General features: G+C 40.3%; 4 protein-coding genes across 4 annotated transcripts; 2 read left to right on the plus strand and 2 right to left on the minus strand.

Annotated features, from left to right (window-relative positions):
* Positions 1-14,439: 14,439 nt before the first annotated feature.
* LOC149323853 (uncharacterized) lies at positions 14,440-24,197 on the minus strand. The gene is made up of 4 exons (XM_089493319.1): positions 24,126-24,197; positions 24,004-24,041; positions 15,474-15,599; positions 14,440-14,660 (listed from the first exon to the last, which is right to left on the minus strand). The coding sequence occupies exons 1-4, from the start codon at positions 24,152-24,154 to the stop codon at positions 14,530-14,532; spliced, it is 324 nt and encodes a 107-aa protein (XP_089349445.1). The 5' UTR covers positions 24,155-24,197; the 3' UTR covers positions 14,440-14,529.
* A 47,804-nt stretch (positions 24,198-72,001) lies between these two features.
* Positions 72,002-433,650, minus strand: ADGRV1 (adhesion G protein-coupled receptor V1). Its single transcript, XM_089483154.1, has 90 exons — positions 433,614-433,650; positions 433,224-433,408; positions 432,763-432,912; positions 431,819-431,914; positions 430,002-430,106; positions 429,119-429,229; positions 427,607-428,172; positions 425,124-425,394; positions 422,176-422,505; positions 420,890-421,066; positions 419,422-419,645; positions 410,065-410,191; positions 409,793-409,978; positions 408,078-408,258; positions 406,343-406,506; positions 404,927-405,050; positions 400,333-400,596; positions 398,416-398,542; positions 394,706-394,923; positions 392,274-393,017; positions 389,183-389,556; positions 387,506-387,682; positions 386,715-386,895; positions 385,303-385,505; positions 383,307-383,436; positions 382,022-382,099; positions 377,748-377,887; positions 375,492-376,101; positions 372,931-373,146; positions 371,420-371,635; positions 369,028-369,272; positions 367,735-367,916; positions 365,205-366,016; positions 363,369-363,578; positions 356,563-356,693; positions 355,962-356,061; positions 342,191-342,370; positions 337,770-337,933; positions 336,915-337,008; positions 331,370-331,448; positions 328,553-328,691; positions 327,372-327,513; positions 325,619-325,881; positions 324,029-324,204; positions 322,217-322,341; positions 321,271-321,437; positions 320,828-320,974; positions 319,503-319,610; positions 314,435-314,687; positions 313,941-314,063; positions 312,468-312,690; positions 309,852-310,056; positions 308,742-308,888; positions 305,432-305,687; positions 301,015-301,217; positions 299,608-299,784; positions 298,519-298,701; positions 297,503-297,682; positions 293,572-293,736; positions 292,703-292,820; positions 290,451-290,574; positions 287,632-287,770; positions 284,771-284,956; positions 282,990-283,222; positions 282,484-282,632; positions 277,542-277,743; positions 276,805-277,024; positions 275,187-275,426; positions 271,436-271,585; positions 270,551-271,024; positions 269,936-270,079; positions 268,758-268,929; positions 267,080-267,215; positions 265,455-266,293; positions 264,253-264,370; positions 262,704-262,875; positions 260,255-260,497; positions 251,396-251,803; positions 250,246-250,430; positions 249,518-249,764; positions 245,072-245,211; positions 239,837-239,997; positions 237,235-237,335; positions 176,393-176,509; positions 171,140-171,318; positions 127,146-127,303; positions 101,544-101,665; positions 86,031-86,222; positions 80,921-81,098; positions 72,002-72,428 (listed from the first exon to the last, which is right to left on the minus strand). Exons 1-90 carry the CDS (start codon positions 433,648-433,650, stop codon positions 72,310-72,312), a joined length of 18,657 nt encoding a protein of 6,218 aa, XP_089339280.1. The 3' UTR covers positions 72,002-72,309.
* Positions 433,651-482,389: 48,739 nt separating this feature from the next.
* On the plus strand, positions 482,390-493,591 carry LOC149323855 (lysM and putative peptidoglycan-binding domain-containing protein 3-like). Its single transcript, XM_089493332.1, has 3 exons — positions 482,390-482,457; positions 484,823-485,107; positions 487,949-493,591. Exons 2-3 carry the CDS (start codon positions 484,838-484,840, stop codon positions 488,522-488,524), a joined length of 846 nt encoding a protein of 281 aa, XP_089349458.1. The 5' UTR covers positions 482,390-482,457; positions 484,823-484,837; the 3' UTR covers positions 488,525-493,591.
* A 15,579-nt stretch (positions 493,592-509,170) lies between these two features.
* On the plus strand, positions 509,171-525,616 carry LOC149323856 (acyl-coenzyme A thioesterase MBLAC2-like). The gene is made up of 2 exons (XM_089493345.1): positions 509,171-509,835; positions 521,071-525,616. Exons 1-2 carry the CDS (start codon positions 509,358-509,360, stop codon positions 521,454-521,456), a joined length of 864 nt encoding a protein of 287 aa, XP_089349471.1. The 5' UTR covers positions 509,171-509,357; the 3' UTR covers positions 521,457-525,616.
* The last annotated feature ends 51,100 nt before the right edge of the window (positions 525,617-576,716 follow it).

Raw genomic sequence — 576,716 nt, forward strand, 5'->3', positions numbered from 1 at the left:
TGGAAAGTCAAAACCTTGCTCCCAAGCCCCATGACTTTAACAGAGAATACCCAGATCAGCCCCAAGGGCAGACTCCTTCCCATTCTCTCTGATCTTGTGCCTCATGGAGGCAATTCTAGAGACCAACCCTCCATTATAATGGGGTGCCAAGGTGTATGCCGATCTAATATCTTCTCCCCTCCCCCACTACTTGCCAGAGGAGACCTGTTTACCTATACCAACTCAGTAAATCATCCAAGTCCTAACAGATACAGTATGGGGTAAGCCAAAAACAAACAAACAGATAATGAGGAGGAAAAGCCCTACCTAGCCCTGAAGTGACCAGCAAAGTTCACACTGCATTGTGGGCAGATGGGTGGGTTTCAGAATTCCTCAAAGATGCTGCTTTAGGGGGCAATGGGTTTAAATCCCCCCTGTGCCACCACTTGGCCAATCAGGCCAAGCTGAAATCTCCTCTTGTCTCCCTTCATAGAGGCCAACAAAGAGGCCTCCTCCCCTGCAGCAGCTTTGCTGCGTGGTTTGGGGACCAAATGTTGTTAGTTACTGGGAAAGGAACTAATTTCAGATGTCATTTGTAACTAGTTACTCCAGGCTGTAGATGATTGTCTTTCTGAACTCTGAGCTAAGGGGAAATAAACATACCAAATTAGATATATAATATTGGCTTTGTACTACTTATATTGTTATGTTGTCTGCAGCATGGCAATGGAATTCTGAGAAACTCATCTTTTGCTTTTAAAAACTAAGTCTATAATCCATGCATACTTTATCAGGACTAAATCCCACTGATGTTGACTGAGTTAGCTCTGAATAAATATACATAGGATCTATTTTATAGGGATGTGAAGGAAACTAAGTAAATACACTGAATATATACTATATAACAACTTGAAGGCAAATTAAAGCTGCTCTGGACTTCATTGTCAAGTAACGGTTAACAGCATCCCATTCTTGTTCTTTCCTCTTTCTTAAATGTCAACTTTCTCACACCAGTGACGTCTTCAGATATTAGGAAATCTCTGAAGACTAAGGGAGAAAGCCAGCGATGCAATACTGTCCCAGCCAAGTGAAATTTCATGATCTGTTTTTCAGTGTTTTCTTTGAATTCAGAAAAAAAATTGGGGTGGGGGGGATCCAATGGATTTCAACATGCACATTAAATGAAGCTTCAAGTTCTGGGAACAAAGTCACAATGTCTAAGAAAACATTCTCTGATGGGATAGGGTGGAGATTGTTGATAGGCAGCCAGTTGTTCTCAGTTTTCTAATGTTAATGTCCCTTGGCCAAGTAACTAGTTTTTCCCTTTAACATGCATTCAGTCATGCTGGGAACTATTTGTGTTTTGAGACTACAACCCAATTCAAAGTAGCCCACAAGAGCCTTGGAACATGCAGGAATATTATCAAATGCTGAGCCAGTGCATACACATGTTTCATTTTAAGGAATGGGTACTTCATACATTTTACTTTACTTTATTTTAGATATTGCTGTACTTAGACAGAATATGGAGAATATGGAGAACACTTCCCATTTGGCAAAGGGGTCAGGCAAGGCTGCATTATATCACCCTACTTATTCAACTGGTATGCAGAAAATATCATATAAAGAGCATGTTTGGACTCAGAAGAAGAAGGAATCAAGATAGTAGGAAAGAACATCAACAACCTAAGATATGTGGATGACACCATACTACTAGTGGAAAACATCATAGACTTGCAACAAGGAAGGTCAAAGAAGAAAGTGTAAAGGCAGACTTAATGTTGAAATAAAGAAAACAATAATTATAACCATGGAGGAGCTAAATAAATTTAGTCTAGATAATGAGGCTATCGAAATAGTTAAAGTTTTCCCAGACCTTGGATCAAACACTGATCAGAATGGAGATTGCAGCCAAGAAATAAGAAGAAGACTAGAAATGAGAAGGGCAACCGTGAAAGTACTGGATAAGATCCTAAAGTGCAGAGATATGCAGTACAACTGGACACTAAAGTCAGAACTGTCCAAGCCATTGTATTCCCCCGTACCATGAATGGGTATGAGAGGTGGACAATGAAGAAAGTGAAAAGGAAGAAAATCCACTAATTTGTGATGTGGTGCTGGAGAAGAGTGCTGAGGATACTGTGGACAGCTAAAAAGACAAACTAATGGGTTGTAGTGCTTTAGAAATAAACTATAATAATAATAAGAAGAAGAAGAATGGATCTAGCCTGTACAAAGCCAAGATGACAAAAATGAGGCTGTTGTACTTTGGCCACATCATGAGAAGACATGATTCATAAAAGGCAATAATGGCATGGTACAGACCGCCCCAAAGGGGCGGCCTGCAGGCAGTCTAATTCTCTCCAAAGAGAAGCTGCAGCTGCCAAACCGTGGCTTACCTCCAGAGTAAAAGGAACCCAGAAAAACCAGGTTCTTTTTGCACCGCAGGATGGGCGTCACAAGTGTGCCAATGGCATGCTTGTGACATAAGCGATGTGTGGCACTGTGTGGACGCTGCACGGTGCTTACATCACAATGGCAGTGCCCGTGTATATGGAATGCCACCATTGTTACGCCGCCACTCCGTACTAGGGTTAGGGAGCGTGTGGTTGCCCTGTAGTCCCTAACCCTAGTATTGCCGCCACCAAGCCACAAAGGGCCTGTCTGTATTAGGCCAATGTTGGGAAAGGTAGAAGGTAGTAGAAAAAGAGGAAGACCACACACCAGATGGCTAGACTCAATCAGGTAGGTCACGTCCCTGAATGTGCAGGACAGCAGATCTTGGAAATGTTTCACCTACAGGGTTGCCATGACTTAGGGGCAACTCAAGGTCAGTTGACAACAATATCACCAACCAGCTCACAAAGCCTCCCGAAGCAATGAACAAATAAAACAAAACAATACAAAGATAAAATATTTTAAAAACACATTAACATACTCTTTAAAAAAAATCTTAAAAGCACTTTTTAATAAATACTAAAATACAATTTTAAAAGAGAACAATTTCAGACTTTTAAAGCCACATGGAACAGCACTGTTTTGGCTGCCTGTCAGAAGCCTAAAAGAGATGAAGCCAACCTAATTTCTTCTGGTACGGAGTTCTACATTTTGGAGCCTGCTACAAAGAGGGCCTTCTACATACCAATCTAACTTCACTACGTGTTGCGACATGCAATAGGGCAATCTCTGAGGATCTCAGATTTCAGGCAGGCTCTTTTGGGAGATGCAGACTTTTTTTTCTTTATTATTCTTAATGACATTTGAAGTACTCGTGAGATGCAGACTTTCATATATCCCAGCCCCCAGGGCCAGCTCATCCATACAGGTGAACCAGGCAGCTGCCTAGGGCAGCAAAATTTAGGGGCCTTCCGCATGTGCCTTGAATGTAACTTCAGGGTCAACAGCCCCCTCTCCTCTTGCTGCCCACCCGCCTTACCCTTGGTGCCACAACACGGAACGCCAGTCACCAGCTGTCTTGAGTTTACTGTTTACAACAAACAAACTGATTTGAATTTGAATGTTTGCCTAGTACGTTTAATACTGTGTTGTATTCTTACAACAAGTTTTAAACTGAGTAAAAGAGGAAGTTTTAGTTGTTTAGATGAGTACTCTATTATTACATTATCTTAGGGGATAGGGAGCGCACAGCCACTCTGTATCCTATGTCTTTTATCATTACAGAATCAGAAATCAGAAATAATAACCACCTGTTGATATATTGTTTTTTATGGTTTTGAATTTTAAAATATTATTTTCCTGTGTTTCTGTGTTTTTTTATTGAAACTGCATTCCAAATGTCACAGAAATAAAAAAGGTCTTTAACCTTTAAAAACCTAATTGGCTTTTTGACTAATTCTCAATACTATGACGAGAGATTGGAACCTAAGTTTTATGTCATGTTTACCTTTAACAAACAAAACAGTGGAAATCAAGGGGTGAAAATAATTATGAGAGGTAACAGGGGGTGCCAAAATAATTTCTTGCCTAGGGTGGCCAAATACCTAGACCCGGCCCTGCCAGCCCCAAGCCATTTAGGACTTTGTAATTCAGAAAAAACACTTTGAATTGAGCTTGAAATCAAACTAGAAGCCAGTACAGTTTTTGTAAGACCATTGTTATATGGTCTCTAATATACATAGCTCACACTAGTCTGGCTGCTGCATTTTGCACTAACTGCAGTTTCCAAACATGTTTCAAGGGCAGCCCTACATAGAGCACATTATAGTAATCTAATTCAAAGGTAACTAGTGCATGAACTACTGTGTCTAGATTTGCCTTTCCCAAGAAGGGAAGCGGCTAGCACACCAGCTGAAGCTGAGCAAAGGCATTCCTAACAGCCTAGTCTTCCAGGAGTGTCACCAGGTCCAAAAGGACCCTTCTCTGCAATCTCATCCAAAACAAGCTGTGATCTCACTCCCAGTATGGTCTTTCTGCTGACCAACAGCACTCCTTTCTTGTCTGAATTGAGCTCAGTTTATTCACCTGTAGCCTGTCATTCACTGCATCCAAACAATGATTTGGCACTGCTACAGCGTCCTTGGCATCACTTGTAAAGGAGAGATAGAGCTGGGTATCATCAGCATACTAATAACACCCAACCTCAAAGCAATGGACGTCCTATTCCAGTGGTTACATGTGGTTACATGTAGATGCTAAAAACCACATTGGCTCTGTATTCCCACAGGCTAATGACCAACAACAGTACCCCAGCATCACCTTCTGGGAATGTTCAGCCAAGAAAGACCAGAACAACCACAAAACAATGCCACTATGTTTCATATCAACCAAACAAACCAGAAGGATACCATGATCAATGGTACCAAATGCCACTGAAAGATCCAAGAAGGCCAACAGGGACACATTCACTCTGTCCGGCTCCCACTATAGATCATCCACCAAGGAGACCAAGGCTATTTCTTTGCTGTAACCAGGACTAAATCCAGATTGGAATGGATCCAGGTAATCCATTTCATCCAAGAAAACCTGGAGCTGTGTTAAGTACACATTTCTTAAAGTTTAACCCTATAGCAATAATAAACCAGATTTGTTACGTCCAGAGAGTTGTCAGTACCTGTTGCACCTTATTTATCTAGGCATCACAACCTGTCCTACCAGGACTGGTAAGGTTACTGTCTCAATCATTTTATACTTGTGGTGGTAGGCAGTGGTGGCTGGCAGGTCCCAACTATTCCCCCTGAATTCCCTGGGTGTTGGAGAATTGAGCTATGTGTGTCACACAACTTGTGCTAGGCCCTCTATACAAGCCTGCTGTCTCAAGTGTACTGAAGAACACTGTCTGTGGCTGATGTCCCACCAGACACACTTCCCACACACACCCCACCCCAGAAGGCATCATAGCTGTGAATATAAGGAAGTAGCATATGATATACTGTCAGTTAATTTCCTTGGAAACAAAGGACACCATTGAGAATTCTTATAATGCTAATGACTATAGGCATGGAGTATTTAGAGTCAGCACTTCCAGATGTAATGTAAAGACTTCGTTTTACTTTTTACTTTTTGGTCTTTCAAAGCTGCAGCTTTCCTAGCTGGAGAAAAGGAGACTAAATACTCTTTTTTCCATTTTAAAAGATATACATTAAATAAAATGTGCTGCTGATGATACTGTTTAAATGTAAAGAAATAAACAATTCTCTGTTCTGTTTAATTTACTGAAAACAGAAAGTACTACTGCAGAATGCAAATAAAACATGGGGAAAGGCATGGTGATAGAGAAGACACCCTCTTTTGAAGACAGTGTTTAAGATGCTATGTTTAACTTAAAGAACCTATACCCTACATAAGGAAAGGCTGCCAGATCAGGTTACATATCAAGTTGTCTTTTTATTTTTAAATGTACAGATACTTAGGTATCTTTCACACTACACAGCTGTAGCACTTCGATGTCACTTTTACTAGCATGGCTGGATCTGATGGAATTCTGGGAATTTTACCTTGGTGAGGCAAGTATTTGGCCAAGTATTTTAACTAATTCACAAAATGACAAGTCTTGGGATTCCATAGAATGGACCATTACATTGGCATCAAAGTGCTTACATTGTGTGGTGTGAAAGATACCTTTTTTGTGTATGTGGTTATGTAGCCTAGTTAAAAGGCAGCTGGATGACAGGGAGAGGCAAAATCCAATGGAGCTAGCTTCTTTAGATGACTCTTTCTCTGCTCTACTTTCCCTTCTAAATCTGGTGAGTTGGTGTGTATAGATCTTTATTACAGCCTTTCAATTTTACACTTGTGGACTACTTAGTAGCTTGTGGACTACTTAGTTGTCCTACTCATATGCAAACTTGAAATGGGCTTTCATGCTGATGTAACTTTATTGTTTATTATGGACTTCTAAATTTGAATTTGAACTATTTTTCTGCAATGCAGCTTACCATTGACATGTTGCATTTATTTTGCATTATACTGTTGCATTTATTTTGCATTGTACTGTATTGTGCAATATTTAGCTGCAGCATTGTCTGTAGGCTTCAGTGGGTCTGTGTCCTTTGTGTTAGCTGCCCATACCTCATGCATTCATTTATATTATTTGGCATTATTCTACATTATATTATATGGTTTGATATCAGTTATATTATATTCCCTGTAGGCATTTTGTTGTTTAGTGTCATTTATGTTTCTCACATTATTATTATTATTATTATTATTATTATTATTATTATTATTATTAACCTTTATTTATGAAGCGTTGTAAATTTACACAGCGCTGTACATGCAATCTTTTTAGTTAGACGGTTCCCTGCCCTCGGGCTTACAGTCTAAAAAGACATGACACAGAAGGAGAAGGGAGTGGTGGAGGGAAAGGGTAAGAGGTCCAGCAGTTCCTCTCTACCTCCGAGGCCTGAACCAAGGCAGATGGACTGGAGGGAGGGCTTGACTTCATAATGGATGGTTAATCTTCTTCCAGGGAAAATACATACTCTCAAGTAGGATAATACATATACAGTACATAGCAATACAGGAAATGGTTCGATAAACAGGCACCAAAAGAACATCAAATAGTAAGTGACAATTATGCAATGCCTGGGAAGGCTTCTCTGAACAGGATGGTTTTCAACTCTGTTTTGAAGCTGGTTAAAGAAGTGATGGCTCTTGCTTGTGGGGGAAGAAGGTTCCATCATATTTACATTTTTTTTATTTTCTAATTGGAGACTTCCTCCTCTTTCTGGTTCCTAGTTGGTGTTTTGTTTGTTTTGAGACCCTCCCTTGTTTCCTGTTTAAGAGGGTTGGTGATTCACACATCCCTTTGCTGACAAATTATGCTGTACCGAGAATACTATATGTTCAAAAGGGCCTCACTATTAGAAAGAAGTAAGCAAAAGAAAAAAAAAAGATTCCTGCTCAGAGCCATGTTGATGATTGTACAGGAGAGCCACCTTTCAAAATTAAAAATGACAATTATCGAACTTTATCACTCGAGGACAGGTGCTTAAGTAGCCACAAATGTTTAAGGCACATTATTAACTCCCAACTGCTGGTCCAATCTAATAGTAGTTTTCAGAGTTGCTCCCTATTTTTTCTTCTTTCTCCAGATTGTATTCGTTTTGGGGGGAGAAATTTCTTATACAACCTGAATTACTCCCCCCCCCCAAAAAAAACAAACCCAAAATAGGCTGGAGAGAGTATCTGACATACTAGGGCATAGTATTCAAAGACGTAACAATGTTAGTTTGTTTCAGTATACAAAGGGATCTTGTAGCACTTTTGACAATAAAGATGTTTGTAGTATAAGCTTTCATAGATTAGGTTATTCCATCAGATGCATAGAGTGAAGTGCCTAGAGACAGAAGATTTTCAGACCAGCGCTTAAGTGCTGGTAAAATGCTGCTGTTGTTTAGGAAGCATGTGTGTGTAAAAGCCTGACACGCTTCTTAAATGTCAGGGGATCATCAGCTCCCCTCCAGCGTCCCTGAATCGCTCAGGGAGAGGCAAATTCTTATGAATGGAGACTTTGCATTCATTGGAATTTGCCTCTCCCCGAACGATTCAGGGATGCTGGAGGGGAGCCAACAATCCCTTGACTTTTAGGAAGCATGTCAGGCTTTCACACACACATGCTTCCTAAATGATTTAGCAGCGTTTTACCAGCACTTAAGCGCTGGTCTGAAAATCTTCAAAGATTCATACCTGTGAGTGGGCAAGGTGTGTGAATAGTAATAGAAATGTTGAATGAAATAGAAATGCAAAAAGTGCCAAAAATGCAACAGTATATCATTCATGGCACAGGCTGTCCTTGCAAATGATAATACAAGAAGGGATACAACAATGTGGGCAGGGGTCACTGATAATTCAGAACAAACACCAATGGAAAGTCATTAGCACCCTGCTGACAGCCAGAAAAATGTTCCTACCTTTTGTGGTGCCTTTTTGTATGGTAGGAGACCATACAAAATATGTGTCCTGCCATAACATCTTGCACAACACCCTATTTTACTTTGTCATAATTCTCTAATATGGTGGTATATTGTGTCATGATAACCTCTGCCACCATAAAGCCAATGATATGGGACCTTGGCCATCTTCACCCTGAAGCTTATCAGACTCATTTGTTTGTCCATTATGGGCATGGGAAGGGACCGCTCAGGGCCGTGTGTGACCAAGAAAAAACACATTTTACTTCACAGCAAAGCATCCTCAAAATGGCTGCATTCTGTCCCCCAGAGCCAAGATGTCCCCATTAAGTGCTGAGGAGCATCCTTTATTCCAGTCGGAAGACTTCCGACCGAAGCAAAGGACGCTTCTCAGCACTGAATGGGGATGGCTTTGCTGTGCAGTAAAATCTGTTTCTTCTTGGTCACACGCAGCCCCGAGTAGCCCCTTCCCGTGCCCATAACAGATTAAAAAAATGAGTCCAATAAGCTTCCCTAATGGGAAACAGTTGCCGAATTATTGTATGTGTAAAACCAAAAAGTAACTGTATTTACATTTTAAGGCTAATTTCAGGAGACTTTTGCAAAAGAGGGTGGGCAATAGAAGGAAAATAATGAAATTAAAAGAGTATTGGTTTTTTCACACCTGCTTTAGAATTTTCACTTACACTCTGCTAGTGTGACCTGACTGTTGCGCCAAGCAATTAAAAGTTTTTTTCCTCATTTTAAAGATTTGCCCATTCCTACAAAATAATAATAAAACACAATGTAACATCCTAAGAGAAAGAGTCTTGCTGATTTTTCCACACTTTAGAATTTTCACTTACACTGTGCTAATATGATCTGACTGTTGCTCCAAGCATAAAAAAATGTTTCCTCATTTTAAAGATTTGTCCATGCCTACAAAATACTACCACTAATAAAACATAACACAACAAAGGCCTTATATTGGATAGTTCCACAGAACACCTTATCTGTTATTTGATGACCAACCTCAAAATAACGAGGCTAGACACAAGACATTGCATTAAACAAGGGCTGCTTTATTTGACATAAAACCTATTTAATGTGAACCTGGAGAGAAGCAACAAAATATGGGGAGCAACCTGATTTAGGACCAGCTGTGGCCCAGATGTAACCCTGTGACCACCTCCTCAACCTCCCCTTGGGTGAGACACCTGACCCAGAGAGCAATCCAATATCATTGGTTTATCCTGGCCAGCCATTTACTGAATGATAAACCAAGGGCATTCCCTCGCCCCCCACTCCAAGTCCAGCAGCTTTACAGGAGAGACCAAAACTTCCCTGGTCAGCCTGAAGTGGGGACTATTTCCCCACCTCCCAAGCCCCCCAACGTGTGGAAGTGGTTCCATAACCCAACCTTATATCAAAAGAATGCCAAGGTGTACACCAAAGTCTGATATTCCACCCATGCCCCATTTACCTGCCACTGACACCACCACCCTAACCAATTGACAATGTCATACAGATGCAGCGCAAGGCAGGACAAAATAAAAAAAAAATGGAAAAGGGGAGAAAATTCCTACCCATCCCTGAAGAGACCATCAGAGCTCGCACTGCACAGAGGATGAGAGGATAAGTTCAAGTGATGATCAAAAAAGGTCATATGAAGAGCTATAAAATAATTCTGGCTCCACCTCCTCACAAGCTACAGCCTGGCACCTATGTGCCAGGCCACTCAAATCTGGCCTCTGTGGAGGCCATCAAACTGTGCCCTTCCTGCAGTGTCTTCTGTACACCCAGGTTTAGCCACACAGTTGATAATATTTCCAAGTGCCCTTTATTACCCTACAACTAAAGTTTAGTTACCCAAATAAGTGCTATGAACCAGGAATGGGCAGATGACAGATCTTTGATTAATTTGTGTGGGAGGTGGGGTTGATAGTATGATTGGAAAAACAACAACAACAACTCCTCCCTTAAATTATACAGTTAAAATTAAGAAATCTTATAATAATTTGGAGTGGATTTTTGTACAATGATTGCAGTATCATCCAGTTCTGGTTCTCATGACATATTCTTGGACCCAGAATTGTTTAACCCTAAATATATGTCATATAATACACTCTATCTGGTAGATCATAGGATTCTGGTAGGAAGGGGGTAACTAAAATATATCCTGCATGCCTGAATCCATACATTAACTACAGGTTAAGTTTCCCTTATTCAAAATGCCTGGGACCAGAAGTGTTTTGGATTTTCATAGGGATATGAAATTGCATGTCTATTAAATATATTATATTTAATATGTATGCTTTCAGGAAAATTATTCAACTCAAACTATAAATATAATGTTACTGTAACAAGTTATAGTATAACCACATATATTGAAAGCTGTTTTTAAAGATGAAGTGTGATCACCTCTCAAATGTCATCTTTCCTCAAACTCGATCTTATCCTAGCCATATTTACTTTCAAGTAAGCTGTTGATTTCACTTGTGTTCACTTTCAAATGAAATGACTTTAGGTTTACAACTTTAAGGCTGCAAATCCCAAGAACATGTCCCTGTGAATTTCCAATTGAACTCACTGATACGTCCTCCTTAATAAACATGTCTGGGATTCTAATGCAAGTCCTGCAGAAGATCTAATCATAGTGAACTTTATATGCTTAGAAGAGCTGCTGCTAATAGTTGGAAGATACCAAATGAATGTGATTACAGTACTTTCATTTTTACCAGTGAACTTTGTATCCCTGTATTTCACAGCCAATTAGCCACAGTGTGCTGAGCCTATAAGGACTGGAACTGTGCAACTGTTTGACATTACATTTCAGCTTATTAAGCCATTCTTCCTGCAATTTGATTTGGAAATGAAAAGGATGGAAAGATCAGAGCATCCCCTCTAGCAGTAAAAGAAGAAGACAACAAATAATTCTTGTTCAAAGGAAACCATGGGGACTATTATAACATGATCTAAAATTCTGATTAACCATGTGGGGGCCCTGGCTTATTCCCAGCTTCAAATGCTCTCTCATTGACATGTGTTGAGTTGGCCGTACACTTCGAAGAAGACAAGCTTACCCTGCCTGGTAATAATTTCTGAACCCTTCATTAAAACAGCACCCAAGCAAATTAACTGCTACCGTGTGCTTTCTGCTGTCACGTAGGGGTAAGGTGAATCAATGCTGACTCACTGAATTCTCTGCCAATGGAATTCCCAGGCTCTCAGCTGTTTTCGGCCAGCCTATCTTCAGCAAGTGAAAGACACTCCTTAGTTGCAGTTAAGCCTGTCTGTCCCAAATCCACTTCAATCCAGTTTGCTAGTCAGCATGTCTGAGAGATTCTCAGCTAGTCAGTATTGTACTCTAAACAGTGTGTGGATTAGTCTTCAAAAACCAAGGGCACAAAGCAAAAGCAGCTCTCGGTTTCATAAGAGAGTTAAGAACCACTCATCCAACCACATTTTGATAACAGACTTCTTCTGTTATCTTGAAAAAATGCTGCAATAATCCTCTTACCTATCAAGTTGTGCCAAGCAAAAAGCTCATTCTCCTCTTTCCCTGTCTCTCTCTTCTGATTATACATCTCTTTTATAATGCTATCTTTTCTATACATCTCATAATCGACTCAGGGACTAAGCTATTTCTAGCAGTGACGTAAATCAGGTGTGGATGTGACCTTATGGTTGAAAACTGAAGAACATTTGATAGCAGAGTTTGCACACACATTCTCATCTATTGTCCCTGGCTAATAAGGGTTGAACAGACAATTAGATAGTTTCTTTTAATGGGGAGGAAGATGAAAACCAAGCTAAATGTAACTTATTGGGTGGCAAGGAGTGGACTCTGTCACACCCACCAATTACAGTTCTGTAATTCTACTTCAACTGTCATGGCAAATCCTGGGCTTTGAGTTTGGTGAGGCACTAAACTCTTTGGTGGAGAATTCTATATGTCCCCCACTAAAGAGCAAATCCAAGTATTCCATTGGATGTTGCCATGGCAGTTAAAGTGGAACCACAGTGCTATAAATATGGAGTGTAACAGGGCCCTGATATTTTTCCTGGAAGTTATGCCTCCATTATGAGAATACATATTATTCTTTCAGACCAAAACTATGCATTACTTTTAATGCAAATAATACAGCTAAAACTGTGATTTTTTTAAAAAAACTTAGATGTAAGCATAGGGATCATGATCTGGAACAGGGACGTAGCCAGGATTTTAGGAAGGTGGGGGGGTCCAGACTAAGTGCCACCATTATAATGGGGCTTGAGTGTGGCAGTGCAGCAGCACACACCATTCATTTTTCTAATGGAAGGGGGGTCCAGACCCAAGAAACCCCCCCCCCCTTGGCTACATCCCTGTCTGGAACAAGATTTCAGCATATATAGGGAAAATCTATCCTGTTCTCTCTAGCCACAATCCACCTGAAATCCCCCACCTATGAGCCACTGAAAGATAGGTTTGTTTGTTTGGATTTAAAAAAAAAAAAGATGCTCATTAGTGTCCAAATCATGGTTCCTGAAAAAAAAATACAACTAAATCTAGCAAAAATCCAGCAAAAACATGATGTGATATTGAATAGTGTCTTTGAGACATTGTGACATGGCAAAATAAATCAATAGCCAACCCATCACCCATGGTTATGGATAGTTTTTTATAAAGTTTTATTTTTTAAAGGGCAAGGAGGTACATACCTACTTTTCCATGAATGGTCATGTAGCAATTTTTCACTGAAGGATTCAGATTGTACATTGTAGATCTTTCCCAAAGTATTTCAAAGTTCTTCTCCACCTCCCTTTTACTGTTATAATAACTCTGTTAGATGGGCTACACTGGGAGTTATTGAGATACCTAGGTCATAAAGCGAGTTTCTCAGTGCTGAATGATAATGGAACCTGAGTCTTCCCAACAGAACTTTCCCACATTTCATGTCTGAGAGGGTGCTCCTCCATTCAAAAGTCATGGCATATAGTATTATGGAAGCAGAAAAATCTACAAGCATGTGCTTCCTCGATTTGTTAAAAAAAAGTAGAATGGTAAGAAATCAACATCTGATAATGTTCTGTGTTTTCATGATCCCCATAACCTGATACCTAAAGCAGCTAATGGCAAGGATGGCCTTACTTCTTCCCATACATTTTTCTTTAGTCATGCATAAGGGAGCATTTGCTCGTGTCATTCTGCAAGAGAACTCTTCAGGATGTATACAAGAGACTTTTACATCAGATTTATTTATTTTAAAAACCCAACTTTTCATCTCATCAGGCCCCTCAGTTCAGCTGCCTGGCCTGAATCCAATTTGCAGTCTTAACAAAAGCAGACCCATTGGATCAATTGGCAAATAGATGACTAAGGCGCATTACAGACTGCTGAGAAGCAGCAGTCTGGCTCCACCTCCGCTTGCAGCGTCCAGGAACCGCAGCCTTTAAATGGCGCGGCTCCCGGACGCTGCAGAGAAGGAGCGCAGAAATCGCGCTCCTTCTCAGCTCCTGGAAGAGACGCCGCGAGGTGCTAGTCGCGCACTCGCAGCATCATTTCTGGGGTGTGACATGTGGACGCAGTGCATCCGCTACGTCAAGATGGCGGTGGCTGTGTGGAACGGCCACTGCCATTTTGTGCACACAGAGTGCGTACTAGGGTTAGGGGGGTGCGGAAGCACCGCCCCTTCCTAATCCTAGTACGCGCTCAGCGCGTACTATATGGCAGTCTGTAACCCGCCTTATTTAAATCCCATTTAGTCATGTTGGGACTAACAATAGGTTTCAGACCACTGGGTATTTTTTTAAAAGTAAAAAAATGAATCTATATAGTTAAAGATTACAAATAAATAAATAAATAAACCTAGCACAACATTAACCAAAGAAACTATGTGGTACAGAGGTTATAATGTTGACATACGGTTTAAGCAGTCCAAGTTTTAATCTCTATTGAGGCACTGGATTCACTGTGTACCCTTGGGCCATTTTTTTTCTTTCACCTTCCCTGACCTACTTCATAGGGTTGCTGTGATGTCAAAGTGTCACCTTGAACTCATTGGAGGAAAGAAAAATATAAATAAAAGAAAGAAAGAAACATATTTATTTAGATGAAAGTCCTAAAATTTTAGTAGTAACAATGTTAGTAAGTATGTCAAAACATTTTAGATCAGTGCATCTCAAAGTATGTGATATGACGGACTGGCATTTCTCTTCTCTAATGTGTTAGGAGTTGGTACCATATTTGTGTCCATTGGCTGCAACTCTTTCTTTCCTGGAAACTCACCAGGGACAAGCATCGCTTCATGGACCATGATTCTGAGTAACAGACCTTTAGATGCTTTCCTCCTGTTCTTTGACACAGAAAAAAAATGTTACAAATGTAAATAACAATGCAATTCTGTTCAGGTTTACTTGGAATTTAAACCACTATACTCAATCAGGCGAGGGCTATTCTTGGCTTTGTTCTTAGCTTGTCACCTGCTACATGCTGGGGGGGGAAGGAAGAAAAGGAGGGTGGGTGGGCAAGGGCACCAAAGGTACCAAAGGTCTGAGCTCCTTGGGACAATACCTGAGCCCCTAGCCTTCTTGCCTTTATCTCCCCAACCTTTCCAATTGGACTGAAGTGCTCAGGAAACATATTTGGGCATTACTGACTGCTGCTGTAAGACCAGCGTCTTTTGTTAAGTTTGATGGAGAGGTGAAGGCAGAAGCAGTGGTGACCTGCTCATGCTTCTGAGGAGAGAAATATGTGAAATAGAAAGGGAAGGGGAATCTGCAAAAGGAAAAAGAGAACAGACCATTGTGAAGATGAAGGCCTGAGGCAGCTACCAGGGACCTATTAAGTGCTTGGAAAGCAGGAAAGGGTCCCATTTCCAACTTTGCTACTGGGGTGCCTTTAACCTTTCTTGTCTAAACATTGATATGGCCGAGAGAGAAAGAGTTCAGCCAGCTAGCAGGGGCAGGAAGTGAGCAACTGACACATAAAGCACACATCTCCATGCCAGCATGCACACAACACACCTTGCTACAGATTTACCTGACAGCATTCACTGATGAGGGGACAAGGAGGAGCACATTCGCCACACCCTGCCCTCTGCTGCTCCAGGCAACTATTTCACCAGGCCTCATAGTAAATCTACATCTCCTTCCCAGACTTACCTTGATGTTCCTCTATTCTTGCACAGCACTGGTGTCCGGAGCTGCTGGCTGGGGAGTCTTTGGGTTTGGGTGCAGCTGCCCCATGTGGTAAGCTTCTGAACTGAAGCTCACATCTCCTATTACCTTCTAAATAACAAGAACACAATCAGAACCTCCCATTAAACATGTACATTGCCTTTACATTTGTACTGCTGGAACATAACTGCTCTAGATTATGATTATATACAGATTCACACTAATGATTCTCTGCACCATTCCTAACTAATGAGCCCTGTCAATATTTGCCCATGTCTGAAATATACTCCAGCATTTCATTGCTTCATGGAATCGGAGAGCTGAAAGGTATCCCCAAGGGCTACCCCATGCCATGAACGAACACACAGCTAAGGATGATGACCTTCCAACCTCTCTATAAAGATTTCCAACAAAGGGAAGCCTACCAGCCTTCCAGCACTGTCCATTCTATTGACATCCAGCTCTTACTGTCAGGAACTTCATTCAATCCTAGAATCATAGAATAAAAACAACAACATAGAGTTGGAAGGAACCACAAGGGCCATCTGTTCGAACCCCCTGTCATGCAACTAAAATATTCCTGAGAGAAGCCCATCTAATTTCTATTTTAAGACTTCCAATGATGGAGAGTCCAGCACCCTCCAAGAAAATTCATTCTGCTGTCAAACAGTAAAACAGTTTTTTAAAAAAAGTATTCCAAATGTTTAAATAGAATCTCTTTTCTTGTAATTTGAATCCACGTATTCACGGACCAGAACAGACTATGCTTGATCCATCTCAGTTAGTTCCTTTACATGGAACAAAGGGGCACTGTGCAAAGTCATACTACACCACACATTTATCACATTTTTTTTGCAGAGGTACTCCCCCAAGTGGCGGAAGACTACTTTCTGTCATGGCCTGTGATCCTCCTCACTTATCATGCATTTAGCACTACCAATAGTATCTGTTCAGGCCTAGAAAACAGGGGCACAAAACTCTTGGAATTACAACAAGCATTCTTCAAGCTACAGTACTCACCATGTGAAGTAAAAAACAAAAAATCAACAAGGCAAAACTTGGAGCCAGGACTAATCTATTACAAAACAGACTAAAGACAGGAAATAGCAGAACCTTACAAGTGGTCACACAGAGTTTCTAACTGAGACCACTCAGAAGTATCATCAATCAGCTACAACCCATTCTGGACAATAATGTTGGCCCTCTCAAGGGCTCAAGATTAGAGACAATCCCTTAATGATTGACCAGGAAAGGTGCTAAGGATCATCATCATTAGGTGAGGTAAAGGGTATGGCCACTGATTGCCTTTCCATGGGTCTCCCTTTACTTTCATTGTAAGTGGAAATGCATGGAACCCTGGGGTGTGGGGTTGGAAGTGAGGTGATCAGCTAACTCATTTCTTTAGTTTTATCTAGGTCTCTAAGTGCCCTCTGGTCAGTGTGACTCCTAAATATAATGACTTCACAATATGCCCAACTCCAGATATTAACTATGATACTGCATATCTAGTGGGAAGAGTATACAATATGCTAACACCCCCAATCTCAAAATATTACTTATCTACAGGAGGACACACAACATGGATGGGGAGACTGGTACAAGACTTTGCCACAAACTAAGATGCCAACTCTGCCCACACATCTATTAGGGAAATGTCATCACAGGACCTAATCACATCACCCACAATATTAGAGGTACTTTCACTTGCTCACCCCTAATGTGATATATGCCATCCTTTGTAAATAATGCACCTCAGCATTCTACATGGAGCAAACAAGCCAGTCTCAGTGCCAGATGATAAATAGCCATAAACCAGACTTTAGAAATGGGACTGCACAAAAACCAGTTGCAGAACACTTCAGTTTTCCCGGGCATTCTATCTCGGACCTCAGAACAAGAATCCTTGGGCACACAAAAAGAAAGGTAGGAAGGAAGGAAGGCAGGCAGGCAGGCAGTCTAGAGAGGGAAACAGCAGAATTGGAATATATCCACAAATTCCAGTCCATTGATTGAAGGTTTAACAGAGACAATGATTTCCAGACATACTACACATATTGGCCCCATTCCCACTGGGCATATAAAGTGACGTATTTTGCTGCGATTCTGACTCGGATTATTTCCCCAAGTCGTAATCGAATCTGACCCATTGTTTCCATTAAAAACGGATGCAAACAGACCTGAGTTTTTTTACCCCTGTTTTCATTCCCATTGGTATTTTCCCTGTGGTAATTTTAAGCGGGTTATTTTGCTCCCCATTCCCATTGCCCTTCCGGGACCTCTTTTTTTTTTTTTAAAGCAGCTGTCAACCAAGCGCTTAAGCACTTGACATCACAGCCAATCAGTCACTTAGGCGCTTTTCCCCTCCAGGAAAGGAAGAAGGAGCCTCTATTCCCCTCAAATCTATTCTCTGGAAGAGAGAAGGAGCCTCTATTCATCCTAAACTCTTTTGCGTCCAAGGCTCTTCTGTATCTTCCCATAGTTCCTCTGGAAGAGAGAAGGAGCCTCTATTCACCCTAAACCCCTTTGCATCTCAGGCTCTTCTGTGTCTCCCCAGACTCCCTCTGGAAGAGAGAAGGAGCCTCTATTCGTCCTAAACCCCTTTGCATCCGAGGCTCTTCTATGTCTTCCCATAGTTCCTCTGGAAGATAGATGGAGCCTTTATTTCCCTCAAATCCCTTTACCTCCCCCATTGCTCCCTGGGCTGTCTGGGGGGCGATTAAGCAGGCATATAATGCAAAGCCGATCTGCTGCTCAGGCAGAGGCAAAAAAAGAAAAAAAGAAAAAAGAATAGTTAAAACGGTGTTCAATGGGTCTCCTCACACATTGGTCTATGAATGTGGAGCAGGGGGGAGGTTGCAGGGGGCTAAATGTGTTTACTGAGTTTGGAGGTCAATGTAGTGCGATTGCCTTACCCTGCTTCCCACTCCACCAGGGGAAGGCTATGCGAACGGGAGAAAATGGCGCCGGTAATGCAGGAAAGAGAACAAGCGGATGACACCCCCAGGCCAGCCCCTTGAGCACTGCTCCTCCCATCCCCAAGTTCCCGAATCAGAAACCTTTTCATTCCCATTCGTATGCTGTGAATCAGACTCAGGAGGCACAGGAAAACTCACTGAAAATGTGCAATTAAATTAAACCAGTTTATCAACCACTGATTTGGTTTTTTTCAGGATAATTCGATCACAGGGGAGTCAGATGCGAATTCCAATGGGAATGATATCGGAGCAATGCGGCTCGAATGCGCACTCAAATGGAAACGATGCACCCATGATTCACATCCACGTTATAAGCCAGTGGGAACATGGCCATTATAACACTCATTAACACACTAGCCTCACGAGGGCTCTCTTGTCTATTTTATCATATCTCCTTTATGGTTCCCAGGAAGCATCACACCACATTCCAATAACTCCCTCCACCAGTCATATCATTATCTACTCACTTTGGCTTTAGGCAACTTTTTTATCCTGCCTTTGTCCCCCAGGGACCTTAAAAACATTTCTATTGCTATTCACACATGCAGCCAGACCATTCATAGCTGTAAAGGTCTATTCCTAGGCACTTCACTTCATGCATCTGAGGAAGTAGACTTAAATCCATGAAAGATTCTGCTACCAACTTCTTTTTCTCAATTAGTCTCACTGGTCCTACAAGATCTCTTTGCATGGGCTTAATTTGCAAATCTGATTCCTAAGGCAGTCTTTGGCTCTGTTTGGTGAGAGAAAAGAGCTTAAATGTAGAGAATACACAATTCCCTTGATATTTAGTTTGAACCTTAGGGAACAGAAGTGCCTTGGGCTTTGATAAAGAAATAGAAGTATTGTCATTTTGTACAGTACCTCATTTGCACAATTCACAGTTTCTGGAAGAGCCCATATAAAAAGTCTTTAGTGAAATCATGTTACAGGCTTTAAAAATCCAGATAAGACCAGTTGGATATTGTTTACCAGCTCTGCCTGGAGTTCTGTATCAGACAGTGAGTCACCCTGTTTGTTCACACTATCTTTGCTTCAACATTAGACATTTGAAACTCAACTTGCCTGAAGGCATCGAAACTGGGAAATTGTGTGTCTTATTGTTATTACATGTTGTACTTAAATGCCCCCTTACTACAAAACAGCAGCTGCAATTTCTTCTAGTTCATAAAAAAAGATGAGGTTGGAATCTTAAGGTTTTCTCTTACACCTTGGAAGAAACAATTGTATACTTTATTCACCTAAGCTGAACTCAAGCACTCTTGCTGAAAGTAGGTTCGTTGTTTGCATACTGTACAAATGACCTGTACTTGAAAACATCTCAGAGCCAAATTGCATGTTACTGTAATCTACCAGTTCCCCAGTAGTTGGGGAGGCAGTTTAAGCTTCTACTGGCTATATCATTCCCTCCATGGCTGCAGCAGAGATAGCTCACAGTCCTGCAGTCTCAATGTTCAGATTATCCTTTTGGATAAACAGAGTCTTCTTTCTATGATTCTATATTTGGACTATGATTCTATATTTGGATTTCCTGCATGGCAGGGGGTTGGACTGGATGGCCCTAGTGGTCTCTTCCAACTCTACGATTCTATGATTCTATGATTCTTTCAATTAGATTTGAGTCCTGCAATTAGTTTTTTAAAAGTTGTTTAAAGTTTCTCCTCTCCCTGAGCAGACTGAAACAAAAATTCTAGAAACAGTCAACACACCCTAAAATACTATATACTAAGTACACTCCAACTGTGGTAGCCTGCATGGTGTTTAATTAGGACTCCAGGAGACAAGGGGCCCAGTCCTCCCTCTAGTCACATTCTGTCAGCACAAAAAAAAGGCAATAGCAAACCCCCTGTGAACAAATATTGCCAAGAAACCTCTGTAATAAGTTTGCCTTGGGGCTACCATAAATCAGAAATGACTTGGATATACACTGAAACAGCAACTAACCTTGAAAAGAGGAACAGCCACATCCTGGGGTTGACAAGACAAGCACTGTAGAAGCAATTGGTTTTTTCTTTCTGATACTAATACTTATGCAATTGTTTGTCTACAACAAGTATCTATCTCCTCACAGCTACGATTGCCATGGGACCCAGTAAGCTGGCTGTCACCTGGGCTGCTGCCACACTGCAGAAATAAAGCAGTTTGAAATCACTTTAACTGCCATGACTCAACACTATGGACTTCTGGGATGTGTCAAACTGCTTTACATCTGCAATGTGGCAGCAGCGCTGGTTTCCATTTGGACTATCATCTCTCCCAGATTCCAAGCTTTCATTTAAACAACAACAACAACAACAACAAAGGATCTAGCCCCTATAAGGAGTAGAGGTACAGGGCAAAATGTACAGTGAATTTTTTTGTCCAATTGTTATTGCTGTTGCTGTTGTTGTGTGCTCCAAGTCACTTCCGACTTATGAGGACCCTAAGGTGAACATATCATGGGGTTTTCTTAGCAAGATTTGTTTAGAGGAGGTTTCCTATTGCCTTCCCCTGAGGCTGAGGGAGTGTGATTTGCCCAAGGTCATGTACTGGGTTTCATGACTGAGCTAGGGATCGAACCCTGGTCTCCAGAGTTGTAGTTCAACACTCAAACCACTATGCCACCTTGGCTCTCTTGCATCATGAAAAATGTTGGAAATGCAAAAGAGTTAAATGTGTCATAGAGAGAGCAGTAATGATTCGGTTAATCAGTTGAGTTTATCACACATGGCTCCTGGCACGCAAATGGAACTGTACAAAAGGGGACAGGAAGGGAACAGAACAGGTGGGGGATGCATTTTATGGCAGAACGCTGTCGGTGCCACCACCAAAAATCCCCATTCCATTCCCCATCCATCCCAGAGGAGGCAATTTTTGAGAACTGTTCTGAACACCATAGCACCCAAAAGCCAGCCCATATGTGGGCAGCTGGGTGGCATGATGCCGGCTTACCGGCATCTTTAGGGCAGCTGGAAAGCAGAGCAGCTGGAAGCTATGTGGGCAGCTGGAAGTCAGCTTTTTATGCCGGTGTTTTCTGGCCCTTAGTTCTCTTCCTGTTCTAACTTAATTTAGAACCCTTAGAGCCCTTTTTAAAAATCTCTAATAGAGTTCTTATAATAAAAGTTTAGTTCATTTCCTATAGCCATTGATGTAAATGTTCCTTAATCATAGTAGCTAGTGACTGTTTGCATGAATTTTATGTTGTTGTTGTTGTTTTTAAAAAAGCACACCCTGTTTTTCAGTGCATTCAGATAATGAATGAAGAGGAAAGTCTAAGGTGATGGAAAGTGCTAGAGCTGGAGGAATGGCTGCATTAGATAAGGCAAGGAGAAAAGAGGGTGTGTGTGCAAGGGGCAAGAAGAGGAGTGCAAAGAGCAAGCACAGCAAAGGTGCAAGGTGGTGCAAGAAAAGAAGTGAGATATAGCTGAAGAATAAAAGGAACAAGGTATTATGAATATAAGGTGAGGCAAGGGAGAGGAAAGGAGGGAAGCAAGGGTGAGTGGTGTAGTCGGATGATGCAAGTGAGAAATAGGTGTGCTTTGGAAGTTTGTTCTTACTTTCTTCTGCATTTTCCTCTGTAAATCAGGAGGCAGGGATTCTCAGGGGCTTCCTGTCATATTTTCTGAATCTGTACCTTGTTGTCATCAGTTAAACAAAACCATACATGAGAAAATGCTGGTTGTGGTTACAATTTACACCAGGAATGTGTGCTTTAAATCATTCCTGTCTTGCTGTTAATCTCCACAACAAGCAACTAAAATTATATTTTCTCTATGAGGGAACTTGATTTCTAGACATGTTGGATTTAGCACTTAGGCTTGTAAAATGATGGAAATTGTTTTAGAGGCTGTTCCAATTACCAAAAGGATCAAAAAGTGATAGAAGGATTAAAGGTTCAAGCCAGAAATCTATCTAGCATTTAGGAGAGAAAATGATCTAAGACATTCAGCCAAGGAACAGGTAAATTAAGAAGATATAGGGCAACATCTGCAGGAAGATCCTTGAAAATCCAGAAGAGGGAATTCAGTGAAAATCCAAAAGAGGATTTGATGGAGGTCAGTTGACTTCTCCCTCTAAGGAAATAGGCAGAAGTGTCCAAATCGAGAGCTCACTACTATTTATGAATATAGTGTTATAACACTGCTGCGAATTGGGACAGTAGCACCTTGAACTGCACACAATGTACATTAATAGATAAAAAATGTTTTTAAAAAAAAACACTGTGGCCTCAGTTTAAATATGATCAACTTTTAAAAATATTTCTTGAATCTTTTCCCCTTAACAACAAAGCCTGTTTTCTGTTAAGCTGTCAGCCTGAGAGTCTCTGTGTTCTCCTCTCAGTCTTTGCTTCTTCCATGTTCTGATGTGTTTATACACAGCACAGCCCTGCAAGTACAAGAACTTCTCAGGACCAAGTGGTTTCATGGTTACAGTCCAAGCAGTCTTACGTGGCCATCTGTCTAATATGAAATTGGCAAGCTATGGATTCTCTCAGTGGAAGAGGATGCACAGTAAGCAGCCAGCCTCCTGTAGGAAAGTTTGATCTGTTCCACTGACGGTTGCAAAACAAATGTCTAATAATAACTTTACAGCAGCCTTCACTGAGGGGAATACTGGCTTCTTCATCAATGTAGTAGCTGGCTGTTTCCAAGTAAGAGACTATTATACAGAAAGCCTCAAAATGAAGATTGAATTGAGACTCCCTGAGAGTAGAAGAGAACCCAGTGCATGAATATGTCAGTTGTATTGAAGTCTGTCACACATTAGCCTCTGCCACAGGCCTGCTTCATTGATTTCTGCTATCTCTGTTATAGCCAAATTTCAGTTCAAAACAATTTGTGAAATGGCATGAGGTAAGCAGCTTCATTTGGATGCCATTAATTCCCTTAACTCACAAAGCCAGTAGGTATATTTGTAAACTGCCAGGAGGTGAGCTATAATTCTTCTCCTTGAGGCACTGTGCCAGTGGAAAAAACTGACCTGAAGCAGATCTCATTGGCCATGCAATGATGAAAATCTAATGTGGGCAGCTGTTTTTCTGGGAACTGTCACTCACCACCATTTTATTTCACAGTTTTGAATTAATCTTTTCTAAATAAAGCACCAGAGGGAACTGAGACAGGCTTTGCTTCCTTTGCAAACAACAAGTAATTCTAAGAGAAATACTGGTAGCTCCTTTTTACTTTTAAGAGAAATAATTGTTTAATACATATATACTACAATCTTTCCCATGGGAGAAGGAATGACACCAGGACTGGTGATTATCAATACAGTTCATTTCTACTCAGCAGTAAATCCAGCCTAATTCAGTTGGACTTACTTCCAGGGAATATGCATAGGATTTCAGGATCAATATTTGCTTTAAAACATGTCAGGCTTAACTAATCCACAACAAAGGCTTAGTGAATCCAAGAGCATACTGCAAACTTTAAAAAGAGATTTTAAAACAACAGAAAAGAGTATTGTTAAGTATGCAATCCAGCTAAAGATAAACATTTAATTCTTCTTGATTTCAGTTAGAAAGTTAAACAGTTGCCCATTGAAATAAAAAAAGGACTTACCTTTAGCTGGGATGTACCCTAAATGTTTGTTCAATTGCCTTGAATGGAGGAGAAGAGGAAAAGTGTTATTTAAAAAAAAAAACCCAAAACAAATTCCTAAATAGAAAATATATAGTTGCTACCTGTGTGTTGCTGTGTGCCTTAAAATCATTCCTGATGTATGCAAACCCTAAGATGAACATATCACATGTTTGTTTGCTTGTTTGTTTTGGTAAGATTTGTTCAGAGAGGGCCTGACATTGCCTTCCTCTGAGAATGAAGGAGAGTGACTTGCCCAAGGTCCCCACCCAGTGGGCTTCCATGGCTGAGAGGGATTCAAACCCTAGTCTACAGAGTCCTAGTCCAACAGAAAACCACTACACCACATTGGCTCTCTAACTATCTATACTAATACAAATACTAATCTTGTTGGACATAAGAGAGACTTCACTGCAATTATTTTTGCATAATAGACTCTGAGTGACTCTTGCACTGCGTGTACCCAAGTATGGCTCCCTTCACCTAATGCTCAGACAGAGCCATGTGGGGATTTTTCCTTTGCATTGCTGTCCTACATGGCTGCAGTATGTACATCATAAGGGGATGTGAATTTGTTCATGCAGACCTGAGAAAAGAAGACACCATATTTTAAATTGCTTGTCCATTCTGTCAATGTCTAATATACACTTTACATTTGGCCTTTCAGATGGGAAAAAGCAAAAAAAGATAAAAAAAAAAAAAAACAACCCCCCCCAAACCATTTTCAGTGTACTATCTTGTGTGACAAAGTTCATACACTGTTCTGTTTCAACCAGTGCCATTCTCCACAGCTCCTCAGGCCTGGAAGCAAGTGTCAATTCAGAGATACAATGACTGCATCTCCATCACTAGAGGGATTGGGTAGAGTTTCAGTAGACCTGCAAATATATCAATTATGTCTTCAGATTGATATTTGGGTTCTGATTAAAATAGCCCTGTTAATAAAAATAAATAAATAAAAATTTTATTTATATACTGCCCTTCCATCAGATCAGGGCGGTTTACAGCAAGTAAAATACAATAATAAACAATTAAAAGCATACCACAATTACAAAAGACATAAAAACAAAAGGCCCCAGGATTAGCCAGTCTCGTTGCCAGTGCGGCGGAGGAGGCCTATAGGACCTTATTCAGGGAATGCGGTCCAGAACAGAAAGGTCTTTAGGTCCCGTCTGAATTGGGCCAGGGAGGTAGCTGAGCGGAGCTCTATGGGCAGCGTGTTCCAAAGGGCCGGGGCGGCGATGGAAAATGTCCTCCTGGTAGTGGAGACCAATCTCGCCCCGGGAACCCTAAGTAATTGCTGCCCAGATGTTCTGAGGGTGCGGGGCGGAGTGTATGGGGAGAGGCGGTCCTTCAGGTATCCTGGGCCCAAGCCATTTAGGGCTTTATAGGTCATCACCAACACCTTATATTGCGCCCGGAAGCAAATGGGCAGCCAATGGAGATCTTTTAATGCTGGTGTTATGTGGCTGGCCCTGGACGTACCAGTGACCAGCCTGGCTGCCATATTCTGCACCATTTGAAGCTTCCGGGTTTGGTATAAGGGTTGCCCCATGTAGAGTACATTGCAGAAATCCAGTCTCGAGGTTACCAGGGCGTGTACCACAGTTTCAAGGTCCCTCTGGGCCAGGTATGGGCGCAGCTGGCGAATAAGCCGAAGCTGATGACAGGTGCTCTTGACCGTCGCATTCACCTGAGCAGTCAGGCGAAGGGACGAGTCAAGAAGCACCCCCAGACTGCGCACGGAGTCCTTCACAGGGAGCGTGACCCCGTTCAGGACAGGTGGAACCACCGCCATTCCTGGACCAGGGGAACCTATCACGAGTACCTCCGTTTTCTCTGGATTCAGCTTGAGTCCCGTTTTCCCTCATCCAGCCCATTACTGACTCCAGACAGGCCACGAGAGGAGAGACGCCATCCTCAGTCACTGCATCAGTCGGAGACATAGAGAAAATTATTTGGGTGTCATCAGCGTACTAATAACCCCGCGCCCCATGTCTCCGGATGATCTCTCCCAGCGGTTTCATGTAAATGTTAAATAGCATGGGAGACAGAATGGCTCCTTGAGGGACCCCAGTTTTAAGAGCCCTCTCGTCGGAGCACACGTCTCCCAGCTGCACCATCTGGGACCTCCCGGAGAGGTAGGACCGGAACCACTGGAGCGCAGTGCCCCCGATTCCCACCTCTGCCAGGCGCCCCAGAAGGATACCATGATCTATGGTATCGAAAGCCGCTGAGATGTCCAAGAGCACCAACAGGGACACGCTCCCCCTGTCGATGCCCAGACGGAGATCATCGACCAAGGCGACCATGGCCGTCTCAACCCCGTAACCCGCCCGAAAGCCAGTTTGAAATGGGTCCAGATAATCCGTTTCATCCAAGACCCCCTGAAGCTGGATTGCAACCACCCTCTCGATCACCTTCCCCAAAAATGGCAGCAGTGAAACTGGCCGACCATGTTAGACCATGTAAGCTGCCCTGCCCTCATACAGCTCAAACAATTAGACTTCTTCTTATGTAATTATTATCTAATAATTCAACTCAGTTGATTAACTTCCTCAAAATTAAAAAAAAATGTTTCACAAGAGTCCTAAAAAGAGAAATAGTTCTTCTTAAAAACAAAAACAAACTTCTAATAAGCAATTCCGTATTATTCCTAGATGAGGACGAAACACCTTTGCTTTAGTTCCACTTTTCCATGCTTTAATAATTCTCATCATTTTCCTTGGGGACCTCCTTCTGTATTTTTTTAAAGCATCAGTTTTTTGTATCTATGTAGTTCAAGATAATGAAACTTTCATTTTCATTGCATGTGAAACAAATTAGACAGAAGTGTCTTTCCAGTCTAAATTTATTTTGCATGACATAAATGGCCAGATTAAAAACCAGACTGTAATAGGATATCTTACTTGTTAGCTGACAGGTTCCCTTACTTTGGAATCATGCCCACATGCAGCAGCTACCACTAACTGAGACCAGGCTCTTACTCCTTTCAGCAGCCATTTTGGAAGCAACTGTTCTGGTTTATGAAGAGACATTAGCTGTCATCATTGTCATCTCTAGCAGGTGCTGAATGTCTTTACCTATCCAAATGGAGCCCACTCATTTTGTATCAGGCTCTTTAAGGCCAGAATATTTCTTAGCATAGGAACTGGAAAGAGTCAGAGGCTAGGGAGACAGATTGGCTTTGCAGGAGTCATTTGGGGTCTGCACCCCTGCTGCAAAAATAAACAAATAAATACATATGCAAAATGTCCCCAGTAAACCACAGAGTGTATTTTTGCTTTGTTTTTTGCTCTTTTCCTAGGCCAGTTTAGGTCGTAAAGAGGCCTTATTTTTACAGCAAGAAGTGACCTGGAATGGATTTTGAGACAAAACATTTCCCACATGGGTGGGGATGCCAGTGAAAACTACAGACAGTTTCTGTCCCTTTAACGGTTTTATAGAAGAGGGAGTTTCAGCAGGTGTTGCTTGTCATAAAAGCAAGTAGCAAGTTATGTCAGGTGAAATTCCTTCTACTACAAAACCTTTAAAGGACAGGAGCCACACCAACTTTTTACTCTCACAATCCTGTTCTGGTGACCCTTGGGACCACAAGTGACCCGGGGAGGCATTTGTAGCCCAAAGACCACACTTTGTCCACCCTCTCTTAGAAAAAGGATGGACGTGTATATACAATTGGACGGTCATTTTCAGCTCTTTACAACTCTATGTGAACTGAAATAGTTTGTTATTGGTAGCCAGAAGTATTTTTTGATAATCAGATGTTCCTACCAGGGGCATCACTGAAGGGGGGGGGTATGGGAGGTGCAGGACACACCAAGTGACACCTTCAGGAGGTTACACTATTGCTCTTCAAATAGCTGCTTTTTGGCAGAAATTGGTTGTAGCATTTGCCTGATGTCATGCCCAGCCTGAAGGACAACTCGGAGGACTCAGAGGATGAGCCAGAGCCCCTGGGGCCTGAACTTGTAATTGGGGAGCCTGAGGCTGGCCCTAGCTCTGCTGGAGTTTGTGGCCCCTCCAGAGGTTCAGCAGCCAAGTCTGCCTGGGGCCGAGGCTGTGGACATAGAGGAGGATCTGGGAAGTGTGCCTACCTTCAGAGAGCGTTGAGCCGAAAGAGAGGGCCTTCAAAGATCACAGAGGCTTTATCAGAAGCACGTTTGTGATCAGAGACACCCGAAGGCCTGCTGCTTGCCTATTTAGGCAGCTGGAGCATGTGTGGCTCTTTGCCAGTGGTTATCTGCCTTTTCTATAGGAAAGACTCTGGTTCTGGCTCCTGTGGCTTCTTGGAACAAATCCTTGTTTCCTAGATTGCTGATTATCTTGATTATTCGGAAACCTTGACCTTGGACTGCCTTATCAACCTGCCTATCTGATACCTTGAATCTTGGACCATCTGACAACTCTTTTGGTAATCTTTCTGCTGATACTGCTTTGAATCTCCAAGACTGTGTTGCTTGCACTGATTCTGCTATCTGGGGGTTTGTTTGTTTAAGAACTAGCTGGCTTATCAGCTATTTGGCTGCTTTCCAGGACACCTGCATCCATATAAAATGTTGGAGCTCAGCAGAAGAGATGGTGTGAGTGGGGTGACACCCACTTGTCCTGAGTAAAAAGATTAGACATTCAGATGTTGTGGCAGTTCCATTCCTCTAATAGCAAGCCATAGCTTTTTGTGATCTATGCTGTAGTCAATAAAGCACATGCAGATTTTCTTCTGGAATTCCCTGGTGCACACCATTATCTATTGTATGCTTGCAAGTTGATCCCTGGTGCCTCTTCCTTCCCTAAATCTACTGTTCTCTCTGTGATTTCTTGCTCCACATAGGCTTGGAGTTTCTGCTGCAGAATTTTAAGCATGAATTTGCATACATGGGAAATTAATGCAATAGTTCTAGGGCATAGTTGTTCCTCTGTACTGAAAAACAACAATTTGAAATAAAAATGATTTCAAATTATTTAATTTATTGACTGTTCCTCCTCAAAATAGGGGCAATGTGCAGGAAGTTTAAGTAATTCAGCACAAATGTCCTATGCAGAAGGCTCCCTAGATCCTGTTCTTAATCTAAAACCAGGTGGCTCCCATCCAATTAAAATCTGTTTATCACAGTAAGAGAAGATAGAGGCATGAATCATACTATTTGTCCCAAATACAATATGTCTATTGAATAAGTAGTACTTATCTATGTGTTGACTCTATATTCAGTATTTAGTATTCACTGCCTCTGCTCTAGCTGGGACTAACCATTAAGATTCTGGCTATAATCTCAGTGATACCATTAAATAATAAGACAGGAACACAGGGACAGATGTGCATAACATCACCATAAAACAACTTGCATTTAAGAAAGTAGCAGTTCAAGGAGAATAGTTTAAGTCTAGTGTCCAGTTACCAATATACTAGATTTATATGTAATTTGTTTTAATCATATCTTAACACATTTGCTGTCTTGTGTATAGTCTGAATTGATATAAACTAGATAAAAATTTATCATTTGATTCTGCTGAATATACAAGTGGATTGTGAGGTTAAATGTGCAAAGTTCTCTTTAGCTGACCTTTATAGGAGCCATCTAGTGCACTCAGTTAAAAGCAAGCCATAAAAGCTGATAAACATCATTCACCTTGTCACTGAGATGTCTGCCAATGGAACACTTCCAAGAAAAATCTTGGCTATGAATGGCAGGAAGAGGACACATGTCATTTGTAAATATGTTAAGGAAGGCAAAGAATTGCCCAGTGTGGAAATATCAAATATCCCATGCAAGCAGCAGTGAGGTCTGTGATTTAATAAAATGTTGTTCTTAATTAAAGGTGGTGGGGAGGAGAAATAAGAAGGAAAGAAAAACTCCCCATCCTAGTTACTGAGAAATTATCTTTAAATAGCTGTAGAGTTATTCAGTATAGCTGAATCAACTGAAAAAGGAGATTATAATCCACAAATTTATGATGAATTAAATCTCTTAAAGATGCCAAAAGACTCAGTCTTTAAACTTTTAAGCCATGGCTCTTAGTGCCATTCATAAAGAGCTCAGCTTGAACTCAACATAACTGACTGATCTTGAACTCAACATGACTGACTTATCAACAGATGCAATCTATCTATCTATCTATCTATCTATCTATCTATCTATCTATCTATCTATCTAATATGTTTCCTTTCTCCCTGGAGGTATCCAAGGTGGCTCACAGATAAAACATTTAAACTCTCAATAAAATTCAAAACAATTAAAACATCTACACTCAGTATAAAATCACACAAAATATCCAAAAGTTAAAAACAAACTAAAACCCCACCTGCTCCATCAAAATCGCCCTGCTTTGTATTATGTACAAAATGCCTGCCTGCCTGCCTAAAATTTTTGTTACTTGCCAACAAAAGGCCAGCAGGGAGGGGGCCAGCCTAGCATCATCAGCCTATGACCTTTGTTGGTGATGGGCAGATCCCAATAGGATTTTCCCCATTTGAAATATTTTAAATTAAAATGACTAGTCTTGATTATAATTTGGCTGTTCTCTCATTTACAGCTTCTTAATATCCTAGCAAGGCTGAATTCAGAAGCAGGTGACTACCTAAATTGAAAAAGGAATGTGGATACAATCTGTCTCTTCAGCTATCCATAGACAAAAGAAATAATAGAAACAGTTCAGCATCACTTGTAAAACTGGTAGCACTGAGCTGAGGTCATTACATTAATGTACATTCTTTTGCATGGCGTATTTTACTAAGTCATTGGCCACTATTTGTTCAACAAACAGTAGGTATGTGAAATGTGAGTAATTATGATCAGTGCTATGCATGCAACATTATAATCTAAGATGAAAAGTATAAAATATGCATGCCTAGCAGAAAAATAGTTAAATTGTGAAATGGGCTAAAAGATAAAAGTAAAAGTTTCTCCTTTGGCGTAATTGTCTAGGGGGTGGTGCTCCTCTCTGTTACTAAGCCAAGGGAGCCAGCATTGTCAGAGATGACTCCATAGTCATGTGGCCAGCATGACTACATGGAACACTGTTACCTTCCCACCAAAGTGACACCTATTTATCTACTTGCACTTTTACATGCTTTTCAACTGCTAGGTTGGCAGAAGTTGGGACTAATGATGTCAAATGTGCTTCAATTGTAATAAAAAAATAAAGCATTACACAAAATGAAGAAGAAGGAGTCCACATCTGGGCAGAACTTGGATATGTTACCTTTTTTCTTTACTACAAATTCACTAGCTATGCTGGCTGAAGAGCAGGGAATTGCAAAACAAAAACAAAAAAGAAAACAAAAAACCCAAAGCAAACAAACAAGCAAACTTCTCCAAACTAGTACACTATTTGATCTAGGGCAGGGTCTGGGTCTTAGCTATGTGTTAGGAACATAGACAACAGAAATAGCAATAGAAATAGCAAGTACATTTCTATACTACTTACTAGCCTGAGGGCAGGGAACTGTCCAATTAAAAAGATTGTATGTACAGTGCTGTGTACATTTACAGTGCTTTATAAATAAAGGTTAATAATAATAATAATAATAATAATAATAATAATAAGTGCACTTAAGGACTCCCTAAGCGGTTTTCAATGTGTAAACTAATTGCCCCCAACAAGCTGCAAACTCATTTTAGTGACCTTAGAAGTGGTGTATTAGAAACATTTTTTTTTCTGTTTCACTGGTCTGATTTGACTTATTCAGTGGACAGCCCAAATCTGATCCACCAACCATGAACTCACTGGATGTCTGTATGGAAGCCTACTCAGTTCCTAAACCTGTAGTCTAAAGAAAATGACCTATCATTAGACTACTGTAAATTATGTCACAATAATTTTAGACAAAATTATTCTGTTAAAATTTTGTGACTGATTCTATTCTGGATTCCTTGGATTGGCCTCTGCAGGTTGCTTATGTGATCTGGTTCAACTAGGAAGGAAGAAGACAGTTTATCAATGCCATGTCAGGAAAATGAGCAGCTGTGACCATGTCTAGACCAGGCAGGTGTTTCATGTCCTCCAGCTCGGGGTTTTTGAGGTCAGGGGGCTGGACCTGGAAGAACATGAAACCAGAGAATGTAATGGTTGAAATGTAGCAAGCAGAAGCTATGGTCTGTTGACAGGCAATGGGACAAAGGCCAGGTTCCTAGCATTTATATCAGGCCTGGCCAAATCCAGAGATTTTATACTGCCACCTAATTGTGGGGGCCAATGGTACACATCCTCATACCCTTCAGTTCCCAAGTCTTGACTGCACACAGCTCATGGTGGTTCACTGAGTTAGGTCCAAGCCTACTTCAAACTACGTTTTTGTCTCAGATTGCAAAAATCACCAGTCACTTCATAGAATTTCAGTGTAAGCCTAGTTGCTTTAGCTGCTTCAAACAATATTTCCCCCCATAATCATTTTGAAAATGTGTACAGGGAATTACTTAGAGCACATAGCCAAATACTGTATCTCAGTAACTTTGCACTTTCCAGCCAACAAAAGTATCCCATGTCTGACCTGTTTTTGAAGATCTCCTGGGATTAGGTGTTCAGTCTCTAAATCTAAGATAGTAATCACTGTCTCTACCATGATAAACGCAATGCTATTCATGGATTTGGCACTCCTGTTACATAATAATTGTAAACCTGGATGAACTAAATTAACATTAATAATGCATTCAGTTTAATACCCATCTTCCAGTTGAGCGGGCTTCAGATGTGAAGACAGTGGCAGCTAATGGATTCCATGTTGGTGGGGCAGTAAAATAAATTCTCATTTATAGTCTGAACTTTAAAGAAGTTATACAAGGCATTCAATCCTCCAAATAAGTTCAATGCTTTGGACAGCATCTTTAACATTTGGACTAAAGCCAAGTACAGATTTACTGCCTCACTGACATGAACCCACAAGCTACAACTGCTTGTTGCCATTATGACTTAACCAAGGCATCCTATGTTGGCTTATTCAGCTAAATTGTTAGTCTCTCTTATTGTTTTAATGTTTTGAAGACATATTAACATTAGTGTGTGTGTGGGGGGGGATACATTTTGAATTGAATTGAGTTTTTAAAATCCTTTCAAACAAGTGTCCAAGAATGGCCCTAAAAGGGGGGAAATCATGACTAAATGTTATTCATTACTAAGAAACATAATGTAACGGTTAAAAACTCCTCTAACATCACTGCACCCTTTGCCCTAAAAAAGAATATATTTGTTATAGATAACATTTATTATTTCTAACACATTACTTCCAAGCTCTGTGTGCAACTAATTGTAATCATATATGAAATGATTCTCCTCTCAATCATTAATGAAACCATTAGAAAATCAAAAGGCCTCATGTATCTTTGGTTGCTCAAACTCACTGTAACAAGATTGCCAACGATTTGTAGACATAGCCTTTAATGGATTGATTTTTCTTCTAAAGGTACCTCTTAGAAAGCACCTAACTCTTATTGCCATGTATTAGGCAGCCATTTCCCCAGAGGACCAACAGTGGCAGTAATCTTTTTTTTTTTTTTTTTTAGTTATTGTTAAAACAGCAGCAATCAGTACTAATCTAGACAATTACATTCAGAATCTTGTCAAGGAAGTCATCACAAAAGAACAGCAGTGCCACAAAGCTCTGCTCATTAAAGAGATGAACAGCCTGGATGTATTTCTAGGTAGAATTCAACCCTGGATATCTAGCAGCAGAACAGCAAACCCAAACGGAAATGGGAGGTGGCTCTTCCCTTTCCACTTCACTGAGCCCCTTGCCATCCCCAAACCTGCTCTTGAGGAATGGGAAATCCACTTAAGCCAGTCTTCAGACACTTCCAAAGATTGGGGTGTGGGGAAGACAAAAGAAATTTCATCATGTTAGTGCTGCAGCGCAAGCCAAATGTTGGGAGTTATGCATCTGCATGTTTGTTTTTCATATTCCTTTACAGCCTGGTCAATGAATTTAGACATGCATAATGGCATAGTACAGTGCACCCTCCCCTCTGTGTAAGGGGAAATCAGCATATGCTGAAGCCCCATAGGAACTAATAGGGCTCATGCCCATGGCGCATGGTAGCAGAGCAGCGCGCGTGCCCCATTAGTTCTTCCGGGGCACCCAACGGGTTCTTCCGGCTCAGCTTTCAGCATATGCTGACAGCTGCATATGGCACCCCTGCGTAAAATGCAGGCACACTGTATCAATCTATCAGTTACCAACCATAAAGAGTTTCTGGTTAGAAATGGTAAGTGCTAGACTGTGAATTCTTTTTATTGGATTGTTCCTGCAAATGGTCACTACAAAACTGACCACAAAGAAAATGCCTTTATTTTATATAGTGACGTTTTCTTTTTTTGTTAAAGGTTAGAGAAAATGAGAGTTATTAAAGGGCATTATCTCTGATGTTTTTCCAAAGGGGTAGAATGATGAATGCTGTTAGACCATTTTAAAACCCTTGCTCTTACATTTTGTTACACTAAGTCGAAATATTCTGAATTTTGGTTTGTGTGTGCTTTCCCTACAGCCCCAAATGGACTCTGTACTCTGGGCAAACATAATCTCTGAGGCAAGTGATAATATCCACATTACCCCCTAGGCACATCAAACAGACTAGTTTGGAAGTTGCAAATGAGGAACTTTAACACTTCCAAAGTCAGGATGACAGGAAATTGAGGCAGAATATTTTGCTGGACAAGCCCCATAAAGCTGATTTACAACTTTGTTGTCAACATGGACATTGCCAGACCAAGCAATCCTTTACAATGTAGATTTGGTTTTACCTTTGCCTTCAAGCTAGTTTTTGCCTATAAAAGGTCCCCAAAACCCTTTGTTAATGGGCTAGTTAGAAGGCACGGGGACACTCTTTCACTGTGAACTCTGATGGGTATCAGAATGTCAGTCCACCCCCCTCTGTTCACCTGAATGCCTGTATACCATGCCATCCCCCTCACAACTGGATCCAGAGTCAAGCATTGTCTTGTGTAAGTATCATCATTAGTTCAGCCTCCAACTATTCCAAGCTAATTCCTGATTTCCTTAGTCCTGGTATGTATGTGTGAGTAAACATGGATTGTTGTGTGATTTTCCCCCTTAATAAAAGAAGCACTTCACTCGCAGAATTCTGCCTCTGCAATATTCCTTTGATCACTTTTCTCTCAGTATACAGGTGGAAAAAATTCCCATAAAGCTTGCTTGTAGCACAACCAGTTAATTAATTGAGCTAATTCAAAATTCCCCTAAAGACACTCATTGCTACAATTTGTTGTTCTAAAGTAGGGATGGCAAAACTCCATATTGTCCCAAGGCTGTTTATCCAGCCCTTGCTTGCCAAACTCTCTGTACCACTCTGATTCTGGCCAAAGTCTTTTGAAAGTCTGAGAATAAATAGATTTACAGTGTTCATGAACCCATATACATGAATCACCCTGAGGAGTGATCCCTTTCTCTTCCAAAGCTTGCAGGATATGTAAGAGGTGTGTGTGTGTGTGTGTGTGTGTGTTTGTGTTTGTGTGTGTGTGTGTTTTAAAAATAAACTAGCTGGAATATTGCACTGAATAAGCACAGTGAGGAGGAACACATATAGAAGTTTGGCAATTAAAGCTTAATAAACCATATACATCTGGAGTAGTCAGAAAAAAACAAACCATGCTGAAGTTAAACTGCTTTCATATTTAAAAACATTTAGTTCAAATATTTTGTACAGTACTTCCAAGGTGGTTATGGTTAAAAACAGATTGAAAATGTCATATAAAGTCAAGCACAGTTTATAAAACACTGATCCAAAAGCAGAACTGGCAAATTATCCAGCAAGAGTGAGAACAGATAAACCACACACCTCTTCTGAAAGCCAGTAAGAAGGGAAACTGTACTGTCTCTGGATGGAGATCATTATATAGCCTCAGAACATCTGTGGTAGAAAGACTCTGGCTCGATTTACACGGGCCTTTGCGCTGCCCCCGTCATGTGCTAGGGGTTGGACGAGGACGCACCGTCCATATTGGCCTCACCCCTAGCACGTGACAGGGGCGTCAAAATGGTGGCACCCTATAAACACTTAGCATCCATATGTCCCGGCACCTTCAGGCGTCACATAGGTGCCACAAGAAGAACCCGCTTTTTGCCAGGTTTTTTTTGTTCCACAATGGAGCTGCGCGGTTTGTCCGCTGCAGCTCCCTCATGGAGCAAACTAGGGCAGCGGGAGATAGCCCTTTTTGGGTGGTCTGTATCCCGCCTCTATTTCTCAACTAAGGATGGGTGAGGAATTTATTGTCATTGCATTTTAATGTGCTTACCAAATTTCTGCCTCCTGGGCCTCATTACAAACCAAAATGCAATTTGAGGACAGAAATATGTAAATTTCTGAGCTTACAGTAGAACTTGGATACCCCCCCCCCAAAAAAAAAAAAAAAAAGCGCATTGGAGAAAAATGTATGACTCAAAAATACATACTTTAAGAAAATACACATTTTCAGCTTTGGAAGAATGTGTTTATAAATATGCATGTTTTAAAATATGCACACAAATGTCTATATTTTAAAACACACAAACAGAAATATGCATGAATTTCTATGCAGGAGACTGGGAAGAGGCCCACCTTCAGGACAGACTGAAGTCAACATGAGAACAAACTAGTAAGCCTCAAAAAGATCATACATGACAGATTTGTAAACCCCTATTTCTGATTATATGACTTGGTGTGGGACATTGATAAAGACAGAGGCACTCTGTGAGCTATACTGGATCCAGACTATAAAGGTTGACCCCAACATGTTGAATTGCAGCCAATATGGTTTATACAATATAAACCATATTGGCTGCAATTTTAACATGTTGGGATCAACTTTTATAGTCTGAATCCAATGTATCTTGAGCTCTTTTACTCTACACTGGATCTTTCTGAGACTATTAGATGATGATATACACAAACGTATATGGTTTTAATATAAGTGCAATTATAAGTTTTGAGAGTGGTGTATATGAAGTCATATTTGCTTATTTTCTTTTACTGTCAAGTTGCTTAACTGTTTGTAAATGAAATATTTCTAAATGTCTCCTTGTTTCTGTGGACGTTTTAGCCTTTAAAATAATACATATTTTGTGGAGTCGAAGGCTTTCATGGCCGGCATCCATAGTTTTTTGTGGAGTTTTCAGGCTATGTAGCTATATTCTAGAAGAGTTTCTTCCTGACGTCTCACCAGCATCTGTGGCTGGCATCTTCAGAGAATAATTATTTTATACACTGGAAGAACTAAGTGGAGTTTCAGAAAACCTAAATACATCAGAAGGTGACTAAGTCAACATACATTTAAGATTAATAGGGTGGGGTTTCTGGGTCAGAGGCATGACTTCCAACAAGCCAAGCTGGACATTCAGGCGACTCATGTCAAACCTTTGTTGCAGGATTGTACCATCTCAAACTGCTGGTAGCAGACTGAGGGTTGAAGATGCTCTGCCCTTCCCAGAGATACACCCCTGGATGAGACTGCTATTTTCTGAGCTCAAAATGAAGACCCTTGTGTTCCAGGTGAAGTGTCCAAGACTTTCCAATGTTGTTAATGTGTTTTTATCTTACTGAAAGGAATTTTAAGAGACTATGGCGCATTCTGGATGGGCCCTATGGGGCGCTGTCGTTACACGTGAGGGGCAGCGCTTCCTGAGACGCCTTGCCCCTCACACGTAATGACTACGTCAAAATGGCGGCGCCGCATACAGATGGGTGCCGCCATTTTGACGTCGCAGATGCACAGCATCCGGACATCACACACCAGAAGTGGCGCCGCGAGTGCGCGCCTCGCGCCTTGCAGCACCTCTTCCGGGGCGCAGGAAGAAGCGCTATTTTGGGGCTTCTTTTTGCTCTGTGAGGGAGCCACACGGTTTGGCTGCTGCAGCTCCCTCGCAAAGCAACCGGCAGCGGCACAAGACCACCCGTTTTGGGTGGACTGTAACGTGCCTTTAACTTACAGAGCATCAAATGTTCTAGTGTTTACTACATCAACCAACAGTGGTTTAGATCCTGGACTGCACTGGCTTTCTGTCAAATGTAAGTAAGATTGCATTCACTGCAGAAATAATGCAGTTTGACACCACTTTAGCTGCCAGAAGATCCTTAGGAGGTCAAAGATGCCTTTGTATTTGTGTGGCCAGCTGTGGAACTACAGTGTTGCCTGGCCATGCCATCATCCCTTTGCCATAAAATGGGCAAGGGATGGCACCAGGACAGTAAGGTATGGGCAAAGGGGTTCAGTGCAGAGCTGCATTCTGCCATCTATACTGATCATAAAAATATATAAACAGAAGTTAGATAGACATCTAACTGAGGACAAAATTCCTAATGGACTCTTGCCTTTCCTACAGCCACCCACCCCACTCTGGAGCCACCCCACAAACCTTTTTCTCCACAGGGACATCAGATAGTCTACACTACCTGACTGTCCCTGAGGAGTTTCCTGCATCTGCCACCACTGTCATTACCACCACTATTGCCATAACAGCAGTCACTACTGCCACCTTGAAATCTTGGGACCAGTTCCCAACCTGAACAATTTCCCTCCTCCTCCCTTGGCAGTGCCCCTGGCATGCCCATCACTCTGAGGCAAATGATGTACTAAGCATATGATCTGGGCACCTCATTTTGAAGTAAGTGCCTGCAAGATGGTGACTCTCTAAACAGATGTTAGATATGTCTATCTAACATCTGTGTTACTGGGAGGAGTGAATGTTTGAAAAAGTTTGAAAGTGGCATTGATTGCAGGAGGAGCACCAGTGAGCCCTATGTCACCATTAGGATTCCAGCTCCCAGTTGTGAGGTTCAATTTTTGGTTGTAACTATTAACGACTCAGGAAGCTTGCTTAAAGTTCAAAAGAGGAGTATCAATGTTTTAAATGGACAAGCAAGCTAGCCAGCAACACAACTGCCATATCAAGGAGAAAGGCAGGTGCAATATTGACTAAGAAACTAATCAAAACTAGAGTCAGAAAAACACCAATATGAACATGTGAAGCTGCATTATACTTAGTCAGGGCATTGATCGGTCTGCCTCTGACTGACAGCTCTCCAAACCCTGTAACCTGAGGACATTTAACTGAATCAGAGACCTTCTGAGTGCAGACCATGAATTCTTCCACAAAGCTACAGCTACATTTTCTGTCCCTTCCAAGAGATACTTTCCCTAGTGTTCTAAATTCTTATCCATCTATCTGTCCAGAGAGAAAGCAGGAACATGTCAATAAGTACATGTGTAATTTTGATAGCATGTCCAGAAATGAATGACTTAAGGGTACTTTTATTTCATTTTTTATTGTAACATCTTTAACCAAGCCAGTGTGGTGCTTTTAATAAACAAACAAATAAACAAACAAACCCATCTTGCTGTTTTACATATTTGGAGACTTTGCTGCAATGTTGTTTGGGAAATAGCCTAGGCTATAACAATTTGTACCTGGCAATACAAAGGGCTGTGAGGTCTTCATATAGAGACCTTTTTAAATGAAGAATTCCTGTGACTTTCCACACAGGTTGTATTAAGGGCTGCTGTGGGGAGAGAAGAAAGTTTAAAATGTAGGATGGAAAGTTATTTCAACTGTTGTGTACTAAAAAGGAACTTTCAGTGGATGAATATTTGCCTGTTATGCATCCTTTAGGGCCACATTCCCCCCTCACAAAGACGGTTCCTCTAGAGGGCACAGATGATGTCATTTCATAGCCAAAAAATGGGGAAGACGGGTCTTGCCCACATTCTACTGCACTAGAACCCTTTGAAGAAAGTTATATATTAAACATTCACATTAACATATCTAAAAATAAATTGCATAATTAACTTCCTTTGCCTGATTCTTGCACATAAATAGATTCAGTGTTTTCCATTTCCCTGATGATTCTGAACTATTACCACAAAAGCATATTTGTGCTATCTTTCAATAGTTCTATTCAAGTGATCTCCTACAGTGTGGAGTAAATGTGAAAACAAGGAGAGGTGCACCAACCCTGCCTCCACCATCTTGTGTCCATCGTCCTCTACTTGTGGAGGGTGAATTTCTAAAGAGGAGAGCCTTGGTCTCCATGGGGATTCTTTGAGTGATTTTGAATCTTCTTTACTCAGGGTTCCATATTACAGTGGGACTCGATATCCATGGCCTTGCCATCCACGGTTTTAAGCATCTGCAGAGAGCAAGCCCCCATTGTCCCCAATGGCATTGCATGTACATGGCCCTGTCAACATTAGGGACAGCACCTGTTGTCCCCAGTGGTGGTGCATGCATATGGCTGGGCCACCATTAAGAACAATGGGTGAAGTCCCATTGTCCCTAATGGTGGTGTGGCCATGTGCACATGCTGTCACTGGAGACAACGGGGCTTGAAGTCCTACAGATTTTGGTATCTGTGGAGGGAGAAGGGGTCTGGAACGGAAACCATGATGGAAAGGGGAGCCTAATGCACTCCTCCCATCTCATGTGTTTCCTCAACACTGGAACAGACTGTTCAACAGGGTCAACAGTTCCCATTAATATGGGCCATGCAGTCTTCTGAGAATTAACATGCCAGTCACAGTTTGTAAATGCAAACTACATTTAAAAAAAAAAGGAAGAAGAAGATGGCAAAAGAGTCACAAGAAAATAGAGTTAAGTTTGGTGACCACTCATCCTATGTCCAGTGATGGCTACAGAAATACAGAAATACATAAATAGTGAGGGAAGTAGAATGCCCTGCCATAGAGTACTCAGCAGTGTAATCCTTTTGAGATAGCTGTCCTACATTTATTTTATATTATATTTGTATTTTATATATAATGGAATAGACAAGACTGAAAAAATGCCTTGATGGAAAGTTAAATCCAGTACGCCCCCTGTATAGAAAATCTAGGAAAACTAAAAGGGTATAGATAAGCCTTGTTCATGTGTTTCAGAGGACCTGATGACTAGAAGAGGGGACAAGAAGAAGGCTATGCCTCCCAGCCCCACAGCAGCTTCCCAAAGCATTTGGCTCTTTCACCTTTTGAACTTATTGCAAGGGGTAATGAGGTCTAAATGGAATGTGTCACTGACAGTCAGCCTAGGGTCTGGTAGCACAGTGCATTCTGTTCCCTTTCCACTGAACCTGAGATGAACCTACATTCAGACCTCACTGCTTCATGGGACATTGTTGGGGAATGAAAGGTCTAAGCATATGCAGAGATGATAGAGGAGAGGCCAGCCCTTGCAGTCCCCACCCTATTCCTGTTTCATTGCTCTCTTGATCTTCTTACAGTCCCCTTTTAATCCCTTGCATATTCTTTCCAATTGGTGACTAACATAATAGGAATCTTTGTATTTTAAAAAAAAAAATTACAGGGGCTTTAATTTCAAAGGATCCATGCTTGTTTATTAAGTAATATGTACACCACAAAAGTAATTTCAGCATTTCACTCCTCTCCTTCAGGAGGAGGTTAAGTATACATACACTCATCTTCATGCCTCACTCTCCAGAGTTTAAAGGAAAGCATCTCAAATTGGTTGGGTGAGACATGCACAGGGTCATGAAATCTGACAAACAAAGGAAGCAAGGCTATACAAATTATAGCATTGTCTCAAAATTCCTGGATTCTCCAAATTAGTCAGAAATCTCTTCTGCATCTCTATGTAAAAAAAAGTTGTTGTTCAAGACATATTGCCTTGAGAACCTTTTTACCTGCTTGCATCAATAGCTGAGCTGAGAGGGCACAGCTGGAACTAATTTGTTTGTCAGAGTTTTGCTGGTTGTAACTTCCCAGCAGCCCAATGAAAGGAAACAGGAAATGGCTGCTTAAAGGATTTTCTACGCTTTTATACATAGCTACATGAGAATGACTCACAGTGAGCTCAGATTAAACTGGTTCTACCTGCCTATTTCCAGATTTTCATTACCTGGGAATAGAGCAGAACCTTTCTGTCATGCTTTCTTCTGGCTGCCATACATTCTTCTTTCCAATGCTGTCTATTGTGTGTTCTTTGTCATATCTTCTTTCTTTTGACAGGTCCCAATTCATGATAGCATAAATGTCACAGCTGAGGTGAAGGTCTCCTCTTCATCCAAGACTGTGCAAATGCTAAAGTGGTCCCTAATATAGAGGGAATGTTGACGCATATGGGTGCATCACAATTTATAGAATCAAGTCCTTTATTTAAAGACAGGAATACATCCTCCAGGTTGTCTGGTCCAAATCTAGTTTATGGACAGAGAATGATAAGAACCGAGAGTATGGGATACGAAGATGTCTATCAGCTCTAACACCTTGGCAGGATGAAGGGCATATTGGCAGAGATGCTATACCAAGCAAGCAGAGCATAAAGCCTGAGCTGTACAGTTCTATGTCTGCCTCCTGCATATGTCAGCCAGAATCCTGTTGGACAGTTATGAATGCAAAAGCTACAGTGTAAATCTCATCACAACTCCCATAGACTCTCCACTTATGAGACAGTGGCTGCTGTGATCAAAGGGGATCCATCCCCTGTCTTTCAGGAAACTGCTGACTAACATCCCACTCCCTCCTATGAGCACACTCTGGTGTGCCAGGTAATTCTTGTCACAATTCCCATTCATGTCAGAGATTGCTCACATGGGCATGGGAGGTGGGACCATCAGACAGCTGGTTCTTGAATCATAGGGGAGTAGATCCCCATCAGTCACAGTAATTGCTGTCCAGTAAGTGGGAACTGAGGGACTTTCACAGTCCCTGTGTATCCCCTAAACAAGGGACTATGTAGGGAACACAAATATGAAACAGTCACAAATGAGTAACCCTGTTATGCATTTGTAACAGTCCAACAAAATTTCAGCTGTCCTTTTCTGGAAGGGGCACAAGGGGCTACCCTCTTGCCCAGCCAAAGCCCCCCCCCCCCCACTGTCGCTGCTTAGCAATGAGGAGGAGAGACTGGGGATGCAATTAAGATGTTGGTGAACTGTATCCCCTTAGGTTAGAGAGGGAAGGAAATGAGAGTCTTCTTGCAAATGGAGAGCACCCTCCCATCCCCTCTTCTTGGTTGAATTGCCTCCTCACTCTTTTTTCTTTCCCACCTGCAAGCAGCCATGGTGGCCCCTCCTGGGACTTGACAGCTGCAGGGAGGGATTTCTGGATGTTACACAAAGGGCTGCAGAATAACAACTTGCACACTGTCCAGAAAGAGAGAGAGAGATACATAAAACACACTTATGTGCATGTATTCTGGCCACAGAGCACACTTATGATCTTCCTCACTCTAATAGATACTCCTTAATTTGCATCTATGCATATAAATGTCCATATGCAAATTTTATGTCAGTTTACCCCCGCTTTTGGTGCTGCATAATTGCCCTCTCACATGCATACAGCTACAGGCTAGCAGTGGAATGCATTGATTAAGGCCAGCATGTTAACTGTCCATGCTCTGTTGCCTTCAGCAATAGTCTGACACATAGATATTAAGTAGCTGAATTTTTCCTGGTTTACAGATTACATTTCTATGTATCACTTCACTGTTAGGATCAAAGGAGCAAGACAAGACAGCAGCAGCAGCAGCAAGAACAACAACAACAACAACAACAACAACGGCAAACATGGAAGCCTGCCAACTCAGTCTACCATTTAAACCAATTCTGCTGCTTTTGTTGCTTCACACAAGAACACTGTTCTCTGCATTATTTTTCTGACATTGGGCAGTGAGACAATGGCAGCATTTTATGTTCATTTTGAGCAAATGAAAATGAATATAAAAGGCCCAGTGCAGTGAAGAATCAAATCAAACTGAGAATTTAAATAGCTATTGCTTTCACAGTCCAACGGCTCATTAATGATTTGCTAGATAAGGTAGAATGGGTACTTAACAACTGACATTTCCATGCTAATTTGCTTATTTTGTGAGCAATTGCTGCAAACTAATTTTGCTCTTTTTAATAGGGTTCCCTGCAAATTAGCTGTGCTGAACAATGCAAGGAAAGAATTTCTATTCTACTATTGTAAGTGGTGCTTCTGCCAAGATATATTAAAGCCATAATTGTTATGGGCTAAATAAAAGGGAGAATTGGTCAATATTGCAGCTTCATGAAATCATAGAATCATAGAATCATAGAATCGTAGAGTTGGAAGAGACCACTAGGGCCATCCAGTCCAACCCCCTGCCATGCAGGAAATCCAAATCAAAGCATCCCTGACAGATGGCCATCCAGCCTCTGTTTAAAGACCTCCAAGGAAAGAGACTCTATCAGCCTCCGAGGGAGTGTGTTCCACTGTCGAACAGCCCTTACTGTCAGGAAGTTCCTCCTAATGTTGAGGTGGAATCTCTTTTCCTGTAGCTTGCATCCATTGTTCCGGGTTCTGTTCTCTGGAGCAGAAGAAAACAAGCTTGTTCCCTCCTCAATATGACATCCCTTCAAATATTTAAATAGCACTATCATATCACCTCTTAACCTTCTTTTCTCCAGGCTAAACATCCCCAGCTCCCTAAGTCGTTCCTCGTAGGACGTGGTTTCCAGACCCTTCACCATTTTTGTCGCCCTCCTTTGGACACGCTCCAGTTTCTCAATGTCCTTTCTGAATTGTGGCGCCCAGAACTGGACACAATATTCTAGGTGGGGCCTGACCAAAGCACAATACAGTGGCACTATTACTTCTCTTGATCTAGACACTATACTTTTATTGATGCAGCCTAAAATTGCATTGGCCTTTTTAGCTGCCGCATCACACTGTTGACTCGTGTTCAACTTGTGGTCTACTTGGACTCCTAGATCCCTTTCACACGTAGTTTCATTCAGCCAGGTGTCACCCATCCTATATCTGTGCATTTTATTTTTCCACCCCAAGTGCAATACCTTACATTTCTCCGTGTTGAATTTCATTTTGTTAGCTGTGGCCCAGCTTTCTAGTCTATTCAGGTCATTTTGAATCTTGGTCCTGTCCTCTGGGGTATTAGCTATTCCTCCTAATTTGGTGTCATCTGCAAATTTGATAAGTATGCTCCCAATTCTGTCATCCAGGTCATTGATAAAGATGTTGAATAACACTGGGCCCAGGACAGAGCCCTGTGGAACCCCACTGGTCACTTCTCTCCAGGATGAAAAGGAGCCATTGTTGAGCACCCTTTGGGTTCGGCCGGTCAACCAGTTACAAATCCATGTAACAGTTGCCTTGTCTAGTCCACATTTTACAAGCTTGTATGCAAGAATGTCATGGGAAACCTTGTCAAAGGCCTTACTGAAATCAAGATATACTATATCCACAGCATTCCCTTCATCTACCAAGCTGGTAATTTTATCAAAGAAAGAGATTAGATTTGTCTGGCATGACTTGTTTCTCTGAAACCCATGTTGAGTTTTTGTGATTATGGCATTGCCATCTAGATGTTCACAGACTCTTTGTTTAATTATCTGCTCCAGAATCTTTCCTGGTATTGATGTCAGACTAACTGGACGATAATTGTTGGGATCCTCTTTTTTCCCCTTTTTGCAGATGGGGACAACGTTTGCCCTCCACCAGTCTGCTGGGATCTCTCCTTTTTTCCAGGAGTTTTCAAAGATTATTGCCAATGGCTCCGATATTACATTTGCCAGTTCTTTTAATACCCTTGCATGGAGTTCATCTGGTCCTGGAGACTTAAATTCATTTAGATTAACAAGGTGTTCCTCTACTATCTCTTTACTTATTCTGTGCTGAAATCCCCCTATTCTGTCCTCTGCTCCATTATCCTCAGGTTGAGCACCCTTTTCCTTTTTTGAGAAGACTGAGGCAAAGAAGGTGTTGAGTAATTCTGCCTTTTCTCTGTCCCCTGTTAACATTTTGCCATCCTCTCGACGCAGTGGCCCTACCATTTCCTTCTTCTTACTTTTGCTGCGGACATATCCAAAAAAAACCTTTTTGTTGTCTTTAACCTCTCTAGCAAGCCTGAGTTCATTCTGTGCTTTAGCTTTTCTGACTTTACCCCTGCACATGCCTGCTATTTCTTTGAATTCCTTTTTTGTGATTTCCCCCTTTTTCTGTTTCTTATACATGTTCCGTTTCAAACTTAGCTCCGTTGAAAGTTCCTTAGTCATCCATCCTGGTTTCTTGAGACTTCTCCCATTTTTCTTTCTCACTTGAACTGTTTTAATTTGTGCCTTCAGTATCTCCCTTTTGAGAAACTCCCATCCATCTTGAACTCCCTTCTCTTTTAGTATTCCTGACCATGGGATCTCCTCCAGTATTTCTCTAAGTTTACTGAAATTCGCTCTCCTAAAGTCTAGAATGTGTGTTTGACTATGCCTGGCTTCTCCTTTCCACTGTATAACAAACTCCAGGAGAACATGGTCACTTCCACCTAATGATCCCACCACTTGCACCCCATTAACCAAGTCATCCTTCTTGGTTAGGATCAGATCTAAAATAGCTGACCCTCTTGTTGCCTCTTCCACCTTTTGGACAATGAAATTGTCTTCCAGGCAAGTGAGGAATTTGCTAGACCTTGAGGATTTGGCTGAGTTTGACTTCCAGCAAATATCAGGATAGTTGAAGTCGCCCATCACTACTACATCTCTCCTTTCTGAGTGTGTGGTCATCTGTTCTAGAAAGGTATCATCCAATTCCTCAGTCTGACTTGGGGGTCTGTAGTAAACTCCCACAATAATATCCTTGTTGTTTCCCTCCCCTTTAATTTTTATCCACATGCTCTCCACCTGGCTGCCAGTATTGATGTCCTGGATCTCTTCTCTGGTGTAAATATCTCTGACGTATAGTGCTATTCCTCCTCCTTTCCTGTTTGGCCTATTTCTCTTAAAAAGGTTATACCCCTCTATTTCCACATTCTAATTATAAGACTCATCCCACCAGGTTTCGGTGATGCCTATTATATCATATTTGCTTTGTTGTACTAGGAGTTCGAGTTCATCTTGCTTATTTCCCATGCTCTGTGCATTAGTGTAGAGACATCGCAGACCATGGTTCCCTTTTACTTGCTGCCTGTGCAAGGTTTTTGCCTCCCACTGCTGGGTCCTTGCACTGTTTGCCTTGTTTCCTCTATGTCAGTTTGACTATTTTCGCCATCCATTTCGCCTTCCTTAATATTGTCTCCCTTCCCCTCGGAACTCAGTTTAAAGCTCTCCTGATCAAGTGCTTGAGACTGTTGGCAAAAACATTTCTTCCAACTGGCGTGAGATGCAACCCGTCTGTTGCAAGAAGTCCCTCCTCATGGAACCGCAGCCCATGATCGAAGAATCCAAATCCTTCTCGGCAGCACCATCTGCGAAGCCAGTTGTTCACATCTGCTATTTTCCTCTCCCTTCCTGGACCGTGCCCTTCAACTGGCAGAAGAGACGAGATGACAGCCTGTACATCCATTCCTTTCAGCTTCCTACCAAGCGCCTCGTAATCCCTTTTGATGTCCTGAAGGCTGTGTCTTGCAGTATCATTAGTTCCCACGAGGACCAAAAGGAAGGGGTATTGGTCAGTAGGCTTGACCAGTCTTGTCAGCCTCTCTGTCACGTCACGGATCTTTGCACCTGGAAGACAACACACCTCTCGAGACATCTTGTCAGGCCTACAAATCACTGCTTCTGTACCCCTCAGCAAGGAGTCCCCCACTACAACCACACGCCTCCTTCGAGGCTTAGCAGCGACTGTTTCCTCGGGTGGGACTCTCAGGCCCCCCTGTTCTGTCCTTGAAGCCTGTCCATGCTGCTCTTCTTCATCCTCCTTGATAAGGGAAAGAGCTTCGAATCGATTCTCTAGCTGCAAGCTCCCTGAAGAATCCCTTCTTGGCCTACTTCTCTTTGTGACATTCCTCCAGCTGTCTTCCTCCTGTGTATGTGAAGTGACCTCCTCCACCTTAGCATCTTCCTCTGTGTGGTACTCATCCAAGATCGTTAGTTCTGTTGTGTCCAGGAAATCCTCATGTTCCCTAATATGCTGAAGTGTAGCTACTCTGGACTCCAGCTGCTGCACTTTCTCCTCCAAGAGTGCTACCAACTTGCACTTGGTGCAGGTGAAGTTCTCTACTTCTGTAGGCAAGAAGAGAAACATCCCACAAGAGTTGCAGGTGACTGCAGCAGATCCCTCGCCGTCCATACTGCAAGGTCTTTAGTAATGACTATAACAGGACTGTGGGATTCCTCTTTAAAAAAATTCTCTGGTAAAAACCAACGTTAAGGCCCCTGATGACTTGGCCTTTTTCACCAGTCTGTGGAAGCGAGTTCAGTCTACTGGGAATACAACTTTAAAGGAATGTCCTGGCTGCTATCTTATACTTAAAGGCAAGGTTCTGTTTCAATATCTGATTCTAACCCGATGCCACTTGAGTAGAGTTGTTGAGTTAAAGAAAATTAAAATTCTGTGTTATATAAAAGGTGTTATATAAAGCTAGTCTGCTAGCTCTGCCCCCTTGTGACTCACAGATGTGACTCACAGAAGCTCCGCCCCTTCAGCAACAAGCACACGGTCTCAAGCACACGGTCTCAAAATGGCTGCCCAGCAGCTCCTCTCCTTCTCCTCTCTCTGGCCGGCTCCTCCCACTCCAAGTTCAGAAGCTGACTAAACAGTGATCTAGAATAGGAAATTATTTTGTTCTGTTTAGGGAAAGTAGTCCTACTGTGGGCTGTTGCACATGGGGCAAATGTTTCAGGAGGTTGAAGCATTTGTTGCTATAATTCTCAATTTGTTTGTTTGTTTGTTAAATAGACAAAATAGTCTTTTGTCCAGGACTACCAATAAGAGGGGTTCTTTTTTAATTCTGCAACATGTCTAAACAATATGTTACCTTTGCTTCTCCTTTCTGCTTTTTAATTTTTTTAGAGTTGCAGAGATACAATGCATCATGAAAAAGCAGTTTTGCACAATAGTTATGATTCATTGGTGGCACAATGGTTAAATGCCAGTACTGCAGCCACTCACAGTCACAAAGTTGTGAGTTCAATACCAGCCAGGGGCTCCAGGGTTGACTCAGCTTGGCATGCTTCTGAGGTTGCTAAAATGAGTACCAAGCTTGTTGGGAGCAGAGCGGGATATAAATACTATTAATAATAATAATAATTAGTTTACACATTATAAACAATTTAGGGAGTGCTTAAGTGCACTGATAACTGGTATAGAAATGTACTTGCTATTGCTATTGTTATTCTGTTTTTATTTTTAAATTGTGAGAGGAAGCAATTTGTTCTTGAAATCATAACACCATCTCAGCAAACCGCACTCAAGGGTTGTTAAAAAAAACAACCTTTGGAAGAGTGTTAGTGTACATCTATGAAATCACTATAAACAGCCCTCCAAAATAATAGAATAAGTGGTTACAGAAGTGACAAAGGAGTTTATCACACAGGCCTCGGAGAATGTGCCTGGAGCAGAACGGAAGGGAGCAGGAAGGGAATGGAACTGGCAAAAAACACATTTACCGCACGGGAAAATGCCGCCAGAAGTCCCCTATCTGTTCCCCATCCATACAACAGCAGCCGGTTTTCAAGAACTGTTCAGAATCGTTCTTGAAAATTGGCTGCTGTGGGACGGATGTCGAACGGATCGGGGACTTCCAGCAGCATCAGCAGAGTTCTCCCATGTGGTAATATGCATTTTTTGCATGTTCTGTTCTGTTCCCTTCCTGTTCCCTTCCCTTCCACTCCGGGTGCATTCTCCGAGGCCCATGTGATAAACTCCAAAGACTGGAAAAACACAGCAAAACCCAAGCAGCTAACTGCTTTAAACCAGTCTGGAAGAGACCTATATGTGTATTTCCTCTTTTCTCCTTTACAGTTTACAGGGATAAGCTTTCTTTCTTTCTTTCTTTCTTTCTTTCTTTCTTTTTTCATTTTTGACTTGAGTAAAAATTCTTGACTAGCTTCCCCGCTAATGCAGCCTCTAACAGACTTTCCATGATTTGTGGTTTTCATTCCCACCACCACACTCTCTGCCTTTGGTAGGGGCACCCAACAAGCAACTGAGAAATTGCATGTATGTATGTATGTATGTATGTATAAATAAATAAATAAATAAATAAAATGAATAACTGAAGGCATGCATATATTTTGTGTGGTGGGGATTCCCTATACCCTACTGGAAGCTTCCAAAAAGTTATGTTAAGTACATGAAGATTCTCTAAGGTTGCTATTGGCACATAATATTACACTTTTATATATAAGAATACATCCATAAAAGTACAGTGGCAGAAAGTAGATATGGGTTAAGAAGTTCTATTTCCCTTGTCAACAAATATTGAAGCATTTGAATCCCAGCCCACAATAAATTAACCAAAAGTAAATCTGAATTATATCAATGCAGCTCATCCCAGCAAGTGTTCACAGTTCCCACTGACTCCCTGGGGAAAATTTTCAGTGCCAAGGTTTTGACCTTTTAAGACACATGCCATTCCCAAGGCTGAAGATGTTCTGACCAGCACTGTCACATTACTGTATGGCTGGTGTCATTATATGTTAAATCACTGGGTGGCACTGGATTTAGTTATATCTGGGTGGAGTCAGGAGTGTACTGTTCCTGTTCTCTGCTTGTTTAATTGACAATAAAAGTTCTTGACTAGCTTCTCCGCTGATGCGGCCTGTAACAGACTTTCCATGATGAATGCCATGTTACGAGAGGCAGGCCAGCCTTTGGAACTGCCAAGGCTGCACACTGTGCCAGATAACTCATGGTCTTTACTCATAACTAGGATTGTGATGACACATTCTGGGTTGAAGCTAGTTCACAGATTTTTTTTTAAGGTGTGTCATAATCTGGGGAATAGTGTTGTAATTAAAAGGGCAGAGCAGGTTGGATGGAACCCTTACCTAGGCTATTTAATAACTGCATGGGACATGCTTTGGTTAAAACTTGATGAGTCTCTTAAGGCAAGCCTTGTGGGTTTTATTATGCTCCCTTTTCCCCCACATGACTCAAACCCTAATGAGGGATTTTTGCATTGATTCTGTTAGTCAGATTGTAAAGACATGTAAATAAATTATTTGATCCCATGTCTAATCTGCACTGCAGAAATAATGCAGTTTAACACTGCTTTAATTGCCATGGTTCAGCACTATGGAATTCTGAGATTTGTAGTTTTGTGAGATATTTAGCTTTCTCTGACAGAGTGCTCTGGTTCCACAACAATCTGCAAATCCCAGGATTCCATAGGATGGAGCCATGGCAGTTAACGTGGTATCAAACTGCATTATTTCTGCAGTGCAGATTTAGAGCCAAGAATGAATGACTTCTTTGCAAACAAAGGACACCCAATTCACCAGGAAAGTAATAATAATAATAATAATAATAATAATAATAATAATAATGTTTATTTATATACCGCTTTTCCAAATTAGATCAAAGCGGTGTACAACAGGAAGTACAATACAATATCCAAAGTCAAAATAAAACATAACAGGCCTCTCTCCCCCTCAAGATGGTGGTCAGAAGGAGGGCTCTTAGTCTTCAGGCCAGGCCTCTCTCCCCCTCAAGATGGTGGTCGGAAGGAGGGCTCTTAGTCTTCAGGCCAGGCCTCTCTCCCCCTCATAAAGTAGTCATAAACATCACTTGTCATTTATGCAGTCTCCTTTCTGCCAAAAAGGAAATGAAACACCAAAAAGAGGGAGAAGGAATAAAAGGAAATAAAGATTTGCATAAAATGTAGATATTATTATTTATGTGCAGAGATGGAGATGTAGAAATAATTACTGATGCTAGCATTCTGGTCAGTAATGATAAGATTGTAAACTGGAATGACAATCCCATAACTGCTGGGGAATAACATTTATATTCATTAATGACTGAATGTATCTCTAAACCCCCTATTTTCAGCCTGGCAGTGCAACAGCCAAAGGTTTTCACAGGCAATGAGGTACTGAGAAATCATACTTGCAGTGCTCTTCTGCAGATGGGTTCACTGAGATAAGCAGTAGGAACATGGGCAGGGGTGTGTCTTGTGGATATGCCCCACAACCAGAAGAATGCCCTGGCCATTAGCCTTAGGGTTCCTCAGGGTTCTGTGTTGTCCCCTATGCTATTTAACATATACATGAAACCGCAGGGAGAGGTGATCCAGAGTTTTGGAGTGCAGTGCCATAAATATGCAGATGACACTCAACTCTGTTACTCCTTTCCACCTCAGTCCAAGGATGCTGTTCTGGTCCTAAACCAGTGTCTGTCATCAGTAATGGACTGCATGAGGGTAAACAAGTTGAAATCAGAAGGCAGATCAGGGAACAAGAATCCAACCTGTGTTAGATGGGGCCACACTCCCCATGAAGGTTCGCAGTTTGAGGGTACTCCTGGATTCTTGAACCTGGAGGCCCAGGTCTCTGCAGTGACCAGGAGTGCTTTTTGCACACACTTTTTGCACCAGCTGTGCCCAATCCTTAAGATGTCGGATCTGGCCTCAGTGGTACATGTCTTGGTTACATCCCATTCAGACTACTGTAATGTGTGGTACATGGGACTGCCTTTGAAGAGTGTTTGGAAACTTCAGCTGGTCCAAAGAGCTCCATCCAGGCTGTTAACTGAGGCAGGTCACAGAGACCACAGAACGCCCCTGTTGAAACAGTTCCATTGGCTGCCAGTTTGTTTCCGGTCACAATTCAAAGTGCTAGTTATGACATATAAAGCCCTATATGGCTCAGGTCCATGCTGTTTGGCAGGCTGTATCTCCCAGTATGAACCAGCCCGGGCTCTGAGATCCTCTGGAGAGGTCCTTCTCTCCATCCCACCGCCATCACAAGCATGTTGGTAGGGACACAAGAGAAGGCCTTCTTGATGGCTGCCCCTAGACTCTGGAATTCCTTTCCTAGACAGGTCAGAATGGCTCTTTCCTTGTTGGCCTTCTGCCAGCAGGCTAAGACCTACCTTTCCAGACAGGCTTTTAGAATGGAATGTTTGTAAAGGATTGGCTTGGGATGTTGTTTCATTTTAAAATGTGTTATACAGTTTTATCTTTTAAAATGTATTTTATTCTTTTAACAGCTATCTATTTTAACAGTGTAATAATTTAATTCCTTTTTAATGCACCTCTTTTCTACATTTTTAATTGTACAGTATTGCTTTTTTAATATTGTGAAGCCACTCTGACTACCAGTTCTGGGAAAAGAGCAGGATACAAATAAAGATAATAATAATAATAATAATAATAATAATAAGAAGAAGAAGAAGAAGAAGAAGGCCTCATGGACTGATGAAATTGGGAAACAAAGGGTTCTTCCACTCTATACACTTATACCAGTATGATTCCACTTTACTGCCAGGGCTACATGCTGTGGAATCTTGGGGTTTGCAATTTGCAACTTGGTAAAACACTAGAGCTTTTTAGCTGAGAATTTAGCTGAAAACAACCCTTCCTAAACTTCATATTCCAGGAATCTATATGATGTTGCCACCACAGAGTGGAATCATAGCATTATATCTGTGTCCATGAAAGGGTCCAAAGAATCTGCTTTGTTTTTCTGATCACAAAAGGTGAGTGTAGAATGGGATATAAATTACAGATACTATGACTGTGACTGAAGGGAATGGCAACTATTAATTTTTCTTGACCTTCATAGAGCATGTGGAATGTAAAGATCTTATCATAGGATTAATGCAAGAATCATGATGTCATGGGGCAATCATCTATTTTCAATTATATATCAGCATCCATTAGTGCCTGTACATAAATTCCTAAACTCAAACTTCTTGTGGAATGACCCATGGGCACCAGCTCCTTACATCTCTCAGTGTGTTTTTCTGAATAAAATACAATTGAAATAAAAAGAGTTGTGATGTCATCATTGTGTCAGTATTTCCTACATGGGTGGTAGTCAATAAAGTGCAACAGGAAACAGTCTCAGGAACTAAAGAGAAAGTAATTTGTATGCATAAAAGGGGCACTTGTGTTCTCATTCTAGAGATTGACAGAAAACCTGAAATCAGGGTTACTAGCTTCATAAAAATAATCTGGCATCTGAGGCTGAATGACTCTGTTTACACACAGGTACAAAGTTTTGTGAGAAAAGAACTGAATGGCTGAAGTGCTCTAGGGCAGCATGGTGTATTTCAAAGCTATCTTCTTGTGAATTCTGGGGGTTATCTAGTGTATCTGCCATGGTTTGTTGCTAGCACCTTGGCCTCAGCTTCCTTGTTTTATTCATCTTTCCCAGAGGCAAGATGAGCTGCATGCCCACATCCTCTAACTGTTCTGATTTGTCAGGGACTATTTTGATTAATCCCGTCACCCCACTTTTTCAGCTGCTTTTAAATTGACCCAATTTTTCTCTCCTCCCATTCCCCCCCTTTGTCCTCAGCTTACTTCAATTGCTGTAAACTGAGTTCCAAGTGCAAAAATAGTTTTCACTCACTTAACTCAGCAAGAGGGAGAGAACAGGAATAACTGGGTTATTGACCTTCCCACTAGGCTCAGGCAAAGACAATCTGTTGCAGCCTCTCCTAGCTTGTTGCTGTTTCTCACTAATAATTTTTGCCTTCCAGACATTATACTGATGTTGCTTAGCCAAAAACATCCTGTGTTGCATCTGTGAAATGTGGGAGGGTATGCATGCCTCAGGAAACAGATTCAGGAAAGGAAACATGATGAGATGTGTGATTTTAAAGATGCGGTAGCTTCTGAAGCCTTAGCACTAGCCCATTTAGTCCACATGGCTCCCAGACTGGGAATATCATATCCCCTTCCACATGACACCACTGGTCACTGGTTTCCCAGCACTTGTAGAAAGTTTGTATAGAACAATGAAATAACTGTGCTTTGTCTTGCAAATACAAAGCACACTATTTGTTTTTTCTATTTAAAAAAAATCTGTGGTTACACAGCTCATGAGAACTTTCTTTTTGTGCCATTCTGGCATTCCTCTTTTCTGAGGAACCTATACAGTTCAAGGGATGAAATGCTCTTTACAGTTACTTGATTTATCTTGAACCTTAGTTTGATATCTTCAATTCTTAAATCATTTGATATCCACTTCTTTGTTTTTTTGTATGTGTTTTTTTGGCCATGGTTCTATTTGTATTTGGCTAAATGAAATGCCCTCCTGCTGTCCCCTTGGTAGGGAGCTCAGATGATGAATGGTCCAGACCCATACATTTGATGCTGGGTGCCTCATTCTGACCTTTGAGTGAGTGAGTAGCTGCCACAGTGGCTCTGTGAGGTAGCACTGGGGCCAGAATACTCCAGGCTGCTCCTGGAGAATCCTGGTCTGTGCAGGCAGGGCATATGTTGTCCTCAAGGTTCAGGGCATCTTTGAGCAAAGTTTCCCAGTCATGTTTCAAAAGACCTTCTCTATATATTTGACTCCAATGTTGCAACACATTTATGGGAGTGCATGTCAGCTGTTCTGCATCAACCACTGGATGGACATGACAGCCAGCCTCCTACACATTTTCTCAGAGGCTACAGGATTTAAGCACCTCTCAGTGAGAATTCTTCCCTGCATTTGTTAAAAGAATAAGAGACAAAATGCTAACAGGGGACAGAGAAAAGGTAGAATTACACAATAACTTCTTTTCCTCAATCTTCTCAGAAAAGGCAAAGGGTGCTCAACCTGAGGATAATGGAACAGAGGTCATAATAGGGGAATTTCAGCACAGAATAAGTAGAGAGATAGTAAAGGAATACCTGGTTAACCTAAATGAATATAAGTCTCACGTACCAGATGAAATACATCCAAGGGTATATAAAAGAACTGGCAAATGTAATATCAGAGCCATTGGCAATCATCTTTGAGAACTCCTGGAGAACAGAAGTGCCAGCAGACTGGAGGAGGGCAAACGTTGTTCCCATCTTCAAAAAGGGGAAGAAAGAGGATCCCAACAATTATCATCCAGTTAGTCTGACATCAATACCAGGAAAGATTCTGGAGCAGATCATTAAACAGAGAGTCTGTGAACATCTAGATGGCAATTCCATAATCACAAAAAGTCAACATGGGTTTCAGAGAAACAAGTCATGCCAGACAAATCTTACCTCTTTTTAAAAAAAAAATAAATAAAATTACCAGCTTGGTAGATGAAGGGAATGCTCTGGATATAGTATATCTTGATTTCAGTAAGGCCTTTGACAAGGTTCCCCATGACATTCTTGCAAACAAGCTTGTAAAATGTGGGCTAGGGTTCTCAACAATGGCTCCTTTCCATCCTGGAGAGAAGTGACCAGTGGGGTCCCACAGGGCTCTGTCCTGGGCCCAGTGCTATTCAACATCTTTATCGATGACCTGGATGACAGAATTGGGAACATACTTATCAAATTTGCATATGACACCAAATTAGGAGGAGTAGCTAATACTCCAGAGGACAGGATCAAAATTCAAAATGACCTGAATAGACTAGAAAGCTGGGTCAAAGCTACCAAAGTGAATTTCAACATGGAGAAATGTAATGTACTGCACTTAGGGTGGAAAAATGAAAAGCACAGATATAGGATGGGCGACACCTGGATAAACAAGACTATGTGTGAAAGGGATTTAGGAGTCCAAGTAGACCACCAGTTGAACATGAGTTAACAGTGCAATACAGCAGCTAAAAAGGCCAATGTGATTTTAGGCTGCATCAATAGAAGTATAGTGTCTAGATCAAGCAAAGTAATAGAGCTACTTTATTCTGCTTTGGTCAAGCCTCACCTAGAATATTGTGTCCAGTTTTGGGCACCCCAATTCAAAAAGGATGTTGAGAAACTGGAGCTTGTCCAAAGGAGGGTGACTAAAATAGGGAAGGGTCTGGAAACCATGCCTTATGACAAAAGACTTAGGAAGCTGGGTATGTTTAGCCTGGACAAGAGATGGTTAAGAGGTGATATGATAGCCCTATTTAAGTATTTGAACGGCTGTCACATTGAGGATGGCCAGGCTTGTTTTCTGCTGCTCCAAAGACTAGGACCTGGAACAATGGATGCAAGCTTCAGGAAAAGAGATTCTGCCTCAACATTAGGAGGAACTTCCTGACAGTAAGAGCTGTTTGACACTGGAATAAACTCCCTCGGAGTGTAGCGGAGTCTCCTTCCTTGGAGATCTTTAAACAGAGGCTGGATGGCCATCTGTCGGGGATGCTTTGATCGAGATTTCCTGCATGGCAGGGGGTTGGACTGGATGGACCTTTTGGTCTCTTCCAGTCTATGATTCTATGATTCTACTTTTCTTTCTCCAAACTTAGAAATTTAAAAACAAACTGAACTCATGCTAGTGAAGTATACATATTTTGCCTACATGTATATCCTATTTTGAGTGGAGCTACAATAGGTGATTTCCTCTTGCTTCTTATCTAAAAAAATATTTTGGGCAGTTGCCAATACCTGTGGAGTTGGAGGGAGGGAGGCAAGCAGCCAGTGGGGATTGCCTCCTATCCCTACTGCAGTCTGGCTGCCATATTCTGTACCAGTTGTAGCTTCCGGGTATGGTACAAGGGTTGCCCCATGTAGAGCACGTTGCAGAAGTCCAAACGAGAGGTTACCAGAGCATGTACCACCGTTTCAAGGTCCCTCCGGCCCAGGTAGGGACGCAGCTGGCGGATCAGCCGAAGCTGATAACAGGTGCTCCTGACCGTCGCATCCACCTGAGATGTAAGGTGAAGCGACGAGTCAAGAAGCACCCCCAAACTGCGTACCGAGTCCTTTACAGGAAGCGTGATCCCGTTCAGGACAGGTGGAACCACCGCCATCCCCGGGCCAGGGGAACCTATCACGAGCACCTCCGTTTTCTCTGGATTCAGGCTGAGTCAGTTTCCCCTCATCCAGCCCATTACTGACTCCAGGCATGCCACGAGAGAGGAGATGCCATCCCCGGTCACTGCATCAGTCGGAGACATAGAGAAGACTATTTGGGTGTCATCAGCGTACTGATAACCCCGCGCCCCATGTCTCCGGATGATCTCTCCCAGCGGTTTCATGTAAATGTTGAAAAGCATGGGAGACAGAATGGCTCCTTGAGGGACCCCAGATGTAAGGGCCCTCTTATCGGAGCACACGTCTCCCAGCTGCACCATCTGGAACCTCCCAGAGAGGTAGGATCAGAACCACTGGAGCGCAGTGCCCCCGATTCCCACCTCTGCCAGGCGCTCCAGAAGAATACCATGGTCTATGGTATCGAAAGCCGCTGAGATGTCCAAAAGCACCAGCAGGGACACGCTTCCCCTGTCGATGCCCAGACGGAGATCATCGACCAAGGCGACCATGGCCGTCTCCACCCCGTAACCTGCCCGAAAGCCAGTTTGAAATGGATCCAGATAATCCGTTTCATCCAAGATCAATTGAAGCTGGATTGCAACCGCCCTCTCGATCACCTTCCCCAAAAATGGCAGCAGTGAGACTGGCCAATAATTACTATGCATCAGGGGGTCGAGGGAGGGCTTTTTTAACAGCGGTTTTATAGTGGCCAATTTCAAGCTGGATGGAAAATGCCCATCCCTCAAAGATGTATTTATAATCCGGTGTAACAACGAGGTTACCACCGGTCCCCCCTGAGCCGCTAGCCATGAGGAAAAGGGATCGAGGGAGCAGGTTGTCTTCCGAACGCTTCCAAGGATCTTGTCCACATCATCGGTACTAACCAACTCAAACTGATCCAGTTTAATAGAGTCCACGGAGGCTCTGGATGCCTCTACCCTAGGTTCTGCCCTAATGCCGGCGTTAAGACCTTCGCTTATCCGAGAGGTTTTATCCGCGAAGAAGTTGTTAAATTGGTCACAGCAGGCCTTAGAAGGTTCAAGGATCTGGTTCAGGGTAGGAGGGAGCTGAGTTAGCTCCCTGACTACCCTGAACAACTCTGCTGGACGCGACTCCGCGGACGCGACACGAGCACCATAGAACGAGTTCTTAGCTGCTCGTATCGCCTCTCCATAGTCCTCCAAAAGGCGGTCTAGGAGAGCCTTGTCGGCTAAGCGTAGGTGTTTCCGCCAGCGGTGCTCTAGCCGTCGCAGGACCCGCTTCCTCGCCCGGAGATCTTCCGTATACCAAGGCTTACGTTTGGAAGCAGGCCTGAGAGGGCGCTTGGGAGCGATACTGTGTATAGCCCTAGAGAGACCGGTATTCCAAATACCAGTCAGGGCATCAACAGAGTCACCGTCATTTCCAACCATGAGCCCCTCTAAGGCTTCCTGGAACCTCTCAGGTTCCATCAGCCTTCGAGGGTGGACCATCCTAATTGGTCCTCCACCCCCGGGGGGGATCTGGGTAGAAGCCTTGATTTTTGCCTCCACGAGGAAATGATCCGTCCATGGCAGGGAGGAAATATTGGTTATTTCCGCCCACGGATTTTCCGCATCCGTACAAAAAACCAAATCCAGTGTATTACCCGCAAAATGCGTTGGACCCATAATCAGTTGGGACAGGCCCATGGCCGCCATGGTATCCATGAATTCCCGAGCCGCACCGGATGGAACATAGCTGGCCGTGAAGGGGATGTTGAAGTCGCCCAGGACTAGTAGCCTGGGCGTCTCCAACATCAGCTCCGCAACCAGCTGTGTCAGCTCGTTAAGGGAGTCCGTTAGCGCACGGGGTGGCCGATACACCAACAGAATCCCTAGACTGTCCCTAGCCTTTAGGGTCAGGTAAATACACTCGATAAAAGAAGTTTGTCGGATCTGGTTCCTGGTGAGAGACAAGGTGTTCTTATGGACCAAGGCAACACCCCCCCCCCGTCCACCTAACCTGGGCTGGTCCTTCACCAAAAACCCGGCAGGGAGGGCCTGTGCCCACACAGCATCTCCCTCAGGCCCAAGCCAGGTTTCGGTAATGCAAGCCAGGTCGCAATTACTGTCCTCCAACAGATCATGGAGGATGTGGGACTTGTTGTTGATCGACCTGGCATTGCACAGGAGCAGCGACAGGGTTTGTGGCACGGTTGGAATGACCCTCAGGTCCCTTTGGTTAGGAGGGGGACCGGAAGGAGAGATGGATATTAAGCATCGATCTCGCCTTCCTCTGTAACACGAGTCCACCTTCCTACCGCCATACCTCCCCCTGCCCCACACCACCTCAATGGGAGCTCCGCTTACATCGATGTTACCTTCTTCCTCCCCAGCCGAAGTGCTCCCCGCGTCCATGCCCTCTCCCTCCCCCTTGCAACCCACAGAAAGAACAGAGGTGAGACACAACAGTCATCCTCTGTTCTAAGCTGACTATGGCACAGCTCTTTTGCACCTTGCGCCGCAAAAACAATCCTAGCCACAAACAGCTCCTGGCGCAGTCCAGTGGCTCCCTGATGGTATAGGGGACTATAAACAGAGGAAAAAAACACTCTGCTCCAGCAGTAGGAGAGTCCTCTGGGTCGCTGCAAGTCCACTGCAAAAGAGCAAGTTCTCTGGGCGTCTTCTGGGGGAGGCCGGGAGCCGGCTTTATGGGGCCGCTCTCACCGGCCCTACCCCCAAGAAAAACGCCGCTCCGGCGGCGAGAGTGCAGTCCTCCGGGCCGCTGCCCAGGTGGGAGAGGGCGGGCAGTGTCTTCTAGGGGAGGCCGGGAGCCGGCTTTATGGGCTTTATATGTTTTATATAAGAAGGCAGATGCTTCTGTTTATAATGAATGCCTGTGTGTACACGAAAACCCTCTCAATAAGGATGTTTCAAGTTTAAATAGTTTTAGGACTAAATTGCATAGTTACCTCATCACCTTCAGGCAATAATTATTTAGATTCATTTAATCTTCTAATATTTGAAATGATGAATGATTGTGATCACAGACCTTTACTGCCAACAATTTCTTCAATGTATTTAGTACCTGCTTAACAAATGAAGCATGAAATAATAAATATAGTCTCTAAACTCCCTACTTTAATACCAAATACACTGGCAACTAAGTGAGATTGGACTGATGTCATATATATATTGCATAATTTATAAAGTAATGCAGCAACACAGCTTGGACCTACTCTGACAAGGGTGTTATAATTAAAAGAGGCCCAGTGGATCTAACCTCATTTCCTTACAGTCAATCAGTCATCTTTATTTGCAGTCAGCTGGACTGTGACTCTGGGGACCAGGGTTCAATTTCCCAGTGTTCAGTTCCCATTGGGTGACCTTGGGCAAGTCACACTCTTTCAGCCTCAGGGAGAAGGTAATGGAATAGCCACCTTTGAACAAATCTTGCCAAGAAAACCCCATGATACGGCTGCCTTAGGGTTGCCATAACTTGGAATCAGCTTGAAGACATGCAGCAACAACAACAGACCATAAAATCCTCAAATTAGAACAAACGTTTAATAAAAAGACACACACACACACACACGAACATCTGAACATTAAACAAAGTTAACATTATTCTCCAATAAGTGATTTAGTAAGACTTTAGTAAGAATTGCCAGATGTTAACAACTTAGCTATCTGCTCTGTAAAGAACTTGCTGGAACCTTGGAGCAGTGAAAATGTCAGCATCCCATTTTCACTCAGGCAGGCCTTTAAAATTAATTTAAGGAGTAGAGCATATGTCTGAAGAGGTGTTCTGGATTTTTAATCTTTTTACTGGTAATTATGTTTCAATGTTTTCAAACTGTTTTGAATGGTGTTTTTAAAAATATTGTGATTTTTTTTCAACTTTTCTAAATTTATATTTTAGCTTGATATTTTTAATGTTATTGTGAGCTACCATTATTCCCATCTCAGGAGAAAGGCAGGATATTAATTTAATCAGTCCATCAATCAATCAATAAATCACAGCTCTACTGTCTGGTAGTCGAAGAGCTGGTTATGACATATGGCTTGGCCCAGACTTTCTGAAGGACCATATCTTCCTATATGAGCCTGCTTGAACTCTAATAAATAAAATAAAATATACACACATATTTGCGTGTGTTTTTCAGATATATGCAAAGATAGACCCATGCCCCCTCTGATCAAAGTATATTAGTATACATTTTCAAAATTCACACACTGGTTTTTGCCCATTTTTCAAATGTATTCTTGTTGTTGAATGCATTCTTTTTTCTTTCTTTCAAGTATATTTCAAGCCTAGAAATGTACAGCTTTCCAGCTACAACTTGTGGGTTGAATCCTATTGGTTAGTCCTAACTAGAGTAGATCCATTGAATCTATTTGTGACTTGTGAGTCAACACATAGACAATTTCCATTGGTTCTATCCTAGTTGGAACTAACAGTATGTTTCATGCCTGTGTATGATTCTGTCCTCAGTCCAGAAGGTGCATATTATATAAGCTGGGAGGAAAAAAGTATGTTTGTTTGTGTGTGTGTGTGGGGGGGGGGGGGGGATTGATGGTGTGAATTCTTCACACATCTCCAGTTCCATTTGAAAGTTCTGTCCATAAAGTGACATGGGTCCAAATTAAGGGCAGTTAGAGGGTTCAGTTCCAGGAATGCATTGCACATTATGCCCTTCACATAGTCAAAGACACATTGTGAATTAACTGATGATTATAAAGCTATAGCAGACTACTGTTTGCTTATTAATGAAACATGAAAGGACTGATTTGAAAAAGGGGGCATCAATGTATGTGTATGTGATCACAGTGTAATTGCCCCCAAATGCCCTTTTGTGGTATCTGTGGGCACATGTTGAAATCACATGTATAGCAGCTTTATTTAAAGTTTTAGTTCTCACCAGAAGCATAACCAACAAAAGTGGTACGGAACGGAGAAAACAATACACCCAGATTCATTTCGGGTCAAATCTCCATTTGTAGAACAATATTGATGAATTAACCCCAGGCATTTATTTCATGTTATACCACCTTCCAATATTTAAAATTGTTTTTTAGGACTATGTCCTCTCAAAACAATGTTCAGAAAGAAGACAGACAAAATGCAGAGCCCATACAGACAGGCCAAAATAAAGCTGCTTCAGGTCACTTTGCAGGTATGCTGTTTAAATGACACACGCATCTTAAGAGGCCAAAGCTGTGCTCCAGTCTTAAGAACTGGAGTGTGGCTTTGGCACAGCTTCTGGCCTCTTAGGATGCATGCATAATTTAAACAGCATACCTCCAAAGTGACCCAAAGCAGCTTTATTTTGGCCTGTCTGTATGGGCTCACAGTTTCAAAGTAATCAGAATAGGATGAACATGAAGCTGCTTTGCCAACAACAACTATGGTTATCAATCTTAGGCCGGTTACAAACCGGCACTTGGGACGTCCACAGGACGTCCCATTTTAAAAAAGGGGCGTCTCTTCTAGACGCCCCTGGGTCTAATACGGACTCTGTCCATACAATATGGCACTGGCCGTTCCACACGGCCGGCGCCATCTTTACGTATCGGACACTGTGCGTCCGAACGTGTCGCGGCACCTATGACATTGCGAATGCGCCCTTGACGCCTCGCGATGTCACAGAGGCGCCGCAGAAAGAAGCTCCATTTTGGAGCTTCTTTTTTGCTCCGCAAGGGAGCCGCGCAGTGTGGCTGTGATGGCGGCGGCAGCGGCAGACCGCCTCAAAGCGGCGGTCTATAACCCGCCTTAATGTTGAAAAGTATGGGCTTCTAGCCAGTGCAAAACAGGAGGAAAGTCTATTGAAAGGGAGTACCAAAGACATTGGGCTAGTACTGAAAAGGCCCTATTCTTCCTGCATTTCAATTCAACTGAAAAGGGGGTACTTAAGATGGATACCCAAGGCAGATCTCAGCATAAGGGCAGAACTGTGCAAGTGAAAGTTATTTTCAGATTGCCTACTCTCAAGATGTTAAGGCCAGTACCTTTAATCGGGTCCAGAAACATCCTGGTAGCCAGGACAACTGATTTGCTGACCCCCAACCAGCAGCATCTGAGCAGCTGCACTTGCACCTGTTTCTGGCATATAAACTAGAACTTGCAAAAAGAAACATCAGGCTACTGTCACCACCTACACTGCTCCAGATTGTGAGGTATCTGCCTGTTCTATCAAGGAAAGTGCAGGCTCATTCATATTAGCTGCCTTCCCGGCCCAGCTCTGAGAGCCTCCACCATTACAGGAGTAGGTATCAGTTCATTTTCACTCACCCATCCTAGAACTGACTTCAGGCATCTGTCCAAAATGTTCACAGATCTCTGGGATCATCAATATATTGATAACATCAAGGCCTTCAGATGACTTGTCCCAATAGATTTGTATGGAAGCTGAAGAACATTCGGGGTAGAAATCCTGTGGTACACCATTGACAAAAGTCCATGGAGAAAACCAGAAATCACCCAACATTGCCTTCTGAAATGAACCATCTAGAAAGAATCAGAATCACTGTAGGTCCATGATATACAATACCATTGAAAAGTTAGGTAGGACTGAGAGTGCTTCACTTCCACCATCCAATTTTTGGCATACATTATCCAACAGTGTGGCTAAGGATGTTTCCATCTTAAACTGTTGTACTAGATAGGATCTAAGTATTCAGTTTTCTATATCACCCTCTTCAGCACTTTACCAAGAATGGAACATTTAAAGCCACATGGCAAAGATCAGGGTTCTAAGGGATAATGTTAGCTTCTTTAGCAAGGGCTGCAATATTTTTCATTTATGGAAGGATCATATTCTCAATCAAGTAGGCTTTTACTTCCTAACAAGTCCAGGTGTTCAGATCTGCCTGGGTGCATTTATTACTTATCATGTGTAAAGATACACAAAGAGATGGAATTCAAACTTCCAAGTAACATGTCCACATCCAGCTGATAAATAAGCTGCCCGAAAGGTATTAATCACAACTTGATAAGTTATTGTAGTGATTTTAGTATTGACCTTGTATCGATGTCACCTAACTTAGACAGAATGCAAACAATTTTACATGCAATATTCCACTCACAAAGAGAACAGTCTGTCTCTGGAGGTTCTCCATTGTTGGCCAAATAATTTTTGTCTCCATGGCTGCCCTACTGATGGGATTTTGCAGGTGGAAAATGGGGGAAAGTAGGGGTGTTCTTCAGTAATATTGGGGGAAATCAGGCAAATTGGGGAGATTTTAGATTTCCAGTGTGTCCTCCTTCTCCTGACATGTCTCAAGAATGAGAGCTGAGGACTGTTATTCAGGAGCATGAGTTATTTCCCCTTCCATTAAAACAAAGAGAGGACAAATATAACAAAGGAAAAACTGGCACTGACAAAAACAAAAGTGAGGAGAAAATGATAAAAAAAAATGCAGCTTTCCTATCCTCTGCCTCAGTTGGCACAAGCTTGACAGGGCTTATGAAGGTGTGTGTGTGTGTGTGAGAGAGAGATACATTCTTCCTTCCCTCCCTATTCCATAAGACTGCTTTGTAAATTTAGCCTAAACCCAATTTATATGCTGCTAGATTTGTTCATTTGAGTCCAGGAAATGTACCTTGAATCATAAAGTACCCATTGATTTAATGACCTACTATAGTTGAAGCTTACAATTAGATTTATGATGTCATATATTACCAACAGGTGATGAAACAGCAAGTTTGCATCTAAAACTGAAAGCCTGACTATATTGAGGACTGCAGCTGATGGCTTCCATATTAGTGGGGTGGTGAGTCCATTTCAGGCTTCATTCAGTCTCTTAAAGCAGCTGTCCAAAGTGCTGAACGCTATCCTCCAAAATGGTGTAATACTTTGGATATTTCTTTTAAAGTGTGGACTAAAGCCCAGAATGAATCCATACAAGTCCCATGCAAGCCCCGCTCCAGCTGCCATAGATGACCAAGCCATCTGTGCCAAACAGCAAGCTTAACCCATTTCTATCAAGTGTGGATTGTGTGTGGTATTAAGTTTTTCAACAATCAGAAAAACTTTTTAAATGGACTGATTTGTTTATTTATCTAGAAACAGAATAATGCTTTTCATCCTAAATCATTCAAGTTTCCTTGAATTTACGTTGTACTGTACATATGTTCCTCACAACATTGCCATACATTTCAATTATTTCTGAAGTCGGCATGGCTGAATTCTCTATTACTATTTTTGATCTGAATCATCAGTTATTCAGGTTTTTCCCCCAATAGGATACACTGCATTACTTTGCTGGCAATCAACACAGAATCATGGGGATGGAAGAGGGAAAAACTTCTCTCCCCATTGTTACTGCAGCTTTGCCAGAAAACCACTTTACAGACTTAAAGTAAGGAAAGTAAACACATTTGTTTGGGGCCTGATAGCTGATAGGGAGGGTATAGAGAGTACTGGGCAGTCAAGATGCTAGTTGCAGCTCACATTTTGTTTTCAGGTAATCCTAATCACTTCTTCAAGACAGATCATGTTTATAGATTTAACATCAATTTTGAGCTTAAGAGTCTTGTACACAGTGGAGTTTTTAATGAAGATTTCTGCCATTATTGATCTAAGCATCAATGGAACCATGTAACTGTTTGTGAGAAGCTATAGAATGATTCTTAGCTGTCATTCCCTTCAGTGAAACAAGGTAATTCTGTGTATGTATTACTTTACACGTGTTCATTGAATTAAAAAAAACATTTTATTGAGCATTTCAACATATAAAAGCACTAATCAATACATACTGTGCAAATATATAACAGCATATTAAACAAATATACATATAAAAACCATTCCATAGCAAATTCATGTTATATATCAGTACTGAAGGTCCCTCAGATTTCAATACCACCAACTTATTATGCTTCTGATATATCTTAGGTTGCACTTCCAATTCAAACCTCTCTCTCATATTACCTTTCCTTCTCCCAAACTCTCTTTCTTATCATCTAATCTAATTTAGATCTTCCCACTCCACAGCTACTTTTAGCCTCCTTCTCATTCTTTCCTCCTTCTCTACTCTGCATTCGCTTCTCCTTTATCTGTCCCTGTCTCACATACTCACCTTCTTCTCTACTTACTTCTAACCTTTTCACATTCACTCCTAACCTTCCTTCCCATCAAATACTGATTTGATATCAACCAATTTTTCTTGACTTTCTATAGCACTACCATTTACTGAAACCCATCTACCCTATCTATCTATCTATCTATCTATCTATCTATCTATCTATCTATCTATCTATCCACACACACACACCAAATTATCTTATTCCACTTACTTCCTATAATCATATACTCCATCTATTTCTAACTTCGTATGTACAATATACCTGTAGTTTCCCCTGGGTGAACAACTAACAAGAGATCTGGAAAGTTCTAAAAACTCACTGTTGCTATTTTGCCCCATAAATCTTTCAGGTAATTAAGTACCATGATCCATTTGTCTTTAAATTCCCCTAAAGAGTTATATCTCAATAATGGTGTAAGTTTAGCCCTTTCTATGGCATGGGATAGCTTCAATAACCAATCCTTTATACTTGGGATGAACCTGGACTCCTACTTCTGTGCAAAAGTTATCGTTGCCCGCGTTGTCATATAAAACGTGATTTTACCAAGACTTTTCTCTAAGTCACCATCAAACATACCCAGTAGATAATATTCTGGGTGCATTTGTAGCTCAGTACTTAGTATGTTGCTAATTGAATCATTTATGTTTTCCCAATATTTCTTTGCCTATTTACAAGACCATCAACAATGGGAAAAGGTCCCAGGTTCCTCCCTGCATTTCCAACATAAATTATTTTTAGTCTTATATATTTTTGAAATTTTCACTGGTGTCATCTACCAGCAAAAATACATTTTGCAATAATTTCCCCCTCAGTATGGTGATAATGTGTACTTACTTGCTTTATGCATGTATTTTTCCATTGAGTCAATTCTACTGGCTGTCCCACATTTCTTGCCCAACTTATCATACCTTCCTTAACTACTACTTCTTCCTGTTCCACTTTAAATAGAATCTTATAAAAATTTCCAGTCATTTTTAGATACTATACATTCTTTTGTGTTTCAAAATCTGATCCACTGTCCTCAAATCCATATAGCGTATCGTCCATTCTATAGCACTTGAGAATTTGTCTATAGAGTACATGTTTTCTTTGTGGAAATGAAATGGGCTGATTGGGGGCAGGGCAACTCCAAGTGTAGACAAGAACCCATAGGTATCACTGCAGTGGAATATATTAGGATAGTCTAAAGAAAATCAGGTGTGTTTAAGGCAAGGTGAATGGAAGTTTCTTTCTTTCTTTCTTTGGACTATAATGAAGTAACAATGTTGGATGGGTGATTCTGGGAGCTGCAGTCCCCAACCATTTCCCCCTAAGCTCTGGTCTAATTGCAAGTACAAATAATCATCCACGAAGGAAAAACTTAACATGAGACCCTTTCACACACACAATTATACCACCATATTCCACTTTAACTACAATGAAACCTTGGGACATGTGGTTTGGTAAGTCATTAGCATTTTCTAACTAAGCATCTAAAATAGTATTCTGTGAACTGTAAATCCCAGAATTCCATAGGATGGAGTCATGACATTTACAGTGGAATCATAGTGCTATAAATACTGTAGCCTGAACAGGCGTATGTGTTCACTTAATAAATTAGTTACACGTCAATGCACACAGACAACCAGGATACACGAGGGCAGTTCTTTCTTTCATTATATTCATCCACATTGTAGAAGAATTTTATTCAATCTACATCTGACTGGAAATCAAAGGATGCTACAAATTTCTCTCACTTCTTGGGAGAATGTAGACAATGTAACTAACTGGCAAATAATACTGTCCATAATTCTGTTAGCGAATTATGAATATGTAACCTAGAGTTATGCATTCATAAGCATTTGGTATTCATGATCCCTACATATTCATGGTTTAGGGAACACATATGGAGTATGAAAGTTCCCCAAATCCCCACTAACTAGTAAGCAGCTGCTGTGATTGATGGGAGTCTCTTCCCTTTTTACTATTCAGGAAGCAGTTGACTGACGTTCCCATCCTCCTTGTATGAGTGATCTCTGGTACAAGAAGTTGTGACAGGGAGCCCGCTTCTGCCAGTTGCAATGGGGACTGCTTATGGGAGTCAGTGGGAACATCAGTCAGCAGCTTTCCAGGTTACAGGGAAACAGAGCTCTGTCAATTGCAGTGGCTGCTTTCCAATAAGTGGGGAATCAGGGGGACCAGGCCAGGAGACATTGCATAGCACCATAACGATAATGGTTATGCATTCATAACTACTCAGTGTATTTCCAGTCATTGTGTTTAATTACTAAGCTGCCAGTCATGGGCAAGCGTCTGTTGCTGTCAAGTTTTGGATTATAACTGCCATAATCCTTTACCATTATAAAGTGTGCTGCTTGGTTCCCATATGGAGAAAAGTGGGATATAAATGAATAAAATAAATGAAGTGTGGCTAATGGAACTTCTAGCCCAAAATATCTGAAAGGGCAAAGATTCCACATCCCCATTATCAAGTGTAGTCTATATTTCTGTTCATTTCAATGGGACTTCTCACTGTGAAACATTCTCTAGATTGTGCCTCCTGTATAGGACTGAAACGTGACTACTATTTTTATGAGTTCATTGCATGACTTTCTAAAGCAGCCTCTAAGAAGGTGAAATGTGTTTTTTAAAAATAAAAGGAACCAGCAAAAACTAGTCCTGTGCTGTGTTATTGTTTGTTTTTCTACCTGTTTTCCACCCTCCCCCTGCTGCAGTGCTCTGATACAATCCCTTCTCCTTGTTTGTCTTTAAGCAGCTGATGGCAATTCATGCTAACTGGAAATCAGCTTATCCTTAGTGTGTACTCATTTGGGGAGGTAAAGGAAATTAAAACCAGACTGCAAACAATGTCATCCTAACCTTGGGCAAGAATGCCAGTACTGGCTATTAGCAGCAGGAGCCAGACTTGTTCCATAGACAGAGTGATCCCCCAGCCAGACCAATTGTGCAACATGAAGAAGGGGCAGAACACTCAGCATGCAGAGTTGTGAGGGAGCTTGAAGCAAGGAGCTTGGGTTTTTGAGAAAAGGTCTTGGAGTGCACATTGTCGCACATATATTTCATGCCACTCAAATCAATGGGATAGTGCTACCTCCACAGGGCTGTTGAGCAAGTCTTACTTAAGAGGATCATGTTGAAATTTTCCACTCGAACCAGAGTTTGTGCAAAGGTCTTTAAATGGACTGATGAGCAAGAGAACTGTTGACCAATATTAAGTAACCCAATCTAATTACATAGAGAAAGTCTGCTGCCTAGGTCATTTAGGGTTATTACAGATGATCTTTTTTCCGGTGTCATACCTGCCTATCTCAACCATCTATCATTGGCTCCCAAAGTGATCACAATCAGTTTACATGACAGACTTGATTTCCCAGTACTGAACTGATGGTGGCACAAAGTTCTTTTTGTAGTTGGCTACTCTACAGTAGTTTGTACAACCCAGTTGTAGCTAGTACTGTTAATTCCCTCTGTTTTTAGTCTAGGACTATGGTTTTAAAATAGCCTGAATGCAGCCACACTAGCAGGTGCCTTATCTACACACATACACACCCTTTACAATGGCAAGAGGTGATTGGAAGGCCATTATTTCACTAGTTTTATAAGATTCTGTCACCAGTGAAGAACTGATAAGATAAAAGGAAAGCTAACGCCTAAGAACCCAAGCAAAAGCGAGGAGTACCAAAGCAGAAGGCCACTCTTTTGAACTCACAGGCCTAAATCCATCTGATAGTCCAAACAACACTAGATTCATTGAACCAATGGACATTATTTAAGAGCTAACTTATCAAATTCCCATTGTTTCAATGAGTTTGCTCTTGTTGGGGTTCATTATTGGATTTAGGCCACTTTTTTTGTAGCAACATCCATATTGCAGAAGAAAAAGTGATGAGGCTCAGAGACAAACAATTTAGCAATAACAATAAGTTACAAAAAGCCAGAGATGGGGGTCTGAGGCTGTCGAATCACATAATTGCATCAATAAAGCAAAAGCAAACCAAAACCCATGTAAAAGTATGCAAGTTTGTTATATTCTGAGAAATACAACCACACACTACACAAACCACCATATACAGGTAAGAAGTACAGGTCTTCACTTCTTCTAGTGAGCTAGGATCCTGCTTCTTAGTCTTCCTCCTGCTCTCGTCTATCATTTCCCCCCTACAGATTGGCTGACGTGCTTCAAAATGAAGCACTAGGCTGAACTGAACTGGGTCATGCTCATAGAACAGATGTCTTCAGAAAGAACAAAAACAAGCCAGAACCATATGGACTATTATCTTGTGGGGCAGAAACAAGGTTTTAGTTTGGTTTTGCTTTGTTGTTGCAATTTTCTTGCTGCTGCTGAGGGAGACAGGCACTAACAGACTGCATCTTGCTGCTGCTGGGGGCCTGCTGAGCTTCAACTGCACTCATGGGATCAATGCGATCCAATGCCATGTAAAAGGAAAGAATGGAGAGGCAGCCACAAACACAGGCTATGTTCGCATCTGCCCTGTAGAAATAATGCTGTTTGACACCACTGTAACTGCCATGGCTCCATCCTACGGAATCCTGAGATTTGTAGTATGCTGTGGTACTAAGCTCTCTGACAGGAGAAATATCTCACAAAATTGCAATTCCCCACATTCCATAGCACTGAGCTATGGCAGTTAAAGAGGTATCAACCTTCATTCTTTTTCTGCAGTGCAGATGCAACCTGTCTCAGGGTCTGCTCCTGTTGCTGTTTTTTAACCTATCAAGCAAACTGACATTAATGTAGTGGAGTCTCCTTCTTTGGAGGTCTTTAAGCAGAGGCTGGATGGCCATCTGTTGAGGATGCTTTGATTGTGATTTCCTGCATGGCAGGGGGTTGGACTGGATAACCCTTGTGGTCTCTTCCAACTCTATGATTCTATGTGGTTTTTTTTCTCCTATCTGTTGTTTTTTATATAGGTTACAAAGTACTCAGAGAACTGTATGCTGGAATGTATGATCTGTGACATTAAACTAATTTGCAGTTTTTAAAATGTACATTTGATGCCTCATACCCTCCAACTATTCCAATTTGTCTGCAACAGTCAGGATATGTCAGCATTCCATTTTTTCAGGTGCTTTTAAAACATAGCTGTTTCTCTGTTCTCCTGTCCTCCCTTTCCCCCTTTGTCTTCAGCTTACTACAATTGCTGCAAACTGACAAGATGCAAGAGTCTGCACTCAAATCAGGTGTAGGGAAAGAAGAGGGAGAAATGTTGCCCTTCCCTGTAGACTCAGGCAAAAGCAAACTTCTGCAGCTCCCTTGCTTATATGTTATTCCTTATTAATAGGTTTTGACACCTTGACCACATTTTAATGTGATTTGCTCACATGTGTTCTGATTTTCATCTGTGAAATGTTGGTGAGTATGGTATCTTTAGTATACTGATCAGTCACACAAACTCCATCAAATTGACTCTTATCAGTTTTTATTAAAACAAGCATACACATACAGGTTAATTTTTTTAAAAAAAAGACTACACAGTGGAATATGTGCATCTAAGTTAATGGGTTTAAATCTGGGCCAACATTTCACTGCAAGAATTTATAGTTTTTTCTTCCCATTTACCCCTCCTCTCTTTTGTTAATTGTCCCGCTACAATTCACAGCATTCTACTACACAACGGTTTGTACTGGTGTGTTTTTAGTGCCAAAGAAGAAGAAGAAGATATAAAAACAGGGACTAAAGTTTTTAAAAAAGAAAAGAAAAGATGGAGGTCCTAGAGATGAGTGTCAGCTATAGGTATTCTTCTAAGTTCTACAATCTGTGAATTAACCATTGTGCTTCCATCTTGGCTGCCATGGCAGGACTCGGTGTCACTGATAGTGAGGCCTGCTCCTGAAACACAGAAAAGAAAACATAGTTTGGGAGAATTAGAAACCAAAAACACCAGCATATTCCACGGAGAGCAAGCCTGCCCCATTTCTTTACTTGACACTGACTTTCATCTTCCCATTATAAATTTAGCCTTTCTGTCTGGCCTGGATTTCTTGAACAAAAGAAAAAAAAAACCTCAAACATACATTAGAAGCCATTGAAGACCCAGCATTTTGACCGATAAGGTCAATCTCATCAAAAGGCAGCTAAAGCGATATTGTATGTCACCATCATATTTGCATGATACTTTGTTTGGCAGTTATTTGGTTGCCTGAGGCACAGAAGCAAATTCCACATGAGACAGAAGCAGCTTGCTTTCTTCTTGGCAGTACAAATAAAAATTAAATAACTCATATTTTGCTATTCCTTCATGACATCCTGCTACCTTCTATGGCTGTCTCTGTCTGTCAAGTGGCGGGCCCAGCCTTGTAAGATGCTTTCAGCTGAGTTGCTCCAAAATAAAATTCCTCCCACCCCAAATGTACTGGATTTTAATAAAATAACTGTCAACATTGTCTTTAAAGTACTGAGTCTTCACTTTTCTTCTTCCCCATCTCCTCCCATTTGGCTTTTGCAAGTACAGTGTGCCCTAAGTATCCACTGGGGTTTGGTTCCAGCCCCCCCCCCCCCCCCCCGTGCATACCAAAATTCATGGATGCACAAGTCCCATGATATGCAATGGTAGAGTAAAATGGTATTTGTTATATAAAACAGCAAAATCAAGATTTGCTTTTTGGATTTTTTTGGAGGGAGGTTAATATTTCAAACCGTGGTCTCTTGAATCTGTAGATACAGAGGGACAACTGTAACAAATAACACAGAAGATTATGTAGTTTAACTGACAGGACTCTTGTCTTTTTGAAAGATTGCCTTTCCGAAGTGTTAAGGCTTCTTGTTATTATTGTGACTCTGAATATACGTTTACATACACACAAAGAACTTTACTTGTGACCATGAAGTCACATGCATGCACACACATACACACCAGAAGTGAGCTGATAATAGGATCCCCAACAGATATTTTCTAAAGTAATTATTTCAACCAGTTTGCAAAAGGATTCAGTTGCATAGCTTGTTACAAAGAGGCCTCAGAGATGGTAATTTCAAAAGTGTTTGGAAACTGTAAGATTCCCAGTTACTTCAAAGGACTACGGTTTCTGGAGTGGTTTGACTGAAAAAATGGCATACATTTATGGCATAATATGACCTTATTCCAAATCTTTAATGAAGTGTTCCTCTGTCTTTCAAGTTGCTGTTTTATTTTTAAGTATCTAATTGTAGCTTTATTTATTATTACAGTAAGATTGTGCCAAGGCAAAAAACCACTATTCTGCTTATTTCTTTGAGCCATCTATACACTTTTGCATTAAGAGCCCCATTTGTTACAGCTTCATGGAACCCTGTAGTCTTTAATGAGAACATAACAATGAATGTCATCATAACCCAAACGTAATACACACATACAGATGTGGAAAGGAGCTAAACATTACACTGCTTTTTGCTGTTTCTCTTTTCTCTCAAGCTCCTCATCCTCTCACCGTGTGCCTGCTGCACTGTCAGAATTTCACATCTCAAAGGAAAACATCTGAATGGGAAACATGACCTCAAGGCATCATGACCAATGTTTGCACAATGCCAATAGCAATCCCCAGATAGCATCAATATTACCTAAGTCTGGGCCAAGTAAAGGAATTCCTTGGAGAAGCATTACATCAAGATGATGGTTGGTTCATCAGTTCAATGTCTCTAGAGATTTTTATCTACAAAGATAGATTTTTAATGGCAGAGCTTATTAACTTGATATCTCAAGCATCTTCCATGGGTCTTGATTTCATCATGTAGCAGCAGCAGCAACAACAACAACAACTCAAGAGAGAGCAGCCTGACGTCTTCCTACCCCCACCTCATTTCTTTGAGAAGTGGCATGGACAGATTACTGTTGCCTGAGTGAACACACTGTGCTCTGGTCTCTGGAAAACTAAATAAAGCATTAATAATATTGCCAAATCTTTATTTTGGCATGTCAAGACTTGAAATTCCTATTTATTTAGAAGTGCATGTAAGCATAATTAAACACAGTAATGTCAAAAAGGATTAATGCCAGACGTTGCTTTCCAGTTAAACCAGTTACAAATGACCAAAGGCTGCAGAGAATCAGCGGAGTGGACAAAATCATTCCTGTTGCAATTTTCATTGGCTTCACAGGAGTTGTAAGTCCTGAATATGCCTGATTGCAGGAGAACTGGTGTCATCAGCTTCTCAGTTAGCAATCAATTATTAAATGCTAATCTGATGGAAAACCTGGCATACTAGGTTTCATTCTACCCAGCCCCATTTACTCTCCCCCCCCCCCCTTTTAAAGCAAGGTAGTTGATGATCATACAACACTGTTCTGCTGTGGTTTTTGAATTAAAAAAAGTTTCAAGAGAGGAATCATAAAGTGGGCATAGGCAAGGGGAGGAAAGGCCCCAAGACACCAAATGGTTCATTTATAAAAACAGATGTCACTGTAACTAAGCCATTACCCAGAGGCAGCCTGAGGAAAGAGGCTATTCTCAAAGCAAAGCAGATGAAAAAGGTGATTTATGGAGGCAAGAAATGCCAAGTCATAATATGAAAGAATATAAACTTCTATTGTATATGGTCTCTGATTGGATAACTATCTTAAACTACAGGTTAAGGAAGAAGAAGAAAAAGAAGAAGACAATCTGTTCATGCATCTTGGGAAACGGACAACTCATAAGTTAGGTATAGTTCAGATAAGTTGCCTGTCATAGTTCATGGCAATTTGTATAGTTACCATGAATTTTGTAAGCCATATATTTGGGACTGTCCATGCATCACTGCCCTCAAGAGAAGGAGCCCTCCCTCCATGGCAACTGCCGTCGTCCAGCCTGGAGTGAGTGAGGGGGCAGGAAGGGGCCAATTTTGAATTTTTATTGTATTCTGTATGTATTTTTATTGCTGTAACCCGCCCAGATTCTTTGTGATTGGGTGGGCTATAAATAATACTACTACTACTACTACTACTACTACTACTAATTATTATTATTATTATTATTATTATTAACCATTTGTCTGTGGATCCCATGTCATTTTGAACCCACTTTAGATAAAACAGCTCCACATCAAAACGGCTAATAGATGCTGGTTGTTTGAAAGCAACCATACTCTTTCCATGGAAATGGAAGAATTCACTTCAGACAACTGGACTGAGTATATAAAATACAGTGAACCCTTTTTTACGTGTGGCTCGTATATGGTGCGGCGGTGCGCGCGCACCACAGGCATATGCCCCATTATTCTCAATGGGATGCGCTACCCCTTACACCCCACACACTCCCGTGGGCTCCCTAGCGGCTTTCAGTGTATGCTGAAAGCCGCGTATGGTGCGTCCACGTATAACGCGGGCACACTGTAATGGTATAGAAAAATTCAAGATGAAGCAAATCTGTTTCAGACTAGTTCCACTATGGAATTTTCAGAATTAACTGTTGCTAGCTACTTACAAAAACAGGAGATAGGGCCACATAGAATAGCTTGCCACTGCTTATTTGGCACCCCTACGTGAAGCATGGTTGTGATACGTTAAAATAAATCATTAAAACAGTTAATTTTACAGGTTCTGAACAGTAACTTGATCTCTTTTTATACAATTCCCAATCCATTTTCTAATGCCAGATCTGAAGTCTCCAGGAACAGATAACACTGCATTTGAATATAAATAGGATATCAAATTCCCTATAAAGCAATGACCTAAAACTATTTGGTGTTCAGGCTGCTAAGACAAGACATGTTTACCAGTGAGGTTAAGGGTTCATAGGGCCAGCTTGTTCTCAAATTAAAGAACATCAGCCCTCGTAAAGCTGTATGCTGATGTCACACTGGGGATACAATTTCTGAGAAAATTTTGCCTGTATGTTTCCCAAAACAATGATGAACTCTGTCTTACATGTTTATTTCATTTATTTCATTTTCATACTACCTTTCTCCCCAAAGGGACCCAGGGGGCTCACAAAATAAAAACATTTTTAAAACTCTACATTTTTTAAAAAAGGAATAAAATAACCTAATTAAAATAGTATAAAATTAATATTAAAACATACAAAAGTTAAAAAATACCCCCCCCCCCATAAAAAGCCACCCTGTCATGTTTTCCTAAGGACTTGAGTGTAGCTTTGGCGCAGCTTCTGGACTCTTAGGACGCATGCATCATTTAAATAGCATACCTCTAAAGTGACCTGAAGCAGCTTTATTTTGGCCTGTCTGTATGGGGCCATAGTTAGTACAGTCCATCTGTTCAGTATCAGATATCACTCAGATGCTCCAGTGCCTTTCTTAAATATTCTGGCCTATTCAACACCATATGCCTCCGGAAAGGATACCCTGTGTTGTGCTGACTATAGGACAATACATCCAGAATAGTCTAGATTGGGGAATATTATTACACATTATGACATTAGTGATAGATTTCCCCATGTTTCTATGAGCACATCCATTCAGCAGGGTTTTTTCAGTAGCCAGCATTTTAAAAAAAGGCTATTACAATACAACAGATTGTATTTCATACAGTTTTCCCAAAGCCAGGAATTACAATTCCCAGAATCACCCTGCCATCATGGCCACTTACAATGTTCCTATGCTCAGATTTTTTGAAGTTGTAAAGTGTGGCTGTTTTGCAGTACTCTTTGATTATGGAATGACACAGGCAAAGTTTTAGGATTTTTAGCTGAATGAAATTATTTATGCCTATAATTCTCACTGAAATCAAATGCAGACTGCAGCTAAGGGGACTCTTAGGAGTTGGTTTGCCTATGAAACGTACTGTACCAGTACAATATGTTTAAATGTCTCTAGGCAGGCTAGACTTTGTGCCAATGGGGCATGAAACATCTTGAACAATGTATCAGGGCACTCATCACTTAGTCCTTGGTTTATTCAGTGCTATTTTCAAAACAAAGTTATGTAACTTGACACTTGTGCTCTTCCTGCAGCAATGGCACACAAATATATTTATGTCACTTTATGCCCCATTAAGTAGAATTAAATAGAAAGAGAATCCTGTGTTCTATGCTGTCATTTCTGTACAACCATATATCTGCCTAATTGGCCCCACTTAGGTGTGGTTACATGTAATTGTGCTGCTGACTGATGTATAAACATAGTTAGGCTTATACTTGGCCATGTCCAGCTGGAGAAGACAGTGTATAAACTAGAAGCACAAAAAGACAGGTAGACTGATCTCAAAGACACAAACAATCCATCTAAGGTCACTGCTTTTACTAGTCCGTGTAACAGTGCAACAGTTATTATGTTTTTTCATCTTCATTTTGCAAAAAACAGTCTTGAAAATATACAAAGCAATCAATCACTCAATCAATTGACCAGTCTTCAACATCTTTTGGCAGCAAAAAAGGGTGAAGCAAGCCAGGATTTGCATCCTTTGTTGCTGAGTGTCTTCAAGTCATTTCTGACTTATGGAAATCCTCAGGCAAACCTATCACAGGGATTTCTTGCTAAGATTTGGGCTTGCCATTGCCTTCCTCTTAGGTTGAGAGAGTGGGATTTGCCCAAGGTCACTCAGCTGGTCCTTTTGTGGCTGAGCAGGGATTTGAACCCTGAGTTCCTCGTTCCTAGTCCAACACTCAAATCATTACACTATACAGGCTTTTAAAATTTCCATTGTTAGGAGCTGGTAAAGCTGCTGTACATGTGTGTTTCTAAGATGGGTGCTTTAAACTTTGATTTTGTTTTGTTTTTGTTATTCTGAGAAGCTTTGCTAGAGACTATGGTGGGGTACAGACCACCCAAAAAGGGTGGTCTGTCGGCACCTTGTTTAGCTGCGCGAGGAAGCTGCAGTGGCCAAACCGTGCGGCTCCCTCACACAGCAAAAAGAACCCGCAAAAAGCGGGTTCTTTCTGTAGTGCCATTGTGATGCCACAGTGCCTGTTGCATGAAAATGGCGGTGCCCGTGTGTACAGGGTGCCGCCATTTTGACGCCCTCGTCACATACTAGGGGTGAGGCACGTATGGGTAGTGCGCTCTCGGCCAACTCCTAGCATGTGACAAGGGCTCATTATAGGTCCGTCTAGATCGGGTGTTTATTCCCTTAACCATTACTGTTGTTCTGCAGTACTTCCAGGAGATCCAAGAAGCTCCACTTCCCATTCCTTGCATCTTCATTCACTTTTGTGTGATTGTTGCTGATATGCCCTTGCCACTGTTTAATTTTCTCTTCATACCTGTAGCCTTTGCAACAGACCAACCACTCTTCTCAGTTTGTGGATCTATACATTTGTCCCCTGTTTCCTGCCCATGTAAACTTAAAGGTGTGACGAATTCCCACCACATTCTACTACTATGATGGTCAAACCCCTTTCTTTTTAAAGTTTGGTAGCGTAGTTTGACTGTAAAACACAGGCCAAGTATTTGCTCAAACACTATCAAAAGTTTATTGTAAAACAAGAAATTAAACTGTGACTTGGATTTAAAATGGTTATAGTTGACTGGTTACTTAGTCGCAAGTTGTTACTTAAAATATTAATATAAACTCCAATCTCAGAGTCCAGCTTACTCGGAGTCTCTTACTATAGACTCTTTAAACCTAACACCTTCCCACTTTGGACTTATCAGACCCTTTCGTTGTCTAAAATCAACTTTAAACTGTTTAAACACAGCCTCTCTCCGGCTTCTGTTCCTCCAACCAACCCTTCTAAATGTCCTCTCAGAATTTTTCTATTCTGCCCAGTTGGCTTCCCATTGGCTGGTCAAATGCTCCTTCCTGATTGGCTGCTAGGCAGGTCTATTCATCACAAAAGGCAAGCTCACTCTCTCTTATGTCCCTCTTCTGTTCTTGTAGTTATCTCACCATGTAACTTTGTATTATCATCCTAGCCCAGACTGATCTCAACTTGCTTCCTAGACTCTGAAGTTGGTCATCTGAATTAGCAAGAAAGTATACTGCAATTCAAACTTGTCCATGATAATATTTCTGTTTCACAGATGGCCTCTTAAGTCAAAAAAGAAAGCAAGTGTGAGCCTGGGAATCCTATTCAGGTATTGGGACTACCAAATGACATGACTCAGTCTCCCAATAATCTTATCAATACAAGAGTAGCATTTTCCCATGCATATTAATGTTTATCTTCTATGAAAATCAATAGAATATTTTAGAAAAAAGTGGTACCTAGATATTGGAAGTGTCCAGCCAAAAGCATAATGGTTTTTAAAATTATATTTACTTTATAGGGATGGAATTCATACTTACAAAGGTGTAATTTAGAGTTACATATCTGTAAGTGATCCATATTGATGGTCCTTACATGGTCACAATCATGGTTCTCTAGCCATGATCATAATTGTGCCCCAGCATACTTTATTTACTGGGTATCATCAGCTGCACTGAGAAAAGGAGTTCAGGCCATCCTTCTGCTGGCCGTCGGGGTGCAGGTGAATCATGTTTCCACCCACTCCCATCAGTGAGTGAGGCTGTGACAAGGACTTGCAACAGGTGTCTTACTTGTCACAGCCTCACCTGTTTGCAGAAGGGCAGTGGTGTCACTAGGTTTGGCTTCACCCAGTGCAGTCACTCATGGTGTCATCCCCCCCCCCCCCGGACCGCTTCCCATATCACACTATACAGAATCCTTAGTAAAAAAAAAAATGTATTAATGATTCCTAATTCCCATATATCACTGAATTCAATGATAACAGTTTTGATATAAACAACTAGCAAAATTAAAAATACAGTCACCCCTCAGTTCCCGTAGATTCAAGATCTGCTTTGCTCACATATACATGAACAGGAAATGGAGGGTAAGCAATGGGGCGCACACCCATGGGAGCACCCCCCCATGCATATTCAATGGGGCTTGAATATGCATGCATTTTTATTTTTGCAGGGGATCCAGAACAGATCCCCCACAAAAACAGAGGGGTGACTGCATATCTTTAAATTACAATATCATATGCACAGTCTAAATGCATTTATATGTACACAGTTTCATATAGTTAAGGTGAAAATTTAATAAAGATGTGATGTTTTTAAAGATTAAAAATTAAAACCTGTGGCCTCTCCTTTCTTCTCCCACTGAGCCTGGCCTCACTCACATCATCTCTTCAGCATCTTAAAGGGATGCAGGTGAACACCACAGCTTGTTTCTGCCAAAAGGCAGATGCTTAGGGAACAGTTTAGTGTGTCAACTGGTGTAGGCCACATCCCCTGCACCCCACTAGTGATGCCTCTGCAAGAGGAGGTGGAAAATCAAATTACTGCAGCCTCTCCTAGCACATGTATCCTTCCTTATTAATAACTTATGGCATCTTGACTGCACATTGATGTTGTTTGGTCACATGTGTCCCAGTTTTCATTTATGAAAGGTTTCAGGGTATGAAACCTTGGTGTTCCAACATAAAATATGTGTGCTTTAGAAAAAGACAAAAATCACACTTACCAGTTTTCAAAGCAAATATAAGATCATCAAACTCTTGTGATTCTTCATCAGCCACCAAAGAGCTGTTGCTAAATCCCCCTGGTGTTGTATATGCACTGCCATTCTGTGGGCTTGGCTTAAAGATAGCACTGGCCTGGCTGACAGGCCTCAATGATGCCCTCTCCCAATCTGCTGGCATCTTTAGAAATACAAATTGAGAATAATTCAGTTACTACAGGTGGTTCAATAAATGACTCTCAACTGAAAAAGTTTGCTAACAAACAAACAAACCAGAATAATTCAATATAAATGTTTTGCCTTTCCAAAAATGCAAAAAAATCCACTCCAAATGTTCTTCCCTACCATTGTGTACGTTGCGTAGAAATTTCCTGAGATACATGTGAGTAGTTTAGATTACATCACCTTAATGTCATTCTAAAAAATATTTGTTTATGTGGAACTCTTTTTTCTATAAAAATAAAGCAAAACAAAAGCCAACCAAATAAACAAAATGTCTCTTTTCCTCTTCAATCACTAATATTTTAAGAGATTATTATGAGGCTACTCCTAAAGGATCTTGTATCTAGTTAAAAACATTAGGAATAGACCCTCTTCTTGAAACTATGAACAGATATTCTTTCCAAGATACCTTTCTTGGTCAGAAAAATGACTGCTGCAACTCCAAATATCTAAAGAAGTGAAAGGATATAAAAAGGTGACTTAGGCCCGTTACAAACGGGCAAAAAGTATGTGCCGTGCATGTACTAAGGTTAGAAAGGGGCGTCCTTTCCGGACGCCTCTAACCCTAGTACTCGCAGAGTGCGTACAAAATGGCAGCCCCCGTTCTACACGGGCGCTGACATCTTGACGTTGCGGACGCTTGCGTCCGCACATCGCATGGCAGAAATGATGCCGTGAGTGTGCCATTGACGCTTTGGGGCACCATTTCCGTGGTGCAAAAAGAAGCCGCTTTTTTGGCTTCTTTTTGTTGCGCAGAGGAGTTGCGTGGTTTGGCCACTGGGGCTCCTCCACGGAGCAAATGACAGCGCTGGCAGACCGCCCTTTTTGGGCGGTCTGTAAAGCACTTTAGGGCCCAAACAGACAGACCAAAATAAAGCTGCTTCGGGTCACTTTAGAGGTGCTGTTTAAATGACACACGCATCTTAAGAGGCCAGAAGTTGCACCAAAGCTGCGCTCCAATCCTTAGGACTGCAGCATGACTTTGGTGTGGTTTCCGGCCTCTTAGGACACATGCAGCATTTAAACAGCATACTTCCAAAGTGACCTGAAGCAGCTTTATTTTGGCCTTTCTGTTTGGGCCCTTAATTTCCATGTGCAGACTGTGGGGAAAAGGAGGAGAGTGAAGTGGATCACTCCTGTCCTTATCATGCAACTGCGCAAAGATTATATGATGTCGCACTTACTGTATCATTATTACATCGTTATCATGAAAATGTGCAAAGATTATCAGATGATAATGCACTTATCCCGTCCTTCTCCCGTTAATATAAATTGATGGTGCCATTCCACTTCACTGATGGGAGAAGAATGGGGTAAGGATGGGGGTACTCTACTTTACTCCCTCCTTTCCCTGTGTGATAATCTCCTCTGTAACATGAGTACTGTCCAAAAGGATTACAGAGAAGCCTAACTGTTGCAAAACCATTAGCACATCAGTACTACAGCAATATCAAACCTGCCTGGGGGTGTGAGACCAAAAGTCCTGAAGAATTGTTTTCTTCCATACCGAGCTGTCCATCTACTGAGCTAACTGCATATGGACCTCCTAAACACCACAGTATCCTCTGACACACATGAAGTTGGGATCCAAGAGGAATCCTCTTCACCCTCTCTCAAATCATCTTCCCCAGGAGAGTTAAGACCTTCCATTTGGGGAAAGCTTTCAGGCCAAAGTAGTTGGTCTTATGTGGCTTTTCATAGAATCATAGAAACATGAAAGTGGAATGGGTTCCACAGGTCACTGAATATAGCAGCCTACTCAATACAGGTAATCTAGATACAGAATCACCAGCAGGTAGCCATCCAATGTCTTTTTGAGCTTGTCTAGAGAGAGAGGGGGAGAGACTCACCATCCTTCCAGGTAAAATTCCACTGCCAAACTGCTCTTACCATCAAGAAGTTTCTTCTAATGTTCAATCAAAATCTACCTTCCTATAACATAAAAGTTGCCCAACCCTCTGGGACAAGAGAGCAAACCTGAACCCTCCTCTCTGTGACAGCCCTTTAGATATTTAAAGAGTACAATCAAGTCACCCCTCAGAGTTCTCTTCACCAGGCTTCACTCCTTCAAACTTTCCTCAAGTGTTTTGTTCTCCATACCTTCTATTATCCTTGTTGCCCTTCTCTGAACCTGCTCCAACTTGTCTATATCATTCTTAAAATTAGGTGACCAGAACTCAACACAGCATTTCAGATGAGGCCTGACGACTGAAGAATACAATGGAACTATTATTTCCCTTGACTTGGAAAAAAATGCTTTTATTAATGCAGGCTAAAATATAATTTGCCTTCTTTGCTGCAGCATCATGTAGCTGGATCATATGCTCAACAATAATCCCAAGATCATTTTCACATGTATTACTGCTAAACCAAGTACCTCCATTTTAGAACCTATTTGGTTAAATTAATATTTTTATAGTTATTTTTATTTCCTCCCTCTTTCTTTGGGTATTGGAAGAAAGTGCCTTGAAAGGTAGTGCACTCTTCTTTGGAACTTTTTGAGCTCATGTTGAACGGCCACCTCTCAAGAATGCATTATCTGTGGATTTCTGCACTGTCAGAAGGGTGGACTTTGTGATCTTTGGGATAACTTTTAACTGTAATTCTGAGATTCTACTATTCTACTGATTCTAAGGGTCACTATTCCACTGTTTTATGGAGGATTTAATTAATTTTATTTTAAGTATTTTTAAAGGGTGGCTATTTTTTTTTACTTCATCTGAGTACAGGAAGTTTTGTTTCATAAAAAAATGTTTGCTCACATTTTAAGAATTATATATATGAATATCAACTGCTTGAAAATAATGGATGCATATTGTAAAGTGGTATACTGCTGTCATTATGACACAAAGACTGCTTTTTAAGAATTGAGTTTGAACATTATTATTCTATGTTCATGTCCCTACTAAACTGTGAAGCTCATCAATAACCAAATTAAACTTCTGTTCAACACAATTTCCTGTGAGTTTATAATAACTGAAGGGTAAGTGCAAGGGATTTCCACTGTCAAAACAGCGTAAGAAGTGGCTGCGATTCTTTCTACAGTCTCTGCTGCAGTTCACTATCACCACCACCATTTTTTTTAGGTTTGTACTTTTTGAACATTTAAAAACCCTAAATCATTGGTCTCTTCCATAACGTGTAGTATGGCCCCAATTAGTTGTAGCAGATAAAACTAAATAATTTCTCTCAATTATATAATAATAATTATATATAATGGACATATATAATGGTATATATTCCATTTATTTATAAGTGCTCTTGGAACTAGCATTAGCGTGCAGATACCCAGATAGTGGGGAACCATGCCTGGAGTACATTCTTCTCATGTTTAGGAGATTCATCAGCTGCACCCCTATCTGGATGCTATGAATTTAGCTTCTATGTTGCTTGCTTGATTACTTCTTGATCTGGCTACAAGTAAGTAGTAACTGAGGATGGTCTTTGAAAGCTATCTGGAGATATCAACAGCTCTGACATGCAGCAGGATTGCTGGAGGCTATCTGCATATTAGAACTGGTTCTTCCTGACCTGCATAGATTATCAACACTGTTTCTGAACGAAATTCAAGGTGCTGTTTTAAAACAACAAAGTCTTAAAGGACATGGTTCCAGAATATCTTAGGGGATGCTACCTTCTGGCTCTCCCCTTCTCTGAACCTGTGAGTTATGATCAATTGTAGAATCATTGTTCTAGGTGCTATCATTGATGTTTATCACACTATACTCTTAAAGTGCTACTATTCCACTTTGACTCCTCTAGCTGCCTCCTGTTGCATTCTGGGATTTGCAGTTTTAAGGAGGGGTATTTAGAATTCTCAGGCAGAGAAGTTCTCTGCCTGAGAATTCTAAATACCCCTCCTTAAAACTGCCAATACCAGAATGCAACAGGAGGCAGCTAGAGGAGTCAAAGTGGAATAGTAGCACTTTAAGAGTATAGTGTGATAAACATCATTGTCAACATGAACTTATTGTCTATTGAGGCCCGAAACAGATGGGCCCAAAGTGCCAGCTTTGGGTCATGCTGGGAGTGTGGTGTTTACATGACAGATGCCCCAAACGCAACCACAATCTGTGCCAACTCCACGCCAACTCAGAGGAGCCAGCATAAAAAGGGGTGGCAAAAAGATGCTCCATGCAGGCAGTTGGGTTGAGGACTGTGGTGATGGCCTGGATCGGGACTGGGCCCATATGAATGCCACAGTCCCATCTGCATGACCCCTGAGAGAACAGTGATACCAGCATTATGGAGTGCTCTCCTCGGACAATTACACCAGGCCTGCTCCACTGGAGTTTTTAGTTAACTAGTTAAAACATAATCTTTTCATGATGCTTTTAGTAAACAGAGTGCCCAATTATTCTATTTTTTATCACTTATGTTAGTGTCAATGTTCTAATAATACAAATGCGTACATGCTTTTCAGAAGTTAAGTCCTGTCGGCTTTGACTTAACTCACTCCCTGATAACTGGATATGGGACTGAGATTTAATTACTTTTACAATACTGTTTTATCGTATATATTTCCTTTGTTGTGACCTGCTTGATGAAAAGCAGCACATCAATGGAAGTATAAATAAATACATAAACTATTTTCCACTATTTGGCATGCCTCCCTCACAAGAACTCTGTGGTGTAGATCACTATTATTTCAGTCACAGAGGCAGAGAACTGAAATGTTGTGATGTAGATCTTTATTATTTCAATTACAGAAGCAGGGAACTGAGACTGAGAGGTACTGAACACCTTACAGCTACATAATGTGTCTGAGGCAGAGATGAAATCTTAACCCAAATCACTAAGAGACATTCAACTCTTGGCTTTGCTACAGGATTTCTTAATATGCATGAGTACTTTATTATTCTTAGTAAGAAAGGTGAAGTAATGTCATTACCTCTTCCATTGCTGCAATGAGATTCTGAGTAGATTTGCTGATTTCTCCTCCTGCTGGTGGCATTCCACTGCCATGAGTGAAAAATGCAGAACCTGGGCCTGTATGTCCATTCATTTCAATGGTGTAACTTGCTTTTACCGGGCAACAGAGCTGATTGTGCAAAATAAAATATACCACAAAGACATAAAGACCCTGAAAAGAAGGGAGGGAATGGGAAAAGGTAAGTCTTTCTGTATTACATCAAGACTCTTGAAGACATTAAGAAAACCACTTCATGAGAAGATTCTACACTAAACAGCAGATTTCTCCCAGAATCCCCAGGAACAATAGTCGCTATAATTGTCATGAATATCTTAAAAATGCAAATGCCAAAGTAAATCACTGCCTTGGAAAGTAACAGTAAGGTTATGCCCTGAGCTTTCTATTAAGATAAATTGATAATTAAAAATGGGTATTTTAACAAATCCACCCAACCATGAAGTAAACTCAAGAGGAGAGCAACAAAGATTCGCTTTCATCACAATGCTGTAGAAAACAAAAAGCTAAGGCCTTCCCAAGGATATAATTCTTTTAGGTAGCACCTTTGGCACGATTACTGTCCTGTTGGCTCACAGTCACAATTTCAGTTCCCTGTGCTGGTGTTGATAGATTCTACCCTGCAACACTCCTCTGTTCTCCATTTCCTGTTTTAAGGAGCTTTGCAAACACTGCACTTAAAATTGTCTGGTGTGAAGTGTGTGTAGTTTCTACTGTCTTTCTTTCTTTCTTTCTTTCGGCACTTGGTAACCTTAGGTTTTCTGTAATAAATGACACAGAAGTAATACCTGTTTCAAAGGTACCCAGGGGCATGAAACTGGTTACTAAGGTTATAAATAGAAAACAATCTTGCACCTGACTGCTGACACTTGGGAATTTAGATGTATGTACCTCTAAATATGAAAGAAGGCCAGGAACACCCATGTTACATTTGTGTACAGCCCATGCAGCAAACTACACTTCATCAGAGAAATCATCTTCCAGTGGGTCCCAAATTTCAAAATGTTACAATTCAAGTATATTATTATTATTATTATTATTATTATTATTATTATTAAGTTCAAGTTTACGACTGATTAAAAACACATATCTAAAAATTCACACAATACAAAATTGAATTATCCAAAAATTTAAAACATAAACCATTAAACACAAACACACACCAGCATGACAAACAGAAAAATCTAGCACATAATTTAGGTGGGATGCACCTTGCACAATCAGTCCTCAAAGTCTTGTTGAAACAGAAAGATCTTCACCTGTCTATGGAAAGAGAGTAGAGAGAATGCCAGTCTAACCTCTCTGGAGTAAGAGTCTCAGAGGATGAGGGAAGCCACAGAGAAGGCACTTTCCCATGTTTACACCAGATGTACCTGTGACAGAAAGAAGGGGCCTCCCAGCAGATCTCAAAGCACAGCAGGTTCATAAGGGAAAATAAGGTCCTTCAAACAATCTGCACCTGAGCTGTATACCATTTAAAAACTACTAAAGTCCATCTTTTTTAAAACTTCAAACCAAATAGGACTCTTAAATCGTAGCTAACAACTAAGTGGTCATGATTACAGAACTACGTATTAATATTTCAAGGTGAACTTTTCAATAGCATTGGTTTCAAAGGGACTCACTGCTGTATATGTGTGTTCTGCAGACATACTTAACTTTGGTGGAATTCTGCCCATATTATTATTATTATTTTATTTTTTCAAACAACTGCTATTATTTTACTCTGCCATAAAACACCATACAACCATGTATAATTACACCGTGTATGCAGCATAATCTGTTGTTAAATGCCCTTAAGTCAATCTTGACTCATGGCTACCTTGTAGATGAGATATCTCCAGGACCCCCTGTTCTCCACTGCTCTGCTTAGGTCCTGTAAATTCAGACCCATGACCTCCCTAATTGAGTCTATCCATCTAGTGCGTGGTCTTCCTCTCTTCCTACTATCCTCTATCTTTCCTAGCATTATTGCCTTTATCATATTTAAGTTATAATTTAGTGAGAAAATAGATGAACAATCCAGTATTGGATCCTTAAAGATTATGCACACACACACACATATAGAGAGAGCATCTAACCCCATCTAACACAGGCTATTCCCAGATCTTCTTTTTCAACTGACCAGGTGCATCTCTAGCTTGTCTGGATTAAGCTTCTATTTATTTGCCCTCCTCCAGACCATCACAGCTGCTGGGCACCAGTTTAGAACAGGAACAACTTCCTTAGAATTAGGTGGAAAGGAGTAATAGAACTGGGTATCACCAGCATGATTCCAAAACTCTGGACACCTTCTCCCAGTGGTTTCATATACTGTAGATGTTAAATAGCATAGAGGATAGGACTGAACTCTGCGGGACTCCATTACGCTAATGGCCAGGGAAACAGACAGGAATTCTCCAGCCCCACCTTCTGAGAATACCCCTTCAGGAAAGAACAGAGCCACTGTAAAACAATGCCCCCAAGCCCCATCCCAGAGAAAAAACCTAGAACAATACCATGGCCAATGGTATCAAAAGCCACTGAGAGATCGTGTAGAACCAACAGGGACACACTCCTCCTCTCCAGATCCCTATGTAGGTCTTCCACCAAGGCAACCAAAGCTGTCTCTGTCCCATAACCAAGTCTGAAAACAGATTGAAATGGATAAAGATAATCTCCCTCATCCAGGAATCCCTGGAGCTGAGAAGCCACCACATGCTGCAGTATCTTCTCCAAAAATGGGAAGCTGGAGACTAGTAGGATCCAGGAAAAGTTTTTTTTCCCAAAAAAGTTTTTCTTTTTCATTTTTTACCATTGCCTCCTTCAGGATTGTGGGATCCTGCCTTGTTGTAAATTGGCATTAATTGCTTCCCTTACTCACTCAGCCAGTTCTTCTCCAGCCTGTTTAATTAACCAGGAAGAGCAAGGGTCTAATATACATGTGGTGGCTCTCACAGAATCAAGCCTAAATGTCTGAGCCATGGACACACAAACCAGTTAGTGTGCAAAAGAGAACATGGAGAAAAGGCTAAAGATTTTAAAAGACTTTTAAGCAGATGGTGCACATAGGCCAACATTTATTGGATTTTGCTACCAACCACAACTGTCTTTTGAGATCTTGATTCATGCCCCTTGTGTCAGTTATATGTTAACAGTCTGCTTAAGCAAGCATGAAGCAATAAAAACTACTTAAGAAAGCATGAAGCAAAAGCGGAACACAATGTGTATTAATAAAAAATGATGAATATACTTCAGAAGGTCTAGCTGAATTGTTCAGTTTTCTTTTTTTAAAAGCTGTCTAGATGTGACAATAGTTGAAAAGTGGGTAAAAAAAATCATATAGGTTTAAGCGACTTGCTGAACTTGCTTAAAACCTTGACTGGACAAGAGACTGTAATGATTATGTAAAGCTAGAGATGTCCTGAGAATGTGAAGATGACAACTTACATTTCAGATTTAAAACTTTGGAGCAGTTCATCTTCAGCCTCCTTCGCTTTCCAAATAGTTCTGTGCTGGAAGGCAAACATTTTCACCTTGGGCTAAACCCTGATCTAGCCAGTTAGTGGAATAGCCTGATTTTACAGCTATCCAGCAGCAATGGTGTAACTTATCTCAAGACGATCAATCAGTAAGAGGAAAAGATAAGCCACATAGGACAAAGCCTAGGTTTCTTGAAAGTTATATTATCAGAGGGGAGCAGCTTATATTAATTTCTTATTTTGAATGCCTACATTTTCTTTTTTAAATAAAAGTTTATTTTAAACGAACTTACACATTTTACATTGCTTTGGGGTGCAATTTCCATAAGAATAGTGGGTTCTTCCACATGATGGAAGTGTCTTCATTTCTCCAAGTACATCATTCTGATGACATTTTTGCCATAGTTTTTCTGTTTAGTTTTGAGGCTGCCATTAGATAAATGTTGCCAACTCTTTAAAAAACCATTGAAGCCTAGCTCTGGGTCCAGAGTTCTAGATGAGATATGCTTAGAAATCACTCAAAGGATACAGGCAGACATAACATTTTTAGAGCACTGAGGTTGTTTTTTTTATGGGTGAAAATTAGGATGGCAGAGGATGACACTCCCTTTTAGCTTCAAGAGAGTCTCTACCATTTGCAATTTTAGCTTGAAATTTAGCACCACAATTTGGATAACCACCAAAAGGATTGTGCCAGATTTTGAAGTGTCTAGCACAGTCTCCTGATGCATAATGGCTGCCACAGACAGACAGACATGTGGATATATAGTGAGCCAATCATTCTGTTTTTATTATTTTAGAAGGAGTCATGCCTTATAAAGTAGTAATAAAATATGTGAATTAACCAATTCTATGTATTATTATTATGCTTTATTTATATAGCACTGTAGATTTGCACAGCGCTATACATACAAACAATCAAGTAGATAAGAGTAAACCTGCCCATGACATACAATCTAAGAAATAATAGCATAATAATGCATAACAATACAGGAAATAAAACAGTAAAACAGGCAACTATGCAAACAAAGATTTCCCATACCTTAATCAGAATAGAGACTGCAGTCAAGAAATCAGAAGATAAGAACTTGGAAGGACAGCTGTGAAGGAACTAGACAAGATCCTTATGTATCACTGAATACTAAAGTTAGCATTGCCCATGCCATCATATTTCTCATTTCTATGTATAGCTGTGAACAGTGGACAGTGAAGAAAGCTGCTAGGAAGAAAATCAATTCATTTGAAATATGGTGCTGGAAAAGAGTTCAAAGGATACCATGGAATGCTTAAAAAAGCAAGAAATGGGTCCTAAAGCCAATCAAGGCTGAACTCTTCCTAGAAGCCAAGATGACTAAACTGAGACTGTTATACTTTTGACATATCCTGAGAATACATGACTCACTAAAGAAGAGAATAATGCTGGGTAATCTAGAAGGCAGTAGGAAAAGAAGAAGACCATATGCCAGTTGTATAGTTTCAATCAAGGAAGCCAGGGCCTTAAGTCTGCAAGACCTGAGCAGGTCTTTTGATGATAGGATGACTTGGAGGTCTCTCATTCGTAGGGTCACCATAAGTCAAAATTGACTTATCGTCAGTTAACCAAAAATAAATGAAAAAATACAAAAAAAAAAAAAAAAGAAAGAAAGAAAGAAAGAAAGAAAGAAAAGAAGTAAAACTGATTGGTGTGAATTCCAGTCCATGGCCTCATTCTTCTTTATCTAATGGCCAATACACTATTTAGCACTGAACCAAAATCTGTATGCTTTGTATAAACTGTGCTGGTTCCACTGAGGCAGTTTCCCCAGAGTATTCTTCCCATATTTTGGAAACAAACAGCAGCAACTGTAATCTGAAATGGAACAGTAAATAGAAGGTAGCAGATAGCATTGCTTGTTTTGCTAAATTGCCTGAAATTTAATAGAATGTATGGTTTCATACAGTTTACCTATAAACATTGGTGGTTTTTTTAAACAAGAAATAAAGATGCTTCTAAGTTCCTACCAAACATTCCTGGCATTTCAGAAGAGCTAGGATGGGCAACGTGTGATCCACAGGCTTCATGCATCCCCCACCTAATTGTATGGCGCCAGAAGCCCTTCCACTGCCATTTTCCAAATAAATATTACTGGGATCCTGGTAGCCTACAGAATTATAGTGTGAATCACAGGTGTGAGCACATGCCTCTATACAGATGAAAAGTTTTAGCTAACTTGAAGTGGAGTTCAAGGCACTTTCAGTTTCCAGGTGGGGGATATCTAGTGATGGGTCCAAGAGAAGGAGTATTGACTCCTCAGTCGGATGAGAAGATAAAGTCCTACAAAGCACTTGAACAGCTATGTAGAAAAAGAAAGAAAAACGCTTCCATCAAATTCAGGCCAAACCTCCCCCCCCCCCCCGCCAGAAGAATGTGTGCATGTCTACATTATAAATCCATTTCACTTCTTAGCCAGAGTCAGCAGACGCATTTAAGATCCGTACTGTGCAATCCTACATATGTCTACTCAGAGATCTCACTGAATTCAATTAGGCTTATTTCCAAATTGAATTCAGTTAGGTTTACTTCAGAGTTTAAAGACTAATATCAAATATTCAAAACTAAGAAGGAGTGTAGGGAAAACATACTCAAAACCCTGGAATTTCAAAACACAGTGCACTTAAGTTCATCTGCTCTGTCTTTGTCTTTCAGTAAAAGAAACATTCCCTTGTATTTGGACCAGAAAAAGCTATAACTACACCTAATCTCTGCACAACCTTGACCAAGAGAGACCTTTGAGGATGACTGCAGTACTGCTGAGGAAATTTATTTGTTGTTTTTGTGTGCCTTCAAGTAGTTTCCAACTTCTGATGACCCTATCATGGGGTTTTCTTGGCAAAATTACTTCAGAAGTGTTTGCCTCTGTCTGAGGCTGAGAAAACATGATTTGGCCAAGGTCACCCAATGGGTTTTCATGCCCAAGCAGGAATTGAAACCCTGGTCGCCAGAATCATAGCCCAACACTCAAGCCACTACGCTATGCTGGCTCTTGAAATTTATTTACAACCTGCCTTTTCCCCAAGATTGGGACTCAAGGCCATTTACACATTAAAATTATTACAGCACAGTTAAAACATACAAAATATCAATATTAAAAGGATAAAAGCAGTTAAAGCAGTACCATTTAAAATAATACAACAAGTTCTTAAAAGCCCTTAAGAGTCTTCAGTTCTACAACCATGTCATAATAAAAAAAGTCTTTGCTTTCCAACCAAAGGACAGAAGAAATTAGGCCATTCTAGTCTCCCAAGAGAGGGGATTTCAGAGGGCCAGGGTAGTTACTGAGAAGACCCTATCTTGTGTCCCCACCAGCCATATCTGTGAAGGTGGTGGTGATGAAAGAAGCGTTTCTCTTGTGGATCTCAAGGTAGGGATGGAAAGAATATTCTAAAATTCTCTACCATTCCTGCAACTAGAATCAGTCACCATATTAAGGCAGTTTAAACTTGCTCCCATGTGTCTAGCTCAAGAGACTAACAGGCTCTAAGAACATATTTGTTACATATCATAAAATACAGCAGACAATTTTGCATGACTGTATCCTGATTTGGAAATGGTGCCCCAGATAAAGTGCTAATTGTGTGGAAATGAGAGGGAATGTGCCTCATTGCCACTCCCTCTTGCATACATCATACCCCACTATTGCACATCCCAGTATTACTGCGCCAGAGATGTCTACTGAAGGTCCTCCTAATGCATTCAGGTGAACTCACATGGACTCTCTGATCTTGTGTGATCATAATGTCATATCAGTGGCTGCAGGTTCTGCAGAACACATTTGTTGGCACTTAGCACTCACCAGTAGCTAACATGTGCATGCAGTAACAGTTCTGCAACCAACATGTGGATGTCATGACAGACTTGATGAGGTACGTGGCAAATCCAGGAGGCATGATCCTCCACCACATAACTGATTATGAACAGAGGAGAATTTCTGAATAGGGTTGAATATTGTTATATGGAACTCTGAAAGGGAGGAGTACCAAAGGGACGTTTCTCTGAATTATGGGTTTCAACTGGTTTTTAAGCCTTATTTCCTTGATATCTAAACCTCCCTTGTTTACTCAGCCTTTCATGTATAAAGTCATGATAGTCTACAAGAATTTATTTATTAATTTATATGTATGCTGCCTTTCTCTCAGAAGGGACCCAAGGTGGCTCACAGACAAAACCATGTTAAAAACATCACAATAAAATTCCAAACAATTAAAATTATCTAAAAATGTTTTAAGATTAAATTAAAATATACAAAAGTTAAAAGATATAACTAAAACACTCATACTCCATAAAAGCCACCCTAGTATAATTATATGTCGAATACCTGCTTCCACATATTTGTAGAAAATTTGCCATTGGGAGGTTGGTGAAGGAGGGCTGAAGAAACACAGACTTTTAGTAGCAGGTTGCAGCAGTGTGCCTACAGTCAATAATGCAGTAAAGCTTGAGCTGTGAGAGAATGGGATTCTGTAGGTGTGTCTGCCTGCCTAAAACATGCAAGAAAAAAGCAGCTGCCTCTAGAATATCTTACTGAGCACACACAAACAGCAAAACAAGAAAGAAAAGGGGGGAATAGATAAGCCTGTTTCACCAGCTGTCCCGAAATTAAAAAATCTATAATGTATGAATCAGGTCACCAACACTCAGATCTTAAAAGAACTGGAACATTTATTTAAATGCAGTTTAAAAATAATCAACGGAATCTATGTCACCTTATATTTAATGTAACTTTATGTATACTTATCTAAGTAGCATGGGTGCTGAGAAACTTATCAGTATAATGGCAAGAGTGCCCAAGGAACACTGGTGCCCAATACATATCAGTCCCGTTGTGTATCAGTCCCACTATGCAATGGTCATTTTGTTGGCTCTGCTACATAGTAATGGATCAGCAGCCCTCTACTGGATAAGGACATTACAAAACTGCTCAATTCTAACTCCTGCATAGGTAAGTCCACTTACTAAGGCATAATTTCCATACAGGATTCCAGCCAATATTTAGTGTACGGATTATAAAAAGACACATAATAGTGTGGAAATTGGTTCTAATGGACTTAATGAACACATGGGAACTGTAAATAGACTGATACATCTTTTCTCTAGGTAGCCGTGACAGCTATAGTAACAAAGGAAGAAGCAAAAAAGAGAAAAGGCAAAAAAAAAAAAAAAAAAAAAGGATCATCAAGTTTAAAGCACCAGAAATCTAAGGACTGGTCTTGATCATCAACTGGCAATTTATTTAGATTTTAGGCACACTTCATTTACATTTCTGAAAGCTCTGCTTTGGATTTTCCACAGAACTTCTAAATGTTCTCCATGTGTGACATAGTTGTTGATTTACAACATTGCACAACTGTGGATGTCCAGGAAAAAGGGTTTAGCTGCTATCTTCATAGCCTAAGGGAGCAGGTGTATTTAATCATAAATCTAGAGTAGTCTAGGAGGACATGGTCTTGAGTGGGCTCAAGGCCTATTAGATTTCCTAAAGTCCAGTTTCTGATGCAGATGAAAACTGCTTAAACCAGTTTGCTGATATAGATCAACTCAGCAGACTGCATTTTGGACTATAGTTTTGGATGTGTGGTTATGAGAGCGGTCTTGATAAATATTTGCACTTTAAAATTTACCACTGCTTACCACATATTATTGTGAACTTTCTTGAACATTTTAAAACCAGTATAGTTATTAAAAAACTAGAAATATAATAAATAAAAACTGAATATTAGAATACATGTCTGATTACAATGTTTGCTAATAGATGCAAGAATCAAAGCACATTAGTTTTCCCAGGGTAAGGAGTCCTGTATTTAATATCTTTCAAAACTAAGCTACTCCCTTTCACATATTATTTCTCTTGTATTACAAATTATTAATGAATAACCAACCAACCTTTGACATGTTTTTGAGAAAATGCCATCTGCTATGTGTAGAAGTTCAATAAGCTGAAGTATGAGAATCTGTGTTCTAGGACATCAGTGAAATACAAAGCTATTGATTTGTCACTGTTGACCTAATTTGGGGCTCAGCCATGCAGGTCCATAAACCTTTGCTACTTCAGGTACCCTACGTTTAAAATAAAATCCACAAGGTGCAGCTAGTTTACAGAGAAAAGCTTAAAGATTAATCAATATGTGTTTTACACTGTCATCTTAACTATCCCAAGTTTCTAAGTGGCACACCATGAAAGAAACAAGTAATTTAACTGCACAGTTGTTTGTCACTTTAAAAAAAATAAATCTCATTCTCCAACAAGCTACAGATCTCCTTGGAAATACTGACCCATACAATGCCAAAATGCAAGATATAGCAGAGCATTCAAACTACTTCAAGATATTCCATCTAAACATCAGGAAGAACTTGCTGATGGTAAGAGCTGTTTCACAGTGGATTACACTGCCTCATACTGTGGTGGAGGCTCCTTTTTTGGAGGTTATAAAACAGAGTCTGGATGGCCATATGTTGGGAGTGTTTTGACTGTGTTCCTGGTAGTACTGGATGGCCCTCATGGTCTCTTCCAACTCGATGATTCTATGGCTCCGTGATTCTATGTCTTAAATTTACAAAGGCATCACAAGGCTCAGTCCTGGAATGCATAGTGCTGCCATGAAGGTCTCCAACACAAGAGAGCCAGAAGGTGAAAAGGAGGAGAACAATTAAACAGGTTTTGAAGGAGAAGCAGGAGAGGGAGATGTAGGGGGAAAGTACAGACAAACATAATGGCAGAATCATCTTCTTTTTCATTTTATTTTTTAAACAGTTTTTCTCTGTGACTTCAAGCTGCATTGAACAGCTGAAGCAATGATACATCATAAAGTAACATCATTGGAGCAATGGCCCTATGGGAGATGGAATCCTGCCTGTTTCTTAGTTGCAGGGAAGTGTTTGGCTTAAGGGTTAAAATTGGGGGTAAATGGCATTATTCTTTCACAGGTAAGCCTCGGAGCCCAACCTGCAACTTTCTCCTTTAGTAAAGTAATAAAAAATGTCTTCCTGGTTTTTCAGCTTGCAGGCATTATCTGTAAAACTGGAAAGGAACCAATTCCTAACCAACCCTTAATGAAATAATAGACAGTGACACAGACAAGCAAGTACAAGACCTTTACCACTGGATAACCACAAACCTAAGGCAGAGAGCTCAGCTATCATCTTGGGGCAGACAGATCTGTCTCTTTCAGGTTTTGCACTGCTTGCATTTCTTACACAAGCAAAGACTTATTTTGTTCCATTTTAAACATTATATTACAAAACAGGTTCATGGAATTCCTACACATTTTATTGGGCATTTTCATATGCCATGTAAATTAATGTGCACTTTTGTACAATTTCACAAATGTGCATTCTTGTTCACTTTTATTAAACACATCATTTTTGCAAGGAATTTCCCCAGTGCAGCCTCTTTGCAGGCTAATTTCCTTAATGTTTTATTTTTGTATGGAATTTTCCCCAATGTATATATTCTTGTCTCTACTGAAAGAAGAGGGAATCCCAAAGAATACTGCATTCCCCATCATGTATTAGTTTGGGTAGTGTAAATTAGGTTGGTTTGTATTACAGTACATCTCAGTCTTTCTACCATCAGTGCTTGAAGAGATCTTGAAGAGAAGTGCTTCAGGCATCTATCCTGCTTTATAACTGTGATTTCTGTAACTTTTATTTTTTGGTTAGTTTTAGGATGTTAAAATTGTGCATGGTCTTGAATGCCTTGGCAAAATGCTGTTAGTAAACAAACAAACAAACAAACAAATCTCTCTTAAATTCTTGGACGAGGTCCTCCCTGTTAGATGGTTTGATTTCAAGGGCAGAAATAAAACATAACACCTCTAAATTTGGAGGTGCTTTATGATCCTACCTAGCAATCATTATGTGTTGACTATGTGTACCACATTTGGGTTTTCTGTCTGACGTAACCTTAACCATCTGAAGACCATCCACCCATGAGAATGTCAGAGGAGTGCAACTGTCTTTGTAAGATATAAAACAATATATTATAGTCTTGTTAGGCATCAGCGGGTTCCTCTTCAAAAAGGCAAAGAAAGCTAGAAGGGGGGGGGGGTATCATATTGCCTTCTAGCTTTGTCATTTGTGCCTCTGCCATTAAAACTTTGAGTCACCTGGACAACAGCAAAACAATACTTGTGAAGATTTAAACTGCTAATAAACTGATGTTACAAGCTGGTTTGGAGCTACTTTTTTCTTTTTCTTTTTTAAATGCAGTTGACCTTTGTCAAGGCAAACAAGGAACACTTGACATTTTATTCAAATTAAAGAAAACAAAATGATCCTTCAGTTGTGTTAAGCTCCACAACCCTCATGAACTGCACAATTCATTCCAAGAAAAAAATTGTGATGGATGAGGCTTACAATTGGGTCATTTTGGGGCTTATATTTTACTAATGGAAATTTCTAGGTAGTGCTGGGAAATCTCTTTTTCAAAAGGTTCCATAAAAACAAAGGTTCAATAAAACGACCATTTACAGAAACAAGCCACACACCTTGAAGAAGTGTGGTATAGTGGTTTGAGCTATGACTATGAATCTCAAGATCAGGGTTCAAATCCCAATTCGGGTGCTGGGTAGCCTTTTATAAGTCACACTCTCTCAGCCTCAGATGAAGTCAATGATAACCCCCCTCCCCAACAAATCTTGCCAAGGAAAACCTGTGATAGGTTTGCCACAGGGTCTCCATAAGTCAGAAAAGACTTGAAGGCAAACAAAAACAAGCTCCACATATTCACTGGCACTCATCTACTCAGGTGAAAAGGAAGTAGGCATTACAACATTAGAAAGATGTTACACAAACATTCTAGTATTTACACCATAGTTGCATGACTTCCAGGAACTATTAAACACACCAGACCTTGTGACTACAGAGGGCTACATCCAGCCTCACAATTTTGGACATGAAATTGGCAATTCATGCCCTAAGAATCATCAAACTTGTTCCAGCTTGGGTCCACTGGCTTGTGAGGCTTTTCTGCCCACATGGAAATTCTTAGGCATACCTTTTTTTTACACATACCTTTTTTTAAGAGTTCATATTTTCTCTGCATTTTCCGTATCTATATATTTTAAAGCATTCCCTTGTTAGCTAATGTGTGTTTCTGCAAATCACATCATACATTCAGGAATGTATAGCTCTCCTACTGCAGGTCATACTTAGGTTTGAATTTATTTCTCAGCTGTCCTTAGTTCATAAAGAGATTGTAAAAGGATTTCCAATTTTATCTCAGTAGAAATGTTCCCAGCTGCAGCCATTATAATTCAATCATCTCACTTATAAAGTACAGGGATAGAAAATTGTGGAAAGGTTTGCTTTCACTTCTTGGAAGAATTAATTTTGTGAATCAGTATTTTCCTCTTTACTGAGTTGTTTTATGGTCAGTGATGATATTATGGGTACTGATGAAAGTTTTCATAAGAGACATGTTAAGTACTATAAGACCTGAGGGAAATGGGAGGAAAAAAGAGCCAAAATGTGATTAGTTTTCTTTACAGCTGCTGCTGAAAGCTGGCCAATACCAATTTTAGAAATAATTATTAGATTTGTCTTTTAATTACAGGAGATATTTTGGAGAGCCATCAAACAAAATTTAAAAAAAGGAAAAAAACTACAATTTTGTTTTATTGCCCGGAAATAGCAGACAATGTTTTCACATTTGCAGGGTAAACCCCATCATTGTAATACATTAATGCTCACTCTCTCTCTCTCTCTCTTCCTCGCTCGCTCGCTTGGTGTGTGTGTGTGTATGCAAAAGAGAGAGATTGAGAGAGAGAGAGAGAAAGAGAAAACAGAGAAAGGGGGATTTCTGGAGGTGGGAAGGAAACTGCTCTCAGGCTGTGGTTTGTAAAATACAAATCAACCAGATTCACAGTAAACTTCAGATTAAACTTCAGTAAGCTACAGCTAAGAATTACATCTGTGAAAACCTCTGTAAAGGTACAATATTGAAGTATTTATAAATTAAGCATATTCTTAGAAAATGAGTGACTAAAATCATGGTGTTCTGGGGCTGGAGATGCAGCTGCCCCCATTCTATTTTCCATTCACTTTATTTATGACTAGAGTTTTTCCTGAGTGTTAAACTCAGAAGCAAACCTCAGTTTTCAAAGCCACATAACGCTTTTCTACTGTTTGAAATAATTGTATTTCTTCTGAGAAACACACCTCAACTGCTGCTCTTTTTACTTTGCGTTTGGCATTGCTGGTGGTCACTTTCACTGAGGAATTTACTTAGGAAATCTGACATTAAGAACCTCTCTGAAACAAAAGTATTTTCCCCTACAGCACACTAAGGGGTAAATATGTGTAATGTGTATGCCATCACACATGAACACTATGACCCCCCCCCCCCCCGTTATAGGTTTTTCTAGCTAATGAATAGCACATCTTCACAAAGGCTCAATAGCACAAGGGGTTGCTGCCTTCCTTGTCAGTGGAGTAGTCAGTCTGCTCCAGACTTTAATTCAAATGTGAAAGGTGCTGTCGTAAGCACTGAATCTATTTTGAGGGGCTGGGTTCAGTACCTTGGACAGTTTCCGACTAAACCCAAGAACAAATTCATTACTCCATTGGCATGGAATCTACATGCCACCACTTTCCAGAAGCATATCCCAATTTCATCTGTTACTTTAAGGAATCCATGTAACTGAATTTCTATTTTATTTTATTTAGATCCCACTTTCCCCCTCTTTGAGACTCAAAACATGAAGGAGCTTGAGAAAAAGGCAATATCACTATCATGCATTTATTACACTTATGTTCAGTTCTAAAAAGTTCTAAATAGCTCATGATCTCTCCCAGCCAGGATGTCTTCCAGCTAGCTAGTTATCAGGTTAATACTTTTCCAGGTGGGTTACTGAAGCTGTGCTGAATCTAAACCTCTCATAGCTTAACAGTGTTGAAAAGTGCTGGAAAGAATTACAGTGCTCACTCACCTGATATGGCTGCTGTAGCTTCTGTAGCCATTTTAGATTATCCACAGTTTAACGTGTTATCTGAACCTTAAAGTTGTGGCTAATCTATACAATAGTTAGGTGAAACAAGCCATCTTATTCAAAAATTGCATGTTTAAAGCAGCAATAGTTAAAATTGGCTAAAGGGTGGTTAACTAAGTGGTTAACTAAGCAAAACCCTCTGAACTCTTCCTGGCTGCTTTGGAAAGGGAACAAGTAAGCCTGAGATCTCCTGTGCTCATTCTCATAGGCTGAAATACAGTTTACCATGGCATTTACCAAACAATCTAATATACCTTCAATGATTATTGAGTAAATATCCTATCTAGACTGCATGTCTGTGAGTGAAGTTTGTTCAAATACTTATAGAATCTGCCAAAGCTATTTTTTTAAATAATCAGTTGAGAACTAACCAGGTTACTCTATTTTTTAAAGACAACAAAGTGTTGTCTAACTATATTTTTGCAGTACATTTGAATTATGTATTTTTCCCCTGATGTTAAAGGCAAACAAAGTCAAGAGGACAGTCGTCCCCTCCCTTATGCGGGGGATCCATTCCGGAACACCCCTCCTCCCCGTGTAAGAGAAAAATAGCATATGCTCATGCCTCATTAAAAATAATGGGGCGTGTGCACATGGTGCCACACAGTGCATGCAGCACAGGCACATGTGCCATTCATTACATTGAGTCATGGCTTCAGAGTATAGTGAAAGCCATGAAAGGGAAGCCCACATATGGCGCGGGCTCACTGTATTACAAAATAAACCTTCACTGGAAAGGGTGAAAACACCTTAATGAGATGCAAGCATTTTAATATTTTTAAGCACAATCCTCTAAGGACCTGAGGATTATGAAGAATGCCTTTTCTGGCTTACTATTTTGAAATTTCTATTCTGAAGCAGACCAACCGAGATACTACTGTTTTACATTTAAAAACTCATCTGACACATACAACTGACTGCATACTGCAGTCAAAAGCACTTTGAATTTTAGTTAAAAGTAGTAAGGAAGGAATATAGGTTAGGTACTTACTTGTAGACAGTTGAAAATGACAAAGAAGACCAACATCCATAGATGTCTGTAAGCCATGTGCAGTCCTCCCCATAGCCATGTAATGGAAATGAGCGCAAACAGGTACAAAACCAGTGGGATCTCTGAAATAGTAAGAACAATTTTTTTCAGCTGACATGCTTTGTTTAAAAAGGCCAGTTTCTGACTATATTTATGTATAAAGACATTTTAATTTTTTTCAATATTTCATTTGTATATTGGTATTACATAAGACATGTGATCTACTAATGACCAAGCATATTCCTGCATCTGCCTTTTCCTGCATTCTGCCAGGTATTTATTTTCTTTCTCTTTCTCTTTCTTTTACTTTCTTTTCTTTCTTTTGGTGCAGTGTTGGGTGTGGCAGTGGAGAAGGTAGCAAAGCACTATCTGCTGACCATCTTATTTGGTTGCCTGGAAAGCAAAGACCTAAAAGCCACATTTAGTAGCAGATACTGAGGTCAGTAGGTGCAGTTCTCTTATGAAACATAATCAAAGGTGCTACATTTACCGGGAAGAAAAAGCACATTTGATTTGGCAATGTTAAACAGTATGGGAACCAAGTGAAAGCCTTTTTGAGTCAGCAAATGTCAGCTTTCCAAAGTATTAAAGGGCAGGATAGGATTTCTAAACCACAAAGTCCAAAAAAGGAGAAAGGTACAGTTAAACAAACAAATGAAATTCCTTAAATTCCATGAAAATTGTATATCAGGTGATATATGGTTGGCCTTTGGTATTGACATTGTACTCACAGTGGATTTCAAAGTCTGTATTTGTTCAGTTTCGTACCTTTCAAGAAGAACAGGTGCTGCAAAGCATTGCTCTGTTTCTGCTTTATGTGACTTCAACAAAACTGACTGTCAAATGGGAACTTTGCATAGGAACACAGTAGCCAACCCAGACTTCCAAGCTCACATATCTATCCTTGATACATTATAAACTGACAGGTAGATAACAGTATAAATTGCTTCCAGCCAGGCAAGAAATAGCTGGTATAAGGAGCATCTTCATCATCATCATGGCAGTGATGTTTTTCTTTTCTTTTTTTAAAATCAATCTTTATTTCTGTTCACAAACCAAGGACTACTTGAAGCAACAGAACAAATAATAGGCAGGTGAAGCCTGCAGGTTCCTTCATGTGGACTCTCATTATAGCCCATAAGGTCTTTAAGGTTAGTCCTTTAAGTGAGGGCAAAAATTGGACCACACTTTTTAACTCTCAAATTTAGGGACCCTGGTCAGCCATAAAAATGATCCTGGGGCACCCTCACTGGGAAAAACCTCACTGTTGTCCAACAGCTGTCCATGGCCCTTTCCAGAAGGGCACCCTAGTACGTACTGTGTTCGTACTAGGGTTGCCCGGGGGCGTCTCTTTCAGAAGCCCCCAACCCAAGTATGTACACAGTACGTACAAAATGGCGGTGCCCATTCTACATGGGTGCCACCATAAGGACGTCACGGCCGCGCTGCCTCCAAACAGAGCGGTGTGGACATGACGTCCTGGCGCGGCGGAAGGGCGCCTGTGGCACCCTTCAACAGCACAGGAAGGAGCTCTGAAACGGAGCTCCTTCCTTCATTTTTTTTCGCTGGCGCAGCCTTTACATGGTTGCATCAGCGACATAAAAGAGAAAGGGCCTGAGCAGCCCCTTTCTCTTGTTACCCGCTGCTGTTGGGGTGTCCTTGGGGCTTGAAGCTTCAAGGACACCCCTTTCCAGGCTGCGGGAAGCGGCCTTTTGCTGCTTCCCACGGCCTGGAAAAGCGGCAGATTGGGGTCTCAGGACTGCCGCTGTAGCAGCTGAGGCCCCGATCCATCGGGGAAAGGGGCAGGTACAGGCCGCTTCAAAGGGGTGGTCTGTAAACCACCCAAGCTAGCTTCTTTACAGTACCAGGTCAAAATACAATTTTGATCATTTTTCGGCTGAGATTGGCCCTATGTCCCTTTCCATCCACCTTTTTTTTTTTACTTATTTACTTATTACTTAATTACTTATGTTGTTACACAGTGATGTTTATCACACTATACTCTTAAAGTGCTACAATTCCACTTTGACTCCTCTAGCTGCCTCCTGTTGCATTCTGGGACTGGCAGTTTTAAGGAGGAGTATTTAGAATTCTCAGGCCTGTTACAGACAGCCAAAATAAAGCTGCTTCGAGTCACAGTGGAGGTATGGTGTTTCAATTATGCATGCATCCTAAGAGTCCAGAAGCCACACCAAAGCCACGCTCCAGTTCTTGGGGCTGGAGCGTGGCTTTGGTGTGACTTCTGGACTCTTAGGACGCATGCATCATTGAAACACCATACCTCCACTGTGACTTGAAGCAGCTTTATTTTGGCTGTCTGTAACAGGCCGTAGGCAGAGTTCTCTGCCTGAGAATTCTAAATACCCTTCCTTAAAACTGCCAATCCCACAATGCAACAGGAGGCAGCTAGAGGAGTCAAAGTGGAATAGTAGCACTTTAAGAGTATAGTGTGATAAACATCATTGTATATCATATACCTTCAACATAAATGCATGTTTCCAAATTGGTTAAAAAAATAGTACAGTAGTAAGATGCAGTTGAAGTGCAATAAAATGGAAACGAACAAAACAAAGTATTCATACCAACACAGCAATTCATTCAATGAGGCACTCTAAATTAAAACCACTCTGAGTTCGCAAAGCTAATGTCAGAAGTTCTTAAAAGCTCAGGAAACAGAAATGTTTTTGCCTGTCTCCTAAAGGATAGTAACAAAGGCTGCTGCTGATGAACCTCCTTATAGCAGAGGCTCCAAATGTGAGGAGCCAGCACTAAGCAGGTTTTCTCTTTGATTCCTGCCCACTACACCTCTGGCAGTGGTGGTGGGGCATAGACCATCTCAGTTCCCAGACAAATTGATGTGGGGAAGAGTGGTCAATAGGCTAATATATACTTGGGTCTTCAGTCAAAATAGGGCTAAACTTTTGGGAAATGTTAAGGAAACTGTTAGGGGGGAAATACCAGACAGTTGGAAAAATCCTGCCTATCTCATCTCTCACACAGCCAGCTTATTATCATAAGTTACTGATTTTGGAAGTAAGTGATCCTAAGATTAGAAGTGAAATATCAATGGTGTCTTACAGAGTTAACTTCCAAGAGGCTGATACTTTTACAGTATTATCCTAAATGTATTTTTTTCTGAAGGAAGTCCCTCAGAATTTAGTGGCACTTACTTCTAAATAAGTATGTTTAGGACTGGAACTTAAAAACTGAGAATTATACAAACAATAAAGCACTGTAGAAATATGACACATTTTTTGTTAATACATCTAATTTGATATGCATAATTTTGCAGGGAAAAATTCCATCTCATTGATTTTCAATGAATTGCAACAGACCCAGTGTAATACCAAAGCGCTTATATCAATAGATGTCCCTTTAGAGAAGTGTAGCAACTTAGTGACAGAACATTATGATTTTCACAGAGAAGTGCCTACTTTCAATAGCCCTAGCATCTCCAGAAAAGGGTGGGAAGGATATCCAGTTAATGTAATAGCTGGACCAATGATGAAAATAGGAGGCAGAACAACACAGAGATTAACATGTAAATCATTTTCTCTCAACCAAGGGCCTCACAGTATATATATCCCACTCACTTCCATACCAGCATTCTCTGAAGATGCCAGCCACAGATACTGGTGAAAGATCAGGAATAAATTATTCCAGAACACAGCTACATAGCCTGAAAAAAATACAAAATAAAATAGGAGGCAGCCTCCTGTATTCCAGTGGGGGGAAAAGATCCCTTCTACAATAAGTGTTTGATGACTAGAAGGACTATTAAAATCTTAATTTATATTACAGTACAACAGGATAGCTTCCTGCATATTCTCCACTGGAATAAATGGAAAATACACCAAAGAACATTTGAGAAGTTGCACAATTCCAGCTCCTCTATATTTTCCAACTGTCCCAGATTGGCAGTGACAGTCCCAGTTAATAATATGTTGTCACACATTTTCAAAATCTTTAAAAATATCCGAGTCTTCTCCTCCAACTTCCACCCTTATCCTCAACTTACTTCAATTGTTTGAAATTGAGTATAAAGATACCAAAGTATTTGCATGCAGTTAACTCAGCAGAGGGAGAGGAGTGCATGTATTTGAATCTTGCCCTCCTCAGTAGACTCAGGGAAAAGCAAACTACGGCAGCCTATCCTAGCTCGTTTGTTGTTTGTTAATAAAATATACTATCTTGACCACACTCTGATGTTGCATGGCTACACATGCCACTGTTTTTATTTGTGAAATGTTGGAGTGTATCCATCCGTACCAATGGAGCAAGCTGAAAATGTTCACTGCAAATTATGCCCTGTATCATTAAAGCAGTTATCAGTTAAAGCTGCTACCAGCTATTTTTCACCATTAATTTGCATTCATATATTTTACTTCCATTTTTCTTTTAAAATGTGAATCTTTTATAGTAATTTTCTATGCTTTAATGAACCTAAACTGCTGTGCTGTGAAATAAGAAATTAATGTAATATATTGAAAGCAATTTAGAAGCAGTAATGCATACAGTGTGTGTATTTAAATGATTATGCTTAAGAAGTAAAATGATATTGAATGTTCTTTCAAATGTAGCTCTCTTCTTTGGACCAGTTATGTGTGTGTGGTGGAGGAAGAGATAAAAGTCACTTGAAATTATACTGAAACACAATGGGGCAAAAAAGATCAATGTGCCAACATTTTACGTAGGGTTGAGAGTAGGCATGTTAGTTAGAATTACAAATACCCTCTGTATACAAGGTCCTAGAAGCCAGCCATGATCTCTTAGTCAAAGAATCTCAGATAGCAGGGAAGAGAAGATCTTGAAAAGTTGTCTTCAGCTAGCACATTAAATAAGAATAATCAATGGGCCACCTTAGTATAAAGCAATGACGAGGGAGCAAGCTTGTTTTCTGCTGCTCCAGAGAACAGGACCTGGAACAATGGATGCAAGCTGCAGGAAGAGAGATTCCACCTCAATATTAGGAGGATCTTCCTGACAGTAAGGGCTGTTTGACAATGGAACACACTCCATTGGCATTTGGTAGTGTCTCCTTCTTTGGAGGTCTTTAAACAGACGCTGGATGGCTATCTGTCAGGGATGCTTTGATTGAGAGTTTCTGCATGGCAGGGAGTTCGACTGGACAGCCCTTGTGGTCTCTTCCAGCTCTACGATTCTATGATTCTATAAAGCAATTCCTTAGTTTTTATAGTGTTCATCTGTTGTTGTATTTTAATATTTTGTTTTTCCCTGCCTCAGTCCATAGGAAGAAGTGAGTAAGGAATAAGTATTGTTGCTGTTGTTGTTATAGTGGATTTGAGTCTTGTTGTTAGTACCTAGAGCACCTTTAGGTATCTTTCGCTTTCAGAAATGTTGCTATTTTGTTTGTTGTTTTTTGTTTTTTAATGTGTGTTGACTTCCCTAAATCACCAAGCACACATGATCTGGACCCCAGAGCAGAGCTTAATGTAAAGGATCTCAGAGGAGCTATTTCTTCTTTCAGAGGACTTGCTAGTTCTTTTCGGTTTGTCTATCAGTGTAACAGATGACCTTGCTTGGTAGCACTAGTGGTTGGACATACAACTAGCATTGGAAACATATTTGAGAGATAGAACAGTGGAAATTATGGCAGGGTCAAGAATGAGCAGAGAGCTTGTCTTAGGCAGCAGGTGTCTGCATCCAAGGAACTGGGGAACTGAGGTTATCACTGCAAATGTGCATACACAACTGAAAGCTAGGGTGGGAAGCTATTTTTTCCCCTCAGTATTAAACAAGAGAGCAGATAAGAGTCCATTTTCTGTGATGAGTGAGATTTGTGTTTCGAGAGGTCAAACCATTGTAGCGATGGCAAAGAATCTACTGGTTATAATTTAAAATTATACCATAAACCTATATTTAATTGTCCCAAGTAGAGTAGACCCACTTAATGTGTGAGAAATAGGTATGCAGTTGGTCCACTTTGTTTGTATTAATAATGGAATTAGTCCACTTGGTCCTCTTTTTCATATTTGGAACCCTTCCCTGACCAGTTTTTTTTAAAAATGCATATTCTCTCCTTTCTCTATCTATGATGTCACCTTGCTCTCTCTCCACTAACATTCAGCTTCATGTACATTTAAATGAATCCACAGCTTATCTAGTAAACAGTGAGACAGCTATGTTATGATGTCTATGTGTTCCTTCAATAATTGATAAGTGTCATATTCAAAAGGATTAATTACTGCAGTGTATTAAAATGAAGTGGAGGGCAGAATTAAAAGATGCTGAAAATGTCCTGGATTTCCTGTTTTGCTCGGTTCTTTGGGAAACAGAGCCCCTGCTCTATTATGCTGCAGCCTTGTCACTAACAAAAGACTCACTATGGAGTGCCTAACCTATTAATACAATGCTGAACCTCAGCCAATATTCATAGTTCAATAGTTGGCTGAGCATACCTCGGTGACATTTTGTCCTGGCAAGTCTAGCATATTTTGATCAAACAAAGCCTTGGAAACAGGAACAAATAAAACTTGCTGTGCAGCTCCTAGGATGACTTAGATGACACAGACTATGTCCACCAATAAGCTGTTGCAGTGGAGGGTGGGGAAGATCTGTCAGTAACATGTGTTTAAAGCAAAGATAGATAGGAAATGAAAGGACTTTAATTGGCTTTGTTAACAGTATCCCACCTCTAAATAATTTGATAGAATGATTTTGGTACTAAAAATAAGAATAAGACAGCCTGAACAGTCATCACTTACATTCGCCATGCATAAAACTCAACACATCAGATAGCAAGAAGTTGGTATATTAGCAAAACAATGTAGGTGGGAAGCAGTACTGAAGCTTAGGTGCAAATAAAATACCATTGCTTGAATCCAGGTATTATTACTTTGTGATTCCATCAAACCATTAGATTGTATTCAAACATAATATGGTTTATTTTGTTGAACTTTCCATTTGTTTAATTGTCTTTTGTAAAGACATACACAACACTGACAGACTTTTGTGTCTGGAATTTCAATGGAGTCTGTGACAACAGCTCTTTCCTACTCAGGAAGAAACTGTTAGAGCCTGAGAACAGTCTGTTCTGTTGGCTATCTAACCATACCTGCTAAACTAGTTGGTACCTTTATGGCATACTTTTGGATCAAAATCCAAAAACATGAAGAACTAACACTGAAGATAATGACAACAACAATAATAAATTCTTACCCACCTCTCTCTGGAGCAGGGTACAACATAAATTAAAACACACAATAGCAACAGCACTTACATTTCTATATGGCTTCACAGTGAACTAAGCACTCTCTAAGCAGTTTACAATGTGTAAGCCAATTGCTCTCAACAAGCTGCATAGTCATCCAACCAACCTACCAGAGGATGGAAGGCTGAGTCAACCTCATGGAATCAAACTCACAACATTGTGGCTGCAGTACTGGCATTTAACCACTGTGCCACCAGTTTAAACATATTTAAACACATAATTTAAAATACACAGTCAGAAGACACATTAAAATCATCCAACATAAAATTATTATTATTTATTTTTAAAAAATTGAAATTAAATTTAAAATTTAAAATTCACAGTTTAAAAATGATTAGGTAGCTCTGCCAGAAGAGATATGTCTTTAATATTGTTTTAAATTCAAACATCATGGTTAGCTGTCAAATGTCTCCTAGCAGGTCTTTCCACAGTCTAGGGGCAGCTGATGAAAATGTCCGCTGGGTGACAGTTGCCAGTCAAGTTGTGGCCAGTTGAATAAATGTCCCCCAGAGGACTTGTGTGTATAAGATGGATTATACAGGAGGAGATAATCGAATAGGGAACCTGTACCCAAACCATGTAAGTAACATGGAGGAAAAGTCTTAACAGTCTCAGGTGTTAGTTCACTATGAAATTCCAAATGTATGATTCTGTACTTTTGATCTTGTATACTATACAGAAATTAAGCCTAATGCTATATCAAATTGCATTTCTTAATGGAAATACTGGTCACAGTCCATCCCACTGATTACAAAGGGAGAGTTTAGTACTTAATTTCTAGCACAATTGTGCCCATGTCTATTAAGAAGCAATCCCACAAAATTCAACAGACTTTATAAACAGCTTAATTTTGTGGTTTTCTAGTTGTAGGATGACGGTGACAGGAGAAGTTGAAACTAGTAGAATTTTCTCTTTATTAATCCTCTTTGGACCTGAATCCAAAAAATTTATGAGCTCAGTTCATGAGTTAAGCATTTGTGCCAAGCAAAACTGTCACTCACTGTAAGTCCATTGATGTTCCTAACCGTCTAATCTTATCCACATTTATGTGGAACCTATTCCCAAAAGCCCGATAACAATTATCCCCAAATGAAAGTGAATATAATCATACAGTATCTCAAAACTTCATAATCAACCAAATAGCATCCAACTAACTTCTGTAAGAATAGGAGCACCTGAAATCTTTAATGGTTTTGCTAACTGTTGAACTATATGCCACTTGCCAACATGCCTAAAGCTTCCTTGGTGACTAATATAAGAAAAGTCCAGTGGGGGCAACTGGGAGTGGAAACGTAGCAAGGTAGAAAGGGTCAATAGGCCCAGTGGTGGCTGGTGGCTTTCATGTCAAAGGTGGGGCAAATCTGCTATCAAGCCCCCATGCAATATCTCCTCAGTGTAGTGTAAATATCTGCCAACAGACCTACACTCTGTTTTTTTGTGGGTTTTTCAGGCTATGTGGCCATATTCTGGAAGAGTTTATTCCTGATGTTTCACAAGCATCTGTGGCTGGCATTTTTAGAGAATGCTGGCATGAAAGTGAATGGGGTATATGTATACTGTGTGCTGGTTGAGAGAAAGTGATTTACATGTTGATCTGTGTGTTGGTCTGTTGCCGAATGGCAAGGCCTCAGGGTGTCTATTAGCTTACTTGCTAATTAGCTTATTTGCTGTTCACCGCTATGATCTTTGGAATAGCAGTATATAAATAAAACAAATTATTATTATTATTATTATTATTATTTAATTAATGATCCATTGTCTGTTGGGAAATCCCCCTGACCCTGAGTGGTTTTTATTTGCACTTGCCATTACTTTAAATCAGGGGGTGGGGGCTTTGGTTACTGCAGATGGTACTACCAACCCCTGCAATCCAAGTAGACCACAAGTTGAACATGAATCAACAGTGCGATGCAGCAGCTAAAAAGGCCAATGTAATTTTAGGTTGCATCAATAAAAGTATAGTGTCTAGATCAAGGGAAGTAATAGTGCCACTCTATTCTGCTTTGGTCAGGCCCCACCTGGAATACTGTATCCAGTTCTGGGTACCACAATTCAAAAAGGACATTGAGAAACTGGAGTGTGTCCAAAGGAGGGCGACTAAAATGGTGAAGGGTAAACCATGCCCTATGAGGAATGACTTAGGGAGCTAGGAATGCTTAGCGTGGAGAAGAGAAGGTTAAGAGGTGATATATTTGAAGGGATGTCATATTGAGGAGGGAACAAGCTTGTTTTCTGCTGCTCCAGAGAACAAGACCCGGAACAATGGCTGCAAGCTACAAGAAAAGAGATTCCACCTGAACATTAGGAGGAACTTCCTGACAGCAAGGGCTGTTCGACAGTGGAACAAACTCCCTCAGAGTGTAGTGGAGTCTCCCTCCTTGGAGGTCTTAAAGAGAGGCTGGATGGCCATCTGTCGGGGATCCTTTGATTGAAATTTCTTGTATGGCAGGGGGTTGGACTGGATGGCCCTTGTGGCCTCTTCCAACTCTACGATTCTATGAATCTATGGTTCTATAAAAGACAATTGTGTGTGAGCATGGCCCAGTCCAGACAGATGGGATAGGACACCCTAATCACGTGTGAGGGGTGGCGCTTCTAGACACCCCTCGCCCCTCACACGTGACGAGGGCATCAAAATGGCACCACCCTGTACAGATGGGCACTGCCATTGTTACATCCCGGATGCATAATATCTGCGCGTCGCGGTGCCATTATGATGTTGTGAGTGCTCCATTGGCGCACTGCAATGTCATAATGGTGTCACAAGAAGAACCTGCTTTTCATGAGTTCTTTTTGGTCCACGGGGAAGTCCCGCGGTCTGGAGGCTGCGGCTTCACCACGGACCAAAACTAGGCGCCGGGAGACTGTCCTATTTGGATGGTCTGTCCCGTGCCTTTGTCTCTAAGAGAATTCTAGCCTAGACTTTAACCGAGTTATCTAAAATTCTGAACTTACTACTCAAGACGGATACCTTGGATACCTTTAGAGTCTTGATTAAAACCCAGAATGGATTCACAGCACCCCTTAAAAGAACACTACTGCCATCACTGAAGATGTCTCTATCCACATGCTTCATCATCAATGAAAGTTGTTTTTCATTCAGCTACAGTTATTTACATTTTCATGTAGTATGAGACTGACCATGGGTTGTCTTTTAAGCTTAGGGGTCTTGGTTTCTTTATGGAATAAATCAGTCAAAGTTTTGCTCAGGGAAATACACTAAGGTGTGTGCTCCCATGATTCACCTATTGACTAAAGACTTGATTCTAGGTGGTTGGTAATCCAGCCCATACTTTTCTTCTGATAACTATCCTTGACTGTAAAGTTTCAATATAGCTTATTGAGGAGAAAATAATTTTCAGCTGTCAGCTAAGGATTAAAAGACTTTGCAAGTAAGTCAAGAGTATAATACCCATCAACCAAGCACTACCAAATGTCTCAGTTCCTCTTGTAATGTCAGCATATTGTGTTCATCTTTTTTTCTTGGCAGTCGTAGTTATGTTTTTCTTTAAGTTACTAAAGAGAATAATTAAAACACTGTGTTAATAATACTACAGGGATTTTTTTGTGTAAATACTTGCCTTGCTTTTTCCACTTTAAAATTTAAGGAATTATTTTTCTAGTTTATCCAAATAGTTTAGTTAGACTTTAAACTCCATTTTGAAATATGTTTCCTATTTACCAGAGGGGCTAGGAGGGCAGAAATAGAGGAGCACTATCAATTTAATGTGACAACTAAAAATGAAGGACAAGACTGTGCCTTTGACTCTCCTTGAATTAAGAACTCTTTTGGTTCATGACACAGTGAGGGTTTTTTTTAAATGCAGTTTTAGTTTTTTGTAGGAAATTGCGTATTGGCCATCCCTGTATTACGTAAAGGAAGGAAACACAATATCAATGCAGGAAAAGCATTAATCCAAAAGTAAAGTTACTTTTAGGAAAGGAAAGGAACAAAAGACAATGGTCAAGTTGGCATGAGTGAGGAAAAACTTTGCATGCCAAATCAGGTTGTTTGTAAGAAGCCTCCACACAGATGGGAAATGATCCAGAAAGGAACTTCACAAGTTCAAGCAAGGTTTCCTTGCCACAAAGTAAAGGGGACATATTTGTGGAGATGTACTAAGGAGAACACCATGGAGGGATCTGGACTGTGATCACTTGCTTGCCATTATAATGACTGCAGGATTTGTAAGGAACAGTCTCAGGATAGTGGGATCTACTTTGCTTTCCAATTGCAGCTAAGTGGAAACCTGGATTTGAGTGAGTGCTCATGTAAACAAATTTGGAAAAGGTTGTCTCCGAACACATGCTCAATTTAGGAATGTTTGGTCAATACCATGACCAATTTCAGACCATTATCCACTTTTGTTTTCTCCCAAAACATTTTCTTTGAACAACCAATTCAATTGTTGCTATTGTTAGGTACTATAATTAAAAATCAGAAATCCTTGTTTCTCTACTCACAAATCACCTCAGAATACGCCAGTACATTGAGATCTGCCTTCTGCCCACTGATCAATCCACAGCTGGCAAGCAAAAGTATCATCATGATGTCACAATGGTCCGCCTCCTTGAGGCAGGCAGCATCAGCATCATGAGATCACAATAGCTAGACTCTCTTCTTCATGCCAGAAGTATCACCATGAAGTCACAACAGCCAGTTTCTCCTTCCCTGACGCAGAGAGAAGCAAGCAGTCTTTCTTACTGAAGCAGGTAAGAATTAGTGTGTGGACACAAATGCCACCAGCAAGATTGTCTGCCATAACAAGGGTATTACATTGAGTAAAGGGTTTTTACATTGGTAAGGGCACCAAAAGAGTCAGAGATTATGAAAGTAAACACAGATAGGTTGTCAGCATCCTTGATATAGCAGTGTAGCAACTTACACTTTACCAGATCTGGGCACCACTTGGGAAACAAAGTGCCAGAATCAAGGAATTGTACTGACATGACGCAATAGATACAGCAAAACTTCAGTGTGTGAGTTCACTGAATAATTAATAAGAAATGACAAGGTAATAGCATACTGTGGATGGAGCAGCTGAAGTAGGTAGAAGTGGTGAGGCTTCAACCTGCACCATGAGTTGGGGTAAAGTGTACAGGGAGGGGGAAGGGGAAGGTTAGATAATGACTGAGAGCCAGAGAAATAGAAGACTGATACCAGAGAACAAAGAAAAACAAAAATATGTCCAGAATTAGGAAGCATTTGGGCAAGCAGAGTTGGGAGCAGAGACTGCTAGGAAAAGGAAAAGACTGGGAAGGACAAGAAGACAGAAGGGGAAAAGAAGATTTTAAAATGAACATCAAAAACTGTAACAAAACAATCTCCAAAATAAATGGAGATAAGAACAAAGGAGTGGGAGGGAAATGTCAATAAAATGACACAAAATAATGCGTTTGGAATGCAGATATATGGAACCAAATACTGGTTTTACATCAGCCTTTGCCTTCATGATAAGGCATGGCCAAGTTAAAGCATGATCAGATAAAAGCATGTGGTAGGATATTAAGGATGTAAATAATTTTTTATTCACAAATTTCTCATCCTCAACATTTATTCTCATCCCCCCCAGAAACATTTGTATCTCTGATGAGAAGACCTTTCCCCATATTTTGGTTGTTAGTTTTTCTATGTGCAAAAAATCCTTTCTATTTTGCAGGAACAGTGTGTGTAAAAACTATAGTTCTGTATAAAATAAACTTTATAAAATATGTATGAGGGGCCCGTTGCAGATGGGCAAAAAGTACATACTAGGTATGTACTAGGGTTAGGAAAGGATGTCCTTTCCGGATGCCTTAACCCTAGTACGTACCTAGTACGTACAAAATGGTGGTGCCCATTCTACATGGGTGCTGCCATTGGGACGTCATGACAGCGCTGCCTCCAAATGGAGCGGCGCAGAAGTGACGTCCTGGCACCACGCGAGGACGCCTAGGGCGCCCTTTCTGCGGCGCCAGAAGGAGCTCCGAAACGGAGCTCCTTCCAGGTTTGTGTCACTGGTGCAGCCTTTACATGGCTGTGCTAGTGACACAAATGAGAAAGGGGCTGAGTGGCCCCTTTCTCTTCGTCCCCGCTGCTTTCGTGTGTACTTGGGGCATGAAGCCCCAAGGACACCCCTTTCCAGGCCACAGAGAAGCGGCCTTTTGCTGTTTCCCCACGGCCTGGAAAGCAGCGGATAGGGGCCTCAGAGGCTGCTGCTGTGGCAGATGCGGCCCTGATCCGGAGGGTAAAGGGGTGGGAACAGGCCTCCCCAAAAGGGCGGTCTGTGAACCGCCAAACTTTATTTTTTAATCACCATAGGTCATCACAGTTTATTGCACAGAGGTCAAAATATTGAACACATTATAGAAGCATATAGCATGGTATAACATTTACGTATATACATCTAAACACAATCATACCTAAAAGAACTGAATGAAACTTACAATGAAACATTCCCTTCTAGTACAAAAGTTCAGAGAAGCCTTCCCAGGCATTGCATAATTGTCGCTTACTATTTGAGGTTCTTTTGGTGCCTGTTTGTCAAACCATTTCCTGTATTGCTATGTACTGTATATGTATTATCTTACTTGAGAGTATGTATTTTCTCTGGAAGAAGATTAACCATCCATTATGAAGCCAAGCCCTCCCTCCAGTCCATCTGCCTTGGTCCAGGCCTCGGAGGTAGAGAGGAACTGCTGGACCTCTTACCCTTTCCCTACACCTCTCCCTTCTCCTTTTGTGTCATGTCTTTTTAGATTGTAAGCCCGAGGGCAGGGAACCGTCTAATTAAAAAGATTGTATGTACAGCACTGTGTAAATTTACAGCGCTTCATAAATAAAGGTTAATAATAATAATAATAAAAGGCACCATAACATTCTGCCATTTTAAAACATAGGCATAGAAAGTTTTAAAAGGGAAAAAAAGCCTATTATTTACCCTGCAATTTTTTTAAAACAAAATTTCTCACGCCTGACTTAATTTTCTGGCAAACAAAACAAATTTTCCAAACTCTACTGTAACAAAAATATTGAAATATGACAGTATTTGTATTAAAATGCTGCATTTTGTTTTTTGGGGTGAAAAAAAACTTGATGGCTTCTCCAAAAAACAAAAAAAGAAAAAGAAAAGAAAAAGTCAAAAAATGCAAAAATTCTCATAATTTCAATTAGCAGGGGGAAAACTTCTGAAATTTTTCATTCTCACATATGAGGTCATACAGCATACACTAGTAGGGTTTGCCAGTGTGTATGTCACAATGTTGCCTTATATGTTTGCTGGCACTCTACACAACAGGGTGGTCCCCCTTGGGCCACAGCAGGGGCAGAAAGGGAGAGGGAGAACATGTGGGAGATTCACCTCCTGTGTTCAGCCACTTGAGGCAACTTCCTCACTGGGCCTTATTATTATGCCAGCCCTGTATCTTGGGCTCGAAACTGACACTAAATCTACTTTGCTTTGTGTTGTGTTTTAGTATATGACTAAAATGAAACTACAGTCGGCCCTTCTTATACATGGATTTTTTATACACGGATTCAAGCATACACGGTTTGAAAATGTTCCCAAAAAGTATAAATTTACCTTGATTTTCCATTTTTTATAAGGGACACCATTTTGCTATGTCATTATATTTAATGGGACTTAAGCATACACGGATTTTGTTATACATGGGGGATCTTGGAACCAAACCCCAGCGTATAACAAGGGTCCACTGTAATCTTATTTCAGTTACTTGCTAAGAATCAGGGTTGTGTTTTTTTAAGAAAGAGGATTTCTGCCTTATGTATACACTAATGTCTGGGCCTATTTCAATGTCTAGTCTGAGACAAGAGGAATATACTGTATTAATGACAAATATTTAGAGCAGTAGTCCAAAAGGGTAGTTGCTTTGATCAACCTCAGCAATATTTATGAAAACCACGCCTTGAGAATGTTATGTTTATAACTTCAAACCATATGTTCATACTTAAATGACCAGCACTTATAGGGTCAATCCTCCAGTTTCTCTTGACAGTACAGAAATATATTATATACTGTGAGTGGCTAGACTTGACTGCACTTTGTACATTTTCATTTGCAACAACAGCCCAGTGCACTGTAAATGTAAACAGCAGGGAAAGAGACAGCTGTTTGACCCAACTAAATGGGAATGGAGACACTTAAGGCAAAATTTCCCCATGCATCCCTATTTCCCTTTTGGAAAACACATGCCTGGCACTGAGCTTGGAAAAATTGTTTGTTTGGACTACAACTCCTACAATCCCCCAAGCATAGTATTCCAAACTGTATTTTGGTTCAGACAAGCGACTATTCCAGGTTCTAGTCCAGAACTCTGGCATGGAGCAGCTGAGGTGGCTCTGTGTGTGAGGGGGGGCGGCAATATAGTGGTGGAGAAGACATTTTGCTGAAGCAGAAATTATTGTTTGTGCTTCTGTAGTTTAAACTGATCCATAGGCTCAAGCTGTTATTTTGTTTGAGTTCTGTATTTTAGCTACTGTTCCATTTGGCTCCTATAAAAATATTTTTAAAACTCTTGGCAAACAACAAAACTCTCTGCAGCAAAGAGACACAAACTGGTTTAGAAAACAATCTGAACCCACTCAAACCTTCCAGATAATTATGGCAATATGGTTTTAAGTCTTGCTTATTCTTATTCCAATAATCAAAACACACACTCTCTTTTTGTGATATTCCCAGATAAGGAAAGGGATAACTACAAATTTACCCAGCTATGGAGTCAAACACACCAGCAGCTTGGAGCAGCCTTCTGCTGCTATAGCACCAGTTGCTAACCATTCAGCCCAGGACTATGGTGACCAGACATCACGATCCTAAGGCCACATGCTGCCATGATCCACAGTGGACTGCCATCAGGAAGCTCCCCCACTTCTTTTGTGGTTGGGTTTGGGCCACCTTAGGCAGCTGCAGCACCGTTTTGACCCGATCCTGGAGGGTGCATCATCTGTTTGCAGTGCCCCCCAGATCAGCCCAAAGATGGCCCTTTTGGCCAGTCTGTTTCGGACCTATGATAATACAATAAATTTTAGCTTCTACTTTCTAGTTCAGAAGCTAACCCACCATATAAAATTTGGATTGTTCACCATTAATTTGTAAAGAAAAGAAATACATAGCCAAAATAGAATGTAAAGCTTCAAAAAATGGTCTTATTCCAGAGAAAGTTAATAAATGCTGCAGCCTCATGGAAACTTTCCCAGGAATAAATCCTGCTGAACATAGTAGGACTTATTCTGAAGTAATCAAGCATAGATTCTGCATGTTTGATTTGTGACCAACTACTATAGATTTGCAACTTATTCATTCCAAGATGCCTTCTCTGGAGTGAGTGAGATTGCTCAGGGACAATTGGAGTGAGATCCAGGGGTTCAGGTACTCCTTATAGATAAAGCTGCCAAATCAGGACTATCCCATGATCTGATATTTCAGAGACAAAACCTGAGACCTAAGAACAACCGCTCGTGATGTCATAGGGGTTGTGTACTAGTGAGGTCACATGGGGTAGTCCCTGGGGATGTATTTAAGCATAAAATATTTAGCACTGTCACAGTTGCACAGAGTGTGCCATCCAAATAAAAAACACCAAGTCCAGCAAGAACAAATAATACACACACACACACACTTTTCAAGGCAATACTTTTGCAAAGATATCTCCTTTTTGCCCCGAGGACTGGACACGATAGTCAGGACTTGAGATCTGAGAACCCTAGCTATAGCTCACCCATCTCACTGTAGTTGAAATCCATGAAACCCACTTTAAATTTTACAAGTGAGAAGCCATCTTGGTGCTACAGGCAATATAGTGATAGTAACATGTGGAACAGTTACAGCACAGACATTTCCTATGTAGCTACTGAGAATACCTCAATCTGCCCTAGAATACCTGAGGAACAGTATTTGTTAAAGATCTCAGTCTTTTTGGCAGACATGCATGGTGACAATTGTTTTTCTATCAGGGGAGCAAAGCACACAGGCCAAAATAAGCAGGCAGAGGCCAATCCAGCCCCAATTGCCGCAGAACTGCGGTGATCAGATGGCCTTAAGTGGGCAGCCACTGCAATCCCAAATGAGCTGCCAGCAGGAACAGTTTTTTTGCTGTTCCTTTTGCCGATGGTTTTGGTTCGTTTTATCCAATTTTGGAGCAGCCATGTCAAGGTGTGTGTCATATAAACCCTATGTCCTCGAAGTGGCCAAAAGCCACTTTATTTGGCCTGTCTGTTTCGTACCTTAGTTTCAAGTTTAGAATAGCTGTAACAGTCAATATCAACACTTTGAAATGAGTCCAGAAAGGTATTAAGAGCCAACATAGGTCCAGGACAGACCGCCCCAAAAGGCTGGCCTGGCAGTAGCCTATTTCCCCCCAGAGGGACGCTACAGCTGCTAAACAGTGCAACATCAGAAGATAACCTGATTACATTAAACATAAGAAATAAAGGAGAAAGAAACTTTCGATGGCAATTGGATGAACTACTCTTGAGAAGAGACAAAACTGTGGAAGAGGCCAAAAAACAATTATTTATTTTTTGCTGATAACCTCAATGAAGTGACAACAAAAACAGTTTGGGATGCAGTCAAAGCTTTCATGCGGTTTTTTTATATATATAAAAAAAAGGTGGAGATTAAAAAAAGAAAAAACAGATTAAAAAATTGGAAGAGGAAATAAGGAAGAGAGGTGACCAACTTTAAAAAAAATAGAAAAAATGATAAATCAGAGGAAACAATGATAAAAAAGGAAATACAAAGACATCAAAAACAGTTATCTATTCTGACAGTAGAAGAAATAGGAAAAAATGAGATTTACAAAACAAAAATTCTTTGAGTTCAGAAATAAACCAGGGAAATTTTTGGCATATATGATAAGCAAGAGGAAAAAAAATAAGAGAATAATATCAAAAATAAAAGATGGAGAAACAATACAAACAGACCAAAAGGCAATAAAACAAACATTCACAAAATATTATACAAATCTCTAAAAAGAAAATAAAGAAATAAAGATCAATTTGAGGAAAATCAATGAATATTTAGACAAACAACAAAAAAAATAAACAAACTGACAGAAGAGCAAAGAACAGAATTTTAAAAAATCACAAAACAGGAAATAATAGACACGGTAAAAAACATTAATTAGGAAAATCACCCGGACCAGATGGTTATATCCCAGAATATTACAAGACTGTTTTTAACACAATTAATAACATCTTTGCAAGACATACGGTGGGATATACAAGAACATGGAATTTCCCAAACCTGGACGAATGCCAACATTACCATCATCTCCAAAGAAAATAAAGATTTATTATACCCTAAAAATTATCATCCAATCTCCTTACTAAATTGTGATTACAAAATATTTGTAGGTATTCTGGCTCAAAGATTTAAAAAATTATTATCAAATTGGATACATGAAGATCAATCAGGCTTTCTCCAAAATAGATTAATTAATCATAATATCAGAAATTTATTAAACTTAATTGAACTACATGAGAAGAATATAGATAAAAAATTGGTTTTATTATTTACAGTATAGACGCAGAAAAGGCTTTTGATCATACTAATTGGGAATTCACAAAAAGAGTTTTGAAGAAAATGGAGATTGGATGAAATTTTGAAAATTGGATAGAGAAGATATATGAGAAGCACGAAATGGGGAAAAACAGAGAATTTTATAATACAGAAAGGCGTTAGGCAAGGGTGTCCTCTTTCATGCTTACTTTTCATTACCACAATAGAGGTATTGAATAACAATATCAGAGACAACCAAAAAATTGAAGATGTAAAAGTTAAAAATATGGAGTATAACCTATGAGCATACGTTGATTTGATGTTATCTATTGCAAACCGAAATGAATGTACTGATGAACTGTTAAAAACATTGAAAGAGTACAGAGAAGTATCAGGCTGTTGGACGAACAAGGAAAAAACAACAATGTTAACTATGAATATCTCGGAGAAAGAAAAAGTAGAATTGAATGACAAAACTAATTTCCAGATCCAAAAAATGTCAAGTATTTAGGAATAAATATTTCTACAAAAAATATAAATTTATTTAAAGATAATTATGAGAAATTATGGCAAGAGACAAAAGGAGATTTAAAAAGATGGGGAAAATTGAATTTATCATGTTTCGGGGAAATGGCAACAATTAAAATGAATTTATTACTGAAAATTCTTTTTCTGTTCCAAAATTTACCAATTTTGGTTAATGATTAAACATTTTAAGAGTTGGGATAATGATATTAAAAAGTTTCTATGGTCGGGAAAGAAACCCAGAGTAAAGCTTAAAGTCTTTCAAGATGATGTTAAAAGAGGTGGTCTTGGTTTACTGAATTTAAAAATTTATTATTATGCTTGCATTATGGATTGGTTAATGGAACGAATAAAATTAGAAAACACCAGGTTATTAACATTAGAATGTCCAGAAATACTCTTTGGGTGGCATGGATATCTATTCTATAATAAGCTGAAAATCAACAAAGAATTTAATAATTAGACGCTCATTATTAAGAATATGGTTAAAGGTTAAAGCAAAATGTTGTCCTGTTATCCCAAAGTGAACATCAATAAATGAAGCCCTGTATAAGTGAGTACAAATGAATAAGGAAAAATGGTTAACTTATGAGGATCTGATAGATAAAAAAATCAAAGGAAATGAAAATCAAACCTCAAGAACAATTAATAGCCGAGGGTTGGTACTGTACATAGTTTATGTATAGACAAATTAAAGCAAGGTTTATAATGGATGTAAAACCCCCCAAAATTGGTGATGCTGACCCGGTGTTAGAAAAGATTATTAAAGCAACGGATGGTGGCAAAATTAGTAAATTTTACAAATTACTATTAAAAATTAAATTAGAGAATGAACAAATAAAAATGCAAATGGTGAAATGGGCGCAAGAAATGGGGAAAAATATAAACCTCGACCAATGGGAGAGAACGTGGGTAAAAAGGCTAAAGTATATATTGAGTGTTAATTATAAAGAAAATTATTATAAAATATACTTCCGATGGTATTATACACCTTATAAACTGTCAAAGATGTTCAAAAATGTTAAAATGACATGCTGGAAATGTGTGTGTGTGTCGGGGGGGAATGGTACACTATTTCATATGTGGTGGGGATGTATGATGGAAATAAAATATTGGAATAAAATACATAAATTAATACAAACGATATTACATGAAAAATTAGATGAAGATCCAAACATGAATTTACTGAATATAATTTTGCATGAAATATTGGAACAGAAATATGGAAAAATGATGTTTTATATGATTACGTCTGGAAGAATGATTTATGCACAGAAATGGAAACAGAAAACAATACCAAATTCAAATGATTGGTTGATGAAATTGTATAAGGTCATACAAATTGAAAAATTGACACATTTAATTAAAAAGGAACCTATGAGTAAATTTGAAAAACAATGGAGCCCACTGATAAAATTTCTGAAAACAAAATGGGGAAATGACTTTACGATTGGTCTGGAGTAAACAAAATAACAAAAACTGAGATAATGACATTTACTATATCAGAATCAGATGAACTTTATAATCCTGCTAAGGTTGTGAATAATTCTTGTTAGATGAAGTATGTTTATGTTTATGTTTATTATAATTAAGTGTAATTTATAGTTTATATTATTGGATGATCATAATATAGTATAAGTTAACAAACTTCAATAGAAAGAAGGAAGGAAAAGAAGACAATATGGAATATTTCTTTTATTACTCTTTTTGAGTTACATGCAGTTCATTTGACTTTTGATGTATACTTTGTTCTTCTCAATAGTTATGTTTTTAAAGAGTTCTTTTAAAACTAATAAAGATTATTAAAAACAACTCTGCTGGATTATAGGGGCAACATTAAGAGGGTGCAGGGGGTCTATACTGCACCAGGTGACACACTAAGAGGGTGTGTGTGATACCACTGCTTCCCACTGCCTTTTGGCAGAAACAGGCTGCGGTGTTCACCTGCATCTCTTTAAAATACTGAAGAGAGGGTGTGAGTGGGGCAAAACTCAGTGGAAGGAGAAATGAGAGGCCCCAGGTTGTTGGTTTTTTTTAATAAAAGCTTAACTTTTTAAAAAAAACATTTTTTTAAAAAATACTTTTGCATTCTTTTAAAATTTTCTTTAAAAACATCACATCTTATCAAATTTTCACTTTAACTACATGGAACTATGCACATATGAATACATTTAGTCTGTGAATACAATATTGTAATTTAATGGCATAATTTTAATTTTGCTAGCTGTTTATGTCACATCTGTTACTATTACATTCAGTCTGATATTCTGGAATTATGATTTATGCGTAAGATTAGTACAAAAACATTACTAAGACTTCTGTATGGTGTGGCATGAGAAGAGGTCAATGGGGGAGAGGTGACACCATGAGTTACCATACCAAGTGATGTGAACCCTGGTGACACCACATTGTATTATATTATGAATATTTCATGGTAGAAGAGAAAAAAATGTTTCTTTAATAGCAGTAATGTCATTGATTTTAAATAAATTCAGTCCTGATCGTTTCTGTGTGTTCAGTCAAAACATTTTTCTCATTTGCATTCCAGTAGCCTTTCCTATGTGATTCAACACCTTGAACAATCAATTATACCGATTTTCTATAACTTCAGTTGAATATTTAAAGTATCAAAAGTTACAGCAAAATTACCAAGGGAAAATGAACATAGCAAACATTCAAAGTGTGAATAATTTTCAGTGTATTTCACTCTCTGCAATTCAAGAAATTTGGGGACTAAAGGAAAATTTCACTTACAGGGAAGAATTCTTATTAGGGACAATGACCACATTTTCCCTTCTCCCTTTAGCTACATTTTTTTACCTCCAAAGATGGCAATGGTAATGTAAAACTAAATACTTTGATTATCTGTTCATTTTCTTTGAACATCTGATTGCACAAAGCATAGGCCCCAATGCATTCAGCTGTGATAGGCTTAACATCTTATCAATCACAATAATTAAATATGATAAAAAGACATAATAAGGGAACTAATCAAGTTTGTCTCATCATCAAACATAATTACAAATGTGATAAGAAAAGTTAAATGAAAACAGCTGCATATATATAAAGGACACAGAAAGCCCACTAATGTCAATGGGCCTCTTATTTCTGTTAAGTAGGACTTTGGTCTTAGAAGTGTGGTTCTCTATTATAAAATCCACTGCTCTTCTTAGCACTCATTAGTTTAGCAGAAATTGAAAGAAACAAATGAAAATCTAAACTTTCCTTTCTGCTCTAATTGTCTTAGAAGTTGGAAGTAAATAAACAAGGAAATAAGGGAAGAGGGAGGGAGTAGGTACAACTTGTGATCACGTTGAATTTCTTCATCCCCACTCCCCAATGAAACAAAAGATTTCTGTGTGCAGAACGTATGTCAACAGGAAATTCACTAACATGACTACTTCTCACACACAGAAATAAACTGGCAGATAATCAAAATAAAATGAAAGAAAAGTAACCCTGATATTTTAAATATATGTTTGCACAGGTGCTAGTTGACCAACTCTAAATCAATCTAAATGTGGCAAATGCTAGATGCAGAAATCTTTCTATAACTATTTTCCTATAAATTTCTGACTCTTCTTTACAGTCTTGTTTTCTCTCATTCATTAAGTCACTCTCACGTACATGCATGTGTGCATGCATACATACATATTGTTCACAGTGGATCTCTGCTTATTTGTTATGATCATGGGCATAGTCTGTATATGTTCCTTCAAGTTCCCTGTTGACGTATGGTGACCCCATGAATTTCATAGGGTTTTCTTAGAAAGGAATACTCAGAGGTGGTTTTGACAGTTCCTTTCTGTGAAATGTAGCCTACAGCATCCAGTATTTATTGGCAGTTTCCCATGCAAATACTAACCACAGCTTACTCTGCTTTGCTTCCAAGATCAAATTGGATTTTGTGCCTTTAGGGTATTAGGCATTACTATTTCCTTAAAAGCAAGTATGACCAGTTGGGGGCTTGCTACACCACCTAGCCTGCAGGAAGAGCTGACTGGGGAGGATTAAGCTGCTAGTGTCCCAGAAGAAGAACATTAATGGGGTCTTTTTCAGGATAACTGAAATCCCTTCCCCTCCCCTCGGCCATTAACATAAGAATTCCCATCATCCAGCCCCCCTTCCTGGCCCTGATCTCTGGCCTTTGATCCTGATCAAAGCAACCTTTCATGTTCCCTCTTCCCCTTCTTGTATTATCATTTAATCACACTTAAGGAAGGAAAGCATCCTTGTTTAAAGCCCAGATCCACTGTAAGAAGAGTAGGGTCATAAAACCACAATCCTCACCACTGACCATCTGCCCCTTCCTATTGTTTCCCAGGCTTGGATTTCAACATTAGTAGTATCACCCTCTCAATAAATCAGCATGTTATCATAACATTATATCATCATACCATCAGATCATCATGACAGAACCATGCATATGAGTCTGACAATGGCTCACACTTTAAACAAGTAATTCTAGATGCTGAAACCCATCCACAAAATACATTTAGCACTTGGGAGTTCAGGCTAAACCCACGAGCAAATCTGAGGTTGATATTGGCACAAGTCACCACTGGGTTAGGCAGGAGCCTGAAAGATACTCGGATTCTTTCAACAGCAGCAGTGAATGCAGCTGATGAGTAGTTCCTAATACATCACTGCTATCTGTTGATTTACTTTTACCTATCCTTTCCTAGATTTATCACCATCTATCTTGGAGCTCAGCCAGCCGTGGAGCAGCTTTGGTTCTTGCTGGAAGGAGAATGCTGGTAGTCATTGTCTAAATGTAACTTTTCTGAGCTCTGGCTCAAGGCCAATGAACACATACCCCCACCGGCACAACTGAAAGCTATTCTTCCTTTTGTGTGCTGCATTGGACAGACAATTGAGCCTGAAGGTAAGGGACAGTTTTAAATCCTTGTTCACCTGTGTAATGATAAGGAAACCTTCTGTTTGTCACTACCTCACAGCCTAATCTAAGGCACAGGCTTGCCATCAAAATTAAAAACTGAGAAAACACATTGAAACCAATGCTACACTTTGCAATTATGGAATGGGGGCTGCTACTGTACATGAAACATAAAACCACAAGGCATAGTGTCACCATGAAATGTGTAAGGCTACCAATAAAATATGGTAGTGGGGGCAATACAGAAGTTAACAGTCCTCATACCATGACTTGGAATTTAAAATGAGGAGACCCAGCTGACACAACCGAAATCATATCAGCTGAATGCAATAACAGGTGTGCTTAATCAAACAGACCTGCCTGCCAGCTGGCCCACCCAGTATTGAGCAAACAGTGTCTCCTACTGTTCCAGAATCTATACTGTCTTCCTTTCCTCTGCCCTTCCATACATCCAACCTGAAGGGGTGGTTCTCATCCATCCTAGTACAAACTCTTTTGACAGTTGGGAAAAGCTAAATGGTCCACATCAACCTGGCACAGCCATGTAGAGATGCATTCTCAAAGGGTCTGTGACTCCCTTCCTCAGAGAAGTCTGAAAAAGCTTTCAAATTCCCCTGGAAGACATGTCAGAAAATTTTTTATTGGGGCAAGAATTTTGTGATGAGGCATAACCGCAAAGCTGTTATAGTACTAGGTGTTTAGTGAAAGTGTTTAGTACTAGGCCAGGTGTTTTTGTTTGTTAGTTTGTTTTTGCATTAGATATGTGTATGTAATTATGGCATGCTTTGAATTTGCTTTTAGCCTTTGGCCTTCTGAAGAAATGATAATGTTTCTTCATGAACAAGATCACTGCTCCATCACCTGTGAAAAAGATCTCAGATAACAAGGCAAGGAAATTTGCAAAAAACAAAACAAAAACTCTGAAATTAAAAGCAACGACAGAAAGGGGACAAAACATTTAATCTCACCTAGCACACAGACAGTTCTTGAAGATTTATATCCCTAGTCATAATGACTGTAGAATCAAAAAATTTAAAGTAAGTTTGGATTCAAGCCTGAGATGGTAAGAATAAGCTAAAACTGTTTACCATCTGATTTCTTGATAGGCAGGTTTTTCTCTTTAACAACTATCTGACAGGTATTGTAGAAATTCTGTAGAAATTCTAAATTGCAGTATTTCATGTTGCTATACCTATAAGAAAGATCTTACTAGATGATTTCCTGCCTGATGTAACACCCAAAAGTTATAGATGCACAGGAAGCATCTGAGGAAGAAACTGGCAATCTACACAGAGAGCTTTTCGGTTTGATTAATAATAATAATAATAATAATAATAATAATAATAATAATTTTTATTTATATATCCCGCCTCTCCCTACGGATCAATTAGAATTGTTTCAAGTGTCCATACCTGCTGCATTGGTTCTTCCTCTGAATACATCATCATACGCTTTCCACTGGGGCGTTAGTTGATAGGCATGGATGAACACAACAAATACTACCACCAGGCACACCAGTGGTACCAGTGCAGCTGTGAAAAGTGCTGCATAAATATTTGGAATAAAGCATCTGGAAGGAAAAAGAAAGAAAATGATAATTTCCTTTTCAAACATGTCAGTTTGAGTGGGAGATGGATATGACACTTTTGACAGGCTACAAATTGATTTAAGTATCTCTCCAAATAATCTGACACAAAAGGTTATATTTTAAAAATCAAGCCTATTAAATTATTTCATACCCTTTGAAATAATATAGGATCATGGTTATCAGGATGTGGTTCATCTTATTTTCAGCCCAATGTTTTTTTGGGCACTTCCTGTAATACCATTTTTAATGCTTTAGGCAATTTTCCATGCTTAGCACTCAAAACTACTTTTCTTAAAACCTTTAAAAAATCAACAACAAGGTGTAAAGTTCAAGGCCATAGGTTTGATTCTAGTTAAACCAAACCTCATGTCACCCCTAGAATGAAACTATCATTTTCTCTTCTTTCCACACTGCAGTTGCATTTCCCCCTTCTTTGTCACTGCTTTTTTCATCCTCTTATATTATATTTTTAGCAAGCATTTTTACACTGTGGTAGAGAATGGGTGAGGCTTGACTTCAGGATTCAAATCTGGAGAGAAAAACACACAAAAATAGCACTTTCCTCATGTGAACCCAATTGTGAGTAGGTGGATTAGGAGAGGGAAAGGGATGTGGGCTCTATTAGTAAAGGATGGAGATGACAACACTGATAATGACATCTTTATGGAAGCGGGTGGTCTGCATCTTCTAAGGAGCTGTACGTCATTGGACTGATTAGTGTTTAGTTACTTGTCACTTGTGTTATTTGCCTTTAGATCAACTCTGATTTTTGTCAATTCTATAATAGGGTTTTCTTGGTATGATATGTTCAGAGATATGCCATTGCCCTCCTCTTAGTCTAAGAGAGTATGACTTGCCCAAGGTTACCTAGTGGATTTCTATGGCTGAGCAGCAAGTCAGATCCTAGTCTCAAAGGGTCCTAGTCAAACATTCAAACCATGACTACACCATGATGGCTTCAGTTTCCTTACTTAGGGGTGGCAGAATTCTAACTCAAATGTGTGGCTTTAGGGGGTTATGATTAAGCACAGGCTTCTTACTGGTGGAAGACTTCTGCAGCTGGTCTCAGATATTTGGCAACAGAGCAATCTGCCAGCAGATTGTCTCTGCTGGCTAAGATCTGCTGGGAAATCCTCCCTGCAGAAAGCAGGGCTCAGATTCCAGTTAGATCAAAAGCTTCTTCAACCCAGGGACACAACCACAATGTCTGCACAGAGTCAGATTAGGATATAAGTAATCCTAAATAACATTCAATGTCCCTAGCCTGAGAGAGGTTTCAGTTCAATACAGTTTCAGCTAGCTCTTGGCTATCATAGTTGGTTAGGATTGTTCTCTAAATACATTTTGGGACACTGCAGCAGCAAACATTTTCAGTTCAAAAATTCATATCAGCAGTATATTCCTCTTCTGAAGCCATATTCGTAACATCTTTAAGAAAACGTCTAACCATCTTCATGAAAAGTTAAGACTAACAATATACAGTCGGCCCTCCTTATCCACGTATTTCTTATGCACGGATCCAAGCATCTACGGCTTGAAAATATTCAAAAAAAGTATAAATTCCAAATAGAAAACCTTGATTTTCCATTTTATATAAGGGACACCATTTTGCTCTGCCATTATATTTAATGGGACTTGAGCATTCATAGATTTTGTTATCCACAGGGGATTCTGGAACCAAACCCCAGTGGATAACAAGGTCCCACTGTATATACAGCTATTTCAAAAGATACATCATTGTCAGTTTATTGTTATCATTTCCAAGGAATACAAATGGAAGCCCCCCCCACCCCCGAATTGCTATGCATAAACCTCTGCATACAATTCCTTCCTTTGTGCTTTCATTTCTGAAATAAGTAATTTCAAGGAGAGTTACAGTATAAGTCTGCATGGCTTTCAGAAGATGTGGTGCAGATATGGCCACTTTTCTTCTTTTAGAACAGGAAAAAATAGCTACAAAATTCAAGATTGCTTGTTTATTCCTCCAAATTTGCATGTATACACTTATCAGTGTAGTAACTGAAATATATCCAGCAATATTAGCAATTTGATTAGGGGTAAATTTCATCCATGTGTGAATGCAAATACTCATGTGTGCAAGGATTTGCATAGAGTTCAAATAGATCCTTCTGGGCAACAAACATAAGGGAACAGATGTTGATTGTGCTATAGCACCTTCAGTTTAAATTGGGATATGGGAAACATGCACAAGCCTTTGATTTCCAGTAATGATGCAAACTACCTCTGAGTGTTCCTTGAATAAGAAAACCCTATGAAATTCATGGAATCACTTTAAGTCCACAAGTGACTTGACAGCACATACAAACAAAGACAAAAACACACACAAAACAATAGTCAGCAATTATAATAGTTTAAGGTTTTAACTGGCACATCTCTGTCCTATGGAATACTGTGTCTTTTAGTATGGTGGGATACTTAAGAATTGTCTGCCAGGAAGCTCTAGTGCTGTAGTTTGTAGGAATGGACTAAGGTCTCTAGAAGCAAATTCTAAATCCTTCACCAAACTTCAAATCCTAGAATTCTATAAAATGGAGCCTGAGTAATTAAAGTGATACAAAATAGTTATAGATGTGCAGTGTGAATACAGCCTAAATTGTAACAAATTTCAAAATGTTTGCAGAATTAAAAAAAAATAAAATAGAAGATCAAGTGCTTATTATAATCTAAGAGGTTGGTCAATGCACGATGGAAGGCACAGTTGTATTCTGGCAGGCTATCCGCAGACAATTGACTATGCAAAAAGAATGTAAATAGGCTCTTGGTCTGACTCTTCTTATGTTTCTATCCAGTCCCACATATTTCTTCAATCTTCTGCATATTTACACTGTGTGTAAGCTTTTATTCACTACTTGGTGGCCCGTTGACTCGGGTTGGTGCACACGCCATTGGCCACTGATATGCAGCAAGTTCCCAGGAAAGAAAGAAACAGTTGTAACCATTCCGCATAAGTATTATGCCAGCTCCTGGCACCATGGTAAATAACCCCCAACAACCTGCTGCTCCACCCACATCAGATAGCTTTAAAAGCACTGCTCTAAAGCTGTAGCCCTATTTACATTCACCCATAATAAAGCTTCACCAAATACAGTAGAACTAAATTCTAAGTAAATATGCACATGTGTTGCAAGGACATGACTCACATGGTAGCCATTTCTTGTTCATATTTTTTTTCAGAATTATGCAGAATATCCACTGTCTCTGTATATTATTAATAAGAAAAAATGGAGTACATTATGAAGTCTACACAATATGCCCTGTTTCAAAAGAAAAAATCTGAACATGATATCCAATGATGAGATACACAGAGGTGAATAATGATGTGACCACCAGCATTATAATTATTGCAAGTCCTAGGCCTTATCACACGGAGGCACATACCATCGCTAAAATGTTGGTAAAATGTTCCTGAAGCATTCCTGAAGCGAGAAGGTGTGATAGCCGATCAAGTTTCTAAATCATCATTGAGGCGTCCCGCTTCTTTTCCATCAACAAAGCATTTGTGGAGCAGCCATTTCTTCAATAATGTGAACTTCTGTTATTGAAAAAACTGCTGCTCCACGAACGCTTTGAGGATGGGAGAGAAGTGGGGTGCCTCAATGATGATTTAGAAGTGTGACTGTCTATCACACCTTTGTGCTTCTGGATAACTTCAGAAATGGTTTACTGATGGTAAGCCTCCGTGTGATAAGGACTACAGTGTCTTCAGCAAACCTAATGAGATGCAATGATCAAGATAAACACATTTCAAAGGAAGCATCAATGGTTTGGATATTAACCAATAAAAATTTTCAGATTTCACGTGTCCTTGCTCCAGTTTAAATTCTTCCAGAATACCTGTGGTGATCAACCCAATCTTATCCTTTTTGCTGCTACAGACAAATATTGTACAAAATGCCTTAGGGCAGCAGAGGTGAAAAAAGCACACATTGGAGCCATTCACAGACAAAAGAAGTAATATGTTGGATTGCATGAGTTTGGGGCCAGTGTAAATGAATTGTTACAGTCCTTTACCAGCTGCCTTGAAGACCATTCAACAGAAAGGCAGGAAGAATAACTTCTCTGTAAGAAACAAAGTAAGATATGGATGTTTTGCAAGCGGAACGTGCTATGATCAATGAAGCTTAGAATGGGCACACACTACAGCCAGTTCTCATCTTGCTGACCACCTTAGCTTGTTAATTATATTTCTGTTGAAAGATCTCCTTTAGCCCAGGGATGCCCATTTCAGGTAAATACTTCTTATAGTTAACACAAGCCAGGCAGTCTGAATCTTGGCCTTATAGAATTCAATTACAACCTAGGATGGTATAATATACAAATAACAAATCTTGTGTCAAAGGTATTGTAATTGACAAGGAACTACAGATATTACTAACCTACAAGGATCTCCAAGGAGGTGGCCTGGAACAACTAAACTGAAGGGAGGCACACTCAGCTTCTGTCATCAGCTAAGAGATAAGAGGGCACCACTAGTCCAAACCTCCCAAGAAGCAAATAAAGGCAAGAGACTAGCCTGCTCTCATTCACTGATAAAAACAGGGACAGCCAAAGGGATCCTACTAACCAGCTCTGCTACAAAGAAAACTTAATTGAAACTTTTGGTTGCTCTGGGACTACTGAGCTAAAGGGGAAGTACAATCTGATCTTTGACATTGGCCAAGAGTCTAAGGGTTACAGCAGTGGTTCCCAACCTGTGGGTCGGGACCCCTTTGGGGGTCGAATGACCCTTTCATGGGGGTCGCCTAGAACCATTGGAAAACACCTATTTAATTACAGTTATGAAGTAGCAATGAAAATAATTTCATGGGTTTGGGTCACCACAACATGAGGAACTGTATTAAAGGGTCGCGGAATTAGGAAGGTTGGGAACGACTGGGTTACAGGGTTGTGTAGGCTAGGTTTTGCATAAATGTATGAGCATATTATTATAATCTATTGTAGCCCTCTTTTAAAACAATTCAATTGAAAAGCAGGGTCTAAATCCTCTAAATAAATCAGTGAAACTATTAACAAGAATGGCTGCTAGGTTTCACATATTTAGACACAGTGGTTTCCTGTTTCTCTGAATTCTCAAACATAAGATTAGAAGTTAAACATTCCCACCTTGCCTTCATCTGTTCATATGATCACAATGTAGATTCAATCCAAGTTCAACTAAGATTGAAAGAGCTGGAGCAGAACTACGAGGATCAAATAGTTTGCATAAGTGGTAGGAATACAACAGAAAGGAATGAACACTCCCAGTTAGCATCATATATAAGAAACTCTACCAAATTAAGATCCACCTTTTGTTCCCTGGAACTGTTGTTTTTTTTTACTATGAAATAGAGACAATTATAATTGTTCCCTGTTCTTCTTGCTGTCTGTTGGAAGGAACACCAGGATGTTGTTCTTAAAAATGCTTCCCTTAATCTAAATAACTGTCTTGTTAAATGCTTAAGATCCTGTATTCTGTTCTACAGAGAGCATGCAAGGACTCATCAGAGCAATTAATTGGAACATTCTGAAATATGTTATTGGCAGAAAATGCTGACTTGGCAAAATGGGTTCACCTATTCTTCTCCATGCCCCATTCCTTTTATAAGCAATGTTTAATTACAACCTAGTCAACATGTACTGAAATAAACCTGAACATGCACATAAGGAGTGTATGGTACACTCACCCACCCACCCACCCCCAGCAGCCTCAGAGGATGGCAATGGCAAGCCCCTCAGAACAAACCTTAGCAAGAAACCCTGGGATAGGTTAGTCTTGGGGTCACACTCTCTCAGCCATTTAATAATCTAATACAGTGGGCCCTTCTCTTACGTGGGGCCCGCATAAGAGAAAAAACGTGTAAGCTGAAGCCCCATAAGAAGTAATGGGGCTCATGCCCCATTACTCCTTCCAGGGCACAGGAGCCTTTTTTGCGGCGTGGTTTACAGCGTATATAATCTGTAATATAATCTCTCAGCAATATAATATGTGTGCGAGAGCTTTAAAGGTACAGTCTACTGTGGCCATGCAATAGCAAATATGTACATAAACTGTCAAATTTTATTTAAAAAGAACAACACTGTCTAATGATGTTCCCAGGAGAAATCCCTCCCAAGTTTTGCAGGCTCTGGGCTGGGAATCAGACATCGGTGCAGATAAGTGGACTGATGGGCAAAAAACAAAACAAAATCAGGCTGCATTTTAAAGAGAGCACCTTCCAAAGTGTGGGAAGGTTGAATCCATTGCATTTCTGGAGCTGCTTTTTTCACTCCCACAAGTGCCAAGGGGAAAAAACAATGGCACTTGGCTGGCAGGGAGAGGGCAAAGGAGTGGGTATGATCCACTGTACATTAACCCCACCCTCCTGGATGCCCCAAATGAGATTGGGAGCAAGTTCCCATTGGTGGCAGCCCGATAAACCCTGGTATTTTGGAAAAGAAACGGGGGGAAACACGATCTTGGAAAAACCATATTAAGGGGGATTTGCACCAGCCCTCCTTGAATTCAGAGTGGGAAAAACCGGCTCAAGTGTGAATGACCCCCTTTTAAACCAGTTTGTAAACTGGTTTATAATGTAGTGTGAACAGCACATAAGTGACTGGATAAGGAGGGCATAACTGAAGCAACCAAAAAACTAACTAAAGGAGCTGGAGTGATCCACAGCTAAGACAGGAGAAGCAGATGATGAGACACCTATCAGTCGGACAGTCCACAAAGATGGATTTTATGGCAGGTAAAAAAACATTGCTGACAAAAACACATATTAAAGCCTATTTGGAGTTTGCAAAGAGACATGTGGGAGACACAGCAAATATATGGGAAAAGAGTCTCTGAGCCATTAAGGCCCAAATGAACTTTATGGCCTTGGTGGAAAATGCAAAGCCAACAGCAAGCAGCCGCCTGCCTCCCTGGGCAGGCCTCTTTGCTGCCGGGAGCTGCGGTGGCACGATCGCCCCAGCATGCCTTGCTGGGGCGAGCACTCTGCCCCGATTGGTGGCACAGGGCGGAAGGGGCAGTCCTTCCGCTCCGCGCCGCTCTGGTAGGGGTGCAGGACCACTCTATGGTGGTGGCTCTGGTCCTCCAGGGTAGATCATTGGCTGGGCTGCCCTGGAGGAGGAGCCATCACCATCATGTGGTTAGGGTTGGGGCCAAGGCCTATATAAGGGCCATGTGGTCTGGCCCTGGCACCATTTGCTGCTCGGGTCTCCCACTCTCCCTCCCTTGGGTTTGTGGGTCAAGTCACAACTTTGGGGGTGGCAGCATAGGCTATGGATCTGCTTGGTGTGGTACCAGGGCTACGGAGCACTGGTTTTGGGAGTCATTCGAGACCCGGGGATGAGCAGGGCAGGCGTTGTGGTCATTGCGGGGGACATAACGCGGGTGAGCCTCCCGGTGACTAGGGGCTTAGAGAACAAGCGAGCACCTGGTGTTATGGCTGCCAGTTGGTGTTCCTTAGCCCCTAGGTCATCCCAACGCCTGGCGGTCCCCAGGCAAGCTGCTTATCAAACAACTGGGGGGGGGGGTTATTCGATATTTCAGATCCTGACCTTATGTTTGAGCCAACCCTACCAATTGTTTGCTGTTGCTAATAAAGTTGTGGCCTTTCTTCCAGCTTTGAGTTATGTGGTTTGTTGCGGCGGCCTCCCAGGCAATGCTCATTGCACTGAGAATACAATCCCTACAGTAAGGCATGATGGTGGCAGCATCACATTCTGGTGCTGCTTTTTCTTGGGAAGGACTGAGAAACTGGGCTGGATTAAGAGCAAGATAACTGGAATTGAACACAGGGCAAACCTGTTTCAGTCTGCAAGAGACCTAGCAATAGACTGAGGCTTACTTTCCAGGAAGACTCTAAACACAACCAAAGTAACAAGAGTGATTTGAAAACAAGAAATGTCTTAAAATGATATGTTCAAAGCTATACCTCGATCTGTTTGAAAATTTGTGGCAAGATTTGAACTGCTGTTCATTAACATTCTCCATCCAACCAGACAAAACTGTAGCAATTTTGCAAAGAAAAATGGAGGGAAAACCCAGGATCCAGATAATAGCTATATTGCTGCTAGTAATATTTTTGCCAAGTATTGAGCCAGAGGGTAAGTACTTATGCAACCAAAAAGTGCCAGTTTGCTTTTGTTAACTTTTGTGCCAGAGTTTCTGCCAATGTTTTCCAATTTTATTTGGGCTTTTATGGTGTCATTTGGTTTTCAAAAGTGTAAAATATTAATATAGTTGTGAATAATGCTACTGATTGACAGAGAAGAACAGAGATTGGAAAGGTTAGTTTGCTGGAATACAGCCCTAAGAATTCCCCATTTGCTGGCCATTTTGGCTGGGATCTGTGGGAATTTCAGATGCCTTGGTGTACTGGTTTGAGTACTGGACAGGGTTTAGATCCCCTCTCGGGCACAGAAATGCACTGAGTAACCTTGGGCAAGTTGCACTCTCAACCTCAGAGGAAGGAAGGGCAAAACTGCTCTGAACAAATCTTGCTGAGGAAACTCCTTGGGGTCACCATGTCAGAAAAGATTTGAAGGCCTACTCAAAAATAACAACAACAGGAACAGCTTGCATACTGGTTATTTCTCAAGTGTCTTCTATCATAACTCCTGTGATAGGTACATGACAGCTGTCGTGTATTGTATCTTACCTGTGAAAGTTTCCCCCAAACTCTTGTCTGTGAACACATATACACATATGTCTTTATATATGGCTGATTTCAAACTGCATTTTCTAAGAACAGTGTCTGAGTGGGCTCTTTCTCCCCTTGCAGTATGAATTACACACCATCTCTAGCATTTCATGACAGATCTCTGCCTAGATTCTGTTGCCAGTCTATGATGCTGATGCCTTTTAACAAGCACATGCTCCTTCTAAGTGCACTAATTTTGTTTGTGTTGTTTCCTTTACTGACCACACACTGATGTGAGGATATGCGTAGGCCATGAATATGTCAAAAGGATTAGCTGAGCTTTGCTAGTTCCGCCTTTAAAGACGGAGAACACTGCACTGTGTGCATAACTGTAACATTCACAGTTTCTTGCTTTCCATGGACACACGAGAAAGCATTAGCCCAGTGTCTTAGGCTGTGCTACTGCAGGCATTGTGCCAGCTGATTTAATTGCAAATAGTTTGAAACCTACATCTTAAGACACGGAGCAGAGATTGTGAACCCAGGGGCCTTTTATCAAAAGAACTGCATCTGGCTTTCTCAGCTGATGAACAGGAAATAGCAGATACACCCTGAGCTACATGTAAAGGCAGCAGAACAAAAGCTTCCCATTGGCTGTTTGCACAGTGCACTGTTGCTGAGCAAACATTCATGCAAATGCTTGAGGTTACAACTGGCTCAGATGTTCGCTTGTTTGTTCTCAGAGTGAGGAGAGGGGGAGAAATCGTGGGTGCTTCCTCCTAAATCAGGACACTTTTAGTCTTGTCAAAACACTCTGTGAGACAAAGAAATACTAATGAGTCTGGTATAGGCATTTGTTGCCACGTAACTCCCATAGAACAAAACAAGAGGCTGTCTTCTAGTCAACCAATTTTATGGGTGCTAAAGATCACCTCATGCAGATTAATTACTCCTTAACTATTCTGTAGTTCTCACAATCAGTGTCTTCCTAGACACTAAGTTTCTTTCAGAAGGGCTGCACAGACACCATACATCTGTTCAGATGAAAGTAGCCCTGTTCCAAATAAATCCCCATTTCTCACAAATCCGTCTGCTTACTATGGTTACTGGGAAAGAGTTATTTTCCTTTTTGCTCCCAGCAGCAAGTGTTGTCTGTGGGAAAGGTTATGAAGTAATGTCAGGAGTACCTATTGCATGGCATTTTTTGTCAACTCGGAGCAGATCAATAGTTCCTTTTCCATTTTCCATTTCCAATTTTCTTTTCCAAAAATTCCTCAAGGACAGTCACTGTCCACTCGATAAAACTATGCTGACAGCCAAACTGGAAGGGAGAATGTGGCAGCAAATAGGACCTGACTAATTTAAAATAATTGAGTAACAAATTAAGTTGGAAATAGGGACAAAAAGGGACAACTTAATTTTATTTTACTTTTTACAAAACGAAAGGCCTGTCTTAGCTTAGAATTATAGCTGTATTAATATTTCCCCAGAATTAAGCTCTCAATTAAATGAGGCCTTAGGGATAGGGATTTACATAGTTTAAGTCACATGCTGGCTTGGAAGAAAGTGATCTTCTTTGCATCCAGATGGGCCTCTTGTTTTCTATACTGAAAACTGCATAGAGACAGCTTAACTATCCCAGGAAACTGAATTCTGAAACTCTTAACCCTTGGACTTCTGAGAGATCCACATGAGAATCAGTAAGCCAAAGCATGGAGAAGATCATGTTATGATAAAAGGAATAAAAAATGGAAATGATGAGAGAGGATTGGAGGAACAGTGATGGGATGGTAGGAAGAGGAAAATAATGGAAACCGTTTCCCCCTTGTTTTTCCTGGTAAGGCTTTTAGTCTACCAGTGTAATGTAAATTTAAACACCTAATTTAACACAATTTTAAAAATAATCTCCCATTCAATATAAATGAATTTAGTTTAGATTTTTCCGCTTATTAATTATTAACTTAAGGTTAATGATCTCTGGAAACTGGGATTGAGTTTGCTGGCCCCGATCCAGTCTCTCCCAACCTAATCTCTATACATGGGGCATCAGGTCTAAAAGTAAAGATAGGGCAAACTGGCACATGTCCACTCTAGTTATTAATGAGCTTATTTTCCTCATCTTATCAAGGAAGGATAGTCTCTCCAAATACATGGAATTGAGGATTTCACACCACGTGTCCAGCGTCAGTAAATACAAGGGGAAAGATTATGTCCTTCTTGGGAGAGGGTAAACTGTCTAGAAAGAGACAGTTGGCTTTTGCAATATCGTTTTTTACTCTGTATGCTGCCTAAAGTTCAGAAGAAATACTCCTTGGTTTGAAGAAAATCAATTTCATTTAGATTAGCAACAAGTTGTCTTGGAGTTTCCTAGTTCTCTCGCCATAGTTTTATACTGGCATTCTGGTATATGAATACAGGTAATGCCGCTGTGGGGTTGAACATGGTACCGTATATACTCGACTATAAGTCAACCTCATGTATAAGTCGACTGCAGGTTTGGGGGGCAAAATTATGGATTTTGATATGACCCTTGGATAAGTCGAGGGTAAAACTTAGGTTCATGCAACAAAGGACCTAAATGATGAAGCAAAGGAAAACAATGCCAAAGAACCTATAAAATTATGCCAGACATAACTGTTTTGGCTCACACTAGAGGCTGGATGGAAGAGAGAGTAGAGGGAGGTCAGTGCTTCCAGGACAGATTGCACTCTTGCCTTTAATCAGGAGATGGTTTACTTTTTAATAAGAGTTTAAAATATTATTTACATTGATCCGTGGATAAGTCGACTTAGGTTTTTGGGGTCAATTTTTTGACTAAAATTTCTAGACTTATACATGAGTATATACAGTATATCACATCAGAGACCCCTATGTTAAATTCAGTCATCTATATCTTATGCTGCAGCTAAGGATAAAACTGAATCTATTTGACAGAGCAAAACTGTGCCCCTCAACAGATTATCCCTGAGAATATATGGCCTTGACTTCATTATGATTTTTTGAGTTCTAAATCAGGTAGGGAGTTTATGTGAATAGAGAAGGTTCCTCACTCCTGGCAGTCTCCTCCAGCTTGTGGATGTGAGGCAAGTCTGAGTTAGAATTCTCATCCTTGTTCCTTCTTACTGAGTGACTAAATTTGAGTACCCACTCACCTGTCATATTCATATCCCCTCTTTCTTTTGTGATGTTTCGGAAATGAAGATGCCATTGTATCCCAAGTATGAGAGACCGACTTGCTCAGGTTACCTTGTGAGCAACACAGATTGGTGGTGTGCTGAATCCAGATATCCTTGAAGTGAAGCCAGCACTGCTGGAGGATACTGCTCACTACATCACAGTAACTCATTCAATGCTATGTTTAGAACAAGTGAAGGGATACACTACTGCTGCTGCTGCTCCTGCTGCTGCTGTTTGCTGCCGCCACCGCCACCACTACTACTTTTCCTCCTCCTGCTCCTCCTCCTATTTATTTGTATCCCACTCTAATCCCAGAAGTGGGACCCAGGGAAGCTTACAATATTAAAAGAACAGTACAATTAAAAACATAGAAAAGTGGTACATTAAAATATAATTAAATCATTACAATATTAAAATAGATTGCTTGTTAAAGGAATAAAATGTAGTTATAAAAGATAAAACACTTTAAAACAATACAACACTTCAGCCTGTTACTTAAAAACATTCTGTTTGAAAACCCTGCATAAGAAGATTTAACCTGCTAGTGGAAGGACAACAGGGATGGGGCCATTCTGGTCTCCCTGGGAAGGAGTTCCAGTGTCTAGGGGCAGCCACTGAGAAGGCCCTCTCTTGTGTCCCTACCAACAGTGCTTGCGATGGGGGAGGGGGGACTGAGAGAAGGGCCTTTCCTGAGGATCCCAGAGCCTGGACCAGCTCTTACAGGGAGATACGGTGTGACAAATAGCCTGGACCTGAGCCAAATAGGGCTTTATGGGTCATCACCAGCATGCCTTCCTCGAAGAGGACCAGCCCTCCCTTCAGCCACCATCTGGGAGAGAGAGGCAGGTGAGCTCCAACTGCCTTCCTCGAAGAGGACCAGCCCTCCCTTCAGCCACCATCTGGGAGAGAGAGGCAGGCGAGCTCCAACTGCCTTCCTCGAAGAGGACCAGCCCTCCCTTCAGCCACCATCTGGGAGAGAGAGGCAGGCGAGCTCCAACTGCCTTCCTCGAAGAGGACCAGCCCTCCCTTCAGCCACCATCTGGGAGAGAGAGGCAGGCGAGCTCCAACTGCCTTCCTCGAAGAGGACCAGCCCTCCCTTCAGCCACCATCTGGGAGAGAGAGGCAGGCGAGCTCCAACTGCCTTCCTCGAAGAGGACCAGCCCTCCCTTCAGCCACCATCTGGGAGAGAGAGGCAGGCGAGCTCCACCAGTCCTGCCTGGAAGAAGCAGAGCCCTCCCTCCGGTCCATCTGCCTTGGTCCAGGCCTCAGAGGGAGAGAAGAATGCTGGACCTGATCCCCTCCCCCCTCACCATTCCCTTCTCCTTTTGTGTCGTGTCTTTTAGATTGTAAGCCTGCGGGCAGGGAACTGTCTGATTAAAAATGATAAATGTAAGCCGCCCTGATAGCCATTAGGGCTGAAGGGCGGGCTATAAATACCTAAATAAATAAAATAAAAAAAATTTGAATTGTGCCCAGAAACAAACTGGTAGCCAGTGGAGTTGTTTCAACAGGGGTGTTGTGTGGCCTCCATAACCTGCACCTGTTGACAATCTTGTTGCAGCTCTTTGGACCAGCTACAGTTTCTGAACACTCTTCAAAGGCAGCCCCACTACCACAAATTATGCAGTCGAGTTTCTCGCGTTTGGGAAATCACAGGGGTCAGCAAACCCAAGTATAACATGTTACAGTAGTCCAAACGGAATGTAAGCAAGGAATGTACCACTGAAGCCAGATCTGGCATTTCAAGGAACAGGTGCAGTTGGTGCACAAGTGTTTTTTAAAAATATCTTTATTATACTTAAAATATAAAATACAATATCAATTGTATAATATAATTTTATACAGTTTATGCTTCATTTATCTTGTATAATACAGTTGGTACACAAATTTTAAATGTGCAAAAGCACTCCTGGCTTCAGGCCGAGCATAACCCATCTGACACAGGCTGGATCCCTATTCCCTGACCAGGAACACCTCTGTCTTATCTAAATTAAATTTCAGCTCGTTTGCTCTCATCCAGTCCATTACTGATGACAAACACTGGTTTAGGACTGGGACAGCCTGCTTGGATCGAGGTAGGAAGGAGTAATAGAACTGAGTGTCATCCACATATTATTATTATTATTATTATTATTATTATTATTTATTATTGATGGCACCAGACTCCAAAACTCTGGATGGCCTCTCCTAGCAATTCCATGTATATGTTAAATAGCATAGGGGACAACACTGAATCCTGAGGAACCCCACAGGTCAATGGGATACCATTCACATAGGACCAAACCCTTCCTCATTTGCAACCCCTTTGCCTAAGAGATGCCAACTGAAGACTGTTTTTTATTTTTATGGTTAATAAAAGGTTTGGGGACTAAACTGAGGGAGAAACATAAACTCCTCCCAGACAGTGCTTGTGGGCTCAGTGTCTAGAGCACAGTGACATTTTCTCATTCTCCAGTCATAGCCAAGTTCACAGCCTGTTCACTTCGACTCACATAACTCATTGGAAGTCTCTGATCCATTCCTATGTGCACAGTGCCAGGTTCAATATTACATTTGGGTGGATGGAAGTGTGTGTTTGTGTAACTCAATGTTATCACTCATTTAAATTTTATATAGCTACATTATTTGGAAGCTGCATGGATGGGACATGGGTCTGCTCAGCACATGTTTTCCACTATACACCTATACATTCAAAGGTAACACCTTAGCAGATCTGTCAAACATGAAAAATGTGGTTGTTTTTTTTTACTACACATGCAGTAACTATGGAAATTATTTGATAATTATTTGGTCTTAGAAAGAAAGCAAAGAAAAAAGTAAGAACCCAGACTTGCAGCATTCATCTGGCATACTGGTTGGACTTTCCCCTGATTGCTATTTATTAAGCTTTTGTTTTTGTTTCTCTTTGATGGAGTATAGCTGTAACTGTTGACTTCACCAGAAAGCCCCTTAAATGCTGTACAGTATGAGTAGGGGATTTTCTCTAAAATGTATCCAGCTCTCAATGCCAGCAGCTCTGTGAGTCAAAGTAAACAGTTCCCCCATGGACCATATTGTAGTTTACTGTCTAAAAACAGCTGTGACACTTGGAACTCTATTTACACAATGATATATTGAAAGTTTTGAAACACATTCTATTGCTCACAATACAGTTAATTTTCAATTCCTGTAGCTGTAGTTTACTGCGAGTTCTATACTGAATACATGATGGTTAGCACTAATCATGAATTGCCTCCAAATCATGATTTGAAATGAGCTTGCAAACAATGGCTTGCAGGCTATTCTGGATAGCACCAAACATTTGTTCAAACATAACAAATTTAGAAAAATGTGAATACTGCCAAGTATGAAGAGAGAAAATAAAAGAGAGAATATATGGGGGATGGAAGGAACATGCTGCCTAACAGCACATAATATTTCTGATGGTGTAATCACCATTTGGTGATCATACAGAGCAAAGTTTAGACCTGGCCTCACACCTCTTAATCTTAATCCTAATGGCATATGTCATGAGGAACAGCCTGCACACACTCAAACTTTATCCTCACAGCTATTATTTTTAAATGAAAGCTGGCAATATAAAGATGCTCAATTCTGGGCTTACTACTAATTTCTGTGCATATGGGTACAGAACAGCACTATACCCAGTGCTTTAGTTGTACAAACTTTTGTGGCAGTCATATTTGTATCTTCATTACAGCTCTGCTATTCCGCTTCAATACCAGTCTAAACTGGAAAAGGGCATGTTTTTATACATATGCTGACAACAAATCAGATTACACTCATGCTCCTCAAGGGAAAATCAGTTTCTATTTAGAGCTGCACCATGAGAGTGGTGTATCAAACTGGGGGTGGGTGGGAGGGAAAAGACAGGTCAGGCCTCACCCTTTTCTTCCAATTTTAGCACCTCTACTTTGGTGGTTTGCATGTTTCAGCTCATCCTTTAAGATCTCAATGGGCTGTATTACAAATTTTGATGGCAAAGATTGTCCTCCAGCTATTGCTATATAGTCTTTTAAGAGTCTATCATATGATGAAAGGAAACAGTTCAGAGAACTCAAATGCTTGAAAAGAATTGACCAAATTAGTGTCTCTTTTTTTGGAACAATATCTGTACATGCAAATGAAGGATGACTTAGGCCCTAAACAGACCAGCAATTTGTGCTAGCCTGGGCCCGAAAGTACCACACCCAGCCCTACTTTCGCTGCCCATGCACCATCTTGGTGCATGCCCATCCATACAGGGCACACCATGATGATGCACGGGCATCAGAACCCCCAAATGGCACTAGCCGGAAGGGCGTCATCATGGCACGCAAGCGCCACGATGGCACCCCTTCTAGGAAGCTGCTTACAGCAGCTTCTTTTTGCTCCCAAGAGGGAGCAGATCATTGCAGCGGTGTGTGATTGCTGCAGCTACGATCCGGGACAGAAAGAGGAGGCATCTTTCTGCCCTTTCCTGCTCATCTGTCAAATCCCTAGGTTTTTCCTATTGTGGCTCAAACTTAGCTTTGCCACACATTTACAGTTCATTTGTCAGATATATTGGCCCAGAACATGAAGAGTGAGGAGGAGGAGGAGGAGAATGATAACAATAACTACTGTTACTATATTTATCATAAAAAGGTAAATTTATCATAGGCCACCCATAATTCAACCAGTGGGAGGGCTCACTGTACAGTGGATACCACAGGCCAGTAATGGTATTTACATTAGGTATTTTGGTAAACCCTGCCCTGACTGCGTATAAAGCCAAAACAATGGCACAATCCCTTTATGGGGCTGAGATCTGGGGCTCCTCAAATATTTAAAGTCTGGAACCAACCCAGAATTATTTTTTTTGAGGACATTGTTAGGACTTCCTAAAGATGCTTTATCTGCCATGGTCAGACTAGAAACTGGTACATTATGTACAGAGAGCCAAATAAACAAAAGAATAATATGTTATTGGTTCAAAGTACAGGGGATGGACAATACCAGACTTCCCAAAAAATGTTTGATAGAACTGTCTAATGGTTTACCTATTAAAAACTGGGTATATCATGCTGCCCAACTGAACATCAAACATGGGCTCTTATTAGATAACCTTAAAGAACTTCAATCAGATGCACAGAAAAAGACCATAAAGAACACAATTAGCGAAATAGTCACACAAAGGGACTTAAACAATGTATATCTCTCCCCATGTGCCCCTCTATATTATAAACTTAATGAAGTTTGTGAATATACAGATTACTTTAATAATATAACATTTGTTCAGTTGCAGAAAGTCCTTACAGAATTAAGATTGAACATGATAGACACAGCATATAGAGACGCGAGGCATAAAGGCATCCCAATAAAGGATCGTACTTGTATATATGGATGCCCAGAATTAGAGGACCTTGTCCACTATATATTGTTTTGCCCATTGTATAGAGAACTAAGGGAACATTTTGTGATACCCCTAACCAAAATTAGCTCTTGTCAGAGTCCAAAAGTAGTTTTTCATCTCCTTCATAGGAAAAATCAAGAACCTGGAACTAAAACCAGGAGACATTTTAATCAGCTTTCATGTGTTCTCCCTGTTCACCAGAGTCCCCATAATGGACACCATGACACTCATCCAACAGATTTTTCCAGAAGACATCACAGCCCTGTTCAAACATTGCCTCACCACAAGCTATTTCCAGTGGGACAATGGATTCTACGAACAGAGAGATGGAGTAGCAATGGGAAGCCCTCTAAGCCCTGTGATAGCAAACTTTTACATGGAACACTTTGAAAAGCAAGCCCTGGAAACAGCACCGAAAAAGCCCACAATACGTGGATGACACTTTCACCATTTGGAGCCATGAAGAAGAAGATCTGGCTGTGATCCTAAACCATCTGAACAACATCCACTCCAACAACCAATTCACTATGGAAAAAGAAAAGGAAGGAACACTGCCATTTTTGGATGTCCTAGTCATCCACAAACGTTTGGGTCACACAGTATACAGAAAACCCACACATACAAACTGATACCTGCACAAGAACTCTAACCATCCCCCAGGACAAAAAAGAAGCACAATCAAAACATTGGTAGACCGAGCAAAACGCATCTGCGAACCCCACTTCTTGGAAGATGAACTGAAGCATCTGGACCAGGCTCTACAGGCCAATGGTTATTCCAGCTCAGACATCAGAAGGGCTGCCAGGCCCAGAAAAACCCAGAAAAGTGAAGACAAGCAGCCACCCAAAGGGAAGGTATTTTTACCATACATCAAAGGAGTCACAGACAGCATAGGCAAAGTGGTGAGGAAGCACAACCTTCAAATGGTTTACAAACCGACAAAGAAAATCCAGTAAATGCTTCACTCAGCCAAGGACCAGAGAGACCCGCTCACAGCTGCGGACAAGTCTACATAGGGACCACCAAATACAGTGTGCAAACAAGAATCAAGGAACACAAGAGGCACTGCAGACTGGGCCAGCCAGAAAAATCAGCAGTAGCAGAACATGCCACAAACCATCCTGGGCATAAAATACTGTTTGAAAACACTGAAGTTCTGGACCATGCCAACCACTACCATGTCAGGATGCACAGGGAAGCCATTGAGATCCACAAACACCTGGACAATTTCAACCGGAAAGAAGAAACCCTTAAAGTGAACAAAATGTGGCTATCAGTCCTGAGGAATAGCAAAATAAGGACTCAGCAAATGCAAATGGGAAACCATTCAGAATCAGGGGCTTTCCCAGCAGATAATGATCACCAGTTAGCAGACATTAATCCTCCTTTGCATTAGCTTCCCAGGCTGAGGCCAGCCATCAGCAAAAGAACAATACATATGCAAATCACTCCTGCATTTCCAGGCTCACACAGTATATATACACCCAATTTTTCCAGGGAAAGCATTCTCTGAAGATGCCAGCCACAGATGCTGGTGAAACATCAGGAATAAACTTTTCTGGAACATGGCCACATAGCCTGAAAAACCCACAAAAAACTATGGATGCCAGCCATGAAAGCCTTCGACTTTACTTCAGTGTGTGCTGTTTGTAATGGACTGGATGAGGGCAAATAAATGGAAACTTAATCCAGGCAAGACGGGGTGCTCTCTTGGTCAGTCAAAAGTCATATCAAGGAATAGGAATTCAGCCTGTTTTGGATGTGATTACACTCCCCCTAAAATCTCAATTTCGCAAATTTTGGTGATGGCCAAGAATGCATTTGCACAACTAAAACTGGTGCACCAGCTGTGCCCATTCCCTGAAAAAACAGATCTGGCTAAGGTGACACATGCCTTGATTGCATCTTGTTTGGATTACTGTAATGCACCTATGTGGGGCTGCCTTTCCAAACTGTTCAGAAACTTCCATGGATCCCAAATGCTGCAGCCAGCTTGCTGACAATAGAGATCGTATAATCCCCTTGCTGAAACAATCACACTGGCTGCTGATCCATTTCTTGCCAGAATTCAAAGTGCCAGTCATGAATTTTGAAGCACTACATTGCTGGGATCCATACTATTTGAAAAACTGTGGGGCTATACAGATTGCCCCTAAGGGGCAGCGGAAGACCGCCACTTTCCTGGCCAGATCGGGGCCACAACAACCTCATGCCATGGCCCCGATCTGGCCTCTGGAGAGCTCAAAAAGGAGCAGCAAAAAGCAGCTTGTTTTTGTGCCCACTGAAGAGTGCCATAGCTGCATCAGCGCAGCTGTATGACGCCCCTTCAGCAGTGCATCATCTAGATGCAGCACCAGAGTTGTGTCATGATGCCGCATGCCATCTGGAATGGCACACAGCATCATGACACCCTGTGGATGGAGTTAGGGCATCCTGTGTCAGGACACTGTGCCCTGACTCTGCCCAGCCTGTACAGGGCCTGCATCTCCCTAGATGAGCCTGCCTGAGTTCTACAATTGGCACAGGAAAACTTTCAGTCCCACACCTATCACAGGCATGGCTGGCAAGGACATGGGAGACAGCCTCCTTGGTGGCTGCTCTCAAACTGGTGTGAGTGGCCTTCTCCCTGCTGTTTTTCTGCTGACAGGCAAAGACTTTTTTTTATTTAAGGAGGCATTTAGTTTTTAATATGTTGTGGCAGATAGAGGTTTTAATGGCGGGGGGAGGTGTTATCCTATTTTATTATGTTCTAAGTGTGTGTTTTTAAACTGCTTTTAACAAGGGGCATCAATAAGGGACAGGTGGTGAGAATTGCACCAGGTGACACTCTATATGAGGGTTACACCACTGCTTCCCCAAGCATCTGCCTTTTGGTAGAAATGGACTGTGGTGTTGCCTGTGTCCCTTTAAAATGCTGAAGAGATTGTGTGAGTGAATCAAGGCTTACTGGGAGAGGGCCCAAGGTTTTTTTTTAAAATAAAATTTTAAAGTACGTTGGCATCACACACTATAACATCTGAACAAAGATTTAGTGTGTAAAGATATACTTATGTCTTCCAGCTTGACATACCAGACTTTTCTAACTGAATCTTCCACCAATTGTGTGGTTCACTGTGGCCAGTTCAGCTATACATAGGTGCAGAAGTCTGCCCACTCAAAGACATACCTAGGATCTGCTTACAGGAAGCCGGTGCCAGATACAGAATCATGACATCATATATGGATGGTCTAATAATCCAGAAATATCACATACTGCAAACTTGCTAAAATTAAATGCTAAATTGCTCTTATTCACTATCTAAAAATGAGCACAAACAATGAACACGCCCGTGCGCACACACACACACACAGACACAGACACCCACACACAGAGACACACACTTCTTTCCTCATGTAGATCTCAATATTATACTTCCATAGGAAGCTAGCATTTTAATTATAAACACTGTCAGGCCATAATCTACTGATTCACGACTGGGGTTTTTTTGGGGGGGTGGGGGTGGAGAAGGAGGTTCCTAACATTTGTTTTGGCTTGATGGCAATTATTTGTAAAGATAAGAAAAACCCTCAAAATGAACAGTACTACAAGTGTGCTTCACTGAAGCTCCAACCCTACAACAAAAGATAGAATTATGTTTAATTCCCATGCTGCTTTATACAGAATGCACAATTGTGATGGCACAGAAAGTTGTCTAGAGCTACGCTGCTCTAGCACAATCCAGATCACAACAAATAGCTGAAAGAACTCAGTTCTGCTCTGCTCTCAAATGTATCACCATCATACTTTTTAATGTTACTATTTCAGAAATGTAAGCTTTTGCTAACATAGCTGGTATTGTGTTGGCTAAAAAAGTGCTGGAAAAATCAAGCATGGCCCATTTATGGGGAGGGGATTCTCTTCATGCTTTCAGTTTTCCATTAATGACTTTGCACACCACTTTTGCCACAGTTGATCATAGATACTAACATTGCAGAGCTAATATATGAAAGCAAGTATACTACAAATCAATAAGATAAAAAAAATGTTATCCCTGTATGCATTTCTGAATAAATGCAGCTCCCCATATTTTAGTAGGGCACTACATTTCTTTTACTGAACGGAAACAGGTAAAATGGTTACAGTCTAGAAATCCAACTCCTCACTTGTCTCCCTCTCACATGCAAGAATGAGAAAACAGAAAACATTTCTCCTCGCCGGTATGGCAGTGACATATTTTCTGTCAGTCACATGTTTTCACATTCTGCAAATTATTCTGCCTAGTTATGATAGCTGCTGCCTTGTTGCATCACCTTAGAATTAGAAGCACTGGATGGCTATTTGCATCTTTTCTATTAATTAGAATCAGTCCTTCTGGGCTTGCTGTTCATGTCTTCTTTGCTTCATGAAGTGAAAAGATACCAGTTTCACACAAGGACATTCTTTACAACTTGCAAAAACTATTCTGAAAAGGGCATTTGTTGTCTCATTGTTGGGTTAGAGGCAAAAACTGAAACAAAGCAAAAACACTAAGACAGGTTAACAAACTCCTTTGACAAGCTGTCTTGATGTCTCAAGAAAGCCTTACTTGTTGAGAATGAATAATTTAGCAAGATTTTATCACCACTACCCCATGTTACAGTAATGGAGGAGTATAGTTTTGCTTTGTTTGTTTGTTTGTCATCACAAGATCTAAATCAGTCTAGATTGCCAGAACCAGTGTCAGATTGACCATGATCATCCACAGGGCCAGGCCAATACATTTTTCTGTCCCAGGTAACACAGCAAGTGATCAGGGATGTAGCCAAGGGGGGGGGGGTTCTTGGGGTCCAGACCCCCCCTTCCGTTAGATAAAATGAATGGTGTGTGCTGCTGCACCGCCGCACCCAATTCCCATTATAATGGTGGCACTTAATCTGGACCCCCCACTTCCCAAAATCCTGGCTACGTCCCTGAAGTGATACCTCATCCTCATTGTCCTGAATTAGAGTTCATAGTACATAAAGCCAACAAGTTATTTTGAGACATGAGGCAATAAAGCCCAAAAAATAGCTTTCCACAGTAAAACTCACAAAAGAAATAATAAACAGTATGCCTTCTTTTGACAATAACATTTTCTGCTCAAGGCAGCCGGTTAACCTTGACGATACAATATGCCCTAGTTGGTATACTGTAGACTCAGTTTTCTGCATGGGTGACTTGTACTATCAGAACAGCATAGGAAGCAATGATAAAAAAATCCTGCCACAAAAGTCCCTATAGACTAGAGTCATTATAGTTTGTAATTTTGTTTGATACATATATTCTCTACTTGGGTTCATAATCTTGACTGTCTCTTGAAAATTCTTTGCAAATATATTGTTTTCAATCCAGATATAAAAACTGCAATTTCACATAGGGGTTATTGGGAGGAAAGATGAATTTCTAGCCAGCTTTGTTTTGCAACTTTTTGGATGCAGGGTAGATGCCCTACCCTTCACACTACACAAATACAGCACCATGATTCTACTTGAACTAATATAGCAACATCCATGGAATGCTTAGATTTGTAGTTTGATGAAGCACTGGAGCTCTCTTGCTATGAATTTGAAACATCCCTCCCTAAATCACAAATCCCAGGATTCCATGGGACAGAACTGTGGCAGATGAAATGGATTCATGGTGCTATATAGTGTGAATGGGCCCTACAGTTTCCTCAAACATCACAGTACTGTGTGTGTATGCACCAATGTTAAAACATGGAAGAAAATTTTCAGAAAACGCATGATACTACCTTTTAAAATATTTGCCTGTAAGGCTCATAAATATCAAGCCAATTCCAGACTGAATTGAGGAGAATGTGTTTATTACTATTTCCACAGTGTTCTATCTTGCCCCCATGCTGTTTAGTATCTACATAAAACCACAGGGAGAGGCTGTCCTTACTTGATCCTTACTTTCTGTTCCATCACATTCCTAGAAGCCAATGGAGGTTCTGAAATTTAGACTCTAAAGTGATCTTTTGGATATTTAAGTTTATATGTGTAATCAAGAAAAACAGAAGTGCTTTTCATTAATAACCAATGTCTTGGATGGGGATAACATTTCCCATGTGGGAAGTAATAGTGACACTGTATTCTTCTTCTTCAGGCCTCACTTGGGATATTATGTCCCGTTCTGGGCACCACAATTCAAAAAGGATGCTGAGAAACTGGAGCATGTCCAGAGCAGGGTGACCAAAATGGTTAACAATCTGGAAACCGTGCTTTGAGAGACTTAGGAGACCAGGAGAAGAGAAGGTTAAGAGGTGATATGATAGCACTGTTTAAGTATTTGAAGGGGTGTTATACTGCGGATGGAGCAAGCTTGTTTTTTGCTGTTCTAGAATGTAGGATCCCGAGCAATGGATTCAAACAAGAGGAAAAGAGATTCCACCTCAACATTAGGAAGAACTTCCTGACAGTAAGAGCTGATTGACAGTGGCACACATTCCCTCAGAGTGTAGTGGAATCTCCTTCTTCAGAGGTTTTTAAACAGAGGCTGAATGGCTACCTGTCAGGGGTGTTTTGATTGTGTATTCCTACATAGCAGGGGGTTGGACTGGATGGCCCTTGCTGTCTCTTCCACCTCTATGATTCTGTGATCTAGCATACAGACTTCCTCTGTTTCTACGTCCCTCCACCTTTCCTAGCATTATTGGTGGAATACAGACCGCCCCTTTGGGGTGGCCTGCACCCGCCCCTTTCCCTGATGGATCAGGGCCTGAGCTGCCACAGCGGCCTGGAAAGGGGTGTCCTTGGGGCTTCATGCCCCAAGAACAACCAACAGCGGCGGGGAGACAGAGAAAGGGGCCGCTCGGCCCCTTTCTCTTCAGTATCGCTGGTGTGGCTGTGTAAAGGCCGCGCCAGCGATAGATACACAGCGCAAAAGGAACTCCATTTTGGAGCTCCTTTTGGCGTCGCTGAAAGGGCGCCACAAGCGCCCTTCAGCTGCACCAGTACGTAACGGCTGCATCACGCCATTTGGACATGACACAGCCATTACATCAAAATGACGGTGCCCATGTAGACAGGGCGCCGCCATTTTGACGTACTCAGTATGTACTAGGGTTAGGGAGTGTCTGTAAAGGACTCTCCCAGGCAACCCTAGCATGTACTGAGTACATGCTATCAGGCCCATCTATACAGGGCCATTGTTTCTCTAATGAATCATGCCTTCTCATGAAGTACAGCAGCCTCAGTTTTGCCATCTTGGCTTCCTGGGAGATTTCTGGCTTGCTCTGCTCTAGGACCCATTTGTTTGTCTTTTTGGCTGTCCATGGAATCCTCAGCACTCTTCTCCAGCAGCATATCTCAAATGAATTGATTCTCTTCCTCTCTTCTTTCCTAACTGTCCAGCTCTCACATCCATAAATGGTGACAGGGAAAACAATGGCTTGTGCAATTCTTGTTAGTGTTGTGCAGTCCATGATGTACCACATCAATGTCTGGCACCAAAATTGCCGCCTTCCATGATGCAGGTAGCAGTGTGCAAAACTGGAGAAGCACCTCTCCCCTTCCAGAATGAGTAAAGAGACACTGGAGACAGGTATTTCCTAACGAAGCTTTTATTCTTCCAAAGCTCCACTATGTACAGCAACTATCATACAACTCCAACTCCATCCACCATCACAACAACCCACACTGTGACTTGAGTCACTCCCCTTATATAGCAACGACTCCATGTGGCCTTTTGGCCCTGCCTCCTCTTCTTGTCTCACACTGTTCTCTGTCCCCTATCCAGGGTGATTACACATTTGCAGCACTTTTGCAGCACTTTACTGCACTTGGTGGCCATCTCTTGATGTCACTTCCCATGACTCAGCATTAAAGGGAGTGAGAAATAGAAGCTTATGGTGTTATATGAAGTGCCCTTATGCTGACTTAACCCACTTCAGCCCAGTACCATCACTAGGGGCGGGGGTACAGGCCACACTAGGTGGCACCCCAGAAGTTGGTGATACTCCAGAATGAAGGGTGACACCCAGTTGTCTCCCTGTCCCTGCAGGCATATTTTTGCCTGTGTAGATGTTGCTCTGCCCTATAGGGGCTTCTTCACTTCCCACAGGAGCCCTTCAGGCCCATACGGGTAGGGTTGCCATAAGCCTGCTGGGGGCGGGACAATCCCGGGTTTTGACCACTAGGGGGCGTCCCTGCACGGTTTCCTCCTTGTCCCGGGTGGATGAGGTTGCCTTTGCTGGCCCTTGCAGAGCTGCGCGCAGGGCTAATGAGCAGGACTTCCTCCTCCTCAGGCTGGGTCCTCCAGGCCTGAGCCTGTGAGGGCTGGCAGGGGGCGGGGCTGTTCCAGCCCCAGTCTGCCCCCATTGGCCAGCCAGACTCAGGAGGAGGAGTTCCTCCTCTGTTGGGCTGGGCTGCAGCCAGAGGGGAAAGGAAAGGGCCATTTCCTTTGCCCTTTTTTGGTGCCAGGGAGGAGGAGGAGGAGGAGGATGAAGAGGAGGAGAAGGAGAAGGAGAAGGAGGAAGTACTGTATGTGTTTTTTAAACTGTATTTTTAAAGTGCATTTTAAGCTGTATTTTTAAAGTGCATTTTAAGCTGTATTTTTTAAACTGTATTTTAAAGTGCATTTTTAAGGTGTATTTTTAAACTGTATTTTAAAGTGCATTTTAAGCTGTATTTTTAAAGTGCATTTTAAGCTGTATTTTTTAAACTGTATTTTTAAAGTGCATTTTAAGCTGTATTTTTTAAACTGTATTTTTAAAGTGCATTTTAAGCTGTATTTTTAAACTGTATTTTTAAAGTGCATTTTAAGCTGTATTTTTTAAACTGTATTTTAAAGTGCATTTTTAAGGTGTATTTTTAAACTGTATTTTAAAGTGCATTTTAAGCTGTATTTTTTAAACTGTATTTTTAAAGTGCATTTTAAGCTGTATTTTTTAAACTGTATTTTAAAGTGCATTTTAAAGTGCCTTTTCTGTGTATTTTTGATGCTTTTAATGCTAACAATTGTCCCTTGCTTCGACAAGGATAGTGTGGTGATGATGTGATTTGAGTCAGCTTCTGAAGTTGAGAGAGTGTCACCTTCCAAAGTGTGGTTTTGGTGTATTTTTTGTGCTTTTAATGCTAACAAGTCTCCCTTGTTGTGACAATGATGGTGATGATGATGATGATGGTGATGGTGATATTGATATCAGCAAGCCTCTCAGGCATGGCCAATGTTAGCTGCTCTGATTTTTACAAACTCATGTGCAGTGAAAAAAAATCAAAGTCCCTTGACTAAGTACACACTTCTGAGAAGTAGAGTTGGTGCAAGAAACCTGAAACGGCAAATCCACTTCTTGTGAAACCACCTTGACATGTTCAATATGCATAGCCATGTTAAACCATGCTAAGTGTTAAACTCAAGGGGTTTGATTATGGAATAAGCCTCTGAACTATGCAAGAGGCCATGTTAAGTAAAGCCACGGGAAGTGCCCAAATGTGCTGTTGTGTGTGTTTTGGAATGGAGGGGGGTGGTTTGGGCAGAAAAGGAAGTCCATTTCTGCCATCTGACTAGGAATAATGCCCAAATGTCCTCCATTTTGATCATGCCTAAGAAACATGCATTTATATTAACATTTTTAAAAAGCATCAATTTTTTCCGCATGTCCTCCATTTTTATAAAATGTGCCCTACATTTGAAAAGGTTGTCCTACATTTGCCCTACATTTGTCCCGGTTTGGAGGTCCTGACTTATGGCAACCCTACATACGGGTGCTCCTCTAGTCCATACAGTTGCTCCCAGGGCCATGTGGACACTCCTTGAGCCACATGGGTGCTCCCGGGTGGACGTGACTGCGGGGTCCTAAGTAATTTACGAGATTTTTAGGCTGAGTAAGGTTTGAATTTAATACAGATTCAACTCGTCAGTCTTCAGTTGTCTTTGTGAGTTAAAACTGGCTTCTTAATCACTCATACAAATAGCACTCTATACACACTTGGTCTTCACAACTTTCCTTGACAATGAATTAAGTCTGTGTGAGGAGGGTGCTACCCACTAATTTCATTGATGTCTACGGGTATTTGTAATTGGAGACTGAATAAAGGTAATAATTCCCTATTCGTTTCTCCAACAGGTTAGAGCATGCTCTTTATGTTACACAATTTCCAGTTTCCATCAGAACTTAAAACAAATTAATTATCTGATTGACAATTGCTGAGTGCACAAGGTTGATCAAATAAGTGCCCATTGTTAAAAAAGTTACATAACTAAGGCCTTTCAAAATGACTGAAAACTACACTATGAAATTCAAGTGTGTGGTTTAATCTCATTACAGTCTTAACAATTTTGATGTTGTGACTGAGCCATTATCACCCTTTTGATATTCCACCTGGTGCCAAGATCTAGTGGCTAGAACTAGTTAATGGAACTAAAGATGTAACTGTTCAGATAATGCAGTTCAACAATATCTGTGTAACTCCTATCTACCGCTAGGATTTACCAAGTGGGATCATCATTGTATTCAGGAACTCTATATACATATGATCACACATCATGTGACAACTCCCCCAAGTTTCCACACTATTTTGACTTTACAGAATGTATATACTGTATCCTTTTGTGTGATCAAAATTACCATTTTCTTTAAAGTAGAAAAGCTATTGTGATTGGGAAAGCTACTATATGGATAAGATATGAATGACCAAGAAATCTAACATTTGGAAACAGTAACAAAACTCCATGTTATTTACATGCATGTTTTTTCTTGTAATAATTGCACATTTGAAATGGAAAACCCTAACCCTTCTTAAAAGAAAACATAAATTCTTTTTTACGATTAAAATTATTTTTCTGCAAAGTCATACAGGTCCCTATCATATACCGTATATACTCGTGTATAAGTCGACATTGTGTATAAGCCGAGGTCAACTTTTGGGGCCAAAAATGTGGGTTTTTATATGACCTGTGGATAAGTCGAGGGTCCTACTTAAGGGGGAGTCCAGCTGGGGAGAGGCTGCTGGCGAATGCAAGCCTGTCCCCAGCTAGACTTTCCCCCGCGGAGGCAGACCAGCAAGGGAGTAGTCTCCAGGGTGAAGGCTCGCCCTGGGAAGCCTTTCTTTCACTGGGCTTCCTCTGAGGAGGCAGCCCAGCGAAGGAGAGGTCTCCAGGGTGAAGGCTCGCCCTGGGAAGCCTGTCCTTTGCTGGGCTTCCTCTGAGGAGGCAGCCCAGCGAAGCAGAGGTCTCCAGGGCGAAGGCTCGCCCTGGGAAGCCTGTCCTTCGCTGGGCTGCCTCCTCAGAGGAAGCCCAGTGAAGGAGAGGTCTCCAGGGTGAAGGCTCACCCTGGGAAACCTGTCCTTCGCTGGGCTTCCTCTGAGGAGGGAGCCCAATGAAGGAGAGGTCTCCAGGGTGAAGGCTCACCCTGGGAAACCTGTCCCTCATTGGGCTTCCTCTGTGGAGGCAGCACAGTTGGGGAGAAGCTTGGTCAAAGACCTATTGCCCCTTGCATAAGTCTACCCAGGATTCTGGAGACTACTTTGGGGCAAAAAATTCTCAACTTATAATTGAGTATATATGGTATAGCAGTTCCAGCCCAACAAATGAAGAAGGAATTCATAAAAATATCTTATGGTAGGGCTGAGGTCTTTAAATATGTAGCCATATTCACGCATCCACAAATGAAATATGTTAGGTGCTCTCCATTCTTTTCTCTGTCCCCACTTGCTGTTGCCGCTAAACCACTGCTGTTAATCATGCTAGCTAGGTAAATTAGGTTTACAGTAGGGACACTACACACATTCACTCAGGGGTACTTGGCAAGTGTATGATTGGATTCACACTAGCATCCCTCCCTTCTGTTACTCAGCACAGAGTGGACAGCACTTGTCTTCAGTTCTGCAGTAAGGAAAAGCTGTACTACCTAGATAGGGATGCTCCACCCCTCTTTCAGCAGTGTGTCTTCTCATTTGCTCTCAGTACAGAAAAGAGGTGCTTTCCCCACTCCAAAATGAGCAGCAAGAAAGAATTGCTTAGGTGCATAGCCTGCCCTGGTAGAAAAGCTTTCTCCCAGAAAAGGAGAGCTTTGGATGTTGCAAATCATGCATAACAGATGTATACCTTCAAAGGTTCCTACAGCCAAGGTCTCTCAGATGGCAACCTGCCAGACAAACAAAGCATTAAATAGTGCAGCCAACTGAACCATCAGAACTGGGCCTAAAAAGGCTCCTGCAGAAATTCCCCATTTCTGTACTGGTCATCTCGGAAGAAAAACTCAGAATTTGGGAATTTAATCTTTTGGATAATAGTGTTCAGAATCCCCCAGCCTGCAGGATCATGGCCACAGAGACTGGGTGATTCTGGGAGTTCCTGTCCCAAAAGTAACTTTTCCAAGCTCTGAGAAAGCTCCTCCCCTGTAGGCAATATAGCCTAGGGGCAATATAGCTATTGAGAGACAAAACATTCTTTCTCCTTGGCTAGCTTGCCCTATCTCTTTGCTGGGCAGGGAAGAAGAGAAATCTCCCCCACCATGGGCAACATAATAATGCTACATGCTTGCAGAGTAAGGAAGTTTGCCCTCTGCAAGTGTGCAGTGTCTGTATGTTGGCTGTGTATGTTGACTCTTCCTGTATGACCAGAAGATATGGGGTTTAGTGTCTGAGAAGAGATAGAGTGTTCTATATCTCATTCTGCATGTCCATACTGGAAACCAGGAGAAGAGCCCTTCTAATTGATCACCATAAATATATTCAGTCCCCTCTGAGCAGTCCCTTGAATACTCCTCATTATAATTTTCAAGGGATCTGCTCAAAGGAGACGTTTGACATTTTTCATCTTGACTTGCAACATGCTTGCACATCCCTAACATGTTGATGGCACACAGGGGAAGTTAGATCAAATTCACATGGCTAAGAAATAAATCAAATTATTCCCCTTTAAAAGAAGGGAGAGGGGTATAGCTCTGCAAACAAATGTAATGGTGTATGTATGCAAAAGAAAAAAAAAGAAAAAGGTAAGGGGTGAGAAAGCACATTGAGCTTCTCTCCAAGCACTTCACATGGTCTTCAGGTGAAATAAAGTGAACTTCCTCTATGCATTGCAATTGGCAATGGTTAAGAGGACTCCCGTTACAGATTCAGGAACTAACATGACATCTGAGAGGACGGAAATGAGTTTGTTCTCAAAATGCTTTACAAGTAAGTCACAGCATGCCTTTGATAATTTCATACATTCATTAATAGGAGGCTACACAAATCTCCTAACTAACTAGAACAGATCTGCCACATAGCATTCAGCAGGGGCTATACTGGCAGTCAAATAAGATTTCTTTGCTGCCAATATTGTCATGGAAAAGGTTCCCAAAAGAGCTCTAAGCCATGTTCTGTTGGATCTCACCCAGCTTTTCTGATATCTGTGCTTTATAGTTACCTAACAGCTTCATCATCAATACTCCCTGGACTCCCTGAAAAAAAAATACTCCCTCACAAATAAAGGCTGCCTTGGAACAGAAGCTGCACTTATAAAGACAGACCAGTAGTCCATGTTGTTCAATATTGTCTAAACTGGAGTGGCTTTCAGGGCTTCAGGTAGGTTTTTCTCTTTCCCAGCTTAGTATGAGAATGGCAATGAGTACTGAAGCTGAGTCTTTTGCATGCAAAGTAGAGGCCCTACCATGGTGTTACTTCCCCACTCAGTCTAAGGTCACATAAATCTCTTTCATAAGATACAAGGATATTACAAATAAATCATAAAAAGTTCCTTCACCCATAGACCACCTGTCTATTGTCCAGTGCACAACAGTCCCTAGTTTTCCATATTAAACACTATTTAAATGGGAACTAAGGACAGATCCATAGCTTCCAATGTGTTAACGAAGTTTTGAGCTTTACCAGAAAAGGGACTTTGGTATGGATGTTAAAGGTGCCCACAACAAAAGGTCTAGGGCCCTCCAGACTGCTTAAATGATTCTGTTAATGAGACAAGGCAGATATTCAACAGAAATCTTCTGATTTGACAGCCATAAGTGTAGGCAGTGGGTTTACATGCTTGTCTTGCCCCAAGAAATAAATGATTAGATTATTGTTTTACACACCTGTTTATATTAGAGGATGGTGAAGGGGTTTGTTTTGTTTTAAGGTCTGTTGCCTCCAAACAAGTTATAAATGTTTTAGATCTCAATTCCCAATATTACTTTCTTGTTAGAGGCCCTTGGCAATAAGACCAAATTTTACATTTCCCCCACTGATTTTATTCTTACAATTTTGTAAGCCCCTTTGTTGTTGTTTGTTCCACGGATAGATTCCTTGCGGGCAACAGACAAAAAGGCAGGAAATAAATCTATCTATCTATCTATCTATCTATCTATCTATCTATCTATCTATCTATCTATCAGCAGACAATATAATCCCTGTCATCTATATTCTGTCTAGACTTTCATTCACTATTTCCTTTGACTAATCATAAGTGGTTCTCTTTTCCTACTCCATCACTGAAGATTGATCCAAATGTTTCCCTTCTCTTTTCTACATTTCTAGATTCACCACAATCCTCCCTTAAACTCAACTCCCCCCCCTTCTTACCCCCTTCCATTTCTTACTATTAAATGTGAGGGCTAAGAATGACTGCTCTCCTGATCTTATTTATTTGATTTATAGGCGCGTTACATACCGCCGGATTGCAGTGGTCTCCCGCCGCCGCCGCTTGCATCATCCGGGAGCCGCAGCGGCCAAACCACACGGCTCCCGGATGCTCCGAGGAAGGAGGGCGAAAATCGCGCTCCTTCCTGGGCCCCAGAAAAGATGTCGCAAGGCGCTAGTTGCGCACTTCCGGCATCACTTCCGGGGCGCGACGTGCGGACGCACAGCGTCCGCTACGTCAAAATGGCGGCAGCCGTATGGAACGGCCACTGCCATTTGTTACGGACTCTGTCCGTAATAGGAGTAGGGGCGTCTAGAAGAGACGCCCCCTTTTCAAACTGGGACGTCCTGAGGATGTCTGAAATGGTGGTCTGTAACCCGCCATAGTCTACTTTTCTCCCAGAACTGGAACTTAAGGCAGCTTACAGCAAAACTTTACAACAGGTTTAAGTTTTTAAAAATTGACAATATTAAAACATCATCAATAAAAACAATTTTAAGAGTCCATACAATGAAATAAGAAAAATAAAATTAAAAAAAAATCTTCTCAGCAGCTTACATTTTCTCCTTTTCCCTTGGCAACGGCCATTTCATCTTCGTTCAAGAAGTGTGAGGTTTGTGGAGCTAAACCTCCTGACTATGATAGTCAGTCACACTGCTTATTGTACCTTGGTGAGTGCCATATTGTACTCAATGCAAGGCATTTACACGGCAAGCACATAAAAATAGGGAGTTGTGCCTAAAGGCTCTCCTATATGAGCAGGCATTAAAGCTGTCCCAGTTCCTGACAGCAACAATTTCCATTCCACCATGAGCAACTTTGAAACTCATAGTTATTGCAATATTGTGTGTTTCTTCACGGCAAAGGTTTATCTCCCCAGTCTATTAGGGGCAGGCTGTCCTCTTTGGCGTTTTGGAGGAAGGCACACAGCTTCCAGGGGAACATGGGTGATTTCCAGATTTAGAAGATGCTGGAAGGCTGGTCAAGGGAGTGGGGGCTACAGCTGATGTTCATTCACTTCTGTCACCGGATATTCTGAGAGGCTTAGCTCTAGTTTGGCTGGAGGTTTGTCTCACACCATATGAGGTTTTGTTGTTTTCATGCAGAAGCTCTGAGGACCTTTTTCGGCACACTGCAAATTGGTGAATTGGTGGCGATTCTAAAATGGAGAAGTCTGGAAAGGCACTGGAGTTCAGAGATTTGCAATTTAGTTCTAACATTGTGGTTTTGACCATCAGACCATCTAAGACTGATTAACATTGTAGAGGAAACATGTTATTGCTTGAAATGTGTAGAGAGACAGAGCTTTGCCCTGTTAGGGCACTCCAAAGTTTCATACATGCCAGGGGTGTCAAGCCTGGTCTGTTATTTGTTCATTCTGACTTTTCTCCCCTCACTAAATATCAATTTTGGGCAGTCACCTGCAAGGCTCTTATCTTCTTTGGCATTAGCAGATGTAAATTCACTACTCATTCCTTTCATATAAATAAATAAAAAATAAATATTGGTGCTGTCTCCATAGCCTCTGCAGCTGGTTTCAGCATGGCATCAAGTGGATTGGACATTGAAGTCATCTGCCTATTTCAGTTATGTTCAAAGGCTAGTTTATTAACCTGTTATGTTCTGTTTTACAGATTCCAGGTTGTGGCTGGCAAAGCATCATGTGATGATCTATGGTCACAGCATTGTGTACTGGGCGGCCCATCAGGCTCGTATGAGCCACTCTGGAGCATACCTTGGGTTGAGTGATGGTGCTATGTTAGTGTGGCATGGTAAAAGAGGCCCTCGTTGGCATGGCTTGTTGCGGTTATTGTTTGAGGAGTGCAGTGGGCCTCCTCCCCATGCTCCTGTTATACATTTGGGTGGTAATGATTTGGGGTTGCTTAAAGGCAAGGTCTTGATTCTCCAAGCAGTTCATGATTTTAAGGCCATCAAAGTTCAATGGCTACTGGTTGAGATTGTGTGGTCTGCCATGCTTCCTCGTCAAGTTTGCAAAGGAGAGGGCAACCCTCACTTGTTGGATAGGGCTAGGTGTAGAGCCAATAGGGAAATTCTGAATGCCTTGTAACATGGTTTGGGCCACTATTTGCCACATCCTGAAATTGTATTTTTCAGTGACCAGAGCGCTACACCTGACCATGTTAATTTATCTGATTTAGGGAATTTTATTTTCTTGGGAGGTCTGCAACAAGAGATTTGGGATGTTTTATCTAGCCTAGTGGGGGATAGGGGCTAAGTTGACACTTGCTCCTTTTCTGTGGCTGATTGAGGGGGGAGAGATTTTGAGTTCATTGAGCACCTAGGTCACCACTTTGGTGAAAGGGAGGTTTCTGCAACTGCCTCTTTAAGTCCTGGGACAGGCGAAGGCAGAGAAAGAGGCTTCTCTTGAGGCTGGCCTGAAGGATAAACCCTCTCTTTAAGCCTTGGGGCTTGGGGGAGGAACTTTCTGGTTGGTCTTCCTGATGTGGGAATAACCCAGCTTTTGGGTTACCCTTGGGGCTTGGGGGTATTGCCTTGGGGGAGCTGTAGAGGAGGTCTGAGGAAGGGATCAGCTGCTGTAGCTTCTCCCATGCTAACCAATCCCCCTCCCCTTTAGTTGCAGTTCTTCTAAGATAACAGTAAAAAGGTAATTTAGTAAACTGGCCCTTTCCAAACCCATTTTCTGTGTCTGGTCTCTTTATTTCCTGGGTTGGGCAGCAAAGAGCTGAGGTTCAGTGGAGCTACCAGCAAAAGGCTTATACAACGGTTGGTTCTGAACAATGCACTGCACAGGCACAGATAATCCAAGCATGTGAGTCACAAAGACCATGAAGAAAAAACAAATAATTCTTATCCTAACTAACCTTTTTGAAAGTTAACTGTTTTGAACATTGCTTGTTCCTTTTCAATGAACTTATAAAATTCATTACTTTTATTTTTATGGTAAAACCAAAATTACTGCTGCACTAAAACATATAGCATGACAGGTAATTGTGGTGAGCTGTTCAAAGTTTTTTCAGAACTTCCTTTTTCAGTATGAAGGACTTTTTTTTAAATGGCCAATTTGTTTCATTTCCAGTCCTAACTCGTCAAACTGTTTGTGGTTTTAATAAATCTACCTGCTGTGGTTTTGAAAATAAGAGCTGTTGGCAGCTTACAGAATAAATAAGATGATGCAAAGTCTCTAAAATAAATGTGAAAGAAGTACTGTTTTTTTTAAAAAAATCAAAAATGAACTATGTGTAGTACACAAAAAATCTATAATTCCCTTTTAGTACATAAGATATCTGTCATATTTCTCCCTTTTGTTGACCTATATATCTGGAGATGCAGGCAATATCTTAAAAAGATAGATCAAATGAAAGGTGTCTTAATCACTTTTAGGGAAATCAAAATTCGTTACTCTTCTTTTCATTTATTTTCAAACAGTTTTCTTCCTGCCCGTAAATTTATCAGCAATTCTGTAATTTTTTCTAATATATAGCTTCTCTAATACAGCAGCTGTGCGCTTTTTTCAAGTGTACAATTTTTTAGTTGTGTTTTTTTTTCAAATATGCCCATGGATTTGTGTACATTTATTTTTGTCCAAAATTATCATGATTGTCATATATTGTGTTCAGAAAGTAGATGGACAGGTTGCTCACCTGTGACTGTGTTTCTTCGAGTGGTCATCTGCGAATTCACACAAATGGGTTATTTCTGCGCATGCGCAGCAAACTCGGAAACTTCTAGAATCTCTGGGCAGAAAGTCATGTAACTTTCTGCAGTCTCTTTGCAACTTTTTGGCGGTAGCCCCGCCCATCCCGTATATAAGGCCCCTGGTGGCCCGCTCCTCTTCAGTTCCGAATGAGCCGCTAAACAGCGCGGCAACAAGCGTAGTCAATTGAGCAGACACTGAGGGGATGGATGGGCGGGTTTGTGTGAATTCGCAGATGACCACTCGAAGAAACACAGTCACAGGTGAGCAACCTGTCCTTCTTCTTCGTGGTCTCTGTGAATCACACAAATGGGTAGACTAGCAAGCTTAAGTCAAGGAGAAGGGAGTGTCTGAATTAGAGTAGACAACTTTATTAACACATGAGATAGAGTGAACAGTGAAAAAACCTGAGCATGGTTAGTGCAAACCAGAAAGTAACACTGCCCTCCCAAAGGCTGCATCCTGCCTGGCCCTGGCATCCAACCTGTAATGTTTCACAAATGTCAGAGGTTGTGACCAGACCGCAGCCCTGCAGACATCCTCCAGAGGGATCCCCATCAAAAAGGCAGAGGATGTCGCTACCGCCCGAGTTGCATGAGCCCGAACCCGTTCGGGACAGGGTTTACCCGCCAGCTCATAACACAGGTGAATGGCACTCACTACCCACTTAGAAAACCTCTGAGGGGAAACGGGCATCCCTTTTTTAGCCTCAGAGTAACAAACAAAGAGTCAGTTAGAGGCTCTTGAGCCAGAGGTCCTGTCCAAATAAAAGGCAAGAGCCCTTCTAACATCCAAGGCATGGATCCGACGTTCTTCATCGGAGGATGGGTTCGGTGCAAGTGTTGGCAGCACAATGTCCTGGTTGATGTGGAAGGCCGACACCACTTTAGGTAAAAAGGAGATGTCGGTACGGAGAACTACCTTATCCCTGTGGAATCGAAGATAAGGCTGATCCGCCCGCAAGGCACAAAGTTCACCAGCCCGGTGGGCAGATGTCAAGGCGACTAGGAATGCAGTTTTCCAAGTTAGTAGTCTCAGATCAATAGTCGCCATAGGCTCAAAGGGTTTGACTGATAGCCAAAATAACACAAGATTTAGGCTCCAGGCCGGAACCGGGCTAGAGCAAGGGGGATGGAGATTGCTAAACCCTTTCAAAAACCTTTTTATAAGGGGGTTGCTAAACAGGGATGTTTTATCATCAAACAGATAATGGGAGGAAATAGCTGACAAATAGCCTTTAATTGAACTTAAAGAAAGCCCAGAGTCTACAAGAGACATAAGGAATTCCAAAACAATTGGAATGGACACCTGTGTAGGAAGGACATCTTTTTCCCCCAGGAAGGTCCTGAACTTGTCCCACTTATAACGGTAGGAACTCTGTGTGGAGGGCCTCCAAGCCGCCCGCAGGACCTCTTGTATATTCGTCGGTAACGACGTCAGCACCGAATCCTCCATGCTGCCAATGGAAGGGACATCATGTCGGGATGGAGGATCCGTCCGTCGTGCATCGAGAGGGGGTCGGGCCGGGGATCGAGTCGGAGAAAGTCTCTGTTGGAGAGTTGCAAAAGCGGGGCGAACCATGGTTGCCTGGGCCACCACGGAGTGACCAGAATCGCGTCGGTCCTGTCTGACATCATCTTGGCCACGACCCTCGTGATGAGAGGAAAGGGGGGAAAGGCGTAGGCCAATCCGTGAGTCCATCTGAACTGGAAGGCATCCCCCAACGAACCTGAGCCTCAGGTCCGAGAGCAAAACGCTGGAACCTGTGTGTTCCGTGGTGATGCGAAGAGATCCACTGCAGGTGTGCCCCAACGGTGAAACAAGGAAGTGGCCACCTCTGGGTGGAGCATCCATTCGTGACATGTGGATGGGGATCTGCTTAGCCTGTCTGCCAGGTCGTTCTGGTCTCCGGGAAGGTGGATGCACTGTAGCAGGACACCGTGCGTTATGCACCAGTCCCAGATGGAGAGAGTAATGTCTAGCAGTGTCGTCGACTTTGTGCCACCTTGCTTGTTGAGGTAGTACATCGTGGTGGTGTTGTCGGTGAGCAGGAGGACAACCTTGTTGCAGAGGAGCGTTTGGAATGCTCTGAGCGCTTTTTGGACTGCCAGCATCTCTAATGCGTTGATGTGGAGGCTGATCTCTGATTGCGTCCACTTGTCCTTGATGGTTAGGCCTGCAACATGGGCACCCCAGCCTTGAAGCGACGCGTCCATCGTCAGTGTGATGTCTGGCTGTGGGGACACAAAGGGCATGCCATTGCAAACGTTGTCGGGCTGGAGCCACCAACGTAACGAGCTCTGCACCTTCCTTGGGATGGTGAGCATCTTGTTTGGAGGGTCCCTGATGGGATCGAATACGGAGAGGAACCAGGACTGTAGAGGTCTGAGTCGGAGTCTTGCCCATAGGGTGACAAAGGTTGTGGAAGCTAAGTGACCCATGGCCACTTGAACGATTCGAGCCTTGAGACGGCGTCTGCCGAGGCAGGCCCAGATGGCCGTGCATAGAGCCAGGAACCTGGGCTGGGGCAGGTATGCCCTGGAGGTTCGTGAGTCCAGGATCGTTCCAATGAAGTCGATCTGTTTGGAAGGCGTGAGGCTTGACTTTTCCAAGTTTACTTGGAGGCCGAGAGAGTCCAGAAGTGTTTGAGCAAACTGTATCTGTTGCGATAGCGTGTCCTTGGATGACGCGGTGAACAGCCAGTCGTCCAAGTAAGGAAAGACCGTGATTCCTTTTTGTCTGAGATAGGCAACGACTGGAGCCATACACTTTGTGAAGACTCTTGGCGCTGACGAAAGGCCGAATGGTAGGACCTTGTATTGAAAGATGTCCGTGCCTATGGCAAACGCGAGGAATCTGCGATGCTGTTCTCGTATTGCGATGTGGAAGTAAGCGTCCTTCAGGTCCAGTGTGGCAAACCAAGCATCTCTCTGTAAGAGTGGTAAAATAGAAGCAAGGGTTATCATCCTGAAACGTCTGTAAGAAATGAAAGAGTTCAACTGACGTAAGTCCAGAATTGGCCTGAGCCCGTCAGTCTTTTTCGGGACGGTAAAGTATCTGGAGAAGAAGCAGTATCGGGCCCGAGAGGGGTCTACGGGTTCGATAGCGCCCTTTTGTAAGAGAGAGCGCATTTCGTCAAGAAGGGTGTCCGAGGGGATGGTGGAATTAATAGCTCCGGTAGTTGGGAGCTCCGTGAACTCAAGGGCATAACCCCGTCGAACGATGTCTAAGACCCAAGAGTCTGTGGTGATAGAGGCCCAGGTGTCGAAGAAGGGCCCTAATTTATCTGAGGATGGAGTGACGAAGTGCGCAAGGGAGCTTCAAAACCTTTTTTTGCCTCTTGCATCTTTTTTCTTGTATCCCTGCTGGAATCTCGGCTGGGATGGAAGTCGCCGGTCCTGGTGGGCTGATGGGGATTAAGAAGGTCTGCCGTGAGAGGGCCTGTCTTGGGGCTGGAACTGGTGGTCTTGTTGTTGGAAACGTTGTTGGTTCTGTTGGTATCAAGAGCGTTGGCCACCGTATCTGTGCCGGGGTGTTCTAGTTGTTGAGGTCGACATCCCGTGCTTCCTGGCGGCCGTTTTCATCCTGTAACGGAAACTGAGGCATTCGTCAGTTTCCTTGTTGAAGAGGCCCGAGTTATCGAAGGGCATGTCTTCAATTGCGGACTTGGCCTGGGGAGTCAAATCTGATGAGCGGAGCCAAGCATAACGGCGGAGGGCCACTGAGCCGACAGGATCTTGGAGGCACAGTCTGTGGAGTGCCTGGCGGAAATTATCTGTTGTCCCCCAACAAGGTGAACTTTGTTACGAAGCGCCGCCATGATTCTCTTCTTGTCGTCCGGCAACTCGCTGATGACAGGATCCATTTTCTCCATCAAGAGTTGGACGTAAGCGCCCATGCAGGCGGCATAGTTGGCAATCTTGATGTCCAACGCCGCCGACGCGTAAAACTTCTTGGCTAGGCCGTCAATCTTCCTACTCTCCTTATCCACAGGGGAGGAGGACGGGCGGGCAGCAAACGAGGTCTGAGATCCCTCCACAATTGCAAAGTTTGGCTTTGGATGGTTGAAAAGCCAAGACGGTCCCGATGGTGTGACCCTGTATAAATTCTCGATCTTCCTGGAGGTAGACGAGATGGTGGCAGGGGTCTCCCACAACCTCTTGGCAATCTTCTCGAGTGAAGGCAGGAAGGCCAGGGAAGGAGGAGCTGGGGCTGAGCTGTGGATCCGACGCTCTACAGGGTCGAGGGCGTCCTCCTCAGAGTGGGAGACCTCCAATTTGAGGGCATCAGCCATACGGATTACCCTATCCGAAAAAGATCTGGCGCCGTCCAAGGGCGATGGTGCGTCAGGAAGCCCAAAGGATAACGGCTGCTCAATGTCAACTGGTGGAGAGAGAGAACGAGAACGGGAGCGTGACCCTGAGGGGGATCTGCTTGCACCCCGACTCAAGGGAGATGGATCTCTGCTGGTGTGATGCATCCTGCCCGTTTCGTCGACGTTGGAGAAGGAAGTTGGTTGAGGAGAATGGGGTCTCACTCTTGTTGGGCCGGGTAGATTGCACCGTAGATGACCCGGATCAACCGGAAGCAAGTATTGACCTGTGTGGTGGTCGTAAATGAGATCGGGGTAGGTGTCAAAAAGGGCCCGATCGGGTCGGATGTGGTCACGGTCGGGATGGTAGTGCTGAGTAGAGTCATCGGGATGGTAGCGCTCATCGGAATGGTAGCGCTGCACGGGCTCTCCGGGATGGTAGCGCTGAGTGGAGTCACCAGTTAGCGCTTCATCAGCTTCGGCGCCAAGGGCGGCTCTATCCCTAGGTTGAGGAGGCGCTTGGCGGTGTCTGTACCGGGTTGGAGATGGGGAAGCCTGTCTGCGCCTCTGAGGCTAAGGTCGGGTTGGAGACGGAGAAGGGCATCTGCGTCTCTGAGGCGAAAGCGTGGCATCAGAGTCCGGGATTTCGCCCTCGGACTCGGAGCTCTGGTCTAAAGTCCACGATCTGGAGATCCTTGTCCGGGACGGACAGGTGAGACGAGACCAGAATCCTCGGTTCCAGCAGCGGAGGGATAGAGCCCGAGACTACCTCTGGGATAGGTGTCGCAGAGAGCCTCGAAACGGGGGGAGGCACCGAGATTGTGCTCGGGGGCCCTTTCCGTCGGGTCTTAGGCGATGGGGAAGCCGATTTGGTGCGCCTCGAGTCCTGGTCTGACTTGGAGGACTTAGAAGGCTTTTGCTTGTCTCCATGCTTCCTTTTGGAGGCCTTGTCCGGCTTTTCCAAATGGGCCGAAGCAGAGGTGGAGGACGAGTGGGCAGGCTCTCCAGAGGCTCCCGCTTGAAAAACCTTGTCATAGAGGGACGCTTTGAGTTTCTGGTCCCAGTTTTTCAAAGCCTGGGAAGTCATGGCTCTGCAATGAGTGCAGGTGCCTGGAATATGGGCTTCACCAAGGCAGAGGACGCACTTGTCGTGGCCGTCCGAGATGGGAATTTTTACCCCGCAATTAGTGCACCGTTTAAAGGAGGCCATGAAGTGGTCCTCCGGAGCAAGTCGTAGGTCGTTTACCAGTCCAAGGTCAAGTCCGCGGTGCAGGAAGAATCAAGGGAGTCCGAGTCAATAGCCAGAGATTCAATCCAATGACAACAATAGCGAAGTTCCTCGAGCTGCTAACGTGGCGGAATGAAGGAACTGAAGAGGAGCAGGCCACCAGGGGCCTTATATACGGGATGGGCGGGGCTACCGCCAAAAAGTTGCAAAGAGACTGCAGAAAGTTACATGACTTTCTGCCCAGAGATTCTAGAAGTTTCCGAGTTTGCTGCGCATGCGCAGAAATAACCCATTTGTGTGATTCGCAGAGACCATGAAGAAGAAGTGTTCTGTCTTTGGCTAAAACCCTATAGGTGAGTTATGTCAGTGTAACCGCTTTGTAAGCACTTTGTTTGGCAACATTGCATATGTTAGTGTTCCATACCCCATTGCAGAATGCCTTTCCCAGCTGCATAAGGGCAGCCTGATGGCTCCTGGTCACAACACTGTTCCAACCATGGATTGACCATGGGTGGTGAACCTGGGTGTATATTTGAAGTTCCTGGGGCAGAAGGAGCAAGCTGCTCCTTCTTCCCTGCTTCTAGGTCTCACAGTTGCAGTGGAATTGCTGCCACCGCCACAACCATATGCCTGTCCTGTGTTTAAAGCAGCACTGCATGATTTGTGCAGCTGGCAGTGCTTTATAGTGTAGCATGAAGTGAGGCATGGTGAGAGGAAGACGGGAAAGAGAGTTAGAGGCATAGTGGTAAGGCACATGGTACAAGGGATATGAAAGAAAGTGTGGAATGGAGTGAAGCAGGGTCAGGAAGCCTGAGGGAGGGAGGAGGGCCAAGCTCAACAGAGGCCCTTCAGAAGAGATGTAATTTTCTATTCTTGGTGCTCTGCCATCTGAGGCAACCACCTCGCTTTGCCTAATGAAGAGGCTGGTGCTGGTACTCATCCATATTCTTTTGTGAGGTTTGTCAACTAGATCAATAAATGTATTCATTATTTTACAGAAGAACATGTTGATAATAGATAGGATCCAAAGGGCAGTGTTTTCAACATAGGCTAATACAGCAAACGTGATATAACTTTACATTTTATCAGGTAAAGAAATATTAGCTTGAGCAGGGTTTCAGATGAGACCAACACTGCCAAAGCTTCCCTCCCTCCCCCCTGCCTCCCTCCCTCCCCATCTTTTTTCTCACTCCCACCATTCTAGTTCTTCATTGCTAATCAAGCCCTTTTCTTATGCCCCTCCCGTACAGGAACAGTGAGTTAATCATCAAATGTTTCCTCAAGTATGAGCCAAACTCTCACCTAGGGCTCTCTCTGGAGTAGAAGAAATCCTGCTATATGCATGTATGTTAGAGCACAACCAAAGAGTTGTATATAACATTGTTAAATAAACCTGATACATTATAAACACCTTTATGGAGAGACCTGACTCAGAATTCAACATGTAATACCTGCAGATATGCCCATGAGAAAGGCTGAAGGAGATATCAAATACGAAAAGAGCAAAGCAAAGGATGAGTCACAGATCAGCAAGGCTAAGTGTTAAACTTAATTCAGGACATAAACATAAAAAGTATATACAGGGGGAAATTGATGCATCAAGGAAGGAACAAGTCTGCAGAAAATGTGGATATGTACAGTCAGATTAAACCTCAAGTGATTGAAATGCCCAGTAAATTGTCAAATGTTTCAAAGTAGCAACTGACTACATCATCTGCTGACTGCTATTTTTTTTAAAAAGCATTTTACAGTGATGAAGAATTTCAGCACATTGTGTGTATCAAGCACATTGATCATTATTGTATTTGGTGGGGAGGGAGACAAAAGCCATTACAATTTTTACTTAAAAATTGATTTTCAAAAAGTACCACACCAATTTTGCAAGATCTCCCTGCCCCTGGTGGACATGAGTGATACTGGTCAACTGTCAGTTTCTGAAGTTCATTTGAGTGAATATTGCAGTTCCCAAAATGTCCCTACCTGAGAGAAAGGAAAATTTTAAAGTATGGCTCAGCATGCTTTGTTTTCTCATTCAGTGTCATCTCCATTGTATTTATAAATCCTCTCAGGATGATGTGGACTCTTTTGATATATAGTATCATAAATGAAATGCATTCCCACATATTGAGACTTATGGTACCAAATACACTTGGCCCTCCTTATTCGCTGATTTTTTTATCCACAGAATCAAGCATCCACGGATTGAAAATATTCCAAAAAAGTATAAATTCCAAATAGCAAACCTTGTATTTGCATTTTTATATAAGGAACACCATTTTATTATGCCATTGTATTTAATGGGACATGAGTATCCACAGATTTTGTTATCCATGGGGGATCCAAAACCCAGCGGATAACAAGGACCCAATGTACAGTCAGAGCTCCTTATCCAGGTACATCCATAGATTGAAAATATTTTTTAAAAAGTATAAATTCTTGAAATCAAAGCTTGATTATGCTATTTTATACAAAGGACCCCATTTTACTATGTAATTGTATTTAATGGGAGTTGGGCAGCCACAGATTTTGATATCCATGGGGGTCCTGGAACCAAAACCCAGTGGATACCAAGGACCCACTGTACTGGGAGATGAAGAATAATTTTAAGAACCACAATTCTTTCAACAATGTGAATCTTTCCGATCTTTCCAGTATAGTGCCCTCCAAATGTATGAGACCACAACTCTAAGCATTAAGTATCTCCAACCACTATGGTCACTGGCCTCAGTGGTTAGAGTGATAGGAAGTGTAGTTCACTCAACTCAGGAGTTCCAGCTTGTAGCAAGTTGCACTCTAAACCACAGGTAAAGCTATAATTGAATCCCTGCCCCCACCACACACACAATATATATACTTACAGATCATTGTACACCAGGCCGTAGATCTGTGACAGATTATGATGGTAGATTCCACGTAGGATAATTAAAAGTAAAATCACAACAAAAGCTGGAAGACCCCAACCCAGGAGAAAGAACATTAGATAGCGCCGATCTGTGTGTTCATCATTCATCACCAGAATGTACCAGAAATTAACAGCCTAGAGAAAAATGGAAAAATTGTTGATCAATACATCTGATATGAACCATAAACAATCTTGCAAAATAAATTCTCAGAAACATGTATTAGTTGACTCCAACATTTATGGTAACTACATTTTATTTTTAGTGCTGAAACAATACTATTTTTTAAAAAAATCTTTGCTAGGGTTTAAAGTTTGATAATCCAGGTTTATAATCAGCTTGAGGGAACTAAAAAAAAAGATTTATGGAAATTATGGTAGACAAAATGGAAGGGATTTGACTTTATAGTGTGTGTGGGGGGGGGGAGAATCTTGTGAAGAAAAGCTGAGGAAAATGGGTATGTTTGGCCTAGAGAAGAGAAGACTGAGGACAGATATAATCCTGTTATGTACCTTCAAAGTCATTTCTGACTTATGGCAACCCTATCATCGGGTTTTCTTGGCAATATTTATTTGGAGGGGTTTCTGATTGCCACCGCTTCAGGCTGAGAAAGTGTGAGTTGCTCAAGCTCACCCAATGGCCAAGTGGGGATTTGAACCCTGGTCTCTAGGGTCCTAGTCCAATGCTCAAACCACTACACCATGCTAGCTCATACAGACACAATAGTATTCTATATTTATTTATTTATTTATTTATTTATTTATTTATTTATTTATTTCTCACTTTCCCTCAAAGAATAAGACAGTGTGCGAAAAAAAGTTTTTTGTATTGTCTGAATATAACACACTTCTTTTGTAAGGAAATGTTTGTGTTAAGGCATTAGATTTATTTGTCTGATGTTCCCAAGTTACACACATATGCAATTGCCTCTTTCTTATTGGGAAACAGATTTCTGATGTTCTGTCCCATAAAGCATCTCCAATCACATCTTACTTCAATATATATAAGGTGTAAATTCAGTTTGATTTTATGCCTGCCCATTTGCAGATTATGAAGTTGGGAAGGGCATCAAAAAAGCTCTCTTTTTTTGAGGGGAGTAGTCCTTTGGTGGCAAGAGCTACTGTGGGTCCTTTTTTATAAAATAATTTTCTGGGGTGTCATTTAATGACAACCAGCTCCTTAGCTTTCTGTCCCTTTCAACTATTCTGTAATGTGCCATGTTATTTCCTTTATGTGTTATTAAAATATGTTTGGCAGAGAGTGCCTAGTTTTGTGGCCTTGTAGGCAAAACTAGGCCATGCTCCAGCTCTAGATGGATGAACCCTGGAATTTATTTATGCCATTGTGTTTATTCAAGGAGCCATGATCCCATTAATTCCATCTCTCAGAACAAGTCATTTTAGTCATGAAACTCAGATCATTTTCTAAGAACTGGTACTCTGTGTCCTTACCCTTTTCTGTATTTGTTTTGCCTATCTTATTATCTCTTATCACATAGGAATGATATACAGACTAGGCTAGACCTTGCAAAACTTGATGTGAGCTTGGCCCATCTGCCATTTCCTGTGAAGTGTTGCTTTTTATCTTGATCACTATACTTCTCTCATCTCCCTGTATTCCAAAATTAAATAGATCAAACACAAACAGAAAATCTAATTTTAGCAAATCCTTTCCTGTTGCTATGGTGTAATAATAACCAGTTGTATGGAGACAAAAAGGTACAGCCAGTTTCCTGACTGCTGGATGGAAGAACTCGTGCAGAGGTTTCTCTTGTGTTTGGGAAGACACGAGAAATAATTAGTTGCTAACGTAAAGCTTCACAAATGTATATTTATTTCATTTGAGTGCTGTGTTTTAGAATGAAACTTATTTCAGGCTCCTTTTCAGATTACATTGGATCTTTAAAAACTGTAGCATTTTTCGATAGTTACATGTAGAGCAAATTGTGTAGAGTATAAAAGGAAATGTATTCAGTCATCAAAAAACAAACAAACCTGAAAGAAAAACCAGAATTCAGAATGATCTCTGCTGCTTTTAACCTAGCTTAAAATTTTACCTGCATTAGTGTCTTTGATCTTCTATATGTTCTTAATCTACTTCCCAGTCCTTCTTTATGAGGCTGTACAGACCGGCACTTTGTGCTAGCCTATACACACAGTGAGTGTAGAGCGTTCGATCCTCTGAGCCCTCACTGCATCACCCAGGCACCATCTTGGTGTGCGCCCATCCACACGGCACATGTCATGATGACACACATCGTGCACAGCTTCTTTTTGCTCCCTAGAGGGAGTGGATCGATGCCACTTCATGTGGCTGCTGTGGCACCAATCTGGGCAAAAGGGGAGGCACCCTGCAGCCCATCTGTACAGCCCCTATATCTCGATGTGTTTCTTACTAATTAGCAATGCAGCTGCTATTTTGAAAAGATGAGAAGTAGAGTACCCCTTTGGAACAAATCCTGAGGCTGAACATAGGGAATTGCCCCCTGTGCCAGTTTCACAGATAGATCAGCAAAACAAAAATGCTCTACATATAGAGACCCAAAGTGAAACACAACCTAGTATAAGAGGAAATGTTTGGCCTCCAAATTATCCTTCTCTCAGAAGCAAGGAGCATATTTCTTTGTATGCACCCCAACAGTGCATCTGAGTATTATTTTAATCCAAAAGGACTGAATTATCATCATCAGGGCTGTTCAACTGTGTAACACACTCCCTCAGAGAGTGGTGGAGTCTCCCTCCTTGGAAGTCTGTAAACAGAGGCTGGATGGCCATCTGTCAGGTATGCTTTGATTGAGAGTTCCTGCATGGCCAGGGGATGGACTGGATGAGCCTTGTGGTCTCTTCCAGCTCTATGATTCTATGATTCTATGTACATCAGTACAAAGCAGGCAATTTGGTGTGAGTGTTAGAGAAGAGAATCAGAACATGCTGCTTTGCATCCCTATATTGGGAGAAAGGTGGGATATAAGTAGATGATGATGATGATGATGATGATGATGATGATGATGATGATGATTGATGATGTGGCCAAGCAACATCAGACTGTAGTTAAAATAGCAAAAAATATTAATGAGGAAACACACAGGTTAGAAAAGGCTGTATCTGTTTGCTTTTGCCTAAACCTATGGCCAAGATTGTGCCCCTTCCTTTCCTCTACCTCCTATGGAGATATAGGAGGATAAAGAAGGATATAGGAGATATAGGAGGAGTCTTCCTACTTGGAAGTCTTTAAACAGAGACTGGATGGCCATCTGTCGGGTATGCTTTGATTGAGAGTTTCTGCATGGCAGGAGGGTTGGACTGGATGGCCCTTGTGGTCTCTTTCAACTGTATGATTCTATGATTCCTGCTGAGTTAATAGAGATAGATTCACCTTAAGGTCACCATAGGTTGGAAACTACTTGGAGGCACAAAAAACAAAACAAAACAGCAACAAAAAAAGGAGGAGAAGGAGGTGAAGGAGGCGAGATAAATTGGGATAGCAGGGGAGAAGAAGACTGGGACTATCCCTGTCAAATAGTAACAGCTGAAGTGTATGGTGTGTGTGTGTGCATGCACACATCTGTATGCTTATACACCCAAATGTAAACATTTTGTCACTGTAGGCACTAAACATCCATTTCATGTTTTTATGCAACAACTTTTTTGAGACTCCTGAACCATGGGTCACTTCCATACCATGTCTGAGTTAAACATTGTGTAACAATGCAAATTTGTCTATTGGGAAGATAATATTACCCTCTGCTAAACAAGTGACAAGATTATGGGCCAAGAGAAGGCAATAGATAACTGATTTTGGCAGGGCAGTTTTAGAACAGTGGACAGGGGAAAAAAATCAGGCAGAGAGAGATGAAGGCCATGAAAAGAGTTTCAAGGGCATGAATTAGGTAGTTGTTTTGACAGTCAGCCACAAAGGTTGTAAATCATATTTTATTTAGATTTATTATTTCATGATATATTATGAGAACTAATCAGTTTAGTTATGTAAACATAATTATTCTATGGCAATAGTAAGTTTCCTTCTTTTGGATTTTTGCTGTGATTCTATGACTCACTGAAACTATATAATTATAATGAATAGCAACTCTAATACATTTTATTACCATTTTTTAATGGATGAGCATGCACCAGTTAGTAAAAACAACAACAGCAACACCCCCCCCCCCCTCAGATCAATTTGGTTAATCTGAAAACAGAATTAATCCACACTTTTTATGTAAAGATTATATTTGTGGTGTATGTCTCAAATGTGGCCTGTCCTTCAAACATGAATTTGCAAATACAATACATAGTCAGGGGAACTTTGGCTGTTATTATTGCTATCACATTGGATTTGATGCACGGCAATCCTATGAATAAGAGACTCTGCAAGCCCTGGTCATCAATAGCCATGCTCAGGTTTGCCATACCCAGGCCATGGCTTCTTAGATTGAATAAATCTATTTGCAATATGGCAAAGACAAAAATCCCTCTGAACACATCTTTCCAAGAAAATCCTGTGATAGGGTTTCCATAAGCTGCAGCGATTTGAAGGAACACAACAGTAATATGAGCTACTCCTTTCCTAGTGCCTTCCAGTTTTCTCAGCATCATTTTTTCCAATGAGTCATATGATCTCATGATATTTCCAAAGTATGATATCCTCAGTTTAGTCATTTAGCTGTGGGGGAAATCTTTCATGTGATGTTGGTGAGGAGGTGGGGTGCACATTCCTAAGACTGGCATTGAATTTGTTCACTGCAACATTAATTAATGTGACATTACCATATATCCATATGAAGGCTCTATACAAGGGAAGATCCTAAAAATGGATGAATATACAAAATGGTATGATAGGAATAGGAGTTCCTACGCTGTTGAGACATGTCTATAAATAAATTTATATTAATGGATAAATTCCTACTGAATATTTAATTGAATCCCATTTTGGGGGAAAGGTAGGATATAAATCCAATAAATAAATGAAATGAAATGAAATGGGGGTTGTTTTGTTATTAAGATAAAATTCCTCCAAACTGTGGCATTGCTTTAGAAACTTATGGGGACTTTTTTCAAATGTGTGGGTTTAGTAATATTTATTAATACAATGTATTTTATGCTGCTTTTTTAGAGTCGGGAAGAGAAATATTTCTCAAAGTAGCTGATACAAAAGGGAGAGGGAGAGAGAGAGGTGAATGAGTGCAAATAGGAAAAAAATACATTCACTAACCTGAATGAGCATCCAGCTGAACTGGCAAAGGTAGAGGTAGTGTGTAACTGAGCCCAAAGCTGAACAACTTTCCTCTGAGAGTTGCTGACTTATGTAAGCTGAGGCCAGAAATGAAATCTAGAAGAAAAAAATGTATCACTACCTGTTAAAAATAGTATTCTCGGCACCATGAAACCAGGCACACTGGTCAATATTCATTCTCACCCCAGTTTATCAAATAACCAGACTTGAAAATCCATCAGTTAAAAAGCTAACATTCTTGTTAGATACTAAGAACTAAACAATGAGAAAATATGTATGGCCTTTTTGCCTATCTCTGTCATCCTTATATGAATTTCAAACAATTTTTCACAGAGAATAGTGTGTGTGATCAGAACTGGGAAAAACTCAGGCCATGGAGAACAACCATACCTCTAAACCCCTTTTTGTGACCCTGACCCCCAGTATGTGTGTGTGTGGGAGGGGAGGAATCCCAGAAAATGACAAGGCTTCTAGGAATGGCAATTTACTAAAAAAAAATCCCAACATTTCAGATTCATTAAAACACCTTTTAAAAAATGGAAATTGCAAATGGAAAACAATTCTGCTTGCAGTGTTTAGCTAAAATTTTGACAAAAAAAGGGGGGGGGCAGTGCAGCCAGCTGAGGGGCTAAAAAATGGCTCACATCCTTGTCAGAGTTGCTCACTCCTGCTCTGGAGCATATTTAATTGCCCAGGAAATAAAATGCTAGGGAACCCTAGAAGAAAAGCCAAGAATTATTACTGCCATCTTCTCTACACTGTTCTCTTTTCTCCTAGTTAGCATGTTCATGCTACGGGGTCTTATTGTTGCAATCATTTACACAGGATATATGTACAGCTTTCAGAAGTATGAGAATTGCATTTACACAATAAGCAGCATGCCATGTTTTTACAGGAACAGCCCCTTTTGATGGACTGAGCTGCCCATATGCTGGAGAATGAGTTTGCCTCCTATATTTATGTTGTGTTTTTAACTGTTATGTTTTAATAGTAGTAGTATTTAAATCTTTTTAACTTTTGTAATAAGTGCTTTAGTTGTATCCTTTTTTAAATTATTGTAAGCCACCTGGAATCCCATTTTGAGATTCAATAGATAGATAGGTAGATAGATATTGATACTTTTCTTTGAACACACACTACTGCAGGTATTTAGTACAGCAGCATTTGTTCGATGGCCCAAGTAACCACATGTTGATGGGGTCTATGGTGGCCTGTCCTAAATTCCTCTAGCTCCAGACTCCTAAATTAAATGCAACCATTACACCAATTGTTTTTGGCAACTGAAACAATGCTAGGTCTGTTTTAAAAGGTCCAACAGCCATGGAGTGGTGAGGTTCCAATCTCAGATTCTGACCTGTCATCAGCAAATGACTATGACTGAGTCTTCATGGTCTTCACTATCTGACAACACTTAACGATGACTTAAATGCATAAAATAGCAACCACAGATCAAATGTCACAATGGACCTTATCACATTAGATGAATCCCAAGCAGAAATGGGATTTTAAAAGTAGGAAAAAAACCCACAAATGAAGGAAGTTTTTCAGATATGTTTGCACCAAAGAACAATAATGTGAAAATAAAACGAAACTGAAAATTGACAAAAACAACACTTTTTTACGTTCAGAAGTCCCCGAAAGTAAAAAGGTATCATTTTTGTGGACTTTCCATTCACTTTATTTTCACATTATTGTTCTTTGGAAGAAACATTATCTGAAAAACATCTTGCATTTGTGGGTTTTTTTCTACTTTTAAATCTCCTTTTTGCACAGGATTCATCTAGGATGATAAGGTCCATAGAGTCTGCATTGTTCCTCATAATGCTTCAAGCACAATTCTTCTGAATATACAAATCTGACACACTGCATTCTGTGCTCCTTTCCCTGACTATTAATTGTTCAGTCATGTATATGTATATAAGTATATATATATATTTTAAAAAGCCAATACAACATTTATAAGATGTTTACAGAATTTAAGAGTGAATTGTGCTTTATCTAGACAGACTGTACTAAGAGTTATGTTTATAATAAGCTTAGAGGAAATGCTTTCTTTTTTTAACCAGACATTTTGAGGTAGTTTGAACTAAGTAAACAAGATAAATACATTATTTCTGTTTTATAGTTCTCCCCCATCCCATATGTCTCAAGGGTGCACTGTCATTTGATAAGCAAATAAAGCTTACAACAAGGTTCTGGAAGGCTGATGCATTCAAACATGTTTCAGGAAGTGATGTTACTCAAGAAAACAAACTTAAACTAATGTTATATAGGATGTTAAATCCTATGGCAGAGTGCAAAATGTAGCCATTGCAGCACCTATAAAGACCAGGAAGAACATTTTGATGTCCAAGATATCATAAGAGTATGTTAATGTTTTTTTTAAAAAATAGCAAGACATTTTGGCTTCTACTTTCTTCTCCTCTGAATCAAAACCATGCTATACCCAAAGTGGCAGTTGCAGAATAGAGATGAATAAACACACACATACACAGTCATATGCATTCTGGATACATCTAGGCAGCTGTAGAACATGCATCTTACATGACAGGTCTCCAGAACAGAGAATAAAATCCACTAGAGTTAAACATATAATTTCCTGTCATTAGATTATTGACAAAGTATTATTATTATTATTAAATAATAATTATTAAATTTGTTGTTGATGATGTTGTTAACACATCCTTAACATAAATTATAAATTATTAAATAATATATTATTGAATTGTTAAATAATAATAAAGTATTATTATTATTGGCAAAGATTATTGTCATTAGATTATTGGCAAACTTATGTGTGCCACTGTGGTTGATGTTTACTGATTCATGCTTAACAACATCAACAGAGGCTGCTCTTTGAGACATCAGCAGAGTCAACCACCTGTGACATCTGTAAGTCTCAGTTTTGTCCCTGAATTCCTCAGAGCCTGGGATAGCCCTGCCTTGGCAACTCTACTGGTACACGTTGCCTCACCCAGAGTCATTTGGCCACAACAAGAGAGTTTTATATCTCAAACTGTGTACCTGCAAAGTTTATTTCATTAAATCCCTATATAAAACACAATGCTTCCTTATGCTTCCCTCCTATGTTCTTTGGCCCTGACCTAAAACAACTTCAATTATGCTTATCTGCCAGCTGTGCTATCCTGTGAGTGATAACACTGCACCACATAAGGAATATCAACATTGCACTACAGGTAAATCACTAAAAGTCATTTTGTGCTTTAAAATGTGCTGATCACTAAAGCAAAGGAATGAGCAAGCAAGGTTAAAGAATCATCTGACTATAGAAACTGCAAAACCATGGCAGCTCTTTGCATTGCAATAGGTCTGCTCTCTCTTGTTGGAAAAGTGGCACTTCAGGGACTTCACTTTTGTCCTACAGATGCTTTCCAGTGGAGGGTGACAAGGTTTTATTAAGCCCATTGTAATTTTTAACATCAATATGGAGATACATGGGGATGTCATCAAATAATTTGGAGTACAATAGGCTAATGGCACTCAACTATCTTCCTTCAAATCCAACAAGCTAAGAGAATGCATGAACTGTTGTATACAATAAGTAATGAGTTGGAGAAGTGCTAATGAAACTTAGAGGTGAAATAGACTGCCTCAAAAGAGCGGGCTGCCACCGCCCCTTTGTATGCTGGATTGAGGCCGTGGCAACTGCATGATGTGGCCCCAATCCGGCATTTTTCCAGGCCAAAATGAAGTGGCAAAATGCCGCTTCTTTTTGACCTGGCAAAAGGTCATCCTTGCTGCCGCCACTGCCACAGCTACTACGCAGCTCTTCCCCATTTCTTCAGCGCAGTGTGTCTAAATGCTGCACTGAAGAAGTGTCATGCCGCTGCCCACCAGCTGGTCAGGCGGGCAGCATCATGCCACTTTGGGGGTGGAGTTGGGGCATGCGGCATGCAGTCACCATGACCCCATTCCATCCCAACCCCAGCCCTTTTAGCTGGTCTGTACAACTTCTTAGTTCAAGAAGTGTGTGTGTGTGTGTTTTATGAGATTTTGGTATGGCACTTTCAAATTTGAGGAAGTTTATCATACAAAATTAAACCAGAAATATTATACGATCAATTAATTACAACATCAAAACGAATCAATGATTAATTAAAAGATAACTTGGACCAACATAATAGCAAAATAATATGTAAAAGGACTTAGCTTCTAAAAGCAACGCGAAAGAAAATGTATTTTCCTCCCTTGGAGAAGATAACAATGAAGAGAATGTTAGGAAATGACATACATGTATGTGACCACAAGATAGAGCTGTAGCAGAACCTATTACGGTTCCAGTGGCAGTTGACAACTGACAATTGCATTATGGAATGTTGATGCTGTCAGTCCTTCTGAGAGTGTGTGTATGGAGTATATCACACGGAGCTTTTTGGGTGGTTTTGTAGCTCAGTTCCAGCTCACTTCCGAAGTGATTGCACTTCCAACAATGCAGTTTCACCTCATAAAGGGACTGTTTTATCAGACACCATTGATTTCTATGGGAGCCCCTTGCGAATTGCTTCAGCAGCATTTCTGAAGTCACCCCTCATTTTGATTAAAACGGAAAAAAAAGTGGCTTCAGAGAATTCGCTTCCAGGCTGCCTTCGATTGCACTGCGATTCAGTCTGGTGTGGAAAAGCACTCCAATGCCACCCTCTTGGCCCCTATGTCCTGCTCCGTCATTCCCCTACTCCTCCTTCATGCCATCTCCTCCTCTCTGCCTACCAGACGATCCCATCATCCCCTGCACCCCTGCGTCCTCCTAGACCCCAATCTGCTCCACTCCTTCAGCCTCCCACCAATCCCATCATCCCTGCCTTCTTCTAGACCCCATCTGCTCCCCTCCTTCCACCAATCCCATCATCCCTGCCTTTTCCTAGACCCCCATCTGCTCCTCTCCTTCACCCTGACACCAACCCATCATCCCCTGACTGCTCCTGCATCCCTATCTCGCCCCCTCTGCCACCTAACCCAGGCATTGGCAACTTGCGGCCCGCAGGCTGGATCCGGCCCGCCAAGGCCTTCCCGCCGGCCCCTGTGCAGTCCTGCCGCTGATTGCCCCTGTTTTCGCGCTGCTTCGGGGCGCCATTTTGTTTTCCAAAATGGTGGCCGAAATCTCACGTGACCTCAGGATGGCAAAGGTCACGTGAGACTTCGGCCGCCATTTTGAAAAACAAAATGGTGGCGCCCTTCTAGGAGGCCCGGTGCAGCCCCTGGAGCACTCCAACAGGGCTCCAGGGGCTGCAGCCGGCCTACATCGGGCTCCACCTTGCCCTCTGCTCTCCTCCTCCTCCTCCTCCCTATGAATAGAAGAGCAGGGAAAGGAGGAGGAGGAAGAAGGAGGAGCCAGCCGGCCAGCAAGAGCAAGCCAGAGAGAGGTTGGTTGCTTCATTAGGGGAGGGGGGTTAGCCTTCTATTCTGAATTGCATTTTAGTAGTTTCCATGCTAGTAACTGTTATTATTATTATTTACTTGCCCTTGGTGTTCTCTTTGCAAAAACTCCTCTCAGCACCTTGTGCTTTTCTGGGTTGAGACAGTGCATGCTTTCTCCCTTCTATTCTGAATTGCATTTTAGTAGTTTCCATGCTAGTAACTATTATTATTATTATTATCATTATCATTATTATTATTATTATCACTCCGGGGGCGGAGCATGCAGCCCCGCCCCTGGAGGGTGGAAGCTCCATCCCCAGCATGCAGCCCCGCCCCTGGAGGGTGGAAGCTCCACCCCCAGCATGCGGCCCCGCCCCTGGAGGGTGGAAGCTCCACCCCACTGCTTCGACCCCCGTGTTGTCTGAGGGACAGCAACCCGGCCCCCGGCTCAAAAAGGTTGCCTACCCCTGACCTAACCCATCATCCCCTGACTGCTCCTGCATCCTGATCCTGGCCCCAGCAACCCCCAGCCACCTATCCCATCATCCTCTGACTGCTCCTGCATCCTGATCCTGGCCCCAGCAAGCTATCCCATCATCCCCTGCCTTCTCCTAGAGCCCGATGAAGAATGACAGCTAAGGAGGGGGCAGGGAAGGAGGCCAGAGCCCCACTGAGCATGTCCAAGGATGCTGATTCGAATCGTTGACCCCTCACAGTATGCTCTGGTGTTGTAATACAATGTGCACTCACTCCCCTTTGCTTGAGTCCGCATCACTTGACTTACTTGGAATCGAACTGACTTCTCTGCCCCTTAACTTCGGAAGGACAACAGAAAGGCAACCAGGTGTGGAAAAACATGACGTTTTAACCTCAGTCCGAATTGCTAGAGAGGAGTGACTCTGGATCTGGTGTGGAAAAACATCACACTTTGCATTGCTAGAACAGGAGTGACTGCGGATCTGAGATGCAACCCCCCCCCCCCCATGTGTGATAAGGTCCTCAGTTATGACAGTTGGTTTTAGAGTAACTGCCTCTCTGTTTTTGTTGTTATGGTTGTTTGGTTGGCAAAGTAACTTATTTATTAAAGTAACTTATTTATTAAAGCCCTCGTGTAGAGTGAAGGCTTGAAGTGCTCTTGTCGTTATTTCTCAAGCCGGGAGCTTAAGGCCGTTTGGAGTGGTGAAGGAATATTTTCCTTCTTGGCCTGAATACTTTTGCAGACATCTCTTCAGATTCCTTCTCCCTGGCATCCTGTTGACGTGGTTCAACTCTGTAGGTGGTCGTGGTGGACACAGCACATCTTTCCATGCCCTAACAAGAGATGATGGGAATTCTACAGTAAAGTCCTAGGGAAGGGATGGATAATAATTTTGTTTGGTTCATTTGTTGATAGCTGTCTTCCAAAATTCTCAAAATACTTTATAAATTCCACTGAAAATCTTGAGATTAAGAAAAATCTGGGAGAAAGAGGATCTAAAATATTTACACATCAAATTAAAGGGCAAATTTGTGGAACCTAATCATAGAGTTGGAAGAGACTGCAAGGGCCATCCAGTCCAACCCCATTCTGCCATGCAGGAAATCCAAATCAAATGTTTATCATTTCTTTGAGAAAAAGGTTATGAGCTCTTGAAACTCCTACTTCATGCATGGAAATGAATATTGTAGTCATATCTCTAATCCAAAATGCTATCTATTGGAAAGAACACTTCTTTCCATATCTCTTGCCTCACTTACAAGTACTGAGTTAGAAGCCTCTTATGTGAGTACCTGGTTGTCTGCAGTATGACAGATGGCCTCTGAACCTACTCTTGATGGTGGGAACACCCCATTTATGGAACTCCTTGTCCTGAAATTTTCCTACTTATTTTCAAGCCACAGCTTTTCACAGTCAGTTCAACAAGCTTATTCAGTTAATATAGTTTATGAACAGCTTATTTGTCATTCTGGCCAAGTTTTCTCTCTTACTATCACCAGCTCCCCAAGAAGGGTTTTCCTCTTATCCTGTGATCTGAGTATCAGATATTTATTCCTGAATGTGTTTCATACATTTTTAAATTATACATTCCTCAGAGAGCTTTGATATGGAGCAATACAGAAACTTCATAAACGAGCAAACTGACTAATTCAGGAGGCAACATTGGTCAGTTAAACATTTCAGGCACCTGACAAAATATACAGATCTTTGTTCAATGTTTTCCTCTCAGTGTGATTATTTAAAGTTAAAATGAATTCTTACTAGGAAAGGAGAAACAACAGCATGGGCCTATTGTGAATAATGTTGATTTTGGAACATTTCTCCTAAGGTTCATATTATTTCCTATTGAGCTTCATGATTTTCTCTTAAAGAAAAGGTCTTCTTAATGCTTCTGTTTCAATTAACTACTGCTTCCAGTACAGCAGCAAGCTCACTGATGTTATTTATTAACTCTAATAATAGAATATATAAACTTCCAAAACAGCTGGTGTTAATCTTTTGCTACTTCTTTAAAAAAGGATTAAAACAAACGACTGAGGTCTTTCAAGAATCTTGACAACACTGCTTTTGTTCAAGTACACCATGGCATTAAGTTTGTACAGTTCAAATGCAACCAATAACTAAGAACAAGAACAGAACAAAGGGCTATCCAAGTTTATTTTCTTGGTTGGTTTTATATAAGATGATGGGCTGGAATTGAAGTGGTGTTCATAAAACCTTTGCTCATGAAGCTCTTCAGAGTAACTCCAAGGAGGATGGAGGCTGCAGCTGAAGAAACTGTTGACCCTCCCAACATGCTCACATAGAAGAACTTCCTTCTCATGTATTAGAAGGTGTGTGTGTCTGCCTATAGGTGATTTAACCTCTCCAATTCTGTTATCTCAGAGCTGATTCTTACTGTATATGGTAAGCAAACTTTCTACATGTACACTATGTGTACAATACTAAAAATAAGATGATGTTGTGGTGTGACTTCAAGTCATTTCTGACTTATGGCAACCCTAAGCATTTTCTTGGCAAAGATTTGTTCAGAGGGAGGTTTGCCTTTGCCTCCAACTGAAGTTGAGAATGTGTGACTTGCCTAAGGTCATCCAGTGTGTTTCCATGGCTGAGCAGGGATTCATACCCTGGTCTTCAGAGTAATAGTTGAATGCCCTGACCACTATGCTACACTGGCTTTCACTAAATACAAGACTCTTAAGTAAACTAGGGCCCATTACAGACGGGCCTTTGCTCCACCCCCAGTACGTACTGGGGTTGGCCAAGGACGCAGCGTCCAATCAGGCCTCACCCCTAGTACGTACTGGTGACATAAAAATGGCGGCGCCCTATACACATGGGCGAAGCCATTTTGATGTGACAGACACTTAGCGTCCGCATGTCACGGTGTGGTTGTGACGCCACAAGTGCACCATTGATGCCTTGCGGCATCACAACTGTGCCGCAAGAAGAACCCACTTTTTGTGGGTTCTTTTTGCTGCGTGGGGGAGCCGCGAGGTTTGTCCGCTGTGGCTCCCTCGCACAGCAAACACGGGCGCCGGCAGAGCGCCCTTTTTGGGCGCTCTGTAAAGCACCTAGAGCACTATCCAGACAATGCCAAGGGTGCTGTTAGCATCTGTTTCATTTCTCCTAGTGTCTCTTTTGGATAAGGATGTATTCACTCTCTGAAGGAGCAGGTTTACAGCTTGGGAGTACTTCAACTATCACTGGTGGAACTGTCACCTTCATGGCATGTTCAGTAGCTTAGAGTGGTACACCCAGCCATGACTCTATCTAGCCACAGATTTCAGTTAGACATGCCTTGAAAATTCATCTTCTGTCTGATGAAAAGTGAAACAAGAAGAAAGACAAATTGTCACAGTGGGCACTTCCAGTTCTTCAAAGTGCTCTCCACTAAAGCCTGTTTCCAGTCAAATGATTTGGACTTTCATCAGCTCTTGACAGCATGGCCAATGATTGAGAATCCTGGAAGCTACAGTCCAAAATGCTAGGTTGAGGAAGGGTCCCTAAACACTATGGCACCATACATTTCCAAGACATACTAAGGCCTGTTACAGACAGCCAAAATAAAGCTGCTTCAAGTCACTTTGGAGGTATGGTATTTCAATGATGCATGAGTCCTAACAGTCTGGAAGCTTCACCAAAGCTGCACTCCAGTCCTTAGGACTAGAGCATGGCTTTGGTGCGGCCTTTGGACTCTTAGGACACATGTATCATTGAAATATCATACCTCCAAAGTGATTCGAAGCAGCTTTATTTTGGCTGTCTCTAATAGGCCTAAGTAAGGGCTGAGGTGCAGTGAAGGGAGAGGTAATGTGAAGACCTTGGGAGTTTATTCACTTGGTTAAACTTTTGGAGAGGTTTTATAGAATCTTTTCTAAGAATAAAAAGCAAGATGACAACTGTTCTGTTGCAGATCTATTCACAATAATATGCCTGAGTTTTTAAAAATATGTATCTTAAAATATCACCACATTTTGTGTTACCTAAGTTATTCAACTTCTCTTTGAAGATTTCTATGAATCATACTTCATTCCACTTCCATTTTGTCAAAACCAGGAGTGCTATTATGACAGAGGTGGGTACTTTGTGGCCACCCAGATATTGTTTAAGTGCATCTCCTAGCATTCCAGCAACATTGGCTATGCTCTGTAGTGCTGCTGGAAGTTGCAATTAAAAAAAAAAACATCTGGAGGGCCACAAATTTTCCAGCCCTACATTGTCACAGATAGCAGGCCTGGAGCACTATGAAAAAGCAGTCAATAGTAAGGTATTGGCAGTTTGACAGTGGAATAGACAGCCTCAGAGAGTGATACACTCTCTTTTTCTGGAGTTGTTTGAACAGAGGTTGGATGGTCATCTTCAATTGTGTATTCCTGCATGGCAGAAGGTTGGACTAGATGTCTCTTGCATTGCCTTTCAACTCTATGATTCCATCCACAGATCCGAAAAGGTACTTCTTCATTCCTTGACAGAATGAACTTTTGGCTCCAACTACCAGTTTCCCTTCGACTACAGAAATGACAGAAAGAATAGCTGAGCCTCTGCTACTGACCAGGGAGCCTAGCACCATTGCAGTGCTCCATCCCCAGCTTCCCTGGAAAAATGCTGTGGCAGAGGGAAGCCAGCATGATCCCATCTGTTGGCCAGAACAGGAACAGCTGTAGGAATCTTCACCCTGTTCTATGCCAGAGATCTGTACCACAGAATCTACAGAAGTCCAAAATGTGAAAAGCAACAAAATTGTTATCTTCACATTCATCCAGGAATTACATATCAGTAAATCTACCATGACCCAGTTCTTCATGCATTTCTATTAGGAAGGCACACTCCAGCAAAATATTAACAGGAAGACACCCCCCTCTCCCATCAAATAAGGAACAAAAAAAGTTGGTAAAACAACTAACAAAAGAGGGAAAAGAAGAGATACCAGGAAATCTAAACAATAGGTACCAAAAAATAAGAGATGTTGGACCTTTGCTGCTGTAAGCTCATAAACCAAGGCTGAAATATTACAATCCCTGACATATTGCAACTGCTGTGTAAAAATACTAAATTTGGTAACTTTCACTTTGGTGCTTTTATTTGTGAGGAATCATAATCCATAATCTGGTCCAGTAAATTATGGTTCTTTCCCCTGACAACACATTGTATTGATGTGTACTGTGTGTCCCTCCAGGTGTTGTTGAATTATAACTCCCAGCATTCCTTATCCTTAGCTGTGTGGTTAGGGCTGCCAGGACATGCAGTCCTACAACATCTTGGGGCCTGCACAGCTACCTCTCTGGTGTATTGGATCAAAAAAGTAATTATACTCAGAGTAGACCCACTGAAGTCAATGAGTCTACTTTGGGAGTACATTGGGATCTAATCCCATTGTCTCCTTGGAGCTCTGGAGTATGGATTTCCTCCAGTAAAAATGAAATAAACCAGTGAAATGACAACTTATATAACTGCTTACATTTTGTACCAACTTGAACGATCAGTTGTTTATACAGAGCATTAGAAGGGTGTGGCCCACCCTCTTCTCCTTTGGCAAAGAGTATGTTTTTGCAGTTAGGTGTGAAGAAGTTTGAAGGCATTGTTTACTTATTCATACATTCCAGAAGCTCTGCTGTAAACAATTAAGATGAATAACCTGAAGCAAAGCCAGGGCTGAAAAATCTGCTGTTCTCATTAACAAATGCTGACAAACATTAACATGTTTGTCAAGTGTTTCTGTGCCACAAGTGCGTTCTTTTTATGTTTGATTCAAAGAACATCATTTCAAAAAAGAAATGCAGAATAGAGCAAATCAAACAGCATGCCTTGCAAAAAGAGCAGGCCTGCACAAATAGTCAAAGACAGTCCGGTCTTGTTTGCTCCTTGCTCTACAAAACACAGAGGACTGGGTGAAATATACATGATGGCTGGTGGGCTGCATTTGACTAATGAGTCACAGTTGTATTTGTCTGGATTAGAGAACCGTTTTTCATTTCTCTGCAGACACTGAGAGACTATGCAGTAATATTACTAGAAAATGGATCAAATCAGTGGTTCACAACCTTGGTTACCTGCACACTTTATGGACATCAATGCCCAGGATATAGGCAACCTATACAATACTAACATGTTCACTATACAAACTTAATCCAAAAAACACAACCCAAGAACAAGTTCATTTGAAGACAATTTTAAAAACATAATCAAAATTGGAAAAGCTCAGTGAAGTATTCCCTTAAGTGGGAAAGTTTTGCATTGTTTTCTACAAGTTTGCAAATTCAGGCTGAGCTGGGCATTTTTGTGTAGGAAGCACAAACTCAGATTGAGCTGGGCATCCCTGTGTAGGAAGCTGGAGTCACTCTGCAAAGGCTCTGGTTTTTCCACTTGTTAACTTAAGAATGGTTAAACAGATGATCTCTCCTGATCTTCACTAACTCAGACACACCCCAAGGTCTGTTGAGCAAAGACAACCTAAGGCTTTTATAGCTTTGAAGAGGTCCTGAAAACCAAGATGCAGCTGGCACAGTTGTTGAGGACTGTTTGTTCTATACTTTCATACCTTCCTCCCCTTGTCAGGGGTGGGGTCAGGAGTTTGTTTCTGCCGCAGTTTGCAAAGTTTCCAAAACACATCCTAAGGTAGGACAATGCAGAACAAGCTGCAGTAATAGATATTTGATGTTATAAAATCATGATTTCCAGATTTCTATGCTGTAGGAAAGGATTAAGTGCCACAACAGTGTGAGAGAGCTTACCTATTGGCTCTTGCCACATAGTAACTACAGAATGAATCACTGTATTTTTATCTCATTATGAGATGACTTCTTGCCAGTACTTTGTGATAGCCATCCATAAGAAACTATTCAGGTTTTTACTGCTCTCATTCCCACTATGTTTTCCACCAGCATTTCATGACTTTTCAGGGGCGTCTCCACTTGCGATTTAAAATGATTTTAAATACAGAAATTTGTTTTAAAACGACTCAAAATACAGCGAGTGTTATCCCGCTTTTCAAATCGCTTTATTTGTATCGTTTCCATTTATGTAACGTTTTATTTTGATTCGCTGTGATCGACACAGTATCATTCCCATTCATGGAGGAATCGATGTATATTTAAACTGGTTTTGTTACTTTTTTGTTCACATTCACTTGTTTCGGCTATGAATGTCATGTCAATCAAAGCGACGTCATCATGACGTCACAATACTTCGGAGTAACTTGCATCATTCCCACTACGGGGACGTTTTTAATTCGTATTAAATTTCGCGTTTTTATTTTTAAAAAGAGCCAATGAGGAGGCGCTTAAGCTCTTCAAAGAGTCCTAAGCGCCTAAGCGCCTATGCATTTAACACACTTACCTCTTATAGCAAAGACCTCCGTGGACAAAGGGCCAAGGGAGGGAAAGATGGCGGTGGTGACAACGGATGGGGACAAAGAAAGGACAACTCCCCCAAGCCAGCCCATTGCACTCCGCTCCTCCCATCCTGTGGAACCTGAATCAGACGCCGAAACGTTCCCATTTAAATACAGTGATTCTTATATCGGCACAAGGGATAACCCGGTGTAAAACCTACTATTTTTTTGCACCGGTTTATAGGCTTCTGATCCGGTTTAAATGTTTGGATTCGAATCAAATTCGAATCGCTGTGGGAACAATAGAGGGTAAATCTAGAACTGTTCTAGAGTTCATTCAGGATTGAGTGAGAATGATACACCCTGGATTCGCTTTGTAAACTGGTGTATAAGCGAGTGGGAACGCCCCCTTCGTGATTTTTCTCTCTCATCCTATAGAAAATTAATGTATATTTGTGTTGATTTGTTTTGAAAACAGGCACATTTTTCTAATGGACAATTTCCTCATTGACTAAAACATATCTGTACTCATTTTGTACACTTTTTTTCAAATTTAGCATTTTTAATCACACATGTTGTTTCAAATGTGCAGGTGTTTTTTTAAAAAACAACAACTTTCCCCAAAAATGCTTCCAGGTATTGTAGTTATGGTCAACCCTCTATATCCATGGATTCTTTATCCATGGAGTCAAACATCCACAGCTTTAAAATATTAAAAAAAAAAGTGTAAATTCTAAATAGAAAACCTTGATCTTGCCATTTTATATGAAGGATATCATTTTACAATCCCACTGTATTTAATGGGATTTGAACATCCATGGATTTTGGTATCCACAAGGGGAACCAAACCCCTGCAGAAAATAAGGGCCCACTGTATATGGATTTCGAAGGAAAGACATTCATTCTGTAGCCAGTCTTGTGAGGTATGAAACAGATATTCTCACAGGGCAGTGCAAACTAAACAAATATTTCCATCCCTAATAGCTGTCAACACTATCCCAGGATGTGTTCTCTTAAAACAGGGAAGGACAAAATGTAGCCCTGGGGGCACATGTGTTCCTCCAAGAAAGTATTAGTGGCCCTTAACACCTCCACAATGATTCCAGCCAAAAAAAAAAGAGAATCCCCCAGGTGCAACAATTAACCTCTGAAATAGAGTGCAATGGCTCTTTGTATGAACCAGAAATTGACTTTAGGGCACTGTGTGTGTGTGTGTTAGTGGGTGGGTGTTGTTGTTTGTTTTTAGTAATTCATCCAGCCCCCAGAGGGTCCCAGGTCATAAAAATGGCCCCCAGACCTGCTACAGACCTGCTACAGACCTGCTACAGTTGCCCACTCCATCATAAAATATTCCACAATTGGTGGAAATATGATTCTGCTTCTGACAGAAAAGTGTAGATAACAATTTTATGGAGAAATTAACATTTCTGTGCCCCTTAGTTAGAATCTCCTGAAGTAATTAAAGTGGACCTCTAAAGTAAATAGATTTTGGAATGCAACTAGATTCTAAGCATACTTAATTGAAATTAAATTTAGTTGAATTCAAGCTTCCACTAAATATATCCAATCTATATGTCAGACAAGTAAATTTAATTTTGCTGTATAAATAGAGTAGAAGCCACTTGACTTTTTTCTCTTCAGCCCCATAAAAACTATTTTCAAAATAGAGGTTAATGCTCAGTTTAATAACATACATCATCTCTTATCAGCATTATTGTTTAATCTGGAAGGAGTCATCAAATACAGCAACCATTTTCTAGCAGATTGAAAATAAGCTTCTTTCTTAGTCACATAGGGCCTCAACAGACTGGCGTTATACACTGGTCTTGGGGCAGAGTGGGGCGTGCCATCCACCCGACACACCCCCCCCCCTGATGCGGCCTCTGACATTGCCATCATGCTGTGCAACTGACTGCATGGTGGGTGGTGTCACAGCACCCCTTTAGCACTGTATCTGGATGGCACAACACCAAAAGGAGCACCAGAAGGTGCTGCCATGGCAGCAAAGGTGCCTTTTCCCTGGCACGAAAAGGAGTGGCATTTTGCCATTCCTTTTAATGTCAGGGAAAGGCCAGATTGGGACCATGGCATGTGGTTGCTATGGCCCCGATCCAACGCTGAAAGGAGCAGCAGCAGGCCGCTCCAAAGGGATGGTCTGTTTAGCCCCTAAGTTACAAAAAATAGATCATTTTGTATCACACAAGCTTATGCAAATCAGGTTAGCTGAACAGTCAGGATCATGCCTATATAAAATAGCCATACTGGCAATCTCATCAATGATGTATTAGTTTTTACTTAAATGGTACACATGTAGACTTTCTTCAGGGCCAAGGTATTTGTATGTTATGGGAATTACTCTTCCTCTGTCAACTATGATCTCAGTAAGAAATAGGAGAGGCAGACTCCCACTGACATCACTATGGCTCTAACCCATGAACCTGCTATGAAGTGTTTAGTAACATGTTTTGATAGTATGACTTTTAGACAGTATCAGAAGGCCAATAAATATGAATAAAGACCAATAAATACCATGCAAACTACTTGTATTCACATAACTTAGAAGCTATTATTTATTGCAGTGAAATTGTTTGCATTGCGATATACACATAAATACAGGAGGTCCTTGTAATCCACTGGGGTTTGGTTCCAGAATCCCCTGTGGGTAACAAAATCAGTGGATGCTCAACATAATGACATAACAAAATGGTGTCCCTTATATAAAATGGAAAATGAATGTTTGCTATTTGGAATTTAAACTTTTTAAAAAATATTTTCAAGCCTTGGATGCTTGAATCCGTGGATAAAAAATCCGTGGATAAGAAGGAGTGACTGTACTTTCTATGACATGTGGTGTTCATTTGATAAAGTCAAAAGGTATTGGAAAGCAATTTAGAAACAGATTAAAAATAATTTAATTAATTTTAGGGTGATGCACTGTTATTGCAGAAAGATTGTTATATGTTCAGAAGTGGAAAAGAGAAGGTATATCATCAGAAGAAGGATGGATTATCAAGATCTTCAGAATGGCTGAAATTGATAAACTAGCAACATTAATTAAAGAAAGGTCTTTCGACTGTTTTTTAAAAGACTGAGAGTTATTTTTGTGTTAAATGAAAAAAAAGGGAGATTATGTTTGCAGGACTGGATGTTTAGAGCTATGCTGTAGGAACGGTGTTAGTATTAATAAGATGTTCATTTTAATTATAAATTGACTTTACATTCTTCAATTTAGATAGCAAAAAGTCAAGTAAGTGTTGTTTTGGGGGATGTTTTAGTGTGGGGTTTTTTGGTATTTGGTTGGTTTTGTGGGTGAGTTATGTGGGAGGATGGGTGTGAGAATACTTTTATATATATGTATTAGTGTGCAATTTAGTGTAATCTATTGTTTTTTATATTGTAATTTATATTTATACTGCAATGTGTGTGTCTGTGTAAAATAATAATAATAATAATAATAATAATAATAATAATTATTATTATTATTATTATTATTATTATTATTGATTCCACCTTCTCTCCAGTTTGAGACCTAAAGCTACTTATAATTTTAAACAACCAAAAAATTAAAAAAATAAAAAGTTTTAAAAATTTAAACCAGATTAAGACATACCATATATACTCGACTATAAGTCAACCTCATGTATAAATTGAGGGCAAATTTTCAGGCCAAAATTATGGATTTTGACATGACCCATGGATAGGTCAAGTGTAAAACTTGAAGCCTCCTTCAACGTATGTATGTGAGTGGAAAAAGGGAAGCAGCAATCAATATGAGGCTTCAGTGTTCCAGACAGAAACGGGGTGGGAAGGGGACTGTTAAACAAACAGCAATCAATGAGTCACCAAGGAATCTATCTACTTGGCTCAGGACAGAAAGAAACTGCATGGGGAAGTCTGAAAGAGCTGCTATCACATTACCATACTGACCTGTAAATAAGTCAACCTGGGATTTGGGGGTCAATTTTGGGGCATAAATTTTTAGACTTACAAACAAGTGTATATGGCACATTATTAAATATGCATGCCCACCCATCCGCACCAGCACAACAATGAGCAGGATCTCACTTAGGTGAAACAGGTGAGACTCTTTGCCCTTTACATTTAGTCCTATCTATCTTTTAGTCTTGTTCTAAACATGACACTTGGTAACATCTCAGTGAGTTTCAATGGATATAGTATGTGACGATTGTAGCATGATTATTGCTACTACATTTGAGCTCTCAAACTGGAAGCTATAAAAAGGCACTAATCAAACTAAGGCTTTGGGGGGGTTGCTTTTGGTAATGAAGTTGGTGATATCCTGGACTGCAGCCAGCACACACAAACAACGCCAATAAGGATGGCTCAGCTAGGTAATTAACAAGCAACTGGGAACAGTCCACAAACCTGCAAGGAGTGATAGTTAAGGAGCAAGCTGAAAGCCAGAGCCAAAATCAGGAAAACAGAGGTCAGAGTAGTCAGTCCAGTCCAGGGCAGCCAGAAGTAGCAAGAATCCAGTCTGTTCCAAGGTCAAGAATCAAGGCAACAAGGAGTCAAGATACAGGGAGCCAGTGCAAGCAACACTCACACCAAAGGATCATACAATAAACTCTGACATTGAATTGGTGTCTCCCTGCTTCTTAAGTAGGAGATTCTCTCCTCGGTGCCAGCTGAGGCTTGTTTACCAATTGTCTCTCAGCAATCCTCCTGGACCTGCGTCTGCCAGCACTCTCAGCCCTGCATTGTTTAAAGGAGGGAACCTCCAGGCCTGGTTCCTTCCCAGAGTCACCACTAGGCTGCTGTGCCACCAAAGGAATCCCATCAGCACTAGAACCTGGCTGAGCCTCCTCCCCTGGGGCTGGGAGATCACAGCTGGATCCTGGCAAAGCAGGATGAGCACCTGGTGTAGCCTCAATTACCTCTTGCTCTGGAGGAGCCCCATCCTCTTCCTCATCCTCCAAGACCAGCTCTTGGCTGGCCATGACAGGTGATACCATTGGGGACTATTAGCTAAGCCGCTGTAAGTCATGTTTGGATGAGGTCATCTTAAGGGGAGAGGCAGACTTGGCAAAAACAAAACAAAGTAAAACAAGACAAGAAAAGGAGAAGGGAAAAAAAACAACAGGAAATCAGGATCTGATGGGTGGGGTGAGGGGCTGAGATGCTAGTAAGTGAAGGAAAGAAGTGGTAGAAAAATGAATGAAATGATGAACCAGAACAATGACAGGAAGAGAGCAGTCACAAAATTTGAGTTGCAATCAAAGTAACTAATGACTTGCAAAAAATATAGGTTACCGTAACTAGTTACCTGAGGTGAGAGAAGTTACATTTCAAAAAGTGACACAAAGAATTTATTTATTTCATGTATATCCTGCCTCAAGTTATATTGGGGGTAAAGAGAGAAGCTAAAGAGAAAAGTTGTGCATGGGTACAAGTTGCAAAAAAGAACAAACACACATTGATTGGAAATCACCTTAGTAGTAGGTCTCTACTGTTATCCAGAATGCAGTAAAGTACAAGGTACCTTCCTGTAATACCACCCCCCCCCCAAGACTCATTTGCACATTGCTCATGTCAGAGCAACACATCACCGGTCTCCCAGCCAAATTGTGAGCCTATGCTGGCTTACTGGCAATTAACCGCCAGCAGCTGAATACTGACAAACTCATTATAAAAATGGCAAATGCATAGGAGAGCATATCCATTGGGAGGACTTTTGAGCATAATACTCTGTTTAGAGATGGTTTAAGTAATCATTAAACAAGTCATTTGAAACCAGGAGTACTCCTACTGGCAACGCTTCTGTCCAGCTTATTAGCACTAGATTTGACCTTTTAAAAAGTTTATGGTATGATACCATTTTCTAGAGAATGCAGCTTGCTCTTTATATACTGTTAGCAGAGAAGTGTCAAGAGGACTGTGCAGTCTTCTGTGAACACAGAGGTCAGAAGCCATTGTTGTTGCAGGTTCACTATGCTAGTAGTTACCCTTTTTCCAGTATCTTGCAGCATTGGTGAGGGAAGCTAAACAAAATCTGATGGCTCTTAGTCGCCTATTTTTCCAATGCCTTCCTTCTTTCATGGCCACAACATTGGTGATCTTTCTTCTCCTAACTGTACCATCTGTGCCAGTATATTACTCAGGCACAGTGTAGAGATATGGTTCCAGCCCTCCCAAAAAATCTGTTTTTCATGTTTTCTTTACCAAGGAAGACTTTCTAGAATTTGGTCATTTTGCAATTACCAAAAACATGTACAAAAAAACAATTTGTAAAGCTCACAGCATAAAACTAGATCTAAGGTCATGACTACAAAATATAGCTTTCTGAAGGCTTGGAAAAGACCCAGACTTTACCCACTGAATATCAAAAATGTCTTTAAAGCTAATTCATTGTGAAATATATTGAACATACTTTACAAAGTAAAGTTTATTTTTTTAAAAAAAGGATCACTGATATAAAATGGAAAGTATCAATATCTATATATCAATGGGATGAAACAGATGGGCCAAATAAAGAGGTTTCCACACACTCTTGGTCTACAAACTGGAGCAAAAAGAAGCCGCAACTGTCCGATTCAAGGCAGAAAATGCACATCTTGGACTTGCGTATAAACACCCCGATGCAAGAGCAGTTCTGAAGGAGTGATCCATTCTAAGCGCAACCCTAAAGCTGCACATAAATGCACTGGCACAGGTTCACATTAAAAAAAGGATGGAGACAGTGTACCCAAGTGGTTGGGGTGGCAATTTTTCAAAAAAGTGAAAGTGTGACACTTCCAATGGATATCAGTACAACATACACAAACCAGAGAATCCAAGGGGGAGCATGGGGTGAAAGGAGCATGGGGGGAGGCATGATTGTGCTTGGCCAGTGTTTTACTGGGCACACCTATGCGCCAATGCCCTGTTGAGGATCATATGTGTGATTGTGTGGCCACTCAAAGGGTGGCCATCCAGTGAGATCACATCTAGGCTGCAGGCAGTTGCTGGCAGTGTGTTTGTGCAATAATGTGCATGCATAGTGTGGAGGCAACAACAACAAAAAATTTCTCCAGCAGTGTGGCTTGATACTATGCCATGCAGTCAGGCCATGCACATTTGGGCTGCCTTGGAAGCAGTCAGTGCAGGCAGCAGGTTTCAACCCACTTCCAGAAAATGTAGGTTCAAGCTGCTTTTTCCTGCCTGTCTGTTCCAAGCCTATACTAGATTCTAAAAAAAATGTGCAATGGTTCAATAGAAATAAATTCAACTATATATATATATATATATATATATATATATATATATAGTGTCTTGAAAAATTACAAATAAACATTTAGACTAAGCCAGCAAAAATGAATAGATAGCTGTGAAAGAAAATGGAAAGTTAAAAAAATTGATAGAAAAACAATTCAGTGAAAAATACTGGTTTGCTTAGAATACACTTTGCCTGAAGAAGGTTTCCTTATGAAGACTATCATGCAGCATAGCAAGTATGCATCAGTCTGCCTCTTAGCATATAAACATGCATGTTACAATGATGATGCCATATATTTTAATAAAAAAATTCTGCAAAAAATGCAGAGTATATATACCATAAGTTCTTTGAGTTTGGATGAACATCGAAGTATGGTTTCTTTAAATTTGAAAATAGGCTTCCAGTCTCTTCCTCTAGCACATGAAAAGGATGGTAGGAGATATATGTAATCTTGAAGCTCACTCAAACTTCTTAACATAGTAAGTAACCAATGTTTCACACCCAGACCAGTGTATTGCTTCTAGGCCCTGTTTGTTCATATCTATTTTGCAGAATTTGGAAATATTAATCTTTAGTCAAGAGCACACTGGCAAGAAAGCCATTGAACATACTCATGGTGTAGTTCTGGGAGCTGTAGTCCAAAAAATAAAGTTTTCACATTTTGCTATTTCTTACAGTGCTTTCTGCTTCACCTGGACCTTTCATGTTGTTCTCAATTTTGGGGGGCTTTCCCAGATGTGATGATTTCTTTCCAGTTGCATTTCATGAAACAGTAATGCTCCCTACCTGATTCACCACAAGTAAAAGCATACTGAATATATGCTTTGTGTGTGTGTGTGTGTTAAGTTAAAGTGAAGAACAATACATGGGTGGAAACATAATGGGTGATTCACTCCAGGTGTCTGCCCACTTCAAGCAAAGAACCAAATTCATCAGAATTCATGTACACATTTTCCCATTTTGAACTCTGAATTTCTAAATGAATTGGCAAGAGAAGACTCTTGCTTCTGTAACACAGAAACATGTTTAAAAAAAGAAGCAATACTCTGTGAGAGGTCACACTGAAAGTTGATGAACTTGCTGGAAACTGTAAGAAGAGTAACGTATTAAATGATGATGAAATAAATTTCGCATCTATATCACGTTCTAGTTGTAGATGTTTCAATCTGAAATGTTACAGAGAGAGAAAGAAAGCAAATGCATTAACCACCCACCCATCCTATTATGTGAAAATTAAGATATTTGCTGCTTCTGTATTGCAGGGAACTGTACAGTTGGTGGGTGTTTAAGATTCTTTACAGAGTTTTGCAAGGGGTAGGAATTATTCAAGCCCATTGCTTATTAAGGTTGGAGTATTATGTGTATAATTCCAGGGGGTGGGACCAGTTTATTATTTCCTTTTCATAACTGCTACATACATGGAATAACAGGTTCTTGTAATGTCAGAATAACGATGCTGTATAATCCTTGAAAAGTAGTATTGTTGTACATATTTTTTACCCAAAATGTACAGATTGCCAGGGGCCTTTAGGCTGACCTCATTTCTCAAACACCAACAGAATCTAGATTAGATTAAAACAAAAATGTAAATTCAATTTGTGTTTGAAAGGCTGTAATCTGTCCTTCATTCTCTGTATGTGAAATTACAAACCTGAAGAAGATATGCCAGTGTTACATCACCACATAGAAGAAAACAACTGGCACGCCAGAAAGCAACAAAGCAGGCTTAATAAGTTATGCACTGCATACTCATGCTGCCTTGTCTCTTCTGCAGAAAATTGTGCCAACTAACACCATTCAAACAAGATAATCTGCTTCTAAAGTGGCTTTAACTGTGAAGCTTTCAGCAGCTAGCTACTGCTGAAGAGAGATGTATTTTTCCCAGTGCCTGCCTTCCCTCCCCCTTCCCACCTCCACTGTCTCCGTCATTGCTAAACGGTGCCGGCTCAAACTGGCTAGCTCCAGCCTCAGCAGCATCTTCTCTTTCTCTCTCTCCTCGCTTTTGTTCTCAGGCTTAGAATACGACACTCATCCTTGATTCCAAGCTACTCCTGCAAGAATGAGCTACCTAATGAATGCTGAAAATCTGTCATTTAACAACAGCAGACAATTTCAAAGGAAAAACATGCATGCTTTGTTATAATGTGTCACTTCTACTGCAGTATTAGTGATACAAAAAACTATGGTCACTTCAGTCTTAATTACTGTTTTTCTTAATTACTATTTTTCCTAGTATTGTGTGATCCACTAAGTGTGGTTTGAAGGGGGGGGGGGGGGAGCTGGCTAAATTATTGTATATTTATCTCACCGTACCTGTATTTTTATCTCACTGTACCTCACTGTAAGATATTTATCTCTGTGTACCTGTGTTACCGTATATGCTTTTTAAAACACATTTCAGTACAGAGACCATGTACATATGAGAGAATAATTCCCAGTGTGGTCTTTTAAGAGCTTGGGACTAAGATTGGTGAAACTCAGGCTCAAATTTCCACTTTGAAGCACACTGGATATCTTTGGGCCTCAACTACCCCACAGGGGTATTGTAAGGTTAAAATGGGGAGGGAACCATCTTTATCATCTTGAGCTTATTTTAAGAAAAGCAGGTCATCAATGTAAATAAATACACTGATTGAAGATGAATTTTCTTTTACATCCATAAAGCTTCTGGAATCCAAAAAAATCCTGCTTATAGTTTTATATAAAAGACAGGCTACGTGATGAAATATTTTTGACAAGGAACGATCAATGATATTTAATTAGTTGCCTCACAGCCTATCAATTAACATGTTGAATTATAGTCTACACTAGACAAATATAGGCCTGTTACAGACTGCCAAAATAAAGCTGCTTCGGGTCTCTTTGGAGGTATGCTGTTTAAACGATGCATGGGTCCTAAGAGTCCGGAGGTTGCGCCAAAGCCACACTCCATTCCTAAGCACTGGAGTGCCGCTTTGGTACAGCTTCTGGATTCTTAGGATGCATGCATCATTTAAACAGCATACCTCCAAAGAGACCTGAAGCAGCTTTTATTTTGGCAGTCTGTAACAGGCCATAGTTTGCTATAGCTATCCCACATGACCTAAGAGACAATCTTGCTGCTACCTTTCAGTTTCTCAGAGGACACAGGGACCCAGTTTTTGGATTGTGCACAGAAAATATGCACAAGCTGCCCTTTAACCCCTCAGCATCTTTTGTGACATTGCAAGATATCTTTGGGTACATAGCTCTATTCACATACAGATACTTAAAAGCTGGTTCCTTCAGTGGCCATGTGGGTTGCTTTTCTAATCTGGCTGGCCCTGGGTGGAACAATCTCTTCTGTCAGCAGGCCCAGTTAAGGAACCAAGATGCTTAATGGAGAATGTATTTTCTTCAATTCACTGTTTTCAGGACAAAAAAGAGGAAAGCAGAGAGAAGGAAGTGTGTCTGTGTGAGAGAGGATAGAGCAATGTTTCATTTTGGAATGAAATTGAGTTGGTGTCCAACTACAGCCTCCCCTGTGTCCTCTTTTTCCTCTATGTATGTTTGGGTTATCCAGATATAGACAGTGAATTGCCCCAGATGAACCTCTTCAGTTTGAAATGTACAGCGACTATGTTCAGCACTGATTCTGTTCGTATGTACAGTGCTGTGCTTTATAAATAAATAAATATTATTATTATTATTATTATTAACCTTTATTTATGAAGCGCTGTAAATTTACACAGCGCTGTACATGCAATCTTTTTAGTTAGACAGTTCCCTGCCCTTGGGTTTACAATCTAAAAAGACATGACACAGAAGGAGAAGGGAGTGGTGGAGGGAGAGGGTAAGAGGTCCAGCAGTTCCTCTCTACCTCCGAGGCCTGGACCAAGGCAGATGGACTGGAGGGAGGGCTTGGCTTCAAAATGGAAGGTTAATCTTCATCCAGGGAAAATATATATATAATTCTCATCTAGCCACCCTTCTTGCATAATGAGGTAGAACTATCCATTTATCTAAGGACTGCAAATTTTGGGTGACAAAATTTCCCCAAACTTTCTCAGGCAATGAAACTTCCACATCTGGCTAATGGCACTCTGAGCTCAACTTGGGAGATCATTCTTTCTTTGCTAAACATGTTCTCCCAGAACTAACATCAGATGTAAACGTATTTTACATCCTACACATAAATTGTGACCAGTTAGCCAAGACAGGGGTTTTCAGGCTCAGAGGTCAAGTTTGGGAGTTTCTCAAAAGGGAGATACTGAAGGCACAAATTAAAACAGTTCCAGTGAGAAAGAAAAATGGGAGGTGTCGCAAGTACCCAGGATGGATGACAAAGGAACTTTCAGCTCAGCTAAATTTTAAATGGAACATGTATAAGAACTGGAAAAATGGGGAAATCACCAAAGAGGAATTCAAACAAATAGCTAGCATGTGTAGAGATAAGGTCAGAAAAGCTAAAGCACAGAATGAACTCAGGCTTGCTAGAGAGGTTAAGAACAACAAAAAGGGCTTTTTTGGATATGTCTGCAGCAAAAGGAAGAAGAAGGAAATGGTAGGGCCACTGCGTGGAGAAGATGGCAAAATGCTAACAGAAGACAGAGAAAAGGCAGAATTACTCAACACCTTCTTTGCCTCAGTCTTCTCAGAAAAGGCAAAGGGTGCTCAACCTGAGGATAATGGAGCAGAGGACAGAATAGGGGAATTTCAGCACAAAATAAGTAAAGAGATAGTACAGGAATACCTGTTTAACCTAAATGAATTTAAGTCTCCAGGACCAGATGAACTACATCCAAGGGTATTAAAAGAACTGGCAAATGTAATATTGGAGCCATTAGCAATAATCTTTGAAAACTCCTGGAGAACAGGACAACTCCCAGAAGACTCGAGGAGGGCAAACATTGTCCCTATCTTCAAAAAGGGGAAGAAATAGGATCCAAACAATTATCGTCCAGTTAGTCTGACATCAATCCCAGGAAAGATTCTAGAGCAGATCATTAAACAGAGAGTCTGTGAACATCTAGAAGGCAATGCCATAATCACAAAAAGTCAACATGGGTTTCAGAGAAACAAGTCATGCCAGACAAACCTGATCTCTTTTTTTTGATAAAATTACCAGCTTGGTAGATGAAGGGAATGCAGTGGATATAGTATATCTTGATTTCAGTAAAGCCTTTGACAAAGTTCCCCATGACATTCTTGCAAACAAGCTTGTAAAATGTGGGCTAGACAAGGCAACTGTTAAGTGGATTTGTAATTGGTTGACTGGACAAACCCAAAGGGTGCTCAACAATGGCACCTTTTCATCCTGGAGAGAAGTGACCAGTGGGGTCCCACGGGGCTCTGTCCTGGGCCCAGTACTGTTCAACATCTTTATCAATGACTTGGAGGAAAAAATTGGGGGAATACTTATCAAATTTGCAGATGACACCAAATTAGGAGGAATAGCTAATACTCCAGAGGACAGGATCAAAATTCAAAATGACCTGAATAGATTAGAAAGCTGGGCCACAGCTAACAAAATGAACTTCAACAGGGAGAAATGTAAGGTACTGCACTTAGGGCGAAAAAATGAAAAGCACAGATATAGGATGGGGGACACCTGGCTTAAGGAGACAACATGTGAAAGCGATCTAGGAGTCCAAGTAGAGCACAAGTTGAACATGAGTCAACAGTGCGATGCAGCAGCTAACAAGGCCAATGCGATTTTAGGCTTTATCAATAGAAGTATAGTGTCTAGATCAAGGGAAGTAATAGAGCCACTATATTCTGCTCTGGTCAGGCCCCACCTGGAATACTGTGTCCAGTTCTGGGCGCCACAATTCAAAAAGGACATTGAGAAACTGGAGCGTGTCCAAAGGAGGGCAACTAAAATGGTGAAGGGTCTGGAAACCAAGCCCTATGAGGAACGCCTTAGGGAGCTGGGTATGTTTAGCCTGGAGAAAAGAAGGTTAAGAGGGGATATGATAGCCCTGTTTAAATATTTGAAGGGATGTCATATTGAGGAGGGAGCAAGCTTGTTTTCTGCTGCTCCAGAGACTAGGACCCGGAGCAATGGATGCAAGCTGCAGGAAAACAGATTCCACCTCAACATTAGGAGGAACTTCTTGACAGTAAGGGCTGTTCGACAGTGGAACACACTTCTTCGGAGTGTAGTGGTGTCTCCCTCCTTGGAGGTCTTCAAACGGAGGCTGGATGGCCATCTGTCGGGGATACTTTGATTTGGATTTCCTGCATGACAGGGGGTTGGACTGGATGGCCCTTGCAGTCTCTTCCAACTCTATGATTCTATGACCACAGCCGAAGCTGAAGACACACCTGATTCACCTGTTCCAAAGAAAGGTTCCTCAGCAGCTCCTTAGCATCTTTTCCACAAGAGAGGCAGGATGCATACTGGCTGATCAAAGGTCTCCTTGTCCCCTTAAGACATCAGTGAGAATGTAAAGAGCTGTATGCCACTGAAATTTAGCATACCGTATGTTCCAGTGGGAAGCTCTGAGCAAATGGGGAAACAAATGGCTCAGTGTGGAAGACTATGCCTGCACTATTGAAATTCATGTTGCTTCAAAATACTTACAATATTGAACAGATTGACCATTCCCAGACGGAACCTTGAAAGGCAGTATGTCTGTTATTGTCTCCCCAGAAACAGAGTAACAGCACCCTTTTCAAAACATAGCTACACATACTATTTTGCTTCAGACTGGAATGAAAAAGGACCCTTGTGCAGTGATAGATGCTGAGCTTTATTTACAGTCCTTCCCTGAGGTGATTGCAGTTCTACAGTCTGAAAACTTCTATAAGCCATCTAGATTTAACAGGCTATAAGAGATAAATATTTTTTGTCAGATCTGCAGTAAACTGGTGGTCAGAGAGACCAAATCTAGGCATGTTGAAAAGCACTTCTGCTAATGAACATGAACAACACATTTACCAAAGCAAGGGATAAACCTATGCTCTTGTGCAGATACTGTATAACTGGTTAATGTAGTCATAGGCATATTCCAAAACTATTTTTGCAGCTCTCTGACCCTCCACCTTTTCTGGCAAAGTGTGAATTGCCTTCTCCTGCTCCTGAAGCTTCTAGGGGTGGCAATTCATCCTTTAAATAAATGGACCTCACTCCCTGCACTGCCCTAAAATTTTACAAAATACCTGTTTTTTTAATACTAGAAGCAGGCTTGTGGCTACTTCCAGTTTTGGTGGGGGACCAGGCATTAAAAATTTGTCCCCAGACATGCCAAGTTACTATTCTCTGCACTAAAGCCTGATTTCCTCCAGCAATATTTGAAAGACAGCATTAATTTATTACAAATATTATTTCTACTCTTTCTGATTTGCAGTTTGTAAAAACCACTTATTGCTTGTGTTAGCTTCAGTTCAGTAGACATAACATGGGGAAAATAGGGCTCTTGCTTTGTATGTAAAGGATTACAGGTTTGGAAACTAAAAACCAGCCATTCTGATTATTCTGTTTCAAAAAGCTAAATGAATGAGACATTGGAAAAAGCAATCAAAGGGCACACTGAGCTTTTTGAACTGCCATCTGCATATGGAAGCATCATGGCCACATTTGGGAGGTTATATCTGTGATACACTAGTCCATGTATTACAATTGCCAAACAATTGCTGGCATATGATTATAACTGATTCCAGTTGCAACATTTTTTTTATTTTGCACCATGTGAATCTGTTCCAGTATTTCTAAGGAAAGGGGAATCAGAAGCCAAAAAATGTTTCTAGCTTGTATTTCAGATCTGTTTATATTTAGCCAACATGTTTTGTTTGCTAGATGCTCCATGTGGCAGTCATACCAAGACACTATTTGTATAGCATCTGCTTTTCTAGGTGAAAGAATCAGCTTTCTGCAGATCCAGTGTGCATGAGGAGGGGAGGGGTACCGTATACCCGAATCACTTTTTGCTACTAAGTTCTCTCTTTCAGGTGGTCTTAAAGGTGTTACAAGTTCCCTTTGCACACTTCCCCCATGTAAACCCTTTCATCAGGCCAAAGTGCTGGTTTAGTACATTAGAGAATATAGCAAACAGTATCTCCAAAAGAACACAGCATAGCATTTGTCATTTGTGAAAATTCTTCCCTGTGCATTATGCATGCCACATACACATTTCTCAGATTCTCTGGGCCTGTGCTTTAAGATTACACATGCACTGGTAATGCTGTGTGGTTTCAGAGAACTGAATCAGCAAATCTCAGCTGCAGAAAAAGCCTCATGTCACACTGCTCTAAGGTATTCTGAGGCATAGCCATGTTAGTCTGGAATATCAGTATGCAAAGAGATCTTGTAGGACCTTTCAGACTAACTGTGTGAAAGAAGTTGTAGTATAAACATGCACCTGAAGAAGTAGACCACATCTACAAAAGATCATGCTACAACTTGTTTTGCACTAAGTTATATATTCAGGGATAGCCACATTGGCCATATAGCAAAATGCAATAACACCCAATACCCACAAAACAGTGATACCTTTATTTGGCCAAACAAAATGCATAAAATATAAGATGCAAACTTTCCAAAATGCAAAATCAAAATGCAGGCCTGTGACTAACGCCATCATCATCATCATCATCATCATCATCATTTTTAAAAGAAAGTTATCCTGTGTGATTTTTAACAGCTTTGCTTGATGAAGAAGCAGTGGAGCTTTAAAAACTTCCATCATGTATTTAGTGCCTTTTGGTTGGCCCAATAAAGTGTCACTGTTTTGTGGATGTTATTGTACTTTGCTCTAGCTTATGTAATAGAATATTTCCTAGCTTTTTGTACAAAGATATCTCTAGAGGTGCTCATTTACACAGGTTTAACAAGACTTAGATTCCAGATTTTTTAAAGGTATATTACAAAAATGCTATGAAATTCATGGGGTCTCCATAAATTGACAGATGACTTGAAGGCACATATACACACATGGATGAAAAGACAACTGGGACAGTGATATATTTTCTTGAGCAAAATGAGTCACAAATTCTCAATAATCAAGAGTTTCATATATTAGGGCCAGATAAATATTTGAAATCATGTTTAGTCAAATTTTAAAACTTATTGTACCAGTGTGCACATGTAGAGAATGGGGTGCAGCACCAATCTTGCAAATACAAGATTGCACATTAGATAACTTTACACCAGTGTTATCTACCATCTTGGCAGCAACCCTTTCAGATCTTGATGACAAGATAAACTTATATGTTCTCATGGTAACACAGTTGATATGGATCAGAAGTAATGTATTGTCAATATACTCTGTCAACCTAAACACACAAATTCCAGTAGAGACTATTCCAACTCAGATAATTACTCGTTTGATCAGAAGGACTAAAGCAACTGTGAAAGCTTCAGCTATTCAATCAAAATGGCTATGCCCTGGCCTGCCACTCTATTTCAAGAAAATGTGTTTAGACCATATCTCCAATGTACATATATTTACATCTTTCATTTGCACTTCTCACCATAAAAAAGGGCAAATCCATAGGTAAGGTACAGGTATTCTCCATTGACAAGGTTGTCAAGTCATGTCTGACCATGAGGGCAGTGCTCAACTCCATTACTAAGCCAAAGAGCCAGTCTTGTCAGAGACTACTCTGTGATCATGTGGCCAGCATGATTGCACAGAATGCTGTTTACATTCTCACCAGAGTGGTACCTATTTATCTACTTGTATTTGCATGCTTTCGAACTGGTAGATTGGCAGAAGCTGGGATTAGTGACAAGAGCTCACCCAATCATGTGTCACCCAGGCCTCAAACTGCCAACCTGCTGATCTTGCAGTCAACAGAGTCAGCTTCTTAACCACTTGAGCCACCTCATATCTTGCATATAATGTTGCTTGTTAATGGAAACCACTGACAAAATGCTTTCTTCCTCTATTCTGCAGAACTACAAATTTCTCTGAAAAATACTCTAGAGTGCTATGAGACACTCTGGAGCACATTTGTAGGTGTGCTTGGGGGGGTGCAAAAGGTTCTGTTCCATAAGTGGAAATCTGCTTATACGATACTGGATGGAATCCTGTCTTAGCATGTGACCAAATAAACACAGAAGTCATCATACTAAAGTTAGCCAATTTTCAATGAGAAATATTCAGCATGTGTAGAAATCCCATTTTTATTTTTGCTGGATCATTTCCTATGTTGAGGATAGCTAGATGAATTGAAAATTGTTACATATCACAAGACATATCTCAGGGTGGTTAACAAATAAAATAAAATAATCCAGAATAAAATATAAACAACCAATAGTAGGGATTTGGACAGTATGCACATTTTAAACTGTATATATTGAACGGACACATTTGACTCCACTCAGTTAATGTTTAAGTAGTACATTGTCCATATTTTAAATGCACATATTTTCTACGAACACTTTAGAAACGTGTACATTTCTCACAAATTTGTAGCTCTCTGTCAATGTGAGGATGCCAGATGTGGTCTTGTGAATAGTCCAGGAAGTGTAAATCAAGGCAAGACTGCCAAATCTTAAATTGTAACCTACAATTTCTGCACATTCCTAACTAGCAAATAAAAGATTTTTAAAAATGACTAAATGTAGTTAGGAACTATTTAGGAAAATATACAAAGTTTTCACTGGTGTTTAAAACCAACATTGACATCAGTTCCATCTCCTTTGAAAGGGCACTCCACAACTGGGATGCCACGGCCGAAAAAGTTCTGTTTTCTGCTGTAGGATGTCGCACTGAAGATGGAGCAGGGTCACAGAGGAGGGCTGCAGTAGATGACCTTAAAATGTGAGTCCTTAATCAGGCATTTGGGTTCCAAACCATTCAGATCTTCAGAGATAAGAACTTGCTCTTAGAATGGGCCTTGGATCTAGCCATAACATTTCTCTTTCTGTGCATACTACTGAATGACCATCTCCAGCTATAGTGTTTTAACATGCATATTTACTCTTTAAGTCTTGATTTGACTTATATTTGTACATACACATTTTTTTCACAAGTTTTGAATTTGGAAGCCTGATGAGGGAATTTTGAAATCCAGATGTGTACATTCCTGTTGTCACTTTTGTTGTGATTGTCCCTAAACCTTCTGCTTATGCAGCCTGTATGCTTCCCCTCCAATGTAGTGTCATGGTTTGAGCATTGCACTATGCCTCTGGAAACCAGGATTGAAATCCCCACTTGACCATGGAAACCCACTGGGTGACCATGGGCAAGTCACACTCTCCTAGCCTCAGAATAAGATAAAGGCAAACCCCTTCTGAACAAATCTTGCAAAGAAAATCCTGTGATAGAGTTACGTTAGGGTCACTGTATGTCAGAAATTACTGAAAGGCACACAACAACAGCAACAAATACAAATTTATCTCCTCCACAAGGCATATATAATAAGACATTATGCTGCCTTGACATTTATGAAAGGCTGGTTTATAATTTCCTCAGTTCATTTCATACTGTTACAGACATGCAATTATTTTTCTTATGCCAAATTCTCCATGTCACAAGAACAGATTCATAGCTCTGAGGTTATGAGAGACCAATTTCTCAACACTATCACAATGATTTACTGTTTTAAAATAATGGATGGTTGCAGCCATAGTTATATAATCCTTTATTCTGTCAAAAGTAGCATGTTTCAGTGCATTTCTATGACGTCAGGCATAGAATGACCCATTCAAGAATTCTGAAAACGTTTCACATCTTTCTGTTCCTGACATGCAATCAGGGCATAGAATAGCTTTTGCAGAGCTATTGAGAGGAAAAGCATGAATGAAGCAACAGAACTTTTCAGAACTGCCTTAGTGTACCTATAAGGAACATGGACAAAGAGTGCCCCATAGTGGGCTGTTGTGTTATGAAAAAGATAATCTAGTTTAGATACTGAATGGTGAACAAAATAAAAGAACAGTGAGGAGAATTTCTTTGCCGTTCTTCCCCCAGGTAAACACCAAAACAAAAATGAAACCAATGCAGGCCATAGAGAACCTTTTGTGTAGTAAACACAAAAGAAAGATTGACAGCACCTTAGAGACTGACATTTATTGTGCCAGCTGGCTTCATGGATTAGATCCCACTTCCGTATGCAGCCCCACTGTCCCAATTAATCCTCTGTCATCACATTATAGCTGCTTTTGAAATGTCATGTTTTCTCTCCTCCTTCCACTTCCCCCCATTGTCCTCAACTTATTTCAATTGCTACACACTAAGTTCAAAATGCAAAAGTATTTTGCAGTCAATTAAATCAAGACAGTGAGGGAGAAGAGGAAGATTTAAAGCCTTCCCAGTAGGCTTGAAGGTCCTTGAACATTAAAACCTTCCTGGAAGCCAAGTTGATCAAACTGAGACTGTCATACTTTGGCCACATTATGAGAAGTCATGACTCATTGGAAAAGACAATGCTAAGAAAGGCAGAGAGCAGTAGAAAGAGAGGAAGACCCTACATTAGATGGATAGACTCAATTAGGGAGACCATGGGTCTGAATTTATAGGACCTAAGCAGATCAGTGGAGGACAAGAGGGCTTGAGATGTCTCATCCACAGGGCCATCATGACTCGGGGTTGACTTGAGGGCAGTTAACAACAACAACAAAGGCAGAAAAGATGTTAGAGGTTGAGGCTGAATTGACTTTAATAAGAGATTGCTACAAAGTTATTTTATCATGGCTAAATACAATATATCTCAAATTGCTTATTTAACCAGATTTTGCAGACAATGTTTCTGTGAAAGGGCTTGAACTGTTTTATTCTGAGATTCTTTCCCCGCCTGCAATGCTACAGACTCAAAAGGAGTAACAACAAGTGCAACAGTGGATGACACCAAATAATTTGCTATGTAACATTTGTGGGTTAGATTCAACACTAATTGTAAATACAAGGTTGAAAATAAAAAATAAAAAAATAAAAAAATCATTAGCAATACCTGTCATAGCCCAGAAAGCAGATTTTGTGAGGACATTTTTTTTAAAGATTCTTCTATCCAGTTTTTAGCAAAGCAACAAAAGATAAACAAGAAAAACTCCTAGTAAAGGCCATGTGGAATTTCTCAGACATAGCTTGGTCATCTAAGATTAATAAATAATACCATTTACGGAGATGGTTAAATAGCAATCCAGATTTCACAGTGAAAACATACAGCAATTTTTCCTAGTAACCAGACTTGACCCAGATTAAATATAATTGGCTTCAAAGGTTCACAAAATTAGAACTGGCCTCCTAGTTCACCTTGAAAATCACATTATTTGAGAACACTGTCCTTGGTATGTTAATGTAACACTATGTTGCAGCCATTCTGTTTATGAGTAAGCATTTCTGCTAACTGAAAAACTGAAAATGTAGTACTATTTTGCATGACAGTAAGAACTGCTCTATATTTTTCACAGTGATTTGAAAGTCCAACTTACATCTAAGCAAGATGACATTGACTAATATTCTGTTTGTGTCATGTTTTGCTTTTGGTTGATGCTACAGTAAGCATTGCACACTGCCAATAGTTAGTTGGTTATTCATTTTTAGTACAGTTTGTTTTGGGTTATTTTGTTGACTCGCCAGACATAGATCACAGACAGCCTAAAGCTGTTATTTATAGTTCTACAGATCTGAAAACTTTTTTTTCTAAAAAGTGACTTTGAAATCAGTTTTGTCTTCCAGCATCCAGTACTGAACAAACTGAACAAACTACTGCACAACAAATGAAAGAAAATAATGTAATTACAGGAACAGTCTGCCTATCCTGTAGCCATATTATGAGGACCAAGTAGTCTTCAGTAATCCCCAAAAGTGCAAGAGTAGGTAGGACTCCTTGACTTTGTGTATATAAGACTATCAGGCAAATTCTGCATATATGAACCAGAAATATTCAGGGTGGGAATGAAAGAAATAACACTCCATTGTTTTGTACCCTTAAAGAATTAAAATATATGGTACATGCACTTCTCTTCAACGTGGGTGGAGCATACTGACTTAATGTTTCTGTGCCACTCCTCTGTGCCAGGTAGCAGAAGAGCTGACCGCAGAGAAATTGAGAAGCTCCAGAATTAGACATCTATTTCATATAGATTTAATGGTCTTGCTTCCTGAATGCATCTGCTCCCAAGTGAGACTACAGCTGGAAAAAATTCAAATCTGATTCTAGGTTTATCAAAAAAAATAAGGGAGGCAATGAGATGGGGACTTAGCTTTCATGATCCCTGCTCCTTAGTTTAAGTTTTGTACTCAGTGTTTGTTCTACCTTTTTAAATTATAGCAAGCCACCTTGAATTCCATTTTGGGGGAAAGGCAGGATAAATCCCATAAATAAATAAATAAACAAATAAAGTTCTAATAATATTTCAGTGAGGAAGATCCCTTAACAAAGCACTTGCTTTCAAAGTTTAAGGTACCAAATTCAGTCCTACATATCTCCATTTGTCTGCCTGAAAGCCTCTAGAACCAGTGCTGTCAGGCCCACTATCAAGCAACTTAATAGCTAAATATGCACACACACACCCAATCCTGAATAAACATTTCTCGTTAAATTCCATTGACAGCACACTTTTTCTAAATAACTGTAAACAAATCTTGCCATGAAAAACCAAGGATTAAGTTCATTTTAGACTCACCATAATTCAGAAATAACTTGAACGATACACCACAACAATAAACAGTGCAATACTATACACATTGCGTTACAGAATAAGCCACACTAGGAGGGTGTACAGACCGGCACTTTATGCTGGCTTGCACCTGAACTAGGGCTGCGGTAGGGCAGAGCATTCACATGCTCAGAGTCCTACTGCTGCCTGCAGGCCACCATCTTGGTGCACACCCATCCAGATGGCATGCGCCATGATGACGTTCCTCATGCACAGCGCCCAAATGGTGCTGCACACAAGGAGTGTCATAATGCCACACTGGAGTGCTTATAGTGCCCCTTGTATGGCACAAATAGGAGCCGTGTATTGCGGCTCCTTTTTACACTGGGTTGGGGGCATGGTGTGCGGTTGCCACATCCTCAACCTGGCACTTCCAGGGGAGGCATAGAGCTGCCCCCTTACTGGGCTGCCTGTAAAGCCCCTAAGTGCAGTGGGGTTTACTCTCACATAACTAATTGAAGCTTGCAGTTTTAGGGTGCATCCAGACTGATTAAAAATGCCTATTTTGTTTAGATTCTTTCTGATTTTATACTGGGTTAAAATAAAACACCCTGAACAACTGGTATAAAAAGTCTCAGATTAATTAATAATAATAATTTGTTTTATTTATATACCGCTATTCCAAAGATCATAGCGGTGAACAGCAAGTAAGCTAATCAGCAAGTAAGCTAATTTGTCCCCAACAGTCTGGGTACTCATTTTAGCCACCTCGGAAGGATGCAAGCCTGAGTCAAGCTTGGGCCCTTTTGCTGGTCTTGAACTCGCAACCTTCTAGTTTTGAGTGAATAGCTGCAGTACAGGCATTTAACCACTGCGCCTCCAGGGCTCCTATGTACTGGAAGCTGACAGAAAATATTCTGGGATAAACAAAACATGTATGGATTTCCAATTTTTTGAAATAAAGAACATGAACAAAACCTGGGACTCTCTTCATGTCTTTTTAATCAGAATGGACATGCCCTAAGATCAAACTAGATCTTTTGATTTTACAGTGAATGTCTATGGCAGGATGGGTAGATCTTGGCATATAGGAAGGGGTGCTTAATTCTTCCCGTGTTTATTGATTCTCCCACACAAATAGTTTGCTGATCTTTGAAAGCTTTGAATAGGTCTAGAAGAAAAATATCTGGGTTGGGGGCACTTGCAAATAACTGGCAAACACCAGATTTTGAGAATCCTTCCATTCCCCTCACCAATGGATTTCTACATTAATTCAGCAAACATGAAACTGGGATTGCACATTCAATAAGATAAAGTGTCAACTTTTTCTTATATTTCAACCCAAATATTTCATGAGATTATAAGACATCTTGCTTGTCTTATTGCATGTTGTTTTTATGATGTGTTAATTTTTATTGATTCTGTGAACCGCTTTGATCACCTCGGAAAAGCGGTATAAAAATAAAACATATTATTATTATTATTATTATTATTATTATTATTATTATTACCTGTTGGATTTTGGCATCAGAGATCCCAGTTCTGATTTTTGAACAGACTTTGCAAAAAAAAAAAAAAAAAAGAGTGGCACTTACTAATGTTGTCTCCCTCTTTTTGCCATGAAAAATAGTTTAAAGATGGGTGAGGTTTTTCTACGTCTACTGTACAACTAGCTTTTTATTGTTGAGATGCCATACATATTTGGCTTCAACATTTGCCAGTGTTGAGGATATGGCTGAATCTATACTCTGAGAAAGGTTATAGCTTTATTGTGCAGAGAGCTGAGTATGTAAACAAAGAGCTGGGCAAGTCTACAATTGTTGATGCAATGTCCTTCTGGGATGCCTTCTTGCATAACTCAGAATCCCACTAGCTGAAAATATAAACCTCACGAAGTTAACAAGTACATGTTATACAGAAGTATTTTGGCAGGCCTTTGCACATTCCTTCATCCAGGTTTTATAATCTTTGGTTAAATATGTTCAACAAACATGGGTTCATCATGAAGTTATGCTTTTTAAAATACTGCTTTAGTCTATTACGATACACATGGGTGAAGCCAGAAAAAGGTGTTTGTCCTTTCAAGAAGGCAGACAGATTGAAGCCAAATATTTATGGCATCTCAGCATTGCACAGTTGCACTTCTAAGTAGTATCTACAGGTTCAAGTAAGAGTCTGCTTTTATGCAATGTATAGTTGCTTGAACCTGCTGAAATAGTTTAAGCAAGAATGGGCCTGCTTCAGAATAACAGAGTCAACAGCACAGGGTTCTGGGTGGAATAATTTTCTTACAGCTGAGATTATGGGTAAAGCAAAAGAGCAAACACTGCTGCAGTCTACTTTCTACATTGTGTATTATTATTTCTGACAAACACCAGCATAGCCGAAGCATGGAGACAAACACAAATGCTAGGCAAGAGTCTCCACCCATATCAAAGATTATTTAGCCAAGCAACAAAGAGTGTGGGAGAACTAAACCTCCTCCCCACCAATCTGGATGGAATCTGAGAAATTAGTCTAGAATCTGATGCAGCCACCAAGCCCTTCCATAGTGAATGTATACTGACCAACATATTCCCTATACATTGTGTGAATAAAGCTTTTTAACCAGGGACGGGAATTGTATGCCTGGTGGTCTGCATGTGGCCCTCATGGCTGTTTTCGTGGCTCTTAGTGCTGGGGAGAAATGTCTGTCCCGAAAGAGAATCGTTGCTTCTAAAAGTTTTCAGGGGCAGTTGTTCTCCTTCTAAACAGGAGTGGGCCCCTTGCATCTTTTAAAACATATACATGTTAAAATTACAAGTGGTCTTCTAACCATTATTAATTTTGTTTTCTCTCTATTTTTAAATGAAGGTGGGTGCAGCATAAAACTGGCCCTGGATCCCTTGCTTTCCTGATCTTAAATAAAAGTAAGCATGTAAAAAACAGCAATAAACTCATTTCTCTAGCCTGCAAGAAGATTTTTTTTCTATTAATGTAGACTAGACTAGTATGTAAGGACAGTGATCTATTTAATTCCCATAGTTACTGAGTAACTGGAAAAGGCTTTATCCAGTTAATATAAACTGGTATAAAAACTAGGCCCCTTGTTACATGGCACCTGGAGATCCTCTCTTGCTGTCTACAGCAGTTTTCCAGTCATTAAATCCACTGACAAACTGTTCTTACCTGTATTTCTCTTTTGTTTACATTCTGAGAAGGAAGTACTGTATTCCCATTAGGGAAACCCATTGCACAATTTATTATTAAACATCACTGTTGATCCAGTTTTTGATTTAGATCACAAGGGAGAAGTGTTTATGCAGGCTGGGCACTGGAGGACAGCCTTTTCTATATTCATTTGGTCTGCAGGATGATGTTTTGCCACAGTCTACTTTACCTTTTTTCTTGAAGGAAGACTTAGGAGCTTATCAAGCAAAGAAACAAGCAAGTTTACTTCTTCCACATTCAATTCAGGATCTGGGATGCTCCTGGATGTTATCAGGCCTAAAACACCGCCGATCTAGCTGTAATGCTGCTGCCTGGATGCATCCCGGGTTGAAGCCTCGCTCAGCTGGCCATTTTTTGAAGTCGGAAACTTGAAGGTGACAAGGCCAACAGCATTATTATATCCCAGCTGTGTACACTTCCAAGAAATATGGGTTACTGGGCTGCTGCTGGCACTAGTTGCCATTGCCACACTGCTTGTAAGTTCAGTGACCCAAGCAATCATGCTGGACCTTGCTGCTGCTCAAGGGATTAATGGAGTTTATCTATGCTGCACAGTTATATCAGCCTGACAATATCTACTTTAACAGCCATGGCACCATCCTACAGAATCCTGGAATGCATAATTTTTGTGGTACTCTCCTTTCTTGTTACTCTCTTTCCCCTCAGTATCTACACTGCACAGCCTTACCCATTTGATGCTACTTTAATTATGATGGATCCATCCACTGGAATCCTGGGGTCTGAGGTTTGATAAACTACTTGGAATTCCCTATTACAGAACTTTGTTGCTGCAATTCAAGAGAATAAACTAGAGCCCTACAAAAGTACTGCTCCACATACTCCAGTGTTCCAGATGATGGGAGCTGTGACAATTAAAGAGGTATCAAATTGCCATACCTATGGCATGCAGATCCACTTGCCACTGAAAATGGGAATGTTGCAGACTCCACTTGGCATCTGCAGCACATTCCTACACTTAAAAGTTACAACTGAATCTGACAATCTTTGAAGTTAGTATTTATGTGTTTATGTGTTTGAACAAGGTATTTTAGATACATTTTTTTTAACAAGGTACCAGTAAATACTTTCCTGACTACACCACTACAAATGATTAAACTTATAACTGTCTAAACCAAACACCTACAGCTGAAGAAACGTACAAGTTCTGCTGCTTATATGCTTACAAATTAAATAACATAAAGTTCAGTTAAGGACACCTGAGTTGAAGACAGATGCCAAATATCTTTGAAAAATAATCTTTCATATTTTCATGCATCGCCATTTGTTAAAGATGAAGGTCACTTTATATCTTATAGTGCTAAAATGGTGAAGACTACTTCTTAAACCTGTACATCTTATTCTCCCATATGTACAGAGTCCATTTATTCCCATTCATTACTATGGTGTTTGTTCATCTCACACACTGTGACATGTATGAGCACCAGATGCATGCAGAGCTCCAATATCTCACTACAGAGGAGAAAATGATTTCACTCTCTTTGCTCATTAGATCAGAAACATGAAATATAGATACATAAGACAATCTTCCTATCATATCAACAATTATGTGAAGCACCAAGTGTAAGTTCAAGGAAGATGCTGACAAGTTGGAATGTGTCCAGCGAATGATGACAACCATGGATCTGGAAACCAAGCCTTATGTGGAATGAGAGAGCTGAATATGTTTAATATGTTTTTCCTGAAGAAGAAAAGATATCTTTAAATACCTGAAGGGATGCCATGTAGAAGATGGGGCAAGCATGTTTTCTGCTGCTCCAGAGACTAGAACACATGCTAATGGATATGAATTACATATTACGAAGAACTTTGTTACTGTTTGCCAGTGGAATGGACTGCTCTGGAGAGTGGTGGGCTCTCTGTCTTTGAAAGTCTTTAGACAGAGGCTGGATGGATATCTTTCAGAGGTGCTGTAGATATGTATTCCTACATGGCAGGGGGATGGAGTACGTGGTCCTTGTGGTGCCTTCCAACTCTAATATGCCATGATTCTATGATTCTAAGTGATTACTAAAATTATGTAAAAAGTCAAGGTTACTGAAACATTAATCCTAGAAATGCAAAAAGAAAAAAAAAAGCAGGGGTGGTAGGAATCAGCTTGTTGTACAGTATTCATTAAAATGGGTTTTCAAAGTGAACAGCAGGTTGCCACAGTGATCTGGCTCACCTTTATTGATAACCATGGGCTACTAGAAGTTTCCCTAACTTCAATGTTTTAAAAGGAGAGACAACAAGCAAACAAACAATTCAAGAAATGATTCAAGAACATTTTGTATAAAGCCCTAAATTTTTTTTTTTGTAATGGCATACATTCAGAAAGAAAGAAATAATTCAAAAGAAACTTAACAAAGTCAGTGGAATTCACCTTGTCAGCCTAGGTGGCCCTATGAGAAGATTAAGATCACTATTTAAAATGACGTATAGAACAAGAGAAGCAGGTGATTCTGTCCCCAAATTATAAGAATATAGATTTCAAAACTTGCCGAGAGCCTGACATTGCAACATTCATGGCACCTGGGTCAGATGTTTCTAAATTCTTGAGACAATAGGAAATGTGACAGAAGCAGAATGGAAAAATACAAGACTGCAAACCCTCCCATTGAAATCCTATAATGAAGGCTTGAAACTAACATGAACTCATTAAATAATGTCACATTTAATGAGAGCTTAAATAATATCATTAATAATGCAGTAATTGGACCTATTTACAATAAGAAAATGTATCTAACACTGACTTCAGTTCCGGCAATACAGGTTCCTCAAGGCCATTTTATTCGTACCTCTTGTTAATATTTTTTCAAAAAATAAAATAAAAAATAAGCCAGATATAATGAGCAAATTAGTTTCTTCCGGGAACTGCAGCCCAATCATTCAATTTCTTTCCTCCTAAAATGTTGGCATCTACTTTTAATTATATCAGGTACAGGCATACAATTATAGTTGTGCACGCACTGTCTTAGAACCTTTTGCAATATCTTGGCCCAACTACTTTGACAGGATCCATGCAATTTCTCAGCAATTATCACTTCAAGAACACAAACTGCAATAGCCTTCTGTGATGTGATGTGTGTGTTCACTGTCAAACAGCTGCCTCTCAATTGGGTGAGATGGCTGAGAGGAGAGTAAACAGAAAGCAATGTTAAACCACTTAAGCATAGTAAGGTCCCAGAGAGGCAGTGTGGTATATTAGCTTGAGTGTTGGACTAGGGCGTTGGGAGACTGGTGTCTTATTCACACTACAGAGTTGTACTGCTATTATTCCACATTAATTGCTATATTTTGATCCCATTAAATCCTGGGATTTGCAGTTTAGGGAGGGGCGTTTGTAATTCTCAACCAGAGCTCTCTAGTGCCTCCTCAAATTACAAAATGCAGGATTCTGTACGATGGAACGATGGCAGTTAAAGTGGAATAACAGCACTATAATTCTGTCATGTGATTGGGTCTGAGGATTGAAATCCCTGATGAACCATGGAAATCCACTGGGTGACTTTGGGCAAGTCATACTCTCTAAGACTCAGAGGACAGCAGTGGCAAACCTCTGCTGAATAAATCTTGCAAACAAAATTCTGGGAGAGGGTTGTCATAAGTGGAGTTGACTTGAGGGAACAGAACAACAAGGTCAATAAATCTGAAACATTATTAAAATAGAACATTTAACAAACACTATTGATATATCGGTGTGTTTTAACTCTGTGCATGGATTATGACACAAGAGCCAGGTGGCCCCTTTCTCCCATGGCTGCACCTGTCAGGGTGTTCTGGGGCATGAAGCCCAATGGCACCCCTTTTTGGGACCACAGAGAAGCGGCATTTTGCCGCTTCTCCATGGTCCCAAAAGCGCTGGGTTGGGGCCTCTGGGCTGCCATTGAGGCTGCTCTGCCCCCAACCTGGAGATAAAAGGGGCAGTCTGTACTGTGCCATAGTTACCCTTAAAAAAGCAGGACTCAAGAAATCAGCACTTTCTTGGATTGAAATCCACAGTTAACAGAGAGAATGCAAAATATAGAAATGCATCCCCCTCCTGAAAATTTGGAATACATGTGCTTTGAGTAGGTTTATTTCCAAGTTTTATGTTTATAGGTTGTTGTTGGTTTAGAGTTGAGAAATGCTAAATAAGATTGCAAACATTCCTGAAAAAATACTGTATTGCTGTTGCAAATTGCCTGTTCTACTTTTTCCACCATGCAGTTGTAGTAGCTAAAACTAATACTGGCAACGAATGTAAAAAGGCAGTGATCACTGCAGTGTATTAGCTATAACTCGGCAGCTCTACATAAACTGAAATAAATGAATGGCAATGTACTGAAAGGTGTCGCTAACACTTCAGAAAAAACACTTCTACTTTTCACTGATTATAGAATGCTATATTCTATATGAATTGCTGAAATTTTAGGATTAGGATAATGACAAATAGTTATGTTTGGCTAATAAGAACACAGGAAATATTTTGTAAAGAACAACAATACAATGGCTACTGTGAGATAGTACTAGATTCCTAATTTTATCTCCAGAATTTGATTTCCTGTGCAGCACTGTCTGCCAGTTAGTCCTTACCATCTAAGCTTCACAAATCTCCCAGTCTGAAAGGATTAGTAATATTAAATGCTGTATATTCCGCAGTGTGGCCTACCAAATTCATTTAACTAAACAAGGGCCCATATTGCTACTAATCCATTGTTGTTGATCGGTTTATCATGATCTTCACATGAAAGTAAATATCCTCTTATTAGTCTCTCCTCCCCCCCCCCCCCCCCAATATATGGTGGTTTTAATCATTAATCGTCTATCTGGCATGTGGGCAGATTATTTTTCTAATACATTTAAGGCCAAAGAGGATAGAAATGTGGTAAGATTTGGCTTACTATATGGCTAAAGCCTACAGAGGTTTGGCTCCCCATGTGGCTACAGCCATGACACGGGTCATTTTTAGTCAGTGGACAACTGAACATCTTTTCCCTCCCCTTTCTATAGTGGATGTTACATCAGCAAACCAGAGAAGCAAATTAATGTCACCCCACAATTTACTACAGCCTTTAACTCAACATAAAATTTAACTACTGTATAAAACGTTTTTGTCAATACAGCAAGGGATTTGTCTTTTTTCATTTGCTATGATAAAAGCTAGCCTATATGTGCTGAATAGAAGTAAAAAACAAAGCTGGACCATAGGCTGTGTCACTCATATTATAGTTATTTTAAGGCTACATATTTATACCCATTTACTGGTATATGAACTCAATAACAATAGCAGCTTCATTTATATACCACTTCATACCACACTAAGCAGACGCTAAATGGTTTACAACTGTAAGGGAATTGCCCCCAACAAGCTGAGTACTCATTTTAGCGACCTTGTAAGGATGCAAGGCTGAGTTGACCCTGAGCCCCTGGCTGGGACTGAATTCACAACATTGTTGTTTGTGAGTGAATGGCAAAAGTACTGGCATTTAACCACTGTGCCACCAGTGCAGCTTACTTCTGGGACATATCTATCTCTGTGTAACTATGTGGAAGAAATTAAGAAATAAAAAAGAGTCATATATAGATCCAGAGTAGATAACATGAGCATGCAGGGCACATGTTTCTTCATTTTGTGGCCCTTTAAAATTGAGACACCCTCCTCTGCTCTTGTTTGTTTGCTGAAAACAAGGAGAGTGATGTTTCCAGACACCTTCAGCATACATTATTGTCCTCTTAAACAAGGTGCACCTATGCACTTTTGAATTTATGTTTGTATGACTGAGCCTCCAGTCACTTCTGCCATCAGAGGTTGGCAGTGGTGGTTGGGATCCCCAGAATCTCAACACCTGACCCCTCTTCTCCAGTCCTTATGGAAAGAGAGAGAAATCTCAGGACAAGAGTGCTGCATTTAATAGTGTATAAAGATAAAAGTTTCCCCTTTAACAAGATTGTCTAGTTGTGTCCAACTGTAAGGGGCATCACTCCTTTACTAAGGCAAGGGAGCCAGTGTTGTCAAAGATGGCTTCTATGATCATGTGGTCAGCATGACTGCACAGAACACTGTTACCTTCCCACCAAAGTGGTACCTATTTATCTACTTGCACTTTTACTTGCTTTCGAAATGCTAGGTTGGCAGAAGCTGGGACGAGTGATGGGACCTCAATCCATCATGCAGCGCTTGGGTCTCGAACCACTGGTCTACTGACTTTGTGATCATCAGAGTCTTAACTGCTCAGCCACTACATCTCACATTAATAGTGTATACATCTATTTTCTTTGTTTGTTAGACATAGAATCATAGAGTTGGAAGAGACCACAAGGGCTATCCAGTCCAACCACCTGCCTTGCAGGAAATCACAGTCAAAACATCCCCGACAGATGGTTGTCCAGCCTCTGTTTAAAGACCTCCAGGGAGGGAGACTCCACCAGTCTCCAAGGGAGTGTGTTCCACTGTCTAACAGCCCTCACTGTCAGGAAATTCCTCCTAATGTTGAGGTGGAATCTCTGCTCCTGGAGCTTGCATCCATTGTTCCGTGTTCTAGTCTCTGGAGCAGCACAAAACAAACTTACACCATCCTCAATGTGATACCCCTTCAGATACTTAAAGAGGGCTATCATATCATCCCTTAACCATCTCTTCTCCAGGCTAAACATATCCAGCTCTCTAAGTCTTTCCTTATAAGGCATGGTTTCCAGACCCTTCATCATTTTGGTTGCTGTCCTCTGGACAGACTCCCATTTGTCCACATCCTTTTTAAATTGTTGTGCCCAGAACTGGAGACAGTATTCCAGGTGAGACCTGACCAAGGCAGAAAAGAGTGGCACTATTACTTCCCTTGATCTAGACACTATACTTCTATTGATGCAGCCTAGAATCTCATTGGCCTTTTTAGTTGTCACATCACATTGTTGACATTTTTCATTTAAATGGCATGTCCTTTGCAACTGTGATTGATATGTAATGACACAGATTGATATATAATGATATAATGATAATTTAATGACACCTTCAAGAGCTGCCCCTTGTAATATCACTAGCCCTCCAATGACATTACAAGGGCCATTCCTAAGGCTCAGATTTTGGTGCAGAAATGTCAGGGCTGGGACAGTCCTGGAAGGACAACCTAGGCATGGCAGCAGTGGTCTGTAGCCTGCAGTGGGTATGGGGTGCATGAGAAGTAGCTCCAAGATATTATAGGCTTTCCAACTCTGATCCAGGCAGATGGACATCCTTTTTGCACAGTGGCCAACCACATACCCACAGTGGAAGACTAAAACCAGGACATGAGTGCAATATTGCTATTACTCTCAACAAGTGTACAAAGTAACATTAGTGCAGAAAAATATGCGTTTACAGTGCATACTTAAACTTAGTACACTTACTGGGGAAAAATGGAGTACCTCTCATCAGCACTATGTTGAGAACCATGTTTTCCTATCATATTTAACCATGTTAGAGTTTTCAATAGGATGTAAAAGAAATGTCACATATTAATCTATGGCAATGCTGTTGCCTCTTGCAGAAAGCAGAAGGCAGAGAACTAAGAACAATGACTGCTGGTACATAGAATCATAGAGTTGGAAGAGACTACAAGGGCCATTCAGTCCAATGCCCTGCCATGCAGGAAATCTAAATCAAAGCATCCCCAACAGATGGCCATCCAGCCTCTGCTTAAACACCTCCAAGAAAAGAGATTCCATTACACTCCGAGGGTTTGTTCCACTGTCGAACAGCCCTTACTGTCAGGAGGTTTGTCCTAATGTTGAGGTGGAATCTCTTTTTCTGGAGCTTGCATCAATTGCTCCAGATCCTAGTCTCTGGAGCAGCAGAAAACAAGCTAGCTCCCTCAATATGACATCCCTTCAAGTATTTAAACAGGGCTAATACTGTATATCATCTCTTAACCTTCTCTTCTCCAGGCTAAACATCCCCAGCTCCCTAAGTCATTCCTCATAGGACATGGTTTCCAAACCCTGCACCATTTTGGTTGCTCTCCTTTGGACACGCTCCAGTTTCTCAACATCCTTTTTAAATTGTGGTGCCCAAAACTGGACACAATATTCCAGGTGGGGCCTGACCAGAGCAGAATAGAGTGGGACTATTACTTCCCTTGATCTAGACACTATACTACTATTGATGACAGGAGGGAATATATGGAATTTTTCCAGCACCAAGTTTTCAATTGCTGCTTTTGCTGCTGATGAAGTTGTTGTGTGCATTCAAGCCATTTCTGACAGTAAGACGAAGGTCTCACAGGGTTTTTTTTTTGTTATTTTTGTTGTTGTTACTTTGCAAAGATTTGTTCAGAAGTAGTTTGCCTTTGCCTTCCACTGAGGCTGAGAGTGTGACTTGCCAAAGGTCCCCCAGTGGGTATCCATGGTCAAGTGGGGATTTGATCCCTGATTTCAAGTCATAGAGCAGTGTTCAAACCATTACACCACACTGGTTCTCAATTTCTAACTACACATAGGCTGCATCTACACTGCACAAATGATGCAGTTTGACACCACTTTAACTGTCAGTGCTATGGAATTCTGGAATATGTAGTTTGGCGAGATATACAGGCCTGTTACAGACTGCCCAAATAAAGCTGCTTCAGGTCTCTTTGGAGGTATGCTATTTAAATGATGCATGCACCCTAAGAATCCGGAAGCTGCACCAAAGCTGCACTCCAGTGCTTAGGAATGGAGTGTGGCTTTGGCACGACATCCGGTCTCTTAGGACCCATGCATCATTTAAATAGCATACCTCCAAAGAGACCCGAAGCAGCTTTATTCTGGCAGTCTGTAACAGGCCACAGTCTTCTCTGTCAGAGAATTCTGATGCTACATCAAATTACAAATCCCAATCTTCTCCATAATCTTCTCCATAAGATGAAGTCATGACAGTTAAAGTGGTATAAAACTGCAGGAGATTAAACTGTGGGATAGAGCCAAGGTAAGCACTTCTTTCAAAGGGACAATGTGTCTCTTTGGAAAATTCTGTAAGTACACATGATTTTAAAAAATCCCTGTCACAAGGAATAAATTCAGGATGTTTATTTTTTATCCCTTTTTCTTACATGCTGTACTCTTGCTCAACAAGATAGCATGACAAGTACAAATGCTGGCTCTAACTTATTTCAGCTATTATGTAAGAGACCCATACTGTCTCCTGTGGTAATAAAATATTTGGCTATTTCCAAATAAAAGAAGTTTCCCCCCTTGTGTGTTATTTACATTTGGTTTCTAATTACATAATCATTTTTATCTTCTCCATAGCTCCATAGGTCCCACCCAACTTTTCTTAGATAAGATCCAAATTTTATACAATAAAAATATTTTCTCTTTCAAATTTTCTTCAACAACACCACCACATTCCTGTCTAAAGAGTTACAATCTAAGAGACACAACACTGATGAAATATATTTTCCTCAAGTGGCAAACTTCTGTATCAGCTTTGGTATTAGGAAATAAAGAGTGGTAAAGTAATAGGCATTATGGTTTCTGAACCATATCCTAAATTGGATTGCAAAACCCTGGCTCACCAGATGTTTCGGGATACAAGTCCCATAATTATTGGTCATGCTGGCTGAGGCTGCTGAGAGCTGTAGTCAAAACATCTGGCTACAACTCAATAAGCAGAAATGTTTAATTCAGTTGTGCTACCATTGCCAGGTTGGTCTCTGAGAATAAGCAGAAAGATGCAGATGAAGTGGTAGATTTTAAGGGACCAGCTACTGTTCCTAAGTATGCAGAGTTCTCAGCTTAAAAGAATGCAGACAAGAAGAAAACAAACTGCTCTTGCATTAGAGTTCACATACCAAAATGAGGTAGCAGCATTTATCTACAGAATAAGCATGAAATAGCTTTTGCTGGTCCATATGGACATTTTGAACAAACTGTTATACTCTCAGATAACAGAACTGTTCCCCTACAAATTAGCGCATCAGCTATTCCCCCCATTTTCTGAATCAAATAGTACACTGAGAATACAGAACTTCTTACATATGAGGGAAAGGGTTTTACTGCCACCTGCTGGTTTCAATATCTAACATCTCCCTAATTTGCAGGATCCCACTGTGACAGCTTAAGTCTTCCTACTATTGTGAATTAGGGCCTCATTTCCAGTTACAGATAAATTGGTGTGCAAGCCAAATTGATGGATCGATTCAACATCGGATCATGGTTTACACTATACTTGTCCCGATCGCATTTTCTGTAATTTTATGGCTTCAAAAAAGCCCACTTGTGGTTCACATTCATGTATGAATCAATTCAAAATAATTCAGCTCCAGCCTGCCAAGGGGCAAATTTGAATCAATTCTGATCCATTTGTGGTTCACACTTGCATTGAATCGATTTGGTGGAAAAGACGCAGAAAAAATCAGCATCGAAAAGTCGCAGGTTAAATGGGTCTGGTGCATGGCCCCCCTCACCAAATCACTTCAGCGAATCAATTTAAGTGGGAACCAGGGTCGTTTGAACCAGTTCAAATCGAATTGCCATCCAGCTTAAAAGTTAGTGAGAATGAGGCCTAGGTATTCCATAATGGTGAAAATCCTGAAAATAAATATATAATGAACCTGAAACATATTACAATTTCTGTATCACTTCAATGAATATTTGTTGTTAACTGCCTCCAATTCATGGTGACCTATCCTCCATGACTTCCCTGATTGAGTCTAACCATCTCTCTCTCTCTTGCTACTATCTTTTACCTTTCCTAGCATTATTGCCTTTTTCAATGAGTTATGCATTCTCATGATATGGCTAAAGTATGACAACCTGTTTCATTATCTTGGCGTCAAGACAGAGTTCAGGCTTGATCTATTCTAGGACTCATTTGTTTGTCTTGGCTGTCTATATTATCCTCAGCACCCCTCTCCAACACTGTATCTCAAAGAAGTAGGATTTTCTTTTGGTTGGCTTTCTTTACTGTCCAACTCTCATATCTGTATGTGGTCATGGGAAATACAATGGCTTGGATGATTCTAACTTCAGTGTGCACTTGTATACCTTTGCACTTTAGGATCTTATCTAGTTCTTTCATAGCTGCCCTTCCCTTTCCTAGTTTTCTTCTGATTTCTTGACTGTAGTCGCCATTTTAGTAAATATTTGATCTGAGGTATGGGCAATCTTTAACTATTTTGATTTCTATGTTGAATTTATGTAGATCTCCTGTGTTCATTATTATTATTATTATTTGCACTTTCTTCTTTACTAACTTTCCTTAGTAATTTCAAACTTTCATTAGTAATTAGTTAAGAAGAATAATCCTTGTGCCAAGTTAATTGAAATAACTACCACTTGCACATTCACATATGTGTGTACATGTGTGTATGCATGCATGTGTGTATGCATGCATGTGTGCTGATTAATAATTGTGCGCAGAGTTCTGATGCGTATCTGAGAGTCAGGATTTTTAAATTTCACTTTTTAAGCATAGCATAACTGCTCAAACATTATTCACATTGTTCTTCAGTCAACAGACTGGTATCAGCTCTATATTGTAGAGAAATGGCATGGCATATGCACATCTTTGAATCAAAGGTTTGGAATAAACCCTTGTTTGATTGATACTTATCTTACTATACATCTTGTTAGAAACTCTTTCTATAAACTGTTCTGCAACATCCCACTATACAAACCACATGCTAGCCTGTAGCAATACATTTGAGAGAGTAACAACAGTTCAGCTGTTCAAATAGCTGAGAAGCTCAGCTGTTTTTCACCCCTCATTGCTTCTGCTGTGTCCTCCGATCATTTTTCTCGATATGCTTTGTTCTTTGCCCTTATCAAAGTCCTTGTGCTCAGAATGGAACATGGCGTTTAAGGTAGCAGTAAGAGACGAAACAACCCATTATTACCTCTCAGCTCTGTAATGCTTTCTTTTCATTAGATGAGCAAGCTATTTTTTTTTCACCTAACAACACATTCCAAGTTTATATCTTGCTGGTATACTTGACAACTTTTAAAACAGCTTCTTTCCACTTTGTTCACTTTCTAATACTGCTTAAATATTTTTGTCACTAGCAGCAACTTGAAAGTCCCTAGGCGAACTGTATTAAGGAAACAATGAAAAGTACAGTACATGTAACAACTCCAATATATTTAGTAAAACAGAAAGAAACTGTGGTTTGCAATTGAAATAATTTAACTACCTGATGAGCTGCATGTTAAAACTGAAAGTTTAAAAGTTAAGCACATCCAGAGTGACTGAAAAGTCTGAGATTTTGTTCCTATACTATATTAAAATAAACCAACCTGGCGGCCTGGTATAAAAAAGTCTCTGATCACTGGGAGTTAACAGGATAATATTCTGGGAAAACAAATGGTGTATGGATTTCTAAAACAAAATGGAAACGAACAGGAACAAAAATCTGTGACTTTCTGGTATTTTGAATCAGTCTGGATGCACCCTTATTGTCTGTGTAGAGAGACCAGAAAAGATTAGTAGAGCAGGCTGAAGTCCTACCAGCTGGCTAAATGTAAACAAAACGATAAAAGGGAACAGAGTCTTTACAACTGAAAAACAAAGCCAACATGGGCTTTCTAACTTAACTTTTCTGTAACAGCTATCACAAAAGGGGCAGGAAGCCCCAGGCAGAAAGTCAGACCAAAAGCATTCAGCCTCTGACGCTGTTTAGAAATGAAAAATAGGAGCTTATTGCATTAACAAATAAGTCGGCTTACCTCTTCCGGCTTGAATTCAGGATCCGGGATGCCCCTAGATGTTATCATACCACCACTGATCTAGCCAGGATGCTGCTACCCAGATGCACTCTGGGTTGAAGCCTTGCTCAGCTAGCTTTTTTGAAGTCGAAAGCTCCCTGTCTTTGAAAAAGTGTTGGCTGAGCAAGGCTTTAACCCAGGACGCATCCAGGCGGTGACATCCTGCTTGATCAGTGGCAATTTTGGTAGGATAACATCCAGGTCCTGAATTCAAGCTGGAAGAGGGAAGCCAGTTTATTTGTTAATGTGATAAGCTCCATAGTATGACTCTGGTCCCCTAATGAATGAACAAATAAGCAAATACTTTGGTCCTTCAAAGCCAGTCTGCCTAGATTGACTGACTCAGAAGACACAAATAATACTTCCTGATTGGACATCCTAGAATGGGGTAAAATCACTTTATTTACTATACTTTGACTGAATGTCAGTATAATAGAATAATAGTAGTATAATAGTTAAAGTAGTCTCTAAACAGATAGCTATTGTTACAGAGATTAAATTGCTATGTTGAAAGTAAAGCTTTGCATTAATTCAACATAGCAAATTAATCTCTGTAACAATAGCTATCTGTTTAGACCTATAATTCTGAACTACATTTTTAAGTATCTCAACTGTATTGCATAAAAATACAGATGCCTTCCATATACTGCCATGTATTTGGAAATGCTGAAATGCAAACAAATATTGAAATGCAAGTTGTCTCATCCACAGGGTTGCCATGGGTCGAGGCCAATTCAAGGGCAATTAACAATATTATTATTATTATTATTATTATTATTATTATTAGCAACCTTTATTTATGAAGTGCTGTAAATTTACACAGTGCTGTACATACAATCTTTTTAGTTAGACGATTCCCTGCCCTCGGGCTTACAATCTAAAAAGACATGACACAAAAGGAGAAGGGAGTGGTGGAGGGAAAGGGGATGAAGTCCAGCAGTTCCTCTCTACCTCTGAGGCCTGGACCAAGGTAGATGGACTGGAGGGAGGGCTTGGCTTCATAGTGGATGGTTAATCTTCTTCCAGGGAAAATACATACTCTCAAGTAGGATAATACATATACAGTACATAGCAATACAGGAAATGGTTTGATAAACAGGCACCAAAAGAATATCAAATAGTAAGCGACAATTATGCAATGCCTGGGAAGGCTTCTCTGAACAGGATGGTTTTCAACTCCGTTTTGAAGCTGGTTAAAGAAGTGATGGCTCTTGCTTGTGGGGGAAGAAGGTTCCAGGAGTGAGAGGCAGCAAGTGAAAAGGGGCGAATCCGGGATGGGGCAGAGGAAATCCTGGGCTGAGACAGCAGACCTTGACTATCAGAATGGAGGGCCCTGGTGGGAAGGTGAGGAGAAAGAAGGTCTGATAAGTACGGAGGGGCCAGTCCATGGAGGGCTTTAAATGTCGACAGCAGGAGCTTATACTGAATGCGGAAAGGGAGGGGGAGCCAGTGAAGGGATGCCAACACAGGAGAGATGTGGTCAGAGTGGTGGGTGGAAGTGATAATGCGTGCAGCTGAATGCTGGATAGAGATTAAAGGATGGAGGTGAGAAAGAGGAAGCCCAGCCAGAAGGACGTTACAGTAATCAAGTCGTGAGATCACTAGGGCATGGACAAGGATCTTGGCAGTAGAGGCAGAGAGAAATGGTCGGATTTTGGCAATATTGTACAAAAAGAATCTACAAGCCTTGGCTGTGGTCTGGATCTGAGGGATACACGACAGAGAAGAATCAAAGATAAAACCAAGACTGCGGGCTTGCTGGACTGGTTGAATAGAAATGTTGTCCACAGAGACAGAAAAGGAGTGTTGAAGGGTGGGCTTAGGAGGAAAGACAAGAAACTCCGTCTTGGACATGTTGAGCCTCAAACGCCGATGGCACATCCACTGCGAGACAGCTGTGAGGCAAGACGAAACTTGTTGTTCAAGCCTTGGAGAAAGGTCAGGGGCAGAAAGAAACAACTGGGTGTCATCGGCATACAGATGGTAGGAAAAACCAAAAGAGCTAATGAGTTTTCCTAAGGACAGTGTGTAGAGAGAAAACAGAAGGGGACCCAGAACAGAGCCCTGGGGAACTCCAACAGATAAGGGAACAGGAGAAGTCTGACCCCCTGCAACTACTGCAAAAGATCTGCCAGACAAGTAAGATCTAAACCAGTCAAGAACAGAGTCTGAGAACCCAAGGTCAGAGAGTATGTCAATTAAGAGAAAGTGATCAACGGTGTCAAAGGCTGCAGACAAATCGAGAAGGAGGGGAACAGAGTAAAGGCCATTAGCCTTGGCCTGTAAAAGGTCATTCTGTCTCTGTAGAATGCCTTGGGCGGAAACCAGACTGAAAGGGATCGAGGATGGAGTTGGCTTCAAGAAACTCAAGACAGCACGAATAAACAACCCGTTCCAAAACCTTAGAAAGAAAAGGAAGAAGAGAAATCGGACGATAGCTAGACAGAGAGGAGGGGTCAAGAGAAGGTTTTTTCAGAATTGGGGAAATGAGAGCATGTTTGAAGTCCGAAGGGAAGGAGCCTGTAGAGAGAGAGAGATTGAAGATATGGAGAAGCGAGGGCAGAAAGGAGGGAGCTATAGAGATTAGAAGATGAGTAGGAATTGGATCAAGAGAACAGGTTGCAGGTTTAGAAGAGTTCAGAAGTGTAGAGAGTTTATCCAAAGAGGCAGGAGGAAACACAGAAAATTTGTTAGGCGAGGACGATAGAAGATTAAGAGCAGAAGAAGAATCGGGGGGACTGTCTCAGAGCAAATAGTGGTAATCTTAGAGATGAAATAATTAGCAAAGTCATTAGGAGAGAATGATGAAGAGACAGGAGGAGAGGGAGGTTTAAGCAAAGAGTTGAAGGTGGAGAACAATTGCTGCGGGCACCTCTCATTGGCAGAGATCAATGATTTGTAATAATTCTGTTTTGCCTTAGAGAGAGCGCGCGAGAAGGAAGAAAGAACAAATTTGAAATGGATAAAATCAGCCCACTGTTTGAACTTTCTCCAAAGACATTCGGCCGCTCTAGAGTAGGACCGGAGAAACTTAATGTTTAGGGTAAGCCAGGGCTGAGGCCGAGTCTCAGAGGAAGAAGTGCGTACAGAGCCAGGGGCAAAATGGTCAAGAGTCGAAGAGAGAGTGAAGTTAAATAAAGACATTGCTGAATCAGCAGAATCCCCGAGATTTAGGGAAGAGAGAGATGAATCCAGGGTCTGACCAAGATGGTTAGAGTCAACAGATTGAAGGTTACGAAAATGGCGGTAAACAGTATGACGAGGAGGTGGAGTATAAGTGAGAGCAAAGGAGATTAAGTGATGATCAGATAGTGGAAAGTCAAGAGCCAGGTAGTCAGAAACGGCGCAGTTTGCAGCAAGAACTAGATCAAGACAGTGCCCAAGATGATGAGTTGAAGAGTTGGAATGGGGTTGGAGGCCAAAAGAAGCTAGGAGAGAGTTGAAGCGAGACGTTGTAGGGTTATTGGAATCATCAGCGTGGATATTAAAGTCACCTAGGATCAAAGTGGGGACTGAATCTGAAAGGAAGAATGTCAGCCATGATTCAAAGTCTGAGAGGAACTGGGTGGCAGAGCCAGGAGGGCGATAGATAACTGCGACCCGGAGCTGTAGAGGAGAAAAGAGTCTGATAGGATGAAACTCAAAGGAAGAGAAATGATAGCTGGGGGGTAAAAGATAGAACTTGATACTGGCAGGAGTTAGATAGCAAGATACCAACCCCTCCTCCTCGACCCTCAGGGCGGCTTGTGTGGGTGAAGGAGAGACCACCAAAAGAAAGGGCAGCGGGGGTTGCAGTATCATGGGCTGGGAGCCAGGTTTCGGTGAGAGCGAGGAGATTAAGGGATTTGGAGAGAAAAAGGTCATGAAGGGGCAGCAGAGTGGCAGTTCCAAAAGGAACAGAGGAAGGGAAGCAGGGAGACAGGAAGAGGATGAATGGGGATCAGGTTAGGGGAGATGTGGGGAGCCATGGGAAGGATAGGGTTCGCAGAGAAAAGAAAGAGGTGTAGCTGGCTCTCTTTCTGATGTAAAGGAGTTTGAGGGGTTTACAGTTAAAGGTCAACAACAATAACAGTAATAACGAAAACAATAATAATAATATTGCCTGGTCAGGCCTTCTGGGAAAGAGTCCGATGCAAGCAGGAAGTTCTTCCAGGCAGCACAGGTTATATTTGTCTTTTTCCTGTGGAGAATTCTGGGACCAGCAGGAGAGTGAGATGGAGCCAGGTGCCTTCTGGGGGGGGGGGGGGGGAGCAGAGTTCCTTTGTGGAGGGCAGATGGGCGCCCTGCCTTCTTTCCCCTCAGAGGCAAAGATGGAGCCAGGTGCCTTCTGGGAATAATAATAATAATAATAATAATAATTTGTTTTATTTATATACCGCTATTCCAAAGATCATAGCGGTGAACAGCAAGTAAGCTAATTAGCAAGTAAGCTAATTTGCCCCCAACAGTCTGAGTACTCATTTTAGCGACCTCGGAAGGATGCAAGCCTGAGTCGAGCTTGGGCCCTTTTGCTGGTCTTGAACTCGCAACCTTGTGGTTTTGAGTGAATGGCTGCAGTACAGGCATTTAACCACTGTGCCACCAGGCCCATATAACAATGTAAGTGTATGTAAGATGCCGATCTGAGAAATCCTCAGCAAATGATATGTAAGATGTGTGATCTATGTTGCAAGCTGGTATTTCTAAGAACTGCAATGTCCAACAAGCACCATGTTCAATGTACCATACAAGTTTGAGATTTGTTTCTTATAAAAGATTATGTAATAGGATTCCTGAACCATGTAATATCTAAAAAAAAGTGCTAGGTTTAGACTATAAATGTTGATCTTTTTGCAAAGGGTATGTAACTTTAAATGCTTATTGTTTTATTTAATAAATACATTATAATAATAAAATTACCTGTTTATTATTTCAGTATTATAGATTTTCTGAAAGTCCAAAGATTAAGAGAGTCTTAAAGGGAATATTCATTTCAATCTGTCTAGTAAACAAAACAATTATTTACAACCTTGGGTGCTCAGGTGACCAATGGTGGAGTCACTAAGAAATGAACTACAAATTGACAAGTATGAGGGAAAGAACCTTCAGTCCCCTAGCTAAGAAAGAGAAGTGGAGAAACCATGCCTGTTCCATGATCAGTGTCAGAAGGGTCAATTAATGGATGTAACAAATGGTTCAAAGAATTTTAAGAACGCCAGTCTTTCTCTCACACTGGAAGAAACATTTCACCTAAAGGTACATCAGTTTAACAGGCAAGTAGCAGGCGAGAGATCTAAAAGGAGGAACAAATTAATTCAATTTCATTTGCAAAATCTTGTTATGCAAACTGCCCAAGTTATACCAAGGCTATATAGTCACAGTTCAATCCACTGCCGATGCAAGATTCCATCACAAAGGTACCCCAAGACGTCACCATATAGTGTCTTTCTAAAAAATTCAACAAAGGAGACTCCATCTTTCAAAGTAATCCCCTTCACTGTTTAACAGCTCTTTTCAGCAACCTCCTCCTGAAGTTTAATTTGAATTTTCTTCCTTGTAATTTGTATCTGTTGCTTCAGGGCCTATTCTCTGGAAGCAGAAAACAAACTTGCTCAACCTATTACCTGACAATCCCTCAAATATTTAAAGATGGCTATTGTAATATCTTCCAACTTCCTTTCTCCAGAATAAACATATTCACCTCCCTCAGTTGTTCATCACAGGGCTAGCTTTCCAGAACTTTTACCATCTTGGTTCCCTTCTTCTGGGTACATCCCAACTTGTTTATATTTTTCTTAGGGCCCTTTCACACTACACAATTGTATCACCATGAGTCTACTTTAATTGCCATGGCAACATCATAAGGAATCCTGGGATTCTCAGACTAGGGAGGGGTACTTAGAATTGTCAGCCAGAGAGCTCAAGTGCCTCACCAAACTTCAAACCAAAGGATTCCATAGGATATGGTCATGGCAGTTAAAATGGGATCATAGTGCTATAATTGTGTAGTGTGAAAAGGCCTTAGGACACAGTACCCCAAGTGAGGTCTAACCAAAGTAGAAGTGAGTGGCACTATTCCTTTCTTAATCTGAACACTATGCTGTACTCTAAAAAATTTCATACACTCACACATACACTCTCTCTCTCTCTCTCTCTCCTCTCTCCACTGCTAGGATAGGTGAACAATTTTTTGGCAATGGTTATATTCCTCAAGAGAAGCTTTCTCGATGCTCTTGTCATGACAGTATGTGGTGTTGAAATAAAGGATGAAGTAGTCTCAAGTCAAAAGTAGGTAAATCTGTTTCCTTTCTTGTGACACAGCTGTCACTTTCCCTCTTCCTCCCCAAGTAGGAGGATAATGTAAGATCAGCCTTGCAGAGTACTGAACTGATCTATCAGATGGCTGACCTGATCATCTTTTGAGGATGCTGAAACGAGGCCAAAGGCAACAAGTCATTTGATTTTACCTTAGATGACCTGAGGAGAAAGTGGAGCAGCATACTATTCATACTATATGTGTGTAACAATGTAGATTATAGGATGAGATTAAATCCACTTCTGAAAGAATAAGTGTGCTTTTGAACCTTTATGTGTTCAAAGGCAAGGCAGTGGTAGCAAGGCAGATTTCCACACAAACCATTCTTTTGGCTCCCTAGTCTCACATTTAGCAAAAACAAACAAACAACCTCCAGTGTATAGAAATAAAGAAATTTTACTTTAAGATCATGACTGCTAAATTCAGGTGAGAAGGAAAGTATCAGTCCAAAAAACACCCACAGTTTTCTGTTCCAACCATAGTTCTTATTGCATTGGATCAAGTGAATTGGAGATCCTGGGTGCAACCCACGGGCTGGAATGCACAGCCACAGAGCTAATTCTTTCTCATTCTCTTGCTCTCTCATACACAAACACTTACACAAAGTGTAACAACTAAAGTTACTAAAAGGATTAGAAAAATTCTCAATTCTAATACATCTTGGATCTTTCAACATCATTGTTAGCTGCTGTCTGGCACTGAGCTGTATTATTCTGGAGGACAAGTAATTCCTAGTTTCAAGTATTATCCTGAAGGCCAAAATAATGGCCAGTCCCATTCAACAGGTCTAAATTACAATGAATTCAGAGAAATGTAAAGGTAAGTATTTAAAGGCTATCAGCTTTATAGGGAATGAAGCTTGCCTTGTTTTCTTTACATTCAGTTTCATGTTGTAGAATTGAATACTCCAGATATTTCTGCTGGGAGGAAAAAGCAAAACAGCCTCACCTTCCCAAACATTTGTATCTGCTTGTGATGTCGCCCTGATCTCCTTGTAGTGCCCCTAGTAGATCAGGGTTTGTGACACTATGTGCATGCAAAGAATCATGAGTGGCAAAGCAATGGATCACAGATACAGCTAGCAGCAATTTCTAAGGTCTTTTTCAGTTGCCTGACACACTTAAGCCAGATTTCAAATAGGCTACTTAGAAAAAAAACAAGACTTCAGTATCCAGGAGATATATCATGCCACTTGTCATATACAATATAATCACATTTAAGCCACTGGTGAGATATGCTTTTCCATCAGTAATGCTTCAGAAGAATGAGATTGCAATTGAGAGCCTTTTTAAGACACTGAGGAGTTTATCACACAGGAGGAATTTCTCTCAATTTCGAATGAAAAGAAAGTGGTGCCAGAACGCATTCACGTGAATTCGCTAGTTCAGCAAATTTATGTGAATTTGAATTGCGTTCGAACTGACTTTCCATTGCCCGAAAATAGCTTGCCATTGCCCGAAATTGCGTGTGATCACCTCTCACGCAATAACGTGAAACCCCATGATTGTGTTCAGACTGACTTCCCATTGCCCGAAACTGCATGTGGTAGTCTATCATGCAATAACGTGAAACCCCATGATTGCGTTCAGATTGCCATTGGATTATACTTCTAATTTCCCTTGTCTGATAAACTCCTGAGAGGCAAGGAGTAGAATGCTCATTTGACACAACTTCCCTGGGATCAGTGTGGTATAGTAGTTGGCATGTTGCACTGAGTCTCAGAAAGTCAAGGTCCCCATTCAGCCAAGAAGCTCACATAGGTCTGAAACAGGTGAAAAAATCCTGCTTCCAGGTGGCTTGATGGCATGGTGATCACATGGCATATGCCTCTAAGCCACCTGGGAGCCACCGCCAAGTTGTCCCACCCAGAAAAGCCACCCTAAAAAGAGTGGTAAAAAACTAGTGCTTTTCAGAAGCTGCTTTGAAACAGTAGTGATGGGATGGATTGAGGCCCTGTGTATGCAGTTGCCATGGCACCAAGGCATGCAGCTTTAGGGCAGCCCCAATCCACCCTTGTTGTGCCATCTGTCTTATCCCTTAGTCTCTTTAGCCCTATCGCAATCTCTGGACCCAACCTTCCCCACAAAGTTGTTGTGTTGATAAAATGGAGATGAGCAAGAGTATCATGTCAGCCATGTTGGGTTCCTTAGAGGGAAAAATGGGAAATCAACTTAATAGCACTCAGTGGTCTAAATCTTATTTTATTCATGATTAGCATAGATCCATTAAATGCATTAGATTTATCTACAGTACATGCTGACTCACATTCGCCATAATAAATGTGTCTGCTCTAGCTGGGACTAACCAACAGTGTGTCAGCCAATGTATGAGTGGGCTATTTTGTGACTAAGAGTACTACCTCTTGCTGTAACATCTTGTTCATGCTCTCATGACAAAAAGGCATTGCCACCAGTAGAGTGTGTGAGACAGAGAGAGAAGAGGAGAGGAGAGGAGAGGAGAGGAGAGGAGAGAGAGAGAGAGAGAGAGAGAGAGAGATTTTCCCCTATTAGGAATATTGCTCAGGGGTCAATCAGGCAGGGAAAATAATCCTGGTAGAATGTGGCTTGAATCTTTGCTGTTTACATGCATTTTGAATACACCCGATTAAGTTGAAGGGGGGGGGGGGGGCTGCCAAAAAACCACTTAACCCAGAATAATCAATCTCAGGTTTCTTTTTTTTGAGTTTTCCTAAAAGATTCACATTGTTGATTGTGTGAATAACCAGATCTGGGATAAACTGAGATAAAACTCTGCAAGACGTGAACATACTTTTAACATATTTGCATAACTGATACCATCTTTATTTGCAGTGCTGACGTGGGAGCAACAGAACGCACAGAGAAAACTGGAATGTGTCAGTGAGATTATTTGGACAGACCTAAAAAATATATGAATAGGACCTTAGACTTCTGAGATTCTAAAAGAAGTACATTAAGTTGGCAAAAAATGCAGCAACACAAATGTTTATATGTGAGCCCTCCTCCCTGTAGCAATTGCATATCTTCCTCCCATTTAAAAGATCCTGATGGAAGGAACGCCCAGATATTAACAATTAATGGGACCATATTATTCCACATAATCATTTTTGTACCGAAACATGAAAGGAAAATTCCAAGTGACATCCGACCGAGGAGTTATTTCTGATATGACAGTGTAAAAGAAAAATCACAAGATACCAGTATTCCTGCTTTTGCAAGAAGTATGATCTTTCCATAGTTCAGATTTTAAATTAAATATAATAAAATGAGAATTCACTGAAAAATTAATTTGAATAGCTAATATTTTCATATTTTCATGGTAACAGATGCTATTATATAATCCAGTGGTCCCCAACCTTTGGTCCTCCAGATGTTGTAGTCTTTAGCTCCTATAATTCCTGACTGTTACCCAAGTTGGGTGGGCTTCTGGGATCTGAAGTCCAAAACAAATAGAGGACCAAATGTTGGGAACCACTGATATAATCCATTGGTAGCAGAAAACGTTTTTGCATTATTCAATAGTCTGCGCTCATGAATTGTGAACTGGTGTTCAGCTGCAGAACATTTGTTTCAGTACTAAAGCACATCTCAAAACATATGAAATAGTTATAAAGGTGGTGGTGCCTTTAACAACACACAAAATCATACAACTGCAATGACAGCAAGAGGATACAAAATAAGGAGAAGATGCGCTACACAGTGTGTTGTATTATATTTACTATGTTCCTACCTGAGTACCTAGGCAGGCAACCATCATATGAGTAAGAAGTTTTGCTGCAAACATGGAAGACCTGGTACAGAAGAGGTGTGAAAAAATAGCCAATATGAAACCTGTTAAACCAAAAGGGAGAGAAGAAAAACAGGGATTCTGCTTAGATTATTACTGGGAAATAGGCCAGCTTTAAAATCTGTAACAATGTTGTTACGTGTAAAGAAAAGAAAAGAATAAAAAAAAAATAACCTTCATCTTTTAACCATACTTAATTTAGGCCATTTCACAAAACTCTTTTCAAAGTTCCCATGTCACTAGTCTCATATAAAGAAGAAAAAACTCTGCTAATTTTGAGTATTTTAACAGTGTTCATATTTTCTTGAAGAAAGGACTTCTCAGTGCTGCAGTTCACACACAAACAATGTCTCATCTAAGATGTCATGCTGCCCTTTGGCTCAAAGCTGAAAGGAGCTTAATAAAGAGCATCCAGTGGAATTCCTTCTTAGTTGTTGTTGTTATTATTATTATTTTCATTTGTATGTTACCTTCCTCCTAGGAGTGAACCAAGGCAGCCTACAGATATAAAGACAATCTTTAAGAGAGCTACCCAATGAAAATCCAGAGCAGATTCCCACTAATTCCCACTAGGGCCCTCCGTTCTGGTAGTCAAGGTCTGCTGTCCCAGCCCAGGATTTCCTCTGCCCCATCTTGGATTCGCCTCTTTTCACTCACTGCCCCTCACTCCTGGAACCTTCTTCCCCCGTGAGCAAGGGCCATCACTTCTTTAACCAGCTTCAAAACGGAGTTGAAGACCATCCTGTTCAGGGCAGTGTTCCCAGGCATTGCATAATTGTCACTTGCTATTTGGTGTTCTTTTGTTGTCTGTTTTACTGAATCATTTCCTGTATTGCTATGTATTTTATATGTATTATCCTACTAGAGAGGCCCCTTCCCCACCACCACTCCCTTTGTGTCGTGTCTTTTTAGATTGTAAGCCTGAGGGCAGGGAACTGTCCAATTAAAAAGATTGTATGTACAGCGCTGTGTAAATTTACAGCGCTTTATAAATAAAGGTTAATAATAATAATAATAATAATAATAATAATAATAACAATAACAACACTGCCAACATGGAAGTCACCAGCAGCTGCTTAGCATAACTTGTGTTTTACTTATTTGGGACTTCAAAGCGTCTCCTCATTTTGGTATTTTATTATTAAGTACAATTTGTTTAGGCCTAAATCCAGATATCCACACAAGTTTCAATGGGTCAAGGGATATTTTGCTTTCTATGTCTCAGTCCTCCATGCCAGATAACATCTCTCTCTTTTGAAACTGAGGAAGTTTAGGAAAAGACTAAGTACTGAATTAAAAGTGGGGGATGTAGTCCTCTTTACAAAACAAAGCAAGAGAATTTAGGGCTCTTTTAAGTCCGATGGGAGATAATGAGAGGATAACGACATCATCCGCATAGAGCAATGAGTTTATATGCTTATTAGCCAGCTTTGGAGGATGAAAAGAAAGATTGTTCAAGGCAGAAACAAGGGAATTAATATAAAAATTAAATAAAGTGGGGGCTAGGACACATCCTTGCCTTACACCCGTCTTGACAGGAATAGCCTTAGAAACATGACCTTGGAGACTGCATCTGACCTTAATGTTAGAATTCTCATGGATCTTAATAAGAAGCAAGAGGAGTCGTTTATCAATATTAGTGCACAATAGTTTCTCCCACAATCTAGATCTATTAACTGAATCAAAGGCGGACTTAAAATCTATAAATGCCGCATATAATGGTTGACCATAATGGAGGTATTTTTCAACAAGATATTGCAATATCATTGCATGGTCAATAGTGGATCGTCCAGGCCTAAAGCCTGCCTGTTCAGCCAACAAAATATCTTCGGACTCGAGCCAATCTATAAACTTTTTTAAAAGGTGTTTTGTGTACAATTTACTCACCAAACTCAAGAGACTAATCGGTCGAAAATTAGAGGGATCGGATCTATTGCCTTTTTTATATATCGGGATTATGATGGCCAAGCCCCAGTCTTTTGGAATGGAAGCAGATCTATCAATGGCTGTAAATAATTTAGAGAGGACCGGAACCCACCAATCAAGATTATTTTTAAGTACTTCACCAGTTATAAAGTCTGCACCTGGGGCGCGAGCTGGTTTGAGTTGAGTGATAAGACTCTTTATCTCTGAGTGCGAAACTGGAGGCCAAAGGGGAAGAGAAGAAACTTCTATCATAAGATCAGCTGCTAATGAGTTTGGAGTATTTTCAACAGAATCATAAAGACTGAGAAAGTGACTTTCCCATATGTGGGCTGGGATCTGGGCTGTATAATTGTGTGAGTTCTTAATAAATGAAGGAGCAACCTCTTTCCAAAATAAGGTGGGGTTATTTGCACTAGCTGACATAATTAGTTTGTTCCAAGAGTCCAAATTCCCAGTGGAGCTGCCTAAAGTAGGTCTTTGGATCCTATCCTACATCCCTTATTCACAAACTGATTTTTAATTCATTCATTTAAAAAATCCTATATTATTACCTGCTTTAAAATTAACACATCATTCAGTAATGCAAAAAAAAAAAAAAAAAAAAAATGTAGAGACTAACCAGAAATGCAGATGAAACCAGATGAGAAGAAAGCTTCGTTGTATGAAGACAAGCTGTCCGTCTGTGCATAGGCTGCATAAATAGACATGTGTGAACAAGAGCATTCCACATAATCTGAAGAATCATCCATCACTTTACAGAACTGACTGTCAGACAACCAGCTACATGGGAAACAAAGGTCAACAATGTTAATTCATTAGTCTTTAGACTAGAGATTAATGGGCATTATAAAAAAAACATGAGCAAAAACTGTAAGAGTGTGAGTTGTGAGTATATGAAATGCTCCATCAGATGGGTAACAGTTTTTTTTAACTCCACTAGTATGAGGGCTCACATAAACATTATGTTTGTCATGGGAAATGCATTCCATGGTGATGGGAATGAAATAGCAAAGACAAACTTTAGAATTTAACCATCTTGATGCCAAAATTTAGTGGGGGGATAGAAAACAGATTTTGTTGATGGTCTTGACCCTTATATCTTGGTGATATACCAGAAACAGCTTCCATTCTCCATTCTCTTCCTAGGGGTTAAAGCAAAGCCTAATAGATTAACCTAATGAGATCAATCCATATTTTTCTGTTAAACCTAGGCTAAGAGCTTGCAAATTAGAGTTAGAAATCACTGTTATCATACTAAATCTAGTCAGATGTTCCTGAAACCTGGCACACTAAGGCTGCCTGGTTTCATGGGCTGGTTGAAGCTTCAGATAATTGCTACACTTATACTTCTTTTGGTTTTCAGAAAGAAAGGCAAAACCAAGAGGGAGCAGACATGGAGCAATAGAAAGACTGGGTTTTTAAATGGATGGTGGCTTTAAAGCCTGGGCACGCATCTTCACTCATTTGCAGCTGATGACAGAAATCTCTGGCATAGCACAAAGATGTGTGTGTGTGTGTAAATTGTGCTTGTGCAATGTACAGTGCACCAAAGAGCCAGGAATGAGAGGAAGGGACTGGGGAACGAGATGGTGGATGGATGGGCATTTTGGCCCATTGTGTCACTTGGAGCAAGGCAAGGAGTGAAACAGCAGTGTTTTGCTTTGTGAGTCTTTTTTGTTGAACAAGCCTTGACAACAGAAACAATGACTGTGCCAAGGGCTGATGGTGAATCTTCTACAGACCTCAGAAGCAGTGTATTATCTGGAAAAACTCCACATGTATTAAGTGCACTGTAAATAAGATTCAAAAGCCAGTGCGAACCAGGTGAGCATTGGACTAGAGATGGGAGATCAGAGAATCTTCACTAATCCTAGAAGCCCACTGGGTGACCTTGGACATGAGGAAGCCAATGACAAACCTGCTCTGAATAAAAAAATCATGCCAGGAAAATGATAGTGTTGCCGTAAGATGGGGATGACCTGAAGGCACATAATAACAAGAAGATAGGGCCATGTAGGATGCAAGCCCTAGAGTAAATGGTGACAAATACTGCAGTTATTGGGGGCATTTTGTTGCCTGTTCAGTCACTGAAAAATACTTCTCCTCTCCTATCTCTGGCTCAGGTTGCCATATTACATGAGGCCCTTTCACACCACATAGTTACAGCACTTTGATCCCACTTCACTTGGCATTACTGCATCCTCAGGTTTGAGGCACTAAAGCTCTCCAGCTAAATGCTATTCCCTATATTGTAAATTCCAGGATTCCATAAGATGGATCTATGGCAGTTAAAGTGTGCTCAAAGTGCTATAATTATGTATTGTGAAATGACCTCTGGTTATCCAGGTTTTACCCAGTTTGTGGGCCCATTTACCTGGATTGCTCTCAAGCACATTTCCACATTCAGTCATTCTGGTAGCAGTGCTTGCTCACCTCCCAGTCTTTGCCTACACCATCTCTGTGATGTCACAAGTATCTACTCCCTGGTCATAGGGAATGGAAAACAGATGGTCTAGTAACCTTTGGCACTCTGGTCCTAGGTACTGATCTGAATAATCTGTATTGGCATACTGAGTTTCCTGTAAGTCTAGAAATATATTCTTCATTATGACTACTGTAATTATAATCATATACATATTTCATTTCTTGTACAATGGACCCTTGTTATCCACTGGGGTTTGGTTCCAGGTACCCCTGTGAATAACAAAATCTATGTATGCTCAAGTCCTATTAAATACAATGACATAACAAAATGGTGTCCCTTATATAAAATAGAAAAATCAAGGTTTGATACTTGAAATTTATACTTTTTAAAAATATTTTCAAGCCGTGTATGCTTGAATCCATGTATAAAAAATCCATGTATAAGGAGGGCCAACTGTATTTGACAAAAAGCCATTACACATCTGATAAAAGAATATATGCATACATGTACTTAGAGTCAGTCAAATTAATGTGTCCCATGTACATTCTACAGCAATAGCTTTCAGATAGTATGAATGCTTTCAGTCGTTTTAACAAATAAGGTTATTTTATATGCAACAGATTTAGGATTCTTAGAATGCTTCTATGGGCTCATTCTCACTTGTTTTTCAAAAGGTTTGCAATTCACATTAACATCAGTTTGTGGATTTGATTCGGGCCAATGCTTAGTTCTCATGGAAATGAATTATGTCCTTATTCAATGTCATTCCCACTAATAGAAATGACCCCGTGCTTCATTGGACAGAATGCTGAAAGGCAGGACTGTGTCCTGGAAAGGAAGGACCTGTGGTCACCCCATGTGGAAGCCACTAAGCCCCTGACTGCAAAGGGGTGGAAGATAACCTCCCTCCCTTCCCCACACCACTCCCGGAAGACCTACCCCCCACTGCGGGCTCCACATCCGAGGCTGCCACAGCTGGCCTTACCCCTTTGCCCCCTCAGGCATGCCGGATGTGAAAGAGGAAAACTCCAGAGGTCTGACAATAGGACGGGGGAAGGATTCAGGTGTCTCACCTCTGAGGGGCAGCCCTCCAATGTGCCACCTTCATTCTCGGGTCTGTTGCATCCTTGAGGTCTTTGATTGCCTGACACGTTTCCCTCTGGTCAGAGGCCAGGTACCTGGCACCCTCCAGAGTGGTGGTTCAAGGACTCATGCCACCTCGCCCCTTGACAAGGTGGGAAGATGGATGGCTCCACCTGAGCTGGAAGGAGGAAGAGAGAAAGCCACCTTGGGAGGACCATGCTTCAGCCGCTCCTGCTCCTCCTCAGAGCGCCTCACTGGGGAGGTTGCAGGGGCTTTGGAGACCACAGCGGTCTCAGATGCTGAGCACACAGTGGGTAGGAGGGTCCTGGGAAGTGGCATGGGGATGAGAGGGAGGCTGTCTTCCACCAATTTGGAGTCAATGGCTTTTTGTCTCCCCTGAATTGCAAAACATCTCTCTGGTTTTGGACCACCGGGGCCAAGGCACCCTGGGAGGACCACACTTTGGCCACCCCACTCCTCCTCAGAGCAACTCACTAGGGAGGTTGCCAGGGCTCTGCCTACCATGCTGCCTGTCTCTGAAGCAGATCCATCCTTCCCATGTGTGGAATACTCATCCCAATTCCTTTTTTTCGAAGGAAACACCAAAAAACTAGTGTTCGAAAAGAGCAATTTATTTGCATTTGTCATACTTCCAAGCGAGTGTAAACAATTGCAGTTGCATCTGATCCTGTTTCCAATGGGAATGAGGCACATATAAAGCAATCAGCAAATCGCTTCAAATCATAGTGGGAATGAGCCCTAGATCTGGCATCCAAAAATGATGTTGGCATAATTTGGAAACGCAATTCAGTAAATGCAGTTTTCTGGGGCAAAGGTAAGCATTTGTAAGTATTGAGCTCTTACGTGATTTGTTTTCAATAAATGATACCAGTAAGAAAAAATTGAAGATTTAATTAGAACTAACTCCTTATTATCATGCAATTTGTAAATCCTATCCCTCAGCATATTTTTAACTCCATGTATAATAAAAATGTCTGTTAAAAGGGTCTTAGTTTTTAATAAATCTTGATATAACTTAGCCTAGCCACATTTCATCCATTGTGTGAACACAATGGATACAACTTGAATACAACTTAGGGAGACGGTCTTCTGACGTATCAAAGATCCTATTATAGTACAAAAGAACTGCTTTCTGAGCCCTAGTTTTAACAGATGCCACACCTATCTGTCTGGAGAAATGCAGCTGGGGTCCCCAAAGATATTGCCAATATGTACCTTAGAAATTTTTTAATAGACTTCTAGGTTATTCAGATTGTTATGCTTTATCCTTTAGATCTCAATACCACATTGTACTTGGGCAACTACTTTCCCTAGAAACACTTTCAATGAGGAGTCACATTAACTAACATATGAAATTAAAATCTTTACAGAAGAATACAGTAACCCAAACAAAATTGCATTATTACATAAAAAAAACCCTTGACATACATACTAAACAATTTGAAAATCTGTTTGCAGGGATTTCAGAAATGTGTGTCTCCAAATCTTGCAATTGGTAATTATGAATCCTCAGAGGTGGAAGCAGAGCATTATACATATAAAGATTTTGTTTGTTTGTCTGTTTGTCTCAACATTGTCTATTATTAACTGTTACCAAAACCATGCATTATTAACTATTAACATTAACTGTTAATGTATGTGTGTTTTTCTCCTTTAAAACAGTCTCCAATAATAGTTTTCTGTGGATTTTTCAGGCTATGTGGCTATGTTCTGGAAGAGTTTATTCCTGATGTTTCACCAGTATCTGTGGCTGGCATCTTCAGAGGGTGGAGGCATGGAAATATGTGGTGTGTGTGTGTGTGTGTGTGTGTGTGTGTGTGTGTGTATATATATATATATATATATATATATGCTTGTGTGAACCTTGGTTAGGATGAAGTGATTTACAGGTTAATTTGTATGTTGGTCTGTTATTGAATGGCAAGGCCTCAGAGTGGGAGAATATGTGGGTGGATAAGTATATCACCCTCTGAAGATGCTAGCCACAGATGCTGGTGAAATATCAGGAATAAACTCTTCCAGAACACAGCCACATAACCTGGAAATCCCACAGAAAACTATGGACGCAGGTCATGAAAGCCTTCGACTTCACAGCCTCCAAGAAGCTACACATTGGCCCATTTTAAAAAATAAATGGCATATTTTAGCAATTATGTCTGAGAGTCTTTCTTTTACAATGGATTCCATCCTTTTCTAACCAGAAAAAAATGTTAAAGAAGAGATGGAATAGGTTCACAGTGCTTATGCATAGATGTCATACACATATGGAATGCCTGCACACACTTGCACTCATTTTATATTCACACAATGACTTAGAAAATATACCTTTCAGCAGCCTGATTCCATAGAAGACACAAAGACTTATGAGGAACAATTCTGCTGTCTGGAGAATAAATTCTGTAGGTGATCTCATTGTTGTCTTTCAATAGAAGAGGACTTTGACTCTTCAGACTTGCTGAAAAAATCTGAAACACATAAATTTTTCCTTTAAAATAATTAATATGATCCTCATTTGTAAACCAAATACATAGCTAGTCTTTTCAAGGTTTCAAACTGAGTTTCTTCTGAGACAATTTAACTGGGGATGCTGAGGACAGGGACTTCTTAATGCATTGTGCTCTATCACTGAGAAGCCCGTTTTATGCCTCGCCTTGATAATAACATCGCAGACTTTTGTTTCCACAAGGCCAGGTTCCGTCAATTGGTGCCCAGAGCAGACCCCTCGCCTACGCCTTTATTGCAGAGGAGCTTTGAGAGATTGGACGTGTGCTGTGATGCAGGAAGTCCTGTCCTCTCTGGTCCCAACCACCCTTAGAACTTACAGGAGAGCTGTCCACAAGCTTTTCACCTTTTGTGGGGTGATGGGTCTCCAGACACACTGGCTGGTTTGCGCCTGCACCATCCTTCAATTCCTAGTTGGGTGTAGGAGACTGGTGTTGCACCACACACCATGTTGGTCCACTTGGTCGGTATGCCTTTCTTTTCCAAGGCCATGGGGTTCCAGGACCCTTGCATGTCCTTTTTCATTAGAAGGGTCATTAAGGGTTGGTGGAGGACATCCCTCAGACAGGTGATGGGAGGAGACCCATTTGCTTCAAACTCATGTCCAAGCTGTCTCATCATTTAAAAGGCATGTGTCATTCCAGAGCTGAGACTCGCCTTTTCCAAGCTGCCTTTGCAACTGCCTTCTTCAATACACTGCAGGTGGGTGAGCTTGTCCCCTCTTCCAAGTTGGAATGGGATGAAGCAGTCTCTTCAAAGGGGGTGGGGGATGTCTCTTTGTGGGAAATGCTGTGTTTTTAGTTCCTTGCAGGTCTAAGTATGACCAGTTGGGAAAAGGGTCCACCATCAAACTTTGTAGGCTTCATGACTGCCAGCTGTGCCCAGTTAGGACTTTACACAATTATCTGGCATCCCATCCCCTGATTGAAGGGCCCTTTTTCATTCATGAGGACGGGATTCCTCTTACACAGTTCCAACCTGTGTCAGTGCTTCATCAGGCTTTGCAGCAAGCTGGGCTGTCAGTGGAGGAATTCAGAGGACACTCTTTCTGCACTGGGGTGGCTAAAATTGCGGTGGGATGCAGCCTGCATAAAAAGAATGGGTACGTGGAAGTTTTGAGCATTCACTGGTTATGTCTGTCTGGGTTTTGACTCTTGCACAGGGCAGCCATGAGAACTGCTGAGATGGGTTCCCTTATTGGGAGGTGGTGTAGCTTCCAGGGGGTTGGCGGAAGCGAGGCCCTGCTGGGGGACAGACTTTTGTGGTGGGTGTGCTTCCAGTGCTGTGGAGCTTTGGATCAGGAGTTCCTTGAAGACTCAGAAAGGAAGTTAGGGATGGTATTTGTGGATATCGAAAAGGCATTCGATAGTGTAATCTGGGATTTTCTAGAGATTGTATTGGATGAATGGGGAATTAATGGTAGATTTAAAAACTGGATAATGAATTTATACAGCAAACAATTTACCAGAATAAGCTTGAATAGATCAAAAACAGATCTAATCAATATTGAAAAAGGCACACACCAAGGCTGTCCCTTGTCGCCACTGCTCTTTTTGATGGTCATGGAAATATAATAATAAGATAAGAAATTATGATAAAATACAAGGACTTGAAATTTCAAAGTATAAGTATAAGATCTAAGCCATTGCAGACAACTTGGTGATTATTTTGGAAAATCCAAAAAAAAAAAAATCAGTTCAAAGATTAGAAGATTTTTTTTCTTTCTTCTTCTTCTTTTATTTTTTTATATATGTTATTTCCTGTTAGAGGAAGGTGATGATGAGGTATATGTGTGTGTGTATGGTTATAAATTTCTGATGTGTCATTGTTTGTTTTTCTTTATTTTTTTTATGGTCTGTGTAATGTTTTTGTGTACATATTTTAATCAATAAAAAAAGCCAAAGATTAGAAGACATTTGGGGTAAATTTGGAAATCTAGCAAGATTTAGAGTGAACAAAAAAAAAGTGGTATGCTAATCAAAAACTTATCTAAAAGAGAAGAGGAGGAAAACAAATCAGTTAACAGAGTTTCAACTGATTAACAAAATTAAATATTTGGGCATAACTTTGACAAAAAATAATTCAGACCTTTCTAAAAACAACTATATAATGGTATGGGAAATTATAAAATCTGATTTTAAAAGATGAGGAAAACAACAGATATCTTTACTATTCAAAATCGCAACGATTCAGATGAACGTCCTTCCGCGAATGTTATTTTTGTTTCAAACATTACCTATTAATAATAATTAATAATAATAATTTTTATTTTTCTATTTCCCGCGTCTCCCTGCGGATTGAGGTGGGATCACATCAATGTCATCAGTACAGTTTACAAAATACACAACATCTTAAAAACAACAGATTAAAAACAACATTATGTAGCAACATTATATAATAAAATACAGTACAAATAATACTAGTCAGCCAGGGTGTTGCAGTAAGGGAAATAACACGTCTGATTCCTCTTTTTTCCATATTATCAGACCAGGTGGGATTCTTCAGTTAAAGCAGGTTGGATGGATATTATAATGAATAAGAACTCTTTTAAAATATGGGGAAGAGATATTGCTAATTTTCTGTGGCAAGGGAAGAAACCCAGGATAAAATTTAAATTGTTACAAGATAGTAGATATAGAGGTGGGCTGGGTTTACCTAATTTAGAATTATATCATAATGCTTGTGCCTTGAGTTGGATTAGAGATTGGATTTCTTTACAAAATGATAAAATGACGTATCTAGAAAGTTGCGGTTTAAACTTAAGATGACACACATATATTGTCTATGAAACTGAGAATTTAAGCAACATCTTATTAGGAACTCTTTATTAAATATCTGGAATAAATATAAGAAACAACTGTATAGACAACTACCTATATGGACATCTTCGCAGGAGGTGTTTCACAAAAGAGAAAAAAAGTAACAAATAACTGGTTAAGATACGATGATATAATTTTAAAAAGTGGAGAAATAGAGGAATTAAAAGGAAAAGAAGAAATACTGGAACTGGACTCCCAGATCAGTTGCTTTAAATACTGGCAAATTAGAGAAGATTGGAAAAGGGATATGATGACAGTTGGCATAGAAAGTGAGAGGGCAACCTCTGGTTGACGGGGAGGCCAGAGGGGCGGGATTTCTGTTCACCTGATTGGTTGGCGGGCCTTTTTAAGACCATGTGACAAGGTCATCATTGCTATTGCAGCTTGGCTGTCCCACCGTGCCTCCCTTGGTTTTTACAGGGGGTTGTGGCTTACTGTCACAACTTTCCTGGGCCAGTAGCATGGGTCATGGATTTGGTGTGTATGGCATGTGGTGCTGCACTGCACTGGATCAGGAGTTCCTCGGGGACCCGGGGATGCTGGAAACATGGAGGTGTTGCCATTGCGGGCACAACTCCTGTTCAGCGTACCCTGGTGACAAGGGGTGGAGATGTGAATGTGAGACAGGTGGGTTGGTCGATGTCAGATCCAGACCTCATGCATTTGGGCCAACCCTACCTGTCAGGTGTACTCAGTAAAGGTGTGGCCTTTTCCTTCCAATTGAGTTTCCTTGTGTTATTTCCTTGTGACGCCTCCCCTTCCACAGCAACATTAGACCAACTAAGTCAATGGATTTTACTGGAACCATGACATTTAAGCCTTGTATAGGATTCTTTGTGATGTCGCAGAGTCACTTGCAAACTGTGACCCAGGCAGCAGGCTCCCTTGCATTAGTAACATAGATCATTGTGACATCACAATTGAGCTGATCAGCCCAAGACATCAAGAGAGATTAGGTAAGAAAGAGAACTGAAGTAGAGGAGAAAGCAGGATAGAAAAGCAATTTATAAGACTTCATTTGGTTCAGCAATATTCATGTTCCACCACACTCTTAGTTGGTACTCTATTAACCAGGTTTGTTTACTAGCCATAGGCCAATACACCTACTACTGTACATTCTTTGCCGAATCCATACATCTGATGCTGTGAATGGCTGCTCAAGAACTCATTAAAGCTAAGAAGACACAACAATAATCTGTCCATCCTGCTACAGATTAATCTGGTTGATGGTCCAGAAAATAATTAATTTAAGGACATTTTAAAAACCCAACAATGGCATGTCTAAATTTAAAAGAAGAAAGCATCTAATCCTAGAGTAGCAGTAAAACTAATGAGATGTGGATGATGATTGTGTATATGGGTGGCTGCTAGATAGCACGCCATGAGAAACTTTAAGTTTTCTGAATTAAAAACAGGATATTGGCCCAAGAAATACATTTTAAAACCTTACCTTATTTTTCAGGGCAGTTCCTTTCTCGCCCATTATAAACCACTGTTGGCTACTGTACTCAGTGACTTGAATGAATCTACAGTTTTTGTCTTTAGACTGGGATAAGGCAGAAACTTCCAACAAACGTTCAGGTATTTTGATGAAATCACCATCTTTCCCATCAAATCTATGTCCATTGATTTGCTGGGGATACCAATGATGAGCCATAATTACAATGTAAGGGCAATGGTCAAGTATGGTTTTGCCTCTATTAAAACAGAAGAAAAACAGGTTCAAGGAATAAAACCACCACTTATTACTTCAGAAAAAACAACAACAACATGGGCAACTGAAACTTAGATTGACATTTACTGTACATTGGTCTCTGTGTTTGTTAATGATGGTATGAATAATGGATGGAATTATTGATAATTACCATTATGTCTTCAGGCACTAGTGAAGTGATTTTGAGATTAACAGAAAAATGATCCAAGAATTCTTGAACTCCATTTTTGTAAGTTTCAAATCAATAAACTTTTTTTAAAAAAAAATTATCAAGTGCCATTTATTTCCTAGCATGTTGGATGGCTTTTCTACATTCATTTTGCACACTGTAGTTATACAGTGCAATGGTCTGTAGTTACACAGACCATAGTACATACACACACAGGACTCTAGCTTGGACTTCAATATTTACTTCACTGTCAGGATATATTCCTGGCATGTTCTTTTCATAGAAATTCTCTTACCTTTCCCCTGGAGATCCACATATTTCCCCAACAGGAAGTGAAAAGGCAAATTTTTCAGTAACATCAGCAAGGAAGCTGTAGCCCCGAGTATCCTTACGTTTTGGATTAATAAGTGCACAGAGGATTTCATACAAAAGATTTCGGCTTTTATCAGTGAGTGCCTGTTTTTCTCCTTCAGATATTATCTTGGGAAGCCAAAATAAAAAGAGAAAGAAAATTATTCAGTGCACACAAAGTGGTAGTCATGCCTTTCTTCCATTTTGGAATTATTTATAAGAAGGTTGTTTCAAGCGAAAGTAAACTAATATTCCTCCTCTAAAGGCATTACTTGGGAATAAATCCCAAGCTTTAGTTGCCTTTTCTTCCCCATAAAGTGTATGATCCCTGGAGGAACAATATCAGAAGGATGAAGTGAACTCTAGCCCATAAAAGTTTCAACCACAATAAATCTGTTGGTTTTTATCATAAGAGCTCTCATTGCTTTTGCTAAAACAGACTAACTTATCTATCTGTCTGAAAATAATGAAAAGGACTAATGTAATTCACACGACACAGTTGTAGTGTTATTATTCCAGTTTAACTGTCATGGTTCCATCCTACAAAATCCTGAGCTGTGAGGCACTGGAGTGCTCTGGCTGAAAATTCTAAATGCTCCTTCATAAACTGCCATTCTCCTTTTGAACCATGGCCATTAAAGTATAATAACAGTACTATAATTCTGTAGTGTGATAAGGCTCCTGGGTGGGGAAAATTAAATAAAAGGTTAGAAGACCCAAGGATTCCTTAGCACTATGCCAGCTGTCAGTGGCAAAGCTTACATTCAGTCTGATATGGGAGAAGAAAACAGAAAGCAATACAGTACAAGAGACTCAGCAGTAATAGAGTGGATTCTCACTAAAAACAAAACAACAACAGGATAAAAGATGTCAGTTCCTGAGGGTGCAGAAACTATGTAGAAACAAAATATATTTATATATTTTTGCCTATATTTTTGTTAATTCTGTTTTTAGAATCATAGTTGTACTTTAAGCAGGTAGTCATGGCTGCTGTCCATCATTTGCTCAGTCCAGATTCCTCATAATGAGCAACTACATTTTCTTTAATTCTAGAGAGCCATTAATTACTGTGTAAAGGAAATCTCAACATGTACCTTATCTATAATGTGCATTACAGCAGCAAGCTGCTCTTCTGTACTTTCTGTGACTACTTTGATGTTTAAATACTGGAGGACCCTGTTCAAAATATTCTCATCAAGGGGTTGGTACAACTGATCAGCTAGACCCCAGACGGCTTGGGAATTTGAATCAGACACAATGGTGATGTTGGCAGTACCATAGATGTCATCAACTCTGGCTCCCCCAGTAGCACTGAATAGCACAACTTGAAAGCGTTTAGGAAAAGGATTTAAAGAACCAATTCTGGGAGTGAGCGTTATATCGATAACAGCATTTCTCTGTCCAGGTTCAAAGGATAATATCCCTTCAGACTGAATAAAATCTTGCCCAGAAATGGCAGGTGATATGATTATACGACCAAGAGATTCAGGCCTCAACAGCTCCTGGAAATGAAGAAAAAAGTTATAGTAAAAAGTAAACAACACAGAGCTAAAACAGGTTTGTTTCAAATTACAGAGATTAAAAAAATACTGTTGTATGTTTTTCACACTTAACAGCTTTTTATCTTAGTCTCAAATAAAATTTACTGGGGTAAATAACAAGCAATAAAAATGTAAAATTTGTTGCTGTTATGTGACCTTGAGTCATTTTTTACTTATGGTGACCCTATCACAGGGTTTTCTTGGCAAAATTTGTACATCCAAATATGAACAATATCAGAGATTTTTTTTAAAAGGGAGGGGAAAGTGCCACCAGATCTGATTGGCTGAAAGCAATTCTGTAAAGAAACCTGTAGCAACTTTGGCAAAACACTCTCAAAACACTCAACAGGGAAAACATATAGTTGAGGGCTACAATGGGGATCAAATCTGCAGATGCACATGGCTGAGTTAATTTAATGACTCTGCTGAAGAGAAGTGAAAATTTGTGTATGTACAATGAAAACACAGAAGGACTTGCCATATTCATAGAATCAAGAGACTTCAAGGGCCATTCAGTCCAACATGTGCCTAATGCAGTCTTCTCCGAACTGGTGCTTTTAAGACAATTTGAAGGTATGGTATAGTATACTAGTTACAAGTGTTGGACTGGGCATTGGGAGATCCAGGTTTGAGTTTCCACTGAGTCATAAAACTCGCTGGATGAACTTGTGCCATTCTCTTTCAGCCTGACTTACTGCACAGACTTACTGTGAGGAAAATATGGAGATAATAGCAACAGCATTTACATTTCTGTACCGCTTCATAGTGAACTCAGCACTCTTTAAGCAGTTTACAATCTGTAGCCAATGCCCCCCAATAAGCAGAAGGTCTACAAAAGGACAGAAGGCTGATTCAACCTGGAGTTCTCTGAGAATGAACTCATAATTAAGCTTACCACACAGCCCCCAGGAACAGGATTGGGGCATGATGGAAGGGAGCAAGATGAGAACAGAATGGGTGCTATCACCCATTTCATTACACACTGGAACACCGCCGATGCCACTGGAAGTTCCCATTCTGTTCCTGATCCATCCCACAGGAGGTGTTTTTCAGGAACTGTTCAGGAGTGTTCCTGAAAATCGCCTTCTGTGGGATGGATCAGGAATAGAATGGGAACTTCCAATGGCATCGGCGGCGTTCCAGCATGCAATGAAATGGGTGATAGCATCAATTCTGTTCCCATCCTGCTCCCTTCCATCATGCCCCGATCCCATCCCTGGGGGCTATACGGTAAGGTCCAATGTTGTGGCTGCAATACCAGCATTTAGCCACTGTGCCACCAGGGCTCCCCTATTAACAGCTATATACATCACCTTGAGCTCACTGGAGGGGCAATGCAATATATAACTATAACAAATAAAATCAATTATTTTAAAAAGTATACATTTTCCCAAGCCACTAGCCATGTACCCTGGGGTTAATTGGAATACTTTACCAAAACATCTGGACAGCAATCAGCCAAGAGAGATTGTTTTATCTCTCTGGCAGTATGCTAGAAAGGTTGTGTGGAAAGAGGTTCATTCTAGCAAAGGACTGAGGTGCAAGATAAACTTTATATGTATTGAGAAAGGGCTCCAAGTATTTCTGGATTACGCAGCCTGTGTGTTTGATATATGGTGCTGTTGGTGGGAGAAGACAATGCACATCCAGTAGGCATTTTCAAGAGTAGATAGGTGGGTATTGTTTTGGGATGCAGCATCAACACCCTAACAGAACTGCATAGAATCATAGAATCGTAGAAGAGCCCACAAGGGCCATCCAGTCCAACCCCCTGCCATGCAGGAACTCTCAATCAAAGCATCCCCGACAGATGGCCATCCAGCCTCTGTTTAAAGACCTCCAAGGAAAGAGACTCCACCACTCTCCGAGGCAATTGTTATCACTCCTATGAATGCTGATTGATGAAATATATTTGCTGCCTATCTAGAATATAATTTAGTCTTACCTGGTTTCAGAAGAAGGCTCTTATCTTTTCTAAATAGACCAGTGTCATTATTTACATAAATAAATTATTTACATAAACAGACATGTCAGAGAACAAATTCACTCAGTTCATGGCACACATATCCCTGTTTTTTCTTCACTTCATTTTGAGTGGGTAAAAGTAGTAAGAATGAAGGAAACAGGGAGCTGCTTTTGAAAAATAAGTCAACATTCTTTCATGGAAAGGAAATAGGTTAATCTATGGGAATGTGATAAGGATCTCAAAGTAACCTCCTAATTCTCCCTCCTCTTCACTTTACTTCCTCTCCCTAATTGCCTTCACATTTTGGCACAATGCCATGAATGCCTATGACTTTAGAGGTTATGGGATGTATGAGCTAAAATAGATCAAGCAATCATCTACTTCAATTCTTATGGTTTGATTCTTAGGTGACAGTGAGACAATGTTATTTCCTCTAACATAAATGAGAAAAATTCATAGTGCTGTATCACAGAAATAAGCCAACAATTGTAGAATATTGTACATTTCTGGAAAACACAGAGAGGGAGCAGATTCCCTCACAAGAAAATGTGAGAAAATAACACAAGGATAACAAATACAGCAGAATCTCTGAGTTATGTATAGTGGGTGAAACCATCATTATACATATGTAGAAGGGCAGGATCTGGGAGGGCTGATGTGGCGGAATTAATAAGGCAGGAGGACCCAGAGGGAATGCAGGAAGATGGGGTGGAGAATGAGAGACAGGTGGGTGCCCTGGTGGGAGTAGACACACCCAGGATGGAAGGGAGGGGAGTCAAAACCCTTTAAAGGGGAGATGGGAGGAGGGTGAAGCCGCTGGAGAAGAGGGTATGGAGAGGGACCTGGAGAAAGGAGAGGCAAAGTGACTCCCAGCCCGCTAAGGGTAGGCTGCCCCACAGCCCTGTATAACTCTTGGGGCAGACCGAGGGTGGGGCCCCACCTAGGTGTAGAGCTACCCGACTTGCGGTGGGAAGGGGACCTAGGCGAATGGCGCTGGGATGACTGGAAAGCTATTCCTGCCCACAAGGAGGGGAATCTGGAAGGTCACTGGTGGGACACTCAGGGTAACCGGTGGGAGTACGGGCCTCAGCCCCAGGAGTGGGAAAAAGATGAGAGGGAGTTTCGGAAATGCGTTTCGGCATCCTATGGGCCCCTCCGAAGTTTAAAGAGAAATAATAATAATAATAAATTTTATTTCTATTTCCTGCCTCTCCCTGCGGATCGAGGCGGGATTACAATAAATAAATTATTCCAGCAATAAAATCATATCAAACACATTCAATAAAAACAATAGTATATTATCAATATAATAACGTTAATAAAATACAATTAACTTTAATAAAACATACAGTACTAATGGAGGTGGGATATTTTACAGCAAATTTGGTGGATAGGCTTGCTGGAAGAGATCCGTCTTGAGTGCCTTCTTGAAGGCATCTAAGGTGGTAATAAGTCGGATCTCTTCCAGCAAGTCATTCCATAACTTGGGGGCTATAGCGGAAAATGCTCTGTGGGAAATTGTTGTTAACCTAGTTTTTGCACTCTCTAATTTCTTCCCAGATGTCCTGAGAGTGTGGGGCGGATTGTGTAGGGAGAGGCATTCCCTCAAGTAACTCGGGCCCAAGCCATATAGGCCTTTAAAGGTAGTAACACTTTGTACTGGGACCGGAAGCTGATCGGCAGCCAGTGAAGAGATTTTAATATTGGTGTTATGTGGTCAAACCTAGATGTTCCGGTGACCAACCTAGCTGCAGCATTTTGAACCAACTGAAGCTTCTGAACTTGGTACAAAGGTAGCCCCATGTAGAGCACATTACAGAAATCTAAATGAGAGATTACCAGTGTGAGTAACACTGCTTCAAGTCCTTTTGGTCCAGGTAGGGACGCAGTTGGCGTATCAACCAAAGTTGGTACCAAGTACTCCTAGCCATTGCATCTACTTGAGATGACAACTGCAGAGACAGATCTAGGAGTACTCCCAAACTGCGAACGTCGTCCTTTAGGAGAAGTGTGACCCGATCCAGGACAGGTTGGCAAACTTCCCTGCCTGGACCTAGGGATCCTATTGCTAGTACATCCATTTTCTCTGGATTCAGTCTGAGTTTGTTTTCCCTCATCCAGCCCATTACCGACTCAAGACAGGCATTCAGAGGAGAGATGCCATCTTTGGTCACTGCAAGACTTGGAAGCATAGAGAAACATATTTGGGTGTCATCAGTATACTGATAACACCGCGCCCCATGTCTCCGGATGATCTCTCCCAGCAGCTTCATGTAAATATTAAACAGCAGGGGGGACAGAATGGCACACTGAGGGACACCAGATGTCAGCTCTCTTTTACGAAAGCAGCTGTCCCCCAGCCTCACCATCTGGAATCTACTCAAGAGGTAGGAACAGAATCACTGTAGTTCTGAAGACCCCATCTGATGCAAGACGTGGACCAGCCCAGTCAACTAGGGACTTTAAGTTGGGATTTTGGTTGTTATAGTCACATGGAATGATCTCAGTAAGGTTACTTTGCACATGTGTTTGTTTATGGACACTGCAATGGAGCCACAAGGGAACCATCACATGCCTGGGCCTGCGGACCCGCCCACAACATATCAGTGGTTTTAAACCATAGTCCCTCCAAATGTTCCGGATTTCCATTTGCCAAAAACCCAGCCAGCTCACCGACAGAAAGGTTGAGGTCTAAATCATCCCAGAGTCAGTGGTTCACTGAATATGATACCAATGATGTCTTTCTCCAAGTTACTATCTGTGTGTAACTAAAATGGCACCCCTATGCACCAAAGGAGTAGAGCAGTAGACTTTGAGGAGCCCCAAAGTGCCCCACACACAATTTAGAGGATAATTTTAAAAGTGGGTATGTACTAAACAACCCAGTTAAAACTCAGCATGCTCAGTTGCCACCAGATTCTGATTTTCTGGTGTGGAAGAGAACGTGAAACAGCTGGAGGTGTCAGGGAGGGCAGAGTTCAGAAAAGGATGTGGTTAACTGACTGGCATCAGCCCTGATCAGAAACAATGGTTTCTTGCAGGTCCCAATTGGGGGGTCATTCAGATATTGCTGCTGTTGTTGTTTTAGTGGAACAATATGAATGACCTCACCCATGCCTTCTGGGATTCTTATTCACACTATGGAACCTTGTCTGTTTGCATCTCTGGGAGTCTGGTTGCTCATATGTACCTGTGCTCAAATAAACATGGAGTCAACAATGCAAATGTATTCAAAATGCATTCAAGGCATGCAGAGTTTAATTCTGAATTATCCCATGTTTATGTGCATCGGTTATTCACACTGATGATGATGCAAATCTTTTTTTAAAAAATTGCAAAAAGTTCTAGTATTGATTATCTCAGGTTAAGTGGTACCCCACACAGACACAACTTAATTACATGCATTTGTGATGCATGTGAACAACAGAGATTCAACCTAGATTCATCCTGCATTATTTTCACCATCTGAATAGGGCCTTACATCTAGTAATAATGCATTTGCATGCTGTAATAGCCAATAATGGTGGCTGAGAAAGAAGAGAAAGGTATCAGCATCCTCAAAGGAACTCCAAAGTTTTCAGGACTAGAAAGAAATAGGGGAAAAACAGGAGGCAGGAGATTGAAACACCAGAGATGAAAATAATGTTAGGAAATATTTGAAAAAATTGTCAAAAATCATATTTCTTGAGTGTTGGAAAGACTAAATAACAAGAACCCTGGACTGAAGACATTCTCAGTATGAAACTTATTCTGCACAAAGTTTACAAATTTCTTTGTGCAAAACTAGCAATTTTTTTAAACAGGAATCAGCATTTTTTGCATAGAAAATAACACTTTAATAGAAAGTATTTGAAAAGTGTGCAGTTTGAAACTTGTTTTGCCAAAATTTGAAGAGGAGTGTTGCACAGAAAACAGCATTTGTGTGTGTGTGTAAGAGAAAGCAATTTCTATTTAGAAAATAATACCTCAGGAGAGGGGGGAGATGCACAAATTTTGCAAAGAAAAAGTCCTGAAGTGTGAACAGTTTTTGAAAGCTGCACAGTTTTTGAAGACATTCTTGCAGCAGGACTAAAATTGCTAAATTACTTGTGGCTTCCTTTGAGTACTAATTTAGCAAAGGATTATATTCCTCCTACCACATACATAGTCCAATGAATTCTGAACACACTTAGCATCCACAGAATGCTCAGTATTTCTTGCGGAGGAGGGATGGAACAGAGTATCCAGAAAAAGGACATGGCCTGCTGGCACACTAAACATGCACACTCCACACTGCAACATTTTGCTACAGACCGTGGTCTATATAACTTGAAATTGTCTACTCTGGCTGGCAGTAGCATAGCATACCATATAAAAAGGTGTATTTTAACTACTAGAAAATTGGTATGGAAACTGTATATCTTTAAACTGGTCTGTATTGTTGGTAAGGTATGTCAGGAAACAGATTTTCTTACTGGGTAGTGAAGAAGGAGAGATACACCACAAATAGGGCCAGCCCTCCTTGATAGGAGAATTGATGTCTAAATGGTGCAATGACTTTTTTTTTTTTTTTTTAAAGTGTTGCCTGTAGGGCACTATTTCATCTCTTCCAGGTAGCAAAATGTTTTGAGACTGTACTACCTACTTCATTGCCTGCAGAAATCAAGAGGTAGCACTGGAGGCATGAGGAGGCTGGGTGAATATAATGCAAGTGTGTCTTGGAAATGTTACTTTCTTATGGACTACAACTCCCAGATTTCTTCAGAATTCTAGTGCCTGAGAGCAGAGCTATAAAGTATCTTAAAGGATGCTGGTGGGGACTTGCAGAATAAAACCCAGAGTGGATTAAAGAGGGCTTTTGGATGCATGGGGAATTAGTGAAAATGGCTTGCATTGCCCAGCTGCAAAAGAAAGGGATGTGCATGTGATAGATAAATGGGATGAACAGTTACCTGGCTGTACAGATGGGCAGCGTGGGTTGCATACATCCGGAAGAAAGAGAGAATGTGTGTGTGTGTGTGTGTGTGTGTAAGAGAAAAAGAGGGAGAAGTAGAGTTCAATAGTGATCCAAAAATAAACCGTATATGTAGTGTTGAGGGTGAGACAGGAGGAAATAAGAATTTGTGACTGTATGTCCACAGTGTGTGGGGTATTTTTCTTTTTAGTGATTTACAATGAGTTTCCTATGTTAGGAAATATATTTAGTAGAATAAACTAATTTTAGAGGTAATCTGGGTAAATAATTGGCTTGTCTTCCTCTGACATGTATGGTCTGCTGGACAGAGCTTGGGAAGTTATTTTTTAAAAATAATTCATTTCCATTGCTTATTACAGTGCTGGGGAAGTAACACATTGATGATACTCATTGTAGTATTGGAAGTGTGACTTCTTATATTGTTTGATGTGTTGCTTGTTATTTTTCCATTGCATTGGGTGGTAGTGAAGATTTTAGGATTAATAAAAGAATGACAAACTCCTTGTCAAAATGCTTCCAAAATACCACTTAAAAGTAACTTGTGGTAGTAACTGGAAACTGTTATTCAATACACCAGTAAAGCAACTTCACTCTTATTTACTGTACTAGTTTTGAAAGGCTTCTGAAGCACAAAGCTGTATATTCAGGGGACTGATTTAGTGTCCTAGGGCTTACCTGCCAGCTTTGATTTTTGTTTTGTTTTTCTTGAGTAAGTTGTGTTTTTGTTTGATAATTTCTCTTTCTGAGGAAATGGTACTTTCTGACTGGCTATAGTCATCACACTATTTGATGACTAGGCTATGTTCTTACTGGTAGTCATGTTGTGCTGGTGCCAGTGACAAATTTTCAGAATTCCAACTGTGCCTTCTGGTCCCAAAAGGCTGGAAACAACTGATAACACGGTCAGAAAGTAAGTCAGGCTGTGCAAGCTCCACCAAGTCACCTAGAGACAATCTTCATTGCTGAACATATTTGAAACTAGGTTTACCAAATGCAAATCTAACATGTTATCAACAATGTTTTAGTGATTCTCACAAGTGTTGCTATTGTTATTGTTCTTAGGACTAATCAGTATTCATTCCAGAACTTATGAAATTTGCTACAAGTGAAATCAGTGAGCTTACCACTTACCACTTACATTATGAAATCGAAGCTTACTGATTTCACCTGTAGCGAATTCTGCAAGTGCTGAAATGAACAGATTATTTTTATGAGTGAATAAAAGAGTGCACCAGTCAGTCTTCAGTCAGTTTGACTACCTGAGAATATACTTTGATGACTTCAGAGTAGATATGTCAACCCTTTAACAAAGAGAAAGTGGAAGCTCCATGCTGATACAGTTAACTGCTGTACCATATATATATATATATATATATATATATATATATATATATATATTATGTAGAGAGTAAACAACTTTTCCTTTGCTTTTAAGAATGTGAGAGGAACAAATGAAGACATGAAAGCAGATACATCCATGCATCAGTCCTACCTGAGTCCTGAAGCCAACTGAAATGGTAACTGCTCTGCTAGAATCTCTAACCACCTGGAGACTAATTAAAGTGTTCTTCCTGAGTGCCACAGCCAGACGAGACCCAACAGCAAAGTAGATTAAACCCCAAGAAGAATCACTTTCTGGGACTATTATGTATGCAAATCTGGCACTGTTGTTTAAAGCTGCTCCTGCACCCACTTCATAGAGCTCCACAAAAAAAGAAGTCTCCAATTCAGGCACCTGTAAATTAGAAAGACTATTCAGGGTACTTTAGCAATTCACCTTGAAAGGCAAATGTAACAAAATAAATTTGGAACTCGACCCCAGGGTGTAGAATTTCCATTCCAAAGAGGACATTGCTAACCCCCACCATCAGGTTGTCCTTCCACTATGAGGCAATGATCATTGTATTAGGTTTTTAGCAACTGTCTGATTCTGAGGGAGTGAATCCCCGCAAGGCACTCATACCAAAACAAAATCTAAAACATCAGGCCTACTTTCAGGCATTTTTTGGCCCTCAAACCACCCAAAACCATAGCTGTTTGCTTCGCCAGATCCTCCAAAGCCCTCCATATCTCCACAAAACATAAAAGTGATCTACAGTATTATATTTTAACTCTGTGTTTATTTGCTTTTAATTGTGTTTTGTATTTTAACATCTTGTACGCCACCTTGAGCCTTGAGAGAGGTAGGAAAGAAAGAAAATTGATGATGATGATGATGATGATGATGATGATGATGATGATGATGATGATTAAATGAAAAATCATTCAAAATTGTGGCCAGAATTGATACTGCATCACTTCAGGCATGGCAAAATGTATCAGTACGAACTGCCAAGTGGACACAGGGTGGAAAAATAGCTCTAGCCCCCTGTGCAGCTGTCCACCTATACCTTAAAGGAAGGAATATGACACCAGGACACATAAACATTTTGTCCTAAGGAAAATACACATTGGTCTGAAACAGATGGGTGAAAATAGCTGGCTTCCATGTGGCTTGAGGGCATGGCAATTACATGACTCACACCCCCAAGCTGTGTGGAAGCCGTCCCCAAGCTGTCCAAATCCAGAAAAGCCGCCCTGAAAAGGAGGAGAAAAAAAACACTCCTTTTCAGAGGTCGCTTGGGAACTGTGGCAGCAGGGAGGATTGGGGTTGCAAACATGTGGTTGATACGGCTCTGGGCCAAGAAGCACTGGGGTGGCCCCAATCTGTCCTTTTTGGGCAGTCTGTTTCACCCCATTGTGGTGGACAAGGTCCCAGTGAGTGCCCAATGAGTAATTATGATGCCACTAGAAACTAAGATCAATTTATACACAAGTTAATATGAGGATGGAAACTCAAGGGGCCCTAAAAACATCATGTTATAGGAAGAAAGTGTAGTTTTTGCTAGGCAGGTGAAAATATAAGATGATGGTTATGAGGATCCTGAAGGAGAGACAACCCAAAATCCATGTGATTAAAGAAGCAGCCCACTTCAAATGGAAAGAGGAAAACATCAGGTCTATGGGTATATTTACACCATTTATGGAATCTTGCTATTTGTAGTTAGAGAAGTCTAGTGTACTTCTCTGAATTACAACTCTAGAAATCTCTAACAAAAAAATCAAATATCTTTCCAAGCTACAAATCCAGTAATTCTTTAAGATGGAACCATGTACTGTCATTAGACTGCTATATCTGTGTAATTCAGTCGCACTCCATCTTTCTTAGGTCTGTGAAGGACATGGGGAAGTTTGGGGAATTTAAGAAGTCAACTTGCACTGCCTGTGAAATTAGAGTTCACATGGGCTATTGTGGTGGTGAGATGGAATAAATAGAATTTGAGTTAAAATAGGCTATAAAATGGATCCTTAAAAATAAGTTTAAATCTACAAGGCACAGTTTTGGAAGTTTTTAAACCTGACCATAAAAGCTAATGTAGTAGAGTGTTTTACCATTGAAAAACTGGATGGGCAATCAGATTAGCAAGCCAAATTTCAGACAGTACTCCTGACTCCTGACCTAAAGTCAGGAGTACTGGCTGAAATTTGGCTTGCTAATCTGGAGATTTACCTTTCCTGAGCATGAATGACGAAACAGAACTGAGTGGAAAATCATTTACAATGTCCTAGAGAATATGTCTAGGAGTCTCTATTTAAAGACATTTGTACCAGTTCAATAGTTCTTAGCTAGTGAAATACCTAAAATTCTAGAAATTTTCCACTGTATGCTTTTCAAAGGTAAATAATCCTGTGCATAACATGTCTGCACAGAGAACACAAGGGATGGACAGATCCAATAGTCCAATTATATGCTAATGTCAGCAAGCAAACATCTGCTTCCCCAGCTTCCCCTTGCCCACCCTGATAACAACATTTCCATTTGCAGCCTGGGTAATATTTTGGGGACTCCTTAGAAAACCATTCCAGCCCATGTTGACAATACCATAATAACAAGTACTCACATTATCTGGTTTGATCTCAATAGAAATGGTGCATTCTGTTTGACCAACATTACAAGTTGTAACTCCTCTGACAGCTATCAGCTCATTTGCCAAATCTGTGCCATTCTTCTGCAGGACAACAGATGTTCGATTAAAGGTAACACGCCATGAGATCTCCACATCTTCAAAAGCCCTATCAACAATGAAGAAAAAATAAATACACTGACAAAAGCAGCCAATAAGGAAGTGTATAACTTCACTCCAGCGTTTCCCTCCTGCGCTCCCAAATTTACCACTGCAGAATACTGTGCTTTTAAGAAGTAAAAAACAAAAATCATTTTGTGGCATTGCTTCCTAAGGCTATTCAGAGATACCTTAAAGAAGCCTACTAGATTTGACTTTTACAATTCAATGTGGGTCTTCTGTAATGTTCTTAGCTGATTTCAGGACCATGTCGTTCCTGTGATGTTTTCTACCTTTGTCTCCCTGTCAACATTTTTGAAAAATGTTTTAATTTCTTTATATTTAACATGTCAAAGTAAAGAAGGGCAGTGACATTCAGTCACTTCTCAGGGAATAAAGGCACTGTGGGTGCATCTAAACTAAAAACAATGCAGTTTGACACCACTTTAACTGCCACGGCTCTAGCCTACAGAATCCTAGGTTTTGCAGATTTGTAAGGCACTGGCACTCTTTGCCACTGAAGTCTAAACACCTTGTAAAATTACAAATCTCACGATTCCATAGGATGGAGCTAGTACACTTAAAGTGGTGTCAAACTGTATTATTTCTAGAGTGTAGATGCATCCTAAGTAGCACTATGAGGATATAAGAGAGATTATGAGAAACTCTTTGAATTCTAACAAAAGCCTTAGGACAAATTGACTGGCAAATACCAGCCACTGCAACAAGTGAAGGATAACTGAACATCCACTACTTCTTTGATTTGAACTACATGTATATAAGCATTCAAGAAAAGAGTTAAGAGATGCTCAACTTTTTAAAAATAACACATTCAGCATTTTGAAAGATAGGGAACTGGATCTTCAGCAGTTTCAGAAAGGTTGCTCAAATAAAGTTGAGCAATCTTTTCAGCCCATCATTCTATCTTAGTACTTTCAGCTCTAAACATAATGGACTGGATCCCCGCTTAGGAGTGGGTTTCAAGGAAGATTATTATTGAGTCTGAGATCAGGTGCACTATGAACCTCTGGTCCTATGTAATGGATCATTGCATCTTTAGTGAAGTCAGAAATAAATCAAAAGTGCATGTAAATAGGAAGGAAATTAATTTCACACCTCTGCTATTATGTATATGAGTTAGGCTGATAAAGCGTTCAATTCTCTCATTTTTGCTCAGTTCTAGTACACTGACTGACTGATTTAAATCATATTCTAAATTTGTGAAGAAGATCTGCCAGATTGCACTAAACTACTGGAGCATCTATAAAGGGAAAGATTTATTATAAAATTCCATGTTAACCTCTTCTGCTAATAGCAGCATCCTTGATTTCAATACAGCATATTAGTGCATGTGGGGACAGCACTTTTTACCAGCCATTGCCTGCACCTGTTTGGTTGCCGTGTAACAATGAGTTGCACTTCCCTCTTCTCAGAATCCTCATTAAGCAGGAGGCCATGTTGTGCCTCTCCAATGAATCCCAGAATTCCATTCTGAAGATCATTTCCTATATGAAAAAGGGATAATCTAAAATTATTAAGAAAATCATGCTTGTCCATTTATTTTCCTATCACACAAAAACAGTGATACTTATACAAAACTGAATAAGAACATATTATTGCATAGATGAAGAAACTGAATGTGGTCTTAATATTTTAATTGGATTTGTTTTGTAAAGCTACAATAGAAATATTGGATGACTAATATTGCCAATAGGGGTTCTGTTGGGCTTTTTTGGTTATAATAACCACACTGCTTTTGTAGATGAAACAGCATTTGCTTACTAAACCATCAGTCATTAAAAAAACCACTGGTTACATAAACCTGGGATGGTATTGCAGGTTGATGACAATAGGTAGAACTTTCATCAAGATTTTAGAAAATCTATTAACATTTCAGCTAATTTAAGGAATACTTCAGGGTTTTCAAAAGACGTGGCAAGGGTATGTTGACTTGATCAAAATGGACAGTTGAACATAAAAACTGCTTGATGCTGTAACTCAGGAATGGAAAAGGTATAGCCTATTCACCATATGAGGCCTCTAAGTCCATTTCTTGACCTAAATTTAAAAGTGGAAGTAAGATGCCAGGTGTCAAACACAGATCCAAGTTCTTTACTAGTCCACATTTACTCTTACTATTCTGGCTGGAAAGCTCAAACGGAAACTTTCAGGTCATATGACATATGGAAAGAGAGCCTTTTCAGGAGATAACACATGTAAAATATACAGTAATAACTTCATGAAATACCCTCTCAGCTGAACTACAGTTTTAAAAAATCTATATTGCCAAGAGTGTTTTTTTTCTTAAAGTCACAGCCAAGCTCTTCATAAGGAAGGGCGGGATAGAAAAAAAAACTTTATATGGAAGTTAAGATTCAGTAAAAAACAGTCTTATATTGAAAGTGGGAGAAATTCCTTCTCTCATCTCATCATAAAGTACTAAGACTGTTTTTTTATGTTCTCCTAAATTTTCAGCCAAAAAGCTGAAAAGCAATGAAGAACTATAGGCAATGAAGGTGCTGCATAAATAACCACATTCATATTATGTAAGCTGCTTTCTGAGTTAAAAACAAAACAAAACACTAGTACCTTTGATAATTATTGCGGCAAACCCTGCAAATCCATATTCATCCATCATTTCTGTAATCTGAGCTCCACCTTGAGGGTCAGAAAGGATAACACCAAAAAATTCTTGTCCTTCAGGCTCATCATCATCAAGAATTCTGACAGACACTTGGCTTTCTCTTTCTCCATCCACTAATGCAACAGACAGAGCCAGCTCTTCAAAATCTGCCCCTTCAATTGCCCAAGTTATGTTAGAAATCCCAGCCACAACCTCAAAGGAGAATGGAATTGTTCCTCTCTGAGCATTTATTCCACCAAATGTTTTAACACTGACCGAGACATTTCCCACAAACCCCTGAGTCCTTCTAATGTGAATCAGAACTGTGCTGTTGTTTGTGTCTTCTTCAGTGTAAATAACAGCTGGTCCAAGGCTTAAAATTCCATGATGGATATCCCCAGCCAGTATGGTAACTGATGCAACATTAAATTCTGGGTTCAAACGTGGATTCTGGATTAGGTCAAATTGCTGTATAGCTAAAATGTCCACAGATGTTAAATTCACAAAAAATAGTTCATCATCTTCTGAAATGTTGTCATCAATGATCAAGATTTCAAACACAGCTTCAACCTGAAGAGGCCTAAAAACAAGTTCTCCACCAAGAACGGGTACAAAGTCATCTATTGGTTTGGCACTTCCTGCAATTGTCTGATAGAACAGTTTTGTAAGGTTGCTTTGGTAACCAAAAAGTCTTTGTACATATAACCTGACTGCTTGCTCTTCTTCCCTTACCAACATTTCTCTTGAGCTAGGAGCAAATTGAAAGATTCCCAATGGCTCAATTTCAGCAACAGTGTGGTCTGATCTATAAAAGAAGACAGCAAAAAACAAAGCAAAAGTGGCTTTCAGTTTTCTGAAAATCATCTTTAACTGCTGAAACAAACCAAAAATAGGATAAAACACCTGCATATTGGATTCATCTGAGACTTTCATTTTACTGGATAGATTAGTTCATGAATTCAGTCATTCTGGGTGACCATATTCACACACAGAGATGTGGAGGTCTGTTATTCTATATTTATTTCCAGGATCCTGCATCAGGAGACATGTCTCTGTCATGTCACTACAATAGATCTCCCAATTAAGCTTCCAGCTTCTTTTTCAGTGTGGCAACCCTCCCCCTCAAGACAATCATTTCCAGTGGAGAGTCAGGGGAGCAACAGAGATGTGTCCAGCTATTTCTTTTAAGCAGGACACAGCACAACAGGCATTGTCAGGGACCTCTTAGGGGTTCCTTGAGAAATGTGATGTTATTGCTATGCATCCATCTAAATAACTAGCCATATCTCTGCTGCTCCAACTATTTTGGGCAGGGCGGTGTTTAGATGAAATTCCAATCTTCCACAATGACCACAGAAGTGGGTTATGATGGCATAAGTTGATTGTATGCCACTGGAGTCAATAACAGGATACCAGCTTATATCTATCGATGCAAGTGGGTATGTTTGCATAATGAACAGTCTGTAAACAATTTATAGGGCCTTAATAGATGATTACCTTGAAAACCATGTAAGGTGTTCTTTGCATGAGAAGAAAAGATATAATTTAATACCTGAGTTAGTTCACAGTTTTTGCATCCTAGTTTGCTTACCTTAGACGAGCTCCGCCAGACACATTGCTATGCACAGCTGAAAGATGCACAGCAAACACCTCAGGACTACTTGGATTTGGAACAACATGCAATAAAATGACTCTGTTTGTTTCCCCATGCGAAAACTTAACAGTGCCTGAGAAAAGATAATAGGGGCGGGGGGGGGGGGGGAGAATGACTGGTAAACAAGTAGATAGTTGAATAGGAATAATCATTTAATGTTAGATCATGAAGCAATTAAGTTTTATCAGCTATCTGGCTAAGAATGAAATAGGAGCACACTTCTTTTATCCATTCCAGGAATCCCCCTTTTCTAATTCAACAAATTCCTACCCATTGAAGTTCTCATGTGCTGAACATACTTCTAGGAAGATTTTGGAGAATAAAAGGGATGTTAAATTTTAAGCATTTTACGAATAAAAGAATAACTAATATATGTCAACAAATATGGAAAACAAAAGGGTGGCCAACAGACTGGAAATGATCAATGGAAATGATTAACCTTCCATTTTGAAGCCAAGCCCTCCCTCCAGTCCATCTGCCTTGGTCCAGGCCTCGGAGGTTGAGAGGAACTGCTGGACCTCTTACCCTTTCCCGTCATCACTCCCTTCTCCTTCTGTGTCATGTCTTTTTAGATTGTAAGCCTGAGGGCAGGGAACCGTCTAACTAAAAAGATTGCATGTACAGCGCTGTGTAAATTTACAGCGCTTCATAAATAAAGGTTAATAATAATAATAATAATAATAATAATACACATCCCCATCCAGTAAAAAAAGGGGACACAAAGGATTGCAGCAATTATAGGACCATAGAATTAATCTCCCACGCAAGCAAAATTATGCTCAAAATTCCACAACATAGACTCTAATCATACATGGAGAGAGAAATTCCAGAGATACAAGTGGGGTTCAGAAAAGGAACAGGCACTAGGGACCATACTGCAAATATACTATGGCTAATGTAGCACATGAAGGAATTCAAGAAGAAAATCAGTGTGTACTTTATAGCCTATAGCAAAGTATTTGACTGCATAGATCACAAGAAGCTATGAATTGCTCTTAAGGTCATAGGAGTGCCACCACATTTGATATTCCGGATGAGAAATCTGTACTTAGGACAAGAAGCTACTGTCAGAACAGAATATGGAGAAACAGAATTGAAAAAGAGGTCAGGCAAGGCTGCATATCATCACTCTATTTGTTCAACTCATACACAGAACATATCATAAGATTAGCAGATTTAGACTCAGAAGAAGGAGGAGTGGCCTACATAAATTCATCTTAGACAATGAGGAAATAAAAATAGTTTCTGTGCCTTGGATCAGACATTGATAAGAACAGAGACTGGAGTCACGAAATCAGAAGACTAGGAATGGGAAGGGAAGCTATGAAAGAGCTAGGAAGGATCCTAAAGAGTAAAGATATACAACTGAACACTAAAATTAGAATTGTCTCAGCCATTATATTTTCCCAGCCGCCATCCCAGTCATTATATAAGAAAGAGTGTGACAGATCTAACTGAGAGTTCTGATGGAGTAAATTCTATTATCTAATTTTCTAGATAATGACCAGCCTTGAAGAAACATAACAGTTTCCTTTCAACAGGGCTTGGTAAACATCTTATCATACTTCTTTGATCTGCCTACTAAACTTGAGGGACAGCAAATAATAGCACTTACCAGAAGCTGGTGTAATATTGCCCGGGCGAAGATATTCTGGATTAAGGCCAGCTGGATATCCAGAACTCCAGACTACTGTTATAGAGCCATATGCTCCTTTTCGAGTTATCGATGCTTGGCTTGTCCCTGCTGTAATATTTGTAAGTTGTAAGATAACAGAATCAAAGGCGACCTATCAAAACAAGGAAACATGTCATTATTGCCAGAAATGTCTGGAATTATATACAGTATAAGCATCAGAACTCCAGAATTAATAGCAAGGGTACAGCAAGGTTGAGGAAAATCCAGCCCATGAGCTTGTAGCATTTGGGGGATGCTTTTTAATAGAAAAATATGTGTAGCTTTTAAATAGAAAAAAATAAAAAAGAAAGCAAAAAGATGGGGAGGTGATCCAGCAAAGGGGCAGCTGTGCAAGAATGTATGAAAACCTGATGGGGCCCACAAACCTCCAGCTGTCACTGACACCTCAACACAAAGTATTATTCTATACAGTGAAGCATTGCATTATTTACAAAGAAACACAAACTCATGCAGATGTAATTATAATAGAAAACATAAGATAGCAGGTCATTTTTATTCTCACATAATTAATTATATCTAATGAATGATTATGTAGAGAGATCTTATAGCACCTTTGAGACTAACTGAAACAAAGAAGTTGACAGCATGAGCTTTCATAGACTAAAGTTTACTTCCTCAGAAAACTCATGTTGCCAACTTCTTTCTTTCGATTAATTTCAAAGGTGCTACAAGATCTCTCTACATAGTGATTCTACTGACAAAAATGGCTATATCTTTGAATTCTGTATCTAATGAAAATATGCCAAAGTAGCTAACAGTATCTGGAAACACATAGAAAAAAAAACTATCATGTTATTAAGCTATAAATTCCAAAACTGTTGCAAGAATGACTAGATTTTGACTTTTGTGAGGTATCATGACAGTATTTGAGCCACAAAAATATACAGTACTGATTCAGTGTAAGATGTTCTTAGACCCAGAGCAAGCAAAGAAAGATGAACATTAAAGAAGGACTACTGTCCAGTTTTGCACTTCTTTATTGATAAGTAATTTCTTCAAATGCTTCAACATTCTTAACAATATTGGCTATGTACATATAGAAAGCTGTAATCTGCCCTCTGGTGGTAAAGGCACTACACTACTTTAAGTCTCATTACCTGAGAATTGGCAGCTTCCATGGGAATTGGAACAGAGACTGACATTGCTGTCTCCAAAATCTTAGGCACAATCTTGGCACTGACATTAAAAAGGGTTACATTGCTCAATTCCAAAGTAAAATTCAAGCCCAAGAAAAGAAATACCTAGAAGGAGACACACAACAAATCCTTAGCAGTTCTTATTGAGGAAGAACCATTTCAAAACAGCAGTTTTACAAAACCTTATCCAAAATAATGATAGCAACAGGTAACAATTTTAAAATAATAACTAATATTAGATGGCAGCATACTTAGGAGCTCATCACTTGGCTTTTAAATTCAGCTTACCTCTATCCAGCTTAAAGCTTATTTTGGGCAGCATCTCTTTTTTTATAGATTAAAAAACATAAAACATACATAAAAATGACAATTAGACAAACAAACTATATTTTTTTAAAAAACCAAGTCATAATAACTAAACAAGGCAGAAAAAGAAAATACATGTTTTTCCAGATCTCTGAGGGCATAAAAAGAGATATTGCTCACAAAATATTGTTGTGCTGCTTACTCAAAACAGTTGCAAACAATACAATAAAGAGCTTCAAGGGGCTTGCAAGGTGAAGGGAAATTACAGACCTGGGTTTGTAGTGGCACTGTTTTCACTCCATAACTGGAACCTTCATTAATTTGCAGTTGTCCTATTTCACTGGCTGCTATAAGTAGGTTCTCTTCTTTGGGATATGAAATCTGATACTCTACAATAGCATCTGCAAAAGTCCCTGCATGCCGAGTTACATTAATCTGGATGTGGCGGCTAAGATCCCTCTCCACCATTACTGACTGCTTTTCAGAATATAAGGCAAATACTCCATAAGGATCATCATTTGCAATGACTGTGAATTTAGAAATGCTTTTCTCCAGATCCACATCAGCACCTCCTTCTACTGAAGTAATTTGCAACACATAATGCTCATCTATTTCAGGCAGATCATCAGGTAACAAGGATATAACAATCTCAGATGTCCTTTGTTGATCAGGAATTAAAACAGAGCCAGTGGTTGTGAGGAAATCACCCGTGGTATCGGAATCACTACTTATTTGCCAGTGAACCTGGAATAAAGTATTTTTTTTTTTAAAAAAAAAACTTTGATCAAAAACTTGATGAAACTTAGTATCTTTTAGATATAATATAGAGTTCATATATACAGGAAAATATAATTCTCTAAAATAAAGAAATACAGTTCTCTGAAACAAATTCAGCTCGCACATATGCTTCTCAAATCATAATTATGGTCCAAATTAAGTTGTCAGTTGTGAATGCCTCTGAATTACAGATCTTTCTACTGGAGAAATATATTTTAAAACCTCCCAGTCAATCAGAATTTTCAATTCAGAAGTTGGGAAGTAAGCACAAAAAAGTCTGATGTTTCTCTAAAATCTAATTCCACCCTCAAAGACATAATGAGATCTAAAGAGGTCTTAAAAACTTCCAATTACAACTAAGTATCAACATAAAACTACCGTGATGTTTCCCATGATTCCTTGTATTCTCTTTATGAAAAGTGTGATATTCAATGGCCCTTCGGATGCTGACGGCTCATCATAGTACACTGGGGATAAGGATTCAGGAACAAACTGCACAATCCCATTAGGATCACCAAACTTTAGAATCTAAAACGTATAAAACAGCATAAAGTCATCAGTGGATTTCCTTATCCGTGAGACAGAGAAAGTTCAGATAGTTGAAATAATAATTTATAATATATAAATTCAATGTATACTTTTTAAATGGCATATAGTTAGGCTTTAAAGAGCAATGCAACTTATTTTGCATACCCAAAATATCTCTAGAGAAAGTATCACTAGAAAAATACCCCATTGAGTCACAGGGAAAACCACTACAATTTTCCCTTTTTTAAAATTTAATTTTTATAGTATTTCCATAAACAAATATCTCCCTACATTCTATTACATTCTATTAATTTTAACACATTATTTTATATACCCGTCAGTGCCCCCCTTCCCTGGAGCCATTTCCATCCTTATATTCCATCCAAAATTTCAGTTCGTCTTCTGGAGGTAATCTTCCATCTTCTTTTCTCAGTACTTTCTCAATAAATTCTTTACAAATCCCCTCAAAGTCATTTCTTTTCCATAGTCCTTTCTTTACTTTCAGTTTACATGTCAATTTATCATTGATGGCTAATTTCCAAACCTCTTTGTACCAATCCTCCACTTCTACATCTATTTTTGTTTTCCAACACCTTGCTATTATTAATCTCGCTGCTGTGAGCAAACTTGTTACCAAATCTTTTTTTTTCTTTTTTCCATTTCTCTTAATTATCTAACAATAACAAAACTATACTCAGTCTTCTATCTATTTTTATATTCATAACATTTTCTATTTCTAGTAGCACTTTTTCCAAGAAATTTTGTACATATTTACATTGCCACCATTTATGCATATATGACCCTACTTCTTGGCAGCCTCTCCAACAATTTTTTTCAATTATTCTTGTTAATATTATATAGTCTCAGTGGAGTCAGATACCATTTCGAAATCAACTTATAATTTTCTTTTATCTGAACCGATAAATTTTTCAGGTGTTTTTGTTCCCAAATTCTATCCCAATTCTTTATCATTTATTTTACATCCTAATTCTTCTTCCCATAATCCCTTTAGAGTATTTTCTTTTATTTTTCCTCCTTTATTCTCCATCAACATTTTGTAAATTTTACTAGTAATTCCTTTTATGTTCTCATTTTCTTCCATTTCTCTTCCTTTCTGAATTATTTGTTCAAATTGTATATACTTTTTCTTTTCTACATTCCTTTCCCTCCAGTTTTTAATCCATTGTTCTATTTGCATATAGTGAAACCATGAAATTTTTATTCCCATAAATTTTTCTTTTATATTTCCTTTTTCTATTCTTACATCTATCCAATCTTCTATTCTGTCTATTTTCCTTTCCTTTAACTCCTTTTCTAACAATCCTCTCAAGTTCTTTGGGAATTTCTTTTCCATTATTAATGGTGTTATTATTGAATCTTCATTCATTAACTCCTTTTTATGTCTATACCATATTTCTATTATATTTTTCATAAGTGGGTTTCCAATAATTTTTATTTCTTTCCTAGTAAAGTTCTTAAAAAAGATATTCCATATTCTCATATCTACTTCTTCTATATCTACTTCTAACCACTCTAAATGTATCCCACTCAACATGCCTTTTATCACATATCTCAATTGATTAGCCTCATAATATCCTCTTATATTGGGAAGGCCTAACCCTCCCTCTCTTTGTGTTTTATATGAAAATTGTTTATTTAATCTTGTTCTTTTCCCTCCATTACAGAATATATTCATTAGCTGTTGCCATTTATTCAGTTCGGTTTCCGACATTTTTAATGGTATCATTCTGAATAAAAAATTTGTATATCAAAAAACCACTACAATTTTCCAAAAGCAAATCTGTAATAGGATGGGGTGAGGCTGCCATTAAAAACAACAACTGAAGAGTCTTCGTGGCAGAAGAGAGGGGTATAAGTAGTCTAAATAATAATAATAACAACAGTTGTTATTATGGAGTTGTTACAGTTGTTATTATGGAGTTGTTACAGTTGTTATTAACCACTGTGCCACCAGAGCTATGGAGCCCTGGTAGCACCGTGGTTAGATGTCTGTACTACAGCCACTTACTCACTAACCACAAGGTTGTGAGTTTAATACCAGCCATGGGCTCTGGGTCAACTCAGCCTGGCATCCTTCTGAGATTGCTAAAATGAATATCAGCTTGTTGGGGCAATTAGCTTACACATTGTAAACGGCTTCATACATCAGTAAGCGGTATAGAAATGTGCTTGCTATTTCTAACAGTAATGATAGACTAAATCTCAAGGACACTTATGGATCACAGATCCAATACAATGTAATAAAATAAGTAAAGTTTAATCTATGTCCAGAAATAGATATAACCATTTAACAAACAAACCTAAGCACAGTAGTAAATGGGAGTGTTAGATCTGTAATAACAGCATATGACATTTTGTGACAGAAGGGTTCCACAATGCGATAGCCCATGTGTCCTGGGCCACCATGGCTGGAGACGTGCGTTTGCTGCCCTCTTGAATAAGGCCAGCAGCCAGTTAGATGTGGTGTTTCTACCCCACATCAGGGAAGGGTTGGGGATGGAGCTGAGTCTATCTAAGCCAACACCGCCCTTCCTTTGCAATTGTTGTGCCACCCTCGACTTCAGTGTGGCTGTGTTGGTCGCATTAAGGACCGGGTAGGAATTTTCTCCCCTTTCCAAGGGTTTTTCATCTACCTCACACTGTTGTTTGGGGCCTTGGAAAATAGGCTTAAGTGTGGACTTAAATAGGTGGTCACTGGCTGTTAATGGGGGGAGAATTAGTTGTCAGGTGAACACCTATGGCACCCACTTGGGGTGAAGGTTAGGCCTCTTAAACTTTCTCTTTAAGTCTTGTGACTAAGAAGAGAGGGAAAGAGATGTTCCTTAGGGCTGACCTGGGATATAACCCTCAATGAGGTCCTGTGAGTTGAGTGAGGAAATCTCAAGATTGGCGTTCCAAATGCGAGCTAGCCGGGTAGCAACCGTCATAGGTTTTTCCACGGAGCTCAGGTGTTTCACCCAGGGGAAGCTGAGGAGGTGGTCTGAGGAATAGACCACCTGCCACAGCTGCTCCCGCACCAGGTTGCTCCCTTAAAGATTTACAGGTTTTCAAGAAGACCGTTAAATAGGTTAATTCAATAAAGTGGCCCATTTTACAACCCATATATGTGTCTGGTCTCTTATTTCAAGTTGGACAGCAATGGGATTTTGTGTAACTAAAGATGCTGAATCTGCACAGTGTTTGTCAAGGATTGTGGATGTGACACCAACCAGCACAGAAGAGCAAGTTAAATGTTGGGGAGCTAAGAGAAACCCAGTCCTACCAGGTAGAAACATTCAGTGATGTAACAACTGTAATATTCATGAGAATTATTGACTTGACCTAGTTTATGTAGAAAGAAAACTGACAGAAAAAAGATTAGACAAAGCATACAATGACCACGGCTGCAAGTGGCTGAACATATTAGTATAAACATCCCAACAATTTCCTAAGATAAAGCACGTGCATGCTTTTGTTCAACTATATTGTCACAAAGCCTCGAGCAACTGCTTGCTTACTGTTAGGCAGGAAAAAGGGAGAGGGACTCAATTTTTTTCAATAAGCCCTACAGTTGTCAGTAACAAAAATAGGTATTATTTACTATTAGTGTAATGCTGGCAGCCTTGGGATCCACTTCAGTTTCACCCTTCACAGCGTGCAGTCTAATAATGTATGTTTCCTGAACTTCAACTTCTTCATGAGGATAAATTTCCAAATTGATGCTTCGCAGACCTCCTTCTGCCTCTTCAAAATAAAATGATCCATTCACTGGGTCACCAATGTCACTGTTTACAGCAGGCAAAATGACCTCTGAATTAGGTCCTAAAATGTCCCAGTTAATCTGTGGAAGACATATTTTTCAAGTATAGCATTTGTTAGTATTCAAAATGTGTCACGATAGAGACAAAAAAATCATGGTATCTATGAAACATTACCAGAAGCCTCTACTTGAAGAGGGATGAAGGATTGTGGTTATTGGTAGATAAAACATGGCCAGGACCTTAACTCATCTGATGAGCACTTAGACTTAGTACTTAGACAACCTTAGCCTATAGCAGCTGAGTTGTCAATTCATTTATATATATAGTCATACTCCAATTTTCTACCCATGTGGCCCCATCAAGAGGTTAATGACTATTTTTAAAAAATAATATAAATAAATTAAATGCACATCAGTACATTAATTGCAATTGGCCACACTCAGAAAGAGAAGCATAAACAGCCTTAAAAGTGGTGGGGAGGGGCGGGGAACACATAGTTACTGCTTAGGCCAAATCCATACTGAAATAATAGCATCTTCACTATCATTTGAAGGCAGGCTGTGTGTGTGTGTGTGTGTGTGTGTGTGTGTGTACACATACACAGGGAGAGAAAGAGAAGAATTTCACATAGTAGATAACATCGACAAGAAGGTATTGACACATGAAATCAGCCTCAAATGAAGACCCAAGTATTTGAATGCGAAACATTTTAGAATCTCGATTCCAAACCTGCCAAACATCCAATATTAAATTGTACTCATCTGCCTATAGCACTTTGTCTTAGGCTTTTAAGTGATGCTTTCTACTCATTAAATCAGAGTATCTATACAAAGAAGAGATACTGTTTACTACAACCAACCTATGAGGATAATGAAACAATATTTATAGCACATGGCAGAAAGTAAACTGTGATAATGTACAATTTATTAATAATGAAATGTTATAATTTATTCTTATTTCCTTAATGTTAAATCATATACTAGCAAATACAATCTTCACATTATTACCAATATCTGTCTGCTCACTTTTATAGCTGATGATACACTGATGTAAAAAGCACTTTTTCTTGAGGAACAATCAGAATAAAGGGTGGAATAAAATCTGGGAAGAAATTTAGATTGACTCCATTCAGTTAGTGGTAATGCAGTTCAGCATCTCTTACAGGACACTGATACTGGCAGGACTCTTTTTACCACAGTATCGCTTACATAGGCAACTTTGAGCCTTCGGTATTACTCCCATGCTGCTGCTGAACTGGAGAAGTTATTTGTAGATTGAATTATTTTCAGTAGCATAAGTGGACCAGAAATTACACCTGCATATTCAAAATTGCATCCTTATGTAACACAACCTTACGGGGGCTGAAATGAAGGAGTATGAATTGCAATTCATTCGTTATAAAGCATGTTAATTTCAGTTTAAAAAATCCCTATGAAAAACAAATGGAAGGGGGCATACCTGAGAATCTCCTATTAATCCTCCTCTTCTTTCCAGCACCATGGAGAGTATCAATGTTACATCAGGATTTGGGAGAATTATTCGACTTTGGTTGACGAATCCAACAATTCCATGTGGAGAATCACTCCTGGCAATTGTTATTTGGGTCACTAGATGGAGCCCAAGCACTGCTCCCCCACTGGCTCCTGTTAGTTGGATTTCAAAATGCTCAGCATATTCTCTGTTCCAAAGATAACAGAAAATACTTTTTTGCTTCCAAACATGATGCTTCCACAGAAATTTCACTGAAATCTGAATACTTGGTAGTTTGATGTCAACACTGCGACATAATTCCACATTAAATTTGTAAACTTCTGCCAAGGAATGTCACTGGCTGTGTATGGTCTGATTTTAACAGAATTTAATTTATGTGTAACTGCAGCTTGTTTAAAGTATATGCAGAGATAACCATTTTTGTTCTTGCATAAGAAAAAAAATTACTGGAAAAGCCACTGATAACTAGAGAACAATTTGAGATACTAACTTTCCCTCTTATTCTGCACTATCAATACTTGCTATACCACTTAAAGTTTATATTACTTTTTAAATAGCCAAGGATATTGTACATGTTTGGTTGCTGTAGCAGTTTTCTTCGATTGCAGCTCTGCTTAAACTGCACACATATCATATTACAAAACACGTTCTCTGAATAGTCATTGTGTAGTGAATGATAAAATAGAAGTCTTTAATTGTATTACCTTTCATCATCATCTATGATTAAAATATTGATAAAACTCTGGTTTTGACCATGATGAAAAATCACTGTATTGTTTGCTATATTGTAGTCAATACCATCAGGAAGTGCTGAAATACTTCTAGATATGAAATCTGCAGTCACAAAGCCATAATTCCCATGTCTTCGCACTACTGGAATCATTACCATCCCAACATCCTCCTCCACTAGAAACAATCAGTTCAAAATTAATTAGTGTAGTTTCTAAATTGCATGTTTGCATATAACAACATTGTGCTTGAGCTCTCTCATACATATGCTTTCACACATATGCTCAGGTAGTATTATGACATTAAGAAGTTAACAAGAACTATGTTATCAAACTGGAGGCCTATGTAGTCTAGCATTCTCGTCATGCAGTAACTAATTGTGTATGGGATGCACATAAGCTGCATGAGTGCACCAGATCCTTCCTGTTTGTGCTAGTGATTCTCACTCAGTACAAATATCACTGATCCAAAATTATAATCAATAACACTTCATTTACCCTTGAAATTAATTATTTCCATTCATTGTATATAGACTGGAAATCATATGGGAGGCCCATAAATTATTTTTGTTGTTGTTTATTCATGCATTTATTCAAGCGACTGAGCTTTGTTCTTCAGATATATCAATTTGCCACATTATATGCAAAATATATATGGGGCTTTGATTTCCTTTGGAATCTTCTTTATTCAGGAAGGACATATTTATTACCTGATCCAATACATGGAACTCAACTGTCATCTCGGCCTCAGAGGGAGCCATCAGGCAGACCAGCAACATCTTGGACTGCCTGAAGGAAGAGGCCCCTCCCTCCTCAACTGTCATCTCGGCCTCAGAGGGAGCCATCAGGCAGACCAGCAACATCTTGGACTGCCTGAAGGAAGAAGCCCCTCCCTCCTCAACTGTCATCTCGGCCTCAGAGGGAGCCATCAGGCAGACCAGCAACATCTTGGACTGCCTGAAGGAAGAGGCCCCTCCCTCCTCAACTGTCATCTCGGCCTCAGAGGGAGCCATCAGGCAGACCCAGCAACATCAGGGACTGTCTGAAGGACGAGACTTCTCCCTGCTTTAATTGTAACATTGTATTTGTATTGTATTCAATCTTCACTGTACACCGCTATCATCATTGCGGAATAGCGGTCTATAAATAAAACGTATTATTATTATTATTATTATTATCTTATAATAATAATTATTATTATTATTATTATTATTTGTATACCGCCCTCTGGCAAACCAATCCGGGCGGTTAACAACAGTAAAATATAAAATATGACAATTAAAAACACTTTATCCCTCCCCCCCCCTTAAGACAGTATTAAACAGTATAACATATTAAAACACAATATCAATGCATAAAAACAACAATTAAAAACTAAACTAAAAACCCTGATATCCCTCTGTTGATCCTCAACCATCACTAAGATGGGGCCACGGGAGGAATGAGGGAATCAGGGAACCTGGGCCGGGATGGTTAATCTGGAAAGGCCTGCCGGAAGAGATCCGTCTTGACCGCTTTTTTAAAGCTGTCTAATGATGTTATCTGACGGATCTCATCCGGCAGGTCGTTCCAGAGTTTGGGGGCGACAGCAGAGAATGCCCTCTGGGAGGTCGCCGCAAGCCTAGATTTTAGAGGCTGTAGTAAGTTCCTCCCAGAGGACCGGAGAGCGTGGGGAGGATTGTACGGGAGGAGGTGGTCCCTAAGATAGCTTGGACCCAAGCCATTTAGGGCTTTAAAGGTGATAACCAACACCTTGTACTGGGCCCGGAAGCTGATAGGCAGCCAGTGGAGGGACCTCAAAACCGGAGTAATGTGGTCCTCCTAGATGTTCCTGAGACAAGCCTGGCTGCCATATTTTGAACCAGCTGTAATTTCCGAGTCAAGCACAGGGGTAGCCCCATGTAGAGTGCATTACAGAAGTCAAGGCGTGAGGTTACCAGCGTGTGCACAACCGTCTCAAGATCCCTTACTTCCAGAAAAGGGCGCAGCTGGCGTATCAGCCGAAGCTGATAACAGGCACTCCTGACCGTCGCATTTACCTGATTTGTCATCAGGAGCGATGAGTCAAGGAGCACCCCCAGACTGTGAACAGTCACTGGAGGAGAGTGTGACCCCATCCAGGACTGGAGGTTGCAACCCAATTCTTGGTTTCGGGGCCGCTACCATGAGCACCTCCGTCTTGTCTGGATTCAGTTTCAATCTGTTTTTCCTCATCCAGCCCATTACCGCCTGAAGACATTCATTGAGAGAAGAGATGCCATCGGAATTCGAGGCCGACGAACGAGATACGGAGAAATAGATTTGGGTGTCTTCAGCGTACTGATAACACCCAGCACCATGACTCCGTATTATCTCACCCAGCGGCTTCATATAGATGTTAAATAACATCGGGGACAAAATAGCCCCCTGAGGAACCCCACAAGTGAGGTACCTCTTACTGGAGCTACAGTCCCCGAGTAGCACCCTCTGAGACCTGCCCGAGAGGAAGGACCGGAACCACAGCAAAGCAGTGCCCCCGATACCTAACCCCCTCAGGCGGTCCAAGAGGATGCCGTGATCTATAGTATCAAAAGCCGCTGAGAGGTCTAAGAGCACCAACAGGGTCACACTCCCCCTGTCAATGCTCAGACACAGATCGTCGGTCAAGGCAACCATGGCAGTCTCAACCCCAAAGCCTGTCCTAAAGCCAGTTTGAAATGGGTCTAGATAATCGGTTTCATCCAAGACAGCTTGGAGCTGAAGGGCAACCGCCCTCTCGATCACCTTGCTCAAAAATGGCAGCAATGACACCGGCCTATAATTCCTCATATCCAGGGGGTCTAGGGAAGGTTTTTTCAGGAGTGTCCTGACCGCCGCTTCCTTTAAACAAGATGGAACATGTCCTTCCCTGAAGGATGCACCGATGATATCCGTGAAGAATCTCATCAATGCATCCCCCCCCCCTGGATGGCCAGCCATGATGGGCAAGGGTTGAGAGGGCAAGTTGTCTTCCTCACCTTACCAAGCAGCTTGTCCACGTCATCAGTACTCACAGATTGGAGCTGATCCAGTATGACTACATCGGCGGAGTCACTGGACGTCTCGCCTGTCGACTCTGTTTCAACGGTGGCATCTAAGTCGGCTCTTATCTGAGAGATTTTGTCTGCAAATCTTAGCAATGGAGGTCACCAAACGTTAGCTACTAAATGAGTAAGGCCCAAGTAAGAACAACAAAAGGTGACTCCAAACTCTGAAGAGTATGCCTTTGTATAATAAATGTGACTTCAAGTTGTCTATTAACCTATGGCAATCCCATGAATTTCATAGCGTTTTCTTAGATAAGGAACACTCAGAGGTGGTTTTACCAGTTCTTTCCTCTGAAATATATCTTACTGCACGTGGTATTCACTGGTGGTCTCCTATCCAGGTAATAACTGGGGCTGACCCTACTTAGCTTCCAAGATCAGGCAAGATCTGTTGCCTTCAAGGTATTCAGGCCTACACTGAAGAGTACACTGACACAAGCAAAAACAAACAAACAAACCCAGGTGGATATAGCTGAAGCCATATCCTAATTATCAACCAATTGCTTTAGTGGAAAACAAAACTTAATAATTGTGACTATTCATGGGACCCTTTACAACAAAGTCATCAGTTGCCAGGAGAGGGAACTGTGATGTATAAATGGAAACCAGTATTATGTAAAACTGATTTTAGGTCATGAACTATCTCCAGTATAACATATAGAAAGCAGGTTTTGCTGGAAGTACAGACATGTTAAATTAAGAAAAGAGATAGGGGACAAAAAATAAAAACCAAGGTAGCAATAACATCAGTGTTTGTTTAGACTTTAGGTTCACTTGTCCCAGTTTCATTGTGTTGCCTAGGAGCATATCTGACTTAATTTAGAGTTTATCCCCTCATCTATTCAAATTCACTCATCTATTACAGCTGTAAAAGTATACAACATTTAACTGTGGCATCAAAAATTTGGAAGCACAGAATCAGTGCAACAGATCCAGCCCTGAGTGCTACAGAATTTGGAAGTATTTCAACTTGCAGAATCACATTCCAAAAGTAATTTTTCCGAGCTCTTCTGCTAGGTGTGGGGATTCATTTGCCAGGACCATGCTTACAATATCAATTAGTGTATACTGATCCTCATTTAGAAGAGCAAGTGTATCAAGAATCTGCTTCTGAACAAGCATTGACCCCACTAGACTGATTAAATTTAAAATTCAAGGTCCTGAACAAATATTCATTGGGCATATCATTAAACACCAAGATTATGTGTAGACTTGCTTATGAGCAGCTTCATTGTTTTTTTTTGATACAAATACACAGTCTTTAATCCATTTTTGGTACATATAGACACATTTAAGTTGTTGTGTACTACTGTAGTCCAGAGATACCACAGAATAAAAGCAATATGGAAAGTGACAACTCCGTAACCTCAGCAGAAGTGATGGCAATGGCCAGGTTCTCACAGGGAGCAGTTTGTCCAGCAAGGCCACAGCAGCTGCAGTGGCACTGAGGGGGACAAGATAGTGGGCTGATGTAGTGAATCTGTAAATGTGGGGACAGCAAGGTTGCTCTGGATCTAGCCCAGTCCAATTGTCTTTATGTCCAAAACACCCAGGTTCATTCCAGAGTTTCCTAGCAGCTCCAGAGTACATTGTGGGTTCTCTTAAACTGGATTAATGGCTTAAAACAGTGGCTTTCCTGCACATCTTCTGGACATATCACACCAGGCCAGGGGTGAATCCAGTGTACTGTATACCCTTAAAGTAGACAAGCCTCATGCAAGTACTGACCAAACCAGCCCAGTAAAGATGCCATGTCATATGCCTTCAATGATACTGTGTAACCATCACAAATAATGTTGAAGTCACTGAAAGCAACTCTGAATAATACAATAGTAAGCTAAGCTTTAACATACCTTGTAGAGTCGTATACAGTGGATCAAATTCAATTATTCCTTCTGCATTGTCACTTTTAGATATAATGACTCTTATTACCGAAGCATTACCAATCTCAGGGGGCTGGTCAATCTGCAGTCCATTTTCTTTTGTCATAAAATCAAATCCACTTGCAAAATCATGTAGAGGAAAATACAAATAAATTAGGCAAAATTCTCTGATTCATGTGTGCCCAAAACTTTGTCCCATTACAAACTGATTTGATTCAAACAGTACAACAAACTAAGTGGCTTGGTGTTATGAAAATGAGCCTGGATTTGCAGTACTAGTTTGCAATCCAATTTTTGTGTGGCAAGAACAAAGAACACAAAGAAAATAGTGTGTCCACTTTAAAACCAGTGAAATCCACCACTGAATCCAAACATAAAATCAAGTATGACATGCAGGTTCACTAAATTATATTCCACATTTACCACATTTTGTTCCTATGGCTAATCTTCTCCAATACCATAAAATTTATGTTTACCTTCCCAGTATTTCCAGTTTTGTAAGTTCTACTGAAAACTCCTCAGGACCTTCAGGAAGGTCATCATCATAGATTTCAATATAAATCATTTTTAAAGTTTCATTGGGTTTAAACGTAAGCTCTCCCAACATAACAACAAAATCCATGCCTTCTACTGCAGTCCCATTCAGTATCTGGTACGAGAGAGAAATTTTCCCATAATATCCACGAGAACGGACAACTGTGACATTAGCCTGTTGAAGACAAATATTTCTTAAGGATTCAACAATATATTTTCCTAGTCATTCTAGATTTAATGAACCATATCAACTGATTTGGCTCTTGCACTAGATTTCTGGTAAATACAGGAAACATTCTTAGTAAAAAAATGCAGTAAATTTTGTTGGCATTTGCTTCATAGTTCTGTAGTATGAGATGAGCACTGATTGCCTTCAGGCACAGAGAAAATGCACACATACAAACATGCAGAGACCATGTGCGCTTATGCAGAGAGATGGCTCTGTTCTCTGTGTATATGCAGTAGCTTCTAAACAAGAAATGATTCTGTGGTGTTTCATTTCTTCTGCAATCATAACTCTTATTTATTTATTGGAATAACATAATGTTTTTCTCCCCAAAATAGGACTCAAGGACAAACAACTAAGACTGAAAAAAAATATGTTTAAAATATAATGCCATTTGATATACTAAAGCACAGTAAAATTAAAAACAAAATTTGAAACACATTAGTAAAATAAACAAAGAAAATTTATCAGCAAACAGGAAAATCCCTCAGCAACCTGCCTGAATTAAAAAAAAAAATTGCTTAGAAGGACAATATAGAAGGATAATAGGAAGGGGCACAGCCTAACCCCCCTTGGTAGAAAGATCTACAGTTGTGGAGCCATTGATAAAGACTAGCTTGCAGCTACACTAGACAGGCCTTTGAGGGTGGTGAACAGATGAACTACATCCAAGGGTATTAAAAGAACTGGCAAATGTAATATCGGTGGCATCTTTGAAAACTCCTGGAGAACAGGAGAAGTGCCAGCAGACTGGAGGAGGGCAAACGTTGTCCCCATCTTCAAAAAGGGGAAAAAAGAGGATCTCAACAATTATCATCCAGTTAGTCTGACATCAAATATCAAGAAAGATTCTAGAGCAGATCATTAAACAGAGAGTCTGTGAACATCTAGAAACCAATTCCATAATCACAAAAAGTCAACACGGGTTTCAGAGAAAGAAGTCATGCCAGACAAATTTAATCTCTTTTTTTGATAAAATTACCAGCCTGGTAGATGAAGGGAAAGCTGTGGATATAGTATATCTTGATTTCAGTAAGGCTTTTGACAGGGTACCCCATGACATTCTTGCAAACAAGCTAGTGAAATGTGGGCTAGACAAAATAACTGTTACATGAATTTGGAATTGGTTGACTGGCCAAACCCAAAGGGTGCTCAACAATGGTTCCTTTTCAGTCTGGAGAGAAGTGACCAGTGGGGTCCCACAGGGCTCTGTCCTGGGCCCAGTGTTATTCAACATCTTTATCAATGACTTAGATGAAAGAATTGGGGGTATATTTATCAAATTTGCAGATGACACCAAATTAGGAGGAGTAGCTGTGTGCATACTAGCTCAGAGAATCTGTTGATATTCACCTTTCGCTTAATTAAATGACACTTAATTCATGATTAAATTAAAATACAACTAAACCACACTACCACCATGAGTTTACTGGGAAAGGTTGGGTTGTATATGACAGCCTTAAACTTAAAATGATTCAGTATTTAAACTCCACATACCCACTTTTCTTCTTCTGCCACCTGAAGTAGTTCCTGGGAAAATGTAAACTGCCCATAGGGCAAGTCACTAGCAGCCATGGTGATATATGCTGTGCTGGTGGACTCATTGATGACTCCTCCATCACTGATACCAGTTAGATGAAACTGATAATAATGTTTTTCCTCGGGGAGATTATCATCTAGTGCCTAAAGAAAAGAAAAGAGACTAACCTAAAACGATTTTAAAACATTCACAAGCTCAGGGAGTTTTGCTGTGAAATGTGTAACAAGAGACACAACGTAACCAATACGTGACACCAGTGTCACAATCTGATACTTCAGATAGGCCAGATGAGATGCTATAAGATATAGCAGAAGCCTCACTATTTTAGCACACTGCCAAAAACACTGTCTGAGGTCACACATGACTGGCTCTTGAGACTGCAGGCAAACAAAAGACAAATGTGTCATGATGTTTCTGGCTATCTGCTGCTCTAGCTACTTAGAGTGCTTGTCAAATGTTTGCAGTGTTTATTCAAGTTGAAGGATTTTCATTCGCTTCTGTTCCTAACATGACTCTTTTTATGTGGCTTGCAAATGTGAGTAGAGGCATCCCCTCCTTTCCTACTAGTACAAGCCAAACTCCAACCTCTCAGCTTTGTTTTTCATGTAGGAAATCACTGAAGGCACACATGTACACATTGTCTGTACAACTTGTGACCAATATCCTTGCTGATGCTGTATTGTGTAGGTTTTTTTCTTTCCATATTCCAAATTTTTCATTATTTCCTATAAGAAGCATTAGGAGAAAGAAAATCTCTGTCTGCAAGGATACCTGGGCAAGGTTGTTACTGGCTGTTCTACCAGGTCTCAGGGAATAGGTGGTACTGTGACATCACTGTATGTTGTTATGTAGCAAGATGTCACAAATGTTTTCACCATCAAATAAGTTAAAACATAAGAGATGCCATACTGGATCAGACCAAAGGCCTATTTAGCTCAAAAGACAAACAGTTGCCCACAGGATGTCCACTAGCAGGAGATAAGTACAACTGCACCCTCCTTCTCATGCCCCCTATCAACCGACTCACTAAGTGCAGTGCATCTGGAGGTGACAAATAATCATCACCAAGAGTAGCTACAGATAACCCACACCTTGCTTGAATTTATTTAATTGCATTTTAATTTTTTTAAATTTATTGTATTTTTTAAAAAAGTATGTGCTCTAAACAAGTTTATTGTGAATTCCAGAAAGATACAGTAAACCACTTAAAATATGTATTTATTGAAGTGGTGAACAAACAGACCTTTATGAATATATTAATAAAATGCTTTGGCTTCTACCATTCAGCTGCTCAAAATAAAAATGAGCCTGATCCAAGATGGCAGTGCAGAAGACACTACTGTCAACATTCTTAAAGTGGATGTTTTATTCTTTAGGCAGAGACCATGTGATGTCAAGATCTTCAGTCTGTGGCTCCAAAAATTCTCCTGTATAGCCAAAATAGTTGAAACACATGGTACCTCAGTTCCAAATACAGTACAGGCAAATCACAGGGCCATGGTGTTCTGAGTTAAAATGTCCAACCACTGGTTGCTCAAGCTTTCTGGTCAGGATTGCAGACTTGTGGTTATTGATTTTTTGAAAAAATATTTGCATTATTCCTATCCTTCCCACTTCCCATATAAATAGAGAGAGGGAGGGAGAGAGGCAGTGTGGTGTAGTGGTTTGAGTGTTATGGCTCGAAACAGGTAGGCAGATGGGGGCAGATTCCAGCCACTCCAGGGGTGTGGCATTTAGATGACACAAACCCCTGGAGCACCCAGAAGCTGCCACAGGGTTGCGTCGGGGCAGCCTAAGTCAGCCCAAAGCCAGCTTAAAAGGAGCAGATATTTTCTGCTCCTTTCTGCAGTCCATTTGGGACTGTGGCAGGAGGTGCCCTTGGGACCACAATGTGTTGTTGCCTCAGTTCTAGGGCAATTAGGCCAGGAGCAGTTTCTGGCCTTGCTTTCCTGCCCATCTGTTTCACCCCTATGACTCTGGTGACCAAGGTTCAAATCCTTGCTCAGCTATGGGAACCCAATGGGTGACCTTGAGCAAGTAACATTCTCTCAGCCTCAGAAAAGGCAGGGGCAATCCCCCCCCCCAAACAGTAGGGTTGCCTTACAGTTACCATAAATTGGAAATTGTTTGAAAGCACACAACTATCTATCTATCTATCTATCTATCTATCTATCTATCTATCTCATACTTGGAGACTATAAGTCTCTTTGAATCCCAATTTTTTGGGGGAAGCGGGGTATAAATAATAATAATAATAATAATAATAATAATAATAATCAGCTTTCATAAAACTATCTGTTTTATTCTCTTTATTATATAGCATCATAAATATGATGGCACAGAAATTACATGTCATCTAAGTTGTCACTTCTGCACTGAAACTATGAAATGTGTGAAGCTATACAGTTGCCCCTTCATTCTCACAGACTTGAGATCCAGTCTTGAACACTCATGGAGAGGTGCACTTATGGACACGCTCCCCATTCAAGCCTATGGGGCTTGAATATTGGCAAGTCTCTGTTTTCGCAGAGGGGTCCGGAACAGATCCCCCACAAAAACGGAGGGCCGACTGTACATCCTTTTATCTGTTCTTAATCTCCAACCATTTTGCTTCAGTAGATGACCCTGTGTTCTAGTACTGTATTATGAAAGAGGAAGAAAAGCTCATTACCTGTTTTGTGCATATGTATCTTCTCATGAGCATCCTCTGATTGTTGGTCAAGCCTTTGGGATTTCTAATTGTTGTGTTTCACCGTCCCATCTTGAGCTCAGCATTTATAATATACATTTGCCATGATAAGAACAGTATAGTCCATACCTGTATAATCACAACAGCAGCTGACTGCCTGTCTCTCATGGTGAAAGTTCCTGATAGCTCAGCAAATTCCTTCTGATCAGGTGGTGTTATATTCCAGGAGACTGTAACCTCTCCAATAATCCCTGGCCCTCGTACTATGCTGAAGGCAACAATAAAGATATGGTCACATGTCAAATTTGATTTCATGTATTTGGTTTTGCCCTTCAAATGCCTTCAGGTAAAAATACTGCAGCTAATCCTAAGCAAAACTGTTTTCTCAAAAAAAGAGGGGGGAAAGACTGAGGTCCCCTGAAAGGGCAAATTGTAGATTGTAGCACAGACTTCTGCATTTATACTTTTCAATTTAATTCATACAATGGCTGGACATGAAAGTAATATGATCCTCAGATGAACTGGATATTCAAGAGTGTTTATAGGTACCAGCTTCATCAGCAATGGTTGTCAGAAACAAATATGGAGAGGGGAGTGAAAAAAGAAGAGGCACATATCGCCATGACCATTTAAAACTATCGTTGCTAGGTCTTTGCTATTAGTCCTGTGTGGATTTTATTACTGTATTTACTCTAGGGATATTCTGTAGTGGAATTAGCAGGGTTTGACACCTAGTATAAACATGTTGGTGATCCATTGAAATACAATGAGGAAAGGCAGCAACTGAATTTTAAAATTCTCCAGATTGATTGAAAACAGAAGTGAAAACTGCTTCGAATACATGCTTTATACACACACACAACACTAGTTAAGACCATCAGTCTTCCCCAATGGTGGAAACTTTTTTATTTGTATAGACATATTTGTAAGAGAGGCAGGTTGAGGCTCTCATCTGCAGCTGTGGTTGCTGGTCCAGGAGGTCAGAACAGAGCCAGGCAGCCAAGGAGACTCCACAACATGTGAAAGAGGCAGGACTGGGGTGGTTTGCAGCCAATCAGGAGCAGGCAGGGTTTTGCCTCCTGATTGGCTGCCGAGATTGTTGGACCTGATCGAAGACTATGCTGTGCAAACTTCAATCATGTCCAACGGGGTGGCATAAAATGCCACATAGCTGAGTCTCTAAGGCCATTTGCTCCTCAGCGTCACCCAATCCCCCCTCTGTATTGTATAAGTTTGGGGAGGCTGCTTGTTTCTCTCTGTTGTATTTATATCATAATTATGCAGGCGGACCATGGAATCGGGATTCGGGTTTGGTTGAAAAGGGTACAGACAGGAGTCCCCTTATGGGACCTGGGGAGGGGAGTGAGCTGCTAATGCCCAGCCCAGGTGGGAGCTGAGAGCTTGGCAGGCACCCCTGTTCAAGTAAAGGCAATGGGAGGGGCTCTCACCTGGGTGGTATGCCAGGGGGTGAACCCCCCCACCAGTACCACTTCTGTTCTCCCGTGGAGGCCAGAGGTTTGGTTCATCAGACAGCAAGCTGGCTGGCTGATGAACAGATCCGGTCCCATGCCAACTACTGCAGCTATTGTCAATAAACAGTTGTGGCCAATTTCAATCCAATCCTTGGTGTGGTGTCTTTCTTTTCTGGAATAGCGAATGTGACCTCTTGGACATGCAAACATCATTTTTCTTTATGTGTACATATGCAAATATGTTTACATTAAGAGGCAAAAATCCATAACCTAGGGTGCATCTACACTAGAAATAATGCAAACTGACACCAGTTCAAGTGTTATTGTTTCATCCTATAAAAACCTCAGGTTTGTAGGAGTTTATTGCATGACGTAATCATCTGTTTTACCTCTATCGGGTTTAAGTCTTAACTCAGGCTGCATCCTGATCTTATCGGAAGGTGTTTGCCACTGAATCTGCCACCCAAATACATCCCAGGTGCATCCCCGCTTCCAGGAGCACTCCTTGTGGCTCTTCTCATATCCTGGAGTTTTTCCAGCTGTGGGAACGCTCCTGGAAGTGATGTTGCACCTGGGATGTATTCAGGTAGCAGATTCAGCAGCAAAAACCTTCCAATAAGATCAGGCTGCAGCCTGAATTAACATTTAAGACAGACAGAGGTAAAACAGATTATTAAGCTATGCAATAAGTTCCATAGTTTGACAAGGTCTTTAGCCTTCTCTGCCAAAGAGTGCTGGTACCTCACAAAACTACAAATTCAATTATCTTGTAAGGTAAAGTCACGGCAGTTAAAGTGTCAAATGGCATAATTTCTACAGTGTAGGTGCACACCTAGAAAAGTTATCTTTTTGGACTACGACTCCCATAATTACCCAGCTAGCATGCACAGTGGCCAATAATTTGCAAAAATCCTAGCATCCAATGAGAGGAATGGGAAATACTTGAATTATTCAAAAAAGATAAGCCTTGGGAAAACTGACTTTTGGTAAGCAGATCTATTGCTTTCACACACTCTCACTAACTGACCACTATAAAGATCTGAAAGACCTGCATCATATTATGCAGCCCTTTGAAAATTTAGGGCAAGGGTCATGATTTGCATCTTTCTGGATCACACTACATTCTATCTCACTCCCAAAGCAATGTCAATATGCTTTATACCTGAACACATATTAGTCCTTGAAGAAATGGGATAAGTCTTAAAGATGCTGCCCCATTTCTTTTTTTTAATCTTTCTATCTTCCCCTTCCTTCCTTCTTTTTACTGAATATTCAGCATCTCTACAAGTGAGCCACAGTAAGTCACATTCCTATTAATTTAAGACATCTCTTTAAAAAAAAATTTTTTTACAAAGCTTAAATTTGTTTAATGTTACCAAGCATAAATAAGGGTGGGATTTTATCCTTGGCAAACAAATGTGTACAGATTTCAACAGTATTTTATAACCAAAGCAGAGAATTCAGCAAGGTACCTACCCAATAAAAGCAGTCCCATTATACTTTCCTACAGGTTCCCCTATCAGGATATGTGTGGATGATGGAGATATCCCAACAATCCCAGATGCTCCCTGATCTCCCAGTATAGTGATGGTTGCCATTCCTGTGGATACAAATCCATTTCCTGATTAAAAACTCATTGGCACGATTATTTTTTAATAACTGAATCCAATGTGGCTTACAATTTACTAACAAGGAAAGCCATTTATGCACAGCCATACAACACAGCTGAATTCTCATTGTGGCTGGCGAAATGTCAGAAAGAAAATCTTCTAGAACATGGCCACATAGCCCAAAAACCCCACAAAAAACTATGGATGCCGGCCACGAAAGCCTTCGACTTCTCATTGTACTGCTGACTATTATTGCACAAATTTCTGAAAATATGTAAATTAACCATTTGCCCATGACATGACAGTCTAGAGGTGTGCTTCTATTGTCAACTGTTATATAACTTACTCTTTATTTTTCAGTAGAATATATTAATTGGTTGGAACAAAGATTTAGAGTTTCAGAAATTTGTTAAGTTTGGTAGCTTGTTTGTAATGCAAACACTTAACTGAGCACTGTAATTTTGGAGGTAGGATGAGGGCAGACATGATTTATGCCTTAATCTAACCTTTTTCCAGCCAAGGGACATGGTTGCAATGCCAGCACATAGATTGGCACAGTAATCCTAAGTATCCCCATAGGTAGACAGCTTTAAAAAGGCTGTTAAGACGGATCTCTTCCAGCAGGCCTTCCCAGAATAGAGAACCCGGCCTTAGAAGAATATCTGGGAAAGATACTACTGCTCCCACTGATTGCGGGCGTGATGTTGCTGACTTTTTGGTCAGTTTTTAACTTGTATGTTTGTGTATTTTTTGTTTTGTGCCTTTTTAAATACTGTAGTGGATTTAATACTTTTTTAAGCAGGGGAGGGTATTAGGGATTTTACATGTTCTGTATTTTAACTTTGTTAGCCGCCCCGATTGTTCTCAGAGGGGCGGGATACAAATAATTTACACTGGTACCCCGGGATACGAACGCGCCGCGATACGAAAATCCCGGGATACGAAAAAAAAAAATTAATTAATTATTTCCGGGTTACGAAGGTTTCCCCGGCTTGCGAAAAAAAGCCGGCGCTGTTTTAAATGGAGCCGCGGCGGAGCCGCGGCTTTTCCCCATTAGCGCCTATGGGGATTCGGCTAACGAAAGTCCCCCGGGTTACGAAAATGGCGCCGGAACGAATTAATTTCGTAACCCGGGGGACGAGTGTATTATTATTATTATTATTATTATTATTATTATTAGGGAGAGCATTGGATATAACACAGGTTCAGTTTGCCTAGTTTCGCCTCAGTTATCCCTTGGCCATCTTGGCCAGCCAGAACTTCACTCAGTGTGATTTCTCCCTTGGTTTCTGAGATAGAATCATGTAATAGAATCATAGAGTTGAAAGAGACTGCAAGTCACCCCATTGCCACACAAGAATACACAATCAAAGCACTCCCAACAGATGACCATCCAGTCTGTGTTCAAAACCTCTAAAGGAAGAGAGTCCACCACTCTCCAAAGCAGCAGATATTCACTTTTGAACAGCTCTTACCATCTATTTTAATGTAGTTTGAATCTATGGTTGTGTCCTAGTCTCTGCAGCAACAGAAAACAAGTTTGCTCCATCCTCAGCATGACACTCCTTTCAAATATTTAAACATGGCTATCATGACATTCCTTAACCTTTACCTCTCCAGGCTAAACATACTCATCTCCCTAAGACACTTCCTCATAGGACACGGTTTCCAGACTTTTCACTATGTAGGCCATCCTCCTCTGGACACCACAATGAAAGCTATTATGAATGCTGGAGCCAACATTTTGCAGTTCAGGTTGAAAACCCACTTTGATGTCTATGCAAGTTTAAACATTATCATAAAAACTACTGACTAGAAATAGCAAAACCATATTAAGGAAAAATTTGCAGATTAAACAAATGTAACAACAATCCGAAATAGCACAAATTATTTTATACAGTTGAATTATAGGAGGAAATTATTATGAGAGTGTTAAATGTCAATGAATTGATAAAACATGTAAACCCCACATTTTCTGCCTCCAAATTTTAGCCTAGTAATGCCATTGTGTAACCCAAGAACCTTCTAAAAACAACTGGGCTGGCTTTGTTTTTATTATAATCCAAGCAATGACTGTAGCTGAACTGTGCGTCATCTGAAAATATGAGGTGTGTTTACCATTTATTGGTGATATCTCCGTGTTGTCAGTAGACAGTAGCTGAATTGTATAACTTTCATCACCTTCCAACAGTGCATCTTGAATTGCTTGCAGAAATATTGTTTTCTGGGATTCCATCTACATTAGAATGGAACAGAAATTTGTTCATTTTAAAGCTGTCAATTGGTTTACTGACAGAGGAAAATATATCTTTATCACTAAACAAATTCATACATAGAAAAATAAGTATAATTATTTATAATTAATAGTTACTAATCATCATAAGAAAGTGACTGCTCCTTGACAAAAAAACATTTGAAATACTAAATCTTTCTTGACAGAATGTGAGGGTTTAATGTGAGTGATTTTTCACCCTGAATAAATCAATATTTTTATTGGCTACATAATTATATCAGTAATTAAACTATTCATTTGTTTGAAGCTGAATATATTGTCACATTAAATTCTCATACTCGCACCCTCAGCTGGCTACTTTGTCAAGCAAAAGGCACCTGACTAGAAATCCCTCTCCCCTAAAGAAAAGCATCAAGGTCCCACAGTTCACAGAGGCATCAAGAAGCAAAGGTCACCGCCATTCTTCAGTAGCCTTAAAATCCCACCAATCCTATCACTGCCCAGGTGATTTTGAAGAAATCTCTCTACCTATTTTTGGAGTCAGTTTACCCATGCAAACACATTACATTAAGGTCAAGCATTGAGAAGTTGTCATTATACATACATCAGACAGCATTCAAAGATATTTACTCATTCCTAAGGCAACACAGAGAAGGATTCTTTCCCCCCATTTCTCCATGATCCTCAGACAAACTGGTAAATACATACAAAAGCAGGAGGGAAAAGAGTAAATGCGAGGAAGCACTGAGTATACCTCAGCAAAGAGAAGTGTTCCATTGAGAGGGGTGAGATCATATTTAGCAGCCTCCTCAAGAATCCAGATAATTTGAACTTCTCCTTGGCCCCCTTCACTCCGACTTACAGTAAGAAAAACATTTGCCACAGGGTCATCAACTAATTGGGGCTCCTTTACATTTACCTAAAAAAGCAAAAATGAAAAGGAATAGAAAAAGAATGTTTTAATAAATGAATGAATGAATAAATAAATAAATATTTATAGCCCGCCCAATCACAAAGAAGCCAGGCGGGTTACAATAGTAAGAAAAATACATAGCAATAAAAATAGAATAAAAATAAGATAATAATTTACAATAATAATAAATAGCAAGAGGAATGCATAGCAAATAACAACAATAATAGCAATAAAAACTGCATAAAAATTAACATATCAAATCAATACAACTTAAAATTAATCCCCAGAATACATAGCAAATAACAATAACAAAAATGACAAAAAATCATAACAGCAATAAATAGCAAAAACTGACAAAGTCTAACTCTCTCCTGGCAGCAGGAATACAATACAGTGCAAAATGCAAGACGACAATAACAACAAAAGACTAGTCCCTTATACTCCCTCAAGCATCAACTAATAATAACAATAATAATAACATTCCTTTCAGGCTGGAGCAGTCTTCCAGAAGGCTGGGAAGCTGGTGTTAATGTGCTGCTCTCCTGCTATGCCCCCAAAACAGCTGGAACCTTGGGCAAGCTGGAACAGTCTTCTGGAGGGCTGGGAAGCCGGCATTAAGTTGCTGACCTGGTGTCTCTCAGCCTCAGTTGCTGGCCTGGTGTTTCTAGGGGTGGGGCGGCATTATAGAGTGCTGCTCAAAGCCATGCCCTGGTTGCTGTGCCTCTGCTGCTGAGTCCTGGCAGATATTAAAGGGACACAGGTACCTTCCCAGCCTGGTGTCTCTCAGCCTCAGTCTCTTTAACACTCTGCATGTAGTGCACAGTGCATCACTGATGGATCTTTGTTTGTATTTGTTAAATGGCCAACACAGCTACCCCTGTATGTTTTCTGTATTGTGATACTACATCGTAGCTGCAACAGGGGGACCATGAAGAGTAGCCTGTGGACTGGGAATTCAACCAAAGTAAAATATTTTTTTATCTTCTTAAATTTGGACTGAATTTGCTTGTTTTACTTCTACACCACCAAAATGTACCTGATGCAAAAACATGGAGACTTCTTGAGGAATCCATTGTTCCCTGCCTACAAAGAGGCCTGTGACCTCACTGGAATGCAGAAATACTGGATTGCAAAAGAGGGATCCCTATTGAGATGCAAATGGACTTTAAATTTCTTGGATTTTGAAAATCTCCCTATTGCCACATGGCCAGAAGGAGGAGGAGTCTGCCTGCAAAACATTTTTACTAAGGATTGAAACAACATGCAGGCATCTAACATCTCTAATTGTTTTTTTCCCCTGTTTGGTTTGTAACATCTTGCCATATGAAGAAGCCCATGGAGTTTCGAAAGCTTGCCACAAGTATATTGTGCATTTCGGTAGGCCAATAAAGGTTTCACTGATGGATTTTTGACTGTGCATGTAGAAATGTTATCAATGTCTTGCCACAGAGATCACTGGTGCTGTCAAACAGGGCAGTGCTCAGTATCCTTTCAGTGCTATGCATGAAGTTCATCATTAAGGGTGGGGGCCATCTTTGCAATCCAAAGTATTAGATGCACAGAGGTAGTGGCATGCAACCAAATATCTACTACTGTGCATCAGTCTCACTGCGTCAGTAAGTCTTAAGGGAGAACAAACAGGATTTGATTCAAAACAGCAATTATTTAGCAAAATCCATCAATACCAATATTATGAATACTGTAAAACTCACAGATCCATTTTTTCCCTCATGCATCTGAAAAAAGTGACTGTATTTGTAACACAAATATTTCTGTTCATTACATTTTCCAAAGAATTATGAACCAATACAGCCTGTACCAGAGATTGTTTTGCATGGACACAACCTAGTGCCTTTCCTGTGCAACAGTGTCTTAGCAACAACAGACTTGAAGAATGATCTGAAGCACGCTTGTCTTAATTTAAAACAAAAGCCATCTCATTTCTGGTATCAAAACCTGTTATTACACCTCTCTCCATTAAATAAAGCTGTCTGTGCAAAACTACTAGGTAAACGAAGGAAGAAACCACATGATCATGGGATCAGAATAATGGAGTTAATGTGCTGTAAACCAAAGAACCAATCTTAGAATCCAAATTGAGAGGAAGAACACAATTAATTTGGAAAAGTAATACAGGGTGATTAAAAAAGAATGATGCAAAACTGGATAAGAACAGGTTTACTTTTGCACCATGTTTTAAAAATCACCCAGTATAGAGCCAGCATGGTGTAGTGTTATAGTGGTTTGAGCACTTAACTATGACCCTGGAGTCTAGGGTTCAATTCCATTCTCAGTCATGGAAACCCATTGGGTAACCTTGGGTAAGTCACACATCCTCAGCCTCAGAAAACCCCATGATAGGACCATCTTAGGGTTGCTAAAAGTTGGAAACAACTTGAAGTTACACAACAATAACAAATACATGCAAGAGATTTTGAAACTTTACCTAAAATAGAAACGTAGACTAAGACAAATGAAACTTATTAAAGTTTCCCAGATGAAAACAAAACTGATAACTTTAGCACATCTCATTATTGGCATGGAAGAAGACATTATCAGTGAAGAGACCGGGCCCTCAGGAGAACTTTCATTTTATAATAACAAAGACCTCACACAAAACAAGAAGTTAATGTGCTGTAAACTAAAGAACCTATGTTGCTTTTTCTTCCCTTCACAACATTATATTAAATAAAGAAGTAGGACATGTCAATGTTTTAAATAAATAAAAAAAATTAATGTCCAGTCAAGGCCTTATATCATATTTAGTTTGCTGTATAATATGGCTATATCATCTCATTAAAGGGAATACTGCTTAAAACAGCATATGGATGCAGCAACAATAAATGTTCATCACATGTCAAAGTAATGATGACTTCCAAACTGAGCCTTACAAAATCTGATGAATGAACCTACAATACAAAGTTATCTTCAGAGGAAAAAGTACAGTTTCATCTTGTAGGGAATGTTGCCAAATTGAAAGTCGGGGTACAAGTCTGTTAAAGTAGAACTATCCCCAGGTTTTGGAGAAGTTTTGTTCAGAAGAATCATATGCAAAATAAAGTAAATTTGACATCATTTTATAATAGCAAAGACCTCACACAAAACAAGAAGTTAATGTGCTGTAAACTAAAGAACCTATGTTGCTTTTTCTTCCCTTCACAACATACTCTATACCTTATCCTGTGCCTTAGCACCATACTTTGAGGCTTATCACCTCTACTTCATATCACTGGCAGGGGTAAGACACCTGCACAACTTAATGATCTCAGGGCAGGGGTATGTCACAGTTATTGCACATTATGAAGCAGATGAAGATGATGAAATTTTCTATCAGTCATGCCTCTCTTTTTGTGTTTGTTTATAGTTCTTTTTAAAAAAAAGAGATATTTCACTGACATTTTTAGAAAAATGACAGAAAATAAAGAACAACCATATTGACTCTGGGTCCATCAGGACAAGAGTAGGCAAAGAAGGAAATCAGACATGCTGTCTATATTCTGCATCTCATTTTCTGTTTTACTCAAAAGACTGTCTGCTAATCCATCATCTTTGTGAGGTGCTAACTCTCATTGCAAGGCCCATATTTTGATAAAATGAATTGCATTTTAGCTGTGCTGTACCTTATGTTACTTATAGCTGATACACACATACTAAAATATATAAAATGTAAGTATACGACATAACATTAGTATTTAAATTAACAGTTGATTAAATGACTCCACAGCCAGAATCACATAACTGTTTTGAAATGTATCATTCTGCTATCACTTACATGCTTTTCTTCAAATCCAAATAGTCCAACAGGAGAATCATTTGGTGGAATGGCAACAATCACTTGCACATCCTCTCCTAGTCGGGCACCTCCTGTCACTCTAAGTAAAGTGACACTGAACATCTCCAAAAACTCAACAATGTCATCATCTATGATAGAGATCTCTATCACTCCTGTCACCTGGAAAAGATAAAACAAACTCAAATGTGTGTGAAATACATCATTATGATCAGCATAGTGATACTCAGGAAACCTACATGGTTTTATAGTTTATGTTAATGTTATGTTAGTTTATGTTAATCTGATGTGCAGAAGAGCATAAAGCAGCTACCTATCAGGACAAAGATTTCCCCTATCACCACACCAAAATTTGACAATTCTTTATTTCATGTAAATACATTCTAAACATGAAAAATCAGAAGCTGTGAATACAAAGGCTATCAAAACCAAACTAAATAATCTGAGTGAATTAAAACAACTCTATGACACCAGACAAATGGGCAGAGGACAAGTTTTCCTATGGCTGAGAAGCAGGTACTTAAAGCTGAAATCCTAGAACTGGATGTAAACTCCACTGAATTCAGTAGCTTATGTCTAATGTCAGGCTGACATCCACCACCACAGAATTTCTTTAATCTTCTTGTCCCCTTTAAGAACCCCACAAAAGCCTGGCTCTTGAGGGTTTCCTAACATAGGGAGGATGTTTGGGATGGTGTGGGTGGTTTCATAGGGAGCTATGACAGTAGTTCGCCTTCTTGGATCAATGGATGACACTTCTGTCACTGGAATTATCTCTTTGAATCCTAGCAAAGGAAGCTTATGTCTTAATTGACTTGTACAAAATTGTGCTGTGAGTTCACAAAACAAGCAAAAGAGACAAAACAAATGTGAAGAGGTTTTCACATGATTAATAACAATCAACATATGTGGTACATAACCACAAAAATACAGAAAATTTAACAGTACAGGATGCTCTAAAACAGGTGAGACTATTTTAGCATCAGCATACTGCATACTTGTCCATCTGAAAATGTAAGGTTCCCAGATGATGGTGTAAAATCTTCTAGGCTAGCAGTGGTAGGTGTGGCATCCCAGTACAAATTAACAGTTCCAAACTGTCCTGCTGTTCGAACAACTTGAAGCTTCAGAACATTATCTGGAGGAGGTACCTCATAACCAGACACGGTTCCACTCACATCCTGGAAAGAAATCAACCTTTAATACATTCTTTGGACAATTATATTGAGGACAATAATGTTTGCATTTATGGCATAGGAAAAAATGGAAAACAAAACAGCACATGTTCAGATGGTTCTGGATCTACCAGTCAGCTAAAAAACATTATCTTAATTCTCAATTTCAGTTCTCTGAGGAATCCTGTTCCTGTCATCACATGCACAGATAGCAGAGTCACACAGGAACAAACACTGAATGGAAGCTTTCTTGCAAAAAGCTGACATTCCACTTTCACTTCCAATGTACATCCTTTATGAATTTTGCTCCAAGAGTTGAAACACGTAGTGCTTTTTCACCCATCTATGCAGTTCTCATTTGCAGTGTCTGTTCCATCAAATACGTTAAATACTACTATAACTCATTTTAATTTGATGATCTTTGCTAGCACTATTTTGACCCTTTATAACATCAAGGTTATCACCACCCTTTTACCCACACTATTTGTTCAGCCTGTTTGTTCAGAGGCTGCACATACTGAAAAGTCCCTTGCCATTGTAACTGGAGCCAATGTTCTTCATTGCCCTAAGAACTGGCTTTAACAGTAATGACACTATATTTGCCAAGTATGAATGATTATGGTTTGGTGCTGGTTTAAGATCCTGGTTTGTCCCAAAGAAAATAACCATTATTTCTTATGTGTCCTTATAAAATGGGAAAGAAAGTATGGTTTATTAAAGACTTTCTGGTCTAATTACGGCATTCACAAAGAACTTGTATACACAAACAAATGGCTTGTGTCTATCTCTTCTTGTTAAGATGATACATGATTATCCAGTCCATCTTTTCTGTCTATAAATGGCAGGTCTTAGATTATGTGAAACATGAGTGATAACAGTCTCAGGCACTGACATTTTTCAGTTAGCTCTCACCTTGGTAGCATTAAAATGAAATATTCCTCTGGGGTCATCATTTTCTTCAATCATTATCTCAGCTATTTCTAAGCCAAGTCTCTTCACACTTGGCTGCCCTCCAGCAAGAGAAGGGTCTAGCAATTCCACACTGGTAATATTAATTACAAATCCCTCTTGTAATTCTGGAACATTATCCTGTAGGAGAAAAGGTATTTTTCAGTGCCCTTACAAATTCTAATCATAATTTTGATAGCCTGTAAGGAGAAATTACTTCACGTTCTGATTAAATAGATATCAACTAAAACTGCACTGGACTAGACTACGGCAGATTAATTAACAAAATCATTATATTAAATAAAGAAGTAGGACATGTCAATGTTTTAAATAAATAAAAAAATTAATGTCCAGTCAAGGCCTTATATCATATTTAGTTTGCTGTATAATATGGCTATATCTTCTCATTAAAGGGAATACTGCTTAAAACAGCATATGGATGCAGCAACAATAAATGTTCATCACATGTCACATGACTTCCAAACTGAGCCTTACAAAATCTGATGAATGAACCTACAATACAAAGTTATCTTCAGAGGAAAAAGTACAGTTTCATCTTGTAGGGAATGTTGCCAAATTGAAAGTCTGGGTACAAGTCTGTTAAAGTAGAACTATCCCCAGGTTTTGGAGAAGTTTTGTTCAGAAGAATCATATGCAAAATAAAGTAAATTTGACACCTTTCACATTCTTAATATTGCACATTTAAAAAATCTCTTATCTCAGACTTCTATATGTCATTATCTTTATTTAAAAAGAAAGATTCAAATACAGACAGAGAATTGAGTGTATTAACATAAGGGATGGAAGGGGAATTCATCATTTTCCAAGCTAGAGTCTAATTTGGAGTCCCTGATCCCTTGAGAAACTTGTGTAGGAAGAAATATGGCATACTGAAATTTCCTGCAACTTGGGATAACTTTGTTTTTGTTCCTGGCACACGAACAAGGGGTTTGAGAAACTGTTCAGAAATTTGAGAAACTTCACTGCTATGTCCACAGTCTTTTCATGAACCACCCTTGCTGATTTGAATATTAAACAAACCAAATGTTATGTGGCAGGAAAAGAAACTGAAGTTGTGGTCTCTGCTAGTTTGAAAACTCTACAATCTCCTTTCTGTGAGAAAAGTTGTGCAGTTTTCAGTTTCTGTGTCAAAAGCTCTGCAGTTTCTGGGAAACTCCAGTTCTCCGGACAACTTTCGTATAAAAGTTATGCAGTTTCTCAACATTAGGGATGGATTTTCAAGTGTCCCAAAGCTACAGGTTGAAACCTGTTTCATTGTTTTTGGCATTCCTCTGGAATTGGGGCTTTGTTGGGGCTTGAAGCCACCCCCCCCCTTTCAGGTAGCTAAATTCCTTTTTTTCAAATACTCACCGGCAAAATTAATATAGTTACAGGAGCTATTGGTATATTCTCTGCCATGAAAACTGTCTTGTTTTCCAGTCTATAATCCTCATTTTCCATAGCCTGATTGACAAAGGGGAGTGAAAAAACAGGCTGGGGTACCAAGTGCACTCTGATATCTCCAACAAATCCTTGCTCTCTGAGAATATGTAAAGTAACAATAGTTGATTTATCTGAAAAGATTGAATAACATATTTGTAAAATATTACACATATGTCTAATATGTTTCTGATATGATTTCTGAGACAGTTAATTTGGTTTCTGTTACTTCAGTGAAATATATTCATCAGGCTATGAAAAAATATGAAACAATCACAGGCAAAATTAGAGGTTAATCACATTTTAGGGTACATCAGATATGAGTTCTTGAAAGGTTCAGTAAGATTGTTATTGTTTGCTCAAGTTCAAGAAACTGCATGTGCTCCATAATTTTCAACAAATGTAAGAGAACGATTTTGCTGTTACTTTATGGCACTTTTTCATCCATTTCCCTATCTTCTCCAGACTTATCAGCATCATTTCACTCTCTTTGATGCCAGTATTATGGTTAAAATTATATAAAAAACAACCTCAGATGCAATGGCTCATCTGGCAAAATTTGGAGTTTGCCTCTCCTTGCTCCCTTTTATCTTCTCAGGTTTTGAAGTCTCTTGCGCTGGACATAACCAACTGAACTAAAATAACAGTGGTGACTCATGTTTCATTTGCTCCAAGACCAAGAGAATCTGACAGTACAGAAATGAATAGTAAGTCCTGGACTTAGGACAAAATAATTAAGAAATCTGCCAAAACAATGAAAAAAGTCAATATTATTGTAAGGGATCTCACGTGAATGTAAGGCAAAAAATAAAATTCTTATTAATTGTCTGCCACATTTATTAAATTCTACATGCAACATGTTCCTTTCAAAGATATTCTGAAGACAAGACATATATAATACTATAGTTTGAATACAGTGGACCCTTCCTATTCACAGGGGTTTAGTTGTGCCCCCCCCCCATAGAAAAGAAAAAAACATGGAAACTGAAGCCCATATTAGCCAGTGGGGAGTGACGTGTGTGCACCTGCATCAATATGCCCATGGATGCCTGCTGCTTTTGGATAATATGGGACAGGGCAATCTGTGGGAGTGATTGGTCCACCAATACATCAGGCCAGGGTAGTACTGCTTTGACACCTCTCTTCATATGAAGGAGTTCTTACCTAGATGTATCATTCTAATTATTTTCAAACGAAGATTAATTACAGTACCTTTCTAATCTTAAATTTGAAAGGAAATTTACAAAAAGTTGGATATTTATAAAAGAAAGCTTTCTATGGGAGCCAGACCTTCTCCATCTGAAGAAAATGGAACCCCCTCCCAAAAAAAACCCCACGCAGCTCTTAAATGAGAAAATTTCTGACCTAAATACAAAGAGAACATTTATTTTCAAAACATTAATTTACAAAATATTTAAATTATCATTTATGCCCTTGTTTGCATGATAGCACTGTATGATTGCAGATTAAGAACCAAGAACACAATTTCAAAATATTTTTGCAACACAACAAAGTCTAAGAAAGCCAAGTTTATCAATCAAAGATTTGCCTTATTTTTGGTGTAGTGCACAAAATGTTGACAGCTTTTATCAATAATAAAAAGTACATTTTATTATTTTTAGTACTTTTTGAATGTTTGAAGGCTTTATATATACCCTGGGAGATCTAGGCAACTTTGGCCCAAAGCAGACAGGCAAAAAGTGCTGGCTTCAGGATGTGTTGGGGGTGGGGCATTCAGATAACGCACACCCAAAAAGTGTCCAGAAGCCATGCAGAGAGTGTGGAGAGCCTCCACCAACCCAGAAAAGTTGGCCCAAAAAGGCGAGATGACAAGCTGCTTCTGCTAGTTGCTAGGTTCAGGACTGTGGCTGCAGCCTGCTGTCACAGCAGGCCATCCAGCCTCCTCCATCTCATACCCAATAGGGGCCAACCAGGGCTGGAGTGGCCAGAGGCTGCTCCAAACTGCCAGTCTAATGCACCCCTTCATCAAACTAATATAGCCATCAAATGAAACAAAGCAAGAGGATCTTTGTCAGCCCATCCACATAGTATATTGCCCATGCCTCCTCCATCCTTGCATCTGCACCCAGAGATAGTATAGTCTGCTCACATATAACAGTACAAAACATACCCAACGTTTGTGGGTATAATTTACATTGCTGGTCCTCTGGACATTTTTCAAGGTATTGAAAGAATCCCTGAGGTCTATGTGCACTGGATTATATAGACAGAGCCCTAATTTTTGACATGCTATCTTTATGTGATCAGGGGGGGAGGGAAAGACAGGTTTACTGTACCTTTCCATTATGCTATTGGTTGTACTGGTTTAAACATAACATACAAAAAGTTGATTAGCTCAGTATATATTATGCCCATATTATATATGGGTGTAAAGGTTGATATATCAATTGTTTGCCTACAGCAGTGATTCCCAACCTTTTCTAGGCCTCACATCCCTAGAAATGTGAAGTTGAAGGCTTTCATGGCTGGCATCCATAGTTTTTTGTGTTTTTTTCAGGCTATGTGGCCATGTTCTAGAAGAGTTTATTCCTGACGTTTCACCAGCATCTGTGGCTGGCATCTTCAGAGAAAGAAGCTAGTGAAACATCAGGAATAAACTCTTCTAGAACGTGGCCACATAGCCCAACCCCCCCCCCCAAACCCTTGAAATGTTTGATTGATGTCCATACCACTTATAAAAGTAATATCACATTTGAAGATAAAGAAGTCTAAATTCTAATTTTTGAACCACATATTGAGCCACATACGGTACTGTCAGTGAACAAATTCAACTTTTTAAAAATGCAAATCTAAATTGAGCAATTAGATTCTAATTTATTGAGGAAAAATTGAGTTATGACTTGTGACTTGTCATCAAGGACACAGGCCATTCTGTCACACCCCCAGAAATTCCATCCTGCACCCTTTGGTGTTTTTAACAGAAGTTGAATTGTCATTTGTCTGGAACATTACTTTTTCTGTAAATTTCTGTGCTAGAAAATCTACAGTCCTATTATTCTATGGTTCATATGAAGTCAAAATACTTGAAGTATGTAATATCCTTATGGCACAGAGCTTTGTTTCTCAAAGAACCTACAATCATTTAGTTTACATCTCTCTTTAACCTACAATAACTGTGATCATACAGATAAAGGAGGCCACCCACTTCAGTGGGCTGGCCCGGTTGCCGCTCGGGGGAGCGCGGCACAGTGCCCTCACTCTCCCTGTTCAGGCGGTCCCAGCAGCCTGTGCGTGGGGCTGCCCAAACCGTGATTGGCTGGCACAGGGGGAAAGGGAGGGACTTCCACCCATTCTGGTGGGGACTACAAGTCCCAGCAGGCGCTGGGGGCAGAAGTGCCTCCCCATTGGGTGTCGTTGTCATGTGGCACCACTCGGGACGGGTGGGGAGGCCGGGAGGCGGGCCCTCCGCCCTATCCTGGCCTCCCATTGGTTGACTGACATATTTCAGGCCATGCGGAACCCCGGCCGGCACCACTGCCAGCTCAGCTCACCCACCCACCCACCCTCCCTCCCTTTGTGGGAATCAGGGTTGCTGTCACAACTTTGGGGTGGTTGCATAGGTCTCAGATCTGGTGGGCGTGGTTTCCAGGGCTGCGTAGCCCTGGATCAGGAGTCCAACAGGGACATGGGGGTGCTGTGAGCAATGTGGTGTTGCCATTGTGGGGGCAACATCGATACAGCGTGCCCTGTTGACAAGGGATAGGGATGCGGAGATGTGATCAATCACATGACCAATTATCAGAACAGATGGGCATTTAACTAGTCTATCCTTTGTCATTCCGAAGCTTGGCCAAGATCAAGCACTTTGGTTCGTCCACTCAGTTAGGGGCTGATGGATGATAGATCCGGACCTCATGCATTAGAGCCAACCCTACGTTATGGTTGTTATAGTTGTGTAAAATGAAGTTGTGGCCTATCTTCTTCCAATTGCTGTGTTTTCTATTTGTTCCGCGGCAGCTTCCCTCTGAGGCAATAATGTGTTACAGGCACAGGAAAAGGTGGGAAACATGCATTCATCCAGATATGTAGTTCATCATAGCAGACAGACATCTTAAATATGCGGGCTAACTCCAACTCTACAGGAAAGCATGGCAACCATTTTTGAAGTCATAAGATATGCTATACCCAAGTACAAATATTAAAGTATAAAATATATGAATGAGGATATTTGAAACATACATTTTTCTCTTCAAAACTACAGATCTTACTGGCATATCAAAATCTTCAGGTGTGCTTTTTGGTTCTTTTTTTAACTTAAGCAAAAACAGTGATCAAAATGTTACATTTATTTGTCCCCACCCACAGAAACATCACAAACATGGCTCACCTTCAGGTTCTGCTACTTTAACAAAGAGAGAATCTGTGTGCCATCCTATTATGCCATGAGGAGAGTCATTAGGCAAAACAGTAAGTACAGCCTTTGCTCTGTTTACGTCAATGGTCGCTCCTCTTTTTGGATCCTGAATACCCACAGTGCTGACATGGCTAAGAGTTACAATCACCGATTCTGCAACTTCAGGGACAACATCTGCAAGGACTGTTAATGTGACTGTGGACAAGGCTTGACCTTCTGAAAAGGTAATCTAAATGTTTTAAGGAGGAAACATATAACATAATATTTTTCAAGTGTAACACAATGATTTAGAACCCAATCAAAATCAAGTTAAGGAATTCTAAATTTCTCAAAAGAAGAGACTTGTACGTTGGTTTGATTCACTTTGTTATGGTTCCACATTGGCCAAATCAGGCCCTTAATTTCATTTTAAAAACACATTCATGTCAAACAGTATGAATGAAAAAGAAATGCATATTGAAGAGATTTTTTCACTATTGAGCAGAAATAGAATTCTTTGAAATTAGAAAAAAAAATCGTAAAGGCTGTCAATAAAACCTGAATGAATAATCATTCAATGTGAATCTAATTTAACTATAAAGCAATGAGATATATCAGCATTCAGTAGAACTCAGATGCCAAAATATGGAGGTAATACATTAAAGTGTTGGGTTGTTCCTAATCATTCAGTCTAAGTCATCTGAACAATATTACTATATGACAGTCTTCACTTTAAAAAAATAAATAGCAATCATTTATCTTAAACTAGCAGACAATTTTGTCAAAATTACTTTGGATTAGATTATGCCCATATTTAAATGCTAAGAAAGAATTAACCGGCCAGTACTGAAAATCCATTTCAGGACCACATGTTCAATATCACAATATTCAATGGGCCACCAGACTCTCAAGGTTAGGTTTTCAGGAGATGCAGTAGGCAAGACAAGATAGATAACTCCGGCCATAAGAGTGGAACACGGCTTCGATTTCCTTGTGAAAATAAAATGAGTTAAACTTTCAATCACTGTAGTCTAACAGGGAACTGAAATTTGTTTGAAATCAATAGATTGGCATGGTATACAAAAGACATGCCTAAAAAATTCCTTCATTTCTATTTTTCAGTATTTTAAGAAAAATAAATGTAATATTATCTAAAGCAGATATGGGATGGACATGGTCTAAAGCAGGAAAGAGGAGACAGGAAAATGTCACTCTTTAAACAGAACTCCACACCTTTCTTAGATCCTCGCTATTTTTATTGTATGCAGAATATATTATATGAAAAGCAGTCTTGAACACAGAAGAAGAAGGAATGAAAATAGGAGGAAGGAATATCAACAATCTAAAGTATGCAGATGACACAATACTACTCGCAGAAAATATCACAGACCTAGAGCAACTACTGAGGAAGATCAAGGAAGAAAGTGCAATGTCAGACTTTATGTTGAACATAAAGAAAACAAAGAAAATTTACAGAAGTTCAACCTAGACAATGAGGAAATAGAAACAGTAAAAGAGTTCTCATATCTACGATCAAACAATGATTGCAATGGGGACTGCAGTCAAGAAATCATAAGAAGACTAAGAATGTGGAAGGCAACTATGAAAGAAATAGAAAAGCTTCTAAAATGTAAAGATATACCATTGAGCATGAAAGTTAGAATTGTACAAGCCATTGTATTTCCTATTATCATGTATGGATAAGAGAGTTGGATAAGAAAATGGATAGGAAGAAAATCAATTCATTCCAAATGTGGTGTTAGAGAAGATTGCTGAGGATACAATGGACAACCAAGAAGTCAAAGAAATGGGTCCTGGAACAGATGAAACCAGAAATCTCTCTGGAAGCTAAGATGACAAACAAGGCTGTTGTACTTTGGCCACATCATGAGAAGGCATGACACACTGAAAAAAACAACAATGCTAGGCAAGGTGGAGGGAAATAGAAAGAGAGGAAAGCAGGATGCTAGATGTATGGACCCAATAAAAGAGGTCATGGGTATGAATTAGCAGGAACTGATCAGAGCAGTGGAGGACAGGGAACCTTGGAGACGTCTCATCTACAGGGTCACCATGGGTTGAGATCAACTCGTGGGTGGATAACAATAAAAGTTCTTAATGAGATTAAATTCAGTAAGCAAACAAAGCATCTAGTAGAAATGAGAACTTTGGCGGGTTACAGACGGGCAAAAAGGGATGTGCTCATGACGTCATGAAGGTATAGCCTTTAGACAGCCCTTACCTGAATGCCGCCATGAACACGCCGCCTGCATGCCCCAAGTGGGAAGAAGCGGCATTAAAAAGGTGCCGCTTTTTCCCCGCTTCTTTTCCATATACTGCGCAACTGCGCAGCTCCGTCTGTAAGCTGCTGCACCGGTACGCCAGAATTGTTACGCCGCTAATTTAAGTTGCCCGTTTAAAGGCTCCGAGTCAGCTGCGTCGCATAATGAGTCGGGGTCCTGGAACATCCGCAGTTTGCACCAAGGCTCTAATTAGAGCGTCAGATGCCATGCAGATGTGGAAGCTGCAGCACAGCTGCACTCTATTTTAATGCTTGTAACCCTAACCCTAGAGCAACATGTACGCATGCGCTGCTAGAATTGTGGAAAGTTTGGAATTTAAAGTGAACCCCTACACACATTCCTGCACCATTTTCACCTAACAATAAAAAAAACACTAAAACTTTAAATATTTACATATGTACAAGGGAGGTGATGGGGGATGGCAGGGGGACAGCGGTGGCAGCAGCGACAGCTGTGGCTGTGCACTGCAGATTCAGCAAGAGCGCGGGGACCAAAGGAGAGGAGGCATCCATGATGCTGATGACACTGGCAATGTGCAAGCAGACAAGGATGCCAACACCAGCTGATCACCAGCTGGCAGGAGGCCACCTTTGTTCTTGGGTAGGGCAGGGGAAAAAGTTTAAAGGGGCCTGAGCGCTTTAAATGTGCACATACGCTTTCTGCCGCTGGTGCTGACCGCCGCAGCTGCGCAGCTGCGCATCCGCCAGCCGGCAAAAGAAAAAAAAAGCTGCGTTTTTGGCCGCCCGTGCGGAAGCTGCCTCTCTCTTTGCAGCGTCCTGCGAGGCGGCGGTATGGAAGCTGCGGGTAAGAAACGGCCCCAGGTGAGGCGTCTTCACTACCCCCAGTGTGGAAGCCCCATACACCTTAGCCACGCCCCCGGGGCGGGCGGTCTGGAGGCTCCGTATTCAGGGGAAGACACCTTCAAGACGTCTTCCCCTGCCCGTCTGTAACCCGCCTTTGTATGTTTTTTGCAATTTATGTTTGTTCGATAAAATACATACCACTCCTGAAGTTGGAAATATATCATTTATACTGCCACTGGCCTCCCAATGTACTACAACACGTCCATAGGTACTTATTAAGCGTTCAATATTCAATGTGATTAAAGTGTCCAGTTCCAGTTCTTCTACATTTCTAAATAAAGAACTCTAAAAATGTAAAAATTAAGTAGAAAAAGGCTTAAGTAACTTAGGATGTAAGGTATTATAAAAATATTACAAAAATTCAAGCTTTACTTCAGATGAAGAAACTGGCTTTCCCATAATTAATACTCAAATGGTTAGGAAAATTTAATCCACAAAAGCAATTTTAATACCCAAAAAACAGCCTTATGTTTTCAAAGATTCTCACACCTTCCACAAAATCATGATGGAGTAGCAGCTAGATTACTGTACTTGAACTAGAGTCATCTGCGTTTGAATTCTTGTTTAGCCATACAACATCAGAGTATGGCTAATCACCTTATCTTTGCCACTGTCTCTCAAATTAAATTATGTCACCAATTTGTTGGGTGGCTAAAATAAAGGGAAGAATTACAATCTATCCATTCTATTCTATGCTCTTTGGAGAAGGATGTGATATAAGATTCAGGTAACATGACAAGAAGTTCCAGCATATGATAAATTCATTACTTTGTGAAATAAATTAAGTACTGGAACGTGAAGGTACACATAATGATATGGTGAAATATTTTGCTTGAACATGTTAGTCAAACATGATTTTATGTACCTTTAGAGTAGGGTTCAGAATCATGTGTCACTCCTTGATGTTGCTAGATTGTAACTCCCAGCATTCCTCAGCATTAACTGGCAAACACTACTGGGATTTGCTATTTGACAAACCTGCTTTAAATACTAACCTACTTATTTATACTATATTATACATATATTTATGTTGTACTATATGCTTGGAAATTACTTAAAGGCACACAGCAGCAGCAACAATAACAAATGTTTTATATTTATATTATACTATATACCATGCATACTTGTTTATACTATAGTATATACTACACCCGTTATTACAATTAATTAACAGAGTAATATATTTAATGTTTCACATGTTCTTATAAAGATCTTCAGCAAACAAATTTTAACATAACTCATTATTACCTGTGCAAATGCAATGATTCCATGAGCATCATCATTAGAGGATATAATTATAGTAACACAACCATTAGGACCAATTTCTGCTCCACCCTTTGGATTTTTCAACCATACTCTAAAAAATTCTTCCTCTTCTGGCACTGCATCATCAAAGATATTGACTGCTATCACAGCCTCTTTATCTCCTGGTTCAAATATCAGTTCACCTGAACTAGCATAAAAACACAGATGAGCAGCATAATTATAATTTAAGGTTGCTTTTTCCAGAACAAATGTAGCAAATCATGGTATTATAAGAAAAAATGGTGGCTGAGACCCTGCATCGGCAAAGATATCTCCAGCATATAGATATATGTCTCATGGTGCAACCCCTTTCCAGTGCAGCAGTCCCCTTAAGATGGTCATTTCCAAAAAACCCTTTCCAGAGTGGCAGTCCCTTTAAAATGGCTATTTCTGTGTTGGGAAAAAGGGGGAGGGAGGTAGCAGAGATGAGTCCAGCTATTCTTCTTCATCTGGGTGCTAATGGTAAAAAAAAAATTGTGGGCACACAATTTTAACTCACTAAAGGGATGTGAGCTAATGTGTTATATCTCCAGTTAGTTAGCATGATCAAGTGTAGTACATACTGTTTGAGTTACTGTTCTGCTTTGACTTAACACAGAGAGAGAGAGGTTAGGTGAAATCCATCATGACACAAGCTGACTTTCACTCACAAAATGGGACTTTCCCCTTCCTGCCTCCTTACTCTGAGGTAGATCTTTTTCAGTATGGTGGAAATGAGAAAAGAGAGAGAGCCTGGAGATGAAGGCTCAGATCCTGTGGCTGATATATGTAGCTTTTGTAACATTGCAGAAGAAGGTAAATAACACTTATATGCACAATATTACCCATCCAAGGAAGGAAGCTGCTCAGCACTTCTCATAACTAGTAAATGACTAGGGGAGGGTGTAGAGCAACCACCATCCTTTCCTGGGATGGCAGCCTATGGGATTTCTTATCCCACTGCTGCCTTGAATGTTCTGTAAGATGAGTACCGTGGTATTAACCAAAGAACAGATGTCCTTTTTGAAACAAACAAATAAAGACTTTATTTTAAACAGTGGTTTGAAAACTGGTTCAGATGGTTTATGCACTTGTTACTTTCTTTCTTGGCTTGAACTTGTTACAGTTACTAGTCACTTTAGAACATTTTAAACAATGAACACTATCTATATGTATCTAGGACTCCCACAGTCCCACTATCTGTTGCTCTACTTAAACTCAGGTTTCACAACCCCCAACTAAAGATATCCCTCAGGATATTATACTCCAGCCACTCTCTTTTCTAGAGTCCTGGACATATATAACAGTAGGGAGCTTTTCCTCTTAAGACTCTACCCCTAACTGTCCCTGCCTATCTCTCTCTGGAATCTTTTTAGCAGCCTTTTGCCTCTCTCTCAGAGTTCTAAAACCTAACTGACCCACCAGCTGTTACATGGAATCTTTACATTTCCCTAGCCAGCTCCTGATTGGCTTATGGCCTCTGGTTGGTGATTGGCTGGTTTGCTGGTCTTTTCACCACAGAGGGCAGCAGGTGGTTACAGTTCTGGGACTGAAGGAAAGAAGTAGATGTCACAGGTTCCAGGAGGATGTTGCTTCCTCTTTTCTTCCAGCTACAGAACTGCAACTTCTCTGCTAGTCAATAATGGCAGTGGAGTGTATGCCAGCACTAAGAAACTCCTTTGCATGGAGGTAGAAAAGAAGCCCCATGAAAGAACTGCAGTGTTGAATCATGTAGAATGTGATGTAGAATCATGGTCACAAACTAGCCAGAACAAGACATCAAATATAAAAACAAACTTAAACTATATCATATTCATATACAGTTGTCCCTTGCTATCTATGGGGGATCCATTCCAACCCCTCCCCCTCCATGGATACCAAAAATGTGGGACCTTAGTCTCATTCTTGTCAATGGGCATATGTGCATATACATGCGCACCCATTGGAAAAGCTGGGGTATGCCATCCGTGGAAGTTGAGGTCTGGGGATGGCAAGTCCGCTGTTGGCACGGGTGCACTGTACATATGTCTATATATTTCTAGATAGATAGATGAAAAAATATTTCACCATCTGTAAAATCAATCTGAGAATCTATAGGTCCTTTTGTTTCCATGTATAATTCAAGACCTTGCATAGCTCTGTCCAGATGGCTTGCAACTGCTACTGCTATTGTTATAGCTATAGCTTGGCCCTTTTCTATCCCCAAGAAATCTCATGTTAATTTTGTTGATGAGATCATTCCGCAAACAGCTTTCTTCTTCTTAATATCTTCCTTTTTCTTTTCTTTCTGAGTTTATTCCCCATGTCTGTTCTTTTGTGTGCTTCCTCACTGCTCTATAAATGGTGTGTGTCCCTTTATTAATCTCTGCATGGTTTCTGGCTATTTTTTTCATTAGAAAGTTAAACCACTACAGCTGATATTTTGACAGGCTTACCTTGACGTCTCATAAGGTAGTAAAGGAAAAAACAGAAATACAGAATCTATGAAAGTGCTTTAAAAATGATAATCAATTAAAAATATTAAGCTAAGGAGAACTCTCCATATTTGCTTATAAGTCAACTGATAAAATCAGAACCTACCTAGGTATGAAATCTGATTGATTTGATATTGCAGTCAGCTCATAAATATAACAGTATGAATCTCCAGTCAGAACAATTAGACTTTTATTGGAGTTTAGAGACTTTACATTGACAGCAGTGATATGATTGGCAGAAGGGGCCTCCAGCAGTAGAGAGAACTGATTTATTTGTGAGTTCCAGTAATAGAGTGCTGATTTATTCTTGCTAGCAAACAGGATGTGTACTGCATTAAGAAACATAAGAATAGAAAAATGTTAGTGAAACAACTTGAGAAAGTTTCAGCTGAAAGTTAAGAAGAGGGTAATATCTAAACATTTACGTAACATTTATTTTCATGTTTATTTCAAGAACAGTTTGCAGCTGTGCACTTGTTCTGTCACAAAACTTATCTCACTTCTTATCCATTTGAACTCAAGACATTGATTACTTTTAAGATAGGAATAAGTACATCCTAATCATTTTGCTCTATGATATACTAATACTCCATTTCCATTGTTGGTTTTGGAAAGGATGATTAACATTTAGATCATATTGAAAAGATGCAGAGTAATACAATTTAAAAACTTAACAAATTATCTCTTAACCTAAGCTGTACACGTACAGTAGCTATTGAAATATTCTCTTTAATAAGAGAGCTGTTATATCCCATTCTCATTAGAATGTTCTTTGAATCTACTATCCAAAAAAGTAAAAATACTTTTTTTATTAAATACTAATGCATTTTGGATAGTTCCATGATTTGCTTTAGCTGTCAGAGAACTATTGTAAAATTTAACATGATGTTTGACCTTATGCTTTTTTAACACTGCCTATGGTTTATTTTAATGGATCATATTATCTCATGTTTAATTGCAAAGTTATTAATGCTTTGGTTGTGTTGTTGCAGCTATTACCTCAACATAACAACTGCTGGATAAACACTGGAAGGAAAATAACATTTTTTTTCATGAGTCCTCATCCAGAATAACTTTTCTTCCAAGCAGCAGTGGATACATCTCCTACACTTACAAACTCTAGCCATGTCTGGTTTCCACAACTAGACTTCTCTATCAGTGCTTTTATGGATAAGCAAAGTAGTTTCCACATCTACAGGGCTGCAGCTCTCACTTTCTGGCTCTGTGGTCATGTAATTGATCAAACAAATTACAAAAGTAGCCAGCCACATATGAAAAAGAAGAAGCTAAAATGCAATTCTGTAACTACTTTTTTTAAAAAACAAAAACAAAAATTTGCCAGACTATCTAAAATGTTTTAATTAGGTATGTCAATTTAATTTTGTTTATGGAACATTAAATTGAATCCTATTTGATATTATACAATTTTATATTTTTGTTGGTTTGTATTGATGGGTCCATCCACTGTAATAATAAATAACACAATACATATTGTACAGTCCTATAGAAAATACTTCTGAAGGAATAAAACATTTTGTGTACAGCAGCCCTAAGAGGCGGTTTTTGTTTTCAAACTTACCTAAACCAGAGGATGGAATAAAGGTGTGGATGTCATTTACAGCTTTGACAGAAAGGGACTGAAAATGCCTAAAGGAAGATTGCCCTGACTCCCATATAAAAACATCACATGTACTACTGGGCCCTGTGGAGAACAGCAAGAATATGAATATAAATCTTCTATTAAAAATAGTTTAGGCTGAGACTCAAGTACATGTCAGCTAGCACAACTACACTTGAGAATAATGAGAAAAAAGTAACACAAAAGAAATAAAATAAAATTGTAATTCATACATACATTTCTTTATTTTAAAAAAGTAAATATGGAATATTAAACATTATGAGTACGCTTTAGCCTTGTGAAGAAAAGCTTCTTGGCATTGTCCTTAAAGGCCTTGTATACATTTTAATGATAAGAGCCTCTGAAAGCTAACATTTATTCTCATTTCATTTTCTATTTCCATGGAAACAGCTGAATCTCAGAACATTTTTGTTTAAAAGATGCTACATGTTTACCTTTCACAAACATTAAATAGATGTCAGATCCAGAAATCAAGGCTCTGACTTGTGTTATTCCACTGGCTGGCACTTCAAGAAACTTCATAAATTTGTTATCTGACCACTGGTATAGAAGAGGAGGCTGTGTGGGGTCTGGTGGTACCATTACTATGTATGCAGCGCCTCCCCTGTGGAAAACATCCACACTTAGAACTCCATTCACAGAGAGCTGGTGATGGAATACAAATATGCCATTATCCCAGAGGAAAACCTGTGAAAAAATAGGAAAATTCTAGTAGATATTTAAGAATGTAAGAATAAGAAAGAATGCTAAAGGTCATTCAGTACTAAACATGATGCACATTTGGGATTTCAAAAACCAGCATATGCCTCATAATATGAAGAAGCGTGAGTCTCCCTGACAAATTGAATTACATGTGCAGGTATTAAATATGTTGTGCTTTTTCCATAATACTTGAAAGCCGTCTTAACAGATCAAGTCAACATCAGTCTGAAAACTAGAAACGGTTGCCTCTCACCTAAAATTTGAAAAATGAAATCTACTTCAGAGCAGCAGGAACTCCAGTAGTTTTTCCAGCAACTGAAGCAACACTTCTGTTATAATTCAGGACAATTGGATTTTCTTCTTATCTTAGATAGTAAGAGGTAGAATTTGCAATAGCAGACAAAAATGGAGCAGCATATGAGTTTCCTTCTTGGACATTAACACTCATTAAAGATATTGCTAAAGAACATTTTGGGGCATGATCATACTGGCTGAAAAGTCTCCATTTTGTATTGAAATATAAGCCATCAAATCTTAGGAAGCTAGAGGGAAAAAAGCATTCTGAGTTTTCTGCTGACACTCTCTATTGATGGTGATGAAGCTGTTATATTTATTTATATCCTACCCTTTTCCCAAAACTGGGACACACATTGGCTTACAATATTTAAAAAACAGTACATTTAAAAATATAAAAAGTAATATATTAAGATAGAATTAAATTATTACAATATTATAACAGACTGCATGTTACAACCGTACAACACTCCAGCCGTTCTTTAAAAACTTTCTGTTTTAAATGCCTGCCTGAACAGGAAGGTCTTAGCCTGCCATAGGAAGGACAGCAAAGAGGGGTCATTCTGGTCTCCCTGTGAAAGGTGTTTCAGAGTTTAGGGGCAGCTAGGGAAAAAGCCTTCTGTCATGTCCCCACCATCCGTGCTTGTGATCGTGGTGGGACTAAGAGAAGGGTCTCTCTTGATGATCTCAGAGTCCAGGCTGACTCATACAGAGATATACAGTCTGCTCAACATGTCCAAGACGGAGCTTCTTGTCTTTCCACCTAAGTCCTCTCTTCAATATCCCTTTTCTGTTTCTGTCAACAACACCTCTATTCAACCAGTCCAGGAAGCCCGCAGCCTCGGTTTCACTTTTGATTCCTCTCTGTCCTTTATCTCCCACATCCAGGCCACTGCCAAAGCCTGTAGATTCTTTCTTTAACACTGCCAAAATCTGTCCATTTCTCTTGACTTCCACTGCCAAGACTCTGGTCCAAGCTCTGGTGGTCTCCCGACTAGATTACTGTAACCTCCTTCTAGCAGGGCTTCCTCTTTCTCATCTTTGCCCTTTAATTTCCATCCAGCATTCAGCGGCACGCATCATCACATCTGCTCGCTTTGATCATGTTTCTCCTTTATTATCATCCCTTCAATGGCTCCCCTTTCCCTTCCGTATCCAGTATAAGCTTCTGTTGTTAACTTTTACAGCCCTGCATGGGCTAGCCCCTCTTTATTTATCTGAACTTCTTTCTCCATACATCCCCACTCATACTCTCTGTTCTAGTAGTCAAGGTCTGCTGTCTCATTCTAGGCTCTCCACGGCTCCATCTCAGATTTTCCCTTCTCACTTGTTCCCCCTCACTCCTGGAACCTTCTTCCCCCATGAACACAGGTTACCACTTCTTTGACCACTTTTAAATCTGATCTGAAGACCACCCTGTTCAGGGAAGTGTTCCTAGGTACTGTGTGAATATTTATCTGATATTTGATTAGATAGTGGATGTTGATGTTTTAATTGTTGCCTGTTTTTTTAACTAAATCTATTTTATATTACTACCTACTGTTTATATGTATTTTGTAGATTGTATGCCATTGGCAGGTTTTATAATTTTATTGATTATCTGTATGTACAATGCTGTGTACATGTATAACGCTATAGAAATAAACTATAATAATAATAATCATCATCATCATCATCATCATCATCTGCCAAATAGCCTGGACCTGAGCTGTATAGGGCTTTATAGGTCATAACCATCAGTTTGAATTGTACCCAGAAACAAACTGGCAGCCAGTGAAGCTGTTTCAACAGGGACACTCTGTGGTCTCTGTAACCTCCCTCAGTTAACAGTCTGGTTGGAGCTCTTTGGACCAGCTGCAGCTTCTGAATACTCTTCAAAGGCAGCCGCAAGTACAGTGCATTACAGTAAATCAAATGGGATGTAACTAAGGTATGTACCACCATGACCAGATCAGATGTCTCAAGTAATAATCACAGTTGGCACACAAGCTTTAAATATGCAAAAGCACTCGTAGTCACTGCAGAAATCTAGACTTCCAGGTTCAAAGCTGAGACCAGGAGTACCCACAAACTGTGAGCTTGCATCTTCAGGGGGAATTTAACCCCATCTAACATTGACTGAATCCCTATTCCCTGACCTGCCTTCCAACTGACCAGGAGCACCTCTCTCTTGTCTGGGAAAAAATTCAATTTGTTTGCCCTCATCCAGTCCATTACTGATGACAGATACTGGTTTAGGACCAGGATGGCCTTCTTGGGTTGGGGTGGAAATGAGTAGTAGAGTTTAGTGTCATCTGCATATTGATGGTACTGCCCCCAAAACCCCAGACAACCTCCCCCAGCAGTTCCATATATATGTTGCATAGCATAGCAGACAACACAGAATACAGAAGGAAAGCACATTGATATTCTAGGTACTCTAGAGAGTATTCTCATGGTACTTTTTGACAACATCTCCCCAATTAATGTTTTATGCTGCTCTGTTCTTGCCTGCTAATGCAAATTCTGCCTCTTCTCACTGAAGATTATAGCCCATGTTCTAAACAAGCATTCTGCAACTAGGTGCATTCTAAGTTTGTGAACTAATACTCTTTATATCCCTACTATTGGGTGAGCTGCCTGGGACTGATGAGAGCTAAAGTAAAAAAGTACACAGGGTGTGGAAAGCTACTCTATATATTTGCAAGGAATCTCTCAAGCATTCCCACTATGATTTACTTTCAATTGCAGGTTGGATTAAATGTCTATTGTCCCCACTTTTCACCAGTTTTGATCCGATAGAGATTCCATAAAAGTGGAGTAAATGCAGAAAAAACGTTTTTATTTGACAGTACTTTTCAAGAGGTTATTTTGAGAAGAACCGAATCACAAGCATGCTCAACAAGTGGGAACAACCTTCAGATCAGAATCACATCTCACTGGAGGGGAGGGACTATGGCAGAAGGGTTGGCAGAGGGTGTCACCCATCCAGCCTTCAGCTGCTTGAAATCCGCCACTTTTTTAGCGCTGCCCTTTGTCTACCCACATGTGAGGTGACTTTTTAATTTTCCATCTTTACCGTGTTCGATTCCTTCTGAATTTGGCCATTAACATTTCTCCACTGTAAGAGGTTAAATGTATTTTTTGCTTTTGTTTTGGAGGGGGATCTGGTGTGTGTGTGTGTGTGTGTGTGTGTGCGCTTTAATAATTTTTTGAATCAGAAATGTGATTTCTCATTGTCCCGTAGAAGCACCAAAGTGAGCAAGGGCTCGAAGGCTTTCATGGCCAGCATCCATAGTTTTTTGTGGGTTTTTCGGGCTATGTGGCCATGTTCTAGAGGAGTTTCTTCCTGATGTTTTGCCAGCCACAGTTGCTGGTGAAATTCAGGAAGAAACTCTTCTAGAACATGGCCACATAGCCTGAAAAACCCACAAAAAGCTATGAGCAAGGGCTTTCCTATAATGAGCAAGGGCTTTCTTATCATGCCCATGCACCTACAAGGCTAAAACATGAATGGAAATAAAGAAAGCTGATGGGGGGGGGGGGAGCACTACATAGTATCCTAATGTAGCCGAAATTATGGCTGGCTATGTTGCTGAAATTATGCCTGGCCACGTCACCGATGACACAGTGATGCGATCAGCTTAATTGGCATTTTTTTTAAAGGGGAGAGGATGATAATCCTATGGTACAAATACAAATTGGGATGACAGTGTGGTCCAAAAAAAAAGCCGAATCCAAAAGATCCTGTTTCATAGTGGGAATGATGCCATGGTGGAATTGAATAAACAATCTGGATTGAAACCTCATTGTGAACCAGTTTAAATGGTAAATGGGAATAAGCCCTTAGAATAACTAATCTTTAAACTTAATTATGTAATTTAGTTATGACAATAATGCCTTATTTCTCAATTAATTTCTGAGAACTCTGCATTGCTGAAAGTCTTGATGATGTATTGACTGAGATCCTACACTGGGATCACGTAACATAAAACTCCATATGCACAGTTATGTGTTGACTATGCTATGGAACTCTTATGTCTAAAGGCAAAGCTGCACAAGCAAATGCACCACTGAGTGCACAAAGGAATATGCACCAGAAAACTGAAGGCACATCCGCATGAACAATGGCATTATATGAGCAACTCTGCTGCCATGACTTTGACATGAATATGAATATTCTGTATTGGCTAAAAAAATGTCCAACTGCTTCCATACTGAACATTACACACATGTAACCCACATACCACCTGAGAGCTCAGTTTCTCTCTCTCTCTCTCATATATATATATATTATTTGGGGGTGGGTGGGTTGGAAGCTGAGATGATCACCTTCCATTTCCTCACCTGCAAATAGCACTTCCAGGATCATCCCACTTTTCACATTGATTATTTCCTAAGATTATAACTGATTATCAGCTCTCAAAATCAAATTCTTGGAAAATTTCATAAATTCACAAAAACCAGTATTTTCAACAGTCTAATTTATAAACTAACATTATGCACACAAGGAAAAAGAAACTCAACCTGGAGAGATTTAGATTCAGGTGTACAACTTGTAATAATCAGGTAATGCCTATGGTCCAAACTGAAATGCTTTACATCAGTGCTACATGGCACAAAGATGGACTGTATCTGCAAGAAAAGAAATAAAGCTTTTATTTTCATGGCCTAATTTAAGTCTTAAAGAAATGTATTTCTTTTGTTTAAGGAGACTAATATTATTAGGATGTAATAATGCTATGTGGTTTCATTTTACTTTTATTCTCCTTGCAGTTATGAACTGCATAACTTTTTCTATTCAAGAAACGTCAATACAAGACTTAATGACATCATCCACAATACTAGAGAGACTTTCACTTGCTCAGGCTCCAATGTGATTTATACCTTACATTGGATCTTATCCCATGGCTTAATAAATCGATACACCTTTACCTGGCTTAAATCTTAATTTGGGCAGCTTCCTGATATTATTGCAAGGTTTTTGCTGCCTAATTTGCAGGCCGAATACATCCCGGTTCCATCCCCACTTCCAGGAGTGCTCTTCGCAGCTCTTTTCAGATCCGGGAGTTTTCTGAGTTAAGAAAATGGCTGCCAGAGTGCTCCTGGAAGCAGGGATGGACCGGGGATGTATTCAGGCTGCAAATTAGGTGGCAAAAGCCTTGCAATAATATTACGAAGCTGCCCAAATTTGATAAGGACTGGAGTATAATATATAAATATTTGAATATACAATAATTTGAGGTGTATTTATCAAAAAAACTACTGAGATTAATAACACAGAATGTAGAAAATGTTTGATCTATGATATAAAGAGATATGGCACATATACCATGTGTTTTGCACTAATTTCAATATAGAATGGAAAGCAAATTTTGAAATGAACAGTCAATAAATATTTAGCTGGAAAGTAAGACAGAGGGTCTTAAATAACAGATAGAAAGAAGAAAAATGAAAAGGTATAATTTAATTTTGTTACAGATTACAAAAACCAGGAAAGGAAGTAACATGTGTGGATGAATGTTTATTTGTGGGTTTTATGTACTTGTTTGTGTGTCAATTTGTTTGGTATTGACTGTAATTTTACGATGAAAATAGAATGTTTTAAAAAATGACAGGGTGTCTTGGATATCTTTCATTGATAGGGTCTTATTGACTATCCTTGCCCTAGAGGATGCAAAGTACACCTTTTTTTCCAATTAAAATAAATGAAGGGAGGCATGAGCCATTGTCAGGCCACTCTTTGGTGAAACTACCTTTCAAGAAGAATTATCCTTATCACATGTGCTATATTTCCATCTCTCTCTCTCTACATATACACATAAAAGTTTTTTTAAGTTTAGCTTAGTTACCTGTAGTAACTGAAAGCCAGGGTTGAAGGAATACACTGTGTTGCTAGAAGGTTCAAGTTGTTTTGTTCCACCTTGAGTAATTACTAGATAGGATGAGCCATTGATTTGAAATGCAATACAGTGAAGAGGATTCTCAGTACTAAACTCCTAAGAAAAGAATGATGAAACTGATAACAGAAGTCCTTTATGCCTGCTCAGAAAACACTATACACAAATAATTATTTTACAAGCAATATTTAGTATTATATTAAGATGAGATGAGGGCAGGATTAAGTTAGAAAACAGTATTCTTGACAGCACAAATCATGGCATTAAGTCACTACTATTCTTGGTATAATCTTTTATTTTTTAAATTCTTTGAAAACCACTGTTTCAGATTACTCTCAGATGTATTTGTTGTTTTGTTTTCTTTAACACACTGGAATATTTTTAGCTGTGATTACCTCAATGGGTACAAAAACACCCCGCCACTGGTATAGCAGAGAACTGACAGCTGGATTCCTTCTCAACAGTGTGCCATATAAAAAGTTTCCTGCCGTAAAGAAACACCAGCTAGATATTGGATCTTCCACAAAACTTTGTAAGGTGGACAATACACTTAATCCACCCTCTGAAACAAGAAGAAAATATACTGAGTTACTGTGCAGACAGGCAGAACACAAGGGAAGAGAAACCCACATTGGTTAAGTGCTACCCTCAATTCAAATGCTTGTGATCATAAATGGGTCAAAGGCCCAGTACATACAGGCAGGAAGCAGCATGGCGGTGCTGATTCTAGGGTTCCGGACCACACAGCAACAGCACGGTCCAGAACCCTAGAACATGCCGCCGCCATCATCATGGTGGCCTCCCGTTCATATGGGGGCCGCCATGATGACGTACACGATGTGCAGTGTCTGCACATCATGCACAGGAAGTTGCATAATAGGGCTGTAATGCAGACCTTATGACGACACAAAGAAGAAGCTGCTCTAGGCAGCTGCTTCCTGCCTGCAAATGATTGGCGCAGCAACCGCACAGCCATACCAATGGTCCAGAGGAGAAAGGAGCCGTTTCTTTCTCCTCCTTCATGTTGGGGTGCAGTGGGCACATGGGGCGCAAGGACACCGCTTTTCCGGTCATTTTGCCATTTCTCATTGGCCTGGAAAAACACTGGATTGGGACCACAGGTTGACCGTCCAGTTACTGTGGCCCCAGTCCAGCGCTTCCAGGGGAGGCATAGAGCTGTCCCTTACAGGGCTGTCTGTACAACCTCAAAATATTTGTCCAAGAAAAATTCTAGCAAAATAGTGATAGGAGTCACTATTCCACTGGGGGCATCTTATTTTCCTTGTTTTATTTGGCTAATTGTAAGAGGTGATTTAAATATCTACTCACAAATTGACTTACTTATCCCAAATGCAGTATCAGACAATGTTTCCCATTCCACGCTCACTGATGTGTTGATCCCATTGTTCCGAGATACTTTCAAGTAGATTGTAGAGTTGCCTTCTTCAATTGTAAGAGAATTTGTCCTAAAATATATCAAGACCATTATTAAAGTAAAGAAATGAATATCTGTCATAAGACTAGATTCAGGATGGACTAATGGGTAGGGTGGAAATATACAGCGGAATAAATGAAAAAATAAAATAAAAACAATGCACTTGCCTATTGTATATAAAGCACTAGATTTCTGAATATATGAGAAATCTGATAGTTCTTTAATACAGGACTCTTCTCAGGTCATTTTAACCAAAACATCACTGGATGCCAAAGATGTTGTTAATATGTTACAAGTTAGTGCTTTGCAGGATACTCCCTCATCCTGGCCATTCCATACTTGGTGAAAGTAGTGGGAGATCAGAGAAATATCATGTGCCAAAAAAAAAAAAAAGTAATCTTGCAAAATAAATATCTTACACATGAAACCCCTCCAGTCTTCCACAGAACCTGGCCACATGGTTTCATTGTGAAAAATTTCAATTTTCCACAGAACCTTTTTTATACAAGATAGTCAGATTTCCATAGAAAACTGAATATAGTACAAAAAACAGAGATGGCTGCCTAGAAAATTGTGGGTTTTTTATGTGAAACCCCACAATTTGCATGCAGAAAACCACCAGTGAATAACATGAATAATGGTCAAGAACTGTGCAAATATCCTCTCTGCTGTAGGAAGGAAACCATGGATATTGTTTGTCCTCCCTTGCAAGAACAAATCAGTGAAACATTAAAATCCCTAAAAGGGCCATCTAATCCAACCCATGCAGGAATGTACAACTAAAGTATTCTTGAAACACGACCAATCCTATCTATTGAAAGACCTCCAAAGAAGGGGAAGTCCACCACCATCCAAGGTAGTCTATTCCTTTGATGTAAAAATGAGTGTTTGTCACAACCACAGCGTCCTTCTTTCCTTACAATGTCTAAGGTTTTTCTTTAATCCAGAATCATCTCTTTAACCTTTGGTCCAACTACTACCAATTCTTTCCCTAATGCAGTCTTTTAATAAGTGTCTCAGGGATGGGCTCTCAGCATCATTCTTTTATATGTGTTTTATTATTTTGGTAGTGTGCTTATGATGTTTATAGTTATAAATTAATTCAAGCCACTCTTCTGTAAAGAAGAAGGAATATAAACTTTATTTACAGTCAGATCTTAAGTTTGCATCTTTTTACAGTTGGTTCTCAAATCGTGTGGTTACATAATGTATAGCTCTTCACTTGTTAGAAACTATTTCCTTTTCCAGTTCCTTCACTGACTTTGTTTCAACTTTAGCCTGTGTTCTAATTCTCTTAACACAAGTCCTTATTATGACCCTTCATCAGGGCTATGAAACCTGTGACAGTCTGTCTCAAATCCTGATTAACATTTCCCCAGAACAAGGCAGGTATGAGCCACCCTGAACTAGCTCTTATACTGTCAATTGACACACTCATCTTTCCACTTGTTCCTCTCCTTTTATAGTCACTCCTCAGGCAGCCCCCATCTTTGCAGCCAGTCTGACTTTGACTGGCTGTTGGGGAAACTCCACTCTGCCAATGACTCACCACAGTCTTTATACTGATATGTTTTTATATATTGTGACTGACAGGTTTAAACACACCAATACCTGTATTTATCTATGCCCACATTTTAACATACATTAATAAATAAAATGAAGAAAAACTTATGTACAGACAAATAAAAAGATTGTATTTACTGAGCAGCATGATATACCTATTTGAAACCGGATAGATACTGAAAAGTCCCAACGGGGCCTGATTTTGCAGCACTGTGATCAAAGTTTCTGTTCTTGTGCCTAGTCTGGCTCCACCAGTTGAATTGATCAGAGTAACAATGAAATGCTCATCCATTTCTGGTTCAGCATCTAGTATAGCAGTAATGTGCAATGTCTGTAAAAGGGGAAAAGAGGAATAAACAGAAAAATCTTGGATCCACTCTGCGGCATTATTCGGAAGGGGGGTTGTGGTAATGTGGCCTGCACCGGGTGACACCCCAGAAGGTGGATGACACACAGTCAGCTCCAACTAAACCAACCCCTTGCTCCATCCCCTGCTCGAACTGCTCTGTCCCCCATGCTTTGTCCCTTGTTCTCTTCCCCATACTCTACCCCCTGCGTGCATTCCATCCCCCACCGCCCACTGCCTTGTCCTTTTCCTCATCAGGAAAAGGACAGGCAAATACATGGAGAGGGAGTGTGCACCATCCCTGGAAGCTCTGCCCCCAGGAACCCCACCAGAATCCCCATCCCCAGAAATGGCACCAGAAGCCACACCCTCAGAAGCCCTGCACCCCGCACCGGGTGATACTCAGTGCAGGAACACCACTAGATCTGCTAAAACAAAAAATAAAATATCAATACTGCAGTCATGTATACATTCTCAGAGGTCAGTCTCGTTAAGTTAAAAGACCTCAACTTTCAGTAAAAAGGTACAAGATTGCAGCCTTAAATGATATAGATAGGGATAATGATTACTTTCATATTACAATACCTTCTGTAGTGGTGGGGTTGTTTGCTCCCATGAGGTAAGAGGTTACACTGCTGCTAGCATTGCTATTGATAGGGTCTTCCAAGTCAGAGAGACTTTTGTTGAGGAAACAGACTATATGTGCCAAACATCTACTGGCCAAGAGCAGTAGTAGGGGTTACACTGGAGGATGATCTCTCAGGGACAATAGCAGTAGTACTTTAACTTTTGTTAGCATTGCACAGTAATGCACAGAACAAGGCACTGGTAAATAACTTCTGATTGTCTTTTACCATGAAAATTGTATGATGAGACAACCCACAATGAAGCAAGAGACAGTGTCAAAAGATGGGACTCCCAGTCAAAAGGCACAGAACTAGGAATGGGATATTTGGATCAGTGTTTCAGTCCAAAAGTGTTTTACTTGGCGAATGAAAATCTAAGAAAATTTAAGAAATTAAGTGATGTTAACAGTGAGTGGAATATAGGAAAAGCTGTATAATCTACTGTAAGTGGTACAATCCAGAATTCTCTCTCGATCTGTGTCTAATTCTGTTTCATATATCAACTGGCTCTTAAACTATGCTATGCAATACTTTCTTCTTGTTTGTGTTTGTTGTTTTGTTTTAAATATATTGTATGTTAATTTAGGCTGCAGTCCTGGACATGTCAACCCAGAAATCCTGCTGAGTTGATTAGTGTCTGTTACCTGGTAGAGGGATACAGGATTGCAAATTTATATTCTTTTTTAAAAAAAACCTGCATAAACAATGAGATATGTATTAATAGGACACCAAATAAATTTTATTCCATTTTACAATAACTAGCTGAATATTACCTTGAATCTGACTCCCTCTTCTAGAACAATATATCCTTGTGATGGGGTCAAATCTACAGATGCTTCAGAAGAATTTATCTCTCGTACAAGATACTGGACGGTCACAGTGCCAAATATTCCTTGTGGAGGTTCCCTGACAATGGTCAGTACTGCAACATTTTCCATCAAATGGAGTGCTGTCTGTTCCCTTAGAAAGAAATGTTCACTGTTGTTGAAGGATAAAACTCCATGGCCATCATCATTTGCAAGGATGGTAACTGTAGCTTTGGACAGAAAATGAATGTTATGATTACAAAATGCACCTGGGATAATCTTATCTGCATGTGATATATGCCACAGAATTATCGTCTAATTCAAATTTAATAACAAGTCTTATAAACCTCATGTTAAAGAAGTGTTTTTGGACAACTTAAATGGTACAATCCCACACATGTGTCCTCTAAAGTAAGTCCCACTAAATTCAATGGGATGTACAACCCATGTCAGACTGGGTAGAGCTAATTTTCCCTCCTCTCCTCCCCTTCACAGGCCTCCATGCCACTCCAAAGCTGTTTCTAAGGATTTTTCATCCCACCAGATGAAAGAAGGTGTATAGCAAGAGGATATCCATCGGTGAAACTACAGTATTAAATTATTCCCTTGAGAATCTGGTTCTAAATATGAATTGGAGCAAAAGAACAAACTTTCTGTAGGGCACATGATTGAAAACTAGCATTCCTTAAAACCAATAAGTGCATTTTTAAAACCTCCATTACATATAAATAAGAATTCGGTATAACAAAACAATGTATTCTTTATAAATAATTTAGCCATAGTTCAGCTAAAGTAAAGCATTTTAATTTAATTATGCATTTAAAATATTGATTCCAAAAACACCATCACAAAATATCCAATAAAACTGATCAGAGGTATAGACAGTACAAAAATACTAACTACGGTACACTTTTTATGAAATCAGGTCCAAGGAATTTCAAGTGGTATCAAAAATGCCTAAAATCTGGATGTAAATATGTTGGGCCACCAGACTAATGCTTCTGTTGTATCCTACTGGGTCTGCTATTGGCACTTGAAACAAATACTGAAATGGTCATGGTCCATTTGTTGATTTCCACTGATTACAGAAGCTTCATCAACAGATCCAAGAGGAGGCAATTCACCTCACCATATAGTCCTTATGCATCTGCAACAGGACATTCCCTGCCATTTTCCCAACCCCAAACCCTCCATGCCACCCAAATATCTGTTCTGGGGGTTTTCCCAGTCCTTTGGATCAATTCTTGGGGACATGTGGGGGCACTGGGAATCACCTCTTCTTGATTGTACTGATAGAGGGTGTGTTGTCAGCAAATGTACAAAACTGGTTCCTGGTTTATAGTACTATGCTCTGTAAAGGAACAAGACATTACACAAAATTTGCATTATGTGCTCCTGGTACATTCAGAAATATATATAGATAACTACATGATAATTCTAAAGTTGTTATTATTGACTAGCATCTGAAGCAGGAATGGTTCAGGAATGCATATATCATATATGTTATTGTATGAATCAATAAGAAGCTAATCACAAAACAGTTTAAGAGATTGCTTACAACTGTACATCTCCCAAACATACAAATATTCAGTTCTTCATCTTGGGATTTTATGATCTTGAAGAAAAATACATAGTTAGGACTGCTATTAATGATGATGTATGGAATATAATTCTGCAATAATAACATAAAGAACTAGTTACATTAATAGTAATGCATTACCTGTTATGTTTTCTCCCAACTCCAGTCCAAGGGATGGGTTTGCTAAAATTAGCTGGAATCTCTCATCTCCTTCAGGAATATCATCATCAAAAATGATAACTTCCACAAATTTATACCTTTCTCCATCAGCAAAAGAAAGAGTCTAACAACAAACCATATAGGGCATAATGTTTTAGCAAATACAGTTTCAAATGCAAAATTTATTTTTAAAAAATGTGACTGTGATAGTAATCACAAGTATCATATGCCCTTTTAGATGACAAACATGTACAATAGACATATGAGAACTTTTGTAATTAAATTATGGGGTTATGCCCGCTTGCGTCTTCTCCAGATTACCAGTTATCCATAAGGACAGAAATTTCTACTCTTACATGTAGGAATGCTTGGAACATTTAATCTTTGTGAATTATTGTGCAACCAGTTTTCATCTACTTTACCCAGACTAATGTGTACAAAGAAATGCAATTATCTTTCAAATCATGCATACCACTAAATTTTGCAAAAAAAGAAAATACACCAAAATGTGCTTCAAAATATGTACTCATGATTCAACAGGTTTAAAAATGTATGCATGTAGATAAAACACATTCAGAAATAAGTAGTGTGAGAAAATACATTTAAAATATATGTTCACGTGTGTATGTTAAAAACACACTTAAGTATCTATTCACAAATGTCCACATGGAGTTTTTCCCCAAAAAAAATTGCATAGTATGTGAAAAAAACAAATGTGAAATTGTCACAGACCAGAAATAGACTTTTCTGTCTTTACATATTAATTCCCCATATAGTTGAGGAACCTGGATTTCATATATACAGAGAGGCTATGTGCATGGAAGTTATCCATGCACAAGTTATTTCTGGCATTTAGATTAATGTACAGAAGTTTAGGTTGAAGTTTGGGTAACAAGTGTATTGATGTACATTCATTCTCTTTGGAATTGCATCTGAAAAGGAATCAAAATGTATTAGATTTTGATTTTATCCAAAGGTTTGTTCTTGCCTTTGTTTTATAACTTTGTGGACAAGATCATAGCTCTTTGGAATTCTCTTTCCAACCCATATGTAGGATTTCTGAATAAGCATATTATAACTCATAATATTGTATATCTGGAATAAGATAGCTAACTGGGTGTTAGGGGAAATAATTGCATAATTGTATTGTGGCTATTTCTTACCCTTGAGGATACATTAAAGTCCAGTCCCTGTTGTGCTTCCAGATTCTGAGCATATAAGAACAAAGACACATCACCATAAGAACCTCGATCCCGGAATACCACCAACGTCAAGTTTCCATCCAGTTCATTTATTTCAAAACTGAGGTGAGAAAGAAGAAATGTCTCCCATTATGTTCACTGACAGCAAGTATATGATTTTTGCATTAGCAATATTCATATATTTCACAGCATGTACTGTTTTGTGTGGAAAATCATTATTAGTGCAAGAGCATAGTGCAAAGTATCTCAGTTGTGGCCATCTCCTGCCTACTGCAAACAGGTGCAGGAAATTAAATATGGTATTTGGAAATAACAGATTGGCTATACTTGGCTGTTCTTAATCTATTATGGTCTGCTATGAATGCACTGGTTTTCCAAGTATCAGGTCAGGTCTTTGAATAAGAGATGCCAAAGTTTAAGTCTTGGATCTTAACACTATCCTTTTGATGTATTCGGTCTTACTCTTTTCTCCAAAGAATTCATGACAACTTACTCAGTTTCTAGCCATGTAATTTTCAAAGCAACCCTTCAAGGTATATCAGTCCGAAAGCAAGAATGGATGGCTCAATGACCACCAATAATTTTGCTCTTTGAATGAAAATTTCAATACAGGTCTCATCATTTTATGTTCCACACAGGTAGAATGTCTTTCTTCTAGGACATGTAGAGAAAGAATATTGAAAATATTTTTTTTAATGGGTAAAACATAGTGGGGGTGGGCATTGAGTATCAAGAAACCCTGATGAAGAGAATCCTAGACTGATACGAATCTTCACACTTCAGGATTTAGTCTGCACAAAATTCACAGAAACACTGCTTTCTGTGCAAAACAACCATGTTTAAATTGGAATTACAAATATGTTTCAAAAACTGGTTTGTGAGGATTTTCTCACAGTGGGAAAAATGGCTAAAATTTACTCTTTGTTTCCTTTAAAAAAATAGTGAAAAATTTAATTCCTATATCTGGATCCTATTCCTATACATGTTATACAATATACAGCAGAGACTAGACTGTATTCCAGGCCTGCACAACTTCGAAGGAGGTAAGGGCCGAAATTAAGATTGGCTAAAGTTGTTTCTGCCGCCAATAGGTTTAGGTGAAATGTTGGACATTTAGGTGAAATATAGGATATTCAAGAAAAATGGAGGACATGACCCAATAAAAGCTGGAAGCATATAAATGTAAATCCATACTTCGTAGACATGTTCAAAATAGAGGACATTGTGGAATCCCTTCTCCTGGACAGGAAAGCTGAGATGGGGGACATGTCCGGGAAAAGGAGGAAAAGTCTGATTACCTTAACAAGGGTAGGTTGCGCCCTCCCTCCCTTCCTTCCTTCCTTCCTTCCTTCCTTCCTCCCTCCCTCCCTTTGTCCCTCTTTGTCGTGGCTGCAGCATCCTCAGTGGGGCCCAGGCCCCAGAGAGGCCTTGCCGGCTTGCCAGGTGCAGGCCCTGGAGATGTCTGGAGAGGCCTAGCAACTTGCCAGCAGCAGCGGAAGCCAGAACCAGGCCCCACAGAGGCCTGGAGAAGCCTTGCCAGCTTGCCAGTGGCACCTGGGCCCAAGTCCCACAAGCTTCGCCAACTTGATGCTGAAAGTGGGGTGGCGTACTCATCAGGGGCTAGTCCTCCTTGACGCAGTGGCCTCCTTGAGGCCCAGCCAGCTGGCTGAAGCCCACATGGCTCCACCGCCACTGAAGGAGAGGCCTTGTCATGGAGTGGAGGCCTCCCTCCTTGGCAGGGTTAGGCTAGCCAGCTGAGACCTCATGTGGCAGACTGCAGAGGCAGCCTCCATCTCCTCCTCAGCCCCAGCCCACACCCCACAAAAGTGAGGCACTGGACTTCTTCTTCAAGGCCACCCCACCAAAAGCAGCAGACCGCCTCGTGGCAGCCTCTTCCTCCTCCTCCCGCCCCCCCCCCACTCACCCAAAAGAAGGGCCCAAGGCCTGGCACTAGGCCACCCGCCAAAAGCATGGTGGCCTCTTCCTCCACTCCCATCCACACCCCAGTGAAGCCCCTGGGCCCCTTACCTTAATGGGCCTAGCCCCTGCCCTCTCGCTCTCTACTCTCTCACTCCCTGCTCTCTCTTTCTCTACTCTCCCAGCTCCGCTGCTTACTCTGCAAAAAGCTCCTCCTTCTGTGCCTGCCTGGCTAATGGGGTGAGAGGAGCTGTAAGCCTGCCCTCAGCAATAGCTCCCCTGGGAAGGAGAGGCAAAGTCTGGGGGAGGAATCCATTGCTCCCAAGTCTTCCAAAGCCCCATGCGATCAGGGCAGGACTCTGGGAACCGGGACATCCTCAACCTTCTCCTCCTGACTATTTGCCCCCGGGCCTCCAAAAATCCCTTGGGGGGGGGGCTCCTGCGGCCTGTGGGCTATATGTTGTGCAGGCCTGCTGTATTCCTTAAAGTGCCATATTGTATAATGGTTAGCATCTTCAATCACAGAGTTTCTGCTCTATCCCTAGATTACATAGGACACCCCCAGAAAAAGCACTTCTAAAGGATGAACATAGTCATGTCCTAAAACATCTGTCTCAGCATTTCAGAATTTAAATAGCACTTTGGAAAAATGACTTGAGGAAAGCAAATTTTGAAAGGACAGTGTCAAAGCAATCTGAATACATGGGTGTCCTTTTCTGAATCATAGTTGTCATCTAGAAATTATCTAAATGGTGACTGCAGGAAAATGCCACATTCTGAATGTACCATCTGAAGCAATACTGGAATGCTCAAAGCAAATGAAAAGAATGGAATAAATTAACTTTGAGGGCTAAGACTTACTCTCTATTTTGCCAGCCAATTACTCCTCTTGCTCCATCGTTTGCATCAATAACAATCTGTGCTGCCAAACCATCTACATCTAAAGATAAAGCAAGTTTTAAAATTGTGCAATACATGAACAAAGAAATATCTGGGTCAGAATATGTATGTCTCCAGAAGTCTGGATATTCAAATAATATACACTTTTTAAACTTATATTTTTATAGGCAAATAAAAAGGCATAGATGTGGGCTGACTGGTTTTAAATGCAGACACTGGCCCCACTGAATGGAAAAGGGTATGGACATCTCACTATAAAATAAACCTAAATTTTCTCTATACTACCACTAGCACACGGATCTCTAACAAATATATATATATATATATATATATATATATATATATATATTCCATTTACCTTTCAGTTTGTAATGAATTAACCCAGTCACATCTATAGGCAGGCAAACAAAGGAGGTCAAATTAAAAACATTAGTGGCTTACTGTAAGAAATTTTCTTAAACCTGAGAAACTTTATGAAACATTAGCTTCTGTGAAAGTTTTTAACAATGCCAAGCTGGCCCAAAATGACATAAACACATGCCAATTGAATTACCTGTTACAAAGCTCCAATGCTCAGTTTAGAAGAGGGGACTAAAGCTCTCTAGAAGAGAATTCTAAAAATCTTACCAAACTACAAATCCTAGGATTTTGTAGAATCGAGTAACGACAATTACAATGATATCAAATTGCTACCACAGTGTAGTATATATACACTTTGGGTTACAATTCCATGGTCCAGGAATGCATAGGGAAGAACTGATCAGAAGCTTCACTCCAAGTGTCGATGTCAATGAAGGAGATCTGATCTCAGAGTCCTATCTTGGCATTTCCCAGAGAGATACAGATGAATATATATTTACAAAATGGCTCCTCATACAAAGGTGGAACTTCTAGTAGAAAAAGCAGAGGAAATGTGCCAGGACAGGTGGTGGTGGTGGATGGGGAGGGAAGTACATCTCTAGATCCAAAGTTTCCCCATAACTCTGAGGCTTGCAATGGGGGTAGCTCTTGTTTTAAATTTAGGAAAACCCTGTTGGGTGTGCTACAATTGGATTCTTTATTACTTCCACACTTCCTGTGGGATCCTAGCAGGGCTTTGGAAGGATTTGTGGCTCTGATGTTGGAACAGTCCGACATCACTTTCTCTTTAGGATTTTACTGTAAGGCTACTGAAAGCAACAGAACATACATCTGAGCTGACATATATAGAATGGTGCTGTAAATCCATGACCCGTAAGAAACTATCATCCAACATCCACAAAACTGTGACACTTTTATTGCGCCAGACAAAATGCACATTATATATGTTGCAAGTTTTCAGACTCCACTAGCTTCCTCATCAGGCAAAGGTGTTTAAAATGATATATGTAAATGATAAAACTGTATTTTTTTAACAGCTGTGCTTAATGAAAAAGCCAGCGGAGCTTCAAAAGCTTGCAACCTACAGTGGCACCCCTGCCCCTACATCACCCAGTCCAGGGGGCAGGGCTCATCAGCAGGTGTGAGGCTTCTGGGGGAAATGGCCAAAAGGGTGTGTTTGCCTCTTCGCTCCTGCAGCAGCACCATTCTCCTCATGAGTAAAGCAGTACAGTGACAGCATTATGAGGGCCATGCTTGGCCCTCTCCTTCTCTGCTGATGAGGTGCCATTGTCCTCATGAGGAGAATGGCACTAAGGCAGCAAGGTGGGGAGGGCAGTGCTTGGCCCTCTCCTTTGCTGCTAGAATGGTGCCATGACAATGAGTTCAAGAGGACTGCACTCAGCCTTCCCCTTCACGGCTTCTGTGGCACCATTGTCCTAATGATTAGAGTGGTGCCATGGCAAAAAAATGGGGGGGGGGGTTACAGAGGGGGCTGCTGCTGTTGCAACAAAGCCAGGAGGGACACATTCACTCCTCCTCACCCTGCAGTGGGAGGAGGATCTGACCAAGTGTCATCCCTTTTATGGGGTGTCACTTGATGCAGGCCCCCCCACCCATGCACCCCTAGTGATGCCATTGGCAACATAAGGTGCATTCTGGTTGGCCCAATAAAATTATCACTGTTTTGTGGTTTTTGGATGACACTGTACTTTGCTATGTGGCCAAAATGGCTACCCCTAGATAAAGAGAGATCTTGTAGCACCTTTGAGACTAACTGAAAAAAACAGCTGGAAAAGACTGGCAAAAAAGGCCAGCTTCCCGGCAGCTTGAGGGTGTGGTGTATGCATAATGCACACCCCCAAGGCCAGCAGGAAGCTGCTGGTCATTTACATAGAAGCAGCTTTTCGGCACTCCAGTGGCATGGCATTTAGACACTGCATGCCGCAGGAGCACCAAAAAGCAATGGCAGTGGTGGAAAGGGCACCTTTTTTCTGGCACAAAAAGGAGCTGCATTTTGCCGCTTCTTTTTGCACCAGAAAAATGCAGGATCAGGGCCATGGCATGTGGTTGCCACAGCCCCAATCAAGAGATCAAAGGGGGGATGTCAAGCCACCCCTTTAGGACCATCTGTTTCAGCCCAAAGAAAAAGAAAGAAATTAAGGAAGGAAGGAAGGAAGGAAGGAAGGAAGGAAGGAAGGAAGGAGTCTTTCAGTTAGCCTTAAAGGTGCTAGAAGATCTCTCTACATACTGATTCTACAGACTAACACAGCTATATCTTTGAATTCTACCCATGGATATATTTTCAAGAAACTACCTTAATGGTCATCACTGAATAAGGTTGATTACATGCAATATTAAAAGGTATATCAAAATGATATAAACCTTAAAGAGCCCAAGGTTCATTATGATCTCTGATTTTGCCATTTGGGATAGCTTTAACAAATTTAGGTTTTTTTTAATTATAATTATAAAGAAAAAAGGTGGGGATAGGAAAAGTAGAGGGAAATGACAGGAATAGGATATGAACATTAGGTAGACATATATGGTAATAAAAGCTGACTTTTCGGGGCATATATTTTCTGGAGGTTGGCATCTATAAAATACACATTCATACATAGCTAAAGTAGTCTTCTGACCACTGAAAAATAGACTGAAAACATTTATTTCCTACTTTGGAGGTCTTTAAACAGAGGTTGGATGGCCATTTGTTGGGGCTGCTTTGATTGAGATTTCCTGCATGGCAGGGGGTTGGACTGGATGGCCCTTGTGGTCTCTTCCAACTCTAGGATTCTATGATCTTTCTAACCTTGGAGTGTAAGGCTTTTTTGCAACTTAAGGGAACTATGCTTTTTTAGTTTTTGCCTGGTTGCCGTAATATTGTCTACATATCCATCCAAGTGAGATAATAAAATCTTGAAGTGGAAGATTGATCTGTACTATTTGAAACTGTATGTCAAAGATATTTTTCCTGAAAATGTCTCCAATGTTAAAATAAAATCTGACCAGATCATCATCATCATTATAATTATCATCTGCCCAGCCTTTCCCCAAGACTCGGTCTCAAGGCAGTTCACATATTAAAATGACTATAAAGAAAAACACACAAAAACACATTCAAACTAAATCAAACTAAGAACCATATAAAAACATACACTCTAGAAGATTAAAAAAAACAATACAATTTAAAACAATATAGCACTTACAAACTTCTTTCAATTCTAAAAGTCTGTCTGAATAAAAACATTTTGCTCTGCCAATGGAAGAGGGATTTCCAAAGGGTAGGTGCAGCCACTCAGAAGCCCTCTGTTGTGTTTTCACCAATCATACCTATGAAGGTAGTGGGACTAACAAAAGAGCTTCTTCTGCAGACCTCGGGGTCTGGGCAGGTTTATATCAAGATATATAGTGTGTTAGAAAGCTAGGACCTAAGCTATACAGGCCATAAGCTGCACTTTGAATTGTTCCCAGGAACAAACTGACATCCATTGGAGCTGTTGCAACAGAGAAATTGTATGTCCCTGCAACCAACCCCAGTTTATACTCTAGTTACAGTTATTTGTACCAACTGAAGTTTCCAAACACTGGTCAAAGGTAACCTCATACCACTGGCTGCCCTGACAATGCCCCCAGGCTGCCCCCACACCATCTGCCTGACCAGACAGTAGACAGAGTCATGCCATGTCTTCAGCGCAGTGTTCGCACACACTGTGCCAAAGAAGCTGAGAACTGCCGCCGCGACAGCTAGGGCACCCTTTCCACAGTGCAAAAAGGAGCTGCTTTTTGCAGCTTCTTTTTGCACATCAGAAAGGCTAGATCAGGGCTGCCGTGTGTATCTGCCATGGCCCCGATCTGGCAAGGAAATGGGCAGCTGCAGGCAGTCTGTTGGGCCCCTTAGAATGATCTAGAGAACGTTTTTTCTTGTCTGTCTGTCTGTCTGTCTGTCTTTCTTTTTTTGTCAACAAGGGCCTCACAACTACCTGCTATAGACATGATGGAATCCTGCTTTGTTGTAAGAAGGCATTAACAACTTCCTTCCTCACTTGGCCACTTGGCCTCTGGCCATTGTGGACAGAAGACAGGGCAAAGATCCAATGAACATTTGGTGTCACTAATCTTTCCAAGGACTCCTCACGCTGTACAAATTGAAAAGAATAAATTATTATTGGACAAGTAGGGGTCAAGGTTATATCCTCAGAGACTGCATCTACTATGTCTTACAAGTCAAAATAGATCTGAACAACTTTATCTGCACAATGCTGTGAAAAGCCTTCATATTATAGCAGGGAGACAAATTCTAGCCCAGTTCACTGTCTGCTGTGCAAATTTTCTCTTTATATTTACATAAGACAATATTCCAAAATGTGGAATATTGGTAGTGGCTGGTGACTTCTGTATCAGTGAAATGTACTGCAAGTTTCAATCCAAACTTTAAAGGTGCTGAACCTTATTCTAAGAACAAGTTGGTATCTTGGATAGGTTCTTTAAAATTTGGACTAAAATTTAGAGTGAATTCACTACTCCGTAGCATGGGAGTCACCACCAGGTACCACTGACCATAAACCAGGATTCAAGATAATCCTGTTTATGATGAAGAAGCTCTGTGTTGGTGCACAAGGACTATTTATTCCCATTTTATTTCTCCTTCTTAGTACAAAAACACTAAACCCCGAGCCATCACTCAAATCTGAGATGCTGGCTTCCATTCCCAAAATCAGTTAAGATTTATAGTTGAAGAAAAATGCAGATGGACAATTCTGCTTTGAAAAGGAAGTGGCATACCAGGTCACCTTATCCATAGAAGACACTAAACAAATATTTTCTGGTTTGGCTAGCAGACATACTAGCAATGAATAGCAAAGTGGCAATGAAAGGGTCATGTATAACAACTCTGCTTCTCATGCAGAGAAAGCTAGGGTTCTTTAACACTCTAGTTTACAATTCTGTGTGAATACAGCCAAGGAAACTTACAGGTTTACATTTTTAAAGTTGTATTTCTGATAAACGAGAGTCTTTTGAAAATTAGCATTAGGAATTTTAAAACAGAACTCATATTTTTACAAAAGTTAGTGAAAATAAATTGGTTAGAAACATATATGTTACTAGCATACAAACAATAAGACAATTTGCAAAGATAGGAAATTTATACCAAGTCTGGGAGGCAAAGATGTCGAAAGATTCATGATCAGTTCCACAGATGTGAGATTAATGAGGAAGAATTCTTGTATCTCTGGGACACCATCCTGCAAAACAGAAATAGAGTGACTGTTTCATTCCCTGTTCTTCAGCAAATATTGCAGGATCTACAGTTCACTGAGCACACTGAAACAAAATACATGTGGACAAGATTCAGCAGTTGACTGCTGCTAGTGGAACAGGAGAACAGAAGAACCAGAAAGTGTGTGTGTGGGGGGGGGGTCTTTTCCCTACTGCATCTAGTGTCCCCTGAAAACTTATTTTTTCTGTTGAATCCAGTTTTCAGATGCTGTGAAGTGCTACTGTCAAGAAGATAAGAAAGTTCTGAAAATTCCTCATGTGTGAGATTCACTTCAAAGGGTTTAATTTTAGTTATCTTCCAGCAAGGTAATCTGTAGGCCCCAGGTGGATCTTCATAGCACACATATTGATAAAGTACTGTATATTTTAAACAGTTTGCTGTTTGCAACAGGCAAAATATTCTGCATGGTTATAAGCATTGTAGATAGAAATTGAGGTGAGAGAGTGAGAGAGACATGAAAAAATCCATTATGCACTTGGAAAGCTATCAAATGTATCACACTGGCAAGGAATGAGGCCAAATGAAATACGTTTATCCCGCTTGTATTAATCTATATTCTCTCTTTTTTTAAAAAAAAAAAAAAACTGACTGTACCCTTGGCTCTTTCCATCAATTATTAGAGGGGGAAAAACCATCCCCATGCATTTCAGGAATTAGGACCTAAATTTTGCAGCAATCAAGACCAAAAAGCTATTTTCCCCAGTGTTGAAGAGAATTGCAATTTACCTCTAAAATAGTAACATTTATGGTTGCTGATGTTTCATTTTCACCTAAAAGCAATGATCCTGATAAGGGAATATAATCGACACCTGGTTCAGCCAGTATTCCTTCAGTCTGATTCTTTAAGCCAAGAAATTCCGAAACTGTTGCATAAGTTACATTGATGACACCTAGTGAGCAGATAATAAAAAAAAATAAAGTAAGAAAAAGGCTTGTGATATAATCACAATAAAGAAGAAGAGAAATAAAAATATTCAGTAAATAAAAGAATACTCTAATAAATAAATAATTTAAGAATACTGTCCATTTCAATGATACATCCTTGAGTCCCAATTTTGCGTGAAAGACATGATATAAACAAAACAAAACAAATTATTTCATTGGAAAAAGTGAGATGCCTTAAATGACTTTCTTAATATCTGAGATCTGGGATGACTTATGCCAGATATGAGAGAAATGCAGTGACACATTCCAGCAGGAAATGTTCCTGTTCAGAGCTGTACTCCTACCCTTTTTAGGAAACTCACTTCCATTCCTGCTTCTCCACTTCAGGAAGATTGTCCCCACTATAGACAATGAGCATTTTGTCCCCAATTTTTTTTTGGTGGGGGGGGGGTTCTCCAAGCCTGCTGTTAGTAGATTAGGGGAGAAATACTAGCACCCCAGAAAGGAGAAAAGGCCTTGCAGTTGCCTGCCTGTTACTACTGCTCCCAACTGAAAACTGCTGGCTAAGATTCCACTCCCTTCAGAACCACTACCCCTCAGTCACTGAATAGGCCAGGAAGTACCACATATCCTTTTTCTGTGAGGGATTAAAGCTGGCTGCCAGAAGTGGTAGGGTTGCCCCTTCAGGGAAGCTGCTTACTTGTTCAGAGGGTAGAAGGAGAGAGAGGCTTGAACAGGAGTGGTCTAATTTGTTTTGCTAGCAATAACTATAAGATATGTTATTCAGAGAACATGGGAGGGGGAAGAAAACCAGAAAGCAATCAGTGACACAATAATGGGCAAAGGGAAGTATGGAGTACAAAGACAGCAGTATCAGCAGAGGAGAGGGTAGAGACTGTTTGTTGCCCCCAAACTATTGTCCACATCAAATAGGCTGGATACTTTGGCAACAGGCCTCCAGGACTAAAAATGCTGCTACTAATGTCAGTTCAGTAAATGGAAGAAGAAAACAATAACCATCCAGCACCTGATGAGCATGCCAACCTGACTTGTGTTACAGACATGGCAACATGAAGTTGGGAAGATTATAGAAATTTTGTTAGTGTCCCATCCACCCCGCTATATTTCCCTTTCTGAACTGGCTCAGTTTGTTGTCGTGGATACATCACTTAATAAACCAGGAATAAGCCAGGAGTGGATAGATCACTTAATATGCAGGAATGCATATAGTTGCTTTCACTTTTCAAATTATAATGCCCCTATCCTCAGGTTTTATAAAATGAAATATACCAAATGAAAAAGACAAATAGGAGCTAAAGTTATATCCACTGGACCTGTATCTGTCACATCATCCAAGTAAGGAGTTTATCGCACCGCTCTTTCCTGTCCTTTCCTCCAAAGCTAGGTGCAGGATGAAAACTTTAAAACACAGATTTTATTGCACACCTCCGTGCCCAGGCAAGAGGCATCCATACTTGATTCAGACGTCTCTGGCACTTTTTGAAAGAACAGGATTTTCCAATTCTTTGCAAGGAGCAGGAGAAGTCTGGATCGGGTACAGGATGCCTCCTGCTTGAGAATAGAGGTGTCCAATACATCCATGTTTAAGTTTTTATGCTGCACCTAGCTCAGGAGGAAAGGGTGGAAAAGGGCAGTACAATAAACTCCTACAACAGGATCTGAGCAGTTTTTGTCTGCAAAGTGTCATATAAATTATTCACAGTAGACTGCTGAATAGTCTACATTTTGCTGTTGTGGACAAGACTGTAAAAGGCCAAAGAGGGACTGACTGAGTAAGAGGAATGGTGAAAGCCTCACTGTAGCAAAGCAAGATTCCATCTTGCTTAAAAGAGGCTGTGGTGAAGCTTTTACGGGAAAAATCTTCTCTGAACCCAACTAAACTAAATACTTATTGGCCAGTGTGCAAATACTGTACCTCCCTTTGGGGGTTCTGGGGCATGTAATGCTACCCAGCTCCAGTGGCTTGTAGATTACATGGATTATCTCTTAATCCATTTCACTCTGGTTTCAGGCCTGGTTATGGGACAAAAACCGTTTTGAGTTGCCTTGCAAAATTGCAATTTGTTTCATAAAGATCAAGTAGACAGAATGTATTATAAAGAACAAAAATAACTTTCTGGCCTTGCATTGCACATTTTAGTGCAAGGACAAGAAACAGACTGGGGGAGTGCATTCCTATTGGTTCTGCTGGACCTACTGGTGGCTTTCAGTATTGTTAATCATGGTGTGCTTCCAAGCTAACTCACTGGGATGGCACTTGGGTTCACTGCTTTACAGTAGATCCAATTCTTCTTGGAGGGGAAAACTCAAAAGGTGGAGCTGGTAGATTCATGTTTGTCCCCATGGCTGTTGGCCTTCAAGGTCTCCCAGAGCTTGGTTTTGCACACCCCCGTGCTATGCTATTCAACATTTACATGAGATCATCAAGGGAGGTTAACCAGAGTCTTAAATACTGTGGCAAGACTACTGACATGTAACTCTTCTGTTGAGACAGCTTCACTGGCTAATGAGTCATTTCCAGCCACAATTCTGAGTAATGGTTATAATCTATACAGTCCTATAGAGCTTAGGGTCAGCCTATCTGAGATGCTGTATTTCATGGTATGAGCCTGCTTGAGTTCTATGACCCTTAGGGGAGGACTTTCTCTTAGTCCCCCAACCAACCTGACTTGTATTACAGACATGACAACATGAAGCTGGGGACATTATAGCGATTATAGGTTCAATTAGTGAAGGCAGAGGAGAGAGCTTTCTGAGCATTCACCCCAGATTATGGAATTCTCTCCCACAGGATGCTAGCTTGGCCCCCTCTCTGCCTTTTTTCCACTGGCAGGTAAAGACCTTCTTTATCCAGGCCTTTAACTGTTAACTGGTCATTGAGGAATGCCTTTAATTGGTGTGTGCTAGCTTTTTATACTTATATTTTAACTGCTTTTTAAACTGTTTTAATTTATTTAATATGGCCATTTATACAATTTCTTTAAAACTTTCATATTATTATTTAGGTGTATTGTTTATATTGTGACCTATGTTGATTCCCATTTTGGGAGAAAAGTGGAATATAAATTAAATAAATATTGTGCAAATGGCACGTATTTATAAGAAATGGTACTTGAACATCGCATTTGCTGTTAGCACATAAGACTGGTCACAACTAGTGTTTTCTAAGATTCTTAACTTATGTTAAAAGTTAAACTGAATGGGTTAGCTCACCTACTGGTAACTTTTAATATAAGAGATGAGTAATTATTGTTCAGTGTTTAAAATTTGAAAATAACATTTATAAAGATACATTCTGTTTTGAAAAACATGAAAGTTTTACAACTGAGAGTCTCAGTGAAAATCAATATACTGTTTTACTATTCTGAAGGCTGACACTGTTGCAAAATGGAAAATGTAGCAACTAATCTTCTTACAAGGCATGCACATATTCTTAAAATTACATGACTGCTTGTCCATTTGCACTTGTTGCTTGTTCATTCAATTAAGGTTATAGATCTTCAATTGTAAAGCTCTAAGCAGACTGACATATGAAGTTTTCTGTCATTCTTTTGCAAATGACCAATTACAGTATCACTTTAGAGCATGTTTTTGTCCCTATGTGCCCCCGGCACGCACACACACCACACACACTGAACTAAATTGAGGGCACAGGTCAATTTCTCTTCTCATTCACTGTCTTACAGGGCAGTACTGATGTCCTTTCCAGTTCCAATTTTGGCTTGGTTGTGGCCATTTGGAAACAGGGTAGTAGAAGAAAGGAGGTAAACTGTCACACATGCAGGTTGGGGGCCAAAAATAATCCAGAAAACCCAGGGGCTTTGGAAGTGTTTTGGAGGGCTTCAGGGACTGAAAAGTCAACCTTGTGATTGCTTATGGTGGCACCTTTCCACTCCCAGTTATAGAATCCCACAAGGTTCTTTTCTTCCTTCCGTTTTTCATTACCACAAGGTGTTAAGATGCTGACATGCTTTTATTCAGCTTTTCAGATGTATGATACTATTTTGCAAGTTCCTTTCAATAAGGTTCTAGGCCTAACACTACTGCAGAATACTTAAGTCCATTGATTTAGTGGGTTTAATCATGCCTGGACTAAGGCTTTACACTGATTCTGTGATTTATTGTAAAGGATCTCATGGTATGTAGTAACTGAAAGGCAAATTTGTGTGCATGCACATTTGTAATTTATAATTTATAATATCATATTACGTCACAGAAGCCAACTTCTACCATACACAAACCTAGAGATCCAAATTCTCTATTAATGAAAAGCTGAATCGTGGTGTTTCCTTCTTGGGCCAAAACAATTTTAGATGAAGATGCAAAATCCAAGACTCCATGTGGCTCATCACTAGCCTCCACAGTCAAAACTGCTTCATAACCTTGGCTGTCCAGGGCAGCAGCTCCCAAAGAAGTGACTCCTGAAAAACAAAGCAGTTGACTGCATTAAAGAGGATAGTCACATGCAAGAATGTATCCTGTTTTACTTAGTCAGAATATCAATTTAAGTCTTTCTTCAAGTGTCTGTAAGATCTATAATTTAATGAGAGCAATAAATTAGAATGAATCATAGAATTATAGAGTTGGAAGAGACCACAAGGGCCATCCAGTCTAACCCCCTGCCATGCAGGCACACACAATCAAAGCACTCCCAACAAATGGCATATTTTACAGTACAAATGGCGGGTTATATAGTATGTATAACTGGCAAGAGTGCAAGCAATTTTTTAAATTGGGGGTGCTCCTGTTCATCGGCACCACTGAGATACCCAGCCAACTACATTCTTCGAGAATTTTTGTGTCACCTTAGCATGTGCTGAACTATTTTGTTGGGGAGAAGGGTTTTTTTCCCACTTCAAAATTGTATTTCCATCAACCACGAGATACCCTAATCTCTTGTGGGTGGATAGTGCCACTGTAGCACATTTGGAGAACGAAGCTAATAAGTCTAGGACAAGGATGCTAAGGTTTATGAGAGTTGAATAATTACCAGGGACTAGGAGTTGCACAGACTCTCAAAACTCCACAAAACACACACACCACCATTCTCCTCACCTCATCATTGGATTTTAAAATTAATCAAAATGGCCTGTTTGGGGTCCAGAAAAAAGACCTTTATTTACCGAATAAATGGGAACGTGTCTTCTAATTTACTTCATATTTTAAAAATGTCCTCTCTTGAGCCTGTAACAGTGCAAATAGGGCCAAAAACATGGTGAAATTGTCCCTCTACATCTCCCTGGGAAATGGGGGAACATTTTTTTTGGGGGGGAAGGGAATCAAAAGAATTGGGGTAAGTGCTGGTGCTTAGTAATACCCTTGGGGACCACATGCAGCCTGCAAGCTCCACTTTCTCCAATGTTGCCTTAAAAGATGTTTTGGTAAGGAGTGACCAGCAGAAAAGATATATTTGGACTTCTGTTGAGCATCTAGTCAAAATATTGCTTTACAATGTTTGACAGATGTGTCAAAGACAGTGCATTTTACTATAGGAATCATTAAAAAAGAGACTGAAAATAAATTTCCATTCTTGTCACAATGTAATGTGATTGCACTTGGAACACTTTAAATAGTTATGTCTCCTTTCTCTCAAAAAGGATACTGCAGAGTTGGAAATGGTACAGAAAAGGCAACCGAAATAATAAAGGGTAGCTGGAGCAACTCAATTATGTAGAAAGGTTACAATATTTTTGAATTAACAGCAAGCCCAGTAGAGCACATAATAGATATTTCTAAATCATGAAAGCTCAGGATAATGTAGATATAGAGGAGTTTTAACTCACTCATATTACCAGAAGCTGAGGTTGATCCAATTATGTGAAATGGTGGGAGATTCGAGACCAAATAAAGAAAGAATTTCTTTAAATAACACTTTGAGTCTTATCTCATGGAGGATTTTGCAGCTCTGTTCCGATGCGACTGAGGGTCCAACCATGCGGATTCATGTTAAAACATGATGTATTATCTCACGTGATTGCTTTCGGGGGGGGGGGGGGTTGTTCCGAGGCGCTTCCGCAGTCAATCCAAACAGTAACAAGCAAATTCACAAAAAATTGTCTCCAAGCTCACTTCAGTTTCAATCCAGATTGGTCTGGTGTGGAATGCAACTTTGCTTCCATCCTGGTACACCCCCCCAAAAAAAATCTCCAAGGTAGGTCCCACATTTCCCATGATGCTGCATTGCAATTTTGTACCATTTGCTTCCGGTGCTCCTTCAAGAATGGATGTTTGGATGTGGCTGACTACTCCAACTCCCAAAATTCCATAGCCTTGATCCAAGGAACCCACAACAAACTCCAACTCCCAGAATTCAATAGCACTGAGCCAGGACAGTTAAAGTAGAGTCAAACCAGATTATTTCCCCAGTGCAGATACAGCCTAAGAGAAGGCAACTGTTACAAAGGGAAGAAGAGTGGACTGGATTCAGGGAGGTGGTACTTTAGGGAGCATGGAGAATAAGGGAAACCGGATACAATGGAAGGAAGCAGTTGGGGGAAGAAGGGAAATCTGACATGGAGGACCCAGGACACATTCTAGAGCAGCGGTTCCCAAGTTTTGTTGGGCCACGACCCCTATTGTGGCTGCAAGTTCCGCCCGGTGGCCTCCCTGATTGGTTGGGAGGCCAGGAAGGGGCAGGACCTCCAGCCACCTACAAGCTCCAGCACCCTTTGCAGTCAGAAGTCCCGCCCCTTCCTGGCCTCCCAACAAGTTAGAGACACCGGCCAGAAGAAGGCACGGGACTTCCTGCCGCAAAGGCTGCTGGAAGCCCTTCCACCTCCACCTCCTCACCCCTCCTCCTCCTTCTCCTCCTCCAGGCCTGCCACGGCCGCCACCTGAGGAGGAGGAGGAGAGGCAGCCCTGTCCCCGTCCCTGCATGGTGGTGGCGCCAGCACCGGCACCCATGGGGAACAGGGGAGGAGGAGGCCCTGTCCCTGAGCGGTGGCAGCACCAGCGCCGGCACCCACAGGGAACAGGGGAGGAGGAGGCAGACCCATCCCCGTCCCCATCCCTGTCCCCATCCCCATGTGGTGGTGCTGGCACCCACGGGGAAGAAGGGAGGAGGAGGAGGCAGGGGCGAATCCCAACCTGGCGACCCCCAAGAAAGGGTCAATCAACCCCCGAAGGGGTTGCAACCCCCAGGTTGGGAACCCCTGTTCTAGAATAAATTGAGTAAAAAATAGAATAAAATAGAAGGGAAGAGGAAACCTGAAGCTGTCATTCACATGAGGCTAGCATTCACATGAAATTGGAACCAGGAAGTGGTCCCCTTCTTCACCCCGGAAGTGCAAAGGTTCACGATGTGTTCAGACACTCACTGAGCATGCGCAAGGGTGCCAATTTGAATAGTTGAATCCGCATGGTATGTACCGGTGTGGTAAATCAATGTGCACTCACTCCGCTTTGACTCAGGAATGGCCACAATTTTGCTCTTCACGTGTGATAATTCATCACGTGAATTGCCTTGGATTTGAAGTGACTCTGCTTCACCCTTGCTACAGAAGGGCCACAAAAGGGCTTTGGATTAGAGTTCCAGTTTCACATGTGATAAGGGCCATAGTTTAACTGGGGGATTTGCTACCACAAAATGTGGTGATAGCTACCAACCAAGACGTCTTTAATAGAAAGTAATAAATTTTTCAAGGATGTGGCTACTGGTGTGTAGTAATCATTATGAGATTATGAGATTATAAACTTCCAGAATCAGCAGCACTGTGCTTCTGACATCCTTTTTTGAGGAGCAACATCTGGGGAGCTTCCTGGCTTTGCAAATTGGCCAGCTGAGCATGGCTGGGAGCCAGGTTTTAGGTGGGAGGTGGCATAGGCAGCAAAATGCAAGAGATAATAGCCATCTGCATCCCAAAAGAAGATTCTAACTGGGAAAGATAAACCAGGTTTTTCAGCTGTGTGAAAAACTCCTCATTCAGCTGCTGCTCCCCAAAAAAGGATGCCAGAGACACAATGCTTCTAATCCTGGAAGTTTATAATCTCATAATGATTACTACACACCAGTAGCCACATCCCGGAAGAGGATTCAACTGGGGAAAGTAAGCCAGGTTTTTTAGCTGTGCAAAAAATTCCTGAGTCTACTGACTGCATGCTGTGATTGTAAGGTTCCCATAGGCATACAGTTGACCACTGAGGGAAAGAGGACTTTATTCTCATGCACTAGATGTCTCTACACTAATGCACAGAGCATGGGAAATAAGCAAGATGAACTCGAACTCCTAGTACAGCAAAGCAAATATGATATAATAGGCATCATTGAAACCTGGTGGGATGAGTCTCATGATTGGAATGTGGAAATAGAGGGGTATAACCTTTTTAAGAGAAATAGGCCAAACAGGAAAGGAGGAGGAATAGCACTATATGTCAGAGATATTTACACCAGTGAAGAAATCCAGGACATCAATCCTGGAAGCCAGGTGGAGAGCATCTGGATAAAAATTAAAGGGGAGGGAAACAACAAGGATGTTATGGTGGGAGTCTACTACAGACCCCCAAGTCAGATTGAGGAATTGGATGATATCTTTCTTTTTTTTTCTTTCTTTTTTAATTTTTTTAATTTTTATTTATAAATACATCTTACAATACAAACATCTAAAATTCTATCCCATTCAAACCTACATTAACATAACACCCATATACATAACCCAAAAACACAAAAGCACAGGAACAAAAAATACATTTTTCCATCCATTCGCATACATCTAACATAAAACATAAAACACTGTGACTTCCCTTGGTCAATCCTTGAACCGTTTCATTTTTCATTATTCCTGCATATCTTCAATTTCCTTTCATCTTTCTGTTTTCTCTTCACATGAATACATTATTTCTACTCCTTTTTACAAATTTAACTTCTGTTGTTTTCCGTACTTCCACACTCATCTATTTTTTATCTAATTTTATCAATTTTTCCTCATTACTTTAAATTTCATTCTGTATGTTTGGCCATTTTTTCCTTATAAATACATACAATTTTCCCCAATTATTTGTATCAGAATTTTCCCTTCCTTCCAGTTTCTCTGGCTCCTTTTTGTTTTCAATTAGTCTCTTTGAAATTATATCCGCTTCCATCATATCTAATACTTTGTTCATCCATTCCTCAGGCTTAATGTCTTTTTTCATTTTCCAATATCTGGCATATATCAATCTAGCAGCCGTCAACATATAAAAGATCATTTTGCCAAACTGTTTTTCCACTTTTTCTTCTATCATATTAAGTAGTAAGACTTCTGGCCTGAATTGTAATTCTATTCCAATTATTTCTTTAATCTCCTGTTTTATCATTTTCCAAAATTCTTTAGCTTCTGAACACTCCCCCCACATGTGAAAAAAGGTACCTTTTTCCTTAACACATTTCCAGCATTTATTTTGTCCTTTTCCATCTATTTTGCATAATTTATCAGGGGAGAGATGCCACCTGTATATTATTTTCAGATAATTCTCCTTTATATCCTGACAGGTTGTATATTTAAGTCTTTTTTTCCAGGATATTTCCCATTGTCTGAGTTCCAACGGTTTTTTACAATCCTTGGCCCACCTTATCATATTATCTTTTATTATATCTCCTTCTAAATTATATTCCAGAAGTTTTTTATATACTCTGGATAACATTGCCGATTCCCCCCCCCCCCCCCCATATAATTTCTTCTAAATTTGTCAGTGTTCTGGTGAAATTACTTGCTTTTTTGTCAGTTCTAAATCTAGCCACCAATTGATGGTATAAAAACCATTCACATTTATGTCCTTCTGCTCTGATTTGTTATAATGGTTTCATATCAAAGTTTTTTCTATTACCTTTTAATATCTCTCCATATGTTAACCAATCTTCCTTTTTTTGACAATCTGTATTAAACAGTGCCTCATGGGGGGATAACCACATTGGAGTAGCAGAACAAATCCATCTTTTATATCTCTCCCATATTCTATACAATGAAGCTCTTACAAAATGATTTTTCAAGTCTACATTCACTTTCACTTTCCCATAAAACAAATACGCATGAAATCCAAATCTAAGGTCGTGTCCTTCTAATTTCAATAATTTCTTGTCTTCCAATTTTAACCACACACTCAACCATTCTAATACACTTGCTTCATAGTATAATCTTATGTTAGGGACATCAAACCCTCCTCTTTCAGTTGCATCTTGCATATAACTTTGTTTTATTCTTGGTCTTTCCCCCTCCCATATAAAATCAGATATCTGTTTTTGCCATACCATGAAAAGTTTATCTTTCTTAATTACTGGGATCGTCCGAAACAGAAATAATAATTTAGGTACTATAGTCATTTTTACGGCTGCAATTCTCCCAAGAAGTGATAATTTTAAATTTTTCCATTCTTTCATTTCCTTCTTTATTTCTTCCCATTTTTTTCCATAATTATTTCGAATTAAGTCCGAATTTTTGTTAGTGATTGTTATTCCCAGATATCTTGCTTTTCTTACAATATTGAAACCCGTCAAGTCTTTTATCTTCATTTCTTCTTGTCTCATTATATTCTTTGTGATCACATTTGTTTTTTCTATATTTATTTTTAAACCCGAATTTTTTTCAAATTCTTTTATATTTTCTATCAAGGGTGGTATACTATTTATCGGGTCTTCTACTGACACCGCAATGTCATCCGCAAAGGCACGCGTTTTATATGAATCCCCCTTTAAATTAATCCCTTTAATTTCTTTATCATCATTTATTCTCCTTAGAAAAACATCTAAAGTGATTACAAATAATATAGGAGAAAAGGGACAGCCTTGCCTTGTCCCCTTCATTATCTCTATAGATTTAGTTTTACTTCCGTTGATTATTATATTCGCCGATTGTTTACTATAAATAGCCTTTATCCATTTAAGAAATTCTTCTCCTATACCAATTTGTTGCAAAATAATTTTCATCAATGTCCAATCTAGATTATCGAATGCTTTCTCGAGGTCCAGTAGGATCAAAGGTAATTTTTTTTCGTTATGAATCTCGAAAAATTCTATTGTATCTATTACTTGTCTTATATTATCCTTCAATTGTCTACCGGGAACAAATCCACACTGATCTTTCGATATTATATTTTTAAGCATTGTTTTCAATCTTTTAGACAATATGCTCGCAAAAATTTTGTAATCTTCGTTCAAGAGCGAGATGGGTCTGTAACTATTTAAATCTTCTTTGTTTTTCCCTTCTTTTAATATTAATATTACATTCGCCTCTTCCCATGTCGGTGGCATTCTTTTTCCTTTAATGTTGTTTATAGTTTGTAATAGTGGTACCCTTAACTCCTCCTTAAAGATTTTATAATATTTTGTTGTGAATCCGTCCGCTCCTGGACTTTTATTATTTTTCAGACCTTTTATTGCCTCCCCTAATTCTTCTTGTGTTATGGGATTTTCCAACTGTTGTTTTATTTCCTGGTCTATTTTAGGGATCTTACATTTGTCTAAGTATGTTTCTATATTATCCTTTTTAAGATCTTTAGCTTTATAGAGTTTACTGAAATACTGATAAAAAATCTCTTTTATTTTTTTTTTGTTCAGTAAAAGTTTTCCCATCTTTTTTTATTTTTGTGATCATGTTCTTGTCTCTTTCTTTTTTCAATTTCCAGGATAACCATCTACCTATTTTATTTGCTCCTTGAAATTGTTTAGCTTTAATTCTTTTCATTATTTTAATTGTAGCTTCAGAATTTTCTATTGAACATTGTTTTTGTAATATTTTTATTTCCTGAATAATTTCCTCTTTTTTATTTGAATCTATCAATTCAATTTCTTTTTGCTTTATTACATCTGTTATACGATTTAATTTCTCTCTTTTTTTCCTTTGTATTTGTTTATGTTTCTGAATAAAAAAGCCTCTCATAACAGCCTTAGCCGCATCCCAGACCATTTCTATTCCCACTTCTTTATTTAAATTTTCTGCAAAGTATTGTTTAAGCATTTGTTTTGCTTCTTTTACAATATCTTCTTTTTCCAGTAGATAATCTTGTAGCTTCCAGTTATAGTCCGATTCTATAATTTTCAAATGAAGACTTATGGGATTATGATCTGAGTGCGTCCTCGCAAGTATATCCACCTTTTTTGTTTTTGGGCATAATGCTTTGGATATTAAAAAGAAATCTAGTCTAGCAAAGGACTTATGTCTCTCAGAAAAGAAAGTAAATTCTCTATTTTCTTCTTTTTTATATCTCCAGATATCCACCAAATTTACCAATTTCATCAATTTGAAAAAAGAATTAGGCAATTTGCCTTGTCTTTGTTTGATTCTTTTAGTAGACAATCTATCTAACTGTGGGTCTAAGACCCCATTGAAATCACCACAGAGAATAATATCCTTCCCAATGTATTGCAAGAGTCTTTCCCCAAGTTCCTTGTAAAATTTAGCTTTTTTTTCTTGAGGAGCATAAATTGCAACTAAAACTTTACCATGTATATTAAGTTTAATTCCTAAATAAAAACCATTTGCATCTTTAAATAATTCTTTAGCGCCTATCTTTTTCCCAACATAAACAACAATTCCTCTCTTTTTCTCTTTAAATGCTGAAATAAATTCTGTTCCTAATTTTGAATTTCTTAACAACCTTCTGTCTTTATTTCTTACATGCGTTTCCTGCAAAATAACAATGTCATAATTTAATTGATTAATCTTATGAAAAATTTCCTTTCTTTTCTTTTTCTCATTTAAACCTTTTACATTCCAAGATAACAAACTTAAATCTTTTAAACTAGACATTTGATTTCTCCCTTAATCTATTTATTTAAGTTCCTCTTCTTGTCCTTCTTTTTCGTTGCTTTCTTCTCCGCTCTCACTTCCCTCTCCTTCTCCCTCCCCTTCCAATGTTCCTTCTTCTCCTTCTTTGCTCTCTTTACTATTTGTAGGGTTGTCCATATTATTTTCCTCATTTTCTTTATTTGCAGATCTTAATTTTTCTTTATATGCTTTAGAGTCCTGTCTCTCTGTGTCTTTTTTAATCTCCTTGCTGCATTTTTTCCAAAAGTCTTTAGCTTTTTGTACGGAGTTTAATTTGAACCATTTTTGTTTAAAGAAAACAGAAAGACCTTCTAATTTTTCCCATCTGTACATTATACCATGTTTATTCAACAAAACAGTCAAAAATTTGTAATTCTCTCTCTTCCTCGAAATTCTTTTTGGCACATCCTTGTAAATTTTTAATTCCTCTTCCCCTACAATAAGTGATTTCTTGTAGCTCATTTCCAAAATCAAATCTCTCATTCTTTTTCTCAAGAAGTAAATAACTATGTCCCAAGGCCAATCTTTTTCTTTGGCTATTGCGGAGTCCAATCTGAACATTTTATTGATTTCCCAATGAAGATCTTGTACTTGCATTTCTGTATATTCTGCTAATATTGGTACTAAACGTTCATATAAATTTTCTCCTTTCTCTTTTTTCAACCCTCTTATTTTCAGACAGTTTTCCCTTAATTTATAATCTTCTATTGCTTTTTCATCTAATCTTCTTTCCACCTCCTGTTTATCTTTGTCTTTCATTTTTAACACTTCCTCCACAATATTATCTGTTTTTTCCTCCAAGTTGGATAATCTTTGCTTAGCATTATTCATATCTTTCGTTAGGTCTTCTAAGGATTCTCTTATCTCTGATAATTCTGATGTAAAGTCTTGTTTTATATCTGCTCACAGTGTTTTTATCTCTTTTTTCATATTTTGCTCTAGATCTGCTTGCATTTTCATTTGCATTTTCCTCATTTCTTCTAAAAGTAATGTTTGGTCAAAAGACTGCCTCCTCTGTGTTTGTTTCTGTATTTGAGTTGTAGCTGTAAAAGTTCTTGACGCAGCCATCTTAAAGGCTCCTCTTTTTCCAAGACAATCTGGTTAGGGTAAGTTTTATTCTCTAAATGTCCTCTGCAGTTCTTTTAAACAGAAGGGCAAAAAACCCCAAGGAACTAGGATGTCCTCCAAACTCGCAGTCCTCCAAGTTTCCTTCTATAAATATCCTCCACAGTCCTTTTTAACAGAAAACACTAAGGCTCACAGATGTCCTCCAAACTTGCAGTCCTCCAAGTTCCCTTCTCTAAATATCCTCCGCTGTCCTCTTAAACAGAAAAAAAAACCCCAAGGCATGATAATGTCCTCCAAACTCGCAGTCCTCCAAGTTTTCTTCTCTGTCTATCCTCCACAGTCCCCTTTAACAGAAAAGACCAAGGCACAAGAATGTCCTCCAAAAACACAGGCCTCCAAGTTTCCTTCTCTAAATGTCCTCCGCCGTCCTCTTGGACAGAAAAAAGCAAAATGCGAGGATGTCCTCCAAGCACATAGTTCTCCAAGTTATATCTCTAGATGTCTTTCACAGTCCTCTTAATCAGAAAGGAACAGGCATGAGAATGTCCTCCAGCCACACAATCCTCCCAATTCCTTCTCTAAATGTCCTCCACTGTCCCCTTAAACAGAAAGAAAGAAACAAGGCAGGAGGATGTCCTCCAAACATACAGTCCTCCAAGTACACCGTTACTCTGCTCCTTAGGTCTACTTCTGTGCCTTTTCTCTTTCTCCTTCCCTTTCTTTCTTTATTTCTCCTAGTTCCACGCTTCTCTGGTGTCTGTTGTTTTTCTTTGATTTATTCACCAGCTATAGTTTCCCACTTTTACTTCAAAGCATGAATATCAATCCTTTTAGAGTTCTCCATGCACCTCTTTCTGCTTCTTTAGTATCTTTTAATTGGTCTAATTAATATTCTCCATCTGTTGGCCCCCTAATCTGAGGGCATTTCTTAAGACTTTCTTTTGGAACTTTCTCCTTTCCTTTTTCTTGTTTCCTTTTCTCTTTTCTCCCAGCGTTCCACCGCTTTCTTTCACCCTCTTCCCTTCCTTTTTAATTTTTAATGTCCTCTTATTCTTTTTCTGCCTGTGAAGCGCTCCCTTTCTGAACCAAATACTGTTTTCGGTTTTAAGGTTGACCTTAAACTTAATTTTGTTGCTTCTTTATAAATAAACTTGAAAATAAAGAGGGCGTTTGGTGTTGCGGATAGTCCGCTCTTGCTGCTTCTGCTCTGCTGGGGGTTTTCCCTTTGGCTTCCACACTTTCCCTAAGAGCCTCCAATTCTCCAACCTCTGACAATTGGGGAACTCTTCCAGCTAGGGAAGCTGCTGCGGGACCCACTAAATCCTCTGTGACAAGAAGATATATCGACACTCACCCCTTTGTTGTTGCAGGGGGGGTTTGCTGTTTCCTTTCACAGAGCAGAGCTGCATTCCTCAGAGCTCCTTCAGAATGCTGCTAACACCTAGCCACGCCCACCAGGAAGTCTCGGATGATATCTTTCTTGAACAGTTGACCACACAGTCAGAAAGGAGAGATGTAGTAGTGATGGGCGACTTCAACTATCCTGATATTTGCTGGAAGTCAAACTCAGCAAAATCCTCAAGGTCTAGCAAATTCCTCACTTACCTGGAAGACAATTTCATTGTCCAAAAGGTGGAAGAGGCAACAAGGGGGTCAGCTATTTTAGATCTGATCCTAACCAACAAGGATGACTTGGTTAATGGGGTGCAAGTGGTGGGATCATTAGGTGGAAGTGACCATGTTCTCCTGGAGTTTGTAATACAGTGGAAAGGAGAAGCCAGGCATAGGCAAACACACATTCTAGATTTTAGGAGAGCGGATTTCAGTAAACTTAGAGAAGTATTGAGGGCGATTCCATGGTCAGAAGTATTAAAAGATAAAGGAGTTCAGGATGGATGGGACTTTCTCAAAAGGGAGATACTGAAGGCACAATTTCAAACAGTTCCAGTGAAAAAGAAAAATGGGAAGTGTCTCAAGAAACCAGGATGGATGACTAAGGAACTTTCAACCGAGCTAAGTTTGAAACGGAATATGTATAAGAAATGGAAAAAGGGGGAAATCATGAAAAAGGAATTCAAAGAAATAGCAGGCATGTGTAGGGGTAAAGTCAGAAAAGCTAAAGCGCAGAATGAACTCAGACTTGCTAGAGACGTTAAAGACAACAAAAAAGGCTTTTTTGGATATGTCCGCAGCAAAAGTAAGAAGAAGGAAATGGTAGGGCCACTGCGTCGAGAGGATGGCAAAATGTTAACAGGGGACCGAGAAAAGGCAGAATTACTCAACACCTTCTTTGCCTCAGTCTTCTCAGAAAAGGCAAAGGGTGCTCAACCTGAGGATAATGGAGCAGAGGACAGAATAGGGGAATTTCAGCACAGAATAAGTAAAGAGATAGTAGAGGAACACCTTGTTAATCTAAATGAATTTAAGTCTCCAGGACCAGATGAACTCCATCCAAGGATATTAAAAGAACTGGCGAATGTAATATCGGAGCCATTGGCAATAATCTTTGAAAACTCCTGGAGAACAGGAGAGATCCCAGCAGACTGGCGAAGGGCAAACGTTGTCCCCATCTTCAAAAAGGGGAAAAAAGAGGATCCCAACAATTATCGTCCAGTTAGTCTGACATCAATACCAGGAAAGATTCTGGAGCAGATAATTAAACAAAGGATCTGTGAACATCTAGATGGCAATTCCATAATCACAAAAACTCAACATGGGTTTCAGAGAAACAAGTCATGCCAGACAAATCTAATCTCTTTCTTTGATAAAATTACTATTTTGGTAGATGAAGGCAATGCTGTGGATATAGTATATCTTGATTTTAGTAAGGCCTTTGACAAGGTTTCCCATGACATTCTTGCAAACAAGCTTGTAAAATATGGACTAGACAAGGTAACTGTTACATGGATTTGTAACTGGTTGACCGGCCGAACCCAAAGGGTGCTCAACAATGGCTCCTTTTCATCCTGGAGAGAAGTGACCAGTGGGGTCCCACAGGGCTCTGTCCTGGGCCCAGTGCTATTCAACATCTTTATCAATGACCTGGATGACAGAATTGGGAGCATACTTATCAAATTTGCAGATGACACCAAATTAGGAGGAATAGCTAATACCCCAGAGGACAGGATCAAGATCCAAAATGACCTGAATAGACTAGAAAGCTGGGCCAAAGCTAACAAAATGAAATTCAACACAGAGAAATGTAAGGTATTGCACTTAGGGCGGAAAAATAAAATGCACAGATATAGGATGGGTGACACCTGGCTGAATGAAACTACATGTGAAAGGGATCTAGGAGTCCAAGGAGACCACAAGTTGAACATGCGTGAACAGTGTGATGTGGCAGCTAAAAATGCCAATGCAATTTTAGGCTGCATCAATAAAAGTATAGTGTCTAGATCAAGAGAAGTAATAGTGCCACTGTATTCTGCTTTGGTCAGGCCCCACCTAGAATATTGTGTCCAGTTCTGGGCGCCACAATTCAGAAAGGACATTGAGAAACTGGAGCGTGTCCAAAGGAGGGCGACAAAAATGGTGAAGGGTCTGGAAACCATGCCCTATGAGGAACGACTTAGGGAGCTGGGGATGTTTAGCCTGGAGAAAAGAAGGTTAAGAGGTGATATGATAGCCCTGTTTAAATATTTGAAAGGATGTCATGTTGAAGAGGGAGCAAGCTTGTTTTCTGCTGCTCCAGAGAACAGGACCCGGAACAATGGATGCAAGCTACAGGAAAAGAGATTCCACCTCAACATTAGGAGGAACTTCCTGACAGTAAGGGCTGTTCGACAGTGGAATGCACTCCCTCGGAGGGTGATAGAGTCTCCTTCCTTGGAGGTCTTTAAACAGAGGCTGGATGGCCATCTGTCAGGGATGCTTTGATTTGGATTTCCTGCATGGCAGGGGGTTGGACTGAATGGTCCTAGTGGTCTCTTCCAACTCTGCGATTCTATGATTCTATGATTCTTTTAGTCATATATGCTATTCACACATGGATACAACATCAAGTGGGGACCTGCATGTGTGAAAAAATAATCACAGATCAAATACCAGAGATAGAACTTAGACATCACTGCAGATTCAATGTTTTCCATCCTTTAATATGATCATCTGTGAACCAGAAAGTGCAGAGTAATCAAAACAGGTGGACAAATATACACATGTGTAATGCATCCCTAGTGTGATATGTTCTTCAGTATGACTATGTTACCTTCAGTTCTAACGTTATGCAGAATTATTTGATATTCTTCCTTTTCTTCAGGAATATGATCATCCAGGAGGTGAACGTAAAATGTTGTGTTCAATGACCCCTATTAATTAAAGAAAAGTATTAGTGAACTACCACTCAAGAAAAAAATGTTTTCTAAGACATTTTCAGTTCACCTACATAAAACCATAGCTCCTTGCCCTTTGTAGTTGACTCTGTAACATTTTGTGGTCATCCTCAGTAATTCAATTCAAAACATAAAATCTCATTTTTGGACTGACAGAGAACTGTTTTATTATATTTCCTACCCAGCACAAGGCTTCTGTGACATTAGAAATTCAGGGATTTTGCACAGAAAAAAGGATCCAAGCTATGTTTCTTTTGACCTATTAAAGACCTTTGCTCTTTATTTCCATGACACCAATTAAGCAACTTAAGCTACAGTCCTATGTACACTGATGTGGGATAAACTCTCATTGAACTCCATATGACTTACTCCTCAGTAGACACATAAAGGATTCCACTTTATGTAAGCAAGAAAATCTGCTCTGTCCAACAATTCCCAACTGCAATACATCAAAGACAAGCAATTGCTTGAAGTTACCTCCAAAAATAAGAGCATGCCGGAAATATTTTCAAAGTTTTGATCCACATGGTGCCCAACAATCTTCCAGTCAACAGTGACATTCCCAGTTCCTGGTGCAGTTCTTAGCACATGAAACTGCAGCAGTTCTCCTAGAAATTAAATAATACATGACATCAAAGAAACTATAAGGAAAAAGAAATTGTTTTTTCCAATAACATACCAGGAAATTTTCTGCTCTCCCAATGATAAGAAAATGAAGTTTCTAAGGTCTACCAATGTGCTCCAGGTTATCTTAAGGACAAATGAAATTTCTGGTGAGCCATTTCCATTAATTTAATTCATTTTCGAAGACTCTTATGCATGCAAATCATTAAAAATGTGGGGATGGTTTTACAAAGCAACATCTATTCATATAAAATTTTACTTTATAAACGCTATTAAGTGAAAGATTTTGGTGCACGAAAAACCCCAAACTGACCAGATACTGACTCTTGAAAGTTAATCATTTCTATTTTAGAAAGTAGAGGAAAATGAATAAAACGCATGCTGAGACTTGAAATATAAACACAACAGGAAGCTACTAATCACCAGAACATGCAAAAACAGCAAGAGGTAAACCAAAATCCTATAGATTAAAAGGAATAGTAAATGCTGTATGTACTAGCTGTCTCACCTTTTGTCAATTCCCACACAGTTCAATTGCAAGAAATATACATATAGTATAACATTGCACCCTTGTGGAATGTTACACAATGCATGCAGAAAAATGCTTGTAATTACCTGTAGATTCCACTTATATCAGTAAACACTTACATGATACCATCAGTGTTACAATTTTCTTTTAATTCAAAGAAAAGAATTCACAAAATGTTAATAGTTATATGTGTTTTAACATACTATATGCATATATATTGTTTATACTTTGGTATGTGAATACATATAGATGTAATACATACACATTATAAACAAGTGAAATGTGAATTGGGTACACTGGTTTTCTGCATAGCCATGATTTTTAAAGGAGCCTAATTTTGAAGTTAACAGTACTATATACTGTTTCTTGGAGAAACTGACTTCTAATATAGTAATGATCTAGTATCCATGCTCAAACAGAGTAGACGAGCATGGTTGGACTGAATTATTAAATAAACCAAGAATGGTATATGTTGTAACATGTGTAAATACATTTACAGAAAGTGAGCATGTAGAATGTATCTTTCCCCATTAAAAAGACAAACAAAGAAAGGAAACTGGCAGCTCTGACTTGCAGAAAACCGATGACCCTGGCATAATTATGCTGCCTGTACATTACTACTGCATTTTCTAAGTTCACTGTGTTTCATTTTGCCAGTACATACAGTATTGCAGTACATATAGTATTGCATGGCTCAAAGGAAAGAAGATGTAAATAGTGAAGGATCGTTCACTTTAAATTTATGAGAGAGTTGGTCTCACAAGCTTTTAAAATACATATCTATTTGATATTTATGTTTCAATGGTTCTAAAATTATCCCTTAACTGAAAAAAGGATGGAGAAGACATTAACATCTTGTCATTTACATAAATATATCTCACAGTTTTAACCAGGCTATGTGTATGCAGTGAATCATGCAGTGCCCCCCCCCCCCTTTTAAAAAAGGTTCTGTTCTCTAAGTATGCAAAAATGAGCAAGGCCTGTGAAATTTCAAAGATGAGTAGGGCAGAGTTCTAGCTTGGATGGCCAAGGGTCATGAACTGGGATGGTTTGTCTTTTACACTAGAAAAGCAGAGCAAGAATGTGATCTTAATTTGTGGAGATGGCCAAGGAAAGGTTGGGCTGGTATGCAGCTGAGCTGATAGTAGTCTAGCTGAAATTATGCTGATTTCAAAACTCTCCCAGACTAGAAACTTTAAAACTTAATTAGGGTTACCCTTCACTTTATGCTGGCATTGTGGCTGGGCCCCTGGGCTTGAGGACATATGGATCTGGCACAGCTAAATTCCTATCTAATCTCATTTCTCTGTCCATATTTGGCTCTTTGCTGGCAGCATTTAGTCAGTAGATCAATTCTTCTACTGTTGTATCTGTTGTATCAGCGGATCTCCAATATCAGTTGGCAGGAGAGAGTATTACCAGCAGAAGGACATTTTGGATGGTAGAAAGACACTTGCACATAATCCTAGCCTCCTCAGCATGTAATTTAGTTAGAACTGTGCTGCCAATTAAACAAATATATGCAAACTATCTCAAGATGTGGCCACAACTCTGCTTTTCTGAGCACTAAATGATATCTGTCTAAACATAAAGTAGAAAGAGTTCATTTGTAACTGTGAGATTTGAAATGACAAAAAAAAGGTTATTTCTTAGTCTTTGGCTAGCACAGGATTCTTTGTTGTTTATACTCCAAGACACACATATGGATATATTAACTGTCTTTATTTGTAATATCGGCAGAATGTAAATGTACATCTGTTTTATTGTAATAATCACAAATACACAGTGCTTCGTTTTTTTAAAAATTCAAACCTACTTTTTCACAGAAAAACCCACTTTGTTTATTATTTCCTATGTTTTGTTTATTATGAAATTAATATGGGGAATGTGATTAATCAGTACTTAAGAACACATAGAAGAGGAAGGCTATGGCAAGCCCCCACTGAACAAATCTTGCCAGGAACATCACAAGACAGGTTTGCCTTAGGCTTACTATAAGTTGGAAATGACTAGAAGGCACACAACAAAAACAAATAAGTGATTCTAGGGATTAATTATAGAAATAGTTTTATATGGAGATAAATGGTATATTAACTCTTCGCCTAAATACAATGTTCATAATTGCATTATCTTATTTTAATTGGTAAAACTTTGATTCTCTGAAATTCATGCAGTTCTGATGAAGGTAGAAACCATGATAATACTTTGGGATGGGGGTTGTATTATATAAATATAGCACTGAAATACAATCTATCCTATTTGAGAATTTTGTACTGTTATAACAAACAAATCATTACTAATAAAGAACAGTAAAACAGCAAAATGCACAAATAAGAAAGCATATTTCAACACAGTATTATAGTATTACACAATTATTTTATATCATTCACACTCAAATGCATTTTCATACTACATGTAGCTGATAAAATTGGCTAGGAGAAGCCTACAAAGGTGGGGGCAAGATCAGATTCCACATCTGTTTTTAAGTAGTCTGACATTACAAACTTTCAGATATTTCAATGTGAACATTTGGGGAGATTTTCTATTCAAGTGTGTTTCCAAAAGTAAATTCAAAACTGTAATGTCAGATATGATCTTCACTTTTGGAGCACTCACATGCTACTTCTCATTTATTTTAAGAATGTATGAAGGGGCTGTGGGCTTTCTGATGCATGCAAAGTGCCTGAAAAGATTCCCTTCACCCCCTGCATGAATGAAGGAATGTTGTGGCATGTCAAGATGGCAGAACTGTGGCATGGGTCACTCATGCATTCTTTCAACATGTCTTTTGGAGGGAATGTTAAACATTCGTATCTTTGACTATGGCTCCTGCCACACTGCAAAATTAAGGCAATTTGGCACCACTTTAATAGCCATGGCTCAATGCTACTGAATCCTGGGATTTATAATTTTGTGAAGCACCAGAGGTAGCTGACAGAGAAGGCTAAATATCTCACAAAACTAAAAAATCCCAGAATCCCACAGTATTAAGCCATAGCAGTTAAAGTGGTCTCAGAATGCATTAATGCTGCAATGTTGATGCAGGTTTACTTGCCACTGTAGTTGCACAAATTCATATGCTGTTCCAAAAGATATCTAAGAAGAAGGAAACCTCCTTCAATAATTCTTCAAGGCTCTTGCTGAATGATCGCAATAATTGCCAAAAAAAAAAAAAGCATGGCCACAATTATTATATATTGGTATAAATTGCTGTCACGCAGAAACATTATAAAATGAGAAATAGGGTAATAATTGTAATTCTAAGGGATGAAGGACTACACAGTTTTGAAAAGAAGGGATTTTTTTAAAAATGTCATCTATATAATTTTTAAATGGCATGCTGGGGTGCAGTCCTTAAAAAGTATAGTTCCATTTATTTCAGTAAAACTACTTCAGGATAGGCAATCTGAGGATCAAGTTATCGTTTCATAAGAAGTCTGCAGAAATGTTTGCCTTCCTTCCCTTACCAACATATGCAACATATTGGTGCTGGTAGGAATGGAAAAAGATGAGCTTTGACATTGGGTTCCTTCTTAAGAACTAAGGATAATAAGAAATAACTTTCTGAGCAAAGCATTTAGGCCTTGTGTGTTCTCTGAACCACTTATCCAGTGCTTCATTCTAAGGACTCCACATAATGTGTCAGCATTCTGGCTAACCTGGATTGCTGTGCTCATCACTTTTCTGTTTCAATATTTATCACATTGAGAATCAGCATAGTGGAGGACTCTAAGAGATCAGGGTTTGAATCCCCACTTAGCTATGGAAACCCACTGGGTGATTGTGGGCAAATCATACACTCTCAGTCTCAGAGGATGACAACTGAATAGCCCTTCTGAACAAATCCTGCCAGGAAAACCCTGTGATAGCTTTACCATAGGGTCACCAAAGGTCAGAATGAAATGGAAATACACAACAATAAATTTGTCACACTGGAAGAACAGACTACAGAACTCTCCAGAGCACACACAAAGAGGGACTGGGCCTGCCTGGCAGCCTGTGAACCTCAAGTTGGTGAAGGAGGTACAGTCCAGACCCACAAGGATCTTATGCTATCTGATAGGAGTGTTAGCCTGGCCCATACAAAGCAGAAGAATATCATACACACACACACACACACACATTTTGGAAGCAATTGTCACTGAAAGTAAGAGAGAAAATTTAAAATAAAGTTTTAAACAGGAAATTTCATGTGAAGTAGAGGCAGCAAAATTGAAGGCCCAAGTGAATCTTTGCTTATGCATATATAAATAGATATATAGTTGGGATTATACAGTAGGCCCTTGGTATCCACTGGGGTTTGATACCAGGACCCACCATGGATACCAACATCCATGAATTTTCATGTCCCACTATGCAGCTAGCCGTGTATATCCATGGATTTTTTATCCATGGATTCAGGTATTCATGGCTTGAAAATATTTTTAAAATATATAAATTCCAAAAAGCAAACCTTGATTTTTGCCACTTTATATCAGAGACCCCATTTTACTATCCCATTGTATATAGCATCCATGGATTTTGGTATCTGTAGGGGTCTTAGAACCAAACCCCAGCAGATACCATGTGACCACTGTATATAGTGGCGGAATAGAATGACATCCTTTTTATAAAATAACAAAATCAAGGTTTGTTTTTGGGATTTAAAAAAAATTCAAGCTGTGGATGGTTGAATTGATGGATGCAGAATCCTTAGATCATAATTGCCGTGTTTGTGGCACAATCCCCTTCTAGAGTACCGAGGACAATCCACTGTTAGGTCATTTTTGCTTTGAGAAGACATTTTTCATTTGCACCAATGGGAGATTTCCTTCCAATTAGTATAGCTCCTTCAGAGGAGTGATTTTCATCATGATCAAAGCAGTGAAGAAAGGTTTAAATATCTCTTGCTGCCTATTACAATTCTAGTAATTACACCAGGGATTTCTATTTGCATTTTAACAAACATGAAAACTAAAAACAAAGATTTAACATGTATGCAAGTTAACATGGGCTTCAAGAAGACCGGCAGCTTGGAGTGGCCTCCAGCTGCTCTAGCCTCGGTTGCTCCCCGTTTGGCATGGGACTGTGGCAACCACATGCCACGGACCTGAAGCAGGCCACCACCACAGTCCAAATGGGTCACCGGCAAGGAACACTTTTTGAGGCTTCTTTTGCCAGCAGCCCTGGACTGCAGGCGCAATGCAGCTTCAAGCTGATCCAGGGAGTGTGCGACATCTGTATGCCATGCCCCCGAATTTGCTCAAAGCCGGCGGTTTTGGCCCATGTGATGATGTGTTCTTTGGCCCCAAATCTCTATAAAATGGTTGTCCCTGCAGTCATTAGAAGTAGCATATTACTAGTTATGACATTCCTTATAACATGTTATTTTGGGGGTTGCCAAGAGCATAATGTTATTTTGCAGATTAGCACGAGTGGAAATATTTTTACTGTTTCTCTGTAACAAATAAAAATTATAATTACTTGTAAAACACTATGGCGAGGGATAATGAGGTGTAAGAGCCAATGTAGTATACTGGCTTGAGTGTTGGCCTAGATTCTGGGTTCAAATCCTAGTTCAGCTATGGAAAAAACTGGGTGATCTTGGGCAAGTCACACTCTTCTCAGCCTTAGAAGGAGGCAATGGCAAGCTTCCTTTCAATAAACCCTGCCAATAAATCCCCATAATAGGGCTGCCATAAGTTGGAATCAACTTGGAGGCACATAGCAAAAACAAAGAACATGAGGAATGTCCATATTTTCAGTTTTTGTTTTCAATAAGAGTGAAGTAACAAAAATATAACATTAGCACACTGCTAATATGTTACTCACTGAGTAACAAGTTTCACCTAGTTCCAAATTCTGGGTTAATAAAATCTTCCTTTCTCTCTTCCTATTACGGTAGTTTTATTGACATATATTAGTACATTTATTAGTATATTTTTAATCCACTATTCTAGTTAAATTCTAATTTACTTGATTTCAAATCCACTATTTGAAATGACAAAATGGCTGAGGACCTTCTTAGTGGGTCTCTCTTTATATTTTCAAGCTATGTGGTAAATCAAGGCAAGTCATTACTGTGTGAAAACATAAATAAAAGGATTGATAGCACACAGAGTAAAGGTAGTAAAGATAGAGAGGAACCCACCTTCATGACCAATAACAGATCTTGAGGCTGTCTGAAAGCTAATAATTCCTGCCACATTATCATTGGCTGGAATAACCACCGTAACAGTGTCTGAGCTGGGTAGAATATGACTGCCACCTTCAGTGTGGGTCAAACTAATTATAATGCTTTCATCATCCTCAGGTTCCAAGTCATCTAGAATTGTAAGCGTTATCAGTTTTTTAATTTCACCTGAAAAAAGAAAGGAGAGACTGTTGCATTTCATTGAGAAATTTCTGGTCATTTGTGGGTGAGTGTCCCAATTACTTGATGAAAACCACAATGCAAGTGCTAGTCCCAACTAAACTATACACAATAGATATGTAAAGAATACTTAGAAATTTGCCATTAAGGAGAAACAATATTTTGATTCATTCATACATCCCACAGAAAAAAATGATCAAATGATAGAATATTTTATATATATATGTGGTGATATTTTTACAAAACAACAACACTCTCTCTTTTTTACAAAACTGTAAAGAGAGACAACACTATCTTTTGCATAAAGGATACTGTTCTCTGCACCATTTCAGTTTAGTGAAACAATTTTCCCTCAAGAGCCCTGATAGGCAAAAATATTATCAAAAATGTTTTAAAATAATCTTATAATCTTCACCAAATGGTAGAAAACCTTTGAAATCCTTCATTTCTGCATGTCAGTTTAAAATAAGTGAAGATCTTCATCTCTAGGGCTGAAAATCCAGCTCAGAATTTCCCCTGCCCCATCTCGGATTCGCCCCTTTTCACTCGCTGCCCCTCATCCTGGAACCTTCTTCCCCCGCGAACAAGAGCCATCACTTCTTTAACCAGCTTCAAAACGGAGTTGAGGACCATCCTATTCAGAGAAGCGTTCCCAGGCATTGCATAATTTGATGTTCTTTTGTTGCCTGTTTTATTGAATCATTTCCTGTATTGCTATGTATTTTATATGTATTATCCTACTAGAGAGGCAGGCTAGCTCCAACTGGCCTCCCTGGAAGAAGATTAACCATCCATTAAGAAGCCAAGCCCTCCCTACAGTCCATCTCCCCTGATCCAGGCCTCAGAGGTAGAGAAGAACTGCTGGCCCTCATCCCCTTCCCCACCACCACTCCCTTCTCCTTTTGTGTCGTGTCTTTTTAGATTGTAAGCCTGAGGGCAGGGAACCGTCCAATTAAAAAGATTGTATGTACAGTGCTGTGTAAATTTACAGCACTTTATAAATAAAGGTTAATAATAATAATAGGGCTCAACATGGTAGAAGAGGTCATATAAGCATCCTGTTACCTTTTAGCAATTGTTTTAAAGGTAAAGTTAAAGGTTTCTTCTTTGACATGATTGTCAAGTCATGTCCAACTGAAGGGTGCAATGCTCATCTCCATTACTAAGCCGAGGGAGCCAGTGTTGTCAAATAAGACTCCATGGCCATGTGGCCAGCATCACTACACAGAATGTTGTTATCTTCACACTGAAGTGGTACCTGTTTATCTACTTGCACTTTCGAACTGCTAAATTGGCAGACAAGCAACTGTTTTAGGTGTAGTCTAATTGGGACTAGGAATTTGATTTAGGAAAATGCATCTTCTGGAACAAACAATATGAATTCATCTTGAGAAGAATGGGAAGTGGTGGCCTTCATCCAATGCATCTGAACATGTTGAATGCCCATGGTTGATAATCTTTAACTAAATCATAACACATTATATATTTCCTCTTACCCTTCAAAAAGGGCTCAGGTACCATCATGCTGAAGGCTGGCACAAGAACAGTGACATAATATAAACTTATATTTTGTGCTGATATCAATTATCCCCCCCCCCCCCCCAATTTCCTTACCTTCTGCAAAACTCAGGATTTCCCCATCACCAATGAAATCCAGATTTGGAGTAGCTGTGCCACCAACTATGTTCCATTCTACTGTTACTTGCCCTAAACTTCCTTCAGTTCTATGTATCATTAACTGCACTGTATTCTGAGGCCATTCTTGAACTTCTACATAAAGACCATTTTCAGTTGTATTGGGACTAATGCTGTAGATCATAAACACACCAAAGGCATCTCCATTCATTAATATAATAACTGTAGAGGTGTTGGGTTGTCCTACGATTGGCTGATTTTCAAAACTAGCAGAGATGTTTATCAGTACTACTTTTAACAGAGATATGCTAAACTTTTCATCCACTTCTGGAAAATCATCTGGAAGTACAGTTACTGTAAGGTTTGCAAACTCCTCTCCTTCTGCCATTATCACCCACTGCTTTGTAATAGTTTCATAATCACTATTAGCAATTGCTTGTGTACTCAAAAGAGAGGATACAGTGGTTAGATTTTTCTTGTACGTCCAGAAAGCTGAGTTGTTGGTTACAGGTTCATCCCAAGATGCCATCCAAAAGCATAACGGGATTCCAGAGGCAATGGAAATTGAGAAGGCTGAACATGCTTGCTCTTTCAGGCACAGCATTGCACAACTGTACAGTGAATCATAAGCTAAAGACACATTCATTCTAATCATCTGAGATTGATCTGGAATTCCTTGCACTGGTGCTTCATAGCAGGACAAGAGATCCAGGCTTTGCTCTGCTGCAAGAGTTACAATGTCCATTTCAGAAGTGCTGTAGACAATCTGCAGCTGGCCAAATCTTCCACCACTATAAACATCGATAAACAAGAGGTTCATGTTAATAAACACTCTTCTATGGGATCAGTATTAATATTTGAGAAAGAAAATTTTGCAAGTATTATGACCAACACAACTTTCAAAATAATTCAACATTACCATGTACTTTACAGCTTGATTTTCTTGGAACATCAACCCAGAAAATTCTGGAGAAAATTTGAAATGCAAAACAGAGGCAGAAGCAGGAAGGTGGAAGTCAAAGCAAAGAAGAAATTGTGATGATGAGGATAGAGAAGAAGCAGGCTCACAGACTTTATTACTGTCATTTCTCAATGCACAATCAATTTTCTCTGTTGTCCTCAACTAAGTTGTAATCAGATATATGAACAGGTAAATCTGTTTTTCATGCTTGTTCAGACTAGAATCTTCCTTTTATGACTTTCTTCTATCAAGAGTGAGACCCTGAGCAGGTGGGCCAGGAAAGCATAGGCTCGACCCATGCTTTTCTGGCCCAGGTGCTAAGCCAGGCCAGTCCCCAGTCCAGCATGAGGACAGGCAAGTGTTTACATGCCTGTCCCCACATTGGCCTAGGGAACCACTACCAGCATATGCTCCTTACCTTCCCCCTGAATCTCTGTGAGTGGACCCCTGTTGTTGTAACAGATGCAAAAATGGGGCACCTGGGCACTGCCAAATGCCCCATTTCTGCATCAGACATGGCAATGGGGGTCCACTCATTAATGAAGACACAGGGGGATGGTAAGGAGCATGCAGGGTGTCTAAATAGCCAGGTTTGCCATGGAATTTCTGGGAAACTCTGCAGCAAACTGGAGGTTAAAGTGACCCACATTAAGGGCTGTTTTCTCCATGATTGCGGTGGATCTACCAGATCTGCATCCAATCTGCTAGGATCTGGTCTGAGCTTGCATTTGTCCAAATAGGACAATGTGAGGCCACTGGGAACATGAACCTTTTGGCAATGCAGACAGCCCCTTAATGTTCCCACTCTAACTCACCTTATCTGGATGTCTAAGAGCCGAGCAGACGGCTGTATAGGGCACCAGATCAGGGCCATGGCAACTGCACACTGCATCCCCAATCAGGCATTTTTCTGGCACAAAAAGAAGTGGCAAAATGCTGCTCCTTTTTGTGCTGGAAAAAGTGCACCCTTGCCACCGCCATAGCTTTTCGACACTCCTGCGGGATGCCACATCTAAACACCGCACCGCTGGAGTGCCAAAAAGCTGCCACCGTGTAAATGGCCAGGCAGCTTCACAGCAGCTTCCTACCAGCTTGGGGGCATGCGTCGACGTACACCACTCCCCCAAGCTGCTGGGAAGCTGGTGCATTTTGCTGGCCCATACTTCATTTTCCAAGCCACCTTCCTCTCTTACTGGGGGTATATTAAGGCTACAGTCCTATACTCACATTCCTGCAATATGATGGCTTGAATTCAAAATTTGAAAGTTGACATTTATAGAATTGAACTGTAAGACTGTCACATTATTTTCTGAAGATATACTTTGAATGTTCTCTGGGTTCTTCATTAATTTCTGACTTGCTTTTATCTTGTAAGCTCCAGCTACCTATAGAATTGTTTGGACTTCATCCGAATAAAGGTAAAAATATCATTGATCACAGTTCTCCATATGTTCAGCTGTTACAAAGCTGTCTAACTAGTGTGCCATTATAAATACTTTTTTGCAAGCTATAGGAATTATTTTTTAAAAATCAAGATATAGAACAGACCTTCTCTTCACCGTTATATTTGCAAGTGAACTTCTCTCCAGTGGTTCTTGAACTCGATACAATGCTTGTTGAAAGGAAACTATGCCATATGGCCTATCATTCGCAGGAATTATAACATTTGCAATTCTCTCCAGTCCAATAGTGCCTCCATTGGAGGCCTGAGTTAATTCTACTCGGATCACCTACAAAAATAGGTTAAATTGTCTAAGATATGGTTTGTGAAAAAGAATGACAATTTTGAGCCAAACTGTGAACTAGCAAAGCCTAGCAAATCTATTGCAAAAGTAGTATTTTAGACTACTGAATGTCTCATCATAACTGTGAATTAAACAGATGTGAGGATCACAGTTTAACCTTTTAATATTTTTCTGCATATTTTTTTAACTTCCAGGGTCTCTTGGTGCCACATGCAGCCCATGGGCTACATTTTGCCTATGTCTGGTTTTTACAGACCAGAGGTGAGCATGGTGTGACCCTCCAGATGTGGCTCAACTGCAACTCCCATTTATTATATTGTTAGGGCTAGTCAAAGCTGAAGCCCAATATCAAACAGCAAATTCCTCCTCTACTCTTCTGTTTCTAGAATCTCTAAAAATGGTGCATTGGAGTGATGATAAGAAGCTGCTCCCTCTATTGCTTCACACTACTAGATTCTCACAGGAAAGCCTTATTTCCTTATCCAGTGGAATACCATGCCAAGGTGATTTTTTCCCATGAGTCCTAGCTATTCTAATGGTAAAAATAAGTACTTCATAATCATCACTCCCCTCCCCAGATAATAAAAAGTGTGGGACCTCAAATCCCATTATTGTAAATGGATGTGTGACATGCACATGGCTGCACTGGTGCAGCGGCATGCATGTGAGCGCCTTTGTGGCTGAAGAGCAGGATATAAATACTCCAAATAAAATAAATAAATGTGCCACCATTGGCAATAATGGGGTAGGGTCATCTACAGATGCTCCAATCCATGGATGGCTAGCCTACTGATATGGAGGACCAACTGTACATGAAAATTGCTGCCATATTACCCCATCATCCACAGGAAACCTCTCCCAGATCCCACTACAAACAGGCAGAGTAATTTGGTTTACAGAGGGGCACATCTAGATTTAACCCAATATAATCTGAAAATGAGCATTTTTAATTCCTCTGCACAATATTTTCACAAGTCCAATTTAAAATACATTATAAACCAACCATATGAAATAATGCTTGCTAAAACCCAGAAATAATAGATGTATTGTTGTTGCTGCTGTTGTTTTTCACATTTTGTCAGATTACTAAACTCACCTCTTTAATTTCTGGAAAATCATCAGCCACTATTTCCAAGGTCAAGTTCCTTGTGGCCTCCCCAGGTGAAAACTGTATATCACCAGAGAAGACTCGCAAGTCACTGTCAGCAAGTTGCCCATTAATGGTGGCAATCCATTTAACAGTCACATTGCCCAGTGTTCCAGCATTGCGAATAACTGGGAGATCAATCCTCACTGTATTGGTATCGGGTTCTTCAACAGTGATTTCAGTGATCTGGAAGACTAGGAAAATGGAGAATTTAGTCCATCATTGGTATAAAATGCCTTGTGGGGCAGGATTTTTTTTAAAAAAAATTTAAAAACAGTTATAATTAGCATTTTGAAACAGATTGCTAATAAACAGTGGGTTTACAAACCATATCATATTATTTAATCATTTATAAAATTTAGATTCTACTATTCCTCAAATTAACTTAATATATTACTTCCAGTCACCTCATTTTATCTTCACAACAACTCTCTGAAAAATAGATTAGGTTGAGAGACAGAGACAATGACAACCGCTGTGGGTCTTTGCTTTTTTTACCTTTTAGTCATATAGTTATTTTTTAAGAACTAGAAAGTTCACACAGTATTTTTCAGAGCTTGGAAATTTTGGACTATTTGTTCAAAACTCTAAGAACTATTGTCCAAAAACTTTTTTATACTCTGATATTTTGTTACCCTTTTTCTTTAGGACAACCTGGCTACCTTCCCTGAGTATGTGTACGTATATACAATGACTATATACCAACATTTTCAAATTAGAGCTTGAAGCTAGATATTGCTATTGAAGCTAGACATGCAATTTTCATGCTGACCTGGACATGGGATGGGATTGGGCTGGAATGGGTTAAAACTGATTTTACCACATGTAAAATTGCTGCTGCGCTGCTGCCCGACCATCACCCATCTTCCAGCAGTGCTCTGGCGGCCAATTTTGATACTACGGAATCATAGAATCATAGAATCATAGAATCGTAGAGTTGGAAGAGACCACTAGGACCATTCAGTCCAACCCCCTGCCATGCAGGAAATCCAAATCAAAGCATCCCTGACAGATGGCCATCCAGCCTCTGTTTAAAGACCTCCATGGAAGGAGACTCTATCACCTTCCGAGGAAGTGCATTCCACTGTCGAACAGCCCTTACTGTCAGGAAGTTCCTCCTAATGTTCAGGTGGAATCTCTTTTCCTGTAGCTTGCATCCATTGTTCCGGGTCCTGTTCTCTGGAGCAGCAGAAAACAAGCTTGTTCCCTCCTCAATATGACATCCTTTCAAATATTTAAACAGGGCTATCATATCACCTCTTAACCTTCTTTTCTCCAGGCTAAACATCCCCAGCTCCCTAAGTTGTTCCTCATAGGGCATGGTTTCCAGACCCTTCACCATTTTTGTCGCCCTCCTTTGGACACGCTCCAGTTTCTCAATGTCCTTTCTGAATTGTGGCGCCCAGAACTGGACACAGTATTCTAGGTGGGGCCTGACCAAAGCAGAATACAGTGGCACTATTACTTCTCTTGATCTAGACACTATACTTCTATTGATGCAGCCTAAAATAGCATTGGCCTTTTTAGCTGCCGCATCACACTGTTCACTCATGTTCAACTTGTGGTCTACTTGGACTCCTAGATCCCTTTCACATGTAGTTTCATTCAGCCAGGTGTCACCCATCCTATATCTGTGCATTTTATTTTTCCACCCTAGGTGCAATACCTTACATTTCTCTGTGTTGAATTTCATTTTGTTAGCTTTGGCCCAGCTTTCTAGTCTATTCAGGTCATTTTGAATCTTGATCCTGTCCTCTGGGGTATTAGCTATTCCCCCTAATTTGGTGTCATCTGCAAATTTGATAAGTATGCTCCCAATTCTGTCATCCAGGTCATTGATAAAGATGTTGAATAGCACTGGGCCCAGGACAGAGCCCTGTGGGACCCCACTGGTCACTTCTCTCCAGGATGAAAAGGAGCCATTGTTGAGCACCCTTTGGGTTTGGCCGGTCAACCAATTACAGATCCATTTAACAGTTCCTTTGTCTAGCCCACATTTTACAAGCTTGTTTGCAAGAATGTCATGGGAAGCTTTCCTTAGTACCAAAATTGACCACCAGAGCACTGCTGGAGGACAGGTGATGGTCAGGCGGCAGTGCAGCAGCAATTTTGCATGCAGTAAAGTCAGTTTTAACCCGTTCCAGCCTGATCCTGTCCCGTGCCCGGGTTGGCATGAAAATTGCATACGATAAATTCTGTAGTCTGAACATTAGCTAGAAAGAGACAAACAACACTCACTGTTCATTAGATAAAATATTTTGTGATGGAATGCAGTATTTAAATCAGCAAATTACTACTGTAACAAGAGACTAGTAAAATATATTTAAAAGGTTCCTCTCACCAAAAGATCCAAATGGATCATCAGAGGCCTCTATGATTATAGCAGCCTGAGTTAAACTTCCAAGCAATGCTCCCCCTGTTGTCTCATTGAGCAATTGCACAAGGAAGGACTCTTCAGTCTCAGGGTTGATATCATTTATTATATAAATTGGCACAGCTTTGCTGGTCTCTCCTTCTAGTAAGACAACATCTGATGAGGCGACACTGTAATCTTCACCTGTGTGTATAAACATAAGAAAGATGCTTAGGCAAAATTGGAAACAAATGCCTTTAGCCATAATTCAAAACCATAACTTTATTTCTTTACGTTGCTGAGAAAAACAGCATATAAAAATGTGTTTTTAAATTAAAACTCTCAGAATCTATCAGCTGCAATTCTCTGAGAACTGTAATAAAAAAAACATTTTTCCAAAGGAAACTAAAGCTTTTGATGTGGATGAATCTGTAGGACTATCTGAAGTGCTTCAAACAACAACTAATGTTACACCTTGGAGAAAGTATTCTGTATTTGTGACTTAAGCAGGCTACTTTTTAAACTGTTGGGGGCTTTGTTGTTATTGTTAACCACCCTTGAGTGGATCTCAACTCATGGCGATCCTGTGGATGAGACATCTCCAAGACTCTTCATCCTCCACTACTCCAGTTTCTGCAGATTCATACTCATGGCTTCCTTAATTGAGTCTATCCATCTAACATGTGGCCTTCCTGTCTTCCTAGTTCCTTCCACCTTTCCCAAGATTATTGTCTTTTCTAATGAGTCAAATCTTCTCATGATATTGGAGGCTAAGACAAACCAAACAGTGAATAAGAGCAGAATAGGGTTGCCAGGCAGAATATTGGAAAGAGCTCCTACACTTTTAATGGCTAAACAGAAGAGAGAATTTCAGCAGGTGTGGCTTGTCACCCAGCCAAGTAACACCTCCTGGCCTTCTCTCCTCTACACAACCATTAAATGTATTGGAGCCCTCTCCAGTTTTCATTCAGGCAGATCCTACTCTGTAAAACATCAAGGGTAACCTACATAGGTCTAATCTGTACTGCAGATCGACACTCCTTTGACACTGCCATGGCTGAATGCTATGAAATTCTGGGATTTGTAGATTATTGTTGCACCAAAGCTCTTTGACAGAAAAGACTAAATAGCTCACAAACTACAAATCCGAGAATTGCATACCATTCAGCCATGGAATTAAAGTGGTGTCAAACTGCATTATTTCTGCAGTGCAGATCAGACCTTAAGCTATCAAAATACAGGTATCTGGATGCACACAAAAGCACTGTCAGACTAGTCCAGTCTACTCTGAATTCATTTTTCACATCAGATAAACCAGAGGTAGAGATGTTCTAAAGCCCATCTTCATCTCCTCTGGAGGACCACATTGTGACATAAAAATAGAAAGCTTTTTGTCATTATTTTTGTCATTTGTTAAAAGTAATCTATATCACTGTAGGATTTTCTATCTCATGACAACTCCCCCCCCCCCACACACACACACACAAACACATTCTTACCAGCTGTTGCTGTTATCGGCACAGCTTTAAATTTTACTGAAACATCTGCAAAAAGTCCCCCTGTTCTTGTGACATTGATGATAGGTCCAATGTAATTTTCAGCCACTCGCACGGCCAATGCTGAGAGTTGTAGTGTTCCAAAAGCATCATCATTGGCATTGATAATTATGTGAGCAATCCTATCACTTTTAGGTCCAAGGCGTGGAGAATCTGGAACTGAAATGCAAAAGAAGTCCAACAGGCACACAATCTGAGTTCTCTGGTTTATAGATATATGGGTCTACAGAAGAGTTTGACAGCATGCTGCCTAAGTTTGAGTCTGTTTTCCCTCATCTAGTCCATTACCGCCTTAAGACATTCATTCAGAGGAGAGATGCCATCCTTAGTCACTGCAACAGTCCGAGACATAGGGAAACATATCTGGGTGTCATCAGCATACTGATAACACCCCACCCCATATCTCTGGCTGATCTCACCCAGCGGCTTCATTTAAATGTTAAATAGCATAGAAGACAGGATGGCGCCTGAGGGACACCAGATATTAGTTCTCTTTTAGAAGAGCAGCTGTCTCCCAGCATCACCATCGGGGATCTGCCTGAGAGATAGGAATGGAACCACTGCAATGCAGTGCCCCCAATTCCCAACTCCTCCAGAAGGATACCATGGTCGATGGTATCAAAAGCTGCTGAGAAGTCCAAGAGCACCAACAGGGTCACACTTCCCCTATCGATGTCCAAATGGAGATCATTGACTAAGGCACCATGGCAGTCTCAACTCTGTATCCTGTCCTAAATCCAGTTTGAAATGGATCTAGATAATCAGTTTCCTCCAAGACTGCTTGGAGTTGAATGGTGACTGCTCTCTCAATCACCTTGCTCAAGAATGGCAAAAGCAAGACCGGCCTGTAGTTGTTTTTGTCCAGGGGGTCTAGGGAAGGCTTTTTTCAAAGTAGTTTAACCACTGCCTCTTTTAGACTAGATGGAAGTCAGCCTTCCCTTAAAGATTCATTGATTATGTGCCCTAACAGCACCTTAGTTACATCTCCCTCCTGGATGGCCAAGACGGACAGGGATCAAGACAGCAGGTCATCTTTTCACACTGCCAATGAGCTTGTCCACATTCTTGGTACTCACTGACTCAAATTGATCCAGTAAAAAAGTATTTACAGAGTCGCTGGATACCTCTCCTCCACATCTGTGGGCTAAGCATTCAGAAATTTGATCATTCATGGATTATGCTATTTGCTGCCTCCTCTGCTGCTGCCTTATATGTGACTGAATAACATGTTCTCTCTAAGCATTTCTAGGTCCTCTAGCACAACTCTATGGTCAACCAGCAGCCTAGAGAAGTTCCTAAAGAAGTGTTCTCTCATGTAAAAAGGGATGGGGGCTATATCCATGTTTTTTCTACTTTCACAGAGATCCTGCATCTCAAACCTCTTGAAAGCTGAGGACTAACTGTATGAGCTTAGCAGGATAAGCGTGACTTGTAGAACATGGACTTCTTGAAGACACAAGCTGCCCTTTATGAAGAGTGCTCTTGAGAACCATAGCATATACAGTCAGCCCTTATACATGGATTTTTTATACACGGATTCAAGCATACACAGATTGAAAATATTCAAAGAAAGGTATAAATTTCAAATATCAAACCTTGATTTTCCATTTTTTATAAGGGACACCATTTTGCTATGTCATTATATTTAATGGGACTTCAGCATACATGGATTTTGTTATCCACGGGGGATCTTGGAACCAAACCCCAGCATATAACAAAGGTCCACTGTAATACTGGGTCAGATCTATATATTATAAAACCAACAGGTTCCGTTTAATAAACAACAGAAAATCGACAAAATTCATGTAACTTTTAAAAACATTAAGAATAAGGGAACAGGAATGTAAAAAATACATTTGGATAACATACTAAATTCAGCATATTACATTCAAATGAACAACACATTGTAATTAAATGGAACAAGATATAAAATCCAGCACATTGATTAGTAGAAAATAATGTGACAAACTGATTGCATCATATCATACAAAGGAATAAACAGCAGCAACAGAGGCTATTATGGTAGGCTATTAAAGAATTCCAGTAGGTTCATTATAGTCACATTCAAGCAGCCTTTCAGCATGTATCATTACTGATATTGTCAAATTTATTTAATGGAAACAATACCTTCTATTGTAGAAAGGTATATGTTATGTCATTTAACTGGACTTGCTGTAGTTGCTATTAATCTTATGTCTTCTGTTCCTAGCAACTGTAAGCTCATGATTAACTGAACTTCTGATATTAATCAGAAGGAGATTCTGCAATTCTGCTTGTTATATGGAAAAGAAGAAAAACAACCCAACTCAAGTAAGCAAACAATAGTATCCTATGGATCATAACGTGGGATCATTTTGAAATAGAAAAATATAATTTGGGTTAGTATAATGATTAAGATGTCAACATTAAGATGTTAATTAATTAATGATATTTAATGTTTATTAATATGTCTCAATGTCATTTCAATAAGACTAACAAATTTGTAAATATATAGGCAGTCTTACTTGGCCGATACTGGACTCCTTCTATCAGGGTAACACCAAGCAGCTCCACAAACACAGATTCAGATTTCTCTGGTTCATTATCATCCAGAATAGGGAGTTCTATAGTAGCCTCACTTTCATTACCTGCAAGGATTACAGATCCTGAAACGGGCAAATAGTCTTGTCCACAGGTTGCCCTTGCAACATTTGATGGCAGAAAGGGTGAGTCATCCTCATCAGCCATGGTTTGATATGCAACCATGACTATTCCCAAGAGACCTTTTAACCGTATGACTGTAAGAGTGATGTTCTTGGTCCTTTCCTCAACTTTGATTGGTTTGTTTTTCTCAGAGAAAATCAAAAGTCCATAAGGGTCATCACTGGCAAGGATTACTAATGTAGCATTGGTGTGAACTCCAAGACGTCCACAGGAAACATTGATAATCCAAACTGAAAACATATTGTCTAGTTCTGGGATTTCATCAGGCATGATCTGCACTGTTAAATTTGCTCTCCTTTGTTCTATATTGAAAGTTATGTTGCCAGAAGTAGCCTCCAGATCTTCAGTATCATCAGGTACAATGAACCAATATAAAGTCACCTGGGACAAGGCACCATGGTTTCTTACAACCTGAAGAACAAAACAGTAAATTACTATTTTTGCATTATGAAGACCCAAGTTCCTGTCCTAAAAGGGTGTCTAGCTTACAGCAATGGAGGCTGGTGGCTTCCACTCAAGGTTTTAACTTTAATTTTAAAGAAAATATCTAGTGTGCTGAATTCTGTCCCAAAAACAGTTGTCCCTATGAAATCTGATACAAGAAACTAAATCCATGTCAACTAGTCAGGCCAGCCTAAGAAATCAGAAGCAAGACTGCCAGGAATGCAGAGCTACGAAATATAAATGGCTGTTCCTTTTTGTGAGGTAGGATCAGTCTTGTTTGCCACAAGGAGAACTTGCTATTGGGTCAACTGGAACAAACCTCCACAAACTCTCCTGAGCAAAAGCATGCTAAATCACAGGTTCTCTATATGGGCTTGCCTTAGGTGCATTGTACAAACCTTGCCAAGAATTGTGCAGTGGTTCTATTTTTACCAAAAAGGACACAAAATAAGCAAAGAGCAATCATTACAGGCACAAGGACATAGAACTTGGAAGTAATTAGTTACAAGTAGCATATTTACCTGTAGTTGGCTATTCTTTTTCAATAAGGAAAGCAGAACAAAGTCACATTTAAAAATGAGCACAGCAGACAGCAACTGAATGACCTTGCTGGTGTAATTAGTAATGTTTTCTGCTTAAAATTATTTTTAAAGTATTGTTTAGGCATATCTGGAGACATTTTGACAGGAATTTTCCCAATGTTTTCCTGTTTTCCTATCAATCCTAAAATGTCCTCACTCCAAAAGCAAAAGGGTAATGAAAAGATAATAAGCAACACAATGGGCAATGCAGCAGGTTATTTCTTTAGCACTGCAGCATAGGAGCAGTCATCTTTTAATCAATGTAATAAATAATGGCATATATTACTTTTATAAAGTAACTTTCCAAGCTCTACAAGGGGCTTAATGCAGCCTAGTCATACCATTGGACCTAAACACCACTGCAGTTTGCACTGACTTAACTGGATAAATCAGATGAAGTATCTGTGTTCCACATGCTAGCACACTGCCTCTTCTTCCACTTGCTCTGATCACTCAATCCTGTGCGGAGATGTAAATCTTTCTATATTTTTTTGCATACATTTCTTCTTCCCACTGCAAAAAATGTCTAAAAACTCAGGATTTGACCAAAAAAAAAATACAATATGGGTTTTCTGCAGAAAATTCATGTTTTCTATGCAGAAAAAGCCATTTTCTCTAGAAAAAACCCAGCAGAGTTTCTAATATATATATAATCTTTTCCTGTATAATATCACAATTCTCTCCTATGTGAGCATGCATGGGCTCAGATTTCTTACATAGAAGTTCTATTACCTGGATTATTATTAGGTCTCAGACAGACAGGAATAAATCTAATTATCAGTCACATTTAAGTGCTAAAAGAAATTAGATGTACATCTTCCTCCTGTCTTCCCTGACTCCACTCTTTCTCATCCCACTTTCTGGATCAAGTGTACTTCCCTGGTAGAGAATGAAGACAAGTGTCTGAATTCTGTCAAAAACAGCATCTGAATTAGGCAGAAATAAATCATTACTGTGACAAATGCACTGTGAAAATTCTTGAAGGAATGAGATTAGATGTAATTCCATATCTGTAAATTCAGACATGCTAACCTCAAGCGTGACTTTTCCACCTCCATCCTCAGGTTCAGTTCCATTGACAGCAAGGGATTCAGGACTGAACTCAAATACCCCATGAGCATCATCAGAGGCTTCAATAGTCACTATGATATGAGAGGCTATACCCAAGCTAGCTGTTGACAATGAGAAAGAAAAAAAGTGACTTACAAAATATCTGGAGATGCATATCTGACAACAGAAAACTCTTGAGATAATCTATATATGAGATGGCAAACAGGATCTGGGGGCCAATTTTCCACCCTAGGACTCTCTGGGGACTGCATGGACTTCCAGAAATGAAAAGCAAAACAAAACAGATCTGAATATGGCTGGAAAACTACTTCTAGATTTGAAAAATTGACATTTGGGGGGTTTAAAAAGTGCAGAGTCCCCCTGCAACCCATTTAAGGGGTGGGTTGCTGCTCCTGGAGTCATGCAAGAGTGGCTATTCACTCACTCCTATTTTCTGTCAGAAAAAAAGACAGCCTCAGGTATCTGGGAGGCTTCAAAGATTACAAAGCAGCCATAAGGGTATGCATGTGGTTCAAGGGCCACACTTTGGCCAACACAATCTATGGAGAGGAAAGCATCCTTCTTCCATGCTTTAATCATCTTAATTGCATGATCAGGGCAAAGATTATCACAACCCTGTGCTCTTCTCCCATTCTTCTCCTGCCTGTAAACAGTAATGGACCCGTCATTGGGTATTAACATTAGGAGTGCGGATGTGTGATAATCTTCCCCTCAATCACTTGATTAATGTGATTTAAGCACAGATGAAGGACGTTTTCCTTCTGTGTGATAATCTGTGGGATGCCAGTAAGAATTGTGAACTAATATCATTAATGAATGCTGTTATGAGTTGGGCTTCTGGCACCAAGCAAATGGGTTTCAGACTAACACAAGTTGCTGCTCTAAGATTTACTGGACATAAATAATGCAACAGATGATATACAAAAGAGAAACATCCCAGACCTTTTACAGATGGGGTCAAGCATCCCCTCAAAGCCAATAGTAGATTAGGCCCCTAAACAACTAATTCACTAGAAATAATATAATGCATTCACAGCTTTCCTGTTTAGAGTACAATCTTTTTTAAAAAATAAAATAATAAACATGCAGTTTATTTATTTGAAACAATTAATGCAGTCAAGTGACAAAGTGCTGAATTTAGCATTTCAGTAATATATGTTATAAGACAGACAGGGAGACAGACAGACAGACAGAGTCAGAAGGGGCAGATTGCAGGGAGCGAGAGAGAAAATGGCTTACACAACAAAGTTTATGCTATAACCCCATGAATTAAGGCACAAAAATTATAGAAGAATGCCAGGATGCCATTTCAAAATTCTGGCTCATAAGTTTACAACAGTAATGGGCATATTTTTATATAACCACAGTATGCTTTCATTGGTTTTGATGGAATATTTTAAAAGAGTTATTGAATAAAATAAGATTTCAAAATATGAAATATTTTGGCCACTTATTCAGGTTAAGAATATGTCATCAATGCCAACATGAAGAAAAAACACAAAAATGCTAACACTTTTGTACATTTGACCATGTAAATAATGAATGAGAATTACTTGAAAAATAGTATTGCACAAAAGATGTATTTAAAATTGAATAAAGGAAAATTTCACTAAAGATACAACAGGAGAAAAGACAGTCTAATCTAAGGGTGCTTCCACTGAAGTCTTTCACTGGAAGTTTCATTATATATTTATATTTCACATTTTGTTCTTACTTATAGAAATGAAAAATATAAAATGTCATTCCTTGTACCTGGGATCCTTGGGAGTTTTTCACATTTTTAACCTTTTCTGCATTTTGGAACTTTTTTGTACAAACTATGGTTTTGTGCACAGTACAACATTTCTGTCAAAACGGGCACAAAATGTTATGATACAAAATACAATGTTTTAATGAAAAAAACCTTTGCATTTTTTTTTTTATAAAAACAAATGCAAAAAATCTAGCAGTTGATTTTTTGATGGAATATCTCAGTGTGTCAAAACACCAATTTTTCTGTCAAGGACATGAAAATTTGAGGATTATCTTCACATTCCTAAAGTGCAATCAATGTGTTCCGTTCATGGAATTTTAGATGTGATCAGATGAGAATATTTTCCTTTCCCTCCCCCTCTCAATTTGCTTGTAATGACAGAAAGCCAGTTTGTTTCTGGGCACAATTCAAAGTGCTGGTTATCACCTATAAAGTCCTGTAGAATGGGAGCAAAGCACCATGCTCCTGTCCTTACTACTTGGTCGCATGAAGATTATCAGACACATGGCGCTTATCCCAAGATTATCCCACTAATTAAGAGGAATTGTCCGGTCACTTCAGTATTAACATGTTATCCCATTATTAAGAAATTGAGGTAAATAACAGGACAATTTCTCTTCATTGGCAGGATAATCATAGGATAATAAGGGTGTTGTCTGATAATATTTGCACAAGGATGGGAGCATCACGCTTCTCTCCTGTCCTTCTCCTGTCGTTACCCTTTGTCTGATAATCTTTTGTATCTCCCTGTATGAGCCAGCTCAGACTCTGTGCTCATCAGGAGAGCCCCTTCTCTCAGTCCCACCACCATTACAAGCACAGCTGGTGGGGACACTAGCTGCTTTTCCAGGGAGACCAGAATGACCCCTTCTTTGTTGTCCTTCTGTCAGCAAGCTAAAGGCAATGTTAGTGCTTTCATTATAATTTTAATAAGGGAGATTTTTTCATTTGGTTTTCACTCTTTTATTAACGTTACTAATTAAAATTAATAAAAATCTTTACATTTCAAATATCATTTTGGTAACATGAGTCTATTTGTCCTGTTTACAATTGTTTCTATCATTTATTATCTATTTGTATCATATAGGGCTCAACAGACCGCTCCGAACGGGCAGGCTGGAGGCACCCGCTTTTGCTCCAGAGGGATGCCCCAGCAACCAAACTGCACGGCCTCCCTCCACCAAAAGGAACCCACTAAAAGTAGGTTCTTTTTGGTGCACACAGCGGATGCCATGAGTGCACCATTGGCGCACTGTTGCACATCAATGATGCAAGTATAGTGCCACGATGTGTGAACACTGTGCCGCCCTTGTATCATGATCCCCTGTGTAGATGGGAGGCTGCCATGATGGCACCGCCATTATGTACTAGGGTTTGGAGGCATGTGGATGTTCCGCAGTCCTGAGCCCTAACATCAGCTCCAGGGCGCCACAAACCGGCAGTCTGTACCGGGCCTAAGTTACCAAAGTAGTTGTATTGCTACTGATTTGTTTTGTTTATATCCCAATGGGGAAATGATAACATTGTCCTGAAAGTGGATTTCATTGGAATATCTTTCCAAGATTGTTGGCAAAGATTGTACAAGTTCACTTATTTAATCTTCACTCAGCATCTGCCTCTTGACATAACTGGAAAAGTATGAAAGTTTAAAACTGGAAATCATAATGATCAAAGTACTGTAGAATGTGTGTGATCAGTCTTAGTAGAATATTTTAAAAATAAATTCATTTGCAGCTTTCAGATTGGAAGCCAACAAAGCAAAACAAAAATATGAAAAATAAAATAAAAAAAATCAAGTAAATTGCATATGAAGACCGATGTTCAACTACTGTTGAATTACTATTATCAATTTAACAGTGCTTTTTACTTTAAAATGCAACAGTTATTGATATATAGTCTAAGAAAAAGAATCTATAAAAGTTAAAATGCAATCAAAATTGAGGCATACAGTTATACACGGATTTTTTATACACAGATTCAAGCATCCACAGTTTGGATACCATTTTCGTATGTCAGTATATTTAATGGGACTTGAGCATCCATGGATTTTGTTATCCACGGGGAATCTTGAAACCAAACCCCAGCGTATAACAAGGGTCCACTGTATTTTGTAAGTATGTCCCATTAATCACAGTGAGAAAAATTCCAACTAAAACATATATAGGGTTACAAAACTATTGCCTGAAAATGAATAACTAAAGGAAATTATTATTAAAAAAAACCAAATTGTCTCTGAGTTTAATCACCAAAAGGGTCAGTCCTATACACCTTTATGTGGATGTAAATTCTACTGAAATCAATGTGATTTATTCTGAATAAATATATGTAGGATTTCAGTATAAGTGCATGTAGATGCTGTAATTTATACACAGCAAAATGCTAGGCATCAGAAAGCACAACAGCAACGCATGCCAGCTATGACAAAATGTTTTGAATAGTTCAATACTCAGTTAAGAGGAAAAATACAGAATGAACAGCTTACCCTGTTGATGGACAGCAGGAAGGAAGAAGTCCAAATCCCCATCACCACTACCACTGCCATCATTAAAGAGTTCAGCAACTTCAAGACACACAGATACACAATACACAAAAACACATATATAAAGTAGATGACAGATAGCACTTTAAAATATGTTTTAGAAAAAAGCAAGTAGAGACAATATACTTGGAAAAATGGATTTTAAAGCTTACAGAATATTGACAGTCAAGGAGACAGGTGCTACTGATTTATGTTATCTAACTGTGGCTATTAGTATTCAGTCATAAGGCATCAATGACAGACACTTGGTGTTTTATAAGCAGAACAGCAAAGTACCTGTAAATGAAAAAGATGGTTGGAAATGCTAAAACACACAGGAGCAGAAGAAGGATTTGATTAATTAGTGTGATTTCAAAATATTTCTTCTTAAGATTGCTTCTTTCTACCCTTTCTACCTTTTAAAAATACTGAACCAAGATGAACTATTAAGGTTAGAATCTCTTCATCATGAGACTCAGAGAAAGGGGGGGGGGGATCTCCCTCTAAGTTCTTAAGCGAAACTGTAATTCAAAGAAGGAGATCAGATCTCACATTCTCATCACTCTCAGCTGCCATGGAGATTTCAATTCTGGCTCTATACTACCCTCAAGTCAGAACTTGGGAAATCCCTAAGAAAATGTGTTATATAAGCAACAAAACTTGGCAAGGCAACTTTTGGAGGACTGTAACTGCCAGGTTTGGTCAGCTAGCATCACTAGTGGCCATGTTGCTTGGGAGATGTTGGGGACTTTAACCCTCCCAGAAGTAACTCTTGCCAGCTGGTGATAGGTAAGAAGGAAGAGAATTAGAGCCACAGTCCTTTCAGAGCTCAATACTGAGAAATATTTATTTGCTCCATGGCTGTTATAACTGAATTCCCTATCATTATTTGGAATGGAAAAGAAAGTTGTGGTCACGTTTTTTAACAAAAGACATGTAGGGATGGACAGAGGGACAAGCAGATATGTAGTGATTTCTGTCTTTCGGGGAAGAGCCCAGCATTGTTTTTGGAATGATCTGTCAAGATTGAACCATACTTACTTTATTAGGAAGATGGGTAAACTCAGCAACTATGAAGATAGGTAATGAAGATCTTTAAGAGAAAATCGGAAAGCTAACACTCACTTTCAGAGGAGGGGGGTGAGAGACATAATTTCAGTTTTTGAACACCAAGTTTCTCAAAGTCAAATGTCAAGCCTGCAATTGAGACCATACACTTATAGAGAAAAAGTGATCTATGAATCTTTACCTGCTCCATTTGGATTGAACAACTCCACTTTGAAAACTTTTTCCAGCTCAGGAATAGAATTATCTGTAATGTTAACGATAATGTACTTGTATCTTTCTCCTGGTAGAAATTCCAAGCTGCCTTTACTATCCTGCAGTGAAAAATCTATTTATACTTTGTCCAAAGAGTTGTCATGACATCAGTATAAATTTACTCAGGCAAGGGACATAAACAACAATAAGTCACAATTATATACAAAGAAATTCTATGCATGTCTGTCCTGATTTGCCAGGACTGGCATGATGTCCCATCCTGGCACATTTGAGAGGAGATTATCAGTAAGATTATGGGAATCTGTGATATCAGTGGTGGCACCAGCATGCTGTGGCTCTAAATGAGGTGAGCATCTCATCCTGCAGTGACAGGATATGGTACAACATCCTATTCCTCAGTCTGCAGGCCATCAGTGACTGATGAGTAAAAACCATCTCCTCATCTTAGCACAATCTTCCATTGTGGGTAGATAGTTGTTAAACAATGTTTGCTCTTCAGCTCCCTAACCAGTACTGTTTCCAGTTCTGGTCACCATAGTTTAATAAGGACATTAAGAAAGTGAAATGTGTCCAGAGGAGGGTGAGTAAAGGGTCTGGAAACGCAGTTCTATGAGAACTGTTTGAGAGTGTTGAGTATGTTTAGTCTGCAGAAGAGAAGACCAAAAGGCGATCTGATAGCCATCTTTAAATATCTAAATGGCTATCACAATGAAGATGTAGAGAGCTTACTTTCTCCTATCCAGAGGACATGATCTGAAGTAGTGGATTCACATTACAAGACAAGAGACTCTAATTAAATATTAGGAAGAGCTCCTTGATAATAAAAGCATCAACAGTGAAATGGATTTTCTTGGCTGTCCTTCATTCAAACCTTTTATAGAGTTTGAATGACCACTTCTCACAGATGATTTACCCATGGATTCCTGCACTGGCATATGACTGAACTTTGTAGTCCCTTCCAGTATTATGATTCTGTTAAGTACTCCCTTACTTCCCAGTTCCTTTGGATTTTACCTTGGATTTTTCTTCACTTCTTGCCTTTGAAAAATGCCCAAGCCAGAACAAACCCCCTTTTCTATCACTAGTTCTGCAAATCTCTATGCAGCGTCTTGCTCCTAAAGCTGAACCATAGCAGCCAACAGCCTAGATTGGTGTTTTTTCTGCTTGAAGAGGGACACCACCTCTTTTTTATCCACAAGCAAGCTCCAAGTGCAGAAAAAAAATCTAAATCCTCACTGGCAATGGAGTTTATCAAACAGCACAGGCATTGTGGTCCATGCTACAGAATACGTGAGGAAAAATTAAACGTTAGGAAGAACTTCCTGACCTCAAGAGCTGTTAGTATGTGAAACAGACTACCTCAGAAGATGGTAGACTTTCCTTTAATGGCAGTTTCTAAACAGCAGTTGATGGCAAATTATCAGAGATGCTTCAAGCTGTAGATTCCTGCACTGGGGACTGGGATAGATAAGTCTTGGGCTATCTTTTAGGTCTATGATTCTATGACCTGTGGTTATAAATGCACTTATAGTGGCAGGAACTGGTGCTTGCACATGTCGATTCTCTAATTTGTATAAAACTGGGGATGTTTCATGATCACCAGTTGATCAAAAGCTTGCTGGTCCTGTATGCCTTCAAGTGGTTTCCAACTTATAATAAACCTAAGGTGAACCTATCATAGGGTTTTCGTGGCAAGATTTGCTCAAAAGGAGTTTGTCTTTGCCTTCATCTGAGGCTGAGAGAGTGTGATTTGCCCAAAGTCACCCAAAGGGTTTCCATGGCCAAGCAAGAATTCAAACCCAGGTCTCCCAGAGTCCTGGTCCAACACTCAAACCACTGATCCAAAAGCAGCATAGAATTATTTTCTTTAATAAAAAAACCCCACTGACTATTGAGTTTGTGTGTGCATATATAAAGTTACAACAGGAAACATTGCTATCCACCATCCCCTTCAATCTTCTTACCTGATAGTCTTGAGGGGTGAATGCTGTTAGTGAAATGGTTTTGTATTGTACAAGAACCATCCCAAGTAGACCTTGTGCTCTGACAACAAGCAACCTGACCTGTCCTACTTCTTCCTTCACAGTGATGTGGGGTGCACTCATGGCTGGTAGAATGATTTCATCACTGTCTTCTGGAGGCTGCCCCACTGAGAACTGTAACAAACCTGGGAGAGACATTAGATTATTTTACTTGAAGTGAAAGGTGTTGACTAATAAAAATGAACTTGATCTCTTGAAGATCAGCTTAAAATATAAATATACATGTACAGTTGACCCTCTGTATCCACGGATTCTGCATCCACTGAGTCAATCATTCACGGCTTGAAAATACCAACAACAACAACAACCAAAAAAAAAAAAAATCCAAAAAGCAAATTGGGATTTAGCCATTTTATATAAGGCACACCATTTTATTGTGTCATTGTATATGTTGGGACTTGATATCCATGGATTTTAGTATCCTGTCTGGAAGACGGGGCATGTCCTGGAACCAAACCCCAGTGGATACCAAGGGCGCATTGCATATTTGGAAACTATTACATTTTTAAGTGTACCAGCATTTGGTCAAGAGAAAGTGAGATAAGCTATCAGACTTTGGCCACTGAAGGCAATTTTTAATGAGCATTGCCTCCATTAATTCATGAGTCAAGGATTCACAATAGCATTCTAGGAATTATGCATTCATCCAGCAAAAGTAACTCTTGTTACTGTGGTGTTTGCAAAATTGGTGGCTAATGGTGAATCCACACTACGTTTTAGTCTGAATATTAAAATTACTATTCAGGATGCTGATCCCTTTTCCCAATATAAGTTCACCACTTTGGTTAGTTCCTTAGAAATTTAGATTAACACCTAAACTAGGTTAGGAATAGTTCTAAAGAAGAAAACATACTTCATTTCTAAATGATGCATGCATCCAAGCAGGCAGCATCTTAGGGGAAACATTTCCTCCTTTTCATATATGGGAAAAAATGCCTCTTCTAAGAAAGCACTTGCCATCTACCTTTTTCAAACATAAATGCAAATCACTCCTCCTTTCCCAGGGTGACACAATAGATATACACCCAACTTTCCAGGCAAGCATTCTCTGAAAATGCCAGCCACAGATGCTGGTGGAACATCAGGAAGAAAACTCTTCTAGAACATGGCCACATAGCCCAAAAACCCCACAAAAAACTATGGATGCCTGCCATGAAAGTCTTCAACTCCACATCAGAATCAAATAGCTCACAGCACAGAGTCACCACCAATTTTTCAAATACTGACAAAAAAAGAAATAATATGGAAGCTGTTTTAAGTAAATGGGGGAGGAGAAACAATAGCACATGAATGTGCCCATGTGCAGACTCTAAAATAATTTCTATCACCATTACCATAAGGATGGTCACTGGCTTTGATGGTGATGTAGGTAGTTTCCTTCTCTGGATCTATGCTTGCTCCACTTGTTGCCATTGAACCTATCTTTCCATCTCCAGAAACAGCAGACACTAAAGTCACCTGGAAATATTCATTTAGTTCAGGAATATCATCATCAAGCACCAAAAAATTTAAAACCTATGAGAAAAAACAAAACAAAACGAATGAGCATGTCTGCATTAAGGAGCACAAATCCAAAAATGTGTGAAAATGAGTTTCAGAAATTTTTAATTACTCATCTTTGATTTTTCCATTTCAGCATTAGAAATATTAGCTAGTATTCAATATTGCATTGAGTAGTAGTTTTAGTGTTGGACTTGGACTCTGAAATCAGGGTCTGATTCTCTGTCCAGTCAAGGAAATCTACTGGATGACCATGGGCAAGTCTCAAAGGGAGGCATAGGCAAACACCCTCTGAACAAATCTTGCCAAGAAAACCCCCATGAAAGGGTCTCCTTGGGGTTGCCATATGTAGGACACAAGTTGAAGGCACACAACAAGAAGAACAGACCCATTCAATCAATTGTGCAATTATGAGTCAAAACACAGATTAACCTCATTGAAGCAATAGATTTGCTCTAGTCAGGACTAGCAACAGGATTTAGGCCATTCTCTGTCCCAATAATACATCAAAGAACAGGATTTCTGAATACAAATCAAGACACAAAACTTATTAAGGTATACAGAAATACGTATTTTTCAGATTTCAAGGAAACAACGAATCATGAACTTTAATTATTGGACTTACTTCTGATCTTTGGAAAGGAAGGAATGTGATCATTCCACTCGTGTTACCAAAATCAGCAACAGAGTAATTAATGCCATCAGAATCAATCTGAGATAGACTGTAATAGACAAAAACATATTCCAGGGCCCCTCTGGTGCGCTCCACTACACAAGATACAGTAGAACCTTCATCAGAAACCTAGAAGCAAATGACACATCTCACGGTGAAAAGACAGATTTCACACTTATGATGTTCAAGAAAAAAATGTAATACATACAATCTAAATCCATCCATATCTAGAAAAGTACACATTATATATAGTGTTTTTAGTCCACTTAGTCCATTCTTTAGTCAGAAAGGCTCCCAGGGCTGCAGGCACCTTATAGTTCAATGAAAAGCAAGGTAGTTCCTACCAGTAAACTTATACAGTCGGCCCTCCATTTTCACTGGGGAACTATTCCACCCCACCCACCACCACATGAAAATGGAGACTTGCCTATATTCAAGCCCCATAGGTTTGAAAGGGGTGCATGCCTGAGAGTGCATGTTGCAGGGATGCACCGCATTGAAATTAAAGGAGGTCGCCCATCTATGAATATTCAAGACCACGGATCTCATGTCCGTGAGAACAGAGGAGCAACTGTAACTTAAAAGCTACACTGCAGATTGATAAAAGGAGAAGGAACAGGAAGGAAAATAGCAAACTTGGGCACCACAGGTTACAAAGTTATATGACATGGAATGGAAAAAGAAGAGCCAAAAAGAGCTGGTCTCTCAGAAAAGCCCATGGGATTTCTTTGTTTTCTCTGTACTACAGCTTGATCAACTGGCTCCAACTAAATTTCTAACATGCATCATCACCTACTCCTACCTTCATTTCTCTTGCCATGCAGATCCCCTATGGATAGCAAGGGCGCACTGTATAAAAAATACATTCTGCTTTGGTTCTCCCTACAAACGTAGCACTGTTTTGTGGATTTTGAATGTTATGTTGTTCACCACATTATGTTAGGTTGTTTGTTACATATGTAAGCTGTAATATGTAGAAAATATCTGTGACAGCACCAATAGTTTCGTAAGATGATGGGTTATGGGCATGAAGAATACTCAAACAACATGACCAGTCAATTTACCCGATGAAAACTTGCATACATTTCAAAAGCCATGTGGAACTTCTAACATGAAACTGCCCTGCTTGTATAATAGATGCTATGGTTATTGAACTGCAGTTTAACTAATTCTCTTCATTGTTGGCCCTAGAAGGTGGTGGTGATTTATACTACTTCAGAGTGCTCAAAGAGTTTTAAGCTACAACAATGACTTTATTCCCATATTGCTGAAGATGGGTTCAGGAGATTAGGAGGGAAAAGGGGCACTGACATCACATGGCTGGCAATCAAACAACTGCCCCAAGAATTATTTTTTGTACCTGGGGCTTTGTGGAATTGCCAGTTCATTCATGAGTTTCCCATCATGAATGAAAAGGGATGAGTGTGGGACAGGACAGCTACAGGTGGGAGGCAGTGTCATGTGATCAGCACAGGCAAAGCCATTTCCCTCCCAGGGGAATCATGGTTTAAAACCCGCAAGTAACATCCTTACTCTGAGAAAAATGGAAAGCCACCTAGAGTTTGTGGTTGAATTGGGTTTTGAACCAGGGACCTTACAACACCAACTGTTAGGCATTCCATTTCCTACCTCTGGAATACATGTTCCTGTGAAACCAAACAGACCATTGGCATTATCACTCTTCTGGATTCTTAACATTGCAGTTGTGTTTTCTTGTGAGATCCGTGCTCCTCCATGAACAGAAACAAGCTTGAGGATGAACATCTCCTCTCCTTCTTCTTCTCTATCATCTCTGGCAGAAACAACGAATGACTTATTGGTTTCTCCCTGTCGATATTCTAAGTACCCAGAGATGGGGTGCAAGTCAGCTCTTGCTGGAGTTGCATGAAGTTCATAGATTTCCTCCTTAGTCAGTTTACGCTCATACAGTCTCACATCTTGCATAATCCCGTTGTATCTGTTGTTACCATTCATCCCAGCACCAACTCTCATAATCCCTGGCCCTAAAAGAGAAATACAAGGGTACATTGCTTTTAACACTCTTGCCTGCTCTCACCTCCACCATTCCCCTTTCTAAGTCACTGAAGAACACCAATACGCAAGTTGCCTTTCCTCCTCTCTCATGTTTTCCACATCTCCTCAATAGTTGGGATGCAGGGACTGGGAATGCATCAGAGAAAATGTGTTCTTAAACTGCATGTTCAGCTTGTCTTCCCTCTCCTCCTCCTCATGTCTTCATTTTGGGTATGGGAAGCTGAGAGGAAGATGGTTCTCCTAGGACTTCCACTTCTGGAGCATTCATTCCTGTGCCATGGCTCATCATGCTTCTCCCTCTCATCTTGTTCATTCCCTGTTGTCACCTCCTCCCTCCTTTTAAAATCCTCACTGCCCTCTTGTTCCTCTCTGCCCCATCTCCTTTTCATTAGAAGCTCTGTATCCCATGATGCAGCCAGGACAGGAAGGATGTGGCATTTCCTGGCTTCCTTCTCTGAAAGTACCACTGTTTCCTCCAGTACACAGCCAGCTTTTGTCTCCATGGCATTGCTCCTGCAAATGCTTGACAATGGTGGACTCTCTGCTCCTCCTGTGCCCTAGTTACAGTGGAAGTGTGTTTACTTATTGTTAAGTGCTTTCAAGTCAAGTCAAGGAGATTTTTGAGTGTTCAAAACCCAGACAAGGAGAATTCTTCTCATGCTCCTTTTTTGGTTTTTCCCATCCTTAAATAGACTTTTGCTCCACAACAGATACACTCATTTCTTGTCCCTTCAACCAGGAGAGCAAAGAGGCAGCCCAACAAGAGAACAATTGCCACAGGCTGTATTTCAATAGCTAGGGCACAGTGACATTTGCATTGTTGTGAAACAGCTATCAGAACACAGGTGATGAGGCTAGTAGTCACCCTGATCATCACTTAGCTTCCTCCATTGATGTCATTTAGAGGAAAGTCAAGAGAGGATCTTGGAAAGTTATAGCCTCCCTGATCCTTGCATGGTTTTCCTCTGACTTCTGCTGAATTTTTCTCACCCCTCTGAGCCTCTTTGAAAACAGTTTTCAAAGACATCTGGCAGCAGGGAAAAAACTGGTTAAATTATTTGTTCACCTTTGCATGAACACACATCCCTAATAGGGAAGAGTTTTGTAATTGTCTTAATTCTGAGGCTCAGAGAGTGTGACTTGCCCAAGGTCACCCATTGGGTTTCCATGGCTGAACAGGGATACAAACCCTGGTCTCCCAGAGTCCTAATGCAACATACAAACTATAGCACCAGTGATTCTCTCCCCCCCCCCCCCCCCACGGACACAGTTTTACACTACACAATTATCACACAGTTTTACACTGCACAATTAAAGTTGTTAATTGTGGTGCCATATTTTGGAATCCTGGGAATGTTAATTTGGTGAGATAGTTAGATTTATAACTTAGAGAAAGCTCCCATCTATTCCCCTGAACTACATTACTAGAGCTCTCTAGCAGAGAATTACAAGTGCCTCAATAAACAACAAATCCCAGGAGCTATGGCAGATAAGGCTGTATCAAGCTGCTATAACTATGCCTTGCAGATACATTCGGCGAATACTGAATTCTAGGTGACCAATGGGAAATGCTTCCAGGTCCAACATATAATCTTAGTGAAATAAAACATCTGTGTGGGTTCAAGAGGCCTGAAGGATGTACTGGAGCCTAAGCATGATCAAGCTTGGCCAAAAAGCAGAATTACAGGTGAGTAATAATTCCCAATGATGGCTGAAAAGAGAGGAGGCACTCAGTCTGGGAACAACTGCAATATTGCTTACTGAAAGATCAGAAAAGTCCCAAAAATGGAACATGACAAGTGGTCATCAACTGAGGTAAACCATGGGCAAACCTGAATGAAGGAATTCTCAGGAAAAAGCCAAAAAGGCTGAAAACTGAACAAAGAAGACTCTGGAGTTTACCGCATTTAGCTTAGAAGGGCCCCTGAGTGTTCTAAGCTGTATATCACACAGCGAGAATGCAGCTGCCGCCGAGTGTTCCCCTTCCATTCTGGGAACGTTTCCCAGGGCCTATTTTCGGGAACGCTTTTTCAAGCGTTCTAGAAAATCAGCCTTCTGGAACGCTTCAAGAATGGAAGGGGAAGGCTCGGCAGCAGCGGCGGCGTTCTCGCTGTGTGATATACAGCGTTTCCCGCCACCTTCCGTTCCCAGAATGGCCTCTTTAAGAACAGTCAGGGGCTGTTCTAAGCTAAATGCGGTAAACTTCTATGGCTCCTGAAGCAGGATCAACAAGACCAAACAAGGAAGAGGTATCTCAATCAACACACAACAGCTTCCAATTGGTGAGTCTTCCCATTCATGGTAAAACAGACCAATTGTTTTTATCCCATCCACTTTAGGAAAGGGAATGAGGGCAGAATGCCCTTGATGTCTGCATTGAGAGAACAGGCAGAGGAGAAATGGCATTTCCTGCTAACATTCAAATATAGTTTGGAATACATTTCTAAGAAGGTTAATAATCATTGTAAATACAGTGTCAGCTATATCATGGCATTGGCCCATAGGCCAACAAAAAACTATTTGTGTCTGTGGTTTTGCAAATACAAATGGATTTCACAGGCTCATTAAATATTTAATAACTTACAGACCTAGCATTGAAATCTGTTGTTCCTGAATGCAGACTGCAGTTGCCAATTTTTAAGTATCAAAAAGAAAAGAAAAGGACCATGGAAGGCGAGGTGCTTACCATCAGCAATTGCTTCTCCTTTAAGGCTCTTAATCCCTCCAGGCACAAGATTTCCATCAATGAAAAATTCAATTATGCCATCATCCAATGTAATGAGGAGATGGAGCCAACTATTTTCCTCTAAGTATTTCACAACAGTGATCTTAGCAATGTGTGTCACATTAGACTGCAGTGGTGTATAATAAAGCATTATGGAAACATGGGATTCATTTGTGTGGATTTTCACTCCATAATACATTGTTCCATTGCCATTGTCTTTTTCAATTATAAATCCTTCACTGTTGATACTAGGAATCACCCAGGCGGAAAATGTAAAGTTGGCAAGAGTTCTGTTCTTACTCACATGGAACTCAGGATCAACAATCCCATATACATCCTCTTCACCACTAAAATACAAAGCATCTGTTCCAGTGTGATGACGCCGCATGTGTGGTTGTGACTGTACTGAATTTGAAAACTTTCCAAGCAATAAGCAGTCAATCATCATAGGTAACCCTTCTTTCAATGTATTTGATAGTATTTCCCAGCCAACACGGACATCTCCAAAGGTACCCTGTTGCCTCCATACCATAAAGCTGGCAAAGTTGGACATATCATTTTCAGACAGAACATCTTCTGCTATCTCCTTCTCCTGGCTTTCAGGATCTAGGATAAAGACTCCAAAGGGGTCATCATTAAATGGGATCATCACAGTCACAGAAAGGTTAGTTTCAGCTAATTGTCCACCAGGGCCTGGTGAACCACCTGAAACACAAACCAAAAAAAGAAAAAGAAAAGTTAAGTAAGCTGTTATAGAATTGACTACTCATGCACATTATTATTATTTACATTGTAAAACCCTATTCTTCCACAAAGAAACTCAGAAAGGTACTCATGGTCAGCCCATTTTATCATCACAATAATTCTTTGAAGCAACCAAGACTAAGGGACTAAGACTCGCCCAATGTCATCCATTTAAGGCTCCAGGTTTCTTTTATCTTTGATTGTAACTCTAAATGCTACACCACACTTTTTCTCAGCCAATTGTTCATAGTGCTATACTTTAAGAAGAGAGGGAGACTAGAAGTGCTGTGACAATTAATAGGGCCTTTTTATACAATTAGTATGATCAAATAATGATCCCCTCCCGCTTGGGCTGTTGGAACATATGACTGAGTCAGTGGCCATTGGTTCATCTAGTTCAGTAACATATATACTGACCCTAATGTAAATGTTAGGGATGATGATGATGATTTATACCCCACTCTTCAGCCAAAAGGCTATCAGAGCAGCTTGTAAATTGTTAGACATTTCCCTGCCCTCAGGCTTACAATCTAAAAATGAGGTATGCAAAGCATATGCTGTACCACTGAGCTATGATCCTTCCCTATAGTTTAAGGGTAACAAACCACTTCAAATTGCAGGTTTGAATGTTCTCTCATGAAAAGCCATTCTTGGACAAAGAAAAATAAGATGTCAAAAAGAAACCTGGACTATCTCCCACACTTCAACATACTATGCATCATGGACCATATATAATTTCTATGTATTTTTAAATACATAAATCTGCAACTTTTCTTTCCCCTGGCTCTGAAAAGGCATACATATGCCCAGATATCTGCACCTGATAACATAAAAGTCCAGAAAAACAAACTTTACATCTTTGGTTCAATAAACTGGCTCTAACTGGTTTAGTGTGGCATGAACTTTCACCAGCAACTGATTCATGTGTGTGTGTGTGTGTTTAATAAACAGTGAATCTTTAAAAACATTTGCAGTGGGTGGGATGATCTTCTGAGGAAGCAATAGATATTTCTGAAATAAGCACATATGCTGACACAATCTGGAAGTGAATATAGTGACAAATTAGACTTTTTAAATCCAAAACTTAAGGTTTTGGCTTAATATTTGAACAGATATGCAACTGTATGTTTCAGTCTCGGGACCTTACTGCACAGGCTCCAGGCAGGGGATGAGAATGGTCCAAAAGGGGCCGGGAAGAGAATGGAATGAGTGGGGGATGCATTTTACTGCACACAGGAAGTCCCTCACTCATTTCATTCCCTTCCCTTCCATTCCAAATCTGTCCCAGAGGAGGAGATTTTTGAGAACTGTTCTGAACAGTTCTCAAAAATCGCATTCTCTGGGAAGGATTGAGAATGGAAGGGAAGGGAATGGAACGAAATGGGAACTTCTGTGTGCAGTAAAATGTGCCCCCCACTCGTTCCCAGCCACTTTCATTCTGTTCTCGTCCCGTGCCTGGAGCCCTTGTGCGATAAGGTCCTCTGTGTAGACCTTTTGACAATTCTGAGAATTATCCACTTTGTAGTATCCTAGTTTAAATTCATGCTGCAGGGAAATAAATTTCAGTTTATCACCTCTTGCCTAACTTTTTCTTCCCTAGTATTAGCTGCATTTTTCTTTCAGATATGAACAAGGGAATCAGACTATACCTGAAACATTCACCAACTTTAGTGTGTAAAATTCATTGAATTCAGGAATTTTATCAGGAATAGCATGAAGAGTTATGGGTTGTGACCATTCACCATCCATGAACTGTACAGTCCCAGACACTTCAAAGAATTCTTCTTCTGGGCCCAGAGCTGAATTATTCTCAAACAGCTGCCAGAGCAAAGAGACATTGCCAAAGAGACCTCTGTGCCTCAAAACCCTGTAAAGTAGATTTGAAACACAAAGAGAGTTTTTCTTAGTCTTTCATCAGCAAGAGCTAAAAGCAGACACAACATAAATGCATTTTACTATTCATCGCATAATCCCTTTTGAATACCTTCAGAGGAAGCAAAGAATACTGTGAACTTTTATCTGCATTTGTAGGCAAGTCCTAAAGAGACTCCTCGGTATAATGCCATGAGGATGGAGAGGTATTCTTTCCATTCATTTTAGTTACTATAGAGACAATGCATTTATACTTAATTAAGTAAAGCATCATCATCAAAACCCTGGCCAAGATCCAAAGAATTTAGGTGTGCCCAAGACTGATCCAGTGGACATTTAAAAAAAAAAAGGGGGGGGGTATAACACAGGCTTTCCATATATCTCATGCCATAAATTTTGCAACCCATAACACACCAGGCTGCTCAGAATTAATATAATGGACCTGCACTGCCCATTATCAAGAATCATAATACAGAACTGTTATATAAAATTGAAGAATTACACACAGAGATTTGCAAGATGGAAGGACATTTTCATTACTTTTACAATAAAAGCCATGACAGCACTTATTATTATTATTATTAGCTTTATTTATAAAGCGCCGTAAATGTACATGGCACTGTACAAAACCAAGTAAAATCAAAAATATATAAAAAGCCTGCCTATGGCGTACGATCTAGAAGTTAAACAACAAATTAAAAACATCATAAGAAAACAAGTTAAAACAGCAAATATCCATCACTGAGTCAAGCATCAAAACAACCAGGTCACAATCACAGACTCCCTGGGAACGCTTCCCTAAGTTACAATGTGGTCTTCAACTCAGCTCTAAAGCTGGTTAGAGACGTGTTGAGTTGTGCTTTTAAGTCGTACTTGTTAAGACCCCTAAGGCTTTCCTTTTTTAAAAAAAAAAAAAAAATCACCAAAATTAGCTCCCAGCAGATATTGACAAGTGTGTCCAATTCATATTTTGTGCTCACTGTATACACCTAGAAAAGCTTTGACAAGTTACATTTTTGGTCCACAACTGCAAGAATGCCCCAACAAGTAAGGTCAATGGCCACACTGGCTGGGGGATTCAGGATGCTACAGTCCAAAAATGCAACTTTTCCAAACTCTGCTTCCAAGACCCTGCTACTGCCAAGCCTATATGGAATGATTCTGCTTTTCCTTCCACCTCCACAGAGAGTAGCCATCAAGGACCTGAGGATGGGTGGGCTTTGGATATGGTAATGTAGCATAGAAGAATCCCTATTTAATAATAATAATAATAAAATTTTATTTGTGTTTCCCCGCCTCTCCCGATGGATCGAAGCGGTGTTACAGGCTACTAAAATCAGAATACATACAACAATCTTATAAAATACGAAGAATAATTATAACATCAATAGCTTATCAAACCATCAGACATCCAGGGGCAAGGGCAGAATATCGTTGTCAGACAGGCAAGGATGGGGCTGCATTAAGTGCTCTCAGCACAACTGTTGCATACTGAGATACCTTAATGAGAGAGTGGATACAAATAGCAATCTAGGAAAGCCTGGTCTCACTTTTGTTCTGTTTCTGCAGGGTACAGGATTCTTACACCCCATGATAGTAAATCACATTTGCTATGCCATTTGCTGGATGCCTTGCAAGACACAATCAAATGACAATAATTATCTGAAAGAAATCAGACAGCAATGTAGCATCATTCATTCCTCTTATGATAAGGACAATCAAACTTTAATTCAGTTCAGTTTAATAAGACATGCAACAACCAATGGCAGCTTTCCATACGAGTGAAATAGTGAGACCAGTCTGCATTTTAGTCTGAATTTTAAAGGTATCACCTCAGGTGCTAAACCTACTTGGGGGAAAGGTAGTTGGATAGTTCAGACTAATCCACAGAGTGGACTCACCATTCTATTTACATGGAAGCCATTATTAGAATGTGCTAAATCAAATATTATAAGAATGTCAAAATTCAAGGAGATCTCTCACACAAGCAAAGATTTGTTAGTGAGCAACCTTTGCATGATCACAAGTTGTTAGTCTGCTTATCATTCTAGACATTTAGGCATATTTATGTAACTTCCTGTCAGTTTAACCATAACCTCTGCCTTCCTCCATTTCTGTTAGTCTGAAGTCAGTTTGTTTATCTGCCATTTTGTCTATAGTTTTCTCTTTTTCTTCTCTATGTTTGAAGGCCACATGTTTGTAAATTCTATCTTATCATTAGATGTATTACTAAAGGCAGCTATGCCATTCAAAGACAATCACATACATTCTCAAAAACAAAAATCCATCAGTGATAGCTTTATTGGACAACCAAAATGCACAATATATTTGTTGCAACAAGGATATTGTCCATTTCAGCTGGCCAATAAAAGTATCACTGATAGATTTTTGTTTGCATGTATTCTAAATAAAGTAAAAGACAGAAGGAGAGAGGAACAGCAGCAGCAGTAGTAATAATGATAGTAAGGAAAATCCTCTTCTCAGTTATTTAGACCAGAGTCATTACTGGAGATTCACTAACTTATCTCTATGAACAAACCAATCCACTTGTTACAGAGTGTCAGTGGATTATAGACCTCCTACTGAGTTAATTGGCACCATAAGAAGGGTCATCAGCCAAGCAAAAATAACTTTTTAAACCCTGCTGCTTCTGAATACAGCCATGAATAAGCATCAATAATAGATTTTAAATCTAAAGGCTACAGAAAGTTCTTCCAAACTCCTTGGGCTCTGATGAAAAAAAAATCATTGGCAATTGTCTCAAATATTCATAGAAAAAACAAACTTTTTTTAAACAATAGAACATTGTGAGATACATTTCAAAGCAATATTCATGTTAAAAGGTCTTTCCTCTCAACATGCTGACATAAATACTCAATGTGTCACCTTTATTTAGCGGCATGATCCTCCTCACATATTTTAATTTTACATGTGCATTTCATAGCTACCATATGTTCATTTCATTGCTGTATATGTATATTGCTAATTTTTATAACAACTTCACATTAGTTTCATATACAAATTTTGCTCGCCATTTTGCCTTGCCACTCTATCACTTTTGTTTACATAGATAACATTACACACATAAAATCATCTTAGAAATCCTTTTCTGCAAAACAGCACGCATTCTTATATCTGTTTCCACTTATAACTCCCCAAGTGGAAATCTCAGATAAATATCCTTTTTTATACCTTAAGTTGAGGTACAGCCCAGAATGTTGATCTTACTATCTAAAAGATGAAGGGAGCAGGATATAATAGTACTTGTCTCCAATTTCCAGAAAAGTACACATTTGTGAAGAATCTGGTTGTCACCTTCCAAATCAAAGTGTTTTTCACAATAATGTTTAATTGTGTCCTCACTCTTGTGGAAGGTAACTATGAACGATTCCTACGTGTTTAAAACTGTTCTGTAAAGAGCATGCTGACCAAAAAGATTTTTTAAAATATGCACTTGATAAGGGATATTTGCTTAAGTGTTACTTACAAAAAATAATTGGTTTTGCCTTCTTCAACTACTTTGCATGTTTGTTCCAATGAGAAAATACCATTTGGGTCATCGTTAGCTCCAATGATTACTGTTGCCATTCCAGCTCCATAGACTACTGTGTCTCCTAAGAAACAATGTTTTGTTTAAATATAAAAATAAAAGTCAAAAACATTATATCTGGGTTGGGGAAACAACCTTTCACTCTACCTGTCTAGCATAAGGTCTTTCCAAACCCAAGATTCTGAATCTCTAAGCTGAAATGGGAAACATGTACTCTTTCAATATTAGACAACAACTCAGCATTCCCTACTCCTGGCTATGCTTCTAAGACTTGCTGTCTAACAATACCCAGAGGACCACAAAACAACTTATGGAAAGCCACAAAGTTTTCCACTCATAATATAATGGATGACTCAGATAATCTTTTTCTTTTATACACTGCAGAAGAGAGAAAATGCTCCATAAATATTGGCCACGTTTGGTGCACCTGTCTTAACTCTTCACCTTTTAGATAGCTATATGGGCACTATGTTTATATAGGAGTTACATGTATAAAATTCAGCACATCGAGAAGTTGTTTACCAAAGGTTCAGTATGTGTGGGGGGGTCAAGTTCAGGTCCATGTTTGCTCAGCTAGATATAGATTCTATGCAAAAAAATATGCTCTTCCAGTCCTGTATCTTCCAGACTATCAGAGGGAGAACAGGGGCATCTGGTAGGCACAATCTTGCCACTCTAATAGATATAAGGATCATGTTCTAAAACCAAATATTAAGGCAGCTTTTGGAAACAGAACACGAGGCCATGACTAACTGATTCATTCTTAAGCACTATCCAGAAGACTTGGAATCAATTGGCTCCCAAACTCAGCGATGGGGAAGAAGTATCAAAAACTGGCGCTTTGATTTTTAGTTTTCATAACCAACAACAGAAACAATATGAATGTGCTCTAGAACTCAACCTGAGTTCACAGTAAAATGGATGAGAGAAACCATAAATATTGTGAACTTGAAGGCTTTCATGGCTGGTATCCATAGTTTTTTGTGGGCTGGCGAAACGTCAGGAATAAACTCTTCTAGAACATGGCCACATAGTCCAAAAAACCCACAAAAAACCATAAATATTGTGTTTATATGTCTTCAAGTCGTCTATCGACCTTTGGCAGCTCCATTAATTAAACAGGGTATTTTTAGGCAAGAAATACTCAAAAGTGGTTTTGCTAAAAGTGGTTGTCATGAAATAATTAATTCAGCAACAAATTCCATGTATCATACATTTGCATATCAAAATTATTTTAATTCCATAGGAACTTGGACTTCTAGTTGTTTCTGTTCATTGTTTTCCTTCTTTAATCTAACACAGGCCTCAGACAGATGGCCCAAATGGGCCATTGTTAGGCCATGTTGGGGGTGTGGCGTTCAGATGACACATGCCCTGAATGCGGCCAGAACCATCCTGAGTGTGGCTCTTTCCTGAAGAACAAGCCCAAAAAGGCGAGGTAAAATACTGCTCCTTTTTTAGCTCCCGGTTCAGGACCATGGCGGCAGCCTGGATCAAGGCCAAGTGCATGCAGCTGCCATGGTCCTGAGGTAAATGGTGGTGGCATAGACCTTTTGCTCCATCTGCTTCACTCCACACAGAATGAAATATTAAAGAGAACTCTATAGAAATTAGTCAGGGCATAAATCAGCTGGATGTTTTTGTTTATTCCTAAGGAAGCAATATTACAACCAACCAGGATTCACATCTACGGAATGTTTCACAAGAGTATAAAAATATGTTTTGATGTGAAGAGCCATGGCAACAGGAATACCCTAATGAACATCAGCTCTCCAAAATATGAATCATGATGTGAGCAAAACATCAGTAAAATGACAGTTGCTTAGTTTACATAAATCAAATAATCATTTGAACCTGTAGAATTGAAGAGGATTATATAAAAAGTCTCATCTGACTCTGGGGTATCATCATCTTTGATAAACACTGTTATGTTGTGTTCTCTTATTCCAGCATCAAAGAATAGAAATCCACTTTTTTCACTAGAAATGAAGTCTCCCTCTTCTGCACTGGCTCCTCCGTTAATAGTAGCATACAGAACTGAAACATCAGAATCAGAACTATTTCTAACGACTACAAAATTAGCAGTGCCACCTTCATCAACCTTCACAATGACAGGATCTGAAATACAGATAAACAAGTGTATTAAAGCATTAACGCCACCTTCAGATATTGTCTCCACTCCAAAACAAAAATCTACCACCAGGTGAAGTGGATGCTCCATGATATTGAAGGTAGCTATTCTTTTCCACACTCACAAATAAAGCTCAGAAATTGTTAAAGTAGTTACAATAAAAGAATTATAATGCAAACAATATTGGCTCAGTTTGGATGTTACACCAAACCATGGCCTGTGGTAACCACAGTTTGGAACTCATACAATAATTTTTAAGATTCCAAATGCCCAGCATGCTTGTTTGCTTTCATTTTCTATTTGCTTAAATCGCATTAAGCCACTCCTGTTTTCCCAATTCAATATTCTCTTGTTTCATTTTATTATTACGGCACACAGCCAGCACAGCGATAAAATACAATACAATAATACAGTACAGTCATAAAAACTCTAACATTGTCAACGTGCAGGGTGTTTTAAAGGGTTATAAAAATGTTTCAAGGAATCTCTTCAGCATAATCTGCATATCAATAATAGAAATTGATAAAAAATTAATAGAGCAGTATATAAAAAAATCACATACAAGAAATTACATAGTGTCTGGAATGACAATATCAGCCATGCTTAGACTTCCAGAGTTCACTGAATCTGTTTTAAATAGCCTCTATGAAGGGTGATAGCAGCTGCAAGAAATTTAGCGACTCTGCTAATTACATCTTCGTTATGGCCTGCTAAGAAATATTTAATATAAAATTTATTCTCCCTTGCGGGTAATTGTTTGACAATAGGAGTTATATAAAATGCACGGGTCTCTATATAGAGGGGGCAACTAAGAAGAACGTGACTAATTGACTCAATCTCCTCAAGGCCACAGGGACAAAAACAACAATGGTAGGGTACCTTATTGTACCTTCCCTCCATAACTGCTGATGGCAGAATATTTAATCTTCCCAACATAAAGGCCCTTCTTTGCTTAGGGATGGTCAAATATTCAAAATATCTAGCACATTTTCCAGTTTCCCCAGATTCCCCAATAGCAAAATGTAATGGTGATTGACTTCTATGACTTTGCAAGTTAATATCTTTAATTCTCTGCGTGATAGTAATTTTTGCCTTGTTGTAAGCTAATGAAGATATAAATGATAATGATAGCCCAATAGAGGACAGCTTCATGTCTAAAGATTTCTTCCAGGTAGAAGTAAAAAGGTCTGTTAAGATTAATGGTGCCAAGCCAACTGGTATAAAGAGCAATTTTAACCAAAAATTGAATTTACGGATCCACATACGTGCCTCAACTGATAATAAACCAACTTCCAACCAAAGGGAAGCGTTTGGCACACAATTTGGTATGCCAAGTATAGACCTTAGGAATTTGGTCTGTACAGTCTCAAAAGAGACAAAATTATTGAAAGAACAGATCTCTGAGCCATATATACTGTTATACTGGATCACTTTGAGTTTGTTAGTACCGATGAAGTGGACAAGATCCTCCGAAGTGTTAGGAGGACGACTTGCTCTCTTGATCCCTGTCCCTCATGGTTGGCAGCTCAGGGGGGAGATGTGGTGCGACTAATGTTGCATCACATAATTAATACATCTCTAAGTGAGGGCCAGTTTCCATCTAAATTAAAATCAGCAGTGGTTAAACCCCTGCTAAAGAAGCCCTCCTTAGACCCCCTGCTTCATAATAATTATAGACCAATCTCGCTGCTACCTTTTTTAGGGAAGGTGATCGAGAGAGCAGTCGCCCTCCAGCTTCAGTCGATCCTGGATGACACCGATTTTCTGGACCCATTTCAAACTGGCTTCCGAGCGGGCTATGGAGTTGAGACTGCCATGGTCGCCTTAGTTGATGATCTCCGTCTGGGCATGGACAGGGGGAGCGTGTCCCTGTTAGTGCTTTTGGACATCTCAGCGGCCTTCGATACCATTGACCATGGTATCCTTCTGGGACGCCTGAGGGAGTTGGGAATTGGGGGCACTGCTTTGCAGTGGTTCCGTTCCTACCTCTCGGGCAGATCCCAGATGGTGGAGCTGGGGGACTGTCGCTCCGACAGGAGGGCCCTGACATCTGGTGTCCCTCAGGGAGTGATCTTGTCCCCTATGCTATTCAACATTTACATGAAGCCGCTGGGAGAGATCATCCGGAGACATGGGGCGCGGTGTTATCAGTACGCTGATGACACCCAGATAATTTTCTCTATGTCTCCGACTGATGCAGTAACTAAGGTTGGCATCTCTCCTCTAGATGCCTGCTTGGCGTCAGTAATGGGCTGGATGAGGGAGAACAAACTCAGTGTGAATCCAGGGAAAACGGAAGTACTGGTGATAGGCTCCCCGGTTCCTGGTGGTGAGATTTGTCACCCCGTCCTGAACGGGGTCACGCTCCCCCTGAAGGACTCGGTGCGCAGCTTGGGTGTACTCCTTGATTCGTCGCTCCAGCTGACTTCTCAGGTGGATGCGACGGTCAGGAGTGCCTGTTATCAGCTTCGGCTGATACGCCAGCTGCGTCCCTACCTGGACCGAAAGGACCTAGAATCTGTTGTACATGCTTTGGTAACCTCTCGATTGGATTTCTGCAATGCGCTCTACATGGGGCAACCCTTGTACCAAACTCGGAAGCTGCAATTAGTGCAGAATATGGCAGCCAGATTGGTCGCTGGTAGTTCCAGGTCGGACCATATAACACCTATCTTAAAAGATCTTCACTGGCTGCCTATTCGCTTCCGGGCTCAATACAAGGTGTTGGTTTTGACCTATAAAGCCCTAAATGGCTTGGGCCCAGGGTACTTGGAGGACCGCCTCTCCCCACACAATCCACCCCGCACACTCAGAACATCTGGGACCAAATTGTTGGAGGTCCCTAGGTCTAACCTGACTCGGACCTCACAGAGGGCTTTTACCACTGCTGCCCCTGTACTCTGGAATAAGCTCCCTGCAGAGCTCCGCTCCGCCGCCTCATTAGATGTTTTTAAAAAACAGCTGAAAACATATCTATTCCGGCTGGCCTTCCCACCTTAATTTGTTTGTTTGTTTCTCCTGCCCCTTTTTTCCTCTCTGACCCTGGATTGATGATTGTTTTTGCATTTTTCTACTGCCCCTGATATATGTATTTTTTACTTTATTGTTTCCTGTTCCTGTCTTTGTATTAATGGTTTTAATTGCTGATGAATTTTACCTGTATTGTAATTTTTTTTATAACTTTGTAAGCCGCCCTGATCATTTTTTTGGAAGGGCGGGGTAGAAATAAAATTTATTATTATTATTATTATTATAAAAGTTGGGATAGGATTCTAACAACAAAAACCTCAAGGGCAGCAGGAACATATTGACCACCCTTATTGAAATAGAAAGAACAAAGCGCCTTGATACTTCTCTGGACATTCATTATTGCAGTCTTTTGGTCAAGATTTGCAGATCCCTTTTCGTGGAAGACTATTCCCAAATATTTATAAAATGTCACTTGTTCAATATGGTTGTTATTTATTGACCATTCATGACATATATGCCTTTTTGAAAAAACCATAACTTTGGTCTTACTATAGTTAATTATTAAAGAATCATTTTCACAACAGTCTACAAGGGCTTTCAAGAGTCTGTTAAGGCCTACCCTAATAAGTGACATGAGAACAATATCATCAGCATAAGCTAGCACTGACACAGGTCTATTTGACAAGGTTGGATGGTGCGATGGTACAGCTGAAAGAGTCGTAATTACAGAGTTTATATAGAAATTGAAAAGGGTCGGGGCTAACACACACCCTTGTCTTACACCATTCTCTTGTGCTGAACGTGGTGATAACTGTAGTATCATTTGCACCATCAAACATACAGCAAACCATGGACATCAGTAAGCAGTAAACCAATTTCAAACTGTGCTTTTGTATTCTGATTTCGTATTCTGTATTCCTATTACATTATATCACGATTTGGCTTTACACACCATGGTTTCACAGGATTCAGCCAATATTAAATGAGAATAAGAGAGCTCACACAATATGATCTAACATGCTCTATTCATTTTTCTCTCATTTTGGAGAATGTTGTCTCATTTTCAATAGTTTTTTTTTAAAAAACTATACTAATAAAAATGTTTGTATGTATTTTATTTATGCATCTGTCCAGCATAGCTTCAAGGTGATGAAAAATAAACACCTGAATGTGGAAGGTGCATTTTGTTATCATTGTTTTTTTAAAAAAAATTAAAAAGACTACATGGAAAGATTTGCAACAGGCATAGAATCATAGAATCGTAGAGGCATTACTAAGGGGTTTCCAGACCAGCTAGTATTTCTGCTGGTATTTGAATATAAACCATAGAAGGGATCTCTTTCTTACCTGCAAAATAAATTGGGTCATCATTTTTTGTAATATGTAAGGTTGCAGTGGTTATATTTCCCATTCTAGCACCTCCTGTATTATTGAAAAGACTAATGATGAACAACTCCATTTCTTCAGGTATCTAAAAATAATTATATTGTTCATGTTATAGATTTAAAAGAGAACTGCCAGTCACACAAGCTAACAATTCATGGTACACATTTCAAACATAATGAGGCTTTTAGGGTAATTGTAAAGGCTTACAGGGTGATAAAATATAAGTTATCCACAGGGTCATGCCCTGATTGGTGTGGGACCGTGGTGACTGCATGAGCCCAGGCCCAGTCCAGGCCACCGCTGTGGTCCTGAACTGGACACCAGCAAAGAGGAGACTTTCTCCACTCCTTTCCCAGCCAGTTTTTACCAGCCAGGTACATTCTCCAAGTGACTTCGACCACTCTGGGTGCATGCATCATCTAAATGCCACGCCCCAAAGTGGCCAGAGGCTGCACTTTTCTGCCTATTTTGGGCCCATGTTAATTTTTAGCCTCCTAACCCATTAACATATACTTTACTCACAGTGAGTATGCAGCTGAATACTTTCCCATTTAAATCAATGGGATTTAAAAGTGCAGAGGTCCGCTCACTTTGGCCATTATGCTGTTGATATACTAGCTTAGAGTTTACACTTTTTCTAATGCAGTATATCAGTGGCAAGGGAAGGAAGGCAAACAAAATCTGCTGTGCTGAGCAGCTCCCCCCCCCTCTAATGCCTTTCTTCTCTCATAGCTGTTACACCCATGACCTTTCTCCTTTTGCCAATACCTCTGATATGCCTATAGAGTGCACCAACAGGATTCCAGCTTTTGATTATTTCTTGTGGGTTACAGCAGTTGGAGGTCGGGAAAAGCATGGGGGCAAAGGCGCCATAAGCAGGTGCCTGTGGCTTCTCCTCCTGAATCTTTCCCGGCCTTCAGCTGTCTCTCAGAGACAGCTGGAGGCCAGAAAAGGTGCAAGGAGAGAAATCCCACCCCAGAAGTCCTGCCCCCAGAGGGTGGAAGTCCTGCCCCCGACACCAGGTAACACCCAGTGCCGGAAAAATTCTTAGTTGGAGCATGCGGCCCTGAAATGGTTAACCATCACTGTTCTAAACATTGTTTGCTGGTAAGCATATTGATTCCTGTTCTGACCATACATATCAAAATAACTATACCAATATTTTCTTCAGTGAGCCAAATTCTTCAATGAGCCAAAAGAAAGTAGTTTAGCAAATTCATAGGTCAATAATTTATTCCATTCCTGGCCTTTGAAAAATAAAACGGGAGTTGTTTTCTCTACAATCCTCCTCCATTATGCTAGAGGTTGGTGTGCATCTCCATCTTTAAAAAAACAAAAAAACAAATATAAAACATTATTTTGTGTGAAACTACTTACCTCATCTGGAACTGAATAAATTGTAATGTTTTTTGAATATTCCTCACTCCCAAAGGAAACTGTTCCTTGTTCAGGGAAGATATCTTTTGTAAAAACTGGGTAAGTTGCCCAAGACACATTCACATTGCCAAAGGTTCCTTGATTTCTTACAACTGGGAACACAGCTTTGAAAACATGAGATATGGATTGGTAAATGTGCAACATAAATTGATTAATATCAAAAACAGACTACAGTACAGAGAACTCTAAAGAAAAATATTTTAAAAGACGTGACTTTTATCATATAAACAAATACACTTGATGCCTATCTCTTTTTTACTGACTGTTTTAATAATTTTAGATAAGATTTTATTATTGCTATTACAGTGGAGCCTCGGGTTACGAAAGTAATCCGTTCCGCGGCCGCTTTCGTAACCCGAACGGCTTTCGCAAGCCGAATCCCCATAGCCGCTAATGGGGAAAAGCCGCGATTTGGTGTAAAATCGCGGCAAAAAGCACCAAAAGTTTTTTCGGGACCCGAAAAAAATTTCGTAACCCGGATCAATAATTTCCAATTGGATTTTTTCGGGTCCCGAAAAATTCGTAACCCGGGTATTTCGTATCCCGAGGTTCCACTGTATTTCTATGTGAGATTTTAACATTATTGTTTGGAGGGAGAGATAGTGGGTTTTATTTTGTATTGTTGTTGTAAGCTTGTACAGTATTGTTGTAAGCTCATTTATTTGCATTGTTGTTTATTTTTATTGTGTTGTAAGCTGCCTCAATTATGTGGGAATGCAGGACAAAAATAAATTATTATTATTATTATTATTATTATTATTATTATTCAGCCAGAATATGACGTTTGAGATATATATTTACTGATAGGCATCAGTATAAAAACTTGGTGAATTCATCATGTATGACACTGTTTTGCTACCACATGATGGGGAACTTGTATTCCAGGCAAACGTTTCACATTGTAAGTCATCTTCTGGTGAAAATATGTTGCATGAGTATGTTGGTTGGCTGCTGCTGGTTTAGCTGCTCTGTCATCATAGACTACCTAGGACTAGAAACTAAATATTGATGGAGATACTGTTGAAAAACTTAGCTTGCATAGGTGGTAGATTTTTCAATAGTTTAGTTTCTGAACATCTTAACTAATTTAGACACCCATCCAAAGGCATGCCATTTGTTACAGACTTAATAAACAGTACACTTTTTAAGCAGAAAATTGTGGCTTGGGATCTACTGTAGCACCCCTTTCTTCCTATACCGTGAAGATAACATCAGAATCAATATTAGAAATTCTGAAAACTGGGCCAGCATTCATATGGAGAGAAGCTGCAAGCCCATTTCAGACATTCAGGGCAGTTAACCTGAGGCAGGCTAGTTCCACTCCCCTCTGATTTCACTCTCAGTGTAAAGAGTAATACTCAGACAAAAAGAACCTCTACTGCACATAAAGGCTCTTCATTTAACCTTGAAAAAGCAGGGGTTCTAACCATATGTGAGGCCATACACATATAGCAGAAGCTTTTCTTTTCACTCTGCTCACATGTTTATTTTACCTCCATTTGGAATACCTGTAGAAGGCCACAGCCTATGATCTTGCTATGTTATCTGGGCTTCCTGGCTCATACTCACACTACAGGAGGGAACTGTGCTCCTGTGATTCCTGTGTTATAAGGGTATGGTAAAATGGTAAAACTTTAGATACAAGTCAAACTACAATCGAACAATAGGAAATTACCAGCATAGATGTCGCTGCCTTTACTTTCATTTATTGTTACTACCAGTCCTTCGGAAAGAAACTGAATTATTCCATGTGGATCATCATTCTTCAGAATAGTTATGTTGACTCTTGTGGCATTTCCCAGCTTACTTGGCAGTTCACCATGGCTACTGAGTATCACTGAGTACAATTCATCCAACTAGAAAAGGGAAACTACATCAGAACAACATGGAGAGAACTGGCAAAACTGACAGCAATAGATTAATCCAAAAATTATTGATCAGGAAATGCAACTTAAAATGATTAACCATATATTTCTACCACTAATTTTCAAAAGGATGATATTCTGATATTTTCAAAATTGAATAGACAAAACAATCTACCAAATTTCAGCCTATGGCAAAGTCATATCTGATCATATTGTAAATTTAATAAAAGTTGTGTGCTGTGATGCACATGTGACTTGTCACTATGGACCAAGCGATAATTTTTGATTTTTTTTTTTTTACTGCAAATTTTTATCCAGTTCAAACCAGTTAATACTCTATGAAACAGATGGGCCAAATGAAGCACCTTTTAGCCATTTTGGAGGTGTGCCAATTAAATGGCACACAACTTTGAAGTGGCTGGAAGCCGCACCAAAGCCATACTCTGGTCCTTGGAACCGGAGAAAAAGGGAGCCAGGACCGGTTGGCCCTTGTGTCAATGGCCTGCCTTGGGAATGGGCCATGCAGACAGTGGGGTTTTGACCTACTTCCAGCCATAGCAGACTCGGGTTAATCTTTTGTCCCCATCTGTTCCAGACCTTTATGTCCCTACCACAGCACCATCACATTATAATTTCTGTGACAGAATCATACAAAGAAATGTTGCGGTAATAGACATAACCAAATTGCTAATTCAGGCCTAAATCCAATTGTTAGTATCAACTAGAGTAATCCATTGAATCATAGTAGCTCAATGGAGCTACTATATCTGGGACTAATAGTTCCACTGAGGGCCAACAGTCATAAACAATACAGTACTGGAAATCACTCTGTGACTCAACAGAATCTACCATGGAAATGAGATACATTTTATTACTGCTTTAATGCTTGAGGCAGGACAACAGCGATTGTGGAGAGGATGATATAGCAGAGATAAAACTACTATAGTAAAATTCCAAATAATGTTATAACTTAGTAATCAAGTAATTTTACTATAATCAAATTGCAAGACTATGCATGTACTGGGGGAAAGCCTAACCAAACAGAATGAGATTTACTTCTGATTAAAGTATGCCATACTATCTTAATATAAACAGGATTTTATGCTTTGTTTTGTTTTGTTTTTTTAAAAAAAACCACACTGCTACAATTTATGAGACTATGAGACATTGCCAAGGCCAAGGAAGACAAGGTTTCTCTTTCATATTAGTCACGGAATACATAAGGTTAAAATAGCCACACAGCAGTCTTAGAAATCTTTCAGTATCCTTGATTTGGCAATCTAGTCAGCAGGTAAATGAGTTAGGAAGCTCAATATAACACACACACACACATGCATGTGTACACATTGCACTTCCTAAACCCACAAAGTAGTTATGATATTTCATGGACAAGTGGGGAAAAATCAACCCCTAATAAATGAAAATAGTATATAAAAAACTACCAGAAATCCAATCAAAAGAGTAGAATCAGAAGAATATTTATTATTCCAAGGGAAGTACAAGGATTTTTTTTCATTCTCTTTACCTCTGGAATTCCATCCATCCTTGTTAACAAAGTAATTTTAATTTCTCTTTCCCCACGTTTAAATTCCAGAATTCCTGTGTTTCCATAAAACTCATTGCTGTCTCTTGGCTCTACTGTGTAATGTAGAAATTGCTTAATAAGGGCTCCTCTGGACCGGGCAATCTGGAGTTCAACAGATTCTCCTTCCTTCAAAACAAAACAGAAGTTCCATAAGTCAATGGCCTTATATGGTTTGATTCCTGTGTGGACACAATTAACATCTGTCCACTCACCTTTATCTTGAAGGGTCCTCTAGAAGAGGAAGCAAATTCAAATACTCCCCCAGGATCATCATTTTCCAGAATAATTAGTTCACGGCTAGTATATCCAGATTTCAGGATTTGATTTTCTACACTCACCCTGAGGGAAGGCATTCAAAAGTATTTTCAGTATGGGATTAGTTTCAAGTTAAAAGTGCTAAAACCTACAGTAAATAAAAGACAAAATACAGTGCTACCTCGGGTTACGAATTTAATTCGTTCCGCGGCGCCGTTCGTAACCCGATACATTTCGCAACCCGAAAAGGCGCTGGAAAGCCGCTAGCCGCGGCTTCCGATTTGAATTTTGCGCCGAAATTAATTTCGTAACCCGAAAAATCTTTCGTAACCCGGAACAGTTTTTTCCAATGTAACTTTTTCGTATCCCGGAAATTTCGTAACGCGGTGAATTCGTATCCCGGGGTACCACTGTAATATAACAGAGCTTCCCAGTCATCATCACCCCAAACTACTTCCGTTCAATGAACATAAGCTTGGCCCCATCATTGGCTTCCTTTTGGAAGTAGACCATATGAGAGTTCTGTTAATTTGGTTATTTTACTGTATTAGTTTAAATTTAGTTAAATTTATGGAGCCCTGGTGGCGCAGTGGTTAAATGCCTGTACTGCAGCCATTCACTCAAAACCACAAGGTTGCGAGTTCAAGACCAGAAAAAGGGCCCAAGCTCGACTCAGGCTTGCATCCTTCCGAGGTCGCTAAAATGAGTACCCAGACTGTTGGGGGCAAATTAGCTTACTTGCTAATTAGCTTACTTGCTGTTCACCGCTATGATCTTTGGAATAGCGGTATATAAATAAAAAAACAAAAACAAAACAGTCTCTTGAATCTACATGTTATACTATAAAGCAATGGTTCCCAAAGTGGGTGGTGCCACCGCCCCAGGGGCAGTGGCAAGATCCAGGGGGCAGTAAGGGAAATGGGAAGAGCAAGGGGGACTTTAGTCAAAGCACTGGTGTGCAAGGTGACTTTTAGGATCATGATGGGGATGAGGAATTTGAGCATGTGACAGTGGAGAAGAAACAGTGGCAAAAAGGAACTTTCACATTTGAGGCCATGCTTAAGCTTTGTGAGCTTTGTGAGCATTGCTGCTCCTGTTTCTATTGCCAGACAGACCAAGAGAAGTAGTAGTAGAAGACGCAATTTTTTTGGAGGGGGGGATTTGAGGTTGTCTTGGGAAGGCACGTCTCTAGAGAAAGGGGGGGGGGGAGTAATTCAGTGAGATGCAAAAGTCTCGTACTGAGAGTCCTTCCTCCCTGAAGAGAAAACAAGCAAGAAACCTCGGCCCCAGCAAAGAAAGAGTGAGAGTCCTTCCTTGCTGGTAATGAACTTCTTCCTTTGCACCCAGTCATCTTGGGAGAGGCAACCAAGCAGCTAGTAAGGTAATGACTGAGAAGCCCCTCTCTCATGTCAGCCTTTGCCACAAGGCTGGCAAGGTCAAGAGGCTTTTTGGTTGCTGCTCAGTGAGCTGCTCAGTTACTGTTCCTAGGATGACTGGGTGCAAAGGGAGCAGCCAGTTGAGCAGGGACTGAGAAACCTTTTACATAAGGCCCACATGGGCATGAGGCTTCTCAGTTGCTGCTCAGCCAGCTGCTTTGTTGCTGCTCCTAAGGTACAAAGGGAGCAGTGACTGAGCAGCTGACTGAGCAGCAACTTCTGGGAAAGGCCAGAGCAGCTGAGCAGCTTCTTGGTCAATGCTCCCTTTGCACCCAGTCACCCTTTTACTGTACGGCTGACACAGACGAGGGTGGTGGCTGCTGCTGCTGTATTTATACATGAGGGGCAGAAGAGGAGGAGGAGGAAGGCTGGCTTTGGCTGATGTAGACACTGCTGACTGGCTGGGGTATGAACAGTAAACATAATAGCAAGAAATAGGCATTGGGGGAGCTAGGACCGTCACCCAAGAGGAAAGAGGGTGATAACCTGAAAAAGTTTAGGGACCACAAACAAACCCTTCCTTCATTGGCCTCATTTTATCCAACTATGATTTGGCACACTGGCTGGATTAAAAAATGAACAAACATGCACAAATGACAAAAAGACAATAAAATACAGTGATTTGTGCAAGCACTGAACAGCAAACTTTACTTCTAAACATGCAGTTGAATTGAAAAGTGCTGAGGAGAAAATTTTGTTTTGTATTCTTAATGCTGAACAGACTCCCCCAACTTAACTTTCCAACCATATTTGATAAAAAATGTCAATTACTGTAGTTCTCAACTTGTTAGACATTTTAAGGTTCAGAGTGCTGCCAAAAATTGGAAATCATTGGAATGCAGAAACCATGTTACTATATGTTGTATTATATTCTAATATTGTATAAGCATAAAACTATGAACACTTATACAGTGCCTCTACAGTATACAGTACACAGATTGAATAAAAAGGTGGTGCCGAGTTGGGGGAAAAAGCAGTGCATAGTCACAAAAGCATAATGCAAAATGCCATCTTTTCCTTCAGTCTGTGTACTATATTCCTTAGAAGTCATTTGTGGTGCCATTGTGTGCTTATAATACAGCACTGCAGAGGTATTCTTACTTATATTTGTGCTTCTGTTTGTTGAAAGAGTGGCCCACATGCCAAATAATAACTTAATATCATTGTAAGAGTAGATCATCGAAAAGCAATGTCAAAAAGAGAAGAATGCCTGTAATTCAAATCTTTTGTGTCTAAGTTCATTTTTTGATACAGAATTTGTCCCAAGTATTCCAAAACCAATTACATCCTGTTATACGAAAAACAAAGAGGAAGTAAAGGACTTTTACTTTCCGTAAGAAGCTTTTAAAATTGCTTCACTACGAACAATTGTCTGTACTCACATTTAATCTTAACCAAATTCTATGTTCCTTAAGCAATGTTCTTAAGTAATGATCTAAGCTACTGGTTATATGTCAGTATGTAAAAAAAAAACAACTGCAGCATTATGTTCATGGATAATTTGTATATATTTTTAAATTATGAAGCAAGTCTCATTGAACACAGCAGAACTTACTTCTAAGTTAGCATATAGAATGATGAGTTTATTTAATATTCTTATGGATTCCCCCTACTCTTTTTTAGGTCTTATTTTAGTCTAGTGTATATTATTCCATATTTTATTATTTGCGTTTATTTAGCTTGTACTGATTTTAACTTTTGACTTAATTTTATATGAGTTTTTAGATATGACCAAGCTATATTTATTTTAGATATGACCAAGCATATGTATATTGATACTCGGAGTTTTGTATTTTGTATTTTGTACTTTGCATTCGGTACTGTGTATTCCTTGATACGGTCTGTAGACTAATCAATAAACTTGTTGTTATATAGGACTGCACAGCATATCGCCTAAGCACTGTAATGAAAAAGCAACAATCTGTTTAAGAAAATATGTAGGGAAATCATTTTTTATTGAATTCAAATTCAAAGTTTAGGTGCAGCATGTTTAGGAGGCCAAGATTTCCAATGGTTAAAAAAAAAATCAGAACAATCAGTCTACTGTTCTGTACTTTCCTCAAACATCGAACACCCAGCCATGCATTCATAACATTTTTTTGGTAGTTATCAGTCATAGAACCTACATAATGAAACATTTTCAGTTGACTACCCCATGCTCCCAAATAAAATGGCAATTGGAAGCATGCATTGCCCAAGGAGGTCTGTAAAGCATAGTGCTTCAGAAGGAAAGAAAGGAGACAGAGGCTTGTCCAGCCCAACCACTTCCAAAACAAAGTGCTGATTCACTGAAGACAAAGACACAGCTTGCTGCACTTACCCAAAGTACACGACAAACCTTTCTGTCTGTACCCTGTCAATACAGAAGGAAAGAAATGGGGCGTAGGAATAAAAACCACCATTTGCCAAATTCTTTGTAAGTAAGGGGATTAAAAAGGGAGAAATTTAAAAAACCAGTATCTTTATAGCAGCTAATGTTCACTTTAGGGGAATCCTAGTTCCTTGGCACTCAGTTCTTTGACTAATGCTAGCAAGAGGTTCAGTAATTCCCACTCATGGGAGATGACCCCATGACCAATTGGGATGTCAAGGACTATTCAAGGCTCTCCTTACCAGCACCGCTCCAAGAGCTAGTTGCTGACTGCCAAGCACAGTGTAAGCTTATAAGCCACAGCAGCTAAGTAAATTTTATTCAAGGCCATTTGTAATTACTCAGTGCTTTTAATTAGACAAAAGCAGTCTATTTTATTCACAAGCCTCCTGGACCCATCATTCCACTAAGCTGCCCAAATAATTGTCTAAGCAACTAAAGAAGGGCAGGGGGTTACTATTGTTTAAATTTTGTAACGGGACATGTTTGAAAGCCCTCATTTAAACAGGCATTAAAACAGCATAAAGTGTTATTTGTGACTCCTTTTTTCAATAAATCAAACGGTAAGAATGATGTAAACAAGTAAAGCATTTTTCCTAAGTCTCAAACTGCTGCAGCTTTAAATGAATGTTTAGCACTGAAGCACACACATTTGTCAGAAGATAAAACTGGAAATGAATGAGTGCCTCTGACACTAAACCTAGCATTTTAAAGATGACAATTACTTTGATTTATTATGAACTGCTATCTACATTATTATTGCTCACTGTGTACAATTCACTGTTGGGTGAAAGTGCATAATCACAATAAGGCATGCTTCTTTAGAAATTGGATAAATTCCTATTGACAATAATAGATCTAATAGAAGGACTGTGCACAGCAAGTCTGACACTTAAAAAATACCTGTAGCAGAAGAAAAACATACATTTTACTTGTACTCTTAACATTTTATTTAGCACTGAAGAATTGCTATGTGCTTGTTGCAAATATGACACCATCCTTCCTTAAAGGGCTCACAATTTTGAAGGCACACAGTAAAAAAAGAATGGGGAACCTCTGGTTGGAGTACAGCTCCCATTTCCTCTAACCATGGCTTTATGTTGGTTAGGACTAATGAAAGTTGCAATCCAGTCTGGCGCACCACACATTCCCTGTCACTACCAAAAAAAAAAAAAATATGCTTTTAACTAACAGTTTGTTTTTACCAACTTCATTTGATCCACATCTTCTGCCCATTCTAGCCTGCAGCACCAAGTGGAAGGATGATTTTCAGTAGAACAGCATATGATACCATGACTGAGTTCAGTCTGTAGCATGCAGCGTGACTGGATAAGACATCTATCCACAACATGTGAAAATTGCTGCCTTTCAGATTTGACAGTGCTAGACAGACCAATTATTGGATCCAGGGTATGGCGACTTTATATTATGTTCTTCATTGGTGTATTGATATGATAGCTCAGGAAGCTTGGTATAAGCAAATTAGATTTAAAGGACTAGAAGAGGTGGTATACAGAACAGTGGCACAGACAGCAAAGTAGTATTTGATGAGCAGAAAAGCATTATGGAAATGGGTACTAGATGAGCTTTGGAGATACACAATGAACGTGTAAGAGAGACTACCAGGGAACCATGTCAAAACCAGCATTTGCAACTCCTGACAAACAGTCTTAAATTTAAAGGCCAACAACATGATGATGATAAAGGATGGCAGTGAAAGACACAAATAAATGGATAATGTAGCCAGTAGCAGAAGATTCAATTTCACATAGAATTTCGCAGAATGGGAATGACAACCGTAGGTCAGTAACAAGACATTAGTTACAATACTCTTCATCCAAGTGGCTAGAACACACATTTTTATATTAATGACAAACATGAGACATGGTTCTACCTTTTAAAAAACTCATTATAAATATCCATATGAGTGTGTGCCAATGCCCTCCTTTTGACTGGTTAATATTATGGAACTGATCATAAAGAGAAAGTGCACAAAATTTTGAGGATCAATCCAGCTTCTTTTTGAATTCACTTTGTCCTCAAACAGATGGCCCTAAAGGGCTAATGTCAGGCTGCATTGAGGGCAGTGCCTGCACATGAGCTGGGCCAAAGCAATCCCATTAAAATCTACTCCTTTTCAGTAGACTGGTTGGAGATCGCGGTGGCAGCCTCAATTGGGACTTGCTGCATATGCAGTTGCCACAGCCCTGATGTGAATGGGCCCTGCATGGCCCTGAAGGGTCCCAGGGCAGGCTTTGGGGGCCATCTGTTTCACCCCTTTGACATGAACATTTTCTTAGCAGGAAATTTAAAAGCAATGGTTTCACAAAGATGCAAGCGTACAATACCAGGAAACTGCTGCCAATGGCATTGATACAATAAGACACGCTGACAAAAAAAATCCTCATTGCCAAGACAAATAAGCTGATATAGGCAAATGTGCTGCTGAAAATGTTTTCTGAGTAAACTGCAGATATATGTTTTATAGGTATGGTTCAGGATTCCAGACACTCCCATTTAATTGTAACCATTCTTGCTTGATTAAGCATGAAACAAAGATCAATAGGGATGTAATTCTTCACTAAATTTCTTCTTATGGGTAGCAATAAGTAATTGCAGAAATTTGCTTCCCACTAGAAGCAAATCTTCAAAAACTATTCAGTTTTTTTTAATATTATTCACTGTTTGGGACTTATGAGCAAAATTTACACATGGTTACTTCATGCAGAAAACCTCTTTTTCTGCACAGGAAACAGTATTTTCTGAATGGAAAATGATATTTCGACAGAGGAAGTGTGGTTTTCTGTGCAGAAAATGTTGTTTTCTATGCAAATGAGCCTTGTGCAAATTTTATGCAGAACCAGTCCTGAATTGTAGTGTTTTATGCATGGAAAACTGAATTCTCTATCCAGGAATTAATATTTTTCCATTGAAATACTATTTTCCACATCTAAAATGTTGTTTCCTGTGCAGAAAATGTGGTTCTCTGTGCAAAAAACAATCACATGTGAATTTTGTGTAGAAGAAGTCTTGAACGGTGAAGATTCTCACCAGTCCAGGATTCTTCTTGTCAGGGTTTCTCGACACTCAAAAAACATTTTTAAACATTTTTTGAATATTTTCAAATATTATTTCCATTGCTAAAGAATAATGGGCTTTTTAAATCAGCAGATTCTGGGGGACATTTTGTGAATCCACTCTCATTATGTGTATCATCTTTTAAGAAATGAACATGAAAGGAGAATTATATTTGGTTTCAGATGAATACATATTTAAACCTCATGCTGCTGTTAGTTCAGTACTTATGGTGTTAGGAGCTAGACCAGCAACCTTGTAATTTTTGTTTTTCCCATTTATGATCTGGTACCATTTGCTATGATCACAAACACACACACCCTAAAACCCACCTGACAAGCCAAGCGGCCTTGTGCAGTCCTGTTGGAACTACTCATTGCGCCATAACTCACCAATGCAAGGGGGCTGGAATCTCCTTACTTTGGTACTAAATTTGTGAGTGGTATCTCACAAATACCTTTGTTCACAGTACTATAAAAATGCAGTCCTTTGTGCTATCCAGAAAAAAGTCCAAAAGACTCTGAAATGTCCATACTCCCTGCTTTGCCATGATATTCATTGGGCTGCTATAAACTCAAGCAAATTATAGCAGGCAGTCTATTGGTGGTCTTTTACATTACAATCTTTCAATTGATGGGCCTGTCACAAGCTCCAGCCTAGTAGACACACAAGTAGCAATAACAAATACACCAGGAAGTTGTTCCTGTGAAGGGTTTAAACAATAAGCAGTCACAGGGACCTCTTCCTTATCTCCAGTAAATGTTCAACCAGAAAAGAAAGCCCATTATGGCAAGTTGCCTGAAGAAAATGTGTTAGCAAAGTGGGGCAAAAACTGCTGTTTGTTTGGTCATCTGGAGAACAAACCATGACTAAAGCAACAAATTCAAACATGATTTAGCATAATATGCTAATACACAGTATGGGTTGTCTCCATATTTATGTGTGCGAACTGGATACAGTTCTCCAACTTTGCTTCACGGAAATTGGGAGAACCTACTGGATTGCTCACACAATATACCACCCATTTGTCTTCCAGCATTCATCACCCCCCCCCACTCCCTATGTAATACTTCTGGTCAGCTAGAAGGGCTGCTGTAAGGGAGAACAGGTTGGGCAGGCTGGTTTTAACAGCTTATTTGGGTACACTTAAATTTAAATCCAACCAACTGTGTTTAATGGGGACTCCTCCCAGCTATATGCAAATAGTGGGCCTTATCGTACTGCCCCCAGGGATGCGATGGGGGCTTGATGAAAGGGAATGGGATGAGAACAGAATGGGCACTATCATCCATTTTATTGCTTGTCAAAACACCGTTCCCACCAGAAGTTCCCATTGCATTCCTGATCCGTCTCAGAGGAGGCAATTTTCAGGAACGCTTCTGAACAGTTCCTGAAAATTGCTTCCTGTGGGATGAATCAGGAACACAATGGGAATTTCAGGCAGTGGCGGCATTCCGTCATGTGATAAAATGAGTGATAGCACCCAGTCTGTGCTCATCCCACACCCTTTCGTCACGCCCCCATCATGTCGCCAGAGGCAATGCGGTAAGGTCCAGTGTAAATACATCTGGGAAAGCAGACTAATTCTACAAAAGCTTATGCTACAACTTCTTTCACACAGTTAGCCTCAAAGGTGCTACAAGATCATAATAATAATAATAATATTTATTTTTATCCTGCCTCTCCCTACAGTAAAAAGAAATAAAAACACATAGCAAAACATTATCAAAATTACACAACCAAACCCTCCACCAACATCAAAATAAAATAATCAATTACAAATTCAAGATTAAAATTAGTTATAAAACAATTAAAAGATGAGTAAATGGAGTAGAACAACTAGGTGTGGACGGGATTATTTTTTAATGGGAGGTCACTCTGGGAAGGCCTGCCAGAAGAGATCCGTCTTGACAGCCCTTTTAAAGGCATCAAGGATGGTAATATGACGGATCTTCTCTGGCAGGTCATTCCACACTTTTGGAGAGGCCAATAAAAAGATCTTCTGGGAAACTGCAGCCAACCTGGTCTTCTTTGGCTGCAGTAAATTCTTCCCAGAGGACTTGAGTGTGTGGAGCGGATTGTAAGGAAGAAGGTGTTCCCACAAATAAGTTGAACCCAAGCTATGTAGGGCTTTAAAGGTGATAACCAATACCGTGTACTGCACCCAGAAGCTGATTGGCAGCCAGTGGAGGGATTTTAGAATAGGTGTTATGTGGTCAAATCTGAATTTACCAGCACCCAACCTGGCTGCCATATTTTGCACCAATTGAAGCTTTCGAATTTGGCACAAGGATAGCCCCATGTAGAGTGCGTGCAGAAATCGAGATGAGAGGTTACCAGCACATGTACCAGTGTAAGTAGCTGTTAGCCAATCTTTGATAGGGAGAGGGGGATATGTTGATTTCTTTCAACAATTTAATCTGTCACAGTACCTGTCTAATGACAATATCAGAGTCTCATTCATTTCAGGGATGTCATCAGCTTGGATAGTAATATTGATTGCAGTGTCACTTTGCCCAGATAAGAAAACAACAGATCCAGAGAAAGGGCTTATATCATCAATAGTTACTGCTTTGGGGTTGAGGCCAGAAGGTATCAGGCTCCAAAACACAGTGGCTTGTCCATCAGTCCCATCCCGATGCAAGGGAATGGAGCTCTGGAAAGTATACCAAATTTGGTGAGGTTTTTTTTTTTCCTTTCTGAATGCATACATATCCATTTCTGGTCACCAGATTATAGCCGTTCTTAAATTCTAACAACACATTTGTCAAAGTATGAACAAGAGGTATGAATAGTTTCCCCTCCCCCCCACACACACAAATCTTCCACAACATTCTCTGCATATGGAAAGCATTGACAGTTTCTGAGAGCTAAATATTTTTAGGAATTTAGGAACTAAGAGCTATATTAGATCAGACCAAAGCCCTAGGTCAGCATTCAGTGGCCAACTAGATGTCCATGGAAATTCCTTAGCAGAATGTTAAGTATATTAAATGCCATCCAAACTGTATTTTGGAGCACCTTTTACTGACATATATACTGCTTCTAATCTTAATTTTATTTGGAATTCGAGTGCTCTTCCATAGAAACCACTGTATGACCTTTAGTTATGTCACACTTTCTCCATCATAAAGGAAGGTAACAGCAAACCTTTCCTGAATCAATCTTGCCAATATAACTCTATGACAGTTACCATCAGTTGAGTTCTTTTGAATGCATCTACCAACAACTATTTTAGTTATAATTTTGTGGACATTATAACTTTTTCTTTTGAACTGATTTTTCCATAGTTCATAGAGAACAAACAATGACATTTTTTTAATTATTATTTTTTTGTAATTTCCACATAACATCAAAGACATAGAACAGCCATAGAACGTACAATGTCACCAAATACAATAGACTCTCCCACATACCCACAGGTCCCTCTTACAATTTATAAAACACATATAACATTTTGTTTTAACTCTGTTCTTATTATAGAACCATAATGAAATGAAAAATATTTCAACAAAAATATTTGTTATAATACATTCTGTGCCATAGGCAGAGTCTGTACTTTCTTCAAATCAGGACAGTTTATATACCACATATGGCCCCTAGGCCTCCATTTTGTGTCCACCATAGAGCCCTCCAGACCTCTCACATATTATGGCCAAAACACACCGGAGGAAATCACCCAACTCACCACAAAATGTGGGGGTTTGGCTTCCTCACTACATATCCCTCAGTACGCACACCTCCCAGCCACAAACATGGCTGTATATGGACCAGTCCTTGGAACTAGAAGTGATGTATTGTCAACCATGTGTCTGTGATGTGGAATCCTCCCACCCGCCAAATTACCCAGCACTTCTCTAAAGCAGCTTACAAGGGAAATGTAGAGAAATAGTTACTTACTACTGTAAAAGCTGAATCTTCTGGCTCATGTAAAATTATTGGAAGGTTGCTGATGAAACCAATTTCCCCATTTGCAATGTCAGGTGTGATTTTTAAAGAGATATTTTGGATTTCACCTAATCTAGGACTTACAGGTGGAATCAGAGGAATAATATTCAACAGTTCAACTTTTTTCAGCTGCAATGAGATAAATCAAGACGTTATGATGCTGTGAAAGCCAGTGTGGTACAGTCATTTGAGTGCTGGACTATGATTCTAGAGGCCAGGTTTTGAATGCCTGCTTGGCCGTGGAAACCCAATGAGTGGCCTTGCTCAAGTCACACTCTCTCAGCCTCAGAGGAAAGCAAGGGCAAATCCCCTATTGACAAAATCTTACCAAGAAAATCTCATGATAGGATTGGCTTTGGGTTGCCTTAATTCAGAAATGACTTGAAGATACACAGCAACAACTACAGAACTGTAGCATTTGTACACATGCACCAATTATTTGCTGGATTATGCAACAGCTTTAAAGTTAATACTTGTCAATACTTGTTAGCTCCAGAAAAGCAGAAGGTAACTAGATTCCTTCTTAAACATGTTTTCAAGACCATTATAAACAGGGATTTCAAATCCTAACCACAATCAAATATGATTATGTTTAAGGATGTCTGCCATACAGCCAAGTAGATTTGCACAGAATAGATGGAAAGAGAAGGCAGATTCAAATTCTTAACCATGATTAAAAGTTGGAAATATTAGAGATTGGCTTAGTGACAATAGTAGCATTGCTAGTGCCACTTTGCTCTCTGTCACACACAGAGAATTTTTAGTGGAAAAAAATAGAACACTCATGCCAAAATATATTCATGAAGAATAAATTATAAGAATTTGGTAGTGAGTGTTGTGGTCTGAGTGTTGAACTGGAGCAGCATCTACAATGCAAAAGTAATACAGTTTGACACCACTTTAACTGCTATGGCACAACACTATGGAATTCTGGGATTTGTAGCTTTGTGAGATATTTAGTCTACTGTTTCAGAAAGCTCTGGTGCCAAAATAAACTATAAATCTCAGGATTCCATAGCATTGACCCATGACAGTTAAGTCTGTGCCAAAATGCATTAATCCTGTAGTATAGCAGCAACCTGGGACTCTGAGAGACCAGGGTTTGAATTCTCACTTAACCATGGGGACCCTCAGTTTCATCCTAAAAGGATAATAATATTTTTTTTGCAAGAAAACCCTACGGTAATGTTATTTTAAGCAAGAGATCAAAGCAGCAACATAACAACAATAATAAATACCTGTACTAAGAAATGGGCTCCATTTTGAAGAAAAGCATCATTTCTTATTGGTACTTTTACAATGTCTTCAGTTTTTCCTTCAGGGATGTATAGGATACTTCTCCCAGAAACATTTAGAACACCTTCTTTAGCTCTCTCAGGATCCACAGGACCAGCAGGGATATATGCAACTGTATAAGACAGCCCCACATCTCCTACTGTTCCCCTTTGCCTTGCAAAGCTAAGGGACAAAAACCGTCCATCTGGGCTGCTTTCTATCCTCTGATTCTCCAAAGGGTAGAACTTTACCACACCATAGACATCATCACTGTCTTGAATGTAAAACAAAAGCTACAAGAAGAATGACAACAAGAAAACATTCATGTTTAAAAGAAATTGCTATTTAAAATCCATACTGTATTATCCTGTCATTATGACTGATTGAATTGGTAGATTCTCCCCTACCTCCATTTCCACTGGGAGCTAGAACATTTGGATTTATACACTCCTCTTATTCTGGCAGGGACTTTCCCACCCTGGGAGTGAGCTATTCTCTGTCATGTGAAAATGGATGTGTGGGGTACAATTACGTATATTTTAATGTTATCATACCTGTCTGGAATTAAACTGGAGTAGAAACTAACTGTAAGTAGGATATATTAAGAAAGCATATGGGGCTTACTTTGTCTCTATACTCGTTCTGCTTTTGAGACTGGGCAGGCTAACCATAGGGCTCATGTTTTGTAACTAATGGCTACTAAATTAGAATTGGATAACATCAAGAATAGTCCAGAACTTGTAATTTATTTCTTTGGATTAAAATTTCACAAATTGCATAGGCAGCATGTCCAGTATCTACATTATCTGGGAAATTCTGTTAGTTGTAATCCAAAATCATAAATTCTCTGTGTTCTGGAATGTTTTAGAAAGAACAATCACAAATTCCTGATAAAAACAGAGCTAACAAATAACCCTAGCACTGGTCAGGAGCTGATTAAGAAGGTTCAAAGGCAGAAACCTTTAAAGAAAGTCATTTTTTGCAATTAACATGAAAAAATAACTATTATCCACCTTATTATAATATTTGCATATGTTAATAAACCTCTATGTTATAAAGTATGGAGGCCAGAAATATATCTTTAGCTAGATATAAACCAAAACTATTGGTTTGGGGGTTGGGTTTTTTTTCTTTTTGTTATTATTTTTAAATCATAAAGCCATTACACTTGTGTTGTTGCAGTTTTGTCCTTTACCTCACTAATACCAGAAAGCTGGAAACCGCTTGAGTTAGAGGTTTTTGTTTTTGTTTTTTTGGTCAGGGAGATCAGGGAAGTCTGTTCCATGAACCGACTCCTTTGCACCATAATGAACAGATCCAAACTTAGGCCTGATCCAGACTGGCACTTTGTGCTGGCCTGGAAACATAGTAGGGTTGCCCAGGGGCAGAGCATCCATACGCCTCACAACCCTACTACATGTTGGCGCTGTAATCATGGTGGCCTCCCGTCCACATGGGGGCCGCAGATGATGACATCATGCATGCGCTGAGTCCAAATGGCACGGCGTGTGCATGACATCTTCGCATTGCCCCAGACCACTTATGGAGACCTGGCTGCGGTGTGAGAAGGAGCTCCGAAACGGAGCTTCTTCTGGGTGCATGCCTCGTACCGGCATTCACCAAACAGCTGCGGGAACGACGCCAAGGAGAAAGGGGCCGAGCGGCCCTTTCTCCCATGGCTCTGAAGCCCCAAGGACACCCCTTTTCTGCACCATAGAGAAGCAGCATTTTGCCGCTTCTCCATGGTCCAGAAAAACTCCGGATTGGGGCCACAGGGCTGCAGGTGAGGTTTCCCTGCCCCCAACCTGGAGCAAAAACGGGCAGGTGCAGTCCGCCCCAAAGGGGTAGTCTGTACTGGGCCTTACTCATAATGGGTAACATTTTCAGTAGAACATGAGAGCACATAGAATTAATCCAGGGAAAAGAAAGAGTGAGTAATAAGTGGGATACTGCTTGCTACAGCCTTAATCTTAAAAGCCAAAGAACTTGAAGGATCCTACTGTCACATAAAATTATTGCACACAGTCAGCATGCCTATTACCACCACTTATTTCCTCTTAGAGTGCTACAAAAGATGAAGATGCTTTAAATCCTGTACTGTGTTTCAACCTACAAACACAAGAGACTTGTGGCTCAGCAAGTACAGTCATGGAGTTTATTACTCATACTATAACAACCTAGAAGTTCTTGACAGAGACATCTCTTTAGTGTTGGGGCCATTTAATCATTATCTGGGCAAAGTTGTAAGTTAGTTATTATATTTGTTTTTTTTTATCTTTTCCTACTATAAATGCTTAAAGCTGTAATATTTTAATGCATCATTTACAAAAGACTCCACTACATTGACTTGGGACCTTTGGAAACTTCATCCCTTTAATTGTAAGAGAAATAAAATGAACAGAGAAATAAATTTCCACTTACTAGAGTTGCAAGTCCTAAACCGTTTTTCTGAAACCGAGTCCTGTTGAAGTCTTACTACTGAGTAAGCATGCACAGAATTGCACTGTAAAGCTACTCTGGCCCCATACAGACAGGCCAAAATAAAGCTGCTTCAGGTCACTTTGGAGGTATGCTATTTAAATGATGCATGCATCCTAAGAGTCCAGAAGCCACACCAAAGCCACAATCCAGTCCTAAGGAATGGAGCACAGCTTTGGCACAGCTTCCAGCCTCTTAGGACACATGCATAATTTAAACAGCATACCTCCAAAGTGACCCGAAGCAGCTTTATTTTGGCCTGTCTGTATGGAGCCTCTGAAAGTTTAAATAATATAGCTACCCCTGCTGAAATTCTGAATTACCATCTTTCTTATTTTCCATCCACCTTTTTTCAAATGTTACTTAATTCTAAACTCCTTGTAGGTCTTGTCTGAATGCTTGCATTTCTTAAGAGGAGTAAATGTGGACTTACCTCAGCTGGTTCACTCACTTCTGCACCTCCATGTATTGTATGAGCTAGAATCTTAAGTAGATAGGGTTCTGCTTCTTCAGGTAAGTCATCATTAACAATGTTCAGGGGAAGTGATGCTAACAGCTGCCCTTGAGAAAAGTGCAATACTCCTGAATCTGGAGTGATATCTGCAGTCACCGGCAAAGGATCACTGTTGTTGCGGGTTATAATCCAGGAAACTGAAACATTTCCATGTGTTCCACCATTCCTTACAACAGTGATGCCTTCGTATCTAAGAAACAAAATTCAATACAGGTAAATTTGCTAAATGTAGATCTGTAACATGTTTAAATAGCAATTCTTTGATCTAGCTTTGTCACTGAAAAACTTTTAAACACATAGCTGGATTCCAGTTATGATGGTTCAGGAAAGATACGCTAGCTATAGAATTCAGCGCTCTGGTAGCCTCCTCATTGGCTTACAGTAATCTAGGGTTGCTGTTGAAGACCTGGAAGCTTAAGATAGTGCGGAATTACATTATACTGAATCTGAGGTCACTGTACCTATTTGTTACCTATTTGCTTCCAGGCCTAATTCAAGATGCCAGTTTTGCCCTCTAAAGTTTAGTCTTCAGTAGCAGAAGCTAGGGAATGCCCCACAGTGGACTTCAAGAAGCAATATGGCCCTCAGTTCCATAGAAGTTACTTGCACCTGAATAAAATAATTAAAACAGCAGCCCAGTAAGAGTTATAAAACAACCAGGGCAGTTTAAAAGTGCATTGCCACAACCAGAGGCTAACACATACTGAAGGCAGAAAAACAGAAATGTTTTTGCCACCCCTCCCCTAAAACATAATGTGGCTACAACACAACCACCTCTTTACAAAGAAGCACTATATATTTGTCCCTCTACATTTGCAGCTTTGACTTTTGCAGATTTGATTACTCATGCATTTTATTAATATTCTCTAGGAATATCTAGGTCCTCCAGAGCAACTCGATGTTCAGTTTAAACTAAAAGTCACAGTGAAGGACCTAGAGATTCGTAAAGAGGTGTTCACTCAGGTGAAAACATAGGAGTTTATCACACGCGTATCATATGTACCTCCATCCTGATAATAATTAAAAGTCTTCCCCTGCCTTTTGATGCCTCACTTTCACTCTTTCAAAGCTTTCAAATTACCTACAAGTTCCATTAATTTGATGAAGGGCCCATTTTACATCAGCCTTCTTGCCTACAAGGCCTGATTGAGACCACACACACAGTCCTGAGGCTTGCCTGAAGAAAGAACAGGCCCCTCTTTGAATTAATGGACTGAATGAAATTTGCAAGCCTCAGAAGTGTGGACTTGTGTCAGTTCAACTTCCTATGGAGACTTGTTTGGACTGCTCCCCAAATGATGGTCTTGGTTTCTAAGAGCATTGGAAATACGTGTTTTCCTATGGTCTTAGGCAACCCCTGAGAAAGGGTAATTCAACCCCCAAAGGGGTCGCGACCCACAGGTTGAGAACCACTGACCTAGACAAAGACCAAGCAGCATTCTTTCTCAGAAACTAACTCACAATGAATTTATGACTAAATAAAGCTGTTTCAAAGAGATGTACGTTAAAATTCCTACACTCTGATTGCTCCATTTACACTCCAATCTGGTGGATAATTATGCAAATATAGCCTATGTTAACATCTGCCAAACCTAGGGAAACTGACTTACACCCATGTTCCGTCAAAATCTATGGACCCATTTAATTGTAAAATTCACAACTAACAGGAAATAATGAAGCTTAAGACGAATTGACTTTTCCTGTTTTCAGACTATAAATGTCTGAAATTAATCTATTAAATAATTATTGTAGGTATAAACACAACTGTAGAAATTACTCTACATTAGTTTCAACCCCCAATTTTGGCAAAACCATATATTTGCCTAGAGTTTTTCTCCAAAACTCCTACAAGGATCCCATGAAAATTCCAACCACAGAACAAAGGTCCAAAATGCACTGCAGAAATAGTCCAGTTTGAGATCACTTTAATTGCCCTGACTCAATGCTATGGAATTTTGGGAACTGTAGTTTTATGAGATATTTAGCCTTCTCTATCCAAGAGCTCTGGTTCCACAAGAAACAACAATTCCCAGGATTCCCTAGCACAGAGCCAGGTCAGTTAAAGCAGTCTCAAACTGAATTATTTCTGCAGTGTGTTTTGGACCTGACTCACATATGCACATTTAACATTCCTTGAACTGCAGCATCAAGAGTAGATGATGTAAACCTCTACTACAACATTTATGTTTTAGAGCTGTGTTGGACCTTAGTTTGATATAATGTCATTAACATGAAAGCAAAAGAAACACAATTTAAAACTATTTTTTGGCAGGCGGGGGGACATAAAAACTTCCTGCAAAGTAATATGACATTTTTTCAAATTAAAACTTGTTTTCTCAAGTAAACTGAAGCTGCTCATGAATCTAATTTTCTATTATTAATACACAGAAAAGATACAGTACCTGAGCCTCTGGTCTTCATCAATGACAACTGTCTGAGTAAATAAGATGCTATTGATTGATAATACTCCATAAGGTTTATCGTTAGGCTTAATGATGACTTGGACAATGGATGGATTTGCTAAAATAGCATCTCCTTGTAAAGTGTCTTTGAGTAGCATGATATGAAATGTCTCTGCAATTTCTGGTATGGTATCATCAAGGATTTTGAATGTAATATAAGATTCATGCACTAGAGGTGGAAAAAGAATAGTTGTATTTGGCTGTAGGTCTAGAAAGTCTAAGTTAAGCTGAGCATGTATGGTTGAATTCCCAGTTACAATGTTGTAGCAAACTGAGACTTCATTTTCATCAGGTCCAATTATGTTTCCACTATCATCTTTCCCCCGAAATACTGGGATTGTTAGTATATCATCTTCCTCATGCACCATGTAAATACTTTGAATAAATCGTACTGGGCTATCATTTTTCTTAATAATAATCTCAACAGAATTTCTTGATGCATTGATTTCAGCTCCTCCTTCAACACTTCTCAGATACAGAATAAATAGTTCATCATCTTCTGGAATCTAGAAGAACAACATTAATCATTAATGATTACTCAACTCAAAGACAAATATATAGAAATCAAAAAATTATTGATCAAAGACATTATCACTATAGCTATGTCTCCTGAAGAAACATATAAAAACCTAGCTTCAAGGCAACACCTCCAACACAAGGATTTCCAAGATGCTGGGGAATGGGTTGGTGAATGAAGAAGTATCCATCCCTCTCCCAGCAGTGAGATGCTTTCAGACATATAGGTTTTGGCAGTGCTTCTGGTCACTGAAATCATGCAGTGACCATAAATTCCAAAATTTATGACGTTGTAAATGCAGTTTATGACATCATAAATGCTGAACAGGTTGCCAGCTGTAGTCCCAAGTATTCTGCACTCATGCTCAATGAAGTTAACAACAAAGACTTAAATCTAAATGTTAATCCCAATCAGAGTTGACTCACTGGATCAATGTAATGTATCTAAGCGGTAACCTACCAAATTCCCATTGTTTCAATCAAGTTTACTTTCAGAGAGACTATCAACTGAACTTAGGCCAAAAATCTACCCTTATAATAAAACTCCTATAACAAAATGATAATATTAACATAAGCATGCAAGAAATAGCAGACAAATGTATTTTACAAAGAGTATAGGAGCAATAAAACCAACAGCCAGCACCAAGAAGACAGATCATCTCAATAGACCAAAGTTATTTCTGCACATACACACCTGGGGGAAAAAGGTTTTCACTTTCACATGGAAGACTAGCAGAGAAGAGGGTATAACTGAGAGAAGACAGTGTTTCCAATTCCTACTATGTATTAGCCATTGTAGTTCTGAATCTAGTTATGTTTATATATTTAAAATAAGCAAGTCCAGTATTCACTAAAGATAGCAGTATCATGGCTTAATTATTTCATCATCCTAAGATATATATTAAAAGCATAAAAAAGAATGTTATTTCTTCTCACCTGGTCATCTAGAACAAATATGTTATAAATTAATACAGCTGTGCCAGGAGGAAAACTGATATTTCCCCTTACTGGGCTCAAGTCTTCTTCAGGAGAATTTGGACCTTCTACCTATAAAGAGATATTGTGTCCCTTCAGTCAACAGGCACAATGCTTTCAACAATCAACTCTATGACTTTCATTATTTTAGACAATCTTTGGATATTCAAGTTGAAAGAAAGATTAAAATCAATAAAATTCATTAAAAAGTACTTAAATAATTATAGGGGTGTCCATTTCCTACAAGACAACTAATAACTGCACCATGATAAAATGAAATCTAAAGAAACTCTAGTTGTTGTGTTAAAAGTAGAATATTTCATTTCTTAATTACTGGATTAAGAAAGAACCTGAAATGTACAAAGTATTTGCAGCAAGAATGAGGATACATTCACAAGCAGCTTTGTATGTTTTCAACTTCTTCCAATCCCATATTAGAGTTCTAATCCTATATTAGGTTTCTTTGGAAATGCTTTTCTTTGGTATGCCCATGTAGTAAAGCAAATAGTCATCTACCCAGATTTCATAGCAAGTGTAGATCTTGTCATGTCAGCTGAGTACTAAGAAAAGAGTGTTTTCCTGGCTGTAACACAGCTGGCAACTATGTTGGATTTTGATTGTGATTGCTTGCCACCTTCTCCCCATGAGATAAATAGAAAGTCTGATTACAGATTTAAACCACAATGTGAAGAATTAAACTAATCCTCTCAATGCAAGTAGCCATACTTGGAAATATTCATTCCAGAATTGACATGTTTATACTTATTTAGGATTCTAGCAGTCTCGCTTCTTAGCTTCACTTAAAAAAATACCTTAAAAGACGATGTTATTTCTGCATACTTACCTTATAAATCACAGTCACGGTTCCATAGGTTCCCTTCTCCCTAACTAGGGTGAGAGGCACAGATTGATTTCCACCTCTGGGCTCAGTCAGTATGATTAAGGCAGGCTAAAATGTGGGGATCAAGGTGAATGGAGAGAGGCAACACACAGTCAGTTTCCCATAAAATGTCTCCAAAAGAGTATACAGAGGGCTGTTACCATAGAAATACAAATTCTCAGAGACAAATTCATCTTATCTGTGAACTATCCCAAGGATGGTATTCTATTGCCCTGCAATTAATTAGTCTGGCTAATCAGAGGAATAAAAGACAACAGATATAAATATTTGAAAATTATTGATTTTTTATTCTAAAAATCATGGCTGTTGGAGACAAATCATACGTTACAATATTTGTATAGTTCTTTAAATCAGATCACGTTAAAGGTTCTGTTTACACAGCAGAAGCCTTGCTAGATTGTTACTTTTAAATTAAGAAGGGTAGCTGTGCTAGTTTGTTGCAGGAAAAACAACAAAGAATACGTCTGTTTCTCCATGCACTTTGGATGTTGGATATTTTTACATTTGTATCTTATTTGGAAACTCATACATTTCTAATGTTCCATGCATATTGGCAGTGTTTATACTTTTAACTTTGTATGTATATGGGAAGTGTATACATTGCTTGTTGTTTGCGCTTTCTGGGACAGTGTATTGCTTTGACCACACACTGTTTACCTGGATGCCAGAAAATTATTGTAACTACATTTACTGAATATTTTAGATATTAAAACGTTCTTATGTACTCCTCATTGATTACTTTTCCTTAGACCTTTCTGTTTGCCATACTGTTCTGCTTTTAGTTTAGGCTCTTTGTTTTGACTAGTGAACTCTGGTTTCACAAGAAACTACATTTCCCAGGATTTCCTGGGACTGAGCCAGGGCAATTAAAGTGGACTCAAACTGGGTTATTTCTGCAGTATATTTTGGACCATAGTAGTTATACTTGACCTGTAATAAAAGTCAGTATTACACAGTTAAGCTAATTCACGACTTGCCAGTGGGACAGAGTACTGTATATCTTCATACTCTCTTCCTCTTCCACTTCCTTTAGTTTTTTATTTGTCTCATTTATCTTACAAAGAGCTCATCATTACTGAAAACTTCTAAACCAGTACAAAGGAACCTTTGAGGCTACAAAAGAATTATTCACAGTTATTTCACTAAGCGGATGCTTACACAGAATTTTTCAACAGTGATTTTTAACCTTTCCTCAAAGTAAGTCATGCAGTTATATATTTTAAGACCGCCTCTGAAAGGATGATACTATTCCCTCAATCCTCTTGCTCTTTATTAAGCCATGCAACTTGGTCAACTATTTCAATGCACTTGGGATGTCCTGCTTAGTGTTGCACCCTTGGCTTTATCATTTGCTAATCTGCACGAAACAATATGCCAAGCGATCTCAGTACAAGAAACCATTGGCCACTTTGAATCAATGGAGAAACCTTCCATTTTATATTCCATAAACAAGAGTGCAAAATTACACAGAAGTAACATATTTAAAATTCAGGGCCTTCACATAACAATGTGGATGAGTTGTCTTGAAGCACTGAACTACTTTTCTCAACTCCTTATGAAGAACAGGATGAAGCTGAAAGAGAAAAGTTCACTGTAGCCATCCCTGGTATTTACACAGCTCAGATCAAATGAACTTGCAGTTAACGCCTTCAAATCCTATACCACAGGAGATGCTTAGTTACCACTGACTGCTAAATTATTCCTTTGAGAGGAACATTCTAATTCTATAGACTAAAGGCATATAAAATAAGAAAACATACCATATCAAAAGAAATGATCCCAAAGGCATTGTCATTTGATAAAATGGTCACAGTGACAGCTCTTGGTGATCCAACTGTTACTCCTGGAAGTGGTTTCTTAAACAAACAAGGAACACAGTACAGAAATTTTGAAGGCTACATTGCAAACGAAACAGCCGACAAGTAGGGAAATGCACTTATTGAATAACATGTTTATTTTCTAGCTCAATGAATCTTTCTTAATGACACATTTCAAAAAAAGGTATTCATCCTGAATGTTCCCAAAGCTTTTTTAATGGGACACAAATTCTATAGACTCAGTCTGGGTAAACAAAAAAGTTTGGAGACCACAAACTTTGGAGACCATTAATCTTAGCTTGACAATATTAATGACACCATAGCAATAAAGTAGTAGATAAGAAGTATGTATCCCTGACTACCCTAAGAATCTGAACATCTTTTGATACTATCTATAACAGGAGCTGGAAAAATGTGCCCCAACATGTGAATGGACTGCAACTCCTACCCAGTCTAATACAGAATATGTAATGGTGAGGGATGATAGGAGTTGAAGTCCAATATAAGGAGGGCCATGATGAACAATACCAAGATAATGTCTAATGACTGTCACAGTTATAATGATCAAGAGAAAAAGAATCCAGACAGTATAAAAACAGAAAAATACTATATATGTATTATATACAATTCATAGATTTACTAAAATAAAGGGAGAAAGTGACAAACATAACATAAAGTAAAGTGAAGATTATTTCTCTGTAATTATTTCTCTCAGGTTCACACATAGGTCTTGAGGAGCATAGGGGGCTTACACTGATGCCCTCATATGCAGCCCCAAACCCACACTTTGCCCACCATTTTTGAACCAACAATACAAACATGGGGAATACTCATTTCCCCTCCATTAAGGACACATATATAGTTGAACTTACTAAAAAAGTTCTCACCTGCAGTGTCAAATAAAACATGAATGTCTCATCAGCCTCAGGAAGATCATCATCACATACAGAAATGTAGACAGTTCGATTTGTTTCTGCTTCAGATATGTATGCTGCTGCGTATGTGTCAAAAAAATCACCTGTATTTTCACCATGAATCTGCAATATATGTATATGTAAGCATTCCTTAAAAGAGAACAATCAGGTGATAGCTCTGCTCATTCTGCTACATCCTGTGCCATTATTAAAATAAATATCTTCATTGTTTCAAGAGGTCATTTGATGTATTTATATTGCATGGGGTGGTTTTTTTTGGTACTGGTCTTGTGAAGAAGTGATATTTCCCTTCTCAGTTTGTCATGATTACATAAGTCTGCCCAATTCCCCAAATCCTGTGTCCGCAGTTTAAAAGCTCACAATTAAAACAAAACATTAATATAAAGATAAATTAGATTAGAAATATTTCTTACCGCTACAATAGCTGTAACATTCACTGGTTCTCCTGCCCTTTCAATAACAAGCCGTATAACTGTTGTAGTAGTTTCATTCACTACAAATCCTGTTTGTCCTGTGAACCTTACTTCTGTTTCTCCTGAGATAAAACTGATAGATAATGCTAAAAGGAGTGTAGCTACTAAACAAACAGAGGGCATCCCTAAAAAGAGAAGAGAAAATATTGAAATGTGGCCATAGCAATAAACTCCACTTAAGAATTACAGTACAGCACCAACTGCATAAAATCCACTTAAGAATTACAGTACCAACATTACTTTCAGATTTTTATGACTAAAAACTTGTATCCTTTGGATAGGCCTCCAGTGCATAAATGGCAGGGTGTGGGGTCATTGAAGTTGACTTACTTATGAAGGCAGCTCTAGAACATGCATCTTTTTCCATCTCCACATGCAACTGTAAATCATGGGAAGGAGGGTGTCTGAAGACAGCTATACTTCCTCAATGAAAGCATGGCATACAACATAGTATATTCAAATCAGGCAGGCCGGATATAAACCCACAAATTGCAAGATAAAGAGGGCTGGGATGTGGTCGCAGACCTGGGAAATAGTAACACTGTCCCCACAGGCTTCCAATATCTGTCTGTGCAGCATTGGTAGGTGGCACAGTCTGAAACACAATGCTACATCAACTGATCACATCATGAGAGTACGCTCTTATTCCTACGACTCCCTGGGAAGCTGAGCCACATTAACAGTGCTGCAAATTGCTCTCTAAGAATTTGAGAATGCCACATTTTGAAGGGGGAGGGAAGTAAAGTAACTTTAAATAGTGAAAAAATATTTTTATATTGTATTAAAGATCATTATATAAATATATATTTGCCCACTGTTTCCAATGGCAATGTAGAGTACATGTAATATCTTGAGGGTAAAATTGCAACATGGAAATAAAGTTTACACTGTAAACTATGCAGCATTTGTAAATTCTGACACAATCTGTCTGTCTGCAAATAGAAGGACGATCAACAATGGGTTACGGGTGTTGCTGACCTTTTAACATCAGCTGTTACCTTGTCGTAGACTGACCAAATACCTTCCCACAGAGTGTGCTTCTAGTAAATAATCCTGAAAATATGATCCTTACAAAGCAAGTTAACAGCGTTTAGAATTACCTGAATTCTATTACCTTTGCTGAGAGGCATTCTAAAACTATAAAGTTACTCCTGCAGAACAAGAGAAGTCTAATAATCATACCATCAATTATTCAGTTAGCATGAATTCTTTCTTATTACCTTTTATTTGTACAATAATTAGTTTTCACAGAAATTGTTTTAAAAAAGGATATTGTGGTAACTTTTCAAACAATCACCTTGCAAAGCAATTCAGCTAGGGACAGTGTTTTAAAAATATCATCTGGGTAGGCAGCAAAATATCTTTCAAGTGCCACACAATATCATCAAGTGGTTTCACATATAAATTATTGCCCCTGCTTCATATGCCTAAGGGTCTTTGATTTACCTCCTTTTTGTATATGCTTTGTTTGTCTTCAAATGAACTGAGAATAGGGATTTTAACATGAATTAATATTTTACAACTCTTTTCAACAATGATATAAAATGATGCTTCTTAGTTTGTAAATTAATCCCTTTGTAGGTCTTACGTTAGGTCTGGGGCATAAAACACATTTCTTCGAATATTTTATGTCTCCTTAGGCAGAAAAAAAAGGAGAATTTCATTACTGTTATGCCCAGGACGACCACATCTTATACACTCTATGGATAAAACCTCTTTGTAATAATAATAATAATAATAATAATAATAATAATAATAATAATGTTTATTTATATACCGCTTTTCCAAATTAGATCAAAGCGGTGTAAAATAAGTTCTAGGGGGTTGACTCTAGTTCAGATTAAGTTTTGATTTAGTGTGTGTGTGTGTGTGTTCAATTTGACTTTAATAAATGTGATCTCCTGTGAAAGAAAGTGCAGTGCCAACACCATCATTATTAACAATTAATAGGGAATTTTTGATCCAAGTGACAAATTTAGATGATTTCCCAAATGACTTGCATGTTTTTTCTATTCTATTTTGTCAAAGGAAAGAATATTCTCATTGATCTCCCACCCCAAAGTGTTCTCTAAAGGGCAAAACTGGGAAAGCATTGTTTGAAGAAGAATGTCAGCTTACTAAGATTTAGTTCTTTCTGTTCTACTCAGTAACAATATGATGAAGCCATTTCAGCACAAAACCACCTTGATAAATGTACAAAGCTTCATCTGAAAAATGGGTTTGAGGAGGTACAGTACTAACCCTAAATACTCTATACCTGTGTAATGTAGACTGGAGAATATGCAACAGTCTATCATGTTTTAGACCAGCCTTCCCCAGCCTCACATCCTTCAGATGTATTGGACAGTGACTCCCATCATCCCCTTCCAATGCCCCCAATGGCATGTGGGATGATGGGCACCGTTGCCCAATAAGTAGATGGGGAACAACAGAAGGAGGGAAGAGATCTAGCACTGGATCCACTACTATTCCTGACTGCATACTTCTTTATTTTACCTTAAATAATTGAGTAGTAATGGAGGAAAGGAAATTGAAGTGAAGTGAAGGACTTATTACAGTGGAAGGAGAAGCAGAAGTGTGAATGACCTCTAAGCCTCCTCTGCATACAATATTTTCAGCATACAGGTTGAATAAACATGGTGATAAAATGCAACCTTGCCTGAGTCCTTTGTTGATTGGGGACCATTCTGTTTCTCCATATTCTGCCTCTTGTCTTGAATACAGGTTATATTTCAGGACAATCAAACGTGATGACACTCCCATTTCCTTAAGAGCATTCCATAGCTTTCCATGATCTATGCAATCAAAGGCTTTGCTGTAGTCAACAAAACACATGTACCCTTGACCAAAGAACGGTATACTCCTTCTATATGGGATGGTCATCCTCTTCCACCGAGCACGCAGCCTCGGAAGGGAAGCACATGGAGTGGTGAGGAAGGAATAGGACACCCACTTAGCCAGCCAGATCAGCCAAATCAACCCTGGTGATCAATGGTGTGACAGATGTCACAGCAAGATTGCCCTCACATCCTCCATTTATGGAAGGAGTCATTGCTACAAAATTTTGAGTATGACTTTACTTGCATGGGAAATTAATACAATGGTCCTGAAGTCCGTGTAATCTTTTGTGCCATTTGTGTGTGTGTGTATATATAGGAATGTATATTGATCAGTTTCAATCTGTGGACCGCTGCTTTGTTTTCCATATTTGATGGCAGATTTTAATTAGAACTGAACTTGATTTTGCTCTGTGGATTGTAGCAATTCTACTGGAATGTCATCTGTTCCTGATTTATTCTTCCTAATTGCTTTGAGTGTAGCTTTCACTTCACTTTCCAAAATTTGGGTTCTTTTTCATAAGTTCTTTCTTCCTATGTATCATTCTTCCCTTCACATATTTATATAGCTCTCGTGTGTTTTGTTTTTATTTTTTAAGAAAATTCATCATGGTCATGTATTATGTTCATTTCCTGGTTGTACAGCATCCCCATCTTTGGTTTAAATATTTCTTTGAATTTCTGGATCTTGTGGAAGAAGTCTCTTGTTCTTGGTTTTTTGTTGTCGGATTCTATTTCTTTGCACTGATGTACTAATTCTCTTTGTCTTTGCGCACTAATTGCTGGACATTAGCATTCACTGTTCTGAATTTGTTCCTGTCTCCCTTTTCTTTTGCTTCTTGTCTTTCTTTAACTGCTTGAAGCGTTTAATCTGTCATCCATTGTTTCTTCTCCTTCATTTTGGCAACTGTTATCTTTCTGCATTCCTCTTTGACTTTGTCCCTAACTTCTGTCCATAGTGTTTTAGTTACTCAGTCCATTACGCTTAATAGTACAAATCTGTGTTTCACACTTTCTTAAAATTATGTTGGAATGTTTTCCAGATCATATTTTGGCATGGCTACTGGTTTGGTATTCTTCTTCAGCTTTATTCTAATTTTGGGTATTAGTAGTTTATGGTCTGTGCTGCAGTCTGAACCATTTCTCGGTTTTGCGGCCAGTATGGAACTTCTCCATATTTTGTTAGCTATTAAGTAATATATTTGGTTTTATGTTGACAACACTGTGATGTCCATGTGTACAGTCCCCTCTCCAGTTGTATGATGAAGGTATTTGCAATTAATAGATTGTTAACCTCACAAAACTTTAACAGTCACTCTCTTGCATAATTTCTAGAATCAGGGCCAAATCTCCCTGCTGTCTTTGATTCTTCTCTGCTTCCTACTTTGGCATTTCAATAACCTAGAATTACCAAGCATTTCTGTTTTGGTGTGTTATCAATTTATTCCTGGACTCTCTCATAGAAATTCTCTTTTTCTTCCTCCTTTGCCTTTGTGGTTGGTGCATATACTTAGATTATAGTGATGTTTACTGGCTTTTCCTGAAGTCTTATTGCTTCGATTTGGTCAGATTTTATGTTATATCCTTTGATTTTGTTATGTCTTTTCGCAATATTAATGCTGTTCCATTTTTTTTTCTTCATTTCCTGAGTAGAATGCTGTATAGTTACCCAACTCAAAATGTCAAAAACCCATACCACTGGAAATAGATTAAAGAATTATAACATCCCGATCTTTTATGTTAAAAAACACCTGCTATAATATATTCAGTAATGCATAAGGTTGTACTATAGATGATCAACAATATAATAATAACAAGCATCATCATAATTATCAGCCCTGTTTGAGTGGCCTCACCACATTCCAGTCCAAAGGACCAGACTGCAGTGCTAGAGTGGCTTCCAATTGCTTTTGGGTTGGGGGTGTCATCTGACACCATGTTCCCAAAGCAGCTAGAAGCTGCTTCTTTTGGCCTGTGTGTTTTGGGCCTATGTTGCTATGTCCCTTACGCTCTGTTTACATTTGTTTATTTAACCATTTAGACTATAAGGAAAAACAATCTTAAGTGGGGAGGCAAGCTTTTTACCTTTCTATCAACTGTCAATCAGTCAATTTCACAATCTCCAGGCAAAAATGTGTTTCAAATCAATGATAGCAATTAAAGTATGGGATTGAGAGACCAGTCATTCTTCCAATGTCTTTAATGATAACAATCCAGTATATTCTAATTTTAAAGCAAGCCCAAAAATATGTCCCAAGCCCCTCCTTTTTATATATATAAAAATCAGACAAGTTTTAATAATTGTTTGAATTGTAGAATTATAATATTTGTCTGCTTTTATCTGTTTGTTATTGTTGTCTAACTTCAACTCATTTCCAATTTCTGGCCACTTTATGATGAATCCAACAAAGGGTTTTCTTGGCAAGACTTATTAATCAGAGGTTTGTCATTGACCTTCTCTGGGACTGAGAGCATATGACTTGCCCAAGTTCACCCACTGGGTTTCTAAGATGGAGCAAATATCTAAATTCTGGGCTCCCAGAATACTAGCCCAATATACAAACTACTGTACTAAACAGTTTATTGCTCTGCTTAAATAACCTGGCTTACCTCATTTGAATTCAAGCCTAAATTGGGAAGCAGCTGGGATTTTGCTGCCAAAGCCACTGGGCAAGTATAGCCCGGCTGAAGCCCGGGTCCCAGGCGAGATCTGGCGACCTTATTTTGAACCCCATGACAGACTTGAAGACACACAACAACAACAATAGAGGAAGGGTGGCAGCATGGTGGGAAGGCCATGGGATGCCCTTCGGTGCACCCCTCACCTCATTGTCCATGACAGCAGCATCAGTGGTACTCCATGTCACTCTCCTCCTCCTTGTCCTGAACCACCCTCAGCTTCCTCAGCTGGGGAGCCCAGCCAGAGCACTCCCTGGCCCTCCTCCACCTTCTCCTCCTTCTTCTCCTCATCCCCTCCAGCTGAGAGAGTGTGACTTGCCCAGAGACACCCAGTGGGATTCCATGGCTGAGCTGGGAAAGAAGGCGAAGCCATGCTCCAAGGACTCTGGTGAGGCTGAAGGGAGGGAGGAAGGAAGGAAGGAAGGAAGGAAGGAAGGAAGGAAGGAAGGACTGCACCGCCTGTCAGCCATGACTGAGCCGAAAGGGAATGCCACAGGACACGAGCCACCCAAGAATGGCACCAGAGCACTAGGGCTGGCAAAAGATGGTAAGAGCTGGTGCAATCCCCCTGATGCGAATCCAACCCATCGTTCCCACTTGCTGAACACAGTTCAGCATCAGGTCTTTTCAAAAGAACCCCAAAAACTAGTGTCAGGAAAGAGCGGTTCTTTTGCGTTTGCCTCGCTTCATTTCGGTTGAAACCGAGCACAGTAAGATCAGAACTGGTTTCAAGTGGGAATGACGGACATATATCCCGATCAGCAATTCGTTTTAAATTCTAGTGGGTACAAGCCCCCAGTTTCTAAAATGAGATCTCCAGAAAAAGTGTTTTTAGATGGGTAGGATAAATTATAGCAACATGTGATGCACATGAAAGGGTATGATTTCAAGGCCAGTCCAGGAATATTTATTTAAATACATTTAATGAGTATGCACACACACAAACACATACAAACCCTGCCTTTTGGCCATTTCAAGTCCCTTGAGCCAGTTCCTATTTGAAGCAAAGACTACTGCCAAATTCTATGTGAGGAACGGTAAATTTTCCAGCATGCTGAGAAAATGGGGCTGTGGGCAAACGCCCTTGATGTTGGTACAATTTCCAGCAGCTTAGAAAGTCTATGTTAAGATGGTTCACAAAGAAAAAGCAATGGCTCCACCCATATTTCCTGATCTCTATAAGGAACAATCCAGCAATGTAGAAAACATAGCATAGGGTCAGGCTCTTACACTGACAAAAGAATATTATTTTATTTGGTTCTGCAGGGGGGGGGGACACTTTTCCATTCTTTTGATGAAACTGAGAAATCTCTTCTCTGGTTTACCATATGACTTCAGCTCTCATATTTGTCAAGCTTAATTTTCAGTCAACAAAAATTCTGCATTTTGCCTTTCTGAAGGAAATGCAGCAACAGTTCATATGAAAATATTGTCATATATGAAAAGGAAGACATTCCCCACTGTCATCTTTCCATTGACATCAGCATTTCTTTTTTAAGAAAAGCTAGTACTGGGAGCCACATTTTAATAACTACTATGTAATAATAATAATCATTCCCTTATTAGTTGAGCATTTTGCTTTTCCTGCCTCATGGCACCCATGGAGTTGGAGACAAGGAAACCTCTTTGTTGATTAGTTATTTAAGACCAGTAACAATAACCGTGCTGGAAGGAAAGGTACTTTTGAGAGGATTACACAAGGGCTATTTCTCAACAGCACCAAGCTGAGGAAAGCAAATTGCAAATCCCAAGTACTTCATTGCTTGTAACCAAACTAGCTGGTTGAAATGCTAATTGCCTTTCAGAAACTCTCAAGGCAGACAGTGCAACTTGGGTTTTATGGGAATTACATGGGAATTACACTTTTCCCCCCTCTCCCACTTCTGTATCATTGTCCTGTGGAGAATGGTTCAAAACACATTCATAAAGGTTGTTCTTATTGTAACTTTCAAATATATGTGACATTTTTAAAGCTTGGTCCAATATTTCAGATTGCTTCAGGCTGCCAAACATGTAACAGATGGTTGAATTAAGGTCATGTTAAATCCCCATTAACGCATTGGAACAGTGTTAGTACACAAGACCAAGATAGAGGTAATAACTGAGAAAAAGAGGAATAGTTTCTTGGATAAAATGAGACACCAGCCGCACATTTTAAAACAACTACCGCGACAACAACACTACACTACTTTAACTCAGAACTCTTTTATTGAATCCATTGGAATGAAACCACCCCTGACAACCTACATTCAAAACTTCCAGCACACCAAGATGTCATTTGCATTCAGTCTGTCATCCTGTTTAGTAACTGCCATCTGAATCCAGCATTGCAATTTATTTGAGTTCTTTGAAATCACACTGAAGAAAAAAGAATTAATTTTGTGTATACATCTGACTGATCTACTAAAACGCACATTAGTTTTATCAATGTTGTATAATATACTCATCTGTCAAAGTATATTGTTATTACAGTCCACCCTTCCCTTACGCAGGGGATTCTTTCCAGACTTCCTCCTCCCGTGTAAGGGGAAAACTGTGTATGCTCACGCCCCATTGAAAACAATGGGGTGCATGTACACAGTGCAGCATGTGCACCATTCATTCAATTGTACTGCAGCTTCAGCATATGCTGAAAGCTGCATAAGGGAAGCGCACGTATGGCGCAGGCTGACTGTACTTCATTTTTTTCTGTATCAGGGGTAGCATTGTAATTCATCTAAAATCCACTTATTTGTTTTATTTAATACATGAGATGCAACTCATTCAACCCCTGATATTCTGAACCCTACATCCTCTCCCCGACTCCTCTGACATAACACACATCTGTACACTACTAAATTGCTTATATGAGGGTCTCCAACATAGTATTAGTTTTGTCTAGTTTTCTTAGCACAGTACTGGATTATGTTATGTGTCTTCCTTCAGATTACACTCGTCCCTCCAAATTTGCTGGGGTTAGGGGCACAGGACTCCTGTGAATGTGGAAAAACTGCAAATAACAAAAACACTATATTTTTACCTGAGAGGATACCTATCTAGGAATCTCTAGGTCCTCCAGTGCAACCCTATGGTAAATATCTGCCAGACGTTAGCCATAGAATTGTGCTGAAGGAGCGACAAATGGCTAGTGGAGTGTTCTCTCTAGGAATCTCTAAGTTCTTCAATGCGACTTTTGGTTAAAGTTGACCACAGAATTGCTCTGGAGGACCAAGATATTCCTAGAGAGAACATATTAATAAAATCCATGAATAATCAAATCTGCAAAAGTCAAAACTGCAAATGTGGAAGGACAAGTGTATAATAGCAGAATGACCTATCACAAATCATTCAGTAATAGTCCTTCTGCCTTATGGAAGTTACATTAATATTTCATTAAAAAGCCATTTATTCATCAAAAAGCCAATTTCAAAAGGAAAACAGAGTACAGATACATGAATAAATGTTTAAAACTGAAATTATTTTCTTTTATACTGTATAAGCGTTGACATAAAGAGACAATATTATCAGAGTAACTGTGATATAAAATTTTCTGTGTCTAGTCGGATCCTGATAAAAATGAATGAATAAATAAAATCTGAGGCTCCAGTCCTGTACCAACCTATTTGGGGGTAAGCTCTATTAAACTCAATGGGTCTTACTTCCAAGTTAGACATGTATGGGATTGCACTATAAATCAGTTCAAAAATAGTAGTTCAGAAATAAGTAAAACCAGTTCACACATATATAAACCTGATCTTGTGTTCAATTATTTATAGCTGGACTGTGCACAATATGAAGTTTGATGTAAAAGTACATTATTTCATTATATCCTACAGATTTTACATCTTGTACTGACTTAAAGAAAGGTTTGTACAAAAGAACCCATACTAAATAAGAGGATTTTCAAATACTGTATTTTCTAGCATATAAGACTACTTTTTAACCCAGGAAATTTTTCTCAAAAGTCAGGGGTCATCTTATACGCCGGGTGTCGTCTTATAGGGCTGAAATGTCCGAGCTGGACTGGAGAATCTGCGGTCGCCGCATATGGTGGGGGGAGCTCAAAAACAGCCGCATACCCTCCATATGTGGTGACCATATGAAAGCAGCAAGGGCGGCGATATACAAGTACGGTAGAAGAAAATCTTGGAGACAGGGAGGGCTGGGCAGGCAGGGAGAGATGACCAATCCAAGCAGGCTTTGTATACAACAAGCTTTCCTGCCAAGTAGCTGCATGTCATAAGCATTTGAATTAAAATTACCATATTGAAATCAAATCTGATGTTTTTTAAATTTTTATTTGGTGTGCATTGGAAGAGAGGTAGTCTTATACGACGAGTATATCCCAAACTCTATATTTTAACTGGAAAAATTAGGGGTCGTCTTATACACCCAGTCGTCTTATACACCGGAAAATACGGTATATTTCCCAAATGTATACTAGTTAAACATTTCAATATACAGCAAAATCATTCCCTTGTCAAAGCCTTGAGATGATTAATTCCACAAATATAATTTAAATGCATTCCTTCAATCTTAATTTCTTATCCTAAATAGCCATTTTTAACTAAGTAATGGAATAAGCATCTAACAAAAATGCATTTGGCACAGGGCTTTGAAAATTATGAAATAAAACTTCTGAATAACCTGAGGGATTTGAAATTGATAAGTTATTTAAATAGCAAAGGATAGCCCCAATGTTTTCAGCTGAGTAACATTAGGCATGCTCATCTGATGGAAATATGTTCCGTATGCCAATACTAGGCATGATCCTAATCATGTTATGCTTTTTTTTGTCTCATTTCTTTTAGCAGTCAAATTAAACACATGCCTATTGATTTTGGATGTTTTGATTTTAACAATTGGACTTTAAAACACTTTATTTTGGCTTTATTGTACCCCATCTGTCTCCAATTTGATCAAAAGGTGCACAAAGTATTAATCAAGATTTACATTTTATTGGACTCATTCCAATTTTAATTAAATGTTCTAGAGATTCCCACATGAATTTAGTGTTATTTACATTAAAGCTGTTAAAGCTGAACTTCCGAAAACTATAGAAATTGTGCTAAGATTAAAATCTTTTCATGTAAATGGATTTTTAAATCAATGGAAGATTTAATGCTGTGTGAATCATATATATGATTCAAGGCAGTTATCCCATGGTGAGGAGGCTGTCATGATGCTAATTCAGATCTGAAGCCACTATGAAATAACAGATTAATGTAGCATTCATTGTGAAATATGAAACTATCTTCTCCAATTGTATCCTATTCTCCTGTTGTATAGACATTTGACAACAAATTTAAAGTTTCATTTTAATTCATGATCTAGTAACCTTTTTAACAATAGCAGCATCCCTTGCATGCTGTTTGAATAATGCAACCCAGTCCTGTGCATACGTATTTGACAGTTCTGGTTAGTGGGATTCACATGGAGCAATGTTTGAATGGAATTTCAGCCACATTTACTTATGGTCCAGCCTCACTTATGCATTATTAAGTCTTCAATGTTATTCACATATGAAATAGGTGGGACTTACTTCCAAGTAAACGTACATAGGATTAAGGTAATTTTATTTAGGACAAAAACTACAAATGTGCTTCGTTTTCCACTGAAATTTACAAGTCTTTAACATGTTCCACATCATACCTTTGACATCTCTGTAAGCAAAGGGCAACTAGGGTTAGATCTTGTGGCATGTAAGCGATGGGGACACTGGCCAGCCAGTACTTATGCTGATATGGGTGCACTGGAGCCGATCAGGTCTGATGCTGCTCACTTCATTTTTCCATGTTTGAAAAAAATCTTACAGTCAGGCAGTGGGCCAACTAGGCACCTTTACCGTTCTCCCCCCCCCCCCCAAAAAAAACCCCCCAATCATTTATAAATTATTATTTTCTGTAATAAAATGTTGAGAGCCAGCATGGTGTAGTGGTTTGAGTGTTAGACTAGGACTCTGGAGATCAGGATTTGAATCCGGGTTCAGCCTTGCAAAAACCCACTGGGTGACCCTGGGCAAGTCACATTCTCTCAGCCTCAGAGGGTGGCAATGGCAAATCCCCTCTGAGGAAACCTTGCCAAGAAAACCCTGTAATAGGTTTGCCTTAGGGTCTCCATAAGTTGGAAACAACTTGAAGGCACACAACAACAACAACAACAACAACAACAACAACAACACACAATGTTTGCCCAAACAAATATTTTTAGTATCATGTAAGCAGAAGAAAAGTACCCTTCATTCCTTTCATGATTGTGTCATGATTTAAGTGAGTTTAAATTAAGTATTTAATATTTGCATGCTGTAGTATGGAATCCAGTTTAAATTTTACCATTAAACTGGACAGGGTTGTAAAGTTAAATATCAGGTTGTAAAGTTTTTACTTTACTCCCCTCCCTTCTTTTTTCTCCCTCCAAGAAAACAATGTTAGAGGGAATTGTTATTTGTATGCCTCAGAAAACTGAAGTAATACATATGGCAGTTCGAAGGGGTGGGCGGTTAAAGCCATTGAAATCAGGCTGGAGCTAAAATTACCACACTCCTTCGTATGTTATCTCTTAGCATTGCCACTTTTAACACTTGTCCTGAGTAGAAGATAAAGAATCGAAGCCTCATATGGAGTATAGAAAGGATGTCTTCTGCACGTATCAAGTGTCTTTTTCTCCTAAAGATCTGTGAGAACAAGAGGTAGTAATATACCCTTCTAAAATGAGCTAGTTAGTCTTAAAAGTACTACAATACCCCTCCTCCCCCTTCCTTCCCTTCTTGTTATATGGCCATTGGGTGGATGTTGCAACAGGAGTGTTCAAGTCTGGCTTCCTAGATAGGAGCAAAACATAATACTTAAAAAGGAACATGAGAATTGCCAGTCCGTTCTTGATGCATACAACTATGCTTTTAAAAGTCAGGCACACCTTTCTGAGAAATTGTTGCTTGATTCGTTTACTTTACAGGTAATTTAGTGTAAAGATAGATTCCACTAATGCAAAACAAGCACCTTAAGCTATTGTTTTTAACTGTCTCCCCAAAACACTGTTTTGCCATATGGACATTTGACAGGAGTGTAAGTGTCTCATTGTTAAATGTGTCTTCAGATACAGGAAGGTTCTTTTAAAGGGGGGGAAAATAGGCAGTTCTTTTGGCTGTCTCTATTTCTCTTCCAATGAGTCAGACATATGTATTAGAGTTGCCGACAGACAAAAAGAAGCGTAAAGATAGATCACTGAATACTACAGTTACAAAGATGGTTCATGCCATAGTATTTCCCATTTCTATGTCTGGTTGTGAAAGCTGGGCAGTGAAAAAAGCTGGCAGGGAGAAAATCAACTCATTTAGAATGTGGAGCTGGAGAAGAGTCCTATGGATACGGTAGACCACTAAAAAAACAACCCAATAAATGGCTCCTAGAGCAAATAAAGCCTGACTAAAGTGAGACTGTAAGTGAGAAAAGGTGCGAAAAGAGGGAGAACGGGAGTCTACTACAGTATTTCAGAGTAGCCAAATGAGGCATTATATATAGTGGTTTGAGTGTTGGACTACGACTCTAGAGACCAGGGTTTGATTCCCTGCTCTGACATGGAAACCCACTGGGAGACCATGAGCAAGTCGCACTCTCTCAGCCCCAAGGAAAGGCTCCTCTCAACAAATCTCACCAAGAAAACTGTATGATAAGTTCATGACTGGAAGGCATACAACAACTACAACAACAAGATACAAATATAGATTCAATCCATTTCAGATGTGGTGCTGGAGAAAAATTTTGGGGATTCTAAGAACAGCTAAAAAGACCAATAAAATGGGTCTTACAAATGGTCTGAGCGCTCCCTAGAAGCCAGGATGACTAAACTGAGCTCATGCTATTTTGGCCATATCACGCAAAGAAAGGACTCACTAAAAAGACAATAACGCCTGATAGAGTAGGGGGCCCGTGGGGTGTAGTGGTTTGCCTACTGGACTCTGGAGACCAGGGTTCAATTCCCTGCTTGGCCACTGAAACCCACTAGGTGAGCCTGGGCAAGTCACACTCTCTCAGTCTCAGGGGAAGGCTACAGCAAACCTCTTCTGGACAAAATCTTGCCAAGAAAACCCCAGGATAGGTATGCCTTTGGGTCCCCATGAATGGGGAATGCCTTGAAGGCACACAACAACAACAACAAAGCAGAAGGCAAAATGGAAAAGAGGAAGAGCCTATTATGCCAGATGGATAGCCTCAATCATGGCATGAATTTGGATTGATAGGGTTGAAGTCGATTTGAAAACACTCCACAGCAACACAAAAAGAGCCACACAGATGCACACACCCGAACACACACCTGTGGTCCTTGCTGCAAAGACTTTTGTTGTGGTTGTTGTTGCCTCAGGAACAAAGTGGCCAGGTGTCCTCCCCACAAAGGAAGGCAAAAAAAGCCCACAAAATGTAGGACGTTCAAGAAAAATCCAAAGAGGGGGGGAAAAGCAATGGGACAGAAGTGTAGAAGTAAAGAAAGTATGAAGTAGAGAACTAGAGGAGTGTCATGATATAGGGTAAAGTATAGGGCAAATTGGAAGTGATGGAGCCTAACATGTTGTTCTCTCTTACTCTTCTGAAAAGGGAGGAGATGGAAAAGAGTGTTCTGGATGTAGATGAGGGTTTGTGTAAGTGTGTAGAGGATAGAGGGAGTAAGAGTGTAGTAGAGGGCAGAGGTAAGCAGAGAGGAATGATAAATAAGGGAAGAGAAGGAGTTGAGAAAGAGAAGACGAAGAAGAAGAAGAGATCTGAAAGGAAGGCTGAGTGAACAGGCAGAAAGGTGAAGGATGAAGAGGGAAAGAAATAGAGATGATAAGGATGAAGAAAGAAGAAGAGGAAGAAGATACAAAAGAGGGATCAAAGATACAAATGTATCAGTGTGTGAACTGTTGTCTTGTTGGTTGCATGATTGTGTTTCAGGGCAACATTTAAAAAACGATTAATCGCAAGAAGAAAAGTCCAAAGAGGAGCTCAACGCCCCCCACCCCCCCACCCCCGAGAGAGGAAGGCTGAGATGGAGGACATCTCCTGGGGGGAAGGGGAGGGGAAAGGGCCTTCTGCCCCAGGGACTGGGAAGCCCAGCTGCAGGGCTCTCCCTCGCCTGGGGGGGGGTCTTTTTTACCTCAGCTTGTCCTATTCCAAGGGAGAGAGAGAGGGGAAAAACCTCCCAATGCAGTAAAGCCAAGGACAGCCCTCAACAGGTGCAATGGCAGGGGAAGGAAGGCAGAGAAAGGAGGGAAGGGCTGAGGAAAGTTCTCAGGGGTTGCAAGGAGGCACCTACCTGGAGCCAGGGATGGGGACATGAGCCTCCTCTGGGGCTGCCTCGCCCTGCCTCTCTCTCTCTCTCTCTCTCTCTTTCACGCCGGCATTAGGAGAAGATGCCTCCTGCTCCTCCGGCGGAGCTTTGCTGCTGCTGGCCCAGTGGCTGCTCCTTGGGGGCTGAGGGAGGAGGAGACAAGGGGCCACCCGCCCGCCCTCTCCGGCCTTCCTTCCTCAGAAACCTCGTGGCTCTTTTGGCTGGCATCCCCACTGCAGACCTCATTCCGGTTCCAGACCGCTTTAACTGCCATGGCTCCTTTGTTGTGGCCACCCAGGGCATCATCCCAGGGGCATTGCAAACAGTGAACCAAGTTGCATTGCTTGATAATAATAATAAGAGCAACAAGACTGAGGGGACAGCGTCCTTCTTTCAGAGGCTGCAATGTGTGTCAATGAGAAAGATTCATTTAGGTCCAAAACAAACTGCAGAAATTATCCAGTTTGAGACCGCTTTAACTGCCCTGGCTCAGTGCTAGGGAATTGTAGTCTTGGGAGGCATTTAGCCTTCTCTGTCAGAAAGAGCTCTGCAGCCACAATAAACTAGAGTCCCCAGGATTCCCTAGCACTGAGCCAGGGCAGCTAAAGCGGGCTCAAACTGGATGATTTCTGCTGTGTGTTTTGGACCTGAGTTAGAATAATAATAATAATAATAATAATAATAATAATAATAATAATAATAATATGCCTCCTCTCCCGCAGGATCAAAGCAGCTCACAACATCAGGTAAAAGGCAATGTAAGCTACAACATACAATTAAAATACATCCCATCAACAAGTGCATTTCCCTACTTGTCGGCTGTTTCGTTTGCAATGTAGCCTTCAAAATTTCTGTACTGTGTTCCTTGTTTGTTTAAGAAACCACTTCCAGGAGTAACAGTTGGATCACCAAGAGCTGTCACTGTGACCATTTTATCAAATGACAATGCCTTTGGGATCATTTCTTTTGATATGGTATGTTTTCTTATTTTATATGCCTTTAGTCTATAGAATTAGAATGTTCCTCTCAAAGGAATAATTTAGCAGTCAGTGGTAACTAAGCATCTCCTGTGGTATAGGATTTGAAGGCGTTAACTGCAAGTTCATTTGATCTGAGCTGTGTAAATACCAGGGATGGCTACAGTGAACTTTTCTCTTTCAGCTTCATCCTGTTCTTCATAAGGAGTTGAGAAAAGTAGTTCAGTGTTTAAAGACAACTCATCCACATTGTTATGTGAAGGCCCTGAATTTTAAATATGTTACTTCTGTGTAATTTTGCACTTTTGTTCATGGAATATAAAACGGAAGGTTTATCCATGGATTCAAAGTGGTCAATGGTTTTTTGTACTGAGATCGCTTGGCATATTGTTTCGTGCAGATTAGCAAATGACAAAGCCAAGGGTGCAACACTAAGCAGGACATCCCAAGTGCATTGAAATAGTTGATCAAGTTGCAATGCTTAATAAAGAGCATGGGAATTGAGGGGATGGTACTGTTTTTTCAGAGGCGGTCTTAAAGTAACCAAAAGGCCCTGAAGGTAGTGCTATACACACTATTTTTGTGCATGAAACAAAGTTACACTGACCCATCAGAATGCAAAGGTGCCACTATCTCAGCCACCCATCTGGACAATTATTTTGGATTTTTGAATGCCTAACATGGGAGATTCAACCTGTATCCTACAGATGCCAGATCCTGTCTGATCATGGAGACTAAAAAGGCCCAGCCCTGGTTAATACTTGGATGTGAGTTCACCAAGGAATGCAAGGTCCTGTAGATTATATTTCAGAGGAAGTAATTGGCAAAACTACCTCTTTGAATATTCCTTGCCTAAGAAAGCCCTCTCAAATTCATGGGGTCACCATGAATCAACAAGAAGCTACATGCACACCCAAAACACAAAAGGCATGAGGTATGAGGCCTCTCTGGGTACAGCTTGGCACTCCTCCAGCTGGACCTGCTTTCAGTTTTTGCTCTTCTCCTAAGCTGAAGATGGGAGACGAGAGGGTTGGACTTGGACTTTTAAATTTTAACTCTGTATGTTTTTTTAAAAATTGTATTTGTAATTTTAATATTTTTATGATTTTAATTGTACAGTTTTAACATGTTTATTTATGTTCACTGCCTTGGGTCCCATTTTGGGAGAAAGGCGGGATAAAAATAAAATAAATAAATATAAATAAATAATAATAAATCATATAGTATTCAGAGGGTGCTGGTAGTTATTTTTTGGCATCCTCATCATATTATTAGAAGCATTTCTGTACTACCACTCATTTACACAAAATCCCAAAGCTGTTAACCACACCAAATAACTGAAGGTAAACATGATAGTACTAGCAATAAATAGAAAAGGTGTATCCATCCCTACAACGACAACTGGAGTTTATCACACCAGGGCCAATAGCACAACAATCACACTATGTGAAGATAACAGAAGCATAGTGCTATAGTGATCTATATATTTCACACAGTCACACAATCACATAGCAATGACAAAATGTTAAATGCAGTTGTGTTCCACATACATCCATTCTTGTAGCATTATTGCAGCATTATTGAATGTTTCATGCATGCACTTTTCCAGCGTGACTGTGCATGTCTGAAAAGCATGGTTACATCCCAAACAGAACGAGATTAAACTGATAGAATTGATATATTTCAGAACATTATTTTTATACATTTCAAAGAAAATTGCACCCTACACCTCAAAATAACATAGAAATTCAGTCCAAAACTGATCCTAGCAATGGAAATGAATTGTGTGTACTTAAAAGAACTCTGGGAAAAGGTCCCAGATTGCTCTGCGATAGTGTACACAAAGCTCTCTTGGCTTCTGCATCTTCGTAATAGCTTGAATGAAGCACTATCAGCAAGCTATTCACAGGGACTCCTCATGAATAAGAAGTTACAGGAGCATTCCCGGTTGTTAACAGGAGAAGTATGGGATGAGCATGGCGTCATGTGGAAATCTTTATATGCAATCATGGTGGGAGCATTCCATTTTTGGGAACCCAGTATTTTTGCCTGCATAAGAGTTCAAACCACCACAAATCTGAGAATGAAAAGGAAATGATCTGATCTTCCTTCAAACAAGGCCTCCCCCCCAGATGACAAGCCTAGGTCCTAACTTTCTCTGTGCCTTTTTGTATCAGCAGAGGATAAAACATAATTGAATGTAAATACCATGAGCAGCCCCCAGTTTGTTTGTTTGTTTTCAAGCTTTGGCTTTCCGCCCTTTTACTGGCATGATATGAATGGAGACAGAAGGGAAGGAGGAACTTTAAATAATAACGTAGGCGGAGGGAAGACGTTTGAAGAAGGAAAGAGTGACTAACTGATCCAAATAGGTTCTGTGCTAATAATAATAGTCATAATTAAAAAGAGCACAGTGCTGATCTCGCAAGCCATGGCATTAGACCAAAGAGGTGGTGCAAGATCCTGTGAAGCAGAGCATGGGTGGTTCAGAAGAAAGGTGCCATTCAGTTGCATCCTGAGCAGTCTCATAAGTACATTAACAACAGTAGAGAATTGCTGCATATCAATAAAGCTGTATCTTGGTATTAATAATGTACAGGGGGGAGGACAAGAATCAATAACTTGGGGGGGGGCACGATCATACGCTAAATGTGGAAAAGATTATAAAAAGCATCAGAAATGTATAACTGACCCTGTAAAGCCATGAGGAATGAGCCATGTCCTGCATAGTGGTGTTCCATGACTCTACAGCAGGAGTCATGAAACACCACTATGAGCCAACATGGCACAGTGGTTTGAGTGTTGGACTACAACTCTAGAGACCAGGGTTTGATTCCCAGATCAGCCATGAAACCCACTGGGTGACGTTGGGCAAGTCACACTCTCTCAGCCTCAGAAGAAGGCAATGGCAAACCTCTGAACAAATCTTATGAAGAAAACCCCATGAGAGGTTCGCCTTAAGGTTGCCATAAGTCAGAAAGGACTTGAAGGTGCACAGCAATAACAACAACACCTCTCTAATACGGAAGATTAGGCTCCAGTACATATAAAAGCCTAAAAACATATTTACACTATCATTTATTTAGTATACAATTGCACTAGGCCTTTACAAAGATGCAAAAATAAAAAACAAATAAATTAGTAGAATACAACAATGAGAAAACAAAGAACACAAATGCTGTAAACAGACTGAGCCCAGGTAACAAAGTAGCACTGTACTATATAACTGAAAAACCCAATATCAGTAAAACACTCTAAAGTGAAGTACTTTAAAGCAAGGTATGCCTATAGTGCAAAAAGAGCTTGTGTTACATAAATGAAACTCATTGCTTTTCTAGCACTCAAGGGGGGGATCCTAGTATTTAGGTGGAAAGTGAACATTATCAACAGGCTTTTCAGAAGGCATCTCCAATAAAAACGTGTAACAAATGGCTCGTGCTACCAGCCACAACCATTCTTTCACACTGAATTAGCAAAGGCCCAGTGTTATAACAGTTACTACTTACCAGAGGTGTGGGAGCATCTAGCAACAAGTGGCCACCAAGGCCAAAATCTTATTGGCACATTATGTTGATGATACTCTGGATTATACCAGCAGTTGTGCATTTTACATGTTTCCTTAATGAAGTATCCATGCAGGTCCCTTTTGCCCCTGCAGTGCAACAGAGCAGCAAGCTCCCCTGCCCTTGGCTGGAATGGCCTCTGGAACGATTGTCACTGCTCCCATTGTACTGGGTCATTCTTATAGGACCTCAGCCACTGGCTGTAACCCTACACAAACTAATTTGGGAGTAAGCCCCATTGTTTATATCATATAGTTGTACAAAGATGTAGTCCTATATTGTATCACTACTTTATTATATCACGTGTTTTCACCAATTGATTAATAGCTAAAGATTTTTTGTTATATTTCATCCTCTGTCACTCATTCTCTGTAGAGGAAGGGCTGTCCATTGGTAGAGCAGCTATTGCCAGTGATGATTTGGACTCAAGTCGCTTCCATGACTTGACTTGGACTTGACTGGGCAATAAATAATGCACTGACTTGACTCGACTCAAGACTTGTATATTTAGCGACCAACTTGCTGGCCTAACTTCATCCAGAAACAGCAAACACATTAAGCAATGGGCTTGAGAAGGGGCTTGAGGTCTACTCAGCAGCCTGTCCATGCTGCACATTGGGGGAGTCATCTAAAGCTTTTGAAAAGCTTTCGAAGAATCCTTCTGCCTCAAGACCTTTGCTTATAACATTTGCTGTTCCCCTCTGAGAATTGTTTAACCTAACATTCTGCATGTCTTCTTGATTTTCTAGTTATTGAAATTCCTCCACACACACACACACACACACCACCACCACCACCACCACCATCGCCTCCTCCTCCTCCTCCTTTTTTTCTGTTAAAGTTGGCTTCCAGACTTGAGACTTGACTTGAAAGTATCTTGCAAGGACTTGAGACTTGAAGGTAGAGATCTGAGACTTGACTTGGAATAAAAGACTTGAATACATCACTACCTGTTGTATAGAATAGGTTCCTGGTTCAACTAAGTAAACCCTGGGAGAGCCACTACCCCTCAATGTAAAATAATTAATAGTGTCACTCGATGAGAGGCAGTGTTCTATGTTTCTTCCTTCTTGTTTCTATCAGCCTGTTTTTCATCCTCACATATATTAATATTAAAATATCTCACTTGAAAATCATTTTTTAAAAAAAAAAATTAATCATTTTATTTAATTATAGTATTTTTTTAAATAAAAAAAACCACACATCTGCTTACATGATTTAGGAACATGCTGGCCTAGAAGTAATGGACTAACATTTCTCTTAATCCAGTATCCTCTTTCCAACAGTGGGCAGCCTGATGATTCCAGCAAGCAGTCACAAGTAGGCATAAAACATCAATCTACGCCTACGGTTTGTATTCAGATACATGCTACCTCTGAACTGGATACTGCAAGTATATTGGGTTTTCCCATCTTTTCTCTGCATGGGTCTCTTAATATATACCTTGTACTACTAGACTGAATACACTATATTCCACCAACCAACACAACTGCATCTCATTAACTTTTTATTGTAACCAATGCATATTCTGAGTGCATGAAATTAAACTAAATCCAATCTTGATTTTTGTTATGTTGCCTGATCAGTTTAGAATAATCTTGTAAACGCTTCTTCTTGTTGTTTGCCTTCAAGTCATTTCTGACTTATGGTGACCCTAAGGTAAACATATCGTGGGGCTTTTTTTGGCAAGATTTGTTCAGAGGAGACTTGCCATTGCCTTCCCCTGAGGCTGAGAGCATGTGACTTGCCCAAGGTCACCCAGTGGTTTCATGGCCCTGCTGGAAATCAAACCCCCATCTCCAGAGTCATAGTCCAACACTCAAACCACTATGCCTTGCTGGCTCGTCTTAATTTACTGTTAAAGATGCAAAAGTATTAAAATAAGGGCAACAATTTCAATAACTGAAATTTGTGGGGAGGGGTAAAGATAAAGCAGAATGTTAGAAGTGGTCTAATGTGTCTGCCTATCATTTTATCTATCTGGATGGGATAGGTAAGGCAAATGTTTAAAAAAGCTTCCATTTGTCCAAGAACAACATATGTCCCAGTGTTCTTTCTTTGTGCACACTAAATAAAATTAGATGAAACAACACTTTCTGAAATCTGCGTAACACTGTCTGGATCTTGATCTTTTAAATTGCTCCCTCTTTATGCGCACCATGTGTGGCGCTTCCCTGCAGTTTGTTATTTTTCTTCAATAGGAGAGGGAGGAAACTAACAATGCTCAGTGGCCACACTGCATAGCACAGGGTAACCATGGTGGAAGCATTTGTCCACTTGTTTGGGCCCCTCCAGAATGATTCAGGCATTCATTTCATTGAATCAATATTGAAGCTTTTAAGATTTATTATGTGGGAGCTCAGACAAAACTAATGAAACAAATTCCTTGTTTCTTCCCATTAAAACCATTTTGCCATGTTAAGTATATTAATACCTTGTAAACCCTTTGCAGATATGGGATGAGCCACATCACTGATTCTCTTTATGGAGGATCTAGTCATAAGGTATTGCCATTAGCATTCCTGATACTATGTGAAAGAAAACTTAGGGATTTCTGAAGCTTCCTGCCAGTCTTGTATAATGGATGAATCCAATTCAGAGACAAAGAAGGTAGAAGAATGGAGGTGGAGCAAATCGGTATTAAAATGCACAGGGACGGCTTTTAAAATTGGTGTTGGAACCCCTTGCATCTATCATTTAGATATGTCACAGGGTTTACATCTAAGACAGAAACATGATAGATAGGTAGGTAGATAGATAGATAGATAGATAGATAGATAGATAGATAGATAGATAGATGATAGATAGATAGATAGATGTTTGAAAATTTAAAGAAATAATTAATTTAATGGAAAGCAGCCACTGGTGAGACAAATATCCATATGAGCTGGGCTACCTACAAGATCATATTGTACATTTATTACCAGTCTATTAGTAGGAGCATTTATTCAGGTGGCTGCTTTGCAGTTGGATCTCCAAGATAAAGATAACATATAAATGGAATCAATGAACAGAGGTGATGAGATGTCACTATGGCCGAAACAGACGGCCCTAAAGAGGCAGCATCATGCTGCCCCTTTGAGCACCAGAGCGAGGCTGTGGCAATCATATGCCACGGCCCCAGTACAGACTTTTTCTGGCCCAAAAAGAAGTGGCAAAATGCTATTCCTTTTGGGGGCAGAAAAAGGGTGCCCTTGCCACCACAGCTTTTCCACATTTCATTGGCGCGGAGTGTGTAAACGCTGCACCTCCAAAACGCTGTGAAGCCACTGTATGTGTACTCACTCAGCCGTGAGGCTTCCTAGCAACATGGGGCCATCATCAGAGAATGCAGCATCTAAATGCCATGCTCAGATGCCACCCTCAACCCAGAACTTACTGCCGGTCTATCTTGCCCCTATGCTGACCTTTATCACAGAATGTTTGCAACTGTGAATTCCAATAAAGCACTATATAATTACCACAAGGTACTTAGAACAAATTAAATGAGTATCAGCCAAAATATAGCTAATATAAATGCCCCTTAAAAATCTGTTTAAAAATGACCTGTCTGCTTCTGCAAAAAATCCATACTAATTGTATCAAATATTGCTGCTACTACTAATTACTATATGTCTCTTTTAATACTCAGTACTAAATCCAAATCATAGTTTTTTTCCAGTTCTTATTCAAGAGTGTGTGTGTGTGTGTGTGTGTGTGTGTGTGTGTGTGTTGTGTGTGACACACAATAGCAAAGTGTGGGTTCCAGGTTTTAGAAGTCTATTGGGAAGAATACTCTCAATGAGCCACATACCTTGCCAATATCTGCTCATCTTCCTTCTCAACAAATAAGCAGTTGCATCTACAAACAAGCAGTTCTTCATCCACATCACCAGTGTTACCTAGACTAGAATGAGAGGCTAGCAGTCAAGTGGTTTGCAAACATAAAGGAGAAGAACATATCCAGAAGGTACCTTTATTGGCCAACCAAAATGTACAATATACTTGTTGCAAGATTTCGAAGCTCCACTGGATTATTTATCAGGCAAGATGTTATAAACCAAACAGGAGAAAAAATTGTGAGATACCACATTGTAGCTGCAACAGGGGAACCTTAAAGAACAAGCCAGTGGACTGTAGTGGCACAGAGAAAGCCACTACTCTCCCAATCCGTTTCAGCATTCTTTTCTCATGAGACAAGGCTTTCAGTCCATACATCCTCAGAATAGAAATGTAAGCTTCAGGGTTAAAAGTCTGAAATGAAAAGTGCTTGTTCTGACAATTTATATAATCTACAAATTTATATGAACAAATACCTTATTAAACAAGGAGGGCTCACTGCCACAGGATATTTGTCGCCTTGAGTCCCTATATTGGGGGAAAGGCAGGATATAAGAAAATATAATAATAATAATAATAATAATAATAATAAGTGGTGCAATTTTTAAGTTAGTCTGGTCATTTTTATCTGTCTTACTATCTCAGAGTATTTTATCAGCTGAATAAGGTCTGCTCTTAGATTTGCAGCCTATATGATTGAACTGCATTCCCCCCCTTAAAACTGCTGTTATAAGGCAACTTCTTTCAGTTTCCAGTAGTTAACTCTTTCTTTCCTGAAGATGCTATTTGCATTGTCTAATGTGTCCCTTACTTTTAAATACTGTTTTGAAGTCCAGGCAGATAGATGATGATGGAGGACAAGTAAGCCAAACAAATTCTTGTAGTTGCACATACAGGTGTCATGCAATGATTAATACTGACCTTGTTAACTCACTTGATGTGCACTATTAGGATAAGTGAAGTAATTTACACAGGGAAGGAGAAAAGCTGTATCTACATTAGTATTCATGGATTGTGCAGCTACTGTCCTGTTCATCAAGTTGGAAATATACTCTTTTGTATATTGATGGGAAAATGTCACTAGGTACAAATGATTACAGAAAGGAGTGGAGCAGGGTCACTGCAAATCCCCCTTACTTTGTTTTCTCTGAGGAAGTGTGCTGCTCTAGCAATGCTTAGTTGACCCAATAGTGTGTAGCATCTGTCTGGAGAGGGGGGCATGCTGGCATTCCCTCATTCTGACTTCGTTCTTGCTATACCACCCAAGATTTTAAAATAAATGCTATGGTAAAGATCCATCTGTAATGTTTCACAGCAGGATAATCACCTAACTTTGCCATAGCAGTTGCTGAAGACAGCCCCATACTTCTGTTAGCATTCACTCACAACTTCCACTTGTGCTACAGAACAATCTTCCAGCAACAAAAACGAGGGCTGAATCATCAGTCTCCTAGCTACTGACAATCCCACTTTTTTCACTGCTGTGTCTCAAAAGCCCTCTCTTTAAAATGCTGTTTCAGAAATGCCTTACTAAATGAGCTTGGTGACACTAAGAGAGGAGGTTTCCCATACGCTTGTCTGCCATCTGCAGACTGAAGAAACCGTGAGAAAATCTAGCTACCTGTTCCACTAGAAGAGCAGTTCTGTATCTTTCTTGGGGCACAGAAAAATACACTTGGACAACACTTAACACATTGCATACAATTTATTTTATTGTACTGGAAACTTTTCTTTCACACATACTAGTCTGGTATGGAAAAAAATACAATTGGCATTCTATCTTTTTATTTTAAAATTTACCATGGTAACAAAAATGTAAATGAATAGGAAGGAAAGTCTATGGCTCTTCCATGGACCATGCATGTTCATACATGGAAATCATCTCCCCCCGCCCCATACACACACACAATTTTCATTGTTAAAGGTAGATATTGTAAATTTCTATAAGTAAAGCAGAATTTCAAAACAATTACAAAGTGCAAAAGTATGTATTTTTCTCCAGCCTACCTAAATGTACAGTCTTGTTGTTGATATTATATATAGACTCATCAGACATAGTGCTTTTCAAAACAGTATTAAAAAGACAAATCATTATTGGAAGATCATATTTTTACATTCTGAAATATAAATTTCAAAAGTAGAAATGGCTGCAAAAAAAGAGGTTAGCTGAATTCAAATTTCATTTAGAGATGATCAAATGTATTTCTAAAGATGATCAAATATATATAATCAAATATATTTCTAACTAGCTGTACCCGGTCAGGCGCTGAAAAAGCATACATTTCTGAAATAATTAATTTCACAATGCTTGTGGGTATACAATAATTTTTGTTGTTTCATTGTCTGTGTATATATAGAGATTGTCTTGTTTGCTGACTCTAGAACTCCCGTGGCACTCTGATGGTTCTGAGGCATAACCTGAACTCAGGACAAAAGGTTGCTGTCAGAACAGAATACAGAGAAACATAATGGGTCCCAATCAGGCAAGACTGCAGTCTATCACCCTATTTGTTAAACTTGTATACAGAAAATATCATACGAAGAGCAGGCTCACGCTCAGAAAAAGGAGAAGTAAAGGTAGGAGGAAGAAATATCAACAATCAAGGCTGAAATCTCCCTGGAAGCCTAGAGGATCAAACTGAGACTGTTGCACTTTGGCCACATCATGAAAAGGCATGACTCATTAGAAAAGACAATGATGCTAGGATAGGTAGAACGTAGTAGAAAAAGAGGAAGGCCACACGCCAGATGGATAGGCTCAACCAGGGAGTCACAGGCCTGAATTTACTGGACCCAAGCAGAGCAATGGAAAATAGACGATTTGGAAATGTCTCACTTACAGGGTCACCACCATGAGTTGGGGTTGACTTGAGAGTAGTTAACCACCAGAACAAGATAATACTGTAGATGATAGGAATTGAATTCCTATTCTATTCCTAGAATAGAGCTCTGGATGGTGCGCGGCATCATGGCGTGAGGGGGCGGAGTCACAGTGCCCAGCATGCGTATGCTCTGCCGTGACTCTGCCCACAGGCAGGCACTTTGTGCCAGTCTGTACCATGCCAAAGCCATGTTTAAATAGTTGAAGGTATCTCATATTTAAGATGGTGGAAGTTTGTTTTCTGCTGCTCTAGAAACTAGGACACAGAGAAATGAATTCAAACTGCAGGTGAAGAGATTCCACCTAAACTTTAGGAAGAAATTCCTAATATTAAGAGCTGTTTGACAGTGGAATATGTTGCCTTTGAGTGCGGTGGAGTCTCCCTCTTTGGAGGTTGTTAAAGAGAGGCTGGATGGCAGGAGTGCTTTGATTGTGTATTCCCGCATGACAGGGGCTTGGGGTGGATGACTCTTGTGTTTGTAGCAAAGCTATGATTCCATAATTCTATGAAATGATTGCTTCCATTCATTATCACTCACTGATTATGTGTAGTTAGAAGCATGCTCCAAATGTTCAGTATAGCTTATCCCGAAGTAAATGTGCATAGGAAGGATGACATGACATTTCTCTGAAGATGCCAGATGCCACAGATGCTGGCGAAAAGTCAGGAATAAACTCTTCTAGAACGTGGCCACATAGCTTGTAGAATCAGAGTTGTAGGGGTGCCTATAGTATAATACACACACACACACACACACACACACACACACACAGAGAGAGAGAGAGAGAGAGAGAGAGAGAGAGAGAGAGAGAGAGAGACTTGTTCCTCCATATTCGCTAGGGTTAGGGGCATAAGACCCTCGTGAGTGTGGAAAAACCGCAAATAACAAAAACACTATGTTTTTACCTAAGAGGACACCACTCTAGGAATTTCTAGGTCCTCCAGTGCAACTCTGTGGCCAACGTCCAACAGACACTGACCATAGAACTGCGCTGGAGGAGCTACAAAGGCCTAGTACAGCATTCTCTCAATAATAATCTAGATCTTTCAGTGCAACTTTTAAAGTTGACCTTAGAGTTGCACTGGAGGAACTAGATATTCCTAGAAAGAACATATTAATCCGTGAATAATCAATTCTGAAAATATCAAAGTCACAAATATGGAGGAAAAACACACAAAATTATATGATGCATCAAGCGAGTTATATAAGAACCGATGTAACATTATAGTTTTGCCTTAGAATCACTGTGTGTGTTTGTGTATGTGTGTGTATTTATACATAGATATACATACACACACACACACACACACACACACACAACTACTAAAACATACCGTATATACTCGACTATAAGTCGACCTCATGTATAAGTCGAGGGCAGATTTTGGGGCCAAAATTATGGATTTTGCTATAACCCATGGATAAATCAAGGGTAAAACTTAGGGGCATATAGCAAAGGATCTAAAGGACAAAGCACAGCAAAACAATGTCAAAGATTTTTAAAAATTCCAGTAGACATAACTCTTTGTGCTTACTCTTAAGCTGGATGGCTGAGAGAGTAGCGGGGATCAGTGCTTCCAGGACAGATTATACTGTTGCTTTTCACCAGGGGGTGGTTCCTTCCTTTAAATAAGAGTTAATACACAGTGTGTACTTTGACCCATGGATAAGTCGACTCAGGTTTTTTGGGTCAATCTTTTGACCTAAATTTCTAGACGTATACATGAGTATATATAGTATACAGTGATATACAGTAGCCCCTCCCGTGTGTGTGTGTGTGTGTGTGTACACATACGCACATACAACTGCTATTACATATATAGTGATATAATTATCAAACCAGATATATGAGGTCCTATTTAACGTTATTGTTTCTGGCTCAGGACAACCAAAGAACAACCAATGAAACCCACTGGGTATGTGTATACACACACACACACACACACACACACACAGAGGGGCTACTGTATATCACTGTATATGTTATAGTAGTTGTGTGTGTACGTGTATATCTGTCACACTCTCCCAGCCTCAGGAGAAGACAATGGAAATCTGCTCTGAACAAATCTTGCCAAGAAAACCCCATGATAGATATATATCAGAAATGACTTGAAGGCACAGATCTTGGAAACTATAGAACAAAGTTGAGAGGCATGAGGCCTTTCAAATATTAGTGGACTGCAGTTCCCATCAGGTCACCTAACCAGCATAGCCAGTGATGTGGGGTGATGGGAGCTGCAGTCAAGCAATACCCTCAATTGATATGGGCTTCTTATGGGAACCCCCATAATTTATATTTAGAGGGGAAACTGTGTCCCCTCTGAAACCTCTGGAAGTGTGACCTGCCATTTTGGAGAATATTGAAGACACCTGCCCTTGTAGGCAGAGGATCAAGACCCAGGAAAGTACATGGCAATTCTCTGCCCACTTGGCCAGATCCCAAGAGAATTCTAGCCTTGTTTTCCTTCGCAAAGGTTCTATCTTTGTCTGGAATGTAGAGCCCATTCTGGAAGCCAACAGCTGGTGGTTGCTGACCATCTCCCTCCAGCCGGTGGTCAGACATATTTCCAGCACGCTCCTTGGCTTGGCACCCACTCAGGCCCTCCATTGACCATGTCTAGCAAGGCAAGCAGCTTCTTCAAAGTGAGTAAGGAGTACAGGTCAAGTGGGTGGGAGGTCAGTTTTGTCTTTGCTGGGTCTGGCTGCCATCCATTCTCTCGCTCACATTCATCTCTCTGCTTTGCTTGTAGGGGCTCAAGGAACCTTTTCAGGGGCTCTTCTCGGGAGCGCCCCATTGGGGAGGACGAGGATCCGGGATAAGTCCCCATTTCCTCCCCTCCCTCCCTCCCTCCCCCCTTCTCCCTTTTGCTCCTAAGTAGGCAGGGAATAAACACAAAAGCCATGTCTGACCCCCTTAGGAAGCCAGTCTTTTTCCTGCCTACACTCCTAGTAGGTTGCCTTTTGGAAGAGCAAGCCAAGTTCCCTTTTCCAAGACACCTTTGGTATGGCTTCTCCCTGGTCTTTCCCTTTCTCTACCTCCTTGCCTTCTTGCCCTTGCTATGGCCAAGAGGCTTTGGGGGCTCCCAGGACTGCAGAGATTCGGGGTCATTCTCAGCCTCCTCCTTGCTCCATGGGACCCACAGGGTTGCTTCCATCAGCCCTCTCCTCTGGAGAAGGCTGAGCTAGAGAAGCCTTGAAGGGTGAGCATTTATCCCTCTCCTTCCTCTGTCGCCTTTCCTTCTCAGTGGAGGAGCCTTGCAGGGTGGACGTTTGCCCATCCTCCTCCTCCTCCTCCTCCACATGGCCCTGCCTTCAGTAGGCGGCTGAGCGGCAGAGGATCCTTGAAGTTGTCTCACATCCTTGAGGGCCTCCTGAAATCCTTTGGTGGGCCATGGAACATATCTTGCGCAGGCCTGCTCTAGGTAGAGGTGAAGGAGAGAATCCAGATCATACTCATGCCGTTGCTCTCCCATTGAATCTGGCAGCCCCCCAGAAGGGCAGCTGGCCTGGGGGGGGGATCTGTTTCCACTGCCACCAGCCTCCATGCTGGAGGCCCCTTAGGCCATTCCAGCCTCACTCAGCTGTCCAAGGCTGTATTCAACAAGCTGGCTCCCAGAGGTCCAAGCCTACAATCCTCTCCTCGCCATGGATTCTCAGATCCTGCTGGTGCAGTCTTGAGCACGTATGGCACGGGGCCCGCATGCAGCCTACCATAGGATTTTGGATTTAAAATGACATCAGTGCTCCTCTGCCACTCAGTCTCCTCCTAAGGAGAGGGCCATGTGGTCACCCTGCAAGGCTCCTCTGCCACTGGCCTCCTCCTGAGGAGATGGCCATGCAGAGCAGGAGGAGGAGGAGGAGGAGGAGGAGGGGCAAACACCCCTCTAGGCTCCTCCGTCACTCAGCATTCTTCTCCCAAGGAGAAATTCCAGGCAGAGGAGAACGACAGGCAAGGCTTTCTCCTGATGAGAAATGGAATTAATATTAATTAGTTCTAATTAAAATCTATCTGTGGCCCAAAAAAGTTTAGCCTATTTTAATTCTGGCCCCTACCAACTGCCAAGTCATGCAGGTCTGTCCTAGTGGTCACCCTCACCATGGTCAGGCATCAGGTCTCCCAGGGCCCCTAGAAGCCCTCAGGGTTTGCTCATTGTTGGTTGGGTTGAGAGGGCATCCTGAGGGGCAGGGGGCTGGCCTCTGATGAGATATACCCGTCCAGGTCTGATCCCGCTGGGTGGCCGGGGCTCCTCTCCTGTGGTCCTAGCCCTATTTTTTTGGGGGGGGGGGGCAGGTTCCTTCTAGGCCACCCGGCTTAGGCAGGTTCTTAATGGATTGTCCTGGCTTCAGTGGTCCTAGTGATATCGGTTGGTCGTGCTACAGTCCTGGCAAGGTCTCAGGCTGTGGCCGGCATAGTCCGCCATGAGTTCTGGCTGAGAAAGGCGGTCACTCACAGGACTTAACATCCATGCAGCTTGCTAGGCTCCAGCCATCCAGGGTATCCTTGGACCAAGATTAATACTACTACTACTACTACTAATAATAATAATAATAATGGCATATGGGTCACTCCCTCCAGGCCGGATGGTGTCAGATGCCATGGAGGGAGGGCTCTTCTTCTTCAGGCAAGGCCTGATATCAGGAGGTGGCAGAAGGCATGAGGGCTACGGGCCACAAATGCACTCGGGAGGAGTGTCGTAATAGTAATAGTAAATAATGATAATGCCCTTTTCTGTCCCTATTTCAGTTTCCTGGAAGTACAGATAACCCATGCAGAGGAGGGCATCCCTGAGATGCTTGCGGCAGGGAGCATTCTCTCTTTGACAGTAACGAGAGCCCTCTTTTTTTCACCCTTTTCATTGGAGGACTGCCCAAACCTATCCTTCATTTCCCTTGGTAGGTTCCTGAGGAAGTTCAGGAAGCATCATTAGGATCCACAGAGAAAGAAAAAGATGGGGAGAAGATGAACAATGAAGGCTCTCTGAATTCATTGGAAACAAAAGGACAAAACTGGAGGGTCTCCCTTCTCACCTTCCTTAGGGGAAGGCTTTTAAGATCAGGGCCACCCCAACACCATTCCCTTGTGCATCATGTTCTCTCTTTCACTTCTCTCCTGCCTCCATTTATTTATAGGAGGTAAACAGCGATACCTGTCCCACGCAGGCTCAGTGTAATCCTGGGCACAGTTCAGACAGGTAACTCACCTTGGGTCCTGGCTGAAGACCAAATGAGTGGCACATGAAGATGTCCCCTCAAGCGGACTTTCCCATTTGTTTCATGTTCTTTTCCTTCCTTTCTTCCTTTCCTTCCTTTTTTCTTTCTTTCCTTCCTTCCTTCCTTCCTTCCTTCCTTCCTTCCTTCCTTCCTTCTATCTTTCACTTTCCCTTCTGTCATTCCCCCCTCCCTCCCTCCCTCCCTTCCTCCCTCCCTCCCTCTTTCCTTTCTTTCCTCTTTCTTCCCACCGGGACTGATATTAATAATAATAATAATAATAATAATAATAATAATAATAATAATATCCTTTTCTTCCTATTTCAATTTAGAGAACATCCCTGAGATGCTTGCGGTGGAGCCTTACCTCTTTGATGGTAATGAAACAAAGACACCCGCCCCCCCCCCCCTTTTTTCCCCCTTTTCATTGGAGGCTTTTAGGATCAGGGCCACTCCAAGACCCTTGTACTCCATGTTCTCTATTTCACTTCTCTCCTGCCTCCATTTATTTATAGGAGGTAGACAATGACACCTGTCCCATGGAGGCTGAATGTAATCCTGGGCACAGTTCAGACAGGTAAGTTCTTTTCATCTTGGGTCCTGGCTACGGACCGAATGAGTGGCACATGGAGATGTCCCCGCAAGCACTCTTTCCCATTTGTTTCATGGTCTTTTCCTTTCTTTCCTTCCTTCCTTCTTTCCATTTCCCTTCCATCTTTGCCCCCTTCCTTCCTTCCTTCCTTCCTTCCTTCCTTCCTTCTTTCCTTCCTTCCTTCCTTTGTTCCTTCCTTCCTCTATCCTACCTTCCTTTCTTGTTTTCTTTCTTTCCTTCCTTCCCTCTTTCTTTCTATCCTCCCTCCCTCCCTCCCTCCCTCCCTCCCTCCCTCCCTCCCTCCTTTCCTTTCTTGTTTTCTTCCTTCCCTTCCCTCCTTCCTTCCCTCTTTCTTTCTATTTTTCCTCCTTCCCTCCCTTCTTCCTTCCTTCCTTGTTTTCTTTCTTCCCTTCCTCCCTTCCTTCCTTCCTTCCTTCCTTCCTTCCTTCCTTCCCTCCTTCCTTCCCTCTTTCTTCCTCCTGGGACTGAGGGGAGGCAGCACAAAGTGTGGGAAACAGCACATTCTCCTTGCTTGCTGCTGGCTTCCTCTCATCTCCTCTGATGGACTATTAACCTTCAGAGCCTGCTTCCTGCCAGAGCCAAGCCCCAGGGATGCAGCCAGGATTTGGGTGTCCATGGGGTGCGTGGGGTAATTCTGGAAACAAACCACAGCGGATACCAAGGGTGCACTGTAATAGTAAATAATAATAATAATAATAATAATAATAATAATAATAATAATAAATATTTTCTTGTCCCTATTTCAGTTTCCCAGAACCACAGATAACCCATCCAGATGAGGAGGACATGAATGAGGAATACTCTGTGAACTCATCGGTAACAAAAGGGCAAAACTGGGGGGGGGGGTTCTCCTCCCCTTTTCTTAGAGAAAGGATTTGAGGATCCACTCGCCATTTATTCACAGGATTCAGACAGTGATACCTGTCCCGCAGAGGCTGAATGCAATCCTGGGTCTGGTTCAGACAGGTAAGTTCTTCTCACTTTGGGTCCTGGCTGCGGACAGAATGAGTGGCACATGAAGATGTCCCTGTAAGCTGTCTTTCCGTAGCATCAACCTAACCCATTTATTTCATGGTGTTTTCCTGCCCCATTTTAGAGTCCCAAAACATCAAAGGACCTCTGCTGATTCGGACTACTCTCAGGGGTTTGACCTGGAGGACCTTAACTCTTTGCCGGTGAGGAAGGAGAGTCTTGCTGACACTTTTTCAAGGTTTGTCACATACAGCAAAAGGCATCATCTCATTCCCCCGCTCTCTTTTTCCCTCCTAATGTTGAGCTGGAGTCTCTTTTCCTGCAGCTTGCATCCATTGCTCCAGGTCCTAGTCTCTACAGCAGCAGAAATTGAGCTTGCTCCCTCCACAATATGACATCCCTTCAAGTATTTAAACAGGGCTGTCATATCACCCCTTAGCCTTCTCTAATTAGACGGTTCCTTGCCCTCAGGCTTATAATCTAAATATTAATAGGGTGGGTTTTTTTTTTTTAAATAAGGACCATTCCCCACTTCCACTTTCAGAAAAAAACTCTTCAAGGACCACCAACGACGAACCAAAAACTCCAGGGACCCCAACAAGGAAGAAATATCCAAAGAACTCGGTGTTTTAAAAGGTACATCTTAGATATCTTTGAAGTCTTGTCATCCAGTGGACCTGGCATGATCCCAATGGAGCCCCTGGTCCCGGAGTGACCGGCTCCTTTGTGGCCAGAGGGGGGCTCTTCTCGCACCAGGGCCTGCACCAGTCCCTCACGGAACAAGGATGGGAGCCCCACGGAGAAGGACCATGGCAGTGCGTCAAACCCCAAGCCTTGCAGAAGTGTAAGGGCTTGTATGATAACAAATAGCCAAAGAACAACTTGGTGTTTAAAAAGGTACATCTTAGATACCTTAGAAATCTTGGTTCCTGATGGACGTGGGGTGACCACTTTATAGCACCTGGTCCTGGAGTGACCGTCTCTGTGGCCGGAGAGCGCTCTTCTCGCACCAGGGCCTCCAGGAGCTGCTGGGAGTCCAACTGTCACCATTCTTTTGACAGCTGACAAAGCTAACTGTGAAACCAAGCTCTCAGCAAAATATTGGAAGACAAAAACCAAAATCTCAGGTATTTCCTGATGGCATCATAGCACCTGGATGCCAGAGGGATCCAGGAAAATGTTCGGGAGACAGGCAAACAAACAAGAACAAGATGCAAAAAGGCAGAGAGTCCATCTTAGCATGGCTGGCAAAGGGGCCTCCTGACAGACAAAGGAAGTCTTACATCGTCTGTGCATAAAGTTCTCCAGTTTCTCCCTAGAAGCGAAGACGCACACAGCAGAAACTATTGTATACAGGCATTTGTATCTGATGTTGCAGCATTTCATGAAATCGTCTGAAAAGTAGGTGGATTCCTGTTAGGAAAGACATGCTGAGTCCACCACGACCACCTACAGAGTTGAACCACGTCGACAGGACGCTAGGGAGAAGGAATCTGAAGAGATGTCTGCAAAGGTATTCAGGCCAAGAAGGAAAATATTCCTTCACCACTGCAAACGGCCTTAAGCTCCCGGCTTGAGAAATAACGACAAGAGCACTTCAAGCCTTCACTCTACACGAGGACTGTAATAAATAAGTTACTTTAATAAATAAGTTACTTTGCCAACCAAACAACCATAACAGAGGCAGTTACTCTAACACACCAACTGTCATAACTGACACACTCTCTCTCAAGGACAGTTGAGAAATGACAGTTGCATCAACATTCCAATGATGCACTGTTTAAATGCTGACACACATAACTGCCACTAGAGCTGTAAATAACTTACATAACAGCTCCCCCTAGTGGCCACATCCATGCCATTTCCTAACAATTCCTCCCACACATCCCTGTTTTCACTCTCAGGGGCTGGGAGTCCAACAAGGATGCCATTTCTCTCTTTCCTTCCCTTTCTCTAGAGCCTGTGATGAGCTGATGTACGCAGTCTTGTCTGTACCCAACTGCATACTAGTTCCCTCTGTGTCTCTCTGGGGGATGGCTTTCCCTTCAAAAGGGAAGATGCTCGAATCAAAAGCATCTCTGCTTCCTCTTACAGGACTGAAAGACTGTCCCTTCCCCCTGTGCCATGGCTCTGCTGCAAAGGACTCCCATCTCCTACTCCTGCCAAGGTTTGAGAAGTCACCAGAAGACTTGGCTTAAAACTCTCTGCTACCTCTGGGCAAAGAGAAGGATGCCACCACACCTTTCCATGCTGCCACTCTTGCCACGCAGACATTGGGTATGGACATTTCCCCATTTGGGGTGGGACAATTCCACTGATTCCATCCAGGGTTAAAATGTCCCATCCAGGTCAAGCTGCCTGTTTCGGATTCCAGTGAAGGGATGCGGCTCTGCATCAATGGGGAAGATGAGGTGAGCACTAGCACCCAAAAGCCAGGTCTGGATTGAGCTGCGGGGCTTCAACTCCCAGAGTCCAGACGGGTACTTTAAGCACTGGCTGGATACAAATCCCCACTCAGCCAAGGAAGGCAGAAGGAGGAAGGAAGAGACTAGAACTACATCTCCCAGCAGCCCCCACCCACCATGCCCTTCCTGCCACTGTTGGTCAGTTGGCCAGGCTCCCCTAAGCGCCTGCTTCCTCTCCTTCCTCCTTCCTCTCCTTCCTTCCTTCCTTCCTTCCTTCCTTCCTTCCTCCTCCTCTTCCTTTCCTTTCCTTCTTTCCTCCCCTTGATCTCCTTCCTCTCCTTCCTTCTCTTTCCTCTTCCCTCCCCTTCTTCCTCCCATCCTTTGTCTTTCCTTCCCTTTTCCTTTCCTTCACTACTTTCTCCCTCCCTCTCTTTCTTTCCCTTCTCCCTTTCTTTCCTTTTCCTTCCTTCTTTCCTTTCCTCTTTCCTTCTTTCTTTCCACTTTCTTTCTTTCTTTCTTTCTTTCTTTCTTTCTTTTAATTATTTATTTAAAACACACACACACACACACACACACACACACTGGATATTATCCATATATACATTAAGACAAAACAAATTCAGACAACACTTTAACACAAATTAAACACAAAAAGCTAAAGAAATGAACTCACTATAAGCAGTAATCTTAAATAATTTACTGGATATTTTCCATACCCTAACTTTGATGCTTATTTAGGTCCCTATAATGTAATTGCAAATAAAGAAAAAAATTCTATACCTTCAGTTCTAAATCAATAATACGTTATACAAAAAATGTCTTCGGAGGCAATCAAAAAATGTGTCTTAATTACCTAATTATTATTCTGCATAAATGTAACTGTTACCCCAATTTGCTGTTAGAAAACATTATCAGAATTATTAAATATTATTCCATATTCTTTTTTGTCTATATATTCTAACACTTTCCCAGGCTTTCTCACTTTTTCTTTCTTGTTATCTTTCCTCAAAGCTGTGAGGGAGTCCATTTCCATAGCTTCATATAATTTCCTCAGCCAGTCATCTTCTGTTGGTATGTCAGATTTGCCATAGTTTTGCAAAAGGTGACCATATAAAGCAAGACTCGCCTGTGTTTTGTTTCAAATTCTTTCTTGATATTGGATATCATATTTAATAATAAAAAAGTGGATCAAAGGGGATTTCTATCTGTAAAATCATAATCATATGAGAGTGAACCATCTTTCAGTATTTCTTAGCTTCAGTGCACCTCCACCACATATGAATAAAACTAGCATCTGGTTTATGGCACTTCCTACCATCGGCTGAATCCGTTTTATAGATCACATTAAGCTTATTGGGAGACATGTGCCAATGATGTAACATCTTGAAATAGTTTTCCTTATAACTTTGGCACAAAGTACATTTGTTAGAACAAATCAAAGTTTTCTCCCATTTCTCTAGCTCTATTGTAAAGCCCAATTCCTGAGAACATTTTACCATCGTATGTTCGATTATTTCTTGTTCCAACTCTCTTCTATTAAGGATTTTATAATATTTTACTAAGTGACCTTTGTTACTATCAAATATAACGTCATCTATTTCAGTTTTTTCTCTACTTATTCCTGTTTTTAGTGTCAAACTTAAATCTTTCATATATCTGTCTAGAGGAGAACCAATCATTAATCCCATTTTCTACTCTCATTTGCTCATAGGTTTTAAATTCTCCACTTGTATTCAACAAGGTCTTATACATTTGCCAATTTGTTCCATTTATATCATTGCAACTTTTTGTTCTTGCGAAAGAGGCCTCTTGAGGTGAGACACATTGAGGTAACTTATTGCAAAATTTGTCCTTAATTTTAAACCAAGAAATTAAAGATGCATTTCTAACAAAATGATGCAAGAAATCATTAGTTTCAAATTAGGGAGAGTGCAACCTCCTCGTCTTATCGACTGTTAGGATTTTCCAATTAACTCTAGCTTTGTTCCCATTCCAGAGAAAATTTATTAGAACTTTTTGTCATTTAGCTAAATGATTTAAATGAGAAATAATGGGCAGACACTGAAATAAATAAAGAAATCTGGGCAAGATGTTCATTTTGATCACAGCGATTTTCCCCCCAAAAAAGATAAATGTAGTTTGGACCACCTCTCCAGATCTCTCTGCATTTCCTGTATAGCAAGATTATAATTACAGTCATCCCCCCCATATTTGCGGCTTTGATATTTGCGGATTTGATTATTCACGGATTTGATTAATATCTTCCCTCTAGGAATATCTAGGTCCTCCAGTGCAACTCTGTGGTCAACTTTAACTAAAAGTTGCATTGAAAGACCTAGAAATTCCTAGAGAGAATACTCTACTAGGCATTTGTAGCTACTACAGCACCGTTCTATGGTCAGTGTATGTTGGACATTGACCACAGAGTTGGACTGGAGGACCTAGAGATTCCTAGAGAGGTGTCCTCTCAGGTAAAAACAGTGTTTTTGTTATTTGCGGTTTTTCCATATTCATGGGAGTCTTGTTCCCCTAACCCTAGCGAATATGGAGGGACAAGTGTATTATGGAAGAGATCGATATTTTGCTTTGTTATATAGATTCCCAAGAATTTAACTTTTTTTCTAGTTTTTTCTAGTTTTAAACCCTGATATTTCTTTAAGATTGCCTTCCTCCTTTGGTGTCAAAATAGAAGTTTTCCCCTGACTGATTTTCAGTTCACATACTATTCCATACTCAATATAATCGCTTTCAGATGTTCAATACACGATGAGGGGTCCTCCAAGTAAAATATTAAATCATTGGCAAATGCTTTTAATTTAAAGCAATGTTCTTTGATTTTGATTCCCCAAATGAGTTAATCTACTCTTATTTTATTGTTTAATAGTTTTTTGTGGGTTTTTCAGGTTATGTGGCCATGTTCCAGAAAAGTTTCTTCCTGACGTTTCGCCAGCATCTGTGGCTGGCATCTTCATAGAATGCTTTGCCTGGAAAAATCGGGTGTATATATACTGTTGATGGCTGGCACAGAACAATACACATGCAAATCACTCCTGATTCCCAGGCTCACACAGTACATATACACCCAATTTTTCCAGGCAAAGCATTCTCTGAAGATGCCAGCCACAGATGCTGGTGAAACGTCAGGAAGAAACGTTTCTAGAACATGGCCACATAGCCCAAAAAAACCCACAAAAAACTATGGATGCCGGCCATGAAAGCCTTCGACTTTATATTGTTTAATACTTTATTATTATTATCATTATTATTAACCTTTATTTATATAGTGCTGTAAATTTACACAGCGCAGTACATACAATCTTTTAGTTAGACGGTTCCCTGCCCTCAAGCTTACAATCTAAGAAGACACGGAACAAAAGGAGAAGGGAGTGGTGGTGGGGAATGGGATCAGGTCCAGCAGTTCTTCTCCACCTCCAAGGCCTGGACCAAGGCAGATGGACTGGAGGAAGGGCTTGGCTTCTTAATGGATGCTTAAAAGGAGGCTTCCTGGATCAGAGAGGGGCTCACCTCTGGGAATGCTTCTCTAAACAATATAGTCTTTAACTCAGTTTTGAAACTGGGTAGAGAAGTGATGAGATGTGCATGTGGGGGAAGAAGGTTCCAGGAGTAAGGGGCAGCAAGCGAGAAAGGACGAATTCGGGAAGGGGCAGTGGTAGTCCTACACTGTGACAGGAGACATTGACTACCAGAGCGGAGGGTGAGAGTAGGAATGTAAGGAGAAAGAAGGTCTGATAAGTAAGGAGGGGCCAATCCATGGAGGGCTTTGAAAGTCAATAACAAAAGCTTGTACCGGATGCGGAAGGGGAAGGGGAGCCAATGAAGGGAGGATAAAAGAGGAGAAACATGGTCAAAGCAACGAGCAGATGTGACAATACGGGCAGTTGAATACTGGACAGAGATTAAAGGATGGAGGTGTGAAAGAGGAAGTCCTGTCAGAAGGAGGTTACAATAATCTAGTTGTGAAACCACTAGGGCATGGACTAGAGTCTTGGCAGTAGAGGCTGAGAGGAATGGACGGATCTTGGCAATGTTGTGGAGAAAGAATCTACAGGTCTTGGCGGTGGCCTGGATCTGGGGAATAAATGATAGAGAAGAGTCAAAAATGAAGCCAAGACTGCAGGCTTGATGAACCGGTTGAATAGAAGTGTCGTCGACAGAAACAGAAAAGGAATAGCGAAGGGTGGGTTTAGGTGGAAAGACGAGAAGCTCAGTCTTAGACATGTTGAGCTTCAAGCGCCGAAACTGCATCCACTGAGAGATGGCAGTGAGACAAGAAGAAACTTGGTGTTCAAGCCCCGTTGAAAGGTCAGGGGTGGAGAGATACAGCTGAGTGTCATCGGCGTACAGATGATAGGAGAAACCAAAAGAACTGATGAGTTTACCTAGGGACAGTGTGTATAGAGAGAACAGAAGGGGACCCAAGACCTCTAGAGCCTGGGGAACTCCAACAGATAGGGGAACAGAAGACAAAGTCTGACCACCCGTGACCACTGCAAAAGATCTGTCTGACAAGTAAGATTTAAACCAGTTGAGAGCAGAGTCGGAGAACCCAAGGTCAGAAAGTAAATCAACCAGGAGACAGTGATCAAGTGTCAAAGGCCGCAGATAAATCAAGAAGAATGAGAATAGAGTAGAGGCCGTTTGCCTTGGCCCGCAAGAGATCATTTGAGATCTTGGTGAGGACTGTCTCTGTAGAGTGCCGTGGGCGGAAGCCAGACTGGAAAGGGTCCAGGATGGAGTTGGCTTCAAGAAACTTAATACAGCGAGAATAAACGACCCGTTCTAGGATCTTAGAAAGAAAAGGAAGAAGAGAAATTGGACGATAGCTAGACAAAGAAGAGGAGTCGAGAGAGGGTTTCTTCAGAATTGGGGAAATGAGAGCATGTTTGAAGTCAGAAGGGAAGGAACCCATAGAGAGAGAGAGAGATTAAAGATATAGAGGAGCGAGGGCAGAAGAGAAGGGGCTATAGAGATTAGGAGATGGGAGGGAATAGGATCAAGAGAACAGGTAGTAGGTTTGGAAGAATTTAGCAGCTTAGAGAGTTCATCCAGAGAAACAGGGGGAAACCCAGAGAGTTTGTTAGTAGAAAGTACCAGGAGGTTAGTGGTAGGGGGCAAGTCAGGAGGAACTATTTCAGATCGAATAGTAGTGACTTTTGTGATGAAGTAGTTGGCGAAGTTAGTGGGGGAAAATGATGAGAAGACAGGGGGAGAGGAAGGTTTTAGCTGCGGACGCCTCTCATTAGCGCATATCAGCGATTTAAAATAGTTCTGTTTTGCCATAGACAGAGCGCGTGAAAAAGATAAAAGGATGAATTTATAATGAATGAAATCGGCCGGTTCTCTAGACTTTTTCCAAAGACGTTCGGCCGCTCGAGAGCAGGACCGGAGGAACCTGATAGTGGGAGTGAGCCAGGGCTGAGGCCTAGTCTTAGGGGAAGACATGCGTACAGATACAGGAGCAAAGCTTTCAAGAGTTGAAGAAAGAGTGGAATTAAATAAAGACATTGCTGAATCAGCAGAGTCCCCAAGATCAAGAGAAGAGAGAGATGAATTCAAAGTCTGACTGAGATGGTCAGAGTTAACAGACTGAAGGTTGCAGAAATGGCGCTGGACAGTACGACGAGGAGGTGGGATATAAGTAAGAGTAAAAGAAATTAAATGGTGGTCAGACAATGGAAAATCAGATGCCAGGTAGTCGGAAATGACACATTTAGCTGCAAGAATTAGGTCGAGACAGTGACCAGAAGAATGGGTTGAGGAGTTAGAATGAGGCTGAAGGCCAAAAGAAGCAAACAGGGAGCTAAGGTGAGATGAAGAAGGATTGTTGGGATTGTCAAGGTGAATATTAAAGTCACCTAGGATCAGAGAAGGGACTTCATCAGATAGAAAAAATGTCAGCCAAGATTCAAAGTCAGATAGGAACTGGGTAGCAGAACCAGGAGGGCGATAGATGACAGCAACCCGGAGCTGTAAAGGAAAAAAGAGTCGAATACAGTGGGACTCGAATGAAGAGAAACAATAGCTGGGGGGGAAAGAAAGAACTTGAAACTGGCAGGAATTGGACAATAGTATACCAACCCCTCCTCCTTGACCCTCAGGGCGGCTTGTGTGAGTGAAAGAGATACTGCCAAAGGAAAGGGCAGCGGAGGTAGCAGTATCATGGGCCGGGAGCCAGGTTTCAGTAAGAGTGAGAAGGTTAAATGATCTAGAGAGAAAAAGATCATGGACAGCAGTCGCTTTCGGAGCAACAGAGCGACAGTTCCAGAGTGAACAGAGGAATGGAAGCTGGGAGATAGGAAGAGGTCGAATAGGGATCAGGTTAGGAGAGATGCGTGGAGCCATGGGAGGAAAGGATTTAGTAAGAGATAATCAAAAGAAGAAAATATAACAATGACAAAAAGTAGGAATATAATAGCCGACTGTACTTGGTAATATTGCCTAAATACCACAAGGCAGAAGGGATTTAATAGAGAAGGAAGGGGTGGGATTGGAAGCCTTTGCTCAAGGTCCCAGCTGCTGAGAGTGATGGAAGGAGAGGTGGCTGATGGATGCAGGGAAGGAAAGCTCTATTCCTTGAGGCAGGCCCGATAGATCAGACTCAATCTTCAGATGGATGTAGGAATGGGAGGTCCTTTCCCTTGAGGCGGGCCTGGTGGATGAAAGTCACTCCTCAGATGGATGTAGGAAAGAGAGGCCCTTTCCGCTGAGGGAGGCCTGGTGGATGAAAATCACTCCTCAGATGGCTGCAGGGACGACGGTCTAGAGACAGTTGGAGGTGCCACCGGCTCTCTCGTCCTGTGGAAGGATCCACTGCAGGCAGGGAGGACGGTCCAGAGACAGTTGGAGGTGTTACTGGCTCTCTCTTCCTGTGGAAGAATCCACTGCAGGCAGGGAGGACGAGGTGTTACTGGCTCTCTCATCCTGTGGAAGGATCCACTGCAGGCAGGGAGGACGGTCCAGAGACAGCTGGAGGTGTTACTGGCTCTCTCGTCCTGTGGAAGGATCCACTGCAGGCAGGGAGGACGGTCTAGAGACAGTTGATGGTGTTACTGGCTCTCTCGTCCAGTAATACTTCCAGAGTTTCTTTCTAGCCCACATTTTACAAGCTTGTTTGCAAGAATGTCATGGGGAACCTTGTCAAAGGCCTTATTGAAATCAAGATATACTATATCCACAGCATTCCTTTCATCTACCAAACTGGTATTTTTATTAAAAAAAAAAAAAGAGATTAGATTTGTCTGGCATGACTTGTTTCTCTGAAACCCATGTTGACTTTTTGTGATTATGGAATTGCCATCTAGATGTTCACAGACCCTCTGTTTAATGATCTGCTCCAGAATCTTTCCTGGTGTTGATGTCAGACTAACGATGATAATTGTTGGGATCCTCTCTTTTCCTCTTTTTGAAGAAGGGAACAACGTTTGCCCTCCTCCAGTCTGCTGGCACTTCTCCTGTTCTCCAGGAGTTCTCAAAGATTATTGCCAATGGATTCTTTCTTTCTTTCTTTCTTTCTTTCTTTCTTTCTTTTTCCTTTCTTCCCCCTTCTTTCTTTCCCTCCTTCCATCCTTCCTTCCTTCCTTTCCTTCCTTCCTTTCCTTCCTTCCCTTTCTTTCTTTCATTCATTCCTTCCCTCTTCCTTCCTTCCTCTTTCTGCTGCTCCAGAGACTAAGACCCGGAGCAGTGGATGCAAGCTACATGAAAAGAGAGTCCACCTCAACATTAGGAGGAACTTCCTGACAGTAAGGGCTGTTCGACAGTGGAACAAACACCCTCGGAGTGTAATGGAATCTCTTTTCTTGGAGGTGTTTAAGCAGAGGCTGGATGGCCATCTGTCAGGGATGCTTTGATTTGGATTTCCTGCATGGCAGGGGGTTGGACTGGATGGCCCGTGCAGTCTCTTCCAACTCTGTGATTCTATTGTACCTTGCCCAGAAACTAATTGGCAGCCAATGAAGAGATTTCAAAACAGGTGTTATGTGGTCGATTCTAGATGTACCTGCGACCAACCTGGCTGCCATGTTTTGCACCAATTGAAGTTTCCAAACGTGGCACAAAGGTAGCCCCATGTAGAGCGCGTTGCAGAAGTCAAGTCAAGAGATTACCAGCGTGTGTACTACTGTTTCTAGGTCACCCAGCTCCAAGAAGGGTCGCAGCTGGCATAACAGCCAAAGCTGATAACAGGCGCTCCTGACCATCGCATCTATCTTATTGATGTTTTGGGTGATGTATCTTGCCTGTGGTCCTGGTCTGGTGCCAACTGAATGCATATGCAGGCTCCTCTGCAACTCAGGATCAAAGCAAAACTCCAAAACAGGCTTTGCAGCTTGCTGGAACAGTGCCTAGTGAAACAGCTGTTTAAATAAAGAATCACAGTTCAGCAGGTTCACTCTTTAGAGGGATTTTATTTCTTATTTCTAAATACACGAGCTAACTACTACTACTGTACAAAACAACTTACTCTCTCAGACTCCATACTCCCAGAATCCACTAGAACAGTGTTTGTTATATGTACAATATTCCCACGATGTAACTACTTAGTCCAGCCTCTTTCTTACAAGTTGCTATGCAACATAGGAACCAATTCCTGTACAAACAGAAAACATATCTTGTTTACATTTTGTCTTGTTCCGTTGACCTTGTTTCTGGCTTTCAATTGTAGCCAACTTAGACTTTAGCAACCACTGTCACATCTGAACATTTTCACCTCAAATATACATATCTGTGCTGTCAATGGAAGTGATGAGTCCAGGAGAACCCCTAAGCTGTGAACACAGTCCTTCAGGGGAAGTGTGACCCCATCCCGAACTGGTGGACATATCTCCATTCCCGGGTTAGGGGTCCCTATAGCAAGTACCTCCGTCTTACCTGGATTCAGCTTGAGTCTGTTTGCCCTCATCCAGTCCATTAACACCTTAAGACAGTCATTCAGAGGAGAGACGTCATCCTTAGTCACTGCACCAGTCCGAGACATAGAGAAACATATCTGGGGGTCATCAGCATACTGATAACACTCTGCCTCATGTCTCTGGATGGTCTCACCCAGTGGCTTTATGTAAATGTTAAAAAGCATGGGAGATAGGATGGCACCCTGAGGGATGCCAGATCTTAACTCTTTTTTAGAAGAGAAACTGTCTCCCAGCATCACCATCTGGAACCTGCCTGAGAGATAGGACCAGAGCCACTGCAATGCAATGCCCCATGAGTCTGAGAATGTGTGACTTGCCCAAAGATACCCAGTGGGTTTTCATGGCTGAGTGGAGATTTGAATCCTGGTCCCCAGTCATAGTGCAATGCTCAAATCATGCCATACTGGATCCTAGCCTTTGTGAACAGAGCAGAAGAAATACAATGAAATAAAATAAATCTTTCCTTATTCACTTCCATTTTGCTCACTTCCTTCTCTTGCCTATCTAAGATATGAGATGGAAAATTCTTTAAGGCACAGACTTCTTTTCTGTAATGCAACATCTGCAGTGGCTTGGTGGCAGTATTTGAAAACTACAGTGAAGGCAATGACAGTTTGGCAGTCCATAAAATTTTTAATTCATGAATGACTTCAATTAATTTATTAAAACATTTGTTTTTTCCTTTTGGATGAGATTCTGCAGAAATGAGAAATTCTGTAGCAGCAACCACAAATTAACCATATGTAACATGATGCAACCAATCAGTGTGTTAGAGGCTGCATCCGCACTGCATATATAATCCGGTTTGACACCACTTTAACTGCCATGGCTCAATGTTATGGCATTTTGGGAAGTGTAATTTGTTGTGGCACCAGAGCTCCGGATTATTCCTGCAGTGCGGATGCAGTCAGAGAAAGGGTGGCATCCCTGGACACTGGCATGCACTGAGCAGAAGAATGGATGGAATACTGAGCACACTGGCACTGAGTGTTCCTAGCCTGATTTGGAACATTGTGTTGCCCCCTTGTGGTGATAATTACACCATATTCCAAATTTCTCAACAAATCTATTACTGTAGCAGGGATGGGAAACAAATAACGGGGTTTTCGGGGTATTAAGCCAGCATGGCATAGTGATATGAGTGTTGGAACATGACTCTGGTGACCAGAGTTCAAATCCCCACTCAGATATAGAACCCATTGGATGTCCTTGGGAAGTCTCACTCTCTCAGCCTCAGAGGATGGCAGTGGCAATCCTCCTCTGAACAAATCTTACGAAGAAAACCTCATGAGCTTTAGAGTTGCCATTAAGTCAGAAATGACTTGAAGGCTCACAACACACTGATTCAGGATACTGCTTGACTGCAGCTCCCATCACCCCACATCACTGGCTAAGCTGGTTAGATGACCTGATGGGAACGGCAGCACTACACGCTTGCTCTACATTTTGAATATTGGCTGCTGCCACACTGCAGAATTAATGCAGAATAAATGCTCCAGACTATGGGATCCTAGGATTTATAGTTTGTTGTGGCACCAGAGCTCTCTGACAGAGGAAACTAAATAGCTCACAAAACTACAAATCCCAGGCTTCAATGGCGTGCAGCCATGGCAATTAAAGAGACATCAAACTGTGTTAATTCTACAGTGGAGATGCAGCCCAGGAAAACTGTGTGCAGAACTGTATTGCTAAATTTCTTTTGAAAAGTATTCCACTAGCAGCGTAGGCTCTACTTCACTAGTAGCCTTTTGGGGTAGGTTTTCACACTCCACACTGGCAATATAAACAGCAGATTGGCTGTTCTTTGGTTGTCCCTCCATATTTGCTAGGGTTAGGGGCACAAGACCCCCATGAATATGGAGAAACCACAAATACTGAAGGAGGATCTAGATATTCCTAGAGAGGGCATATTAATCAAATCCATGAATGATGTGTGTGGAGAGAGAGAGAGAATAGTATAGTAACTTATATAGGCCATGGAGTCACACCCCTGCCCTGCTCAGTGCAGGGTCTACATTAGCAGTGTTGCCAACAAGCCTCGGAGATAATTCCCGGAAATGCTTGTCCAAAACCCGCTGAATCCCCTCACATCACACTGAATTTTCAGTCACAATTCCCAGAAAATTCCCATAATGTTAAAATGGCGGATGTTTTGCAAATAAACGTAAATATAATTGAATAAAAATAATTGTAACTTATTTCAACTCTCAAAATCACCATTGAACCAAACAAAGAATCTTTCAGTCCTTTTAAGATATTTATTTTGACATGAAGGGGGTTCAGGAAGCTTTGTGCCAAATAGAAATGTGTTCGGATGCAACCGCACTGCAGAAATAAATCCAGTTTGACACCCTTTTAATTGCCATGGCTCAGTGCTAGGGAATCCTGGGAATTCTAGTTTTCTGAGACATTTAACCTTCTCTCTCAGCAAACTCTGGTGTGACAACAAACTACAATTCCCAGGATTTCATAGCACTGGGCCATGGCAGTAAAAACAGTATGAAACTGGATTGTCTCTGGAGTCTGGAGTGAAGATGCAGCCTGAGTTGGGTCCAAGACACACAGAAGAAATAAACCAGTTTAAGACTGCTTTAACTGCCCTGGCTCAGTGCTAGAGAACCCTGGGAATTGTAGTTTTGTGAGAAAGAGCTCTGGTGCCACAATGAACTACAATTCCCATGCATCTGAGGAAATACGCTTAAGTCTAGGAAAGCTCATGCTGCCAACTTTTCTTTCAGTGAGTCTCAAAGGTGCTACAAGATCTCTCTATCATCATCACCATTATTATTATTATCATTATTATCATTATCAAATCCAAATGCAGCTTAAGAACTGGACTTAAATTGGCAACACTGAATCCTGTAGACTCATTCTCTGGGGCTGTGATATGGAAGTGTGCAGGCAATTCCCTTGTTCAACCAGGGAATCCTGGGAATTGTAGTTTGTTGTGACATGAGACACTGCTTTTACCGGCAGCCAGGGCTCCATGCATGAAATTCTGGGCTTGGTGGTTTGTTGTGCCCAGAATCCCATCATCGCAGGGAGCCTTGCAGTTAGAAGCAGTGCCAAACTGGATTATTTCTGCAGTATGGATGGCAATGGAAAAGAGAACGAAAAAGAGAGCCACAAAACAAACTTCTTGGAAGACAGGGCAGGGATGCCAACTGACCAGGTGCTCTGCCCATGCTCAGAGGCATATTTAATCACTAACACACACACACAGTCTCAGGGACATCACATTCACATCACACAACTAACTAGTAGGGCAGCCCATGGAAGGGAGGGAAGATGGAGATAAACACATCCCTGATTATTCTACCCAGGTGCTCTGCCCATGCTCAGAAGCACCTTTCCACCTCTTTTTCTCCTCCATTCTTCTACTTTTTCCCTACTAGATTTTCCTCCCATCGACCCAAATGGTCCTCCTCACAGTACAACAACAACCCTGAGAGGTAGGCTTGGGGCACTCTGCCCAAGCTCAGGAATTCAGAAATTCAAATGTCACTCTCAGGCACACACAGTAGTCCCAACATCAACCCATGATACCATTATCAACTATTGCCTTTGTGATTGTGTGCCTTAAAACTTATGGCTTACTTGGAAATTCAAGGCAATTGGGATTAAGCCAGCCAAATCCCTCACTCCTCCTGGGCAACACTTTGTGCCTGGGTTGGTTGCTTGCCCAATGCCTGCCTCTCTCTCTCTCCAGCAGCCGCTTTGCCTGGAGCGGAGCCTGAATGCCTGAGGGGGGGGGGCAATCAATCACTGTCCTCCTCTCTCTCTGATTGGCTGAAAAAACTGTTAGTGTGATTCCAGAGTTGGTTGGTTTGCTCTTTGCTCCGTTCTGAACAAGTTCTGGCTCTCAAAGGGAGTCGTTGGAGAGAGAGAGAGACTAGTGTGTTTTTTCTTCAGCCCTCTTTCTGATTGGCTGAAACTGTTACAATCCAAAGGGTTGGTTGCATGCTGCAGGCAGCTTTCAGGCTGGAGCTGAAAGTCGCCGAAAATGCACTGAAATAGAGGAGGGCACGGAAATCACACGAAAAGCTCTGAAAAGTCACCGTTTTCGTGTGAAAGTCGCGAAATTGGCAACACTGTACATTAGAGCATCCCCAGCAGGCAGCTGTCCAGAATCTTTTTGAAGACGTCCAGAGAAAGAGACTCCACACCTAGTTCTCTCGTAATTGGTTCCATTTTGAAACTGTTTTTACAGTTTAAACCGTTGCTCTCCCAGTTCAACTGCTCTGGCTGCCTCCTGTTGCATTCTGGGCTTTGTAGTTCAGTGAGGCCTAAGAGCTCTCTAGCCGAACATTCTAAATGCCCCCTTCCTTCCCGAAACTGCGAATCCCAGAATGCATCAGGAGGCGGTTAGGGGTGGGATGGGAACACTTTAAAGAGCGTCGTGTGCGGCAACCTAGTAGCCTACAGCTACGTATCACGACCCCCACAAACTTCACAGGGTTTTCTCAGAGGGGCTTTTACCCGTTCCTTCCTCAGTTTCTAAACCAGTGGCTCCCCAAACTGTGCCCTTTATTAAGAGGTTTTGGACTTCACCTCCCAGAAGCCTCAGCCATGTTGGCCAGTAGCCTGGGATTCTGGGAGCTGGAGTCCAAAAAATCCCCTTAAAGAGCACCGTTTGGGGGACCACTGGTTTAGAAACTGTGGAGCCGAGCCACTCTCACTCAGAGCAGTTACTTCAGCCTTCAACGTTCGAAAGCGGACTCAACATTTTTTTTTTTAAAAGGATGGGGGACATTGCGCATGCGCAACATTAAAGTCCCACTTTTCTGCGAAGCGACTCCCCCTCTCTATCGCGCATGGGCTGAGTTTTGTGCGCTTGCGCAAAGCATGCCGGCCTCCGGTTGGCCCTTTCAGGGACCGAGTGGGCGGGGCCAATTTGCAGACGTGGCGCCTGTCTCATCAGTCGCGCCAAGCGGGGCCTGGCCCTGTCAGTGCGGAAGTAGTGGGCGAAGGAGGAGGAGGAGGGCCTCTGACATGACGGCGGGAGACAGGTACCGGCTATTGGGCCCTTGGGGGAGCCAGGGACGCCGCTGAAGCCCCGCTCCGTCCTTGCTGAGCGGCTTGGCTTGGCTGCGGGAAGCAGCAGTAAGAGCAGCAGAGCCCCATTCACACGTTACATACGCGGGATGTGTTTCCTTTGCCTTCTTCCACCAAACCCAGGTTTAGAGCCGAGTTTAGGCTCCTCCTGGGTCGGGGAGGCAGGCGGTTGAGTCCTGTAGGAGCCACCGAGGAGGCCCCTTGAGGGAGGGGGGTTTCTCTAAAAGACAGGCTGGATGTCAGGGATGCTTTGATCGTGATTCCCTGCGCGGCAGGGAGGCAGGCCTGGATGGGTGGCCTTTGGGGCCTCTTCCGACGCTGGAGTTGATCACACCAGCGAGACCCTGCGGGAAAGCGGGATTGGAAGCGGAGAAAACCTGGAAATGCCCAAAGTTTATCCCACGACGTTGCTCTTAATGTGAAATAAACCAAAGTTAAACCGGAGAAAAACAGCAGCTTCTCACTTTCAGGAAATTCCGAAAGCAAAAAGGTGCCGTTTTTCTCCGCTTTAACTTCAGTTTCACTTCGCATCATTTCACTTTAGCAGCAGTTCTGTGTGATAAACTTCCCGAATTCGAGGCTTCTGTTTACATTCTAATTTAATTTAACTCTCTTTTAAATCCCATTTTCCCATGGGATCTTGCTAGTGCAATAAAGCTCTATGATTGTGTTAGGATTATCACACGGGAAGCTTACCATGGATGAAACGCCTGCAAAACGCTCCAGGAGTGTGAAGGTGTGATAGTCGGTCGCTCTTCTGATTCATCATTGAGATGCCTTTTCCGCCCTCAAAGCATTCGCTGAGCAACCATTTCTTCAATAACGGAAGTTCCCATCATGAAGGAATGGCTGCTTCACGAATGCTTTGAAGATGGGAGAGGAGAGGGGACGCTTCAGAAGCGCAACCGGCTATCACACCTTCCTGCTTCAGGAGCCTTTTACCAGCGTTTTAACCACAGTAAACTAGGTGTGATAATCCCCTATGAATAACCAGTGAGAATAGACCAGGATGAGCAACCAAACTTGCAGAGATGTGCATAGATACGGTTCCAATTAAGAAAACAGCGTGAACAATAAAAGCGGCATGTGGGAGTGGGATTATTTGCATAGAGGCACTAAAAAAATGACATCTGAATGGCCCCCAAAATGACCAAACGAAGGCTGTTGCACTTTGGCCGCATCATGAGAAGGTCGCGCTAAAAAGTTATTAGAAAACTCATTATAAAATGCAGTAATGCAAGGAAAGATGGAGGGTAGTAGAAAGAGTGGAAGGAGGTAGGAAAGATGTTGTGGACAGTTCATCTGTCAGCAGGCTCAGCTTATTCTGTCGCCCCTCCTCCTGTTTCCCTGCATAACAGCAGCTATCACCTGCTGGGAAGGGGGATTCGACATCTCCTAGTTCTCTTTCAGGCTCTTCTTCCACACTTTCGACATGTGGCTTCCATATATTTAGCAGCAGTGCACATGTGCACACACAAATACACTGCAATGATAAGAAAATGGTTCACTGATAAATTTCTTCTTGAAGGTAAAAGAGACTTGACAGATACCAAGATGATTGTCTTTTTAGCTATTCACTTCACTTTCACTGTGTTCATGAGACTCAAAAACATGTGGCAATGGTGGACTTGAACTCAGATGTCACTGGTCCAAGTTGTACTCAGTCTTTCTGAGATTACATAGAAGAGTTTAAGCCGATTGCTTATTACCAACAGGCACCCATGCTGGTGAATTATACTTGTGTGTGTGTGTGTGGGGGGTGTATCTCTGAATATTAGTCCAGTTTATGTTAGTAGGAGCTGGTAGGGAGTACATTTTGAGGCCTCATTAATCCTTTAATGAGAAATCTGTTGGAATTTGTGCTGAATTCTCCAACTTTGAGGCTTCCCAAAAAATCCAGACATTTTGCATATAACTCAGGTTGTCAAATAGGCTTCGTAGTTTACTTCTAGCCACATCAGCCCTAGTGGTTTCACGTCATTTTTCAAAATATAATGTAGAAGCTGGGAAGGTTCCTTTTGAGAATCCTACATTCCCCAGTCTCCCAGCCATCTGGAGGTTTCTGAAAGTGGTGATCCAAAACTAAAGTTTCCAGGCTCTGAGAGAAAAGTGCTGCTTCTCTAAAATGACTGTTGCCATTTATTTTGTTTTGCATGTTAAAATCTAGCTTTTACATCTAGTTGTTGACAGAGTATATATAAAGTGGGTATTTAAATTGTCAACGTACTAGTCATGTATATTGTATGGAAATCAGTTCTGAACTTCAAATGGTGCCCTTATGACTGTTTACCCTGTTTTTCTTCTCCATTATGTCATTAGAGTTCTTCTGACAGGATGACAGGGAAAAGCCAGAATTTAAATTTCCAGCTGCCAGCTGCAGCGCAGCCTTCAGTGGAGAGCCATTCTTACTCATTTGGGAATGGAATCAGTTCTGACAGTGATGTTTTGGAAGATGAAGTGGAGGTGTATGAACTGCGACCCCGGGGAAGGGAGAAAGTCCGAAGAAGTACATCCAGAGAGAGATTGGATGATATTATATTTATAACAAAGGATATACAAGAAGGAGACACATTAAATGCCATAGCTCTTCAATACTGCTGTTCCGTAAGTCCGCACAGTTCTGTCCAGTGAAGTTAATTTGGAGGAACATGTAAATATAGAAAATGTTAAAATTTATATATATATATGACTAAATGTTTTGTGCTGTTAGAAACAACTTGTAGGGTTGCTTCACAGAAGCCAGGAAGTATTATACATATTGATTTCATAAACATATGCCAGATTGGAAGTGTGCAGTAAAACAGCTTCAAATATCTTACCCATGTTTTGATGTCTGTTTGTTTCTCCGTTTTCAATGAGCCATATTTTATAAAACTGATTGGCACAGAAAGGCCAAAACTTAATGGCAATTGGAAATTAAAAGTTACTTTTCTTTTGTGTGGTGAAATAGTGACTTAGTGCAAGTACATCTTTGTGTGGGGAAGCATACATGGATAAATTGACTCATCCCTAGGAACCACGAGAACCAAATTCTTACAGACTTTGCCTGACATCCAGTAGGACCACTCTGGGGAATGGGGGTGGGAAATAGCTGCTTCCCCTACCCTGAGTTCATAGCCAGCTGCTTGTTACACCTATTCTAGGGCGCTGTCTGCTATGGGATGTGCTTTTGAACCAACCAGTTGTCCTTACAAATGAGTAGAAAAAATACCATCCCCTCCCTTCAGTAAGAGCAAATATGGTGTCTTTATTTCCAGGTACAAAAATATAATTTAATAATAATAATTTGTTTTATTTATATACCGCTATTCCAAAGATCATAGCGGTGAACAGCAAGTAAGCTAATTAGCAAGTAAGCTAATTTGCCCCCAACAGTCTGGGTACTCATTTTAGCGACCTCGGAAGGATGCAAGCCTGAACTGAACACCTCCTATGTACATCTCCAAGGCCAATGAGTGGCTTGTGGGAGGGGACATGAAGTTGCACCTTTGACCCTCTGGCTCCCTGTGTTCACCCATTCATTTTTGTAGTAGACACACTAAACGATCTGAAGAACTTAAGGGCATAGAGGTTAAGACACTGGTGACTGGTTGGTTGATGTATTTTGTCCTACTTTACTACAAATAGAAATCAAAACATAATCTCAGAGTCTAACTCATCTACCTCTAAGAGCAGCCTTAATGCTCCTTACACTTAAATTGCTTGATAACCAAAAATCAATCTTACCTTAATGAAGCCTGTTTTCTGGGTGATTAGGAAAAGAGAGATAGTACAGTCTGCTGTTATCTTGCTCCAAACATGTTTTTCAAGCAGAGGTCATTATTCCTGTTTTGTACATGAACACACACAGCCCAAGCATCTTATTTACATGAATGAAAGTGCAAAAATGTACATATCACTAAATCAAAATGACATGGCTACACCCTTGGAAGTTTCTTTCTCTTTCTTAGAAAGTGGAAGGTAGACAAATGTTTTCTGGAAGAAACATTTCCGGATGAGAGTACGGTCATTTGTCATGTAAAGATGTGGTCCTATAGTATGTCTAGTGCTGGTATATTAAGCTGTCTTGAGAACCCCATTGTATCTAAAAGCTGTTGGGCCTATGTTTCAACGATACTTCCTTATGTGGAAATCTTTTGCTTTAAAGAGGGAAATCTTAAAGTGTGTAATATGGCATGGAGGAGGTAAAATGTATATTATTCAAAGAGAGGGTTGTCAGATACAACTAATAGACTTCTTAAGAATCCAGTCCACATTCGTATTGGTAAATATGCCTTGCAAATTGTCAGTCAGAATCTTCCTGTGAGTGGTAAAGGATTCTAGGAACTAGTTACAAACCATTATGTCTACTAGAAATAGAGAACAATAGAAGTACTGGTTTACAGTTCTTAAAACACCAAGACAGTTAACTTAAGTTTTAAAATATGATGTTATCCAGGACCAAGCCAGCTGCATTACAGCCCACGGATGAATTGCTTATTTGTTTACTAGTTACAGGTCATATTTGCATGCACTTTGTACACTGACCATTTGTGTACATCCATGGTGCTAGCATACCAGTAGTGCAGAAGTGGGAATCATGTCTCCCTTCAGAAGTTGTTAGACTAGCTTACAACTACTTCCTTGTGAAGTCGAAGGCTTTCACAGCTGGCATGCGTAGGTTTTTGTGGGTTTTTCGGGCTATGAGGCCATGTTCTAGAAGAGTTTATTCCTGATGTTTCACCAGCAGCTGTGGCTGGCATCTTCAGAAAATGCTGGGATGAAAGAGAGTGGGGTATATATACTGACAATGGATCATTAAGTAAATGGACACCCTGTAGACCTTGCCATTCAACAACAGAACAATACATAGATTAACATGCAAATCACCTCCTCTCAACCAACAGTATATATATCCCACTCTCTTCCATTCCAGCATTCTCTGAAGATGCAGCCACAGTTGCTGGCGAAATGTCAGGAACAAACTCTTCTAGAACACGGCCTCATAGCCTGAAAAACCCACCAAAAAAACCCTACATTTTCTTTGTATTCATAATGGAAGCTGGGGTGCTGTGAATTGTAGTTCAACAATATCTGGAAGGCCACATGATCCTACTTTTGCAGTAGTGCATTTAAATGTCACTGGATGCATGTGGAATGTACTTGCATTTTAGCACTTAAGGCTCTGACTATATCTGGTGCTCATGTGGCAAATGACCAGGGTTTATAGTTTTAAGCTCCTCCTTTTCTAATAAATACAGTAAGAAAGAGAACCATAATAGAACCTTGTCAGCAGCAAGACTATGGCTGCATCCGTGCTGCAGAAATAATCCAGTTTAACATCACTTTAACTGCCATGGCTCAATGCTATAGAATTCTGGCAACTGTAGTTTAGTGAGACAATATTGGTAACTTTTTTAAAGTAAAAAGTAAAACTAATTTATTTCATCATACTTTATGTTTCAGGTAGCAGATATCAAAAGGGTGAACAATCTTATTACAGATCAGGACTTCTTTGCACTGAGAGCTATTAAAATTCCAGTGAAGAAGTTCAGTGTATTGACTGAGACACACTGCTTTCCTAAAAGCAGGCAAGTTTCAAGAGTGGCTTCTACTTCATACTCTGCAGAATTTCCAGAATCATCGCTATCTGCTGAATCATTCTCCACTGAGACGGTTGGCAATTTCTTGAAAGAAGTAGACCGTGATATAGAACAAATAGTGAAATGTAATGCAACAAAGAGAGATAATCTTAATGAAGTTGTTTCTGCCTTATCTACCCAGCAATCAAACTTTGAATCAGATGGTAAAACCAGCAAGCAAAAAGACCCTTATTATGGAGCAGACTGGGGAATAGGATGGTGGACAGCTGTAGTAATAATGGTAGTGGTAGGCATAATAACACCTGTATTTTATCTTTTATACTATGAGGTTTTAGTTAAAGTGGATGTTAGTCACCATTCTACAGTGGAATATTCTTCAGTTACATCCCCATCTCAATCAAAACCATTAGGAAATGAAGTAAATCAGCACATTTCATGAAATTTGAGGTTTTCCTTTTACAAGTGAAAGATATGAGCATCCATGCAACATATTCTGCGAAGAGGAAAAGAACAACAGGTCCTATGTGCAGTTTAAAAGTAGCTGTCTTTTGTGATAGTATTTAGTGTGAGAACACTTCTGCTATCTTACTGTGTGTATGGAAGAAGTTGCTTTTTGGTACAAGTGGTATTGACAGATTCAGGTATGTTGATATTAATCAACATACTGTATGTTGATATTCAGTATGATATTCAGTATGTTGATATTAATTACACGTTGCCTGAATCTGCTAAAGTACTCCTATTTAAGGTGCAACACTCTCATTTAAGGTAATGGGAATGAAACCAATTTAAATGGAAATAACTTATTGTGAGTTTTATAAAGCCTTGATCGTGTTTGCTGAAAAACAAATCTTCAGTTGAGATGTTGGTATGTAAGCTTTCTGTATTTTAAAAGGACAACCCATTCTTTTTCATCATTAGAATAATACAGGGATTAGAAATAATTTTTTTAAAGAAGAGCATTAAAAGCATATAAACCACAAAGAAGCAAAAACCACATAAAAGAGATACAAGGCTTTTCAACCTGCAAATGGTTAAAACATTGTTGTGGGATTTATTAACCTTCCATCAAAGAATTGAGGAGAGTTGAATAAAGTTGACAGGAGGGTAAAAATCAAAACAAATATGATGAAATTTAGAGTTAACAAAAAGTATTTAATTCAAAATATTTTCTTCTTTTGCTGGTAAAGATGTAAGTGAACTGGCAGTTCAGACGTTTTTACAGTTCTCATTTTCAGACGGCACACCATCGTTCATCTACTTTCTCACAATCAAATACGGGTTTATTGAGCTTTTGGTTTACCCCATTATGTAGTTTACACATCCATTTTGTAAATTTTTGCCTGCTAGACACATCAGGAGGATTGTGTTCCAATCTTCTCTTCATATCAGTACCGCAAACTCTGCATGGATAAAATCTAGCAAACGCGTTGAGAAAATCTCGCATTTCTGGTTGCTTCTTCTTCCCTGGTTTGTTAGGAAAATAAGCGGCGATGGTGTGCAACAGTGCCAAAGAAAAGCGGCCTAACTGCTCCTGATCCAGGAGTCCATCTGAATAGTAGTCTCCTTTGGCCCTTGGTGTTTTCTGCATCAGAGAAGAGTATATGACAAGCTAATTAGCACTGAGAGCGCGCTGCCTAAACTGCTTTTGGCTGGAGGAAGGGGTGGGACCAGTGACTCATGGGACTAACTGCACATGGCATGTAAGTGTGTGCCACAGTATTGAAACCCTATTTTTTCTTAAACAACTTTAATAGAAGAATAGCTTTGAGTAGGAAAGCAGAAGAAAGGGGAAATGGATGTTCAAACCTTGTCTCATTAGTATCTTTTGTATTCTAAAACTGTTCTCTCTCATCTACTTTCTATTGTTGCCATGAAGGTTACATCTTTGTGTATTTACATGAAGGTGTAAGTGTGCACATGCCCATGCATTTTGGAACAGAGAAGTGGCAGTGTCTCTAATTTGCTCCTTTTTTTCAAAAACAGTAAGGCATTAGAACTCCAGTACATATACATTATGTGTAACATACAGTTAGTCGTATAGCTAATCCCTTATTCCAATATTTTTTTTAAAAAGCATATTCTTGTTCATAAAAACTGTTCTACCTTTAAAAAGATACTATATCCATGAAACTGATTATATTGTTGGACCTCTGAAACAGCAGTGGTCAAAACCTATCTGTGGCCATAAAATCTCAGCTGAAACCTGGCTTGGAATGTGTGGAGGGCAGGCATGAGATTCACATGGCCCTCCAGAAATTGTACAGCAGATCCCATCAGTATTACCAGACTAGCCAAAGTTAGGGATACTGGGAGTTGCAGTCCAGTAACATCTGGAAAGCTGTATAGTTTCCACACCAGTACAACCAGAAGTGAAGCCCCATGTTAGGGACTTAATGTTGGTAGTGGGACACATGGATTGTAGCTGGGGCTTTGTAGTGCATTGTTGGTCTTTAGGACCTGAATCAAACTATTAATTGCAACTAGAGTAGATGGAGTGAATCAGTGGGAATTTGCTAGGTTGACATCCATGTGAGTTCCATTGGTTCCAGCAGTCTACTCTAGTTGGGACTTGGATGTAGGCCCAAACCTCTAGCATGTTATAGAACTGTAGAGAAGTTGAATTCTTTTTAATGGTTATGCTACAATTAATTTACTTTAAGAACAGTGAAATGAATAGTAAATCTGTTCATTTTTAGATACTGAAAGTCAAGCTATTCAGAAAAGTGCTATGCGTTCTTACTTTGAAAACTCATGGGCAATATAAAAGTATCTCTGCATCTTCTCAGTTTTAAAAATCATGTACAATCTGATATTAAATTTAAAAACTCACAGTTTAGACAAAGTTGGTGCACTCAGATAATAAATTTCTTGTATGACAAATTTTCACATAATATACATGAATAGCTGAAGCATTTGTCAGATAACTCTCTTAAATTACTTTGATTTAGCAACAAGGATATTTTATGTCATACTTGTGCAAGTGCTTACTAAAGAATGAAGTTAAGATGGTTCCTTCTCATGTTAGCATACAAAGTAGTTGAAGCTCTTTGCAGATTTCAGTAACTTTCTGCAAATACAGCTCATCCCGCTTTTCCTGTACAGAAGCATACGCTAATCTTGTACAACTTTTTGGTGGCAGCAGGGCTAGGCTTTTGCACCTTTCTGGACTACAGCAATGCTGTAGTATACATCATGCTAAAGTAAAATGTTCAGCAGATGTGTGAAATGATTGAAGCAGAAAAAAAAATCTATGTTATGTATTGGGGGGGTGGTGGTTTAAGATGATTCATGAGTAAAGAAAATCCAAAATCTACAGCTAGGCAATACTTTAATGAAGTCAGACCAAAATATCACAAAAAATTATACAAGCTAAGGGGTTTTCAGAACTATTCAGCTAAATACTGTAAAAAGTGAGAATGGGAAAGAAACAAGAAAGTATGTATTTTCATGCAAAAACCTTAGGAAATATATAGTTATTTATAACTGAGTTTTGAAAACTAGTGTGACTCTTAAATTAACTAAATGTAATAAAGCTAGGGCTTCTTCCAAACCTTCCCTGGATTTGAAGAATCTGTCTTACTGTCTCTTGTTCACAGAACAGTGATCCTGCTTACAATCTCATTCCATCTTACACTTCCAGGTTTTTTTAAAGACCAAAAGAAAAGTAACACCCGTAGCTAGTTTGTGTGCTGATGTATTTAACCCCCCCCCCCCAACCATCCTTGCTCTTTCTCAGATGTCTCTTGATTGTGTTCTACTCTTCAGGCGAAAGTGGTATCAACTGTACTGCTGCTCTTAAAAAAAAAAGATGTAGAGCTGGTGTGCATGCATCCCCTTCTGAAAAAGCATTTATGTCTTGGCTTGTTTGAACCTTTTATAGGGAGTTGGATATAATAGTTAAATCTAAACTGCTCAAGAAAATTAAAAGGAATCTTGGATCTTGAAAAAAGTTACTTCTTTCATCTAAATCTCCCAGACTATCAGCCAGTGGTTCTGAATTGGATGCACAGTTGCTTGGAATACTGTCTAAGGCACATAGACACATTACATTCAATTGAGTGGCTTTTCCAATACTTATTTTCAGTTGCTTTCTAGTCAGGCAAGTGCAGTTATGATCAGAGCTACATCTAGGATATATGCAGGCAAAGAAAAGACAGTGGAAGGAGGGTTTGCTGCAGCACGTTGTAAGCAATTGAATGGGCCTCTTCAGCCAGTGGACTGTTTATGCCCTTGATAGACCTGGTGCTGGAGGTTGTTTTTCCATTTTTAGATCATTTATAATTGAAACCTCTCTTTCAAACTATGTCTAGCTCCATTGGTTAACTATTCAATGATATTTTTAAAAAGAGACATGTTGTCATAATCTAAAAGTGCCTGGTGTTGTGTATTCCCATCATACTGAAATGTGGGGGAAGGCTTTCAGTAATCCCTTTTACTTGGCATGCAGGAAAAGAAATGAACATGAAAAAGGGAATGCAAAAGAGTAGGAAGAATAGGCTGTATATGTACCACCTCAAAAAGTTTAAACACTGTTTTGTGTTACAGCTGGTACAGTGTGTAGAATGCTGCCTTTCAGATAAAGCTTACAGATCAAGGTACAAGAAAATTTCTTATGTGCCTACAGTATAGATGTCCTTGAGTTGTCAGGACTGGTGTGGCTATCGCAGCTATAATTCTGTTTTTACGGTAGTATCAGGAATTATGTTATTTGAAAATGCATCATATATAAAACAGCTAAATAATCCATATTACTGGATAGTATTATGTACCAAAAATACAAACTTGGGCTTCATCATAACTCAGGGGCCTGTGCCTTACTTTCATGATTTAACAGCAAACCTGTCACATTTTGTGAAAAGATGAATTCATGAAATGAAAGGTCTTTACTGATTTATTACTATCAGTACTTGCTTGTGTTTCATGAACTATTTTGTGTGTATAAATTTTGATGTGACATTAAGAAAATGAAAAGTGACTTCCCTTCGTGTATTCTGTTGTTATCTGTATTGCTCTTTTCCGAAATGTTTTGTGGCACACAAACATATTCTCATCATGTGGTATGAAAAGGGTACCGAAAGCTAAATTTGCTATACAGGTTGTGTAATGAAACATTGTAGTGGGTGCTAATGGCAATTTGATACATGAAACAGTCCAATCTTAACCATGTTTAGGTAAGCCTCATTTCTTTCAGTGACACTTTAGTCTTGTTTTAAGAACTTCTAGTGAAACAAGTAGGAAAATACTTAAGATCAGCATACTTTTTTGTGGGGGGGGGTCAGGATACTGAACTATGGTATGTAATGGATCATTCAACTTGTATTTTATATGCTGAAACATATGAAAACAAAGTTTAATTGGTTATTATTAGGACACTGCCACAAATGCTTTTTGGATAATGAAGTCTTTCATTAATTTCATAATTTATAAAATACTATTGACTTGAGTACCTCTTTTGGAATTGAAAGTTCAAAAACAAAAGTATAAATAAAATATATATTTTTAATCCTGTTTAGTCTGATGAATTAATAGTGTGAATGGTTACTGACAGGTGTGTGTTCTGTATCTATATTCTCTAAAAGTAGCTGTGATTTAAAGATATGGCTGAGGTAACACCAAAAATGTGCATATGCCTACTTGCTTGTTCTAATGCCACTAAAAGGAGTGGATTGCAACATGGTTTTTTTAATGAACAACAGATCCCCTAAAGTTTGATTATATGTTGTGTAGTTTTTTTTGGATTCTCATCATAACTACTGGTAGTTCTCCTCATATTTCGGTGATTAACTATAAACTGGTCAAAGAGGAGTATTCATTAATATTTACTACTACAACTTAGAAGGCAGCTTCTCCTACATATAATGATGGTCCCAACATTGCCATTATGCTGAGTTATTAAAAGCTGGAGTGTCCGTCTCATTATTTACTGGGTCTTTGCAAGGATGACTATTTGCATAAGGCTGTTATTATGCAGCCCCCAACATTCACCTCATTTGTGTTCATGGTGGGCCTTGTTAAGCAGGAATGTAAACCTTGCAATTTATACAAGATGCTCTGATCATTGGGGGGGGGGGGGGGTTGCAGTTGAGGACTAGGCTTTTAATGTGTAGTCTCCATGTTTCTTTCATGCAAGATTATGGGGAGTTTAGTAATACTCTCATACTTTCTCATTGCTCCCTGAACCCCTGGGAAAACCCATCAAGTACAGAATAACATTACAGTGTCTCTATGGATAGGAAAACCTGCAGTGGGTGATCTTTTGGGAATTCTCATTGTTTTGCTATAGCTTTCAAGGGTTTTCAGTTTCAGAGCCACTTTGTTTCTTGCACTGCAAGTACTCAGTGATAGGCCAGCTCCTGTTTCTCAGCTAAACCTACCTCACAAGGTTGTTGTGAAGATAATAAAGGGCTGTGTGCAAAACATGTATGCTGCCTCAAATGTCTTTAAAAAAAAGGTGGGCTATAAACATTACAAATGACCACTGCAAATAACAAACAAAAAATCAAGCTGATGTTGAGCCTGACTGGGTGGGGTTGTCTGATTAGATGCAGTTGTAATTGCAGTCAGATCTAATAGTGTTTACTCTGGCCTGAATTCAAGATGCTGATGATGTCATTTCGATCCCTAAATGGCTCGAGAACATGAAACGTAGAATCTTGCCTTGTATGCACTTACCTGGGAATTAGGACATGCTGGTGGGGCCCTGTTCTGTGTTCCACTAGTGGGAACAATATATCACACAGGGCCATGGGAGAGGGTCTACTCAGCTGTGGCACCCCACTTATGGAATGCACTCTTGAAGGACCAATTGGCACCAACATTGGTCTTGAGTGCCAAGTTAAAATCTGGCTCTCTATTAATGCTTTTGAGGTTTAATTTTACTAATTTTTGAAGTATACAGTATAGGGTTTGAAATATATTAGCCTGTTCTGCTGTTTTAATCTGGTGATTTATGTAATTCATTGTTGTTCTATTTAAATTACTCTGTTTTTACCTGAAATTGTTTTAAACTGTTTATATTGTCTTAATGTTATGCCACAATGAAATCGCATGATAAAGGACAGAAATAATTTAAAGAAAAAACTATATTAAAAAGTAAGCTTACATACAATCCTCTTGCTGCAGCAACTCTTTTAAAAAAGGTTTAAATATTTATGTTAATAATGGAAAAAACAAACATTTGGAAAATGGTTCTAAAAGTGTCAGGAGAAAGTGTATGGTAAGCTGTCATTCTCATGCACCAGCAGACGGAGCGGTAATCCAAAGCCAACGTTCTTTTGTGTTACTTCCATTCACTCCCCTCTGCTCTCCCCTCTCCCCAGAAAAAAATATTTTCCTGTATAGTCAGCATGATGCGTTCTTTCATTTAAAGCACCTTACATTTAGGCAGAAGGATGTCTGTGATGCAACAAGATGGAAGGAACATCCACATTTATACAGCATTATAAAATAGATAAATGTCTGCACAGGCAGCCTTTGGAAGGCAGCCATAGCCAGCTGGGTAGTGGAGGCTTGGGAACATCCCAGTAGTAGGTAGACTACTTCTCCATGCCATCCAGTGAGAGGTTGGTTCTTACCATGAATATTCATTCTTGGATGGCCCATCTATTCCTTCCCACATTGGCTGCAAGCTAAGTACGATTAAATATAAATTTAAAAAACCTAAAATAAATAAAAATAAAGAACAAATAGGTGGTTAAAATAGGTGCACACATAAAACAGTTGTCTAAAGCAGGCTTCATAATGAAATGACATGAAGTAAGAGGGAGTCGACGGAAATAACAGAAAAGAACATTGGTTTTGGACTCCTACTTCATCTGCTGTCATGTGGAAATAACCCCAACAGTATGTGGATTGTGCCTCCAGGTCATCCAAGAAGGAACATTCACAGTAAGTACCAGCCTCTCAATTGCTATAAAATTGTAATTTTGCTTTCACCACACTCATAATGCTCCCTCATTTCACAGGAAACCATTCGGGAAGTAGCAGTTCTTGATGGTCTAAGAGTTGTGGCCCACAGTGATAAAATGTTTGTTGTTGTTATTAGTAATAAGTAGTAGCAGGAGGAGTGCAGCGTCATCGTCAGAACTTAAAGTCTGGGTTGTCTTAGGCCTTAAAGGTTGTCTTATGGTATCAGAGGCAAGAATCACTAAACCACTTAATCTAATGTGAGTTTCATCAGGGCCTTGAGAGGATAGACATATTTTTCCATGTACTGAACCTCTTGTTCCAGAACAACTATTTCTCTGGAGCCTTGCCCAATGGTGAGTGTTTCCTGGACATACTATAAGGCTTTGTGTTTTGGACTGGCTTTTATTGAACAGGAATAAAATTTGTTCTGGTTATCTGATTTACATAATGTCCAGTAACCAAACTGAATTGTTAAGTAAACAATCAATTTATTACCTGTTGTTCTAAACTAGGATTTTTGTTCAAAGCTTTTGCACAGGGCAAACGCTTTTTAGGACAAAGTAAATGAAATGCATTAAAAAGAAGAAACAATGCCTGTAAAAATGAGCTAACCTCATGATCGCTTAAGAACATGATCATTTCATAGTCACTAAAATACATGGCTCCAATGGAAAGTAAACTCATCCCTCCATATTTGTGGATTTGATATTTGTGGATTTGATTAATATGTTCTCTCTAGGAATATGTAGGTCCTCCAGTGCAACTCTGTTCAACTAACTAAAAGTTGCACTGAAAGCTCTAGAGATTCCTAGAGAGAATACTCTACTAGGCATTTGTAGCTCCTCCAGTGCAGTTGTATGGTCAATGTCTGTTGTACATTGATCACAGAGTTGCACTGGAGGACCTAGAAATTTGTAGAGATGTCCTCTCAGATAAAAACATGGTGTTTTTGTTATTTGCAATTTTCCCATATTCACTGGGATCTTGTGCCCCTAACCCTAGCAAATATGGAGGGACAAGTGTATTTCTCTCCTTTTACCCAGAGACTCTTTCAAGCTGCAATTATGTTGGGGGGGGGGAGGTATCTCATTAAATGCAATGAAAATAAGAATGAGGAGGGATGTCTCAGCCTGACTGGGAAGGCTCCAGAGTGTAAAGGTTCCCTTTTTCTACCACAGATCTTCAGATCTTCAATTAATAGCTTTTTACATTAAGCCTAGATTTGTCATTTATGCACGTATATTTCCTTCCTGCCTAACAAAATAATCCCATAAGAAACGTAAACATATATGTAACCCTACAGAGGTCAGCCCATTGTTATGCCAAGTGGCACATAATGCTCCTGTAGAGCCAGGAAACAAAGCATATTATGCAGGGCACCACTGGGGCCCAATCCACTCTTCCATACCAGGAATTGGGACGAAATACCCAAGCTTTTTTTATATACTGGGTTCTCATACTCTCATGTTGTATCACAAGGAAAATGAATCGTCTGCTAATTTTCTGAGATGATACCCTTTCATAACTTGAGGTAAGAGAACTGGGCACTCAGGTCTCCTCCAGAACATATTTTCTACTTGTTGAAAGGATCATTGCTGTTTATCACACGTGAAACTGGAACTCTAAACCAAAGCGCTTCCGTCACTTTGAATCCAAAGCAATTCATGTGATGAACTATCACACGTGAACGAAATTGTGGTAATTACAGGGTCAAAGCAGAGTGAGTGCACATTGTATTACCACACTGGTACATACCATGCAGATTCAACGATTTAAATCGGCACCCTTGCTCAATGGGGGTCTGAAAACATCGTGAACCTTTGCACTTCCGGGGTGAAGAAGGGGGCCACTTCCTGGTTCCAGTTTCATGTGAATGCTAGCCTCGCGTGAATGGCAGCTTCATGTTTCCTCTTCCCTTCTATTATATTCTCCCTGAAACATGCGAATGTGCCATCCTTGCCAGCCCCCAAACCCTGCCAACATCATCCAAATTTGCCCTCCTTGACAGTCCTCCATTCCTCCCTGAAACATCCAGGACTCATTCTGTGGGCTCTGGAGTCCGTTTTTGCATTCAAACCAGCACCCACTGCCCACTCTCAGCTCTGTACATGTTAAAATGTGAATATATTAATTCCCCAATAGCTCTCTGCCCTTTCCCCAGCAGCATTTCCCCTTTGGCAACAATGGAAGCAGATGGAGTACCAGAAGCAAATAGAGCAAAATTGCAGCGCCGCATCATGGGAAATGTTGGACCTTGGAGGTTGCGGGGTGTACCAGGACGGAAGCAAAGCTGCATTCCTCACCAGACTGATTTAGAGTAAAATTGAAGTGAGCTTAGAAGCAATTTTTGTGAGCGCTTATTACCGAATTCACCAAAATGAGGAGTCACTTTGGATTGACTGCAGGAGTGCCTTGGAATGACCCCCCCAATAGAAAGCAATCACTTGTGATAATATATCACGTTATCACGTGAATTCACATCGTTGGACCCACAGTGGATTCAGGTCAGAGCTGCAAAAACCTGTGTGATAAACACCATGGTTTCAGTATGCTGTTTCATCCATGTTATCATCACTCCCACTTCTGTAGTCATCACCACCTTCAAAACAGGAAGCAATACAGTCATTCTAAAGGTAAACTTATTAGTCTAAGGTGGTATCCAGACCAGCACCTTGTGCCGGCCTGGATATGTGCTAGGGTTGCCTTGGGGCGTCCTTTACAGATGCCCCGCAACCCTAGCACATAACCGCGGCGTCAAAATGGCAGTGTCCTGTCTACATGGGCGCTGCCATTACAATGTCATGGCCACGCCGCAGCCAAACAGTACCATCAGGGGCTAGCCTGGAGAAAGAGGCTCCTCCCTCCCTAACTGTCATCTTTCGGCCTCTGGGGGAGAGAGAAGGCTGGCCCAGTACCATCAGGGGCTAGCCTGAAGAAAGAGGCTCCTCCCTCCCCAACTGTCATCTTTCGGCCTCTGGGGGAGAGAGAAGGCTGGCCCAGTACCATCAGGGGCTAGCCTGAAGAAAGAGGCTCCTCCCTCCCCAACTGTCATCTTTCGGCCTCTGGGGGAGAGAGAAGGCTGGCCCAGTACCATCAGGGGCTAGCCTGAAGAAAGAGGCTCCTCCCTCCCCAACTGTCATCTTTCGGCCTCTGGGGGAGAGAGAAGGCTGGCCCAGTACCATCAGGGGCTAGCCTGAAGAAAGAGGCTCCTCCCTCCCTGTCATCTTTCGGCCTCTGGGGGAGAGAGAAGGCTGGCCCAGTACCATCAGGGGCTAGCCTGAAGAAAGAGGCTCCTCCCTCCCTAACTGTCATCTTTCAGCCTCTGAGGGAGAGAGTAGGCTGGCCCAGTTCCATCAGGGGCTAGCCTGAAGAAGAAGAGCCCTCTCTCCGGTCCATCTGCCTTGGTCCAGGCCTCAGAGGGAGAGAAGAATGCTGGACCTGATTCCCTCCCTCTCTCACCATTCCCTTCTCCTTTTGTGTCGTGTCTTTTAGATTGTAAGCCTGTGGGCAGGGAACTGTCTGTTATCCCCTCTATTGTAAACCGCTCGGATTCTCAGTGATTGGGCGGTATATAAATAAAACCTATTATTATTATTATTATTATTATTATTATTATATGCACGCACCGCTGCAGGGCACTTGTGGCACCCTTTCAGCGGTGCTGGAAGGAGCTCCGAAATAGAGTTCCTTTCGCCACACGTATCGCTGGCGTGGCCTTTAAATGGTCGCGCCAGCGATACGGAAGAGAAAGGGGCCGAGCAGTTGAAGCTTCCAAACTTGGAACAAGGGTAGCCCCATGTAGAGTGCATTGCAGAAATCAAGATGAGAGGTTCCCAGAGTGTGTATCAATGTTTCAAGGTCCCCCCCCCCCCCCCGTCCAGGTAGGTTCACAGCTGGTGAATCAACCGAAGTTGATAACAAGCACTTACGGCCATCGACTCCACCTGTGAAGTCAGCTGGGGGGGGGGGGCTAATCCAGGACTACGCCCAAGTAAATGCAAAGTAAATACATTACTTTGCATTTAAAAAGTAACATCTTTAGAAGGAGATCAGTTGTTCTTTTGAGAAACTGAGACAGCTTGAAAGCACATAAAAAGAAAAAAAATCACCCAACAGCAGTATGAATCTTTAATTTTTAAAGATGTTTCCTGCCTGAGGATGGGATGCAAGCCAATTACAAATGCAAATAATTTCCTTCTATTGACAGAATGATTCCATCAAAAAATACTCATCTCTAATGATATTCTAAGGATGCTAAGATATTCTTCAGCAATATAACACAATTTTACCATTCTTTAGCCAAATTTGACAGACATACAGCCATCCTAATCATATTTTACTTGCTAGTCAAACTGTATTGATTTCAATGCAATTTACTTGTGAATAAAGTGCTTTTAGGACTACAGACATAGAGCATGAGATGAGACCAAAAACAATTGTAACTTACAGTATTATAGTTCTCAATATTGTCAACGCAATCATGAAAATATAGGATAGATGGTTTAAAAAACAAAGTATGTGTTGATTCAGTATTTCTTAAAAGTGTGGAAAATAGGACATCTCTTGTTTTTTGGGGGGGGAAAAACAGTAACACCCAACTACTCCAGATTGAAACCAAGTAAAGGGGAAAATGGTGAAATGGTACGCCTTAGCCCCTAGCAGCTGAGAGGGTCTTTGCCATTAAATTAAAACAAAACAAAATGGGAAGCAGCATGGAGGAGGAGGTGGTACAGCCTTCTCAGGTTTTGGTAGTTATGTGCCTTTTCCAGATGTCAAGGCACTGCTGATCCCTGCTCCTGAGTGTTCTGTTAGATAAGAAAGACAACACCTCTTCATGTTCTTCATCATATTCCTCCAGTTCTTCTATTTCTTCTTCTTCATCATCATCTTTGTTCTTCTCTTTGTTTTTTCCTCCTCACCTAATTTTTCCCCATCTCCTTTCTTTTCCAACCCTTATTAATGATTAATAACTGCCACATTCTTTGATCTTCCATCTGAAAGCAGGAACTGGGGCAAGGGGAGCGACAGCACTTCAAATGTAATAAACTAGCAACTAAAATGATTTAAAAATAACTATTGGAGAAAGCATCTGTATGACCTAGCCCTTGGATATGAAAAGCCCTAGTGCAGAGACAAGAAATTGTTACAAACAGCCCCCAACAGGAAGATTAAAACAACCAGCATAACCTAGCAAAACCAGAGGATCTGTCAGAACTCTCACTTTAAACCAATCCAAAACAGCCCTATATTGTTTTGTTCTCAAATCGCTCGCTAAAAAGAAAATCCTTCCACATAGCCCTCAGGTCATTCTGTTAGTTTTCTTCAAAATGTTATATGGATTGAACAACCCTAATCTGCAAATCCAAAAACTGAAAACCTTCAAAAACTTATACTCTTTGCCGTCGACCAACCACTTTGCCTTTGAGGCAGCCACTGCAGCACTCCTGCTCTCTCAGATCCTCAGTCTCTCTCCAGCCCTGTATCTCATACACAACACAAGTAGTGAAAAAAGGGACACAAGGCTGCAGAGAGACAAATGTGCAGAAGCACTGCTACCTGGATAGTGGAAGCAGGCAACTGGCAGCATAAATAGAATAAAGAATAGAGCAGGATTGGGGGTCTGTGAAAGATAGGAATTCAAAGCATAGTGCTCGGCATGAATCAACACCCCCTGCCATTTCACAAATCCTTCAGCCTCACGAACACAGTGCATTGCGTTCAATGCCACTTGTGTTCCAAAACAAATTTTAAAATATTCCACATCTGAAACACATCTGGTTCCAAGCATTTCAGGTAAGGGATACTTGACCTTTTTCAAACAATGATGACATATAAAACAGACCTCACCTCTATCTTTTTCAGTGCATTCACATGACTGTAGCTTTTCAAGTTACATTTTTAACCTATTGGGGATTTCCACTTGCTAAAGTAAAGAAAAATCTCTTATCCTTGTACTCTTCCAAATTCACATAAATAGATAATATCCTTAACTTATAAAAATGACATAGCTTCTCATATGGAAGATACTGAAGAAAGAAGATATGAATACAATATAAACTAAATCATTATGTGGAAATCACTAAGCAACAAAACTTGTCTGAAAATCTGAATCTGTTTATATTCCATTAGGCGCCTTACAGACGGGCCTAAGCGGCGCCGTCATTGCACCAGGAATACGCGCGAGGGGTGGCGCTTCCAGACGTGCCTTGCCCCTCGCGCGTATTCCGTACGGCAAGATGGCGGCGCCCTATACAGAGGGCGCGGCCATCTTGACGTAACGGACGCGCAGCGTCCAGACGTCTAAACCCGGAAGAGCTGTCGCGAGTGTGCACTTTGGCACTTGCGGCGGCTCTTCCGGGTTGCCGGAAGGAGTGCAATTTCTGCACTCCTTTTTTGCAGCGCGGAGGAGTCGCGCAGTTTGGCTGCTGCGGCTCCTCCGCGCTGCAACCGGCAGCGGCCCAAGACTGCCCCTTTTGGGCGGTCTGTAACGGGCCTTAGATTTCTTTGAATAAAACTCTATCATAGAAATAAGAGTGGTATGTGCATGTGTGTGCATGTGTTTTTAATGGTATGCAGAGCTTTTAAATATTCCATGAGGACTACGACATTATTTAACTCATAGAATCATAGAGTTGGAAGAAACCACATGGGCCATCCAGACCAACCCCCTGCCATGCAGGAAATCTAAATCAAAGCATCCCCGACAGATGGCCATCCAGCCTCTGTTTAAAGACCTCCAAGGAAGGAGACTCCACTACACTCCGAGGGAGTTTGTTCTGCTGTTGAACAGCCCTCACTGTCAGGAAGTTCCTCCTAATATTTAGGTGGAATCTCTTTTCCTGTAGCTTTAATCCATTGTTCTGGATCTTGTTCTCTTGAACAGCAGAAAACAAGCTTCCTCCTTTTTGAATATGGCATCCCTTCAAATATTTAAATAGTGCTATCATATCACCTCTTAACCTTCTCTTCTCCAGGCTAAACATCCCCAGATCCCTAAGTCGTTCCTCATAGGGCAAGGTTTCCAGACCTTTCACCATTTTAGTCACCCTCCTTTGGGCACGTTCCAGTTTCTCAGCATCCTTTTTGAATTGTGGGGCCCAGAACTGGACACAATATTCCAGGTGGGGCCTGACCAGAGCAGAATACAGTGGCACTATTACTTCTCTTGATTGCTTCCCCAAGGTCATTACCACCAGTTACTTCATAACTAGAGAAGAATCATTTACAAAAGCAAAGTTTTGAAATGCTAATTGATAGAAGAAATCATTTAAGGCAAGAAAAGTTTCTTTAAAAATATCCTCTTTTCCTGTGCCACTCAACATTCTTTCATCCCTCTCCTTAGAAAATCATGGGAAAACCAACACAAAGAATACTGAGCAATATTACTCAAAATCACAATCAACCCCACCATTCCAAAACAAACAAACAAACAAAACCCACAAATATTATGGATTCTAAAAGTCAATTACAGCACATAATTGAATATGCATGTATATAGCTCTTGGGAATCTTTTCCAATCTTTGCAAAATTAAAGGTAATTATTTTTGACAGCAATGTCTTTAATGTACAGTATATTTTGGCCAGTGCATTCATAATCCCAGATTCCTTAAAAGATCTCAGCACCTCATACAAGAGAAACTCAAGGATCATCTTTTAAGCCCCCTGGGCTAGTCACTAGCTCTTCAGTGCATATGCTGTCCATGACAGCACACTTAGGGGTGAAACAGACGGTCAAAATAAGCAGGTTTCTGGCTGGCTTCAAGGTGGGGTATTTAGATGACACACACCTTGAAGCCGTCCAGAAAGCACACCCAGGCTGCGCTACAGGGAGAAAAGCTGGACTAAAAAAGAACTGAATTTTTCTGCTTCTTCCCAGAAAGTGCACACTTTTACTTGTACGTATAAATGCACTGACACCAGGGCGGCTCTAGAGGAGTGCTCTTTCCAAACCCGAAATAACCCTAATTGTGCAGGTAAGTGTCCTATCACATGAGCACATTTAAAAGGGATGAAGCTGCTATACCCAACCGGTGAGTGTGGTAATGCCCAAATGAGAAACTATGGTGCAGTACAGACTGTTGAAAAACGGCGGCCTGCCGGTGCCTATTTTTCCTCTGGAGGGAAGCTGCAGCCACAAAACCATGCGGCTTCCCTCTGATGGAAAAAGTACCCACAAAAAGCAGGTTATTTTAAAGCCATGGGGGCTGCATAACAAGTGTGCCACTGGCACGCTCATTACATAAGCGCCACACAGCAATGTGTGGACGCCACACAGCACTTACATAACAATGGCAATGCCTGTGTAAGCAGTAATGGAAGAAGTGGTGCCACACACTGGAAGGAGTAATGGCTGCACCGGCACGAGCATGAGCCCCATTACTTCTAATGGGGCTGAAGCATACGTGGAATTTCTTTTATGTGGGGGGTGGTGGTGGTTGTGGTGGTCCGGAATGGATCCCCTGAATAAAAGAAAGGACCACTGTACATATTTTGCAAGCCCGACCACCTTTTTACATATTTCAAGTAGCAGGGCCATTAGGGATAGGCTGACCTTATTTCCTTGAGACGAAAATGTGACATTGGCATGGCAAAAATGGGATGGGTTTATGTAATATTCCACATTCATGAACAAAGTAAGACGATAACAAAAGTATTACTACATGAGCATATTGAGCTAACAATTATTCTGCAGTGAAGTATACATACACAAATTGAGGGAGACACAGAGTGGGACTGTATTTCACCATGATTATCCCATGCATATATCTCCAATGAAATAATCTTATACAACAAATTTTGGTCTTTCATCACCCTATCATAAAACTTCTTACATTCCATGACACATTTTTTTCACAGGTACAATTTCAAACAGGTATCTTCAAACCATTTCCGCAACATAACAGGATGTTTTTCTTGAAAACAGGACAAAATTGACATTTGAACCCTAACTCCAAAACAGGTTCAGCACCTTGGATAGTTCCTGTAACGTTTGGCCTAATATGTGGGAGAGAGTTACTGTCCACTAACAGGGGAACCATCAGCCATCACTGCTGAGTTTATCAACAGACCCTTACTATATACTGATGATCAAGTTGCAAATTTTAAATGACACTGGTTAGGATAAGTATGCTAATCAACCAGTTCCTCTATCCCACATCTTAAATGTCTCATCCCAGTTTCAATCTGCTCTCTTTGTCTGCTTAGTAAATTTTAGGATTAGAATTTTCAATATCACCTATTGCAATACTGAGACTGGGGATATACTATTTAGCTCAGCATTATGAGATTTATTAGCAAAGGATTAAAAGGATCAAGGAAACAATTACCTTATCATATTTGTTCAGTCTTCATATTATGCTTTGACATTCACAATGCTCAAAGAAATAATTCTGAAAAGCTTGAAACTTGATACTCTTAACAGCATGACTGACAACATTTGAGGTATTTAAAAACCTGCTTGTACTTATTTGGAACTGATAGGTTCCTGATATAAAATATTTGGAGGGCTGACACACATACCTATGCATTTTTATTCAGAAGTTCCACTGTCCTCAATAAGGCTTGTTCTCAAGGAAATATATAGGATATTTACAGACGGTGGCACTGAGAAATTCCTGCTTAATCTTATGAAATTTAAATAATTTTAATTAATTAATTTTAATTAGTAATTAAATATGTCCTACAGGTTCCATTATACCAGTCCAACACACAAAATCAGGTTCAGTAAATATAAGGTGGGCCCTTGTTATCCACTGGGTTTGGTTTCTTGGCAAGATTTGTTCAGAGGTTTGCCATTGCCTTCTCCTGAAGCTGAGAGCATGTGACCTGCCCAAGGTCATCCAGTGGGTTTCATGGCTAAGCGGGAATTGAACTCAGGTCTCCAGAATCATAGTCCAATGCTCAAACCACTACATCATGCTGGCCTTCAAAACTAGGTTTGCCTTAGGGCTGTTGTAAGTAAGAAACTACTTGAAGGCACAAAGCAACAACAAACTGATCTCCTCTCACTGGTCTGGTCACCCTCCATGTTTTCTTTCTCCTGTCTGGAGTACCTCTTCTTTGCATCTCCTGATACTCTAATTGCTGCTGTTGAGCTCTAGGATAAAGTATAGATTTCATTTATTTCAAATCGGCTGGATGTGTGGTCCCTATGTAGGCAGACATATAGCAATGTTAAATCTCTTTGAACAAATGTTGCCAAGAAAACCCCTTGGATAGGTTTGCTTTACAATCACCATAAAACAGAAACAATGTTATACAACATACAACAATAATTAGCTTGCTGATTTCCTGTTAGAAGCTGTACAATAAAACCTGCTATTTCCCAGAGGATCTGCTTGGCACATTTTTATTCTTGTGTATTCAACCTGGCAAGGGGACGGACACAAATGCTACATAGCTCTGTGTGAAACACTAGACCAATCTGTCAGGACTTGGTATTGCCAGGTTTGCAGCTCCCATGCACACATACATATTTCAAGAATGCAAAGGGATCTTTCAGCGCCTTTGAGACTAACTGTGCAAAAGATGTTGTAGCGTGAGCTTTTGTAGACTCAATCTACTTCTTCAAATGCATGAAAGCTCGTGCTACAACTTCTTTCACATAGTTAGTTTCAAAGGTGCTGCAAGATGACTTTGCACAATGATATTCTCGATTGACATGCCTATGTCAATGAATCATATTCCGAAAATGTATAAGAGCTCTTGGAAACTACACAAAGCAACACATTAATCTGGAGCAGCTAGTGAATGCTTGAATTTGGCAATGGTCTCAATGAGGGTTGATAAACTGATCTTGAATTGCACCAACATGGAAGCTTCACACACTGTCACAACACACTCAGGTGGCCCCAGTGGTGTTGAGTATCTTTTATAGTGGGTTTATCAGCTCTGGTTTTGAAAGAGCTGCACTGGTTAAATTATTGGCTTATGGGGTCAATTTAAACACCTTTAAAACATTATGTGTCTTGAGACACAAAGCACACTGCTGCCTAATACTTAGCTGTTTTGACTGGTTTTTTGGCTGAAAGGTGGGATATAAATTGAATAATAATAATAAAAGAAAAGAAAAAGAGCTTCTCTGTCTATACCATCCCTGCCAGGATGTCTTCAGATCGTCCCCAAAGCCCTACTCCAGTGATGGTGAACCTTTTAGAGGCCGAGTGCCCAAACTGCAACCTGAAACCCACATATTTATTGCAAAGTGCCATGTCCCTCTGGCGTTCTAGTAACAAACACTGGCAAACTCTGTGCTGGGGTGATGGCACATGTGCCCACAGAGAGGGCTCTGAGTGCCACCTCTGGCACGTGTGCCATAGGTTCGCCATCACTGCCCTACTCTGATTGCCATACAAATCACAACTGTGTTATGTAACTACAGAGGCAGCTTTCTCTGAGCTGGGCTCTTGTCTGGAATACTCCCCTTAAAGAGGTATGATAGATGTCTAACATACAATATTTTCAGCAGAAGAGTAAGAGTAAATTGCCTCTTTCAGTCAGGATTTGCAACTTAATTTTTTATTAGCTACCTGTTGTTATGGCTGTGGGGTGTTAGCCTTACTTATTGCACTGCATCAGGTTTTTAAGCACTGTAATGAATTATTTATCCAGAACACCAGCCTAACACTTCAAATGATGGTTAGAAATGTGAGCGTGTGCGTGTGCGTGCGTGTGTAGTTAGCTGCTTTTATCAATTACACATAGAGACACATACTCACACACCATCAGAAAAAATCTAAAATTAAGATCCACCAGGATACATTTGTATAGAAGCTTAAAAATATGAACTTCTGATTTTATTTTCTATATGGAAAGTGACAGTTAAAGGAATGCAAAACCATTTGAAACTAAGGGGCTCTTGACATATGGCTGGCTGTGTAGATTCCCTGTTAAAAGTGAGTGGACATCTGTACAAGGCCAATGTATCTATACACCAAGACAATAATAATAATAATAATAATAATAATAATATAGTCTGCTTTTCCCAATGGATCAAGGACTACTGCAATCCTGCTGCTCATGAAATACATCCTATGAGTCAAAACAACATTCTTCTGACCACTTCCTTGCAGCAGTGCACACATGGAAGCGGTGATGTTTCTGGCAACATTTCCCTGCCTGCACAAGCAGTTAGGAGGGGAGGCTGATGGTATTTTCCAAATCAAGAGCCACAGCCAGCTGACCTCCCCATCCACCCATTTAAGTATCACAAGCCTGACCAGCCTACAGCTGTGTTGCCAGAAAGCCTTGAAGATACTCCCCGGAAATTGGCAACAGTGCCCTATGGAGCATGCGCAAAACATTTTTCCAAGCCATCAACAAGATTTTCCCACATGTGTCTGATAAATAAATGCACTTTTGACACACTCTTGTGCAATAGTAATGCGCTTTTAATGTGCTGCTGTGCTCTGTGTGTATGATAATCAATTGTCCATTTGTGTGCTTTTCTAGGATGCCAGCACTTAACCATTTTTGGGATGCAAACACATAGGTCTCTGTATGAAAAAGCTCTATGGCTGCCTGTTTGCCTCCTGTTGCATTCTGGGGCTTGTAGTTCAGTGAGGCCTAAAACCTCTCTGGCTGAATATTCTAAATGCCCCTTCCCTAAACTGCAAATCCCAGGATGCAACAGGGGGCAAACAGAGGCAGTTATAGTGGAATAATAAAACTATATAAGAGCATAGCTTGATAATCTAGTGAGAGAAAGTCACAGGACAATCCACATTACCACTTTACCCCCTTATATCGTGCCGCTCTTCCACTTTAATTGCGCTGGCTGCCTCCTGTTGCATTCTGGGGTTTGTAGTTCAGTGAGTCCTAAGAGCCCTCTGGCTGAGGATTCTAAATGCTTCTTCTTAAAACTGCAAGTTCCAGAATGCACCAGGAGGCAGCCAGAGCAGTTATAATGGAACAGCAGCGCTATATAAGAGTGTAGTGTGGTAACCTAGTGAGAGAAAGCCACAGGACAATCCACATTACCGCACTACCCTCTCCTACACTGCTGCTCTTCTACTATTACCACTCTGTTGCATTCTGGGTCTTGTAGTTCAGTGAGGCCTCAGAGTTCATTGGCTGACTATTCTAAATGCCCCTCGTTAAACTGCAAATCCCAGCATGCAACAGGAGGCAAACAGAGGCAGTGACAGCGGAACAGCAGCGCTATATAAGAGCGTAGTGGGAGAAAGGCAGGGGACAATCCACGTCACCGCACTGCCCTCTAGTCTTTCGGCTGCGTTGCATTGTGGGTCTTGTAGTTCCCCGCGAGGGGCTTCCGGGGCCTCTCTCTGTGACGTGGTGCCGCAGTGGGCGGGGCGAGGGGCGAGGGGCGGGCTGCTTCCTTCTGCCTCGGCCGCCGCCGGCGATGTCTGCGCTGGAGTGGTTCGCGCACAAGTCCCTGGGCGGCGGCATCTACTGGATCCAGGAGCGCTTCTACGAGTCCGGCAACCGGGCCAACATCTGGCTGGTGCGGGGCTCCCAGAGGGACGTGGTCATCGACACCGGGCTCGGCCTCCGCAGCCTCCCGGACTACCTGCGCTTGGCGGGGCTGCTGGACGCCTCCTCCTCCTCCGAGGCGCCGCCGGCGAAGGCGGAGGGGGCCCCCGGGTCCCGTCCCTTGCTGGCGGTGGCCACCCACGTCCACTTCGACCACGCCGGGGGGCTGCACCAGTTCCCGGAGGTGGCCGTCCACCGAGCCGAGGCCGGGGCCCTGCGCCGCGGGGACAACTACGAGACGGTGACCTGGCTCTCGGGCCGGGAGGTGGTCCGCCCGCCGGCCCCCGGCTGGAGCGCCAGGCAGTTCCGCGTCCGCCCCGTCCAGCCCACGCTCCTCCTCCAGGAGGGTGAGCAGCAGGGGCTCCGCAGAGGGCAGGCTCAGCCGGCGGCGGCGGCGGAGTTGGGAGTGCAGCGCCCAGCAGCCTCGGCCACGTCGTCCATAGTCTGGGACCCTGGGAGGGGGAGCCCGAAAGCCATGAAAGGGGACACGGTTGGGGCGACCTTTGTAGATATGGCAGCACCTCAACTGCCAGGGCTCCATTCGGCAGAAGGATGGGGTTTATCGTTTGTGACGCTGCTTCTTCGCATCATTTCTGACTTAGGCGACCCTGAGATGAACTCTCAAGGGGCTTTTTTGGAAGGATTGGCCCAGAGTAGGGTGCTTTGAGGCTGAGAGAGATCACCTACTGGCTGACCGTGATCCAGTGGGGGTTTGGACACTGCTCTTGTATGCCTTCAAGTCGTTTCCACTTATGGTGACTGTAAAGTGAAGGTATCCTGGGGTTTTCTTGGCAAGATCAGTTCAGAGAAGATTTGTCATTGCCTTCCCTGAGGCTGAGAGAGTGTGACTTGCCCAAGGTCACCCAGCAGGTTTCATGGCCAAGCAGGAATCAAACCCTGGCCCCCAAAGTCATAGTCCAGCACTCAAACCCAATGCAGCATGCTGCCTTTCTCTGGGCAGAAAAGGGGATTCCATAGGATGGAGCTACAACACTTAAAGTAGCGTCAAACTGCATTATTCCTGCAGTGTAGAGGCCCCTTGAGAGAACTTTCAGACCAAAAAACGGGGCTCCCCAAGAGAGCCGCACGCCAGCCGTTCCTGTCTCCTGTATAGTAACTCAGACCCACCTCTTTAAGGTGCTCCAGTATTGATCGAAAGGGAGGAATACCAGAGCCCTTGATTCGCTACACAAGTTTCCCATCATTTCACTAACATGTGAAGTAGATATGTTTATATAGGATGATTAACTTGGCCAAAAGAGAGACATTTTGCATCTTATCAGTATCCTTCGCCAGTACTAATATTCAGTGGAATCTAGTACAGGTAACATGGATAAGGTTAATGGTGCTGCGTCATAAAGAGGCAGCAATGATGGGAGATGCTTGTGTGAGCCCTGACACTTTATGGCCACAAGATTTACAAACCCACCGCCTTTACGTTTGGGTGGAGAAGGGCGTTGCTGCTCTAGTACAGAAGAGCAAGTGGGATGAGAATGGGACTTTGAATGCACTGGCTGCCTTTGATAGGAAGAGAGAAGGGAATAATCAGTGAGGCTTCAGGTTTCCTTGAGCCCAGGGCAATGCTCCAGGGTCTGAAGATTTAGATGTCTGTGAAATATGAAAGCAAATAACTTTTCCTGTATGGCTTTGAACATCCAAATAGGATACATATCCAGTGGTCCTTGTGTTGGCCATACAGCCAAGTATACCTGTTTTGTGGATTTGGGATGTTTTTGTACCATCCAAATAGGATGGTAGGAGTGGTGCAGGGGAACGTCAGTGGGGAAGGAAGGAGTGGAAATGGGGGGTACCAAAATTTGTGTGCCATCTATTCAACTGGACTGTGGATATGTCTTAAAGGCTTATAGGCATATACACTATGTGCCAGCCATTGAGAGACTGTGGTTGGGGGCATCTCTGTCAGATCCTGAAGAATAGATAGCAGAAGGTGAACTCTTGAGTGTGGGGTGGCATACAACATATGTCTAAGAAAAGTTGGGTATTACTGTACATTTTTGTAGGGCCTCTCTGTCACTGGAAGGAAGGGAGTACATGGTAAACAATTCATTTAAACAACGATCAATTCTATTTTGCCAGGAGGCATTGTTGCATAATGTCTTTTGAAAAACAAGCCCTCTACAACAAATGCTAGCTTAGCCACTGAATGCTATATATAGTGTCATGTGCACTGGTTATATCATAGTGGGATATGGCATGTTGTTTCAAAGCAAAAAGGCCAGCCGTACCTTTAAGGCACATTTACTCTCAGTTGGCATTCACCGATCAAGTCTAATATTTGTTTATTTAAATTAATATTTTGAAACAAATAGTTGACTAGAAAAAATACACGGTGTCATTTCTGACTTATGGTGACCTGAAGACACAGGGTCTTCACTGGATTTTCTTGCCAAGATTTGTTCAGGGGACCGAGGCAGTCTAGTTCAGTGATGCTGAACCTTTTAGAGGTCGAGTGCCCAAAGTACAACCCAAAACCCACTTATTTATTGCAAAGTGCCATGTCCCTCTGGCTTTCTAGCAACAAACTCTGGCAAACTCTATGCTGGGGTGACGGCACATGTGCCCACAGAGAGGGCTCTGAGTGCCACCTCTGGCACGCGTGCCATAGGTTCGCCATCACTGGTCTAGTTTCTCGTATAAAGTTTTGATTGTCAGCAAGTTGAATGGACACTTTAGTTATTTAATAAAGACTTTTGACCAAAATGGTATGGGATTGCATCTTAGCAAGTTTCGAACAAAGCAGTGCACAGAACTGTGAGAGTGTCTCAACACAACATAGCTATAGCAGTTTGATGCCGTGCTGTCATGACTGCATCCTATGGCATGCTGCAAATTGTAGCTAGGAGAGTTGTGTGGGCTGTTTTTTCTCCTAGAGAACTCTAGTGCCTTAGTTCAGTGAAATTACCTAGTTTGAGAGCACTTTTAGTGTCATGGCTGCATCCTGTGGAATCCTGGGATTTGTAGTTCAGTGAGGTACTTACATGATAGGGTTGAACTAAAATCTTTTGCACACAATACATGTGCTCTATCACAGATCTGTAGCCCTTCCTAGAAAGGTGGAGTAAAAATGCCAAAAAACAAATAGGGTATCCATGTGTCCCCTAGGATAGCTTTGGTAGTTCATTTGTAGTAATTGGGTATATAGGTTTGTTCTCAATTAGTGTTCTGAAGCCCTAAGCAGGTGCAGACCCTGCCTCCAGTATCCCTGGGCATGTGGGCTCCTCCAAAGACTTTGCATGCGTACTCTGAGATGGATTTCCAAGTCAGTTTGGGTGCACTTTTTTATTTATTTCTTTTTGCCTTTTTGGCAAAAATGTTACTTAAGACATATAACAATAAAACTGAAATACAAACAAAAGGTAGTTAAAACATAAAAACAACTCAGTTAAAAATAGAATGAAAAATATTCCAGTGTAAAGGAAATTTATTAATTTATGCATACATGCATACACACTTTGGTTTCTTTTTATATCATATAACATATTTATTTAAATAGCAAACAAAGTGGAGCTCCCAGTTGTGTGGAAGCTTCTAAGCATGCTCTGCTGATCAGTCCTGGGAAGTCCATACCTTTGTACTGAACCTTCAGCAGTCTTTAAAGTACTATGGTCCAAAATACTCTGCAGAAATAATCCCGTGTGAGACTGCTTTAACTGCCCTGGCTCAGTGCTAGGGAATTCTGGGAACTGTAGCCTTGTGAGGCATTTAGCCTTCTCTGTCAGAGAGTTCTGAGGCCACAATAAACTACAATTCTTAGGACTCCCTAGCTCTTAGCCAGGGCAGTTAAAGTGGTCTCAAACTGGGTTATTTCGGCAGTGTGTTTTGGACCTATAATTAAATATTAAACATAAAACATACTCTTTGAAAGAGTATGAAAACAAGGTATGGGTTACCAGGTGTAGATGTTTTTTGTATATTAAACTCTGACATTTTTCTTCTTCAGGAGGAAGAAGGAGGATTTTTTCTTCTTTCTTAAAGAGGAATGAATTGAACAATTTTTGTTAGTATTTTCTGATCTGGGTAGCTGAAATAGGATTCTGAGACCCCCCCCCCCCCCCCCCAATGGCTAGGTGGCATTCCCAGAGGTGAGCAGCCTGCCAGGAATGGCATCAATTGCCACTTTGCCTCTTTGCTTACAGGAAGAGCACATCTAGAGAGAAGAACATTTGATTAAGATTTCACAGGAAGATATGAGATCATTAGCTGTGTATTCACATTTGAAGATGGAGCACAGAATTTCCGTTATTGTGAAGCCTCGGAAGAGCTTTCCCCCAAATTAGTTTGATGTGGTCATTGTCTCTCCCGGGAGGACAAGTTCATTTCCTTAAGACGTGAGTGTTCAATTCTTGGTGTACATACTTTGAAGTACGATCTACAGAAATTAATTTGGATTACTTCTGAATAAATATAGGGGCGAAACAGACAGGCAGGAAAAACTGACTTGAAGCTGCCTTTTTCGAAGCCATATTGAAGCCCCCCAACTGCACCACCCGCTCCCAAGGCAGCTGGAGTGTGCATGTTGCAACCAGACAGTGCTTCACTCAAGCAGGAGTGAACCGCTGGTGACTCATATACCATTGGATATCTTCCCATTCTTCCTATCATATTTGCCAAACACTAGTTTTAGCCCCAAGATGGTGGTTTGCTTTTAAGCAGAGTTGGCCCTTGCATCATTGGAAGAGCCCTCCCTCCAATCCATCTGCCTTGGTCCAGGCCTCAGAGGGAGAGAAGAACCACGGGACCTCATCCCCTTTCCCTCCTCCATTCCCTTCTCCTTTTGTTTCGTGTCTTTTAGATTGTAAGCCTGAGGGCAGGGAACTGTCTGATTAAAAATATAAATACCTAAATAAATAAATAAATAAAATCAAAAATAGGTTTAATGTTAGGTAATTAAACATAATGTTAGGCCAGGATCAAAACAGAGGAAATAGTAACTCCTTTATGAGGAGGTATACCCCAGTTCTGGGGCTGAGTGGACTGGATGTCACCCAGTGTGTTTGTACCAGAACAGGGATTTGAGTCATGTGTCTTCTGGTCTACCTGCTTAGAGGAGGGAGGTGGCTGCTTTATTTGGCCTGTGCAGACTGGGCCGCTATGACACAATATTTGAGCCTACTGTATAGGTAGTATACAGACAGAAATTTGTTGTTGTTAGCTGTCCTCAGATTCCATTGAGCTGTCCAACACTTCTGTTGTGTGTTGCTCACTGAGGTCCGAATAAGGCAGGGGTAGGCAACCTGCGGCCCGCGGGCCGGATGCGGCCCGGCGAGGCCTTGGGACCGGCCCCAGCCCGGTCCTGCCGCTGATTGCCACCAGGGCCTTTGGGGGGCAATGGTCTATAGAAGCCTCGGAAACATGCATTTATATTAACATTTTTTAAAAAAACAGCAATTTTTTTCGCGTGTCCTCCATTTTTTTTAAAAAAGTGTCTTCCATTTGAAAATTTTGTCCTACATTTGTCCCAGTTTATTTATATAATTAATTTTTTAAAATTATTTAATTATTTATTTTTTGGCTTCGGCCCCCCAGTTGTCTGAGGGACAGCAACCCGGCCCCCGGCTCAAAAAGATTGCCTACCCCTGGAATAAGGCATCCGGCTGTGTGATCGTCACTGACCTCAGAGCAAAGTAACCTGTGGCAGTGGCAGATGCTCTAGCAGGCTCAGGAGGACATGTGTGCGGACAGCTGCTTGGTGTCAGAATGGACAGCCTTTATAACGCGGGAGGGTTGGATCAGCTTCAGGACTGCCCCCAGAGTATCCTGGCCAATGCAGACAAGACCATTGATACAAGTTGAGTGTCCCTTATTCAGAATTCCAAAATCCGAAAATCCCAAATACTCCAAAATTGTTCACATGGGTTTTTAAATATAGTTAGACCTTTGCTGGCTGATAGTTCAGTGTACACAAACTTTGTTTTATGCAGAAAATCAAGGCTCTGATCTTTTTAATTAATTATTTTAAAATAAATAATTTAATATTTAATTTAAAATATTTAAATAAATTATTTTTTTAAAAAAATTAAAATGTTATGTATACAATTATGTTCAGACTATATATGTGTACAAAATATATGCAAAATAAACGAATTTCATGTTTAGTCCCATCTCCAAGATATCTCCTTTTGTATATGCAAATATTCAATCCCCCCCCCCCCAAAAAAAAAAAAACCCCAAAACACTTTTGGTTCCAAATATTTCAGTTAAGGGAGACTCAATGTGTATTTCATTGTTAATCACAGAGGCTAAGCTAGCAACATGAAAAAACAGGAAAGATGGAAGAGATATAAAGCCATAAAATAAAATGATTGAAGAAGTTAAAAGGCAGTGTGCTGCTTATAATTAGCTTGACTTGTACAGAATATATTTTAACGTGAAGTTGAGAAACAGAGCCTCATGGAAATACTTGTGAGTTTGCAGCCCTCACTTTGAAGCAAAAAGATGATAATGGAGATGATCCAGATAAGCCATCAGAAAGGTAGTAATATTAAGGTCAGGCAGCTAGTAGCTATATTTCACAAAGCCTCTGTTACTAAAAATGAGTGTTTAGTCACTGAGATTTTCTGTCAGCAGTTTACTTGATTGACTAGATTTGCGGAATTAAGCAGATCTGAAATCTAATTGGATTTGTGAAAAGTGGCACAAATCCTGGTTTTTATCTTTTAACTCCCATCCTTTCAGTTAATCCCATAGCAATTACTTTGTTATGCATGGTGCTTGCAGTATGGAAAAAGAGTAATATAAAGAAATCTAATAGATTAGTTAATTGTAGGGAAAAAATAGCTTCATTCCAAATTCTGTTGTATTACTGGACAATTGGATCTGTGTGCTTTGGTGCCTTTTATATTTTAAAGCAATCTGGTTTATTTTTCTGTGGTATATTTCCTTAAGAGACTCCTGTTGTCAAAATTGAACTTTACAGTTACACTTCATTTGATGTTCCAATTTTCAGGGAAAAGGGGAAACAAATAAATATTACAATAATACCGAAGTAAATGTGTTCCTGGACATTACATCTGTAACAGAAAATTTGGTATCAGAGGTAGAAACAACATGGAAGGAATAGGGATAGGTTCTTCCACAAAGATGAAGGGAATTTCAACATATTTTTGCAAACTTTTTATTCAAAATAACTATTCACATTGGAAATGAAACAACCATGTCAGGTAAGCCTTACATAAGCAAAGAAAAACATTTAGGGAACTTTCTGAAAACCACTTAAAGGCTTCTTTCAAAATGCATCCAGGGATGACTCTTCCACCAGCTTTCACTCTTCTTAAGATTTACATGTTGGTGGCCATACCTCAGAGAACCATGCTTTTTTAACATCCTGGGGATTGTTGGTGAGGCACCCTAATCTCTGTATGTATGTTCATGGAGTTAACCTGCCTTATGGTTAGGTTAGCAGGATTTTGTTCAAATTCTGAACATGTCCTCCATTGTCTTTTTAAATTTTTACTTTGGCCCTTTAATAATACACAATTCTAGCACTATGGCCCTGAACAGACGGGCACCCAAGTACATACTCCGTACGTACTAGGGTTGCCTGGGGGGCGTCTCTTTTAGACGCCTGCAACCCTAGTACGTATGGAGTACGTACAAAATGGCGGCACCCTGTTCACATGGGTGCCGCCATTTTAATGTAACGGACACCTAGCATCCACACATTGTGGTGCCCAGGTGACGTCACGAGTGTGCCAATGGCACACTGTGGCGTCACTTGCGCGCCACAAAAGAAGCTGCTTTTTGTGGCTTCTTTTTCCACCTCCGGGAAGCCTCACTGTTTGGAGGCTGAGGCTTCCCGTCGGCAGAAATGGAGGCGGTGGCAGACCGCCCTTTTTGGGCGGTCTGTATCCCGTCAGTGGCTCTTGCCACCCTGCAGAAATAAAGCAGTTTGACACCACTTTAACTTCTATGGCTCAATGCTATGGAATTCTGAGATTTGTAGTTTGGTGGGGCACCAGAGCTCTCTGACAGGAAAGGCTACATATCTAACAAACTTATAAATCCCAGAGTAGCATTAAGTCATGGTTGTTAAGGTGGTGTCAAACTGCTTTATTTCTGCAGTGTAGACACACCCTATGTTTCCAGTTTAACTGTTATGGCAGCATGCTGTGGAATCCTGGGCTTTGATGAGCCACGAAAGGTGAGGATTCTAAATGTCCCTCCATAAACTGCAAATCCCAGGATCTGTAGGACTAAAAGTGGAATCATAATGCTAGAATTGGGTAGTGTGAAAGGCGCTCCTAGTCTTCTCCTGCTCACCTTCTTCCTTTTTAAACAATGAATTATCCCTTATTGTGCCACAGACATGAGGCAAAATGTTCAAGCACTGCTCTGCTGGAATTTGTGTTATACCCTCCCCTCCCCACCCCCCCAAAATTCTGGCTTCAGAGGATGGGTTTCCTTCAAAATGATAGCCAGGAAGGAATGGATTAAACTCCCTGCCCCCACACCCACAGCCATCCCATTGATTCACCAGATGAAATGTTAAAGAATTTGGTGCCTTAAATGCAAAGGTCCATTTCCCACACTATCTTTGTTTTGTCATTATTTTTTACTTAGCAGTCCAGTGTTCAGCTTCCCATTACATATTCTATTATGTGAGCAAAAATACAGTTGCAATTTGGAGTGGAAAACCATCTCTTTTTGCATAATAATTTGCCTGTAGTTATAGAATTTGAATATGAGAGCAGCTGCTGCATAATAATTATTCTCCTGATCTGAGCTGACTTCCGTAGTGACCTGTGGAAATTAATTATTTTAATGTAACTGCATATCTGTTCTTCTTTTCTCATCTTTTTTTTCTTTCATTTTTGCTTTGTAAGAAAGAATGACCATTTTTTCCTGCTTGTATGGCCATTAAATCTCCTTTTGCACTATCTCCAGTATTGCAATATCCTGTCTTTGAGATACAGCAGTCCTATGTCCAGAGCATTTAATCTAATAACAAGATTATGCTACTTGCTGTTTTTATTTTTCATTCTCCTTTATGACGTACAGTTTGCCTTTTGTACTACTGCAGTCCGGAGCTGACATTTTTCAATTACATTTCTTTCCTGACCCCAAGATCCCTGGATGCCTATGACCAGTTCACTCTGTATAACCATATGAACAAAAGCTATTTATTTTTTAAAGTTTAGTGGGTCTCATTTTGGCCTAACTTGCATTGGCTCTCCTGATAATGATGATAATTTTTATTTTATTTTATTAAAACATTAATATTCTGTCTCTGGGTATCTCACATTAAAATCACTGTATGCAATTTAAGACTATTTAAAATGGAAAATAATAAAATGTACACTCTAAAACATATTAACTTAAGTTAGAATCATGTACACACATACACACATGGGATAAAATTATTGGACCTCAAATACCATAATGTAAACCCATTTTTGACTTGGAGCCTCTAAGGGGAAGGTTTTTGATAACTCGGGTGCTTGCAATAATGATTGCGTACAAAGTTTTCTCTGTACTGTAGAGATGTCCTTGCCTCCAGACCCATAACCTGATGACACAATGGAAGAGCAAGAAAGACATGTAGACAGAAGAAAAAGTCCAGAGATCATGCACCTTAACAGCTGTTGGATGGACCTGGGTTGGTCTCCTTTTCCCCATGATGTGCTTCCTAAGGATGGTCAGTTACATCTTCCCTTAGCTTCTCATCCAATAGTAGAGGCTACAACATTGTCACTTCGTGGCTGTCCAGTCACGGGGTAACTAGCAGCTGAAGCCAGATATTCTTTCTGGCAGGGAATGGGGAAGGTAGCTCCTTGCAGCTGGTCCTTCTTGGGCTGGTGACGTCTCTTGATATGATGGTCTTCTGAATTACAATTCCATGGCCCCTTAATGTATAGAGCAACAGCAGAGGTCAGGCTGTGCTTCTCTTCACCTCTACAATCCCAGGTAACAGGACATTTTAACATTTTATCTTAACACCAGCTCAAAAAGATTATTTCAGAATTAACTTTTGGATTTTTTCATTCTAAATAATAAGTGTCTTCTAATATGCTAATAGTCACTGTTTTGTACTAATAATTTTTGAATAAAATAATGGTCCAAAGACTGTTCCTTCTAACACCTTGCTGTTTACATACATACCTCCACTTAGAAAATTGTCACTTTATTTCTACCCTCTGCTTTTAAAGGTGACAAAGAGTATGCAGGAAATACTCAGATCCCCCCCTCCCATCTTTATATGATTAATAGTAGCCTTAATAAAGGTTTCTGTCATCTCACTTATCTCCCATCACCATTCAGAGATAATTTGAAATTTGCTGGTCATATATGCAATTCTCATGAGTTTTAAATTTCCATCTCTGTTCTAAAGCTTCATCTTTTCTCATATTCCTTTGACATAATTTTGAAATACTGGTATTTACTAGCATGTTCTGCTGACATACTAAATGCAAAAATTGCTTCCTTGTTTTATCTAGTTAAACTGGAACTAAAATGATATCTCTCATTTAAGAAATGTTATTGCAAAAGGAATGTACTGTAGTCTCACATTTCTGAGAACAAAATAAGACACCAGACCTTACGCATGGCCAGCACATGTTCTTGTGTATTAACTTTTTCACATAGAATAAGGAAGAGTGGTATATTTCTGTTTATTCCTTTGGTTTTTTTTAATTGGTCTGTGTCAGATCTCCACATCCATTTTTGACTTATAATATTCTCTAAAGAAAATCATCTTGTGCTAAGTGTAACAGTTATAAGTTTAGAGATGAATACTAGCTTGTCATTTAACAAATAATTTGCAATGCCTGTCTGATGTGGCAAAAAGAATTTAATGCCAGAAGGAAATGTGAAAACAATGTTGCAGTGTTTCTTAAGGAAGGTGGAGTGTGTTGGGTAGGATCTTAAAATCATAAAAATATGTAAGGCTGAAGTCAGTGGGGTTTAGTCACAAGTAGATATGGAAGGAGAGCCAGCATGTGTAGTGGTTTGAGTATTGGATTATGATTCTGGAGACCAGGGGCCAAATAAAAAACGCACTAGATGACCTTGGGCAAGTCACACTCTCAACCCCACAGGATGGCAACGGCAAACCCCCTCTGAAAAAAAGTTGCCAAGAAATCCTCAGGATAGGTTCACCTTAGGGTCACCATAAGTCAGAAAAGACTTGAAGGCACACAGCAGCAACAACAAAGATATGTATAGGATTGTGTTGTGAGTCTTCCCATAAGCTGGAGCTGCCTGTTCCATATGGTTATTTACCTGACTGAAGTGGATGGGAAAGCACTTGACCAATTAATGATTCCTATCTGTAAAGTAACTCTCCTCTTCCTTCGCTAAGAGCTGCTAAGAGTATAAATGTTTATACTCATGATTTAATAATCTTTGTATGAACATCCCTTTGCAAAGTTTGTTTAGGAGGAGACTATTGGGATTGTGCTGGTCCTACAGAAAGAAGGGTATTTGTGCCTTTTCAGCTTCCATTTGTGTTTCTAACAAAGAGGTCTGCCATAGAGTCACAAGGCAAATGCAATGGGGCAAATTCTGTGTTGCATTCACTTCAACATTCACTTTTATCATACTGTTCTATTTATGTTTGTTTCTAGGGGATGTGATCAGCCTTGGTGATAGACAGCTCACTGTCATGCACATGCCTGGGCATTCAAGAGGAAGTATTTGTTTGCATGACAGAGAACGGAAGATACTGTTCAGTGGAGACGTTGTATATGATGGCTCAATGATTGACTGGCTTCCTTACAGCAGGATAAATGACTACGTTTCATCCTGCCAGCGACTGATAGAATTAGTGAATACGGGCCTTGTGGAGAAAGTCCTTCCGGGGCATTTCAACACATTTGGTCCTGAACGACTTTATCATTTGGCTTCAAACTACATTTCTAACGCTGGGATTTGTCACAAAGTTTCAGCATGTGCAATGAGATCAGTCGCAAGCATAGCACTTCGTGCCACAAATTCTAGAACAACTTCATAGCATAACATATTTAATGTTCAGTTGTCAAACCCAATAATGTATGTTAGTTTCTTTAATGAAAAAAATTGGCTGTTAAGCCATAAAATTATTTTTATCTACTTCATTTCTATTTTTAAAATTAAAATAAAATGCCAATATAAGCTAGTAGCTGTGCCAAAGCTACTCATTTTCTTTCTTTCTTTTTTCTTTTTCAGGCAGGTTTGCACATATATTGAGTGCTGTTTCACAGATATTCTCATGTTGTTTTGTATATTAAAGCATTCTGAAGCATATGATATGCACTTGTTTTGCACTTGTGTCAAATTTTATGATGAGATCTTGAATTAGGTATTTGAGTCGAAAGCATAGTTTAAATGGCTGGTCTTTAATTGTGGGTGTGGGTTGGGAGATTCAGAACATTCCTCTGTCTCAATGGATGCACTAGGCTTTAGTATTCAATAATTTATTTTTATTGAATGGGTGAATGTAACCTGTAGTTATTACCAAATATTAAGGTTGTATTATATATTGTTACTTTTCTTCAATTGTGTTGCATTTGGCTTTTGTTTCCAAAACAAGTGAAAAAGCAGTAAATATTTGAAGAATATTGCTTGCTCTGTAAATGTGACTATTGTTTAAGTGTGAGTGTGTGTAACTGTTAAGGCTTCCGGTCTGATGATTTTATATATAGTACACATGCCCAAGATCAAGGATTTCTTTAGTACAGCAGCTGGAGAAAAAGCACAGCTTTTGTTAGCTACAAATGGTTAGATGCATCAAGTAAAATGGTTAATGGAAGAAGAAGAATTTAATGCTTTTGGGGAGGCATTTAGCAAAAACCACACCTTTGGGTCAGTTTGTGTGTCTTGGGTTCTTTGCAGATTACACATGTGAGCAGAACTTCAGGTAAAAGTTTTGCAAACTCCTAAAGCTGTTTTTCCTTATTTTCCCCAATTTGTGTAGTACTGACTTTCAAGCAACTTAACAAAACCCTTTTTTCACTTGTCTTTTCTTTTTGATTATACATATAAAAAACTCTGTGTAACCCTCTGGAATATTACTAGTTTCCTATGCGAAGACTGTTTTTTGTGTCTTATAACTGTGAAATGGAAACTAATTTGATTATTAAGTATTCCGTAAGAAAGGTATGGAAAGTGGCCCTTTCTTGTGAGATCCGTAACAGCTTTAGAACTCTGTCTCATCTTGCAAATTTGTTTTTCATCCTTCTGTCAATGCATAGTATTCCCTCTAAATCAAAGAGTGCATTGCACATAGGACCTTATCACACGGGGAGAATCGGAGGTTTAAACAGTGATTATCTCATGCAAAACGCGATGTCGCAATTAAGAGTTTCACATACATCAGTATTAAACAGGCAATACTCAGGCAATAAACAGCAACAAATCATTTTCAGGATTTCCATGTGAATGATTTGTTGCTGTTTATTGCCTGTTTTTTGCCTGATTATTGCCTATTTAATAGTGATGTCGTGTGAAAATCTTAATTGTGATACTGCATTTTGCTTGGGATAATCGCTGTTTAAACCCCCAATTTTGCCCGATTTCCCCCGAGTGATAAGGTCCATAGAGAGTTTGACCCCACTATATGCAGCACTTTAGCCCTGAGTAGTCTCGAGGGTGGTTAGTTGGATGTATTCTGTTCTTCAAAGGTTAAGAGGGCCTATTTCCTGTTGTACACTGGAAAAAAAACATTAAGCAGAAAGATGGTAGTGAATGGCCATTCAAATGTGAGGGTTAGAAATGTCTTTTAGCTTTAATTATCTTTGTGAATCTTGCACCAAACTAGAGACCATTTCATTTTAGCATTTAGCTTTGGAAACATAAATTTAGCACAATTTAGCACAAAAAGGATACTCAAGAATGTAAGCTTGAAAATAGTAGAATTTTAGGATAAATATTAGAAATAGAAATAGAAAAATAATGAGCAAGTGTAGAGATAATTGAGGGTCATGTCTAAATTATGTTCAAGATACAGTTGGCCCTCTGTATTCATGGATCTTTTATCTATGGATTCAAGCATCTACAGCTTGAAAATACTAAAAATATATACCGGTATATAAATTCCAAAAAGCAAACCTTGATTTTTTATTTATATAGGGACATTGTTTTAATATCCATTGTATTTACTGAGGCTTGAACATCCACAGGTTTTGGTATTATTTGGAACCAAATCCCAGCAGATACCAAGGGTCCACTGTATTTGTAGTGGATTGCCAGATGATGCACTTTCTACTTTCTACCCTTGCCCTTCCTCCTGCTAACCGCAGTTAACCATTGTGTCAACAGCAATATTAAGCACAATTAAGGCTAACCTGGTTAACGTGATTAACTTTCTTAACTTAGATTTCCAACCAGCTTTGTACTGGCCCTTGTGACCTGCTAGTGCCTTGTTTGTTTTGGATGCAGGTATTTTGACATTTTGCATTGAACTACTAAAAAGTTATTTTGTTGACAGGGAGTACTGCTGAGGCACTGCCTGCACTGAACCTCCCTTACTACTTCTCTCTCCATGCATAGCTTGAAAGTTCTTTTCCAAAAGCCTTAGATACTGCACTTTGTAGACTGCCCACTATGAGAAGAATTCAGATAAGTAGTATTGTGACTGCCAAAGATTACTAACATAGAAAAACTGAGCTGAATTTTCACTATGGAATAATTCTGTTGAGTTCTTGAGTTAGTATGTACAGGTTGGGTATATCTTACTCAAAATGCTTGGGACCACAAGTGTTTTGGATTTTGGATTTTGGAACATTTGCATATACATAATGTGATATGTGGATGGAACCCAAGTCTAAACACAAAACTCATTTATGTTTCATATATGCTTTATGCACATAGTTTGAAGGTAATTTTATACATAATATTTTAATAATTTTGTGCATGAAACAAGGTTTGTGTACACTGAACAATCAGAAAGCAAAGGTGTCACTTTCTCACCCATGGGGACAGTTTTGGAATATTTTGGATTTTAGATTTATGAATAAGGGATACTCAACCTGTATAAATAAAAGCTACATTGGTTATTTTTAAAATATATTTTATTAAACAACTTAAAAAATATACATATACACATATCTGTTATTTTAAGAAGAATGCTTCTGTTCTATTTCATTCTGAATTTAAGGTTCATAATGCCACATTATCTACTGAAATCAATAACTGTAGTCATAGGATTTTCACAGCCTTATTCCTAATCATAGTGAGGAGCAAATCTCACTCAGTTCAGTGAGACAGACCATGATTTCTAGCAAGTCTACTATGTATTTCAGCCTTCATCAGTGTTAACTTAGGCGGGATACAGACCGCCCAAAAAGGGCGTTCTCCCACTGCCCTGGTTTGCTCCGCGAGGGAGCCGCAGTAGACAAACCGCACGGCTCCGTCGTGGAACAAAAAGAACCTACAAAAAGCGGGTTCTTCTTGTGGTGCCTTTGTGATGCCGCAAGGCGCCAATGGCACACGTGCGGCATCACAAACGCACCAGGATGTACGGATGCTATGCATCCGTCGCGTCAAAATGGCGGCACCCATGTGTACAGGGCACTGCCATTTTTACACCCCCGTCACATGCTAGGGGTGAGGCTGGTAAGGACACTACATCCTCGGCCAACCCCTAGCATGTGACCGGGGTGGCGCAAAGGCCCACTTAAATCGGGCCTTAGATCTAAATTATACTTCAGCTTTGGATTAACATTGGTTATTAAAGTACAGTGCCAGAGTATGGTGTTGTTATATAATCATACTATCTTAATTATTTTTATATAATAAGACCATAAGTGTTTCTGAAAGATTTTATTAAAGATTTTGACCATATTCCCTATTTATTGTGATGTATTATCTGTTTTCAGTTTAATATTACACAGTAAGAGGCATTTACTTTGGTTTAATTGTAAATGGTCTAGAAACCCTCTATGGTTTCAGGTTTTAACTCTTTTTAGTGGTTTAAAAGCTAACTCACAATGTATTTCAGGCAAAGTTCTTAAAGTTAAGACAATTCAACCATTGTTCTCTTAACTGAGTCATAGATTATGCTGTAAAATGGGGTTGAAAGGCATTGTTAAAGAAGTAACACACTGTACTGTTGACTGATGAAACTTTACTAAATATATAAGCTACTGTCTTCAAAGAAGGTTGTATATTATTTTATCAGATATTGATAATAAAATAATTATTCCACTAAACAGCTTTCAGTGATTTCATGTTATTTTTGACCAAGCTTGGAGAAAATGGATACACATGTCGTACCTCTTGGGTGATACAAAGGTGGGGGTGAACCATTAGTCCCCCCCCCCCCCCCAAGATAGATCCATACCATCTCCTATCTCTTTTAAGCAGTTTTGTGCATTTGGAAGAACTTTTTAAAAGAATATAGTTCCTTATGGACATATCCAAGTGCTGTTCTTGGTCCTCATCCTGGTCAGTTCATTGTTAAAAAGTGTGAAAGAAAATGTTTTCATCATGCTCTGAAAGCACTTCACCTTAATCATGAGGCCTGAAAGTAGATTAGTATAATCTTCTCCATGTTAGAGTTAGTAAATTGAGGGAAGGTGGCTTCTCTAAATGCCTTTCTTTGTTTTCCATAATAGTGGGAATTCCTAAGTCTCCTTTTCTTAAGCACTGTGTAACTTGGTTCCTTCTAATTTTGTTGTTATATGTCTTCAAGTTTAATCCAGCTTAATGGCAACCCTGCCCTATTATAGGGTGCTCTTGGCAAGATTTATTCAGTGGAGGTTTGCCAGTACCTTTCACTAACGCTCAGAAAATGTGACGTGCCAAGCCCAGTTAGTGGGTTGCCATAGCTGAGGGGGATTCAAACCATGGTCCTCTGGAGTTTTAGTAGTGGAGCTGAGAGAAGGGCTTTTTCTGATGAGCTCAGAACCCAGGACCAGCTGAAGTTTCTGACCACTTCAAAGACAGCCCCAAGTAGAGTGCATTACAGTACTCCAAACGGGATGTAACTAAGGCATATGCCACGAAAGTCAGATCTCATGTTTCAGGGAACATGTACAGGTGGCATGCAAGGTTTACATATGCAAAAGCACTCCTGGCCACTGTGGAAACTTGGGCCTCCAGGTTCACAACCGAGTCTAGGAGTACACCCAGACTGTGAACCTGTGTCTTCAGGGGGAGTGTAACCTCATCCAGCACAGGCTGATTCACTATTCCCTGCTATGCCTTATGACTGACCAAGAGCACCTCTGTCTTGTCTGGATCAAATTTCAATATGTTTCTTTCCATCCAGTCCATTTCTGATGACAGAAACTGGTTTAGGACAAGCACAGCCTCCTTGGATTGGGATGGAAAAGAATAGTAGAGTTGGGTGTCATCCATATATTGTCATCTGCATATTGATGGCACCACACCCCTAAACTCTGGATGACCTCTCCCAGCTGTTTAATGTTTATGTTAAATAACAAGGGGGATGAAACAACCTTGAGGGACCCCACAGGCCAGCGGCTAGAAGGTTGGGGTCCTAAAGCACCATCTTCAGAGTTTGCCCCTCCAGGAAAGGAGCCACTGTAAAACCATGTCTTCAAGTTCAGTTACAGTAGGTGGTCCAGAAGCCCATGGCTGATGGTACTGAAAGCAACTAATAGGTCCAGAAAAATCAGGGGCGCATTACCCATGTCCCATTCCCTGTATAGGTCATACACCAAGGTGACCCAAGCTGTCTGTTCCACATCCAGGCCTGAAACCAGATTGAAATGTAAGTAGATAATCTGTTTCTTCCAGTCAGGGCAAAGGTCTAATACACACTCGGTGGCTGTCCACTCTCCAAGGATCCTGTCCACATTATCAGGTTGCACAAATGGAAAAGTATCCATTAAGACTGGACAAATGGGAGCCAATATAATACCCACTGGGATTATATCAACCACAGCATGGAAGCTGGAGAGGATCAGAGTGCCTTTATCTGCAAACTGCCATGCAATTTCTTTGCAGCAGCCTGTTGAATGGGATAGCTCTGCTGGACAGCTTCTTGCAGATGTAATGGCAGCATCAAAAAATAATTTATTTGCTGCCAGCACTGCTGTGGAGTAGGCCTTCAGATAGGTTTTAGCCCATATTCAGTCAGACTCGTGAGTCTTCTGCCAATGTTGCTTCAGTCTCTGTCTCACTCATTCATCACCACTAGCTCCCTGAAAAACCAGGGGACTAGTTTGGCTCCATTCCATAAGAGGGGATGCTCAGGAATTTTATGTGCACCACCCTGGCCATTACCCCATTTCATAGGTTATCCAGAGCTTCAACATGATTGCCTGCTGAGGTGATATAAAAATCCCAAAGAGCCATCAGGAATCCATCTGGATTCATCAGTCTCCTAATCGGTCCTCCTCCAAGGGTTCTGAGCTCCAGTGAATCTAGCTAATGATTTGACCATGATAATGGAACTGTGGAGAGTACCTCCACACCAAGATCACCATCAGCTAGCCAGCACAGCAAACAAAGTCTACAGTGTGTCCAACAGCATGAATAGGGCCAGGTACCCCTTGGGACAGACTCATGGTTGTCATGGAGGCCATGAAGTCCCGAGTCATTCCCAATTGCAGTCTCAGTATGGATGTTGAAGTCCCCTAGCACTATTACTAGCTGCAGTGACTCAAATATCACCGCCAAGATTACCTGGTGCACAGAAAGGCCTGGTGGGCAGAGCTGAGAGAGAGTAACCTCTCCCTGTCTTATGCAGCCAGGTCTATAATACAGGTTGGATCGGCATACTCATCCAGAATCAAATCCTGAATAGCACTTGCTTTTCCATTCACCAACCTGGCATTCAGTGGTAGTATTTTCAATCCATGGGGACTGTCACCGAGGCTATTCAGGTTATTTCACCTGGGAGACAGTATGGCGGCAATGAATATCCTGTTATCGACCTCCATCACATTGTGATTGTCTCTTCCCTACGTATCTCTGTCTGCCCTGTATCACTCCAGTGGCTGCTCCATAAGTCTGTGCATCTCCTTCTTTCTCTGGCAGACAAAGCAGTAGCTATTAAAAACAACCAATATAATATAAAGACAGGCTGATAGTAAAAGCAGGTAACAAACCCTTGCCTTTTGGGGCAGAAGAACAGGCCTGCTCATACTCCCAAAGAGGCAACCCCCCCCCTTTGGTGTCACACCTTTAGCAGCAAGCTGTCCAGCAGTGGACCTGCTCCTGAAAAAGTCCTGCTTTTATGTTCCAGGCAGGCAAGGCAGCTGTGGTGGATTATGGGCAATACCTGCTGAGTGAGAAGACCTTAGTCCTACAAAGAACAGAGTCCCACTGGTGAAGCAAAGGTCCAAGGCAGCAGCAGAAGCAGCAACTGCAATTCCCTACAGCCTCCAGATGGTCTCTGGGGTCCTCTCTCTCTCTGCTTAGGTGCTATATAGCTGTTACGTTCTTATAATTCATTGTATTACAGTTCATATCTTACAGCTGTTTACTGTGAAAATGAAAATACCTAAAATGTGCTATGCTAGGGCTAGTACTGAAAATATTTTGTTTCTTCCACAGAGAAATAAAATGAATTTACAAGAAAGAAAGAAAGAAAGAAAGAAAGAAAGGGAATGGATACAACAAAACTAATCTTTTCAATACACATGAACATTAGACAATTTCATTTTTTAAGAAAAGGATGCCATCTGGTGGTTTCATTCTATATATACAAATAAAGCTAGGCTGAAAAACATTCTTCTCTGTAGAGTTTATCAGACAAGGGAAATTGGAAGTATAATCCAATGGCAATCCCAACGCAATCATGGGCTTTAACGTTATTGCGTGATAGACTATCACACACCATTTTGGGCAATGGGAAGTCAGTCTGAGCGCAATCATGGGTTTCACGTTATTGCGTGAGAGGTGATCACACACAATGTCGGGCAATGGCAAGCTATTTTCGGGCAATGGGAAGTCAGTTTGAACGCAATTTGAATTCATGTAAATTTGCTGAACTAGCGAATTCACGTGAATGAGTTCTGGCCCCACTTTCTTTTCATTCAAAATTAAGAGAAATTTCTCCCGTGTGATAAACTCCTGTGTTGCTAAACAGACTAGGCTAGCATGTTTGCATTTGGATTAAGTAATCCAAATCATTTTACCATTGAAGTCTAAATGGGCTTTTTCAACTCAGGCTGCCAGCTCTTAACAGCTGGTTCTTATTGTTTGGGACTACTCTCCTTTTGCCATAGCAAGATTGAATCTAGACAAAATTCAAAACTTTGGCCTGGTGCACATGGGTGGGGAAACGCCGCGTCTCTTTGCTGCGCATCATTGCCGCAGAAACCAAACCACATGGCAATGATACACCAGCAGGAAGAAGCTGTCTAGAGCGGCTTCTTCCTTAGGACATCATAAGGCTTTGAAAGCTTGCTTGATGTATTTCGTGCATTTTGTTTGGCCTATAAAGGCATTGGATTTTGGATTTTGTGAATTTTGGATTTTGTTTTATTTTGCTGCATGCCCAACACAGCTAACTCTGAATATGATCCCAGAACGGAGAAGTACTATTTAGACAAATAGATAGGTAGACAGCAACTTAGTATTTCCCATAAATGCTCCAGTGAAATGACACATGAGGAATCTTGCACCTGCGGAGATAACTGAATAAATGTCATATTTTTCTGTTTTGTGTTTAGAGTGTGCTGTTGGCTGACTCTAGGTCAGAACCATAAGCAGGTGAAAAATGGTTATTAGTGAGGTCACTGATAACTTTAGAATGAGGGTACCCTTTTGATTCAGAAGAGCTTAGGATCATTCCCTGGCATTTCTAGGACTGCTTTCAATTTTTAGAGAGTCACTGCCAGTCAGCAGAGGTAGTACTGAGCAAGATGTATTGGTGGTCTCTAGCTCTCATCTTAAGGCAACTGACCCGTGTTTGTTTAGGTGTAAGGATCAGAGCCACTAATCCTGCCAAAAGATTTTCAGATAATTCAAGAATTAGAATATTTTTAAGGAATGGAAGTGTCCATATAACTTAATATTTTTTTCTTGTTGACTTTTAATATAAAATAAACAATTCAAATACACTGAAGATGCATAATGTTCAGATCAGATTTCAATCTCCAAAGTACAAAAATAAATAAATAATAATAAATTAAAAAAAAATTTAAATAAAATTTTTATTTATATACCGCCCTTCCAAAGATCAGGGCGGTGAACAACATAATAAACAATACAATACATAATAATACATCCAATCAAATTACATCAGTATAAAAACAATTAAAAAAACCCCGTTAGCCAAGAGAGGAAGGGAAGCCAGCTGGAACTTCAATCGGGGAATGCAGCATGGAATAAGAAGGTTTTTAACTCCCTTCTGAATTGAGCCAGGGAGGAGGCCGAGCGGAGCTCTGTGGGCAGCGTGTTCCATAGGGACATAAAAACAAGTGTTTTTATTTATAGACATGCTAGTAGAGACTAAGAAAAGTAAACCAGCATTTCTAATAGGCTGCAAATACCATTGAACCTACTATACTTGACAGAAACATCATAGAAATACTATGTGGAGTTCTCTTCAGATTATAAGTTTATGCATATCTTAGGTGTGGTACAGACCGTCCCTTTGGAGTTTTTCCGGGCCACGACAAAATGTTGCTTCTCCCTGGCTTGGAAAAGGGGTGTCCTTGGGGCTTCATACCCCCGGACACCCTGACAGCCAGAGCCATGAGAGAAAGGGGCCGCTAGGCCCCTTTCTCCTTGGCATTGTTCCCGCGGCCATTTAGTTGCCACAGGAACAATATGCATGGCGAAAAGGAGCTCCATTTTGAAGCTCCTTCCTGAGCCACAGCCAGGCTGCAGTAAGCAGCCTGGGGTGGCATGGAGATGTCACGCATCCACTGTGCTGTTTGGACACGGCATGTGCGTGATATCATCACACACCCCATGTGGACAGCGCTGTCCACATGAACTAGGGTTAGGAAGCGTACAGTTGCCGCGCGCTCCCTAACCCTAGAATTGGTGCCGGTACGCTGCTTAATGGAGGTCTGTACTGTGCCTTACTTACAGTGTCCCTCATTAAATACAATCCCCAGTATGTTTAATTTGAGGTTTTTGTCAAAAAAGATATATAGGTAAGACATCTTTCCAGTTGCCAACCTGCTCTCTCTCTCATTCTCCAGTATCCTATAAAGCCCTAAATGGCTTGGGCTCAGGGTACTTGGAGGACCGCCTCTCCCCATATAATCCGCCCCGCACACTCAGAACTTCTGGGACTAAATTGTTGGAGGTCCCTAGGTCTAACCTTGCACGGACCTCACTGAGGGCTTTTGCCATTGCTGCCCCTTCACTTTGGAACAAGCTCCCTGTAGAGCTTCGCTCCGCCGCCTCATTAGTTATTTTCAAGAAAAACCTGAAAACGTATCTATTTCGGTTGGCCTTCCCACCTTAGTTAGATTGTCTGTTTATTTTCCTGCCCTCTTTTTTCCCTTTCGACCCCGGACCGATGTAAATTAATTTCTCCTTCTCTTTGCCCTTGACATGTGTATTTTATTGATTTCCTGTTCCTGTTTTCTGTAGTAATGTTTTAACTTTTATATTGAATTTTTATCCTGTATTGTAATGTTTTAAATTTTGTAAGCCACCTTGATCATATTTTGGAAAGGCGGGGTAAAAATAAAATTTATTATTATTTATTATTATTATCCTGCAGAAGTCAGAACTGTTGACAATCTGTTTAGGGTGTTTATTTGTAGAATAGCTTAAGGAATTACCTTTTTATTACTGCTTTGAAAGTCTCTAGAACTGTGTAATCATGCAAATAATTTTAACATTTGAAGATATGGAATTATAGATACACAGTGTGGTGTAATGGTTTGAGTGTTGGACTAGGATGCTGAAGACCAGGGTTGAAATCCCCACTTGGCCATGGAAACCCACTGGGTGAGTTTGGGCATGTCACATACTATCAACCTCAGAGAGGAAGACAAAGACAAACCCCTCTGTAAACAAAAGTTTTCCAAAAAAATCCCAGAGGCATTTGTCTTAGGGTCATTGGCTCTCAAATCCATTTGATTGTGGAAGCTAAGCAGGGCCAGCTCTGGTTAGTACTTGGATGGGAAATGGTCAATGAATATCAGATGCTATAGGCTGCATTTCAGAGGAAGGAACTGACAAAAGCACTTCTGCCTTGGAAAACTCAAATGAATTTCATGGTGTTGCCATAAATCAACAGGTAAATTGAAGATGCATACACACACAATCTTAACACTACACACATTTAATTAATAACCAATAACAAATCTCGGAGTTGAAGGGGGTACAATAGTCCGGCTCACATTCAAGACTCTGAAACTGGGGCTATGTAACAACTGGAGAGAATCTGACCATAGCTGGTGTAGAATAACCTCTGTTTTTACTCTTTTGGGGAGGGAGGTGTTGTTTCATTTTTCAACCTACTTTGTTTGTTTTAATCTACATGCCACTTTCAGTCCTCAAGGATATTCATGAAAAAGCTTGCAAAAGTATTATCTCCTTGAGGCTGTTTTTTTTTAAATCTTGTACTTCTTTCGAGTTATTTGCTTTAATAGCTGAAAATTCCTATTGTGGGTTAGAAATATTCATTGTACCAAATGTGCTTCTTTTGCTATGATGGCAAATCACCTGAACTACCAGAAATAAATGGATTTTGTATTAGAATATGTTGGGTTAAAGATTCTATAGGATCTGTTTAGATTATACTATACTAACTTTTCTATTTTACGTGTCTCTCACTGTTCATATACAACTTTACATAATAGTAATGTGTATGAAAAAGAGCAGTTATTTTTATGTGCTGAATATGAAATGTTGCATTTCTGCCTTTTCCCAAAAGATGGCAATGAGAACTTTAGGTTTTGCCATGAAAAAAAATCTGCTAAAGATACTCAAAGAAGATGATCGAGAAGGAAGTAGGAAAATCGTTTTTAAAAATTTTTAATGACACTGGTGGGAAATGAATTTTAAACATATTACTGACAAGAAAGTTGGTAATAAATTGTAACTAGAGGAATAGAAAAGAAAGATATGCAGATATCTTGAGAATAACACAAACACTCCCTTTTAAATGTTTAAAACATTGTATTGTCATTAGAAAAACAAACAGAACTTTCAAAATTTCATCAACAACTTCTAGAACTCAAGAGCTATTTTCTGCTGTTCCCACACTCCACTTAAGAATATAATTATGAAGCTCAGTAAAATGAGTAGACTTAACTTTCACTGGCATGCTATCATTGTTATGCTATCGTATTTGTTTAACTTTTAAAAAATACTTTTAAAGAAATTATTTTATTTTATTCCTCATTTTCTTCTTCTTCTTCTTCTTCTTCTTCTTCTTCTTCTTCTTCTTAAAAAAAAAAAAAAAAAAGCCGAATGTGGAAAAGTAATATAATTTTGGTATTTCAGCCCACTGCATTGCTTTACCCTGTTTGCTGTTGCTTTAGAATGGGCATTTTTTTTAAAGTAATGAGTTTCTCCACTTCCATGTTTGTTGTTAGTATGATGTTCCATGTGCTTATTTCCTCTATGGTAGTGGTGGGAATTATTCAGGCCTCCAGATGACATTGAACTGTAACTCTCAGCATTCTTCACCACTGGCTATGTTGGCTAGGGCTGGTGTGAGGCAGTGGCATTCCCACCCCTAGTATCACCTGGTGTCTGTGTGTGTGTGTGTGGGGGGCTGCCAGGGAATGGTGGCAGTGCCAAAAAGGATGTGTTTGGCCTCTCCTTTTCCATGGAGGCAAAGATCTCCTTGTGAGGAAGCCTCTGCTGCCACAGCAAATCCAGGAGGGGTACAGCGGTAGGGGGGCCCAACCAGGTGTCATCCTTCTTCTGGCATGTCACCCGGCCCACACCCATTAGTGACAACACTGCTGTCCCTCAGACAACTGCAGTTCATCAGCATCTAGAGCAGGGGTAGGCAACCTGCGGCCCGCGGGCCGGATGCAGCCTGGTGAGGCCTTGGGACCGGCCCCAGCCCAGTCCTGCCGCCGATTGCCGCCGGGGCCTTTGGCGTCTCGCGCGAGGGGCATGGTGGGGCAATTGTCTATAGAAGCGTCAGAAACATGCATTTATCTTAATATTTTTTTTTAAATCAGCAAAATTTTTCACGTGTCCTCCATTTTTTTATTTTAAAAGTGCCCTGCATTTGAAAATTTTGTCCTACATTTGTCCCGGTTTATTTATTTATTTAATTTTTTAAAAATCATTTAATTATTTATTTTTTGGCTTCGGCCCCACCAGTTGTCTGAGGGACAGCAACGCGGCCCCCGGCTCAAAAGGGTTGCCTACCCCTGGGAGACTTGCATGATTCTTACTCCTGCTGTTTAAATCCACGCATACATCTAAACATCTCTTTAGTGATATGGTGGGAAGCATTTTGAACTATGTGGGTCAGAAAGCAGAAGGTTAGGAACAATGTTAGAACCTTTTTCATGCAGAATAATATTCCAAGAACAAAAACACCAATAGAGAAAAATATCAGATTCCATATTTTTTCCATTTTAGTGATAGATAGGGTACTCGACAGAGATCCACATGAAGAGATGCTCAAGGTATTTGACTTGCTTGATGATAATGATTCAGGTAAAATAAGCTTGAGAAGCCTGGTTTCCTAGAGAAATGGGAGGGAATATGACTGATGAAGAACTTAGGACAATGATCAGAAATAGACGGCGATGGGGAGAGTAAGTTTGAAAAATGTGTTTGTTTCCTGCTCTTCAATCTAGTAAAAAATTAGTAGATTGAATTTGCTCTTTGTGGAGATTTCATGTTGAAGCCTGCTCCAAGAAGTGATTGATTTGCCTTTCAGAAAACTGAATCCCACATACTCTCTATGGATTTGGAAATGGAATCCAATTCCACCCTATTCAGCTGTGAAATTCTATGACACATATTTTATAGAAAGATATGAATACATTTGCTCCCTTTGTTACTGTGTAATGAATGGAGCCCAAATACAATCAGATAAATTTTCTGTTATATTTGTGATATGTCACTGAAAAACAAGCAAAGAATTCAAGAACTCTTATGTTACTATAAACCAGCAGGAGTAAATAAAGTATACAGGTTTAGATGGTTATTTTTATTTGCAAACCATTTAAAATTATGTTGTTTTAGTAATGCTAAGATAATTCCCTGTGATAATTGCTTGCTTTCAAGATTAAGTAACTATTTAATCCTTTAGAAAGGTGAATTTGCCAAGTGAACTTGCCAATGTACCTTAATTTTTTAAAAGAGCAAATGTGGGTATTAGGTTCTCTAAGGCTACAGGAAAAACGTTTGATTGCTATACAGGATATACTTAACTTTTATTTCTTTTTACAGCCAATCAGGAAGAGTTTATTGCTATCATGATTGGAGATGTTGAACATTACAAGAAAGAAAGGGAACAGCACAAAATGGAACAATTATTGGCTTTTAGTACTGAGCAGCCACATTTCTGTTTCAGTTATTTTTTTCTAACAGGAGCCATGCAAAAATATTTTCCCTGAAAGGATCAAAAGGGAAAAAAGTGTATGTACTATAAAGATGATAGTATGTATCTCATTTCATTTTAAAATAAGATGTGTTATGTCTGAGTACTCATTTGCAAAACAACTCTTTAAAAACTGAATCATAGTATAAAATCTTTTGAAGTTATGTACTATCTTTTTAGCATTAGCTATGGCCTTAGCTTTTACATAAGAATTTAACAGACATCCATTTAAAAAAGTCCTCTTTTTATATATTATAATGCTTGTTGGAGAGTTTCATCAAAACTGAATTTGGGTTTTGTTCCTAAAAGGGCTGTTAAAAGACATTTGGCATTTCATTATACAACTTTTGTGCTATAATTGTAAACTAGCATTTATTACATTGCATTTATATCCCACCTTTTCTTCAGAGAGCTTAGGTAACATATATCCTCCCCATTTTATGCTCATAAGAGTCTTGACTAATGTAAATCCCACCCACTGAGCTTCATAGCTAAGTGTCTGTTTAAATGTGGATCTCTCTCTGGTCTTCATCCTATACTCCCAACTACTCTGCCACATAGAATCGCTTAAGTATTTGTTTCTTTCCTAGAGAACTGATAGGAGATATTGTTTAATTCCATTACATTTTTACTAATGTTTTATGACCTGCTTCTTGATGTTTAATGGGCATTTTTAGGAACAGATGGGGCCAGCATGATGTAGTGGTTTGCGCATTGGACTGCAACTCTGGAGACAAGTGTTTGAATCCTCACTCAGAGGAACCCCCTGGGTGACCTTGGGAAATTCACACTCTCTCAGCCTCAGAGGAAGGGAAAGGCAAACTCCCTTTGAACAAATCTTGTCAAGAAAACCCTGTGGTAGGGTCACCTTAGTGTGGCTGTAAGTCAGAAACAACTTGAAGGCACACAACAACAGGCTTTGCTAAATAACAAATATGCAAGAGCCAGGTTTCAAGAACAAGTCCAGAGCTTTTTGTATGGTGGTCTGAAGAAATTATTGGCATTTTCTGTTTTTTGTTAACCACCTTGAGCCCAGTCTGTGGAAATGGCAGGATGCATTGTAATTAATACTACTTACACTTACCTCGGGACTTGAGAAATAGAGGGAATAACCCACTGTTTTCATTACCTGTATTGCATTTTGCTGAATTATCTTGATAAGTAAATAAAGAAACAGCCAATGTAGAAGTGAACACAATTTTGTCCTATGCTGGAATTAGCGGGTTCAGAAGCCAGAGTTTGTCCTTTTTGTACTTTTCCATCAGGTCAAGAGTTTTGTCCAATAGTGGCTGTCGTCAGCAAAAGTTTCCAGACCTCGTTTCTGTCCCAGTCTTGTTGGGAGATAATTGCCACTGAAGTAAGTCTGCAGGGACATTCAGAAGGTTTTCATCTTTGGTTAACAAAAGGAAAATGGTTTCTCTAAGAAAAAAGAGAGGTCAGTGTTTCAAGCTCTTCCTTCATCACCCCATTATATCAAGGGAAAATCTGTACAAATCCAATTGGGTAGTTTTGCTGCAATATCAAAGACGAACAGGAGGTCAGAAGAAGCCTCAAAAATCCATACAGAGGATAGAATTGCTTGCTTCTGTGTCCATTGGTTAATCTACTGAACAAAAACAGGTTACACATGTTATATATTAGCTGTGGACTATTAAATGAGATGCGTAGCATTTTAAAGCAGCACACATTTGAAATATACATTATCTTTTCCTGTTACATCCTTAAATACTGAATATTACATAATCTTGTAGTTGTACTCCATGCTATTTATAGCGGAAACTCAAATCTAAAAAAGTAACAACTTACCCTCAAACATTTTAAACTGTTTATCCACTTCAAATACATTGATACACTTTGCCTTGGATGTCTGTTATGCTTCTGTGTATTGCTCAGCAATATAAACACACAAGTTACAAGAGATTTATATATTTAAAAAACAATCTAAGTAAAAAACTACTTCTTTCTATTAAAATCTAGAAAAATGTGAAAGACATTTCATCCGTGGGGGAAAACATGTGACACCACAGGTTAAATAGATTTAAGGGCTGTGTAGACCGCCTCTTTTAGAGCCAGACCGGGGCTGTGGCAACCGCACGCCACAGCCCCAATATGTCCTTTCCATGGCATAAAAAGGAGCCATAAAAGACATCTCCTTTTTGCACCCTGGAAAGGGTACCACAGCTGCTGCACCATGGCTTTACAGACTTCCTTTGGTGCTTATCATCTAAAGGCAGCACCATAGGAGCCCTGTGACGCCATGCGTGGTGTAGCATGCGGTGTCACGCTGCCATGGTGGTGGAGTTGGGGTGTGCGTTGTGTGGATGCCATGCCCCAACTCCGTCCCCAGGCTGGCCTTAATGGCCAGTCTGCACAGGCCCTTAGAGAACATAGGAAATTCAGCATTGTGACTCAGTTTTAACTGCCATGGCAATATCTTATGGAAACTTTAGATTTACACTTTAGGGAAGGCATTCAGAATCCTCAGCCCGAGATCTCTAATACCACCACAATTAACAAAACCCAGGATTATATTGGATGCAGGCATGGCAGTTAAAGGGGAGACATAGTTCTATGACTATGTGGCGTAAAAGCCTCCCAGTCTCAGAATTTGCACACTCCTGTTCAACATGTAGGAGTGGGGAATAGGACATGTTGGCTTATACTTACTTTTATGAAGTAGGAAGGAGGACTGGAAGATCCCATTTTACCTTTTTTCCATTCAGGAAACAAATTTTCCAGAACAGAAACAGTTTCCATTCAGAGCCTCACCTAACTGACCTAGGAATTTATCACATGGGGGAAATTGGTAGTTTAAACGATGATCAACCAATCAAAATCACACGGTCAAGATTAAAATGCGTTTAAAACATGATTAACATTTTCACACACAAGAGCCATTATTCCAGGAATAACCAGGGAGCAACTTGGCAATAAACAGTAAAAAATCATTCATGGAAAAATCCCGTGAATGATTTGTTGCTCTTTATTGCCTGGTTATTCAAGGGACAATGGCACTTTATTCGCTTTTTAGATTGTATGCCATAGGCAGGCTTTTATATTCTTGATTTTACTTGGTTTTGTACAGCACCGTGTAGATTTACGGCGCTTTATAAATAAATTTAATAATAATAATAATAATTTTCACTGCGACATCATGTAAAAACCATTAGTGCAATTGTGTGATTATCATGGGATATTCCTAGTATAATCACGCTAATGTCAATCATGAATGTGAAATTTTGACGGGTTAATCACCGTTTATACTTCCAGTTGTCCCCGTGTGATAAACTCATTACTCACCTTTGATCTTGCAATCTATTCCCACAATAGAAAAACCTGTTGTTATGTTCATTAAGGTGAATCTAGCTAATTAATAATAAGACTTCAAAAGTTGCTTTGTAACAATAGTTTGTCATCACTTCACATTTATTTCAAAGAAATATTACACTATTTGGGGGAATTCAATGCACATCAGTAACAAAACTGTTCATGATGAACCCAGTCTTGCTAATACAAAGAAATAGTAGGCAGGCTTCATTTCTTTACCTGCTCCTAGACTAGCAGGCCTTCAGATATGATTGCTTAATGGAGCAATTCACTGCTAAGAAATAGCATGTTGTCCATTATATTATTAAAGACACATGTAAATATTAATTAAATCCCTTCAAACTTTAATTTTTATGACTGGGAATGTACTTTGGAATAATCAAGGTTCTTCTATAGTGGACTGGCAAGATAAATGTAGAAGTAGGACAACATCTCTTTCAATTTCTATCCACTAGGGGGACCTATTGTTTCAAAGTAGTATTTGAAGAAGGAGAAACTGCAACCATTGACAGTTTACTGCATGATCTTTTGAAGTGAATTGACACCTTGAAAGGTTAAGAGTTTTTCACCTCCAGTAATCATTGATTAATTTGTAGAGTTTGGAAGATTTAAGTAAGAGTTAAGCAAAAGGCTACCTCTGTAACAGGGCAGATGAAAACTGAAAGTTTAAAAAGCACACACCTGAATTTTACTATGCTTTGTTATAAAATGCCTTCTCGATTAAAAAAGAAAGAGATATTGTGTTCCGTATATATTTACTAAGAGAATTTGTCTTGTCTTGTCATGGAACTGGAAGGTATCTGAAGGGCTATCTAGTTCAACTCCCTGCCGGTGCAAGAATCCCCTGCTAAAGTACCCTAAGAGTTGGGCATGCAGCCTTGGTTTTAAGACCTCTGATGGTGGTACCAGTAGCACAGAATAGGCAAGGACTCCTCTTATAGACCATACTTCCCCTCCAACTCTGTGTAAAATATGTCAGGCTCCTTCCAAAGAATAGTGAACAGAAGGGAAATATCAGCTAGTTATGTTCCACAAAGACTTGTGGAAGGCTTCACATATGATGATGATGATGATGATGATGATGATGATGATGATGATGATGATGATGTGCCAACCATGTACATGGTGCTTTATAAACAGTTACAGAATAAAACATTTATAAACATTTCAATAATATAAAATGCTAAAATACAATAGTGAAGTACAATTTAAAAAATCCACACAGAGAGGGAGAGAGTGTTCAAAATTAAACAAAATAGTCAGTACAAATAATCAAGTATACTAAAGACAATAAAGCATTAATTTGAAACTCCAAAAGTTCATATAAGAGTTCTGCCTGTGGCCTGAGTTTGTTCTTCTACAGCTGTTCTCTTGCCGCTGGTTGTACACCAGGGAGTTTATCACACAGGTGGAATTTCTCCTAATTTCGAATGAAAAGAAAGTGGGGCCAGAACGTATTCACGTGAATTTGCTAGTTCAGTGAATTTACATGAATTCAAATTGTGTTCGATCTGACTTCCCATTGTCCAAAAATAGCTTGCCATTGCCTCAAATTGCATGTGATCACCTCTCACACAATAACATGAAACCCCATGATTGCGTTCGGACTGACTTCCCATTACCTGAAATTGCATGTGGTGGTCTGTCATGCAATAATGTCAAACCCTATGATTGCATTCAGATTGCCATTGGATTGTACTTCCAATTTCCCTTGTCTGATGAACTCCCAGGTTTCACAACCCCTAGGACAAGTAGATCAGCATCATTGAGTTTAGTTTCATTTTTCTCTTCTGCAACACTTAATGTCAGGTGTAAAATAACTCTTTGGGAATGGGAGTCACGTTTTGCATGCAGGAAGACACACTTGTGTCTTGAGACTGCATGTATGAATACTTACAGATGGTGGAAGGAAGGTGGATTTTTAGAGACTGCGTATACTTTTGTCTAGTTTCTAGGTTTTGCAAATATCTGGAGAGAGAGGGAGAAAGAAAGAGAAAAAAAGAATTAAATTGTTGTTAATAAACCAAGCAGGCTGTTGCCTCTTACTCTTTTCTGGGCTAAAGTCCAACTCACACAGCAGTTGCAAGGGAAAAGCAAATGCATTGCGGAATTCATCGAGAAACATTTTAACAGTATATCTCTGTCAAGATAAAATTGCTTTCTGATGTACATTACAATAAATTTTGACCTTGAAGTGCTGTGCAGACTAAGCTAAACAGCAGTGTATTTTATTCAAGCCTGAATCAGCGCATGGTTGCGATGTGATGACTCTATTAGTCTCAGTACTACAGTGCTGAAGTGTTTATAAAGGTGGACTATAACACTACAGAACTGAGGTATTCACTATTTTTTATCTAAAAACCCCCACACATTTGGGACAGAACTGACTGTGTCAGTGAATAAAGTTTAGCTAGAAGATAAAAATATTAAGATCTTGCATTTAGATTATACTTTCAGTGACTTTTTTTTAGTTAAAATTAGCTATTGAGGCACACAGTGCGTTGCTGCTCTGAGACCGAAGTGTAGTCATTTCCCCTTTCTAAGGTAAAATCTTCTTCTGATAGTGCCTCCTTGTGGTGATCTTGCAGACTGCAAGATCCTATGAAAGCTTTAGTTTTTAGGATGAAAAGTTATCAAGTAGGGCCCATTTTGCAACATTTTATTTTGCAAGCATTGAAAATGAAATGAAACTTGTGCTGAACTGTCCTCAAAGTGACTGTGTGTGTTGATTTCATTGTCATCCACACACTTCTCTTTTTGCTTATTCCTTTTCACCCTCAGAAGACCTCTTCTTCACCTCCTACTTTGTGCTTTTATTTTAACCAGGGATGGAAATCATGCACCCCTGCAGGTGTTGTTGTACTGCAATCCCAGCATCCCTCCCCATTGACTATACTGAGTAGGGTCTGAAATCCAGAAATATCTGAAGACTATATAACATCCACATCAATATAGATTGCAATCCTATGGGAACTGATGCCTTTAGAAAACCTGTTTACTTATGCATAGCGTGCACTATGGTTTAAATATTTTACAATGTATACATGCATACTTGCATGCAATTATTTGATTCCTCTTTTGTAAACAATGGGTCAATGTTCTTTACATTCCCTAATTACATATTTACCAAATCTTTCATATTTTGCAGATATTAGTTAAGGTTAAGTAGGTTACCTGCCTACTCAATATCTGTAAAATATGATAAACTTGGTAAATATGCAATTAGTGAATGTAAAGCACACTGACCCATTGTTTACAAAAGAGGAATCAAATTATTGTATGCATGTATGCATGTATGCATGTGTATATGTATACTTTGTAACATACAGTAAATAATAAGGTTATCTGAAGGCATTACTAAGTATATAACGCCTTTAGAAAACCTTTTTTATTTGTATGTAGCATGCACTGTAGATACTGTGTAGACAGGTAATCCTGTTAGAGAGCCAGTGTGGTGTAGTGGTTTAAGTGCTGCATTATAACTGGAGACAAGAGTTCAGATCCCTGCTTAGCCATGGAAACCCACTGGGTGATCTTGGGTAAGTCACACTCTCTCAGCCTCAGAGGAAGGCAAGGACAACCCTCCTCTGAACAAATCTTGGCAAGAAAGTCCTCTGATCAGATAGCCATAAGTTGTAAATGACTTGAAGGCTCACAACAACAAACAACAACAAGGCAACCCTATTGCATGAAACTAATAGAATAGTATTAAAATATATAATATATACTAAAATAATATATACTGTTAAAATGTTTCTCGATGAATTCCGCAATGCATTTGCTTTTCCCTTGCAACTGCTGTGTGAGTTGGACTTTAGCCCAGAAAAGAGTAAGAGGCAACAGCCTGCTTGGTTTATTAACAACAATTTAATTCTTTTTTTCTCTTTCTTTCTCCCTCTCTCTCCAGATATTTGCAAAACCTAGAAACTAGACAAAAGTATACACCAGGGGTAGGCAACCTTTTTGAGCCGGGGGCCGGGTTGCTGTCCCTCAGACAACTGGGGGGGCCGAAGCAAAAAAATAAATAATTAAATAATTTTTTTAAAAATTACATAAATAAATAAACCGGGACAAATGTGGGACAAAATTTTCAAATGGAGGACACTTTTTTTAAAAAAATGGAGGACACGCAAAATTTTTTGCTGATTTTTTAAAAAATGTTAATATAAATGCATGTTTCGGAGGCTTCTATAGACAATTGCCCCCCTTGCCCACCGCTTGCCCCCCTTGCCTGCCGCTTGCCCCCCCTTGCCCGCCTCCTCCTGATAGGCCAAAGGCCCCACGCCCTCACGCAAGAGGCCAAAGGCTCCAGCGGCAATTGGCGGCAGGACCGGGCTGGGGCCGGTCCCAAGGCCTTGCCGGGCCGCATCCGGCCCACGGGCCGCAGGTTGCCTACCCCTGTACTAATACAACCTGAATAGTCTAGATTCTTCAGTTTCTCTACAGTTTTTCATAGATGGAATCTATGGAATTATTGGCTTGTAGATGTTTTAATGTTACTATTATGCTATAAGTTGTACTGGGGTAAAACGCACATCTATTTTAATATAAAACAGCCTTGTATTTCTTCAGAGTTATGTTACATTAGAAGTTAGGTCCTGATCTCAAATGTATATAGTAATCATATACACAAAAGAATATGTACATGCTGTTCTGAATAGGTTTACTGTGAACATTGTTTGCCATTTTTATGAGCAATTTTTGAGGTTATGATGCATCTTCTCTTATACCGTACATGCTTACTGGGGACATATGCTTGCATTAGACAAAATCTGGTAATCGTTTGTCACAGATGGCAATGAGTAATGCTATTGCTTATCTCACCCACAAAAATCACCCATGTAGCACTCATACAAATCAAGTTCCCAGTATCTCATCTGGAGGAAACAAGAAATGGAGCATGCATCTTTGCTTCCATAGCCACTATTATTAGTAGGGATGCTAAAAAAAGCCAACAACTCTAGTACTCGAGCAGGATACAATTATTTACATTCACTTCTGGATCCTTTATCTGGAAGTGGAATAAATATAAACAAATATCTCTCACTTCAAAGTCCTCGGCTGCATTAATGTATGTTCCACAATTTTCAACTATGTTGTAATGAATGGATTCTAAGCATTACTTGGTCAGATTCAGCCTGACAAAGGAGAGAATCTTCTTATATTCCATGTTATATGGGCCTAATGTGTTACTAAACCTGCAAGGAGAACAGTTAGTTGCTGCTTAGGGTACGGAGTGCATGCCTGCCCATGAAATGGGGAACGAGATTCTCTTTTCCTGTAAAACCACTATTGTAGTTGAACCAAGGCTCACTGGGGCTTGTTGAAAAATGCTCAGATATCTGTGACTAGCAGAGACAATACCATCACCTGCCAGAGTGACAGTGGAGAGGGCTGCTATACCTTTAATTGTTGTTAACAAGAGGGAATTTCAGCAAATATTATTAACTGACTGTGTGACAAGCAACATCTCCTGAAATTTAAGCTTCTACACAACTATTAAAGGTACACAAAGACCCTCCAGTTTTCACTCTGGCAATCCTACCAACTATCCCACTCAAGCATTTCTATTCCCTCTGGGCTTAAGTGCATTTGGCAAAGTAGCCAGAGGGGAAATGAACTTTGTTAGCAATCATGTATTGTGAACTACTCCTGTTCTTATGTAAAATATCTTGAGATAGCTTGATCATCAATGAGCTATTGAGTTGCATTAATTTTATCAAAGATTTGCTCCTGGTAGAGAGGAAATCTTTTAGAGTTAGTTTATTGCTATAGAGCAAAAGAGCTGCTTTCCTATCTGGACTTTCCTTGGAGTGTGGGTGTGAAGAACTGTAAGGGTAAGGGTAGATTTACCTTTAAACCATTGCATAAAGAAGGGATGGGCAAAGTGTGGCCATTCAGATGTTGGTGCACTACAATTCCCAGTATTACTCAACATTGGTGATACTGACTAGGATTGCTGGGGAACATTTTTCTTACCTCTAGTGTAAAGTAAATAAATATTTCTACCTTTTGCTGAGAACTAGTGCTGGAAAGACAATTAAAATACAAAGCTATTCCCAATGTGTTGGTTTTCTTCCCGAATTCCACTTAAAGAAGAAATGACATGCTTGTGATGATGATGGTATTTGTCTTATATAAGGAGCCCAGATGGCACAGTGGTTAAACAGCAATACTGCAGCCACAAGGTTGTGAATTTGATGCCAGGGCTCCAGGATTGACTCAGCCTAGCCTCCTTTCATAGGTCACTAAAATGAGTACCCAGTTTGTTGGGAGGCAATTAGCTTACATGTGGTAAACTGCTTAGAGACTACTTAGTTCAGTATGAAGCGGTATAAAAATGTAAATGCTACTGCTATTGCTAAATGCAATTAGACACAACGGCTTTGGAACCTTGCTAACAGGAGCTTGGCCCACAGGATAAAGACCACAGATGTTTTGTGTGGGATTGGTGGAAGAACAGGATAGGATGAGTATATGTCTTTTGGGTTAAGGCTGATTATATGGTTGAGCTTTTTGAAAGCTTGTTAGGGCATTTTTGTGTGGTTGTGGCCATATGCTTTACCTGAAAACATGGTCTAAGGGCTGGGGCTTTTGCTGACAAGAGACAATTTATTGGGGGAAGAGGTAGCCACCACTAGTGCCATATATCTTTTATTTTATTTTTTGCAGTTTGAAAAATAAGAACTCGGCTAATTAGACAAGGACTACAGGCATATTGTGTGGCTGTTTTGTGAGGGGATTTGAGGACCAGAAGCTTGTAATGTGACATGTGTAGGATGACTGAAAATGGATGGTGAGGGAGCTGATGCAATGACTGCAACATCTGTGAATTTGTTTGTATTTCTGCCTGGACATGTGAGAAGCTATATCTGCAGAAAGTGAAAGTCAAATGCAGAGAAGGGGAAATAGTTGTGGCCTGCATGTCTATGCTTAAATGTATCAGGGAGGATGATGCCTTTTTGGACAAAGCAGAGCAGACTGTCCTTGAAGGATAACACATGGGGTTCATCTAGGGAAAAGGACAATTACTGGACAAAGCAACCACTTGGGTAGTATCAATAGTAGCAAAAACATCTGAACCCACCTAGATTCCAGTACTGTTGAAACACATGGCATGCAACCATTTTCACAGTGAAAATGCTTTTAAAAAACTTAATGCAAGTTAGAAAAACTCACCTTTGACTCTGCAGTTTCCAAGAAAAATATTTTTTCCTCATTTTTTTGCAATGTGCATCCTGCCAGATCAATGTGGCATCAAGAGGGTAGGGTAGTTGGGGTGGGACAGATTGGTGAGTGGCATTCTCCATTCAGCAGGTGTTTTGTCATTTCTGGTATTTTACAGTGGGTCCATGTGTTTGTGCATGAGCATTAATAAACTGACAGAAAGATTTTTTTTTTAAAGTAACTTTACTCAGTATTCAAATTAAAAGTTTTTTTCTTCTCACACTAAAACCCAAGAGTTGCTTTTCTGGCTTCTGAAAAGTCCTCACCATTGCAAGCATTTGCAGAGCAGAGGGAAGCAGACCCAGCCAAATGTCACACCAGGAAGAAGGAGTTTGTTTTGTAGACACCAATCTTAATTCAGCTAAGGATTCGGAGTCAAAAGGGAAGCAAGGGAAGAAATGTTTTGCTTTTTTCTTTCTGTTTCTTCTCAGGGCTGAGGAGACATTTAAAGTTCCGTGCTTAACCACTGGGGCATAAAGAGGGAAAGTGTACTGGATAGGGGAGCCATCCAATGTGAGTGTAAGGTGGACAGTAAAACTGACAGAAAACAAAGAAGACTATTGGTTGATAGGTTTATATATTATTATTATTTATTATTATTAACCTTTATTTATATAGTGCTGTAAATTTACACATGTATGCTGGGAAGGAAAAAAAGTGCATTGGAAGAAACACCCTTTTCTCCTGATTTGAATTTGGCTGATGGAAATGGGTGATTATCAATACAATTTGAGTCCAGCCTTTTAGGAGTCGGGACTGTATAAATGGGTGAAAGCTGGGCAAATACTGTGCACTGGATCTGGATTATTTTGCTGGTTTGTTGAAATCAGCCTTGACAAACAGGAGCAGAACTACCAGAACCATGCTGTGAGTCTGGAGGTGACAGTCAGTTCTAAGCTCCCCCTTCAGTCAAGGATTGAGGCACAAGAACAGCTTCACTAACTGCCATTTCTTTCCTGGCAGAATTTTAAATGCTGCTCATTACCTATAATGCTCTATACATCTTAGTTCTAGAGTATTTGAAAGACCATATAATCCCATATGAATGTGCCAGATTCTTAAACTGCACAAGGGAGGGCTTTCTTTTGGTCCCACCACTATCACAGACTCACTTGCCGAAAGAAGGCCATCTTGGAGAGAAGAGAGGTCTTCTTGGTGATGACAGAGGGCCTTCTCGATGGCTGCTCCAACCATCTGGCATTCACTTCCATGGGAGACTAAGCTGGCTCCCTCCCTGCTCTCCTTTGACAGGAAAAACCTTTTTGTTTAAGTGAGTTTTTGATGTCTAATTGCTTGCAGAGAGGCTTCTTATGGGGAGAGTGCTTTATTTTTCTACTTCTATATGCTTTTAAAATCATTTTGCATTGTTTTATATGATGATTTTTATGATGATGTTTTAAAAATGTAATTGTTAGGGGTTTCTTTTTGAAGGGGGGTCCTTTAAGGGACCTCAGAGAGGTAGAGAATGAAGGCCATGCTCAGCTTAAGGGTGTCTGACTCTGCTTCATTCCCAAAAGGTAGGGGAACCATGTGGTGGCTTGTGTCCATGGGGAATTCTGTATCTGTCATTCCAGATCTACCCTACAAGAGCTTCACATCAGACAGCAGGTAGGTGAGCTAATGCCTGGATCTTGACCCATGCTGGGCCAAGCCTCTTCAACTGTAACCAACACAACTGTAGCCTTCTCCATTTCAACAAATGTTGACATTTTGTTTGATTGTTTTATGGCCAAGGAGAGCCACTGGCTTTACTGTACAGAGTAAAAATGTAATGGATTCTTAATATTATATGACATTTGCAACAAAATAATTTTATTTTACTGGCCACTGTGCTTTAAATTTTATAGTTGTAATTAGAACAAGAAGAAAAACAGCTCATTGTTGAGATTCTTCACACTTAATCCAGTTGCCATTTTAAAAAATTGTTCTGCTTGATTACATTAGAAAAAAATGAGCAACACACACACACGCACACACACACACACTACTGGAGTATTGCCCTTTTTATTCTTGAATTTATTCTAATTTTTGGCATTATGTGTTCTTGGCAACCAAAAGAAAGCAACGCAAGCACTGGCATTATAGGATGTGGCCTCACATCTTAACTTCCTGAATGCTACCATAGCTGGATCTTTAAATTGCTTCTGTGGTCATCAGTTACAAAGAGTAAAAGAAATTGCAGTCATTTCTTAGACTGCTTGGGTATTTTTAGATACTTTGTGGGATGTGTATCAATTACTTGATAGCACAGAGTTAGTAAAGAATGCACAAGATACATTTAGTATCCTTTGAATGTATTTTAAGAGTGTTTGGTTCTGATGCTTAATGTATAATTTACTGGATTGCAAGTTACATCATTATAATGCTACATGTTGGGAAAGATACCAAAAGAAGAGTCTTTGAAGTGTGAACTTGTGTGACGTTTATAGGAGAAGAAGAGAGGAGGGGAGATTATTTTTTTAAACGAAAGAAGCACAACTTTAGAGCAAGGGAGAGATTCTTTGTTTTCTGCCAAAGGCCAATTTTCTGAACTTAGAAGTGAGGGAGGGGGAAGGGGAAAGGATATTTTTTATAAATAAAATCCAACTAGACTTTCTACTCTTACCCGTTCTCTCCCAGTCCTCCACATCACCCAAATTTTGCTTTGGCATATTTTCCAAATCTTGTGTATCGAAACAAACAGAATATGAAATAGTAGTTTCAACAACAAAGCATTTTAATACATATTTGATCTCTGTCTGAAACCAAGGGCCTATACAGATCGGCACTTTGTGTCAGCCTGTGGGTTGAGCCAGAGTGCAGTGTCTAAATGCTGGATACCCTAGCCCCACCTCAGGATTCATTTTGGTGCATGCACACCATTTTGGTCTACATGACATGCACCATCATGGTACAACTCCAGTGCTGCATCTACACGATGCAGTGCTGAAGGGGCATCATAAAGCCGCGCCGCCATGGCTATGGCACCACTTGGAGAGCACAAGCTCCTTTTTACAGCTCCTTTTTGTGCTCTCCAGAGGCCAGATCGGGGCTGCAGCTTGTGGTTGCTGTGGCCCCAATCCAGCCAGTAAAGGGGCGGCTACATGCAGATGTCTCAGGAGAGGCAGCTGAAGGCCTGGGAGGGCAGGGGGAAGAAGTTCCACCCCTGGAGGGTGGACATCCTGCTTCTGGAGGGTGGAGGTGCTACCCCAGAAATCCCATTCCCCCCTGGAAGTCCCACCACCAGCACCAGGTAACATTTGGTGCCAGAAAACCTTTTAGTTTTGGCACTCGGCACTAGGTTCACCATCATTGCTAAGTCTAGGGGAGCTTTGTTCATTGCAGAGGAAGGATGAGAATACCAGCTTCCACATCAACCCAAAAATGACATACATAGCTGTAAGGTTGACTTAGCCTGCATATGCTACTAACGGAATGTCCACCCATATGTATAACATAATAACTTCCATTAGGACTAACCTAGCATGAGGGTTGGGCATGCTGACTAGATGAATGTAACATAAATAGAGGATGCAACGTATGGGGAGGTTAGCCCAGATATATTTTTATTTTATTTCATTTCTGTGCCACCTTTCTCCTGATATGTAACCAAAGCTGGATTTCAAAAAGGCAAAAAATAAGATAAAAATTAATAATAAAAAGTGGAAATGCAATTAAGCCAATTATATTAAAGCACCATATTTTTAAAGTGTAAAATTATTTAAAAGCATAACAATACAGTTAAAAATATAGCAACCTCACACCCTCATAAAAGAGCTCATTCTGTAAAAATTGTAAAGAAAAGATAGCTATTCTTTTAGTACAGAGCCAGCAGTGTATAGTGATCTGAGACTAGGGAGATTATTGCACTACCAATTCCCACTGGGAATTCACAATCCAGGCATATCCCACAGTTTTTCAAGAATTTTCCTATTCTGAAAACCTGTGGGAGAAGCCCAGACTGGATATGGGCTGCCTACTGCCTGGTATGGGACTGTCTGATAAGATCTGTCTATTATGGTTACAACTCACATCTATCCTGGTGGAGAATTGGTGGTGCAATAATCTCACGTCATTATTGTAGACCTGGGTTTGAATCTCTGCTCAGACATGGAAACGCACTGGGTGTTCTTAGGAAAGTCACACTCTCTCATCCCGGAAAAATTCCTCTGGACAAATCTTACCAAGGAGAACCCATTTTGGGGTTGTCTTTTTTTCCCTTCAGTATATAGGACAGAGATTCCCAAACTTTGATTCTCCAGCTATTTAGGACTTCAGTTCCCAGATGCCCCAGCCACAGATTGGTCAATGTCCAGGAATAGTGGGAGTTGAAGTCCAAAACACCTCGAAGATCAATGTTTGGGTATCATTGATATAAGATTTTAAGAAATTCAGCACTGACCATGTGGATTGTCTTTGCTATTTGAATGGTTATGCTCTTGGCCAGCTGGCTGTTCCTGACTGGGAGAGTTTCCTGTTTGATAGCAAGAAAAAGGGTTGTTGAATTCCTTAAAATTCCAGCTCCTGAACAAGGAGGTTTTGTGAATCCTTCCACCTTCATAGACACATTTAGAGGGAATGGAGGAGAAGGCCTTTTCTGTGGCTACTTTTGCCCTCTGGAACTTCCCTCTTAGGGAAGCTAGGCTGGCTCCCTTTTTACAGTCCTTTTTACAAACCTTTCACCCATGAAGTAGGGACTTTATATTCCAGCAGGCATTTTGGGATTGCATTGCATTATATCAAAGGGAGTCAGGTGTGGCATATTGGTTTGAGTGCTGGACCATGACTCTGGAGACCAGGGTTTGATTTCCCGATCAGCCATGAAACCCACTTGCCACCTTGGGCGAGTCACATGCTCTCAGTCTCAGGGTTGCCATAAGTCTGAAATGACTTAAAGGCACACAACAAGAACAGCAGCAACATTGTTGGGTATAAATACATTTCTGTTTTACTGCTGTATTGTTTTTAATCTATGATTCTAAATTAATGTTTTATATGGTTTTAATTCTATAGTTTAATATTAATCTTAACATTTTCTATCTATTTAGCTATATATGGTTTTACTTGAATCTTTTTATTCAGTGAGCTGCTTTGAGTTTTACTCTTGGTTAAAAGGCAGGAGATAACTAAATTGATTGATTGATTGACACTTTAGTGGTCTGTAACTAGTTAATAGACTTATCTCAGACTTTTTTCTTCTACCACTAAATAGGAACAAATTGTCCCTTTTATAATGCTGATAATGGAAAATTCCACCTATGTTGCTAAAGTTCTTGCACAAAGATTCTAATGTTAGTGGGAGGAACGTGAAGATGAATGGCTTCATGCTTTTTTCTGCATTTCTGAAGAGGGTGATTAAAATAAGCACATATAATCAATGAATGGAGAATTGATATAGATAGCTCTCAAACCCCCAAAATAACCACGGAGGTTTAAACATAAACAAATTTCTGCCAATAAGGGCCGGCACCCTGTATTGCAGTTACAGATTCATAACCTAGAGTTATGGATCCATAATTGTGTTGTATTCAGTTTACTACATATTCATGATCATGAAACTACTGCCATGATCATAAATGCCACTTGAATACCCCCTTAAATTCCAGGGAGCTGCTCAGAGCAATGGAGGGCTGTTCTATTGGCTATGGGGGCACAGAAGGATAACATTTCCAGACCCTTCTTACTAGCAAATGAGGCTGCAGCAATTGTAAACAGGAATTGCTATAACTCTTTATCCCACCATAGATTATTGGTGGGAGGGGACTGGAAACATCTTCATGTTGTACCCTGTTTGGCAGCAGAACAGACCTCCATCATTTGGTGTGGCTGCTGGCTGTGAAGGTAGACTTCGGGAGGAGATGGGTCAAGAGACAATATAGTACTCAATTACATTTGTAACTAAGGAGCTTATCGCATGAACTTTAAAACCAGCTCCAGCCTGTCGGGCTGCAGTCGGGACACGGGGTGGAGGTGGTGATTATAACATGCTAAATCACCATCTAATTGCCAGCCACCATCAGCCTGGATCTAAGCTGGGTCCCAGCTGTGCTCCGCCAGCACTTTTTGGAAGTCAGAAGCTTTCCAGCTTCTAAAAAGTGTTGGCGGAACATAGCTGAGACCTGGGCTGATGGCAGCCAGCAATTAGGAGCGATTTAGCATGTGATAATCCATCCCATGTCCCAGCTGCAGCCCTCGAGGATTGAGCTGGTTTTAAAGTTCATGCGATAAGCTCCTAAACTGGTAATGTTGGATCTCAACCATTGTCTAGTTACTGAACTGGATTCTATTCTATTCTAATTTTTATTCTATTTATATCCTACCTTTTAGGACCATATCTTACAACATTACACAAGTAAAAGTGATAACATTACAAAATAGAAGAAACAACTTGAAACAGCTAAAAAGTTATCTTAGAAGTTGTCCCCATGGGCCAAATTGCCCAACTTCCCCCAGCCTCACATTGTCTTGTACAAATGATGCAGGCCAAAGCCTCTAGGGTATGATCAGGCCCAACCTTACCTATACAGACATGGATCAGTTGGCTCCACTGCTGGACAAGTAAGGAGTAGCACATAGGTGCTGGGTCCTGGGTCAGTGTGAGAACAGGTGTGTGAACACCCACCCGTCCCTGTGCTGACTCTAGGACAAACCCGGCTGAACACTGGGACCAGGATAGTTTGGACTCAGCCCATGCTATCCTGGCCCATCTGCTCAAACCCCAAAAAGATCATGCCAGATTAAAACCTCATAATGAAAGATTCTTCTAAATAAAAGTGGTATCCAAGGGCACTTAAAATAATGAGCCCTATCACTGTTTTTGTTCTCCCAAATACACAGTTCTTTGGTTAGAACTCACTTGTATATTTACACTGAGCTCCATTGAGGGAGCTCTAAGCAGGTAAGTTGCCAGATGCACTCCATTTTATGCGTTGAGTTGCTGGTGACACAGAAAAGAACACAGAAGTCCCTGCTCAAAAACATTTTCCTTGTGTACAGCAGAGATTCCCTATAAAAACATATTAAGTCTTAATTCTTACCATTGATGATTCTTGTTGTAAATATCTTGCATTGTAATTTTATTTTCTTTAATATGACCAATCATATGTTCTTTGAGTTCTGAGTTGCATTTCACAGCTTGAATGCCAGTGAAAACCTGTCCAAAATAGGGCTATTAGGAATGCATGAGGCTGAATGAGAAGGCAGTGTGTCTATTTTTAAATGTCTTGACCTTTTTCATGTTTTACTGCATTACCTTTTCTACCTTACTCTGCTCCTTAATCTGGCCTCATGTTAACCCAGGTCAGCTTGTAATGACTTAATCATTCTAAGAGTGGATCAACTGTCACTAGCTGCACTGTGCCTGAGATGTAACATGAATGCATAGAGCCAGTGGAGGAAGCCAGAAACTATTTCTGTGTGTCAGTTGTTTTACATACCCTAATGTGCCACAATGGCCACCACTGCAACTCTTGCTCAAATGTTTCCGTACCAGTGGTGCTTGATGGTGGCTGTTGTTGCACAGGACCATCCCTCTTGAACACAATCCATTTTCTTTTTCTTTTTCTTTTGAACATTATCTCTTCTAAGGAGCACAAAGAGTAGTATGATTTTGGAAAAGCAGCAATTTTAAGGTGCATGTGACATGTAGAGACAGATAATGAATAACTGGCAAAACTAGTGTAGTGAGTTGTGGCATCCATTACAGTAGTTAGTAATATAGTCCAAATTTCCAGTTGAGGCAGGTACCACCACAGATTAGTTGCAGGTGATCTAAGGAAATGTAAGAACATAGGAAGCTATCATACACTGAATCAGACTCATGGTCCATCTAGCCCAGTGTGGGCCACTAGCAGAGGTTCTCCAATTTCAGGCAGAATTCTTTCCTAAAACCTGTCTGGAGATGCCTACATTCCTAAATATAAGCACAGTCTTGTTTTGCTTCTGAAATCAGATGACATTGGATGTGTTTAGGATGGTATGATTATGTGAAGAAAGCTTAGCACCCAAGGTTCAGTCAGCATTGGAATAATGCATTGACTTACTACATGCCATGAAGGAATGAATGAGACACTTTAAGTATTAGTGGATTATATTTGAGGAGGAAACATAAGAAAAATATGTGTGAGTAAGCGCAGGAAGGCTTTAAAGTACAAGAACGTTTTACCACAACGACACATGGTACTACTTTGCAGCATGTCAGCTGACAACATGTAAAGTGACAGGTTGCTGAGAACTTTATGTTTCTCAGATGCAGAATGTACTTGTGCTGATCAGCTAAACTGAATGGCTATTTTTAAGTATTTTAAATTTCTCACACATGCATATTGCAGGTATTTGTGTTCTATTGTGGCAACGTCCTCAGCCATGACTAATACATCCTTTATGTTGAGAAGAGCTTTACTAAGTACTGGCCTGGGTAGTCAAGTGTTCCTGGAGTGAAAACATTTGAAAGACATTTATGTGATGGCACCATGCAGAGGGCATTAATCTTGCTTGTGATTTCCTCTTACTGTAACAATGAAAAAGCTTTAAATGTAGAAATCACATTAAGTCAATCATTCTTGGGAATTTAGATGCACAGTGTGATAAAGGAAACAACTTTCAATACCTAGAGGCAGTGTTGCCATATGTTTTGTACAAGGGAATGTTATGAAAATAAGAATCTAAAATGGCTTTTTTGTGGTATTTAAAATGCCACTCGTCAATTACACTTCTGTCTCTGAGTAAGTAATTTGTAAGACCAAAACAAAAACCCACAAACACAATGAAGCAGTAAAATGCTATTAATAAGCAGATAATTAATATACTGTCTGTAAATCTACCTTTAGATGCTGGCCATCAGGTCTGAGAAAAGGCAATTGGACAAAGCATTTATGATTCAGAGACCAAACATAAGGTACACTCAACTCTATTACCTCTTTCCACCTCAATCCAAGGAAACTGTTTTGGTTCTAAACTGGTGCCTATCATCAGTAATGGACTTCACAAGAGTGAACAAACTGAAACTTAATTCTGACAAGACTGTCAAGCTTCTGGTCAGTTGTAAAAAAGGTCTGGGAATAGGGAATTCAGCCTGTGCTGAATGGGTTACACTCTCCCTGAATATCTAGGCCTACAGCTTGGGTAGATTCTTGAATTCAACACTGAGCCTGGAAGTTCAAGTTTCAGCAAGGACAAGGAATAATTTGCACAATTAAGGCTTGTGTAACAACTGCAGTCATTCCTTGAGACACATGACTTGGCCACAGTGACACATGTCTTAGGAGCTTAGTGCACAGCAAAATAAAGTGACTTATCACTCCTGATTTGAAGCCAAATTCGGGCTGCCCCCTGGTTTTATCGCATGGCTTTTGCCATGAAAACCGCCATCCGGGTTCAGCCCAGCTCCAATACTGGTCCCTGAACTCACTTCGGCGGCCATTTTTCAAAGTCGGAAAGCTCCTGAGTTTGAAAAATGGCCACCAAAGTGAGTTCAGGGACCAGTATTGGAGGCAGGCTATACCCGGATGGTGCTTTTCAAGGCAAAAGCCATGCAATAAAACTAGGGGCAGCCCAAATTTGGCTTCAAATAGGGAGCGGTAAATTGCTTTATTTTGCTGTGCACTAAGACATCCCATTTGGATTACTACAATTTACTCTACATGAGTCTTCCTTTGAAGAGTACTTGATATCTTTAGATGATCCAAAAAGTTGCAGCCAGTTTGGGGAAGGCTGCAGGGAGCACAAAACTTCCTTCTAGTAACATTTCCATTGACTGCCCATATGCTTCTGGGCACAATTCAAGGTGCTGGTGATGACCTATAAAATTCTATACAGCTCAGGTCCAGATTATTTGAAGGACATATTCTCCCATTCAAATTTCCTTATGTTTGGAGATCTTCTGGGGAGGCTCTTCTATCCCAGCTTCCTCTCAAGTACCTTTCGGGGAAACATAGGGGAGGACCTTCTCAGTGGCTTCTTCCAGCCTTAGCATAGTCAGTGGAAGAGAGGACAAGACATGGCGGTGGATAGGCCCAGAAGTTTCTTTCACTCTCTATTTCCTTGAATCTAAGTATTTATGTCTTTTTTTTTTTTTTTGAGGTCCATTTCTCCCTTCTTCAAGAAGTAAGTCTCTTTGTTCCCTGTGGAGCTGCAATAATGGTAATGGTTGCTACCTTACTCCAACATGCGAAAAACAGCCATTTGGGTCTCTCATAACCAAGTATAGATCTATTTCTTTTGTCTGTCTTCTTTTCCTATTCTAAAATTGATTTTCTGTGTCAGTAAAGAAGAATTTTCCCTTTTACTTTGCAAGAGTATCCTGAATCATTACTCCTGTTTCTACCATAAGCTCATATTGCCCTGGCCCTGCTGTACACTGCATAATATAAATACCAAATATCCCTATAGTTCCAGATTAATCTTTGCTATGGGTGTGCCAGTTCAGTATATATGGCTGCATCTGCACTGCAGAAATAATCCAGTTAGACACCACTTTAACTTTTAACTGTCCTGGCTCAGTGCTATGGAATCCTGGGAGCTATAGTTTGTTGTGGCACCTGAGCTCTCTGACAGAGAATGCTATAAATGCTTCACAAAATTACAGATCCCAGAATTTCATAGCATTGAGCTGTGGCAGTTAAGGTGGTGTCAACTTGGATTATTTTTGCAGTGTGGATGTGGCCTATTTTGAGTTTCTTGTCTAGCTCTTCTTTAGTCCAAGCGGCAGGATCACACCCTGTCCAAATTTCTTTGATGCTTTCTTTTTCAAATTAGTCTCAGTCACTACTCTAAAATAAACTAGTAATAGTATGCTTAAGAGTTTGTAGCCAGGCATAAAACAGAAGATCACAATCAGTTGTTCTAGTTGATTGAGAGAGCTGTTCCCTCCTGGCCATGCATCGGCAACCTACGGCCCGCGGGCCGGATCCGGCCCGGGGAGGAGCCAGATCCGGCCCCCACACGATCCTGCCACAGGCGCCGCCGCCGCCAAGGCCTTTGGGCCAGTCGGTAGCCTCCTCTGCCTCCTCCTCCTCTTCCTGCGCCTCTGTGCTCTTCTTCTCCGGCCGGAGGCACCTCTTGCAAGTCCTTGTTTGTGTGTGTGTGTGCGCGCGCGCGCGCAGGGCTTGCAAAGAACAGCTCCTTCTCTTCAGGGAGCCTGGCAGGCGCTGGCCAATAGAAAAATGGCAGGGGCGGGGCTGTTTCTAGCCCCACTCTGCCATTGGCCAGCCTCAATGATGAAGTGAAACTTGGGAAGAGCAGGAGGATGCGGAGGAGGAGGAGGAGGAGGACCTCTGGCCCAGAGGGAAGGGAAAGAAAGGGCTGTTTCCCTTTGGCTCCGAAAATGAGCAACAAGAGGCGGAGGAGGAGGAAGAAGGTGCCGTTTCTAATATGCATTTCCCCCTGGATGTAATTGGATGCAATTATATTCCCAAGTCCATTTTCCCCCTGGATGCAATTATATTCCCAAGTCCATTTTCCCCCTGGATGCAATTATATTCCCAAGTCCATTTTCCCCCTGGATGCAATTATATTCCCAAGTCCATTTTCCCCCTGGATGCAATTATATTCCCAAATCCATTTTCCCCCTGGATGCAATTATATTCCCATGCCCATTTTCCCCCTGGATGCAATTATATTCCCATGCCCATTTCCCCCCTGGATTTAATTATATTCCCATGTACATTTTCCCCTTATTTATATATTTACCCCTTATTTATTGATATCAGTCAGCTTTTATGATATGGGCCCACTCTTTCTGAAGCCGAGAGAGTGTGACTTTCCAAATTGTCTTTCTGTGTGTTTTTTGTTCTTATAATGCTGCCTTGTTGTGACAATGATGGTGGTGGTGATGATGGTGATATTGATATCTGCCAGCTTCTGAGGCATGGCCAATGCAAGTTGCTCTGATTTTTACAAACTCATGCGCAGTGAAGAAAAACCAAAGTCCCTTGACCAAGTACACACTTCTGAGAAGTATAGTTGGTGCAAGACACATGAAACCGAGGGCAAATCACTTCTTGTTAAACCAGCTTTACATGTCAAATATGCATAGCCATGTGAACTCATGTTAAGTGTGAAACCCAAAGAGTTTGGTTATGCAGTAAGCCTCTGAAATATGCAAGAGGCCATGTTAAGTAAAGCCATGTTCAATGCCCAAATGTGCTGTTTGGAATAGGGGAGGGGGGTTGACCAAAAGGAAAGTACATTTCTGTCATCTCTCTAGGAATAATGCCCAAATGTCCTCTATTTTGATCATGGCTAAGAAACATGCATTTATATTAACATTTTTTAAAAAGCATCAATTTTTTTTGCATGTCCTCCATTTAAAAAAAGTGTCCTACATTTGAAAATGTTGTCCTATATTATTTATTTATTTAATTATTTATTTTTTGGCTTCGGCCCCCCAGTTGTCTGAGGAACAGCAAGCCGGCCCCCGGGTCAAAAAGGTTGCCTACCCCTGCTCCTGGTGAACTATCTTTCCATTTATCGTTTTGGGATAAACAGAAATTTTGAACATAAATTTTCCCATAAATTATTTTTATATAAACATTTTATGAACATTTTTCATCTGTGTACTTGCCTAATTTTAATGAGGCTCTCATCTCCCCCCACTTTCATTCCCCCCTCCTTTTGCTGTTAAACACTATAAACAGTAATATACAGCTAAAAGAACAAGATAATTAATGCAATTATTAGGCAGGAATTAATCAAGGCAAACAATACATGACTTATTTGTTATTTTAGAGAAACTGTTACTGTCATTAAACAACCAAAATGAATTCCTTATATTAAGATACTGTCATATTTTCTTTGAAGGCTTTATGCAGACAAAAATGGAATGATTGTATGATTGCAAAGAAAGATAAATATCAATTGCCAGGCAGTAAGTATAACTTGGTTAGGTAGGTCAAGAGTCTGGGCAAGTGTAATGAATAATACCTAATTTCAGAAATCCTTGTTTGTAAATTGTCCAAAGGAGAACCCTCAAGAACAGGAAATGGCATGTAATTACCACTTAGCGTCTTTCAGCCACCCTGTTATTATCACAATCAAGGTGGCTGAACAGATATTAAGAGGGCTTTTTGGAGGTGGTCTTTTTTGAGTGCAGCTTGTAGATAAATTTGAGCACTTCTGTCTGGTAGTACCAGGTTTGAGTATTTTTCTGCATTATTTAGCATGAAGTGTAAGGGTTTGGTTTTGTGTATGTGGTATTATTTATGAAGATTTCTTTTTCTGGATCATTTTACAAGACATTAGAAGAAGGGTTTTTATGAGGCTGTATGTCCCCCATAGGGGGAATGTGCTTTTCTAAGGACATTATTATCTAAGGGCCAAGACAGATGAGCAGAGAAATGCCGCTCCTTTTGGCTGCACAGTGTTACTGCAGCAACCAAATGGCACAGTACCACTGCACAGCAAAAAAGAGCCACCAAGAGCAGCTCCTTTTTTGTGCCGTCATAAGAACTGTGATGCAGCCCTATGAAGGTGCTTCTTCTAGAAGACATGTGGGTGCTCAGACACATCATAGACATGCCCCCTGTGTGGGCGGTGCCACTCAATTATGGTGCCGCCCACTGGTAGTATGGCTCAGGACCATGCATTTGGTGTGCGGTCCCGAGCCCTACTATTGCTACCAGGACACTGCTTCCTGGCGGTGTGTACCAGGCCTAAGATAGGTATAGGAAAGTCTTGGCCTTCCCCATGTTTTGGAGTACAGCTCCCATAATCTGTTACCATTGATGATGCTGGTTGGAGGTTCTGGAAATCTAAAGCATCTGGAAGGATAAGGGTCCACACACCTGATCTCAAGATTATGTCATACAATGTGTACCACATACAGTTGCCTCTGGTGGTATGTGAGACCAGCTGCCGTCTGTAACTATTCTGTGGTGTGTGCATGTTTTTCTTCCACCTCGACCAGTGGTCCATAAACTTTTTCAGGCTACTACCCTCTTTCTTCTATGGCAACAATCCTGGCATCCCTCAATGCCTATTTCTTGATATTTTGTCTACAGTTTGTGTTGTAGCCATCTGGCTAGTGGTGTCTAAATCAGCTGTGCTCAGCTCATCACCACTGCCTCTTCTGCCTCACTCTCTCATGTGGAAATATAGCAGCAGCAGTGGCCCAGGCCTGCTCCTCCATCACACCCACACCAGCCTTACAGCAAAAAAAGGGTGGCTGGTGGGCTGCTCCCAGGGTGATTGAGTGCAAATGAACAGTGACCAAGCAGAGGAGTGACCAAGAAGTCAGTCATGCAGTGGCTGATAAGTTCCTCACCTGCACCAGCTGGTTGACCAGCTACTTGGTTGCTGCTCCATTTGCACCTTGTTACCCTGGGAGCAGCAACTATGCAATGATCAAGCAATGACCGAGGAGTGTCTTGGCCATGCCAGTCTTGTGGACAAGAAGCTTCTTCATTGCTGCTCCCAAGGTGATCAGGTGCAAAGGGAAAAGCTTCTCCCTGAAGAAAAATAACTCTCAATCTTTGTTTGCCAGAGTGGAGAGGGGCACCGCCAGCTTCCTATTTTTCCCCCCAGCAAAGAAAGATTCTCAGTCTGAGGGAGGCAAAAACTGTTTCAGAGAATTGACACAGGTTATTCCTTCCCTCCTTCCCCAGAGATGTGCCTTGCCCACACAGCTTCAAGTCACCCCCCAACAAACATTGTTTCTTCTGCTACCTCTTCCCTTCTCCTGTCTGATGAAAGAAAGTAGGAGCAGCAGTGCAGTTCCAACCTGCCAGCCAAGTCCCAGCAAAGCTCACAAAGTTTATGCCTAGTCGCAAATGTGAAAATTCCTTTTTGCTGCTGCTTCTCCCTTGTCACTATATGCTGTAATTCCTCATCCTCACTGTGGTCCTAAAAGCCACTGGTTCCCCTTGTCTTTCTTGCATGTTGATACTTTGACTGAAAGCCCCCTGCTGCCCACTTTCTCCTCTCCACCCCCTTGGATCTTTCTGCCCCTGCAGGTGCCACTTCCACCTACTTTGGGAATCACTATTCTAGACCTTCAAAGTAATTAGGCTGAGACAAAACAAGTGAACATAATACAAAGCATGGCAGTAATAACATAAAACACAAACACCGCAAATGATTAAATGAGCAGAAAAGCTAGATAAAACTAACAATGTAAAGACAAGTAATTTGTCTAAATTAGGGGACCATCAAACATGGATGGAAAGGTAATAAGCATTGAATTATCATATATGTAAATTGTATCTTAGAACTTCTAAACTTATTTGTACAAATGTCAATGTATAGTTTTGTTTTATTTATAAATTAAAATATAATTAAAATTAAAGGGCCATTTATACAACACAGTCATCACAAATCTTCCAGATAGTAGTGGTTACATGTGCTCTTCAGAGGGATGCTGCTCACAAGTATGCACTATGAACTGATGTTGCTTGGAAGTAACTATAGAAATCAACTAGTTAAGTATCATTCATTTCTTTTTTGCAATAATTAAGGTACCTTTAAGTTCCTTCTATAGTTATAAGGAGATGGCCTCATTAAACAGTGGAAAAGGAATAGCAATGGTTCAAGTGCTGGCTAATGACATGCCTTGGACTGTTTCCTCATGCTCTGCTGTGGCGGTTGAAGGTTCAAGGAGGTGGGTGGAAAGAGATTTGCTTTGTACTACAAGGCAGTGATATTTAGCATTCAGATTTTTTTTTTAAAAAAAATTAAAGTAATTTGAATACAAAATAATTCAAATATTAATTGTAAAACGAGGAACAAAAATTGTAAAAAAATGCCTTCAAAAATTGTAATTCTAAGAATTGGGTGGAAAAAAACCCATCTTTTTTTTGCCCTGCAACCATTGTGCTGTTCAAGTCAGATGCAGAGGCCTGACATATCTCTTAGGGCAGATTTGGAAGTTGTATGTGGGGTGCTGCTGCAAGGGTGAGGGCAAATGCCTCCTCCCTAGTCCTGCTGATGGTAGCCACTGTATTGGTGGGAAGAGCTCAGTAGATACAACTCAAAGATCATAGGTCCAGTCTACACATAAGTGTATTATGAAAACTGCTGCAGATTTTCACATGTTGAATTGCCTTCACTTTCCTGGGCAAGTTTGTATCTATTTGGTCTCCCTCTTCCAAAAATGCAGAGCCATACAAATCCATATGAATCCATGTGAAGTGGATTGACAGCACACATTTGATAATACATATCTCATGTATACTCACAGATACTCTGGTAAAAACAGCCAATCCTTTTTCAGCAGAGTTTATGGAGTTTTTCATCCCCCCCCCCCCCCAAAAAGCCCAAATTCCTCCCAATTGCATGTGGCTGGATTGCAGTCTATTTGAATAGAATGAAGAATATTTAAATCTTGTATTCAAGCCGATAGTTACAAATTTGGGACCCATTCTTGTCAAGGATATGGGTGCTCCCTCCATATTAAAATATATCCCAGGGCAAACACACACACAAACATACCATGACTCTATTGTAGGAGCAAAGTGGAACCTATAGACCAGAAGTAGGAATAGTGGAGGGTCTGTACCTCCCAGCTTCTCTCACCATTATGAATTTGAGTTCAGCAATAGTTGGAGAGTTGTACCACTGGTATAGATGTTGCAGTTTCTGTACCTTTTTAAAAAAGGGTATTTAGTGCTGCTTTTAGCTGTACATATCTATATCAATCCCTATATTGATACCAAATAATACATGGCAATGGTACGATGTTTATTTAGGAGAATCTAATTGCTTTAATACATTGTAAACCAGAACATTTCACCTATATAAGGATTGTTGTAATTTATAAACTAATCAGCTAAAATCAATGTTTTGTTTTGTTTAAAAAATCTGGTTAACATCCTGTGTTTCTTCCAGCTAGAATAACATACCAGTCATCTAAGTGAAATATTTTTTTCTGCCAAAATGCGCTGACGTAGATCTCACTTGTCTAAATTTCAGCCCATATTTTTCTTGGGAAAGCTGGTAATTTAGTTACTGTACAATAGTATTTGCTGGTTTTGAGCATATCCTCTATATAACCCAATTGACTCAAGGGCAAAATGATGGAATTTTTCAGGATCTGAGAAAGTACAAGTTGTAAACACCGGGCAATAAAAATGCTTTCCACGCAATTTCCCATTGGCTGAATGTCAAGCTTTTCCCTTCCCACACTTGCATTGTACAAAATCTATCCTTTCTTAAGCCAGTGACCCTGTGACATTGTACACTTCAGTCTTGGTCTGCACCCGTAACAGTCACTCACATGCAGAGCAAGTGAAGGAAAACAGAGTTCAATGTTAAGATGAGAACTCTGCTAAATGCTGCCCCACAGTATAACATGTAGGCATCTGTTTTTAGTGTTATGACCTCTGGGCAAACATTGAATTGAACAACTGATGGCTAGTAGAGTTGCAAAAATAGTTTGTTTTTTTTTCAGGTGATACATTTAAGAAGAATCTTTCTTTTTTAAAAAAAAAAAATCATAGCACTGGTAATAATTTTTGTTGTACCATCAAACTAGCCTCTCAGGAACACAAATAAACTATGCAGTTGACTCCCAAGTACAGAGTATTGACTTTCACATTTACAATTTCCCAGTGGAGAAACTGCTAGAAGATTTGCATCTGTCTTCTGCCATATCATTCCAGCAGGTAAAAGTGAAAGAGTGAGGGCAAAGACACTATTTTTTCTAAATCCTCACCCTAGAAGGTCTAGAGCAATTATTCCAAAAAATGTAGGGCCTTTACAGTGGTCTGAAAGGCTGGCCTGGGGGCAGAGTCAGGGCACAGTGTCCTGACAATGCATGCCCATTCCGCCCCACAGGGCACCCTGATGCCACGTGCTGCTCCAGATGGTACGTAGCTGTATGGTGCACCTCTGGTGCTGTGTCCAGATGACACAGCACCAAAGGGGCGCCATATAGCTGCAAAAAGAATTTTTTCACCCTTGGAAGGCTGGATCGGGGCAATGGAATGAGGTTGCCACAGACCCAATCCAATGCGAAAAGGGGCAGTCTGTAGAGCCATCTGTAGAGTTTACTAATAAACTTCTGAGTGTTGCATGGGCTTGTGGGAAGAGTTCTAGGCAGCATACAATGCACGAGAGGCTCTTTTCATTGGGTCTCTTCCTCTCCCTCTACATCCTAGGAATCAGGCCACATGGATGCGTAGTTGCATATTTTAGAATACTGGTAATGCTGTCTTCCAGGAAAAAGTTTTTTCCTGTTACTTTTCATTTTTTGTTAATTGATATAAAAGAAACAGTTAATTGAAAAGAAACAGTATAGTTTGTTAATTGATATAAAAGAAACAGTATAAAAGAAAAAGTATAACAATATAATTATATTATTCATATAAAAGAAACAGTAACACTTGCCCCACCTCCTGAGAACTCCAGAAGGATACCATGGGCAATGCTGTCAAATGCTGTTGAAAGATCAAGCAGAATCAAGGAGGACATATCCTACCTGTTTAGTTCCATGTGTAGATGATCTAATAGGATGACCAAAGATGTCTCAGTTCCTGGTCAATCCAGGCCAGATGCAAGGTGGAACTGGACTCACAATCTCTTTCATCCAAGGACTCATGAAATAAGGTACAATCACATGTTTCAGTATTTTCCCCCAAAATGGCAAACTAGCATTTGGGTGGAAACTGTCCAGCATAGAGGGTTACAGGAAAGCCTATTTAAAATAAATATTCACAGATCTTTCACAGCCACCTCAATGGCATTAGCCGCCTCGATTGCATTTTGTAGAGAGGCAGGATATAAACAATCATCATCATCATCATCATCATCATCAACAACATCATCATCATCATCATCATCATCATCATCATCATCATCATCATCATCTTTCCCAATTAATCCTAACACTTGACAACAAAGATGCATCAACCACTGAAGATGTATTAGCCACTCAGTTAGACTTGCCCTGTTTGGTTTAATCTGCCAGGATGAGCATAAGTACAGCACCTCTTTCTCAACTCCATCCTTTAATCTCTGTCCAGCATTCAGCTGCACGCATTATCACTTCCACCCACCGCTCTGAACACATCTCTCCTGTGTTGGCATCCCCTCACTGGCTCCCACTCCCTTTCCGCATTCAGTATAAGCTCCTGCTGTCAACGTTTAAAGCCCTCCATGGGCTGGCCCATCCCTACTTATCAGACCTTATTTCCCCTCACCTTCCCACTAGGGCCCTCCGTTCTGGTAGTCAAGGTCTGCTGTCCCAGCCCAGGATTTCCTCTGTCCCATCCTGGATTCGCCCCTTTTCACTTGCTGCCCCTCACTCCTGGAACCTTCTTCCCTCGCGAGCAAGAGCCATCACTTCCTTAACCAGCTTCAAAACGGAGTTGAAAACCATCCTGTTTTACAAGATAAGGGCATTTGCAGATGACATCATTATGTTTATTGAAGATCCCCTTGACAACATAGAAGCAATCACAGAGATTCTAGATAAATTTGGGTCAATGACGGGTTGTAGGATTAATAAAAAGAAATCGGCGATATTGACAAAGAACATGAAAGAAAAAGATCAGAAAGAATTGGAGAGTAAATCAGGTATTAAAATTGAGAAAAAAGTGAAATACTTAGGACTCCAAATTACAAACAAAACAAATTGTCTATACGAAAACAATTATAAGAAAGTTTGGGCTAATATAAAACAAGAGTTGCTAAAATGGAATAAATTGAACTTATCATTAATGGGAAGAATTGCTAGTATAAAAATGATGATTTTGCCGAAGATATTATTCTTATTCCAAATGTTACCTATTATAACATCCGAAAAACCCTTTAAAGAATGGGATAGAGATTTAACACAATTCATTTGGAAAGGGAGGAAACCCAGAGTGAAATTTAAAATATTACAAGACTCAAAAAATAGAGGAGGGCTAAACCTACCAAATTTTAAGCTATATTTTGAAGCCTGCGGATTAATGTGGCTCAAAGAGTGGATAACACTAGAGAATACAAATCTGTTAGAGCTAGAAAGTGATGGCAATACCTTTGGATGGCATGCATACTTGATATATGGAAAAGAAAAAATTAACAAAATATTTAACAAACATTGGCCTGTTACAGACAGCCAAAATAAAGCTGCTTCGAGTCACTTTGGAGGTATGCTATTTCAATGATACATGCGTCCTAAGAGTCCAAAGGCCGCACCAAAGCCACGCTCCAGTCCTAAGGATTAGAGTGCAGCTTTGGTGAAGCTTCCAGACTCTTAGGATTCATGCATCATTGAAATACCATACCTCCAAAGTGACTCGAAGCAGCTTTATTTTGGCTGTCTGTAACAGGCCATAGTATTAGAAAACCACTGATCAAAATCTGGAACAAATATAAATGGAGGATAATGCATGGAATAGAAGGCTGGGTTTCGCCTCAGGAGGCATTTTATAGGAAAGAAATGATTGTAGATATTAGATGGCTCAGATATAGGGATCTATTAGAAACAAATGGGGACAAAATCCATCTGAAAATGAGAGAGAAACTCAATGAGGAGGGGTGGAAAATCAATTGGTTTGCATACAATCAGATTTTGGTGAGATTTAAACAAGATTCCAAAGAACAAAAAGTAGAAGAGTCTCAAGAGAACACAGAACTAGGAAAATTACTATTGGAAGATAATGTGAAATTAATTGGGAAAATTTATAAAATTCTATTAACCTATGAGATGGAACAGGAGGTGGTGAAAGAACATATGATTAAATGGGCAAGGGAAATAGGCCATCCAATTGGAATGCTTCAGTGGGAGAAAACATGGAAGAATAATTATGAGCTCACGGTTTCTCAGAGTTTAAGAGAAAATTTTTATAAAATATTTTACCACTGGTATATGACGCCTGTAAAAATTGCAAAAATTTATAAATTGAATAATAATTTATGTTGGAAGTGTAAAACAGAGATTGGAACGTTTTACCATTGTTGGTGGGTTTGTAAAGAGGCTAAGAAATACTGGAAAATGATAAATAGTCAAATAGAGGATATCCTGGAGAAAAAACTACAATTGAGACCAGAGGTTTATTTGTTGGGCATTTTTGATGATGACATAAAAGGTATTGAGAAGAAAATTCTGTATTATCTAATAACATTGGCTAGAGTTTGCTTTGCACAAAAATGGAAAAGCGAAAATTGTCCAGGTTTGGAAGAATGGATAATGAAATTCTACGAAGCTATAATAATGGATAGTCTGACCCAAGCACTACGAAATAATGTAAAAGAACATAGAAGAGAAGGGTGGAAGAAGGTGATCGAATTTCTAGAGAGGCAATGGGGAGGAATAGCGGTGATATCATTAAAAGAGTAAGGCATCTAGGCTTGCACAAGTATATTGACTCAATGGAAAAGAAAGTTTAACAACTAAGGAAAGTTGGATCCATGTTTTAAAACATCTGTTACCAGAAAGTCAAAATATATTGAAAATATGTAAGAAGGTGGAAGGAAGTCATTACATGTAAGAATAGACACTAGAGTGATGTGTTAGGTGAATGAATGGGAACTAAAGAAGAGTAGGAAGGAGGAACAGTAAAGAGAAAGTAAGTAGAAGGTATGGTAGGTGAAGAAGGAAAGAGTAGGTAGGTAGGCTTATTTGGTTAGGAAGAAGGGAAGAAGAGAAGAGTTGGGAGAGTGATGAGGGACTAAGGAAGAAGGAAGTAAATATTAGAGATAATAGGAAGAAATAGGAAGGGAGAGTTTAAGAGAATTTCAATTTAGATCGACCCAAAATTGGTTAATAAAAAGTAAGAAGGTGGGTGTTTATAGAGAAGTGTAAGTATGATTGTATTGAGAGTATGTATTTGTAGATGTATTGTATGTCTTGTGTTTTTTTTTATTGTATGTTATAATTGTATAAATGTATTTTAATAATAAAATTTAAAAATCAAAAGAAAAAAAAAAGAAAAAAAAAAGAAAACCATCCTGTTCAGAGAAGCCTTCCCAGGCATTGCATAATTGTCGCTTACTATTTGATGTTCTTTTAGTGCCTGTTTATCAAACCATTTCCAGTATTGCTATGTACTGTATATGTATTATCCTACTTGAGAGTATGTATTTTCCCTGGAAGAAGATTAACCATCCATTACGAAGCCAAGCCCTCCCTCCAGTCCATCTGCCTTGGTCCAGGCCTCGGAGGTAGAGAGGAACTGCTGGACCTCATCCCCTTTCCCTCCACCGCTCCCTTCTCCTTTTGTGTCATGTCTTTTTAGATTGTAAGCCCGAGGGCAGGGAACCGTCTAACTAAAAAGATTGTATGTACAGCGCTGTGTAAATTTACAGTGCTTCATAAATAAAGGTTAATAATAATAATAATAATAATAATAATAATAATAATAATAATAATAGCACAAATGTGATTGAGCTCACACTACCAAGTATTTTCAGGTTATTTAAACAACAGAATAAACAGGTGCAAAGGTACATAAATCTCCTTTAATCTCCTTTAATCTGAGCTGGAGTGGTGAGCAACTTTACTCTCAAATGTCACAATGGGCAACCAAGTTATTTTCCTTAACTTTCACTGGTCCATTATAGCGCTGTTGGTGGTAAAATAGGTATTAAACATTACTCTGGCTGAAGAGATAAGTGTATGTTAAATGCTGTTCCTCTTTATGGTCTTTTAATCCCAGGCAAGATATTGTAGGTACTGCCATTCCAACATTTAACATTCAGCCTCCTCTAGCTAAGGACTGAAGAGGGCTTTACAGCAGTCAACTCAAGTGAACTGCCCCAGGCAAGGTAAGTGATCTTTATGTTGTGAAAAGTAGGGAATGGCCTCAGTCAATAAGATCAATACCTTAAATTCTCTTACAATGGAGTTCCAATGTTTTGGGAGTCATAGGCATATGAAGAATTTTGAGATGGTCAGATGAGCATTAACCTTAGGTTATTCCTGTCTTCCCACACTTTGTGTATGCACACAATTTGTTCTTACATTTTTTCATGTAAATTTCAAATCTAATAGAATTAAAATTGTTCCTCTTGAATTTGCCTGATTTCCTAACAGGATCCTCTTTCCTCACAGCCTTGTAAAACTAAAGTATGCATTGATGTGTATACATTATGCAGTAAAAATCACAGATTTGATACTTGAAAACATGGGTCCAAGACACAGAATCTTAGGTATCTTCGTTATTTTATAACTGGATGTGAACAGCAACTACCATCAAATTCCACAAGACATTTGTCAATAGAGAAATGAGCTACACTTTTCTAGTGGCTTGCAGGGAATTTTCTACCCCCTCCCCAGCCCCCCCCAAACAAACAAACAAACAAACAAACAAACTCACAAAGATCCATAATGATTTGTACCTTGGATCCATTTTTTTGCCATATTGTCACTGGTCTAGAGGCACTCTGGGAAAATGTTGAATGGCATAATAGCTAGGTGCCCTCTAGTGCATGTAGCTACCTGCTAATGATAGTTTTAAAAAACAAATTAGAAGGTCCAGCGCATGGATCGCCTCTTGGGCACAATGGGAAGTTTCTATGGACACACCATGATGCACACATGTGCCAGATGGAGAACAACAGGAACAAGGAGTGGCAGGATTGATTGGCTTTGCCCTTCACTATGACTAGAATTTGGAAAAGTCACTCTTTTGGATTATAAATTCTATGATCTTGATCCAAAAGAGGCTGGTGGCCCTTAAACTAATTTTTCCAAGTTCTGACTATGATCCACAGAGAAGATTCAAATAAGTTGCTTCCACTTCCCCTAGAGGCAGCTTGCACCTCATTGTTAAGGCCCTTTGGAGAAAGAAGATTATTGGGCTTTCTTAAGTTATCTCATATGTGAGGCCAACATTTCCCCGACTCAGCATACTAGGGATTGGTACAGTGCTTGTGCCCATCGCCTATGAATGTTTTGTTCTTTCCTGAAAACTCTTTAGGGGGTTGTCTGTATGGGCCAAATGGCCCAGGTTCCTCTCAATCTCATGTTATCTAGTGCAGATGATGCAGGACAAAATCCCAAGGACACGATCAGGCCTGATCCTACCTGCTCCTATGTGGATTCGGATAATCTTGCCTGAACCCAAGATGAAACACCTTTACACTGAGGTAATTTTGCCTAGGTTTTCCATGGAGTTTCTCAGAAACTCCATGGCTAAACCAGGCTGTGCTCCTTACTTTTCTGGTGGTCAGTCCAACTGAGAAGTCCCTCAGTCACTGCATTGGATGTGGAAATGGGATGCCAATCCACATGGGTGCAGGCAGGTCCCCTGTTTCTGTGTCAGATGGGGAAACTGGGGTACTTCTGAGTTGGATCAACTGCCAGAAAAGTAAGGAGTGGCACACAGGTCCCAGGTCTAGGCTCGGCACCCAGGCCCAGGGAGTGACAGATGATTTCTCATGGACTGGAGCTAGTTCAGGGGCCACAACTTTGAGTAGCACTGCTCATAGAATTCAACTATCTTTTGTTTTCTCAGAGCTGACAAATGAATGGACAAAATGCTCAAATTGTCCTAGGACTATGAGATGAATATTTATTTCCTACTGAAGGGGGGGGGGGTCAATGACAGGGGGAACAACAAAGCAGCTTATTTCTCACACCTCAAAAAAGAAACAGAAGGCAGCAGATTTATTTTACAAACCATGCTCAAACATCTTAGCACTGAATTATTCATACCAATAATATACTAAATCTATAACCCTGAATTAATTGCCCTTGGTGGTGAGTGGAACTAATAATTTCCCATTTGAAATACAAATATATCTCAGCAGGAAAATATTAACATAATTCACATCATAGGCTTTCAAACATTTCCACCTTTTCTGGACCAAATTTTACTTACATGGGCTGATTGTGCTGGTTCTGGTTAGGTTACTCTGGCTAATGAGGTGTTTGAGGGGTGAGTGTTTTATTAGTAATTTTCTTAGGGGATAATTGATTCAGCCAAATCATAAATCAGTGTAAGGTGCAATTTTTACCTTCTAATACAGATCATAAATATCCCTTCAGCCAAAATGGATCCTTTGTTGAGGTGCCTTAAAAGGGAATTATTCCCATTCAAACATGGCTTCTCAGCCATAAAGAAAAGGTGACATGGTTCTACACTGTAGTCCATGGCCAGTCTGGGAATGTGCAGATACTTACAGTGTGTTTTTGTAGCCTACAAGCCTCCATGGGTCATAGAATTTAACTACTGCACTAGTCAATATGTAAAAAAGGCATATGTCATAATTGCCAACTCAGTGTAGAATTTTAGCAGTTGTGGATCTCAAACTCAGTGGCACCTAGTGGCTTTTGTTTTAGTTGATTGGTGAATATGAACCAGGCTTTACTATTTACTCTACAGGAGCTTTCCAAGGCACTTTACATATCTTGGGGAAAGGTTTCAGCATCCTTTAAAGTTCATAATGAAACCTGGAGCAGAGTCAGAGTCCCACTGACATGGAATCCACCACAGACCAAACTGTCAGTGCAATATGATGTGTGACACCTATTCTCTCCATGCAGGTAAGACTGTATGGACAAAAAACAGGGAGGCTAGCTCTCTCATGCCATTGTTTCCTGTAGTGGCCTCATCCTTAAACTGACCATGCATTGGGGGAGGTCTCTAGGGACTGAGCCTTAGAGAAGCATGTTTCCTGTCTTTGTTTTCCCAAGTGTATACGTTATTTTTAACATATAATTAATTACAGTCACAGTTCCAAGGATCCAAAAGTTCACACTAGCTACAGTTTTATTTCAAAATGAATGTTCTTGTTATTCCAAAATTAGCTTTTAGTATATTAAAGAAAAGAAAAAACAATCTGAATGCTACAAGTCTCTGGTGTATGGAGCAAAACACACTTAAGCAAAGAGGTGACCCTAAGGTGAACCAGTCATGAGGTTTTCTTGGCAAGTTTTGTTCAGAGGGGTTTCCTTTGTGGCTGAGAGTATGTGACTTGCCCAAGGACACCCAGTGGGTCTCCATGGATTCCATGGAGCTGGGATTCGACCCGGGATCTTCAGAATCCTAGTTCAATGCTCAGTCCACCATACCATGCTGATTCTCATCATTTATAAATGAGGCTCTGTTTAATAATTTAATTTTTGCAAACATTTGTATACCACTTATATCTAACATTTTCAGAGACACATCAATAAAATGTTAAATAAGCACAATGGAAAAATATACAGGACTCAATATGGAAATTATTTTTGTAGTTTGAAAAACAGATGTTGGGTGGGACTAAATAGGGAAGGGATCCTTAAATAAACATGATTTTAACATGTGCTGAAATTTAAGGATAGTTGGAGCATGTCCAAGTTTTGATGGAAGGACATTCCACATTGGAGATGCAGCTACACTGAATGTTCTGCTCTGCTGCTCAACTCCCAAGTGGAATGTAGGAGCATGTGGCACTACTAGAAAGGCCTCTCCTGATGACCCCAAAGACCAAATGGGTCTATACGACAACCTGTGAGGTTATTAGCTTGCTAGATCTTTAGTAATTTATAATCTAATACAAAAATCTTTGAACCTTGCCTGGTGGCAGATAGTAGCTAATGCAGTCCTCTCAACCAACATGTTCGGTGCTGTTGATTCACTCAACAGTCTAGCAAAAGCATTCTGTGACAGCTGCAGTTTTTGGAGCAGCTTTAAAACATTTTCCTGTTTATTGAAATAGTCCATGCTTGAGGTTATCAGTATCACTACAGGCAAGCTATCCCAATCTAGGAATATAGGTATATCATCTGGAGTAGATGCATGTGTTCCCAGTCACTGAAGTTACTTGGGTCTCCAGTGACAGATAGAACCAGAAATATAGTATTTGCAGGCTGTGACCCTGACCTTTCAGCGAGAATACAGCGCCATTTAGAATGCATCGATTACCTATTTGTTGGATATGGGAACCACTCTTCAACAAAGCCTCCATCTTGGCAGGATCCAATCTCAGTTCATTGGTCCTCATTTAGTTTACTACATTCAGGCACTAGATTAGAGCTTGCATGACTGTACCTGAGTCAGCTATAAAAGAGAAATAGAACTGAGTGTCATCAGCATAAAACTCTGATAACTTCCCCAAATGGCTTCCTAAAGATATTAAATAGCATTGATTAAAAGATGGCACTGTGCTGCATCCCATAGCACAGTTGTTAGAGGTGGAAAAACAATCTCCTGATGCTGTTTTCTTGACTCTTCCTTGGAAACTACTTTAACTTCAGATTTAATAAACATTTAAAAATAGGGATCTAAATTTGGAGTAAACCCATTAAAATCAGTGAACAAACTAGTCAAGCCTAATTCATGCTGTACTATTTTTGCACAGTATTTTGTTATATGTTTTAATGCATTGTTATTGTTTAAAATGTTATTATGTAAGTGATAATATTGACACATTGTAGATAGTGATACAGATTAGATAAATAGGTCTTATAGATTTCATTAGGCCTCCTCCAAGAGTAAGTTTGGATCCAGTCATGAATATAAGTACATTAAAACAATTCAAAAACACATTTACAAAGAAATTAACTACAACTATCTTGTCAGCAAGCAATAATTTTCAAAGGTGGATGTCGAGGAATAATTGGACTTCCCAGAAGCCTCAGCTAGCATGACCAATAGTCAGGGATTCCGGGAACTATGGTACCAGAACATCTAGGGACATACATTTGGGAATCTTGGTGAAGGGGAAGAGTGAGTGAAAGAGAGGGAGGTTTTGATCTCTGTGACATTTAATATCAGGTTAGGGCAGCTTTTGGATAAATGAGATATTGCTGCAACCACCAGTTCCTGTTGATCTAGAATGGCACTGCTCTGTGTTGAAATTCTAGCATGCAGTTGAAAGTGCACCCACAATTTTAGACCATGAGCAAGCTATTGTAATTTAAATCTCTCTCTCTCTCTCTCTCTCTCTCTCTCCCTCTCAATCTCAATCTGTCCCCTCCCCACCACTTAAACACAGCAGTTGCTTGATAGAGGTACTCATAATTAAGGCTTTTTAAAATTCTGCATATGAAACTGGGACCTGTCAGAAGTCTATATAAAGCTCTTCTATCTAGATAAATATGATGCTTGAAGGGAACCTCTTCAGCCATGTATAACCATGCTTCATTTTTTGCATTTTGCTTTTGCTAACTCCAGAACCACTGTCCACCAAAGTCTGGACCTAAAACTACATTCTTCTGTAGATGGCTAAGAAAACATGCCTGGTTTTTGTTGGCATCTAAGTGGCAAAACGATTACTCCAGAAGGGGGAGCTGTCAGCTTGCATTTAATGGTGGACTGGACTAGTTTGGTTTCCTCTTTTAAGACTTAACATTTGTCTGACAGAAACTATCAGTGCAAATCATGTGCCCTGGCTCTGAAGCATGCTGGACTTCATCTGCTGGAAAAGATGTGCAGATATAGTTATCACACTTCATAATTTAATAAACTGCTAAAAATTTTTATATATATACACACATTTTTACTCAGGCAATGCAAGTCCTGTACCCAAGCTCATGTTGCCACAAAGACATTTAAATATTTCACTAATATGTCATGAATGCTGTACCCATTGCAAATTAATGAGTCTCTGAATAGCAGTGTGCATTTGTCATCTGAATTCATGCTAATCACTGAGGTCTCCTGATTATTCCAATAGTCCACAGCAGCTGCTGAGGCTCTAAAGTCTATAAAGGCATATTCTTTCTTTCTACTTTTTAATTCTTTCCTCCCTCCAGCCAAGATTTCCTAGGCTGTCACTTGGGCAGTAGTCCTGCAGCTGGTTATTGATAGGGCTGCTAATTATCTTTGACTTTACACCACAGGTCTGACCCCGAATGCTGAGCAGAAGTAATGGATCAGTGTTGAGAGAATTATGTACATCACACACTGACAGCCTCAGACCAGGAGGTCAGAAGAAGTTCACTGAGAACCAGTGGTATTTACTGAGCCTGTTGGCACAGTAACGGATAACATTTTCCCCCAGATACAGAGTATAATTTATATGAATAAGTTGATCTGAGATTGTAACTGTGCATGTACAATTTACAAATCCCAATGAAAATAAAATAAGGATAACATAAAACAATGTGCTCTTATTTATAGGGTGTTGTTGGGGTGGGGGAGAGGATGCGACTTCCAAAAACCAGCTCTTCTATAGATTTGGTGGCTGAATCATTCTTACAGCAGCTTTTGATGGGAATAAGAAAATCACCTGTAAGAAAAGCACTGTGTTTCTTCTTTCAGCTAGAGCCCACCGGAGATTATGAAATGGATGTTAGGGGGAAGTTGAGAATAAGTGGAACTGGGGGTTACAATAGGTAGAGCTGAGGGGTCTTCTTCACAGCATGAGCTCCATTGCACAGAAAGGACAAACTGTTTCTTTTCACATAGAATCACAGAGGCAGAATCGACACAGGCTAAATCATGTGTCCTTACCTTGATCTCTGTCTGGTTGGAAAACATGATGCTCCTCTTGTTCCAATATGAAAACACTTCCTTTTGATACCTGAAGGCTTTAAGGCACTTAAAAAAAATCCTCCAGTTTACTCTACTGTTTTTGAGAAGAATTGATCTTTTAAAAATGCGTGGTTTGAACCCTGAATTGGTATCAGGGTGGAATCAGTGGGTGTGTGTGTGGGGGTGTGTGGGTGGGTTGGAGAGATATTTGGGCCATGTTGGTGGCTAATCATTTTGGTCAGGTAGTCACCTAGATTACCTGCTCATTCCCACCATGTAAGGGTAGCTCCCTTGTTTGTATCCAGAACAGGTGCTGTCACCATCCACCTCCCATTTGTTGTTAGTATGTGAACCTTAGCATACATAGCATTGCACACATGCATAGATCAGCTTTTCACCTCTTTCTTGCTGTACCAGCATCAATTTAGAGAATGGCAGATGATATTTTGAACTGTGGGGGGAAAGGGAGCGGTGTCTTATATAGGGAAGAGACAAGTGACCTGATTGCCATTTGGGGGGAAACAGAAAGGACCAAGTGCAGCTGAAGGAAAGCCATAGAAATAAAGCTGTTTTTGAGAATGTTGCTAGGGAGATGCAGAATAAGGGCCACCAGAGGACTACAGAACAAAAATAAGGCTCTCTGACAACAATACTGTGATGTCTGTGATCACAATTAGCGGAGTGTCAGTAGCAAAGTAATCATGCACCTCTATGAGGAGCTGCACATTTTTCTCTGTGGAGATGCCACAATAGACCAAAAGCACATTGCTCTCAGTATGATTCTTGTTTGGGTTTCCAGAGGGCAGGATTCTAGTGAGCAGCAGGTTTATGCACCCCTTGTGCCAAATGACTCTGAGGAACTTTTCTTTGGCATCCTTTGTACCACTGATGAGATGGAGTTTAGGGTTGTAATCGATGGTAAGTGTTTCAGTTCCCTTCCCAGTGATTTGGAATACATTTGGGCATGGGGGTGGGC

The sequence above is a fragment of the Sceloporus occidentalis genome, unplaced genomic scaffold, assembly GCF_023333645.1.
Source record: "Sceloporus occidentalis isolate IW3139 unplaced genomic scaffold, rSceOcc1.0.p SCAF_1, whole genome shotgun sequence".
Classification (NCBI taxonomy): Eukaryota; Metazoa; Chordata; class Lepidosauria; order Squamata; family Phrynosomatidae; genus Sceloporus; species Sceloporus occidentalis.

Bases quoted from the DNA above. Each gene is read 5' to 3' on its own strand.
- LOC149323856 (XM_089493345.1), top strand. From the start codon at position 509,358: ATGTCTGCGCTGGAGTGGTTCGCGCACAAGTCCCTGGGCGGCGGCATC. The intron at 509,836-521,070 runs GTGAGCAGCAGG...GTTTGTTTCTAG, and splicing joins CACGCTCCTCCTCCAGGAGG to GGGATGTGATCAGCCTTGGT.
- LOC149323855 (XM_089493332.1), top strand. From the start codon at position 484,838: ATGACAGGGAAAAGCCAGAATTTAAATTTCCAGCTGCCAGCTGCAGCG. The intron at 485,108-487,948 runs GTAAGTCCGCAC...TTTATGTTTCAG, and splicing joins CTCTTCAATACTGCTGTTCC to GTAGCAGATATCAAAAGGGT.
- LOC149323853 (XM_089493319.1), bottom strand. From the start codon at position 24,154: ATGATTTTAAGGCACACAGCAACACACAG. The intron at 24,042-24,125 runs GTAGCAACTATA...CCTCCATTCAAG, and splicing joins AGGCACACAGCAACACACAG to GCAATTGAACAAACATTTAG. The intron at 15,600-24,003 runs GTAAGTCCTTTT...CTTGTTATTTAG, and splicing joins AGGGTACATCCCAGCTAAAG to AAGGTAATAGGAGATGTGAG.
- ADGRV1 (XM_089483154.1), bottom strand. From the start codon at position 433,650: ATGGAAAAAGATGCATGTTCTAGAGCTGCCTTCATAA. The intron at 409,979-410,064 runs GTGAGTGGACAG...TTTGTTTTGAAG, and splicing joins GAGGACCCTTCAAGATAAAG to GAAGGAGAATCTGTTGAACT. The intron at 398,543-400,332 runs GTTCAAATGATT...ATTGTTTCTTAG, and splicing joins AATCCTCTTCAATTCTACAG to GAGACACAGTAGTCTATGGA.